Raw genomic sequence first — 500,649 nt, 5'->3', positions numbered from 1 at the left:
AGGAGGTGAGGGAGAAAAGAAAAGCAAAGGTCAAACCCCTTGTTTAATTGATCAATAAGGCAACCGATCATATTCAGTAACACATTTTGGGTGCTAGGGCAAACATGTCTGTCAAGTGAGCGGAGGGGGATTTTCAGAAGACGCTGTTGAATTTCAAGAAGGTGCAATAAGTATCCTCACAACTATTTGGGGTCTCATAATGTTTATACCCTTGCAGATCTGATTCTACGCTCTCAAAACAGATTCACTGCATGCTCAGCTAGACTTCCGGCAGTCTTGACTTCAGTTTCTGCTCTCTTGGCTTTTTGGTTTTTGAGAGAACAACTATTGTTTCTTCTTGAAGTGGCAACAGGGTGGGTGCAGATTTTGAAACTGACTTCACTCCATATTGCTTACATTATATCAAAGTATAATGCACATAACTAGTTACTCATGATATGCGTAGCCTACTTTGATGCAATCGTGCTACCAGTCTTGTTAAAAATATTTAATGCAGTGCAAAATTGGTATTAGGCATGTACTTACACATTTTATGCAAAACTAAGTTGAAAAACATGACTAGCTAGTCTAAGTAACAAGATGAGGACTACCCGCTAGCTTTTGAGAGTGTATCTAGCAGTTAGCAGGACAAGGGTCTAGGAATGCCAATGGCAGGTAATTGGTCATGAGTGCATTTCTTAGTAAATACAAATCTCAATAGAAGTGTGATCTTTAACTAGTCATCTTGCTAGCATCTTGCTAGCAATTGTCTGATTGCTAGGTGGTGAAATCTGTGTTTAGGCAAATTGTTAGCTGAAGTTAGAATTATGATGCAACATTTGCCTAAACCATTAAATCCTTACTTTTTGTGTAACAAGAAATATTACTGTTGTCGTATATAATGACAACTATCCAATCTACCAAATTTTTACCTGTTCTAAATATATTGCTCAAGAGAGTCGAAGTATGTTTTTTTTCAGTCTTGGACGCAGTTAGCTACTGTAGTTACAGTTTTGTCAATTTAGAGCAGATGGAAAAAAGTCAGACAACTGCACCAGCTGAAAGCCCCTATTCCTTTCTGTCCCATTGTATGTTTAAAATGTTAAATATTTTACATTATTGATGTTGCTTTGTGTACTGGCCTTAATTGCAATTTAAATGCCTTTGGCAAGGTTTTCTTCAAAAAAAACAACTGGTTCTCAAGAGACATACCTGGTGAAATGTGTGCTTAAGCAATAAAGCACAAAGAGGTGTAGTAAATGGCCAATATACCATGGCTAAGAGCTGTTCTTGGGCATGACGCATTGTGGAATGCCTGGATACCAAGCATAGCCATGGTATATTGGTAATATACCACAAACCCGAGAAATGACATATTGCTTTCATAAACTGGCTACCAATGCAATTAGAGGAGTAAAAAGTGATGATGTCTTTACCCGTGGTATACGGTGTCATATACCATGGCCGTCAGCCAATCAGCATTCAAAGTTTTAACCAGGATTACTAATGTGGATTTGTCAACAGTACTGTCACACCAATACTGTAGTTATGCAACTAAACGCTAACTATGACTAAGCCTAATAACACCATCACTACTATTACTACTATTATATTGTCAATTGACAACTACCTACAGCGCATCACCAGAGAATTATGAGTTCATTACAGACCTACCATTACAGCATGTTATTATACCAGTGTTCCAATACTACCTCCACAACCTGTCTCATTTGTTATGCTCTTGAAAGTAGTGATACTGTGAGGAAATACAAGGAAAAGTTAATGTGAATACAGACGGCTTAACAACAGAAAATAGGAAATATTCCCAAAAAACAAATTTTTGGTTTGTTGTTTTTCTGATGTAATACATAATACAGAATCACTGACTCCAAGAAGAAAGAGCTACTAAAACTCATCTCCAACTCTTGTTACATTATAAATATCCTAATACATTTGTATGCTGATAACAACAGAAATGAATAGGTCCTTAAACCCTTCATCCTTAAACCCTCCCCTGCGTTCACTTTTACTGGGGAATAATGGGACTGGTTGTCTTTGGGGAAATTGGAAGTGGATGGTTATTAAGATCACTAGGGCTGATATGGACAAAGAGATCCTTTAAAGGGAGATCTAGTTTACCAAAATTACAATTTTTTTTTTTTTTACCTTGTAAGCAGTAGTGTATGGCAGCTATCCATTTTTCCCAGGCATTGGCTGGAACTGTTTTCCAAATCAGCAATTGTGGTTAGAATCCCATTGAAGTCACTAGACTTATATTATCAATGTTTGCACATCATGTAATCTATTAAATGTTGCTAAAACTCTGTAGTATACAGTGTTGCTAATTGAACTGATTGTAACCTTCTATGGAAGTGTAAAGTATTTTTAATCCTTTGATTTTAGCTAATGAAAATATAGTGAGGTTTGGCATCATGGAGTGGCATTTCTGACATTTTATTATGTAAACAAACACCTTTGGATTAGCCTGATCCAGCCACCCTACAACACTTTTTTTTAATAATAGTTTTAATGAAACAAGGACTGCCTTGTCATGCCCCGAGTCATTATTTATATAAAGCTCAGCTGTGCTATATGCTCACACTGCAGTCCCACAGCAATGATACATTAGAAATTGGTGTTTGGAGGCGCAAAACATGCAATGTAACATGTTGTTGGAGATGACTGCTCAGAGAATAAGCTCATTAAACCGAAGTCTATTGCGCCTGGATTTATACACAGCTTTGTTATTGATTAAAGAAGGCCACATTAGTAGGTATTAGTCAGTATTCCACCAGACCTTCCGCGAATTTGGGCAGAAGACTATGGGAATGAGATTACATTAAGTGCATTATGCTTCCTTCATAGAACCAGAGTTACACAAGCATTGTCCACTATTTTCATCAGTAATGTCCTCTAAAGAGTGCTTCCTATTTCACTCTTATGAATTTGACTATAAGTTTGAATAGTTACTAGCTACTTTGGCCTCTTCAATTAAAATCATGACTCTCAGGAATATGTACAGCATGTGTCCTCTGTTTCCTTCTGTGCTGCTCAAAATCTGTGTAAAACACATTAGAAGGCACTGCGGAGAAATTGCAATAGAAACCAATGCATGTCTTTTCTGTATATAATTATTATTCAATAATCTTCTCTGTATTTGTACGTGTTCAATGACAATAAAGTTGAATCTAATCTAATACAGTACAAACTATAGACCTCTATCTCTAAGCATTACATTTGGTTAAACTGCTTTTAATGTCTTATTAAGGTGTATTTAGATGAGGTATAGGTAATTTATCACTTCTCATTAAGACTGAGGTTGGATCAGTACTTGCATGTGATATTGAACCAGGGTCAGCTACAAAGTTGATTTGAGAGACAGTACGAACTGCATCAGCTGTTTTTCCTGACAATATCCTGGTGAAATGCATTGCCATATGGTTTGAAGAATGTATGTATTGATTAATTGCATGTGCACCACAACAGTTTTGTCAGGACAGTGACAGCAAATATATTAATAATGAATAATTCTATTGATTTGCTAATTGCTAAATAAACAGAGGCTGTGGGAATTTATGTACTGTGGCTTTTGGGTAGGTTTAGAAGCTACAGTAACTATTGTCACACGCATATCACTATATATTTATGAAACCAAAGTATGACCATCACTGATAAGTGTTCATTACTGTGAATGATGCCTTGTGTCAGTGATCAATCATTGAAACCATTATAACAAAAAATGAATGCCCCATGAGCCAGAGGCAACACTTGACTTAACAACGTAAATGGAGAGGTCAAGTTTGCCTCATCCTTTTTGCCTAAAACGCAGAAAACAGGAGCGACAAAGGTCACTGATGTTCATTCGTCACTCTCACACATCCTTAGTGCAGAACCTACGATCTTTATCGATTTCAGTCAGACCTTCACTGGTGTGTAACTATTTTTACTGTGAATGAATGACATGTTCTATATTTGTTGTTATTACCCTTTAAACTATACCACACACAAATACTCACACTTATGGATAGAAAATATTTCTTTTACTTTTTCAACGACTTGGTCAAGAATTTCTTGCGGGAGAGAATGTCAGTCTTCCTGTTGGAAATGCTTTTTGTAGGGTGGTAGTGACAGCAGTTGCTTCTAACACCTTACCAGACAAACAGAATTTATAGGTTATAAGAGACAAAGCCTTTGATGGGATTTGCACTTTTTGATGTTATCACGTCGACACTCCATGTTGTGGATTGATTGAACCAATAATAAGACTGTGTTATGGGAAATGCTAGTTTAAGATGTTTATTAGAATGTACATTTGTTTAATTTCTACATGTAAATGTTTTCATTAAGTGTATGTGAGATTTTTCTTTGCCTGTAATGTGTTTGTTATTTAGTTTCAGACCACAATTGTTGTTATGGTGTTAGCTAATGGGGATCCAAATAAAATTATAAACTGTCCAACAATGTAATTCACTCTGCCACAACCCCAAAAACCAATTTGGGCTGCAAAGGCTGAACTCTATCTATCCTGACCGAGATGGCTTCCTCACACTGTACACACAATCAATATTTGTAATTATTTCTTTGTGACCACGTCTAATCTTGGGTGATGGAGGAGGTTCCATTTCACCAAGCCACAGAACCAATGCAATCACATCCCAGCATATCAAAGCAAAACAATAGAGGAGGCTGGTGTGTAAAAATCCACAAAATGGTCCTCTTCTCATCATTGCTAAACAAAAACATTTTCAACTCACCAGGGAGGGAAGATTGTCCTTTTAATCGAAGTCAGAGGTAGACTACGCGCAGTGTTGTGAGGAGACAGAGAGCTCAAAGGCCTAAAACATATGATTTAGATGAACAAAATGCAATTGTTATTTCTAAAAATCACAATTAGAATTCCAGATCTGCCTTTAAAATCCACTAAGTTGACATATTGTTCTTATCTTGAATTTTTTTTTTTAACTTGAATAAATACATCTGCCTGTCTAATGGTGGCACTGTTGGTACATTTTGGACAGCCGAGTGTTTTGTGTTTCCATTACTTCTGTGAACTGACAGTATGTGATACAGACCCAGTGAACAGAAACTGAAGGACAACCGCTAATGGGTTCATCAGACCAAGGAGAAAACAATGGAGAGAGAATGGACGCTGATTGTTTATAGTAAGAGATCCATGATTGCAGGATGTGGTTCATGTAGCTCAGTTTATTAAGTTTATTGTTTTTCATTGTTTATGCTATCATTATCGTCATTTTCTATTAGATATGAATTGAGAAAGTTTAAGCTCTATAAGAAGTCCATGTGTTATTCTGTTTGTGAGCATGTGCGCATCTATTTGTGTGTGGTGCGCGCATGTGACTATGGATACTCACATCTGCTTGTGTTTGTTTGTATCTGTGTGTGTGGGTATGCATTATTTGTATATGTAACTTGGGTTAAGGTTATTTCCGGCTTAGTGGTTAGGTTCAGGGTAAAACATGGGGTGACTGTTAGAATTGGTTACTTTTAGGAGTTTGCTAGATTACAATCATTCCAAAGATAAAGTAAAGTCAAACGCATATCCTTCTGGAAGTGCATGGCTGAACAACGTTTAAAATAAAAGGAAAACTATGCTCCACCAAAGGATCTTTATTAAAAGTAAATGGAAGTTTTAAACGTCTGGGATCTTTGTCAGGCATTTAGGCCTAAATGTTCTGCAATTGAGGTTAGCGTGAGGGTTAGGTTTGGGATTAGGGTTAGGTCTAAAGCAGTATTTTTTTCTGGTTTTCTGGGCACCACAGGGATAGAAAGACAAGCATCAATTGGGTAAGCCAAAGTATGGCAGTTGCTATACCCTACAAGACTATGTAAAACAGGCTACTAAGACAATTCAGTTCCCAATGAACAAGGCAAAGCAGTTTAGCAAAATTAAAGAGCTGGTTAAGGGCCATGCAGATGTCTCTGAGGAGACAGGCAGGCTTTTAACTGGAAGTAGGAAACATGTGGCAGTACCTTTGGTGCATGGGGTGACTAACATAACTTTCCTCCCAAAATAGTGTTTACATATAAAACGGTTGAAGATTAGGTTAAGACGCTAGGTAACTACAGTTTGATTTGACATGAAATTAGAGTTTTTCATCCTGGTGCTGAGCTAGAATGTAGCAGCTAATTGCTTTATGACATGTATTTGAATTAAGCTGCTGCGGTAGCTAAATGGATAATGGCTCATTTGGCTTGTTTTTGCTGTACTAATTATATCCTTTTCTAATTTTTAAAATAATGTAGAAGTGCAGTAAATGAGCTGCAACTTGGAAATCCTATAAGTGTTCTATACCCTGGGTTTAGTGCAACCAAACCACAACAAACCCGACCCATGCGTTGTTCGGTCCCTCTATCTTTGGGCCTGACCCTAACTTGCTTACTTTCAGGAGGAGCTCGGAACATTTTATAATAAACACACTTCATCCCCAGAAATCCGGTACATCCCTTTTGTCTCCCATTTCCTCCATTCCCCCTTAAACATCAAATACTCTGTCATGCACCAACTGCTGGAGAGAGGAATGTCATCATATCCTGAGTACTTTGATAGCCTCCTTTGCCTTATTCAGAGGTGTCTTAGTGTATTTCCTGCAGTTCAAGTTACGAAAGGGTTGTCTTGGGTATTCTAGTGTATTTATTACCAGATTTTTTCTTTGTCAAGACAACCTTGCGCTGGCCTCGTTGGTCTTTCTTTAAACAGAGTTCTCACTGGCTCTAGCTGTCCACTGTTCCGTATCACTAATGTTTGTACGTTCAGAGTGAAGCTTCTCTTGTCACAGGGCCATGCTCGCTACCTCATTATTTAATGTTGCCTCATTCTTACACTGTTATAATGGTCCTCTACCTTCTTCCATATAACCTATAACCCATCTCTCTTTCTCTCTCTCTCTCTCTCTCCCCTCTCTCACATATACAATTATACCTATAGTGGAATTTCTCCATCTTTTCTATATTTTGTTAGGTTACAGCCTTATTCTAAATTGGCTTGAATTTATTTAATGACCAAACCAAAACAGGTTTGCAAATGTATTAAAATAAATTATTCAGACACTTCACTATGAAATTAAGCAAAAGAAAATGAGCAAAGAAAATAGAAAAGTGCATTCTGTTTATTGATTATTCTTGAGATGTTTATACAACTTGATTGGAGTCCACCGACAGCAATTTCCATTGATTGTACATGATTTAGAAAGGTACAGTATCAGGTAAAAATATCTGACACACCTACTCATTCAAGGAAATGTCTTTATTTTTACTATTTTCCACAATTTAGAATAACAGTGAAGACATATGGAATCATTTGGTAACCAAAAGAGTGTTAAATAGATCAAGATGGCTTTGCACACTCTTTGCATGCATTCTCTCACCCAGATTAAAATGGAATAGCACTAGATACAATGTTACTGAAGAAACATATGGTTTTCCAGTTAATGTCACACTGACATCGGACACGTACGCACACACATTTTGGAGGCAACATGGAAAGCAATACAACCAACCTGAAACAACAATATTTTCAGTTTTTGTGTTAATGATCTAGTAATCACTGTAACTAGTAGGCACTTGTTGCTCTACTGAAATGAGATGACATGACACCTTTCTAGTTATCTAACTGCAACCTATTATTTTGTTTAGATATTATTGGGGAAAACATTCTCTGCATCCATCAGCTATTTTTTTTTTTCTGACCAGCTGTCCCTGAAAGTTATTGTCTGCTTGCATAGCATATGGTAAATCCCAGTTACTGTGAATGTAAGTGAACTTAATTAAGTGACATGAAGTCATATTCAAGCACTGAGGTCAATAAGATTATCATTACTAACACACAAAGACCCAAACCTCTTTCCATAAATTTGTTATGGGTCGTCCATCCATTAACAGGGCACCAGTGCCTGTGGGTCTGTCAAATATACATTTATTGGAGTTGCAGTGCCAATCTTTGCGATGATAATGAATGGTAATATTCCAAACCATTTAAAAAAAAAAAAATTCTCTCACTATCGTGGAGTTCCTAAGCAGCACTTACCTGTGGTGTGCTAGCAATATACATCAAAATCCTGAGATGCCTTATTCCTTCTATAAACAGGTTACCGACATAATCTGAACAGGGGGCCTAGGATGGTCCATGTTATAGGTCTAAGACGCTGCCTATAGTGTACATGTACTAGTTTAGCATGAGTCTGAAATACATCCCACTGCTCTTTAACCAAAAAGTCTTTCAAGACATTCCAGTCCTATAAAGGATAATATGCCCAAAAAATATGTATCTTTAGAACAGAAAAAGGTTATTTACAGTCTCATTTTGCATTTTTTTCAACCAATAAGCACTCAGGATTTGAAAACCTTGTGTATAACTTTCTATAACACCCAGAGTTATGTTTAGTAAGAGTCATGTACTGTAGTCTTGGCATAATTTTATATCTTGCCTGACTTGTTCCCTTATAAATTGACCAGTTCTAGCATCTCAGAAACAGATGACCTCCTGGGATTTTCACGCACTACATTCTCTTAAGTTTACAGAGATAACCAAACATCCAGTGAGTCAGTTCTGTGGGTGAAAAACATATTGTTAATGAGAGAGTTCAGAGGAGAAATGCCAGGAATACTCATAACCACTCTTTACAACAGTGGGATGCAGAAGGGCATCTCTGAACACACAACTCATCAAATATTAGCGTAGCCAGTTCAGCCAGCAAACCTGAGTGGTAATTGTCAGTGACGCATCAGCCCGACGTCAGATCGCTCTTATCCCCAATATCAGATCATCCAAGGCTCTTATCCCAGGGGGATCAGTCCAAGGTACCTGGCTCATTGCCTATGGGGATTGCTTTTAATAATATTACGGTGATATTACTGTTAGTATTATTGTATACACAATGATGGCGGGGAGTTACCCCAGAGGAGCAGAACTTAATGCCAAGACATTGCATGTACATTGCTGTGAAAAAGTTCCCTAATAAATGGTTAAACTAAAACGTTGTGTTTTCTGTGTGGATGGTGGTGGAACTGGATTTGGACCCGTTTTAGATTAATTCCATATAGTCAATTAATTAATGTAACAAATTAATGAAATACATATATTGAGAGTATTACAATTACAGTACAAGTATCAAAGATTAAAGATGTGAGGTGTTTGCAAGAGTAGAGAAGCAGAGTTTAGGTAGAAGCAGAGTTTAGGGAAATGCAAGAGGGGAGCTTCCCCAAACTCTGCCTCTGGTTTATATCCCCTAACTAAAGGTGTGGGGGTTGGTTTATTGACCTAAGGATGACAAAACTAGTCCTGAAGAATAGACCCCTTATCAATTAGGGACACATTCCAGTCTGTTCTGGGGCCATCTCATATGACAGAGTGGTGTTATCTCAAGAAGCAAGAAGGCTAGGCAATAACAAGCAACCCTTTTGTCCCTGCATTTACACCTTACAGAAACAAATGTTAACCATTAACATCCCAATTATTGCTTGCTATGATATAGATTAAATACATAGGTATTGTAACGAATAACGCTTCAGGCTCCGGATGCAAGTGCGCAAAGAAAAGGTTTTAATAAACAAACACTGCAGCGAAACACAAAACACTCCTTGGAATTATATAACGTAACGGGTAGAAACAATTATGACAGAGAGTGACCAGGGTTCTGACCGAAACAATACTCAACAATGAATCTGTGACAGAGGTGTACCTAAAATAGTGTAGGAAATCAAACATAACAGGTGCACTCAATAAACAGGAGACGACGATCATGGCAACTGGGAAACTGCGGTAAGGGGCATGGTGCGCTGGGAACCGGAGGACTGTGGTCATTGTGATACTGCCGTGACAGACGTGACAGATATACATGTCTATAAAAAAAATTATGAAGAATAATTGAATATGTAAATAGAACTGAAATTTTTCGGTTCCTTTATTGGATGCAAAAAACATTTAGAATTGTTGGAGGCAAAAACACTTCATGACATATAACGAATTATTATTACCATAAGGCCCACAGAGAATTAGACAATATCAGTTACCCTCTGCCAATTATTTTTCAAGTCTCTCTCAAAATACACTGCATCTTTTAGTTCATGAATAGGCTTTTTACCTTCAAAGCTTGAAATGTAGGCTACATGCTTTGTGCTCTTGTAGAAAGCAGTAACTTGCCTATCGTTGAAAAAATACAGAAGCTATATATTTGCTAATAACTTGAACTTCAATAACTATATAAACAATATATGAAATTGTCATTCTGAATAGAGCTGAATAGAGCTCTGGTCTGAACCTTGCCCTCACTCGGTAGTGTGCTTGTACAATACTGTCAATAGAGTTCAGTTCCGAGGGGCACTGGCTCTGTCTACAACAAAATCACAGAAGCAGTCTGGTATAGTTAGATTTGTTTTGGTTTGTACATTTTTTTAATTACATTGAAAAAATTTACTATTCTAAAACTACTAGGGTAACAGCCCTACAGGGGATGCAAGCAGCAAACAAATGGGCATCATTGCACACTTCCTTAACTATAGGGACTAAAATAATGTCTTTAAACCATCCAAGCCTGAACTCCGATATATGTGAACGATTAGATCTACATCAACAGCAACATGAGAAACAAACAACATTTTTATGACACATGAAGAGATCATATTCAGCCTCAATCTAGCTTCATAATCAGTTCAGATTATGCCAATGGACCCAATCTCAAAGGCCCAAGTAATTAACACAGCAATGTTATCACGTCTCCAGACTTGGATTGACTTTGTGTCTAGTGTTAATGCGAATGAAAAGATGTCTGAAGAAAGTCCAAGCACCAAAATCAACTACATTCATTTTCCAACATACATTGCTTGTTCTGATTTATGAGAATTGATGGCTGATTACAAAAAACAGTAATGTTGCCAATCACCTTTATCAAAGTGAAATGAACAATTTAAGCAGGAAGACTGGACTCTAGGTCGTTGCCTTTGATCGCTACTTTTACACATTTATTTAAAATTTCACAAATAACAAGTGTATGTATTTTGTTTGGCTTGTTGTTAAGCATGATAATGCAAGGACCATTTCACAAGGATCTCTGCACATTTCCCGGCACAGTGTAAAAAAGTATGTTTCACAGTGAAGCCCTGACTTTTACGACTCACATAGATTTTGGTCAGTATATGGTCAGTCCATGGTGTATAGACCTTTTTTAATGAACATTATAGAATTTTGGTTTGTTGAATTTTGGCCCTTGACAGCTTCCGGTTTCAGCTGCACGCAATATTGTTGTGATTGAGGGCAGCAAGCCTAGAAGCGTCCGGACTTAAGTGAGCAAATTCCTGTGGTAAATGTTAGTTTTTATTCTATATTTTATTTTACAAATGTCGTCTTATGGATTGTGTTGCTATGTTTTCAGCAGTTTTTTAAGACGGGGGATGAACAAGTTGTCAACAATAAAAAAAAATCTATTTCCTAAAGAATCGGGACAACGGGATGCCTGGATTGCTGCGTTGAAGAGAAACTGCTAGCTACCAACAGCAAATTTTAAGATCTGCAGTACTCACTTCATAAGGTACATGATCTGCAGTACTCACTTCATAAGGTACATGATCTGCAGTACTCACTTCATAAGGTACATGCGTCGGATTAGCTAACATAGATTGTAATATATAGATACAAATAATATTTTTTTTCATGCTTGGTTTAGTACTTAATATTAGTTTACCAGATAGTTACAATGTTCTGCTTGCAGCTGTTACTGTAGCAGATTGTGTCCGGTTTTAAACATTTAATGCAACTGTCTTACCTACATTTAACAATGTAACAACAGCAGTACAACTGAGTCTTAAATGTGAACTAGCAAAGTAGTGAGTTTTTACCAAATGCTTTCTTATTTACCATCTTCTTCCCTTTGTGTCTGTAACTAAGACAACCCTACTATTATTTAAATTCTAGTGAATTCCTTATCCTACTGAATACTTACTGCATCCCTGTCTATTTGGGGAGATATTAACCATTACTGCATTCCTGTCAATTTAACATATTTCAACTGCTATTTTGTTTTCAGGTAAACCATCGTCCCCCTGCACCCCGATTTAATTGCTTCTAAATTCCTTCCTAATGCCAGTACGATGGAAAGAATGGAGAGGCACCAAAGATCGTTGAATAGAGTGGTAGTAGAAGAACAGTTGCTGCATATGGAGGTAGAGAAAGAGTCTACCAATAACGACACGCCCTGTACAACCACCACAACCTCTGAGCTGTCAATGCAGGAGATCAATGCTCTCATTATGGAGAATGCATCACTGACAGAGTAAGTTGCATTGTTACAGAGAGAGAATCAAGAAACACCAAGACCTGAACTGAATGACAAAAACATAACATTCTGTACTGGCCTTCCATCTGCCCAAGTGTTCCTCACTCTGCTGGCTTACTTGACATCTGCATGGACCGCCCACTGCCTCAACGCCACTCTCTGCATCTGACCAGTTTCTGATTGCCCTGAAGGCTAGCCTTACTCATCAAGACTTTGCTATCAGGTTTGGGTTAAGTTGTGGGACAGTTGCTTCCATTTTACCAGCTGGTTGGGATGTCACGGCATGGGAAAGGCAGTGTCTAATCCACTGGCCCTAATGGAGAGCTATACGCAAACACCTTCCATTTGTGTTTAAGACCTCCACTTTCCACCGCGTGAGGTGCATCATCGACTGCAGTGAGGTGTTTATAGAAGACCAACTAGTCTCAGTGCCAGAGTTCTGACATACTCAAAATACAGGTCACACAACACAGTCATGTTTTTAGTGAGTGTATGTCCAACAGTTGCAATTACTTTATTGTCCAAAGTGTGGGGCGGACGTGCTACTGACAAAGGAATATCACAAAATTCTGGGCTCATAGATCTGCTTGAAGAGGGAGAGATTGTGCTGGCTGAAAAGGGATTCAACTTTCCTGAGTACTTTGTAGCTAAAGATGTCCGCTTTGTGGTTCCAGCTTTTACCAGAGGGAAAATCAACTGACTGGATCAGAGGTGGCAAAACCCAGGAGGATGTCCAGAGCATGTATGCAGGTGGAAAGAGCAATTGATGGGCTGAAAACATTCAAAATCCTGCACAGCACATTTCCAGTTACCATGATCAAACGCAGAGGTGATGCCAACATTTCTACTGTTTGTTTGCTCTCCTCTGACCAACCTAAGAATACCTGTTTTGCAGAAGTGAGATGTGATCGAGTGACATCCAACTGCATGTCCACATCACATTCACACACTCATCACACATCATTTATATACTTTGTAAATTAAAAATAAGTTATTTGAGTAATTGTGTTGAGGAAGATATCAGAATACATTTTTTATTAAACCAAGTAATTAGTTAATTATCTTATTTCAATGCTATTACTTTCCCTTGTTTTTACAATGTACAACACACACTGACACCTTGCTTTTACATAGCACAATAAATAAACGTCCACTTGTGACTAGGATGCCTCTCCAAGCCAATGCACAGCAGGTGGGATACACCCAGGCATGCACAACATTGCACTACATTAGTGGTGCACCACTTTTTGCAAACACATGTTTTAATGGCTGTTTGAAGTTTCTCAGTGAGTTGATGTGGGCATATCTCAGGTAGAATGTGTTTTAGGTAGAATCTGTCAAGAGTTTTCTTTGCCTTTTCCCTAAACTCATTACAAAAGTGTTCTCTCTGAATGTGGCAATTTGTAGTTGTCCACACAATAAAGAAGGTACTCTTCAGACCACACAAAGCCATTTGTCCCTGCACCTGTGCATAATATGAGTGGCTAGGCATTAGCTTCAGTTGCTCGTCTAGACAGGAATCTTTGTTTTTTGCTGCTTCAGTTACAGATTCATCTGCATATTTTGAAGGACATTTGATTTCTAATACAGAGGGTGAACATACCATTTATCATCGGCACTCTGATGTATAGTACAATTCTGGAGATTAGCACAGTTCCTTTTTTTAAAGCAGTCAGGCAAGGACACCATCAAAACCTCAACCTTTAACTGCTCATGAGTAAGAGTGCTATACTTGAGGTTGTATAGAGTAGTGAGTGGTGGAGGTGTATTGGCGTATCCCTCGCCTATCTTAAATGCCAATGCAACAGGGAACAGGGGCCTCATGTATCAATCGTGGGTATGCATAAATATGTGCGTTGACACAAAACTGAAACACATGGGAAAAATCTTATCAATAGAATACAAAATGCCGATTTATTTAAAGATGCTGACTTTGACGACCTAGAGGTTCTTTGTGTTTTTGAATGAGCTACAGCGTTATCACACATGATGGCTTACAATTTGTAATTTGACAAAATAGACAATACATTTCAGAAATTACTTTTATTTAAAATTCATGCTGAATGAAATTGAACAGAACATAAAATAGGTACGCTTCTTCACCACAAATCGAATAAAACAGCCAATGGGCCTACTCAAAATAAAAGTTATAGGCTATGGCTTTGCAGCACTAAACGAAAAATGCATTCCTCTAAAATGGAACAACCATTTTAACATGGTCTTTCCAAGACTCATTGATCTCTATAAAACTTCTGAAATGTTATATACTTTCTTGGCCACATTCTCTAGACTACTATTTCTTTTAACAGATCTTGTGTTTGCAAGACAGACTTGGCTGTACGGCCACAACCCGGTACAGTCCTCACTTGAAACCATACGGAACGCTGCCAAACTGCAGAGGCCCGCAACCCCACTCTGATATGCTACTGCAGATACTTGTTCTGTAGCGAAACTAACAGCAACATGTCAGTGTCCCCATATAGGACTTTTTCACTCAGATCTCCCCAATGATGCCAGCGATTTGCTAGTCAATATATATATCTGTCAAAAATATCTGTCAAACTTTGCCCACCTCCTGAAGTTGGGACATTGGTAAGGCGTGCAGCAAATCGCTTTCTCGCATCCACTTGACTGGTTTCTGACCACTTTATTTTATAACAACAGCCACGTCTTGCAATGTGGAATATTCATGACTTCTTGTCGGGCTACTTCACACGTTTATATACGTCTATATCAGATAATATTATTTGAAGTTCACATTATGGGGGAAAAAAAATATTGTAAGTTTTTTTCTGACCAGTCTCCACCTTGCTTGGTGTTTTGACAGAAATGACAAAGTCAATAGGGCTAATTTGGATACCTTGTATAATTGTAGGCGTTCTTTGGGCGGAGTCAGTAAGCTCGCTCAAGTACACAGAAGCATAGTATGGGTCTGATTTATCAACGGAAGCATGCGTACGTGTTGCGTATGCCAGTTTGATGAATCCCAATAATTTTGTGCCGCATGCAAATCTTAGGATTTCCACATACACCAGGATTGAGTTAGAAACGTACGCAAGATTGATACATGAGGACCCTGAAGTATCTCTGACCCTGCAGTGCCTTCTCTCATCTCACTGTCCTGCCCCATCTCCCTGTCCTCCCGCCCCATCTCATGGTCCTCTTGCCCCATCTCCCTGTCCTCAGTGCATGGTCCCTGTTCCTGACTTCCTGCCTGGTTTGAGGGCTCATCAGGGACAACAGTGAAGAGTGCACAGTCTGTGTTTGTTTCCTGAGGACATCCAAATGCACACTGTTTGATTAGGGGAATTAATACATTGCAAAAACACCTAATTTGTGGTTAATTATAAAAATGTATTGAAAAAAGTATTTTTCTCACTATCAACTAGATTTAAAAAAAATCTAAGTTGGTAAAAATGGGATAGTTAGGTAGTATTTTACAGGCTGTCATAGTTAGAATAAAAACATTTAGAATTACATTTCCTTGTAATTATAAATGCAAATGACAAAATGTGCACTCCACACTCAGTATTATATGGTCTACACAGCAACCAAGCAAAAAGGGGAAACACTACAAACTATCAAATAAGAAACCACAAAATCAATGATTTTATACGTAGTATGGGGTCCAACCCTTGCTTTACTCTATCCTGCCAACCCTTCGAAAGGGTCACTATTTAGTTTTTGGGATAATGCAGGATGTAAACAAACAGACATGGACTGTGAATGGAAAAGGCCATCTGCTTCTAACAATGTGCTGTCTGTGGAGATACATGTACATGGTTGATGACTATAACCCTCTGTTCAGAGAACACACAGAGGATATTCAGTGGTTGATGAACTGTCTATATGGCAGGTTTACAGGCATGGAAGGATACCTTGAACCTGAGCCAGAACAACTGGTAGACCTACACAAGGCTGGGATGGGCTACAGGACAATAGGCAAGCAGCTTGGTGAGAAGGCAACAACTGTTGGCGCAATTATTCGAAAGTGGAAGAAGTTCAAGATGACGCTCAATCTCCCTCGGCCTGGGGCTCCATGCAAGATCTCACCTCGTGGGGCATCAATGATCATGAGGTAGGTGAGGGATCAGCCCAGAACTACACGGGAGGAACAGGTCAATGACCTGAAGAGAGCTGGGACCACAGTCTCAAAGAAAATCATTAGTAACACACTACGCCGTTATGGATTAAAATCTTGCAGCGCACGTAAGGTCCCCCTGCTCAAGCCAGCGCATGTCCAGGCCCGTCTGAAGTTTGCCAATGACCATCTGGATGATCCAGAGGAGGAATGGGAGAAGGTCATGTGGTCTGATAAGTCAAATTGTTCTATTCTTAATAACAACATTATGGCAACATGTAAATCAGCATTAAGTTTAAAGTTTTTAGAAGATAAACATGCTTACTTTTAGTCAGCATTTCAGTATTCTAATGTGTTCCAGGAATATGCATTTCTTATGTGTTTCTATTTAGGTCAGGGTCACTTGATGATCGCGCGGTTCTAAATTTCCTATGGCGTGATCCGTAGTTGGGAAGCGAACACTCACGCTCTTTGTGCGCATTTTCAGCAGTTTGCTCGAGTGTGTTAATTTCACGACGCTTCTGTCCCATCTATCTACTTCTCATGTCTGACGTAGCATCGTCGGTATGTATACTTTGTTTTGGGAAATTATCATGGAAGTATTATTAGCTATTTTTGACAATAATTTTAAGTTTGTAAAGTGTAATCTGAGGATGGTTTGAATGCACGTCGGCTATGTATATGCTAGCTCTCACGTGTTTGTTTGTTAACGAGCTGCACGGTAAAGGTGCTATGATGTCCTGAATGTAGTTCACATATTTCTTATTAGTTTTAAAATGAGTAAGAACGAAATAGAACAGTAGTAGTGTAAATTTGCCTTTATTCATGTGTAATTTGTCATTGCTCTTTTGTGTGTTGCAGTTTCACTATTTTCCTTGTAACTCCATTAAACCTGTGGAATTAAGAATCAATCTTCAGAGTCTTGGTGTTGGGAAGAAGTTTAGCTGGCTGTCAGGATATTAAGCAGACATATCGAGGACGGCACACAAATATAGAGCTTTTTGGTCTAAACTCCACTTGCCGTGTTTAGAGGAAGAAGAAGGATGAGTACAACCCCAAGAACACCATCACAAGCGTGAAGCATGGAGGTGGAAACATCATTAATTGGGGATGCTTTTCTGCAAAGGGGACAGGACGACTGCACCGCATTGAGGGGAGGATGGATGGGGCCATGTATTGCGAGATCTCGGCCAACAACCTCCATCCCTCAGTAAGAGCATTGAGGATGGGTCGTGGCTGGGTCTTCCAGCTTGACAACGACCCGAAACACACAGCTGTGAACATTGCTGTGAACAAACAACTATGTTCGCAATCCCAGTACTCTTGGGATATTTTAGAGTCTCAAGTTAATTTACTTTTCACAAATGTTTTTAGAGATCATTTTAATTCCTCTTACTCTCCCTCAACCAACTCCCCTCATTCTAACTCTTTTTCTTCCTCTGTCGTTGTTAGGTAATTGTTGCAAAAACACAGGTGATTTTACCTGTGGTGCTTTGTATTAATGCCAACCAGCTGATTGTTTGTTTACTAAGTATGCTTGTTAATGTTAACACCTAAAATATTTGAATTTGGTTATTGAATGGCAGTGTTTTTCTCAGAGGTGTGGGACTCCAGTCACATTTTCAGGACTTGTGACTTGCTTGATTAAAGTATGAAAATGACTTGACTTTGACTTGAGAACAAGTTACTTGAGACTTGGCTTGACTTGAAGTGGAAGACTCGACAATGACTTGAACTTAATAAACAAACAGCAATACAATTATTTTATATGTTGTGACATCAGCACCACTAATTAGCGTATGTGCCTTTAACGCTGCACAATTCAAACCGCGCCAAACATGGCAGACAGTAACGTTAATCGAGCTCCACAAATAGTATCGTTTGGATACAAGGACTTTGAACTGGACCGTGTGAATAAAAAAAGATTTGCCAGATGCAAAATATGCAACAAAGTCAAATCAGGTAAAGGTAAGAAAGTAATCTCTTTATATTCAGTTTCACTAAGATCTATAATTAATCTTTTTTTTTGTCATAATTTGGCCTTGGTTGCATATTATATATATTTTTTTTTCTTGTTAGAAATGTGACCATTATCATTACTGAATACGTCTGGTAAATAGATGTAAGAATTTTATTGTTGATGGGCATCTTAAAATGAGCGGGCATGTATATTATTACACGTAGGCTATAATGTCTGTATTAAATGTGGGCATTTTCAAGTGTTTGTGGTAGGGATGCACCGATGCATCGGTTGGACATCGGTATCGGCCAATATTTGCCTTGTTAACTGCCATCGGCCATCGGGAAATAAATATGACATTCGCCGATGTGGAGAATTTTTTTATTTTTATTTTTTTGGCGGGAGGGGTGGGGGGAGATACCGAGGCGGAAGAGGGCACCCGTGAACTCTCTTCAGTAACTTAGATTAAACAAAGAAGATGGCGGTCGTGTGGCAATATTTTAAAGTTTCAGAGAAAGATCAGCGTTTTGCAGTTTGCAATACGTGTTCCGTTGAAATCTCAAGAGGGGGGTCTGTTAGAAAGTCATTTAACACAACAAATCTCATTGGACATTTGAGAAGCAGGCACGAGGCGGTGTATGGGGATTACCTGCAAGCTGACCAAAAACGGAAAAATGAAGCCGCTAAGGAAGCGCAAACCCCGTTAAGGCTCAGACTTCAATTGACACAGCGTTTGAGAAAGCCAAATAGCTGCCTCCAGACAGCACCAAAGCGAAACAGATAACAAACAAGGTGATGGAGTTCATAGCTTTAGATGACCAGCCTTTCTCTGTAGTGGAGGACGTGGGTTTTCGGAATCTGATGAAGTTTATGGAGCCACGCTACACGCTGCCGAGCCGACGTCACTTTGCCGAGGTCTGTCTCCCCGAAATAAACAACATTGTGGCCACGCACATTCATGAGCTACTGGCTTGCGACATCGCTGCAATCAGTTTCACCACTGATATATGGAGTTCAGATGTAAGCCCTGTGAGCATGCTTAGCCTCACGGCACAGTGGATTAATAAGGACTTCAACCTGGTAAAGGCAGTGTTGCACTCCCAGGAGTTTGCAGGTACCCACTCAGCATCTGCTATCTCGGAGGCTTTTGAGAAAATGTTCCAGACGTGGAAAATCGACAAAACCAGAGTGCATGCTGTCGTGAGAGATAATGCTAAGAATATGAAAAAAGCTATGATGGACAGTGGTCTGGCTAGTTTTGGCTGTATGGCGCACACACTGCAACTGGCAATTCATGACGGTGTTTTTAGCCAGCGCAGCCTCACTGATATTGTGTCTATGCCGAAAAATCGTCGGCCACTTTAAACACTCACCCCTTGCCTATTCACGTCTCCAGGCTGTGCAGATCCAATTGGGAATGAAACCAAAAAGGCTGCAGCAAGATGTTTCCACACGCTGGAATAGTACATTTTATATGATGGAGAGCTTGCTGGAACAAAAGCGCGCACTTGCTACATATGCCGCAGACTACGACCTCCCGGCCACTCTAACTGCGCACCAGTGGCAATTAATTGAAAACTTTATAACACTCCTCTACCCATTTGAACAATTGACGAGAGAAGTTAGCTCATCAGAAGCATCAGCTGCAGATGTCCTCCCCTCTGTGACAGCCCTGAGACGTCTTCTGAGTAAGCAGGCTGACACCGATCACGGCGTTAAAACAACAAAGACCTCATTATTAGAGGCTATAAATAGACGCTTCGATCAAATCCAGTACGATCCCATGTTCTGCATTGCCACCTATTTGGATCCCAGATACAAGGATCGTTACTTTGATGAGGATGTTAAACAACGAGCTCGAGAAATACTTGAGGCACACCTGTTGGCTGATGCCGGTGCAGAGAATGTGACGCGCGATGGAGAGCGCGCACATCACACAGAGCGCAAAAGGCAACGATCCGACAGAACAGGGCCCTCCCTGCATGATGTGTTTGAGGAGATTCTGGAAGAAAATGGATCAGAGAGGACAAGTACCTCGTCTGTATCCCAACAACTGGGTATTTTCCTGTCAGAGATCACTATTCCGAGAGGTGAGAGCGCACTTTGCTATTGGAGAAATAACCATCTGCGTTTTCCAGAACTCGCACAAATAGCACGCAAATACCTTAGTGCGCCATGCACCAGCGTAGAGAGTGAGCGGTTATTCAGCTCTGTGTCTCATGTCTTAGATGAAAAGAGAAATAGGCTTTGCTGTGACAAGGCAGAGATGCTTATCTTTGTAAAGAAAAACATGCATCTTATTAAGAAGTAGGCCAGAGATACAGCAGGTGACTTATGTGTCATTAATGATCAGAAGTGGAGGTACTGTTTTGTTTTATAAAATGCCCCGTGTTCGAGCCTGTGAGTTCTGAAAAAGTAATGTTTTATTCTGCATGAGAAATACACAAGGTGAAAGATAGCCCTATTTATTTTTGCATTTATGAATAACATAATTTATTTATTTTAATAACATATTATTTAGCCTATTTCACTTGTTTTTACATTAACACTTGATGTTGTTGTTTTTTTTTGTTTTTTTTTTTATCAGAAAAAATATTTTTTATTGGGCCATGAAAATAATCTCATTGTTTAAGTTTTTGTTTATCAGGCTAAAAGCACTCAAATAATTTTGTTGGGCAATGTACTGCTGAAACAATCTTTTCATTGATTACTATTAGTTAGCAGTCAAAGGTTTTTGAATGTTATATTTTTCAGAAAATAACTTGTTATAAATAAGATTATAACTGTCAACCAGAAAGTGACAATAAAGGTGTTTTTTGTTTCATAAATTGGTCTGATTGAATTTGTGCTCATTCTAGGATAGTGTGATCAAGAGCCAAAATACTTTTGTAGCACAAAAGAAGGAATAAATAACAAAAAAAAAAAAGCATTGGCCATCGGCCAAATTGTTATGTTAAACATCGGTATCAGTATCGGCCCAGAATTTCCCAATCGGTGCATCCCTAGTTTGTGGACTGCGTGTGGAAACTAAAAAGCATTGTGCTTACTCCATAACAGTTAACTTTACTGCATGAAAGGCTAACATGGAGGCGCCGATGTTATTACTAGCACCTAAACATTTCGAAGATTTTTTTTTTTAAAGAATAATTACAGCGTAATTACATATTAGGCAGTTTTTCAGTCACAATAATTAGTTTATAAGGTTGTTATTATTAGCCCTTATTACATGGATTGGCTGAATTCCAGTGCAGAATGCGTGTTATTTCTTGATAACAGACCGTTGCCATGAAAAACAGCGCGTTGCTATGGACGCAGCAGGATTCTAACCAGAGACGGAACAGACTATTTTCTTTAGAGGAAGCAATACAGTCGTTTTTAAATCAATAAATTCCTTTTGAAATCAATATTTTGTGTCAAATTATAGATTTATTTGGTAGGTAGCCATGTAATAAGCGGGATAAGGTATAGCGAGGCGGTTGTTATAGCGAATACAACCCCTTCAGGCTGATTCAAGATCCCTCCGCTTCGTCCCCCCAAAAAATTGTACCGCGGAGCAGAAAAATATTTGATTTTGAAATCGAGCTTCGCACCGAGCGCACATCAGAAACAGAGGACAGTGTGTGTGTGTGTGTGTGTGTGTTCATCTCTTTAGTACTGTGACTTGACTTGAAACTTATAAGGACTCGACTTGACTTGCTTAGGGTGAACCCTTGACTTGACTTGACTTGCTTGATTTATCTGAACTGTGACTTGAGACTTGACTCGAGACTTGATGGTTAAGACTTGAGACTTGCTTGGACTTGACCATGTGTGCCTTGTCCCCATCTCTGGTTTTTCTACATGACAGTAGGATGACAATTGTGCTTTACAAAGAGAGTTGTGGGTAAAATTTGGCAAAAAACTGAATGGAACATGGATTTGTGTGAAAATGTGTAGAGCACTGGGGTTGGGATAAATGGTCTTCTGGAATTTAACTAAATGGATTTGTGTATATTATTCATAGAACCAGTTTTGTGTTTGGGATTGTGGAAAACTGTTATACCTTAACTGTTGTAATTCCATCTAAAATCCTCTCAGCAGTGTGAAGTAGGTATTACATAGTCATTGTATTTATTGCTTGTGCGTGTCATCTGAAGGAAACGTTTTATTTATAAGATAGATAATATGGTATTGTGTAAAATTTAAGGAGGTTAGAGAAGTCTGTGTTTTAATGTGGCTTGTGTTTTCACAAGTGTGTACTGTATATAGTTGCTGATGATGTTTCAGGAATTTAAATAAAGGAATTTCTTTTTGGAAAATTTTTGACCACAAGGATGCATAGTAATTTTTGTGCACGCTCATCTGGACCACTCGTCCACGTGGCTTGCAGGGCTTAATTATATAGAAAACTTTGATCAACATAGATTTAATTATGCTAAAAATATGCTTATCTTAATCAATATTACATTATAAGAGCTGGGGAAAATTACAACCTTTGAAACAAAGAAACCATAATGCGTGTACTGATGGGTTAAAGGCTGGATGCTCTTTTCATTGACTCCAGCTCTCTCCAACCAAAATGCCACATTATTGACCCTGGATGCCCACATTGGGATCTGATGGGCTGTAATGGTTTGGGGGGAAAAAAGGTTTTGCTCATTCTGTCTGTCAAAGTAGTTCAAGAGAGCATTACATTTGAACCGCATTTCAATTCAGTAACCTTTTGTCCAAGTGGCCATAGATTGGCTCTGTTCCTTGAAGAGATTGTTTCCCGAATCTGAAATGTTCTCTTGTCAAGGGCACATAGCTGCTTTCAGTGAAGCTTCAAGGTCAACAACATTGACACATGACTCTCTATTCTGGCCCCCAGCACAACAGTAACTCGTTACCATAAGTCCCTCTAAATCTTAAGTATCTCAAGGGTATGGTGAAACGCAAGTGGCAGAAAGACGTTTTTTTTTGGGTGTAATTATTGAGTGACGAAAGCATAATAGCTTGGATGACATTTAATGTTTGTTTTTTTACAACACTGAAATAACCAGTTTCATGAGAACACTTACAACCTTATAAAGAGCACTGGTTAAAGAGTATTTTTTTATACGGTAACTGTTTCCTTTAGTTGTCACTTTCCCAAGTACTGTATGCTGCAATAGGACCTGTCATAACATTTTGGTGTGGCACCACATGGTCTTGTACAATGTCACAAATATCATTGTAGGTTTCCTCTCCCTTGTAAACGTCCTACTAGCTCTGGTATTTTCATTGATAATTCCTAAACATAAATGTTTTATCTTGTGTGGCCATTTTAGCTTGCTTACATCCGTGTGAGAATTGCGAATACATGAGTTTGTTATTAAAGTGATAAAATGAAACAGACGGGTGTGGGGAAACAGGTGAACAGTGCTTATGGGTTTGGATAAATGGTCTTCCTTCTGGAACATTGGTGTATATTGTTCATAGAGATTGTGAAAAACTGTAATAGAGCTAATAACAGTGTATGCCATACTGAGAGCAGCACAGTAGGGAGACATTTAAAACCCAAAGGCAGGTTTATGTGAAAGATGGGGAGCATAAAGGGGCCATAGAAAAGGTTTAGCTTTAGGATTTTACACTTTTTATCTAGCCTGTAGCTTAGTTTTAAATCAAACTGCAGAAATTTGAATCAACAATGGGAGAGCTTCTTAGTGCTGAAACTACATATGGCATTTCAACAGACTGTTGGTAAAGTTTTCTCAGCAGAACTTTATGATCCTCTTATTGTAATTGCAGACAAACTTACACTAATTAGAAGAGTGTACTTTATTCCAATTAAGAGCTGAAATGCTGCATTGACTATCCAGTGTTTCTCTGAAGTTCATCAGGGTCTTGTGGTGCAGTGCACAAGTAGCAGGGCTTTCGGCTGTGCTCAAAACACTGTGTTGTCCTGCAGCTTCAAATTATATTATTCACAGTTGAGTTGTCCGTGCTCACAGTGAAATCCTTATTCAATGATGCCAAGGATCTCTCTCTCCCTCTATCATTCTCTAACTCCATCATTATTTGAAAGCCATTTGAAAATGCAAAAGTTGCCCTTTAAAGTAAAGCGGTTGGGCACCCATGGTTTTAAGCCAATCTAATCCTTATAATCATGGATTGTACTCAAGCTCACGTTTCCCAGTGGCTTGAGGGAGAGAGGTGGAAAGAACAGAAACCTTGCTGGTGCTACACATTGACCCGATCTCCATGCACTGTAGTGCTTTATTTTCAACACTTTGAGAGATATGTGTTCAGAGAGCAAAAGTGACAGATAATGTTTTGTGGCCTTCTCTGAGATATGCATGCAACCTATAAGGAATGACAGGTGCATTTCCTGAAGAGAAAGACCATAATGTTTTTCTATTTAGGGGTTGGCAGTTTGGCTTCATCATAACATGAGCTTAAGGGGTTCCGAAATACCATGATTATTGCCGCCCACCGGCATCTCTTTTCCCAAGGATTGAATTATTTTATGGGAAGGCAAAAAGGCTGGAAGAATGGTGGTGAAGGCTCGGATAAATCAGCATTTTAATAGAATTCTTTGTGCCATCTCTCTGACCTCCATCTTTCTATCTGTTGAGAAAAAAATCTGTATCTTTCAGCGACATGGTAATCAGACTTATTTCTCCTGAATAGGCCAAGTTTATGAATTTGTAAAAGCTGCCTTGCATAATGTTGACTAAAAGTCATTGGTTCATTCCCTAAAGGATCAAACATTGAAGTGACCCTTAAGATGTCATTATCCCCTATAGTGTCTGGTGTAACCTCTTTGTAACCCCATTACATGGTAGTAACCTCACTTGGTCCTGCTGAGAAATGGAGTGTGTTCATATACCATTCTGTCCCACTACAGATGTAGGATCTTAATATGATCACCCTATTGAAGGAAATAACATTTTAAACCTGTAATGTATTGGAATTTTCTAAAGTATTCTAAAGTGTGCACTTTCCACACGAAAAATGTACCATCCCCTACAAAAATGTTGAGTCATTTTAATCCACATACAACTAATTATTAACTTTTTCCTGTTCCTGCTTTAACAGCTAGCCCAAATAAGGATCCTGTATCTGTACATTAATGCATAAGATCAACAGTATGCCTGACTTGAAATGTAATTTTAACATGCATTCAAAGCGTATTCGTTCCCACAATTTCCCCTTCTGATTCATTTGTGTCACCTGCAGTTGCGTAAGTACCTACTTTTATTCTGTTTATCCTTTAAGCAGTTCATGACCTGAAGAAATTCTGCAAGCTGTTTTGTGCATTACTATCGGAAATCCAATTATACTGTACTATTTACATTCAAGCTGTAATATGAATTTGAATGATAAACATGTGATTTAATGCATGGATGTGGGTTCAAAACAAATTCATAACAAAAAGCCTTTTTCCATCAACAGCCTTTGAGAGCCTCTTATTTAGCAGAAGCTTTTATCTAAAGCAATTTACATGAGCAATTGGGGTTAACTGTCTTCCATAAGAAGTTGGTTGACCATTCCCAAATATACATCCATCTGGCTGCCTTTGCACAACAGGACACATCTAATCTCACAGCTAGCCCCACCATGCCTGGAATTAAAAATCAACCCTATTAGTCTCCTTCACATTTCAAAGGACCTCCCCGAGACCGGATGCTGCCATGTCAACAGGGGGTGAATTGGCCCAAATGGGTCCAGCCCTGAACCAAGCAGTATGAAAAGGAGGGTTTTAGGTAACGATAACATTCCCCTTCTCAAGAAAACCATGACATGATGATCTAACCCTATTTTGTGTTAGATTCTGCCCCTGTTCTTTGTTTAAAAATTATTGCACATTACACAAAAGGCAATGAGACATACAGTGGATATAAAAAGTCTACACACCCCAGTTAAAATGCTAGGTTCTTGTGATGTAAAAGAATGAGACAAAGATAAATCATGTCAGACCTATAACGTGGACAATTCAATCGAGGGGGAAAAATAAAATATAAAAAAACTCAAAATAACCTGGTGGCATAAGTGTGCACACCCTTAAACTAATACTTTGTTGAAGCAACTTTTGATTTTATTACAGCACTCAGTCTTTTTGGGAAGGAGTCTATTAGCATGGTACATCTTGATGTGGCAATATTTTCCCACTCTTCATTGCAAAAGCGCTCCAAATCTGTCATATTGCGAGGACGTCTCCTGTGCACAGTCCTCTTCAAGATCACCCCACAGATGTTCAAATTGGATTCCGGTCTGGGCTCTTTCTGGGCCATTCCAAAACGTTAATCTTCTTCTGGTGAAGCCATGTTTTTGTGGATTAGGATGTGTGCTTTGGGTCGTTGTCGTGCTGAAAGGTGAATTTTCTCTTCATCTTCAGCTTTCTAACGGACGCCTGAAGGTTCTGTGCCAAAATCGCCTGGTATTTGGAACTGTTCATAATTCCCTCCACCCTGACTAAAGCCACTGCCCAACCCTTCCCGTTGAAGAAAAATAACCCCAAAGCATGATGCTGCCACCACCATGCTTCACTGTGGGTATGGTGTTCTTTGGGTGATGTGCAATGTTGTTTTTGCGCCAAACATACCTTTTGGAATTATGGCCAAAAAGTTCAACCTTGGTTTCATCAGACCATAGCACATTTTCCCACATGCTTTTGGTGTTTGTTTTTGCAAACTTCAGCCGGGCTTGGATGTTTTTCTTTGTAAGAAAAGGCTTCCATCTTGCCACCCTACCCCATAGCCCATTCATATGAAGAATACGGGAGATTGTTGTCACATGTAGCACACAGCCAGTACTTGCCAGAAATTCCTGCAGTTGCTTTAATGTTGCTGTAGACCTCTTGGAAGCCTCCGTGACCAGTTTTCTTCTCGTCTTTTCACCAATTTTGGAGGGACATCCAGTTCTTGGTAATGTCTCTGTTGTGCCATATTTTCTCCACTTGTCCATGATGACTGTCTTCACTGTGTTCCATGGTATATCTTATGCTTTGGAAATTATTTTGTACCCTTCTGCTGACTGATATCTTTCAACAATGAGATCCCTCTGATGCTTTGGAAGCTTTCTGCGGATCATGGCTTTTGCTCTGAACTTTATTTGTGATAAATCAGAGCCACTTTAAATGACGGCAGGTGTGTAATGACTTCTATTTAACATGAGTTTGAATGTGATTGGTTAATTTTGAACACAGCCACATCCCCAGTTATAAGAGGGTGTGCACACCTATGCAACCAGGTTATTGTAAGGTTTTATTAAAACATTTTCCCCCTCCAAGATTTCTGTTTGTTTTTCAATTGTTTATAGGTCACATTAAAAGTGGAAGAAGTTCTGACATGATTTATCTTTGTATCATTGTTTTACATCAAAAAAACCTTTTTATATCCACTGTACATTATATGGACAAAAGTATGTGGACACCTATATGAGGTGCCCCCCCCCCCCCCCCTTTGCAGATCCAACAGCTGCCACTCTTCTGGGAAAGCATTCCACAAGATTTTGGAGTGTGTAAGTGGGAATTTGTGCCCATTCAGCAAAAACTGCATTTGTGAGGTCAGGTACTGATGTCAGGTGAGGCTTGGCTCACAATCACAGTTCCAATTCATCCCAAAAGTGTTCTATGGGGTTAAGGTCAGGGCTCCCCATCGAACCATGTCTTTATGGACCCTTTGTCTTTATGAACCCATGTCTTTATGGACCCTTCCAGAATGAATGTGCCACACTTTTTGCACAGGGGCACAGTCATGCTAGAACAGAAAACGTCCTTCCCTAAAATTTTGCCACAAAGTTGGAAGCAACTAATTGTCTAAAATGTATTTGTTTCCTGTAGCATTGAGATGACCCTTCACTGGAACTAAGGGGTCTATCCCAAACCCTGAAAAACAGCCTCAGACCATTATCCCTCCTCCACAGGCACTATGCATTTGGGTAGGTTGCGTTCTCCTGGCATCCATCACACCCAGATTTGTCCATCAGTCTCCCAGATAGTGAAGCGTGATTGATCACTCCATAGACACATTTCCACTGCTCCAGAGTCCACTCTAGCCTACACACTGCGCATGTTGATGTGAAACTAAGAGGTATTTTTGGAAGAATAGATTGATGCAGTTCAAGAAATTATGAAAATAGTTTGCTTGGTAGTCAAATAAATATCTATTTGTGAATGAAAGACATAATTTGCTGTCTTCAGCTATTAGGAATTATGTACTATTTCTGTTTAAATGGGTCAGGTCTTAATGTTTGAAACTCACTGTCTCACAATTTTTTTTTACTGCCCTTCCTTCCAAAAGTTGTTGTAAGCTCCGTGTCTCCCACGAGTGCCATACTGTGACAGCATTGACCTTTTGATAATCCATACATTACCTGGATGTGCCATCAGGTTTGGGAACCAGAATGCACAGAAAACTCCATGGACTTGAACTTCACATAGCCAGGTCATTCTCCAGCAAGTCATTTACTTCGTCCTTCATTATCTTCCGTCTGGAAGCGTTGACCCGATACGCATCGTTACCTGATAGGGAAATAAATCCCTCAAATATGAATGGTTCATAACTGCGATGTGGACTGGGACTTTTACCATGAGGCACCTGACGTTTCTCTGACCTAACAACAGTACGAAAACACTGTTGGCGGCTTGGCGTGCAGAGGTGTCCCTTGTTTGCTTTTCACCAGGAAGCACTCATTAACTGTATGTCCTGGCTGATAACAATAAAAGCATTTACGTAAATTTTTCGGCCGAGTTTGATGTACTGTTGGTCAACTAGGCAGAGGTGGAGGACTCGAGTCACATGACTTGACTCGAGTCTGACTCGAGTCACAATGTTCAGGACTTGTGACTTGCTTGATTAACCTTTTCACGCGTGAGTTTCAAATATTCCTTACCGACCCCCCAGCGTGAGTTTTTTTGCACGTGACTTCGGTACTCTGCAGCATTTGAACTCACGCCAGCCTTTGAACAGTCACCTTGCTAGGTAAGGAACACTACATGCATTGCATTGCAAGCTTCTCTCGTTGACTCGAATTCTAAGAGCTGCAAAAGTTGGTTGATTTATTACTGTAGCTAGCTAGAAAACGTCAGCTAACCGCTAGCAAACGTCAGCTGCCCGCTAGCTAACAAATCGTGACCAGTTATTCAGTGCAGTGAAAATGAATAAACTATATAAAATGCATACAACGGGGAACGTAACTTCTAGAAAGTTTTTGCAATGGTTTTGATCGGTAGTAGTCGCTAATATAATTCGTTTTTGTGCATTAGTGTTGGCTGTCTGTTGGTACGTAACTAACACTTCTTGTCCCGATTTGAATGCTTTCTACCTGGTTAATATCATAGTATGGTCTTGAAACAATTACAATCAGGAAATAAAGTTTGTTTGTCATAATTTGGCCTTGGTTGCATATCATGTTTTTTTTTTTTTTCTTGTTAGAAGTGTGACCATTATTATTACTGAATACGTCTGGTAAATCGATGTAAGGGAATTTGACTATAACAGTGGCATAGCCTGAATTTTAATGTTGATGGGCATCTTAAAATGAGCGGGCATGTATATTATTACACGTAGGCTATAATGTCTGTATTAAATGTGGGCATTTACAAGTGTTTGTGGACTGCGTGTGGAAACTAAAAAGCATTGTGCTTACACCATAACAGTTAACTTTACTGCATGACAGACTAACATGGAGGCGCCAATGTGATTACTAGCACCTAAACATTTCGTAGAGTTTTTTTTTTTTACTTATACAGACAAGAATAATTACAGCATAATTACATATTAGGCAGTTTTTCAGTCACAATAATTAGTTTATAAGGTTGTTATTATTAGCCCTTATTACATGGATTGGCTGAATTCCAGTGCAGAATGCGTGTTATTTCATGATAACAGACCGTTGCCATGAAAAACAGCGCGTTGCTATGGACGCAGCAGGATTCTAACCAGAGACGGAACGGACTATTTTCTTTAGAAGAAGCAATGCAATCGTTTTTAAATCAATAAATTCCTTTTGAAATCAATATTTTGTGTCAAATTATAGATTTATTTGGTAGGTAGCCATGTAATAAGCGGGATAAGGTATAGCGAGGCGGTTGTTATAGCGAATACAACCCCTTCAGGCTGATTCAAGATCCCTCCGCTTCGTCCCCCCAAAAAATTGTACAGCGGAGGAGAAAAATATTTGATTTTGAAATCTAACTTCGCATCCGAGCGCACATCAGAAACAGAGGACAGTGTGTGTGTGTGTTCATCTCTTTAGTACTGTGACTTGACTTGAAACTTATAAGGACTCGACTTGACTTGCTTAGGGTGAACCCTTGACTTGACTTGACTTGCTTGATTTATCTGAACTGTGACTTGAGACTTGACTCGAGACTTGATGGTTAAGACTTGAGACTTGCTTGGACTTGACCATGTGTGCCTTGTCCCCATCTCTGGTTTTTCTACATGACAGTAGGATGACAATTGTGCTTTACAAAGAGAGTTGTGGGTAAAATTTGGCAAAAAACTGAATGGAACATGGATTTGTGTGAAAATACTCTCCGTACGAGCCGAGAAATACACTCTTGTGCGTCAACACGAATTTGTCTGCCAATACAGAACCTTCTGTCACGGTGTGGGTGTAGTGGAGTGTGTCGAAAAAAGGCAAGCCAAATGCAGGGAGGCGATGAACGTTTCTTGTATTGAACACAGTGAAATGACACGCAAAACATATACTCCAGTACAGTCAAAGGACATAGAACAATACCACACAAAGACACCCAGAAACACAGGAACTTATATATGCGATCTAATGAAGGAATGGACACCAGGTGCGTGCAATAACAAAATATGACAGTGCCGTGGGAGGAGGAGCGGCGTGGCTAGAAGGCCGGCGATGACGTGCGCCGAACACCACGTCGGGAGGGGTGGCGCGCATCCTCCACGCGCGTCCTCGTTACACCTTCCGACAATGAGTGCACTTTCTGTTCGTTTAGGTAAACAACAATTTTTAAACTCCTCCAACAAGAGTAACCCCCGAAGAGAATTAAAATCAGTCACCTTACTAGCAGTGAGCCATTTGTCAAACAGATTTCCCTTGTCTCTAGCAAACTCCAGGTTAGTCTGGGTAGAATACTTTTTATGAGACCTAAATCTGTCGATATGCCTCAGGAACAAGTTGGTAGGCACGAAGAACAGTTGCTTTGACTACGTCATAATTCAAACTGTCTTGAAGAGGTAGCGCTGACAAAACCTCTTGGGCTTTGCCTGTCAATTAACACTGGAGCAATAAGCACCATACCTCTTCAGGCCATTTCAATGATACCGCTATATGCTCAAACACACTAAAATAAGAGTCAACCTCTGACTCTCTGAACACTGGTACCAAGGCGATCTGTCTGCTAATATCAAAAGTAGTTGAAGACCCCGCTGGTGAGGATGGCTCACTAGCAGGCACAGCATGAGCAGAGGCTAACCTCACTGTCTTTGCCTCCAGTTCCATCTTACGCAACTCTTGGTCAAGTTCCAGCTTACGCATCTCCAGTTCTTGATCAAGTCTATGTCTCCTGTTCTGCCTCAAGTTTACAAATCTCTGTGTCAACAGAAGGACATCCCTTCTGGCATCACTGTCTGACAATGGGGAAAGTGGGTCAAAACAGGGCAGTGTGGCTGGAGCCTTGGCCTTACCCTCGTCCTCATACATGGATGGGCTTACAGGAGCAGCAGCCACTTCCTGAACAGGAGCAGCAGGCTCAGGCAGCGGCAACACAAGCACCTGCTCCTTCAACAAAACATCTAACAAGTTCTGACCTCCGCTTTAAATAAACTCTTCGGTATGGTTAAAGAAAAATGGTCAGCCAAAGCCAGTAAATCCACTTTAAGGCATCTATCAAAATCCTCCCACGTAGGGTTATTCAAAAAGGCATCCAAATCAAACACAGCCTTCGTAAGCCAGCAACACAAGCCAACAAATACCGAACACTACACCAGCCGAGCACAAAATCACAGCTGCACAGTTCAACACTGAACTAGACACTTAAACCAAGGTGCATGAGTGGCATGGGTATCAATGAGATCCAGGACGAACCCTCACGTTATGTTACGAACCCTGTGGCTCTAGCAATCTAGGGTGGATGGTACAGAGACCCGTAACATAAAACTCATGCAGATTAGTGTAGTGTAAAGGCACAGTGAGAACAAACGACACAGACAACCAAAGCTACCATCAAACATAAAACGTTTATTATAAACACACGGTAAAGGGGTTTAGGGAAACCAAAAGAGTCTCTTTGGGAGAACCAACTGACTGGGTTTTTAAACCAGGGGATGTGCCATGTGATTGGGTACAGGAAAAAAGGAACAGGTGGTTCAGTTAGGAGGAGTGTCCATTGAGTGGTCCACCTCAGCAGTCAGGCGATACACTCATGACTGCCAGGTGGGAAACACCAACGAGCAGAATCAGGAACATAAAGGACACCTGGGGAAACGGCAGGAGGAGAAAAACACAAACGCACATACAGGGTACCAACTACGTCTTTTTGCCTTCGCCGCTCTGGTACCGTTGCCTGGTTCTGCTGCCCTCGCCCATATTTGACCCTTGCCTGCCCATTACTTCGGTACTGCCTCGCCCAACCTGTACTTCTGCCTACTGTGCTCAACCCTGCCTGAAGACCACGGTTCTTGCAATCCCCCTTGTGTCTCCGAAATAAACACTGTGCTCTGCACTTGGATCCTCCTCCGTGCCCTTAGTTGTAATAAATCAGCGTGACAACATATAACCAAATGCTTTTTTAACTTAGCATGATTATTCCTTTGCATTCGGAAATGCCTTCGGGATATATAAAACAGAAAAAATATATATATATTTCTTTCATCACATTTCTAATTATAAAAATGTATAAAAAGATAACAGTGAACAAAAAAACTGCCTTTTAAACAAAACACGACTCATTCATCCCTAGGGGAACAAGGCGAACGGCTGGTCTGTCTTAGTTACTGGGTATGCAGTTGTTATACACTGCATGCACAATTATTAGGCAAGTGAGTATTCTGATTGTATTATAATTTCTATGCACATTTTCCAACTCCAAACCATATAAACGTAAATGCTCAATGGAGTGAATCATTTTCAGGTGATATGTATTTGTGTAATGAGGGAGGGCATGGCAACAGTGAATAACACCTTATATTAAGGTGTGCATAATTATAAGGCAGCTTCATGACCTCAGGTAAAATGGGCCAAAAAAGAGATTTAACTGACACTGAAAAGTCATACATTGTAAAATGCCTTTCAGACGAATACAACACTCTTCAAATAGTTAAACTATTGAGGCCTGAACACTGGACACTCAAGCATTTTGTTGCGAATAGTCAACTGGGGTGCAAAAAATGCATGGAGAAGAAAATATGCAAATTAACTGCAAAGGGCATAAGAATTAAACGTGAAGCTACCAGGAACCCATTATCCTCCAGTGCCACAATATTCCAGAACTGCAACCTACCTGGAGTGTCCAGATTTACAAGGTGTCAGGTATAGATTGGGCAAAGAAATACCCGAAGACAGATTTTTTAAAGGTTTTATGGACAGATGAAATGAGAGTGACTCTTGATGGACGAGCCTGTGGCCATCACTAATGGACACAGGGCACCACTTCAAGTCAGGCGCCAGCAAGGTGGAGGAGGGGTACTGGTATGGGCTACTATCATTAAGGATGAGGTAGTTGGACCTTTTTGGGTTGAAGATGTACTGACACTCAACTCCCATACCTACTGCCAGTTTATGGAAGAAACTTTCTTCAAGCCGTGGTACAGGAAGAAGTCCTCGGCATTCAAGAAGGCTGTGTTCTTTATGCAGGACAATGGTCCATCACATGCATCCAAGTACTCCACTGCTTGGCTTGCAAGCAAGGGCCTCAAAGATACCCGAATAATGACCTGGCCCCCTTCCTCACCTGACTTAAATCCTATTGAGAACTTGTTGACCTTTCTCAAATGTGAGATCTACAGTCAGAGAAGACCTCTTTGAACAGCATTTGGGCTGTTGTTGCTGCTTCAGCGAAAGTTCATTGTGAACAGATCAAGAAACTGACAGGCTGCATGGATGGATGGCGCATGGCAGTTATTGAAAAGAAGGGTGGCTATATTGGGCACTGAATATTTTTGAAAGGCCAGACATTTTATTTTAATTTTGTGTTACATATTTGTTGCACTTAAATTTAGAATAAAAAAGCAAGTTGGAGAAGGTATTTGTGTAATTCTGCACACTAATTGTTGCCTAATCATTGTTCACACTTATGTATTCCCCTGAAAAAGGTTTGTTAAACATTCAGGTTTGAAGTTCAGTGATATTTTGGATTGATTGAGAGCATTGTCTATGTTCAACAATAAAATCAATCTTGAGGAAGACAATTTGCCTAGTAATTGTGCATGCAGTGTAAGCCGTGCAATCACTCAATGGGCATCTGCCCAATTTAAATTCCTGGCCAGTACGGTCAAGGGCCCTCAAGACGGATTGTCAGCCATCTACTTGACTGTCATGCAGACCAGGCAGACCTGTTTGCTATTGGCATGGCTAGCCAGGGACTGTTTGCAAAAGTTGTCAGTGCCCACATTTGTCCATTTATTCTTCGCTGCCTTCTTCACTTGAGTGACTTGGGCAAGTTTTAAAATGATTTGCTGAAAAACAATATCAGACAGCCACACACCACATCACTGCTCTTGACTGGCCAACAGCATGCGTAAAGATCTGCAAGGTAGTTATTTGTGTGTGTGCCAGATTACAAAACAACTGGAGAATGTCAAGTTTATAATACAGTTATAATTTTTTTTAAACTCTAATTATTTTGCAATGGCCCGATCTGGACAGTGACTTGCTAGTTTTATTAGTCCTGACTTGACTTTTTACTGGCCATCATTATTGTCGAGCCCTACTGGTTAACTATCTATCTAGAAGGTTGAATCATTTCATTGTCTTGCTTCATACTGGACTTATTTAGTGTCATACACAGGTAGCTTATCTCTCATGTCAATTAAATAAATTGGTATCGATGATATTAGAGCATTTTTCAGAAAGACAAGTTTCCATGTTGTATGTGCATTGTGACCAGCTTCATTGCCAGTGAAATATGGCGGGCAAATGACAACATTTTATTTAAAAAATGATCTAACTTGTAACTAATCGCTCTGCCTAGTTCATGTTGTTGTTACTGTAGGTTTATGAGCGCTATTGAGGGATAGAGCCCAATTGAATAGTTGTTTGATCAGGATTGGTATATTCCCAAATGTAAGAGTACTTTCACAGTATTTACATATTGCATATATGCAGATAAACATTCAGGGCAATTTTGTAGCTTTAACAGGCTTATTAGCTAATAATATTTTTTTTGCTTTTGCCATTATCTGTAAACACTTCAGTGATGGCCCATGTGGCAAATGGAAATATAATGCAAATATTTGCATATTGCCCTAGCGTAGCTCTGATTGGCTATGGTACACAGGTCTGTGTAGGATTCAAGCCAATAACTGTGTCTGGTACGCCTATAATTATGCGATTGATCAATGTTTCCTGTGTGTACAGTACATTTGAATGTGTACATTCCAATACCTGTCATTCCTTGATTCAGCAAGCAATTAATCACATAGTTAACTTATCCGCTAAACAAGACAATTAGTTGTTACAGTGTCTTTGGTTGAAAATGTGATTAACAGGTTATTTAAATTACATTTGGTTCAGATAATCACCTAATCAGTACCTCATTAATTAAAATGAGGTGTGCCTGTGTTGGAATTTAAAATACACTGGAATGGAATGGCTGCCATACATGTATATATGCTGATTTTAAAAAAATTTGGAGTGGTCTCTTAATTTTTTCCAGAGCTGTATATGTGCACAGTTAGAATTTTTATTAGTAAATTTAAAATAGATGCACTGATTTACAATTTTCTACATGCTAGAAACATTTGATCTCCAGGGGGTGTGACATCAATGGTTCAGTCTGCGTAAATGTCTAATTAAAAAAGAAAGAAGGAAAATAAATGGAGGAACTTTAAGTGTGTGTCTGTGATATAAATTAGCTTCTATGACCTCATTACACATGCAAAAAATAAATGATGTTAATTAAAAATAAAACAATTTATTTGAAGGTCTTACAGATAATTTTTGTTGATTGGAAATCAACATTTAAGTAAGGGCTCCAGATATGCAAGATCTCTAAAGACATGTCTTTCTTATCTTGATTGCAACTTTTAGGCATTATGTTTAACCCTTCTGATGGTTACAGTTCATATGCTAAAAAAACAAGTTAGGCCAGTAACATCACGTAAGACCATCAGATCAACCAATCAGGGAACAATAAAAATCACAGGCTGTTCCAACATGTATGAATTTCATCACGGCAACTCATAATGTGAGTCAGAAGTATATGGGCCCCACATGCCTGTATGCACTTCCGACAACGTCTGGCCATGCTCCGGATGTGATGTCAGATGATGTCCTGGGGGATCTCCCCCAGACCTGGATCAGGGCATCAGTGAGCTCCTGGACAGTCTGTGGGGCTACCTGTTGGCATCAGATGCACAAATACAACGTCCCAGAGGTTCTTGAATGCATTCAGGTCTAGGGAATGTGAGGGCATTGATTCACAATTGCTTATGATTTTTAACTGATTCCTAACAGATTGATATCTCTGAAGTTTAACTGATTTGTTATTATACTGTGATGATTACGTGTTCGTTACATTTTTCTGGTCAGTGTATATCATGTACATTAGTAATCAGAACTTTTTTCATCAAGCATATATCTGGATGTTTCCTTGTAGGGTTGGTATTGGCCAGATGATGAGCGGTGCCTGGTTTCCTCCACATGTTACACATGGACTTCAGGCCAAAGAGTTAAATCTTGGTTTATCAGACTGGATATTTTGTTTCTCATGGTGTGACAGACCTTTAGGTGCCTTTTGGAAAACTCCAAACTGGCTGTCTTGCCTTTTAAAATGGTTGTCCTTAAGGAAGGTTTACCCCTCTCAGATTAGCCATTGGGTTTTGGTCACCTACTTTACCTGACCAAGGCCTTTCTCCCAAGATTGTTCAGTGGGGCCAAACAGCCAGCTTTAGGAAGAGGGTTGGTGGTTCTAACATCTTCCAATTTAGAATGATTGAGGCCACTGTGTTCTTAAGGACACTCAATGCTGCAGAATCTTTTTGCTACCCTACCCCCCGATATGTGCCTCCACCAAATCCTGTCTTGGTGCTCTATGGACAATTCCTTCAACTTCATGTCTTGATTGTTGCTCTGACATGCACTGTTAACTGTGGGACCTTATATAGACAGGTGTATGCCTTTCCAAATCATGTCCAATCAATTGAATTTAGCACAGATGGACTCCAATCAAGTTGTAGAAAAAGAGGATCAATGGAAACAATGCTTTAACAAAAGTATTCAAATCACTAACCAACTCTTTCACTTTACTGAATTACAAAAAACATTGACACTCAATCACATCAAATCAATTACTATACCATGACATTGGTTCTATTTTAGGAAATATTTGTAAGGAAAATATTTTGCTTAATACCATTATTATAAATTTTTTCTTCAGATTTTCAATAGATACCATGATAATATTGTTATTGTGAATTATTTTGGCCACAATAATCGTGTAGTAGAAATTGGATATTGTGACACCCCTAACCTACAAAGTTTTTTTTTTTTTTACTCAAAGTGGTACATGTGGTGCAAACACTGCCCATGCATCTGTAAAACACAATTCCTTCAGTGATGTATGGAGGTGGCAGTATCATGCTGTGGGGATTCTTCTAAAACACCTTCCATGGCTCTGTGGTCCAGTTCTGATGCTCACATGCTCATTTGTAGGCGCTTTCAGCAGTGGACATGGCTCAGCATGGGCACCCTGACCGGTCTGTGTCTATTCAGCCCCATACACAACAAACTGTGATGCACTGTGTGTTCTGACACCTTTCTATCAGTACCAGCATTAACCTTTTCAACAATTTGAGCTACAGTAGCTCATCTGTTGGATCGGACCACATGGCCCAGCCTTCGCTCCACACATGCACCCATGACCCTGTCGCTGGTTCACCACTTTCTTTTTCCTTGGACCACTTTTGATAGGTACTGACCACTGCAGACTGGGAACACTCCACAAGGGCTGCAGTTTTGGAGATATTCTGACCCAGTCTTCTAGCCATCACAATTTGTCCCTTGTCAAAGTCGCTCAGATCCTTACATTTGCCCCTTTTTCCTTCTTCTAACACATCAACGTTGAGGACAGAATGTTCACTTGCTGCCTAATATATCCCACCCATTGACAGGTGCCATGATAACGAGATTATCAGTGTTATTCACTTCACCTGTCAGTGGTCATAATGTTATGGCTGATTGGTGTAATTTTAATATAACTTAGTTACTTGAATAGCCACTTCGTTCTGTAACTTAACTCTCATTAGGCAGGCTCACTCAAGCTGACTCAAAAGTAATATCTCTATTTTTCTCGAGAACATGTGTTAGCCAAGTAGCCTCTCTGTAAAGGTTTTTGAATAGTCTACTTCAAGTGCCTTTACATTTGATGTGTAATTAATTACAATACGACTGAGAAAGGGTTTCTTCAAAATATTTAGAATTAGGTAGGCTATGTAAAAACACAGCTGTGATCTGTATTGGTGAGTCTTCCTGTTTTCTATTTTTGGGTTTCCTAAATCCACTTTTTCCAAACTGAAAGACCATAGCCACAGTTTACCCATGATGTTATACAACAACTAATTTGCCAGTTGAACATCTAGCCCTTTTATTGTTTGCCAGCATAATGCCAATACATTTTGGCCTACATACTGAATTACTAAGGCGGATGTAAAATAACACAATTTGGTTAAAGAAGAATTTAAGAGAAAAAATTGAAGAGTAAAACAGAGAGAGTGTGTGAGAAAAACAGGGAGAAAAAGATCATTTCAGTTCCTGTTGGCTGAGCATTCAGTTTCATGGTACATTTCTCCCTGTCAGGTTTGTCTTTTACAGATGAAGATGTTATTAAATCCAACTCTGTGACCTGATTGATCTGATCAACAAATAAGACATTATTCAGACACCATCCATCTTCTCCCAGGGGCTGCCCAGAAACATGAAGAACATCTCAATTTACAACACGTACACAGACATGCCCATGGTTTAGGTTGGAAATTAACAAGAAGCACTTTACTTTGGGATCAGAAACAGACCGTTCACAACAGGGACATATATTGTTGGGACGTGTGCAACGGAGAGGAACAGCCCTGTGAGTAGGCTTCAACAAGAAAATAATTTTGACTGATTGTGAATTCTCTGACAGAGGATTTATGAATCTGTAATGCCAACATGTCAAAACTGCACTGTAAAATCATTTCTGTTGTTTTACATTAACTTATAAAGTATGTTAACATACCATATTTCATGGTACCAAACAGCATATGCATTTGTGGAAAAAAAACTATACTGTGCATTTCTATAATCCTATGATGACAATTGTTACCAATTTGGGAATAAAATATTAAATTATTTTACAACCCCATTTCTAATAAAGTTGCGTAAAATGCTAATAAAAACAGAATGCAGTGATGTGAAATTAATTTAAACCCTATATTTCATTGAAAATCGTACAAATACAACATATAAAATGTTGTTTTTGGAAAATATATGCTCATTTTCAATTTGATGCCAGCAACATGTTTCAAAAAAGTTGTGACAGAGGCATGTTTACCACTGTGTTGCATCACCTCTTCTTTTAACAATGTCCTTCTCTGTAAGTGTTTGGGAACTGAGGAGACCAATTATTCTAGTTTTGAAAGTGAGATGTTTCCCATTCCTGCTTGATATAGGATTTCAGCTGCTCAACAGCTCAGGGTCTGTTGTCTTGTTTGCAATGGGTTACAGGTCTGGACTGAAGGCAGGCATGTTTATCACCTGAATTCCTTTACTACGGAGCCATGCTATTGTGATACTTTACGTGCAGAATGTGGTTTGGCATTGTCTTGCAGAAATAAGCAAGGCCTTACCTAAAACAAAATCTGTTTCTAATGCAGTGCCACTGAAGGCCCGAAGAGCATAACAATTGTCCATTGTGTACAAAGATTTCTCCAGATTCTCTGAATCTTTTAATGATATTATGTTCCATAGATGATGAGATCCCCAAACTATTTGCAATTTGATGTTGAGAAACTTTATTCATTAAATTGTTGCACTATTTTCCCACACAGTGGTGAACCACTCCCCAGCTTTTCTTCTGAAAGACTCACATTTTATACCCAATCTCTTATTGACTTGTTGCCATTTAACCTAATTAGTTGTGGCATGTTCCACCAGGTTGTTCTTTTTAGCATTACACAACTTTTCCAGTCTTTTGTTGCCCCTGTCCCAGCTTTTCTGAAACATGATGCTGGCATCAAAATCAAAGTGGGCATATATATTTGTCACGAAACAATACATTTTCTCAGTTCAAACTTTTAATATGTTTCCTTTGGATGGTTTTCTATTGAATATATGGTTTAAATGATTTGCACATCATCGCATTCTAACCCTAAACTTTTGGGAACAGGGTTGTAGTTGATTGTATTTTACAGTATTTAATCACAATTGCATGTGATTTGTGCCAGCATATCAATTAATTTTTACATTTGAGACCTTAAAGCTGGAATGCTTTACCGTAAAACCGCATGTATCTTTGTCTATCAAGAATGCTTATTCACTCTAAGCTACACTTTGATCCATATCTAATTTATTGGATTATTATCTGGGCCAACACATACTGTCTACCAACACAAAATGCACATAATCCTCTGTTGGTGAGACTATGAAACAGTAGCGGTTATTTTTGCCTGGCAGTATCATGCTAATTACTACCAGTCTGGCGATAATTTGCAGTTTAATAACAAACACATTTAGCATGTCCATGATTCTACAAATACAAACCCTTAATAAGCATATCTGGAACCTATATAATTGAAAAAGGTATAACACATATATCATAACAAACTAATTATTCAATCTAAAAATGTGATAAGAATAGAAACAATTCCAATTGCATGCACATGGTGTTGTTAATACTTTTTGAGCAGTTATAAAAAGTTAATATTTGGAAAAGAACTTATTTGCATAATTTTTAGATGTATTTAAAATATTTTGTTGTCATAGAAACATACTATAATGTTTTCAAAATACAAAAATGCGCTCCTTTTCAAAGATGTAACTTACTAGTTTGGCTGCTCAAAAAGAATGTGTAGTACAGTCATTTTGTGATTTTGTCTTTTCCATAAACTTTTACTTCAAAATCAGCATTTCAATCCCTATGCAATGCAATATAGGAATTTTAGATAACGGTGGATTTGGAAAAACTGGTCTCTAACACACCAAGCTATTTATAAAAGAACACAATGATATGACACTGTCACGTGGGTGAGACAATCTGATTTGAAGAAAGAAAAGATTAAAAAGGCTCTGTTCTTTGCCACAGACTGCTTGCTGTTCTACTATCCAGTGATTACACTATTCTCAATTTAATCTTGGTGATCTAGACACAAATATGGTGCCCTTTCTCGCAGTTCCTTTTCCAGTCATGTCAGTTAGTCTCCTCTGGTTGTACAGAATAAGTCCACATTTGTTAACCATGGAAATTCAAAGGGACTTTTGTCTCTAGATGTTCTGTTAAAAAGAGTCTATACCATCTTTATAGTGATGATTATATACAATGCCCTTAACACTACTGTTGGTGTAATAATTCTTTACCAATCTTAGTGTGACATTTTCTTTATAGAAAGTCTGCCTAGAGAAATTCTACCTTTTGATAGAATTTAGAACATGCTAACATCAAAGTTTTGTTCACTTTGACTGCAACCAAAAAAATCTAAACATTCTGTTTTTGCAGATGACTTCTGTTGAAACACCCTTGCCATAGCTAGCTCAAAATGTTGTGGTGTCATACACCCCAAAACTTTAAAACTCAAAAGGCTTGCCTATGCTATAGATCAGGAAAGCATCTTTGGTTACGTGGTTGTCTGTTGGTGTAGATAGGTCAAAGGAGAGGAAGTATAAAAGCAATGAAACATATCTATCTCCACAGTGGAAAAGGTACAGTATGTGAGTGGTTATTTTCTTGAGAAAGTAAATCTGGTGTTTCTCCAAACAAGTAGTTATGTCTCACATGCTCTGTACACTATGGCCCTGGAAGACAAAATCTTTCCCATACAGCTCCGGAATATATTAAGAGACCACTGCACCTTTTTCTTAACTTTCCGAAAAAGTTGAAAAGGAAAGTTTTGAGTGAGGAACGGAAGCGTTCAATTTGCAGTGGTCTCTTAATTTTAACACTTCTGTTCCTCACTCAAAACCTTCCCTTTGGACTTTTTTGGAAAGGAAAGAAAAAGGTGCAGGTCTCTTCAATTTTTTCCAGAGCTGTATGTATTTCTCCTATATTTCCTGGTTAACATTCTTTCAAACTTAGTATAGGTACAAAAATGTCTGCAGTGAAACATTTAAAACGAGTTACTGTCTCTGTACCACTTCTCTAGCTGCTCCAAACAGCTGGGAGTCCATTGGATACCAAAGAGCATATCACAAAACCCAATCCTTGATACAAATGACTTTCCCCTTTATTTCTTTACATTCAGTTTTGATACATCACAGACTGTTGGACTCACTTGGTTAATTATAAACCTTTACCATTACGTATCATATGTTAAATGGTTAACCGCTTACACAGGTAGCAGTGGGGCAATGGTAAGATCTTGTGGGGGTGTTTTTTCCAGGGGACTGCGGATTTGCCTGATACAATTACAGTACAATTTTCAATAGGCCATAGCTATTCAGAAAATATCTCTTCATCTGTACAATGTTTAAGAAGTGGACTAGTAATGGCTTCATTGACTACACTTCTCCCAAAACAGAATTACACTCCAACTTTTTTATATGTTTTCTCCCACTTTCTTCAGTGTTGCAAACTAGAATATGGAACATACAGCATTATGGAACATACAGTATTATACAGTATTATAAAATACATAGAGTATGAAACAGTGTTGAACCACATTAACCATACCATAAACAAGTGTGTGGAGCAAGGTTTCTTGAAATGTAACATGCAATTCATATCTTAGCACTAGGAATCTGTGCTAGTCAATTTAATTTTTTGAAATTCTATAGTTTGCAGCTCTTTAAAGAGGCATGACAAAATCTAGAGGTATATCCTTGTGAGTTAACACTATAAACAATAGCCTAAAAGGGGAGGTGGTAATTTTGGATGGTATGGGCAATTTGCTTCTTTAAACTTTTCACACTTCATCATCCACAATCTTTGTGGTGATAGAATGTTTGTCCTAATAGAAAAACAGGGGGAATTAGAATGTATTCCAATTAAAATAGATTCTCTCCTTGAAACACACTAGCTGAACAGAATGGGTGTGGGAATAAGTTTATAAATAGTAATGTTTCTTATTTCTTACTTACTTGGTAAATGGTGATCCTCACTTGCTGCTTGGGCTGTCAGTGGCAACTCAAGGATTGGAACTGCATTAGGCTTTAGCACAAGAAACTGCACATCCCATTTGTTATTGCAGCACGTTCTGAAAGCACTCGTCTGTAAAATGCGCTCTACAAATGGTAGACTTAGTGGTCATGGTGGCAAACATGAGTGGACCCTTTGCTTGGGAAACAAATGCAAGATACTTCTCTACATTTTATATTTGGGAAAGTTAAAGAGGAAAAGTATAAAAACCACTGCTGTGGTCATCACTATCATAATGAGCCATCACTGGATGGCAAAAACAGTCCAAGTAGTACCTCAAAGGTAATCTGAATAAAAAATAACCATTCAGAATGACAAAAAGAGTTGAAAAGAAAAGCTTTGAGTGAGGAAAAGAAAGGTTCAATTCTGGCTTTACTGGCAGAGGGATACAGTGAGCGTCAGATTGCTTCCATCCTGAAAGTTTCAAAGACGGCAGTTCATAAGAACAAGGTCAAGCAACAGACAATGGGGACAACAAAGCTACAGACAGACAGAGGGGGAAAACAACTGTCCACTGACCGTCAACTCATTCGAATGTAACTCAACAACCATAGAATGACATCAAGTGACCTACAAAAAGAATGGCAAACAGCAGCTGGGGGTGCACGGCGAGGACAGTTCAAAACAGGCTTGTAATGGCAGGGCTGAAGTCTTGCAAAGTTAGAAAAAGTTCCTTCATCAATGAGAAGCAAAGAAGAGCCTGGCTGAAGTTTGCAAAAGACCATAAGGATAGGACAGTAGCGGAATGGAGTAAGGTCATCTCTGACGAGTCAAATTTTCACCTGGTTATCTAATGGTTAGACGGAGACCTGGAGAGGCCTACAAGCCACAATGTCTCGCACCCACTGTGAAATTTGGAGGAGGACCGGTGATGATCTGGGGATGCTTCAGCAATGCTGGAATCTTTGTGAAGGACACATGAATCAAGCCAAGTACAAGGTTATCCTGGAAGAACACCTGCTTCCAATGTTCCCCTACTCTGACAATTGGTTTTTCCAGCAGGACAATGCTCCATGCCACACCGACAGGTCAATCAAGGTGTGGTTGGAGGACCACCAGATCAAGACCCTGTCATGGCCAGCCCAATCTCCAGACCTGAACCCCATTGAAAACCTCTGGAATTTGATCAAGAGGAAGATAGATGGTCACAAGCCATCAGGCAAAGCCGAGCTACTTAAAGTTTTGTGCCAGGAGTGGCATAAAGTCACCCAACAGCAATGTGACAAACTGGCTGGAGAGCTTGCCTTTTCTTTGCATTATTTGAGGTCTGAAAACAATGCATATTTTTTTGTTGTTTTCTACAAATAAATCCTCTAAATGACAATATTTTTATTTGAAATTTGGGTGTAATGTTGTCAGTAGTTTATAGAATAAAACAAACATTTTCATTTTACTCAAACACATACCTATGAATAGTAAAAGCAGAGAAACTGATAATTCTGCAGTGGTCTCTTTTTCCAGGGCTGTATATCACTGATATATTTATATATATATCACTGATACACAGTACATACAGCTCTGGAAAAAATGAAGAGACCACTGGACCTTTTTTTTTCCTTTCCAAAAAAGTTGAAAAGGAAGGTTTTGAGTGAGGAAAAGAAAGGTAAAAATTAAGAGACCACTGCAAATTGAACGCTTCTGTTCCTCACTCAAAACATTCCTTTTCAACTTTTTTGGAAAGGAAAGAAAAAATTGCAGTGGTCTCTTAATTTTTTACGCAGCTGTATATCACATGGTAAATGTCTTTGTGAATACTTGGAGGCAGAGCAGTTCTTCTTTAGGCAGTTCCAAACAATTCTGTAAATCCTAGGTGCCAGTAAAGACTCCTCAGAACTAGCCAAACATTTTAAAGACACAGTTTCAAAACCATTGAACATGAAGCATATATTCCCAAGACCCCACATACCTTCTTGATTAGTCAAATTACATTACATTAAATACCAACATAGCCTGGGATTTAAAACCTATTTAACCTAATCCATATTAAAATGTTGGCAGTTGTGTAACTTTTGTTAAACATAAAAAGATAAAATACATTGAGTGAAAATTATTATTTAATTGTGTTTTTTACAGGTAATGCCGCAGGATATTTTCTCAATAGCTGTGTTGATATGCAGCTATTCAGCTCCTTAAGGTGAGAGTGAGTGATCAATCGCTAGCTCAATAGCAGTAATTTGGAAAACAAGTGAGTTTCTGTGACAGGGCCAAGCTTGGAACAGCAACAGGAATACTAATGTGACACATCATTTATTCACATTAGTAAAAGCAATAATTTTAACTTACATCCAGAATAGTGGAATGTAACCAATGTTGAGGAGAGTCCTGGAGTTCCAATGGCTTGGTGTGCATGGAGGGAAAACACAATTAGAGCACATTTCAGCAAAAGGTGTAAATGATCATATTTCTCTATTACTATATGCCTCGAAGCAGTCAAATAAAAGATTAATGATGTACCTACAATGTCAGCATATGAACTTGCTCTGAGGACTGCAGTGATTTGTCAATTAGTTAGAGAGATTCAAACTGCAGAGACACTCCATAAAGATTAGAATTAAAAAGCCATTCTATTTTTTTTCAGCATAAATGGCTGTTTTGAATACATCTTTGTTCCAAGCACGTCCTTCACGATAGTTACAATACTCGTTCAGGCCTAACAAATGGACTGAAGAGAGATAAGCAGAATTCTGTCATTTTAGGTTTCTATACCTGTAACATTGGACATACAACCCCATTTTTTTAAAAGTTGTGACGCTGCGTAAAATGCAAGTTAAAACAGAATGCAATGATTAGCAAATCATGTATACCTGTATTTAACTGAAAATAGTACAAAGGCAACAAAACAAATGTTAAAACTGAGAAATTGTATTATTTTTGGAAAAATACATGCCCATTTTGAATTTGATACCAGCAACATGTTTAAAACAATTTGGGACAGGGGTAAGTTTACCACTGTGTTGCATCACCTCTTCTTATAACAATATTTTGTGTTTGGGAACTGAGGAAATTGCTGTAGTTTTGAAGGTGAAATGTTTTCCCATTCTTGCTTGATATAGGATTGCAGCTGCTGAAATGTTCAAGGTCTCTTTTGTCGTGTTTTTTATTTCATAGTGCGCCCAATGGGTGACAGGTCTGAACTGCAGGCAGGCCAGTTTAGCAGACTCTTTTACTACAGGTCCATGCTGTTGTAATTCATGCAGAATATGGGGTGGCATTGTCTTGCTGAAATAATCAAGGCCTTCCCTGAAAAAGACACCATCTGGATGGCAGCATATGTTGCTCCAAAATCTGTATATAGTGGAAAGAACAAGTATTTGATACACTGCAGTTGAAGTGTACCTATGATAAAAATTACAGACCTCTACATGCTTTGTAAGTAGGAAAACCTGCAAAATCAGCATTGTATCAAATACTTGTTCTCCCCACTTCAGATGCAAGCTCAAGTTATTTCTGTTACATCAGATGAAGACATGAAATCTGTCAACATGAACTACCTGATGAAGCTAAAATAATGAGGGATGTTATGGATTAAAATCCTGCAGCGCACGCAAGGTCCTCCAGCTCAAGCCAGCGCATGTCCAGGCCCATCTGAAGTTTGCCAATGACCATCTGGATGATCCAGAGAAGGAATGGGAGAAGGTCATGTGGTCTGATGAGACAAAAATAGAGCTTTTTGGTCTAAACTCCACTTGCTGTATTTGGAGGAAGAAGAATCATTCTTTGGGGATGCTTTTCTGCAAAGGGGACAGGACGACTGCACTGTATTGAGGGGAGGATGGATGGGGCCATGTATCGCGAGATCTTGGCCAACAACCTACCCTCAGTAAGAGCATTGAAAATGGGTCATGCCTGGGTCTTCCAGCATGACAACGACCTGAAACACACAGCCAGGGCATCTAAGGAGTGGCTCCGTAAGAAGCATCTCAAGGTCCTGGAGTGGCCTAGCCAGTCTCCAGACCTGAACCCAATAGAAAATCTTTGGAGGGAGCTGAAAGTCTGTATTGCCCAGCGACAGCCCCAAGACCTGATGGATCTGGAGAAGGTCTGTATGGAGGAGTGGGCCAAAATCCCTGCTGCAGTGTGTGCCAACCTGGTCAAGAACTACAGGAAATGTATGATCTCTGTAATTGCAAACAAAGATTTCTGAAACGCATATTAAGTTCTGCTTTTCCGATGTCCATCCATCCATCATCTTCCGCTTATCCGGGGCCGGGTCGCGGGGGCAGCAGTCTAAGCAGGAATGCCCAGACTTCCCTCTCCCCAGACACTTCCTCTAGCTCTTCCGGGGAGACACTGAGGCGTTCCCAGGCCAGCCAGGAGACATAGTCCCTCCAGCGTGTCCTAGGTCTTCCCCGGGGTCTCCTCCCGGTGGGACGGGACCGGAACACCTTCCCGGGAAGGCGTTCCGGAGGCATCCGAAACAGATGCCCAAGCCACCTCAGCTGACCCCTCTCGATGTGGAGGAGCAGCGGCTCTACTCTGAGCTCCTCCCGGGTGACCGAGCTTCTCACCCTAAGGAATCGCCCAGCCACCCTTTTCGGATGTATCAAATGAATTACTTAAAAATTAGATTCCGTCACTAACAGTTGAGGAGTACCTATGATAGAAATTACAGACTTCTACATGATTTGTGTAGGGAAAACCTGCAAAATCGGCAGTGTATCAAATACATGTTCTCCCCACTGTATATGGTTCAGCATTAATGGTCCCTTCACAGATGTGCAAGTCACCCATGCCATGTGCACAAGTTTACTTTCAGACCATCACGAATGCTGGCTTTTGAACTGTGCACTGATAACAAGCTGGATGGTCCCTCTCCTCTTTAGTCTGGAGGATTCCCCAAAATAATTTAAAATTTTGATTTTTTCAAACTACAGGACAGTTTTCTACTTCGCCTCAGTCCATCTTAAATGAGCTCGGGCCCAGAGAAGGTGGCAGCCGTTCTGGATCTTGTTTATATATGTTTTCTTCTTTTGCATGGTAGAGTTTAACTTGCATTTGTGGACACAGTGACATACTGTGTTCACAGAAAATGGTTTTCGGAAGTTTTGCTGAGCACATGCAGTGATGTCCACTACAGAATCGTGTCTGTTTTGGCAGTGTCGCCTGTGGGACCGAAGATCACGGCATCCAATATTGGTTTTCGGCCTTGTCCCTTGCATTCAAAGATTCTCTGAATCTTTTAATGATATTATTAACCATAGATAATGAGATCCCCTAACTCTTATTCTTAAATTCTTACACTATTTGCATGTGCAGTCTTTCACAGACTGGTGAATCCCTCCCCATCTTTACTTCTGAAAGACTCATCCACCCTGGGACGATCTTTTTATACCCAATCATGTTACTGACCTTTTTCCAATTAACTTAATTATTTGTGAGATGTTCCACCAGGACAGCATGTGAGTGAAGAGAGAGATAGAGACAGCGAAACGAGTCAGAGGAGCATAAGAAAAGAAAGGACAGTGGAGAGAGGACAGAAAAATAAGATGAGTGTGGCTCAGGGAGACAACAAAACAACCGAGATCAAAGAGGAAACCTAAGGCACATGCAAAGCCTAAGGCACACCTGTGCAATAATCATGCTGTCTAATCAGCATCTTGATATGCCACACCTGTGAGGTGGATGGATTATCTAGGCAAAGGAGAAGTGCTCACTAACACAGATTTAGACAGATTTGTGAGCAACATTTGAGAGAAATAGGCCTTTTGTGTACATAGAGAAAGTCTTAGATCTTTGAGTTCAGCTCATGATAAATGGGGGCAAAAACTAAAGTGTTGCGTTTATAATTTTGTTCAGTGTACATAGGCTGACTCTTCTAGTGAACAGCGTTTAGATTCTATGTGTAGCTAGTTTACATTCTGTGTCCATGCGATCATTTGTTTGTATGTTTTCAAAATAATTTAGCTTTTAGTGTTGATTATGTACCTTGTCTAAAATGCCAATGCCTGTCTTGGCCCTTTTTGAGAGTTGACAGGCGTTCCTCTACTGTTGAGACTAAACAATGCGGCATATCCTAAGAAAAGCTTTAGATTAGATTCAACTCTATTATCATTGAACAGGACAACGAAATGCAGTCAGCATCAAACCAGAAGTGCAAATATAAGAGGGCTGAAAATGTACAAGTGTTAAGTATATGTACAAGTGGGATGTATAGATGTGTAATGAAGGCAAATATAATTGCAAATGGTAGTTTTTACATATGTTTAAGAATATTGAAATGAATATCGATATTGCAATATTCATGATCAATATTGATATATCACATTTTGGCATTATCGTGCAACCCCAGTTTGAAGGGACAAGCAGGGAGCCCTATCAAAAGTGATTTGCAGTAGTCCAAACATGCATTAGTACCGGAGTTGCCTCCAAGGTCGTACATCTTGACGGTTTCATAGAGAATGACAGGGTGTTTTCCAGGGTCACACCAAAGTTCACTTATGTTAGAAACTAAAACATTACAATTTTTGTCAGAATGTGCAAGTTTCACTGGCAGAGCATTTGTTATGAATGGATTTTCTCCAAGGCAATGATTAGGAATGGATGTGGTCAGTGTCTCTGTGATGTAAGTGTGTAACCTAATGGTATTCTTTCACAGTACTTTGTTCTCCTCAGGTCTCCTGTTGAGTGCATCCCACCTGCCTAGCTGCTTCTCTGGTCACTCCTGAGATGCTGCTGTTCATCTTATTCCTCTGTTCTGCTACATATTTGTACTTACTCTCAATGACAAAAAGACATTCAGTTAGCATTGCATACTCAATGGCACAGTTAAAGATTTAATTTGTTATTGATCATTTGTCTAGTCTGATTTCAAGAAACATATTAAATAAGTTGGCATTCACTTTTACTGTACTTTATAGTGTCATAACTGTTTGATAAAAAAAAAAATCACTACATACATAATAATAGTAATAATGACACAGGGCATTAGGTAGACTCTTTATGTTTTCCTATTTGTTTCATTTTTCACTGTGAAGGGTCTGCCAGAACAGTAACTGTGTTAGAGATATAAATTACCCCTACAACCCCAGGACCTAAGCATAATGCATTTATTTACGCAAATGAAACTAAGGAAACAGCCCACACTCATCATGCCGGAAAGAGAGAGAAGGAAAAACACTGTGAAAATTGATGCTTCACGGATGCTAATTTTTAGCTTCAAGGTAAACATACGCCCTAACTTGTTTTCATTCCAACCTGGCACAAAAACAAAACAATAATAATTACTTTTCTGGAAAATAAACGAATCGACTTGTTTGTCAAGTGTACTGAATTCTTCTTCCTGGATTCACTTCTTACTCTAAGACACTGAGACGGATTCAAGTAGAACACATTGGTGTTATTGCAGGATCTGTTATCTGTAATATACTATAAGTAACAGATGTCCATCCAGATTTTTTTTTTTTACCTTATCTCACCTTCTTTGTAAAGCCCCCCACACACAAACACCCTTATATGCACTCTATCAACCACATAGACACACACAATGTTGTTCGTTCTCTTTCTCAGAGTAATCTATTTTTGTCATGGCTGGCCGGTCCGGCCAAACTTTCTCATTAACTTTTACATGCAGCTTGCCTCCCAGACGGACAGCCTGGCAAAGCTGGAGCAAGAGTTGTGCAATTTTACGGAGAGGAATGCTGGGAGAGCGGCACTGGGTCGTGCTTTGTAGGCCAAATTCTAAACTGAGATACTTGTGTGTGTAGCTCTTACCAAAGGGCCTTACACCTGATCGTCATTACCAACATATTTTCACCTCCTTGTGAGACTGACTAATCTCTTTCGGGGACTGATTCAACTCAATACAAGAAGGACTCAATGCTTGCTGAATCAACTGAGACAGCCCCTCCTGAGCCCCTCATACACTCAATCATGATCAGCCCTAAATTGCTGTTGCTAATTTTCATATACATGTGGAAATAGAGATTGTTCACTGTTTATAGGGTTCAGCTATGTTTTTAAAAGCGTTTGGGAAAATGCTGAGTCTGTATGTTCTATTGCTAATTTCCAAATATAACTATTAATTTTAACTGTATAATTGAAGGATAGGACATGACATTTTATCGCATTCCCAATGCCTGCTTGTAGCCACACATCAGCTAACTCTGCTTTTGCTGCCACTTGTAATCTGCGATCACCTGTACTCAGGAATCATTAATGAGTAACATAGTATTACTTGCTATATATTTTTTAATCAGATGCTGGAGTACAATCCTCAATCATATTATTTTGTTTGCAAGTCAAGTCAAAGAAATCTGGAGAAGTCTGAAAAGTATTAACTGAATCCTGCCTTGAGCAGAGTGAGAATGTGCAGAATCTGTTAAAAATAGTGGGAGAAATCTATACAGTGTAGTATCGCAATATTATTTTTGAAGCTCTTTCTCTGTCTCCAAGAATGTACTTTTGTTCGGATTTTCAAGCAATTAAAAGCTGTTATATTATTTTTATTCGGGTAACATAACAATGCTGTTTTTATTCCAGTCCTATAAATGGTGCAATGGCCTATTTGGGCGGAATGAATGAGGCATTCTAGAATGCTTTATTAGTTTTAGAAACTGATTTCCTTTACAAGAGACTGTCAAAACCAACACCATTCGAGCTGCGCCTACGACTTTGAAAGCAAAGGTATGGGATCACTTTGGAATCAACGATGTTGCAGGGAAGAAAGAGAGACATGTCTCAAGCTGTGTTTAAATCGTGTCACACCAAAATCAAGTACTCGGGTAATACCACCAACTTCAGGGCTCATCTCACCCGACATCATTCAGAGTTGAACGTTGCAATAGCAGAAAAACCACAACAAAGAACCCTGGATTGGATAGTCTTCCTACCAGACTACTCCACAATTCAAAACTGGCAAAGCAAATCACACAATCTGTGACATAGTTAAAATGTAAAGACATGGTAAAATATATTCATTGTTTCAGAACAGCCAAAGGTAGCAACTTTGTTTTTACATTTTCATATAATATATATGTATTTTTCAAATGGCTGAATACAGTACTGTATGCATTGATTCATTGCTACACTAACAATACCAAGAGGCATACTCTTGGCTAGTTTACATTCAGTCCATCTGGCAAGTGTATTACTGGGCATCATCAACCTCTCCCTGAATCAGTCATCATCAACCTCTCTGAATAATACCAACTAGCTTCATGCAGACCAGAAACACATTTGGCATCCTGACACTCAACATGGGGTGCATAGTTAGTGGCAACGCACAACTCCAATACCATTATCATGTTTGCTAATATGACTTTGGGGACATTACATTTTGAGGTTCAAGAGGTGCTCTATCCTAAACAAATGTTGTTAAGCAAAATGATGACAACAATTCAAGGCACACACCCAAATAAAGAATGGTTTGCAAAAAGATCAATTTCCTTGAATGGCCTAGTCCCTCAACCTGTTTTCTAAAATAACTTTAGACTCACCTAAAGGTGGCCATGTACAGGAGATCCTCTTGCAATTTGACAGAACTATTCTTGAAGAAGTAGTGGGATAAAATAATCTAGTTTTGCTCAGTGGGAGTTAAAATACTTGATTTTCTATCTCCAGCATGCAAAAACAAAAAATAAGCACCACAACACGAAATGTCATGTATCCAGTACTTCCAATTGCAATGTCATTACCTGTGTTTTTAACACATAACCAGTGATATAAAGTTGAAATAATATTTTACACATTGAATTCAAAATTACATGAACGATATGGCAACAAAATGCAAGCTGTAGATGGAAACAAGAACTCCACTCACCTTTACAATTTTCATTAAAAACAAAGTCCACTGTCCTGTCCTTTATGAAATTGTCAGTGGCAGGTTAATAGCTTCTCTCTTTGATCCAAAATAAATAAAAAATCGATTGAGATCAAAGTCAGGGCCAACAGACCAGCCATTTCCATTGTTACACTCACTGCAAAAAGCTAGCCAGCTAGCTAGGCTCAAGTGTGCGAAAACAAGATAAGGCTCACTATTGGCTCTGAATTAGTGACGTTTACTTTTTTTTACTCTAGAGGGCCTTGAGGCATCATACAATTTTCCAAACTATTACAAGAAAATGTGTGATTGGTTGATTCTACTGTCATTCCAAAATGCTGCTCTAACTGAAGTCAATGTCAATGATGTTGGCTGGTGCCTTCTATTCATATATCGCCATTTTGTTTGGCAGGCAGTATTTACGTTTGAATTCTGGAACTTTTCATTTCATGAACAGACTAGAGACTAGAAAGTAGATTTTTCTGCTAAATACAAATTCTAAATTGTCATTGTTAACAGTTACTACATTAAGTAGTTGAAATGCTGCATTAAGTTTGCCAAAACTCAGGAAGCATTTGCCAGGACTAGACTCCAGGAAGAATGTTCTACAGACAGATTATTTCAAAAGGACCTCGGTGTAGGCCTGTTATTTCTGGCAAAAATCCAACATGCATTCCAGAGTTGTAATCTTATATCATAGGTTAAATAACAATTAAAAAAAATTCTGACTTCATCACCCAGCAAATGGGTGAAGTAAGGGGAACATTTTTTTTTTTTTACGAAAGTGTAGTTGTAATATTTCTTCCTGTTCCCAGACATGTCTGTGTGTGTCTATCAGGGATGCGCTCACCTGAACAATGGTAACACCACTATAGTTGTTTTCCTGATTGCAGTGGGCTGAGAATCAGGAGTAGGTCACAGAGGACTGAGATCTGACAATGCTATCGACAGGCTCTGCCAGAGGAGCTGTCAGAGCAGTCAGCCACTCAAGAACAAACATGTCTACATTTATCTTTCAAAGACAACCTGCATCTTTACCTTGTGGTTTGATAATGTTTGTCTTCCCAATATCTGAATGCTCCAGCATTTGCCCTGCTTGAAACAATACCAAAGCAGTTGGTCTTAACAAGGAATGTGTCATGTGGTTCATGAGTAACTGTGATGCACTGAAGTACTGTTACTACTAAGAAATTGTTGGAAATGACTCAGGTAAACCCCAATTTTTTTTTTTAATATATATATTTGTTTCTTGACAAAAAATGTGTTATTTCTTTGAACAAATTTACTTTAACTAAATGTTAATTTTCTCTCATATTTAGAGTGTAAGGTCAAGCTATTATTGTGAATGTTTCTCTAGGTTCAACATCACTGTGTAACTGAAAAAGTAACATTCTCAGTCTTGTTTTCTCCCTCCCTTTCTTTTTCCGTCTCTGTTTCTGAAACACCTAGAGACTGAGGTGCAGCTTGGCATTCATCTTAATAATGGCTGTGTCATTTCCTGTGCATGCTGGTTGAGATTCTCTTTATATCATCAGCAAACCTCCTACCTAGTTTTGCCAAAACACTGCTCAGCTTCCCTTCCACCCACTCACTCATCAATAACTCCACTCCCACTACCTTTGCCTACACTTCCACTAGCCAAACCATCTAATCCCGTCAACCTAATCAGCTTTAGGCACAGGACTGTTTAGGCTGACGTCATCTAGGTTGGACAAAACAACCTCCTCCACCCCCTCCACTGACTCATAAAACATCAAAAACAGAACCAAACCCTTAACATTTCTTTTAGTTTTCTTTGTGGCGTCATAGCCCTCAAGACCTCCCTCCTAAGCACTACTGAAATAATACAGGCTGATATAAGCTTTGTATCAACCGCCCTGTTGCTACTGCTCCCATAGCTGTGTCGGATCACTCACAGGCTATATGTCTTTATTAGGTGCTAATTAACTTTATCCTGCTCAGTGAGCTGTGGAGAGCCATCTACACATGTCTGTTTGGGTCAGTGCTTTAAAAATCACATAATGTGCAAGTGTTAACATTTTTGAGGCCATACCAGTGAACATGAAATAAAAAGTTAATGTATAAGTTGAAGTATCACTAAATTAACATTGTCAGTGCTGTTGTCAGCAGCGTACCACATTGCTACCCATTGCTTTCTTTCTAGCCTCTATGCAGGCATCTTAGATCTCACAAACTTAAATCTTAAATCTCCAGGTAACTTCTATCTTTGATGCTAATGTAATCGTATACTCTCTTTAACTATTGAATTCACCTGTCAACGGGTCAAAATCCATTTGCATCAACATGCATTGTGAAGTGTGGGACCTTATATAAACCAACGTGTCTTTTTAAATCTTTTCCAATCAATTGAATTTCCAACAGGTAGACTCCAATCAATTTCTAGAGACATCTGAAGGATGATCAAATTACATAATACATTTGAACTCAGTCTGGTTTGTCATTGAAAAGGGACTGAACAGTAATTCAGAAATTATATATATATTTTTTTTTTGCCAGGGTATGCATTCCTGTCCTGTCACTGAAGCATTTGGTGTGGTTTAATTAATTTGCAGAATAGGCTATTAAAAAACAAGTGCAGCACCTGTCAAACTCAGATTTTCACTCCAACCCAGGAGGCTAATTTAACCTAGTATCGTCACAGTATCATAGTGCTTTAAGTGTCTTGAACAAATGTGTAAATGGTTTATGCTAGTTTTTTTATGCAAAAAAATCTAGCAACTCAAGTCTTCACAATACATTGTAAAAAGACCAACATTCAAACTCCCCCAACACTTGGACAGTTGACAGTGGACAACAAGAGGTTGAGGTGATAAATAATTACTCACTGATGGTAAGTGATATTTAATGTGTGCTGCCATGTAGAACAACTTCTAATTAACCTCAATAGAGAAACAAGAAGTGTCAATTTCAACATCAGTTAAAAAAGCAGTCCCCACACAATTAGCTGTACTAGACAGACAACAACCCTTCCTTTTCTGGAAGGAGACCGTACAGAGTATTCCATACAGCAATGCATGTGATATGTTAAGATGTTACTACAGTGTTCTACCATATCCATACCTTTTTGAAACCATGTACATTTAAAATTCCCTAAACTAGAATCTGAATGTTACAATATGACAAAGATAAAATTATATGTGAAAATATACAGAGATTACTCTTATATTGAAAGTTCCTAAATATTTTGTATGGAATGTTCTAAGGTGGAAATTATATTGGAACTGCATGACTGATGCAGGCCATCTTACTTCACAACATTATATGGCGAGGTCTTACAGTGGCAATAGATGTACTCATGTAACTGAACAACTTTCCTTTGGGCTTTAATTATGCATTGTTGTCTCTGTGGACGTATTCATATTCCACAATTTATACCTCTGTTCCAAGGCTGATAGGATTTATTTAAAGCATTAGGCTTTAATTAGATAATTCGATAGCTCCTTCATTAACAAAACAACCAGATTTCTCCACCTTAGAACAGTGTTTATTGGAATCTCAATGAACTAGAATTGATGCATAGACAATCAATTGACTAGCCTTAGGAAAATGTATTCTGTAACGAACCTACAGTGGAGAGAACAAGTATTTCATACACTGCCGATTTTGCAGGTTTTCCCACTTACAAAACATGTAGAAGTCTGTAATTTATATCATAGGTACTCTTCAAACAAAAATCCAGAAAATCACATTGTATGATTTTTAAGTAATTAATTTGCATTTTATTGCATGACATAAGTATTTGATACATCAGAAAAGCAGAACTTAATATTTGGTACAGAAACTGTAGTTCTTGACCAGGTTTGCACACACTGCAGCAGGGATTTTGGCCCACTCCTCCATACAGACCTTCTCCAGATCCTTCAGGTTTCGGGGCAATACGGACTTTCAGCTACCTTCAAAGATATTCTATTGTGTTCAGGTCTGGAGACTGGCTAGGCCACTCCAGGACCTTGAGATGCTTCTTACGGAGCCACTCCTTAGTTGCCCTGGCTGTGTGTTTCTGGTCGTTGTCATGCTGGAAGACCCAGCCACGACCCATCCTCAATGCTCTTACTGAGGTTGTTGGCCAAGATCTTGTGATACATCCATCCATCCTCCCCTCAATACGGTGCAGTCGTCCTGTCCCTTTGCAGAAAAGCATCCCCAAAGAATGATGTTTCCACCTCCATTCTTCACGCTTGGGATGGTGTTCTTGGGGTTGTACTCATCCTTCTTCTTCCTCCAAACACGGCGAGTAGAGTTTAGACCAAAAAGCTCTATTTTTGTCTCATTAGACCACATTACCTTCTCCCATTCCTCCTCTGGATCATCCAGATGGTCATTGGCAAACTTCAGACAGGCCTGGACATGCGCTGGCTTGAGCAGGGGGACCTTGCGTACACTGCAGGATTTTAATCCATGACGGCGTAATGTGTTACTAATGGTTTTCTTTGAGACTGTGGTCCCAGCTCTCTTCAAGGCGTTGACCAGGTCCTGCTGTGTAGTTCTGGGCTGATCCCTCACCTTCCTCATGATCATTGATGCCCCATGAGGTGAGATCTTGCATGGAGCCTCAGACCAAGGGAGATTGACCGTCATCTTGAACTACTTCCATTTTCTAATAATTGCGCCAACAGTTGTTGCCTTCTCACCAAGCTGCTTGCCTATTGTCCTGTAGCCCATCCCAGCCTTGTGCAGGTCTACAATTTTATCCCTGATGTCCTTACACAGCTCTCTGGTCTTGGCCATTGTGGAGAGGTTGGATTCTGTTTGATTGTGTGGACAGGTGTCTTTTATACAGGTAACAAGTTCAAACAGGTGCAGTTAATGCAGGTAATGAGTGGAGAACAGGAGGGCTTCTTAAAGAAAAACTAACAAGTCTGTGAGAGCCGGAATTCTTACTGGTTGGTAGGTGATCAAATACTTATGTCATGCAATAATGTCTTTTAGTCTTTACATGTTGTCTATACTTCCAAGGCTGTGATCATCATCATCAAGTAAACATGCAGGCAGAATGTACAGTTGATAACACAAGTCTACACACCCTTATTGAAAATGCAGCTTTTGTTAACAAAAAGGCTGAAAGTAAAGACAAATCATATATGAAATGTCTTCATCTTTATTTGATCTTGTAACCAACCATATTTAAACAAAAAACAAATGTATAATTTCTCCCAATTTAAAAATAAAACAAACCATCAAACAAATAAAAGTTGATACAGACAGGTCTGCCTCATCTCATCATGCTCTTTTAATTTATTTTACCTTCATGTATGCAGAGAAATCAAACTGAAACCTAGGCCTCTTTTACAGTTCAGCCCTGTATTTCAGCAAATGATAAAGCATAAAAAAGTAATGAATTATACATTTGAATATCCTTATAGGCACCAGAACCTTTATCTTAAAGTTAATCTGCCAGACATTCCATTATAAGGGGGTGTAGTAGTCGAGAGCATTTGTCCCTAACTCTGACTAAGCACCCCATATCTATATAAGTTGCCGGTCTTGAGATGGGGTTTGATTACTGCTGGTTTTTAAATAAAAAAAATTGAGGTAAGATAGTACACATGTTTCTGCAGTACAGCGTCATATAAAACACTATTCTGGGTGTGCATCATCCACTTCCTGCCTAGAGAGCTGTACTCAGTAAACTGAGATATAATAGAATATTTTAGAACAGTGGTTCCCAACCAGGGGACCTAGGACCCCTGAGGATACTTGGCCTCTCTACATGGTGTATTCAAAACCACTCATAGTCTTACTAGTGAAACTATCATGAGGGGGTACATCAGGGGTACACCATGCGAAGCAAAATTCTGGTGGTGGTACAGTAACTGAAAAAAGTTGGGAAACACTGCTTTAGAACATCAGAGGTGATAATCCTGGAAGATTCAAATTTTGGATCGGGGTTCATGAGACTTGGACTATGGCTAATTTATGTTTTGATCTACAGGGCATTCTAAAAGTATTCAGACCCCTTCACTTATTTTTTTTATTTTTTTGCAACATTAAATCCTTATTCAAATTTTTTCTTTCCCATCAATCTTCACACAATACAACTTCCATAATAGTTATTAGAAATGGTTTGTTCATCATTATGTTGTACCTGTCCATATTTGGCATTCCTCACTCTGTGCTTACTCCATTGGCTGGGGTGTTTTTCTTCCTATGTTGGCGTCTTTGACTTGAAGCGGTTGTTCTCTTTTGTTACCCCTGTTGGCTTCAGGATTACCAGGAGCACTCTGGCCGCCAGAAACATGGAATCAGGATACCCTTGTGGCTTTGGGACCTTTCTTGTCGGAGGCATGGAGCTAGGTTCTTATTCCATCACACCTTGCATCAGTCTGGGTTGTCCGTAGGATTTAGTACAGTCCCCTCCACCTGGGATCCAATGCTCCGCCTCTTATGTGTTTCTATTAAAACCAAGCGTGCCGCACAAGCCCTGAAAAGTGAAGCCAAAACGTCTCGATCGCCCCCTGGTGAGTGGTCCCAGTATAGGTCATAAACCCCGCCCTCCCCATGTTATTCAATGGGACGCGAGACCAACTAAACAATTAAATTACCCTTCAAATATATTTTTTCCTAAGCTGGTTTCTGTCATTTACTGTAGTTTGTATCACGCTAATGTAAATTCAAGAGTTTGTTTTTAAAATAAGTTTGTTTTTAGTTAGTTATTTAATGCTCTAAAAACGGTGGTGTGACGTCGTGATTCACAGCTGTGATTGACAGCTATCTGAGCCGAGGCGCCACTGAATCTTCGGAGGACTGAGGAGATTGGAACTTTACATTTAATCTCTAAAGTTCTATAATTGATATAATTTCACACGGACATAATGGGTTGTTCTGCAGTACATTGTGCTAACCGATCTGGCATTTCCAATTGATCTTAGAATTTTTTTCGGTAAGTTAAATTTATAAGCTATTTAATTAGTAAATAAATGTAATGGGCTAGCTAACGTTAGCTAAAAGACAACAAGCCTCGTTAATAGCCATGTTAATAGCTAGCAGGTGATCGTTAGCTAGAAGTTACCAATTATTTTTGTATTAGGCCTATTCTAAATTAAGGTTAAACATGATGTAAGTTAGGCTATAACATATCGTCTAGGTTTAACAAGCAAAGGTTGTACTGTACTTGGACGTGCGATTGATTACGGTATGCGCATTCTGCGAGGGAGAGTGAGGGCGGGGCACAGGGGTGGGGCCGTTGATTTCGCGGCTTTACGGCTTTACTTCCTTCTCGCTACTGCGCATAACTACTGCGCAGAACTGGTCCCAAGATCGCTATCTGCGCAGACGCAAGTCCAAGATGTCAACGCCGTATCAGGACACTGGTGGCTTCATTTTTCACCAATGGAAAAGAGCGAAAGGGCGTCGTCCATTATTTATACAGTCTATGATTAAAACACATTGTCCGTGCTTGAACTGTGGCAATCATTGTCACTGGCCTCTTAGAGCTAGGAACTCCAGATTTTTGGTCAAATCCTCTCTGAGGAGGCCTTTTTCTATAGTTTTTTCATCAGCTTTCCATGTTGGGAAAAGCTTTTAACACAATTTAGACCACATTTCTACCAAAACACTGTTATTGATATCCTTTATCTTGGCATATTTGCGAAAGGAATCTCAATATCACATTATACTGCTGACCAATAAAACATCTCTTCTGTTGTAATTTTATAAATTCCTAAATTTGTGTTACCATTGACTCTTACTGGCATTCATAAACCTTCTTGTATTCCATGTGTGCCACTCAGTGAAAAAATCAGATGGGGTCACTCTACATCATAACATCATACAATCAGATTCTCCTTAGAATGGTTGGTTATGTGAATCAAAGTTAATTTATTAAGGGCTGGTTTCACAGACACAGATTGAGCCTAGTTTAGGATTAGATAATCAAATTAAATGGAAAATCTGACCTGGATTTTTTAGTCCTATAATAGGCTTTATCTATGTCTGCGAAATTGTCCCTAAAATCATATGTACATGAACACATTTTCCCATTAACATTCCAATCAATCAAGTATTTAATAGAAAATGTTCAGTTCATGAACTAAATATCTTCTTAATTCACATGTACATCTGGTGCTTTTATTTCACTAACCTCCAACTAAACTCATGCCCGTTTCATCCAAATAATTAAATCAGACATTGTACAACTTGATTCCCCACTATACCCTAGTGTTTCTCTGTCTCAAAAAAAGTAGTTTCAAATCAGGTATATGAATAAACTTTTATCTTTTCATTACTTTTCCATTCATAATGGCGCTTATCTAACATAACTTTTTAATTACCATATTTCATTTGCATTTTGTTGTCCAAGTATCTTCTCCAAAAACAACCTTTAAACCAGACTAACTTAAATTTCAATTATTTTCCTTTAATTTGAAACCCTTTCCACATTATTTATTATTATTATTTCACTCAAAACTAGTCTTTATATTCTGCTAATTGAGGGTCCTGACTTGTCAATAGTTTCCAGGTAATTGATTAAGCATAGTCCTGGATAAAAAATCAAACTCATTGGAAAATCTCAATGGGAATTTATTATTAGTCCTGGACAAGGCTTAATCTAAATATTATTAGTCCTGGACAAGGCTATAAACAATAATCTTTATCTGACATCTCATTACACAATGTGTGATCATTTTCCTCTGTTTCTTCTCCCCATCAGCACTGATCTCATATTATCCCTGCACTTTCCTAACAGTGCATAGTGACTGTTAAACTTCTGAGGGAGTCCTAGCCTGAGTATTATGCCCTCAGGATGAATCACGAACACAATGCATTCTTTTGTTTACTGGCATTTATTTACACATCCATGCTTTCAAAATGCCGTCAGAACTAGACGAAAACAAAATCATAAAATTAGAGCAGTGCCATAGAGCATATTCACAGAGAATAATCATAAAAAATGAATGCAAACACGCTGCCTTCCCCAGGTTGCTGCTTATAGACAGCTCAAATGGCCGCGCTGTCTTCCCGAGATGCTTTGCGCAATCGTTAACAACGCAGTTCATAGAAAATGAATTGTATCCGTCTGAGGCAGCGGGCGCGCCGGACCAGTGGACATCCACCGTAAAAATGGAAACTTCCATCTTTGCACCTTCACTAATTTCCTCTCTTCACATTACTATACAGCAATGCAACTTGTGACATCATTCCCTATAGAAACTTGCAGCAGTGATGGGACGCTTGAAGCGAGGCTTCGGTACGCGCCTCCAGATTTTCTAGCAGGACAGGTCGTAACGAAGCTTCGGTACCCGTTTCAGATAAAAGAAAACGCCCCTTAGATGACGTATAAAGCTTTGATTTTGCACTGTACAACCTGATGTGCTTGCTTTTGGTTTCGAGTCCAGTTTGAGTATATAAGAAAGTGAAACGTTGTTAATTTCAGAGAGTTGGCTAAAGTTGTTTGATAACTGAATAGAAATATTGTTACTGGTTAGATTTTTGGAATGGGCCCATCTAGGAAAAAAATTATGTTCCTCAGTAAATATTTAGAAGATATTTCCCTGTTACAAAAGCATTGTTCTTTCCTCACTGTCCAGTTACAAAAGCTCAGTTTCCAGTTCAAAACACATGCAAAAGCACACAAATGTCGTCTCTCTTTATTTCTTTACTCACTGATTAAACATGCACTTTTACATTCAGTATTTACCTATTACTTATCGAAAAAATAAGAATACACAAATTAAGTGTGAAAAGGCTTTTGAAAAAAATTATACATTTTAGGCTATAGTTACATTAACTATATTGACTTCGCATTGCAAGTGATGTGACTGATGTGAGTCCTTATTGAAGTGGATGACTGAAGCTTCCGTTGATCCAATGCAACATCATTGTAGTAATCATTATTTGACCTGCTATTAATTATATCAACCAGCAGGTGCCCTCAGTGAGCAATGTCTGGACGAGGCATCGAGAAATGAGCCTTTTAGCAAAGCAATGTGCTGGAAAGCTCTCGTTTGGCCACCACTACCTTACAGGTGCCCTGCCTCCCGTGTAGTGATGCAACGGAAGAGACCAAAGCTTGCAAGCCTGTATCGAGTACCTTGGGCAATTTCCGGTGAAACCTCGTGCCGAGTAGTGATGTGCAGTTCGCAAACGATTATAGTTTTGAAAAAATCTTTTTAGTGACTCGGGACTCACAAGTGCTTTTTTCTAGTGAATCGTTTAATTTTATCGTTCATTCAAACATTTGACAGCGGATTTCTACATGATCACATGCTTCATATCGGGTCCTCCAGCTCAGTTCTCCGTTCAACGTCTATGTACATTCGTAAAAAAGACATGTGCGACTGACTCGTTCAGTTTTATCGTTCGATTAAACGGTTGTTTTGTTCATTTGAACTACTGGCAGCTGAGTTCTGCCCAACCACGGAATACTCAGTTGGTTTTACATTCGCAAAGCAAAATAAATCAAGACAGTAGCATTATAAAGATATGTTTGTAACAGATTATTGGACCCATTGTGGTTCTAAAATAATTAGACTAATGTAGTAGTTGATTTTTGATTGTAATGATAAACACGTGAAATCATACACCGAGCCTTTGCCTAAGTAAAAAAGACGTGTAAACAACTGACTCGTTCCATTTAATCATTCAATTGAACAATTATTTTGTTCATTTGAACAGCTGCCAGCGGAGTTCTACCCTAACCATTGGTTTCCAGCTCAGTCTACTCTCCATCCAAGAGGTGTTTGACATTCTCAAAGAAAAGTTGATCAAGATAATAGCATTGTGAATACATGACAGATAATTGGACACATGGCTTTTGTCATTTGTTTTGTTATTCTAATGATTGGCATAGTTGTAATCATAGAGTAAAACAACTTTTTACTGTAAGACACGACAAGATCCAAGTCAGTAGAAAGATTTGAACTTCCCATCACTAGTGCCCGAGGCTTGTGTTGTTTTCAGAGATTTACATCATCTATGACAAACGAGGCCTGGGTTTCTGTATGACCACATGATTAGCACGTTGCACTTTTTGGTTGTAGTAGTATGTTGTCAATTCACGCTGTTAAGACTTTGATGCACTTTGCAACAACACACTAATGCGAGACTGGGTTCTCCCTAGCTTGAAAAATATAGCTTACCCACACAGACTGTGCATAGAAAATTATTTCAGACTGAAAGACTACTGAACACTGCAGACATGTGTCACACCAAGCGCATCTTGCTAATTCATGTGACGGAGTCAAAGCAATGTGTATTGGACTGACAGGTTAATAAACTATATGAGAAATATGTTGTCGGGCGGAGGTGGAGGCTACTAGTGCACGCATTTTGAATAGTTCATTACTTTAATAACAGGTGTGCAGACAGCGAAATCTAACAAATTCAAAAGTGCTTGGTACAAAATGGGTTACACAGTTGGTGACAGCATTTCAGTATGAACTTTTCACATTTCAGTATGAAACATAGTGTTAGCTAATACATTAATGTTTCTGCAACAAAGGGCACATGATCTATAACGATTTGGATGCTCTGAATTATTTATACCAGCAGGTGTCCTAGTGTACAGTGTTAAATGAGGCCACGAGTAAAGAATCTTTTTTCGAAGCAATTGGCTGGAAAGCCTCAACGTTTCAACGAGGCCTCATTTTAACATCACTAAATCCCATGGTAATGCATAGGAACTAATTAGACTAATAACCTGACCAACATATCTTTAATTATCTCTGTTGATGATCAAAATATAATCTTATTTTAAAAACACAAAATATTATTTTATTTAAAGGAACCGTATGTAGGACTGTGGCCAAAACTGGTACTGCAATCACTTAAAAAATACTGTAGAGCGGTGTATCCCCTCCCCCCTGACTCCAGGTTGCCAGACAAGCTGCAGGATTGGGCAGAAACGTAGGCTGCTTCTACGAGCTTCCAATGGCAAGTGACGACGAGTCGTACACAGTAAGTTTTTTTTCTGTTAATTATGTTCATGCTTAATTAACAGAAAGAGATATTTTGCGAGGTAATTATGTATTGCAAAAATGTACTAATTGTCATTAGTCAAATATAATCGTAAAGATGTATGCTCGTATGTGACAGTACATTGTTAGAACAGTAGCTGTTAGTCTAACTTGTAACGTTAGGTATCTGTCATTTACGTAAGTACAAGCACAAGCCTATGTCACTATATGTAACCGATATCAAAGATACAGCTATTCATTTAGCTGACGCTATAAGTGAAAGTGGCCAGCTGTATTTTTTTACTTACACTGCAGCACACGTCCATAACGCTAAAATATGTGATGTGAAAGATTACATGACATTCTACTATTTTTGGCTGTAGAATTGCATGAAAAACAAATAGGCTACAAAACGTTCCAAGTGGGCCAACTTTTTTTAACGTCATAGGCTACACTGTGCTTTTCATTAGTGTTATGGACATTAGAAAAAGTTATTTTACCTTGGAATTGCGCCTTGTGCTTCCAAACCAACACTAACATAATGCATAGCCCAAAAGGTAGAGAATGTTTATTTTGAGTTAGGCTTCTGACTCATTTACGTTTCAAATTGCCATAATGGGCATGCTAATGTAGTTTTCCTCAGCGTCTCAGCATAAGGACAGAGGGCTCTGATAATGCATTGCTAATGTTAGCATATGTCCATATGAGCTAACGTAACATTATTTTGCATGAACATGCATAACTTTGTTCGACTGTCATGAATATATGAAATGTCCATTGACATCAAGTACAAGTTAATCAAACATAGATGAATCTTACCTGTCCAAGAGAAAATTAGCAACGTTGGCGTCTGTCTTCAAATTCTTCTCAGTTTTCAGCCGTCTCCATCTTTCAAAGGCATCTCCTATACAAATTCTTGTTTTATTACAGACTTTGTCACGACGTATTTCGGGATTATAACAAGGTCTTTTAGATTTCATAACGTTAGACATTATTTATCCGACTAGAGTTAGGGTAGGTTAGAGCAGAGCTGGCAACCCGGATCCTGAAACACTACTGACTTTGTGATAGGTAGATAGGTGGAGGGTGGCGCATCAGGCCAAAACACAACATGACAACATCAACATCAGTTGAGGGCTGCAACTCTCACTTTTAAATGACAATATCCTGGCCAGACTACTGTTGTCAGTGATATAAGTATTTGAAATGAACATGATTTCTTAATGGCCATTTTCATTCAGGGCCATTTTATGATTAATTGAAATAGATTTCTTACATACGGTTCCTTTAACTAAAAACTATTACATTAACTTAAACTACAGTGTATCTGACCCTGATGGCAGCTACACTGAGGTTACAGTAATCTGATTACTTCCATTCACAGATTAAAACAGAGATTAAACAATGTGTTGTTTTATCTCAGAATGTTTTTCAAATAACTCACTGTAGCAGCAAATTCTTCTACTGGTTCATCAAACTTTTTTTTTTACATTTTCTCCCCAACAAATAATTGTATCCTTCCCAAATGATCCCATTCACCTTTTACTTCTCTTCATGCGTTATACCAGTTACTTAAATCTATATTAATCTCCAGAGTCTGTAATTTGACCAGCATATTCCTTTTACAGGCTCAAACAGTCACTATACTTTACAAGAATACAACTAAAGATTTTAAGATACACAGCCTACCCAGCCTCATTGTATAATTCTATACCAACCAATATACAGTATGTCTTCATAGAAAACTGCAGGAAATAAAATGTTCCATTTTGTGACAGATTTATTCATATACATACATAATTACAAAACAGGCTTACCAGTTCTAAGACTCTGGTTGCCAAAATTCTAGATCATTTTCCCAACAGCTGAGGCCTCTGAGCTGAAAAATCATTCTCAAATATTTTTTGGTCCATTTGAGTTGTCTGGTTTTCAGCAGAGGTTTCCATTCAAAGGCAAATGATTTGAGTCACAGCAACATGGATTGTTGTGGGGAAAAAAAGTTGGATTTCTACCTTGATTGAGTTCAAAGGTGCATAAGCCCCCACAGTCACTAGACAGCAATGAGGCTAGGCAATTTCTGTAAAACAAAATGTGATCAGTTTATATTTTGTAGTGATTCCAGATTTGAATAGCTGATAGCGGATGATGGGCAGGATTGGGCACTTAAACTCATTTTAAAACACTGGTTAATATTGGAACATATTACATAACCCACCCCTGAAATAAATTCAAAATATAGAAACCCTCATAGTGACTTAAATTAAATAAGCATGACCCCCTGTGATCTAACAAAACATTTGAATCCTCTGTTATTAGACAATTAGCACGCACTCTTTGTCCAAGCAAGCTATATAACAAAATACATGTGTCTGTTGTTTCCTTAGTAGCCAATCCCTTTTTGTGGCTGTACACTGAACTATAGGCTATGAAAGCCTACAGGAAATGATTCTATTATATGCTACTTTCCTGGCATTGCTTCATTGATTATGTGGGTTCAAACTCCCAACCTGCAGGTGTTCACTGTAGACACTGTAGATCATAGAACACTTATAGATAGGTTGGAAAATTGGGTAGGACTCCCTGGGACAGTCCTTGATTGGTTCAGATCTTATCTAGATGGCCGGAGTTACTTTGTCACCATTGGTAATCATGAATCTGATAGGGTGGCTATGACATGGGGAGTTCTACAGGGATCAGTTCTCTGACCGTTTCTGTTCAATCTCTATGCTACCTCTGAGCCAAATTCTACAAAACAACAACATTAACTACCACAGCAATGCCGATGATACTCAAATATATATGGCTCTCGAACCGTATGACAACAGCTCAATAGACTCTCTTGTGTCACTGTATAGAGCACATAAATACCTGGATGAACCAACATTTTCTACAATTAAACCAAGATAAAACTGAGATTATTGTGTATTGAGATTACTTTTTAAGTATTAGTAAAGATCTGGATTCTCGGGCCCTTAAAACTAGGGATCAAGTGCGTAATATTGGTGTTCTGATAGACTCAGACCTCACATTTAACAGTCATAACATCTAAACAGCATTCTATCATCTAAAAAATATAGCTAGAATCAAAGGCTTGGTGTTCCAAAAAGACCAAGAAGAGCTCATCTATGCTTTTATCTCTAGTAGTGTTGACCACTGTAATGGCCTCTTAATTGGACTCCTGACTGTTAAAAGACTGTTAAACAACTGCAGCTCATTCAGAATGGTGCTGCTAGAATTTTAACAAGGACCAAGAGAACAGAGCACATAATAAGAATATAATTAGATTATATTATAGATTCATATAGATTCCTGAACACAGGTCAACTAGTAGAGCAGAGTCCAAACTAAACATGGAGAAGCTGCGTTTAGCACTTATGCTGTACACAACTGGAATAAACTAAGATTTTAGACGTGCCCCATTTATCTTTATGTCTTCTTACTGTATTCTCTATTATTATGATGTATTCATTTGTTTTGATGTTTTCATTTGAGCATTTGTTTTTACGTTATTGTACTTTTATATATTTTTCTTTGTAAAGCACATTGAATTGCTTCGATGTATGAATGGTGCTATATAAATAAACTTGCTTGCTTGCTTCCAGAGAAATTCTGCTAAACCAGTAAATACAGACTGTGGCATGTATAAAGGGATTAGGATTAGAAAGATGATGGGGCATATATTTACAGCGCTGAGAAGGGTTGGCCATCCTCAGATTCCATTCTAAACCATCTGGGTGAGACAGGGACGTCATCAAGACAATGACAGCACACATGTTCAGGGTCTGGTCTGGGCTTACAGAGGTGGCTTTTACCTATCCTGTGTGTTCAAGGACTTCAGGTTAATGGGACGATAATTTAGTCCAGTCTCTTATAAAGGTGTTTGGCATAAATATTGGGATATTCTTGAAAATGTAAAAGCAATTGTAGAAATAATTCCATTTTAATTGCATGAACTCTTCCTACCCGGGATATCCTGAGATGTCTATTTAATGTCAATCTATCAGCTGTGGGACGTTAATTCTGACAAGTTCTGATAAAGTGGGTTCATTACATTCATATTGGCATTAGTTTTCTCTTCTTCCAATTGATTCTACACTGCCCTCTCTAAATGAGCAAAGCCAGTTCAGACAGGAATCCCGAGTGGTCACTGATCTGCGATGTATCAGCTGACACCGGGGATCGCTCCTACCACAATATCAGATTTCATACTGGTTATTTAATTATCAGGTTGCTCACTCAGACTGATGTGTGCTGTTCACATTTGTATTAGGGTTATCATTCTCTCTGCTTGCTTCTTCTGTTGCTTCAGATCGGCCTTTGCCTCAAGACTGAGCGGCAAAGTATTATGAGAACTTGGTAATCAATTTTGGGCACACTGAAGTCAAAATCTATTTACATTTGTTTATTCTTCATAATTCTAGCTGGCAAATTCAGATAGATACTTTTTAAATGTGTAACTGCATATTCCGACAACTAAGTTAACCACCTGACTGACATGACCATACCTATCTTTCTAAGATTTCCTTCAAAACTTGCTACTCAAACCTCTGTCCATGGTTCAGAGAGAGAGAAAGAGAAAGACATCTGTGCAGCACTAACACAGTGTTGAAGAATATATGTAACTGCCAGTAGAGCATGTGGACCCTTTGAAACGAAACGGCTGATGTGGATAAGGAATATAAATGTGAATAACAGTGCCCAAAAATGTACGGCTGTAAATAATATGATGTATTCTTCACATATGATTTACTGTGTAAACCTAGCAGTACTACATACTGTAGTGAAGCAAATATATGGAATTTTGCAATAAAACCTTATTTATTTATTGTAATGTGTCTGTGATAGATTTCAAACAAATGCATGTCAAATGAAATCGGATTTGGCAGGTGTAGACATTGCCAGTAAAATGTTTATTTACAAGGCCATACCCAACAATCCAATTATGCTAATATTACACCAGGCAGAGGGTATTTTCACTCCAGCATCAATTAGGTGAGTTCCTCTTCTTCTCTGCAATTATGTAAAAACACCGGACAGGTGAAAGCAACATGATTGAGAACTACCGTGGGTTTACTTTCACCTTTTCAGTTTTCACACATCGATGGAGTAAAGGAGATGTAGCGGAAGCCATTTTTGTTTATTTAGATGCACATGCTGGGAGCTGTGCCTCCTCTCATTCATTCATCCATCTATCCATTAGCCACCCACACAGGCTAGTGCTCGCTCGCTAATGACATCTGTGATTCACTCAAAACACCGCCACACTGTTAACGTGCATGCTTTCTCAGCCCCACGACTCCTTCAATATCACCTCCAGCAGCAGACAGCCAAACCACCACAGCGATGACTTATTACAGCCCAAAAGAAGACATTAAAACTGAATATTATCGTTAGTGTTTTATGAGTTTCTTTTTAATGGAATGAATATGGAAAGGGTTGCCAGAACTTGAATCTGAATGTGAAATGCATTGTGGGAGATGACGGGCACAGTTCCACACTATTTGAATGTTAACAGAATAATCCACACCCATCAACATAAATTAAGAAACTCCTATTAATTTGATTAATTCACATGCTATAATAGTGGGTTACATACATTTTGTCACCATGACAACTTCTAAGTGGTGTAGTAACACGTCATACCTACCATATACACTCTGGAAACTGGAGATGTACTGGCATACCTGTCTTGAAAACATCAGTCTGTCCATTTATATAGCTATGAAATGTTTGAAAAACTAGATATTTTGTTCATGTTACATCAACGTACACATTGCAGGGATATTTTACTCTGGGGAATTCTTAAATGGTTTGCAATATGTTTGATATAATTCCAGGTCAGTGAGATTTCTGTTCACAAGAAACAAGAATAGGATTTGCCCACTATACATTTTTATTTGCAATGAGATGCACATTTATTAATGTACATATTTATTTCATAATATGGCATATTTAGTTCTCCAAATTATCAACATCTGTTTGTGTCTGCTAATTGTATTACTATTGTATTATCTTATTGTCATTTTGTTAGGGAGTCTGTATTTTTGTCCATTTTGAATACTGAAATCTGTGGATTTTATGAATTGAAGAATACAGAGGAAGTTCATTTTATTGGAAATTCAATTTGGTCATTGTAGACTGTGTTGAGGAGATGTTGTATTTTAATCACACAAATGTATCATTGCTAACATTAATAGTTCATATATTAAATAATGGAGTGTTTCTCAGTCCTGGTCCTGGGGATCCCACAGGATGTTAGTTTTTTTGATTGGGCCCTAGCACTCACACACCTGATTCAAATGTTGCCTTACCACTAAAATTGTTAAATTGTGCCTCTTTTTCAGGGTTTTGGGTGTGTTTTGAGAGGTCAAAATCGCTCAAAATATTGACTGCTCCTTGCAACCCTGCCATGATTTCAGATTTTGATGTGGTTGCCACAACAATCTGATTCAAACATTTGAAACACAATCTTTATCAAATTGAACATGGTATTAACTGTAATGTCTGCTCCGCATGGCACGGCAGCTCTCCCTCCTCTCCAACACTCTACCTTGCCAGTGTTCTAACTACCGGCTGGCAACAGTACTCCCAAAGGACACACATGTTCTAAATTACCATTTAGTTGTGTATAAAGTTGTGCTCAAAAGTTTGCATACCCTTGGAGATTTGGTAACATGTACCATTTGTGAAGAAAACATGAGTGAGCAGGCAAAACACATTTATTTCTTATGGGATTCATATTCAACTGTAGCTTAAAACGGAATGGCACAATCATAAAACAAAACATGGCAACAAAGAATAAAAATGAACTGACCCCTGTTCAAAAGTCTGCATACCCTTTGTTAATACTGTGTATTGCCCCCTTTAGCGTCAATGACAGTGTGCAGTCTTGTAATAGTTGTGTATGAGGCAAATGCCTGAGGATAGTTGTGTATGAGGAATAGCTGCACATTCGTTTCGGCAAAATCCCGCCAGGTCATGCAAAGTCTTCGGTTGTCTTGCATGAAAAGCACATTTGAGATCTCCTCAGAGTGGTTCAATAATTTTAAGGTCGGGAGACTGTGATGTCCACTCCAGAACCTTCACCTTTTTCTGCTGTAACCAATGGAGGGTCAACTTGGCCTTGTGCTTAGGGTCATTGTCGTGCTGGAAAGTCCAAGAGCGTCCCATGCGCAGCATTCGTGCAGAACAATGCAAATTGTCTGCCAGTATTTTCTGATAACATGCTGCATTCATCTTGCCATCAATTTCCACAAGATTCCCCGTGCATTTAGAGCTCACACACCCCCAAAACATCAGTGAGCCGCAACCATGGTTCATACTGGGGATGGTATTCACTATAGTCCTTGTTGACAACTCTCCAAACATAGCACTTATGTGTGCCAGAAGGTGTGAGGCGTGTCAAGGTGTTGTCAGACATATCGTAACCGGGCTGTTTTGTGGCATTGGCCCAGTAAAGGCTTCTTTCTGGCAACTCGACCACGCAGCTCATTTTTGTTCAAGTATCATCATATTGTGCTCCTTGTAACAACCACACCGTCTTTTTCCAGAGCAGAGGTTACCTGTGGGTTTTTCTTTGTATCCTGATCAATTTGTCTGGCAGTTTTGGCTTAAATCTTTCTTGGTCTACCTTAGCTTAGTAGCAAGAGATCCCTGAATTTTCCACTTCTTAATAAGTGATTGAACAGTACTGACTGGCATTTGCAAGGCTTTGGATATCTTTTTATATCCTTTTCCGTCTTTATAAAGTTCCATTACCTTGTCACACAGGTCTTTTGACAGTTATTTTCTCCACATGGTATTATCTAGCCTGCTCAATGCATCCACGTGTGAGATAACAAACCCATTGACTATTTATACATAGACACTAATTGCACTTTAAAAAGCCACAGGTGTGGGAAATTAAGCTTTATTTGCCATTTTAACCTCTGTGTGTCACCTTGTGTGATTTTCACTGTATTCCCCAAAACCTTAACTCCAATAAACACCATAAATTGTCCCACCCTTAAATCAGAGAGTTTTTGAAAAATACCATGTTACTTAAAGAAATTGAATAAAACCTTTTCATGACATTATTTCAATTTTCCTGCACAAATCACTTAATTTTAATACTGTAAGGGCAAAACAGGGCAACTCACCACCTGTTGAGAAATATCTACATGTTCAGTTTCTATTTTTGCTTCATATAGACAGTAAAAGGTTATGATAGCCCCAGAAATCAGTTAAAATGACTGTAGATACACTATCACAAGGACCTAGCATATTCAATGAATTAGGTTAACATGGTTTCAACCATGTATTACCTGTGTAGTTGATGGTACTGACCCCATTTAGTTACTCTCAACACAAAACATTATGCACTACGCACTGAAACCCCCCAAATAGTTTTCACTCTTCACTGAATACTGGTTTTGGTAATGTCACAGGAGGCGTGGAAGGAGGAATACATCCAGGAGAAGGGGGGAGAGGCCATTGACCACCCATTCCTCAAAAACCACCACCACGAGGTGACTCGAGGCGACACAGCCACCACTGGAGAGCAGCTGGTCCTTTGATGTTCCCCTCAGACCTCCTACCACTTCTGTTTTCTTTAAGAAAACACCCTCCTGTTGGCCCTGAACACTTCTGTGTCCATTACCTGTCACTCCCCGTTACACTTGACTACAATCAAACATGATAATATCAGGTTTCTAGCAGCACTTTTCAAATGTGCAATGAAAGGAAGACATTTTGTATTGTAAATTATGAATTGCAAGGTGGCAGAGCATGGGATGGAAGTCAGAACAGGGGAGGATCAAAGTTTATGCAAAAACTCTCCAACATTGTGTTGCTATTTACCAAACAATGCTCTCTACAGCTTCCAGCCCCTACTTTATTGGCAGTTATCCAGCACTATGTAACATGCATGGTAGCTTGTGGGATGAATATATATTTACAATAAATCTTTATACATTCATTATTAAATCATAAACACAATATTATGTCATGTGATGTAATTAATCCAATATTGTACACACCAGTAATTATCAATTTAGAAAAAAATATTGAATAGACCTCTGGGGAATCTGTTTACAGTCTCCTTGTCTAATAATTACATTTCTAATGACCAAACCAGACAAGCATTCCCACTAAATCACCCATAGTGTAGCATGAAATTAGCATGTTTTTATCTTGGCCAAAACAATTATACAAAAGACAGAACCACTCACACATTTATGTATGCATTAACACAATATCAAGAGTGAACATTTTTCAACATCCCAAAACATAACAGCTTATCAGACTTTGCACCTACTCTGGTACCCACTAACATAGAGAAATTTGTGAGTTTCTTGTTAGATTGTACCCATAAGGTTTGACACGCTGTCATGCAAATGTTCTGATAAAATCCCTGAACAGGCACCTGGGTTTTTCTATCTTTGTCTTCAATATTAACACCTTTTTATACACTACATTAGCACCCAGGTTGATCCCTTGTAAAAAAGTTCTGGTGATAGTAGAATTTTTAAGCTGCCACTGTGAGATTTTTTTTGTTGATTCCCAACAACTAACTTTTTTTACATTTTGTATCTACATGGAGCTAGAACCAGACTTCGTACATCACCACTCATTCCACTCCAATACACGTTAAGCACAGTACTGCAGTCAACTGTAATATTTTGGATGCAATTTTGTAACAAATTGCAATTTAACTAAATATGTTTATAGCTGAATTGTAGGTGATTCGACCACCTTTAAAAAATAAAAATAATGTAAGAACCACAATTAACAAACTTGACAAAAAAGTTGGAGATTTATGAATCAGCAATATCTATATCTGAAATTTAAAGTCAATAAGTTAAATGGCAGTTTTTCCAAAACAATATTCTGTAGATATCACCATATCCTTATGTACAGTCTCACCCAGCAATTAAGCAGAACAGTGAGAGGCCTACTTCAATACCTGAAATGATTGTTCAAGATGTGTCTTCTAAATGCCTGAGCAACAGCCCCTCCCATTACATAAAAACACAACAACACAGACACATTCCTCCACCCTCCCAAATCCTTGATGTTCACCTATGTGTTTACTGAAGAAACATGAGAATGGGCATGCAAGTGTGTAGATTCATGTGTGTGTGTATAAGGGGATCATTGGGCAAACGTAGCTCACCAGAGAGGCCGCTCAGTGACAGTGATTTATGGAACCTTGCCACCTCCCTTCCCGCTCACTTGCTGACTGGGCCCTATGCCTTATTCATGAGATTTGGGGACAGAAAGGGATGCCAAAAGGTTTAAGAATATATTAAAGAACTGTTTGAGATGTCAACCAAGTTGTCAGGTAGTGTTAAGCAAAGCGTCTGTGTTAAGCAAAGCGTGTGTGTGTATATATATATATATATATATATATATATATATGTACACACACACACAGACTTACATGCATGCAGTATATATGTATATAAATATATATATATATATATATACATACAGTGGATATAAAAGTCTACACACCCCAGTTAAAATGCTAGGTTCTTGTGATGTAAAAGAATGAGACAAAGATAAATCATGTCAGAACTTTTTCCACCTTTAATGTGACCTATAACATGAACAATTCAATTGAAAAACAAACTGAAATCTTAGAGGGGGAAAAATAAAAACTCACAATAACCTGGTTGCATAAGTGTGCACACCCTTAAACTAATACTTTGTTGAAGCACCTTTTGATTTTCTTACAGCACACTTTTGGGTAGGAGTCTATTAGCTTGGCACATCTTGACATGGCAAATTTTACCCATTCTTCTTTGCAAAAGCGCTCCAAATCTGTCAGATTGCGAAGACATCTCCTGTGCACAGCCCACTTCAGATCACACCACAGATGTTTGATTGGATTCAGGTCATTCCAAAGCGTTAATCTTCTTCTGGTGAAGTCATGCTTTTGTGGATTTGGATGTGTGTTGTGCTGAAAAGTGAATTCCTCTTCATCTTCAGCTTTCTAACGGATGCCTGAAAGCTTTGTGCCAAAATTACCTGGTATTTGGAACTGTTCATAATTCCCTCCACCCTGACTAAAGCCACTGCCCATCCCTTCCAGCTGAAGAAAAACATCCCCAAAGCATGATGCTGCCACCACCATGCTTTACTGTGGGTATGGTGTTCTTTGGGTGATGTGCAGTGTTGTTTTTGCGCCAAACATACCTTTTGGAATTATGGCCAAAAAGTTCAACCTTGGTTTCATCAGACCATAACACATTTTCCCACATGCATTTGGGAGACTTGATGTTTGTTTTTGCCAACTTCAGCCTGGCTTGGATGTTTTTCTTTGTAAGAAAAGGCTTCAGTCTTGCCACCCTACCCACCCATAGCCCATGCATATGAAGAATACAGGAGATTGTTGTCACATGTAGCCAAGGGCGTAGATTTGGTTTGAACATTGGGGGGGTTTAAAGTTGTGTGCTGCCTGTTTTTTTTTCATGTGTATTGTTATTGGATCATCTTTCTTTCTTTTTTTCTATATGCTTTAACTGATTACAAAATCAACATATACAAATATGAAAGAGACAAAATTTAGACATTTATTTTAAGATTTTTACATTCCATTTTAATGCATTTAATTTTTTTAAAGGGAAACACATGGGCTCTTGAACAACTGTAAACATTAAATTTAGATACACCACTTGCTCAAAGGCACAGAACAGTGATTATGATTACACAGTTTAAATGAAAGCTCCAAATATCTGCTTGCGTCTCTCACAACCAACAACAAATTCTTGGCACACCAACTTGTTGTCTAAGAGGTCCAACTTGTCTTGACAAACTGCCACATGATTCTGTCTCTTTTGTGACATACTTGAGCGTAGCCAAGTTTTTAACCTTCTTAGGGCGCTAAAGCTCCTTTCTGCTTCAGAAGATGACACTGGTACAACCAAAAGCAACCTGACCAGAGTTTCCACTTCACTGAATAGGCCACGGACTTCCACTGACAAACCTTTAAGAATGTTTGCTGCCTCCATACTGGATCCAAATTGGTAGTTATGCCTAAACATTGGTAACTGAACTGCAAGCAACTGGCTGTTGATCTCTGGATACTCACAACACACTGAATCAATTTGTCCAGTGAGCAGAATGTCCTCTAGTTTCTGCAAGGTCAGGAGATCTTCCTGATGAAAACGTTCATTGAGCTCTGACTCAACAACATCAAGCACCTGATAAAACTCAACTCTGTAATACTCTGTTGGAGTTTTTGGCATGTATGTGCTTGTGCTCGCATCTGTACTAAAACGCTTAGGAAGTCGCCTTGGTTCTGGAACTTTGATAGGCTCTAGATTTAGAGAATCCACAATCACATTTGCTTGCTCAAAAAGACTTTGAAAGGCATCTTCATTTCTTTTGTCTTTCAAGACAGACTGAACACAAGAAATGGCAGCTTTCATGCCAGAGATAGTCTGTGTCTTTCTTTGGAGAGAAGCATTCAAACACTCCATTTCTCCAATCACAGCTCCTGCCAACACAAGACCCAGTAAGGTCTGGCTTTTGAGAAATTGTTGGTGCAAGCCATTGGCGGTGGCTGCACTAGGAGAATTACTGTTTGACATTTCCTCTAAGGAAGTGAGCACAGAATCATACTGCTTGAGAAAATGCATACTTTTTTGTGGAAAAAACTATTTACAAACATAATATCTTATAAAATCATTAGCAATCAACAATACAAACCATCTAAAAAAACTTCAACACTTATAACACAGCATTTATAGCCTTTAACTGAACAGAATAGCGAAAAGAAAAGGCAAAAACACACTCCGAGCATGTCACGTGATGCGTCTGAACGAATCACGTTGTCAGAAATTGACATCAGCCAATGAGATCCGCTTTTAGAGTAAAATGCCCAATTTTAATTTGACGATTGCTTGCTGATAAAAAGGAAATTAGCATATTTAGACCCGACAGCACTCACCATGAGAGAGAGACCTTTCCAGTGATATATGATATGACAGGGTACAAACAGCGATCGCGCGGAGCAGCAAGTTGATTTAGAACGACAACTTTTGATGAATTTAGGCGAAATCAAGAGACTCAAATAGACTAGAAATTTAGTAAAATAAAGACCTAATGTGTATTTTTGTCTGAAAGAAGTCATGTTATTGAAGACAAATAGCCCCCATAGAGCCCCAAATCTCAACATTGACCAGTGAAAAAAACGATGTTTTTGCCTGCCGTGTCTCGCCTTAAGTACAGAAACCGCCAGTAAATCGTTCATTCATCCAATTCGTTAAAAAGTCAGATTAATTTAGGAAGAAAACAAACACCGATGTGAATACTTTTGTCATTGATAATTACAGACACTATTGAAAAATGAACTAGCAAAACAGACGGCTGATTTGGTAACTTGTTATACTGATAAGTGAGCTATAAGTTAAATACATTGAAATGGAGATTAGCTAGCTAAAATATATCTGGTTTCACTGGTGTGTACTTAGCTATTACACAATATTCTCATACCTCATTCTCAGTACATGGTTGTTGTTTTTTTACATCCCTCTCTGACCAGCAGTTAAATAAAGTCCGCTGTGCAGCGCTTCTCTTCATTTTTGAACGTTTCCCGTCGTCGTGACTCGTGTGCTCTCCACTCGCGTTGTTTTGGAAAAAGTGCGCCTTGGGCGTTACCAATCGGTTCAATGGAGGGGAGTATTATTATTTATTTTTTTCCTATTTGATTATGACAAACTCATATTTGAGTAGGAACAATTATTGTTACAAAATATATGAATTCTTCATACTTTTCATTTGATCTACTGTAATTCTCATGTCGAAATATTGGGGGGGTTGTAACTGATGGATTTGAATATTGAGGGGGTTATCTCCCCCCCATCCCCCCCATAAACTACGCCCCTGCATGTAGCACATAGCCAGTACTCACCAGAAATTCCTGCAGTTCCTTTAATGTTGCTGTAAGCCTCTTGGAAGCGTCCCTGACCAGTTTTCGCCTTTTCTTCAATTTTGGAGGGACGTCCAGTTCTTGGTAATGTCTCTGTTGTGCCATATTTTCTCCACTTGATGATGACTGTCTTCACTGTGTTCCATGGTATATCTAATGCTTTGGAAATTATTTTGTACCCTTCTCCTGACTGATATCTTTCAACAATGTGATCCCAATGAGTCACTTTAAATGATGGCAGGTGTGTAATGATTTCTATTTAACATGAGTTTGAATGTGATTGGTTAATTCTGAACACAGCCACATCCCCAGTTATAAGAGGGTGTGCACACTTATGCAACCAGGTTATTGTAAGGTTTTTATTTTTCATTTTTCCCCCTCAAAGATTTCAGTTTGTTTTTCAATTGAATTGTTCTCATTATAGGTGTTCATTAAAAGTGGAAAAAGTTCTGACATGATTTATCTTTGTCTCGTTCTTTTACATCACAAAAACCTTGCATTTTAACAGGGTTGTGTAGACTTTTTATTTCCACTGTATATATATATATATATAAATAATAAAGAACACAGCTCCGGAAGTGTTAAAATTAAGAGACTCCTGCAAATTGAAAGCTTCTGTTCCTCTCTCAAAACTTTCCTTTTCAACTTTTTTGGAAAGGAAAGAAAAGGTGCAGTGTTCTCTTAATTTTTAGATAGATAGATAGATAGATATGTATTTATTATCTAACTGGCAAATTAACTATTAACTAGTGCTGTATTATTCTCTTATGAATTCAGTATCTCTGATGTCTGATGATGGTGAGATAAGCAATCTCAAAAATGTGTGGGCATCAGCTGTTAGTCTTACATTAGCATGAACAACATTCCAATTAATGAAACTTCATTTTCAATCCACTCAGCTGTTTATAATTAAATGTGAGAGGTTTTCCTTTAGAAAACGACAAAGTCAAAATATGTAATTGCGGGAGATGACGGATCCCTTTTGTTGCTATTTGTATATATTAATTAAGCATAGCTTACATAACCACAGTGACAGTTGGACATCACGCCAAATACATTATTGAGGCAAAGCGTAGCTATCTCACATTTTTTTGGGTCCATCAATGCGTTTTAATGTGTTTGTTCTCTGTCAATACATTATATTTTGTAATAACACTCTTACAAAATTTTGTACATTTTTCATCTGCTGGCTTACCTCTGAACCTAATCAGGATGGGTCCTGTTAGGACCTTGAACGGGGGAATAGATGTTGCCAGAAGTGGTTTTAGAGGGCCAGTAAGTTCACTCTTCCCTCTGGTTTAAAGATCAAATCCCAATGGCCCAGGGCAAGGAAGAGAATATTGATCTTGCACAGAGTGCTTTCATTGCAACGGAACGTTAAACAAGCGTACACTCCCTTTGTAATCATTAAAGATGTCGTGGCATATTTTAAAAGTAGAAGCTTTGCCCCCAGTGTCATGGCTAGATGTCCAATCTGGCCCATATATCGCCGTGGCACTGTATCATTATCATCCCTGGGCAATATATTGGAAATTTCAGAAAAGTGTTTTTGATGACATTTTTACAGTCTTGTATATTCTTCATTAAAAAAGGAAAGAAAGCTAAACAATTATAATGAGGTAATGTGGGACACTATCCCACCAGATACTTCCTGTGGTTACTGAAGTCTAAGGATGAAGTCTGGCATATTGGGTATTGGGGTGGAATGAGGGATGACATATGAAGGCTGGATCTAAACCCTTTCTAGCTCCATGTGTAAACACAGTCTGAAAAACAATAATATCGTTTTTCAGAAGTAACAAAAAACATCTCTCAATACCTACCTAAAAGATTATACTATCACCAGCAACAGCACTTGTTTGATGGAGAGTACCGTGTGAGTTACCAGGTAAACAACATTTATTCAAATTATACCCCTCCCGGTAAAGTGACTGGCCAAAGCATTTTGCGCGCCTTACAGCATACCTTGGCTGCAACAAGAGATTCTCATTGCTTATGTAATTAGAAAGGTATTTAGATATTATATACATTTTGTTCAAATTAATTTGTTTTCATTACAATTGTTGTAGTATAAGGTCTTTAGTGTTTAGAAAGACTTTAAATGTTTTAATACACAATCATAGTTTTAAAAAGCCATTATTGCAAAATGATGTTTTGCTTAAATCTAGACCTGGGGCCTCATAATCAATATTGCAAAGATACAATCTTACATTTGTACTCATTCACTCATAGGGAAAAGCGGGATTTATCAAAACCTCCTACAGCCGTTTACACACTCGTCATAGTTCAACCATTGCTATTTGCATGTCGAAACACCCCGAATTACCCATAATGGCCAAAATCATCCCTTTAAGCTAGTGAGAAACTTACAGTGCCGAAAGCTTGAAATACCACAAGGCAACCAAGAAATTGTTTTAGCTGAGACTGACGTATAGGTCTATATATGTCAATCATATATTGTATATATTGTATATTGATATATATTGTATATACTATAATGTATAATACAAAATAGTTCATTTCAATACATTTTCAATTCACTGCATATAAAAAAAACTGCAAAATATAATGATTTAAAATATATTTAACTTGATAATTTCTTGCTCTGAAATGAGCCAAACTAGGATCAGGAGTTCATGGTCTTGGATAAAATAATAAACAACTTTAATGAATACCAGCTCTCACAACTAAATGCAGATCCCCACTTACTCTTGGGGATGTTATGTTTTCAAACATCCCTCCATACACTGACCAGATTTCCAGATGCCAGTAGCAGTCTTCACACTGAGTGAGCAGGTTTTGCAATTACACTCTGAAACCCTGTATACATATCTTTAAATTAATTATATAAAAAATATACACTCACCTAAAGGATTATTAGGAACACCATACTAATACTGTGTTTGACCCCCTTTCGCCTTCAGAACTGCCTTAATTCTACTAGGCATTGATTCAACAAGGTGCTGAAAGCATTCTTTAGAAATATTGGCCCATATTGATAGGATAGCATCTTGCAGTTGAGATTTGTGGGATGCACATCCAGGGCACGAAGCTCCCGTTCCACCACATCCCAAAGATTCTCTATTGGGTTGAGATCTGGTGACTGTGGGGGCCATTTCAGTACAGTGAACTCATTGTCATGTTCAAGAAACCAATTTCAAATGATTCAAGCTTTGTGACATGGTGCATTATCCTGCTGGAAGTAGCCATCAGAGGATGGGTACATGGTGGTCATAAAGGGATGGACATGGTCAGAAACAATGCTCAGGTAGGCTGTGGCATTTAAACGACCTATTGGCACTAAGGGGCCTAAAGAATGCCAAGAAAACATCCCCCACACCATTACACCACCACCAGCAGCCTGCACAGTGGTAACAAGGCATGATGGATCCATGTTCTCAAATAACAAGTGGTTATTTCAGTCAAAGTTGCTCTTCTATCAGCGTGAATCAGTCGGCCCATTCTCCTCTGACCTCTAGCATCAACAAGGCATTTTCGCCCACAGGACTGCCGCATACTGGATTTTTTTCCCTTTTCACACCATTCTTTGTAAACCCTAGAAATGGTTGTGCGTGAAAATCCCAGTAACTGAGCAGATTGTGAAATACTGAGACCGGCCCGTCTGGCACCAACAACCATGCCACGCTCAAAATTGCTTAAATCACCTTTCTTTCCCATTCTGACATTCAGTTTGGAGTTCAGGAGATTGTCTTGACCAGGACCACACCCCTAAATGCATTGAAGCAACTGCCATGTGATTGGTTGATTAGATAAATTGCATTCATGAGAAATTGAACAGGTGTTCCTAATAATCCTTTAGTGAGTGTATATTCAACCTGTGTAGGCTGATGGTACAGGCAATGACAATATTTAGTTTAATTAAACACAGTAAAAAAAGTTTCATCTTCCAGGTTAGAGGGTTACAATTCAGGTTAAAGGTTGGACCCAGGGGGGCAAATAGGTTGAGAGTCATATGTTGCTACAATAAACAATGGAGTAATTGAAAGTTATTCAAGAGTAAATCAGCTACACTAACTTTAAGACATTCACAACTTCTATTTATTTAAAGGATCAGTTCGCAATAGCTATGTACAGTTTTTTAACTTAATGAATAACTTACAGATACACACACCCTTGAATTTTTGCAGAATATTTAGCTTTTATAACAAATTACTCTTGAGCTAAGTCCAATTGTCATATCCAATCAGAATCTAAAATGTATCCAATCTAAAATGCAACTCTTTAACTGAGTTGCATTTCTCCATCCAAAGTTCCACTGCTTTCTACAGAACTGTGCCAGGGTAAAGGCTTTGAAGTTGTGGAAACTGGATAGCGTTAATACCTGTAAATAACCAACATTTATCACCATTAGAACCATTAAACATTTGCACATTTGTCTTGGATAAAAAAAAAATACAGTATATATATCAATGTTTGCATTGAACATTGAAGAGGTGTTCGGCATTGGTGACATATTTCTGTAATGGATCAATGTGTCTGTTTGAGTGAGCTTATTGGCCTGTGAATGATGGCTGCAGTTTCCCACGATTTTGTGCTTTTACACTGATCACTGCCAAGCCTTTTAGGAGTCTGCCTTGTTTTGAGGAAGTCTACAACAAGCTTAAAGTGGTGAATTGCAAAGACAGGAGTAAGATTATGCCTTTAGGCAAAAAACTCAGTGCAGAGCTGACAATCTAGCAAGCAGCTTCCGTATGGCAAAGCTAGGCTTTGATAATGCTTTTCTCTTCTGCATGTTTGTCTGTCTGTATAGCTGTTTTCCCCATCTCTTACAGCTTAGCAAATAACCATTCAAACAACAAAAGGAGCCGCAGAGGAGGAAAAAGGCTCCTCAGTGTGTAATAGGATAAACCACATGTCAAGAAATTGTTGACAAAAATAATCTTTTATATGTTGCCAGAAGCGATTAAAAGAGTATTGGGTTGTTGACATCCCCCATTCTTGAGATTTTGCAGATAGACAACAGGAAGATGAGCCGGTGCACAGAAACAGGAATAAACATGTCAGTGGTGTCCAGACAACCAAGAGTGGATCAGTGCTGCTTCAGTCTCTTCCTTTTTTTAACTCGGAAGAATTGTTTGTCCCAGTCCAGTCAGAAGACCTACTGTCTTTTATCTCAGCAATCTAAAGCTGGTTTATTTTTCATTGGTTCTCCCAATATTTTACCTCAATCTTCTCCCCTCAAAATTCAGGGATGCCCAATTTGCCTTTATAGCCTTTCCACAACAGCAGGTGTGGGATGTTTTCTCCAAGCACGTCCAGCCAAGCTGTTCTGATTCCTATCACACTGCTCACTCAACAACAACGCACAACCATGATTGAGTTCGCCGGCACCTGACCTCTCAGAGGAGTCATTAGAGTACGTCTTGACAAGGCAGCTCGGTCTGACATACACCCGTACACCGCGGGCAGCTCTGAGCAAACTGATGCCGTCCCATGCTGGTACCCCTAGCATTGTCAGTGTGCCTCGACCACGTTTGTCTAACAACTTGTTTTGTCAACACCACTCAAAGGAGTGTAACAATCTTGTCTCCCAACACGTCCAGCCTGGGAGCTTACCCTCACTTTTAGATATGCTTTGGCACTTCCTCAAACCAATTGTCTTGATGCCGATTGATAACGCGATGTCATCCCATTCTGTCCTCAATTGCTCAATGTATGTTGGAGGAAAGAAATGCTGTCACTGTGCCTGGCTGCCTCTGCTGAATCCACATATAGAAGGTATTCATGTACTGCAATGCATTGAATGCACATTTTGCATTATTTTGTCTAAATTATTTCTGAAAAAGTAAGAAAAACATTAGCAATTCCCCATGTAGAATACATGATCTGAAATAAAAAAGCATGGGGAACCAACCACAGCACTCAGGAATTACTTTTATATGGAACTATTTTGTAAACCGCGACTACGTTCAGTATGAACATATTCAATTCCCCAACAAAGAAATTCTTCCCTTTCCATGTAACCGAGCTAGGACTGAAAGTCAGCTGAAAGATGTTTGCAGAAAAACCCTCCTCCAACACTGAGCCCAACACCCTAGCAAACAGTCTCTCTATTTAACTATTAATATGTTCATAACTGCCCCTAGCAGCTGGTTTCCAATGGTAGGTAAACAGCACTTCTCATATGTTGACACTGAACATTATCGCAGGTCAAAAAGGACCAATAGCACTGGGATATGTTGAAATTGAACATAATAGCAATGCTGATAAGTTCATACTGAACGTAATCGCGTTTTCCAAAATAGTTACATATGTACGTAATACCTGTGATGCAGTGTTGTGGGGAACATGCTGGTCTTTACAGATTTTGGCAGTGACCTTCACTGCCAGAGCAACATACACATTATGTCAAAGTTGTTGGCAGTTGTTTTCTGAAGGAGGCACAAAAATGATTAAAAATAATATGAAACAGATAGTAGAGACTCTGACATACAACGATTTTCATGATTTTGCTCTGCGACACCAACCAGATTCTCTATTAATCTAAAGGTAAGTATCGTTGCTGTAAAGACTGGCAGAAATTGATCTGGAAGGCCATTTTTAGAGTCTTCTTATTTGTTATACAACCCCATTTCCATAAAAGTTGCTGTTCAAAATGCAAATAAAAACAGAATGCAAAGATGTGCAAATCATTTATCCCTGTATTTGATTGAAAATAGTAGAAAGACAACATAACTGTCATGGTACGGTGAGGATCAGCGCCACCGTGCCGTGCACCCCCAGTTCCCGTCACTCTACAAACACATCCCGGACTTGTTTTGTGTCACATGTTTTCAATCACTCACACCAGGTCCCAATCATTATGTATGTGTTTTAATGTTTCTCCTCTGCTCCTTTCACTTGTCGCTCACTGTTGTTGTATGTCCACATGTAACTGGTGAGTGCTTCCGTTTTGCTGTTTAAAATTCAGCCCCTTTACTTTCATTATGTTTGTTTTGTCCTCGGTTTTTGTTTCGATTAAAAGTCAACATTGACTCCATCTGCCTGTGCCTGGTTCCTCTCCACCACTACAATCGTTACAGAATGATCGACCAGCAAAGAACCAGCAGGTTGTTCTTCTGTGGGAGAAGCCGGAGGATTAATATCATCGTTTCCGCGCTTATTCTGTCTACTCCCCGAGGGAGGCCTCGTGGGAGCCCCTGCCTTCTGGTCTTTGCCCAAGCCCTTCCGTGCCGCCTTCCCGACGCCGTGTGGACTGGACGGGTAGTCGCCTGGCCATTCGGCGCACCCCACTCCCTGCTCCGTGGCCTGCTGCCACCCCAATCCCTGCACTGTGGCCTGCTTTACGTCCGGTGCCAGCCCCAAGGGGGCGGGTGTTCCCTGCTGCCCAGGAGCCACAGCCTGCTGCCCAGTAGCTGCTGTTTTGATTAAAAGTCAATATCGACTGTATTCTGCCTGCGCCTGGATCCTCTCCACCACCACCACCACAATCGTTACAATAACAAATGTTGAAACTGAGAAAATGCGTTGTTTTTGAAAAAAAAACATGCCCATTTTGAATTTGATGCTAGTAACATTTCCAAAAAAAATTGGGACAGGCGCATGTCTTCAGAAAAAACAAGTCTTCAGCAATCCAATAAATAATAATGATACCACCTCTTCGGTGATGCATGGGGTCAGAATTAATATGGACATCAGTGAACAGCATATCTATCACCACTCAAAAGACTGGCCGGACCACAGTGCCCCAGAGGGAGAATTAGTTCCTGGCTGCCCTCTTCTCTCCCTAGGTTTGTGTGGGTGGGGACCTAGCTGTGGGCCCTTTTCAACTAAAGCCACATTAGTCTGCTTTCCCTCATTAATTGGGTGACTAATTATAAGATTAAAGAGACTCCATTAGGAAATATGGTGCACATGTTGTTTCTAATTATCATGTTGAGGCGATGGTGAGTTGCTTGGGTATCTCTCTCCCTCCAAATGAGAACTGTGAATTCTTAATGAATTACCTTACAGTTCTTGTTATTGTGGTCACACGTCAGATGCTATGATTCCAACAGATCAATGTCATATATCACAATTAGCCAGAATGTTTTTAGACATGCTGTCATAACATAAACAGATATTTCTTGGGAGAAATTATCTGCAAAGCCCTCAAAATATCTGCCTCAAAATAGTGTGAATTATTCAAAGCTGAAAACAAACATGTCAATGTAAATTTTTTTGTAGTGAGGAAAACTTTTCACTTTAAGTTTTGAACTTCAACAAGCTGCCCAAGTCACAGGGACGAAGACAGGCAACAAAGTCATCTCTTTCCCATGTTATGGCCACCATTTTGGACAATTTCAATTGTCACCTCCATCTGCACTTGTAATCAACATTACTGTCTTTGTATGCTTATGGTAACTTCTGTATCAGCTTGTAGTGGCAGGAACACGAGGCTGTGTCTGTGGCATAGCCAGGGATTAACTTTTTGCATCATGAGTGGAGACTGCTGTGTAAGTTGCCTAGGCTGGTGAAGGGTGCTTATGGTTCATTATACACACATCCCTTAGTCTCACGTAAATGGTACACACTGGACAGTGTACACAATAGGGACATATCACACAAAACGTGCTTGAGACAAGATATTTGAAATCTGCTTCAGTCAACATACCAACACATAGACAGACATGCTGCCTGTATTTTGCCTGGTTGCGCACTCATCCCAGCAATTTCTTCTGCAGAGCCTCCAGTAGACACAGTCATATCAACAAAGGGACTGACATAGACTGAAATAGTCATTATCCCCATTAAATATAGTGGCAAAGTGTGAAACTGGTTCAATTAACATTTCACCATAGATATATTCCATAAGTAAGATATGTGTTTAATTTAAAGCTAACCTTGTTTGGCGTTTTGAGAACCGCGTCCATCTCGTCAGGATAAGGTGACGTTTGTCAACATAGTATTTTAACAAAAAAACATATTTCCTTATATTTAGCGAATATTGATAAAAGTCAACTTGTCCTATTGAGATTTACATGATTATTAAAATGGCTAGGTATATTAAGCTTATGCTAAACAACTTATTTGAAGTGGATATAAAAAATCCCTATGGGAGAAATTAATGATTAATCAAAAAAAGACACTTTTCCAGTTGAACCACAAGGTTTTATGGGGATTATGACTCATACTCTTTCAGTCAATAGTCACATCCCTTGGTGATAGTTTTGGGTGTATGTTGCCCGGTCAGGGGATGGTGATTGGTGTTGATTACAGAACATTCTATGTTCCTGTGGGCTCCAAGTGCTGTAGCTAGGACTTTTTCAGTTCATATTCCATCAGCAAGGAGGCCCATTGTTGCCACCACTGTGTCGGAGTTGCTAACAGAGCTACGTCATCCCCTAAGCATTTTCACTCCATGAAGGATATAATAAAAGCTTCCCTTTATTTCAGGGTTAGATGTGGCGAACTTGGTCTGGGGCGAGCTGGCAAACCTCGTATGAACTTTGGGTTATGATCATAACCATGTTTCCCTGACTGAGGGAACGCGGTACTACACCTATCTTAGACACAGTGAAAGCAGGCCTGAATCACTGGTCAAGTGGTGAGCTGGGTCCTATAACCTGAGAGGTGGGGTGCCCAGCTGGCTCAACACGTTTGGCCTTGGAACCCATGATGGAATTCTGTTCAGATGGTGTGCATGCTCACATAGTGTGTAACTCGTTCCCTCCCTCCGGAACAAAGCTTGTAATCGCAGTCCAAAATTGTGGCTGAGGTGTGACATCGTTTGACGTGAGACAATGATTTTTGTGTATATTGTTGCCATATCGGAAATGGCACGAATGTAACCAATGGCACATTAACAATTCCAAGTGACTGCAACCAGTTTCCTCAGGAAGTAAGGGTTGGCAATGTAGTGATGTCTGATTAGGCTTGGCAGTTGCTCTAAGATTTCCAACGTACAGTGGGGAGAACAAGTATTTAATACACTGCAGATTTTTCAGGTTTTCCTACTTACAAAGCATGTAGAGGTCTGTAATTTTTATCATAGGTATACTTCAACTGTGAGAGACGGAATCTTAAACAAAAATCCAGAAAATCACATTGTATGATTTTTAAAGAATGAATTTGCATTTTATTGCATGACATAAGTATTCAGAAATACAGAACTTAATATCGTACAATGTGATTTTCTGGATTTTTGTTTTAGATTTTGTCACTCACAGTTGAAGAGTACCTATGATAAAATTACAGACTTCCACATGCTTTGTAAGTGGGAAAACCTGCAAAATTGGCAGTGTATCAAATACTTGTTCTCCCCACTGTATACATAGATCTGTTCCCTCACAGTTTGTTAGAGATGTGATGCAGTAAGTCAGACAGAACACAGCACATGGCTCTGATGGTGATCAATGTGCCTCACTCAGGCAGAAAAGTGAGACATACTGGGAACATGCTTTTGCCTAACTTGAAGCAGTGGACAAAAAGAAGACATGTACAAAAAGACAAACACATGGTATCCGTAAACGTGCGCACACATAACACAAAAGATTCTGAAGTTAGTGTTATGTTCATACAATTCATCTGGGGAGTAGTGGCGCTTTAGTGCGCTTGAGAGTGTTTGTGGGCTTCAGACCGCTCCATCCTGTTTATGTTCTCACAAGCATGTAACTCATTACACATCCCTTTACTCACTGTGATCCACAACACTCTCTTTACTCTCACAGATCCCATAAAGGAAAACAGGATGCACTGACACAAACCCACATTTACCACACTGCTGCTTAGTACGAACTGAAAGAAGATTTACCAAGCTGTTGACTCCGGTTGAGTTTGCCATCAAGATGGTTTTATCATTTTGAGGCAAAATGAGTTGAATAAGGAGAGATGAATAAATCTGCAGCGTGTAATTTAGAGAGTCGTAACTGGCAGTCACTGCTCACCCTGAGAGGAGCTGTTAGGGTGACAGTCATTCTACCAAGATATCAAACTATACTTTTAGGACTTTATTCTAATTACCAAGTATCTTGCAGTCAGTTTTTGTGGAGCTATACATGGGGTACAACCATGTGTCACCACAACTACACCATCTCAAATAAATTATTTCTTGCTTGCTTGCTTTCAATAGCACAAAATAAAGCATGTGAATACATACACCTCAAATTCTGTGACTTTGTTTAAACAAACCTTGACATGTACAATTTGCAGAAGTGTAGGTGTATGGAATAAAAAAATATATGTTTCTTGTCATCTTCAAAAAACTTCCACATAATAGAGCTTTTTTGTAGAAGAAAAAACCCTGTTAACTTCAACAATGGGCCTTACAAACTGTTTAGACAATCCCAGTAGCATCATATTTTTTACTGTTAAATGTTTAACTTTATTGTGGGAAATGTATGTACAGGAATTCAAAAAACATTCCATAAGTTTTTTGGTAGGTCACATTGTTGTCAAGCCATCGGTTGACACAAAGGTTGCAATAGGATGTGCATTCCTATACAGAATACTCTTTATACAGCTCCGGAAAAAAAAAAGACACCACTGAACCTTTTTCTTTCCTTTCTAAAATATTTGAAAAAGGTTTTGAGTGTGGAACAGAAGGGTTAAAATTAAGAGACCACAACAAATTGAATGCTTTTGTTCCTCACTCAAAACTTTCCTTTTCAACTTTTTTGGAAAGGAAAGCGAAAGGTGCAGTGGTCTCTTAATTCTTTCCAGAGCTCTATGGTTATTGTGCTACTATTGACTATGTTGCTCTAACATAGCCTAACATAGCCTATTGATTTTGTATCACGTCTCAATTGCTTGTATATTTTTCTAAACCCACACATTTCTTTCGATTACAGACTAAATGCCTCAGCTAAATTAAATCAATTTTTAAAGTACTGCTCTCTGGATGTTTGTCATAACAACTATACAAACAATAAAACACATGCATTGAGCAACTATTTTCTGTTTAAGGTATATACCATGTCTTAGTAATTCAATGTTATGTTTTATTTAATTTCTGCCAAAAGCCTCACTATACATTGTTTAGTTATGTATATAATTCCTTATTCAACTGGGGTTTTAGTTTTGGAAGGAGATAGATTGCCGGTTTGTGACATATCAACTGTCCACCAGTAGATGGAGCAAACAAGTTGTGCAGAGAGTAATTAATATATCCAGCATAATGCAAGCAGGCATTCAAAGTTGGTCTCTTGGCAGGGGGGTAGAGGATGTGAGGGCTAAGGAGAAAGAGAGCGAGAAGACATTGTTGCCCAGAAACCTTTGTCATTTTGTCCACGCTGCATTGTTCTGGTGGCTGGCTGAATCCCCATGCACAGACTGTGGTCCTGCCCCTCACTGTGTGGCCTGTAAATATAGATGCACTGCATCCTGCCATAACACCCATTTAACTGTATAAACCACCCCTGTCTTCAAATCTAATGCTCTACTTTGAATGTAACTGACATTTCCTCTTAAATACTATAATAGATAGATGAACTATGGTCGTAGGCTACAGATACAGCAAGGTGGTGCAAGGAATAAGATGAAATTATTATTATTATGATCGGGTATGACGCTCATCATTGCAGTTAATCTATTGTGTGTGGCCTAAAGTAGAAAGTGGAGGGGCACACTAAAATCAGTGCAGCACTGGTGTGCTTTCATTAGCTGACTCCTCACTGTGACACTGTGAGTCTTCTAATCATCTTGGTCTGTGATCCAGGTGAGAATATTTAATTCAGGCAGACACATTATGGGCCAATCCCGGAGAGGCTCAATGAGAGATGCTGTTATGGCCCCACACAATTACAAAAGCCACAGAAAAAGGAGGTTATTAAAACGAACAGCATAAACCCTTAAGCAGACTCGTCCAGTGTCAAATTTTGATTGGTTCTCAAAAGTATTCAGGCTCCTTGGAATTTTAGACATTTTATTGTGTTATAACATGAAATCTAAACTGATTTAAATATGAGGTTTTGCTACAGATCACCACAAAAAAGTCCATAAAATCAAAGATAAATAAATAAAATATACTAATTGTTGCAAATTTATTACAAATATCAAACAGAAAATAATTGTTTGCATAAGTATTCACACCCTTTGATATAACACACTGTTGTGGAAATTCTTGAACTGATGTATTCTTGGTCGTCCTATACATGTATGAATGAGTTACTAGTTAAAGATGCAGAGAGGGATCTGGTGTTTGAATAGGAGACATCCTTGACCGACACCAGTGGATTAGAGGGGTACTCGTAAATCTGTATAACCCTTTAGTGTCTCTGTTGATTATCCAGACATTGTGTCTCCTCAGGAGTTGAGAAGGATAAGGTGGGGGGACAGCCCGCCCTTTGGGTAAATGTTACACAAGACAGATGGGCAACAACTTACCACACCCCTTCTAACATTTGAAATAAATACGGATTGTTCATGTCTTACAGCAGAGACTCCTCGGACGATAATGTTTGTAAGCATTTGACGCGTCTCTCTTATTTGCAAATAATAATAAAATGATTGTGCCAAGAGAATTTTGTCTCTGTTTCTTACTCCTTTAAGAGTGTCGATCAATGGAATTACCATCACAACACCTGAATAAAATGTGGTCTTTAGAAGTAACATAATTACTTGAGAGGAGTCCACTACTGTGCAATCAAAGTGTTTCACATGATTTCAGGTTAAATACACCTGTATCAGGGAGATTCCACAGTTTGTTAGTACAAAAAATGACATCATGAAGAAGGAACAAAGCAAATCCGGAATGAGGTTATTCAAAAGCACCAATCACGGGTAGGATATAACATTTCCAAGGCACTGAATATCACTTGGGACACTGTAAATTCCATTAAAAAGAAATGAAGAGAATATGGAACAACAGTGAATCTGTCAACAATAGGCCACCCTCAAAAACAAGTATTTGTTGAGAAGGTCACCTGGGAGGCCACCAAGAGGCCTAAAGGAGTTACAGTCTTCCACGACTGAGCTGCCAGACACGGTGCATACTGCAGCATACTACCCCCAAGTCTGGGGATTTCACAAAAGTGGCCTTTATGGGAGAGTGGCAAAAACAAAGCATTTCACATCAAATCTAAGATGGAGTTTGTCTGAAGAAAGAATGTGCGAGACTGAGACCACCAAGTGGAAAATGATTTTTTGCGTTTGTTTTGTATACGTTTTTAGTTTAATTTTAAAACACTAAAATGTGGAGAAGGGAGTGAATTATTTTGAGAGCCTTTGTACAGTACAACCCTCAGTAAATACAGTGCTTATGTATTTTACATTGCACTGTTGGTGTGGCTTTCTAATCATTTTTAAATAACAGGACTAAGAATAGGTGCTCTCTTTTGAAGTCTTCCACTGAAGCTTGCTAATAATATTCTTCCCTGAACATGATTGGTGGTAAACATATTCCTACATGCATACTTGCCATAGATTAGGTTATGAACAGAGAAACAGATGTCAACCATGTGGGCAGAACAAAATGTATGTACAGGAATTCAAAATGTAATATTTTACGTGAAACATTCTAAGCTGTAGGACTCTCATAGTTATTTCATTTTAGGTTCGAAACATGGGTATCATCATCTCACTTGGTATTATTTACATGACATTCTGCTGTGATTTGTAATATAGACTATTTTCAAAGTTTGGTTTTTAGAGTTGCATAGTTAAAATGGCATCATCCACACCAATACTAAGCTACAATGAATATCAGTAAAGAAATTAATTTTCAAAATTCAAAAACAAATTTCTGCATCAGCATCAAATTAGTTTATTCTTATGTTACATTTGTTTCAAAAGCACAATCTGACATTGCAAATGCTTGCATTACTTGACTGCTCATGACAATCGCGTTTACTCTTTGTACAGGGTAAGAAGCAGCTAAAATAAATAAATAATAAATAAATATATAACAGTAATGACAAATCCTTCAAGAAGCTTAAGATACAGTAATACAGGACTATTTAAAAAATTAAGAGTCTGTCAAAGCAAATTTATTCAGTTTTTCATTCTGAGCCGACATACTTAAATATTTTTATTTTACTTTTCATTGTGTTCCTTTTTCTGTTTCATAATTTTTTTTAAATAATAACAAACAATTTCTCAGATAAACTAAGACACTTGCACAGTACTGTAAATGAGGAAGGAAATAGTATTATCTTCAGTTTTCAAGCTTCAGTGACTCACCCAATGTTGCGCTGCATAGCTTAGTCATCTGAAACTTAAAGAGTCTGTCTCTCCTGGTTTTATTTTTGTACCTCGATCAAAGGTTGCTAAAATGTATTGGTAGCCCACTGACAAATGAGGGTTTTGTCTTTTTGAAGGAGACATTTGTTTTCCAACCAGTGTTTTCTGAAGATTGTATTTGAAACATTGCAAAGACTGGATTTTGCTGCATGCTGTTCACTGATAGATTTGCTGCACATCTATATGACTTTATTGTATTTCGTACTGATGAGACAGTTTTTTGCTTATTCTATAACATTGGCAAATGCACTTTAATTGATCAGCAGCATCTCAGCATCCTTCCTAAATTCCTGACTATACAAGAAAATACATTAAATGCAACATAGAAAAATATCAGGAGTTGCAGGTTCATGTCTAAGAAAAAGGGGAAAGGGTGGGAGAGACATCATGTGAACCTCATTCTAGTTCTGAACGATAAAAGGCCTGAGGTTCTCACTCATTGCAGCGACCACATTTTGGTCTCCTTTCTGCACAAAGGTGCAAAACATTGCACTAATCATAATTTGCTCAGGTGACTGCTTGTTATTGTTGAATATTCCAGAAACTCTAAAATGATCGACTTTACCCTCAAAATGCCCCACAAAAACATAAAATACAATGATACAAATAAATACCTATTGCACACTAATGAGGAATTTAAAACACTATTATCAGAAGGTATTGATTAATAAATAATCATAATTTTTACTTTGAATTATCAAATAAACTGTAAATTATGTGAAAGAGTATTCTGAACTGTATATAAAGGTTTTGCACTTTCTTCATTAAAAACACAACATATATATGGAAGCAAAAATAACTAAAGAACACAAGAGGGTTTAAGTAACAAAGGTATAGGCTTACTATACACCTATAAAAAAGTTTATTTTTCTTTACAGGTAATACTGTTCACTTCATGATTTCCCTGCTCAGTATTACCATGTCCGTTATATTCCAGGGGAAAAAATTATTTAGCCAACAAATGCCTGTCTAGGGAGACCGTTGCAGTGTGGGTTTTTATGGTCTCCATAGATTTAAAAAAATTAAACAATATTGGGTAAGCAAACTCCCTCTATAATTCATTAGTTGCAAACATTTCTTCAACAAATTTCCTATTGATTGCTAACAGAGGAATTTCAAGACATGAAAGCTATTTGGACAGGGACTGTAAGCCAAGTTCGAATGCAAGTAAGCAGGCTATAATGAAAAGGATAAAGAACTCAGGCATTAACCACATTGTGTTGCAAGTGTTTTTTTCCACTTGCAATGCACCTTTTGCGGTTCGGGACACAGTTTCAATTAATGAACATGGACAAACCAATTAATGCTAATTCCAGGCTGAGACAGAAGGGAAAAATGTCTTGTTGTGAAAAATGACTCCAAGTGGAACTCAAGGTAAGCGTATTTTCAGCCAAATATGAACGATCACTTTAAGCCTGAGTTCCTCCCTTTAACTTAGGCAACGGGGGTGCATCCGCATAGACTAGCATCATCATCATTTTCACTGTTTAGCAATATACTAACAACAACGGGATGAAACAAATGAGCACTCCAAAACCAGATCCTCACAACAGCGCCAAATGTGAGGTGGTCAAGTGTAAATAAAATGTGTTACTGTACAATGCCAGCCCAGGTTGTTAGAAGAGCATGGGGACCTCTTCCCAATATACAGGTGCTGGTCATAAAATTAGAATATCATCAAAAAGTTGATTTATTTCAGTAATTCCATTCAAAAAGTGAAACTTGTATATTATATTCATTCATTACACACAGACTGATATATTTCAAATGTTTATTTCTTTTAAGTGGGATGATTATAACTGACAACTAATGAAAATCCCAAATTCAGAATCTCAGAAAATTTGAATATTACTTAAGACTAATACAAAAAAAAGATTTTTAGAAATGTTGGCCAACTGAAAAGTATGAACATGAAATGTATGAGCATGTACATCACTCAATACTTAGTTGGGGCTCCTTTTGCCTGAATTACTGCAGCAATGCGATGTGGCATGGAGTCGATCAGTCTGTGGCACTGCTCAGGTGTTATGAGAGCCCAGGTTGCTCTGATAGTGGCCTTCAGCTCTTCTGCATTGTTGGGTCTGGCATATCGTATCTTCCTCTTCACAATACCCCATTGATTTTCTATAGGGTTAAGGTCAGGCGGGTTTGCTGGCCAATTAAGAACAGGGATACCATGGTCCTTAAAGCAGGTACTGGTAGCTTTGGCACTGTGTGCAGGTGCCAAGTCCTGTTGGAAAATGAAATCTGCATCTCCATAAAGTTGGTCAGCAGCAGAAAGCATGAAGTGCTCAAAACTTCCTGGTAGACGGCTGCGTTGACCTTGGACCTCAGAAAACACAGTGGACCACCACCAGCAGATGACATGGCATCCCAAACCATCACTGACTGTGGAAACTTTACACTGGACTTCAAGCAACGTGGATTCTGTGCCCCTCCTCTCTTCCTCCAGACTCTGAGACCTTGATTTCCAGAGGAAATGCAAAATGTACTTTCATCAGAGAACATAACTCAGCAGAAGTCCAGTCCTTTTTGTTTTTAGCCCAGGCAAGACGCTTCTGACGCTGTGTCTTGTTCAAGAGTGGCTTGACACAAGGAATGGGACAGCTGAAACCCATGTCTTGCATACTTCTGTGAGTAGTGGTTCTTGAAGCACTGACTCCAGCTGCAGTCCACTCTTTGTGAATCTTCCCCACATTTTTGAATGGGTTTTGTTTCACAATCCTCTCCAGGGTGCGGTTATCCCTATTGCTTGTACACTTTTTTCTATCACATCTTTTCCTTCCCTTCGCATCTCTATTAATGTGCTTGGACACAGAGATCTGTGAACAGCCAGCCTCTTTAGCTATGACCTTTTGTGTCTTGCCCTCCTTGTGCAAGGTGTCAATGGTCGTCTTTTGGACAGCTGTCAAGTTAGCAGTCTTTCCCATGATGTGTTGCCTACAGAACTAGACTGAGAGACCATTTAAAGGCCTTTGCAGGTGTTTTGGGTTAATTAGCTGAATAGACTGTGGCACCAGGTGTCTTCAATATTGGACCTTTTCACAATATTAACATTTTCTGAGATACAGAATTTTGGTTTTTCATTAGTTGTCAGTTATAATCATCAAAATTAAAATAAATAAACACTTGAAATATATCATTCTGTGTGGAATTAATGTATACATTATACAAGTTTCACTTTTTGAATGGAATTACTGAAATAAATCAACTTTTTGATGATATTCTAATTTTATGACCAGCACCTGTATATTCCAGTTTCTAAAATCTGATAGGATAACCCAAGGTTTCACCCATGGAAGAGACTGACATTGGAATACATTTGATGTTTTTATTGTAAGCAGCTGTATCTTCTTAAATACTCTTTTTGATTCAAAGGAATAACAAAATAAGCCCCACACAATACAACATTCATTGATACACATTGGCACGTCCCATTGACCAACTGACATGAACTGAAGGAATGGCCAAACCGATATTTCAGAATTCAAGGAGCACCACCTTCAAGCCCATCACAATATCCATCTTTGTACTGGAAGACAGAGGAAAACTGACAACAGTAGGATGACCACACCACTGGACATGTCGTATCAAAGTCTACCTACCCATACCATCAACGAAACAACCACCCAAGCAAAAAACAAATACAAAAGTGCCAAAAGTAACAAAACAAATAAATCCCCATAAAAACTCACACTCACTCCATCAATATCCCAATGCATACACCTGCACCATCACATGCTACTAGTATAAATTGTGAGCAGCAGCATTACAGGGTCGTAGAGAATCAGCGCGTGAAGCTAGGAAAACTCCCTTTAGTCTGGAAGCAAGTGTCTTGAAAGATGCAGCTGTCCCTCAATGTAACAAAGTGATGGAAAGAGGAATGTGGTGGAGAAAAAAACTAACTGATATACCTATTCACCTGGGGGAAAAGGTGGAGGGAATGTTATGTTTTGAACATTTACGGCTGCCACTGGAACTGGCACAGTTGTCTTTATTGATTACATAACTGCTGACGAGGATGTAACAGCAGGATGAATTGTGAACAGAAACATCTTGTCTGTAAAGTGGCATACATGCCCGTAGGCTGTCAGAATATTGCTTAAATTATATATGAATATTCATCCATAAAAAAAGATTACAATATCGATGTTAGAATAAACAGTAACTCAAGAAAACAGTGGCGGCTCTAGCTTCTATGGCTCCCTGGGCAAACCCCGCATTCAGAGCCCCCCACTCAATATTAATATAAATATATATACAAAAATAAGACTCATAAAGGTAAAAAGTAACAAACAGAAACAAATTGTACTATATAAATACAAATAAAAAAGAGAATCTAATTTTTACACTATTACCATACTGCTAACGAAAAATACACAATTAACACTAAATAGCACAAAGCCTAGATGGTTCCTCATCCTGGCCAGTGCCAGAGGGTGCTCCGAAATCATTAAAATACAGTACCCTAAATACATTTGTTGGTAAATTAAATATACATGTCATTTTGCACAATTTATCAAACTTTCAGAATAGGAACCAAATGAACCATACAACCTCCTTGGCTAATTCTAGGCACAAGACACCCCGAAAGAGGCAATATATTATAAAAGATACAAAATTCCTTTTCTTATCCATTTGTGTTGATTTGGCCCACGAGCATCAGCATATTACCCATCCCATCGCACTGTCAACCAAGAGTCAAGACTAAACTAACTCACCTTCGTGGTGTGCAGTCTGGTTTTATATTATTCTTAACGATTTCACACAAACCAGAAAAAAATGCAGTATATCAGTGAAACTATATATTCACAGGATTATGAATGAATTGTGGTTTATTTGGTAGCACTTCGTAGTATGACTGATTTTACTAACTGCATTAGTCCTACTGTACGAAGTTAGAGGTGCACTTTGTGATTGATTCCCTCGCTACCCCTACCTCAGGCTTCCACTGGGGAGACCTTTCCATCTTGTACTTCACCATTCTGTGTCACCATTCTGAACTTTTGGTGCGACCACCTCGTGCTGCCCTCATCAAGATGCCGCCCTGGGCTGCTGCCCATGTCGACCATACCTAAATCTGCCACTGCTGGAAAAAATACAGAAATATTTGAACACTGACACAACCTTCATAATTTTGGCTCTGTACGCCACCACAATGGATTTGAAGTGAAACAACCGAGATTCAATGGGAGTGCAGACTTTCTGCTTTAATTCAAGGGGTTGAACAAAAATATTGTATGAAACGTTTAGGAATTTTCATACACAGTACTTATGTCAGGGGCTCAAATGTAATTGGACAAATGAACACAATCATAAATCAAGTGTTACATTTTTAATACTTTGTCAAGAATCCTTTGCAAGCAATGACTGCTTGAAGTCTGGAACGCATGGACATCACCAAACGCTGGGTTTCTCCTTTGTGATGCTTTGCCAGGCCTTTACTGCAGCTGTCTTGGGTTGTTGTTTGTTTGTGGGTCTTTCTGCCTTAAGTTTTGTCTTCAGCAAGTAAAATGCATGCTCGATTGGGTTGGGATCAGGTGTTTGACTCGACCACTGCAGACAATTCCACTTCTTTGCCTTAAAAAACTCCTGGGTTGCGTTAGTTTTAGGTCATTGTCCATCAGTGAAGTGAAGCGTCGTCCAATCAACTTTGTTGAATTTCGCTGAACCTGAGCAGACAATATATCCCTACACTTCAGAATTAATCCGACTGCTTCCGTCTTCTGACACATCATCAACAAACACTAGAGACCCAGTGGCTTCGGAAGCCATACATGGCCATGCCATCACACAGACTCTACCTTCAGCCTCCACCTTCACCTTCAAGCCTTCATATTTTTTTCTTCCCATCATTCTGGTACAAGTTGATCTTAGTTTCATCTCTCCAAAGAATGCAGTTCCAGAATGGGCTGGCATTTTTAGATGTTGTGGTGAACCTTCTGTATTTGCTTTTGTGAAGTCTTCTCTTTATGGTAGAATTGGATAATGATATGCCTACCTCCTGGAGAGTGTTCTTCTCTTGGCTGGATGTTGTGAAGGGGTTTTTCTTTACCATGGAAAGGATCCTACAATTATCCACCACTGTTGTCTTCCATGATGGATTATTTTTGGGATGACCTATTTCACAAGCATTGAGAGCAGCTTTGACCGCATGTTGTGGATTCACAGCAACAGCTACCAAATGCAAATGACACACCTGGAATCAACTCCAGACCTTTCATCTGCTTAATTGATGAAGAAATAATGAATGAATAGCCCACACCTATCCATGAAACAGCTTTTGAGTCAACTGTCCAAATACCTTTGATCCCATGAAAAAGAGGGGGCTACATAGAGTTTTAATTCCTAAACCCTTCCTCCAAATTGGAATCGAATACCTTCAAATTAAAGCTGAGAGACTGCACTTTAAGCCCGTTCATTATTTAACTGTAATCTGAATATATTGTGGTAAACATACAAAATAACAAAACTTGTGTCAGTGTCCAATTATTTCTGGACCAGACGGTGTTCCATGTGGTGCCTATTGTGCCCATTAGAGGGCAACGTTGGAACAGAATGGTAAGTCCGGTAAACATGCCACATTAGTTTTAACATGCACCTTTTTGACAATGATATCTAAGCCTAAGTGCTTAAAATACAGCATACATTGTGTCCTATTATTGTTCTATGGGGCTATGGGCTGTAAAAAAATTATCATTTCAATTCACTTTCAAGGCAATTTTTTGTTTGACAAAAATACTAACATATTAACTTGTTCAGTGCCAGGTGAATCTTGTTTCCTATTTACAATGTGTGTGTAAAGCAGTGCTTTGCTGCTTTTTCTACCCTACATAACTTAAACAAGCATATTCTGTTAAAACAAAGCACCTGTTGGTTTTCGTTGCTAATTTTTCATTGACACTCTCCTTGCTGTGTTAATCGCAGTTCACTTAACACTAGGGCTGACCAAAAAACTGACTGAACTCGAAATGAGTTGATGCAGACAGCTGTAGACTAAACATTGTTAGCCCAACCTGGTTGGCTACTGAACTTGTAAAGACTTGCAGCCTTTGTTCATACCTGATGCAATAATTCAGTCAAGATTTTAGATAATAACTGATTTGGAGACTAGCCAGGAGGGTTTTTGACAGCTACAACAGTCACATTCATCTATGATTGAAACTTTTCCCCAAGTTCACAAAGTGTTTTTTTTAATGATTGGACATGTGGCATCAGAAAATGAAAGCTTTACCAGTTAACTTGGATTCCCCACTTCCTTTCCACTTCTGCAATGCCAGCGAGCCATTTGTCCATCTTGGTCACTTGTCGCATGTAGATTTGCTAGGGTATTGGGAGGGTTCAGGCACTATATATAATAATGCAGATTTTGTAGGCGATATAAGTGTGAGGGCTGAAACCACTACTTCAGCATACAGCACTACATCACTGACAAGTGGAAACCTTGGGATATGAATATAACCTGTTTCCTGAGGGAGGGAATGAGGTGCTAAGCATATCCATGAATACAAATACAATCACCCCACCTCCTGTGCTATAAATTCCCAGCTACACCTGTATTCTCTCATTTCAGAATCACTCTTCACTGCGACAGACCAAAAGATGTGGCACCTCGTTCCCTCCCGCAGGGAACAAAGGTTATATACATTATCCAAGATTCCTTTTCAGTTGATCACTTCAATGCCGCAATGGGAACCATACAAGCCGTTGACCTGCCCGGAAAAGAGGGGCCATAGGAAAACAGGACCCGCCAGGTAAGGTTGGCTGACCATTCATCCACAATCTGGAAGTATCAAGGTGCCAGGACAGGCACAGCCACATCAAGGTAGCAGAACCATACAAAGGCATGTGGAAATCTAAAAAGCCACATACAAATCTAAAAAGAATCCCCAATGGTGCCGCCAATACCTTGGCGGAGGGCACTCTCATCTTAGGAGGCAGCACCTGACCCTTGCTGCCATAGAAAACGATAGAGGGACAGACATAATTCAAAAATGTTGTGGCACTGCGAGCCACCAAAGTGTCACAGGACCGGAACCCCCTTTAATTGATAAAACCAACAGGCATTGCCACACACAGAGGAAGGCCCCCCAACAAGAAGTGAGTGCAAAGTTTCAAGGTGAAATTCCACTCAAGGATGCCCACTATAAGAACTTCTAGGGGCCATTCCAAAGAAACGGTACCCTGAGTCACACCTCTATTCGACCAATGAAAGTGGCGTTCAGTCAGCAGCAGTGTTGAACCAGCCACATCTGTGACAGCCTGAAAGGGATTAACTATCAAGCCATTCACAATCAGGCTGTATTCAGGTGCTACCAACACACCAGTGCCATTCCTGTACATTGGGGAAAATAGGAGATTACTGTACATGTGACACAATAGGGTGGCGTGGAGATCCATATGACGAGGCACTATGCTTCAAATCTTCTGCCAAATGTATCTCTCCATGTGCAACCCCATTTCCAAAATAGTTGGGGCGCTGTGTAAAATGCAATTAAAAACAGAATGCAATACTGTGCAAATCATTTATCCCTGTATTTATTTGAAAATTGTACAAAGATAACATATCAAATGTTGAAACTTAGAAATGTAGTTGTATATGGAAAAACACATGACCATTTTACATTTGATGTGAGCAATATGTTTAAAAAAAGTTGGGACGGGCACGTTTACTGTACACCTATGTTGTGTCACCTCTTCTTTTTACAATACTCTGTAAGCGTCTGGGAACTGAAGAGACCAATTACTGTAGTTTTGAAAGTGAAAAGTATTCCCATTATTGCATGATATAGGATTTCAGCTGCTCAACAGTTCAGGGTCTCCTTTGTCATATTTTTCCTTTCATAAAGCACCAAAGGTTTCAATGGGTGACATGTCTGGACTGCAGGCAGGCCAGTTTAGAACCTGGATTATTTTACAACAGAGCCATGCTGTTGTAATATGTGCAGAATGTGGCTTGGCATTGTCTGGCTGAAATAAGCAAGGCCTTCACTGAAAAAGATGTAATCTGAATGGCAGCACATGTTGCTCCAAAACCTCTATGTATTGTTCAGCATTAATGGTGCCTTCACAGATGTGCAAGTAACCCATGCCATGTGCACTAATGCGCCACCATACCATCACGAATGCTGGCTTTGAACTGTACACTGATAACAAGCCAGATGGTCCCTGTCCTCTTTTCCCCAGAGGAGGCGACGTTTATGATTCCCAAAAATAATTTCACCTTTTGATTCGTCAGACCACAGGACAGTTTTTCACTTCACCTCAGTCGATCGTAAATGAGCTTGGGCCCAGAGAAGGCGGCAGCAGTTCTGGATCTGGTTTAAATATGGTTTCTTTGCATGGTAGAGTTTTAACTAGCACTTGAGGATGCAGCGACATACTGTGTTCACAGACAATTGTTTTCGGGTATGTTTCTGAGCCCATGCAGTGATGTCCACTACAGAAACGTGTCTGTTTTTGCAGTGCTGCCTGCAACACATCCAACAATGGTTTTTGGCATTGACCCTTGTGTACAGAGATTTCTCCAGATTCTCTGAATATTTTTATGATATTTAGCGGACCAAGTACCTATCCGGGAGCCATCACCTTATCGTGGTGGAGAGGTTTGTGTGTTCCTATGAACCTGAGGGCTGTGTTGTCTGGGCCTTAGTGCTCCTGGTAGGGTTTCCCATGGCAAAGTGGTCTCAAGGGAGGAGCCAGACTTAGAATGGTTAAAAAAAAAACTATGCACAAACGAGGAAGAGGAGGAGTTACCCTGCCCAGAGGAAGCCCGGGGCCCCCGTCTGGAGCCAGGCCCAGAGGGAGGGCTCGCCGGCGAGCGCCTGGTGGCCGGGTTTGCCACGGGGCCCGGTCGGGCATAGCCCGAAAAAACAACGTGGCACCCCCCTCTCCATCCTATGGGCCGACCACTCATGGTAGGAACCGCTGGGGTCAGGTGCGCTGCCATATGGGTGGCAGTGAAGGCCAGGGGCTTCGACGGACCAGACCCGGGCGGCACGGGCTGGCTCTGGGGACGTTGGAACGTCACCTCTCTTTGGGGGAAGGAGTGGGAATTTGTGAGGGAGGTGGAGCGCTATCAGTTAGATCTGGTGGGGCTTACATCCACACACAGTCTCGGTTCTGGAACCGTACCCCTGGATAGGGGATGGACTTTATTCTTCTCTGGAGTTGCCCAGGGTGTGAGGCGCCGGGCGGGGGTTGGGATACTCACAAGCCCCCGGCTGAGTACCGCTATGTTGGAGTTTACCCCAGTGGATGAGAGGGTCGCCTCCCTACACCTACGGGTTGGGGGGGGGGGGGGGGGGGGGGTCTCTGACTGTTGTTTGTGCATATGCCCCGAACAGCAGTTTGGAGCACTTGGCCTTCTTGGAATGGAGTCCTGTATGGGGCTCCAGTAGGGGACTCCATAATTCTGTTGGGGGACTTCAATGCACACATGTGCAATGATGGAGACACCTGGAGAGGCGTGATAGGGAGGAACGGCCTCCCTGATCTGAACTCGAGTGGTCGTTTGTTGTTAGAGTTCTGTGCTAGTCATGGATTATCTATAACGAACACCATGTTCGAACATAAGGATGCTCATAAATATACGTAGTACCACGCCGAAGGTCGATGATTGATTTTGTGATCGTGTCATGAGACCTGAGACCGCATGTTTTGGACACTCGGGTAAAGAGAGGGGCGGAGCTGTCAACCGAGCACCATCTGGTGGTGAGTTGGGTCAGGGGGTGGGGGAAGACTTTGGACAGACCGGGAAAACCCAAACGGGTAGTGCGTGTGAACTGGGAACGTCTGGAGGAGGCCCCCGTCCGAAAGATCTTCAACTCACACCTCCGGCTGTGCTTTTCTGGCATCCCTGTGGAGGTTGGAGGCATTGAACCTGAGTGGTCGATGTTCAAAGCCTCCATTGCCGAAGCTGTGGCGGGGAGCTGTGGTCTAAAGGTCTTAGGTACATCAAGGGGCGGTAACCATTGAACACCCTGGTGGACACCGGTGGTCAGGGAAGCCGTCCGACTGAAGAAGGAGGCCTTCCGGGATATGTTATCCCGGAGGACTCCAGAGACGGTTGCAGTGTACCAACAGACCCGAAGGGCTGCGACCTCTGCTGTGAAAGAGGCAAAACAGCAGGTGTGGGAGGAGTTTGGGGAAGCCATGGAGAAGGACTTTGGGTCGGCACCAAGGTGTTTCTGGAAAACCATCCGCCACATCAGGAGGGGAAAACAGGGAACTATCCAAGCTGTGTACTGTAAGGATGCAACACTGTTGACCTCAACTGAGGAGGTAATTGGGCAATGGAAGGAACACTTTGAGGAACTCCTAAATCCCTCTATAGTGTGTGGAGGGGTGTGGAGGGGATGTCTTGGATGACACGCCTCTTCAACATTGGGTGGGAGTCGGGGAAAGTGCCTAAGGAGTGGCGGACCGGGGTGGTGGTTCCCCTGTTCAAAAAGGGGGACCAGAGGGTGTTTGCCAATTACAGGGGTATCACACTTCTCAGCCTCCCTGGGAAAGTCTACTCAAAGCTACTGGAAAGGAGGGTTTGGCAGATAGTGGAACCTCAGATTGAAGAGGAACAATGCGGATTCCGTCCTGGTCATGGAACAACCGACCAGCTCTTTACTCTTGCAAGGATCCTGGAGGGGGCCTGGGAATATGCCCATCCAGTCTACATGTGTTTTGTGGATTTGGAGAAGGCGTATGTCCGGGTCCCCCGGGAGATACTGTGGGAGGTGCTGCAGGAGTATGGGGTGAGGAGGTCCCTTCTGAGGGCTATCCAATCCCTGTACGTCCAAAGTGAGAGCTGTGTTTGGGTTCTCGGTAGTAAGTCGGACTCATTCCAGGTGGGGGATGGCCTCTGCCAGGGCTGCGCTTTGTCACGAATCCTGTTTGTAACGTTTATGGACAGGATATCGAGGCATAGTTGGGGTGGGGAGGGGTTGCAGTTCGGTGGGCTGGGGATATCGTCGCTGCTTTTTGCGGATGATGTGGTCCTGACGGTCTGTGACCTTCAGCACTCACTGGACCGGTTCCCCACCGAGTGCGAAGCGGTTGGGATGAGGATTAGCACCTCTAAATCTGAGGCCATGGTTCTCAGCAGGAAACCGATGGAGTGCCTCCTCTGGGTAGGGAATGAAGCGTTACCCCAAGTAAAGGAGTTCAAGTATCTCGGGGTCTTGTTCGCGAGTGAGGGGACAATGGAGCGGGAGATTGGCCTGAGAATCGGAGCAGCGGGGATGGTATTGCATTCGTTTACCGCACCGTTGTGCCGAAAAGAGAGCTGAGCTGGAAGGCAAAGCTCTCGATATACCGGTCAATTTTCGTTCCTACCCTCACCTATGGTCATGAAGGCTGGGTCATGACCGAAAGAACAAGATCGCGAGTACAAGCGGCAGAAATGGGTTTTCTCAGAAGGTTGGCTGGCTTCGCCCTTAGGGGTACTCTACCATCCGTGAGGTACTCGGAGTAGAGCTGCTGCTCCTTTGCATGGAAAGGAGCCAGTTGAGGTGGTTCGGGCATCTGGAAAGGATGCCCCCAGGACGTCTCCCTAGGGAGGTGTTCCAGGCACGTCCAGCTGGGAGGAGACCTTCGGGGTAGGCCCAGGACTAGGTGGAGAGATTATATTTCGACACTGGCCTGGGAACCTCTCAGGATCCCCCAGTCAGAGCTGGCAAATGTGGCTCGGGAAAGGGAAGTTTGGGGTCCCCTTCTGGAGCTGCTGCCCCCGCGACCCAATACCAGATAAGCAGATGAAGATGAGATGGAGATGAAGTACCGTAGGTACAGGTACCCTATTGTTTTTGTTGGTTTTATTATTAGGGTTTCAACAGTTCACTGGTGAAATTGCCACCACAGCAGCCCATAAACACCATGTTGCTTATTATATATGGAGCAGTATTCTGATTTCAACTGGTTAAAATTATATTTTGAAACTATTTAGGGCAGTAGTACTGTTAAAAAGAATACTGAATATTTATTGAGCAACCTTCTAAGAAGTGTTATTTTCCTGAGGGTCACTCCACTCAGGAGTAAAACATGCTAACCAGCAGACAACGTTTTTTTTCTTAATAATCCCTTTATTTAAGTGATTATTCACTATTTCACTAAAGATGTTGGAAAATAATGAATTCTGATTCTTGCATATTTAGGAATGGACAAATACGATCAGTCAAAAACACCTTTATGAAGGTTATGTAGAGTTTTATTTTGCTAATTACTGTTTACGCGCGCAGCCATTTTAGTTTTCATTCCACTGAATTCTGGGACCAAATGTCTGTGATCAAAGATGGTTGAACAAAGTTCAACTGGAAGTTCAAATCTTGATTACCTTCCTGTCTGTGAGACACTCATCTTGTCACCTGTATCACCTGTGTTTGATAAACAATCTTTAGCAGACAAGTTGCAAATCATGAAATACCACATGTGCGGCAGACCAGACATCATGTAATTTTACGTTGATCAGTCTTTTTTCTTTACCAGACGGCAAGTAAGATAGGTAAAATGCTCTAGTCTGTCATTTGCAACATCAATAAAAGAAAAATATATAATGCAATTGAACAAAATAGCAAGGTAGATGATAATTGGGAATGGGTTTATATTTTTAACTATATCGGAAATTTCAGAAATGGTTAATAACACGCTAGTTAACATTTAATGTCGCTAATAATTATAAAACATTGACGACTTGATAAAGTTATTTGGTATTCAATAAGATGTCCTAGTGATATGAGAATTAGAACATTTTATTTTTTATAATTTAATATATATTTTCATTAACGCTAGATGTATTTTACAAAGTTTGCTCTCATCAGTCTAACTGACATAGTTTCATTGCTTTTCTCTCCCTCGGTTGTGCTGGTTTTCCACATGTGCTGTCTATGGGTGAAAATCTATCCTGAGACCTATAGAATTTCGAATTAATCCCATCTTCTGTGCAAGCAAATGGGGAGGAGGTTATTGATTGTCATATTCTTCAACCAATCAGATTTCGAGTTCGCCATAATGAGCCTGGCCTTCAGCAAAAAGCAGTTATCTAGCTTGCCTGCATGTTTATTTTTCAGGGGGTGTGGTAGGAGAGCCAGCTATAACTGAGATAGAACTAGTTAGGACTTAATGTAGGAACATCTAAGATTTATTTCAACTCTCTTTAGTGAGGTTTAGATTGTTAGATGTAGTGCTTTGCATTAGATATTTTGTTTAGATTCGTACTGAGCTCTGTTGTCTTTGTAGAACACAATGGAGGAGGAGAAATGCATTTGTTGGCGGATTTAGTGGCAAAGCCTTTTTCGGGAAAACATGGAAATTATGAGGAAGGGTCGACCAAACCCCCAACTAGCTACCGTTCAGGGTAAGGATGTAGTAGATGCATTGGTTTCTGTTTGATTTTTTGTTTAGAGTTGTACTGCTCCCAGTTGTTTCGTAATGTACAATGGAGAAGAAATGGCGGATTTACTGGCAAATACTTTTTTGAGAAAATCTGGAAATTGCGAGGAACCAACCCCCAACCTAGCAGCAGGATTTGTGTGGCACTTTCAATCAACGAAAAGTACACCTGGCTTACAGCGTCCAAGGAACGTATGAGTATGTTCTTGTTTCTTTGGTACCTGTTAATGTCATTGATTTGGGCTTTGCAATGTATGTTTGTGTTGCTGTGTCCATTCATGCATAATGGTACACATTGATGGTTTCATTCGCCACGGATTCATGTTTCTGTAATTACTAGTGTTGTAAGTTTCTTGTAAAATCACTTTATTCCACTGTCACTGTGAATATGGGATGGTTACGTCGAATGACAATAAAAGCCCATAGGATTATAGGCAGCCATAAATGCTAGAATTATTAGCTTTGTGTCCATCCTGCTGAAGTTACTAATCGTTGGTAAGTAGGTAGGAGTGTCCCAATTTGGATATCAAATGCCGGTCCAACACGTTTGTTTTGGTTAGAAAATACACTGACATGTGGATATGGGTGTACCGATTTCGCCGATGAACTGCGAAATTGAAGAGAATTAAGTAAAACGTAATCGATTGTGGCCAGGATTTACCACCTCCACGATATCCATGCAACTGATCATGTACAGTTCATGTAAAGGAGTTGGCATTAAACGAGTTGTACTCACAAAACCGTTAAAAACAACTATACCACTCTGTACTTTTAGGCCAATTATTTATTTAACTTCGGTAGCAATAGTAAGACTCCACATTAGAGATTAATCACCAACAATAACACTTCTGATTTTCACATGTTGCCATCAAAATAAAGGGCTTTGGTGTGTCTATAATTTGTGTTGTAGGCTACCTTTTCAAATGGGAAAACTATGTGGGGGAAATGATAAATGAAACAAAATTAAAATGTCTATAGTAATTTACATAGGTTAAAGAATATTATAAGGTGGAGCACACTGAGAAATGGTTAGAGCTTATGTAAGCTAATGTAGAAAACATGATCTAATATAAAATGTTTGATGTTACTGTTTTTAATTTGCTTGTGCTCATTTGCTTTAGAGATTAATTGTGTAATACATCCAAACACACTAGATGTGTTCACACTGCACCTTAGCTTAGGGCTAAGAGCATCCTAAACCCTGGGCTAAGTGCCTCCTAATCCCAGGGCTAAGCAAGTGTACACACTTGCATATTTTGAAGTGGGAAAGCACCACCCTTAGCCTAGGGATAGGTGGCCATGCTCTGGAGCAGGGTTAGCACCGACTTTTCAGGGATACCCCCAGAAAAATTATGACAAAATAACCAGGGTGAAACGGGGTCAAGGACAAAACCATAGAATGTTCATTGTCCAACCACAAAACCTGCCCTTTCACTTAATTTACATACGCTTGTGACGTGCACCGTTACCAACAGCTACGTCTGTTTTGGTCCTTTCACTCTGCAAAGTATTGTCTTTTCGTTACGCTTGCTAAATCTTAGCAATGTAATTATTGCAGCTTGCTTTGGATGTAAATCCAGTATCGAAAGAATGAAGATTGACTAACCTTTTTCTCTTTCTTTGCGTAGTTTTAACTAAGTTGTTCAGGCAAATAACGATAGGGTGGCCATCTTGATCAGTCGATATCAGGAAGTCGTTAATTGAATCGTGGTAGCGTAACATTGATCATGTGTCAGTGATGTAGGCTACTATAACATTATTCGCATGCCAGAGAGAACATAACATTTGCATCTTATCATAGAATGTAAAATGGTATTGTGTCAAATTTGTCCATTAGCCCAGGGCTTAGGAACAGAAGTGAATCCTTAGCCCAGGTTTAAGCCTTAGCCCAGGGTTAACAAACTCGTGTGAACGCAGGTTAAGCTAAGCCGTGGCCAGTCTTAGCCTGGGACAATGCAGTGTGCAAATATATATTTTCCATCCCCCCACTGTAATGTACAAGGGATACTTTTTGCGGAAAATCTCTTCAGTACCGCAGTGAATGTATTGAACGAAATACTCAGGAACATTTGTAAATTACAAATATAATGTGAAATCATGGGGCATTGTGCTACATCCAGCAAAGCTATATATTGTTGTCCCTGTTTATTCCTGAATGCAAAACACTGTCACACTACCGTACGTGGAATTCATATTGTCAGGCTAGTTACTGCATCTAAAATTATTCTGTTGACATGAACATTATAACAGACAGTTAAGGTAATAATTTGCCTTTTAGATATGGTGTTATGAATTCCAGCCTCAGTAGCTCATTTATCCACTGTTTTCATTTTTACAATGACTTTTAATATTTAGTGGAATGCACTGTTGCCATGATATTTCATAAAAAAAAACACCTAGAAGAGTAAAAAGAATGGCTAATGTTAGCGATAAATGCTATCGATGTTAGCTTGCTAGTAATGTTAGGTGAACTATTGCTAGTTTAGCTTGCTAGTAGCTAGTAATGTTAGCTAATTGAAATATATTTAACCTCAGTTTAATATAACATTTATCCTTAAAAAATCATTTTTGTGCAATGAACATTATAACATACGGTTTTGCTAATAATAATCTGACCATTTAGAGATGGTGTCATGCTGTCAAGGTTTAGTAGCTAATCTATGCTCATGTAGCTAAGCTCATTCTGTTTTCATTTGTACAATGACTTGCTAATATAAGCAAATGTTAAGTGAAATGCAATGTTGCCATGATTATTTCTTTAAAAATAATTGCTAGAAGTGCCTCTAGTCTATGCTAGCGTTAGTTCGCCTTAAATCATTCTGGTGACATGAAAATTTTAACAAATGCTTTAGCTATTAAAAATGTGACTTTGATAGAGAGGGTGTTTTGTGTTCAAGCCTCAGTAGATAATCCATTCTCATTAGTTAAGTCATTTCTCTGTTTTCATTTGTTTCTACAGTTCCACTTCTAACAGAGTGCTAAACGTATCAATTGTACCTTTAAATTGTAGACATGGCAGTTTATTTAATATGAAATCTGAATTGTAATTAAACAATAACACATGGGTACGTAGGCTATATGCCCATGCCCATTTGAAGTTAATGTTATATTGCAATAGTTCACAGGACATGTAAATTCAGTTTGGCCAAACAGTGGGGGCAAAATAGGGATAACACAATATCTGTTGTTCTTTGTCACTCAGTGAGATTACTTTTGGTACACATGATCAGGGTTGTGATTTTACTTTGTGTGAATGATTTTTCAAGTTGGCAATATGGGGGCACTATAGGAAAGGAAAAAACACAAATGTCATATTGTTTGCAACCATGGATAGAAGTTGATTATAATTTTTTATGTCTAGTAGTAGTTTCAATGCTGAAATCTGCTAAATGCTGCTTGAAGCTAATTATTATTATTATTTTTCTCCAGGCCCATTATTAGAGGCCTGTAACTCGGCCATATGTGGCTCAATTTGCATGAAACTTTGCATATTTGTTGCCATGAGAGGCCTGAAGTGCCTCGGCCATTACTATAACTATACACCCCATTTTGGAGCTGTAGTACTTAGTCAAATGTTAAAGGTTTGAGCATGCATTTCTCATGAACAGAATGTTGTAGAGTCATGCAGCCAAGTTCCATACATGCCCCTTCTCATGCTGACCAATCTTGGGGTCTTTCAAATTCCCCCTTGGATTTTTCTCCATTTTGAATTTGGTGAAAAACCTGTTAACGACATCTCCTCCGAGACCGCTGAACGGATTTGCATGCCGTTTGGTCTGAAGGACCTTTGAACCATTATCTTGAAATGTTATATAAGAAAAGTTGATATCTCAAATAGTATGGCCGAAATCAGTGAATTCAATTGAGCTGGGCAGGTCTATGACTTTAGAAGTCCATTAATCCCAAATGGAACATGAAACAGCTATGAAACGAAACATACTCGTAGATGTGTCTGTCAGGAATGGACAGAAAAACTCCCATACACAAACAACTCTTGGGGGAGCTATAAACATGACTGATGTTTCTCAGGATTTTGTTAAACGGGTTTGCACACCGTTTGATGAGAATATCCGACACGCCCTTTAACATAGCATTAAACATCAGGTCCATGGTGCAGTATCAACCAAATAAACCTTAAGGGGGTGCTACAACGACACTGACAACTTTGAGCATTTATGAATTGTAAAATACACACTCTAAGGACATCTCTTCGGAGACCGCTGAACGGATTTGCACACCGTTTGCTGAGAAAGACCCTGGCACCAGTATCTTCAATTCAATTATTTGGACGATTTGACCGCAATAATTGAATTAAGTAAAATCACCTAAATGCCATCTACTCTGATATAATTGAATGGATTGGCATACTGATTGCTTGTGAAGGTTCTTTGGACCATGGTATTTAAATATTCTATATGAAAAATGGATATCTCAAACAATATGGCAGCATTCAGTCCCCAAAGGTTTGTGTTATTCTCTTTCTCTATTCTGGACTATTATTTTGAAGGAACTCTTATTTTAGAGCAAATGTTAAGTGTTTGTAAATCTCATTGAGCAGTAAGTTGGTCTTGGCATGTGAAATTTCTGCTGCCATAAGCTACATTCCAGTGCAAACCATCTTAAGGCTTAGGTTATGGATGGTAAATGCCTGTGTAAATTCTAACCCTATTGAAATTATTATTCAAAATACGTAAATTTTATCATTTTATTTTCCCCTTGTAAAGAAGACCTTTATTTTAATATTCGTCACATTTCTTGTAAAAAAAACACTAATATTTGAGGGTATTCCTGGTAATATGTTTGTCTAAAGCATTTGTTTCTGTGTTTTCAAAAAATAAATAGTCTAGAGTGTGTTTGTCCAGTGAGGTTAGTTTCTTTGTTAAATGTTACACAAATCATATATTATATTATCCCTTGGTAAGACTTTTGCAAACTCTGACATCTCGCCTATTTGTTCCATAATTGTTTCTGGTACTGGTATGTGCAGCTAGACTTCTTCACAAAAGAAGCTGCTTGCGTGTCAGTTTTCCTGAAGCGAAGCATTATATTGCATAGTAAGGTGTGTTTGAGCACCCAGTTCGAATGTTATCATTGGATTGAATGGGCGTTATCAGTGGTTATCAGCCTCATAGATATGGGTCAGAAGGGGCCTGCTACGCCTACTGGTAGGCTCAGAAGGCTGTTATCATCCATTCGCATGGTAAATCACGGATAAATACACGAGAAGACTCCAAATCCAATCCCAGACTAATTCAGGTCGCTGCTACAGGTAAGACCATTTAAATGGGTTAAGGTTAGGGTTAGGGTAAGTCTACAGGTAAGACCATTAAATTGAGAGCCTTTAAACTGTGATGATTTCGTCAATACTAAATTATCTAAATACTAAATTAACCATGTGAATGGATGATAACAGCCTTCTGAGCCTACCAGTAGGCTAGCAGGCCCCTTCTGATCCATATCTATGAGGCTGATAACCACTGATAAAGCCCATTCAATCAAATGATAACATTCGAACCGACTGGTTTGAGCTAGTTAGCAACCAAATTTCTCACAACGTTGTGCACAAGCAGGTAAAGCATACATTGCCCGCTCTCTCATTGATATTGTGAGCTAGTTCCTGTTTCAAACAAGGTTGATGGCAGATAACGACCAAACATCTTACAGCTGTTTTGTTTGCAGTATTGTTGCTAGCTTATTTACTAATTGAGCTACATGAAGTCCGCTAGCTAGCTAGCGCTGTGCTGGAGAGCTACTCTATAGACAGCTAACAAAGCTATTTTAAGACAGGCTATAGATCACTCTTCTAGCATCAGTCAAGATGAAATAATCTAAGAGATTGACGACCGATATTAGGACGTTTAAGCACGATTATCAGAGAGTCTATCAGTTATATACCAAATTCTTTAATATAATTTTTTTTTGTCACGCTGTAATGACGTTCTACATGTTTCATTGTCATGGTAATTCAGCCTACATGACTTGGTGCACCACGTCTCAGCAGGATGTTCAATTGTGTACAATTTACAAAAACAATTCACCCTCACTTAAAAAAACAAAAGTTCCAACCCTGTATTTTACTAACTTAAATGTTGTTAAATGAGTTGCTTGGCTAGTTTTAAAATCCATTTGAACTATCTTTGCAATAGTGTTTTCCATTTTCAGTCTGTATATTTGCTAGGTGAATTCTGAAAGACACTAAGGGAAGTTTTTACAACACCTCATCCTAAAAAAAAATCTGAAATGCTTGTTTGGTACTAGAAAACTGTTTTCCATTATATTAAACCCAGCTGAAACATATTTGGTTTATTTAAATTAAACTTAACATTTTCTGTGTTATTGAGTTGTCACAGTATGTAATGCACTGGCTTTTTGGTATTGGGTTACAAATGGCAGAAAGGAATTAAATGAAGCTGAGGATGTGAGGCATCCATTTCTGAAATTTGACACAAAGACCATATAAAGCTTAATTTATCAAACCAAATAGCTTTTAGCTGTTTTTGAGTACCACATTAGCAATTTGGCATGATCACTCAAGGATCAGGTTTTGGAGTAATGGTTGTTGAAAATGAGACCTGTGTAGATTACTATTTAAGTATTTTTGATTTAATGTTTTTTACATCATTGATGTCCCTACTATACTTTGATCAGTTGAATACCACGTTGGTGAATAAAAGTAAAATGTCCTTTCAAAACAGCAACATTTGTAAATTATTCCAAACTTTTGGCCCCCAGTATATAACTTTCATTGTCCTGTTAGATTTCAGATCAGTTCCATGGCTAAAATAAAGGTTTCAATAAAATGTATTTCAAATTGACTATATTATTTGTTTTATAGATGCCACGCAAACCTGGATTTACGCTGAGTGTTTTGTGCATGTCTTTGGGTGTGCACAGTGTGTGTGTGTGTGTGTGTATGTGTTCAAGTGGCTCTATAGTTAGAGTGAAATTTGTAATTGTAAAGTTCTGTTTGATTCCCAATTGAGCCAAATGTTGTTATATCCTACCCTAATCTACTCCAGGAAAATGTATCTGTACTTATTGTAAGTTGCTCTAGATAACAGCATCTGCTAAATGACTAAAATCTATACTGTACATATTTTTTATATTAATGCGTTTGATTTGTCTGTAAACACATTATTTTTATTTACAATCTTCAAAGTGGAGTGAAACAAAAATGGAAATTGATTCCTTTATTAGAAATATGCTATATTAGCAATAAAATGAATTGACATAACTACTCAATTCTGGTAATTGTGTGATTATTAATGTACAGAAGTAACTTCTCTAATTTATTATTTACATTATCCAGCTTAACCTAACCTTTCAAATAGTAATTTCCATTTTCAATGTGTAGCTTAGAAAAATTAAGCTTTTCACTATACAAGCTGTTCTGTGAGTGTGACATTCATCTACTATCTACATTTATTACACTGATGCTGAGAATGTTTTATTGTAATAATCTAAGCTATTGCACAATCAAAGTCAATTGACAATGTGTGTCATTAGGGTTTCAACAGTATGCCAAAATCCTGTTTGTTTCAGTTCACTAATATTATTCTTCTGGCAAACAACTGTCATTTTTGCACACTTAAAACACTATTCATATGGCAGCATTTGGCATCTATGCTAGGGGTGGTGACGAGCTCTACAGCAGACTTGCGCAACTCAATCGCTGGAGTTCTGCCTGTCGCAGGAGGTAGAGTTTGTAGATAACTGGCTTTTTTTTGGGACTCTCCCAGAAATAGGGCCAGGCCTGATCTGCTGAGGAGCGACAGACTTCATCCTAGCTGGAGTGGTGCTCTTCTTTTATCTAGGAACATTGACAGGAGTCTCACTCCTATAGCCTTAACATGAGATAGGGTGCAGGTCAGGCTGCAGGCTGTTAGCCAACCTGCTAGCATAGTGGAGTCTGTCGATAGCATAGCCAGAGTAGTTAGTACAGCTTTACCTATTGCCACTGTGACTCGTTCCAGGCTGAGAAAAGTTAAACAAGGTAGTGCTAAAAAAACAACCATATTAAGATAAAGCCTTCTCCACCTCGGTCAAAAATAAAAATGACTTTATCACCTCGCATCTCAAAACGGGACTCCTAAATGTTAGATCCCTTGCTCCAAAGGCAGTTGCAGTAAATGAATTAATCTCTGATCATAAACTAGATCTTATTGGTTTATGTGAAACGTGGCTAAAGCCTAGTGAATTAATTGCCTTAAATGAGGCCTCTCCTCCTGGTTATACTAGTGATCATATCCCTTGTGCATCCTGAAAAGGAGGGGGTGTTGCTAATATTTATGACAGTAAATATAAATTTACTCTCAAACATATCACTGAGTTTCATTCTTTTGAATTTTTGCTCATGAAAGTTAACCAGGCCGATAAATCGTTTTACATAGCTACTATTTATAGGCCCCCCGGGCCATACACAATGTTCCTCAATGAGTTTCCAGAATTCTTGTCTAACTTTGTAGTCATGGCTGATAGTATTCAAATTTTTGGCGATTTCAATATTCATATGGAAAAGTCCAATGATCCTCTTCAAAAAGCCTTTGAAGCCATAATTGACTCAATGGGTTTTATCCAACATGTCTCAGGTCCAACACATTGCCACAATCACACCTTAGATTTAGTCCTGTCATGAGAAATAGATATTGTAGATCTAATTTCCCCCTAAAATCCTGGATTATCGGATCACTGTCTTATTACATTTACCTTTAAAACAAGAAATCCACTTGCTCCGCAAACAATGAGTTTCAAAAGCCATACTATCAATTCTGGGACTACAAATACATTTCTTGATATTCTTACAAGTTCGCTCATTAACACCAGTGTAAATAAATCTGTAAACAATCAAATCGAGGATCTAAACTCTGCGAAATACATTAGACACAGTTGCACCACTAAAAACTAAAGAAATACGCAACCAGAAACTTGCTCCCTGGTACACAGACAATACTAGAGTACTTTAGCAAGCCTCCAGAAAATTGGAGCGAAAGTGGCGTATTCAGACTAGCCTGGATAGACAGTACACTACAATACCGAAAATCACTCACGTCTGCTCGATCAGCCTATTTCTCCAACCTGAGTGAACAAAAACAATCCAAAATTTCTCTTTGATACAGTTGCAAAGTTAACAAAAAAAGCAAAGCTTAGCAAATGAAGTGGGTCTTCACTTTAGTTGTAATGAATACATGAACTACTTTGATGAAAAGATCATCACCATTAGAAAACAAATAACTGACTCCTCCTTAAATAGTTATGGTCTTCAAAATCTCAGTTGTTCTAAAAATGTCCTGAACCTCCCTGACCAGGTGTCAATGGGGACACTTGAATTTTTTGATACCGTATCGCTCGACACATTTACTAAATTTGTAATGAGTTCTAAACCCACAAACTCTCAGCTAGACCCGTTTCCAACAAAATTACTTAAGGAGCTATTTCCTGTGCTAGGTCAGCCAATGCTGAACATAATAAATGTCTCCCTTTCCTCCGGATGTGTACCAAACTCACTAAAAATAGCGGAAATTAAGCCTCTTCGAAAAAAATCTAATCTGGATCCCAATATATTAAACAATTATAGGCCAACATCGACCTCCCGTTCCTCTCAAAAATCTTAGAAAAATGTGTTTCCCAACAACTGAATGCCTTCCTAAAGACAAATAACATTTATTAAATACTCCAGTCCGGTTTCAGATCCCATCATAGTACTGAGACTGCACTTGTGAAGGTAACAAATGACCTCGGACAAAGGTTCCGCATCCGTCCTGTTGCTTCTTGATCTTAGTGCTGCTTTTGACACTATTGATCACTCCCTTCTCTTAGAGAGACTGGAAACCCATATTGGGTTGTTCTAGCCTGGTTTAAATCTTATTTATCTGAAAGATATCAGTTTGTTAGTGTGGATGGCATATCCTTTGACAAGTCAAAGGTATGCTTTGGTGTTCCTCAAGGCTCGGTTCTGGGCCCATTATTGTTCTCACTATATACGCTCCCTCTGGGCGATGTAATCCGAAATCACAATGTTAATTACGCTGATGAGACAGTTATATATTTAAATGAAGCATGGAGAAGCCCCAAAATTAGCTACTTTGGAAGCATGCGTTTCAGATATTAGGAAATGGATGACAGAGAATTTCTTGCTCTTAAACTCAAGGAAAACAGAAATGCTCATTTTAGGACCCAAGTAACAAAGAACGTTGTTAGCAGATCTCACTGAACCTCGACGGCTGCATGGTCGTATCCCAAAAAAACGTAAGAAACCTTGGCGTTACCCTTGACCCTGACCTCTCCTTTGAAGAACATATAAAATGTCTCAAGAGTTGCTGATTTTCATCTTCGAAACATTGCAAAAATTAGAAACTTTGAAAAACCGATGCAGAAAAATGTATGCATGCTTTCGTTACTTCTAGACTAGATTACTGCAATGCTCTTCTCTCTGGTTATCCAGACAAATTAATAAATAAACTTCAATTAGTGCTGCACACGGCTGCTAGAATCCTAACTAGAACAAAATTTTTTTAACACATTACTCCTGTCCTAGTGTCCTTACACTGGCTGCCTGTTAGTGTTAGGGCTGATTTCAAGGTTTTTGCGCTTAACCTATAAATCAATACATGGACTTGCTCCTACTTACCTTGCTGAAATGATACAGCCATTCATTCCTACATGTAACCTACGATCGCAAGATGCAGGCCTTTTAATTGTACCTAGAATTTCTAAACAAATAGCTGGCGGCAGGGCCTTTTCTCATAGAGCTCCACTACTGTGGAATGATCTGCCAATTAAGGTTAGAAATGCAAACTCAGTGCAAACTTTCAAGTGTCTCTACAGCACGGTTTATAATTAGGTGTAGCCTGGCCCGGGGCGTGAAGGTGACCAGTAGGCTTGATACTGTCCACCCTTGCTGTCTTGCCAGGTGGGCTCTCGTCGCCACTGGGATGCCCTCCCTCCAATGCCTTTCAGGGGAAGAGTCACTGACTTGTTGTCTCTCGGTTGCGCACTTGTGCAATTGGGCTGTACACTGCTGGCAATACTCGGCCCTCATTCAGGGGGGTTGAGGTTGGTGGGTGTCCCTTCGGTTGATGCCTGGCAACGTGGGTGGATTGATTTCCTGCCTGTCCGGGGCCTCCCCCGGGTAAGGCCACAGTGTCGCCGGACCCCCCCGTCTCAGTTCCAAGGTGTTACGCTGCTATACTATTGTGCTGGGGGATATGAGGAATGCCCTTTCTAACTTTTCTCAGTCTCCTGCAGTTTTACATGAGGTCCTGGTCCACACCTGCGGAGTACCTGGTTTGGGGGACCCGTTGCTGTCCCTGTCCTTGTCCACCTGGTCATACTTTTGACCTATTCTAAAATCAAATAAACTCTGGATTTAGCCCAGAGAAATGTATTAATTATTCCAATTGGACTCTTAATATCTCACCCGGCACAGCCAGAAGAGGACTGGTCACCCCTCTGAGCCTGGGTCCTCTCTAGGTGTCTTCCTAAATTTCGGCCTTCTTAGGCAGTTTTTCCTAGCCACTGAAATTCAACACTACTGTTGTTTGCTCCTTGGTGTCTCTGTAAAGCACTTTGTGACAACTGCTGTTGTAAAAAGGGCTTTATAAATAAATGTGGTTGATTTATTGATGAAGATCTTCAAGTGTTGTATAAACCAGACCAGTATGTAAAAAACTTAATGGGGTCACCATAGGACAGGAAGAAACACCCTTCCAACATTGGGTTAATGTTTTTACACGTGTACAGTTTGTATTTTACCCTACATACCATATTGCATAATTTTCATGCTAACTAAATGTTGAAGCCCTAATTGAAGTTGGAAATGGAAAGACAATTGCTTTATATACATATACTGTAACTAAGCAATTCCAAGGGGCTTCAAAGTTTCCTATTGTCATTACTTGGTCCCCTTAATCGCTGCTTGCAGCTATATTATGTACTGTATTTGATGAGATCCCGAAATGTTGTTATGTTGAGAAACATTCTTAAATTGTTGTACTATTTGCCTGCACAGTCTTTCAGAGTGGTGAACGCCTCTACATCTTTACTTCTAAAAGACTTACCCTCTCTGGAGTGCTCTGTTTATACCCAATCATGTTACTGACCTTACAACTAATTTACTGAATTAGTTGTGAGGGGTTCCACTAGGTTTTCCTTTACTATTACACATCTTTTCCAGTCTTTGCCCCTGTCCCAGCTTTTTTCTAAAACGTGTTGCTGGCTTCAAATTCAAAGTTTTTTTAAAGAAACAATATTTCTCAGTTTCCAGATGTGATATGTTGTCTCTGTAATTTTTTTTTACTGAATATAGGGTTTAAATTATTTGCACCAGTGATTCATTTTACAGTATTGTCGTGCCGTAGCAAAATATTTCCCGACCAGGCCATAAATCAATAATCAAAACGTTTTGTTCGACAAATGACAAATAATTTGGCAGGTACAGCATCTCTTTTAAGTGTAATTAGTTCGTTGTGCCATTTTCTGCAGGCGATTTGTGAAACACAGATTGCAATTTCAGTAATCGGAGCCACCAATACGCTCTATATGCAGACGAGCCGAAGATGCATAGACTTGTTACTGCGTTCGACAAATCAAGGTTTGCTAGCTAACAGTACTTTTTTGCCATGCTAGTTGTTCATCCAAAGTTAAGTGTGACGTAAATTGATCCGTTGTCGATGTGATTTTAATTTCTTAAGTTGTGTTTGCAGAAATATTTTAATCAGATGCAGCAAAAGACCAGGAGGAACAGGGTCTATAGTGTCAGGTGAGTCTGACGAAAATCTGAATTTAATGTATTTACTTTAACCTTATTAAGTAGGAGAAAATTAATAAGACCATCTTTAAAAGATTATGCTCTGTGTTGTTTTGTAAGAAGTGTGTGCATTACTTTTATTAGGCAGCAAGGAGAGCGAATGGTACAGAGAAGAAAGCCAGCAAGAGACATTGAAGAGGAGAGAGTATACCAGAGTGTAACAGGAGAGAGAGCAGAGGGCAAACCTATGGAGAAAAAGGAAGAGGAATAGAGGGGAGGGAAATAAAGAATATATGGCGAGTAGGCAATAGGTAGAGAAGAGATTAGTTGGAGAGGAGGAAATAAGAAGGTGAGAGGAAGAAAGGAAATAAGAGATGGAGTGAAAGGAGGAGGACATATCTGCATGTGTGTCTCTGTCAACTGCCAACATGAATTAGCTGAACTACAGGCAAAAGCCTAGAAGAATTAAGTGCTCCACTCAACAACATTCACAGCAAGAAGGTTTTCCAGAGAAAACACTGATTTGCACATCATTGCATTCTGTTTTTCTGAGGTCACCTCAGACAACTCAGCTAGCTTAAAGGTATTGGCTAGATGAGAGGAATAACCCTACTCCTGACCTGCTTATTTAATTATGTCACGCCATGCATACTGTAAAAGTTCAAGTTGCAGGACACAGGAGACGGTACAGGTAACATTCAGGAACTTAAACGTCACACAAACCAATGACTGACGGATGTTACACATACTGTACATAGGAATTGTAATTAGAATTGTTATACCATGTACTAAGGAAGCCAACAAGAACATGTATACTTTATTATCCCTATTCTGGTAAATATGATAAATGTTGCAGTATTAACAGAACAGAAGGAATGATTTCAATACATATTTTCTCCAAGTGATAATTGACCTGAATTGCAATGTGAAGGTCAAAGAGAATCAATGTGTATATGAAATATTAAACAGAATTCTCCATTTGTTTATTTAAAAATGATCAAATGACTATTGTGCGAACATTTATTATTGGGGAGTGTTGACCAAAACTAAATGAAATCCCTTTAAACAGAGAAGGTAATATTCCCACACTGTGGTGGGTTTATGTGCTGAACAATAATGGTAAAAAGATCAACAGCACAAACACATCTTACAATTTGAACTGTACCAAATTTGTTTATTTTCAGAAATAAACACTTGTTTAGATCATATTTTTGTTGATAATTACAAATAAATAGATTTTTATTTGTATACTATTATTTTTTGCTGCAATATTTTTTTTTATTGCTGCAGTTGTGACATAGGACATAATCTTCTCTGTGCAGAAACAACAGATTGTGGATGCCAGTCGGCTATTAAAAAATGATGGATGTGAAAGAAGTCACGAATAACCTTTGACCAGCGCATATTTTCCTTATGTTGTGGGGTGCATTTTTGGGTCCACTTGTCCTCATAGAGAGAAGGGTCACTGCAAATCATCTTTAGTGATCACTTATATCCTATGTCGAAACATTTCATTCCCGATGGGAGTGGTCTCTTCCAGGATGCTAAAGCCCCCATCCACAGGGAACGAGGGGTCACTGAATGGTTTGATGAGTATGAAAATGATTTGAATTCTATGATATGGCCTTCAGTCACAGGATCTCAAACCAATGGAACACCTTTGGGAGACTTTGGACCGACATATTAAGACAACTATCTCCACTTCCATCATCAATAGACCAAATGAGGGAATATCTGTTGGAGGAATGGTGTTCCATCCCTCCAGTCAAATTCCAGAGACCAGCAGGATCTTTGAAATTGTTCTTGCAGCTCTTGGTGGCCCAACACCTTATTAAGACTATTATGTTGGTTTTTCCTTTAATTTGTGACCCATCTGTATTTACTGCTAATTGGCAAATCAACCTGCAGCTTTGTTTGTAATTGTGATTTATCAACTTCAAAGTAAGTCCTTTTCCATGTGGTGTTTCTGTTATTTTGTCCACCCCCTGAAACTACCATTAACACAATGACTATAAGTCTACATGAACTGTCCCTGTAGACTAGTCATAGGACTAATGCCAGGTATCAATAATCTATTTTAGCATAGTGAAATAATTGAAACAAAGTGCTTTGAAACACCAAAACTATTGACAATGAAGCAGGTCACCAACTCAAAGGATACAAAATGTCAACTTTGCTGATGTATGAAAATGTTGAATGACATTCGGAGATCCAAAAGATCCAGGCATCATCGTTTATTTCGTTCTTCGTTCCTTTTGGTGAACGAGATTCGAAAATCCGTGGATCATCGTTCCTTCCGGTGAACTAGGTTCGGAGGTCCGAGAGAGCCATGGGTCATGGTTCATTTCGTTCATTGTTCCTTTCCGGTGAATGATATTCGAAGATCCTACGGAGATTAATCATGAATCACGATTCACCAAATGATTTGTTTAAAAAGAACGAATCATTCGTGAACGACCCATTACCTGATTCAGCGAGCAACTGGTCAGTTTGAGTAAGAGTGCTTTAGGAATATGACGCAAGAACAAACAGGGCATGCAAAGTTTATTGTGCAGATGCCCGATGCGGTCACAACATTTGTTGCCACAGACAGTCGCAGCAGCAACAGAGGATCACCATTTACAGGTAAATAGCTAGCTAGCTAGTAATATTAGAGATTGTCTAGCTACTATAGCTAGCTAGCTAAATGATGGTCAAAATTTGGTGTTTGTTCAATTTTGAACGGAAATTATTTGTAAACGTTAGTCTAGCTAGCTATATGTACGATGGATCTGAATCAAAACTAAGAAACATGAATTAATGAATATTTATTATCCACACCGTACTGTACATTCCATCCGGATAGTGTTTTTCAAGGAGAGATTCTGGCTTCAGTAAAAGCGGTCTTTAACATACATACTGATGAGTATGATTTGAAAAAAACAACATATACTTAAATGATAACTAAAATGGCTGTGCATATGCTTTAACAACAGGTAACCAGCTCTGCTATTACCTCTTTTTCGATCAGGGCTTCTGGAAATGATTGTGTTGACTGGTAGGATATCCGCAGGTCTGCATAATTTATGTTATGAAGCCACACAAATCCAACACATTCGCTAAAAACATTTCCTGTATAACGTTGTTGATTTAAAAAAAAAAATTCAGGCTGAGGTAGTACAATACGTACAGTACAACATTCTTATAACATCAGTATAGCTGGCTGTGTTCGAATTCAGGCTCATGTAAACACAAACACCATCCCTAATGAGTTATTCAGAACTTGGAAATATTGGACTGCTGCAGTGAGTCAAAGACTCTTCAGGCAGTGTTTTTTAAACTAGCTATTTTCTGTTTGAAGAAGCACCGGTTAGGTTATAAGAATATACTGTGAATAGCCCACTGTAGCTTGCTAATGGAGACTCAGACACAATCCATAGTCATTGAAATGTTTATACATTTTCTAGTGCTTTATAGAGTTAATCAACCTACATTTGTAATTATGAAGACGTGTAAATGTCCAACCTGCTGGACAACCAAACTATCCCTGGATAACGTTTTTTGTGAGGTACACATAGCCAATCCTTGTTTTAGCTCACTGGAATGGATCCAACAAATAATATAAAGGTTAGACCATGTTTTCCCATATAACTGAGGTCCAGCAGAAACAATGCCACGTCTGCGATCAGGACTTGCAATCTCTCAAATGTGTCATCAATATTTCTTCTTCTAGTTTTGTCTTTTAGGGCCTGCCATTCAAGGTTTTGGTTGGGTTTAATGTTTCCGGGGCTGGACATCAGTAACTGGTAGGACCAGGCAGTTTAAATAAACATGCAATAATCCTCTAGAAAGACCATGTTGAGGGATCATCCCACCCAGAATGCACACATTCACTTGAAACAATTTATTTTACTCAGAAAAAAGGTAGCTGGCTTAGGCCTGCACATTGACATCCCGTGGGATTGCAAGGTAGGCCCAGTGGCTTACAGGGAAACCGTGTGCAATAAGTAGACACAGCAGAGAGAGATATCCAACAGGGGCAGATGCATTACATGGTGCATAATTTTTGGGGACCTGTTTTGGCTCGACCGTGCCACTTTCTTTTACAACTAAAGGCCAAAAATTGCAGCATGCATGTTTAACTTTCTTCATATCAAATGGTGATACAGTACATGCAAATGTTATTCACAAGTTCATGTAAATGCGCCACAGTGTGGTTTGGTAGTTGCTCCATAGCTGACCGGAAGGCCCTGCAACGGGTGGTTAAAATCGCCCAGCATATCACAGGTACCCAACTCCCAGCCAGTGTAGACCTCCAGCACAGCCAGTGTCTGCATAGGGCATGCACTATCACTAGGTAACCTTCACATCCATGCCACAAACTGTTTGCCCTCCTCCCATCAGGCAGGTGGTACAGGTCCTTCCGTTCTCGCACCAGCAGGCTAAGGAACAGTTTCTTTCCATCTGCTGTAACCCAGCTGAACTCTAGACTCCCCATCACTAACTATACACTACTGGTGCAGAGGGGGGTCTGATAAGATTTTTCATTTTACTTGTCATTGCTGCTATTCCTGTATTTCATTTGCACATGCCGACTTGCACCTTAAACTTGTACCGTAACCTTGTCCTCATTGCACATTTAGAACTGCCATTGTACTTGCATTTTTCAATTATTGCATGCACGTCTACCTCGGAAACCTCATTGCCACTATCCCTGCATTTCATTTGCACATGCTAACCTACTCCTTCAATTTTGCTTGATTGCAAATTCAGAGAATCGCCACAACATTTTATCCCACTTGTACTTGTACATATATTATACTTAATACCTGTACATTTTAGAATTGCCATATGTGATGCATTTGCATTAAATGCGCATCTATACATTTCACTTGTATATTATGCATATACTTAAACTTGTAAATGTTTCTGCACTCCTCTGTTTGCACTTCTCATTAGGTATAAACTGCATTTCGTTGTGCTGTACTTGTACTGTTCAATGACAAAGTTGAATCTAATCTAAGAAAATTGTTGCAAAATTCTGATATACCCATTTAGAAATTGAATTTTCATATCTCTAAATGTATAACAATGTATATTTTAGTAATTTAGAAGACACTCTTATCTAAAATACTTACAGTTAAAATCATCATGACCAATCTATGCTTAGATTCAGCATTCTGGAGTACAAAAAAAGAGATGTCATATATATTATAATTTTTTGTACTGCATGGGGGGGTGGCGGATATCTGAAAATCCCATTCCATCCTTTCATTTCTAAGCAAATCACCCGTAGAGGCACAAACCGGGAAATGACTGAGATAATGTGATGCATGGTGTTGTTTCTCACTTGCTTAGGAAATGGCTGTGAATCCCTGAAACTGTCTCCCGATCAGCTTAGGTCCCCTGCCATTGGAGGAGAGTAAGAAGGAACAATGAAGCTCTGATACTGTTTGCATCTTATCTGAATGAAAATCAAAACTCTCTTTATTGCAGAAAATCCTTCTGGGAAATGTCAATGTTAGCATTTTCATTTCAGTGTTTTTCCTCTGTAGCTTACCCTCTTGTTTTCTCTTTCACTGGCAGCCGTCTCTCCCAGGCAATCAGCTTCAGCATCACTGATGAATCAGTGTTGGCAAAATGCATCCAGAACTTGTTCCCAGTTTGTGCATCTGCTAATCAGAAGCTGTTACACATAATGCACTGTTAGCATTACTTGTCATCAATCCTCTGTTTTTCTTTTAAGGGTCAACATTCTGTGATGCAATACCGATGGCAGGGATAGAGAGCCATGCATCTGTCCAGACTACAGTTGAAAAGCATCTGAAGACCCAAGCGAATGTTCCAGGAGACACATATTCTTGTTTGTCACGACAGGGACCAAACAATCCGTTTAGGGAGTTAACCCTTTATTTAATAACCTCAAGTCAACCATTACTAGCATGACCACAAGTAATCCCCCATCTTAGCTCATATACCCTGTGTATCTATCACTCCACTTTAGGGTAGGTTAGTGCCATGTATGACTAACTAATCAAAGATTGTTTAAAAACAAACAATATTGAACACAAACTGCCAATACAGAATCTTTCTTACCAACAATACTTTTTTATTAACCAAGTTACACAAGATATTTCAAACAAAAATAGTGCCGTTCCTCCCTCCCTCTTTTTCTTTCCCAAATACCCCCACCTACCAAAACCCAGAAGAAAGCATCTCTATCCTATTCCTAACATATGTTTGGTTTGTGAAGGTGACTATTAAGCAAATATAAGTACAACCTTAAATTTAGAACTGTTATATTAAAATAATGAGTTCATTTGAAATGTTAGTTTGATAGATTTTGTACATACTATTTTATCCTTCCACAAACAAATAGTTCAGACACAAATCTTGCATTGCTACCCAAGCCAGCTGGTTGTCTGTTCAATTAGCATTATTTTATTTTTTTTTACACCAAACTGACTGATCATTCTTTAGATTTATTGGAGTTGCTATGGGCTTAGGTTGTCAGCCAGGCAGTATTTCAGTAAGTTCAGATACAAACCCTGTGTTGCTACCCAAGCCACGTATAAATAGATGACGCTTTGCAAGCTCTTCCTTGCCTTTCTAACATTACCCAAATGCACAGCTCAACATAATCACATTCAAGTTCATACAGAAACAGGAGCAGCAATCTGCTGCATTTAGTTTAGCTCTACCAGTTATATGTAGTGTTTGTGTCTACACTGATGCATGACTTACACAGATGCATATCAAAAAGGTATGTTTTGTCTTGACATGATCATATGCCATAAATTGGCATACAATTCAAAAATGTGTTTTTGCTTTATGGTTATGTGGAATTGTGTGTGGATGCAAGTAAAACAAATGTATATAACCCAAGGTCCTCAACTGGCTTAGGTGGTACTCCGAAAAGACCAGTCTCAACACCAACAGTGAAGAGGCAACTCCGGCATGGATTAAATAATCACTGCCAGAACAAATTATACTATGCAATAATATATTTAACTGCATTTCAATAGGTGCCAAATAATTTTACTTCATAGCAATCATCAGCGGTAAACAACAACAACGACCTATAGGCTTACAATGTACCCATTACTCTTTATCCTGACAATGAGCTGTGCTAGAAGGCATTTGAACAGTTGTCCTCGGAGGCATCTGTTGCCTGTAGGCATCTGCTTAATGGCACTACCTTCTGCATAGGTGAGGATGAAATCATTCAACCACTTTTCTGGTGCCCCCCAACTTCAAGGTATTTGAAGGAAGCATCCTCTTTAATTTGTGGACTTTGGCCTCCAACCCAGTGACTTTATAGTGCTTGACTAAGGCATTAACGTCTACCAGGCACACCTACACACACACACCCAGTTGAATATCACATCATGGGCAAGCTAGCATATAGCCAGCTAGTCTGTCTTAAAACTGAAAACCAAATTCTCTCCTAAAACACAATTATAGCCTATAATGTTAATTTTAACTTAGACCTAACCGGTTAGCTAATTTACTAGTGTTCTCTCTAACCTGGCTTCTCATAATCGTCAGTGGCAATGCTCTCCAAGTGCCCATCTGATGTAGATGAGTCAGCAAAGTCTGAGGGAAGGTTTTTGAGGAGCCTATTCATCATTATCACTCACTGTCACTCAATTACTTATTATAAATGAACTGATGGAGTTACTGCAAATAATGGTTTCACTTATATTTAGCCAGCTGGAACCACTGATAAATATCAGGCAACATTGGCAGAAATAACCTTTTTTATAAATGGGACTATGAAATTGTTTTCTTCAGCATACAGTATGTGTAAATCCGACTCACTTGTGTTCATAACTTCTTGTACATTATTAACTAGGTTGAAATGTATTTAAAATAGCCAGATTTCATTCATATGTACACTATTGTTCAATCAGTCAATCAATCAAATTTATTTATAAAGCCCTTATTACAACAGCAGTTGTCACAAAGTGCTTTTACAGAGACATCCGGCCTTAAACCCCAAGGAGCAAACAACAGTAGTTTTGAATTTCAGTGGCTAGGAAAAACTCCCTAAGAAGTCTGAATTTTAGGAAGAAACCTAGAGAGGACCCAGGCTGAGAGGGGTGACCAGTCCTCTTCGGGCTGTGCCAGGTGAGAGATTAAGAATCCAATTGGAATAATTAATAAATGTATCTGGGCTAAATCCAGAGTCTATTTAAATTTAGACTAGGTCAGAAGTATGACCAGATGGACAGGGACAGCAACAGGCCCTATAAACCAGGTACTCCGCAGGTGTGGACCAGGACCTCATGTCCTCCTAAAGTTTAAAACGAGAGAAGACTGGGAAAATTCAGAAAATGCATTCCTCATATCAACAACGATTTATAGTGGAGAAGGAGAACTTAGTAGGGAAGGAGAACTGACCCTACTCCCCCAGCACAATAATATAGCAGCATCAGACCTTGGAACTGAGATGGGGGGTCTGGCGACACTGTGGCCCTACCCGGGGGAGGCCCCGGACAGGGCCCAACAGGCAGGAAATCAATCCACCCACATTGCCAGGCATCAACCTGGCAAAAGTTTGAGGTCACCTAGAAATGTCCTTGTTTTTTTTTTATAGAATACCACATTCATTGTCCATGTTTCAAATGACTTGTAGCTGAAAACAGCAGATTTTCAATGGAAAATCTACATAGGCGTACAGAGGCGCGTTATCAGCAACCATCAGTCCTGTGTTCCAGTGGCACGTTGTGTATGCTTATCCAATTTCATAATTTTAAAAGGCAAATTGATCATTAAAAAATATTTTTGCAATCATGTTAGCACTGCAGAATACTGTTGTGCTGATTACAGAAGCAATAAATCTGGCCTTAAGATTAGTTCAGTAACTTCAGCATGGGTTCCAGTATTGGCTCAAAATGGCTAGAAACAAAGAAGTTTCTTTTGAAATTCATCAGTCTATTCTTGTTCTGAGAAATTAAGGCTATTCCATGCGAGAAATCACCAACAAACTGAAGATCTTGTACAATGATGTGTACTACTCCCTTCATAGAACAGCACAAACTGCCTCCACTAACTGAGCAAGAATACAAATACTTTACTGTCTAGTTTGTGAAACAGATGCATCACAGGACCTCAACCGGCAGCTTTATTGAATAGTACCCACACAACACCAGTCAACAGTGTCAACAGTGAAGAGGGGACAGCATCAAGATAATGGGTTCAGTCTGAGATCAGGGGGATGGTATGCTCTCTGCTGTGATGAAGAGTTTTTAAGTTTGTTCTACTGTGTCCCTCTGTGACAAAGAGGATTTAAGAGACAGAGGTCTTTCAGAAAGTGTTTAGGGGCACCCGGTAGGATTTTATAAATTTACATTTCATCCATGAGCATTATTCCATTTAGTTCTCATAATTAGAAGCTAACACAGGTTTTAAGCATCATAAACTAAGCTGTTCTTGAGACTGGTTTAGAAACCCTTATATTTCTCCCTTGAGTGCACAGGGACATAGCATCAGAAGCAGAGTAATGAAAAACGTGCATGTGGATCTGTGTGAAAAGAGTTCAGTGGACCAGATGTTGGCAATGGCGGGGTTCGGCCTGTTCGCCATGCATGTACGCCCTCCATTTATGTAGAATGAATGTGCTCACAGCCCCTAGTCCCATCCTACAAGTCAAATCGCAATTCCTTTCAGCAGACCTCTTCTGGGGACACATGTAATGACAGGAGCAAGTGGAACAACCTAGAAATATGCAGCCATCTGCACTGAACCCTGCCACAGAAGCACTGGAGTGATAAATGATCCAGTGATATCACCCAGGTTCAAATCACAATCCTCTTTTTCCATGCCTTAACCACAAAGGGTACGCTAACATTAGATCTCCAAAAGTACATACAGTGGGGAAAACAAGTATTTGATACACTGCCGATTTTGCAGGTTTTCCTACTTATAAAGCATGTAGAGGTCTGTAATTTTTATCATAGGTACACTTCAACTGTGAGAAAATCACACTGTATGATTTTTAAATAATTAATTTGCATTTTATTGCATGACATAAGTATTTGTTCACCTACCAACCAGTACTAATTCCAGCTCTCATAGACCTGTTAGTTTTTCTATAAGAAGCCCTCCTTTTCTCCACTCATTACCTGTATTAACTGCAGCTGTTTGAACTCGTTACCTGTATAAAAGACACCTGTCCACACACTCAATCAAACAGACTACAACCTCTCCACAATGGCCAAGACCAGAGAGCTGTGTAAAGTAATCAGGGATAAAATTGTAGACCTGCACAAGACTGGGATGGGCTACAGGGCAATAGGCAAGCAGCTTGGTGAGATGGCAAAAACTGTTGGCGCAATTATTAGAAAATGGTAGAAGTTCAAGATTATGGTCAATCTCCCTCGGTCTGGGGCTATATGCAAGATCTTACCTTGTGGGGCATTAATGATCATGAGGAAGGTGAGGGATCAGCCCAGAACTACATGGCAGGACCTGCTCAATGACCTGAAGAGAGCTGGGACCACAGTCTCAAAGAAAACCATTAGGAACACACTATGCCGTCATGGATTAAAATCCTGCAGCGCACGCAAGGTCCCCCTGCTCAAGCCAGTGCATATCCAGGCCCGTCTGAAGTTTGCCAGTGACCATCTGGATGATCCAGAGGAGGAATGGGAGAAGGTCATGTGGTCTGATGAGACAAAAATAGAGCTTTTTGGTCTAAACTCCACTCGCTGTGTTTGGAGAAAGAAGAAGGATAAGTACAACCCCAAGAACACCATCCCAACCGTGAAGCATGGAGGTGGAAACATCATTCTTTGGGGAGGCTTTTCAGACTTCTACATGCTTTGTACGTGGGAAAACCTGCTAAATCGGCAGTGTATCAAATACTTGTTCTACCCACTGTACATGCAGAACAACGTTGGTCCTTAGATAAATCACTAATAATTATATTTCTCTGTTAACATACAGTACCAGTCAAAAGTTTGGACACCTACACATACAATGGTTTTTCAAGTTTTGTAAAATAATAGTGAAGACATCAAAACTATGAAATTACACATTTGGGCTAGTAATCAAAAGAGTTGTTAAACCAATCAAAATATTCTATTACTTTAGAATATTCTAAGCAGTGACCCTTAACCCTGAAAGCTTTGCATATTTTTGGCATTCTCTTAACCAGCTTCATGAGGAAGTCACCTGAATGCTTTTCCAACAGTCTGGCTACCTTAGCACCATGGTGGGACTTATCATAGGTCCATTTGGGGTGAACCATGGAGTGGAGCTCCACACCGATGTGGTTGAGTATGCCAAGGAGAAACTGGATGACTTCATCAAGAACAGTGACAGCTTTGATAAGTTTGAGGAGTTCCCACATATATTTTACACTTAAATATACATTGGCGCCTGTTCTTTTCATAGATCAGAGCAGGTTCACATTGGGCACATGTGACAGACGTGAAAGAGTCTGGAGACACCATGGAAAACGTTATCCAAACAATATCCTTGGAGGGTCGCACAGACCTCCACATGCTAGCCAATGGTACCCTGATGGCTGTTAGGTAGCAGGATGAAATCCTCAGACTCGTTGTCAGACCTTACGCTGGTGCAATGAGCCCTGGGTTCCTCCTGGTGCAGGACAATGCCTGGCCTCATTAAGCATGTGTAGGCAGTTCCTGGATAACGAAGGCATTGGTGCTATTGACTGGCCCTCACATTCCCCAGACCTGAATCCAACTGAGGACCTCTGGGACTATATGTATCGGTGCATCCGACGCCACCAAGTAGCACCACTACTTGGTGGCGTCGGAGCTCATGGTCCAAGAGCTCACTGGTGCCTTGATTCAGATCTGGGAGGAGATCCCCAGGACACCATCCGCCATCTCATCAGGAGCATGCCCAGATGTTATCGGGAGTGCATACAGGCATGTGGGAGCCATATACACGACTGAGTCACATTATGAGTTGCTGTGATATCAATTGTTTATTTAGATTTTCGGTGTGAGTTTGAATCCAGCCCACAATCGGTTGGTGATTTTGGTTTCCATTGACCATTATTGCGTAATTTCAATCTGGTTTATGACCTGGGCACAGTACAGCAAATACTTTGGTTGTAATTTTTTTTGTCAAAGCCTTAGATGACAAATCAAGCTGTATTGCTCTGTTGGTTTACCTGTCATAGGCATTCGATGCAGTAGATCACTCAATCTTATTGAAAAAGCTGTCTTGAGGGCCTGACCAAGGACACTTGTCCTTAGTTTCAGAACACAGGCTATAGCAACTGATAGAATTAAATCTACATTTCTTATAGTCCACAAATGAGTTCCACAGCGTTCAGACATACTGCTTTCACATACACAATAAATCAAAGGAGTTATGATGGAGAATCCTGCTTCCCTGCTTCATAACACTCACCTAGAACCACATTAACTCGTTCTCAGCTCCAGTAATACTAGAAGTTTCACATTCTCCATAAATGTCTGGTCAAACCTGAGTCACATCACACCAAGGATAAGTAATCCTCTTCTATCTTTCAGACCAGCCATTCACTCATGGAACTACACACCCCATTTCATAACCTCTTGCTCATTTCTAAATTACTGCACAAGCCACATATCCTAAATCCCTGTGATAAGGATTCACTGCACCCCCTCTGAGCAATTTGAGTGTTTCAACACTTTATTTCAGATAAAAGGATTTAATATGCCACATATGGATTGAAGTTCACAGAGTTTAAATGAGGTCATTTTTTTCCCACTCTTTTTCTGCTTGTAGTTGACCCCCGATCCCTCACCTCACTTCTTTCCTTTTTAGTAATTTTGGAAGCTTACTGACTACTCTATAACATAAAATACTTGTGTAAACGCAACCATCAATATGATGTTAACTCAGTTTTCAGAGATTAAAAAATAAACACTAAATAATCCGGAGTAACAAAACTTTGTTAATATGTTTTTTTCTACACTCAATCCTAATCTAGTTTACTGGCATCGCTTATCAACTTAATTGGGTGATTAATTATGCAATCAATTATTTTCTTTTTTTTTCTTTTTCAAATTCATTTGCAACAAAACCCCCACATTAATCCATTGGGATGGCCAGGTGTATGTCACAGTAAATCATTAGGACATACAGTTAGGTCAGGAAATAATTGGACACTGACACAAGCTGTGTTAGTTTACCAAAATATGTTAAAGTTAGAGTTAAATAATGAATTTGGACCTCATTGCAGTCTCTCTTTATTTTGAGCATATTCACATACAAGTTGGAGGAAGCATTTAGGAATTTCAGCTCTTTAATATGTAGCCCTCTTATTTTCAAGTGACCAAAAGTACTGTTCGGTCCGGATCCGGAAATATTTGGACACTAACACAATTTTCTCTGTACGCTTGGTTGTTTAACAACCAAGATGCCATTGAGGTGCATACTTTCAGATTTAATTAAAGGGTTTGAACAAAAATATTGTATAAAACATTTAGGAATTGCAACCACTTTCATACAGAGTACCCTTATTTCACAGGCTCAAATGTAATTGGGCAAATGAATACAATCATAAACAAAAATCTATTTTAACACTCTGTTGAGAATCCTTTGCCGGCAATGACTGCTTGAAGTCTGGAATGCATGGACTTCACCAATAAGGCTGCCTTGAATTTCTGCACATTAACGGAACCAGAGAAAATCTTTTGCTTGAAGTCTGGAACACATGGACTTCACCAAATGCTGGGTTTCCTCCTTTGTGATGCTTTGCCAGGCCTTTACTGGTGCTGTCCTCAGTTGTTTTTTGTTCATGGGTCTTTCTGAAATGAAATGCATGCTCAGTCGGGTTTAGATCAGGTGATTGACTTGGCCATTCCCCTTCAAAGATTTCAGCCAAAACTGTCAAAAAAAAAAAACATAGGTAACCACAGGAGAAATACAGGCTGCTCTGGAAAAAGACGGTGTGGTTTTTTCAAGGAGCACAATACGACGATCCTTAAACAAAATGAGCTGCGTTGTCGATTTGCCAGAAAGTTGCCTTTACTGTGCCAATACCACAAAAAAGCCTGGTTATAATATGCAACTTGACACGCTTCACAGTTTCTGGCACAATGTAATTTGGAGTGACGAGACCAAAATAGAGGTTTATGGTCACAACCTTAAGCGCTATGTTTGGAGAGGGGTCAACAAGGCCCCTCTCCAAACAGAATACCATCCCAATTGTGAAGCATGGTGGTGGCTCACTGATGTTTTGTGGGTGTGTGAGCTCTAAAGGCACAGGGAATCTTGTGAAAATGTATGGCAAGATGAATGCAGCGTGTTATCAGAAAATACTGGCAGACAATTTGCATTCTTCTGCAGGAAAGCTGCCCATGGGATGCTCTTGGACTTTCCAGCACGACAATGACCCTCGAGTGGTTATAGCACAAGGCCAAGTTGACCCTCCAGTGGTTACAGCAGAAAAAGGTGAAGGTTCTGCAGTGGCCATCACAGTCTCCTGACCTTAATATCATCAAGCCACTCTGGAGAGATCTCAAACATGCGGTTCATGCATGATGACTTGGAGGCATTTTGCCAAGTCGAATGGGCAGCTATTCCCCCTGGAAGAATTTGTGGAATCATAGACAATGGTGTACTATGTCATTTACATGCCAATTTGTGTCCCATCAAAACCACTTACTTTCAAAGTTGGAATATATTTTCTAATTGAGTTATTATAGTGTTTCTAATCACAGAATATTCAAATATACCCAACATATCAAACATCAAGCTCAAAATTGGAGTTAAATTTTTTTATTGTTAATATCAAAAGTCTAAAACAAGTTAACATCTAATCTGTGTTAGATTTTCTAGTTTTTTTTGTAACATCCTGGGGGATTTTACACCTTGTGAATATTCACTACTGTCCCAAACTTTCTCAATTTGGACAGTGTGGCTCTGACTGTAGTTTGGCATAGGGGACTTCCAATGTCTCTGGTGGGTCCTTTACCTCCAACCTGGCTAAGCCTAAGAACATGCGTGCAAGATTTTCTTCTGATGTATTGGCTTTTGGTGTGTTGAATTAACTAGAGCAATAACTGTTTCACATCTGAAGATTGCATCTTTGATTACCTAGCACAGCAAACAAACGAAAAAAGCACATATGGCTTATGTATGCAAGTATACAGCCAGATACAGTACATTTCATGCATTGAACTTTGACCAAAACAACTGTGGAGAATCAGGTATGACCTGCTTAAAACCTACAATTGCCAACATTGTAGTTATGGCATATTGGTTAAATAATTAAATAAAATATGTTGATGTTATTAGCCTATTTATTGTGATAGTATGTAAGATCAACAAGCCATTAGATCACTAGGCCACCAATAAGGCTGCCTTGAATTTCTGCACATTAACGGAACCAGAGAAAATCATAACCACATTCTTAAAAAAGTATCAAATGAGAACCGTTTGTTCTATTTCAGAAAATCATTGCCTGTCATCCTGTTGCAACTTGAGATGTATGAAGGGCATCCATGGCTACATTGACACCCAGCGTTATCTATTTCGTTCCACCCATATACCAGCTGACAATAGCTGTTGTGCAGGCTAGGACAATCAAGGGCAGCGCTGAGGCATGTCACAGGCCAAGACACACCAGGCAGAACTTGTGGATTTGTTTGGAACAATGTAGAAATCATATGAATGAGGACCAAGAATCCTTATGGATGAGGACAAGGCCTGGATAACTTTGTTGGTGAGTTCTATGACAAACTGTTCGGTTTGCTTGGAAAGACGGAAAACGTCAAATTTGCAGTGACAACTAACACACGCAACTCACAGAGTGGCGGTAAGCCAAGTTGACAGTTAAATTGCTGCATTAGCAAGTTTCAGATTAGTGTTGAAAAAGCTTTAAAAAAATGTCATTTATTTTTTAGAAAAGAATAAAGCATGAGAACATTGTTCAGACTGACTGCTCAATGCCAATGAAGAACTGGTAATCACTGTGTTCAGGTGTGAGCTAAGTTGTTATTTCCTGGAGTGTAGGGCACACAGCCCTGTTTGGCTTTAAAATGCTTGATTTAATGTGTGTTCAGGTTCTTTGTACATGTACCCCTAGTGTTGCACCTTGTTTCCTCCTTCAGGGAAAGATGGTTGTATTCATATCCTAAAGATGCATTCTTTGTGAATTATTGTAGATTGTTAAAAGATTAAGACCCACAAAACTTTCGTTTATAGTGCATTTAATATTTAAAAATTATTATTATTATTAATTACAATTATTATTCAAAATATACAATTATTAAAACATTATAATAATCCAAAACCGAACTAACCTTATAAGCAAATATAAGGATGTTGTACAAAGGCCTTGGATATGTTAAAAGAATAATTTTGATTATAGAAATGAAGAAAGTTGCTCCCATTAATTCTAAAACAAAGTTAAGAGCTAATTATGTGATTCTGGTGCCTTACTGTGTGTTTGGGGAGTAGAATATTGCTGTACTTTTTCTCTTGCTTTCACTCTGGGGAGAACTGTTTGAGAGTCATCTTAGCGGAGCGTTCCATTAATTTGTCGTTAATGACGCAGCATGTAACCCAGAGGGCAGGGGGCTGACATGTTATTGGCACCATGTCCCATGGGTAGCACAGTCAGGGGAAACTTCTGCCCTGAGCTGTGGTGGCAAAGGCCAGCTCAGTAGCAGCTTACATAATCACTTAATTTTCTTAGCCACAGGCAAACAGCATGCTAGGGCCCCCTTGGACCTTCCCCAATCTCCTGTAACATAATGTCTTTTTAATTAATTTAAGCAGCTTTGAAGATGAATTTGGTAATTCACTTTCTTTTTCTCTCTCCCAACTATGATTCAAAAACTGCAACCAGAGGGAAGCAGTTTTTAGTAAAATTCCTTATTGTTTTTTGTTTTGTTTTGCACTAACATTGTAGAGGAGGGGATTTAAAAATGATTACCAATTATTTGTATTTTTACCAAGTGGTCCATAAGCACTTGGAAAGTGACACTTTTTGTTGTGGTCTTTACTTCAGCATATTGGGGATTTTAAATGGAAATAATTAACTAAGTGGTTAAGAGTTTAAGCTTTAATGTGAAGGTATTTACATCCATAAACTATGAACAAAAAAATATTATTAAATTAATGTTCTTAACTATATTTGTCATTTTTAGTAGTACATTCAATGACTGTCTGAAATCTATGACCCATAGACATCACCAGACACTGGGTATATTTCCATGTAATGCTCTGCCATGACTGTTCTGCAGCCATTTTCAGGTTCTGTAAGTTTTGCCACATTTTTACCTTGTCTTGTCTTGAAATGTATGCTCAGTTGGATTCTGGTCAGGTGATTGACTTGGCTAGTCAAGAACATTCCACTTTTTGGCCTTCAAAAACAACTGGGTAGCTTTAGCAGAATGTTTCCTGCTGCAAGATGAAGAGCCGCCCTGAGACATTTGACATTTTTGGGATCTGAACAAAATGTTTTTGTATACTTCCGAATTCATTCTACTCATGCCATCCTACTCCAACAGTTACATCATCAATGAAGACGTGTGCCAGTTTCAGTAGACGACATACACTCACCTAAAGGATTATTAGTAACACCATACTAATACTGTGTTTGACCCCCTTTCGCTTTCAGAACTGCCTTAATTCTACGTGGCATTGATTCAACAAGGTGCTGAAAGCATTCTTTAGAAATGTTGGCCCATATTGATAGGATAGCATCTTGCAGTTGATGGAGATTTGTGGGATGCACATCCAGGGCACGAAGCTCCCGTTCCACCACATCCCAAAGAAGCTCTATTGGGTTGAGATCTGGTGACTGTGGGGGCCATTTTAGTACAGTGAACTCATTATCATGTTCAAGAAACCAATTTGAAATGATTCAAGCTTTGTGACATGGTGCATTATCCTGCTGGAAGTAGCCATCAGAGGATGGGTACATGGTGGTCATAAAGGGATGGACATGGTCAGAAACAATGCTCAGGTAGGCCGTTGCATTTACACCATGCCCAATTGGCACTAAGGGGCCTAAAGTGTGCCAAGAAAACATCCCCCACACCATTACACCACCACCACCAGCCTGCACAGTGGTAACAAGGCATGATGGATCCATGTTCTCATTCTGTTTACGCCAAATTCTACCATCTGAATGTCTCATCAGAAATCGAGACTCGTCAGACCAGGCAACATTCTTCCAGTCTTCAACTGTCCAATTTTGGTGAGCTTGTGCAAATTGTAGCCTCTTTTCCTATTTGTAGTGGAAATGAGTGGTACATGGTGGGGTCTTCTGCTGTTGTAGCCCATCCGCCTCAAGGTTGTGCGTGTTGTGGCTTCACAAATGCTTTGGTGCATACCTCGGTTTTAACAAGTGATTATTTCAGTCAAAGTTGCTCTTCTATAAGCTTGAATCAGTCGGCCCATTCTCCTCTGACCTCTAGCATCAACAAGGCATTTTCGCCCACAGGACTGCCGCATACTGGATGTTTTTCCATTTTCACACCATTCTTTGTAAACCCTAGAAATGGTTGTGCGTGAAAATCCCAGTAACTGAGCAGATTGTGAAATACTCAGACCGGCCTGTCTGGCACCAACAACCATGACATACTCAAAATTGCTTAAATCACCTTTCTTTCCCATTCTGACATTCAGTTTGGAGTTTAGGAGATTGTCTTGACCAGGACCACACCCCTAAATGCATTGAAGCAACTGCCATGTGATTGGTTGATTAGATAATTGCATTCATGAGAAATTGAACAGGTGTTCCTAATAATCCTTTAGGTGAGTGTATATGCCCAATACATCAAGGACAAAACATAATTATTCTTTCTTACACTTTCCACTTGACATCACTTTGACACATTATTTGTACTAAATTAGATATTTGTTATTTGTCTCATCTGTCCACTCTTTGGGTATTTTTTCTCTCTTTTTGAAGATAACTGATGTTTTTCACCTTGCAATCCAACCTCTATTTGGCTGGTGAAGTCTTCTGCAAATTGTAGTAGCTGACATCTGCAAATTGTAGGAGCTGACATCTATTCCTACCTCCTGGAGAGTGTTTCTGATCTGTTGGACAGTTCTTTGTTTTTTTCCCCCTACTTTATAGTGAGCATTCTTTGGTCATCTACAGTACAGGTTTTCCTTGATCTAGCAGCTAATTTGCAATTGCTGAGCTAACCAGTTCTTTCTTTCTTCTTTGTAAAAAGGCATTTCACCCTGACAGACCCCTAGTTGGTTTCTATCATGTTTCAGAGTTTTCTAGGTCAGTGAGATTTTTTCCACACATTATTCACCACAAGGAGCGCAGGAATGGGCTTTGCGTGCTGAACCATACACTCTTATGTCAAAACCTGTATTGAAGGAATAGTATGTTGTCACGCTTGTGCTTGATTTATATCTGATGTCTTTCAGCATTTGTACCATCAGCAGTAAAGTTTTCAGACTAGGGTTGCTTTATATTGACAAAATGTGATATTGGAATACCGATATTCATTAAAACTTTCTTAAACATATGTAAAAATTGCCATTTGCAATTGTTTTTGCTTTCATTGCACATCTATACATCCCACTTGAATATATACTTAACACTTTTTTCATACCTCTAAACATAATTTTCATTTGTCTTCTATTTGCACTTCTGGTTAGACGCTAACTGAATTTCGTTGTCCTGTATTTGTAATGTTCAATGACAATAAAGTTGAATCTAATCTAAAGCTTTTCTTAGGATATGCCCCCATTTTTAGTCTCAATGGTAGAGGAACACTTGTCAACTGTCAAACAGGGTCAAGACAGGAATTGGCTTTTTAGACATGGTACCTAATCAACACTAAAAGCAAAATTATTTTGAAAACATAACAAGAAATGATCGCATGGACTGTAAACTAGCCACACAAAGAATCTGAACGCTGTTCGCTAGAAGAGTCCGATGCTTCAGCCTATGTAAAAGTGCCTATTGAATTTTTTGGCAGCACAGGCCTACATCATGACATTTCCCTATTTAGTCATTAATTTCTGTATTTATACATTTTTATATTCATTTACATAATCTTTTATTTCTGTATTCTTTTTTTTCTGTATTTATTTATTTTCACATTTATTTCTGTATCTATTTATTTCCATATTCTTATTATTTCTGTATTTATTTATTTCTGTATTTCCTTGTCCTTAATCTAATGAGGGGGCGGGACTAACAGTCAGTTATAGCTATCAAGCCCAGAGCAGCATATAGAATCAGACTGTGAAGATGGTGAGTGCTGTTTTAGATCCTTGGAAAGTCCCTATGTTGCCAATCACTATTCCTAGTTTAAGCACATGCATCGTTTGTGCATAGGTGACATGAATAAAGTATCAAAAAAGTTTTCTGAAAAACACAACATAATTTTTCGCCAAGTGAATAGGCTATGAGAATGGCACGTCATTGCGGGTCTGTCCCAAAAGTTATTGGATGGAAATGGGTTAATTTCAGTGCCAGTGCATAGGAACAGACTCGTAATTTAAGCCATTGTATTTTCCAAAAACTCCTTTCTGTTTGGACCTATGCACTGGCATTGAAATCAGCTTGTTATACCCATCAGAACCCCTGTGACAGACCCGTAAAGACAATGTTTTTGTAGCGTTTTCACTTTCCAAAAACCCCTTTTCTATAGGCTAACTGGCATACATTTGCACTGGTTAAAGTAGTATCCACTCTCAAATATCAACCATCCATCACACAACCTTTGGGATGGTCTTGTTTAGGGAAGACCTAATATATACAGTAATATGAGATTATGGAAATTAATATAAAAATAAATAAAAACAAATGAAAGATCAAGGAATTAAATAAATAGGGAAATAATATTGATTAATATATTTTTATGTATAAATATGTTTATTAATTTATTTTTTAATTCATTTAATTCAAATTTTGGCAAGTTTGGTCCTCCATAGTATTGGCCCACTTTATGATATTGAGAAAAATGCATGGTACGATGGCATCTAACTTGTTGATTTAACTATGTAAGGATGTGTTTTTGGCTAGTCGGTATTGAACACAGTTACATATACGGAAAAGGAGAAATAAATGAAATAGAGAATCATTTGTATCCCAGGATTAGAGAATTACCTATTAAGTACAACAGTCTTACCTACACTGGACCAAATCATTTCAGTTTGCAGTACAGTATACATTATAGGACACAATTCCGGAAGTACAAAATAAATGCTATTAAAAATGATAAATTAACATTTGTTTGTCTTTTACCATAAATATTATTCAAATAGCGTTGCATTAATGATTCCCTTTTTATACAGCAATTGATATTTAATCTGGTAAACTTGGCAGTGCCCGACCCCCTCTAAATAGGAGCATGCAGAAGAGTGTACTGTTTGCAAAATAAGGTAGTAAGTATGCTTTGTGTATTTTATTCTGAATACAAATCTTAGTTGTACTTCGGTGTTCACACACACAAAAAAATATTCCTGTTTCATCCCGTTTCATCAAAATATACTACAAAATGTATAACATTTTAGGGTGATTTCCATACATCAGTGCTGACATGTTCCAAACTAGAGAATTAACATTAAACTTAAGTTCATTATTATAACGTAATAATAGATGGCATGAACAACCTTATTTGCACATAATTTGACAAAGGAAACTGCAGTTAAACATGTCTTGTAACCATCAGTAACTGGCAATTTGATTCTACAATGTTTGAGGAGTGCCTTTGCCCAACTGCAGGATTCAGCTCTCGCCATAGATTTAAATACACAGCATAGGTTTGCATTGTATTTTGGGGGTTCAGGGTCAATGGATCCCAGGATTTTCACTATTTTCCAGGGGGTCACATTGAACTGTTTGTAATATTTGGAAGGTCATGACTTTCCGTCCCCCCCCTAATTCTACACCCGTTTAAATATCTGGACTTATCATTGAACTTTCTTTTTTAGTCATTCCTTTTTCAGTGTTTTTTTATGTTTCGGGTGGTTGGCTGGAAGACCCACAACCTTAGATGGCTACCCAATGTATGGACATTATGTTGAACTAGTGTAATTGTTTTTTATTTTAGTCTAGTTTTAGACATTTTAGTCAAATTGAGCAGGCTCAATTTGCATGTGAAAGATTTGATCGAAGAGAGACGCTTGCTGAGAGAAAGTAGCATATTATGCCAAAAGCCAATCTCACATTGTTATGTATAACCAGTTTTGGTAAAGATATAAAGTGATTAATAGTACCATTGCATCAGTGGCCTACTTATAGAGTGAAAGATGCTGGGAGTCATTAGGCCTTATAACCATGTTAGAGAGATAATTAAACCATACCTCAGTAAATAAGAACTCTCCAAGTAATCCATTTTATATAATCTGGACATGCATTCTAATTTGAATTTTATTCTATAGCATGTGAACTGTACAGTATTTAAACATTATTCTCTGATAGCTAATTATAGGCAATATCTTTTAATGATGTCCTATTATAATACCTGCTAATATTTTCACATTACAATCAACCACAAAGCTTTGAAAATAGATTTTGTAATAAAGGGTGTGAGAGCCATTTTGATAGGGTTTACTAAGTTGTCTAGTTATCTATTTGGGCTGTCACTTCTCACCACTAGAGAGCAGTCTCACTTAGGTTATGGGTCAAGTGTATAAGGTCACAGGTAAACAGGTGGTAGACATGCGTTCACAGGGTTTTTACCTCTGCTCACAGAAGAAATCATCATCATGGTAATTTAACAAACTTAAAGATGAATAATGTTAGAATAGAATTCAGAGACCTTTTAGAATTCAGGGACCTTTTACAGTTGGATTACTACTAGGAAGCCATGGACACTCACATTACTTTTCAAGGATATACATTTAGTTCTGCATCTAGTAGAGTGGCAAGACTAACATTTATTCCAACATCGAAACAACAATGAAAATGATTGTATCCTAATTTTGTGTAATTCATCAGGAATTACAGTGGACATTATTTTATTATTTCAATTGCAATGACACATTATTGAATGTTTACAAATTTTTGAATTACAATCCCACCATTTCCTTTTGTAAATCTTTTGTACCAAACATTGTATCAAACCTCAGTCGCATAAGAAATGGTATCATGCATTTAATAGTTGACGTGGAAAGGATGTGTAAACATTTCTGATGAAAAGACCATGTTAGGCTAATTAATGCTTTTCATGATATGGTACATCCTAATGTTATTCCACAGATTATTATGAGGAGCAAACGTTTTTTTCTAAATCAGATACTTAACAAATATGAAGCAAAACTAGCAATATCAATCGATGTGCTCATCACCACAATATCATGACCTCCAACATGAAAACCGATCTATTGCCTATAGATGACTCTTTATCAGGCTTGTCGTTTCCTGTGGCATGCTAAATCAGATTCAACAATTTAACAGATCGCAGAGCAGCTGCTCCTCTTTATTAACCACATGTTCCCTTCATCATCCCTTTATTTTTTTGTTCTCCTTCATAGCTGTGATTGACTGTGGGGTTAAGTTGAACTGTTGTTATGAGCACTGATGTGGGGGGAGGGGGGATTAACAGCTGATGCAAGGTGAATGAACAAACTAAATTGTTCAACATTTAACTCAATATCATAGAGCATACTGTAATATTATGACACTCATGAAATATAAAAACACTTGTAAGTCTTACAAACATGTTTAATAAGTGAAATAACAACAAAACAGTTACTTCAATATCACTTGGAACCTTTTGGGATGTTATAATTGAGATTCTGACAAAATAAATTATAACAATCAACAAAATCACTAATTAGCAACACATTTAACATTATGGCAAAACATTGTAAATGTAGCCTACTTCAGTGGTTCCCAAATACTGGGGAGGGTTTGGTTGTGAAACCATATTGTGAAAGGGGATCCAAGAGAAAATGTATGGGAACCGCCGGCCTACTTGATCAGAGAATTTACTGGAGAATTTAGCTGAACAGTTTTCTTAGATGTAAAGCCTCAGCTGCCATCTCCTCCTCTGTTCTCCACATCGAGGTGATGTCCTCATTATCACGGTCATGCTTCTGGAGCTGCACATAGAAAACATCATATTGTTTACTTTCCTGTCAGTCTACTAATCAGATGCTACTAGTTCTTAAAAAACATTTGTATACCTGCTCGCACTCACACAGTCTGTGTAAGGCAACTGTTTACCTTACTAACGGGAGAGAAGCTGACCAAATTTGCTTTTGATAATGAGTATGCACCAGTGTTAAAAAATATAGCAGAATAAACAAAGCTGTTGACCTGGGGATAGCAGAAACATTAGTGTTTCTGTACCACCTGACATTTCCACCAGATTATAGATTATAAAACATATGCTCAGAGGAATTGGGGAACTCGTGAATTTCTATGGAAAACACAAAACGAAAACAATGACAACCTCATCCGCCATTTAGTGTTTGTCAGTCACAAGGAGAGTTGATGTTTGAAATAGAAAAGGCTCATCCTTTCAACAACACAAACAACAGGGAGCCATTATGGTTCATTATGGAGTGTAGAAATAGAGGGGAAAAGTGTGACTGTGACACATTTTGACAACTGTGCATTGTTCTTTTTGTACCATTCATAGATGTATATACTGTAGAACAGGCTGTCTGACAGGCTGCTTACGCACTCCAAACTATAGCTTCTCCAAACCATAAAAATCCCAACAGCAAGGAGACAGGAAAAGGTCTCCATGTAAACCATAACACATCGTAATAATGTGTATTTGGGTTTATTTTAATGAATTGTAGCAGCATTTGTATTTCTATGTACATTTTAGTGAAGATTGCTTGGTCAGAATGCAAGGACGACATCATTTCAGCTCAAAAGGAAAGTAACAATGGCCTAGTACAAGCAACACAAGATAAAGACATGGAATTTGTGAGTCATTTTCTGGATTAAAAACAAATACTAACATGACATAAGAAATGCTGGTTACATAGATAGCCAGTCAGTGAATTTGTAATCAGTGCTATGAGAATGCAATTGAATAAAATTATAAGATCTGCTTTTAGCTATTAACGCACATTAGCATTGCTACTAATTTATGTTCAACATACTCTGCCAGTTATCCATAGGGTAGGATTAAACGAACCTTTCAAATGTAGGTCTGGTGAAGACCCGTGCAGTTCTTCAGCGAGATCAGTTCCTTTCTGCTAACTGTGAGTCAAAAGTTATTATATATTTTTTTTAAGTGTGATGCACTTGCTGAACTGTGATTATGGTAAGCAAGTTTACAATATTTTTAGTCGGATTAATTCAATACATTCAATTTAATGTATTTTTAACTAATTCCCTCTACAGGCCGTTGGCAGAATACATTGAAATATAATGTCATAGTTTTGGCAAGCTAAATACTAATCAGCCTACAGGAATCTGAAGCATTAGGTCACAATTTCCCATTCTTATACTGTAGGGAGAAGAAGCCCAAAATGTAGTTATTCCACACGCGCATACCACAATGTAGGATTTTCTAACAGAAACATGATAGAAGGTGTAAATATTGCCAATTCAACTCATGATGTTTGTTGTTGGGCTAGTTTGTTGTTGGTCACTGTCCATCTACTTTTCTAGGTTCTGCCCACATGGCTTTACTAACCTCCTATTGGAGATTACTTTATTTAATTATTCAAATCTTTTTGACGCTGTGTAAAAAGTGTTGGAAAAAGCAGCAAAGTCAACCAAACTTTGGTTAACTTGCTGACATAAAAGCCTGTGTCTTAGACCATTTTAATATAAATAAAATGTTGCTTATTGACAACATTTGGCATCAGTGATCAGTTTCAATGCAATTCATCTGTGTAAATGCTAGGTATGAACACAGCCCGGAAGTGACACTGCTGGACCACCCTAGGCCACCTAATACACACAGATATATGCACAAAATATTTGCATGGCACCTTTTACTGCTAAGGATGCACATAGGGATCTGTCAAATGTGGTTATTGTTTCAGATGATGTTCAATTAAAAAAAGCCCTCATGGCTAGTCAAGAGTGTTCAGAATGAGATTTTTCAAACCCCACTAAATTCATAAACTAAGTGCAGCAATGTTTCACTGATTGGTGATATTGCTTTGTATGTGCTTAATAGATTTCAATTTTCCTCTCTCCATCAGGAACCTAAAACATCAGGGGGTCATTACAATAATACATCCTCCGCTTCCAACATTGACAAGTGCTATTCTGTTTTGTTGCATATTACTTTAGATGCAAAACAGAATATAACCAGGACTTGAAAGCTTGTCAGATTTGGTCTTGTATGATACAGGAGATGGCCAGTTGTAGCACTCTCTAGGATCCTTGGGAGCAATTGTAGGCCCTAGTCCACTGCTCAAACCCAAGCAAAGCTTTATCTCAGAACATCACAGTGTATTAGGGTCTAGTCAATTTAACCCACAGGAAATGTTTACAGCAAATAGAGGATGACATAATTAAGAATGAGTTGGAGGAAGGGGTTGGTAGTGGGGGGTTGGATGTACTTTCAAGCTTTAAACTGTAATGGCTTTGTATGCTAACATGATCTCAAGATATTACAATGGATTTCAAGAGTAAAAATCTAAGCAGTTTCTAAGCAGTTTCACTTATTTGAAGCTTTTCATTTTCTAGTAAAAAAGTCATCCACAATAAGATAAATCCTATTAAGTTTCATAAAGGAATATTCAACTCAAGATTTAAGTAACATAATACCCCACCAATGGATTGAACGAAAATGTATATTGGGTCTTTGGTAACACAAAATACCAACTTACTGAGTGTATCTGTTGACCTGAAAGAGCTGGCTTATTTGACTCCCAAAAAGCATGTTGTTTTAAATGTCCCTCAAAAATAACGGCAGAACAATGAAGAAAGTGCAAATCTCCAATGTAAAGTGCAGATAAGCAAAGTTCATAGGCATCCAAATTATAATATTGTATGGCCTTTTCATAGTTCTGTGGCAAAATCTGTATGAGTAATTAGTGGGCTTTGCCCGTAGATATACGCATAGGTGCTTGCCAACATACTTGCACGTAACAGGAACGAATGCAGTAGAGGGCCTCATAGGCAGAAGAAACGCAAACCATTTTGAACATACATAAAGGCTTGACCAATCAGAGTTTGTTTAACACCCAGCATGTTAGAATACGCATAATGTGTTGTTAAGAATTTGGAGGTGTGCTATGGTTACCCAGAAGCTCCATCTCTGATCTGAGAAAGATTTTTAGGCAAAACATAATGCACAATGTGTGTCGCAAACCAAACAATGCCCATTACACAAGACACCATCCCTAAAGAAAATATGATGGTGGCGCTATTTAAATGTGGTGATGCTTCTTATCAGCAGGGACTGGGCATTTTGTATAAATTAAAGCAAGAATAGATAGAGAAAGAAATATAGAAAGATATCCTGCTTTAGTCCCCTAAAAACTGGTAGGAATTTCAACTTTCAGCATGATAATGATCCCAAGCACAATGCCAAAGCAACAAAGTTGCATAACCTAGAGTGGCTCAGTCTTGACCTAAATCCAAATGAGAATCTGAGGAGCTATTTGAAAAGGAAAATAATTACAATTTGAAGAAGAAAGGATATTTTGGGAATGATATTTTTTAAATTTTTTCCATGGATTGAGAAATAATGTGGACTGCAAATAGGTTTGACATATTTATGATCTGGAATAGGCCTCAACATAATAGCAGACTCACATGGGAAGTGGAGCAGAATTCAAGGAAATAACTTGAAGCAACCACTTATTTAGTCATGGAGCATGTTCTGATTGTTCAGTGAGGGGTCAAGTCAGGATAACTACAACTACAAAACCTAGTCTTTTTGTGCCAGCTACTGCTTCTGTTATTCGGGTAGTGAAACTAGCAAAAATATTGTTCTGACACACTCATACCTATTGCCGCTAGCCCTAAGATCCACCACTGCTTTAGGGTTATTAAAATAGACAGAGTGTGTGTGTTTGTGTCTCTCGCTGAGGGCATGTTAATACAGCCCCACTTCTCAGTAGTGAGCCTTACAATTTTGAAACAGAACCATGCTAAAACAGTTTTTTCAAACAAGCCCATGAGTACTAATGCAGAAAAAGTGACTTGCAACACTCACCACCACACTCATACGTGAGACAATGTACAGTAGCTGGCTAGCTGTCTCATGTTGTATCAAAGACCTAACACAGCATTTGACTGTTCACTTTGGCAAGAGCAGCTGATTGTACATCCATGACACCTTTTAACATATCAATGTATGCCCTTATTAAAGATATAATAAGGGGCCAAGAATCACTGGGTTTTGTTGGAGCTTCTTGACATTTAACACCACACTCTACTGAAAGGAGACACACTTCCTCTATCTGCATGCATGGCTCTTCACTATGGGACCCTGACATACAATACATGAAATGGAACAATGTCACAGTAGAGGTCATCTAATAATTAGACGTGAAAAATAGGATTTCAAAGGTCCAGCCGTTGTTCTTGGCAATACAGCATTCTAATTATTTACAAAAAATCAACGTTTATGGAATTCAGATCTCTCTGGGTGCATGAAGGCTTCTGAATAAATAAAGATGCATACAGATGCAGCAAATATAGACAACCTTGCACTTTTGTAGTGCAGGGGTGCAGTTCATCCATTTTAACGTTTGGCCTTATTTTTACTCTTTATGTACACAGAGTTGATCCCTGAATAATTTAAATTTTTAGGGGTCCTTGCCCCAAAGGGGCTCAGGAGCCCTATTATTTTTGTAAGGATTATTATTATTCTATCCTTTTTTGGACGTACACTCACCTAAAGGATTATTGGTAACACCATACTAATACTGTGTTTGACCCCCTTTCACCTTCAGAACTGCCTTAATTCTACGTGGTATTGATTCAACAAGGTGCTGAAAGCATTCTTTAGAAATGTTGGCCCATATTGATAGGATAGCATCTTGCAGTTGATGGAGATTTGTGGGATGCACATCCAGGGCACGAAGCTCCCGTTCCACCACATCCCAAAGATGCTCTATTGGGTTGAGATCTGGTGACTGTGGGGGCCATTTCAGTACAGTGAACTCATTGTCATGTTCAAGAAACCAATTTGAAATTATTCGAGATTTGTGACATGGTGCATTATCCTGCTGGAAGTAGCCATCAGAGGATGGGTACATGGTGGTCATAAAGGGATGGACATGGTCAGAAACAATGCTCAGGTAGGCCATGGCATTTAAATGATGCCCAATTGGCACTAAGGGGCCTAAAGTGTGCCAAGAAAACATCCCCCACACCATTACACCACCACCACCAGCCTGCACAGTGGTAACAAGGCATGATGGATCCATGTTCTCATTCTGTTTACGCCAAATTCTGACTCTACCATCTGAATGTCTCAACAGAAATCGAGACTCATCAGACCAGGCAACATTCTTCCAGTCTTCAACTGTCCAATTTTGGTGAGCAAATTGTAGCCTCTTTTTCCTATTTGTAGTGGAGATGAGTGGTACCCGGTGGAGTCTTCTGCTGTTGTAGCCCATCCGCCTCAAGGTTGTGCGTGTTGTGGCTTCACAAATGCTTTGCAGCATACCTCGGTTGTAACGAGTGGTTATTTCAGTCAAAGTTGCTCTTCTATCAGCTTGAATAGGTCGGCCCATTCTCCTCTGACCTCTAGCATCAACAAGGCATTTTCGCCCACAGGATTGCCGCATACTGGATGTTTTTCCCTTTTCACACCATTCTTTGTAAACCCTAGAAATGGTTGTGCGTGAAAATCCCAGTAACTGAGCAGATTGTGAAATACTGAGACCGGCCTGTCTGGCACCAACAACCATGCCACGCTCAAAATTGCTTAAATCACCTTTCTTTCCCCATTCTGACATTCAGTTTGGAGTTCAGGAGATTGTCTTGACCAGGACCACACCCCTAAATGTATTGAAGCAACTGCCATGTGATTGGTTGATTAGATAATTGCATTAATGAAAAATTGAACAGGTGTTCCTAATAATCCTTTAGGTGAGTGTATATTCCTGTGAGATGGCATGCACTATAGACATGCCACTTTGCCGATCTTCCCACCGCTCTGTATAAATCATCTTGGAACAAGTATCTAAAAATTCGGTATAAGGATTGTTGATATCTTTAATAGAAGGGCTGATATGAGCCAGTGACTATTCCTGTGGGCGTGGTCTGAATTCAAGTGCTCATTAATGGTATATGGGTTCCGGCCCATGGCAGGAAGGTCTGCACAAAGTTTCAACATTATAGGCCTGATGTTGTTGCTAAAATCAACAAATGCATGAAATTAGCATAAATGAGCATAAATGACATATTTAAAGTTCCAGTGTTACCGATGACAGGTCTTGTGTCATTAGCTCGAACGGTTCAAAATATACAGCCTAATAGTTAATTAATGCTAATTACACTAACTCGCATATGTGAAATCAATAAACGTTTAATCATATGAACTGGGGAAAGCCTAAATGTGTGAACAAAAGTTGTTTTCGTGTCTGTACCTTGAATTTTTCAAAAGATATAGCCTAATAGTTAATGCTAATTACGCTAATTACCATATGTAAACTTGATAAACGTTTCATAATCTGAAGTGAGGATAGCTAAACTGGTGAAACAAAGTTGGTTTCCTGTCTATAGCTTGAATGGTTCAAAAGAGACAGTCTAATAGTTCATTTACACTAATTACGCTAATTAGTACATGTAAAATCAATAACCATTTCATAAGTTTCAGTGGGGATAGCCTAAACATATGAAAAAAAGTTTATTTTGTGTCTGTAGCATGAACGGTTTAAAACATACAGCCTAATAGTTAATTTACGCAAAATACGATAATCAGCACACGTAAAGATACAGCCTAGCAGTTCATTTAGGCTAATTAGCATCTGTAAAGCCTTGTACTCCGGAGGTGTGGGCCAAGACCTCACATCCTCCTAAATTTAAGAGCAGAAGACAAAAAAATATTTGAGAGGAGAACCAACCCTACTCCCCCAGCACAATAATATAGCAGCTCAAAATGTTTTGGTTGAACGCAAAATGTCATCCTTTCTCCCTCCACAAATTCCTGTTTTATTGTGGTTACCCTTTTCAAATGTCTTCATTATTCATTCATCCTTACCATTACTTTGAATACACCACTCCGAGCTAATTACAATAAATCTAAATCAAACGTGATATTACATTTAGTCCAGCAGATGTCCCTGCTGTGCACTGTGTTGGAAAGCAATTAATAGTTTTTTCGAAACAAGCCTCAATGGTTCAGAAAGCCTCCGTTTCTCATTCCTACCTGAGAGTGAGCAGGTAGGTAGGCGGTCGCGGTCCTGATCAGGGAAAGCCAGAAATAAATGCTCAAAACATACACGGAAAAACGTATACAAAACCACAAGGACACAAAGAAAATGCTGAGAGTAACTACGTCACAGTAGCTGATGGAACAATCGGATGATGAGTGGCTGAAGAACCGGGGAAGAAATACTGCAAGGCTGATGAGCTGATGAGAGGCAGGTGTGGATAGTTGCAGGCAACCAAAAGCTCGGAGTAGATTAATAAAATGCCTACTTTCACAGCAGGCTTGCTATTCTGCCTCTACAGTCCAAACACTCACTAAACGATGGCAACAACAATTTTATAATCCATACGTTGATGACTGAATTTGGGCAACAATAATAGGGCCATAACAAGACTCTTGGTGAGAAGTTTAACTATCATAACATTACAGTCATAACACTACACCAGAGTTAGAGAAAATGTAGTCCACCATTAACGGTTTTGTCAAATATAATCCTCTCATGCACAGGTCTCCTAGATATTGTCCTTGATAATCGTCCATTACACGGTGCCATACGTTTCTATGAATCATAAATCATTTCAAACTTGTTCCCTAGCAGAGATTAACCAAATCAAGAACATCTCAAGAAGGGATAAATTAGCTGTGCTATGCCCCCCTGCCCAAGTCTAACACACATGACTATCTCATGGGTTTCTAATGAGCCCTTTCCCCCCTTTAACATGTAACTACAGTGGGTATGAAAATCTACACACCCCTGTAAAAATTCCAGGTTCTTATGATGTAAAAGAATGAGACAAAGATAAATCATGTCAGAACTTTTTCCATCTTTAATGTGACCTATAATGTGAACAATTCATTTGACAAACAAACTGAAATCTTTGAGGGGGAAATTAAAAACTCACAATAACCTGGTTGCAGAAGTGTGCACACACTTAAAGTAATACTTTGTTGAAGCACCCTTTGATTTTATTACAGCACTCTGTCTTTTTGGGAAGGAGTCTATTAGCATGGCACTATTAGCATTATTTGCCCACTGTTCTTTGCAAAAGCGCTCCAAATTTGTCAGATTGCCAGGACATGTCCTGTGTACAGCCCTCTTCAGATCACCCCACAGATGTTCAATTGGATTCAGGTCTGAGCTCTGGCTGGACCACTCCAAAACATGACATTTCTTCTGGTGAAGCCATGCTTTTGTGGATTTGGATGTGTGCTTTGGGTCGTTGTTGTGCTGAAAGGTGAACTTCATCTTCAGCTTTCTAAGGTTTTGTGCCAAAATTGCCTGCTATTTGGAACTGTTCAAAATTCCCTCCTCCCTGACTAAGGCCCCAGTTCCAGCTGAAGAAAAACATCCCCAAAGCATGATACTGCCACCACCAGGCTTCACTGTGGGTATGGTGTTCTTTGGGTGATGTGCAGTGTTGTTTTTGCAGCAAACATACCTTTTGGAATTATGGCCAAAAAGTTCAACATTGGTTTCATCAGACCATAACACATTTTCCCACATGCTTTTGGGGGGGCTTCATGTTTATTTTTGCAAACTTCTGCCGGGCTTGGATGTTTTTCTTTGTAAGAAAAGGATTCTGTCTTGCCACCCTACCCCATAGCCCATTCATATGAAGAATATGAGAGATTGTTGTCACATGTAGCACACAGCCAGTACTTGCCAGAAATTCCTGCAGTTCCTTTAATGTTGTAGGACTCCTGAAAGCCTCCCTGACCAGTTGTCTTTTCATCAATTTTGGAGGTACGTCCAGTTCTTGGTAATGTCTCTGTTGTGCCATATTTTCTCCGCTTGATGATGACTGTCTTCACTGTGTTCCATGGTATATCTAATGCTTTGGAAATGAATTTGTACCCGTCTCCTGACTGATATCTTTCAACAATGAGATCCCTCTGATGCTTTGGAAACTCTCTGTGGACCATGGCTTTTGCTCTGAGATGCAACTTATTTGTAATTAATCAGAGTCACTTTAAATGATGGCAGGTGTGTAATGACTTCTATTTAACATGAGTTTGAATGTGATTGGTTAATTCTGAACACAGCCACATCCCCAGTTATAAGAGGGTGTGCACACTTATGCAACCAGGTTATTGTAAGGTTTTTATTTTTCATTTTTCAATTGAATTGTTCACATTATAGGTCATTATAGGAAGTTCTGATATCTTTGTCTCATTCTTTTACATCTCAAAAACCTAGCATTTTAACAGGGGTGTGTAGACTTTTCATACCCACTGTATAAACGTACTGTATATTGAGTATATTCTTCACCCTGGACCTGAGACGGCAACTGAAATCTGGCATCTCCAAACAATAGGCCTTGTTTTAGCAGATGAGCACAAGCATGCAATCAAGTGTGTGTTCTCTCAAACGTATGACAGGTCTGATTCACAAAACCTCTCGAGCTTAATCAGTGCGAGAATAGAGCCGCGTCTGACAGAAAAAGGGTATTTAAAAAAAATCTGGGGGATATTATTTTTGTTAGGTAATTACCGCACCAGATGCTAAAATGTGTTTACATGCCATCAAGATGACTCAAGTCACAAAGGAAAGACAGGAGGAGAAAAGGTAGGGAAATCTGTTGTGGGTGTGTGACATTTTTCTTTCTGTATTTGGAGTTTCTACTGTTGGCCAGAATATCTAACTGTCAAACAGAAGGCAGAATCAGTCAAGCTTGAAAGAATATATCCTGATCTTTGAAAATAAGTTGTATGTAGTTGATGTAAACAGCTTGTATAAACCAGCAACTTTTCAGCTTTCATCATATTAATTTCCATATAGCATAATAATAAAAATATGTTGGGTAGTTTGCAAGTAGCACGCACACAACAGATTTATTTTTGTGGAATTCACATATGTACCTGATATACTGTAAGAACAGTGGGATTACTATGATCAAACACTGTTGTCCAGATGCTGCCACAATGACTCATACCAGTAGCCTCAAACTTGGAATCAAAATTGTAAGGTTTCTATAGTCTTTATACCTTTATGACATTCCCTGAGACTGGGTACAACATAAGGGTATCATGCATGTACAAGCACATCAGCTAATGACAGATACAATCCCGTCTGTTCACACCCATGAAGGTACAAAACTATCCAGGCGCCCCACCTGCCAGGCTACTTGCAGACTTTGTGCCCCTGGCCACTGTTGTCTCATCTGTACAGTAGTGAGGCAGATTTTTTAATTGTATCAAAATAGATAAATCCAAATACATTAGGTTTCAGAAACTACATTACAGTCAATAGTCTAACTTGTCCCTGATACCACAGATGAATGGTTGGCTCTTCATGTTGGCTCTTACCTTGAAAGTATCCACAATTGCATCCACAATATAGTCAGCTAGCTAACTAGCCATGTTCCTATTGAATTAAATAGCAAGATTATGTGCTTCTAACATAAACCAGTAATCCAGGGTACACTAGCTGCTAAAAGTGACTTTACAGCAATTACTAGATATGACTAATGTTAGCAAGCTAGAAATTGTTGTCACCAACATTATTTCTTTAAATCATTGAGGTAGTAATATAGTCTAACTATTACTTGTAACTTCTACAAACAACTACATGTCAATAATTAGAAGTCACCTCACTAGTTTTTGCTTTTCATTGGCACCACAATCGGACATTTAGATTTTTGAACTACGCACACTTCTGGCCTTCTACAACACCACTAGAAAGAGTGTGCATAAGTAACTACACACACCACAGCAGTGGGCCACATTTGAGGTCAAGCATTTTGATGTGTCTGTGTGTGGGAGTAAGTGTTGTTATGAACACGGAAAAAACATTTTGTTGTTGTTTTTTCAAGTAAAAAAATTAAATAGGGGAAAATAAGCATTGAAAAATGTAAACAGATTTTAAAAGGCCATGCCATTGGCCCTTAATGCTATGCATCAATGCACTAGAGGTTGTTGTCATCCTGCAGCCTAGCAATGTGTGGAAATCTCAGGTTAAGTCGAGTGTTGGCTGTGTACCCTAGAGGGATAGAGGTTAGGTCATCGTAGAAATGCTTTAGCTTAATCTAATGTATTATTACCAATATACTGGATAGTTTTATACTTGAATGCTGTAGTAAATGAGACCTTATACTAAAAGAAAGTCCAAAAAAGATTTTCTTAAATTTCTATTGGAAGATCAAGGAACAATTTGCCTTTTTTGCTCACCAAGGACAATAATTCTGGAGAGCACTGTAGCTCCTGCATGCTAGTTGTGTGATATAATATGAAAATTAAATCAGAATATATTCAAGTAACATTGAATTGCAGCAGAAAGCACCCAGAACAATACAAATGATAGGCATATGTAAAAGGATGGCGATAGTATTCAAAGTGGGAGGGGAGTATGCCACTGAATTTCACTCAGGGGGTAGAATAGGGAAGCAACTGAGAGATATTGTCGGCAAAAAACAATCAATCTCTTTACAGCAGAGGGGCAAAGCACAGGATATGAACAGTACAGCCTGTGTTGTATGCTAGAGAGAGTTTACCATAATATACATTAATGTGGCATAAAGTAATACTTGATGTACCTTAGTTGTGAACGCAGGATAGAGAACTTTTGAAAATAACAGACTTGTATTGGGCTAGGTGGGTAATATTTCGTGATTATGTGCATAACCTATAAGTATAATTACTGTCATAGCAGTTAGCCATGACATTTTGAGTTTGAAAGTGAATGGTGGCACATACAGTTGTGATCATAAGTTTGCATACCCTGGCAGTAATTGTGACTGATGATGCAAAAATAAAAGTATTTTATTTAAGGATAGTGATCATATGAAGCCATTTATTATCACATAGTTGTTTGGCTCCTTTTTAAATCATAATGATAAGAGAAATGGCCCAGATCAAAAGTTTACATACCCTTGAATGTTTGGCCTTATTACAGATACACAAGGTGACACACACAGGTGAAAATGGCAATTAAAGGTGAATTTCCCACACTTTTTAGGCTTTTAAAATTGTAATTAGTGTATAAATAGTCAATGAGTTTGTTAGCTCTCACGTGAATGCACTGAGCAGGTTAGGATACTGAGCCATGGGGAGCAGAAAATAACTGTCAAAAGACCTGCTTAACAAGGTAATGGAACTTTATAAAGATGGAAAAGGATATAAAATGATATCCAATGCCTTGCAAAGTCAGTATTGTTCAATCACTTATTAAGAAGTGGAAAATTCAAGGATCTCGTGATACCAAGCCAAGGTCAGGTAGACCTAGAAAGATTTCAGCCAAAACTGCCAGAAGAATTGTTCAGGAAACAAAGAAAACCCACAGGTAACCTCAGGAGAAATACAGGCTGTTCTGGAAATTGACTGTGTGGTTGTTTCAAGGAGCACAATATGATAATACTTTTTTTTACTGCATGGTCGAGTTGCCAGAAAGAAGCCTTTAATGTGTCAATGCCACAAAAAAGCCCTATTATAACACCTTGACACACTGTAATTTGGAGTGACAAGACCAAAATAGAGCTTTATGGTTAAAACCATAAGCACTATGTTTGGAGAGGGGTCAACAAGGCCTATAGTGAAAAGAATACCATCCCCACTGTGAAGCATGGTGGTGACTCACTGATATTTTTGGGGTGTGTGAGCTATAAAGGCACAGGGAATCTTGTGAAAATTGATGGCAAGATGAAGGCAGCATGTTATTAGAAAATACTGGCAGACAATTGGCATTATTCTGCAAGAAAGCTGCGCGTTATACGGTCTTGGACTTTCCAGCAGGACAATGACCCTAAGCACAAGGCCAAATTGACCCTCCAGTGGTTACAGCAGAAAAAGGTGAAGGTTCTAGTGCTATTCCAATTCATCCCAAAAGTTTCCATGGGGTCAGGGCTCTGTGCAGACCACTCAAGTTCCTCCACACCAAACTCGTCAAACCATGTCTTTATGGATCCTGCTTTGTGCACAGGGGCACAGTCATGCTGGAACAGGAAACAGCCTTCCCCAAACTGATGCCACAAAGTTGGACGCTGCCAATTGTCTAAAATGTTTTTATATCCTGTAGCATTAAGATGACCCTTCACTGGAACTAATGGCCCTAGCCCAAACCCTGAAACACAGCCCCCGGCCATATCACTTTCCCACCAAACTTTAGAGTAGGCACTATGCATTCTGGGAGGTAGCATTTTCCTGTTGTCTGCCACACCCAGTTTGGTCTATCAGACTGCCAGATAGTGAAGCATGACTTATCATAGCAGAAAACACGTTTCTACTGCTTCAGAGTCCAGTGGCGGCGTGCTTTACACTGCTTCAGCTGACACATAACATTGCGCATGTTGATGTGTGAGGCTTGCCTACAGCTGCTCAGCCATGGAAACCCAATTTGTGAAGCTCCCAATGCAGAGACACTGTGCTGATGTTGGTTCCACAGGCAGTTCGGAACCCTGTGGTAAGTGACGCAAAAGATAGGCGATTTGTACGCATAACAAGCTTCAGTATTCGGTGGAGTTTACACGGTCTACCACTTTGTGGCTGGGCTGTTTTTGCTCCTAGACGCTTCCACTTCACAATTTTAGCACTTACAGTTCACGGGTGCAGATCTAGTAAAATAGAAATTTCGCAAATTGACTTGATCAAGATGGCATCCTATGACAGTTTAAAGTCACCAAGCTCTTCATTACGACCCATTGCACTGATTGTCTAAGGAGATTTCATGGCAACGTGATGGAGTTTAACTGAGCAATGGGTTTGGCTGAAACACCTGAACTCAATAATTAGTAGGGGTGTCCACATACTTTTGGCCATATATTGCATGTGGTTATCATGATAATAAATAATGAACTACTTTCATAATTGTACCCTGCATTCAATTATATATATTTTTGATTTGATTGTTAATGCTGCCTGCAGCTTGCATAATGTATTTTCCTCAGCAAAGAGAGTTCTTTAAAATATAGTATCGTTCACACCTGCACAATTTTAATGTATTAACTATTATTTTAATTATTTTAACCACTTGTAACATACAGTGAGGGAAAAAATATTTGATCCCATGCTGGTTTTGTATGTTTGTCCACTGACAAAGAAATGATTAGTCCATCATTTTAATGGTAGGTTTATTTGAACAGTGAGAGACAGAATAACAACAAAAAGATCCAGAAAAATGCATGTCAAAAATATTATAAAATGATTTGCATTTTTACGAGTTAAATAAGTATTCAACCCCTCTACAAAACATGACTTAGTACTTGGTGGCAAAACCCTTGTTGGCAATCACAGAGGTCAGACGTTTCTTCTCTGGCTGAGGGAAGGAGGTTCTCACCCAAGATTTGACGGTACATTGCCCCGTCCATCGTCGTTTTGATGCAGTGAAGTTGTCCTGTCCCCTTAGCAGAAAAACACCCGAAAGCATAATGTTTCCACCTCCATGTTTGACAGTGGGGATGGTGTTCTTGGGGTCATAGGCAGCATTCCTCGTCCTCCAAACACAGTGAGTTGAGTTGATGCCAAAGAGCTCGATTTTGGTCTCATCTGACCACATCACTTTCACTCAGTTCTCCTATGATGTTCATTGGCAAACTTCAGACGGGCCTGTACATGTGTTTTCTTGAGCAGGGGGACTTTGCGGGCGCTACAGGATTTCACTCCTTCACGGCGTAGTGTGTTTTCTTGGTGACTATGGTCCCAGCTGCCTTGAGATCATTGACAAGATCCTCCCGTGTAGTTTTGGGCTGATTCCTCACCGTTCTCATGATCATTGCAAATCCACGAGGTGAGATCTTGCATGGAGCCCCAGACCGAGGGAGATTGACTGTTCTTTTGTGTTTCTTCCATTTACAAATAATCACACCAACTGTTGTCACCTTCTCACCAAGCTGCTTGGCAATGGTTTTGTATCCCATTCCAGCCTTGTGTAGGTCTACAATCCTGACATCCTTGGACAGCTCTTTGGTCTTGGCCATGGTGGAGAGTTTGGAATATGATTGATTGATTGTTTCGGTGGACAGGTGTCTTTTATACAGGTAACAAACTGAGATTAGGAGCACTCCCTTTAAGAGTGTGCGCCTAATCTCAGCTTGTTACCTGTATTAAAGACACTGGGGAGCCAAAAATCTTTCTGATTGAAAGGGGATCAAATACTTATTTCACTCATTAAAATGCAAATCAATTTATAACATTTTTGACATGAGTTTTTCTTAAAATAATTCTTAAAATTAAAATGACTGATAATTTCTTTGCCAGTGGGCAAACGTACAAAATCAGCAGGGGATCAAATAATTGTATCCCTCACCTACACTATACTTATTACCTCCATATGCCTTCATTGCACATCTATACATTCCACTTGTAATATACATATACTTAATACTTGTAAATACTTGTACATTTTCTGCCCTCTTCTATTTGCACTTCTGGTTAGATGCTAACTGCATTTCGTTGCACTGTACTTGTATTTGTTCAATGAAAATAAAGTTGAATCTAACATTTCCCAGAGAAAAGCTTACACGCACGTAACGGCCTCTACAATCGGTTAATTAGAATAATTTGATTGCCAGTCATTAAGATGGTTATGATTACCAATATGCTATTTATAGTGGGTGTTCAGCATTTGTTGCCTTACAGCCTAAAATGAAAACACATGAAATGTATTTAAATACAGTAACCCAAGTGAAACATTGAACATTTATTAAAATTAAAACAGTTGAATACCCTCAAAATGTTCTTAGATGAAAATCCCACAAGAAAGTAAATTACATTTACTAATTAGTTAATAAATAAATGTTTACATTCATTACTAAATGAATTAACTGCAAAGAAAGGACATGCATAGGAACCAGCCTATAAGGTACCAAAACCCTTTAACATGATTTCAGAATCTTATTCTGGATAATATCTTGACGAAATGCTTGGAAAATGTTTCTACTGTCCTGTGAATCCATGTCTGAAAGAGAATACTTACACCATCAAAAATGTGCAAATATGGATTAATGTGAATTTAATCAGTACAGAGACATTATCCAGAATTAGATTCAGATGTCATTTGAGTTGGTTTGGAGTGTTTTGAGGGCTTCATAACATACTTTAATACTGCATTGCAGTGCATCAAAAGTGAAAACCCAGTTAAATGTGAAAAGTACATTTCTCTGAAACGAAACAAAATATAAAATATATCCGCAAGTGTAAATTGCAGGGTCCTTTCCTTCCAGGATCACCATGGCACCCATTTATTCTTAATTTTTTGTGATTTATTAACTCCCATGGTTTCCCCACTGACTCCCATTCATTCTCCATAAACTCCAATTGAATAACCATTGACCTCCATTAATTCCCCATTGACTTCCATGCATTCCCCATAGACCCCAATTAATTCCCCAATTCCCCCCATTCATTCCCCATTGACTTCTATGCGTTCCCCATAGACTCCCAATGAATCACCCCTGACTTCCATTCATTTTCCATTGACCTCCATTCATTCCCTATTGACCTCCATTTATTCCCCATTGACTTCTGTGTTTCGCATAGACTCTAATTGAATCACCACTGACTCACATTCATTCCCCACTGAGCTCAATTCATTCCCAATTGACCTCCATTCATTCCCCATTGACTTCCATGAGTTCCCCATTGACCCCAATTACTTCCCCTTTGACCCCCATTCATTCACCATTTATTTCTGTGTTCCCTATAGTCTCCCATGGAATCACCATTGACTCCCATTCATTCTCCACTAACATCTACAAGTTCCCCATAGTCTCCCATTGAATCACCATTGACTCCCATTCATTCTCCACTAACATCTACAAGTTCCCCATAGACTCCCATTAATTCCCCATTGACTTCCATTCATTTCCTATGGAGCCAAATGCATTTGTTGATCAATCAATCAATCAAATTTAGTTATAAAGCCCTTTTTACATCAGCAGTTGTCACTAAGTGCTTTTACAAAACACCCAGCCTGAAACCCGAAGGAGCAAGCAACAACAGTGGCTCAGAAAAACTCCCTAAAAGGGGCCAACATTTAGGTGGAAACCTAGAGAGGAACCAGGCTCGGAGGGGTGACCAGTCCTCTTCTGGCTGTGCCACGTGATCATTTTAAGAGTACAAGTAATAATTAAAAGAATGGCTGATATGAGCCAATTTAAATTGTGGCCGATTCAAATGGTCATTTATGCAAGATGGTGAGGCCTACTGCAACCAAACTTAGTATATGGGTTCAGACCTACGGCAGGAAGGCCTCCACAATGTTTCAAGCAGATCGGCCTGATGGTGGCACTACAATCAAGCCAGGGGCTTAGACACTGGATGGTTGTTGTCTCCCCGTTGTGTCCATCGTGCAATTGGAGTGATCTCTGCTGGCAATACTCGGCCCTCATTCAGGGTGGTTGCGGTTGGTTGGTGTCCCTTTGGTTGATGCTTGGTAATGTGGGTGGGTTGACTTCCTGCCTGTTGGGCCCTGTCCGGGGCCTCCCCAAGATAGGGCCACAGTGTCACTGGACCCTCCGTCTCAGCCTCAAGGTTTAACTGCAACAAATTACCTACTCTTTTGTAGGACTCTCAAATAATATCTAACCATCACTAAATTATTCTCTTGAATGACTCTCAAATTAATGTTCTACAACTACTATCAAATAACTAGCTCTATGACTCTCTCGACTAACTTGCTCTTTCAAATCCTTCTCTCTAATTTCCATTTGCATGCATGTCTCAAACTCCTACTGCCAACCCTCGAAGTGACCGGATTTCATTAACCTTTTATGCAAGCAGTTTCAAAACAGCCATTCCAAAAACGACACCTGTTGGGCCCGGTTGGAACTCGAAGGTGATGTTGTGACGTCCAAAGCTTCGAACTTCATTGGTCACGTGTTGTTGTACTTTGAAATGAGCTTCTGGTAAACTGCATCGAAACAGTAGAGCTCAGAAAACTGAACGGCGCTTCAGAGCTTCGTGTTCATTCGTCCCATCCCTACAACCAGCCAGCCAGCATACTCCCCCCGTCATCTGGCCTGCCCCATTGTCTCTCTCCTTCATCGCCCACATCATTGTTGCTTACTCCTTCTCCAGTCCCCACTCCTCTTTACAATAAATACCTCTGTTGCGCCTCCTACCACTATGTCTGAGTCTGCTTCTTGGTCCAAAATCTGCAACTCATAACAAATTTTATGCATTATTGCAAAAAACTAAATGTATTCGGATGTCTCAGAGCTCACAAATTTTTCTAATTTGTATCGCCATCTCACAATTTACAGTTTATGTAATTAATAGTTTAGGTATAGGTGGTCACTTGTTTTTTCATGGGTCACGTGAAAATGTATTTAGCTGAAGGTAGGTCCATCCAAAATAATTTCACTACTTCCTTGCATCCCTAATTACAAATAACATACACTCCCCCTTAGCATTTTTCTTGGGATATTTAAAAAGCATCTTTCTCAGTTCTCAAGGTTTGTGGCACATTTTTCAGCAGATTAATGATACTGGTTTTACTATTTCTTCAAACAGAATAGAACACATTTCCTAAAAGTTTTAGTTTCTACCTAGTTTAGAACATATTAGAAAAGAAACAAAGAAGTAAAAATGTAATTCTGTTTTGGAAGAAATGTGCTCTATTTATAACATTGAGTCAATGCCATTACAATTTCTCTGCTTAAATGCTGTTCTGGAAAATGTTTTGGCTTGCCTTTTAGTTTAATTTAGACAGTCCGCAATCTATTGAAATTGAAAATGAACAAGTCATTGATAGTAGTAGTTTCTTTTATATCCCCCTGCAAAAAACGCTACTTTTTTCAACTTCATCCACACTTCTCTTATACACTCACCTAAAGGATTATTAGGAACACCTGTTAAATTTCTCATTAATGCAATTATCTAATCAACCAATCACATGGCAGTTGCTTCAATGCATTTATGGGTGTGGTCCTGGTCAAGACAATCTCCTGAACTCCAAACTGAATGTCAGAATGGGAAAGAAAGGTGATTTAAGCAATTTTGAGCGTGGCATGGTTGTTGGTGCCAGACGGGCCAGTCTGAGTATTTCACAATCTGCTCAGTTACTGGGATTTTCAGGCACAACCATTTCTAGGGTTTACAAAGAACGGTGTGAAAAGGGAAAAACATCCAGTATGCGGCAGTCCTGTGGGCGAAAATGCCTTGTTGATGCTAGAGGTCAGAGGAGAATGGGCTGACTGATTCAATCAATCAATCAAATTTATTTATAAAGCCCTTTTTACAACAGCAGTTGTCACAAAGTGCTTTACAGAGACACCCGGCCTTAAACCCCAAGGAGCAAACAACAGTAGTGTTGGATTTCAGTGGCTAGGAAAAACTCTCTAAGACGGCCGAATTTTAGGAAGAAACCTAGAGAGGACACAGGCTCAGAGGGGTGACCAGTCCTCTTCTGGCTGTGCCGGGTGAGATATTAAGAGTCCAATTGGAATAATAAATATATTTCTCTGGGCTAAATCCAGAGTCTATTTGATTCTAGACTAGGTCAAAAGTATGACCAGATGGACAAGGACAGGGACAGCAACGGGCCACCCAAACCAGGTACTCCGCAGGTGTGGACCAGGACCTCATCTCCTCCTAAAATGTAAAACTGGAGGAGACTGAGAAAAGTTAGAAGTGCATTCCTCATATCCCCCAGCACAATAATATAGCAGCGTAACACCTTGGAACTGAGAGGGGGGATCCGGCGACACTGTGGCCCTACCCGGGGGAGGCCCCTGACAGGGACCAACAGGCAGGAAATCAATCACATTGCCAGGCATCAACCAAAGGGACACCCACCAACCGCAACCACCCTGAATGAGGGCCAAGTATTGCCAGCAGCGTACAGCCCAATTGCACAAGTACGCAACAGAGAGTCAACAACCAGTGACTCTTCCCCCGAAAGGCATTGGAGGGAGTGCATCCCAGTGGCGACGAGAGCCCACCTGGGAAGACAGCAAGGGTGGACAGTATCAAGCCTACTGGTCACCTTCACGCCCCGGGCCAGGCTACACCTAATTATAAACCGTGCTGTAGAGACACTTGAAAGTTTGCACTGAGTTTGCATTTCTAACCTTAATTGGCAGATCATTCCACAGTAGTGGAGCTCTATGAGAAAAGGCCCTTCCGCCAGCTGTTTGTTTAGAAATTCTAGGTACAATTAAAAGGCCTCCATCTTGCTATCGTAGGTTACGTGTAGGTATGTATGGCTGGATCATTTCAGCAAGGTAAGTAGGAGCAAGTCCATGTATTGATTAATAGGTTAAGAGTAAAACCTTAAAATCAGCCCTAACCCAAACAGGCCGCCAGTGTAAGGACGCTAGGACAGGAGTAATGTGTTCAATTTTTTTTGTTCTAGTTAGGATTCTAGCAGTCGTGTGCAGCACTAATTGAAGTTTATTTATTAGTTTGTCTGGATAACCAGAGAGAAGAGCATTGCAGTAATCTAAACTAGAAGTAACGAAAGCATGGATACATTTTTCTGCATCAGTTTTTGATAGAAAGTTTCAAATTTTTGAAATTCTTCGAAGATGAAAATAAGCAACTCTTGAGACATATTTTATATGTTCTTCAAAGGAGAGGTCAGGGTCAAGGGTAACGCCAAGGTTTTTTACAGTTTTTTGGGATACGACCATGCAGCCGTCGAGGTTCACAGTGAGATCTGCTAACAGCACTATTTGTTTCTTGGGTCCTAAAACGAGCATTTCTGTTTTCCTTGAGTTTAAGAGCAAGAATTTCTCTGTCATCCACTTCCTAATATCTGAAATGCATGCTTCCAAAGTAGCTAATTTAGGGGCTTCTCCATGCTTCATTGAAATATGTAACTGTGTGTCATCAGTGTAACAGTGAAAGTTTACATTGTGATTTCGGATTACATCGCCCAGAGGGAGCATATATAGTGAGAACAATAATGGGCCCAGAACCGAGCCGTAAGGAACACCAAAGCATACCTTGACTTGTCAGAGGATATGCCATCCACACTAACAAACTGATATCTTTCAGATAAATAAGATTTAAACCAGGCTAGAATATGTCCACGTAGCCCAATATGGGTTTCCAGTCTCTCTAAGAGAAGGGAGTGATCAATAGTGTCAAAAGCAGCACTAAGATCAAGAAGCAACAGGACGGATGCGGAACCTTTGTCTGAGGCCATTAGAAGGTCATTTGTTACCTTCACGAGTGCAGTCTCAGTACTATGATGGGATCTGAAACCGGACTGGAGTATTTCATAAATGTTATTTGTCTTTAGGAAAGTATTCAGTTGTTGGGAAACAAATTTTTCTAAGATCTTTGAGAGGAACAGGAGGTTCGATATTGGCCTATTATTGTTTAATATGTCGGGATCCAGATTAGATTTTTTTTAGAAGAGGCTTAATTTCCGCTATTTTTGTGTACGCATCCGGAGGAAAGGGAGCAATTTATTATGTTCAGCATTAGCTGACCTAGCACAGGAAATAGCTCCTTAAGTAATTTTGTTGGAATCGGGTCAAGCTAAGAGTTTGTGGGTTTAGAAAATGTGTCGAGCGATACGGTATCAAAAAATTCAAGTGTCCCCATTGACACCTGGTCAGGGAGGTTCAGGACATTTTTAGGACAACTGAGATTTTGAGGACCATTACTATTTAAGGAGTCAGTTATTTGTTTTCTAATGGTGATGATCTTTTCATCAAAGTAGATCATGTATTCATTACAACTAAAGTGAAGACCCACTTCACTTGCTAAGCTTTGCTTTTTTGTTAACTTTGCAACTGTATCAAAGAGACATTTTTGATTGTCTTTGTTCACCTCAATCAGGTTGGAGAAATAAGCTGATTGAGCAGACGTGAGTGATTTTCGGTATTGTAGTGTACTGTCTAATCAGTCTAGTCTAAATATTTCCAACTTGGTGGAGCGCCACTTTCGCTCCAATTTTCAAATTTCTTGTTGCGTATTTCTTTAGTTTTTAGTGGTGCAACTGTGTCTAATGTATTTCGCAGTGTTGAGTTTAGATCCTCGATTTGATCGTTTACAGATTTATTTACTCTGTCGTTAATGAGTGAACTTGTAAGAATATCAAGGAATTTATTTGTAGTCCGAGAATTTATAGTACGGCTTTTGACGGTAGATGTAATAAGACAGTGATCCGATAATCCAGGATTTTGGGGGGAAATTATTAGATCTACAATAACTATTTCTCGTGACAGGACTAAATCTAAGGTGTGATTGGGGCAATGTGTTGGACCTGAGACATGTTGGATAAAACCCATTGAGTCAAGTATGGCTTCAAAGGCTTTTTGAAGTGGATCATTGGACTTTTCCATATGAATATTGAAATCGCCAAAAGTTAGAATACTATCTGCCATGACTACAAGGTTAGACAAGAATTCTGGAAACTCAGTGAGGAACATTGTGTATGGCCCGGGGGGCCTATAAATAGTAGCTATGTAAAATGATTTATCTGCCTTGTTACCACTGTGCAGGCTGGTGGTGGTGGTGTAATGGTGTGGGGGATGTTTTCTTGGCACACTTTAGGCCCCTTAGTGCCAATTGGGCATCATTTAAATGCCATGGCCTACCTGAGCATTGTTTCTGACCATGTCCATCCCTTTATGACCACCATGTACCCATCCTCTGATGGCTACTTCCAGCAGGATAATGCACCATGTCACAAAGCTCGAATCATTTCAAATTGGTTTCTTGAACATGACAATGAGTTCACTGTACAGAAATGGCCCCCACAGTCACCAGATCTCAACCCAATAGAGCATCTTTGGGATGTGGTGGAACGGGAGCTTCGTGCCCTGGATGTGCATCCCACAAATCTCCATCAACTGCAAGATGCTATCCTATCAATATGGGCCAACATTTCTAAAGAATGCTTTCAGCACCTTGTTGAATCAATGCCACATAGAATTAAGGCAATTCTGAAGGCGAAAGGGGGCCAAACACAGTATTAGTATGGTGTTCCTAATAATCCTTTAGGTGAGTGTATTTTAGCAGAAGATTGTGACAGGAGCCACATATTGCTTTAAAAAACCCATCATGGCAGGTTCTTCAGCATATAAGATTAAGATTGTTTTCAAAACCGGCTGTAAATGTTTGTGAATTTCTGAAAGCTATGTATATTCAGAAATAAAATTGAAAACTAGATTTTTTACAGGATGAAAACTCCAGATACAATGTTTGATTGAGATTCATCTTAATGTTAATATTTATTGGTTGTTAAATTGAGTTAAATAGTTTACCTATTTTGCTGAAAAAAAAACATTTAATATTAATAATCAGGAGGCTGTGGGAATATATAACTATATGATTAAATTAAAAACAGACTTTCACAGACGATCTCATCTTCATCTGCTTATCCGGTATCGGGTCGCGGGGGCAGCAGCTCCAGCAGGGGACCCCAAACTTCCCTTTCCCGAGCCACATTTGCCAGCTCTGACTGGGGGATCCTGAGGCGTTCCCAGGCCAGTGTCGAAATATAATCTCTCTACCTAGTCCTGGGCCTACCCCGAGGTCTCCTCCCAGCTGGACGTGCCTGGAACACCTCCCTAGGGATATGTCCTGGGGGCATCCTTACCAGATGCCCGAACCACCTCACATGGCTCCTTTCGACGCAAAGGAGCAGCGGCTCTACTCCAAGTTCCTCACGGATGGCTGAGCTTCTCACCCTATCCCTAAGGGAGAAGCCAGCCACCCTTCTGAGAAAACCCATTTCAGCCGCTTGTTCTCGCGATCTTGTTCTTTCGGTCATGACCCAGCCTTCATGACCATAGGTGAGGGTAGGAACGAAAATTGACCGGTATATCGAGAGCTTTGCCTTCCGGCTCAACTCTCTTTTCGTCACAACGGTGCGGTAAAGTGAATGCAATACCCCCGCTGCTCCGATTCTCCGGCCAATCTCCCGCTCCATTGTCCCTCACTCGCAAACAAGACCCCGAGATACTTGAACTCCTTTACTTGGGGTAATGCCTCATTCCCTACCCGGAGGAGGCACTCCATTTTCACAGACCACTCAATGCAAATTCATAAATGACTGATATTGGCAGGTTAAGAAGCGACTGTCACTCTGAAATAAAAAGCTGTCTTTATTATCAACAGAGAATAATAATGATCAAATAACTATTGATGTTTACTCTGAAAGAGTGTTGATTGACCTCAGTGGGTAACTTTTCAGGAGTTAGCATGCATAATCAAATGGTATTTTAAAGTACAACATTCATTCTAAAAATAGTTGTCAGAATATAGCCTAATTGATTCTTCCTGTTTGACTTATATGCAGAGAACACAATGGTCTAATGGGAAAATGCTGAGCCATTACTGGATGATATCCTTAACTGGCTGACAGGATAAGATTTCTGACCTTTTTCAAAGTGCTGACCTTATCTCTTTCAATCTTGTCATCTGACTGGTTTCTCTTCTGACCTCTCTCTATCTGCTCACTCCCTGCATTGTCTGTTTCCCTGTCTCACAGAGATCCTCCATGTGCTATAATAACTCTGTAATATTATGTATGTTAATAATGTGTTCCCTGAAAGCTGCCTGTCACCATAACTGTTATTTACGTTAAGTTTCTGCTCAGATGGACTGGATTACCTACATACAGTCAAGCTGCCCCCACACTGAACTCTCTCAAGATGCCAGGTGGAGAAAATATATATTCTGTCACATTTTGGCCTGTCATCCTTTATTCATGGTTTGCTGGTATTTTTAGCAAATATGAAATGCTACATAATGTAGTTACACAATTACTATTAGTTACACAACAATTAATTTTATTTATATGTAAATGTTAATGAATTATTCTATGCTAAAAAACTTTTGTATGCATTGTTTAAAGTACTTAAGGGCATCAAATTTGTAGTAGTGGTGTGTATATAGTAAACTCCAAAAGCATTATGACAGTGCTTAATTTTTTGTTCTGTATTACAGGAATTTGATGGAATTTGCATTGATATTGAACGAACCATTAAGAAATGATAGAACTTTTCAGAAAGAGTCAACCAGAGTACTGAAAGTATTTTAAGAATTTGTTTGCAACTTTTTCTTATTAAGCAAGTGTGCTTGGTTGCATTATTAGTGCATGCACAAGCAAGCTTCAATATTCTAGGCTTTTGATTTGCATTGGAAATTTGTTTCTGGTGTCTGACAACATGAAGACCAAGGAAGTGTCAAGGCAGGTCAAGCTGGCCATCGTAAGGCAGAGATTACATTTAGTTGATCAGAGAGACAGACAAAAGATTTGTTGTGCAAAAACCAACTGACTGTTTGGTACATTAAGAAAAAATAAATACTAGTGAGCTCAGCAGAGCAGAGCATAAAAATCACAAATGTAGATAATTTAAGTTCACTGTATGTTAAGGGTTTAGAGATATATTATTTTAAAGCTAAAAGATAAAAACAAATATTACTTCATACAAATCATTTAAAAGAAAGAAGGCTATTGAAATACACATCAACTAGTAGACACAGCGTGGAGTACCAGGTCATTAGCTGTGACATACCATCCAGTCACCACAAACCACTGAGATGCTTAATTGCTATTATAAATGCTAGGCAAAGTATGTTGAAATATTGTTTTAAAAGGGATATAAAGCAAGTTTAAATCAGTAAAGCTGTCCTAACTGATTTTAACAATGTCTCAGTCTTAATTCTAAAATAACACTATTTGACTCATTAAATACAAACATCAATTATGGAAACAGCCTGAAAACAATGACTTGAAACTGCAATTCTGAGCGATGTCATTATAGCAGCTAAGTATCCTCATCTACTCTTGCAATCCTTGAACAGCAATGCTTATGGCGAACCATACAATTCTGTCTAGAACAAACAACCTTTGAATGTTAAATTGTCATTAGCGTAAGCAGACGTCAGCCTAGCAATATAACAGCACCTTTAAAGCTGAGTGATCGGTTTGTATGTAAATCTGTAGGTCTTCTACTTATATATAAAGGTTATCTAAAGACATACAAACAATTAGTTAACACAATTGATGTGATTGGGGATCTAATCAAAATTTTACAAATTATTCTAGAATTGGAGGCATGCCCTTGTAAAACTAATAAACTGGTAACCAACACAGAGCAGAAAAAAGTGATATTTTTGTCACTTGTGATATGTCGTCTCATAACATATCTTTTAGCCAGCCAGAATTCAGTGTTTGAACCACCTGGTTTATAATGGTCTATAACACGGTATATTTTAGCAATATGGCACAAAAGCTGTTCTTAGGCATCGTGGAGTGCCTGGACACAGCACTTACCCATGCTATATATACAGGATAAATCTTTTGACTTTATGTGTGGAGTTTTATCATTAATGGATACTGCTGGCACACATTAAATATTTCTGGTATGTGACCATGTGATGAAATGTGACATTATTGCTTGATTGGAATAAATGGTGTAACTTTGAAATATAGATTACTACAACATTCCTCGTTCATCTTGATTAGTCCAGTGTCGTAATTTAGAACATGTAAATCCTCTTGTTCTTAGACCTATGGAAATTTACAAAACCTTATACGTTGAAGTGACTTGAAATCCTTGAGTCCGGACTGCTAATCAAGAATTTGTAGAATCTGAGCATTAACACTTACAATATGAATGTACATTTAATTGGAAGTGAATGTGCCTAGATAATGAGAACAACAGAAACCTTTCTGTTTAGATTATCACTCTGTAGGTTGTGCTCTAATGACAGGAATGTTTACGATGGCCATATGGCATGGGGGTTGACTTCTAAAAACATGGTTTTAGTTAGAAATGCCCTTAATGTATAGGCAAGCTGGTAACCAACATTACAGTGAGAAGATAATGAAACGTTCACCGTATGACAACTGTGCTGCAATTTTCCAATAAACGTGAGCAAACTTCTCCCTCGATTTGATACGGGTTCTACATTATTTGACCACTATACGAAACCGCCGATTTCTAACACATTGAAGGGTCTACGAAATGCAGAATATTAAATTAAATTATACCAGGTTTAGTTTTCATAATTGCTTGTAGGCTATTGTCATTATATTGTGCGGACCATGAATTCAAGAGTCACAGTCTTTGGCTAGATCATATCAGGCACTTTAAGGTTTCTGTATATTTACAAACAAAAGTTACTCAGATGACCAGATATTACATTATTACAAAAGTTATTCCCCTGCACTAATTCCTCCTGTCTCCTCAGCAAAGTTCTAAATGAGATACTTTTCTAAGTGAGATACCAAACATCAAGTTTGCATTGTTATATTTTGGTAATTTAGCAGTTACAGTTAGCGCTGGGTGAGACATCCACACAACTCAGTAGTAGTAAGTACGCCTTCCTCAACAGAGTTATGGGTGTTAGCCTACTCAATAGAGTGGAGTTATTTCACATGGTAAGCTTTCAGAAATTTTCTGAAAATGACCATGGACTTTGCTGTCCTAGATTCAAGGGGAAGCAGCGGTCGAGGCATCAGAAGACAAATGCCTGGATAAGTACCTATGCTGCTTTGTGTTAAATAAGGTTGTACTACTAATGTGGCAAAAATGAATCAGCAGGAATGGGTCAAAGCATTGATATTTGCATTGAAAAATACTGTCCTTAGTTATTTCTTCATTGACTTTCAGTTCCAATTGCTGCTCTGTCAATAGGCAAACATGGAAATACATCACAATGTGTGAAAAATGTATTAATCAAATAATTTAACTAGAATATATGTTTTTAAATAATATCTTATTATAATATATTATTGGTGTTAGCATCCTTGGTGTAACCAATCCTACTGGTGTTCCAATGTTATCACAATTTTTTTATGTACAATAGGAATGTACAGTATACTCAAATATATTAATAAAAAAATTGCCAAATCCAAGTGCCATCATCACTGGTGTTGTAAAGCCTGATTTTATAATTTGGACCAAAACAAAGAAAGAAAAAAAAAAAGCCCCTGACCTATTCATCTGTAATTCAGAATGCACATTATGACATTGTAGACGTTTAGGCCGCTAGCGTGTACATCGAAATGTTTCTTGTGTACATTCAAAACCCTGTACTTTCTGTCCCGGGCAGGGGAGCTAAGCCCCAAATGTATTGTGATCCTAGCGACGCCTCTGGCCACCATCATGTAACAACAACTGTCTCTTTTTAAAAAAGTTTCTAAATCTGTGATAGGCAAATACATTACAGTAATTTCCCTTACAAAACGCAGTAAACAGAATTTTGGGAAAATACACTGCTCAAAGTCACGATGAACAAAATAAAAATAAAAATCTTTGTGTAATTCATTGAGAACAAAATGACGTAACAACGGTCAATGGAAACCAAAATCACCAACCGATTAAGGGCTGGATTCAAACTCACATTGTTAATCAAAGTAACCAATTGAAATCACAGGCTGTTCCAACTTGAATTTCTTCATGGCAACTCATAATGTGACTCGGTAGTGTGTATGGCCCCAACTTGCCTGTATGCACTGACGACAACGTCTGGGCATGATCCTGATGAGACGGCTGATGGGTGTCCCTGGGGATCTCCTGCCACACCTGGATCAGTGCATCAGTGAGCTCCTGGACAATCTGTGGTGTTTCTTGGCGGCATCAGATGCACCAATACATAAGGTCACAGAGGTTCTCAATTGGTTCCCTTCTATGGCTCTTGTGACTACTGAGAGACACAGCAAACCTTGCGGTCGGCAAATATGGATGTGCAATCCTGGAGGAGCTGGACTACCTGTGCAACCTGAATGTGCTGCAGGTACTGCCTCACGCTACCAGTAGTGACAAGGACACTAGCAAAATGCAAAACTACAGAATCAGTCAGGAAGGATAACGAGAGAGTAATTGTCTGTGGCTACCACCGGTAAGACAATCCCCTTTTAGGGGTTATCTTGCTGTTGCCTCTCCATTGCCCCTGTTCTCACTTTCATTTGCACCAAAACAGACATTGATTCACAATGGCTTATGCTTCCTAAATGGACAGATTGATATTCTTAAAGTTTAATTGACTTGGTGTTATACTGTAATGATTACATGTTCCCTTAATTTTTTTGAGCAGTGTATGATGATACACAGTGACTTGAAAATATACAAGCAGTAAGCAAATGCAGGGTATCATTGCACTCTTTTCCTTGTCTTCATAGAACATTTGGTTAATTTAATAGTGTGTTGGCTGGAGGCCAGCTCCTATGAGGAAGGATCGGGTGTGGGAGGCCCACTGCATATTGAGAGGGATTCTAAGTGGACTGCTGAAAAATCTGGCGTGTCACAGCACCTGACAACCTTTTTGGTCTATGAAAAGTAATCATTCAGTATGACAACTTGTCTTATCCTCTCCCCCTCTGAGAAAGCACCAGACAACCTGTCTGGTATTATGATTAAGGAATGCACAGATGCTAACCGCCAGTGCCCGTTCTTGGTGCCCACTTCCCTTTCCACCTTTCCACAAGAGTCCAGTACTAACTCAGAAGTTATGCCTAGGGATGCACCGAAAACATTTTCAATACCAATGCCAAGTACTGATCTTCGAGTATCTGCCGATATCAAGTACTGATCCAATACTGCTATTTTTATTTTGTAAGGCTGTGTAAGCAGAGCCGGCCAAGAAGAGAGAATGTCACTTGCTCACTCATTCACTCAATGACTGACGGTAATTGTGGCCCGGCAGAACTAGGCTTGCAAGGTTCCTGTTCTTGTTTTATTCAATATTTATTTTTAAAGAGACTAAGGTCTATGTTAGAGCTGAGCCATGTGTTATAAAAACACATGTATCCACACCACATTATTACACTTGTAAGCCTTTAAAATATGCAATGTAATGTGTTTGTTAACAGATTTGTTAAAAGGGCTTTTACTGGGAAGCTTAGGTGCTTTTTATCATGTTTGAAAGTCTTTTAGATCAATTAAACTTGTTTCACACATATCTGACCAGAGGGAGCAAAATATTTCCAGCTTTGACATAATGCACAGATTTTGAAACCATTTTCAACCACAGCAGTCAATACATGGGTGTGGCTAATAAAGTTTATTTCCACTGGCAAACTTTTTCATAGATGATTGCATCATGATGTAGAGGTCTCAGAAACACGTTTCAGGGCTTTCAACAAATTAATTTGGGTAGCACCCTATGACAGATGTTTAATATTAATATACAATGTATGTTCTCTGGTCAAATGCGATTTATAAATGGGTGTGGTTAATACTTGAGGTAACAAACACACAAAGCTATAAAATTCACGATGTGGATTATACACGATGCGGGTTATAAGCGGAGAATTACGGTGCTCAATTAATCTCTGCGATTTCTAGTAGCCTAGCATAACAGATTCATTCAAAGAGAGACAATGAAGATGACAGGTGAAAAGACCATCAAATAAGGGTATGTACTGTCACCAAAAACATTAGGCAATATATGGTGTACAAATTTTACATATTTAAGTAACTAATTATTTTAAATATATGAACATGAAGATACTCCTGGGAGGAGTTCGGTGAGGCCATGGAGAAGGACTATCGGCTGGCCTCGAAGAGATTCTGTCAAACCGCCCGGCGCCTCAGGAAGAGGGAAACAGTGCCCTACCAACGCTGTTTACAGTGGAGGTGGGCAGCTGTTGACCTCAACTGGGGATGTCGTCGGGCGGTGGCCGTCACGTCTTCCATTGAGGAAGCAGAGGCTGAGGGCTCAGAGGTGGACTCGTCCATCACCCGGGCTGAAGTCACTGAGGTAGTCAAGAAACTCCTCGGTGGCAAGGCACCGGGTGTGGATGAGATACGCCCTGAGTACTTCACGTCTCTGGATGTTTTGGGGCTGTCTTGGTTGACACGCCTCTGCAGCATCGCGTGGCGGTCGGAGACAGTGCCTCTGGGATGGCAGACCGGGGTGGTGGTCCCTCTTTTTAAGAAGGGGGACCGGAGGGTGTGTTCCAACTACAGGGGGATCACACTTCTTAGCCTCCCCGGGAAAGTCTATGCCAGGAGAAGACGGTCGATAGTAGAACCTCCGATTCAGGAGGAACAGTGTGTTTTTCGTCCGGGCCGTGGATCACTGGACCAGCTCTATACCCTCTACAGGGTGATGGGGGGTCCATGGGAGTTTACCCAACCAATCCACATGTGTTTTGTGGATTTGGAGAAGGCATTCGACTGTGTCCCTCGCGGCATCCTGTGGAGGGTGCTTCGGGAGTATGGGGTCCTGGGTCCTTTGCTAAGGGCTGTCAGGTCCCTGTACGACCGAAGCAGGAGCTTGGTTCGCATTGCCGGCAGTAAGTCAGACATGTTCCCAGTGCATGTTGGACTCCGGCAAAGCTGCCCTTTGTCGCCAGTTCTGTTCGTAATTTTTATGGACAGAATTTCTAGGCGCAGCCAGGGGCCGGAGGGTGTCAGGTTTGGGGACCACACGATTTCGTCTCTAACCAGGACCTTCAGCATGCACTGGGACGGTTTGCAGCTGAGTGTGAAGCGGTTGGGATGAAAATCAGTACCTCCAAATCCGAGGCCTTGGTCCTCAGTCGGAAAAGGGTGGCTTGCGACTTCAGGTTGGTGGAGAGTTCTTGCCTCAAGTGGAGGAGTTTAAGTATCTAGGGGTCTTGTTCATGATTGAGGGAAGGATGGAACGGGAGATTGACAGACGGATCGGTGCAGCTTCTGCAGTAATGCGGTCGATGTATCGGTCTGTCGTGGTGAAGAAAGAGCTGAGCCGCAAGGCGAAGCTCTCGATTTACCGGTCAATCCACGTTCCTACTCTCACCTATGGTCATGAGCTTTAGGTCATGACCCAAAGGACAAGATCCCGGATACAGAGCTTTCTCCGCAGGGTGGCTGGGTGATCCCTTAGAGATAGGGTGAGAAGCTCTGTCACCCGGGAGGAGCTCAGAGTAGAGCCGCTGTTCCTCCACATCGAGAGGGGTCAGCTGAGGTGGCTTGGGCATCTGTTCCGGATGCCTCCTGGACGCTTTCCCGGGCCTGGGAACGCCTCCTGTGTCCCCCCGGAAGAGCTAGAGGTAGTGTCTAGGGAGAGGGAAGTCTGGGCATCTCTGCTTAGACTGCTGCCCCCGTGACCCGGCCCCGGATAAGCGGAAGAAAATGAATGAATGAACTTGAAGATGCTGGATCAGCGACTGAAGCAGAGCCAAGTACAACTGAAGAAAGTCAAAAGGGAGATTAACGATGTGGCGTCAAGGCAAGGATGGGGGAAAAAAATTACGTGACAAGGCTGTAATATACAGTGGGGAAAACAAGTATTTGATACACTGCCGATTCTGCAGGTTTTCCTCCTTACAAAGCATGTACCGGTCTGTAATTTTTATCATAGGTACACTTCACATTGTATGATTTTTAAGCAATTAATTTGCATTTTATTGCATGACATAAGTAAGAATTCCGGCTCTCACAGACCTGTTCGTTTTTCTTTAAGAAGCCATCCTGTTCTCCACTCATTACCTGTATTAACTGCACCTGTTTGAACTCGTTACCTGTATTAAAGACACCGGTCCACACACTCAATCAAACAAACTCCAACCTCTCCAAAATGGCCAAGACCAGAGAGCTGTGTAAGGACATCAGGGATAAATTTGTAGACCTGCACAAGGCTGGCATGGGCTATAGGACAATAGGCAAGCAGCTTGGTGAGAAGGTAACACACTACGCCGTCATGGATTAAAATCCTGCAGCGCACACAAGGTCCCCCTGCTCAAGCCAGTGCATGTCCAGGCCCGTCTGAAGTTTGCCAATGACCATCTGGATGATCCAGAGGAGGATTGGGAGAAGGTCATGTAGTCTGATGAGACAGAAATTTAGCTTTTTGGTCTAAACTCCACTCGCCGTGTTTGGAGGAAGAAGAAGGATGAGTACAACCCCAAGAACACCATCCCAAGCGTGAAGCATGGAGGTGGAAACATCATTCTTTGGGGATGCTTTTCTGCAAAGGGGACAGGACGACTGCACCGTATTGTGGGGAGGATGGATGGGGCCATGTATCGCGAGATCTTGGCCAACAACCTCATTCCCTAAGTAAGAGCATTGAAGATGGGTCATGGCTGGGTCTTCCAGCATGACAACGACCCGAAACACACAGCCAGGACAATTAAGGAGTGGCTCCATAAGAAGCATCTCAAGGTCCTGGAGTGGCCTAGCCAGTCTCCAGACCTGAACCCAGTAGCAAATCTTTGGAGGGAGCTGAAAGTTTGTATTGCCCAGCAACAGCCCCGAAACCTGAAGGATCTGGAGAAGGTCTGTATGGAGGAGTGGGCCAAAATCCCTGCTGCAGTGTGTGCAAACATGGTCAAGAACTACAGGAAACGTATAATCTCTATAATTGCAAAAAAAGGTTTCTGTGCCATATATTAAGTTCTGCTTTTCTGATCTATTAAATACTTATGTCATGCAATAAAATGCAAATTAATTACTTAAAAATCATACAATGTGATTTTCAGGGGAAAAAATTGGGTTCTGTCACTTGAAGAGTACCTATGTTAAAAATTACGGACTTCTACATGCTTTGTAAGTGGGAAAACCTGCAAAATCGACAGTATATCAAATACTTGTTCTCCCCACTGTATACAGATCTGTTTAGTTTTTTATGCAAGTCTATATTAACAAGAACATAGCATAACAATGAAAACAGACAACAATAATATTGACTGTGATTAATTGCAAAGCTGATGCGTGATTTCATATTTCTTTTTAAATAACATTTTAATAGGTCTATGTTAAGAATAAATATATTGTATGTATATTTTGGTTGATATTAGGGAGGACACTGTAGCATGGATTCGCTGCTCAAGTGGCCATAGACAACAAGGCAGATTTACCACTTTAATAGTTGTCTTTTTCAAGTATGTAGCCACATATTATATAAGTATTTCATAGAAGGGGTCCGGTAGTGTGCGGGGGTTGGGGTACCATCTTTGTCTAATTTTGAGTCAAGAAAACCCCCTGTATAAATAAATAATTAATTAATTATATACAGCTCTGGAAAAAGTTAAGAGACCACTGCACCTTTTTCTTTCCTTTCCAAAAAAGTTGAACAGTTCTGAGTGAGGAACAGAAGCATTCAATCTGCAGTGGTCTCTAAATTTTCCTCACTCAAAATCATCCTTTCCAACTTTTTGGAAAGTAAAGAAAAAGGTGCACTGGTCTCTTAATTTTTGCCAGACTGCGTAAGCATGATGTTCAGGACAGACAAAAACTTCACTGGCTATAACCTTATGTAGCTAAGTAATAGGAAGCCTAAAATAAAACATTTCTGGTGGATAATAAGATTTGTTCAGGATGGACGAAAATTTCGCTGCCTACACGATTCTCTCGTCTTTTCACTTGACAAAAGTCAGTTATCGTCACCAATATTGATAGATACTCAATGTCATTCAAGCATGGTTAATTAGCTGTTAAAATGGCCAGTGGTAAAATAATAGACAGTGTATATCACATTATGTAGTTCAATTATGGCTTTTATTTTGAAAAAGAAAATCTGAATTAGCGCTGCTAGCATAATATCCTGCTGCTAGAAGAACGGACATCACTAGTATACTGTTACTAGTAACTTGACAATATTATATAATGTCAACATGCTATACTGACACCTGGCAAATGGTCAGCACTGTGGCGTAGTGGTTAAAGATATGTGGGCAACCTGGGTTCGAATCTCGAGGGGGGCAGCCACAATCATATCTTTGTATTGCGGGCCGGCTGAACTAGGTTTGCCTGGTTTCTTGTTTCCAGAGCTGTATGTATGTATCTATATATATATATATATATAGTATATATATATTTGAACATTATATATAGTATGTATGTATATAGTATGTATATATGTGTATATATATATATATATATATATATACACACACACACTTTGTTGTATTGTAGTCTCATTGCATCTCTACAACTACCATGAATACTACCTGCATAATGTGTTTGATTCTGGTACATTTGTGTTAGGCCTATTGCCTTGTGCACCAGTGACCAACAGCATGAACAAGACAAGCAACAATGTAGCACACCATAGTCAACTTTTATCAAATAAACATAATTTCCCGGCAACAAAATGGTGGCTAGTGACTTTGGAAAACCACTAGCCACAGTGGCTGGTGAGCAAAAAAGTTAATGTCATGCACTGATTAATATGTCTATGATATGTGTTCTACTAACCTTTGTAGATGTTTGATTAGTCACAATTCAGTAGACTACAGTAGAGTCGTTTGAGATTTTATTAGAAACTTCAAAGTATGACAAGTAAAACATGAATCTTGACTAGTATATATTGTTTAAAAGACTAGTAACAGCTTCTTACCATTATTTTACCTGGTAGGTATGCTAACAACACATTGTTTTTTGACGCAAATATGGTTAACTGTCCTCAGTAACCGAACAACAGAAATGTTCACCTTTTTAGCTTTGGGATTAGAACCAGCAACCTTTTGTTTGCTGACCAGATTATCTTGACCACTGGGGCTACCCTTCTATCACAAAGGATATCTTGTCTATATTCAAATGAACCTAATGCATAAACATTAGCCGCTCCCCCTGCAACTTCCTGATGTACTGTATGCAGGTAGAGCAGACACACTCGTTTCAGGCATGAGTGGTCTTCCATTTGCAGGTTAGACATTTCTACAGCAGCAAAACTTAACTTTAGATGGATTCCAAAAATACTGTGTCGTACAGCAATATCACATTGTTGTGTTTCAGAGACTCCACTAAGTCTAAATGCATTTTGTGGTTTGTAGCTCCAACCGTTAGCTCCCGGTATTCTTTACATGATAATGCGACCTCAGAAATAACATGGGCGACCCTCAAGAAATTCCTTTGTATCATCGGCTGTGAAAGTCGCAACACAAAACTCAAACGAGACAAAATTTTTCTACAGTGACATTTCATACTTTTTTCCCTGACTTCATTTACTCTGAGCAATACAGAGTAAACACTGCATTGCAATTCAATATATAAATGGCTACTACTGGTGGATTTGGAAGAGGCTGCCAAACCCCACTATGAGCAAACTATATTGAAAATACGTCTTGATTATTCTTGCTTGATAGAACATTTTAAAAGCAAACAAACAATAAATCCCTACTACAAACACAGGAATATGTATTTGTAACAGAATGTGATGACTTCACAATGTCTTGTGGACCAACAACTCGCTGAAGCAGTCTAGGAATAAGAATTTCAAAGAATTATGTATTTAACTGCAAGGATGAGCTGAACAGATTTTCCTGTCCCAATCCACAATGATCTTAAATTGACCACTAATTGAATACAAAAATAAGTTTGCAGGATATTTAGGCGATGATAAAGAAACCTGAAGAGCTGCTATTAAGATTGACATAAATGTTTTGCAATGACATGCTCGAATAGCTATGGTGATAGAAAAGCAAGATAAACACCAGATGTCCAGACAGATTACACTCTTCCAGAAAGGGAGCTCAGTGCATTTGTGGGTATATTAGAGGGAAATCAGCACTGCCTGCTTGTGTACCTACTCTATCTTTAATGATCTCCACAAGGAGAAAGTGGCTGCCTCCTAAATGACAAACAGAAGGGATTTGATCAGTACACAACAATAGTGACTTGAAGTGCCACAAAGCTGCTGTCAGTGGACAAATACAAATCCTTAACTCTGCCTTCCCAGAGGAATCATATCTCATGCTAATCTCTTGACAGGTACAATGTTCAAATAATATGCAACAATGCTAGCTTTGTTTACCCTTATGGTATTTACTGGACTAGAATGTGAATTGATGTGATATGTATCTACTTTTAATGTGATCTACCCATACCTGTGTTCTAATTCACTCCTGTATCAAAGCAAGGGCTTCTGGGTATTACATCAATAAAAGCTACCATAGTATAAATTGTGGTGTCGCCATTTTCTCTCTCATTATTTATTTGATATCACTGTTATGAATTATGCCGAGTTTGGTCATTAAAGTTTGCTGCCTAATGCATCAATTGCCTAGTTGTCAAACATATCAAACTAAAAGACCTTCAATCTTACAGTATCATGACCTTCGTGTCGGACATCAGATTTAGCTATGGTAAACTAGCAAGAGCTGCTGTTGTCAAATAAAATCACAGCGTGAAGAAATGTTTACTCAAGATGTTCCCTAAGCCAGATATTATACACAGCGTGCACAATTATTAGGCACATCGTATTCCTCAAGATTTATCTTAAAGCATTGTGATAACAATCACAATGCTTTATGTCAATTCAAAATATAACTGAACCTCAAACCTGAATGTTTAACAAAGGAAAAGTGAGATTTGATCTTTCTCAGGGGATTATATGTGTGCTCAATTATTAGGCAACAATTGGTGTGCAGAATAATTAGGCAACTAAATTACAAAAAAAAATTCTCCCAACTTGTTTATTCTAAATTGTTTAAGTGTAACAAATAAGGAACACAAAATGACAATTAATTAAAATGTGTGTATTTTCAAAAATATTGTGTGACTAATATAGCCACCCTTATTTGCAATACCTGCCATGAGCCTTCCATCCATGGAATCTGTCAGTTTCTTGATCTGTTCACAATCAACTTTCGCTGAAGCAGCAACCACAGCCTCCCTAATGCTGTTCAAAGAGGTGCATTGTCCTCCCTGACTGTAAATCTCACATTTGAGAAGGGCCCACAAATTCTCAATAGGATTTAAGTCAGGTGAGGAAGGGGGCCAAGTTCCCAAATGTGCATAGAAATAATGATACGATCAGAATACTCACTTGCCTTATGTGCACGAAGTGTAGAACGAAGTTCATATTGCAACCTAATGTTATCAAATATGTCTTTTAAGCAAACACTTAACTTGTCAAATATAAAAGTCTGGACCAAATCATGTCATTTGAGAAAATCATGAATGTACAGCACTTTTGGTAATTGATTCCTGGAAAATAAGGATTAGATTATTGTGAGGTTCTGTTCCGTTTGGTATTCAGTTTTCTTTGGTTTTGTCTTTTGTTTCTGAATGTGCCCTGTCCCTTTGGTCCTGATTGATTTCACCTGTTTGTTATTTAGTTCTTGTTCGCTCCCAAAATAGATTGCCCTCATCTGTTAGCCCTTTGTCATTCTTTGTGTTTAATGCTTGCTTTATGTCCGTCCCCCCCACCAGTCTGTGTTTTGCCTGCCTGCCGGTTTCTTGTAGTTTTCTTGTTTTTTCCTAGCCTGTGTTCTGTTATTAAAAGCCTTTTCTTTACTCTTCATGTCCATGCTTGGGTCCTGCAAAACTCCAATCCTGTCAATTGTTTGGGTGAATGATGCTCACAAGCCTAATTACCCATCTACTATTTGTCCCATTGGAAAAGATAAGCAAAATAGGCTTTACATTTTTTGCTTTTACTGAAAGTAAGCGTGATGTCCAATCTTTATACAATTGTAATCAAATTAAACAAAAGGTTGACCTTGAACGATCAGGCGATAAATATTTCACATGAAAAGAAACATCTTCAATTAAGTAGTTTAATTCAACTTAAGCTCTAAATATCTCCCTGGATCACATTTTGTTTCTTTAAATCTTTAACAATCTATAACATAAGCACTGCAAAACAATTATTTTTGGGGACTAGATATTTAGCAGAATTTGTATTTTTCATAAATGTTTATGCACAATAACATTAAAGGCCCATTTAACTTTAATTGCCTTCACTTGATTCGAACCCGGGTCTCCCACATGAGTGGCTGTGTCTTTAATCACTACCCCACAATTCAAACACACCACATACTGCTTCCAGGTCAACGTCTCTAACCACTATGCTATTTAACAAGGGGTCACTGACTCACCAAGAGACATTTGCTCTTCTTGGCCAGCTCTGCTAAAGTAGTTATACATTATATACCGTGCCTTTGAAAAGTATTTAGACCCATTCCTTTTCTCCACATTGTTGTGGGGTCATAAATCATAATAGATTTTATTGTTTTGCCATCTACACTACTGTTCAAAAGGTCAGGGTCAAGTTAGAAATGTCTTTGTTTCTTTATGTCTTTGAATGAAAAGCTTTTTTTCCCATTAAAATAGCATCAAATTGATCAGAAATACAGTGTAGACATTGTTAAGGTCATAAATGTCTATTGTAGCTGAAAAGCTGATTTTTAATGGAATATCTATTTAGGTGTACAGAGATACATTAACAGCAACAATCACTCCTGTGTTCCAGTGGCATGTTGTGTATGCTTATCCAAATGTATCTTTTTAAAAGTCTAATATTGATAATTAGAAAACCCTTTTGCGACTATGTTAGCATTGCTGAAAACTGCTGTCCTGATTAAAGAAGCAATAAACTGCCTTTCTTTAGACTAATTCAGTATCTTCAGCATGTTTGTGGGTTAGATTTCAGGCTCAAAAAGGCAGAAGAACATTCTTCTAAAACTCATCAGTATATTTTGGTTCTGAGAAATGAAGTCTATTCCATGTGAGAAATTGCCAAGAAACTGAAGATCTTGTACAACAATGTGTAGTACCCCCTTCACAGAACAGCACAAACTGGTTTAACCAGAATATAAAGAGGAGTGGGAGGCCCCGGTGCACAACTGAGCAAGAGGATAAATACATTAGAGTGTCTAGTTTGAGAAACAGATGCCTCACAGGTCGCCAACTGGCAGCTTCATATGGTCCCACACTTCACAGTGCGTGGCAGCACTAAAAAACAAGCCAAGATGTCGAAGGAAATCTCTGTAGACCTCCAAAATATAATTTTGTTAAGGCATACATCGGAAGAAAAGTCCAATAACTTTCAAAGTCCACAGGAGCACAGTGGGCTCCATCATTCTGAAATGGAAGATGTTTGGAATGACCAAGACTTGTACCTAGGTAAGTAAGGCCATGGTCAGGGGGCAAACCTAGAAATTAAGGGCCACTATAAGCTTCAGAGATTCTCGGCAGAGATGGGACAACCTGCCAGAAGCAATATCTGCAGCATTCCATCAATTAGGCCATTCTGGTAGAGTGGCTAGATGGAAGCCTCTCCTGAGTAAAAGGCAATTGACAAACTGCCTGAAATTAAAAGCACACAAAAAAAGGTTTCTCTGGTCTGATTAAACCAAAACCAAACTATTAAACCTGAATGCCAAGCATGTACTGCACATTACCTGGCTAATACCATCCCTGTGGTGAAACATGATGATGAGAGCATCATGCTATGGGGATGCTTCTCAGAGACAGGGATTGAGAGATTGGTCAGATTGATAAACGGATGAATGGAGCAAAATACTGAAGTCCATGAAGAAAAATCGTATCCAGAGAGCACAGGACCTCAGACCGGGGGGTGAAAACAAATTTTTCAGCACAACACATTTCTGATGCACACAACCAAGACAATAAAGGCAGCACTGGAGTAGCATCAGGGAAAGTATGTGAATGAGCTTGAGTGGGCCAGCCAAATCCACTGTCCATTGGTGACAATGACCAGGGAAAGTATGTGAATGAGCTTGAGTGGGCCAGCCAAATCTACTGTCCATTGGTGACAATGACCAGGGAAAGTATGTGAATGAGCTTGAGTGGGCCAGCCAAATCTACTGTCCATTGGTGACAATAATCAGGGAAAGTATGTGAATGTGCTTGAGTGGGCCAGCCAAATCTACTGTCCATTGGTGACAATGATCAGGGATAGTATGTGAACGAGCTTGAGTGGGCCAGCCAAATCTACTGTCCATTGGTAACAATGATCAGTTCAATGGTAACCTTCCCAGACCCACTACGGGACAGCAAATGATTTGTACCTGGATTAATAATTATATACCATTGAACTAATCATTGTCACCAATGGACAGTAGATTGCGTAAGCATTCATTCTTGTCATGTTTTCAATGCAAAGTATACTATCAACTGACACTCATGAAAACAAACTAGAAATATCTGATACATTGTTTCTTTTTACAGAGAATGTAGATGTTTTAATTACCATATAATTAATTGCCATATTAAAACTATTTTTATTATTGCCTTATTCTTATTGACAGACTCTGACTCCTTCATGCAAGATCAGGATATTGTCAGTAATAATAAAAGTGGTGTTACCATTCACAGTATGTGTAAGTACAGTGTGTTTATGCAAGCACCGTGTGGACTTGTCTTCCAAAGACAAAACAGCTGTCAGATTAATGTGAAATCACTAACAACAACCCTCAGTAAACACACACTACCAGCTGGGTTAATGTTTGCCCTCTAAAAGAAACTATGATTTGCATATATAGTTTGATATATTTTCCATAATGTATACCTTATGTAGCCAATTTATTAGGTACATCCATTTAGGATCCACCTTACTGATTGGCCAACCATAACTTACCAATAAAGTCATAAAAAATCCTACAATGTGATTTTCTGGAATTTTTGTCTCTCATAGTTGAAGTGTACCTATGTTGAAAATTACAGGCCTCTCTCATCTTTTTAAATGGGAAAACTTGCACAACTGGTGTCTGACTAAATACTTTTTTCCCCCACTGTATATACATGTGTGTGTATATATATATATATATATATATATATATATATATATATATATATATATATATATATATATACACAGCTCTGGAAAGGAATTAAGAGACCACTGCAGCTTCTTTTTTACTTTCCAAAAATAATTATCGAAAAAGGAAGGTTTTGAGTGAGGAACAGAAGGGTTAAAATTAGGAGATCACTGCAAATTGAACGCTTCTGTTCCTCACTCAAAACTTTCCTTTTCAACTTTTTTGGAAAGGAAAAAAAAAGGTGCAGTGGTCTCTTAATATTTTCCGGAGCTGTATATATATATGTAACAATTTAGATACATTTCAACCCCACAGCATATCTGAACCAAAATACCAGCAACAGTGTGTGAAAACCTTGTGAAGACTTACAGAAAATGTTTGACCTCTGTCATTGCCAACAAAGGGTATATAACAAAGTATTGAGATTAACTTTTGTTATTGACCAAATACTTATTTTCCACCATAATTTACCAATAAATTAATGAAAAATCCTACAATGTGATTTTCTGGATTTTTTTAAATGATTTTTTTTCTCTCCCATCTTTTTAAGAGGGAGAACTTGCACAATTGGTGGCTGACTAAATACTTTTTTGCCCCACTGTGTGTGTATATATATATCTCACCTAAAGGATTATTAGGAACACCATACTAATACTGTGTTTGACACCCTTTCGCCTTCAGAACTGCCTTAATTCTACGTGGCATTGATTCAACAAGGTGCTGAAAGCATTCTTTAGAAATGTTGGCCCATATTGATAGGATAGCATCTTGCAGTTGATGGAGATCTGTGGGATGCACATCCAGGGCACGAAGCTCCATTGGGTTGAGATCTGGTGACTGTGAGGGCCATTTCAGTACAGTGAACTCATTGTCATGTTCAAGAAACCAATTTGAAATGATTCGAGCTTTGTGACATGGTGCACTATCCTGCTGGAAGTAGCCATCAGAGGATGGGTACATGGTGGTCATAAAGGGATGGACATGGTCAGAAACAATGCTCAGGTAGGCCGTGGCATTCGAATGATGCCCAATTGACACTAAGGGGCCTAAAGTGTGCCAAGAAAACATCCCCCACACCATTACACCATCACCACCAGCCTGCACAGTGATAACAAGGCATGATGGATCCATGTTCTCATTCTGTTTACGCCAAATTCTGACTCTACCATCTGAATGTCTCAACAGAAATCGAGACTCATCAGACCAGGCAACATTCTTCCAGTCTTCAACTGTCCAATTTTGGTGAGATTGTGCAAATTGTAGCCTCTTTTTCCTATTTGTAGTGGAGATGAGTGGTACCCGGTGGGGTCTTCTGCTGTTGTAGCCCATCTGCCTCAAGGTTGTGCGTGTGGTGGCTTCACAAATGCTTTGCTGCATACCTCGGTTGTAACAAGTGGATATTTCAGTCAAAGTTGCTCTTCTATCAGCTTGAATCAGTCGGCCCATTCTCCTCTGACCTCTAGCATCAACAAGGCATTTTCGCCCACAGGACTGCCCCATACTGGATGTTTTTCCCTTTTCACACCATTCTTTGTAAACCCTAGAAATGGTTGTGCGTGAAAATCCTAGTAACTGAGCAGATTGTGAAATACTCAGACCAGCCCGCCTGGCACCAACAACCATGCCACGCTCAAAATTGCTTAAATCACCTTTCTTTCCCATTCTGACATTCAGTTTGGCATTCAGGAGATTGTCTTGACCAGGAGCTCAACCCTAAATGCATTGAAGCAACTGCCATCCTAGCCCATCCTAGCCTTGTACAGGTCTACAATTGTATCCCTGATGTCCTTACACAGCTCTCTGGTCTTGGCCATTGTGGAGAGGTTGGAGTCTGTTTGATTGAGTGTGTGGACAGGTGTCTTTTATACAGGTAACAAGTTCAAACGGGTGCAGTTAATACAGATAATGAGTGGAGAACAGGAGGGCTTCTTAAAGCCTTTAATTGCCATATTCACCTGTGTGTGTCACCTTGTGTGTCTGTAACACGGCCAAACATTCAATGGTATATACACTTTTGATCAGGGCGATTTGGGTGATTTCTGTTGTCATTATGATTTAAAAAGGAGCCAAACAACTGTGATAATAAATGACAGTTTTTTGCATGATTAGTCACATTTTCAAAATCAATGCCAAAATATCACAATATCTGCCAAGTTATGCAAACTTATGAGCACAACTGTATATACATACATACACCGATCAGCCATAACATTATGGCCACCTGTCTAATATTGTGTAGTTCACCCTTTTGCTTTCAATTTAACTCCTACAAATTTGACTCTAGCTTTTGAACGGTTTGAGCAAATAGCTATTATGATCCCTAAACATATGACTCACAAGTGTCTTCTGTTCCCCTCTATGACACTCAAAATCAGTGTTAAAAGGGACTTAAAAAATGCTTTTCAAACCAATGCATGTCTTCTTTTATACAGTCAATTATTACTTGATGATCTTCCCTGATGTTTTCATGAACTTCCCAATACAACTCAGAAGTACGGCAGTTACAAATAAACCATAGAACTAAATTCCTCACTTCGGTTTGCCTACTTATACATATTTAGGTGAGTTAATTCAGATCTTTTTGTTTTATTAATCACATGATTGTTTCCAAAAGCCTCAATGTGCCCTAAAATACAGAAGAAAATTACTATTGCTATAAAACCTTTCATTGTGTTATTAGGACACAGAGAAGAACATAATAATAATAATAAAAATGTAGTTACATAACAATACATTGTAGATGTAACATCTCGTTTTTGTCAAGCTGGCTAATGCAAGGCAGCTCACAGCGAATACAGCATTAGTTCCATGTTTAGTTGTTGCTACAATTGCAGTAGTGACCATTTGTTCGACAAGAATTGCCTCTTTTTGTTGAACATTGAGAAATCAATTGCATCCATGTCAAGAATTGTTAATGAGCTCCATGATATGGCTTCTTAAAAAAATCGAAGTTAGGATTAGCGATAGTTAAGGTTAAGGTTGCAAGTTAAAGTTAAGTACGAATAGTGAAGAAAGCACACCATTCAAGTTAATAACTATGTTTTCAATAGGGTTACATGTAGTGACGGATCAGTGATTGGCAAACAAATGCCATTACTAACAATAGGTTAAACAAATGTAGCAATACTTCTAATATTTCCCTTGGACAATGGGCACACAGTACTGTGTTGTGTATTCTGGACTACGATGGACTGGAAGTTTCTTTGAGATCGAGTTTGTTACACCGAATATTGAGTCTGTAACATCATGAACAATAGACTATCAAATGCTGCAGTAAATTATTGAATTACTCTCTCCCTTGACAACTGGGTACGCGATCATTATTTCACCACTATACGAACAGCTGGTATCTAACAAATGAATTAAGAGACAGTCCAACGATTACTAAAAGCGATTTATGAACTTAGACAATTTAATTTAATATTCATAGATTTCCCCTATAACATGGCCTTATACTCAGCCTTTAAAGGTCGTAACTTAATTTAATTAATGGGATGGTTGATCAAAATAATGGGTTCATACAGTCTACCCTTGTAATCAGTCTGTTACTTCTCTTATTCTCTCATTGACAGATTCTGACTGAAAACCATGTTTTGATGGACCCCAGGAACAGCTCCTGTATTTGGTAGTAGCAAGAAGCAGCAGTAGTTTGGATGTTGGTGTTTAAAATATGACAGCAGAAAGGGAGAAGGGGAGTAAATCAGTGATTGTATGGTCACATTGGATGATGTTGGGAAATATTTATAGGCAAAAAAATCTGATTACTTGGTTAAATATTAATATTTAGTATTATACATAATACAACACATTCATATTTGGTAGAGCCACCTTTTGCATCGGTAACATTTCCATGAACTTTGCTTCATTCATGAATTCAGGGACAAATAGGTTGCTTTTAATTGCTTAGCTTGCTTGATGCTTGAGATAACAACCCAGTGTCAGAGGAAGAGCCCCAGGAAACAGAGTGGAAGGGGTCTATTCTACAGGACTGGTATTCGTTAGGTCAGCTAACCAACCCCCACTATTGAGTTTAGGATATAACCAGAGTGAGGGTGGAAGAGGCTCTCTTGCATTTTCCTCCTGAACTCTGCATGCTTCTCTGCTTTTGCAATCACCTCAAATCTCCGGAGGACTTTAAGCTTTGATATTTGTACTGTAATTGTAATCCTCTCTTTCTACATAAAAATAATTTGTTACATTAATTCATTGACTATTTGGAATTAATCAAAAACGGGTCAAAATCCAGTTCCACCACCCAGCCCCTGCTGATGAGAAGCATCCCCAAAAAGTTCTACCATGGTCTCAGCAGACCGCAAAGCCTTTTCCCACAGCACAGCTGTGTCAGTCACATGCTTTTAGGTGGTATTTTGTGAGTAATGGCTTTTACTTGCCACCATCCAATACATGCCAATTTTATGCACAGCTCTTGATATGATTGATCGGTGCAGCATTACTCCACTGAACCGCATAGCTCCTTCAAAGCAATTGTTGGCCTCTCTGTAGCTTCCCTCACTTGTGTTTGAGTGCTGACTTTTGAGAGACAGACTTTTTTTTTTGACTGTCTAGGTGGTGTCATGCAGCTTCCAGTTCATGATTATTGATCTGTACTAAGAGGGTTAGCGAAACACTTGGACACTATTTTTCACCTGTTTCCTTAAAATGTATTTGTATTACTTTATCTTTAGCTGTAGAATGCCCTTTATACCCTATAGAATGGATTTACTTTCCTTCATATTTGCAGCCTGACCAATAACACAGTCATATCAACTTATGGGGTTTTCATCCAGAAAATTTGAAATGTAATTGTTCACAGGTGGAGGCCAATGGTAAGAAATGGGGTCCTCGTTAGTGCAATTTTATTTGTGTTAATTGGGAGCTTCTAAAGTCCAGGGGTTCAATACTTAAGGAACATATTTTTCAGTTTTTTTATATAAATTATATTTTTCTTAAATTACGAACATAAAACCAATGTCACTGTAGACAACTAGATTTTCAGTTTGTGTTTTTGAATAAAATATTAAATATAACTTATATGAAGACCGGGGAAAGAGGAAGATGCCCAGGAGGAAGTGGTGCCGGAGCAGCCGCCGAAGGCTGTCCAAGAGTTGACTCCGCTGGCCAAAGGGGCTTGACTGTTGCTTTTGATTTCTCCCTCCCTTCCCTACTTCTCTTTTTGTTAATACAATGCCCAACTGGGACCTGACACCCTCTGTGTCGGCTCCTTGTGCATCTCCCCATTACAGTATCATTTGTAATTCAGTAATGACAAAATTAGTCAGGGGTTTGAAAATGTCTATGGCACTGTGGGAAACTGACTTTGTATTTAGTAATTTCTTTTGTATCTAGTACTTTTCCATCTTATTTACTGTGTCTCCTCCATTCCTGTTGTCTTAATAGAGGTACACTTGTTACAGACAAGTGGTTATCTAACTCTTGTTGGTGAGGCCAAAACTGGCATTGAAGTCAGGAAACAGGTTGGTGGGGGTGACAAGTGAATATAAATGCAACGCAGGGAACTGTAAGATAATAGCAGACCTATGAAGCAGCCATCTTTATTTCATTGTCAGCTTTATTCACATATTCTTTGGATGATAGTGGCTGTCATTATCCTGATCCTAATGCTGACTATTTCTTGATTTTGTTGTTGTCATTTTTGTTTTGGCATATCTAGTATTTTGATTGTTTTGATCGCTTCATTTATCAATTTATGCAAATTAATCAAGCAACATATGAATGCAAATGAAAAGCCTGAAATAAAGACCAGACAGGCAGCTCTCCTGCCGCAGGTAGGCGTGGTGGGGGTGTAGCAGCTCCCTGTTTTAGCCACAGCCCCCTGGTGAGATGATAAAACCAAAGTTTTATCTGCATTATCCCTGACTTGTTCTACCGATGTGCTGCCTCCACGAGTCATGGTGCCAAAACAGGTGCGCTGCGCTACTGAAACAGGTGCGTTGCGCCACAGAGACAGCTGTGCAGCCCCCCATTCAGCCATCAGCACCCGCTACTCAATATAGCTTCCAGCGGCTGTGCGTGCACTAACGATACAAACAAACACACTTGGCTAATGAGAAACTTTTGGCGCCCTTAAACGGGGGTCTGTATACAAAACGTGTTGACATTTCTGAATTGTTCACCTGATATGGATGAAAATACACTCAAATTAAAACTGACAGTCTACCTTTTCACCCCATTGTCAATGAATAACTTTAAATTCAAACCACTGGGGAAAAGAGCCAAAAGAAAATAAATGTCACTGTCCAAATTGGAGTTCACTGTATATCATTTCAGGCCAGGCTCATAAATTCGTCCTTGTTCCCATGTTATATTTGTATATAGAAAGTGTGCCGTATATTTCAGTAAAAGTGTATTACTTTAAATTACTGGCACCAAGCAAAGGAAACACAAAATAACACTTTTATGTTTTGCGTGCAATTACAAAAGCTAGGCACAGAATACCACATCGACATCAGTGTTTCAAATATTTAAATTTTTTTAAGAATACTATTTGTCTTCTAAAACTGTATATTATATTCTCTGATCACTATTTCGTTAGGGAGACGTTATCTTCATTAGCTGAGTTCTAGAACGTGGTCTTTTAAGGAGAATCTACTGTTTCTACTGCAAAATTAAAACTTTAAATTGTGTTGAGGAGTTACTGTATTTTTATTATGCAGATGTATCAAGGCTAAGGTTAGTAATTACACCGCTCAAAAAAACCTAAGTACAAGTAGTTGCGCTATGGTGAAATGTCACTTTAATAAATGTGACAGCATCCATGTGCATTATTTCAAAGTGCTAACTGAAGATGTGGTAGCAGTTAACCTCAGCTGAGTAAAACCAAAAAACACATCTAATGGTATGTTCTTAAGCTCTGTATCTTCCACATTTTCTTTTGTGTTGTACCAAACGCATGTAAATGTTCTAATATTATAGCAAAGAGGCCTGGAGGTACAGTACACTCCTGAATGATTTTAGACCAGTGGTACTCTCATCCATCCAGAGCAAATGTACAGTGTCCAAACCAATCACCTTTGAATAACCCAGGAGGACCAAACTCCAACATTATGTAACACTCATACATCTCCAACATCCAAAGGCTTATGCCAGTGTTCTATTCAAATATTTTAGCTCTGCTTTAAACACCATGCAAAGACATTCTCCTACAAGGGCTTATTGACAGACAGTGACAAAGATTCTCCACAATTGAGTGTGCTCAAGGATTTGTTTCATCACCTTTATTGTTCTCTATCTATACTAATGAAAGACAAAGACAAAGTTTTCTGCTTATCCAGATTTGCAGATGATACAGCTCAACATGGCCTTTTGCTTAATGGGGACATTATGAATGAGAGCGTATCTAAATCATGTTGTGCCTCCGTGCTCTGGACGTATGTATATCTTAGTTACACAAAGGTAATATGCAATTAAAGGGACACTTTCTGACTCCAACCTGTTATAGTCAGTGATTAGCCTGTAATAAGTTGAATGTTTTAAAAACATGGGGCACATTTCTTGTCAACTCCTTTAACTTCGATGCAAACACTTAAATCAATGCAATGTTTTCATTTGCATATAAAGTTAAACAGCTTTGGTGTGAGGGTGCTTGCACTAACGATGCTAAATAATAAACCTGCCTAACAAGAAAGCGCAGTGAGGCCCAATTGTCCAAAGGCATATATATGGAATGTTGGGATTGCTATAACATAGCCCTTACAAAATAAGGGCCACTTCCCGATGGACATACAGTACAAAAAGGTGTTTCATATAAGAAATGTCAGAACATCGATGAGTACATTAAGAGGGGAATGTGTAGTTAATAAGCACCATTGATTTTGTACTATAAATCACACACCAGCATAGACTAAAATTACTCTCTCCTTCCGTGAGTATTTACAACGCTTTCCCTTTCCTCTCAACTCCACTTAATGCTCTGTATTGCTATTGATCTGGTGTGTACTTTAAGTGACCGAGCAGACTTAGCAAAACTAGAATTCTAAGAAAAGTCACATGGGGAACATGCATTAAGGCCATTGATCTGATCAGAGTCGTATTCGTTCTGAGAAAAAGGTTTTTGTGAACAAAGACATATTAAGATAATAATAAAAACAACAACTGTGTTATTAAAACAAGTCAGTATTTGTGTGGTTTCTCTTAGAATGTGAAAGCAAATCATTTTGTGAGACTGTTGGGAACTAGCACTGCAAATTCCAAGACAGGTGACAAGGAAAACCCTGAATAAATGAGTGGAGGAACATAACCAATGCAGAGGCTTTCATACAGTTGTACTGCATGATACAATTAACAGTTAACTTCCAAACATGCTCTGTGGCATGTACAAAATTGCTGAGCAGGTCCAGGTCATGATTTTGGATCAAGATGGCAAGAGGAAAGGATATAAGTGACTTTGAAACACCCATTATTGGGTCTTTCCACGATGACAATGCCCCCTTTCACAGGGCACAAGCGGTCACTGAATGGTTTGATGAGTATGTAAATGTGGTGAAACATACAGTGGGGAGAACAAGTATTTGATACACTGATGATTTTGCAGGTTTTCCCAATTACAAAGCATGTAGAGGTCTGTCATTTTTATCATGGGTACTCTTCAACTGTGAGTGACGGAACCTAAAATACAAACCCAGAAAAAGTAATTAATTAGAATTTTATTGCAAGTATTTGATACATCAGAAAAGCAGAACTTAATATTTGGTACAGAAGCCTTTGTTTGCAATTACAGATATCATATGTTTCCTGTAGTTCTTGACCAGATTTGCACACTGCAGCAGGGATTTTGCCCACTCCACTCCATACAGACCTTCTCCAGATCCTTCAGGTTTCAGGGCTGTCGCTGGGCAAAACGGACTTGTAGCTCCCTCCAAAGATTTTCTATTGGGTTCAGGTCTGGAGACTGGCTAGGCCACTCCAGGACCTTGAGATGCTTCTTAAGGAGCCACTCCTTAGTTTCCCTGGCTGTGTGTTTCGGGTCGTTGCTGGAAGACCCAGCCACGACCCATCTTTAATATGCTCTTACTGAGGGAAGGTTCTCGCGATACATGGCCCCATCCATCCTCCCCTCAATACGGTGCATTCGTCCTGTCCCCTTTGCAGAAAAGCATCCCCAAAGAATGATGTTTCCACCTCCATGCTTCACGGTTGGGATGGTGTTCTTGGGGTTGTACTCATCCTTCTTCTTCCTCCAAACACAGCAAGTATTTCTGTCTCATCAGACCACATGACCTTCTCCCATTCCTCCTCTGGATCATCCAGATGGTCATTGGCAAACTTCAGACGAGCCTGGACATGCGCTGGCTTGAGCAGGGGGACCTTGCGTGCGCTGCAGGATTTTAATCCATGACGGCGTAGTGTGTTACTAATGGTTTTCTTTGAGACTGTGGTCCCAGCTCTCTTCATGGCATTGAACAGGTCCTGCCATGTAGTTCTGGGCTGATCCCTCACCTTCCTCATGATCATTAATGCCCCACAAGGGGCATTCTTCCATTTTCTAATAATGGCGCCAACGGTTGTTGCCTTCTCACCAAGCTGCTTGCCTACTGTCCTGTAGCCCATCCCAGCCTTGTGCAGATCTACAATTCTACCCCAGACAGCTCTCTGGTCTTGGCCATTGTGGAGAGGTTGGAGTCTGTTTGATTGTGTGGACAGGTGTCTTTTATACAGGTAGCGAGTTCAAACAGGTGCAGTTAATACAGGTAATGAGTGGAGAAAAGGAGGGCTTCTTATAGAAAAACTAACAGGTCTGTGAGAGCCGGAATTATTACTGGTTGGTAGGTGAACAAATACTTATGTCATGCAATAAAATGCAAATTAAATTAATTAAACAGTTGTTTTTATACTACGACACAACTGATTCTCCCTTCCTCTCGACTGATCCTCTGCGCGGTTTGAGTTTCTCCTCTCTCTTCTTGGTTTTCTGTTAGTGTGGCTACATTTTTTCTTTTAAAAAGTATGTTTGCGCTTGTTTAGAAACTGATTTGACACCAAACCTCAAGCATGAGGGAATCCTTTTATGCACCTTGTTCATTTTGAGAATGCGTATTGACACACAAAACACTGGAGAGGCAAGCCTAACTGTACAATATGATACACTCATTTGTTTGTCTTATTTCAAGACATGACATATACAAAAAAAAATAATACATCCTACTACACAAAAGTTAATGTCAAGCCAATTAATTATGAAACCACTTCTTTGGATTCTGGAAGCTGAGGAGCATTTCAAGTTGCGTTTTATTGGTGAACAGAGTCACACCTTATCATGGCACCTCAACAAGAATTAAATCACTTTCATGTTGTGACAACTTTTTATATGTAATCTCACATGGCTTTAGTAGGCATCCACAAAGGCACACACTTTGCAGATAAGACAAAATGTAGATTCATTATCATCATGAATACATCCAAATGCCAAAAGAAACGATAAAACAAACAGAAAATGCACCAGTCATTGTCATTTCAGTTCCTTTTCTTGGGTGTGACTGAGTTAGCACAAATACCCTAAAATAAAAGATGACAATTCATAATATAATCTCTTTGTAATTGTTTGATATGAAATCCAAACCTTTGAGGACCATGACATAACATCCTAACAAATTATGGAAGCATTTTGTGACATTTTTGTTCTGTTTTGCTGGTTTACTTCCGCATTAAAAACAAAGGAAGTGTTTGAATATTATTAGTATACTATTGGAAAGAAAATCGATGCACATGAAGGCTTATAATACTTTGGGATTTTCATTTTTTTCAGAGAGAAAGGGAATATTGGTCAGATTGACTTGCATCCACATGTAGGACTAAATCAAGCATCTGATTAAATTACTATAGTTTTGTTTTCTACAATTATTCTTAATGTAATAACAGACAACAGGACGTATCAAAAACACTTCTCTATTGAATCATCTACTGTACTTGATTGCTGTGGTGTAGCTCAAAACACCTTGTATGAGAAATAAATGCTATCCTAGAGCACATTTCATCAACACATGATAATCACAGTTCACTCCTCCCCTACTTTGCTCAATGTCATGGCCTTGAGTGTCCCTCAAAAACACAGATAGAAAACTCTGAAGGTGTATTGAAGTAATTCCTAACAGAAAACACATCCTGTTAAAACAGTCTTTCAATTATATTTTCTTAGGGGCTTAATTTTTCATTTTGTGATAACCACACAGAGATCTGATATAAACTAATTAACACAAGGACATAATTGGTAGTGGGATTTCGTGTCACCTATAGAGCTGTCACCTTTTAGATACCTGAGAGACAGGGATAGGAAAAGCAGGATCCACAAAAACCCTGTGTGATTTACCTTCCCTGTCCATCCATCACACTGTCTGTCTGGGGTCAATCTAACCTGTCAGTCACACAGGGCCAGGAAACCCAGGCTGTGCCTCGTTTCCTACAGTCTGATAGCATTAAGATCATTGATCAGTCAAAGAACCCTTTTACAAGAGAATCTGTTAATAATGTGAATATTGAAAACCATTGCACATCTACAGTACGAGGGATTCAAATCAATCTTTGATGCATTGGCAGATACCTTTTTTGCCCATTTTCATTAATTAAATGAATCTGTAAAACAATGATCTCTGTTTAATATACAAACTCCCCCCACCACAATCTCAAAGCAAAAATATCATTTTGGAGAACTCCTAAAATCTCTTCTGGTAAGAATTAATTCTATGAATTGCTTTAGTAACTGAATTGAATTATTTACCCATTCATTTGGGATTATAAAACACAAAAACACAAATCAGTAGGTCATTGTGCAGGGTGTACTGCCTCTCCTATCATGTTATATCATACTTTTTTACTGCAGCATTGGCATTGGCAAGTTTTTGCTTGATGACGGTGCTGCTCCGGTGCCATCTGGCAGAGAATAGGGTAGGAGAATTGCATCCAGTGTGATGATAATTTCCTCTGTTAGCCAGGATAAGTCACTGTATGATCCATACCACCGGGCATGTACATGTGTACATAAAATTTACCAATTTGCTGAGAAAAACCCAGAAATGACTATTTCAGATACCAACCAACTCTGCATTTAAAATTCCAGACCAGGGGTATTCAACTCAACTGTCAAGGTGATCTGATTAGAGGGTTGAATTGGAAAACATCTATTAGAACTGGCTTTGAGGTCCAGAGTTGAGGTTGAGGGTACTAGACTTTCTTTGTTTTATGGGTGCTTTGCAATGTAACCCCAAGCAAATGTATATCTAATTTCATTTGCATCTTTTGGGTGTCAACCAATCTATGCATTTACCTTTTCCTATCCACACCCTTGACCCCATACCGATCTCTGGAGACCTTCCCCATTCCTCAGTTCTGTCATTTGCTCATCCCTGATCACTGGAGACCTTCCCCATTCTTCAGTTCTGTAATTTGCTCATCCCTGTTCTCTGGAGACTTTCCCCATTCTTCAGTTCTGTCATTTGCTCATCCCCGATCTCTGGAGACCTTCCCCATTCCTCAGTTCTGTCATTTGCTCATCCCTGATCACTGGAGACCTTCCCCATTCCTCAGTTCTGTCATTTGCTCATCCCCGTTCTCTGGAGACCTTCCCCATTCCTCAGTTCTGTCATTTGCTCATCCCCGATCTCTGGAGACTTTCCCCATTCCTCAGTTCTGTCATTTGCTCATCCCTGACCACTGGCTGCGTCACCTTGAACTTCCGCTCCCTAAGAAACCAACACTTGGGCCCTCTGAATGCATGTCAGGTGGAAGAGTAAACGGGATATTCCTTGTGAATATCTGTTCCTCCTTGGTTTATATTTTTCTTTTAAAAACCTGACCTACTGTTATTTTCTGCTGTCTCTATAATAAAAACAAAATCTAATCAACTGGTACAATACTTTTAATGGTTAAGTAACATAAAACACATTTGCTCATTTGCATGTGTTTGTGCCAAGATTATAAAAGCAGTTTAGCTAATGTTATGGCATCTATAACTAACGTAAGAGAGGTAGCATCTCCATAATAAATGTTGGACACAACCAAAAACTACAGTTGTGTTGTGTGAAAACAACAATTATCTTTTTGTTCTCAAGAAAGAAATATGCCAGGATAAAGTCTGCATAAACAATTCTTGGTCTCCCTTTCATGCCCTCTGTTCACTGAGCCACGGCAGATTAAACAGGTGTTGAGGATTAATCATAACAGATTTATGGGAAAACAATGAACAGGAGGAGTGATGCTTTGTACAATAAGGACTATAAAGCTCTGGGAGCGAATAGACACAAAAAGGCACCACGGCATGTGGCCTTGATTTTAAAACCAGAACCCCAGGTACAGAGGCCGGCCTTGGACTTGATGTGGCACGGCACCAGTTCCAGGGAATGGTCCAAGCTAATTGGCTCTGTCCGATGCCCAAAATAACATCACCAACACAAGGACTGGGATGTGGGCCAGGATTGGCAGGCAGATGCTGAATAGCACCATGCTGGCATGGAAGCCATTTCAATGCAGGTGTTGGACTCGGATTGGAGCTGGGCTCCAAAAAAGCTCAGTGGGAATGTCACTATAACCGATTTCTATCTTTTTCTCTCTGGAGTTGAAACTGGATCCAAAACAACTTGCTTACCTTTCCAACAAATTTGTGAAATGGAACGTAATCAAAACCTGCAGACAGGAGAAAAGGTTCAGCAAGTTCATATAGTGAATATCAAAAGTCTACACACCCTTATTGAAATTCACTTTTTGTAGACAAAACTATAAAGTCTCAAATCAAGACAAATCATGTCTGATCTTCTATACCTTAGATTTTTAATAATGATAATACTAATTATAATAATGAATTAATGTCAATACCTTGGTTGCATTAGTTTGCACACCCAACAGAAAGTTTGTGGAAGCACCTTTTGCTTTGGATTACAGCATTAAGTCCCTTTGATCTCTATAAACCTAGACCATCTGGAATGTTATCCCACTTCTCTGCAATGGTGTTCAAGCTCAGTGAAATGACAAGGGGATCTAACCAGATATTGTAGGAGTTACGCTCATACATCTAATCATATAATCTACATATACGCTCATATAATCTAATCTGTGAGGTGCGATTACATTCAGTATCAACATGTGACTGTTACCATTGCAACCCAAACATGAAGGGCAGAGTATTCACAGTTATAGTGGATGTTTGCTAAGACAGTGGGGTCAGGCATGTGGGTGGATGGAAAGACAACCCATATTCACTGATGCTTGCATGTTCATATCAATTGATGAGAGATGCTTTATCTTTGTAACCCTAGTTTTACAGGTGAATTATTTTGAAACCTGAACCTTAATCCTAACCTCTACTGTTAAACCGAACTTTAACCCTAACCTTAAATATAATTCGTAATGAGATGTTTTCAGGTGTCCCCTAATGTAACTAGAATGAATGACACCTTAAGGGTAGATGACAGCAGGGTTGGTGCCAAAATATCTAGCTATTCATTTTGGAGCTATTCACCTCCATCCTGACCAAAGCACCTGTCCCTGTTGAAGAGAAGCAGCCACGTAGCATGATGCTGTTGCCTTGAGAATAGATACTGTATACTCTGTGTGATGTGCAGTGCTGGCTTTGAGCCAGACATATTTTGGGATTAAGGCCAAAAAAATTCTACTAACGTCCAGGTTTTGGGAAATTTACCAATAATACTTTTATATTTCCCTCCTAATATGGACCTTTCAATAATAAGATCAAAAATATTTTGTTAGCTCCTTGAACACCACAGCCATCTTTGTTCTTCTATGCAAGCAAGAAAACTAGCATGTGTGCTGAGGTTTCTTCTAGTGGAACATTCAATTTAATCTTAGCACTATGAGCTCGGCCAATTCAAACCATTTTGGAAATACAAGGTTTCAGAAGTGGTCCAACACTGTTTTCCCTTTGATATAAAATATATTCGAGAGCAGAGGTTGCATTAACTTAGCAGAAACTCTAAACAAAATCTGTGTTTTAAATTTGGTGCCAAATTTGGTATCCAATGGAAGGCAACAACATTTTTGCAACAAGTTCAATAAAACATTGGTGCTCTGGTCATTCACACCAGCATGTCATCAATGGGCATCTATACTACGATTCGGCAGAGTCTTTGGATAAAACGTATCTTTGCGCATATGTGAATATTGTGTTAGGATAAATAAATTATAATTCAATGTCATTATTTGTGATCTGATAATTCTGCACTCATATTTTGCAGAATGCTCAGCACTGAATTGGCTTATTTGGCTGTTAGTAGCCAACTGAGACATTGAACCTGCTGTTCAAATTTGGATTTTAAGAGGTCCACAGTTCTTCTCACTCGAAACTATAATGCTATGATGGAGAAGGGCATATGTTCTTTAAATGGTTACTTCTATAAATAGTTACATCAAACTCAAACTGTTTACGCTACAATGGAGTGAGTCCTAAGCCATCAGTAAAAAAGGCACATAAATGACACAAATGTAATAATCTACATCAATTAAATACTGTTGTATACAAAGTATGTGAATGGAGTTTCACTCATTCCACTCATCACTCAGCCCCAGGCATCCGACATTAATTTCCCACTCCCCTAAAAATCTATGTATTTATTTTTCAATAGAGGAATAAACAGAGTAAAACATCCTGTAGTAATCTGTATATGGTTTGTTTGTAATGATATAATGATAATATTAGTTTGTTTATAACAAATATTTGACTGGCCTAGTCGAAAGTATACATTATTCTCAGTTTGTGAGTGGAGCTGTGGAGTGATATTTGAGCAGTCAAGAAAGGTGTCAATCAATATCACTCTAGTATCACTTACTTCAAGGTCAGCATTCTGCAGTGATACAGCATCCCATTTCATTTGGCTGAGTGGGACTATCATTTGCTTTTCAACAGGACAATGATCCAAAAGACACCTGCAGGCAGTGTAAGGGCTATTTCAACACAGAATGACATTGCTGCATCAAATGACTAGATGGTAAGTAAACAATCAATGGTAAGCATTCACCTGTGAGTGGTCATAACTTTTTGGGAAACAAGGTTGAATATATATGTATATATATCACAAAGAGTGTTAATTTAGTCAGCATTTCCTGATTTAGTCTAGTCTTAGTAATTTTGACTAAATTATCTAAAAAATGTTGTCACATTGGAATGAGGATTAAGTTGAGTTATTGTCAAAATGACAAAAAACAGTGAGCCATTGTAGTTAACCAATTGCCCTTATGTTTTAGTCACATTTTAGTTCAATCAAAATAATTGCCGCATTAACTAGTTAATTTGTTTATTAGTAAACATTTCAATGACACCCACAAACATAAAGAGCTAACACATTTTTCTGCATAAACATTATTGGGCACATTATTGGAGTTTTCGACTGAGCATTGCCCAGAGCATAACACTTCCTCCACCAGCTTGTCGTCTTCCCACAGTGCATCCTGGTGTCACTTCCCCAGGTAAATGGCGCACACATACAGGGCCATGTGATGTGATGCAGAAGAAAATGGAAGTCATTGGACCAGGCAAACTTGTTCCACTGCTCCAAGGTCCAGTTCTGACGCTGGTGTGCCCATTGAAGGCACTTTCGACAGTGGTCACACGGGCACTCTGAATGGTCTGCGGCCACGCCAACCCATACGTAGCAGGGTGCGATGCACACTTCTTTTTCCTCCTGTAACCATATTTACAATGATGACTTGTGCCACAGGAGACCTTCTGTCGGTTCGGACCAGGCAGGACAGCCTTTGTTGCCCTCACGCATCAATGAGCCTTGGGCGCTTTGTGGTTTGTCCCTCCTTGGATCACTGTCGATAGGTACTGCTGACCGGGAGCACCCCGCAAGACTTGCCATTTCACTGGTCTGGCTGTAACAATTTGGCCCTTGTCAACAGTTTACTCCAGCCCATTTCTCCTGCATCCAACACGTTGACTACGAAAACTGATTGTTTACTTACCATCTAATCTACTTAGACCTTTACATGTGCAGTTGTTAGGAGATGATCAATGTTATTCACTTCACCTGTGAGTGGTCATAATGTTTCAGCTCAACAGCAAGAGAGAGACAGAGGGAGAGAGATCCAGCAAGAGCAGGGAGAGGGGGAAAGATTGATAGAGGGAGAGAGAGATTTAAAAAGCAGAACCAGTTCTTTGTGTCTTGCCCATGCTACTACACTACTGTTGACAGCCCCCACCGGACACAACATGATCTTGTGCTCTTTTCAAGTTCACATTTTTTCCATTGTGAAAATGCAAGAACCAACCAACTAAGTGAAGATGATAAAATGTACAATCAAATCACAAGGGAGGGCTGAAAATGACTTTGTTGTTTGGGGAAAAAAAATATTTTTTTCTTCAGAATCAAATTACACTTCCCCAGCAGGTTATTTCCCAGAGTGTCTTCTATTCTGTGGAAACGTCATTTAGCTCTCCTTGGGCTGCTCGACACTCGGAAGACAGAGATAGACAACAGAGCTGAAGTAAATGATTAATTATTTCTGCTAAAGGTTAGCTGGCATCATCCACTCGCCTCATTCTTTGTTGTTGCCTGCCAGTTTCGATAAGCTAGCTCTCCTAATCCAACCACAATATAGACTTTCCTCCCTATTTTCTTTGGCAAGATTGACTAATGTCCATCTCAGTGACATGATGCTTAGCCTTGGGTAGGACTGAGTGTGTGTGAGTTTGTATATACTGAATTAGTGATTGTGTTTGAGTGTGCAAGAGTGTGCATGTGTAAGTGACAGACAGGGAAATAAATGAGAAAAATACCAGGTTCTGTGACCACATGAAACAGTACAGCCACAAACACTAGAAGTGGTTTTTGGCAGAAAAAGTGGTATTGGCTTGTGATGCAGAAGTATCCCCACTGTAAAGTACGATGGTGGATATGTAATGTTGTCGAGCAGCTTTGCTATCAAATTCCCTGAGAAGTTTGTGTCTCCTATCAAACATTTTAAGAGAAGACTCAATTCTGCTATCTAAGCAATGTGAAGATGCACAAAGCACTAAATGCAGGGGTGCCAGTAATCCTAAAAGACAATTATTTAGAGATTTCCTGAATAGCATTTTTTTATTTAATGAATGTTCCCTACTGTAAACATTCATGCCAATGAAAAGCAATGACTATTTTACAAAGCCTTTAATTCTCATTTTCACCAACAGTGGCAATAATTCTGGATGGCAATATACGTCCCATTATAGGCAGTGCGGTTGAGGGCATCATTATAGTAGTCCATTTTGGTATAATATATTGCCATATCCCTTTAGACGACCTGGGTGTAGTTGTGATTAGAGGTTAATTGAAAGTTTACCACTTAGTCCTCTCAGGTTACTGAGAGGACAGCTAGGAAAATTAGTGCAAGGGAATATAAACTTTGTGATGGGACATATACACACTCACCTAAAGGATTATTAGGAACACCTGTTCAATTTCTCATGAATGCAATTATCTAATCAACCAATCACATGGCAGTTGCTTCAATGCATTTAGGGGTGTGGTCCTGGTCAAGACAATCTCCTGAAGTCCAAACTGAATGTCAGAATGGGAAAGAAAGGTGATTTAAGCAATTTTGAGCGTGGCATGGTTGTTGGTGCCAGACGGGCTGGTCTCAGTATTTCACAATCTGCTCAGTTACTGGGATTTTCACGCACAACCATTTCTAGGGTTTACAAAGAATGGTGTGAAAAGGGAAAAACATCCAGTATGCGGCATGTTGATGCTAGAGGTCAGAGGAGAATGGGCCGACCTATTCAAGCTGATAGAAGAGCAACTTTGACTGAAATAACCACTCGTTACAACGAGGTATGCAGCAAAGCATTTGTGAAGCCACAACATGCACAACCTTGAGGCGGATGGGCTACAACAGCAGAAGACCCCACCAGGTAACACTCATCTCCACAAATAGGAAAAAGAGGCTACAATTTGCACAAGCTTGGATTTGGATGAGTCTCGATTTCTGTTGAGACATTCAGATGGTAGAGTCAGAATTTGGCATAAACAGAATGAGAACATGGATCCATCATGCCTTGTTACCACTGTGCAGGCTGGTGGTGTAATGGTGTGGGGGATGTTTTCTTGGCACACTTTAGGCCCCTTAGTGCCAATTGGGCATCGGTTAAATGCCACAGCCTACCTGAGCATTGTTTCTGACCATGTCCATCCCTTTATGACCACCATGTACCCATCCTCTGATGGCTACTTCCAGCAGGATAATGCACCATGTCACAAAGCTCGAATCATTTCAAATTGGTTTCTTGAACATGGCAATGAGTTCACTGTACTGAAATGGCCCCCACAGTCACCAGATCTCAACCCAATAGAGCACCCAATAGGTGAGTGTATATCACATATAAATATTAAAAATATATATATATATATAAATAACCTGAATCCATATTCTTTGTAAATGTACGTTATCGTAATATGCCGGTAGTTCTTAGTAAAGGTAGCTACTCTGTCGCCACGAGCCAAACATTCAAAGGTCATGTGTTTCACTGCCTATGCAAATCCCCAATGCTTCTCTTCAATCAAGTACAGAAGTCAATTGATCATGAAGCAATCTGGAACTCAGGGATGAACTCAGTCTGGTCACTTGAATTTATGTATGTGTGTGTGTACTTACATAGTCATCATAAGCGCCCATAACGTGTAGGTCGTTTACTACGAACCGTATATTAAAATGGAATGTGTTCCTGGGGCTACACAAATGTTTCAAAACCCAGGACTCAGGGATAACAAGTCAATGGCATGTGTCCCTGGGCCTAAACAGACTGTTTCGAAATCGAGGATTCAGGGATGCCAAGTCTGGTCGCTTAGACTTACCTATTTAAATTTAATTATCTGCAGCCCTACCAACTCGAGTATGAAGATGAACAACGAATGCCGTCGTAATCTATATTTCACATTAAAACAAACTATCCCTTTCAAGTAATAAAGATACATTACCAAAAATAGTTACATACCACCAATATTCAACGTCCTCACAAATCATATCCAAATCTACTAATTATACCGTAAGTGACTAAAACACCCCATAGCACTAGTGTTAACTATAGACTCCTAACTCGTTTAACGACACAACATGTTGGGATGTCTCTTTAATGAGAACAAACACAAATTCAAACTGAACACTGTGAGATATGGCTATTTATCATAACTGCAGACATCTAGAACATAATCATTAGCATTACTTTACGTCCCTTCATAATCATTAGCATTACTTTGCGTCCCTTCATAATCATTAGAATTACATTACGTCCCTTCATAATCATTAGCATTACTTTACCTTGGCAAACACAATGAACACAAAGGACAGGAACTGTCCCATTTAACCAATGCAAAATAACTGAATGGATGGAGCTTCGCTGCCGGTTGTTGCCAGTCATGCAACAACGGACAAACATTCTACACTGTTCTTGTAAAGTGCCTGTACAGTAAAATAAAACACATTGACTGTTAATCCCTTTATGGGGAACAAGGGAAATCCAAACACTGCAGATAAATGTCCACAATATCATACATTTAGTAACATTCCCGTTTACTCAGTTTCACACCTCCCTAGGTGAGCTCAGGAGAGTGGGGGCTGATGGCCCACACCTGGTGTTACAGATCTTTAGAGAAGCAAATATAATGCAGGACACTTGATTAACATGACTAGGTTGGTGTGGCCAGACGCGTCTCTTCATTGAATACACTTCCACTCTTCTTCAACAGACATTTCTCATATACACTACATGATCACATAATCAACAAGGCCATTAGGAAGAATCAGCAAATGAACAACCAGGTCATCGGTTGGGATACAAAGTTTCTCCCATGTAGCTCACTACATTCTCTCAGTTTCTCAAAATGTGTGAATGTACCAAAATACACAGCTGGACTGATTGGCAGGAGGCAGGTCATTCTGGTTAATTATGTAATTTGTTTCACTTCAGTTACATTTCAAGGCACCTAAAAATTGGAGATTGGCACGGATAGTCAAATATTCGAATAACCAATATTAAGTCTGTATTCTGTTGGGAGATCAGAAAACGGTGCATTATGCAAATAGCTGTCTAGCTTAGCTAACCAGCTTCTCTAGACTCCTCCATCCAATAAACTCAGTGTCATGCGTGTTGATACATTTTGGCTTCTACTCTAGTTCTTTAGCCAAGTTTTGTGACTGTACAAAACTGCTTCCTCCATACGTGTGCTTGGACTCACACACACAGCCATTCTGCTGGAGTTAGATTAGAAGGATAACCACTCCTCCACACGTTATGTAATAGTGCCCATGTTCTTTCGGTAGTAAAATAACACACACAAAAAACATGTATTTCTGGTAACCGAATACTTTTTGGTAATAATAAATACTATTTGGATATTGATGGAATGTACATTTCTACTGACAATGTTATAGCATCATATATAATATGACAAAAATGGGTATATTTCTCTTCCCAGTTGAGTTGCTGACACCCGATAGCTTGTACAAGTGCTGGATAGATATTATAGCTATTCATGTCATAGTATGTTACTACAACCTGTCAGTTAATATAGCATAATTCTAATTAAATCCATTAAATCTATTCTATGAAAGGACATTACCCATGTTTGACAGGGCTATAATAAAACCAGGAATTAAATTGTTTGCTCAACTTATATTGACTAATTGATAAGAAAAAGTGTAATCTAAAATGTATTAGAATTTTACTTGTCACCTGAAACAGGTAAAATAAAGGCAATTTTCAGTGACATCCTTTCATTTAAAAGAAGAAACCAGGCAAGCCTAGTTCAGCCAGCCCACTATAGAAAATGTTGTCACCTTGAGATTCAAACCCAGGTCGCCTGTGTGAACAGCTGTGTCATTAACCACTGCACCACAGAGCTGTACATTTGCTGGGTGTCAGTATAGCTCTTGTCTCTCTTCTAAACAAATCCTCTTTTGCCACTGGCAGTTTTAATAGTTAATTGGCCATTCGTGAATGACATTGATACAGTTAAACTGACTAATGTACTGTGTTTGCCACAGGCCGTTTGAACAGCGTATTAGCCAGTAACAAGGTTTACCTGTATCTACTAACTTACTGGAATAGTCATTTAAATTAATAAATTGAGCAAATGCTAGCGAGTCTGCCAAAGCTATTTTATTTCATGGCATAAGAACATATTTTTTTGTTTCATGGCAAAAATAAAAATTAATTTGTGAATTACATTAATACAACTATCAATAAAGGCGACGATAACTAACTTTGTCATCAAGTGAAAAAGACGAGAGAAGCATGAAATAATTAATAAATGTCGCTGCTTTCAATAGATTTGAACGTAGGTCTTCCACATGAGAGGCACTGTCTTTAACCACTATGCCACAGCATTACATGTTTCAGCGGTCGCTAGACTCCATTGAGGATTGTGTAAAACTGACTAACGTTTCTTAAGTTTACCTACACTACAAATAGCATCTATGAACTGTATTGCTTTTCCCACTGGCCGTTTTAACAGCTTATTAGCCAGTAATAGGCTTACTAGTATCTACTAACTTCCTAGGAATAATTATAAGAATTTTGCAATTTTTAGCGAGACCGAACATTAACTAATCCATGCCAGAAACAATCCCAATATAACCGTATAGAGTTTCAGGTTTCGGTTTTAGCCAGCAAAGTTTTCGCCAATACGGAATAAATCATACGAACTTGGGACCTATAGTTTACAAGTCCACTTCTCTAACCACTACGCTATTTAACAAGCGTTAGTCAGTCAGGCACTCAGTCAGTAAGAGACATTCGCTCTTCTTAGGAAAGAAAAAGGTGCAGTGGTCTCTTAATATTTTCCGGAGGTGTGTACTTCTGGGGGCCGCTCCATCGCCACTACCATGTCCCTTTCCTCATGTTGACTTTGACAACACTATTGAAAACATTCCCAGGGGAAACACTAGTGTGGTTTACTTTACCCTATCTGTGTAAGTGATGGATCTGTCACGCCCTGATGTGTTTCACCTGTTGTCATGTCTCCACCCCTCACCAGATGTTCCCGGTTCCCCATTAGCCCTCTGTGTATTTAACCCCTGTTCTCTGTTCTGGCAGTTGCCAGATCATCTTGTCCAGTACAGTTTCCAGCGGTCCTTATTTCCAGTGTTCTCCCTGTTGCCCTCTTTGTCTATCTGTCTTCCCATTTTTTTTTTATCTCTGCCCTGTTTGTTTCCCCGACCAACGCTCCTGTCTGCCCCAGTGTACCTCTGCCAGTCTGCTCTAGTCACTGACCTTTACCTGACCACCGACCAACGAGCCTGTCTACCCCAGTGTACTTCTGCCATTCTGCTCTGTTGCAGACCGTTGCACACTCACCGATTACGAGACTGCTTTTCCCTGAACCTGTTATTAAACATATTACATTGAATCTATCCTGCATTCGTGTCCACATTTGGGTCCACTGTTCTATCTTGTGTCAGTATCAATCATGTTGGAATTTTTAAGAGGAAATTAGGCCTCAAGAACTGTGCTTTGTTTGGTACATTTTTTTATTTTTCACTCATAAAGCTAATCATATTAGTTAATAGTCATATCTATTTGTCGGTGTATCCTCTTTTTGAATTAGCTTATGCAAATAAATACTTGAGAACTATAAAATAATGCATATGGTAATGAATTGAATGTGTTTGGAAAGTGAAGCTGATCACAACTCTGTAAACCATACTTCATACATATATTTGCATTCCAAATGAGATACAAATCAACACTTCATGACATCTCATGAACCTTGTTCACACTTAGCTAACAACAAAAACTGTGTTCAAGCTGTAAGCATTTGGGTGTGTACACCACAGAGAGAGATAGATTGGGAGTGAAAGAGAGATATACCAATAAAGTTCAGCAAGTTCATAGTCTTTCCATATGCTCAGCTAAATAAGCTCAATGAATCCCACAATCAGTAGTATAATTAGCAATTTTATCATTGGTGAGTGTTGTCAAGTGGATTATGGCAAACACATTTAAAAACTTAACAAAACCAAGTACACCATGGCAGGCTAGCTGTAGTGCTTAATTGCTTGCCTTGTCTTAAAAGCTGCAGAGAAGAATACATACTTAAGATTTGTTTAAATGTATAGTTTCCTCTTACAGAAGAATACATGTAAAACTCATGCTGTGATGCTGCCTTAAATAGTTACATGTCTGACCAAAAAGGGCTTCATTAAAAACTAGATAAAGGAACAATAGTTTTTTAGAATGAGGAAACAAATTATTATATATTAAAAGCCAAGCAGGAGCTGCCTCCAAACAGGAAAGTATTGATTGTTTGTGAGATTATTAATTTATCAAGGACAGAGATTGCACAGACGTTTTAATACATATATTTTATTCTTCTTGAGAGAAGCTCCACAGGACTGAGGAATAATCTGGAAAATTTTGTTAATCCAGTACACAGGCCTACATCTCACATGCTATTAAACAAACAAGAATTTCTATAGTCTACTACAGCACTCTGCACATTGGGCTGTAAAAACGTTTCTGTAATAACTGTAATTCTCTGCTTTATTGTGTTCGCATGGGACTAACCTAACATATCAAATGTTCAAAGAAATGTCTGCAAGGTCCCCCACATAATCATCACAAGAAATCGCCTCTAACCAAGAAGATTCCCTTGTGGACCTTGCTTCCCAATGTAGCTAAGATAGTAAAGTCCTTGCCCATTTGTAGAAAACGACTGAAACCCTACCTTCTTAAAGAGTATTTAAAATCACTTAATCCGCCCACCACCAACAAAATACTAGTCTTGAGAAGATGGCTGGCCCTAGGCATAAGCAACATTAGTGGTCGCTTAGGGCCCCTGACTGCCAGGGGACTGACCTGTTGCCAATTGACCTAATTAATTGTGTGTTTTTCCACCAAGTTTAGATTTTTTAGGATTACACAACTTGTCCTAACTTTTTTGAAATGTGTTGCTGGCATCAAATTCAAAGTGGGCATATATTTTTCAGGAAACAATAACAGTTTCAACATTTGATATGTTGTCTGTGTACTATTCTCTATTCAATATAGGATTTAAATGATTTGCTTATCATCACATCCTGTTATTATTTTACACAGCGTCCCAACTTTTTTGTAAACAGAGTTGTATTTCCAATGGGTGAAGTCACCATTCCAGAGGGGAATCATAATGTGTTGAGACATCACGTTATGGAATTCCATGTAGGGACTAGATGCACATTGGAAGCTTTGAAAGGTAGGCTTCCCAATTCCCCGACCAGAGGTTGAAAGAGCTGGAAAGGTTTCTAAAGATGGGCAGGGACAGTCATATCCTAGCTGCAAGAGGAAGCAATTTCCACAATAGCGCTGCACGGGCAATAAAAATTGGGCTGAGCCTTTATGTAAGGTTGGGGTGGCCAAGAGACAAGAGGTGCCAGAACCAAGGTCATAATGTAGGGATTGATCATTGCCTGAAGGTAGGGAAATTCCCTTTACAGATCAGTAGGCAAGCACCATGGTTTTGTAGTGGACGCAAGCCTCAACTGGAAGCCAGTGGAGTGAGCAGAACTTTTGTTACCTTCCCTCTATCTGCTAAAGCACTGCCAAATCACTTGAAATCACAATCTTCTTCATCTAACCCCATGAAACCATTTAACAAAACACAAAAAATAGAAAGGACAAAGGTACAAGAGAGGCTAAGATAGGTGGTAAATAAAGAACAAGCTAAAGGTCTGGTAAATGTGAAAACAATGAACTTGGAATATCAAAACAGGCTTTGTATGTTGCACGAAACAAACAATAGCACACAACTGAAAGGTGGAAACAAAACAGAACATAGAGGGTGACTGAGTGAATACAAGGGACTAGAAACACAAGTGACTAGAACAAAGGTGATGAGAGACAAGGTCGTACAGGTTGGTGTGGCGGTGAGCTGAATGAGGTTAGTGACCTGGTAGAGGGCGTGACACCTTTCCCTTCCCCTAGAAAGATTAGAAACAAAACAGTGATCAGAGTGACCGAAGGCAGGCGATGGGAGGTTGAAGTCACCCATTAGGGTGATGGGTATGCCGATGGGAGGTTGAAGTCACCCATTAGGGTGATGGGTATGCCTGTTCAGCTTGTCAAGCAACTTGAAGAATTATCCAAGGGAAGATGGTGGACAATAAATGACAACAATGTTCAGCTTATTACAGTGACAGCATGGAATTCAAAACAGGGCAAAGATGGGTGAGCAAGGGGGAAAACAGAAAGTCTTCCCAGCAGACACAGACTTTGAGGAAAAGGGAGTCAGGTGAAGAGAGAGCAACTGTAAGTAACAGTGTTATAAAGTAGTCAATAAAGTAGCTATCAGCATCAACAAAGTAAATGCTAGACCCGTCCTCCTACATTGTCTTCGTTGAAGATGAGGTTGACAACATAACATGACCCCAAGCTAATCAGAACCCATGCAAAACATTATGTACTAATAATAATAGTACATACACACACAGACACACTGCCTCCTCTCCATCCAACACTGTAGGCTTCAGTTATGTACTGTATTTCCAGAGGTGCCAGAAAGTAGAGGGCTGCACTTCACAACAATTGCTCATCATTTGCACCGGGAAGTGTGGGCTATGTTCTGGATCTTTCCCCTTTATCTAAACTATCAGCAAAAATTCTGACACCCTCCTGAGAGAAAATGACAAATCTTGGTCCTTTGATAAAATTGTTAACTAGGTGAGTGCCAGAGAGATGGATAGTGGTCTGTCACAGCAGGCACGAACATGAGGATCCATTGATATTTCTCATTACATAGCACTATCCCCCTCCTCATGTTCCCTAATAACACTGCCACAAATGATGATAAATCACAGCCAAATAACGCAGCACCTCTCCTGAATATGATTGTTCTGTCTGGGTATCTTAACAAGCAGCGGAAGGGGGAGGCATCAATAAAAGTATAATGATCAATGCTATCCAACGAGCTGAGAGGGACCCACTCAATTTTATAGCCAGGGTACATCAGCATGGAGAAAAAGAGATGGCAGGTTTGTAGAAATAGAATAAAGTGTGGATCTGAATTTATTGATCGAGTGGGTAAATACTGGAATGAAAGAAAATAATCTAGAAGCTAAATAGGTGAAATTTATTCTCCAGGGCCATTAAGAGATTTGTTGTCTGTGGAGTTACTAGACACAGGCAGAGAAGACACCAGGTGGGGGAATTTAAGAGCTGCATTTTCTAACAGCATGCGGCAGTGAAGTGACTTCACACAGCTTTTCCTTGCAATGATCACCACTGCTGATCTGTACAGTTTAAATTAACATAGAATGACTAAACCAAATTCTAAGCTATGTTATAAAACTGCGCAAATTATTTTGAAACGTACTGTAGATCTAGATGAAATGCATTAGAATAATGTTAATCTGATGTCAGCCTCATTAGTTATCTTCTTAACCACTACATTCTCAGACAAAGCGCCTATAACCCCATCTCGTGCTTTCTGAAGGGTTTATAAAAGTGACCCAGTGTGAAATACATAAACCTCTGTTTATGATGTAAACCTGAGTCTGACATGATGTGCTTCAGGATGGCACCGGCTCTAAACTGATGCCATGGGGTACAAGGAACTGTCTGGTCTTTGAAACATTCACCCACTATCCACTGGAAGATCAGTCAGAAAATGTGGGCACCAATGTAACTTTTTGTAAGTCCTGGTCTTAAGCATAAAAACAGGGGAGGTATACCCAGCAAGTGGCTAGGTAGTCTCAGGTACAGGACAATTGTGTTGTCTCGAACACAAATATACACACAGATACAAGCTTTTCCAGCATTTCTATCAACCCATCTAAATACCGTTAACACTCTACTGTACAGTGGAGTAAGAACAGAAATCAGCAATATTTAATAAAAAAATTATTGACACAAAAATTATTGACACGTTCTGTAGTGTCCTGTAATATTTTAAAGTCAGACAAATATGGTCTGACACATATCAATGCAGGATGATGTTATACTGATATCATAGTTAATAAAATTCTGTCATTTCTAACGTATACATATTGTAAATACTATTTATGACATGATTCTGTACTTTTTCAACATCAGAAATGTCATTGCAGATACATAAATTCTGTACATTAAAGCTGCACAGTGTAGACTTTTGAAAATAATTCAAATATGAGAAACAGCGCCTCCAAATCTTCCCTCTAATCACACCCCAGCTGAGAAGTCCTTGACTGCAGTGTGCAGTTCAGGGCTGGTTTCAATGTGGGCAGAGTAATACACTTTAACCCAAACCCTTCCCGTCTCCTTCAAAGTCACCCAAGTTGATGTTCATGTCAAAGGCATCAATGTCAACGTGAATCTAAGTGAATCTTAATTGAACCTAACCAACTTAGATAAAAATATAAACCTTGTTGCTTAAGCTTTCATAAAGATGACTAATTACTTTAATAAAGAAACGGATAAAACCCACTGGTGCAAAATAAAGATAACTTACAGAAATGAGGAGAACAAAGAACATGCAGGAGAGAGAGTGCAGTGATGTAGTAACCACAACTAAAATAAACATTATGAAATATGTGCACATGTATGCTATCAGAAAGGAATATAGTGGGTAGCTACATTGTAGCTAACAATTAAAAATGTAGTTAATTTTAGTTTTATTTGGCTAGCCAACTTTTATTTTAGTAGGGTATTTTTGTTTGCATTTTGATATGATAATTTATCTTAAATAATTGTGCTAGTGGTTGTATTATCTGTTAAAGTCATACTCCTTTGGTCATTCATAACCCATACAAAAGTTGGCTAGTTTTTTTCTTTGAAAAACACTTGGGACACATTCCCAGCTTTTTCTTTCACTTGACTCTGCCTTCAAAAAGATTATCAGTAAACTGTATCACCATCATTGGGCCACCTCTGTTCTCAATACATGACCTAACCAATGTCTTCAGAGCATTCAGTATTTAAAGACTTGCCTTCAGTTGACTGACCTGTCATGATACAGCATCTTTTCTTGAACAATTTCAATAGTCCATAAAAAATGCTATGAAAGTTTAATAAATTCTTATTATTACATTAATTAAAAGTATTATTTATTATTATAAACGTAATATCAAATGACATGGTCCTTTTTTAGTCAGACCAGTAACATATAAATAAACACAAAAAACATTAATACCATTAACAAATTAACAAGAACACTTACTGACTAGATAAACAGTTTTACACATTTTCTCAGAAGACTTTTGTCACTAAAGGCAATGTGAAACTGTACCTTAACTTTAACTGTTTTAAACAAAACAAATACACAGAGTTTCAAAAGGTGATGATAAACAGCAATATGATACCACTGAGCATTTCACATGGCTGTAAATTGTGTTTCATGTCCCTAAGATTGCAGAGATTTTATTTTCTTGCTGTCTGCTTGTTTGATGTCCTGCATGTTGGTTGGAATCTTAAAGGTAACATCATAAATATAGCAGCTTTCGTTCATAGCACAATACTTTAAAAAGAGATATAGGAAAGTCCTTTTGATTCGAACTATAGGCATATTGCTCAAGTGTTGTTTGCTCAATATATTCAATATACATGGATTTTGTTAGCTGTACTGGACATACAGTATACTGGACATAATTAGTTATGTAGTTGCAACATTCTTTATTCGTACACGTAATACCTACATTTCTTGTACATTCTTGGCATACAACTATTACATTCTACAACTATTACAACTATACATTCTTGAAATCCAACACTACTGTTGTTTGCTCCTTGGGGTGTCTCTGTAAAGCTGTTGTAAAAAGGCCTTTATAAATAAATGTGATTGATTGGCACACATTTACATTTTTGTTAGTTCATAGTAACATGTGTACTGCTGTGTATATAACGGTCTGTAATTTGAATTGTTACCCAGGTGTTTACTGTATACTTTACGCTAGTTTATACGGAACATTACAGATTTTGGACCTTTACAGAAATTGTTTCCTCGTAGATAATTACAGAACTGAATTGGCTACACTTGGCAAGCAACTGTCATCTTTGCATCGCTACTTGGGAAGCTTCCAATGGCAATGTTTTGATTTTCAACACCTGTGGCTGCAGCTGTAAACACCAGCCATCTGTCCCTGCAATTCAAGATACCTGGGATTTACGACAGCTAGGGAAAATACAGATATGCAACAGTTTCTCACACAATGCAACATCTCGCAGGTCCTGGATGGGGCTTCCAAAATACCAAAGATGTGGAAAAGGGAGATTTTCCTCTCCAAGTACTAAACACATCAGACTAGGATTCCATGGCAAGAAAAATAATGGCTCCTGGGGGAAAATAAAACGTTGTGTTACCCTAGGTTTGCATGAAGGGCGTTTCTCCCAAACACTCAAGGAAATCCACTGAATTCAGTCGTTTTACACACACTAGTAGGAATTCACCCTTGTTCTCAGACAGTGCTCTGGCACCAACATCGCCCGTAAGTTACCATGTATGGCCAAAAGCTTTCCTTTAAGTCTGCGCGAATCATACGATGCCAAACAGTGTAACCCAAAAATCTTGAATAGCAATAAAAATATAGAGGAAAATTTGGACAGTTATTTAATATGTGTTTTTCGCATGGGAAATATACTCTTCATTAAATGAAAATTCAACACTCAGCATTATGTCACCCAACTTTAATATCACCTTCATGTAGCCTATAGAAATCCCATCTTTGTGGTTCTTCAGAATGAACAATTCATGTCTTCCACCAGCTGCCTTCACATTCAGAAGGATGTTTTGCTTACATACAATTCTTGGGATGGTGCTTTTATGTCAATCTATGTGTCTACTCCTCTGAAACCCATAAATGGCAAATAAACAAATAAATTACTCTTGACTCAAATCTGTTGAGTAACAGTGCATGGAAAGTGAATGAATCTGTTCTGCATTTATTGGCGGGTAAGGTCCTATTCAAAAGGGAACGTTGTACTAAACCCAGGGGGATGACAGTTGGATGTGCATTGAAATGGCACGTATTTTCTTTTTTTGCTTCTCTTAAATATGTTTAAAAGAAAGAAAATGGCAAACACAATTTTCTGCAAACACTTCCCATCTGTCTCAAAAAATGCACTCACTGAAATGCAGTGTATGGTAAATCTTACATCTTTGATTAATATCTCTTAGTCTCTCTGTTAAAGGAGCTCTTCAATCTGGAGGGACTTTAGGTAGTGTGTATCATGTCTGAGAGATGTGTAGGGGGAGAGATTTGTTTTCCACATAATTGGCCAGAAGGCCAACTGTGTGGATTGAAGGGCAAGCGAAATATGAAAAATTCATGTATTCATGTTTCGCTAAGGCTACATATTGCAATGATTGTGATATAAGAAGTGGCAAAACTCTGATGAAATCCAATTGAATTTGATGTTGTAACACAATGAAATGTGGAGGGGGGTGAGACCAAGGGGGTGAATACTTTCGAGAAGCACTGTAAATATGTGGCAAGCTGTGTATCAGAGATGTATGACTTCAGAGGTCCAAACCTTGCATATCCTTTCATATCCCCAAAAGCACTGTTTGATTTCAGTGAACCATCTTACAGGAACTGTAGTGACTTTGATACCATTTATGGTATTCCGGAAGTCAATCTAGCACTACAGTATTTCACTGGCGTTTTCTTGTCCATTACTGATTTCTGGCATGCTCCATTTAAAAAAATAGTTGTCAAGAAACTATCAAACCACTTCCAGCAAATGTGATGCTATTTGTCTTTGTATTCTTTTTTTAACCTTATTTTACCAATTACAACAACAATGTGGGAACAAATTAGGATTAACTGCCTTACACAGGGGAAGAGAAATATTTCCCAGACCCTAGCGAAAACATCCCAGCTTCGTCTATGTCGCTGGTCTTCTAGCTGCCATCATACCGTTTCTCATCTGCCCATCAACACATCCCTGGGCTGTCGTAAACACTTGTTATTTGACTTAGTGCCTGGTCAGCCAGCATTGTTAATTGCATTCCGTGTGCTTTTATGAACAGTGTTTGAAGGACTCTTTTGTGTAAAATAAAACAGTGGTTTTCAGCACCACCTCCGCATCTGCCTACCCACACCATGACACCTCTGCAGGTTTAGGGATTGAATCTACCAAGCTTTTGGTCACCGGTATGATGCTCTAACCCTAAAACTTTAAAAAATTCCAGCCAACTTTTAAAGGGGTTGCTAATCCATGGATACGTCCAAATACAGAAATAAAGATGGGAGGAGCACAAATCTTAATTACTTCATAAATACACAGAACTATACTACCAGTTATACTACCAAACTTAAGCAAGCAATAAATCCATAAAAATAATAATAAAAGAACACACCGCGGCACACAGACTGTGAAGATAAACTCAAACAGTGAAGGGTTCTAAAATACAGTGTTACAACATGAAATGATATACAGCTGGGAGAACAAGTATTTGATACACTACTAATTTTGCAGGTTTTCCCACTTACAAAGCATGTAGAAGTCTGTTATTTTTATAACTTCAACTGTGAGTGACGGACTTTCAGCTCCCTCCACAGATTTTCTATTGGGTTCAGGTCTGGAGACTGGCTAGGCCACTCCAGGACCTTGAGATGCTTCTTACGGAGCCACCCCTTAGTTGCCCCAGACCGAGGGAGATTGACCGTCATCTTGAACTTCTTCCATTTTCTAATAATTGCGCCAACAGTTATTGCCTTCTCACCAAGCTGCTTGCCTATTGTCCTGTAGCACATACCAGCCTTGTGCAGGTTTACAATTTCATCCCTGATGTCCTTACACAGCTCTCTGGTCTTGGCCACTGTGGAGAGGTTTGAGTATGTTTGAGTGTGTGGACAGGTGTCTTTTATACAGTTAATGAGTTCAATCAGGTGCAGTTAATACAGGTAATGAGTAGAGAACAGGAGGGCTTCTTAAAGAAAAACTAACAGGTCTGTGAGAGCCGGAATTCTTACTGGTTTGTACGTGATCGAATACTTATTTCATGCAATAAAATGCAAATTAATTATTTAAAAATCATACAACGTGATTTTCTGGATTTTGTTTTAGATTCCGTCTCTCACAGGTGAAGTGTACCTATAAAAAATATTACAGACCTCTACATGCTTTGTAAGTAGGAAAACCTGCAAAATTGGCAGTGTATCAAATACTTGTTCTCCCCACTGTAATTGGTCTGTAGATATACAATAGTATGCAGAGAATGTCAGTTTAATGCTCCGTGTTTTTTATGTTTCTTTTTTTACCTTGTGTCTGAACCCTAGAAAGTGTGGCTGCTATGTATATAATATAATTTGTAAAACAAAATTAAAATCTGAAACAGTAACCACTTATAAAACTGCATCCATTCAGAGCTGTTGAAAACCTGTTCATGCCAATGTTTCACAACATATCCTTCATCTGTTTTCCATTTCTCTTCTAACTAGGGGGACTTGGAGAGCCATGTGAAAAAACACACAAGGGCTAATTGGAGAAAATAACATCATTACAACTTATAATCACTAGCTGACATTGTTCCCAGCTAAAAACCATGGCAGCTGTGTAATTGAATTCCCACTAATGTCTGAGGTGGCTCAGAGCGACAGTAGAGGGAAGAGGAGAGGGAAGATGCAGAGCCTGGTGGTGCCTTAAGTCTTTACCCTGTAAATAAAAAGTCACAAAAAAGTGCTCACTCCAGATAAGAGTGACGCATGTCCCCAGTGTTTGTATTCTTAACAGGACAGAAAAGGTGTACTGGGATTTTTATGACAAAACACTATTACAGCCCTGAAGCTCCTGTGTTGAGATGGTGTTTGGGAGTAAGCCAGTGTCTACCTTATTACAGAAATAGCATGTTATTTGCTTACAATTTCCGTTAGCATTTTCTAAGCAAAATCACACACAGAAACCGCAATAAATCAATTGGACAAAATAATATATTGACTCAAGTCTTCTTCGATACATCTCGGAAAATGAATGTAAACAAGCTCGACCTCAGGAGACTTTTCAATATAATATACTCTATGAGGTTACCTGTGCACCAAAATAGTTATTCAATGAAGTGGCCACCACAGTCACTGGATCTCAACCCTACTAAGTTGTGGTAGGAGCAACTTGACCGTATTGTATGTAAGAAGTGCCCATCAAGCCAATCCAACTTGTGGGAGGTGCTTCAGGAAGCTTGGGGTGTTTCTTCAGATGACCTCAACAAACTGACAACTAGAATGCCAAAGGTCTGCAATTGCGGCAAATGTAGGATTTTTTGACGAATGCAACATTTGAAGGATACGATTATTATTTGAATTGAAAATCATTTAGGTTAGAAAATTATTTCTAACCTTGTCAATGATTATATATCGTATTCATTTTGCAATTTTGCAATATTTCCTATTAAAAAAAAATCAAAGTGACCCTGAACTTTTGAACAGGTGTATGTAATTATGTATTGCTTGCTATGTTTATTATTTGTATTGCCTTCTTTCCAGCAGTGATTTATGCCTAATTAATTAGTTTGAGTGTACTTAATGCAAGTGAATGTTTTTTATGATGATTATTTTCTAATGACAAAGCTAGGTATAAATATTGTAGAGAGAGAAGAGGGCCTGTCTCCAAGCCCATGGAGGAGACACAAATCCTTTCACCAGGTAGGAGCAGCCTGCCAGGTAGAAAACAGCTAAGCCACTTAAAGAAATGGCAAATGCGTAAGATAGGGATGGTGGCTAGAAACGTTTCTCCACAAACAAGTCAGGAGAGATGGATGTGTACTAATATAGTGTTAAGGAGAAGTCACAAACAGATGGCAGGTAAAGCACAATAAAAGCACTCTCCATTGCTACACAGAAAAAAAAGTTAAAATTTTTGGTGCTTGACAATACAAGTCAAGCACCAAAATATAATTGGTATGCTGTTGCAAAATAAAAACATTCCGGACAGCTCGGAGTCAGGTCAAGCTGTGTCTATGTATGGGTCTGAAGCTCAAAAGATAATGTTAACGCCAACAAAAACATTTATGTTAAGTAGATACATGAACTTAAAGACAGCCGCAAAGACAGCCAAAATGTTACTGCATTTGTTACAAATGTTATTCTTTTTCCATATTATCGAGTCAGTGTACCATGTTGTGGGAAAATGAAAACATTAGCATGAAAAAACACAAAGTGTAAACTTTACCTCATCGTAGACATTGTCATTTTTCTCAAAGTCACCTGCCTTTCTGGGAAGCACGTGCACGTGAACATGCTGAAAATACACAGACAAAACAAAAGAATGTTTTATTTTAAGGTGTTGTTATTCCCTGATCCAGAGAAATGCAAACTACCTTGTGCCAGGTACTCTTGTAGCAGACTGAACTGACAACAGCCCTATCCAGAGACATCTTTCATTAATTCACAATCTGTTTATCACAATGCTGAAAATCACAGGAGAGTTACAGTAGATTCCGCCATGCGTACCACCTGTATACCACAGAGACCCCTTAATTCTATGGTTTTAAAACGGAAATTGACTTTGTCAGATGTCCTTTCCTGTTCCCCTTGACTCGTGCTGTCACAAACTTGGCCATCTGCAGTTTATAACTTGCAGCTTTCCTTGGGTGCTTATTAGTGTCGTAATGTCCCAGAACAACTGCTATGTATTTAGGCAGAAATATATATATATTTTTTTTTTATTAGAAGATGCAAACATTCATCTTACACTATGCAACAATGTTTTACAGATAGGGTCCATTAGATAGTTTCAACATGAGTAAGGAGAAGTAAAGGATGAGAGACTCATCTGAAAAGACAACATGATAAAGTGTTAGTTTTAGTCTTAGTTTTATCGTATTTGAGTATAGTTGTTACGCAAACCACTGAAGTATACAGTTCAGTCAAAAGGTATTTGGACAGAGTGGCGAAATGGGAAAGTTCTTTATGAGTGTTTGTGTTGTCAAAAATGTTCAAGCATTGGTACCTATGACATACTCATTAAATGTGATGTATGACTATGTACATACTTTCAAATTAAAGCTGACAGTCTGCAAATTAACTTCTTAGTCTTTGTTTCCTTTATCATCCAATACAAACTTGTGTCACTGTCCAAATACTTATGGAATGCACTGTCTAATTTATCATTTGTAAAACATAACAGTTACAAATACAGTGAGCCACATTCACAGGGCTCCCACGTTATTTTAGATACGGTATAAACAAATACTGCTTTCTGAAAAATAGTAGTTATTGGTTTTCTGCCACTGGCACAGAAGGCTTGTCCATTGTATTTGTATATTCATCAATGCGAATAGAGCAAGTGAACTGTCAAGACTAGACAGTTTTCAAAAAACCCTAACCACATGACCATGGGAAGTAGGGGTGCTATCCCCTATTGTAATGTCAGAACCCCCGACGAGATTATGAAAGCAACATTTAGTAGCCTCAGCCCACCCGAAACGGATGAATATAACATACGTCATACAGCTGATGGACGTGTGTTGTTCGTTCATCCATCCTCCAGCAAGACACGTGTTAATGCGGCCTATGAGCATGCGTTGACTGCCTCCCGGTGCTTGTTAATGCAGGCAAAATATTAAGGAACTATTACAATTTTACGTACAAACAATACTGACTTTGCAGTTCTATGTCAAGAACTTTGCCTACTCAATAAAGCCTGTGTATAAAAAAGATGTCCCTTTGAACTTTTATTTACAATGACTACAACCTCAAACATTATCTTGCTGTGCCAGAAATACATTTGTGTAGTGAACCTACAAAATGGGGTGAGACAGACAGTTTGACTGCTTTCAAACTTTCTTGGTGCTAAAACCTACTCAGTATCATAAATCACAACAAGAGACAGCAAGTTTAAAAAGTGGGTCTATGCAATATAAGACCCATCTAAGAGTGATAAGACATTCATCTAACTTAATTGCCTGCTTTCATTATACAACAAAGGATGTATGAATATGTGTTTCTAAATGCTACAAATAAGATAACGTGTTTGTTTGGAGGCATCTGCTTTGTTGCCACACGTTTTCTATTTAATGAGTCAATTTGCATAATGTCTGCATTTATTAATCTATTTACCTTGAGGAAAACTTTGAAGGGAACTCTGTGTTAGCAGAGATCATCAAAAATATATATTTAAGTGGTGCTGAGCAATGGAGGTAGAGGCCAGCAGAGTGTCTCAACGGCAGCATGCCAGAAATGTGAAGATCAGAGGTCCTGACTGGCATTGCAATGTGTAGGGTGAGTTTCAGACAGTTTGATTTCCACACACACATAAAGGTTTCAGGCAGTTTGATGTCCAAAACACACAGAAAGGTTTCAGACAGTTTGATGTCCAAATGCACAGCAAGGGGCCACTCTGCATGGGCTCATGTCTCCCATCATAAGACACAAGAGCAGTCATGCCTGGCCTTGGCTGGCATTCAGACTTCTAAAGGAATTACAGCCTGCAAATTGGTAGTCGTCAGACTTTCTGGATTACAGCCTTAATATCATCACTGGAATATGATCGCTGTGGCATGGGAAAGTTGTGGTATCTACAGTATCTGAAAGTGTACCTTGTGGAAACAATCCCAGCACACACTAAGTGATTCCAAAATGTATTTATATCACAGTTTATATGGGGGTTTATGTAGTACTGTGCAAAAGACTTAGACTTAATAATGGAAAACATTTTAGTTGATTTCCATCAATACTGCTGCCTTGGATTCAGCAACAGTCTACCATATATGTTTTCATTCATTGGATTTCTGATTAGAGAAATATACTATTGCTGGGGTCGGTTCCATGCCATCCTCTCCAATGTCCCTTCATCAATCTCTGGTTGGCTATGTACCTCCTCACGCTCACGTTTCCATTCATAATTGATCATCATACTCTGTTCAAAGAATTCCCACACAGCATAGGCCTACTAATTTTAAACATCTTTCACACAGAGCAGTGTGTTATTCAGCTTTGCTATGTTCAAACCTGTATTTACACATCTGTTAATAAATAAGAGGTTTGTAAAGTTTCCCTAAACATAATTTAAACAGGTGTCCATTAATTTATTTCTGACTACAGAAACAAATGGGTAAAATGGCTACAGAGCGTTTATATTGTTTAGGTGAAGTCTAGTCAGACAGGTAGACAAATGTATTTTGTCAGCAACAGCTGTGTACCCATTAAGACAGGGGGTGTGAGAGCCACTGTTGCTCAGAGTTAGAACAACTAATTTGAGAAATAGAGGAATATATGTCGCATCATCCTTTACTTCCATCGCCAAACCACCTCTCCAAAAATTACTATAGCCAGTAATTTATAGAAAGATTCATCTTGCTTTAGGTTTAATGGGTCCACTTTTCTTTGTGTTTCAACACTGCTTTGATGCATATGATCTCATTTATCTCCATTTACAGGCCTCATGCACACTAAAACAAGACACTATAAATAATGTGTAATGAATATCCCATTATGTTTTAAAATATTTCATAAAATACATAACCTATACATTTTATATGATTATATGGAACCTACATTTAATAGAAAATCTCAAGAACCTTTGATAGCCATTACAACAGCAAATATTTTTGAATGAGATTCAGATCAATCTCTCCATTTGGAAAACGTACACCTGTTAGTTATTATTACCCCTACCTATGTTCCTTGACATTGTTCCTGACGAATACAAACATACCCACAATACAACAATAAAAAGTTTGTTTTGTGCCTCTCCTACAGTAATTTGAAGTGAATGCAATGCATTTTCTTTCTATGCGATCCGTAAAACCACTTACATACACATTATTTTTACTGAGTCCATGTAAAGCACTATATTCTACTCTAATTAGTTATAGCCATTACCTAAAGCCTAAAATAGTATCCATCAATATCCACCAACTTTTCAGGAGCAATACATTGATTGTAGGTGTTGAAACTGTTTAACAGTTGTAATCTGCCATCAGTGGCATTAATACATGGCCTAATCTGACATTATTGGATCCCCTGAAGCCCTAACCCAGAAGCATATGGCAGAGATCTGTCTCGAAGTGGTTTGGGTTATTGATCAAGTCCCCAGTTCCTCATGAACATATCCCCTCAAACACATCACAATCAATGACAGTGTGGCTAGTACAGAACTCAAATGACTAAAAGGTATTTAGCCTGCAAACTGGCAAGTTGCCAGATATTCTGGATTACAATTAGGCATATGCAACTGTCAATCAAATAATAAAAATCAAACTCACCCAGGTCATCCAGCTTTTAATAAACTAATTTTGTGCCATCAAATCATCAAAGAATACCTTTATAACACTTACAACAACAGATCTACAGTATCAGCTCCATCTATATATCACGTCTTCAGCGGTCGCTTAATAAGACACTTGGCTAACTGTCTTAAGCGCATTCTCCGTTTCAGAAATCATGTCCATTTTCAGTTCACACAGAGCCATCTACATGAAAATGTATTATAATCATAGCTACATTTTCCATGAGGTAAAAATAATGCAATTCCATCCTTCTAATACAGGAAACTGCTTATATCTTAGTGAGACTCCAGGCACAGTTTATAGAAGTATATTTGCCTACATAGACTGCCTCTCTCTTACTCAATCAAAGAGTATTTCTTTATTGCCAGCGCGAGAGCACCTGATTTCAATAATCCAGTTTATAGATAGAGGTGGCGCAGTGCTGTAGCAGGTGTGCTGTATGTGCAAGATAATATTCTCATAAAGGGACCAGAAAGGCCTCTAACTCAGAGTTACTGCATGTTAGAAATTACTGGATAAAATATGGAGATTATTCAACAGTGTTAAGGAAAAGCAAGAGAACAACTTCTCTTTATTACTGCCTTTTGGTTAAAGCTTCCATGTTGTGTTTTCAGGTGATGGCACTCACTGACAGTAGGTCAGAGAAAATATTTGATGCAGACGATAATCCTAAAGCCAACCTTCCCTTCGGTTTCAATCTAATTGAACATAGCAAAAATACATTGCTATTTGACCTTGTTTGTATTGACAGACAAAAACAATTTCATCTAAAACAATCACAGGATGAAAAATAGGTTTTGTGGAAAACAGATGGCAAAGCTTTTTTCTCTGGGGGTAGTATTACCAACATCTTCTCTCCACATACAATAGTCTGGTTTAGGGGGCATTCTCTGAAGCAGATCAAATCTGCCTGCAAAATTGCCTGACTGCAGGACTTTGCATTCATTTATTATTCATGCAGAGTATTTTAAAGTTGATTTAGAAACTGGTCAGGCTAAAAGGCAGCTGGCCTAAAGGCACATTTTAAACCTTGACATGCCGTTAGAAAAAAAGGGTGGGAAATGTAGGCCCCTGAGCCCAAAAAAAGACAAAGGGCAGAGGGTAAAGTAAGTATGTAATGTTTAGGATGATTTGATGTTGTGTTGTTCAGCTGTCCCAATAATGTTAGAACCACGACAGGCCAACACCGACAGCAATTAGATTCCTTTTATTTAAACAAATCTGTCATATTCAAAGCAAATCCCCCTCCTACCTTGACCTATTTTAAATAAGTGCATTTTATATTATAATCTATTTTATTGGGTTGTTTTTGCTCGCTGGCTAACTTTTATTTTCTCCATATGCTTTCGCAGTTCAAGGGAAGAGGGATCCTATCCCAGTCCAACTTGATTCATGTACAATTCTTTAAACAAAGAACTTGATAGCCATGTTATGAGGCTGTAGAAAACGTTGGAGGAAAACTGTCTGAGTCACACATGTAGATTACAAGACAACACAAACATTTTACGGTCAGAATTATGGCAGGCGCACAGGCTTCCAAAGATTGTGGACCCCCCACATTGTATGGGCTGATTACTCTTCCCATAGCATATATCCAATGTATTTATTAGACTGTTGGAATGTTGATGCATCTTTGGCTCAGAAGGGGGGCCATTGAGCTACATATGCTAATGATGATGCCTGAAAATGTTCTCTAGAGGATACTTATGTGCTGAAAGCCCCAGTAGTTCTAATGTTAGCAGATAGACTGTGAAACTGCTGGAGTGTTGGGCTGGGGAGAATGGATGTTCCTAGCGTACAGGGTGAGGCTAATGAGCATGAAGAACACAAGGCAGGGTAAAAAAAAAAACATTAGCAACATCGACAACAAGCAACCGAAAACAACGGCCTCCAGAACCATCTATCATGCGATGGCAAATTATTATTATTTCTTTTGCTTTTTGATGCAGATTCATTGAAAATAAACTGTTGATTATGATCAGAAATTTGAAGAGAAAACATTGCACAATGCAGACTTTTAAAAGTAATAATAAAGAAGCTAGGATACCTTTAATTGACCGAAGGCCTTCTGAGTCACAGAGCAGATACAATATATTTTTGAGGTGGACCACAACAAAACAGAGTGTTTTAAGGTTAATAGGTATTTCAAGGCAATAACATGGAATATGGGCAAAGCAAATACCTAAAAAATACAGGGCTCTCTCAATATGAGTACCTACATTAAATCAGACGGCATGAAGCTTCTGTGGCGTGGGCTTAGCAAATGTATGATTTTTCAGAGTGGTTCTGAAAGCTAACCTTTAATTTTAATAGAAACACCAAATGCGCTATGACAGGGGGACCGGGGCAACTACCCTCCCAAAGGCATGGCACCTGGGCGGGCCCACCAACCGTGCCTTTGTGCCTGTGTAACATTTAACAGGTTCACATGAAATTAACATTATACTTCATTTAGATAAGAAATCCAAAGAGACATCTCATTGCAACTTTTCTATATATTATTTGATGTGACGAGAAGAAAAAGGATAGATCAGAGATAACAAATCTCATGGGCCTGTGTACTCTACACATGCCTAGACAGCCCACTGAGCAGACTAAGAAGAAAGAGTAAAACCATACTGGGCTGTTACAGTAAATAACAGCATACACTTCAGTGTTTTGAGTCTGTCTTTTGACTGTTAAAGTGCTTCTTGGGTGATTAAACATTTCAGTGGTGTAGACATTATCTGGGGTAATGGGTGCCATTTAAAGAGGATGTAGCACTTATTCAAAAACCTCTTGAAATAAATACCTTTGTTCTCAGGAAAATACCTCGGATGACCATTCAAAAATCTGGGTAGGTTGGGAATATGATGATGGCTTTGAGTATTCTGTGACTTTTTAACATTTCAGTGGCACTTAACTTCATGGAAAGAAATGATCATGAAATTAAGTGCACATTTCATCTCACGTTGTATTACGCCACTAAACATCCTCTGCAATGTACAGTCAATGAAGCCAAATGGCTCTGCTAGTGTAAATAGAAGAATATTGTCGTTATGAGTTGGGAATTAAATGTCGTTAAGAGTTGGGATTGTATAGTAATGATATAAAGAATAAACTAGTTTTCCAATTTCTTTACAACAGTACTAGTCTAACCACAACACAACGGGGAGCTATTATAAAGAATTACAAAGTTATAAAAAAAGAATGAACAAATCAAATAGGCCTATCCTTAGCTAATAAGGCTCATGGAAATGGTCATGGAAATGCATGCACCCACAGGTCAGTACCGGTAAGAAATTACATCTATTTTCACCCCTGATCCTCAGATAAGAGACTTGAAAAATCTCTTGCCAGTCACCAAAGTGTTCCTGACTACTAGTTTTATTCAACTGGTGGAGCGCATATCTCAATATATTTATTTTAGATTTGATTAATCTTTATTGTCATTGAACAAGTACAAGTAAAGTACAACAAAATGCAGTTAGCATCTAACAAGAAGTGCGAATAGAACAGGGCAGAAAATGTACCTGTATTAAGTATAATGTATGTTACAGATGCGACGGACTCCATCCTAGCTGGAGTGGTGCTCTTCTTTTATCTAGGAACATTGACAGGAGTCTCACTCCTATAGCCTTAACTTGAAATAGGGTGCAGGTCAGGCCGCAGGCTGTTAGCCAGCCTGCTAGCATAGTGGAGTCTGTCGATAGCATAGCCAGAGTAGTTAGTACAGCTTTACCTATTGCCACTGTGACTTGTTCCAGGCTGAGAAAAGTTAAACAAGGTAGTGCTAAAAAAACAACCGTATTAAGATAAAGCCTTCTCCACCTCGGTCAAAAATAAAAATGACTTTATCACCTCGCATCTCAAAACGGGACTCCTAAATGTTAGATCCCTTGCTCCAAAGCCAGTTGCCGTAAATGAATTAAACCAATAACATCTAGTTTATGGTGAAAGATTATGTGAAACGTGGCTAAAGCCTAATGAATTCACTGCCTTAAATGAGGCCTCTCCTCCTGGTTGTACTAGTGATCATATCCCTCGTGCATCCCGAAAAGGAGGGGGTGTCGCTAATATTTATGACCGTAAATATAAATTTACTCTCAAACATATCACTGAGTTTTCAGTTAACCAGGCCGATAAATCGTTTTACATAGCTACTATTTATAGGCCCTCCGGGCCGTACACAATGTTCCTCACTGAGTTTCCAGAATTATTGTCTAACCTTGGCATGGCAGATAGTATTCTAATTTTTGGGGATTTCAATATTCATATGGAAAAGTCCAATGATCCTCTTCAAAAAGCCTTCGAAGCCATAATTGACTCAATGGGTTTTATCCAACATTTCTCAGGTCCAACACATTGCCACAATCACACCTTAGATTTAGTCCTGTCAAGAGAAATAGATATTGTAGATCTAATAATTTACCCCCAAAATCCTGGATTATCGGATCACTGTCTTATTACATTCACTGTTAAAACAAGAAATCCACTTGCTCCGCAAACAATGAGTTTCAAAAGCTGTTCTATAAATTCTCAAACTACAAATAAATGCCTTGATATTCTTACAAGTTCGCTCATTAAGGACAGAGTAAATAAATCTGTAAATGATCAAATCGAGGATCTAAACTCAACACTGCGAAATACATTAGACACAGTTGCACCACTAAAAACTAAAGAAATGCGCATAAGACAATACTAGAGCACTTAAGCAAGCTTCCAGGAAATTGGAGCAAAAGTGGCGCTCCACCAAGTTGGAAGTATTTAGACTAGCCTGGATAGACAGTACACTACAATACACTACAACAATCCCTCATGTCTGCTCGATCAGCTTATTTCTCCAACCTGATTGAGGTGAACAAAAACAATCCAACATTTCTTGCAAAGTTAACAAAAAAGCAAAGCTTAGCAAGTGAAGTGGGTCTTCACTTTAGTTGTAATGAATACATTAACTACTTTGATGAAAAGATCATCACCATTAGAAAACAAATAACTGACTCCTTAAATAGTTATAGTCCCCAAAATCTCAGTTGTCCTGAGAAGGTCCTGAACCTCCCTGACCAGGTGTCAATGGGGACACTTGAATTTTTTGATACCGTATCGCTCGACACATTTACTAAATTTGTAATGAGTTCTAAACCCACAAACTCTCAGCTAGACCCAATTCCAACAAAATTCCTTAAGGAGCTATTTCCTGTGCTAGGTCAGCCAATGCTGAACATAATAAATGGCTCCCTTTCCTCCGGATGTGTACCAAACTCACAAAAAATAGCTGAAATTAAGCCGCTTCGAAAAAAATCTAATCTGGATCCCAATATATTAAACAATTATAGGCCAACATCGACCTCCCGTTCCTCTCAAAAATCTTAGAAAAATGTGTTTCCCAATAACTGAATGCCTTCCTAAAGACAAATAACATTTATTAAATACTCCAGTCCGGTTTCAGATCCCATCATAGTACTGAGACTGCACTTGTGAAGGTAACAAATGACCTCGGACAAAGGTTCCGCATCCGTCCTGTTGCTTCTTGATCTTAGTGCTGCTTCTGACACTATTGATTACTCCCTTCTCTTAGAGAGACTGGAAACCCATATTGGGCTACGTGGACATGTTCTAGCCTGGTTTAAATCTTATTTATCTGAAAGATATCAGTTTGTTAGTGTGGATGGCATATCCTCTGACAAGTCAAAAGTATGCTTTGGTGTTCCTCAAGGCTCGGTTCTGGGCCCATTATTGTTCTCACTATATATGCTCCCTCTGGGCGATGTAATCCGAAATCACAATGTAAACTTTCAATGTTACGCTGATGACACACAGTTATGTATTTCAATGAAGCATGGAGAAGCCCCTAAATTAGCTACTTTGGAAGCATGCGTTTCAGATATTAGGAAGTGGATGACAGAGAAGTTCTTGCTCTTAAACTCAAGGAAAACAGAAATGCTCGTTTTAGGACCCAAGAAACAAATAGCGCTGTTAGCAGATCTCACTGTGAACCTCGACGGCTGCATGGTCGTATCCCAAAAAACTGTAAAAAACCTAGGCGTTACCCTTGACCTTGACTTCTCCTTTGAAGAACATATAAAATGTCTCAAGAGAAACATTGCACAAATTAGAAACTTTGAAAAACTGATGCAGAAAAATGTATCCATGCTTTCGTTACTTCTAGACTAGATTACTGCAATGCTCTTCTCTCTGGTTATCCAGACAAACTAATAAATAAACTTCAATTAGTGCTGCACATGGCTGCTAGAATCCTAACTCGAACAAAAAAAATTTGAACACATTACTCCTGTCCTAGGGTCCTTACACTGGCTGCCTGTTAGGGTTAGGGCTGATTTTAAGGATTTACTCTTAACCTATAAATCAATACATGGACTTGCTCCTACTTACCTTGCTGAAATGATCCAGCCATACATACCTACACGTAACCTACGATCGCAAGATGCAGGCCTTTTAATTGTACCTAGAATTTCTAAACAAACAGCTGGCGGCAGGGCTTTTTCTCATAGAACTCCACTACTGTGAAATTATCTGCCAATTAAGGTTAGAAATGCAAACTCAGTGCAAACTTTCAAGTGTCTACGAAAAACTCATCTCTACAGCACGGTTTATAATTAGGTGTAGCCTGGCCCGGGGGCGTGAAGGTGACCAGTAGGCTTGATACTGTCCACCCTTGCTGTCTTGCCAGGTGGGCTCTCGTCGCCACTGGGATGCCCTCCCTACAATGCCTTTCGGGGGAAGAGTCACTGGCTTGTTGTTGTCTCTCTGTTGAATACTTGTGCAATTGGGCTGTACACTGCTGGCAATACTCTTTCAGGGGGGTTGCGGTTGGTGGGTGACCCTTTGGTTGATGCCTGGCAATGTGGGTGGATTGATTTCCTGCCTGTTGGGCCCTGTCCGGGGCCTCCCCCGGGTAGGGCCACAGTGTCGCCGGACCCCCCCATCTCAGTCCCATGGTGTTACGCTGCTATATTATTGTGCTGGGGGATATGAGGAATGCACTTTTCTAACTTTTCTCTGTCTCCTCCAGTTTTACATTTTAGATGAGGTCCTGGTCCACACCTGTGGAGTACCTGGTTTGGGGGGCCCATTGCTGTCCCTGTCCTTGTCCACCTGGTCATACTTTTGACCTAGTCTAGAATCAAATAGACTCTGGATTTAGCCCAGAGAAATGTATTTATTATTCTAATTGGACTCTTAATATCTCACCCAGCACAGCCAGAAGAGGACTGGTCACCCCTCTGAGCCTGGGTCCTCTCTAGGTTTCTTCCTAAAATCCGGCCTTCTTAGGGAGTTTTTCCTAGCCACTGAAATCCAACACTACTGTTGTTTGCTCCTTGGGGTTTGAGGCCAGATGTCTCTGTAAAGCACTTTGTGACAACTGCTGTTGTAAAAAGGGCTTTATAAATACATTTCATTGATTGATTGATTGACATATAGATGTGCAATGAAGGCAAATGCAGTACAAATGGCAATTCTAAATGGCACATAACATCCTCTGCAATATATTATCAATGAAGCTGGCAACCATACACATTTACATGTTATTATAGTATTAGTTAATTATTAAAAACCTTCTTTGATATAATTTTACTATAATGGCTTTTTAAATGCACAAGAACAGTATTTATGTAATGGAAGAATATCGATCAGCTGTTTTGAGCTAGAAACCACAGGTGTTAATGGGATTGTTATTAATCAGGCTAAAATCGTTAATCGGGATATTTTTGGCCAGGATAATCGTGGCATGAAATTCTCATATCGTCCCACCCCTAGTTGGGACATTGGTTCCTTTGTCATCTGAGGGTCCCAGGTGTCCCAGTAAATTATACGTAATCTACTAATGAGTTGGAATGCAGGGGCATCTCACCCTTTATGGTTGATCATTTGTTTTCTAGCTGTAATTGAGACACGTTCTAGCTCTGACTCCAAAGCCAAAAAAGCACAGTGGCTGTCAAAAGTATTCACCATGTTTTATTGTGTAACTAATAAAGATGCTTATGTATGTTGTTCATTTTATACAGCATCTTTAGCTCACATGAAGCAAGGTTGATTATTTTTTTGTGGTGACTGGGGTCTAGAGGGAATTTGACAATGTAAGCTATCTGCAGCCTATTACAATTTGCATGTCACAAAACACAGCACTGCCTCTTTAATCATAAAGAAGTGAAACAGGTACTCCTTTTGGAGAAAATTCAACATTTGAAAAGTCTCTATTCCCTGTTGCTCAGACAAATATTTAAAGCAGTTATGAGGAAGAGACAGAAATAAACATAAACATTGATATCTGGTGACTAAGACCTCAGTTGCCTGAAGAAAGTCCAAGAGTAAATGCAGAATGATATGCAAGAGATAGAAAGCAAAAAGTCTAGAAAGCCTGAACAAAGAAGTTAAAAAGACTACATTCTGACGAAAGAACATTTTGAAGAAATAAAAAGAATGCAGTCATCATCTCCTATCTGTTAATGATGTCTGTCAAGGAGCAAGCCAGGTGCTAAACAATGCCAGCATCTTGTAAATGTCCTACAAATGTCCTCTAGGACAATCCCAAGACTAACCAGAAACTAGACAAAACCTCCAGGCGATTGCAGCACAACATCTCGGAAAACGTATTTTTGCAATGTGTTTGTGATAAAGCAAAAGGTGTAGAATATATAACTATCGAATGTAAAGCATTTTTTCACAACTTATGAATACATTTTGCAAAACATCAGTAAAATTTGAGCACATCTTTGTATTATTTAGTTTTCTTTCAATATGCTTTGCAAATGAATGTGACTTTGATCTATATTGGATGGCATGCAGTTATGCAGATGCCCATTGTCTCAATGTCTGCCGCTGTAATTATGCCATTAACATTTCACAATTTAGGCCACAGTTCTCATAGCAACTGCAATATATGTATAATTAAGTATATATAAAAATAGTGTGTGGATATAATATGAAATGAGTGTGTGGGGATTTGAGGATAACACAGAAAATGTATGCTAAGGTGATTAGCATAAGAAAAGTTTTTTTTTTTTTTATGTCAGATAGATTGTGAACTAATGAAGACTGCAGTATAACATTTTTGGAGTATGCATATATACAATCCCATTTCCAAAAAAGTTGGGATGCTGCATAAAATGCAAATGAAAACAGAATCCAATCATGTGCAAATAATTTAACCCCTAGATTTAATTGAAAATAGTACAAAGACAACATATCAAATGTTAAACTAGAGAAATGATATTGTTTTTGGAAGAATATATGCCCAATTTGAATACTATCCGCAATATGTTTCCAAAAAAATTGGTACAGGCGAATGTTTATTGCTGTGCTGCAGCTCCGTTTTTTTTAACAACACTCTATTAGGGTTTGGGAACTGAGGAGACCAACTGTCGTAGTTTTCAAAGTGTAATGTTTTCCCAATCCTGCTTGTCGTATTTTTCATAATATCTTCAATGGGTGACTGCAGGCAGGCCAGTTTAGCAACCAGACTCTTTTCAACGGAGCCCTGCTGCTGTAATACGTGCAGAATGTTCTGTAGCTTTGTCTTCCTGAAATAAACAAGGCCATCCCTGAAAAAAATCACCCATGCCATGTGCACTAATGTACCCCCATACCATTCCTGATGTTGGCTTTTGAACTGTGCACTGATAACAAACTGGATTGTCCCTTTCCTTTTTAGCCCGGAGGACATGGCATCCTTGATTCCCCCCTCAAATTTTGATTCGTCAGACAACAGGACAGTTTTCAGCTTTGCCGTAGGCCATCTTATATGACCTCGGGCCCAGAGAACACGGCTGCGTTTCTGGATCTGGTTAATATCTTTTTTCTTCTTTGCATGGAGTTTTAACTTGCATTTGTGGATGCAACAACGAAGTGTGTTCACAGACAATAATTTTTGGAAGTGTTCCTGAGCCATGCAGTGATTTCCACTACAGAATCATGTCTGTTTTTAATGCAGTACTGTCTGATCCAATATTGGTTTCCGGGCTTGTCCCTTACATACATAGATGTCTCTGGATTCACTGAATCTTTTAATGATATTATGTACCGTAGACTATGAGATCTCCAAATACTTTTGGAGTTTTACATGGAGAAGCGTTATTCTTAAATATTTTCATTATTTGGCAGTGCCATCTTTCACAGAGTGGTAAACCCCCCTTCATCTTTACTTCAGAAAGATTCATCCTCTCTGGGATGCACTTTTTATACCCAATCATGTTATTGACCAGTTGCCCATTAACCTAATTAGTTAAGATTGTCCACCAGGTTCTTTTTTTGTATTACACAACTTTTCCAGTCTTTTCTTTGAAACATGTTACAAAACGTGTTTTTTGTTAAACATGTTGCAGGCATCAGATTCCAAGTGGGCATACATTTTTCAGTTTCAATTTGATATGTTTTCTTGAAATATTTTCTATTGAATATAGGATTAAAATCTTTCATTCGGTTTTTTCCATTCTACACAGCGTCCCAACTGTTTTGGAAACAGGGTTGTAATACATACAATTAAAATGTTTAGATACAGTTAATAACAGATTAACCTCAGAAATATGATTATGAACAAGAAATTCACTTTCTCTCCCATAAAAAATGTGGCTAAACTATAAATATAAATATATATTAATCTAAAAAGCGACTAATGTCAAACTACCGACTTGAAGAATAGAAATAGCAGGAGAAGAATGAAATTGTCAAGCTGTGCCCAATATAAGCTACTGTTAGCGCTGAATTTAGGGAGTGATCCAGAAACAACCTTCCCCCCTCTATAGAGGCAGCCCACCAGCCCCTAAGTCTCAGCATGTGTCACTCCTTCTCCCCCCCAAAAGATATAGACAAAACATTTTAAAATAGATCTCTGAATAATTTACATGTGTCATGAGTTTGGGACCTGCAAATGAAATACAATGATTATTTAATAGCTTATAACGGTTGCTAAGGCCTCATAATAAATTTAAAGGGAGTGCATTATTAAGTTCTCACCTTCACAGTTTGTCCGGCTTCAGGGCCATCCTGGTGGGAACAGAATGAGATAATTAGGATCGTTTGGGAATTCAGGAATACCTGCATGAATAATTCAACAGGATTTTAATTTCAGATTAATCTCGGCAGCACCTCACCATTTCCATGTAAATCTCAAAAGTTTCACATTTGTTTCTTTTGTCTAGCATTAAGCTCTATCTGTTAGTATTCTCTATCACAAAATGTTTCTTGTTGTCAAACTGACAGATGCAATAAACAATATTATTGTACATCTATTTACAATTGAGTTATTTTTAAACACATTACATACCGCATAGCTCTAACGCTTGTTACACAACAGAGATCCGGAATTGACAACACAAATGATAAATAAAAACAATGAAAGACATCAAAGAAACGTCTGTACAGTAAAATGCATTTTGGGAAAATGCATTTGGTGACAATAGAATCCCAAATTAAACTCATTAGGTTTCTGGATCACATATCAAACTAATAAGGTTTCTGGAAATTTAAGTTATTAATTTTGACATTTCAAAGGGTTGGTGTTATGTGCATGTACGTAACGTTTTTGTATGATGCACAACATGGTAAACAGTAGCCCTCCTGTGGAATGTGGACTTTGATAATGTCTCAGTTTATTCAGAACGACAGAGCATGTGAAGTGATAGGCTGGCTGTCTGTCAGACCTTGTCAGGAAATCCAAGGAGCACCTGTTCTTGCATTGTTCCAGCAGGTGGGGATCTTCTGTTGGCTCTCGATACGACTAATTTTTTTTTCCAATGCAAAACTTCAGACTGGATACATGTTTTAGTAGTCCTTCAATATCCAATACTCTGTTGTTGTGTTATTTTACCATCACTTACAAATTTACTTCAGTTCACATGGTTTTTAACATACCCACTCTGTCATAATATATTTTGTCTTTTCTCTCTCACACACACACACACACACACAAATATATGGTGCACATTATTCATAAAAACTTTGGACTTCAATAGTAATGAACAGTGTCTTCTGTCTGATATAGACAAGAAAATTAGCAATGACAAATTTTTAAAACCGAAATTAGGATTCAGACCCTATGCAGAAAACGTTGGCTACTGACGAAACTGTGAATGTACCTGTATGGCGATGGTGAGGGATGAGGCCTGGAAGTGTTTCTCCACTAGATCAGCCACTCTCTGTGTTGTGATGAAAAGGTCTGCCACCTCATCCGGACGCAGATCACGGAAACGCTCAACGGTCCGCAGTGGACACACCAACACATCTGAGGGACAGGCTGGTTAAGAAAATTGCAGACTGCAAGGAAGGTAAGGGAATAAAGAGAAATATTAACTGCACATTGCATAAATAACAGAAAGATAAATGAAAGGAAATCACAAACAAAAATTTGTCAAATTAGCTAAATAGTAGGACAGTTAAACATTTTATTGGGAAGGAGGACTTTTGGAAAATGTGGAATGAGTGTCAAACATTTCTTTTCACTTTTGGGAGGGGGTGTTTGTTTTACTGGGCACAGTGGAGGGTAGTCCAGGTTCTAATTCATTCTACCCAAATTTCCTCATCTGCTTGCATGCCACTGAAATTTGTTTTAGTAATTTCCAACACATGTAAAGTTAATATTTAACACATGAAATATATTTAGTACCAACTTTATTAGTATACATTTAAGCAGTACACTAAAATGTGTTTAAAACAACCTAAACTGGGACCAATAAATAAAAAAGTAAGATTTGTGATTAAATCTAATATAAAAAACAATAATATTTAAATGAACCAATATGAATGTATACAAATGTTTTCCAATTTAGATCATTTTAAGTCTATTTAAATAAAAGCTTCGCTTTTTTTGCTTGCTCATTACACCACAGGTCAATCCAGATAATTACAGTTTATTCTGCTTTCAATCCACTGTAGGATGTGGATCGTTTTCTAAATCTGAAAGAGGTTAACTAGGATGAAAGTGAAGTATACCTACTAATCTTGTTTAGGAACAATAAAAGTATCCTACCTAGACTAATCTACAAAACCACAGTTAAATTAATAACTTTGTATGAATAAGCCCTTTATTTGAAAATGTTATTAAATTCTGTCCTTTTGGATCAGTCTGGGTTGACTTTCATGCTGTATTTTTCATTACATCTGATATGGATATGCTGTCTATTACGTTTCCAACAAACCGCAAACAGTCTTCATCAAACACAAAGGCAACTAACAAAGGATTGGATGGAGAGGAGGTGGTGTTCATGAACACTTCAAAGTACATCAAGAAGCATGCAATTCTGCTAATGTCTGTGAAATAGTTAGTTTGCCTGTTATATTATGATGAAGTATGTGCTAAATGACTTGTTTACGCTAACATTCAGTGGTGATTTTTTGGTCGAGATAACATTCACTTCCATTCCTCTCCATTTTGATTGGGTGTTTGTCTTAACCAATTCATTTCTTTCTGCCCTCAGAACATGTTTGAGTAAGTAAAACTGCTATGTGCAAACAAATTTCGATTTAATCAACCTAAAAGACCCGGTGGGTCAATCAGTGAACCGATCAATTAGCTCAATTAGATCAAAAGGAGCATGATTTGAAAAATAAATAGTCATGTTTTGTTTCACTACAAATTGTCTTATACAGTTTTCCTTGTTTGATAGAACCGTCTTATATCCTTCAGCAATGTTCCTATCTGCACATACACTCACCTAAAGGATTATTAGGAACACCTGTTCAATTTCTCATTAATGCAATTATCTAATCAACCAATCACATGGCAGTTGCTTCAATGCATTTAGGGGTGTGGTCCTGGTCAAGACAATCTCCTGAAGTCCAAACTGAATGTCAGAATGGGAAAGAAAGGTGATTTAAGCAATTTTGAGCGTGGCATGGTTGTTGGTGCCAGACGTGCCGGTCTCAGTATTTCACAATCTGCTAAGTTACTGGAATTTTCACGCACAACCATTTCTAGGGTTTACAAAGAATGGTGTGAAAAGGGGAGAACATCCAGTATGCGGCAGTCCTGTGGGGGAAATGCCTTGTTGATGCTAGAGGTCAGAGGAGAATGGGCCGACTGATTCAAGCTGATAGAAGAGCAACTTTGACTGAAATAACCACTCGTTACAACCGAGGTATGCAGCAAAGCATTTGTGAAGCCACAACACGCACAACCTTGAGGCGGATGGGCTACAACAGCAGAAGACCCCACCATGTACCACTCATCTCCACTACAAATAGGAAAACGAGGCTACAATTTGCACGAGCTCACCAAAATTTGACAGTTGAAGACTGGAAGAATGTTGCCTGGTCTGATGAGTCTCGATTTCTGTTGAGACATTCAGATGGTAGAGTCAGAATTTGGCATAAACAGAATGAGAACATGGATCCATCATGCCTTGTTAGCACTGTCCAGGCTGGTGGTGTAATGGTGTGGGGGATGTTTTCTTGGCACACTTTAGGCCCCTTAGTGCCAATTGGGCATCGTCTAAATGCCACGGCCTACCTGAGCATTGTTTCTGACCATGTCCATCCCTTTATGACCACCATGTACCCATCCTCTGATGGCTACTTCCAGCAGGATAATGCACCATGTCACAAAGCTCGAATCATTTCAAATTGGTTTTATTGAACATGACAATGAGTTCACTGTACTGAAATGGCCCCCACAGTCACCAGATCTCAACCCAATAGAGCATCTTTGGGATGTGGTGGAACGGGAGCTTTGTGCCCTGGATGTGCATCCCACAAATCTCCATCAACTGCAAGATGCTATCCTATCAATATGGGCCAACATTTCTAAAGAATGCTTTCAGCACCTTGTTGAATCAATGCCACGTAGAATTAAGGCAGTTCTGAAGGCGAAAGGGGGTCAAACACAGTATTAGTATGGTGTTCCTAATAATCCTTTAGGTGAGTGTATATATTGATAAATGTACAATGTGTCAAACATTTTCTATTATCTTAAAGACTAGAACTCAGGATGGGCTGTGCTTCCTGATTTGGAAGACTCCCACCACTACCAATAACAATTTTCTAATGTCTTTGTTTTTACCCTTTTTAGATAACTAGCTAGCGAACTGGCTTTATGCGACACAATGGCATGTTCTCATTAAGATTGAGGTCAGACTACTTATGTTTCGGTAGTGATCTTACATGTTGATACTGCTATACAGTAGCAAAGTAGCCTAACATAGATGACACAGTGTGTTTTTCCTGCCAATAACCATGTGAAATATGCATTTAATAATTGCATTTGGATAACAACAGCTTTATCAGGACCAAGACAGCAAATTTGATTTGACTTGTACCATACTTATAATAAACAAACACTGTCACAGGGAATTGACATACTGCTTCTTTTGGGTACTATATATAGGCTTCAAAGCTATTGAGATTTCTGGCTAGCAATCATCACATAAAACATCTACTCTTTATAGATATGGCTGTTGTTAAAACTACAAATTTACTACAACATTGGTGCCTAACCCTGCTTGACAGGGATCTGTCTGCTGGGATTCAATTATTCTGTAGTAATTCTGTTCAGAACAAATGGTGGCAGCATAAAATGAACCAATAACAATACTTGCTGCCAGCAAGGTCCTTCAACAAAGTACTGAGTAAAGTGGTCTGAATACTAATGTGATGTTTCTTTAAAAAAAAAAAAAGTATTTGATACACTGCCGATTTTGCAGGTTTTCCAACATAGAAAGCATGTAGAGGTCTGTAATCTTTATCATAGGTACACTTCAACTGTCAGAGACGAAATCAAAAAAAAAAAATCCAGAAAATCACATTGTATGATTTTTAAGTAATTAATTTGCATTTTATTGCATGACATAAGTATTTGATACATCAGAAAAGCAGAACATAATATTTGGTACAGAAAACTTTTGCAATTACAGAGATCATACGTTTCCTGTAGTTCTTGACCAGGTTTGTACACATTGCAGCAGGGACAATAGTCGTTGTGTTTTGAAAATACGGATGTTGGACACCAAAATGTACATGTCAAGTCATCGACCTGCTTCCAGTACAGCAGGTTATATGTAATCTGTTAGGCAAAAGCTGAAAGAGCAAGAATTTCTTCTTTAAAGGAAATTATCATTGGAAAAAAACATTTCTATTGGATAACAGTTGTGACCAACTGTCTTTTTGACAACTGTAGCAGAATAACCAGAAAGATATAGCCTACTCGACAATGCTTTGCAGCAACAGTTGCTTTTATCTGTTATTTTTACTGTACTGATAAATATGTTTGTTTCTTGTGATCAATTGTTTTTATTGTATACTCAATCACTCTACAAATCATAATTGCACTTTTAGAGCATGATTAAAACATTAAATAAACATTAGTTAAACCAGCTAGCCACACATTTATGACTCTATTGATAATGATGTGTTATCATTCAACAGTAAAACAGCTGGAGAGCAATGTATACCAAATCCTAATGTTTGCAACAGAGGACATACTGTCATTATTTCCCAGAAACAATAACTTGGAGCCACTATTTGGGGGGGATTTTTGCCCACTCCTCCTTACAGAAATCAGCCAACTGAGTGATGTATATAGTGTTTATAAAAATAATCATGCTTTATTTTAAATGTTCTATAATTCAGACAAAGATATTTTAATTGTATGAATACTACAATGAAATAACACGAGGACCACATATTACAAAAATGTATTTCTAATCTGTAATGGAATGTATTCCCTGTATTCATATTGTGTTCATCAGCAAGCGGACAGTGACATGCTTCGGATGAAAATTTTTGCAGGTTGATCTTTGCAGGGTGACAGAGCAAGTAACAAAAAAAAACTTGCCAAGCCTCAAGCAGAGAAACATCTGGAATGCCTCGTCAAGCTAGCCATATGTTAGCAAAGCTAACAAAGGCTGCCAAATGGTATTCATAAACAGTCTGCTGAATTTTTTTATTTTTTATTCTACAACACCCCTACTAGCCACACAAGCCTAGCTTGAAAAAAATTACTGAAGCAGTACAATACTTCCTAGTTTTTTTTATGTATGATTTGTGACAGAACAATGGGGGTTTCCAGAAGGAAAGTCTAAAAAAGCTAATTGTCCTCATATATCTTACTTTGATCTGAAAGGTTAACTTGAGTCTTTTTCATTAACTGTGGTGAACACAATATTTGGTCTATACTTGTATAGATGTTTGCACCTTGCAATAAAGAGGAGGAAATGGGTGGGGCAAATGCAATAGTCTATAGTAACACTACAAGATGGAGGGATACAACTATGTGTAGTAGAGATTTTTTTATTATACTACACAGTTCCAGAATAAGCCATACACAATTGAGCAATACTGTTAAGGAACAACAAGCATTAATTTCAGCTGAGTTATAGCAATCACAAAGCATATCTTATACCTCAGTGCGAATTCACACGGAAAAGTAATCAAGTATTGTTACTAAAGCAAAACATGTGTTGATGACAAGTGTAATGACAGAGAGTAAATGACCAAAGGCATTTGTTTCCTTCAGACTCAGGTGATTGGAGCTATAACAGTGAACTGACTGAACTGCCCAGGAAACAATTCTCTAAGAATCAAGAGCCAACATTTATAAATAAATCAAGGGAAATTAAGAAACAAGAGGATATAAGCTAAATCCTCTGAAATGCAGGTAATATAGGTAAAAAAATTCAGAAGACAAAGACCAAACCAGGATTCTTGATGTATATTATAGTAAGTACTTGCTTAAAAATGATTTTCTAATAAGCAATCACAAGATAACTTTATGAAATAAATGTTTTGATGCCTCCTTCTATCACGCCTTTGATTCCAATAATAAAGCAGACAGACATGTCTTGATGTCTGAGGTAATCAAAAACAATCTACATGTTATATTACACCATGGAACATTTCATTTTTAAAAACGAGTGTTGACTCAAAATGAAAGTCAAGCATTGTGATCTTACCAAAGGTATCACCATATAGAACCATGCCATTACAAAGCATCAAGAGTTGTCACATATTGGTTTAATGAGCAGGCTGAATTCATTCAAAAATCATCTAAGTATTAAATCTCTCTTGTGAAAAAAAATCTAAAATCTCTGGCAGAGGCAATAAAAGGGAAAGAGACATCTGAGTCAAATTCACAACATAAAACCATACCCTACAGTGCTTGGTGAGGATTATATCAATGCGTTTCACAGCACAATGGCTGTATCTGAGGGCCATTTATCTCACAAGTCAGAAACAGAGGCACAATGATCAGTTTGCTTCCTTTTTCATGTGCAACACACTGTAATGAAATCAGATATCGTAATAACTGACATGTTTTTTCTTGATGCGTCTGTGGCAGAGAAGACTGAGACGATAAAAGATTTGGGCTGGGGGAAGAAAAAAGAATGGGCAAATCAATTGTTTGTTTATGATGGCAAACATTATGTAGATTTTAACTGAAGTTATATATGCATGTATATATTTCTCTTATATTACATTAATTAAATATATTAAAGATAAAAATCTTTATTGTACATTGTGTAATTTGTTGAGAACAAAATGCATTAATGGTCAATGGAAACCAAAAACACTAACCGATTGAGGGCTGGATTGAAACTTACACCAAAAATCTAAGTAAACTATTGAAATCACAGGCTGTTCCAACTGTGAATTTCATCACTGCAACTCATAATGTGACTCAGTAGTGTGTATGGGCCCTACATGTCTGTATGCACTCCAGACAACGTCTGAGCAGGCTCCTGATGAGATGGCGTATGGTGTCCTGGGGGATCTCCTCCCAGACCTGGATCAGGGTATTACTGAGCTCCTGGACAGTATGTGGTGCTACTTGGCGCCATCGGATGCATTGGTACATAACGTCCCAGAGGTTTTAAATTGGATTCAGGTCTGGGGAACGTGAGGGCCAGTCAATGCCTTTGTCCAGGAACTGCCTGCACACTCTGACTCATCTCGGTACTCAAAGCAGGCAGGTTACCGTTGGCTAGCACGTGGAGGTCTGTGCGACCCTCCAAGGATATGCCTCCCTAGACTATCACTGACCCACTGCCAAACCGGTCATGCTGGATGATGTTGCAAGCAGCATAATGTTCACCACAGTGTGTCCAGACTCTTTCATGTCTGTCACATGTGTTCAGTGTGAACCTGCTCTCATCTGTAAAGAGAACGTGGTGCAAATGGCAGACCTGCTAATTCTGGTGTTCTCTGGCAAATGCCAATTGTGCTGCACGGTGCTGGGCTGTGAGCACTGGTCCTACTAGAGGACATTGGGCCCTCATGCCACCCTCAAGGAGTCTGTTTCTGACAGTTTGATAAAAAAAAAACATGCACACAAGTAGCCCGCTGGAGGTCATTTTGTAGGGCTCCGGCAGTCCTCCTCCATGCACATAATAGTAGATACCGGTCCTGCTGCTGGGTTGACACCCTTCTAAGGCTCTGTCCAACTCTCCTCATGTAATGGCCCATCTTCTGGTATCTCCTTCATACTCTTGAGACTGTACTGGGAGACACAGCAAACCTTCTTGCGACGCCACAAATGCATGTGCCATCCTGGTGGAGCTGGACTACCTTTGCAACCTGAATAGACTGCTGGTACCGCCTCATGCTACCAGTAGTGACAGGGACACTAGCAAAATTCAAAACTTGAGTCGAATCAGTCAGAAAGGATAACAAGAGAGCAATCATCTGCGGCCAACACCTGCAAAACCATTCCCTTTTGGGAGTTGTCTTGCTGTTGCATCTCCAGTGCACTTGTTTTCGCTTTAATTTGCACCAAAACAGCTGACATTGAGTCACAATCGCTTATGCTTGCTAACTGGACAGATTGATATCTGCACAGTTTAATTCACTGTGTTATACTGGAATAATTACGTGTTCTCTTGACCACTATAACAACAATTGTCAACAAAACAAACGTGCCCAATGTTGACTGTTTACAATATGTTTTTAATATTTTGACTGTCCATTGCAATTTCTCACAACATGCCAATTGCAAACAGTCACTTCTACCAAATCTAGTTTGAACTGCAATCACACTAAAGAGCAGTCTAATCCTGGCGAACCCTAAACCAAAATCTTGCAGAGTTGGATTAAACTGATGATTAAATTCTAGGTGCTAGAAATTGGGAATTCCGTGGCCTAAGGTGGTTGAGAGGTCCTACCTCTCTCAATTCAATATAGCATAAAGACCCAGGAAAAGGTTCTGGTTATTGAAGCATCCACAATATTAGCAAAATTCCTCCCATTCTTCTAATTCTCTCACACAAACAGTTTGACTCAATGAATTTGTAATTTGTTCAATGGCCATTTAGTAAAATTACTTAGCGTAGCTAATGGTAAGCACTAAGCTAACAGTCCACCACAGTAGAAAGTAAATACTCAAATCACCAGAAATAACTAAGTATTCCCATAAATACAGCCAAAAACGTTCACAACCTTGCCCTATTTAAAAATGGTTTCCCATTTCATCATAAATAAAAAATGAAGAACATGTCCATTCATTATTGACTCACAGCGGAATTAACAAATCTTATGGAAACCTTAAGTTCATTAGTTTGCATATTATTTGCCAAAAATAACTGCAGTTAAATGTTTCTTGTATCCATCAGTAAGCTTCCTAGACTTCCTTAATGGCAGCTCCTGTTCGAGGGGTGCCTTTGCTGCTGAACTGCTGATTTAAGCTCTGGTTTTTCTACAGAATTAAGATTTAGACTCATTGCTCGCTACTTCAGAAGAGCCCAGCAATTCTTCTTTATTCATTCCTGGGTGCTTTTTTATTTTCGTGGAGTTGCTGACCTGTTGGCAGATGCAAAATCTTTGACAAAGGACCAGTTCCTGCACACTAGGTTGAACATCCTGCTTTAAAACACCATCTTAATCAACAAATGTCATGATGCCTTTCACAAGTAAAAGTGCCCAATTGCCTGAGGAATCAAAGCAACCCCACAGCAGTGGAAATTTTGCTGGCAATTAAACATACCAAGATTACTTTAAAAATACCATAATTGTAATGCTACAGCATGCTTGATATTAACACCAAGAAAATGTGCTGGCCAGTAGCAGCCCAGATGTTGGACATGTGGATCCTTTAATTAGATTTCAGTAAAATAATCAATCACAGTCATTCCCGGTCTTTTAAATCACTGTCCTGACAGGAATCACACACACTGCATGCTAGCAATGTATTTTAATGTTAACCAACAATACATTTTTACTATGTGCTAACTACAGACTCTTCACACTGTGCTAGCCCTACAAAAGGGTGCAAGTGAGAAACCCCTCTCTGATCCCATTATTTTCTGCCATAACAGTTATTTGATTGCTTTCATCTGATTCACTCTTGAGGTTGCAGTGCATGTAATAAGAACAAGGCATGTAGATTGGTTTTACATTGCAAATGCAATCATTTCTTTGAGGGAAAATATCTGCCCCTGAACGGTATCATTTTCTACTGTGACATTGACTTTGTCTGGGTCTATGAAAATCTCCTCTTTTGACATTAGACCCCCGCCCTCTCAATATGCAACACGATTTAGTAGCAGGATTAGGCAGACGTAAATAAACAAATAATAGCACAACACAATTGTTCAACAAATCCCATGATTACGCCAAGAAAGATGATCCACTTTTTTTTTTTTTACAAGCAGAAAATATTTGTATTGCTCTGTGACCCTACAAATAGTATTGGTTTGAAAGGTTTCAGGGAGGTATAAGGGGCAGGTCTTTATAGAAGTCCTGATATTACATAAAGTGTGTTTAGCAAATACACTATCCTCACACATGCAACAAGGGCTTCTGTTAGCTGGTTAAAGCAGGCTTTTGACACAAAATATATTTTTAAAAAAACTGTAAAAATGATTGACTGCAGGCCAAATTGTTCAAAAAAGTTATATAACGTATGTATGACAATACAGTAACAATGATGACAGTGCTTCATGCCTGCCCAGTTAAAATCTGTGTACTTTATCAATACATTTACTTCATTGCGTTGTGTAGTAATGCACACAGCCAGACTTTGTATGTGTCATACCCGAGGTAGACGTGCATGTAACATCTGAAAAAAAGAAAAGCAAGTACAATAGTGATAGATATTGAGCATGAAAGTAATTGAATTAAGCTTGACGCTTCTCTTCTTGCAAGAAATAAACTGCTAATTGTACCAAGAGAATATTGTCTCTGTACTTACTTCCATTAAGAGTTCTAATCAATAGATTGATCTGAGTTGATGCCAGACACTTACTATTTGCACAGTGAAGCTTAGATTCTAAAAATACTCTACAGCATTCATGCATTGCATTAAAATACATTTGCAGTTTACTTTGTTTTATTGCAATTGTTTTTCAGTACAAAAAGGTCTGCTAAGTAACTATATATGGGCTACAGACAAGTGCGATACAGTAAATTAAAGTTACTAATCTAGGCTACAAGATTAATTTTCTATGGGAAGTTAAGCACTGAAATTCTGGGAATTTCGCCTAAATTCCTCAAAACAGTGAACCTATTTTTGTGGGATACACATAATTCTAGGTCTAGTGGCATATTTTGGTTAAACTTTCCCCAATTCAATGGAATTGCAACCATATGCATGCACAGTGCATATGTGCAGTGCATTCTTCCGTCACAGCTGATTCTCAATGTCTTGCACACTAATGAGATGCTATTGAGCCCACACTAATACACTGTCTGAGCCAAGGACTTCTCAGAAAAGGACTCCATGCTTTCTGGTAAGTTTTACAATACTGGTTAGTGTGAATATATTCTATATGATATATATGATGATTTATTTGTTAACTAGTAAATAGTAGCCTACAGCAAAGATGAAATAAATTCTAACTTGCTAAACATGTTTGCTAATAAATGTTTGCTACCATGTGGGGTTGAGCTTGCTTGAGTCTGCCAACTGAGGAGTGTTAATTCACCTGTTTCCATACAAGTTTAATTTGAAAACATTCATCTTACAAAGGAGTTGTTTAATCCAACTTTTATTACTAATTTATTTCTAATCTTGACAGGAAAATGCCACACGCTTCACTGCAGCTAATGTCTGTTTAAAGTGTGCGTACCGCGTTTGTTCCATCGACTCCTGCCTCCCTGGCGTATTCATTACAATGTCAAAGCAAAAGCTATGTACATGTGCCTATACTGTGCCACATCATATGTGAAGAATGCAACAAAGATGCAGAATCATCTGGCCAAGTGCATAAAGTTCCTTCATAGTTCACAACAAGCAATCTCTGACAAAAGTACCTCTACTTCTATTTGATGTGAAAATAATGATCAATAGCTCATGGAATGAGAAGATGTTTTCACACAATGGAGGAACGTAGCCAGAGAAATGCTGATGAATGTCTTGCTCGAGCTGTGTAAGCAAATGCTTCACCTTTTATGCTCACAGGCATTTATCTACTAATTTGCTGGATGCAGAGTTCAAGTGAAGGTCAAGCAACTAACAGAGAAAGCAGACTGTATTACAATCATCTCCGATGGGTGGTCTAATGTTTGTGGGCAGGCAAAAATTAACTACATCATCTCTACCCCTCAACCAGTATTCTACAAGAGCATAGGCACAAGGGACAACGGTCTCTACATTGCAAATGAGCTGAAGGCAGTCATCAGTGACCTTGGACCACAGAAGGTACTTGCACTGGTGACAGACAAAGCTGCAAACATGAAGGCTGCTTAGTTGAAAGTGGAGGATTTAGGTATGTGAAGGGTCAACAAGTTATAGCAGCAATCTATGTCACCAAGCAAAGGGAGAAGAATAAGGGCACCACATTGAAGCTGCCCAGCATAACTCGTTGGGGGGTCATCTTGACAGTCTCCTGGAGGGGAAGGAGTTTATCCAAGAAATGGCCATACAACTGTCTGCCGATACAGACAGCCCCATCAAGAGGATCCTCCTGGATTTTGGGAAAGAGTGGTAAGCAGCCTGAAACTCCTAAAACCTGCACGGATTAAGGGAGACAATGCCATTATGCCTGATGTTCTGACTCTGCTTGCATATGTAAGAGAAGAAATCCGTACTTCCCTGCCCACATCCCTGTTGCTCCAAGCAGAGGAAACTGCAGTTCTGAAATGCATCAAAAAGCATGAAGACTTCTGACTGAAGCCCAAACAAGCCACAGTGTACATGATGGACCCAAACTATGTTGGGAAGTGCATCCTGTCTGGTGCAGGGATCAACAAGGCGTATGGTTTCATCATTACCGTGTTTTGCCACCTTCTTGGCAGTCTGGCAAATACACTTCCAAGGGTTTTGGAATGGAGATGCAATATGGCCATCAGCCACCTGGTGGAAGGGACATTGTGGATCTGAGGCTCTTTCCCCTGTTGCCTCCATCATCCTCCAAATCCCACCAATATCCGCCGCCTCAGAGCACAACTGGTCCTTGTTTGGGAACACAAACAACAAAGCATGCAACAGACTGACCAATACAAGGTATGAAAAATGTGTGGCCTTCCGGGCAAATTTGAGGCTTTTTTAGCCTGAAAACAAGTCATCCTCAAGGTTGGGAAGTGACAGTGACGATGAGGCCTCAGGTGTTCAAGAATGTGGACATTGAGGAGGTCCAGGGAGAAGATATGCAAGCCTAAGAGGAAGACAACAAAAGCTATAGTTTCTAGACTATTCTTTTATAAATGTATGTTAAAAACATTTTTGGGAGATGCAATGGATCATTGGGAACACGCCATTCAATATTCACTTTCTATTGTTGTTTAGTTAAATCATCCCATGTGAAGAGTTGAAGTTAAGTTAAATTCGTAAATAAATCGTTTTTATTTTGAATTTCTACTGGATATATTTAATCATTTGCAATTATGTCTACTTATGATTTGGTAAAATGTTTTTTTGTCTTCATATTATATGGTCAATATATCCAATATAGAAAACATCTACATTTTAACAGAATTAATATTAATTTGCATATATTTCTGTTAATTCCCATGTATTCATGTTAATTCCCATATATTCCTGTTTATTCCCACGGAACATTTCCACCTCTGAATTTTCTCCTAAATGTACAACCTTACTTATGACATTCCCTTGTTTTGTTAGATTAGATATCAGTACAGGTACGTCTGCCCATATTCTTCTTTGAGCACCTCTTAGATACTGGAAAGCCCATTTATTACTGTATATTAATCATATGACCGATTTCTTATTTTTGCAAGTGTTTTCTCACATACCGCGTGTTTATTCCGAGGTAGGTAAAACTTTTGACTATGCCCCTTTTTATTGTTCAATTTGATTGCTTTTCTTAACTGTATGAGTACTGTATATTCATATCCACACTTTTAAGATATAGCATTAAAGCTAATATAAATATATTGCTGATTATTGTACGTATAGGGGTTTTTAAAAATCAACTTCAAATTGCATGTTTTTAACAATGTAAAACCGTTGTATGCTTCATCTTGGTGCAAATAACAAAAGTAGAGGGTAAGTAGAGGGTAAACCACAATAACTGTGGTAAAAACATACATTTTACAACTACTAACTGCTAACTACATGGTTGTACTGGAATCAGTTGTTACATAATTAAAACAAGTAATGCGTTACACAATTACTTGCTGAATGTAATTTCACATGAGTAACCACTGATGTTATTGCACATTCTTTTGTACCACAATGTAAATATTTTTTGTAGTTACAGATTGTTAAAGTCACCTGTTAATAATTCATACTACAATGTGACATTTTTATATGTAACTACATGGGGCCGCTACCATCGACCACAGAAGCTATGAATGAATCACAGCGGTCGCGCAGCTCAAAATTGTCCTATAAAACAAGAGGATCCATCAACTCAGCAACAACTTGATGTGTCTTCAAGATTATAGCTGTTGCAAAATTCCCCACATCACCCTTCACCCCTCCAAAGTGGCAAAGATCTCCTGACAAAGGGATTCATTTTTGAAGAGGGCTCCTTTTTGACAATAACAACCTTCCCAAAAACTAGACTCTGTTCAGCAAAACAGGACTGAATGAGAAATAAAACAATAGAAGTCATTCTCTGAGCAACAGAGCTGCTTTCAGTTTATTTTCTGCAGTGTCTGTAGACAGGAGGACACGAAGTGCAGTCATTTGGTTTAATTACTATGTGCAGTCATGATTGAAAACATTGCCATTCGCTGGAATTGGGTTTTATTAAAGTCCAAATTCCTCTAATCAAAGTTTATGAGTTACTTTTCATTAAATATTTAGGCTTTTAATATGAGCCTTTCAGCTGAGGTACGGCTGGGGTACTGAAAAGAAATCCTGATTATTTCACCACTTAATAAAATAAACTTGAAACTCAATCTCATTGCTGCAATATTTCCCTGACAGTTACAATGCTGTTGTCAAAGAGAATATGACAAGGCTCAATTTCTCAACATGCAACCCTAACCTCTCCCTAAAGTGTCTTTTACCCCTTTAAGCACATAAGCCTCAACAAATAGTAATAAAAAAAAAAACAGCTAATTAAAAGCGGAATCCTTTAAAATGATTTACAGAGGAGGAGCTGGTGGTGGCTGTTGTGATAAAGAGTGGGAGTAGAGGTGGACGGTAGTGGGAATTACAAGTTGCCAAGCAAGAACTGACAGATGAGTTACTGAGCAGTGGCTGGAATACTATACACATCACAGAGCTTTGGAAACTCTCCATCTGATGGACGATGGCAAGTGACATAGGTCATAAAGTTCTCTAGAAAAATGCCCTCAATGTCTTCCCCACAGAGATGGGATTCCTGTCAAGCTCTTCAAGAGAGATCAGGAAGTATTGGACAGTCAGACCACCCTCGGACATTTTACCCAAAAGGTCCCCCCCTTCTGAAAAGCTGTTATTTGATTTAATCAGATTGGTCAGATACTGTCATGAGAATCCAAAAGCACACATAGAGCCCCACCAGTGCACTATGGAAACTAACTCTGGTGGAAACTAAAGAGGACAGCGTCTGGGTTGTTGTTGTAGCTATATCTGTGTCCATGAGATGATACAAACATACACAAACTGGATATCGTTCCCAAACAGAAACCATATTTCCCAAGTTTGAAAGTTCAGAAAAACCTTTTGAGGAACCTCAAGTGATCTTGCATTTAATAATATGTTCTGGCTTAAACCAATTTAATGGAAAGCAGAACCCACTCCATTTATTATAATGGCAACATTTAAATAAAAATATTTTAAAAAGAACAGCGCTCACAAATAATAAAAATGCCAACATTACAAAGGCAATAGCTCCTACCTGCACATTAATGGCAACCAGAACCGGTCACCACAAAACAAGGCAACCAACTTTAGCATCTTGCATGAAAACGTCAACCTCATTCAAATTAGTTCACAAACGATAATAAGCACAAGTCAACCTACAATGTACATTGAGTCCGGCAAGAGACTCTTAATAGTGAGTTTTCATAAAATACAACATAACACCTGATCCCAAGTTGAAAACACATGGCGCTGCATGATTAAATGGGTTAGGTTGACTTTGGATACGGCAACCAGGAAAGTAGATTCTGAAAGATGCATGAAAAATAACCCTGTGTTTTGATGGATGAAGACAGGATGGACTGACTTCCATAACCCTTCCCTCAAGACAAGGCAAGCATGTACATTGTGCAGGATGACGCTGTGTTGTTCGGTGCATTTGACAAATAAACCTTGAAACTTGCATGTGTTGTCCAATCTCATCAGAATTTGCATCCACAGATTGTGGAGGTAACAGTACAGTGTATTGACTGCTCGCTGGACAGACAGAAAAAACTACTGCAAAAAGTTACTGCAAAACAAGTTAGTGACACTGCCATTTGAAGCTTCCAGCTTCAAATGAAAAATAAAAATAATCTGTGTGTGGACAACTGTTACTGGCTTCAGGAAGTGAAAGACAACCTCTCGGGAACACAAACCTTCTTGAAGATAAAGCGGAAAACCAGTTATTGGTTAACAGAATCTTTATGGGAACATCTGGTCCTTAGTAACCACTGTAGGGTCCCAGCCATTTTACATAGTGGGCCCACATGCGTAAAGGGATGTTGCTTTATTTTGGTGAGCATACATTTATTACATACATTTTTAGCTTTCAATGTTCTTTTACCCTGCTATTGCAGTTTGAAATAAATTAAGTAATTTTTAACACTTTTATACTTTGGTCCTTATGGTAAGACTAGCACTTTCAACTAGCACTTTCAAACTCACACAAATATACCTGCAAATACAAAAACAGGCTATGAACTGATTGCTAGTTTTCTACTTGTTCCCCTAGTTACCCTATTTTACGAGGTTGGCAGGTTATGTTCAACTTAAAATGGTATTACAGTAAATGCATGTATTCACCATGGCTTTCCAATTTTTATTGTGTTACAAAATGTGCTTCATAAAGATTTACTTGTTAAAATAGTCAATAGATTATTCCAAACTAATAAACAGGTAGTTTATTATTTAACAGTTGGATATTCATCCCCCCACAGGTATGCAACCGTAGAGTTTTTATGTTTCTTATACCCTGCCAGTTGGACCCATCCGGGGCTACCTTTGGCTGGGGCCACAGTGTCACTGTACCCGCCTGTCTCAGCTCCAAGGTTTAGTTATATTATTGGGCTGCGAGAGAAGGGGAGTAGGTTGTCCATCTTTCCGTATGTCCAGTTCAGTTCAAACTTAGGAGGACATGAGCCCTTGGACCTCACCTCAGGACTACCAGGCCCGGAGGACTCGTAGCTGTCCCTGTCTGAATTCTTCCTGGTTGTGTTGCAGATCAAGTAGCTGCCTGACGATTCCGACTGCCAGTGCCCACACCCTGCACCTACCTGTCCCTGTCCTTGTCCGCCTGGTCATGCAGCTGACTTTGATTATGTTTATATTCTGAACAAAGCCCACTTTGCATTAATTAATTATTACTATTTGTACTCTTAAAATCTTCACCCGGCACAGCCAGAAGAGGACTGGCCACCCCTCAGAGTCTGGTTATTCTCTAGGTTTCTTCCAAAATTCTGACCTATTAAGGTGTTTTTCCTAGCCGCTGTGCATCAACCCCATTGTTGCTTGCTCTGGGCGGTTTCAGGCTGGGTGTCAGTAACAGCACTTTGTGACTGCTGATGTAAAAAGGGCTTTATAAAATAAATCTGACAACAAGATGTTGTTAAAGGTAAAAAAAGGGTCTGACTTGATTTTTGTGTGGATTTCAGACTTGACAAACAAAAACCGCAATAAGCATGTATAGGCACTTCATATCCATTGTATGGTCCCAATCTGGACATATTGAATTTCAAGTATAGATTCAACTATGAAGGAGTTACCTGAGAGCCTTCTTTAAGACTTATAATTATAAAGACTTAAGTGATTGGTAGAGGGTTAAGAATGTCAAAAAATTAATTTGCAGCTCTTTAAGCATAGAGAAAACAATATGCTGTGGATGATGTATTCAACCACTCAGAGGCATCAAATATAAAGTCTATCTTCGGAACCGAGCTGTAGGAAAGGAAGTTAAATGCTCTGTGGTTGATGAGACCAGTGGTGACTTTGAAACAGCAACAAAGTTAAATTATTCTGACAGGAGAATACTGATGATGGATCAAATAAACCAATCAACTTCTCTAATCAAAACATTTTACTGTACAGCGTTTTCAATGACATTCCAAAAGTGGATATTGTGGATATTGTTAACAAAAAAATCTGAATCAAATCAAATTCATTCACCCTTTGTCATGCAACAAAACTTGAAGAATTCCAAAAATGGTGAATTAGTTATGCAGTCCACAATACCCTTACTTATATGACAGACATTTTATGAAATGCATTTATAAAACGCACATGCATAATTTTTGCATAATCTAAATGTTTATCTTATTTAAAAATCCTAGAAGAAACACTTGCAAAAATCAAATATTGTCGTGGATGCATGCAATGCATGTCATGAATGTAAGTAAGAAGGAGCTAGTTTCAAGGAGATTCAAAGAACCCTGAGCTAATGAGACTCAGTTAACAGCGCACACTGCACATAAAGTAACTGCATACCGCACAGTATATAAAATACAATTAGAAGTTACTGTGCCCAATGCAGCCCATAGTGATCAACACACATAGCATAAATGAACTAAGCACGAGGACCAGGGGAGCAGAGGGAACAGATACACACAATGATTATGGAATAGGGAACAGGTGTCTGTGGATTGACGAGACATCAACAGTCCAGGGTTGAGTTATGGAAAGGGGGCGTGGCAGTTGGTAGATGGGCCACATACTTAGTGTTTTGCTGGCCCATTATCTTGGTAACGTTTGCACAACTCAGATATTATTTAATCATACTTTTTTTTTTTTACATATACCCTTTACAAGATTAATTATATTTCAACACACTTCTCTACAATAGTCAATGTTTAGTTAACACTTTAATGGTATTCTATTATCAAGGCAAAATTCTCTGCCATTGTTTCCTGGGTTATTGCTGTTCTTTTTTAGACACTGCAGCCATTGCTCTGCTCTACAAATGTGAGTTGATGATGCCGCCACATGGAACAGCCAGCAGCAATTTCTTTGTAAACAAAAGACTTGTCTATATCATTACAACCTTTTACTTTTTTTCCAATCTGTTCCTTTGTAAAATTGCATATTGGCTGTGAGACAGCAGTTTATAAACAGCACCCGACGATCAGAGAGGGTGTGCCTACACTGCCAATGAGTAGGTATAGGCATGGTAGACTCACATGGCACCCGCAAGTCAATGCTGACAGGCAGCGTAGCGAGAATGTCAGAATGGTAGAGGAATAAGTGCTACCCATCATGTTCCTTTCAGAAGAACAAAGCCTTGTTGTGCGAGGCTGATGCTGCCTCTGGCAGAAAATGTCTGCTCATTTTAACATCCAGTCTAAAACATACATCATTTCAGACAACACAAAAACAACAGGACCTTAAAAAAAAGAAAAAACATCCAAATTTAATTTCAATAGCCTCTGTTGGGCTACTTGACAGGTATTGTTGTACTGTGTGTGCATGAGTCTATTCTCCAAATGATCAATCCATTCAAGAAACAAAAAAATAACACCATTGGCAGGAAACAAGCTATACAGATCTTCCTACAGGAAAAAAAAATGCATGGTTCTAGCTAATTAACTCTTTGTTTGCCTTCAGACTGGAGAAACCATGCTTCAAGAAACATGGTTACCTCCAAAATTATTAAAGATAAGCAAAAATGACTGTATAAAATAAACAACACAGGAAATGTATTTAGTGATTTTCCAACATGTGGAGTATATTTTGTACTTCATGAATGGAGTACAATATTTTGCAAGTGTTGGAAAATAATATCATAGCTCATTACTTGTGTTGTATAGAGTACACTAAATGTATTGCTCATCTTCATCAAGGTATCAAGAGTACCGTCAGTTTGTATGGCTGCATTTTATTTCAGAGAACCACACAAGTGTTATTGAGAACTAGAGCAAACAAACGTAGAACTCCTTCACAAATGCCAACATTGTATTTTTTCCCTTATAGTCTGATTGATTGCCTAAATACATATTCCATCACCTAATAATATAGTTTAACCAATCAAGAATAGTCAGGCTCTATTTTCCACTATATAATTGTGCTATCAATCACACAACCACCTTACAATGTTGTGGAATCTGTAGCTCAAAGTGCAAAGACTAGTGAAAAATCAAATCAGTTTCAACCCACAGTATGTATCAATCAAACGTAAATGACACAACTCAACTCACAATATGGCATATGGGTATGTGAAAGCTGTTTAGCTCCTCTGTGCCGTTGGCTGTATACATGATATATGGTATAGATAGAACCTCTACCTAGACACAAGGGCAGGCAAGTGTGCCATTACACACCTTTGCAAATACACAGCCATCTTGGGTGACTGAATTATTCAACTGCTACTTCTCCTTGGTGATTTATGACAAGAAAATCCCCCTGGCCTGAAACATACTAGAACTGAAGGATAAATAATCATATTAGAAGAGATGCAGGGTTTGAAATTTAGTCTGTTTAGTCCATAAAACTGACATGAGCACCTTTAATTCATGACAAATTGACTGCAGGTGTTCAATGAGAGTATCCATACAGTGTGTAATAAGAAGTCTGAAGAGCAATTTACAGGATATGGCCATAATTTGAATGGGTTGGTGTTCAAAAGATGAGCCATCATTCTGAAAGATTCTATAAACAAATCCCAATTCAACAACACAATGGCTGCAATGTCAACGGTGACCAGAAATTATTGGCTCCATTGTGGTTTATTTTTCTGCAATAGGCTCTTCTCCTGGAACACAAGGCAGCACAACTAACCTATCCCAACATGTGGCCGGGTATCTAGGAATATGCTTCCTCTCACCAAATCACTAGACTTTCATCATTAAATAGACTTTCCCCTCTCGCTTGTCAATAGCTAGCGAGTTCCCATTCAATACCAAGTTTATTGGGCAAAGCTTGCCTTTACAATTATCAGTTAGGCCTAACTGTCAGCCAGGATTAGATTGTTGTAAGCTGCACTGAGCAATCCGCACTAAAACGTCAAGATAATATCCCATGACAACTGCACTTTTGGACTACAATGCTGGATAGAGAGACTGAAAAAAAAATATATATAGATAGTTAAAGCCTAGACATTTCCGGATAACAAATACAACTTCATTCTTTTTAACTCCTTATCTCTGCTTGATACTGGTACGGCTTTATAGAGCCAGAGTACTAGTTGAAAACTTTAATGACACTTTCAGATAAAATCACTATTTTGAAGACTGAAGGAAATTTCACCCCATGGAATGTCCTCCATAGAAGCATAGAACAAAAATAATAGGCCACTTTATTTTTAATGTATAGATACTGTATGAATTTGAATTCAATATTACAGTAATATGCAGACAGAAATACCATTATGTTTGTTAATTTCTCTAGACAAACAGTTTATATTGTCTGCCAGGGATAATAGCTTAGCTAATTATGTATAGTGGACATATAAGAGTAGTTTACAAAGTGGATTTCCAAAGGAAGAAGCCACCTGTAATTGAATAATGGAATTTCTTTGATTAATCACAGCAAACAAAATTGGGAAAGATAAAAAAAATTCTTGTTCCCCCTTGATGTGTTCTGAAAACACATTGTCAGGCAATTGTCAGCCTAGATACATTGTCAGGCAATTGTCACATTGTCAGGCTAGATACAAACATTCAGCCTCAGAAATTCTCCAGGAGAACATATCAATGCTGAACCAACCTCGCATTCTTGAACCAACCTCGCAAATTTGTAAATACAGGTGGGGGTTGAAGAATAAAGATTGAACCTTGGGATGGATTCCCAATCTCTCCAATTTCCTGCGAGATGTAACTGTCAGCCTGTAAAGCTCCTTATCCAATGAGGTTAAAGCATTCATAGAGCCCAAGACCTTGGAAATAGAGTTGTGACCGTATTGGGTTTTCTCTGTTGGAACTCAATGAAACTCACTTGTCTTGGTTTGCTATATAAGCCAATATGTCCTTCATCAGACCCAAAACATCATCAAAATGAGGGCAGCAACAGACTTAGAGCTCGGAAAGAGATGACATGGCGCTCAAAAAGAGATGACATGGCGCTCAAAAAGAGATGACATGGCGCTCACAAAGAGATGACATGGTGCTCACAGAGATTAAATGGTACAGAAAAATAGATGACATGGCACTCAAAAAGAGATGACATGGTGCTCACGAAGAGATGTCATGGCGCTCAAAAAGCTGATCCGGCTGTATTCTGCAATAACCAAATAAAGCTGAATATGATCCAGTATAGCTGCATGACAAGTGCAGGCAGAGTAGTTTGTGAAGATCTTAACATGTCTTTGAAGTCTGATCCAGAAACCATGTTTGGTCGTGTCCCCTAACAGCAAGCCTGAGGGGCATGCTTGACTCTGTCACATACTGGTTGTTCTAGGGAAATGCTATCAACAAAGCAGCATCACTCATCTAAGGCATTATTGTTCCCACCCAAACATTTAGCTGGGATGAAGGCTGTTTTCCCAATGTTTCCTAACTGATAATAACAGATAACTGGTGCATGTCTGCCTGGCTGCAGTTTGTTCTGGGGAGGCACTTGTGAGGAATGACAAAATGGCTCCCTGCGTAAAATTCTTGCCCATCTGGATCTATGTGAAGACACAGGATTTCCAAAAGCAGGAACAGAGTGAAAAAACTTCAGTATAAAAGCTGGGTCTTTCTGGACAGATTTTATAAACTGTGGATGATATAAATTCGTATTATATTTTTTTGCATTGAGAGGTGATTCTTTTAATAAGGAGCACTATTACGTTTGTACAGTGAACAAGCTGGTCAAGCTCAAGGGCAGTGGTATAAAAGATACAATGTCAATTTCCAATCACACTACATTGCATTAACCTATGTAGTCATTTAGTATACAGTCTTATCAAGTTTGAATTACAGTAAATTAACTAATCTTAAAGCCATAAGATTTAAGATTACCCACTCAGAAAACATAAAAAGGCTAATTATATTTCAAAAGGTATTGGGGAAAGGCGTTATTTAAAATTGAGTACTTCACAAATGGTATTATCAACACACTCACTCTCAGATTGTGTCAACCCAATAATTTTCTATTGTATATTTTGGTCCAGATATTCTGTAGTGGCCCTCATCCCGGGCACCACATTGTTTGACAGTGGCCACCTCTTTCTCTATTATAGTTCTCCGTAGTTCCTGCTCCAGCCCAAACAAAAAACATATAGTTAAAATAGAAGGGACACAACCAACTCCCCCAGGTTTTAAGAATATACATAAGTAAAACAAGCATAACCAGCCCCAAAGACATTAAAATCAAATTTTGGAGAAAACTATAATAAATATAAGCTTTACCTTAGAACAAGGAGGAAAACACAGGAAAAGCAACACTGAGTTGGCCAAATTTCTCTTTGATTGGTAAACTACACATTGAGTTGAATATTGTAATCAGATTACAGATACTTTAGAAAAAAATGTAGGATTACTTTTTGATGACTTCAATAGAAAAATAAGAAATTATTATGACATGTTGTATGTTTGAGTTTATTATTTAATGTTATAAAAACATAGCTATTTGAACCAAATAATTAACTGCACACCTCAGTTGTGTGTGATCATCATGCGTGCCTTCAAGATAAAACATTATAGGGAATTTACCATGACATTTGAGGAGAATAGGTGTGTTGGGAAGCACTCTGCCAAAGGATGATTTTTTGCATTTGACGCTGCCACATCAACTCCGTCCATACAGGTAGGCCATGTGATTCTGCTTGCTTTGCATCTCTGAAAATTGTGTTCATTGGTTATCATTGGCTGCTGATGTCCTTTACTTTAAGCTAAGAATGCAGGTTTATAATCACAGTTTGTTTGTTTCATTTGCATTTTGAAAATCCATCACTGGTGGCCATAACAACGGCAGGTTACGTTCGCACGGGTAAATCTTGTTTCAATGCCGGTGTTCACGATGGAATGAGCGGGCCGGGGGTTACTGCAACATTTTGACAATGTTGTTTGTGGAGCAAATGATCAGACTACTGCAGATTTTGTTTATGCACGAAATCCTACGGATATCTTAATTTGTATATACAACAATGTCAATACTCTTTGAGTAATTGCCATTTATTTTTTGAAGCACTTAAAAAACATCAATAAAACACAGCTATGTAAACTCTAACATTGACTGATCCTGCAAAAGCTGTTCAGTTGGTTATAGGCTATTCCTATTTGTTTTCCAATGCCTCTTAATATGAAAGTAATGTAAAAGTTATTCCAAGTAATCAGATTACATTACTGAGTTTGAGTAATCAAAAAGTTACGTAACTGATTACAAATATGGACAGGTAACTGTAACAGATTAAATTTATAAATGTAACCTACCCAACCCTGGCTACACATTAATTTAAGAAGTAGAAAGCTAGTCACTAAGTAAGCTGGCTATAATTTTGTCCAGTGCCACAAGACTAAGACACTTTAACAGCGTTAAACGTTCACTAGTCTTCACTGTGGAAAATGAAGAAATTCATAATATTTAGCCTAAGTCAGCTTTCCCCGACACATTTCCCTAAAATTGCAATTGCGTGTGAGATTCCTTGTTTGTTCTTGTATTATAAAGTCATGGTAATTACTCAAAACATGTCTACTGGCTACAAGGTATCTAGACTTGGCCCATAAATAGCTGCTCTTCAGGCCCCCTCCCTGGCTCACCACAGTCACTGAATTAGGCATGTCTAGGTTTGCTTTTTTTTTTACCATTATAGCATATTCTCTTTTCTTTAGTGACTAACAATTAGTGCATTCATCTCAAGATAGCTTGGTTAGAGGACAACGTATCAATCATCGCAAGTACATTTTAATCTCAGTAAAGCAGTTATCAGCATAGTCAAGGGATAGACAAGTGTATTGTGAGAAGTATTTAAGACACTCACTTGAAACACCAAGTAATGGGCATTACTGTAAACAATCTATTCCCATTAGAGGATGACTTTCTACTTGAGAAAAGAAGATTGCTCACCGTGTTCAGCAAATTAGCAGGGCTAATGTCATCAGAGGCTTTTTCTTTTCTGAGCAGGGATACAGATTAGATTTTTGCTCATAGGCAAAGGGAAAATCTACAAAGGAATGCAACACTGATATAAGCCAGCTATCAAGAAAAAGAGAAGTCCCTGGTGTTCCTCAAATGTTCTGGAGCATGCAGTATTAATAAATAAATAATAATTAATAAATTGTCACCTTGGCCAGGTGGTGCTCAACCACTGCTTTGTGTTTACAGAAAGTAATTGTTTAATCCCTTTTTTGTTTTAATATTTTTGTTCATGAATGTTCCTAATAAATATACCACCGGATTGGCTGTGTCTGATGTGGTGAAGAAATAAAGACAGGTTTAGCTCCGGTTTATAATACACCCCATTTCACCCAAAATCGTATTGTTGCCTAAATATTTTTCGATTTCATCACAGCCTTGAGAGATACATGCTTTTCTCTAATAAATGAAAAGATGGATAAGAAATGTGAGATGTACCTGAAAGCTGTCATTGCAATATAATAATAATGATCAATAAGACATAGCTGCTAGCTCATTATTTGATTTAAGCCTTCAGATCTCGGATGGACTATAGGCCATTGTTATAAACACATTATTAACTGAAAAGTGATTATTTTCATATGGTCTTCAAACATAATTCAACAAGTCACTTAATGCTGACATAGCCCTTTGAACCAGCACCAATAACACCTGGATAGACAGGTTTTGATACAGAAGCACACAAGCGTCAAAACAGATGGATGTCCGCTATATTGCCCCAGGGCTATGTGCCTGTGTTGCTGTCATAAGTGCTTTACATCTCTCCAAAGCCAGGGATTCGGTTTGGTCCTGCTATCGCCCAGGGCACCATGAGAAGCCCAGGCTCAGCTGGTCAGAGCCAACATGCCTGCATTCACTGGGCACTCTCCGGCCCCAGCATGGGTAACTAGGCCTAGCCATTATCCCTCTGGATCATGCCTGAGAGAGCCCATATGTCAGTGGGCACAGACCCTCAGGCCGCAGCCAGCAGCTCCACCCTGGGGCCCCTGCTGTTAACTAACACTCTGACACCCTTCATCTCGTGCCTAAGAACTAGAAGCTAGAGAAAGGGGTAGGATGTAACCGCCAGAGAGCTGGGCTGAGTTTTGTAAGGACCCAAGACAGAGTAACCAAGACGAGGCCCACTTTGCTCCATCCTGTGATGCTCCAATGACTTTTAGTGAAGACTTCTGCCGTCTGCCCAAGGCATAGTGCTCTTCATGCTTAATTAGCAGACATGTCACGCTGTAAGTTTTCAAAACTTGAGGTGTCAATATAGTAATAAATATACATTTCCTGGTTTGGTACGCATGGAGGTACACAGAGAGCGTTTGAGTGGATACATACAGCTTGGATGCGTCATGTATTAAAATATCCTCCACATTCCTTATCAGAAGTAGACAGAAGAACTTATTTCTCTTAGGGAAACTGGTGGCAATTGAATTGACTAGCCTCTAAGCTAAACAAGCTTTAATTCATGTCTCCTTACGAACTCCGTAATTAAATCAAATTAAGACCCAATTACTCCATACGGTAATGTGCATTCTTTCACAGAACCTTGTCTCTTGCGAGCCCTGTAATAGGCTTTGGCTGGGACAGAATTAGAGCATGTATTTGTCTACTATATTCCCAGTCCTAACAATTAAACACGGTTGACAGCCATAGCAGTAACAATAAGGCCATGAAGGTCCCTTGAGCAGGAATCCCTTTAAGACAGTCTTAAATATGAGGTCCTTCATGCCTTTATGAATAAAACAAGACTCTCAAACAGCCTCCAAGGGAAACACAGCACTGTACCTAACCTCCACCATAGCCTTGCTCCCGCATTGATAAACAGTGTATAGTAAAATACTGAACAGGAAGTGTCATTTATATGACTGCTGAAACTGCAAGCATGAAAAAAAAGCTAAACCTGATAAAACCATTGTCTACTGCAACTTCTATCAATTTCCAAACATAGCGGATACTGTCACACACAGAACCATATAAGAAAAGGAAAAGCTTGTGTTTTTTATCACTTTAAATGGCTGGCATCTTTGAACAAGAAACCAGACAAGCCTAGTTCAGCCGGCCCGCAATAAAAATGTTGCTACCCCAAGATTCAAACCTGGGTCACTCACATGAAAGGTGGCTGTGTCGTTAACCACCACAGAGCTGAACATTTGCCGGCTGTCAGTATAGCCTCGTCTCTATCCTGAACAAATCCTCTTTTGCCACTGGCCGTTTTAATAGTTAATTGACCATTCGAGAATTACATTGAAACAGTTAAACTGACTAACATTTCTTACTACGTACTGCGTTTGCCACTGGCTGTTTGAACAGCGTATTAGCCAGTAATAAGCTTTACTGGTATCTACTAACTTACTGGAATAGTCATAAGAATTGAGCAATTGCTAGCAAGTCTGCCAAAGCTATTTTATTTCATGGCATAAGAACATATTTTCTTATGTCAGTGACATTTGCTCCGCTTACGCGGTCCGCCAAAAACCTTTTCTTCACAGGCCAGAACCTCCAGAAGATGTCTAGTGTACGAGTCACACAGACGTGGCATGGCAGCCTGGGCTGCATCCTGTCTCTAGCATGGCAAGCCAAGCCAAGGCAAAGGAAGTCACAGCATCCTTCAGAGTGAGTCACAAGAGACAATGAGTTTGTCTTCCAAACCATTAACCACATTGCAGACCTGGCATTCTAGATACAGACGTTTCCCTTATAGCAGCCTGCTTCAGGAATGTAGACCCGACAAAATGAGCTAAAACCACACAGGCCTTTAGAGACTGTTTGTGGACGAGGGAAGATACAATTTGTGAAGACAAGATGTATATTGGAGAGTTAATCAAGCTGACTAAATAACCATGCCCCATTACTCACAGTGGCTTATTGTGTGGTCAACATGACAAACAGGCCCTGCGTTGTGCTAAACACACAAATAACATCCTCAATCCTTTTTAGGGAACGCACTACCAACCCCAAACACGTGTCAATCAACCAAATCGCAATACGCTTTTCATTAAAAGTTCAAGGAGGTATCAGCATTGACAAACAACCTCAGAGGCGCTGCCCTGCAAACTGTAAAACACACGGTTTTCCCTGCAAAAAAACATTTGACTTTTAAATTTAATCTAGCCCATGCCCCATTTAACTGTGAACGCAATTATACAGCAAATAAAAAAACAAGTATCCACATGTGGGTTGTCACTCATAAATAAACACGTCCAGGAAAAGTGATAGCCGGGTTATCAGCGCCCATCCCACACTGGCACCACCATCCCGCACTGGCACCACCATCCCGCACTGGCACCACCATCCCACACTGGCACCACCATCCCACACTGGCACCACCATCCCACACTGGCACCACCATCCCAGGTGATGGAGGGATAGCTGTCAGCAACTCATTTTCCTCACATCACCGTGCCCCAAAAGGGGTCTGTGAACAGACACAGCGTGGGAACCTGAGGGCCCTACCAACCCCGTTCTCTCCCATCCTCCCCTTCTGTCGGTCCCCCACACAGCTGCTGAAACTCGGCTGTTGTCAGGAGCTGCTAGTTGCGGGCTCATGGGACCTTCACCAACGGCTCTCGTTAATCCCACTCCCATTCCCCTTTCCTGAAGCTGCAAACTGAAACAACAACCATGCAGAGTAAGCAGCCCATGAAGAAGGAAGAGGCAGTTTTTAAAAATTACTTGTTCACTAATGTTGTACTTTTACGAGTGAGACATACCGCTCTGTGAGGTATTCAGTTTAAAGCAGAGAATCAACCAATAAACCTGCAATAATCCTTAAAATGTTCCTCCTTTCAAAAGTTTTCTTTCAATAAATAACACATTCCAGGGTTCTTGTTTACTCTCATATAATGCAGTGGGACATTGACGGTGCAAAGACAATAATGGGCTAGAAGTGTATAGTAGTAACAGAGTTAATCAATGCTTGAATTCAGACTGAAAAGATGCCAGATGTATTTATGGATCATTAGATTTCTTATCATAATCGCTCATAGCTCCCCTCTGGAGGTCATTGATTGAACCCCTCTATACAACACTGACAGTCTCGTTTTTGACAAAATAAACAACAATTGCTATTCATACTCAGTTCCTGCAAGAGAAAAGTTGAGTTCATTACAGAAGTCCTCGAAACTATCAAGAAAAGTCTCACTATTTCTCCCACCCAGGTCCTTTGAGCTTAGCAAAGAAAGCTTGCCCTTAATATCTCGGGGCAGACAGATAACATGCAGAGACCACACATCAGTCCTCCCCAGACAGGAAATTGAACCCTGGCCACCACAGCCGCTCACTGAGCTTGACTAGCACCTCTGAGTTGACCAATGGGGGGGTTAATTTGATACTTTTAATATTTCCTCTCCTCGTGTAAAATCCGTTGAAAAGAAGAAACAATCAAAGAAAAAAGTATTTACAATACTACATCACTGCTCACATGCACTTCATTATTTGTTATGCATACCATTGATAACGCAACATGAGTGCAAAGGTTAAAATCAGTGAGTGTACTTTAGACTGATTGCCTCTCTCTGTGATTCAAGCATATACATTCACACATATCAGATAGATTTATGTACAAGCAGTGTGTTAATTAAAGGAGAACCAGATCAGGTTTAAAATGTATCTGATGGAGCATACAAATATGCAATATAAGTGTCATAGCAGCTTCCTATTTTATACTCAAACAATCATTAACACATGACTTCAAAAGAACCTTCAGAATTAAAGGCTTCATTCAGTGCCTGCCTATTTTAAATAAGAATGATTAATGGAATCTAAACCATCTAAAGACAAGCTGTTATACCCTGCCTTGCTGGCTGCAGCCAGAAGAACAAAGAATAAAGAAATTACATTAGCTTTATAATTTTAAGAACCAATATGAAACTGGCTATGTAGATTGTGATCAGCATCCAAAGGCATGTTGTATTGGCTGCACAGTCACATCTGCCTGCTAACAGTTCCATCTGATACGTTCATAATGGGACTGGCGCTATTTCTGGGGTTAATTAAGCATAGTTGTTAGACTGTCTGATTTTGGAAGATTAGTTTCACTTTTGATATGTGATCTACACTGGCTAATGTAGACACAATCATTAGCCAACTTGTGACACTTGAAGAAAAGTTTTTTTTTCAGACATCAACATTGTTATTATCATGTACAGTACATATCCAGTTAATGCCAATAGAAAATACTAAACTAATTAATACACATGTAGTTATCATTTCAGTTCCTTTTTTGACATGACTGAGTTAGCGAGCTAATAAGTGACACCAACTCCAGCCTGCGGATGATCAGTCATTTTACATAGCATCTATGCAAAAATAACTATGGCAAAATGACAAAAATAAGTAAAGTCCATATTATCTCCAGTGGAATAAAGGAATGGTTTGCATTTACTCCTGGTCAAAATAATGTTTTATTTAGATAATTTTTAATGTTGGTAACATTGTATAAGAAAAATAAGGCAGTGCTATATCATGAATATAGTAACGCCATTAACTATACAGAATACTTTGAGGGCTGGGTTTGTTTGTGTGTTTTGTTTTTTCAGTATTGTTTTTGAAAGTAGCCTTCTTCCCTGTGTTATTCTTAATGAGCCTCACCAGTGTTCTGTAGTGTCCTTTGTGAGGTATTATGTTTTCCCACTCTACTGAGCCATTTCTCGTCTAGACTATTCAAGTGATATCCCATGTACCAGACCACTGCCTGTCCGTTTGTATTTTCAACATCCATTCTGCTCTAGTCCTTCTGTACCTCTGCCTGATGTGACCTGCCTGTGTACCGACCCATTACCTGCCCTATTTGTCTAAGTTTTTGGATTCTGGATTTGGATTGTTATTAAACATGTGCTTGGAACCTCTCCCCTGTCCGTGTGTTCCTGACAAATACATTGACTTAGAAAGTCAGTAAAGCATTCTATGTGCTAAAAAACAGTTTAAACCGTGTGATTAAATATAAGTCTACACAATAACTGAAAAAAATACCTCTGCCTCTTCTTTTGACAGGAAAATCTGAATTGTATATCATCTGAAAGAATCATGCTGAAAAAAAGACAACCTTTGTAGCACATGTCTAATGAAAGTAGAAGTCAAACAAAAAGTTTCTGTCTGCAGGTGTTTAACTGAGAATCTCCTATCAGTGAACAGCACAATACAGAACATCTTATGAATACGATGTAATCACTCTGATTTGGCTCCCAGGCAGCACTGCTCATCTCAATACATTTAAATTAATTTAAATACATTTAAATACTTCAACGTGTCCTCCCGGTGATTTGCATGGCAGGGACAGAGGAGGCATATCTTTGGAGGACTTTAGGGAAAAATGTTTCCAGTTCCAGGTGACTCTACCTTTGATGGACAGGTGAGTTTTATTTAATAATGCCTATCATCCATAATCTACATATAGATTTATACAATCTATAATTAACACCAGAGGGTATGAGGTAGAAGGTCTAAGGACACACCTATTCTGCAGCTTAGACCATCATTACAGTTATTTTTTATGGTACTGTAGGGTGTTATACAAAACCAGTCCCCAAATACCCCTGACACACACACATAAATACATATATATATACACATGATCAATTGAGGCATGGACTCCAGTAGACCTCTGCAGGTGTGCTGTGGTATCTGACACCAAGAAATTGGCAGCAGATCCTGAAAGTCCTGTAAGCTGCAAGGTGAGGCTTCCATGAATCGGACTTGTTTGTCCAGCACATCCCACAAATGCTCGATTGGATTGAGATCTGGGGAATTTGGAGGCCAAGTCAACACCTTGAACTTGTTGCTCAAAACATTACTGAACCATTTTTGCTTTGTAGCTGGGCAAATTATCTGGCTTAAAAAGACCAATGCCATCAGGGAATAACATTGCCATGAAAGGGTGCACATGGCAACAATGCTCAGGTAGGTGGTACGTGTCAAAGTAACATCCACATGAATGGCAAGGTTTCCCAGAAGAACATTGCCCAAAGCATCACACTGCCTCCGCTGGCTTGCCTTCTTCCCATAGTGCATCCTGGTGCCATGTGTTCTCCAGGTAAGCAACGCACACGCACCCGTCCATCCACGTGATGTAATAGGAAATGTGATTCAGCAAACCAGTCCACCTTCTTCCATTGCTCCGTAGTCCAGTTCTGATGCTCATGTGCCCATTGTAGGTTCTTTCGGCAGTGGACAGGGGTCAGCATGGGCACCCTGACTGGTCTGTGGCTACACAGCCCCATACGCAAAACAAACTGTGATGCACTGTGTGTTCTGACATCTTTCAGTACCAGCATTAATCTTTTCAGAAATATGAGCAACAGTACCTCGTCTGTTGGATCGAGCCAGCATTCGCTTCCCACATGCATCAATGAGCCTTGGCTGCCCATGAACCTGTCACCGGTTCACCGCTTTTCCTTCCTTGGACCACTTCTGATAGGTACTGACTACTGCAGACAGGGAACACCCCATAATGACTGCAGTTTTGGAGATGCTCTGACCCAGTCGTCTAGCCATCACAGATTGGCTCTTGTCAAAGTTGCTCAGATCATTACCCTTGCCCATTTATCCTGCTTCAAAAACATCTACTTTGAGGACAGAATGTTCACTCGCTGCTTAATATATCCCCCCACTGACAGGTGCCATGATAAAGTGATTATCAGTGTTATTCACTTCACCTGTCAGTGGTCATAATGTTATGGTTGATCGGTGTGTGTATATACACAGTGGGGAGAACAAGTATTTGATACAAAGCATGTAGAGGTCTGTTCTTTTTATCATAGGTACACTTCAACTGTGAGAGACGGAATCCAGAAAATCACATTGTATGATTTTTAAATAATTAATTAGCATTTTATTGCATGACATAAGTATTTGATCACCTACCAACCAGTAAGAATTCCATCTCTCACAGACATGTTTTTCTTTAAGAAGCCCTCCTGTTCTCCACTCATTACCTGTATTAACTGCACCTGTTTGAACTCGTTACCTGTATAAAATACACCTGTCCACACACTCAGTCAAATAGACTCCAACCTCTCCACAATGGCCAAGACCAGAGAGCTGTGTAAGGATATCAGGGATAAAATTGTAGACCTGCACAAGGCTGGGATGGGCTACAGGACAATAGGCAAGCAGCTTGATGAGAAGGCAACAACTATTAGCGCAATTATAAAAAATGGAAGAAGTTCAAGATGACGGTCAATCTCCCTCGGTCTGGGGCTCCACGCAATATCTCACCTCGTGGGGCATCAATGATCATGAGGAAGGTGAGGGATCAGCCCAGAACTACACGGCAGGACCTGGTCAATGACCTGAAGAGAACTGGGACCACAGTCTCAAAGAAAACCATTAGTAACACACTACGCCATCATGGATTAAAATCCTGCAGTGGACGCAATGTCCCCGCAATGTCAATACATGGGGCCATGTATTGCGAGATCTTGGCCAACAACCTCCTTCCCTCAGTAAGAGCATTGAAGATGGGTCGTGGCTGGGTCTTCCAGCATGACAACGACCCGAAACACACAGCCAGGGCAACTAAGGAGTGGCTCCGTAAGAAGCATCTCAAGGTCCTGGAGTGGCCTAGCCAGTCTCCAGACCTGAACCCAATAGAAAATCTTTGGAGGGAGCTGAAAGTCCATATTGGCCAGCGACAGCCCCGAAACCTGAAGGATCTGGGGAAGGTCTGTATGGAGGAGTGGGCCAAAATCCCTGCTTCAGTGTGTGCAAACCTGGTCAAGAACTACAGGAAATGTATGATCTCGGTAATTGCAGACAAAGGTTTCTGTACCAAATATTATGTTCAGACCACTTTACTCAGCTTTTCTGATGTATCAAATACTTATGTCATGCAATAAAATGCTAATTAATTACTTAAAAATCATACAATGTGATTTTCTGGATTTATGTTTTAGATTCCGTCACAGTTGAAGAGTACCTATGATAGAAATTACAGACTTCTACATGCTTTGTAAGAGCCCATTTGACAGGTCCCATTACAGGCCATTTCCGGAACTCCATGAGCACAGATTAAAATCATTATGTGTCACTATAGAGTCTGCATCCATTTCCTTTCTCCTTCAGGGAGGTGTAGGAATGATGAGTGATATTTGGACTTCATTAAATTAATTAAGTAGCTCATTAGTGTGCAGAATGATTAGGGATAGAGAAGAGGCTGAATAACACATGCAATAGGGAGTGTTATTGACTTTAACAGTCTCAAAGACAGTGGGACACCGTCAATATTCTGTGTGACCCTTTATAATCAACATGAGACGTCAAGGGAACACGCGTGTACGTGCGGATGGACATAAAATCCTCGGGTAAGTTGAAGGATGTAACCAAAGCAATGTGACGTTCTCAAGAGGTATGGCTACACGTTGACAGGACCGAGTGAAGCTGGAATGATGCACCACAGGACACACTGAGTATGAATGAGAACAAGAGATTTGTATACCATCAGAGAGAGAGAGACAGGGAGTGAGAAAGGGAGATCCACACATAATCAGTCTTATCCAGGAGTCCCCCACACCTCTGACCCTGGTTGCTTCTTATTCTGCCACATTAGCATGCACCAAATTAGCCTCTCTGCTCATTGTGTTTCAAGTCTACGCCACTCTTTGCTCACCTGAGTGACCCCAACCACCACAACCCCGAGGCCTTTAAATTGCGCTTGGCCCTTCGTGATACCAGTAGGACGGAACAGTTATGAAACCGTAACTGTTCTTCATTTCTCGCTCCCCTCCTCCCTCACACCTCATGCCACATTAGCAAGCACCAAATTAGCCTCTCAGCTCATTGTGTTTCAAGTCAGCGGCTCTCTTTGCTCATCAAAGCGACCCCAACCACCACAACCCTGAGGCCTTTAAATTGCGCTTGGCCCTTTCTCATAGGATGGAACAGTTTCATACGGAACTGTATGAAAAGCCACATCAAAGGCAAATAACTTCCTTAACTTGCTCTTAATGATGTTGTGTAGTCTGCTGATAACTGCAAGATGGGGCTTTAGAACATTTGACAATGGTTACTTTTATTTTATGGGTGAATCCATTTTAAGGGGGTCGGCTTCAGTAAATGGATGAGTAAAATATATCACTGGCTAATTGTATTTTTCATTTTATTCACACCAGGAGATATCACTCGGAGCCTGCATGTTGGAGCAAATTAAATGTAATATAATAGCCTCTGTGCTTCATATCCAGATGGGCCTAGATGGTCGTGCCAAACGGCGAGCAACATTACACATCTGGTGTGTCAACAAGGCAGTGTCGCCAACCCTTCATTTATCAGACGGAGCCTTTGCAGCCACTCAATCTCTGCCTGTAGCCTACCACATACGTGCATACTAACAAAGAAACCTCACTGAGCTACGTCAGGGAAACCCAGCCTCTAACTGCATTGAAAAGGTGCAGCATCTGCAAAAATATAGCAAGGCAGAATAAAACCGTATGGCAAATGCTATGCTAAATAAATGTCCTATCGATAATAATTGAAAAGGAAAGGCTATAGGTGATACAGCAGGCTAGCTGATATCCCTATGACACTTCAAAAGGCTTTTACTTCATTTCAGATTATTTCAATGTTACAGTTCACAATGTTGTACCAATAGCACCAGAATAGATATAACTACAATCTGTCAAGTTGTTAAACTAAACTAAACTCCTGATTTGTTAATAGACAGGCGTCTGACAAAGGCTCCTGAAAAACCAAGTTGTTTTACGAATACATGGGATTTTGTGATTGTTTTTCTGGAGGCAGGTCTCTCCCCAAGGAGAAAATTGTTATTGGGTGCCTCAATGTTGACGGAGGAGCTTGCATACCAAGGTTCAAACCATCATGTATAATGCACAGAAATAGGCCCTGGATGAGGATGAAGACAGATAGGACCACATGAGACGCTGCCCCTAGATCTCCTATTATCAATATCCCTGTGTTGCTGTTTTTCTTTAGTGGCACATCCAAAGCCATCAATGAATCCCTCCATCACAATTACTTTATTAGCAAGTCCCACCATCTCCATCATTTACATGGTACAGAACGACATTCAGAATCATTTAGAAAAATAAAATGCCCGGCTTGCCTGTTTAATGTCATTCAGTATAATGCATTGTGACATCTGAATCAAACATTCCTGTTCAAGGCCTGCATGCTGTGGTTACTAATTATCCACCATTGTGTCTGAAAGGGAACAAAGGCATAGTGACAGATAGAGACGCCACTGCAACACCCATGATGCTGTCTTTTCTGAATGCCTGATCATATCTCTCCACCTGCTCTTGGCAGGGATTTAGTATCCATTTGGAAACAAACATTCAAATTTACAAACATCCCAACGTTTCCCGGTAATGATGTCCTTCAGGTCCATTCGGTTATTTTCTACAGCAGGCTTCATGTTTATTATTGATTCCTCTGCTGTATGGTTTGTTGGGAGCCACCACCACACACTGACCTTTACCTGCCACACAGTGAACCTCAAATAACAGCCTGTTCCTCGCACCAAAAATAAACCCTGACCTGCTCCTGCCTCCTGATGTACAGTATGGGTGGTTAAGCTTGTGCATTCCTAAGGGTGACTGGTATCATTCTCATTATTGTTCATAACGAGAGAACTAGATGGAGGGACCTTTCTGAAGGGAGGCATTTGGTGGTCTATCTGTTAAGCCTCCTCTTTTTTCCTGGAATGTGTTTGGGGAAAAGCCATTCCCAAAGTCTCTTCTAAACACAATGAGCAATCTTACAGATAACTCTAAATATCAAGGTCCTCAACACTTCTGTCATTTAAGGATATGAGTTCAGGGATCTACATTTGCTTCATGAGAAGAAATCAAGCATCTGCTCTCCTATCTATCCCCCCTGGCTTTTACAAGCAACTACAGGCTAGCACTTTGATAGATCAAATGCAACAAGGCCTTGATCAATGGATAACCAATCATTAGCAGCTCCCTTCAAAGCCGGTCTGCTGCGACAGATGTTAGCAATGTAAATGCTCATAATCATTCTGCCCAATGATTTGTGGCGAGGCCTGCTCAAATGATTATTCAAATATGAAACCCACCATTAAATATTACAGCAACTTCTCAATCAAGGCACAGTGTGTAAAAAGGGTCGACTAGCGACTAGCAGATTTCTATGAGTGCTACAGTTGTTGGGAGCTTGAAAATAAAGAGGTCAAAATAGATTGACATTTTGTCTTTAATTCTCTATTGGGAGCTTTTGCAATGGAACAGGGCCAAAAAATGCCACCAAAAGCTCTGGAAACCCTAGGGTGGCAGCAAATACCTACTAAGTGACTTTAATGGGGCATTATATGACTGAGCCAACCATATTACAAAAACAGGTAACCAGCTAGTAGCCTACGACACAAAAATGCGATGTTCCTTCAATAAGCTACCTAGCTGCTATAGTATCATTATTTTCTAAGAATTAAAACATTTGAAAGAAACATTAGCTACCTTACTGAGTGCATAATGGAGACAGTTCAGTTGCATTGGTTACTTTTTATGAAAATATCTGACTGTGAAAGAGAAAACAGAGTGAAGAGTCACTTGGCATTTCTTTATATATTCAAAGTATTTGAACTTCCTCAGATGGCCTTGTTTGTGTCATTAACTTTGAGAATCAAGTATGTATCTGGCACTCAAATCTGAAAAAAGTTAAAGGGTGGGGTGGTGGAAGCAAAAGATATTCAATGTCAGGCAATAACATTTCACAGAGGTACTGTTATATACTAAGTTAAACAACCAATGTTACAGTTACAATTCTGTTGTTTTGGAAGTAGAGAATACATTGTCAGTGACAATCTTACACTTTCATGCATTTCATATTCTTAATGACCTTGAAAGTATATAATGTAAACAATGTGGTTTAAAAAACATATATTAAACAAATTATTAAACAAATATGTGATCAACAATGACAATATTCCAAACTCTTCCAAATCTTGACTTTCACAGCTTCCAGAAAAAGAACCAGGCAAGCCTAGCATGCCGCCTTCTCTGGGCCAGAGCTATTTAAAGATGGATTGAGGCGAAGTGGAAAACTGTCATGTGGTTTGACAAATAAAAATATGAAATTATTTTTGGGGCTAAAGAGGAGAGGGACCATCTGACTTGTTATCAGCCCACAGTTCAAAAGCCAGCATCCAGGATGGCATTGCGTTAGTGCACATGGCATGGGTTACTAGCACATCTGAGAAGGAACCATTAATGCTAAACAATATATACAAGGTTTGATATATGATGCCATCTAGACAGTGTCTTTTTCATGGACGTCCTTGGTTATTTCAGCAAGACAATGTAAAACCACATTCTGCACCTATTACAACAGCATGGCTCGATAGTAAAAGAGTCCAGGTGCTAAACTGGCCTGCCTGCAGTTCAGACCTTTCATCCATTGAAAACATTTGCCGCATTATGAACTGAAAATTAGGCCAGAAGAAACCCCGTACTGTTGAGAAGCGGAAATCCTATATAAAGCAATAATGGGAAAATATTTCACTTTCAAAACTACAACAATTGGTCTACTCAGTTACCAAATGCTTACAGAGTATTGTTAAAATAAGAGGTGATGCAACACAGTGGTAAATACGCCCGTCATACATTTTTTAAAAGGTGTTGCTGGCACCAAATTCAAAATGGGCATATTTTTTCCAAAAACAATGACATTTCTCAGTTTCAACATTTGATATGCCTGTACTATTTTTAATTATATACAGGAATAAATGATTTGCACATCACTGCATTCTGTTTTTATTTGCATTTTACACAGCGTCCCAACTATTTTGATCCACCAACATTATGACCACCTGCCCAATATTGTGTAGGTCCCCATATTGGGCATGAGAAACACAATGCATAAGTGCTGACTAGCGCTGAACAAGGGACAATAGATACTATGTGGTGGCCATTACTAATAGGCCCCACACACCCTGTCCACACCTCCTGCTAGGAACTGTCCATATGACTGTCCCATGGACCATAGGGATGAGGTAGGAACATACCATATACACGTACCATGTAGGATAAAAATTTCTTATTGGAGGATAATAAACTGTGTAATGGTTGGCTACAATCATTGACCGCCTCCTATGTGTATTGGCATAGAAGACAGTGTTAACATGGAAGAACTATGGAAGATGAACATTTTGGACTCATGCCAAATAAAGATTCTAGACTACTGGTTGCATTAATTTTCCTCATGGATCAAAAACGGACAGAATCTAACAGCCGTTAAAATAGCCCTGACCCATCGAGGCATCTCATCAACTGGATTGAGACGTCTTGAAATTGTTGTTGTGTTCCTCAAACCATTCCTGAACCATTTTTTCTTTGATGCAGGGCGCATTATCCTGGTGAAAGAGCCCAATACCATCAAGGAACACCATTGCAATGAAAGGGGGCACATGGCCTGCAACAATACTTAGGTAGGTGGTATGTGTCAAAATAACATACACATGAATGGCAGGACCCAAGTTTTCCCAGAAGAACATTGCCCAAAGCATCACACTGCCTCCGCTGGCTTGCCTCCTTCCCATAGTGCATCCGGGTGTCGTGTTCTCCAGGTAAGCAAACGCATATGCACTCGGCCATTGACCTGATGTAAAAGAAAATGTGATTCATCAGATCAGGCCACCTTCTTCCATTGCTCCGTGGTCCAATTCCGATGCTCATGTGCCCATTGTAGGCACTTTCAGTAGTGGACAGGGGTCAGCACGGGCACCCTGACTGGTCTGAGGCTACGCAAACTGTGATAGACTGTGTGTTTTGACACCTTTTTTTCAGCATTAACTTTTTCAGCAATTTGAGCTACAGTAGCTCGTCTGTTGGATAGGAACCCAGGGGCCATCCTTCACTCTCCACGTGTTTCAGTGAGTCTTGGTTGCTCATGACCCTGTCGCCGGTTCAACGCTTTTCCTTCCTTGGACCACTTTTGATAGGACCACTGTAGACCAGGAACCGCCCCCATACAAGGACTGCAGTTTTGGAGATGCTTTGACCCAGTGGTCATCACAATTTGGCTTTTGTCAAAGTTGCTCAGATCCTTATGCTTGTCCATTTTTCCTGTTTCTAAGACATCAACTTTGAGGACAGGTGCCATGATGACGAGATTCACTTCACCTGTCATTGGTCATAATGTTATGGCTGATCAGTGTATTTTATACATTTATTTAAAATTACCTTATTTCAGGATTTCAAAGCCCAGACCAAAGGACAAGGACAGAGACATATACCACTAAATGAAAAACTCCAAAATGCCTCTAAATGTAATCATATTACATTCTAATTATACCAAGTCAGTTGCCAAAAGCTTGTTTGTTTTCTGTTAAACCTTAACATGTGTTATTGATATACAGTACCACCCATTTACACCCACAGCTGTGTGTGTGGAAAGGAAAGTCAAAATGCAAACATATTTATTTTTTATGTGCTTCATGAAAACTCTCCCCATGAATGAGAAAAGAGTTGGCAGGGCAACTGTGCATTTCTTTACAATTCTGTATCTCAAGAACATCCTCAAATGTATGTCTTAAAGAAACACAAAATAGGATTTCAGTCTTTTTCCCACCTTGCTTGTGCTATTTTGAGTATAGAGGGCAAAGCTGTCATTCAGAAAGTCATTGATATCTGAAATAAATTAAAAAGGAGAAGAAAAAGGACAAGAGAGATATGCAACCAACACACTCAAAGTTAAGGCTGACTGCTAACTGAGTTACACTAAAAGAGGGTGATTGCTGCATTTTGAGATGATTGCTGATGCTCTTGTGGGAATCGGACAGGATGAAACAAACAACTTTAATGGAGATGGGAAAATAATCTTTAACATTGCCTCGACTTTCATACTTTGAGTTTGATGGATGTCTAATGTAAAAGGATGTACTGTTGATTTCATTATAGTACCGTATTCCGTAACATCTCAGAATTTGTGAAAATAATTTAAAGAGAAATTAAACAGAAATTCATCCAGTAGTAGATTTGGTTCCAAACGTTGATAATTATCTGTTATCCACTGTCTGAAATTGCATAATCACTCTCTGAATTGTGACATCCAAGTATGTACATGCCAACACCGAGCCCCTGACCAAAACAAAGACAAATTCTCAGTTCTCAAATCCATAACTTGAAGTAACCACAAACAAACAACAATATATAAAAAATAAAAGACCACATTAACCATTGGCAACTTCAGCTTATGATAGTACATTTTCAGACAAATCTTCATGTCAACAGACTAGTAACAATGTCCACTGATCACCAAATTCAGTTGCATCTGACAGAAATATTGCTGAAAACAGGTGGTCAAATGAAAAACATGGTAGTAGTCATGAGTGCAGAAAAACACAGACAGGATAAATATCTTTAAGCAAAAGGTGCTGCTACAAAGATTTTTCAAAGCTCTGAATATACAAAAATGAAATAAGTTCAGATGTGGCAGTCCTGGGGTGCTTATTAATCAAGCATGCGTACCAACAAATCGGTGTGTAATTCATCTGCGCAATCATTTCTATGCAAAATGTGGGATTTATAAATATGAATGGTTGCTTGAGAACTTTTGTAAATACACGCAGAGAATTGCGTATGCACAGAGCCAGGTAGTTGAAGAATGTAACTGCTTCTGAAATTTAATAATGTGAAAAATATATTTTCAAAATGTGTAAATGAAATGTTTTGAAATATAATTGATGTCGTGGTTTTTTCATTCAACCTTTCATGCAATGTTTCTTAACAATATTTCATATAATTTGACCACTTTAGTGAATTTGTAATGAAATTAATTCAAATAAAGTAGTAATTTGTAAAATGATACTAGCATCATGAAAATCCTTTGGTAAATTATTATAACAGACTGAGGGAGCACTTTTTTTAATAAAACCAAGTCAGGCTGGTACTTCACCCAGGATGAGACTGATGATAAATTCCTGCAAAACTGTTTCATCTATAGTCCTTAAATTGTCGCTCAATAGGTTGGACTAAAGAGGAGTTTATTTGCCATTTACTGGTTTCTCAAACTATCGTGGGTGTATAGATGGTCCCCATATCGGCATAAAAGCACCATCCCAAGAATAGCATTTGAAAAGAAACATTTTCCACTGAACTTGTAGGTGATATACGTATTATTATGGATGGGAGAGCTATAGGCGATTGTTGAAAGTGAATTGAAGAACAACACACAGACAGGAGAAACATTTAAGGAAAAATCAACAAAGTCTCTCAGTAAGGTATTAGACCACTACAAGCCACTTTCACGCTTTGGCATAGATTCTCAGAGTCTCTGGAACTATACTGGAGGGATGGAACACCATTCTTCCAAAAGATATTTGATGTTTTGATGATTGTGTAAGAGAGTCTAACACGTAGGTAGATCTCCCATAGGTGAGATCTGGTGACTGTGAAGGGTTGATTTTGACGTTGATTTCCTTAAATATTGATAGTTGTTTCTTAGATTAAAATAAATCTCTGAAGGTAAGGCCCTCAGAGATTTCCCAAAATCCTGGCCTTAGGATTGGGAGAAATGTGAGCAATATGATTCCAATAGCAGCACCATCTATATTTACACCAAGTAGTTCAGAGACAGCAGTGAGTCTACATGACAACAGTAATAGTCAATAGTAGGCTGCAGCTCACAGCAGCACAAAAACACTGTACCACCTAAATGTTTCTGTCTTTTGTATACACTTCAAAAACAGATGCTTTCTCACTCTAATAAACTAAATTCCTTGATAAAGGAGTGAAAGGAGAAAGAGAAGACAATTGAAGAGAGACCATTTGATTTACAAAAATATATAGTATATGTATATTTACAAATAGAAAATAAGCATGCTTCTATTTTCCCAGTCTCTGTGTTTGTCCTCTTGCAGTCATGTTCTGCATTCAGTTGTAGCCTATGTCAACACTTTGATATTCCAAAATGCGACAAATTAGTGATGTAATCAATGGCCAATGCTTACAATTTTATTGGGGGATAATAAATACTGTCAAAAGTAGTCTTAATAAGTCAGAAGAAAATATGGTTTGAAATGTATCAGAAAGGTATCAGGTATGCAACAACTATGTATGCTATTCTTTGTTCAAAAGAACATAATTTCCTTTCAGTCTGATTTAGTGCTTGGTATTGTCTGCTATATTTAATCGTGAGGGAAGACATGTTTTCTTGAGAGTGATATCTTTCAGGAAAAGATAATATTTTGTAGTTTCAGTTGCTGAGATTGTTAAGAGGCATATTTGTTGGATGACAACCAAAACTGTTCTATATACTGTATTACCAACACATGTATGGTTCTGTGAACCAAGCACAATCATTTCCCCTAGACTTTCATTCCTTACACATTTTTCAAATCAAGCAAACCCACAAAGAGCCACAACCCTTAGTTTGGTAAATGCTGGGACACATATTTACCCTTTGCTACCTGAACACTGAATCAAGTGTAGACATAAGACTGATTTATTGCGCCAAACACAAATAAAACAATATGTTTTCCCATAGGCTGAAATTATTGATACGTCATAACCCCATAAAACCAAGCGGCAAAACGTGATACTGGTTCTTTTCGCATTTCACCACTCATCATTCCCATGGGGAATATAAGAATCACTTAAAAAAAGGACTGTGTAAATCTCAGCAGGACAAATTGACGTTTGTCAACATATCTGCTTCAATTAGCCCCCCCCCCAACAATGTGCCTATTTATCTAATACTGATAGAAGTCCACTTGGCCTAGAGATATGTACAAGGTTATCAAAATGTCAATGTGCTGTAAGCTTAGATGAAACACAGACCTAATATGAAGCTATTCAAAAAATCTCTCGAGGAAAGAATCAATGGAGTAAGAACCGAAAGACCCGCTTTTCCGCAAGGTTTTATGGGTATTACGACTCTTACTATTTCAGTCTATATCTGTGTTCTTCTTGTCTTTTTCTCAATGAAGACAATTAATCATGCCTTTAGCATTAAAGCAGAATTATTCATGTCTTATTGAAATGACTACTTGCCACCATTAATCAGACAGTGGTAACTGCCAGTGATGCAGCCACCATCTATTAAAATGTTCTTTTAATTTGGCTGCACAGAGCCAGCAAAGCGCAGCACATACCTCCTTTTTAACTAACAGCCCAGTGTTGCTATAGTTATAAAAAACATGACCCATAATTACTTACAATAACAGTGAAACAATTTTCCTCCCAAAATAAGATAATTAAGTAAGTTGAAAAACAGCTTTTCAGTTTTGGAATGGTGTGGGCGTACACCAACTACAGAATCATGTGGGGTATACTGGTCATTAAAAATATTAATGCAAGCAGACCACTGATTGAACAGTTTATCCTCCTCTAGAGTGCTGATTGGCCTTCTCTGCCTCCTCAGGACTATCATACTCTATTATGAAATATTAAGCATTTTTTAAACAATCTCTTGCAGTGCTCAAACCCAAGGTCAGTATAAGTAGGTATTTCATCTGGTTGGTTCCATTACACAGAACTAAATCAGAGCAAAGGCCATACTGCCCTCAAAAGCATTTGAAAGCAGTCATAGTAAATGAAAATGGCATATATTGCTGCTTAGCCCATAGAACACAAATGTGAACACATCGGAGGACACATCAGAGAAGAGCTCTGTTTTTGCAGAGACGCTGTGATTTGATGACCAACTGAGCAGAGAAGACTTCAATCATAATAATAACTTACTAATGACACATCACTCACAGAACAGTAATGGCACGTTAGTAGATGACAGGGTGAATGGAAATGTTCTGAAATATGTCTTAAAGTCGAGATTGGGTTACCAATTAGAATTTTGTATAAAGTAATCAAGATACTGCCTAAAATACATACGGTCAACAGAGGCATTTAAGACATTTGTTTGCAAACGCATATAGTTTCAAGAAAGCAACATCATCTGGATTTGTACTTTTTGACAGCTGTTATGAGCTACTTCAGAAAACAGATGTTGAGATGTCAACAACCAGAGAGCAGACTCCACTTGGCTCCAGGAGAGTAGCATTAAAACAAATGGTGTTCTGGCCAAGTGGTGATAGTGCAGAAGACGGGTATAAAACGCAGACTCAAACTGAAAGCAGTTCTCTTGCCTGTTCCCTTGTGAAGAATGCTTTGATTGTATTTATGTTTTAAATCCACCCAATAATTATCTGCAATTCCACGATATCCAACAACATGTGAATACTCACTCACCTGAATTGAGCTTTTCAGGCACCCTGGCTACCTGAGGGTGTTGCTAGACCATGCTGAGAGCAGGACATTTGCATTGCGTGAGCTATTCGTCTGCTAGCAAAATATGAAAATGCATTTTCTACTACAATCCCCACATCAGAAGAAATTGCTTGACCTGAAAGATGATGACCAGATCTTCCCCATGTTGTTGTACAATGATTTACGTCAATAGATGATAATTTGAATCAACTTGATGTGGAAAATGTGATCCAAGGAACCCATGTCACCAAGGATTTAACTGAAAAAGTTGGCACTGACAAGTTGTGAAATTTTTAGATGGCCAATTCGTAACTATGGCTTTACATTATTGTAACACCTCCATTGCAAGTTTGTGAGAGTGTCCTCCAATACATATCTCGAAAAGCTAGTCCGCCTCATATCACACTGCTTTCTCAAACAGGAAGTATTTTCTCACATTATAAACCAGACATGCAGTCCTTTCTTGAGTGGCTTGATAGAGACTTGACTTGGCAGGTAGAAAAACTTGATAAACATACGTGGACAATAGTAAATCTGCTTTCCCACATGTCATCCAGTATGCCAAAGCAGAAGTTCTGTTGTACAGTAAATTTTAATGAAATGTATATGGGTATACTGTATAACACAATCAGTGTGACGAAGGGGGGCTGAAAATTCATGAATACCTACCACCAGCTGTGCCAGGACCAGGCCAAGGCACATTTGTATTTGTGTGGCTGATTCCTCCCCGACTACACAAAGAACCTCCTGCTGCATCCCACAATTTAAGGTCATTTCAAAATCCATATAACAATAAATGAATAGCCACAATAGCATTAAATATAACTTTAATGTTTAAAACAATATTGTGCACCACAGTTTCTTTTCACTAATATTACTCATTAAAGTACTAGATATAGTTTGATTGCTGTAGCCATCAATTTTCTTTTTAACAATCACCCAAAATAGGTATAGCCTTTACATTTCAAAATTATTCTCTAGCAGTATCTACTTAATGCTCAGGAGAAATGGTTGGTTGAGTAATTCTTTTCTTCACTTTTATCATGCTAGCACTCTAAACAAAACAAAATGGTGCATCTCAGCTCTTGACTCAAGCCCACACGCCTTATAACACAATGCCTCAGATATAAACATGTTTATTTCTATGCATTTGGGTGAGTACATCACAAAGGTATTCATTAAAAATATAGATTAATCTAGTGTTGGAATTTCTTCCTCTCTATCAGTAGGAAGAAGTATGGCTATATTCAAAGGCATATCTTATTTATACAAGGCTTTAAAATATATATATATGCCAGGAAATAATGCAAAAACAGGAACAGCTACGTATTTTGTTTTTGTCCCAGAATAGGCAAAAGCATCAAGGTTTCACCATGATTATGACCTGCAAAGGGATACACTGATATATATATATATATATATATATATATATATATATATATTTTTTTTTTTTTTTAAAACATGTATAATTGATATGGTTGATATCCTGTCATGTTTGCAAATACTGTGCACTTACGCAATAATACATTTTTAGGCCAGTTCTATATTTGCATAAACTGATGTATAAATTGAACCTTTTTCTTGGTCTCCTCTCAAGTGTGAAATAGATTTCTTTAAAATGAATTGCAAATAATGAATAATAATGTATCCTTTGGGTGTCATGTGAAATTCAAAATCTTGTCCTTTAATTCATAGGAGGAATCGAAAAAAGAATGAAATATCCAGTGGACACCACCTGCAAAACAACCCCAGAAACCAACTTTTTTCTATGTACAGTGGATTAAAAAAAAGTCTACACACCCCTGTTAAAATGCCAGGTTCTTGTGATGTAAAAGTGAAAAATGATACAAAAATAATAATAATGTGACCCATAACGTGAACAATTCAATTGAAAACAAACTCAAAACTTAGAGAAAAAAAAACCTAATACTGTGTTGAAGCACCATTTGATTTTATTACAGCACTCAGTCTTTTTGGGTAGGAGTCTATTAGCATTGGCACATCTTGACGTAGCAATATTTGCCCACTCTTCTTTGCAAAAGCGCTCCAAATATGTCAGATTGTGAGGACATCTCCTGTGCACAGCCCTCTTGAGATCACCCCACAGATGTTCAATTGGATTCAGCTCTGGGCTCTGGCTGGGCCATTCCAAAACGTTAATCTTCTTCTGTTGAAGCCATGCTTTTGTGGATTTGGATGTGTGTTTTGGGTCGTCGTCACGCTGAAAGGTGAACTTCCTCTTTATCTTCAGCTTTCTAATGGACGCCTAAGGTTTTGTGCCAAAATTGCCTGGTATTTGGAAATGTTTATAATTCCCTCCACCCTTACTAAGGCCCCGGTTCCAGCTGGAGAAAAACAGCCCCAAAACATGATGCTGCCACCACCATGCTTCACTATGGTGTTCTTTGGGTGATGTACAGTGTTGTTCTAGCGCCAAAAATACCTTTTGGAATTACGGCCAAAAAGTTCAACCTTGGTTTCATCATACCGTAACACATTTTCCAACATGCTTTTGGGAGACTTGATGTTTATTTTTGCAAACTTCAGCCGGGCTTGGATGTTTTTCTTTGTAAGAAAGGGCTTCCGTATTGCCACCCTACCCCATAGCCCATAGTCTTTTCATCAATTTTGGAGGGATGTCCAGTTCTTGGTAATGTCTCTTTTGTGACATATTTTCTCCACTTGATGATGACTGTGTTCACTGTGTTCCATGATATATCTAATGAGATCCCTCAGATACTTTGGAAGCTCTCTGCGGACCATGGCTTTTGCTCTGTGATGCAACTAAAAAAATCCTTCTAGAACAGCTGAACTTTGTGATTAATCAGGGTCACTTTAAATGATGGCAGGTGTTCTATTTAACATGAGTTTGAATATGATTGGTTAATTCTGAACACAGCCACATGTCTGGTTATAAGAAAGAGTGCACACTTATGCAACCAGGTTATTGTAAGGTTTTTTATTTACATTTTTCCCCCTTGAAGATTTCAGTTTGTTTTTCAGTTGAATTGTTCATATTATAGGTCACATTAAGAGTGGAAAAGGTTCAGACATGATTTATCTTTGTCTCATTCTTTTACATCACAAAAACCCGGCATTTTAACAGGTGTGTGTATACTTTTTATATCCACAGTATATAGGGAGAATTAAAATTGTATTGCATTCTACTAAATCAGCATGTCATTAAAAAAAAAAGGTAGCGTTAGCTGATTCACCTGCACGCCCTGTCTAATACAACATTGTGGCATTAAATCAATTAATTTTAAGGCAAAACAATACATTTCTTTGTTCTTAATATTTCAATTTGTACATCATTCTGATAATATTTATTTATTTTTAAGTAAAGGTACAACATGAGAACTATTACCTTACTCAAAAATACCACATACCATTCTTAGAGTTGGACACTAATGCTTGTACAGTAATTAGAGTCCACTAATGTACAGTTATACTAAGTAAAAGACACTACATAACATCTCACTTATTGATCCCTTTTACCCAGGTACTGAGAGAATAACAGTATTTTTCTTAGGAAACTTGTATGGCAAAAATACACTACCGTTCAAAGGTTTGGGGTACTTACAAATGTCATTGTTTTTAAAGAAGCAGAATTTTTGTCCATTGACATTGTTAAAATTGTAAATGATAATTGTAGCTGAAATCGGCAGATTTTCAATGGAATATCTACATACGCGTACAGGCTCATTATCAGCAACAATCAGCCCTGTTTCAATGGTACGTTGTGTTTGCTAATCCAAGTTTATTGATCATTAGTTTATCATTAGAAAACCCTTTTGCGATTATGTTAGCACAGCTGAAAACTGTTGTGCTTGTTTAAGAAGCAATAAAACTGGCCTACTTAAGACTAGTTCAGCATCTTCAGCATCAGCATTTGAGGGTTCGATAACAGGCTCAAAATCGCCAGAAACAAATAGCTTTCCTCAGCAACCCATCAGTATTTTTTGATCTGAGAAATTAAGGCTATGCCATGCAAGAGAGTGCCAAGAAACTGAAGATCTCGCATAACGTTGTGTACTACTCCCTTTACATAACTGTTCAAAGGAGCTCTAACCAGAATATACAGGACAAATATAGGACAAATACACAATCAGCCAGAACATTATGACCACTTGCCTAATATTGTGTAGGTCCCCCTTTTGCTTCCAAAACAGACCTGACCCATGCGCTGTGGTATCTGGTACCAAGACGTTAGCAGCAGATCCTTCAAGTCCTGTAAGTTGCGAGATGGGGCCTCTATGGATCGGACTTGTTTGTCCACCATATCCTACAGATGCTCAATTGGATTGAGATCTGGGGGATTTGGAGGCCAGGTCAACACCTTGAACTCGTTGTTGTGTTCCTCAAACTATTCCTGAACCATTTTTGCTTTGTGGCAGGGCGCATTATCCTTCTGAAAGAGGCCAATGCCATCAGGGAATACCGTTGCTATGAAAGTGTGTACACAGTCTGCAACAATCTTCAAGTAGGTGGAACGTGTCAAAGTAACATCCACATGAATGGCAGGACCAAGGGTTCCACAGCAGAACATTGCCCAAAGCACCCACACTGCCCCTGCTGGCTTTCCTCGTTCCCATAGTGCATCCTGGTGCCATGTGTTCTCCAGGTAAGCGACACACACGTACCCCGCCATTCACGTGATGTAAAAGCAAAACTTGATTCATCAGACCAGTCCACCTTCTTCCATTGCTCTGTGGTCCAGTTCTGATGCTCACGTGCACATTGTAGGTGCTTTCGCTGTGGACAGGGGTCAGCATGGGCACCTGAACTGGTCTGTGACTATGTAGCCCCCAAAGTTAATTGTCTCTAGCCATTTTGAGCCCGCAATCGAACCCACAAACAATGATGGTGAAGATCCTGAACTAGTCCAAAGGACAATTTTATTGCTTCTGCAATCAGCAGAACAGTTGTCAGCGGTGCCAACATAATCACAAAAGGGTTTTCTAATGTTCAATTAGCCTTTTAAAACTTGGATCAAACACAACATGCCATTGGAACACAGGACTGATGGTTGCTGATAATGGGCCTCTGTACGCCTATGTAGATATTCCATTGAAAATCTGCCGTTTCCATCTACAACAGTCATTTACAACATTGACAAAAATGTTGAAAACAAGGACATCTCAAAGTGACCCCAAACTTTTGAATGGTAGTGTACATTCCAAACGAAATAAACAAATATATAAACCGCTGAAACAAACATTGGTTGCATATCGCTGCCTTTGACTCCTACTTCACGAAGCCAACTCATTATGATGTTTATTGTTATTTAAGTGCTATACAACAGTGACACATTGGCTCCTCACGGTGTGGCCTATTCCCTTCAAAGTGAGTCTCATTACACTACATGCTGCAGCATTCACCCTCTCCCATTCTTCTGTTCACATAGAAACTCATTTATGTAATGGATGACTGCCATTACTTACAACAACCACAATATGATGATCATAACAAAGTGGGATGGGGGTTCATTAAACTGATATTTTAAGCTTGAAATAACAAGTCAGGGAGACTGGTTTACTGAGAGAATGGTATTTCACCATGACACTTTCTATAAAATAGATCAAGATTAAAAATTAGCAAAAAATAAGACCCTATCATGCCTTTATTGCTTTAAAACTTTAAGCTTGTTTTTATTTTATACAAAAAGGCAAAAGGTTAATTAAGAACAAAGTGTTATTTAAAGGCCTGGAAAGAGGCCTCCTGTGAAAACGTGGGAGTGGGTGGGGGTTGGCTGTGATTTAGAAAAGTTTGACAAGAGAAACTTGGTTATAAAATCACAATAATATGAAGAGGTTCATATGAAGAGTTACACTTTTCTAAAGCAGCTCTTAGATCATGTCTTGATCATTTCCTTGGGGAGCAAATGACCCTCTCCCCCAGGAAACATTTGGAACGGGAATTGGAGTTCTAGGAGAAATTTAGTGATTCCAGCAGTGAGAAAGTGGGGCCCAAGGGACTACTGTGTTCTAGTGTTCTGTACCTTTTCTACCCTTCAGCCATTGCCTCCACACTGACTAGCTTAACTCTAAGTGAACTGTGACACATCAGAGAGAAGTCTGAAAGGCTTCAAGTTTAAGTATGACAATCACAGTAAGAGAGAACACAGTGCATAGTTTGTCCTTGGCTTCCACTTTGTTTCAGTAAAATCCAAAATACATCTATAAGGGAAAACCCCTTTTCCCCAGTGTAATCAATTAATTGTGAGAGAGTTGTTGGCAATTACTGATCAAAGCAGACGCTGAATTGCAATCCTTATGCTTTGAAGAAGTATAGGAGCATCACAAGCCTAGGAGCGTCGCCTGCTTATCAATTAATTTGGGCTTTAATGAGACACTAAGATTATCACCTCCCCTCTTCGCTCCTGGAAGAGAGACAGAGTTTCTATGCTCGGCTCACAAAGGACAGACAGATGGATCAGGTAAAAAAAAAAAAAAACACCTATTTAAAGTGGGCATCAACGGCTGCATAGCGACTCATTTAGTCTAATACATTACAGTGTATTCATCACAATCATTACCTCCACAGCACACACCTTTCAAACACCCTGACATGAGAACGGTGACACCATTCATAGAATAGGATAGGCTGTATAATTGTAGGACAAAGCCGGGGAGGTCAAGTCAGAGGAGAGAAAGATGTAGAGAAACTAAGAAACACATTATCAATATAACAAACAGAAGCTTAGATGGTTGAAGGCCATTCATTTGCAACCTAGAGAAAACTGTGAATGCTGCAGAAATATTAGTTGGAAAAAAAAGCTAGTGTAGGACAGCGGTTGATGCGAGAAGGGGGAAAGACAGCTTGCTCCTTACCATAACTAAGAATGGCAACCTGAACCAGCAGATACACACCTGCAGTGGTTGTCAAACCTCTTTTTGGGGACTGCCAGTTATTCACAATCCCTGAACTAATATACCTGGCTCAACAAATCAAGGACTGACAACCCTGGCAACACTGGACATGTATTAGGATTAATTAGCAGTTAAATAGAATGCTAATACTATTTCATCTGTAGGGTGCTTTTCAAATGCTCAGTGAGCATAAGTTAGAAACAAGAAACCAGGCAAGCTTAGCTCAGCTGGCTCGCAATAGAAAATTTCGCCACCTCAAGATACGAACCCAGGTCGCCGGCTTGAAAGGCTGTGTCATTAACCACTAGAACACACAGCTGTACAGTTGCTGAGAATCAGTATAGCCTCTTGTCTCTATCCTGAAAATATCCTCTTTTGCCACTGGCCATTTTAATAGTTAATTGGCCATTCGTGAATGACACTGATACATTTAAACTGATTAATGTTTCTTACTATGCATTGCATTTGCCACTGGCCATTTTAACAGGGTATTATCCAGTAATAAGCTTTACCAGTATCTATTAACTTACTGGAATAGTCATAAGAATTGAGCAATTGCTAGCGAGTCTGCCAAAGCTATGCCATTTCATGGCATGAGAACATATTTTTTTATTTCATGGCATAACAACATACTTTTCATTCGTGAATGACATTTTATACAATAACTATCAATAAAGGTGACGATAACTAACTTTTTCATCAAGTGAAAAGACAGGAGAATCGTGGAATCGACCAGAAATAATAAATGTTGTTACTCTCAATAGACTTGAACTTAGGTCTTTAACCACTACGCCACCTAATCAAAAGTTTCAGCAGTCGCCAGACTCCATTGAGGATTGTGTTAAATAGGCTTAGTAGTATCTACTAACTTCCTAGGAATAATCATAAGAACTGAGCAATTTCTAGCGAGACTGAAGATGACCTATTCCATGCCAGAAAGAGTCGCAATATAACCATATACAGTTTCAGGTTTTAGCCAGCGAAGTTTTCGCCAAAATGGAATAATTCACAATGCGTACTTCGCTTTGCCTGCAAGGAGGTACGAACTCAGGACCTAAAGTTCACAAGTCCGCTTCTCTAACCACTACGCTATTTAACAAGGGGTAGCCAGGCAGTCAGTCAGTCAGTAAGAGACATTGGCTCTTCTTAGCCGGCTCCGCTTACCCTCAGATGACGTTTTAGACTGTGTGCAGACTTATCATTTGTCTCCTCAGAACATATTCCTCCTTCCAAGGTCCTCTGTGTTTCAGTTCTTCTTTTCAGTGTTTTGGCTATTACCCTGTTGTTATCTGTCAAATGTCAGCTGTGTCCTGATATTCCTTTTTGAGAGCAGAGGTTTCTTCCTTCCTGACCTCCCATGTAGGCTAAGTTGGTGCAGTCTCTGATTCATACACTTCAACAATGATTGTGTGCTGATTTTAGTGAAATGAAATGTTCTATGTAGACTGCAATTGGTATGGAATTGTATACATTTGTAGATGTTCGTGTTTGTAGATCTTTTAGACAGGAAATATCTTTGTAAGCCCTCCCAGACTCATTGGCATAAATATTCTTTCTTCTGAGGGCCTCTGATAGGTCTTTTAGGTCATATGGTTATGACCCACCAAGACCACATTTTAAATCTTTATGGACGGCTGCACCCTGTCAAAATACTCTCTAATGACTTTACAAGTTTTGGAGCAAGAAAAGTACTAAGTAAATTGCATTTATGTTTATTTTAAATTACATAACAGTTTTCGTGTGAAATGTTACATTTGGTTACCTTTATCAATATATATGGCTGGAATTTAACATCCAGGTTTCAAAATATTTAAAGAAAAATACACATTTTCCTGGGGTTTACATTTTCACTGCATTTACAATAGCTGCATTCTGCCGTGAAGCCTTTTTGATTGCTTTAATTGATAAATGTAGGTATCTCTGCAGGGTTCTTTGGGAATTGAGGAAAAGTTACCCATGTGTTCCCTGGTGATGCAGGTTAACATCCGCACCACTGAAACCTCATTAAATTTCTCCTGTCATCGCCCATCTGCTGAACATTCAACCAACGCATCAGAGGAGAGAAGAGAACAAGCTGTCCACTAACTCATTTGGGATTTCCCTAAATCCCCCTTCCCTTTCTCTCTACTCTTCTAGCATTGTTTCAGCCTTTGGGCAGCTGATTCTGGGAGAAGGAGTAGGCACCGTTTGCCATTTCCCAGCTATAAAGACCGCAATAATGCACAGTGAGATCTGCATTATGATTGTGGCTTGTTTATGGTTGTGCTCAGAGCAATCCCAATGACAGCCCTCCAGGAACACAATTCAGAGCAGGCTTTTTCCCAATAGATGCTTTAAAATTCAATTTTCTTTATCGGGTATGCCTTTGCATTATTGTTTTGCATTACGCCCACTCACTTTCTCTCCCTCCCCTTCCTCAACTGATCCCCCCATCCCCCTCCACACACTCCTACTCCCCCTTTCCCACCCCCACATCTCTCCACGAGCAACATCGTTACCTGGGCACCATGAGAAGAAAAAAAATAAAATACCTCAGCCATGTCGCCATTACTGAATGCTAACGGTGTTTTGTCGTCCTCCCTCTACTCCGTTTTCTTGCAATATAATTTTTGTCTACATTCATTTTTTCTCTCTCAAATGCCGTACTTTGCAATATTTTTTTAACTCTCGAAAGATAGATAGAAGAGATAGATAGAGGAGATAAACTGCAGCCTTGCTTCTCTCAGCAGCCTTGACAGGGTGTAAATAGACAAGGTCAGTAAAGGGGTCAAGGTGCAGGGTAAGAAGTGATCTCTGATCTGCCCACGAGGCCAACACATTGGGGACCTGAGCGGTGTCAATCTAGGCCCCTGGGAGCCCAAAGGCTCCTCCAAACTTTTTAATGAGACAGTTAGGCGCGTGGCGGTGGCCTTTTGGGGGCGTAGGCTGGCTGAGCACACTGATGAGAGGGAATATTGATAAAGCTGTCAGTGTCAGCCGTGTGCTTAACAATCCCTGCCCTGAGAGAGAGTAGCGGAGCAGAGATGTGACTAATGCACGTTATTCTTTCTGTTGGTTTCCTCAGTCCCACAAACAACTCATACTGCTAATGAAGCTTTCTGTCAGCTTGCTTCTCCTGTGTGTGTGTGTTGCTTTGCGTGTGCTCACACGCATATGTATGCACTTTCTGTTGACTGATAATGTTATTTCCAAAAGGAACCAAAAAACACAGGAGCAATAGACTGAGACCACCAGTATCCTAATACTGATGATGCATAATGATGACTCCATTGCATAGAACCAGCATACCACATAATATGTAATGTATTTCTTATAATACAACTAAAATTGACAATTTTTGTTGTTATAATCCAGTGGGCACCAAACTTGTTCCTGGAGAGCTATTGTCCTATATGCTTTCAGTCCAACTCTAACCTAGTACACCTGATTGAAATGATCAGCTGGTTGATGAGCTGAATCAGTATTGGCTACAACTGGGGTTGGTGCGAATACCGAAAAAGAGGCTAGCTCACCAGGAACAGGGAGGGACATCACTGTTGTAAATGATAAAATGCCATCATGTTCTAAGTATTGCCAATGGGTCTGTGGAGGAAACGATCGCACAGTGACTTTCACCATTTCAGTATTAGGCACATCTACGTATATCACATCTCCTTTGAAATCACAACGCCGCTAAAACCTCATGAGAAATAACTGGAATATTACTGATCCAGGCTCTTCTCTCCTACCCATCTTATGTGTAATTCTAATACATTTGCAGGAAGCCCTTAACCACCTGGCCCTTACACAGAGTATTACTAAAAATGTAGAGTTGATTCTGGGCTGGATCCCCTGCCTCCCTTATGTACAAAGCAACATTCACGTTAGTTCAACCCCTCGCACAGTCTAGCTGGAAAACACAGAGAATACAATTTAGTGTTTCTACCACAAGAGTGTTTCACGTGCCCATGTGTCTTATCCCAATAAGAACCTATGTAATTGGCTTTTAAGATAAAACCCTGTGTACACAATAATGACACTTGAGGAAATCCTGATCCAGCGAGAAACATAACTACTGAGCGTTACTCAACACTGGCTTACCGTACGCCTGAAACTAAAATGACATCTAACCAGGAAGTTGACACACTTATCATTTTAATAATCATGTTGAAGATAAGACTTTTTAGAATTCACATTTGTGATGTGATGATCAAGGCCCTGCGTGAGAGTTATTAATAATGTAAGCACACACTACTCTCTATCACTTGTTAGCCCATGGGACTTGTCAGTTGACACACACTCCATGTATTAAAAATGCTAACACACATACAGGCTTTGAGATGAGCTGAACAGGATTACAAATTAAGTAGGAGGCAACACATGCGCAGGTGGAAACAAGCAGATTTTATCCCTGCTACTGCTGATGAGAAGTTGGATGGGCTTGTGGATACAGATGCAGAGGTGTAGCGGGTGCTATACACTGATACAAGCCCTCCTTCCAATTTTCAGTCTGAATTGCGTAGACTCACTTTGTAATCCCACTGTTTGTTCAATCGATTAAATAGCTAATGTTAAAAAAATGCCTAATGTCAGCTGAATTGCCATGCTAGTTTGCTGTTGTCTAGTTTGCTGTTGTCTAGTTTGCTGCTTAGGCTATCTATATTGTGAAGAAATTGTTTCTGCTAGTCTTCTCTGACATACACAAATCTGATAATCCAAGATCCAATCTGGTATCTGACAGGGGTAAAATTTGCATTACGCACTACTCTGGATCCAAAATTGGATCATCCACTGTGACTATGGATCTCAGATCTCTGAAAATAGGGCAAATACTGACCTCATTAAAAATATCCTTTTGTGGTGAAATCCAGTCTTTTTAACAAAGTTGTGTGTAGTCAAAAAAATACAAATTAAAATGTTCCATTAGAAGCCATGACATTTGCATTGTTTGCCAGGCAATGTTAGCTAACTATTTGATCTCTGGGGCAAATGTCAGCATTTGCGATGTTCACTTCTGGCTAGTAACCTTTTTCACAGAATATTGTGCACAGCACATAGCGAGCCTGAAATCCTTCAATTCAAAGTTGGCCTTATAGGAGGTACTTTATTAAGGGCTTGTTTACCTTACAAAAGAGAGAATAAAATGCTAGCTAGATTTATCTTTGTTGTTAAATTATTTACATAGTGTTTGAATTAACACCGGCATGTTTGAGTATGTACTGTGTCAACAGTGGAACAATCATGTGATATGCATGCACACTGCACAGAAACTTGATATCATTTTTACTCAATTGTTCTCACACTTGCAAACATAACTAACTGATTTTTGGTTATATACTTTTTAGCATAATCCGGTGACAAGCAAGGAAACATCTTTTCATTGGTTGAATATTGCACTGTTTGATGTCTGACGAACTCAGCCTTCTACTTAGTGCTGATGATTTAATTACAAAGGTTTGAAAACACGATGCTATCTCTAAACAGGGAAACTAATTGGTAACTAAACCCTGTGTCATTGTCTTCATTTGAGCAGACTGAATTTAGATGCATTATATATCGTATGCTAGTTATCTAAAGCGAAACTGCTGGAGTGTCCAATGAATTTGAAGTAGCTAACGTTAGCTTTGCTAAATAAGTACAACACTGCCATCTGTGTCTATGTAATTGTATCCACTTTAAAAATGTCAGCGTATTTCCAAGCCCTTGTGTAATTTAGCCAAAAACATAATTAGCCCTGCTTAAAGTTATTAGCCCCCGCACATGCAAACAAGTTACAGACATGCAATCCATGAATTAGGAGACAAGCCAATGGCTTTTGAGATGCCAATTTCTGTCGCTTAGTTATAGGCAAGAAATACCATGTACAAAGCAAGGGTCCACCAGACCTTGCACAAATTTGGGAAGACATTTCTGGGAATTGTCTGGGATTACCTGGATAGCTAACTATATGATCTGTGTGTCCCATCATAGCAAATTCTGGTAAGGTTTATATAATACAGTGGGGCAAAAAAGTATTTAGTCAGCCACCAATTGTGCAAGTTCCCCTACTTAAAAAGATGAAAGAGGCCTGTCATTTTCATCATAGGTACACTTCAACTATGAGAGACAAAATGAGAAAAGAAAATCCAGAAAATCCCATCGTAGGATTTATTATGAACTAATTGGTAAATTCCTCGGTAAAATCTGGCTCTCACAGACCTGTAACAACTTCTTTAAGAGGCTCCTCTATCCTCCACTCGTTACCTGTATTAATGGCACCTGTTTGAACTTATCAGTATAAAAGACATCTGTCCACAACCTCAAACAGTCACACTCCAAACTCCACTATGGCCAAGACCAAAGAGCTGTCAAAGGACACCAGAAACAAAATTGGAGACCTGCACCAGGCTGGGAAGACTGAATCTGCAATAGGTAAGCAGCTTGTTGTGAAGAAATCAACTGTGGGAGCAATTATAAGAAAATGGAAGACATACAAGACAACTGATAATCTCCCTCGATCCGGGGCTCCATGCAAGATCTCACCCCGTGGGGTCAAAATGATCACAAGATCGCAAAAATCCCAGAACCACAAGGGGGTACCTAGTGAATTATCTGCAGAGAGCTGGGACCAAAGTAACAAAGGCAACTACCAGTAACACACTACGCTGCCAGGGACTCAAATCCTGCAGTGCCAGACGTGTCCCCCTGCTTAAGCCAGTACATGTCCAGGCCCATCTGAGGTTTGCTAGAGAGCATTTGGATGGTCCAGAAGAGGATTGGGAGAATGTCATATGGTCAGATGAAACCAAAACAGAACTTTTTGGTAAAAACTCAACTCGTCGTGTTTGGAGGAGAAAGAATGCTGAGTTGCATCCATAGAACACCATAGCTACTGTGAAGCATGGGGGTGGAAACATCATGCTTTGGGGCTGTTTTTCAGCAAAGGGACCATAATGACTGATTCGTGTAAAGGAAAGAATGAATGGGGCCATGAATCGTGAGATTTTGAGTGAAAACCTCCTTCCATCAGCAAGGGCATTGAAGATGAAACGTGGCTGGGTCTTTCAGCATGACAATGATCCCAAACACACCGCCCGAGCAACGAATGAGTGGCTTCGTAAGAAGAATTTCAAGCTCCTGGAGTGGCCTAGCCAGTCACCAGATCTCAACCCCATAGAAAATCTTTGGAGGGAGTTGCAAGTCCATGTTGCCCAGCGACAGCCCCAAAACATCACTGCTCTAGAGGAGATCTGCATGGAGGAATGAGCCAAAATACCAGCAACAGTGTGTGAAAACCTTGTGAAGACTTACAGAAAACGTTTGACATCTGTCATTGCCAACAAAGGGTATATGACAAAGTATTGAGATGAACTTTTGTTATTGACCAAATACTTATTTTCCACCATTATCTACCAATAAAATCCTACAATGTGATATTCTGGATTTCCCCCCCCCTCATTTTGTCTCTCATAGTTGAAGTATACCTATGATGAAAATTACAGGCCTCTCTCATCTTTTGAAGTGGGAGAACTTGCACAATTGATGGCTGACTAAATACTTTTTTGCCCAACTGTACACAAATGTTGTCTGGAATTCAGGACTTTTGGGATCTTTGTACATTTCTGGTTTGTTATTAGACTGCCATACTCTGTTAAGCACATGGCCTCATGAGAGATGAGTGGGAAGAAGGCTTAAGAGTGTATGAATAGGCGTAAATAAATACCTTTTTGAAGTTAAAAAATGTAACAAAATCTTTGAACATTTCTCATGAAATGGCTTACATTTAGAAACGTTCAAAGCATGCTTACTTTTCCATTGTTCTGCCTACTGTGGCATATAATATAAAAATGTTATGTAATGTACAAATTGGATATTCATTACATTTTCACGTTAAGCCTGGTTGAAGGTTGTGCGTCACAAATACAACTCCACATTCTCATGCCCCTTATTCACCCAAAGCGGATGCAGGCCACAGTAAGAGGGCAAGTAGTAATCTACTCTTCAGCAGCATACTCATTTAAAGTTTGGATACTGGAAGTGAATAGACAAGTCAATGAGCAGCAAGCCATCAAAAGATGTAGGAACATTACAAACTGTATTCACAGGCTCTGACCATCATGAAACAGAAGACTCTGCTGAAACATGGATGTAGCAAAGCAGTGGAACATTGAACACGAATTGCTTTGTGTGAGTGTGTGTGTAAGCGTGTGTGCGTGAGAAAGATACAGTGAAAACAAGTGTGTTCGAACTTTGCTCAAAACATTGCTCAGAGGAAGTAGGCCTTAACATTGAAAAAGCTTTATAGTGAACTATTGTTCTAAAGAAATGCATTCAAAAAATGCAGAGGAAAAATATTTCAACTACCTGTTTTCCTGTTAGTGAGCATGGGAAAGATAGAGTATTCAGGAACCCCATTTCATAAAATGTTCACAGAAGATATGTAATATTCATCTTTCTCATTATGAGGCATGGTAGGAAGGCTTATCCAGCAAGTAAAGGAACTGGAAAGATTAGAAATGTAGACTTACATTTCTTTACAGGCCAGGATCTACATGCACAGACAATGCCTATTTATCAAATCAATTAAAGCTCACAAATTAGCAGAGTACAGCGAGTGCATTTGGGAGAGAAAGTTATATTGCATTTTTACCACACAAAGACACCCCCTCCCTTCTTGACACTACATTTTAAATACAGGAAGCCATTGTGAAAATACCAAGCTGAACTCATTAAACAATAAATAAGTACCGCCAAGCTACAAGTACATGCATGTGAAATTATTTTTGTTTAATGCCAGAATAAAAACAATCTAACTGGCTTATGAGGCAATAGTGCAAGCATTTCGTTTTTTTTTGGATACATTTGGTTTTCAGTGTGGTTGACCTCAGATCCCATGTTGGACTCAGTATTGACTTGTGGGTGTTGGAAAGGAACTTTGTGGATACAATTCAGCTAGGAAATACATTTTGGGAACCAAAGAAGGCTTCTATGCTACAGGGTTGAAATGACAAACATCTTGTTTCAACATTACTGGGAATAAACTTTGGATTTTGTTTCTTTTATAAACACAGTAATAAAAATAAATATAGTTTACAGTAAAGCTTAGGTCGGCCTTACTGAAAGAGTTACAAGGTTTATGCTTCTAGATAATTCATCATGTCAATGTTTCTAGACAAAGTACCAAATGGGCTGGTTTTTGTTTGATATTTGGTGAAATCTGAGTATATCCACTTCTCTAGGCACCAAGCATTGGAGGCAGGTATCAATTTCAACATTCCAAAAAATGCAGTTTGAATGACAGCTTGTTGAGCACAGTTAAAAACAACGTGATCCCAAAACGTTGATAACATAACATGTATTTAAGCATAAAAACATAATATACCCTGTGACGTTCCCTCAATAGCAAATACATTTAATCCAATATTATTATTTTTTTGTAAAAAGACAGAAACTGCAAATGATAAGTAGCTGACAATGTTGAATTACATGTGTCATTAATGACAATATGTGTCGCCATTTACAGAGTTCACAAATTCTGGGGTAAAATGATTACTGTTTAAACGGATGTTCCTGTAAGAATTTCAATCTAAGATCCGAGGTTGATGTCAGAGTTCACACATTTCTGTATTCCAAAACTAATTTACAGTTCCTGTGTATAATGCATAATTTATGACCAACGTAATGAATTTTAAGAGGAAATGCATTAGAGCAGGAGCAGTGTGCCCTCTGTAGGTGAATCAGCCTTCCTTTTCTCCTTTTCTTGGTGCAAGCAGTACCTAACCTCTCTGTCTCCTATATCCTCCTCACTGTTTCCTGCCCTTCTCTTTACCCACACTCTTTCTCACTCCTTCCTGCAACTCAGTGCTATGCATGAGGGTAATACTTTCCCTCCAACCAAACACATTCTTAGATGCAGTCAAACTTGCACTACTAAAACTAGGGTCTCTTTCATCACGCAAGCAAAGCAGCTATCAATCTTGATGTTCTCCTATAGCCAGAAATGGTTTGTATTGTCCCAGTCTATTACCCTCCCATTCATCTCCCTTGGCCACCATGTGATGACCAATACCGGGGGTACAGCTCAGCAAAGGCCATACCACACACATAACGTTTCGTGCCACTGAGGAAAGACAGTTTGGATCTCTAACACTAGTTAGTTAGGCAATGGTAAACTCATTCTACTACATACTATACTATATGTTACTATATAGTCATCAAAACGCATTACTGTTTTGTGACTCCGTAAGAGCGTTTGATAAATAATTCTCACACATTGTTGTACGACCGCATTGTTGTGCTTTTGTGATATCAACATTTGTGTGGGATAAGTAGACATACATAGTCAAGGACAAAGGGGGGCATGACTTCCTCAAATGGTGCAGTGGTCTAAGTCACGTCCACACAATGACAGTGCCCACGGGTTCCGGAGAGAGTGGCTCAGATTGGCTCAACACCATCCGGGGTAGATTGGTGGGATAATGAAAAAGACTGCCTCCACATGCTCTAGCGACTCGTTGTGGTAGGTCCAGCACCTGCGCTCTCCTCTCAACTCTTATGTGCCAACGCATAGTGAGCAAGCTGCATGACAAGAAGCATAAGGCTTGGCAATGAAACATACAGTGTCATCACCAAAGTCGATGCTCAACTCTTCTGTAGCTGCTAGGAAGCTGTTGCGATGAGGCAAAGCCATGATTGTGAATTGTAAAATAACATACTTTTTGGTGTTAAATAAATAAGGCTAACATACAGTATATACTTGGTTACCAAGTTGGGGCTAAGTTTTTTCATCCCCAGGCTAGCGCAGCTGAAGCCGCAGGAACACTGTGTTTCATGTGAATGAATACAGAATAAAACCAGGGGAGGATTATTTCCTCTGCTTACGAAAATAGTATGAAATGGTCAGCCTGGGTGAGGCAATATGATTCTTTTGGATTTGGTGCGAGTGAGAGGGTGTGGTTGTTCCGCATCACTGAAGTAAAACAAGGCCATCATCTCACATCAGAATATGATTATTATGGATTTGGTGTGAGTGAGAGGGTGTGGTTGTTCAGCATCACTGAAGTAAAACAAGGCCATCATCTCACATCAGAATATGATTATTTTGGATTTGGTGCGAGTGAAAGGGTGTGGTTGTTCAGCATCACTGAAGTAAAACAAGGCCATCATCTCACATCAGAATATGATTATTTTGGATTTGGTGCGAGTGAGAGGGTGTGGTTGTTCAGCATCACTGAAGTAAAACAAGGCCATCATCTCACATCAGAATATGATTATTTTGGATTTGGTGCGAGTGAGAGGGCATGGTTGTTCAGCATCACTGAATTACAACAAGGGCCATCATCTCACATCAGAAGCAATCTATCTCACTGTAATATACTGTAAATAATGAGTCCTACTGTTAATGAACTGTGGTACATGATGCTTTATCACCAATAATATTCTCTCAGCCTATCTCTCCCCTTCTTTCTTTCTCTCTCTCACATTCTTACACACACACACACACAAAGAGGCACATATTGTATTTTTTTCTCACACCAAATTCCAGAGGGTATAATAATCAGGATTTTTTTTGCAGTCACAATCTTCCAGAAATATCTGCAAGCAGTGCAAGAAATTTGCATCAATGGGTTTGTCTGTGTTTTTCAAAGACAAAAGGAGAAATCAGTCATACAGCAGCCCTGAGAACTCCCTTGTCAAACAGAAACATTTGTGGTAGTTTGCAGCTATTTATTTATGGTGGTGCTTTGTAGTGGGTTAGTATACCATGCTAGAATGAATACTATACAGTGCTGTGATTTTCTCATTTGTGTAAAAAAAAAAAGCTGAAAGTCATGAAGCACATTTGTATGCTTCTCTCTGAAAAAAAGTATTCAACATATTAATATTTGGTAGAACCACCCTTTGCTGCAATAAAAGCTTCAAATAAGTTGGGCCATTCTTCTTTGGAGATGTGCTCCAGGTTATTCAGGTGGGTAGAACAACGTTTGTGGACTGCAATTTTCAAATAGTGCAACATATTCAAATTCAGTTCTGACTTTGGCACTTGAGTATATTCACCTTTCAGGAATTGCGCCACTGCAGTGTTGCTGTGAACATTATGCTTGGACACACAGTCCTACCAAAAGGTGAATTTCCTATCTAGGCATTGGCCAAAGCCACACAGACAGGAACACCTTGTGGCTTAACGATAGTGTGTCTGACTCCAGATTAAAAGGTTGCATGTTCAAATCAGATCGGGGTCAATAATTGTATTCATACGAAGTTGGACCGTTATATACGTAATAAATACAAACCAATGTGGCTATTGAAGACATTTAATTATCAGGTGAAGAAGGGCACAATGTATGCAGCTACATGTGTCCCGAGTTACTAATCTTAAGCTAGTTCGACTATTAAAATTTTTCTCATTCTTCATCCATACAACAGCCATGGATATTTTTTGTCTGCCTGCCGCTGACTCGAGCGGACTTTTAACAGCTAATGTGAATAGGCAAACATCAATCTCTTCAACAAGACAATGCTGAAAGATCAATCCAGTGGTGAGTCAGGTCCACAGTGTTCTGTTCAACTATGGTCAGGGTCAAGGTTTTAAGAGAAGATAGCGAAAAGTCTTGCAGGTGGCAAAGCACATAGAGAGGATGCTAACTGCCAAGCTTCATTTTTTAAGAGCATGGAAGCAGGTTCTCTTGCACTATTTCCATCTATTCTTCCTTTCTTTTATACAATATGGTCAGTCGTTGCAGATGAGAAGCGGTGGTTGCAGACGATCATTGCGTGCATATTTATAATGTATTTTCTGAAATTCTAGCTTTTTGGGTCTTTAACTTGCAAAGTTTCTTAAAATTTCTTGAACACCACAATAGCAATTTCATTTTGGAAAACACAAACTCTTGTTTTTTTTTTTTTATTGTATTCATGCGTGTTTGTATTTACTATAAATATATACAGTGATTTTACAAGCAACCAAACACTTGCTGCCAAGTTAAATAGCTTTAAAAAGGTAATTGGGTGGCTTTTGCTCACTATTGTAGCTAGTGACTGCAGTATAGCTACCTCAGTACTGCTAGATGTTATAAACCACACCCCTGATGATGTGAGAAGCAGATGTGGTTTATTGTGGCTAACAGATTCCAAGAAAAACTACTCTTTAAACAGTTGTAGGCATGGTATAACAACACTGGAAACTTTTCAAGAAAAGTTCAAAACAATGTATCATAAAAAGAAAGCAATGCATAAAAAGGAAAGCACTCAATGAAAACAAAAAACAATAGCTATGTCTTCCATGTTCAATCTCCATTCCTTCACTCAATCCAGGCTTATTGTAATGAATGGAATAATTCATCTCCATCTACATGTGGAAGGCTAGGCCTTTGGCCCTGCAGAAACCACAAGAAGAACACTCATTTTCAGGGGAAATGTCTTAATAGCAGCAGGGGGCTCCTTGTCCATGTATTGTAAAGATGAACAGGACTCCATTTCTAACTGAGAGAACTGAGTTACCAAAACCACATGTAGTAAAATGCCCCAGTTGTCGTGTGTGAGTTTAGATCGGGTTGTCTAGGAAACCGACATTCTATGATTACCTATGTCTCCTGGAGTCAATGTGCAACCTCTCGTTCCCTAGGCTACATCATGGTGGCTATATCATTCCTTGCACTTGCAATCAGCAAGGACTAATGGTGTCATCTGTACTGTTGGTGAGATCGAAACATGGCAATGTAAAGGCAGAACTCTCATGATATTATTCTGTACTAGTCTCCATACCTCTACTCTGTACCTGTTGTGACACTTTTCCTATATATACACTGCTGAAAATAATGAACAGAACACTAAATCATCACAGTATAACAGCAAGTAAATTAAACTTCAGAGATATCAAGCAGTCCAGTTAGGAAGAATAAGCGATTGTGAATCAATGTCACTTGTTTTGGTGCAAATAAAAATGACAACAGGTGCACTGGAGAGGCAACAGCAAGACAAATAGAATTGGCAGGTCCACCATTAGTGCCCCGTTCACACAAACCACATGTGGGTTAGTGCAGGTTCACACTAAAACTAACCACACGTGACAGACGTGAAAGAGTCAGGAGATGCCGTGGTGAACGTTATGCTGCCTGCAACATCATCCAGCATGACCGGTTTGGTGGTGGGTCAGTGATGGTCTGGAGAGGCATATCTTTGGAGGGTCACACAGATCTTCATGTGCAATCCAACAGTAACCTGACTGATGTTAGGTACTGGGATGAAATCCTCAGACCTTGCAGTGGGCCTTGGGTTCCTCCAGGTGCAGGACAATGCCTGGCCTCATGTGGCCAGAGAGTGTAAGCATTTGCTGGATGATGAAGGCATTGATGCCATTGACTGTCCCTCACGTTCCCCAGACCTGAAACCAATTGAGAACATCTGGGACGTTATGTATCGGTGCATCTGACGCCACCATGTAGTGCCACAGACTGTCCAGGAGCTCCCTCCACCCGCCTTCTCATCAGGATCATGCCCAGACATACTCCAGAGTGCATACAGGCACATGGGGGCCATACACACTACTGAGTTGCCGGTGTTAGAAATCAGCCGTTTCGTATAGTGGTTGTAATAATTATCACATACCCGTTTGTCAAGGGAGAGAGAAATTATATTATTTATTGCAGCATTAGAGTCTCAATCTCATCTCAGTCAATCTCTTCTCACTGTAATGTTGGTTCCAAGCTGATATATACATTGAAGGGTTTGTCTATCTAGCAAAGATCAGGTTTCCAAGACAGTAACCCCCATGCCAAATGGTCAATGTAAAACATTCCTGGGTTTAGTAGAGCGCAACCTACAGAGAGATAATCTGTTGTTCTCATTATCTAGGCACATTCACCTACAATGAAACGTACATTCACATTGTAATTGGTAATGCTCAGATTCCACACCGTGATGAAATTCACGCAAGTTGGAACAGCCTGTGATTTCAATTGTTTACTTTTATTTTTGGTGAATGTGTGAATCTAGCCCTCAATCAGTTGGAGATTTTGGTTTCTGCTGACCATAGTTATGTCATTTTGTTCTCAATGAATTACACAATGAACAAGTAAAGATTTAGATCTTTAATATATTTAGTGTTCCCTTTATTTTATTGAGGAGTGTATATACGATTAAAACTGACATAATCAACTGTAATATAAACGACTGAAGAGTTTTTACTTGTTCAACTGCAATAATTTTTTCCATGCATCCACTCCTAGGACATACATGAAACCACTTCTTTTAGCCAAAACAAATTTCTGTTCACTTTTTCCAAATAAGAAGAGTTCTAAGTTTTGCCTGTATTTTGTCACGTCTATACATTTTGCTTCTTTCTATGAAGGCAATGGTAATAAGAATAAATACCTAGAACAAAAAGCTTTAGATGAACAGACAGTACTACATTCAATATTTGCTTCATCATGTGATTCACTTCAATCAAGAAATATTTTACTTTCCCACACTCTCAAATGCAAGGATGGTAAAGCATCCCCCTTGAATCAATACACTTAATGCAAGTAGAAGAGATATTATATATGTATGCAATTTAGCAGGGTTACACACAAACACACACAGACAGTGAGGGGATCAAATACTTATTTCACTCATTAAAATGCAAATCAATTTATACATTTTTTAGATTTTTTGACTGTTCAAATAAACCTACCATTAAAATTATAGACTGATCCTTTCTTTGTCAGTGGGCAAACGTACAAAATCAGCAGGGGATCTTTTTTCCCTCACTGTATATCCAGTCATATGAGAATAGCTTCAATAATGTCAGAGTCGCAGAGCAAGCCTCATTCCAGTCATTGACTGATTTATCCTCATGTTGTCAATCTTGTCTTCAAGCATTAAGCTTTTTTAGTGAGGACTTGTGAGTCAGAAACAAACAGGTAACACACAAATTGAGATCATTGCAGGACCTAGTTACAATATTTTCTCTGGGATAAAACAAGTAGCAAGACTAAGGAAAGTTCTAAGCTGCATAAATAAACCTCATGAGCTGCATGTATTTAAAGTAAGGTTTTCTTGGAATATTATGAAATCTAGTCGAACAACAAATGGGCCCTGTCCTGAAAATATCTTGTATTTTCACCAGTTCCTTATCAAGAATGGAAGCCTACATCAACTATTCTAGGTGTAAAATTGGAATTGTCCCAGAGAGGACAAAAACCGGACAGGGAGACAATTTCAGCTAGATATTTACATACAGTACTCTATGCTAGACATTGATGTTAGACATTGGGCACTCTATGCTAGACATTGGGCACTTTAGCTCTGTTCTATCATAAGATAGACAGAATAATGAGAGTCGAATACTGGGATGCTTCTTATTCCAGCTGAAGTTATTTATGTCCCAGAAACAGATAGGATGTATTGGAATATTTTGGAAAACAAACTTTGGTAAAAAAAAAATGCTCAACCTTCCAATTGGTTAAGTACACCAACATCTACTGAATGAGAAACAGCATCCAAGACATATGAGACATTATGTTTGAGAAATTATTGTGTTGAAAGGAAATTGTATGTTTATGTTTCAGCCCAAATTATGACTCATCATTTGTATTGTTTACTTTTTGCATTGACATGGGCTCAGTTTCATCATGGGTGCAAAATAGATCTCCAATCCATTGACCACACCAGACGCTGGGTTCTCCATGAGGCTTATGTTGCAGATGTCTTTGATTTTGATTGTTTTTATATAATTTTTCATTTAACTGGCAAGACTGAAGGAAAAAATGCCATATAACAAACAGGAACTGATTGCTGCCGTACAGACTTACCAAAAAATTACCATGGAATATACTCAGTTTCTAGTGAAGCTATATCGTGAAATTCCTACAATGTTTAAAGTTTATGGATCTAAATACCTTCAAATAATAACTGACAATCTTTATTTTAAGCTATTAAAGGAATTCTGAATTGCAAAGCCAAAACCACATAATTTGATACCAAAAACATATAGTTTTATTGCATGCAAAGTATGTGTCCAAATACTTAAACATTAATGCTTAATTTCTTTTTGTGGAACCAAGTACACAGAAACACCTCAATCAAGACCTGAGCATCTATGCAGGCAGTCCATCATCTCTACATCGGGCTCTCCTGCCACACGCTAGGACTCAGGCTGAGGTTTCCAGCTGTGTTTCTGGAGGTGGCAGTGGCTAGATAAGAGCTGGGACTGGTGGGCAAGCACCGTCAGCCCACGTTTATCAATCACTAGCGCGTCTCTTCAGATAATGAGAGATCAATAGTACAGCCACTGTGCCTGCAGTGGCAACCCCAATCGGCTGCCTAGTAGGTGAGGCCCATTTGGGGAGGGTAGAAAGGCAGAAGAGCTTGGCCTGTCAACAGCAGCAGACTCCCCAGCAGAGGCAACCACACCAGACAACACCACAGCACACTCACGCGCTACACTACCAGACAGTTTGGCTGATATCAGAAACTACTGGCGAAGTAAGGCCCCTGAGGCACTGAGAGTGTGGGTGTGTGTATGTGTGTGTATATATACATGGGTGTGTGTGAGAAATTCAATTTCTTCCTGACAAGCTGTTTCTGTAGATTTACTGTTTGGTGTTTGTAGCCTGGAGCGATGTCCACCACATAGATAAAGAAGGAAGAAAAAGTAGCCTTCCTCACCCAGCAGCCACTGTGGACCATTGAGGAAATACCAAGAGAGTTTATGTTTCTACCTAGATTATCAACCAAATAAAAGCCTCAACACATCAATCAGTCTATAAAAAGCTAAATACCACAACACTTTTGAAATAGTTACTTGTCTTTTTTAATAGCAAGACATCTTCTCACATTTTAGGAAATAAACTCCAGGTGCAAAAAACTGTGTTTCATTGAAGTGTTTATGTTTGAAGTTCATGAGAAATCCTTTACCAAGATTATGCAAAAAAAAGATGAAGGACAGCATTCAGTGGATGTGACATTATTTTTGACGTGGTCAGCTGAACTAATGAGGATGCAAGGTACAAGAAGGTGAAACAAGTGACAGAGCTGAAGCCAACATCTATTTTGGATCAGTTATTACAATATTTATAGCCTATATTTATAGCCTATATTTATAGCCTAGACTGAACATTCCACAATACCATTTTACTGAGCAAAGGCTTGCGTGAGGGACACTGATACATTTCAAGACTACCACTGATATATTTCAAGTCAGATAAGGATACCATGTTTTGGCATGCAGTTGTTGCATGTAAAGTAGAGGAATAAATAACAAAGAAGACTCATCAGTCACAAAACGTTCACAATAATCGCTCTCGTTCAATTGCACTGTTTTCCTCTATCGAGAATTTAACATACATTTGTTAATTCTATTATGATTATCAACAAGTAGGTGCTTTTTTGGTGGAAACCATTTCCACATTGTATTTCATATTTTAGATTACAAAAATCATGAATAATAGGGTTGTCTAATGAATACGTCTTTGGGAATAAACCATGGTAAAATTTCAAGGGAGAATTCTTTGAGTTGGTACATAAGAGCGGGTTAGACAGAGTAAGTTCATGCCAATCTATGTAATGATGCCCATATGTACATGCACACAACTTTGAATAGAATTGCTTATTAAAACAATATTATTCAATAACATAATAACATAAATATATAGAGTAAAAGGGTTTTAAAATTTAGGCATGGTAATGTCAAATAAAACAAAATTTTACATTAAACTGAATAAATAAAGTCCTTCCAAAATGTCAGGAATCCACTGACTTTCTATTTATCATTATGAAATGGCAGTCAACATTTAATGGATTCCTGTTAGGGCTGCACGATACATCGTTTCAGCATCGACATTGCAATGTAAGCATCCGCAATAGCCACATCGCAGAACGTGCTATTTAGTTGCTGCACGTGGTTGATATGCAGGCTCTGCTTGCACGTGATGATATGATGAGCGAGGAACAGGCAAAAAAGACCGAAATTGAGAATTTGGTTGCAAAAAGAAATGCATCGTCAATAATATGGAAATATTTCGGCTACAGACAGGATGATGTTGACCTAAAACAGGTACTTTGTCAAGAGTGCCTTGCAGTTGTTGCACACACGGTTACCAAAGAGGGTTTTAAAAACATGATCTGGTCGCTTAACAAGCGGTATGTAATGCCATCACACAAATATTTTTCTCAAGTTGCCATCCCAGAGCTGTACGAGAAATGCAAGGCACAAGTTCATATAGAGCTGTTACAAGTAAAATATTGTAACACCCCTGGCCGGGATGCTAAATCAGGAGTCAGAGGTAAAGAACACAGGGAAGAATGTATTAACCCTAACAAGACAGCTGTGTGGCCACTGTCTACGCCCAACAATATCTGTTAAAACACAGACTCTTGACAAACTCTCTCCTAGATCTGTAGCTAGCTCAGACAAGTATCACACATTACGGTTCTCTAGCACACACAGGAGAGGAGCCACAAGAGAGAGAGATGCCTGCCAAAACCCCACCTTATATAAGCTATGGCCGGAGACCCCTGGACATGCCCCTGCTGTCCCCGAGCCCCGAGAGATGCCCTCCTCACTGCAGGACGTCCCATGCGGTAAAACAGCCCCACCTAACTGTCAGGCCCCGCCCCCTAATGAAACATAACTGAGCAACTTAGAACAGCACTTTAAATGAACACAGGGTCGCCACAATATTATACAGCAACAACAGACTTGTGGTTCAGCCGGACAACGGAGCCCTACATAAGTCTGACATTTTATTAATGAGGACTTCCACCTGAAAAGTCCCTGTTTGCAAACTGCATTTTCCCCAGATGATCATACAAGTGAGAACATCGTAACAGGGATGAGAGAAGCTTTAGCAGATTGGGGCCTAGACGAGAGTCGTCTAGTCTGTATTACAACACACAATGCGAACATGGTGAAGGCTGCACCTGAACAAGTGGACCAGATTGCAGTGCTTTGGCCACAGACTGTAATGCCCAATTGCGCATTCTATTTTACTACTGATGCTATTGCTATACTATTACTGCAACATATTATTACCTAGTAACCTGTTCTGAACTATAAAAATTGTCATAAGTTTCATATATTTGTATTGCAGAGGATGGGGCTGGGAAACTCTAAATTTTATCTGTAAATAACTAATTGTGTAATCATTTGCAAAATGGTTTTATGAGCATTTATTTTGATAAATCATTTATTAAACTGAATGTATTAAATATGTATAATGATAAATAAATAAAAAATCTTTGTTTTTTCCCTTAGAAAATGTAGTGAAAAAGGATGTACGCATTGACCGTGCTGCAGGTGTCTGCAAGAAGCTTGCGGGTCACTTCTCTCACAGCTGGAAGGCCAGAAGTGCTCTTGAAAGAGCCCAGAAGGAACTAAATCTACCTTCACATTCCCTCATATCAGAATGCCAAACAAGATGGGGTTCCAGACAGAAGATGATCAGCAGGATACTAGAGCAGCAGAAGACTATAACTCAGGTCCTGTCTGAAGACAAAAAGACACGGCATCTAATTCTAACCTGGCTAGATATGGATGACCTGGAATCTGTCAGTAAGTCATCGGGCCCACTGTTGGACTTCACAGATGCACTCTCAGGAGAAGATTATGTTAAGACTATGCTGCTAATACAAGAGGGAGACACAGACTTGACCAAGACCTTGAAAACTTAGATGTAGCACTACATCAACGAGAAATATAGAGATGAAGCTACTCAGGAGCTGCTAGATGCGGCTTCTTGTTTGGATCCCCGGTTCAAGATGGACTTCATTAGTTAAGACAACAAGCCCCAAGTCAAGGCCAGAGTGGCATCAGAAATGATGGAATGCCAGGAGGAGATGTCAAGCAACAGCACTGAAGGGGAGCCTGAAGTTGCTGATACGTCCCAGGAAAAGAAAGCCAAGAAGTCCTTGGGAAATGTATTTAAACAGAGTGGAGCTACAGCAAAGAGTGATTCCTATCTGACCCACAAGGATGCTGTGGAAGCAGAATTAAACAACTACCTGCTAACACCTTTCAGAGACAAAGAGGAAGATCCACTTGCATGGTGGAAAACATGTAGAGTAAGCATTCCGCATCTCGCCAAGCTTGCTTTCTATCCATTCCCGCTTTAAGTTCCCACTCAGAGAGGCTTTTCAGTACAAAATTGTCACTTTCCAATGGTCATGTATCAAGCCTGTAATGGTGAGTAGACTGGTATTCATGGCCAAAAACCTTCAAGTTTGAGTGAGCAATTTAAAGTCAAGTTATTATATTTGAATAGAATTTAGATTTATTATATTATTCAACAGTTGTGAGAAATTTATTTATTTCACTAGGTACTCTTTTTCGAAAGAAACCAGATTGTATACAGTTGAAAAGTAAAATTTTATCAGCATTTGTCTAGCCATGATGATCAACGCTGTTTTCCTTTGGCACTGTTGCTGAGAAAAGTTTATTTTAAAAACAAAAGTTTGTGAAATACAATGTTTCTGTATGGATATTTGTTATTCATGTTAAGTTCATTGGTATTTATTAGTTAGTTTTATTTTATTATTACAAGTTATTTGTTTTATAAACACTGTATTTTGTTTTTGTAAACCACTCAGGATTGGTGTATACCATTTTTCAAATGGTTTAAATTAAAATATATATGTTTCTATTTTCAAAAAGGAGGTTTGTAATTTAATTTGTAATGTAAAAATATGTTAAAATGACTTTTGATTTGATTTTGTCATTCACATTAATTCCCTATTGTGATAATGAAACTTCCTCTGTAGAGAATGCTCTGTTTTAACCTGGTTGGAGTACCAAGATAAAGCCTACTGTAATCTCCTGGATCCCTTATAGACACCACTTCCTCTTCATTCACAAATGAGCCCCTTTATTTTAGGGTAAGCAACATGCATTTGTAATATCATAACATGTTAGATCATTGACTTTGGCCTGAATTGATAGAAGAGTATTACATGAATACAATAGAAACACAGTGAATTAAACAGTGTATAAATTTTTATTTTCCATGAATATGCAGTTCCCTACAAAATCACCCCAATCATTCTAGAATAATTAATTATTCTCAAATAGAGCTTTTCAAGTAATCTGGTGAAGACATCCAGTTTTTTTCATATCGCAATATATATTGCAGAAAAACAAAATATTGCAATGTCAGTTATTTCCAATATCGTGCAACAATAAATTCATTTTTTTTTTTTAAGTATCTTTCCCCATTTGCAGTTGTTACATCAGAAGTGTAATCTTCAGCTTTCATAAATGCTGATGACCACTGCCAGTCCCAATATACCACCTGTGACTACACGGCAGGGCAACTAGGTCTGCCAAGCAACGGTTGTGATCTTTAAACATCTCTATGCGAGTGGATACAATCTTGTTTCTGGTGCTTATAATTAAGCCAGTTCAAAAACATATAGTACTTACAGAAGTGTTACGGTACTGTATGTACAGCACCATATTGTTGCTACCACTCGCCAAGATGGACTGCAATTGGCTTTCTGTTTTTTTGGACTAGATTTCTTCCAATGTTTTTTTTGTGATTTTTTTGTCAAAGTGAAATGCCAGGAGACATACTGTATAACAATGACTTAAGGGCCATTTACAACAAAGCCTAATGTCAGCAAGAAACAATCTATAATAGGTCAATTAATCGCTGTTTGTGAAGAATTGATTAAATGAGCAGCTTTCTTAACGCTTCCCAGTGGGTATAAATGACAGAATTACTTCCCTGTCCTCCAGTTAGACAGACAGCACTGTTTTTCATCAACCACACTGCCCCTGTCTAAAAGATCTATTCTCATGGAGGAACAGCCCTGCAGGGGAATTGAGGGGACACAAGGGAACAAACAATGTTGTTCCTCCCGTTAATGATAACACAATGAAAGACTATTGATGAGAGAAAGGAGTCTCGTTTTAAATCCCTTTGTCAAAGAGGTGGCCAGTGTGACATTAACCCATTTACAGAGAGGCCTTTTTCTGTCTGTCCGTGACAAACCTAGATGTGCTCTGAAAATAGAAAGGAAGGCATTGCCACAAGCAGGCTGGCCAGTAGATGCCACACCATGTTTCTTCCTTGTTGCATTCTATCTTGTTCTGTTATATAAATGAGTCCGCTGTCTTTCCAATATTATACACAACAAACACCCGACTCCACACAAACATCCAGGGGGTGGGATGGTCTGAAATGGGTCCATCTTCTATAATGCATGTCATACATTATCAGGCAAGAACCCCTGGACGTGAGAGGTCACAATTAATAAACAGTGGCTCCTCAGCCCACCAACCCATTAACCTCTAAAGGCTGAGACAGAGCAGTGTTCACATGCAGCTCCATTTAGGTAGAAGTTATTGTGGATTGCACATTGTATTCACTATGTTAGTGTAAAGCAAAACTGTTTCTCAGATACCAATTATCCCATGCCAGCCAGTCAGCTGAGACACAAAGGTATAAGAAAACCAAAGTTATTTTGAATGAACACTTTTGAATGATGACACAAAGGAGGAATACATAGACAAGTGCACACAATGACTCATGACCACGAACACAACTACTCAACATTTCACCCATGCTGCATGCTAGAGAGAAGACCCATCAGTAGTGAAACTGCAAGTAGAGCTCTGTGTATGATATATTTAAATGGGGTTAGTCTGTGTAGGTTTCTTCATGTACATGATTAGTAAGAATCCCTCTTCAAACATTCTGTTTAACATTCAGCTAAATAATTAATAGCCATCCATAATAGAAGATCTAACATTAATCATGTAAAGAAAAATCTCCACCATTACAAGCAGATGATTGCAACAATGGCCAGAGACAGCTTGGTATGTAGGGGGAACAGGCCTCAGAAGCCAGCCAGTCCCGTATAATGTATGGCTACATGTGGTGGTGCTGTCAAGAAGCAGCTTTTTTAAGATGTAAGCAATTATAACGCTTTGACCTGGCTTCTAATGACAGTGCCACTGTGACCTCACTGCTGGGCTACTTACCTCATCTACATGCACCGGGCAGCGGCAGGGTCAGGGATACACAAGGACCTGACAGTATGCCAACATCCCAACAGCTGCTGACCATTCTAATGGCTATTGCCAAGCCCCATCCTACTCCACCCGGCGGGCGGCTTGACATGGAGTCACGTGGGCCTTACTCCGGGCTCCTCCACTGCACACCAATAAAACATGTCTGACGAGAGATGTCAGTGCGATTAGACTGTATGCATTAGAAATCTGAAGCTTTGCATAATGTCAGTGTTAGCAGTATGAGAGGGCAATGTAGCGCTCATTGTCAGCTGTAATGTGGCCTGGTTTTGCATGTTAGGTGGGTGACTAGATGGTCTGTTTGTACTGATAAATAATGCAATCTCAATCTTATTGATTAGCATTCCTGATTTGTGATCTTTGATGATATATCCACAGCTATACTCACTCAAATCTCACTAAATCAAATAAAGAACTCATCAATACATTAAGTCTAGTCATCTGTTAGCGTTGTGCAAATTTCACTGAGAGGGCATGAACGAGGATAGAATCTCTGCAATGACAGCAGACCACTGACGTGTTGCCTATTCTCCAGAGACTCTTGTTGTGGTTACATAAGCTATCGTCTTTCTAGAATTAACGAGTCTGAAAAATATTGTTTGAGGTTTGTTTGCTTTTACAATCAACAGGGCTTACCAAAGACCCTTATACTGCACCTGAATACAAACCAAAGTGCGTACAAACCAACTGAGATAAAACTGCTTTGTTGTTACTGGGTTAAATGATTGGCTCAGAGGAAGCAATGGCTAGAAACCCGCAAGCATGTAGTCGGTAGCTCTGTTTGTGAAACACATTCACACAGCCTCAGGGAGAGAGAGTAAGACGTAAACGTACAATTACATTACACTGCTTGACTCTGTGGGAACAAAAAAAATTGATTCTGGATCATTTGAGGTCTCTCTTCCTCGCGTATCTCTGCTCAGTTCAGTAAATAAAATTGCTGCAAGTTCCAAATAAAACCAAGTCATCTTATTGCGTCTTGTCAAATGCTACCTACTGCTACTATACGTTTGAACATTATTTTATTTATTTTTTATCTTCCCCTCCCTATTATATCCTAAATAATAGTTGAATGAATAAATGCAGCTCCTTAATGTCATATCATAAATCCCTCTGTTTATGATCAGCTTATCACAGGGAAACATGCAGCAGCGGCTTAACACTCTGAAAATGTATTTTACCCAATAGAGGCATAACGCCTCACCATGCCAAAGCAATCTATCCTGGCGCCTTGCGATGAGCTGGTGGCTGAATTCTTTATGTTTGCCATCCAAACAAACCAGATAACCCACATGCGCGCACACACACACACACACACAGATATAGCCGAAACAAGGATGCATGCACTCACATAAGCTCACAGACAGGCATGCACACAGACAGACAGGAACACACAAAGAGGCCCTGAGCGCACACACACACCCGGGTGTCTGGTCAGTTCAGTATGAAGAGTCCCCTCACAACAAAGTCTCCAGACACATCTTCGGTTGTACTTTGTTGACTTTCACAGAAAGTGCTTATGAGTGCAGTTTCAAAGGCAAATAATTCAAATGGAGTTTTGTTTCTCCACATCTCCCAGATGCTCATGTTTTTCTGCATGATATCAAAGAAGCCTCTTTTCTCTGCAGCTTGAAAGTGAAAGAGAAAAGCAAGAAGAAAGAAATTAAAAAATCAATATTAAAGTACTTCATTATGGACTTCCAGCCTGTTAACTTGCACTGTAGAGCACTTTGAAAAGATAACTGATTAATTGGAGAGTGCTTGTTGCTGCACATTAAAATGAATTATCCCAACATTAGAACAAAAATAAACATTCATTAATGAGAACGCCAGACAGATAGAAATCCATACATGCGTTTTTCAAACCAGTGAAGAGTGAACTACCAAAACTGCAATTCCTCCACACTTACAATGAAATTAAATGACCCTGCATTACATAACATATTCACAAGTATTTCGAACCTAGATCAACAGCTCTATGATATTCCATTCCATCTGTTAGTCTTTGCGGCTCTAACATAAAATCAAAAAAATTACTGAAGTAGAATCAGAGAATGGCCGAAATTGCTGCAGAGAGATTACCGAAATAAGAAATATCATGAATTCAATATTATTTACAAAGTTGAAATGCTGCTGTACAGAAACTCTGAGGAGGATAAACTGGACTGATTTAATATCCCTGGCATAAAGTGTAGACAGCATGTTGCTCAAGTGGTTCTGTTCCATGTGCCAGTTTCATTAATACGCAGCCTAAAATACCATTAATGCTTCTGCTCCAATCTGCTCCTATGAACTGCATAACTGCTAAGAGCCAAAGCCCATTTCTGGTCCAACACCTGTATATGACAGGTAGCTATGGGGATATAGATGTATTTGTCCATGTGTTCCACTCTTTGGATGAGGCTAGGTCAGGGAGGAGGAGAGCAATTTTATGACAACTGAAAGCATACCAGATTAGCCCAGTTGGAATACAGGTGGGAGGTTGTTAAACTTCAGGGAAGGTAGTAAAAACTTTTTAGCCCTCTGGTGTTTTAAGTTATGACCCAGAACGCTGTCCATAAAAACCTAATTACATGCTGTGGCAGGCATATTCATAAGTACTGTATAGAGTTTCTTTCAATGGGTAGGGGTGCTTTCACCACTGATCTTCCTTTTAAAGCTAACCTGGAAATAAACCTAAAGGGCATATTTGTGTAAAAGCTTTTTGTTGAACACCATGACAAAATACAAACACAGGAGCAATTTAGTCTTAAAGAAATAATGGATTCATTAAATAAGTTCCTGAATTCTGTAAGACACTTTCTGAAATTGTCTTAAAGGATTGTACTCCCAGCCAAAATACAAAGGCAAAATACAAATGTTTTGAAGCATAATTGCTTCAAAACATGACCAGTCATTTATCGATCAGACAGCAGGTTCAATCAACTCATGTCATTGGTTGAACTTTCCCTGCACAATTTCAAAAATATTCCTTGTGGTGCATAATTATGTCTGAAACCACCAATCACTCATAATTATCTTGGATGAAAAAACAAAGTATGGTACATTTTGATGGATATATTTCATACATAGATCCTTCACGTGTGTTTTCTAGACCAGTATGACCAACTTTCTTGCGATGTGAATACGACTGTATGGAGATAAAGCCATTTCAATGATCCAACTGTGCTTAAACAAGACACTTCTCTGCCAAGTGACTGCAGCAGCCAGTAACAGAGGGGCAAGCTAGCATGACTAACTGGCCCAGCAGGCCTGAGGCTGGGGGATTCTCATCTCAGAGTAAAGCTGAAGAGATAGATTACAGGCCCTCCATGCTCCGACACTATCAAAATGACTCAATAACCTCAGGACCCTCTGCTTAGTGAATCTCCCTGCTGTTGACAGTTGACAAAGCAGACCGTTGGACAATGCACCCACTGTCCTGTTGACGCTAGCACGGTCAAATAGGTGTCCGTCTTCACTGCACTGGAAAATATTTGCAAGGAGAAAATGATCTGTGATATATTTATTATATTATTACATAAATATATCACAGATTATTACTATTTGAGTTATTTTACCAGTAATCAAGTTTAAATGTCAAAATTGCATAACACGAATGGACGACTGATTCACACTATTTTTGCTGTTCGTAGGTATCAGCTCTGGTAAGAGAGACACATTTTACATTCAATGCACTACCCAAGCATAGAGGACTGATTGCAGGAGTGAAAAGTAGACCTAGAAGTAGAGGTCAGTGGACCAGCATCAAGTCCACGTTGTTAAAAGACGAGAAATAAACCGCCTCCCACAGATCTCAGTACAGGAAGGGCTTTATGTTCAATTTAGACTTAAATTTAAAGGCCTAAATGTAGTTTTTTTTGTGTGTTTCTACAAGGGAGATTAATTTCATTTTGTATTCTAGCTTGATATCATTTCACTTAGAAGTCTACATACCTCCCATAATCTTAAATTGATCTAATGATTACAAGACAGAAATGTAACAAATTGACACAACTTGTCTCTTCCATCTCTTCCCTTAACAAACTAAATCAAACCAGTATATAGTCCAGGGTGGTTTAGGGTGGGGGGCAATATGGCAAGTTTGTAAAGCAAATATGAGGAGACTATAAGTCAATACAAACTCACAAGCCGGCAATTTTAATGGGAAACATCTTAGGCACTCTGTACATATATATATATATATATATATATATATATATATTATTATTTTTTATATATGTATGTATATATATGTATATATTGTATGTATGCTAGCAATACAGGAAACATTTTACAGATGGTCCCTTTTGAGTATGAGGTTTCTGGGATGTCTTCATCCCATTATCAGCAATCCATTGTTACATTACAGTGAGAAACAACTACTACCAGAGACTTAGGTGTACCTATGAAGCCAGCTAATTAATGGGTTTTGGCATTTAGAAGTCACTTCTAAGCCATGAAGTAACACATTTCTGAATACAAAGACAGACAAATATCATATCAGACTGGAGGAAGGACATGGTGGGCTTGTTACTTTTCCAAAGTCAATATGGATTTGCTAAATATAAACCTTGATACCAGTGTTTAGCCCGTGCTAATAACAGTGTCTTGTTCCCAACAACTGATCTTCCAACAACCCAACTATTATCACCATACTGTTATTATCTGCTTTGAGAACTTGGCAGTGTGCTTCCAAACAAGAGTTGATTGAAAATATTTTAGAGTTTATTTTTCATCATTGACTTGGATGTTTTTCTTCTTTTGATTTGGCCAGAGATGTTGGTAGATTGTTATCGCCCTCTCGTGTTCTGGGCAATCTTTCCTCTCACCCCATGTTTTTTCCAAGGTAAAAAATTAGGAATTTGCAAGCCCAGCCCATTGAAATCGGCGAGACAAATGCTTGCATGAAACATACGAATGAAGATCGCCAGAAACGCACACACACATACACACACAATCCTTGTAGACACACAACTCTTTTCTGCAGTTTTCCAATAACACACATTGTCAATGCCTCATTGAAAGGCATGCAACAAATTAAAAAACTTTCTTTATTTCCTCTGGATTCTTTTGCCATCCTAATTACTATTCAGAAGTAAAATTTAGATTGCTGAGAGAAAATCTCTGTTCGCCAGCAAAATATTCGTCAGCAAAATATTTTCATACAGTGAATGAGATTGTTTAAGCCATTTAATAGTCAGAGTAACTCTTCAAAAATTGCTCCATTTGACCTGTTTATAGTTTGGCCCTGCTCATTAAAAAGCCTAATTACCAGCAGTATTGTATTTCAGACTTGCATTCACTAGTGAGATGTGTGTGTGTGAGCCAGGCCAAATCAATGAGTGAATAGCGCCTAGTAAGTCAGTTCATTTGGATTAGTAGAATAAAACATTTAATTTCAAACTCCATTATCTCTGGTGGCAATGTAGGGAGCCATAAGAAAATGTATTTATTTAAGGTGCCAACTTTATGGAAGTCATAAATAATTTTCTCTTCTTTTTATCACATCTTTATAATTGTCTGTTTAATGAATATCGACATCCATGGGGGCTTTTTTGGTTCTATCCAATATTTGTAGTCATTTATTTTGGAATGATTAGTTTAAAATAAATAGTTGTATGAGTCTCTGTCTCTCTTGAATTTAGAAATAAAACATGGGATGCCATGTTGCATGGCAATATTCTACACTATCGTGAATGTCAATTTGTGAAATTATGGTACAGTAATCTATACTGTGGATATCAAAAGTATACACACCCCTACTGAAAATGTAGCTTATGTTGATGTAAAGGCTGAAATCAAGACAAATTAGGTCTGACCTTTTTTCACCTTTAATCTCCTCATCTCCTTAATGCTGACACCAACCATAAGGTGTCCAACTGGAATGTCTTCCATTTTGCTGAATCAATAAACATTGGTTCCATCAAATCAAATGTAAAGCATTTTGGCTACACAGTGTTTTCACCCACAAAATGGACCATGGGTTTCCTAAACAATAGAACATGACCCAATGACCACAATAGCCAGTTATTTCAAAACACATTGGTGATGAGATAATGAATATAACAATACATTCCCTGACAATAATCGTACCCTATTTTCCAATAAACATATGAAGAAAAACAGTCACCTTGCTGATAATAACTTTTATTTACAGAAGAAAGAAAAAAAACATAATTATTTACGTGTGGACCCCAGTCTGGCAGGTGACTTTAGAACCCAGACGGTAACCCCAGCCTGGCTGGGGACTTTAGAAACCTGCAGGTAACCAAAGCCTGACTGGTGACTTTAGAACCCAGACGGTAACCCCAGCCTGGCTGGGGACTTTAGAAACCTGTGGGTAACCCCAGTCTGACTGGTGACTTTAGAACCCTGCGGGTAACCAAAGCCTGACTGGTGACTTTAGAACCCTGTTGGTAAACCCAGCCTGGCTGGTGATTTTAGAAACCTGCGGGTAACCCCAGTCTGACTGGTGACTTTAGAACCCTGTGTGTAAACACATCCTGGCTGGTGACTTTAGAACCCTGCGGGTAACCCAAGATTGCCTGGTGAATACAGACAGAGAAAAAGTGAGTACACCTGTTTCACTAATTGCAGTTGATTCTTTGCCCATAAATCCAGTCCCAGCTGGGGTGTCCGGGAGGTTAATTAAAAAGCTCAGTAAGAGGAAAGTCTTTGTAGAGAGAATACACCATCCCTGTTATGGAGGGTAAATGTAACGGTCTAAGAGAACCGAAACAGTGACACACCAGTGGGAGTCAACATGTGGGTTATGAAAACATTGATAACATGCATCAAGAATCATCAATCCCAGTTGAAATATTAGGTTCCTTAATTTTACAGTTTCCTGCTATGAGTGCTACAACTCTGCTGAGGACTCAGATTTGCTGTTTGTGAAGACATATTTGCACTGTGAAGAATGAGATATTGATAAATTGTTCTTGTCATTCTTTGGTCATAAAGACCCCAGTTACATGTTGTCCAAAATAATGATTGCTGCTGTTGACAAAGACCATTTTTTTTGTCTGTCCTACTGCTTATTATTATGCAGTATCGTTGTTACAGCTGACCTGTGCCATGCCGGCTGTTACATTTCTATGTTCAATATATTTTGGTTCTGTTTGTCCTGTTTCTATGTTCTTTGATTGAGTTCACCTGTTTCTCGTTTATCCCTCATTATCTCTCTTTTTAGTTTCCCCAGTTCCCCCTGTTTGGTGATGATCATTGTTTTATTGTGACATCGCCGTTCAAGTCTTGTTTGGAGCCTGTGATAATTGAACCTGGTAATTAAGCGTCCTTGTTCACCATCTCTGCGCCTCGGTTTGAGCCCAAAATATGACTTATTGTTCAAGTATTATATATATATATACACAGTATCACAGAAGTGAGTACACCGGTCACATTTTTGTAAATATTTGTTTATATGTTTTCATGTGAGAACACTGAAGAAATGACTCTTTGCTACAATGTAAAGTAGTGAGTGTACAGCTTGTATAACAGTGTAAATTTGCTGTCCCCTCAAAATAAAACAACACAAGTTAGGCCCAAAGTGTCAATATTTTGTGTGGCCACCATTGTTCTCCAGTACTGCCTTAACCCTCTTGGGCATGGAGTTCACCAGAGCTTCACAGGTTGCCACTGGAGTCCTCTTCCACTCCTCCATGACGACATCACAGAGTTGGTGGATGTTAGAGACCTTGCGCTCCACCACCTTCTGTTTGAGGATGCTCCACAGATGCTCAATAGGGTTTAGGTCTGGAGACATGCTTGGCCAGTCCATCACCTTTACCCTCAGCTTCATTAGCAAGGTAGTGGTCGTCTTGGAGGTGTGTTTTGGGGTCATTATCATGTTGGAATACTGCCCATGCCTCCAATGCGGCCCAGTCTCCGAAGGGAGGGGTTCATGGTCTGCTTCAGTATGTCACAGTACATGTTGGCATTCATGGTTCCCTCAGTGAACTGTAGCTCCCCAGTCCCGGGAGCACTCATGCAGCCCCAGACCATGACACTCCCACCACCATGCTTGAATGTAGGCAAGACACACTTGTCTTTGTACTCCTCACCTGGTTGCTTCCACACACGCTTGACGCCATCTGAACCAAATATATCTTGGTCTCATCAGACCACAGGACATGGTTCCAGTAATCCATGTCCTTAGTCTGCTTGTCTTCAGCAAACTGTTTGCATGCTTTCTTATGCATCATCTCTAGAAGAGGCTTCCGTCTGGGATGACAGCCACGAAGATGCAGTGTGCGGCGTATGGTCTGAGCACTGACAGGCTGACCCCCAACCCTTCAACCTCTGCAGCAATGCTGGCAGCACTCATATGTCTATTACCCAAAAACAACCTCTGGATATGACGCTGAGCATGTGCACACAACTTCTTTGGTCGACCATGTTGAGGCCTGTTCTGAGTGGAACCTGTCCTGTTAAACCGCTGTATGGTCTTGGCCACCGAAACGCAGCTCAGTTTCAGGGTCTTGGCAATCTACTTATATTCTAGGCCATCTTAATGTGGAGAAATCTCCCCCCACCGGGGAGGGAAAATACATACATATATATATATATATATATATATATATATATGTACACACATACACTCACCTAAAGGATTATTAGGAACACCTGTTCAATTTCTCATTAATGCAATTATCTAATCAACCAATCACATGGCAGTTGCTTCAATGCATTTAGGGGTGTGGTCCTGGTCAAGACAATCTCCTGAACTCCAAACTTAATGTCAGAATGGGAAAGAAAGGTGATTTAAGCAATTTTGAGCATGGCATGGTTGTTGGTGCCAGAGGGGCCGGTCTGAGTATTTCACAATCTGCTCAGTTACTGGGATTTTCACACACAACCATTTCTAGGGTTTACAAAGAATGGTGTGAAAAGGGAAAAACATCCAGTATGCGGCAGTCCTGTGGGCGAAAATGCCTTGTTGATGCTAGAGGTCAAAGGAGAATGGGCCGACTGATTCAAGCTGATAGAAGAGCAACTTTGACTGAAATAACCACTTGTTACAACCGAGGTATGCAGCAAAGCATTTGTGAAGCCACAACACACACAACCTAGAGGCGGATGGGCTACAACAGCAGAAGACCCCACCGGGTACCACTCATCTCCACTGCAAATAGGAAAAAGAGGCTATCCTATCAATATGGGCCAACATTTCTAAAGAATGCTTTCAGCACCTTGGTGAATCAATGCCACGTAGAATTAAGGCAGTTCTGAAGGCGAAAGGGGGTCAAACACAATGTTAGTATGGTGTTCCTAATAATCCTTTAGGTGAGTGTATATATATATATATATATATATATATACAGTCTAATCAAATCAGATACTGTCTCATCAGACCACATGACCTTCTCACATTCCTCCTCTGGATCATCCAGATGGTCATTGGTTCAAACAGGTGCAGTTAATACAGATAATGAGTAGAGAACAGGAGGGCTTCTTAAAAAAAAACTAACAGGTCTGTGAGAGACGAAATTCTTACTGGTTGGTAGGTGATCCAATACTTTTGTCATGCAATAAAATGCAAATTAATTATAAAAAAATCCTACAATGTGATTTTCTGGATTTTTGTTTTAGATTCCGTCTCTCACAGTTGAAGAGTACCTGTGATAAAAATTACAGACTTCTACATGCTTTGTAAGTAGGAAAACCTGCAAAATCGGCAGTGTATCAAATACTTGTTCTCCCCACTGTATATATATATATATATACACACACACACAGTATCTGATTTGATTTTATATATATATATATATATATATATATATATATATATATATATATATATATATATATATATATATATATATATACACTCACCTAAAGGATTATTAGGAACACCATACTAACACTGTGTTTGACCCCCTTTCGCCTTCGGAACTGCCTTAATTCTACGTGGCATTGATTCAACAAGGTGCTGAAAGCATTCTTTAGAAATGTTGGCCCATATTGATAGGATGGCCTCTTTTTCCTATTTGTAGTGGAGATGAGTGGTACATGGTGGGGTCTTCTGCTGTTGTAGCCCGTCCGCCTCTAGGTTGTGTGTGTTGTGGCTTCACAAATGCTTTGCTGCATACCTCGGTTGTAATGAGTGGTTATTTCAGTCAAAGTTGCTCTTCTATCAGCTTGAATCAGTCGGCCCATTCTCCTTTGACCTCTAGCATCAACAAGGCATTTTCGCCCACAGGACTGCCGCATACTGGATGTTTTTCCCTTTTCACAACATTCTTTGTATACCCCTAGAAATGGTTGTGTGTGAAAATCCCAGTAACTGAGCAGATTGTGAAATACTCAGACCGGCCCGTCTGGCACCAACAACAATGCCACGCTCAAAATTGCTTAAATCACCTTTCTTTCCCATTCTGACATTCAGTTTGGAGTTCAGGAGATTGTCTTGACCAGGACCACACCCCTAAATGCATTGAAGCAACTGCCATGTGATTGGTTGATTAGATAATTGCATTAATGAGAAATTGAACAGGTGTTCCTAATAATCCTTTAGGTGAGTGTATATTGAGATGACAGAGAGCCCCCACCTGCTGCAACAGTGTCACACCATTGCCCACATAAAAAGCTGGCAAGTCACAGTTGCCTCCCAACAGGACATCATTGGGGGGTATATAGAGGCCCCGCAGAGCAGGCTAGGGGAGAAGCTGGAAGACAAGTGAAAGAAGATACTGTGGGAGAAGCTTGATGACAATGGAAATGAGGAAGCAGCAGCTACAGAGGGCAAAAAGACTATGACCCCAAGCCATGCTTAGGGTTAGGAGCCGAAGGAAAAAGACATCAAGAAGAATAAGGAAGGAGAGGCCGCCAAAGTTACGACCACCAACACCATTCCACCCAAACTGCCACCTGGGGGTCCCCCCAGAGATGATGGCGCCTACACAGAAAAGTAGTTTGTTTAAAATTTTTGATTACCCCCTCAAGTCCTCCCCTACCACTTCTATTTCTGTTAATAAAACACCCTCCAGGGCCCTGAACAACTACAATGTGTCAATTCCCTGTCTCTGCTCATTAAAATGTACTCTTTCTGTGCAGTATAAAAACTACTGGATGCCGTCTACCATGGAGCGTTGTGTTTTATGACTGGTGTAAACATTCATACACGTCATTGTCTTTTATACAATTCAGTTGGCTGGGACTCCCTGACTACCAGAAGAGCCAGACATTGGTTTATAAATACGGCTGTAATGCAGAAACATCTATCTATCTAACCTTTAAGACAATGCAGAAACATTTATCTATCTAACCTTTAAAACAAACTGGAAAACCTGTAGTTAACAAACAAGCTATCAAGACTCAACTTGAGTTCTCTGTATAAATAAAGGTAAATAACTAGAGTTTCCAACATAGAAACATACTATGTTCAAGACATCAAGAAATGCTTTAAAATCCTACTGGCACACTCACATGGCTATATAGACGGCTATCTATTTTTTGCATGTATTGTAAACATAAAATGTTTTGGGAATCACTGCAAGTTTTATAGAAACTTCACAAGCTGAAGCTGCAACCCTTTTAATCTTCGGTCCCATGCCCACACAACCCCAGTGTATTCCTCATTTCTAGCAGTGGTAGGAACTATTAATTGGCTGTCAAGTCAAAGTTCATCTCAGCCTATGCTGCCATTCAGGCCCTTAACCATTTGAGTCTAATGGAGACATGAAATTCCCCAGAAAACATTTCTATTACAGCAACTTTGTCTTCATCTGACGGTTTTCCATAGTCCAAGAGTGCCAGATTTCTGTGGTGGTTCCTCACGGCTAGTCATTTTTCCATAGTGGAGTTTGCTCTTCCCTCTCGCTCACCTGTCTATGTCCTCTTTTGAATTCCATGCTGACAAGCTCATTTGTCTATAGGAGATTAACACGACTGTGATATATCTTCCCTCTGGTCCCTTTGAGACCACCAAAGTTAAGCCAATATCATTAACGAATCTGTAAACATAGGTTTATATCCAAAACAACGCCTAGGAGTTCACTAAAGGGCTAATGTAGAGGTGTTGATGTACCGGGGAGAGGAAAGACTGATATACACTCACCTAAACGATTATTAGGAACACCATACTAATACTGTGTTTGACCCCCTTTCGCCTTCAGAACTGCCTTAATTCTACGTGGCATTGATTCAATAAGGTGCTGAAAGCATTCTTTAGAAATGTTGGCCCATATTGATAGGATAGCATCTTGCAGTTGATGGAGATTTGTGGGATGCACATCCAGGGCACGAAGCTCCCGTTCCACCACATCCCAAAGATGCTCTATTGGGTTGAGATCTGGTGACTGTGGGGGCCATTTCAGTACAGTGAACTCATTGTCATGTTCAAGAAACCAATTTGAAAATATTCGAGCTTTGTGACATGGTGCATTATCCTGCTGGAAGTAGCCATCAGAGGATGGTTACATGGTGGTCATAAAGGGATGGACATGGTCAGAAACAATGCTCAGGTAGGCCGTGGCATTTAAACAATGCCCAATTGGAACTAAGGGGCCTAAAGTGTGCCAAGAAAACATCCCCCACACCATTACACCACCACCACCAGCCTGGACAGTGGTAACAAGGCATGGTGGATCCATGTTCTCATTCTGTTTACGCCAAATTCTGACTCTACCATCTGAATGTCTCAACAGAAGTCGAGACTCATCAGACCAGGCAACATTCTTCCAGTCTTCAACTGTCCAATTTTGGTGAGCTCGTGCAAATTGTAGCCTCTTTTTCCTATTTGTAGTGGAGATGAGTGGTACCTGGTGGGGTCTTCTGCTGTTGTAGCCCATCCGCCTCAAGGTTGTGCATGTTGTGGCTTCACAAATGCTTTGCTGCATACCTCGGTTGTAACAAGTGGTTATTTCAGTCAAAGTTGCTCTTCTATCAGCTTGAATCAGTCAGCCTATTCTCCTCTGACCTCGAGCATCAACAAGGCATTTTCGCCCACAGGACTGCCGCATACTGGATGTTTTTCCCTTTTCACAACATTCTTTGTATACCCCTAGAAATGGTTGTGCGTGAAAATCCCAGTAACTGAGCAGATTGTGAAATACTCAGACCGGCCCAACAACAATGCCACGCTCAAAATTGCTTAAATCACCTTTCTTTCCCATTCTGACATTCAGTTTGGAGTTCAGGAGATTGTCTTGACCAGGACCACACCCCTAAATGCATTGAAGCAACTGCCATGTGATTGGTTGATTAGATAATTGCATTAATGAGAAATTGAACAGGTGTTCCTAATAATCCTTTAGGTGAGTGTAGATCTCAATTGGTGATTTGCTTGGCTGATGGCTCAGGGTACAGTCTAAAATAGAAAGAGGTGTTTCATTACATTCAATCACTTTGCTGTGATTTATATTAAAGTGCAACATTGTGATTGAATTATTATTCATTACGTTGTTGATTTTCACATAGCCTCCATGATATATTGTGTTATATTCAAGTCTTTTTGTGTGTATTGTTTGATTAGCATTGGGAAAGATATTTTGACAGTCAAACCTGTAAGTTATTTCATGTTGGCAACTGCGGTATGAGCAGGAAAAATATGTCTGTCCACACTGTGGTGTCTATGAGCTCTTTTGGACTAGCTAGCTACATTTAATCAATGCATTAGGTTACTGCACATCTTTACAAGGCAAACAAAATTGTGAGAGCACAAATGTTTCTTCTACTTCTGTAAATAGTACAGCCAGACACAAAACACCACACGGGCATGATCAACATTGATTATTAAAAAAAGTATTATTTTAAAACATTTTGGTCTTCTATTTCTCTGTATTTTCACACAGACATTTCGTTGGAGGCAGTGGGGGACAGTATCTACTTTCATTGCGAATGCTGGACCTTTTAATTTTCACTTTACGAACAGACTTTACTAACACACTAATATTCTAAACTTCAACCACAAAAATTCGAAGTTCCTTGTTGTAGATGGTGTTGGGATGATGGACCTTTCTGGCACAAATGCATTTCTAACATACAGTGGATATAAGAAGTCTACACACCCCTATTAAAATGCCAGGTTCTTCTGATAAAAATAATAACTCTTTCCACCTATAATGTGACCCATAACGTGAACAATTCAATTGAGAAATAAACGGAAACCATTTCGCCATTGAACCTTTCGCCAAACATACCTTTTGGAATTATGGCCAAAATGTTCAACCTTGGTTTCGTCAGACCATAACACATTTTCCCACGTGTTTTTGGGAGACTTGATGTTTATTTTTGCAAACTTCAGCCAGGGATGTTTTTCTTCGCAAGAAAAGGCTTCCGTCTTGCCACCCTACCCCATAGCCCATTCATATGAAGAATATGGAAGAATGTTGTCACATGTAGCACACAGCCAGTAGTTGCCAGAAATTTCTGCAGTTCCTTTAATGTTGCTGTAGGTCTCTTGGAAGCCTCCCTGACCCGTTTTCTCGTCTTTTCATACATTTTGGATGGACGTCTAGTTCTTGGAAATGTCTCTGTTGTGCCATATTCTCTCCACTTGATGATGACTGTCTTCACTGTGTTCCATGGTATATCAAATGCTTTGGAAATTATTTTGTACCCTTCTCCTGACTGATATCTTTCAACAATGAGATCCCTCTGATGCTTTGGAAGCTCTCTGCGGACCATGGCTTTTGCTCTGAGATGCAACTAAGAAAATCAAAACAGCTGAACTTTATTTGTGATTAATCAGAGTCACTTTAAATGATGGCAGGTGTGTAATGACTAATGAGTTTGAATGTGATAGGTTAATTCTGAACACAGCCACATCCCCAGTTATAAGGGGGTGTGCACACTTATGCAACCAGGTTATTGTAAGGTTTTTATTTTTCATTTTCCCCCCTCGAAGATTTCAGTTTGTTTTTCAATAATTTTTCTTTGTCTCATTCTTTTACATCACAAGAACCTGGCATTTTAACAGGGGTGTGTAGACTTTTTATATCCACTGTAACTAGTATAGTACATTGAGTAGCTGAGCTATGGTGAAATTCTCCATTAAGATGACAAGACTCACTCCCCTCCACAAGAAAACAACCCTTGACCACTCTGATGTCTAAAATGACATACTGACCATATTCCTAAATGTCCTTCTTTTAAATGCATGACTCACAAGACATAACTATTAAGTAACTACTAACTACTAAGTAATAACTACCTCAGACTTGTGTCATTGTGAGAACATGGTTCCCACAAAGGTTGGTGCAATTCACCAGGACTGTACATGTTTAAGCAGTTAGTAATCAAAAAAAAATATCAAAAATTGGAAACAACCCTCTAAATTATTTGTCATAAACGTTTGCGACTACTTAGTAGTCGCACCATTATCAGTATTTAGGAAGTTTAACAAAAACTAGCATGATTTGCTGACTTAGGCTAAGTCAAAGCTCAAGCTATATAAAGCAATAGGGATGGTGCTAACTACTACATATAAAGTTAAATATATTTTACCAAATATACCAAATTTTACCAAAAAAAAAACCCTTAATGAAGAAGAAAATTGTGTGTCCTGTGACGTCGCCCGGCATGGCGCAGCCGGGGCCCCACCCTGGAGCCAGGCCCGGGGTTGGGGCTCGTTCGCGAGCGCCTGGTGGCCGGGCCTTTCCCCATGGGGCCCGGCCGGGCCAAGCCCGAACGAGCGACATGGGGCCGCCCTCCCGTGGGCTCACCACCCACAGGAGGGACCATAAGGGGCCGGTGCAGAGAGGATCGGGCGGCAGTCGAAGGCAGGGGCCTAGACAACCCGATCCCCGGACACGGAAACTAGCTCTAGGGACGTGGAATGTCACCTCGCTGGCGGGGAAGGAGCCTGAGATGGTGCGTGAGGTTGAGAGGTTCCGACTAGAGGTAGTCGGGATCACCTCTACGCACGGCTTGGGCTCTGGAACCACACTCCTTGAGAGAGGATGGACTCTTCACCACTCTGGAGTTGCCCATGGTGAGAGGCGGCGGGCTGGTGTGGGTTTGCTTATAGCTCCCCAGCTCTGCCGCCATGTGTTGGAGTTTACCCCGGTGAACGAGAGGGTCGTTTCCCTGCGCCTACGGGTCGGGGATAGGTCTCTCACTGTTGTTTGTGCCTACGGGCCGAACGGCAGTGCAGAGTACCCGACCTTCTTGGAGTCTCTGGGAGGGGTGCTGGAAAGTGCTCCGACTGGGGACTCTATCGTTCTACTGGGGGACTTCAACGCCCACGTGGGCAACGACAGTGATACCTGGAGGGGCGTGATTGGGAGGAACGGCCCCCCTGATCTGAACCCGAGCGGTGTTCAGTTATTGGACTTCTGTGCTAGTCACAGTTTGTCCATAACGAACACCATGTTCAAGCATAAGGGTGTCCATCAGTGCACGTGGCACCAGGACACCCTAGGCCGCAGGTCGATGATCGACTTTGTTGTCGTTTCATCTGACCTGCGGCCATATGTCTTGGACACTCGGGTGAAGAGAGGGGCGGAGCTGTCAACTGATCACCACCTGGTTGTGAGTTGGATCCGATGGCGGGGGAGGAAGCTGGACAGACTCGGCAGGCCCAAGCGTACTGTAAGGGTCTGCTGGGAACGTCTGGCCGAGTCTCCTGTCAGAGAGATCTTTAACTCCCACCTCCGGCAGAGCTTTGACTGGATCCCGAGGGAGGTTGGAGATATTGAGTCCGAGTGGACCATGTTCTCCACCGCCATTGTTGAAGCGGCCGCTCGGAGCTGTGGCCGTAAGGTCTCCGGTGCCTGTCGAGGCGGCAATCCCCGAACCCGGTGGTGGACACCGGAAGTAAGGGATGCTGTCAAGCTGAAGAAGGAGTCCTATCAGGCCTGGTTGGCTTGTGGGACTCCAGAGGCAGCTGACGGGTACCGACAGGCCAAGCGGACTGCAGCCCGGGTGGTTGTGGAGGCAAAAACTCGGGCCTGGGAGGAGTTCGGTGAGGCCATGGAGAAGGACTATCGGCTGGCCTCGAAGAGATTCTGGCAAACCATCCGGCGCCTCAGGAGAGGGAAACAGTGCCCTACCAACGCTGTTTACAGTAGAGGTGGGCAGCTGTTGACCTCAACTGGGGATGTCGTCGGGCGGTGGAAGGAGTACTTTGAGGATCTCCTCAATCCCGCCGTCACGTCTTCCATTGAGGAAGCAGAGGATGAAGGCTCAGAGGTGGACTCGTCCATCACCCGGGCTGAAGTCACCGAGGTGGTTAAGAAACTCCTCTGTGGCAAGGCACCGGGGGTGGATGAGATCCGCCCTGAGTACCTCAAGTCTCTGGATGTTGTGGGGCTGTCTTGGCTGACACGCCTGTGCAACATCGCGTGGCAGTCGGGGACAGTGCCTCTGGGATGGCAGACCGGGGTGGTGGTCCCTCTTTATAAGAAGGGGGACCGGAGGGTGTGTTCCAACTATAGGGGGATCACACTTCTCAGCCTCCCCGGGAAAGTCTATGCCAGGGTTCTGGAGAGGAGAATACGGCCGATAGTAGAACCTCGGATTCAGGAGGAACAGTGTGGTTTTCGTCCAGGCCGTGGAACACTGGACCAGCTCTATACCCTCTACAGGGTGATGGAGGGTTCATGGGAGTTTGCCCAACCAGTCCACATGTGTTTTGTGGATTTGGAGAAGGCATTCGACTGTGTCCCTCGCGGCATCCTGTGGAGAGTGCTTCGGGAATATGGGGTCCTGGGTCCTTTGCTAAGGGCTGTCAGGTCCCTGTACGACCGAAGCAGGAGCTTGGTCCGCATTGCCGGCAGTAAGTCAGACTTGTTCCCTGTGCATGTTGGACTCCGGCAGGGCTGCCCTTTGTCACCGGTTCTGTTCGTAATTTTTATGGACAGAATTTCTAGGCGCAGCCAGGGGCCGGAGGGTGTCAGGTTTGGGGACCACACGATTTCGTCTCTGCTCTTTGCGGATGATGTTGTCGTGTTGGCCCCTTCAAGCCAGGACCTTCAGCATGCACTTGGACGGTTTGCAGCCGAGTGTGAAGCGGTGGGGATGAAAATCAGTACCTCCAAATCCGAGGCCATGGTCCTCAGTCGGAAAAGGGTGGCTTGCCCACTTCAGGTTGGTGGAGAGTGCCTGCCTCAAGTGGAGGAGTTTAAGTATCTAGAGGTCCTGTTCACGAGTGAGGGAAGGATGGAACGGGAGATTGACAGACGGATCAGTGCAGCTTCTGCAGTAATGCGGTCGATGTATCGGTCTGTCGTGGTGAAGAAAGAGCTGAGCCGCAAGGCGAAGCTCTCGATTTACCGGTCAATCTACGTTCCTACTCTCACCTATGGTCATGAGCTTTGGGTCATGACCGAAAGGACAAGATCCCGGATACAGGCAGCCGAAATGAGCTTTCTCCGCAGGGTGGCTGGGCGATCCCTTAGAGATAGGGTGAGATGCTCGGTCACCCGGGAGGAGCTCAGAGTAGAGCCGCTGCTCCTCCACATCGAGAGGGGTCAGCTGAGGTGGCTTGGGCATCTGTTTCGGATGCCTCCGGAACGCCTTCCTGGGAAGGTGTTCCGGTCCCGTCCCACCGGGAAGAGACCCCGGGGAAGACCTAGGACACGCTGGGGGGACTATGTCTCCCGGCTGGCCTGGGAACGCCTCGGTGTCCCCCCGGAAGAGCTGGAGGAAGTGTCTGGGGAGAGGGAAGTCTGGGCATCCCTGCTTAGACTGCTGCCCCCGCGACCCGGCCCCGGATAAGCGGAAGATGATGCAATGCAATGCAATATTTTACCAAAGCAAGCTAGCTACCATTGAAATTATTATAACATACATTTTCAGTTGCTGATACAACACCTGCAGTGCAATAGAGTAGACTTCTGTCAGTAGCAGAAAAATATTTCCATTGCCTATTAGGACCATGGATATCAAATCAACTAATAGGGTTTCTATGGCCTCTACAATTCTAGGATTAGATATATAAATATATGTAAATATTTATATAGAATAAATGTGGGACACATACATTCTGTACCAGTAGGAAAATAATTATATTTTCACTCCTGGGTAATTAGTAATGCTAAAGAAATAGACATGTGCAAAGGCTACAAACTGATAAGGAGAGTAATTTGTGAAACATAAGCCTTACAGTGTGGCTCTGTCACAGAGGAGCTCTGACTCTTTAAACAACCTGCTTTATAGTCTCCATATTTCCCTCAAGCACATCAATTGACACTGTACCAGTCATGCAAAAGCAAATGCTCACTTTGGAAAATGTCATATTTTCCAATAGTTAAAAAGGAGATTCCTTGTCAGTCAAAACCAAAACATCATGCCATGGAGTGAGGGTGGGACAGGAAACATTTTGATTTGTCATCACAGTAAAGTAAACTTTAATCATGGCCTCTTTCCATGATAAGATTGCTTTATTTGCTTTCTGTCCAGGTATCTTCCACCCATATATTATTTCTCAAAAACTCATATGTCAAATTAAAGAATGAATAATGCAGCTACAAAGGGTCTGTTTTCCTTTGTGTGAAACAAGCACATAATGGTACATCCACAGAGAGGCAGGGGGCTTTAGAAGAGAACCCCATCTACAAGAACAGGAGGAAGCACGATACAGCATGAGGAGAGAGCAGACAGTATTTAAAAAAAAAAATAAGATGACTGGGCCCCTGGGTGGCACAGCGAGCTAAAACACTGACTCACAGCATAACTGCATTTTTGAGAACAAGTGTTAAAATCCTGGTCTGGACATAGACAGTGCCCAGAGGCCCAGCTGTGCAAGATTTTCTCAGAGGTGGAAGATGGATGTTGCACAGGGCTAGTGTGTGATGTTCCACTCAAGCAATTCCTTCTGGTAGTTCAGGCACCTGCAAGCTAAATTGTGGTTGTTGGCCAAGGAATGCATTCACCTCCAGCTCCTTTGTGCAGCCAAAATTGTCCTGGTTGAATGGTTGAGTAAGTTGCATCAGTCTTCAGAGGTAGAACCTAAACAAGAATTCTGTCTTGGCTTTATACATCTAAAGACATCCTCTTATACAGAACATTTAAAACATATTGCTAAAGTCCAATTTCATTTTCTGCTCCAACATTGTACAGTAATTCAACCATGACTGTCTAATGGCTCCACCCTTAAGTAGAATAATAAAATAATCAGTGGTTTCTAGATATGTATTCAGACCCTGTCATGAATCAAAATGAATGAGGATGAGACTGCATGCCAATGCAGTATATCTTTACGAAATTAGAATTTACAAGTAGCAGAGACATACATTGTTAGTGCTCATAAATTCATTATAGCTATTTTCACAGATAATTCCCTAGCGAGGCTCTGTGAATCATCCGCTAGGAATGCAATTCATTTACTAAATGCAGGAGAATAATATAAAACACATATCACTTTAACACACACAAGCCATTCCATATGGATTCATTACTTTCTGACTGCACTCATTTCGATTACAACAAAACCTTCCAAACATGTTTGACCTTGACCATGAAGTAATCAGAAAGAATATAGGTGCTTAAAGCGTGATGGAAATTTGGAAGTGAAGACCAGAATATTGTTTTAATATTAATACTACTTTCTTAAGTTGGCAGTTTTGAGTTTTAGTATTTTATTATCTTTTATACTCATTAGTATACAGGTATTTTTAATATGGAGTGAAATGCTTACAAGTAACAATAAAGGAATAAGGGGTGGATCTTAAGTTGCAGAGGAATGTATGTTTTGTTATTGTAAGGTAATGAGTAGGGGGTTGCTAAGGACAGGGGACTATAATACTTGGTAATAGGACTGAGGTACTGAGATTTTTGCTCAATTTACAACCACGTGTATGTGGTTGTATTTTGTTGATAATCCCATGCATGTCAAAAAAAAAAAGTGGTTAAAGTATTTTCATGTCACTCACAGTGTCTGAGCCCAAGCCAATATGCGGTGGAGTGCCACAAGGGAGTGTTTTAAGGCCCCTCCTGAAATCTGACTGAACCTGTCAGCTTTGTTTGTATGTAGACAAATCAGCATGTTAAGTCTCATGTAAATATAATATGACTGTGGAGAGACGGCTCAGTCCAGCCAAACTATGTAGGGACAAAAAGGAAAGCCTAAGGCAGAGATGGGAGAACCTGTCAGAAGGAAAACCATCTCTGCATTACTTCATCAATCATTCTTTCATGATAGAGAGTCTAGGTGAAGCCTGCAACATAAAAGGCATACGACATGCCACCCGGAGTTTGCTAAATGGCATTTAAAGGATTGAGAGAATGTAGGACGAGACCAAAATCTAATTATTAGGCCTGAATGTTGTGTCAAACAAGGTAAACAAAGTAGAGCTCATCAAATGGTTAATAATGTGCTAACAGTGAAGCATGGCGGTAGGAGCATCATGATATGGGGATGCTACTGGGAGACTGGTGATGATTGAGGCAAGGATGAACTGAACGAATACAGAGAGGTCCTTGAAGAAAACCTGATACAGAGAGCAGAGGACCTCAGAACAGGGTGAAGATTAATATTTCAGCACAACAACAAACCGAAACAAACAACCAATACAACGATGTTGTGGACATGAGAGCCCTTCAGTAGTGAAGCCAAAGCACAGATTTGAACATCTGTAAGGAGAACAGAAAATTGCAATTCACCAACACTCCCCATCCAATCTGTAAACGCTTGAGAGGATCTGCAAAGAACATTTGGGAAAAACTGTCCAAAATCTACATCTCCTTAAAAAATTCCTGCACCTTTTTCTTTCCTTTTCAAAAAAGTTGAAAAAGAAAGTTTTGAGTGAGGAACAGAAGTGTTCAATTTGAGGCATTCTCTTAATTTTAACCCTTCTGTTACTCACTCAAAACCTTCCTTTTCAAATTTTTGGGAACGGAAAGAAAAAGGCGCAGTGGTCTCTTACTTTTTTCCGGAGCTGTATGTGCTGAAGATGTGACCACTGCTAAAGTACTGCATATAGGGTCTGAATACTTAGTTGTGCTCATAGGTTTGCATACCCTGGCAAAAAATATGACATTTTGTCATTGATTTTGAAAATATGACTAATTGCAAAAAACATTTATTTTATTTAAGGATAGTGATCATATGAAGCCATTTATTACCATAGTTGTTTGCCTCCTTTTTAAATCATAATGATAACAGAAATCACCCAAATGGCCTTGATCAAAATGGCAATTAAAGGATCATTTCCCATACATGTGACATTTTAAATTGCAATTAGTGTCTGTGTAAGAATAGTCAATGAATTTGTTACTGTAGCTCTCACGTGTATGCACTGAGCAGCCTAGATACTGAGCCATGGGGACCAAAAAAAACACTGTCAAAAGACCTGCCTAACAAGGTTATGGAACTTCATAAAGATGGAAAAGGATATTAAAAGATATCAAAAGCCTTGCAAATGCCAGTCAGTACTTTTCAATCACTTATTTAGAAGTGTAAAATTCAGGCATATCTTGATACCAAGAAAGATTTCAGCCAAAACTGGCTGGGTTACAAAGAAAAATCCACAGGTAACCACAGGAGAAATACAGGCTGCTCTGAAAAAAGACGGGTTGGTTGTTTCAAGGAGCACAATACCAACACTTGAGTTGCCAGAAAGAAGCCTTTACTGCGCCAATGCCACAAAAAAGCCTGGTTACAATATGCCCAACAACACCTTGACACTTCTCACAGCTTCTGGCACACTGTAATTTGGAGTGACGAGACCAAAATAGAGCTTTATGGTCATAACCATAAGTGCTATGTCTGGAGAGGGGTCAACAAGGCCCATAGTGAACAGAATACCATCCCCACTGTGAAGCATGGTGGTGGCTCACTGATGTTTTGGGAGTGTGTGAGCTCTGAAGGCACGGGGAATCTTGTGAAAATTGATGGCAAGAATGCAGCATGTTATCAGAAAATACTGGCAGACAATTTGCATTCTTCTGGATGAAAGTTGCACATGGGACACTCTTGGACTTTCTAGCATGACAACGACCTTAAGCACAAGGCTAAGTTGACAGCAGAAAAACCATCAGGTGAAGGCCATCACAGTCTTCTGACCTTAATATCATCGATATATACTCTGGGGAGATCTCAAACATGCGTGTCATGCAAGACAACCAAAGACCTTGCATGAACTGGAGGCATTTTGCCAAGATGAATGGGCAGCTATACCACCTGCAAGAATTTGGGGCCTCATAGACAACTATTACAAAAGACTGCACACTGTCATTGACGCTAAAGGGGCCAATACACAGTATTAAGAACTAAGGGTATGCAGACTTTGTGTCTGTAAATGTTTTGGTTTGTTGCCATGTTCTGTTTTAAGATTGTGCCATTCTGTTATGACTTACAGTTGAATGAGAATCCCATAAGAAATAAAAGACAGGTGTTTTGCCTGCTCACTCACTCACATGTTTTCTTTACAAATAGTACATATATTACCAATTCTCCAAGGGTATGCAAAAATTTTTAGCACAACTGTATGTACATGGGATATTTCAGTTTTTTACTTTCAATAAAAAAATGTATGTCATTCCTCTAAAGGTATTTTCACTTTGAAATTATTAGGTGTCTATAGATTGAAGAAAAAAACATAGTAAGCCTTTAAGACAAGAAAATGTGAAGAAAGTAAATGGGTTTGACTACTTTCCACTCTGAGCATGGTATGATTGTACCAATTCTAATATTCTAAATAAACCCAGCCATTCTATGCTTGTCACACATGACAATGTCGAGGGTTTACTGAGGATGATCCAAAAAACATCCCATCAGAAGCAACTCATTGGTGAGAGAAGCCAAAAGAAAATAGCAATAATTGTACAAGTTAACAGGCGGGCCACAAACAGGCAAATAACAACACTGTATGTGGAGAATGGCATTTCTTTGTTCTACTCCTATCAGCTAAAAACAAGAAGAAGCGGCTCCAGTAGGCAAGCAGCACTGGACAATTGAGAAGTGGACAAACAGTGCTTGCTTCGCCAATACCCATTTCAGTTTACTTGAGAGGCCTGCACTGTCAAGACAATAAAGCATCTTTGGGATGTGATGGAAAGGGCTGTTCGCAGCATGAATTTACATCTGGTCAATTCTGCAGAAACTGCATGTTGCCATTGCATCAGCATGGACCAACATCCATTTGGAATACATCCAAAACTGTAGAATCCATGCCCTGAAGAATATGAACTATTCTGGAGGAAAATAGGTCCACCCTAGTACTGGATGGGTGTACCTAATACATTAGTCGGTGAGTAAATTTTTTTATAGAAAAAAAATATTGTGCCAGCTGTTTAAAACTGTTGGAAAATCAGCCAAAAATCCCAAGTCTCAAGGTAGCAGGGAGGGGAATGTGTTTTGAACATGCACATCAAATTTAATTATAATAAATGGCTAGACACACATTGTGTCCATGTAAAATGAGTACTACAGTTTTTAGCTCAGATGCCACTTTATCTTTTGTCCACAGAAACATTCAGAGGGTTCAAACTAATAGAAATATGACTTGGTCATTTAGAGATGGCTAGCTGTCTACAGCATCTCTCAGTGGCAAATAAAATGCTAACAGGTTCACAAGCACATCTGGAGTTTACTTAAGGGACAACATTTTTAATTATAAAACAGAATCTCAAATCAAGAAAGTAAGCCGTATCTCAAGCCGTCTGGGACAACAAAGTCTGTGGGCTCCCCATTGTTCTGGATGACAACACAAAGACAGACAGACCCAGTGGTCGGTAACTGGCAGTTGATCAGTTGGCCATTATGTCTTGCCCCTGATTAACTTGGGATTTTTCACTTATCTGTCAACCCAGTTAAGAAAACAAAAGATTTGTAAATGTTGAAACATTTAGAAATAGATAAATTAAGTTTCATTCACTGTTGCATAAGAGACACACATAGAATGATGAGAAACAAACACCACTGGAACAGTCCATGCCATTGCTGTAAGGCAGGAAGAAATTCAGGGTAAACCAAAACAGATCTGCTGAAAAAGGGCTACAAAAGTGTTTGATTATAGGCCTACAACAGACTGACAGGAAAAGTAGCCCACATTCTCCTCAGCTGCTTTCATCATCCCAACAAGTATAATGTCAAAAAAAGACTGTTGTCAAATGTTTTTGAAAGACAAAATATAGTTCTGAGAATATTTGTTGAACAATAAATGTTTCCTGCATCGCTAAAGATATAAAGCCATACATTTTGGGTGTGTACTAAAAACAGTAAAATTCCTTTTTAAGCAGAAATAACTCTAATAACACAAGTAAGAGTAGAGGTCCGGCAGAAGCACCTGTGAAAGAAATGTCTCACCCAGGATACTGGGGTCTTAAGCCGATTAATTCAATTGCTGTGTCCCTCCGTATATAGCAATCTATCCACATATACTAACCTGACTACACTCATCTCATCCATCAAGCCACCTACACATTGTCATTGGTTACTGATTTTGCTGCACTACACTGCACTCAAATTGCATCTTCATATTGTAGCTCTGCAATATATTCGTATTGTAGCTCTGCTCTGCACAACTCTCAAAGAAAAATAGGATTTGTAAATGTGAAAAAAATAATTTTGAAAATAAAAACCATTATCTGTAAATATTTAATCATATAATCATAAATATAAATAACATTTGTGAATAGGTAAAAACATATTTCACAAATAAAACACAAATCTGTAAAACATTTACAACTGTTGCTTAACATTTACAAGTGTTGACTTACATTTACAAATCATTATTTACGGATCTGAATTTAATATTCACATTTTTGTTTAATATTTCACATTTTCCTTCGGTCGACAAAATCTCGTGTGCGTGGTGCGTGGGCTCGCTTGGTGGGATTTATCGAATATCCGGACTGGACCCAGGTATAGGTAGCTAGGACATGTTTTTCCTGAAATGTATGTATAATGTTTATTTGTATAACAATATTTGAGTTCATCACCAATGGCTAATACAACGCTAAGCGTGTTTTCGACTTCAAGCAACTAACTTAAGCACAGTTAGTTATGTCAGCCTATATCTGCCAGTAGCCAGCTAGCAGGCTACTGTAGCTACTGTAACTCAAGTAATGAAGGTAACTAACCCGACGACGCAACTGACTAGATAACGGTATGTTGTTGACTTGCACAGCAGCATTCGGTTCATTTGATAAGTCTTGCACATCGTGCTAACGTTACTGTTTGTAAAAGGAAAACTGTATGCATGTGTTAGTCCTTAGAATGTGTGTAAGTACAGAGTGATAGTACACCAACATCACGGTCCATCTACATCTTTAGTTTGTTAGAAGTGAATGTGCTCTTTATTTGGCAAGTATTGGTGGCCACTTGTCAACCTTTCATCACACATCCAATCAGAGATAGAATTATATCTACTGCAGAACACTCAGTGCACTTCTGGCTCTCACATGTTATTTGAGAAGGGTTTCCAAGATGATTTAAGTTTAAAACAAACTGGAATATTGGATCTTTTTATCAAGAGTAACCATTAATATAATGTGTTTGTATTTCTCTTTGTTTCCCTTCTACTGTAGCTTGTGTCAATGTCTCCTCACAATGTCCCTCACACCAAACCTCAAGGAAATAGGTGAACACTCTTCAGTTCCTTTGAAGTATTTTTAGAATGACATTCCCTAATATTCAGAGTGTTAAAGTTACTAAATGCATGAACTATAATGTAGTAATCTCTGCTGACTTCTACAGTACCTGAAATATCAGTGTTCTTACCATTGATTTGATACTGTTACTTAATTGCACAAAGAAGATCTATCAATCATGTGACATTACCCTGCTTCTACGTCCCGCTTTTTTCAACAACGTGTTTTAACGACCATCCTCTTTGCCACCACTACCAAATGATGGCCCGTCATTGAACTTCTAAGTCACCAAGTCATCCGAAACGAAGGATTATTTCTCAGAGAGGAGACTATAAAAAATATACTGTATAGTTATTAATATTGCTTTTATTATTACATTTTTATAATGTTTTGTTATGAACCTTTGTTTGACATCATGTTGTCAGTATGATTGTACAAAATACTCTGTATTTAATAAATTCCCATGAATGCAAATTAGTAAGTACATACTGGAGTATCCTTGTTACAATAAATATAATGGTATACATTTTACTGTCATAAGATTCACTGTTATATTAAGAAATAATGTTTCCTAAAGAAATGTATCCAAAAATATAAACGTTGCTTTGAGAATGTCCGATGTCATCCTCCATTCACTACTGTCAATGAGTAATTACAGTTGTGCTCAAAAGTTTGCATACCCTTGAAGAATTGGTAATATATGTACCATTTTTAAAGAAATCATGAGTGAGTAGGCAAAACACATTTATTTTATTTCTTATGGGATTCATATTCAACTGTAGGTCATAACAGAATGGCACAATCATAAAACAAAACATAGCAATAAAGACCAAAATGGAATGACCCCTGTTCAAAAGTCTGCATACATTTAATTCTTAATAATGTGTATTGCCCCCTTTAGCATCAATGATAGCGTGCAGTCTTTTGTAATAGTTGTCTATGAGGCCCCGAATTCTTGCAGGTGGTATAGCTGCCCATTCATCTTGGCAAAAGGCCTCCAGGTCATGCAAAGTCTTTGGTCATCTTGCATGAACCGCACGTTTGAGATCTCCCCGGAGTGGCTCGATGATATTAAGGTCAGGAGACTGTGATGGCCACTCCAGGATCTTCACCTTTTTTGACACTAATTGCAATTTAAAAAGCCACAGGTGTGGGAAATGAACCTTTAATTGCCATTTTAACCTGTGTGTGTCACCTTTTGTGTCTGTAACAAGGCCAAACATTCAAGGTTATGTCAACTTTTAATCAGGTCCATTTGGGTGATTTCTGTTATCATTATGATTTAAAAAGGAGACAAACAACTATGTGATAATAAATGGCTTTATATGATCACTATCCTTAAATAAAAAAATATTTTTTTGTATGATCAGTCATATTTTCATAATCAATGCCAAAATTGCATAATTTCTGCCAGGTTATGCAAACCACTGAGCACAATTGTATAACCACTAACACTAGCTAGATGTGCAAGACTCACACTGAATGAACCAAATGCAGCTGTGCAAGTCAACAACATATTGTTATCTAGTCAGTCACGCCATGGGGTTTGATTAGGGTTGCCACCTTCAATGTGGACAAATAAGGGACACCTTGCCAGCGGCCCCAAACCCGGGAGACACAAATGAAGCGAAGTCTGGGGGTTCTCCCCAATGAGAGTGTCAGATGCCTCATTCCCTGCATTTGGGTGAATTTCTATGCACCAATTTGTTCTTTTATGCATCATTATCAAAAATAGAGTAGATAAGAGTAAAGAACAGTTGCATCAATTATATTAAGCATTAAAACATCAGATCATAGACATGGGCAAGATGTTTGGTCTTTCAAAATAAACGATTTGGTATATATGGAAGAAGCAAGAACCCACGCTACAGGAAGGATGGGGTAGCCTAGTTTTGTCTGTTGCTGCTCCCATGTTCTGGAATAGTCTCCCATCCCACATTAAGTCCCATTCCACCATTGCAATTTTAAATCAAATTTAAAGACCCAGCTTTTTCTGTTGCTTTTATTTCAGTCTGAGGTTATCCCTCGGTTTTCGTCAAGTCCACTCATTACTTATATTTAATGTCCTCTTACTGTTTTAATCTGTTGTTGGTTTTATAAAATTCCTCTTAACTTCTTATTATATTACTTTAATTATACATAATTTTAGTTGTCTTAAGTGTTCTCCATTTTAGTCTTGCCCTCTGTGTATTATATGAACTATTGTATTATATTATGTATTGTTGCCTTTTATGTATTATTCCTTTAATCATAAATACAGACCCGGTGACACAGGGGCATTAATTGTGCCCTGCAAGAGTTCTTTGCCCCCCAAAAATAGTTTGGGTAAGATGATTCCCAATAATATAATTCACCAATTAATGTTGGGAATGTAGGCTGGCTCTCTTGCCTTAATCTGCTTTTGGTAATGTAGACTAGCTTTCTTGCCTTCATCTGCAAATGCCATCGAAGATGGGCTTTAAGTGATGTGATCACTAAGCAACAAGAAATGTGTAACTATGGCAGTTACTAAAGCTTTCAAATTTGATGGACAGCTGTGTATATTGCTAGTATATAGCCTCAGCAAGCCATGCATGCAAAGATTATTTGCATTCCGTCCGTTGTGCTTTACTTACTATTCTATGTTGATAAGTAGGACAAATGTGCCCTTCCATGGCAACAAAAGCCTGTCCAAAACATTTATTCTAGCGCCTGCACATATACATGTTTTGGTGCAGTTGTTAATCCATCTGCCTCGACTGTAAAGTACTTTGGGTCAACTCCTGTTTTTTTTAAATGTGCTAAATAAATAAAAGTGTCTTGACTTTCCACCATGTGGGATATGGGTTACATTTCTCTCACACGAACACACAGCTTGTGCATGCGGAAGGTCGTATCTTCTGCTTACAGAACTGTCAACTTGTGTATCTAGAAGAACCGCACTGCTGATGTTACCGTGCGTCTGAGTCTCCATAACCAGGGCAACGATGACGTTCAGTGACAGGCAACTTGCCTGTCATTCTGATTAAATATTTAATGAAACATAGCGGAGAAGGATACTTCTCCGCTATGTTTCATGAAACTTGGTTTTATTATTTTTCGTAACAATCCGAGCTTAAAGTAGGGTGTGCACGAAACAAATTGCATCCCGTTTTGATTCTGTAAGGGACAATGCATTTTATTTTTCAATACGGGACGATACCGTATTATACAGGACAGGTGGCAACCCTAGGTTATAGATACCTTCATTACTTGAGTTAAGCTACATTAGCCAACTAGCTGGCTAGCTAGCCAACCAGATGTAAGCTGACATAACTAACTGTGCTTAAGTTATTTGCCTGAAGTCGAAAACACGCTCGGCGTTGTATTACCCATTGGTGAAATTCAGATCCATAAATAAACTTACGATTTTTAAATGTAAGTCAACACATGTAAATGTTAAACAACAGTTGAAAAGGTTTAACAGATTTGTGTTTTATTTGTGAAATGTTTTTACATAATCACAAATGTTATTTATATTTGTGAAACATGTTTACATATTTACATAATGTTTTTATTTACAAAGTAGTTTTTTCACATTTCCAATTAAATTTTTTTTTTGGTGAGTTGTGATGAATATACGCACGGGTATATATTTACGAATACTGAGACACATCTAACTCCATAAACTGAGGCTCAGGTCAAAGGTAGGGCTAGACCAACCGATCAGCCAATCAGGTCAGTGCAAAAGGAGGCTTAGTGATTTAAAAAGTTATGTGACCAATTCTTGAAGATGGTGTATGCCAGAACTTGCCAGTGTTGAGGCGTTGCAATATAATGTGAGAATAAATAATTGGATCAAAAAGATAAGACTACTTAAACATATAAGCCTTTATGTGTGCTAATAACAAACTGGTGCGTGTAAATCTGTATATAAAGAGAAAATCAGTAAATGTATTTTACCCATATTATTGGCCATAGCTTTCAACTCTATCACTTTCACGGAATTTGTTTTTAGATCTTCCTCAGTTACACAGAGCTGCGCTGACTACGCAGCTTGACATGCTTTTTTTCAAACAATGGCTTTCAGTTTGCAAAACTCCCATGAAGGGAACTTGTGTGAAGCACCTGGGCTATTGTTGTAGTACACACAGTGTCTCCCAGATCAGCTGTGAAAGACTAACTCCTTAAGATTTGCCATAGGCCTATTCTAATTACATGACTTAAAAAGATAACTCGCTTCACCACAGCTCATTTAGGTGTGTCATAGCTAAAAGGGTGAAAAATTATGCAATCAGTTATTTTCTGTTTCATATTTCTAAATGATTTAGAACACTTTCACAGATTTAGTTTTTTCCACTTTGACATTATGGATGTTTTGTGTAGATCAGTGGCAAAACCTCTTCAATGGGGGTGAATATATTTGAGAGCCACTGTTTCATTTCAAAGCGTTTCTGTAATGTAAAAAGGACAACTAACTTTTAAATACCTAAAAGAATCTGTAACAAATAAATACACCATAATATATTAGATATTATATCAGCCAAGTGACGATTTAAAATCCAATAAAAAATAATGTATAGGGACATTAAAATCCAGTGAATAACATACTGCATCTTAGATTAGCCAAAAGGGGTTGAGAAGCATATAGCTATATTGTATATTGATTGCTGGTCAATTACATAAAATGTTTTAGTAATTTACATTTTGGTAAGATAGCAGACAGTCTTATTAGTAACAGTGACTTACAAATTGGTCTGTGTCAGTGTAAAATAAAAAATGAAAAGAGGAATGCCTTGCTGAAGGGCACAACTATTTATGTCTGTACATTGAAAACACTAAGATTTGAGGCAGCAACCACTCTAATTTGCCCAGTGCCGTACACAGTAATCTGCCAGAGGGAAAGAGCAAACCAGTATATATACTGTATCACGCTTAACAAGATTTTCTAAAACGCTAAGCTTTTGATTTATTTGTCCCTTGCAGAATATTAATTTGTGCAGTGGGTCCCTTTGAAACAAAATGTGCAACCTTAATTGGATATAAATGGGCAAACATGCCTGATAGGATAAGTGTTTCATGACCTAGAGTATAGTATGTGTGTGCGCATCGGATGAAAAGTATACTAGGAAGAAGTATAAAATCTTGGTATTATTCAAACCCTTCGTCTCCTGTCACGTCTACCCAAATCCTGGCCATGGCACTGCCCGCCACTGGGGCCCTCTAAACGGGTCCTGTTGGAAGCATGATTCCCAGCAGGCTGTGGAGCCATGAACAGACAGAGACGTAAACACAAGACAGATAAAAAAGGTTGATGCTCTGGGCCTCCTGCAGCTCAGAATACTCAATGACCTGATTTATCTCATATGGTTGCCGGCATGGAAGCACAGTGATCCATGCAGCCAGCCGACTGGACATGAGGGGCTACAAATTGCCAAGAGCTAAGCATTTCTTTGCACTATCAGCATGGGGGAGGGAAAGCGAGAGACGGATCATAGAGCAGTGTAATCACAGATTGGTTTTATTTTTTCCCTTAATTTGTGATTTGTACTAAGTTACTATACATTTTAAGACAGAGATACAATAGATAAATTGGCTATCTGATAAAGGAGTTTTAGTGAAAAAGATTAAATGGGATTTTTGCAGTGCTTATAACAATAAGACTTCTTTATTTTTGTATTCCAATAAAGGGCTCAAAATGTTTTAATATGTTTTACTACAAACCTGCTAAACCTCCCTTTATATCATGTGATATGCTTTTGGGCATCTTCCAGCAAAACCATGAGTTCATAGCTTCAACTGTTTTTGGCATTTGTTCTGTGATAATACAGTACATTTGCAGATAAAAGACCAAGATGAATATGAACAAATCTGAACATAATTCTAAGTGTTTTTAAAGACCCTGCCCTCCCTCAGTTAAAGCCAACGGAAATATTCACTGATCAGTTAAAGAAGAGAGGAAAATGTAACAATCAATGGAAAAGTTGCTTCAACACTTGATCTTCGGTTGAATACAGTATACAGTAGTTATGTGTGGGTTGACTAATATCCTGCAGTTGCTGGAAGAGGATTTATAGCCATTAAATAACACTGCAGGTTGAAAGTCATGAGAAGCTTATTTATTATTAGTATTATTCTTATCCCTGAAAAAGTCAACAAACAGTGTGAAGACTGTTTGCTCTAAATGACACTATTAGCAAAATGTTGCTGTCTGTAACAGTTAGTGGGGTTTCAGTTGAGCTTGATATGACGACTGGATTAGAGTTACTCTGGCTCCTCCCCCCAGAGAGACATACAGTGGGGAGAACAAGTATTTGATACACTGCCAATTTTGAAGGTGTTCCTACTTACAAAGCATGTAGAGGTTTGTCATTGTTATCATAGGTACACAAAAAAAATCCAGAAAATAACATTGTATGATTTTTAAATAATTAATTGGTATTTTATTGCATGACATAAGTATTTGATCACCAACCAGTAAGAATTCCGGCTCTCACATACCTATTAGTTTTTCTTAAAGAAACCCTGTTCTCCACTCATTACCTGTATTAACTGCACCTGTTTGAACTCGTTACCTGTATAAAAGACACCTGTCCACACACTCAATCAAACAAACAGACTCCAACTTCTCCACAATGGCCAAGACCAGAGAGCAGTTTAAGGACATCATGGATAAAATTGTAGACCTGCACAAGGCTGGGATGGGCTATAGGACAATAGGCAAGCAGCTTGGTGAGAAGGCTACAACTGTTGGCGCAATTATTAGAAAATGGAAGAAGTTCAAGATGACGGTCAAGCTCCCTCGGTCTGGGGCTCCATGCAAGATCTCACCTTGTGGGGCATCAATGATCATGAGGAAGGTGAGGGATCAGCCCAGAACTACACAGCAGGACCTGGTAAATGACCTGAAGAGAGCTGGGACCACAGTCTTAAACAAAACCATTAGTAACACACTACGCCATCATGGATTAAAATCCTGCAGCGCACATAAGGTCCCCCATAAGGTCCAGGCCAGTCTGAAGTTTGCCAATGACCATCTGGATGATCCAGAGGAGGAATGGGAGAAGGTCATGTGGTCTGATGAGACAAAAATAGAGCTTTTTGGTCTAAACTCCACTCGCTGTGTTTAGAGGAAGAAGAAGGATGAGTACAACCCCAAGAACACCATCCCAACCGTGAAGCATGGAGGTGGAAACATAATTCTTTGGGGATGCTTTTCTGCAAAAGGGACAGGAAGACTGCACCGTATTGAGGGGAGGACGGATGGGCCCATGTATCGCGAGATCTTGGCCAACAACCTCCTTCCCTCAGTAAAAGCATTAAAGATGGGTCGTGGCTGGGTCTTCCAGCATGACAACGACCCGAAACACACAGCCAGGGCAACTAAGGAGTGGCTCCGTAAGAAGCATCTCAAGGTCCTGGAGTAGCCTAGATAGTCTCCAGACCTGAACCCAATAGAAAATCTTTGGAGGGAGCTGAAAGTCCCGAAACCTGAAGGATCTGGAGAAGGTCAGTATGGAGGAGTGGGCTAAAATCCCTGCTGCACTGTGTGCAAACCTGGTCAAGAACTACAGGAAACATATGATCTCTGTAATTGCAAACAAAGGTTTCTGTACCAAATATTAAGTTCTGCTTTTCTGATCTATCAAATAATTATCCTCATCCTCATCTTCTTCCGCTTATCCGGGGCCGGATAATTATGTCATAGATAATTTGCAATAAAATGCAAATGAATAATTTGCAATAAAATGCAAATGAATTACTTAAAAATCATACAATGTAATTTTCTGGATTTTTGTTTTAGATTCCATCACTCACAGTTGAAGAGTACCTATGACAACAATTACAGACTTCTACATGCTTTGTAAGTGGGAAAACCTGCAAAATCGTCAGTGTATCAAATACTTGTTCTCCCCACTCTATATGGTTTTATGTTCTTTGAGATATTTTACTCAAAACTGTTTTTGTGTTATCTATATTTGTATTTGTAATATGATATAGTGGTTAAGTGCCCACAAAAAGCATGTCGTTTTCATTAGCACATTATACCCCCCCAGCCCCTTATTTAAATGTATATACGTACATACATACACGTGTATATACAGTATCTCACAGAAGTGAGTACACCCCTCACATTTTTGTAAATATTTGATTAGATCTAGTAATCTGATATCTATTCAAATGTTGTGTCTATATAAACATGGTGTCTAAGTAAAATGAGGCCCTGCTAGAAAAGTTTAGCAAACAAACAGCTCCACGCCCCTGGAATCCCACACTGCATAATGTTTCTCGGGTAGTTACAATACAGCCAATCTTTAGCCAATCGCCTTTGGGGAGGCATTATTGAACGTGCATACCACCTGGAGGTAGCAAAAAGGAGCAAAGAAAAAAAAGTTCAACTCTGATTCAGCACCTTTTCTTTTAGACAGGTAAACTGATTTATTCACATTATTATACGAATTGTTTAGCTTTGTATGTGGATAGCTAACTATAAGTAGCTCCCAGTGCTGCTACGCTAATGCTAGCCTGGCAATTTACCTGATGAAAAACGTTAAGTTCAACAATGCTGTTGTCAATATAGTGTCATAGGCCAAATCAACTCACAGCATTTCTTCCATCAATATAATACAATTTGATGACATAAAAAAAAACCTGTGTAGGTAATCAGTTGGAGATTGGAAGAGATCATTATATGGGCTGATGGGGCAAATAATGTTGTAAAATAAACCGATTTTAATAAAACCAACATGTTTTAAAATCTACATTTTCATGTAACAAAATTTTAACCAAGGGATGCTATTTTTAGAAAGGCATACATTCCATAACAGAAACATTTAGGGTAGTAATTTTGGGGTCATCCAAAAGTGACAAAGAAAATAGCATATACAATAGATACTTTTATTTGCAATTAGTACCAGCCTATGACCCTAGTGAATTGTCGTTGCTGGAAATTAGACAGTTGGTATGCATCAGCTTGTACAAGAGCATGAGCATACAGTGCAACCACAATTTCTCACAGGGTTACAGACATCATTAATGTACCAAGTGAACAACAAACAACCTAAAATTAAACCCTGCGGCTTTCCTTTGTGAACGAATAAATTTGTTCACAATAGCCTATATCATTGACGTAATTCAGAAAATAGTGTCTTTGGCCAGGCGCAATTAAGACAACTTTTTCAATAAGATTGAATGATCAACTGTATCAAACCCATTGGATCAACAAGTCAACATAAAAAGCAACACAGCCAAATTTCTCGGGTAGAGATTTCACAATACCATTTAAAACCAGTGTAATTGCAGAAATAGTACTGTTCCCAGGCCTAAAACCAGATTGAAATCAATACGAAATAAAAGTCTCATAAGGAGCTCGCAGGTTGAGAAGGAGCTAATTAAATACACGTTACACACTGAATAGATGGTATTAACCGTTATTTATTTTTTTGGGCAGTTAGCCTATTACAAATATGCATCAAGAAATCTCTAAGAAGAAATGCAAGACATGCAATGTTTTCCAATCCAACCCCCCCCCCCAACTCAAAGATAACAGAGGGTGTTATATAGTTGTGTTGTCTTCAGATGAGACTAGTGTATTCATCCTACCGCAGTGGTCTGGGACTGTTAAAGCAGGAACTCTGACCTGAGTGATTCTGGAGAAGCTGGCAGTAGAAACAAAGCAAGATTAATTTAAAAGAAACCATTGACCTTCTTGGTGCAACCTCTGATGTCTGTCACATTTGTTTGATCATTGAATACAATGTGAACAACATATATGTCATCCACTGACATTTAAAACAATGACAACATTGCTCCCAAGCAGTTACCTAGAGGCTATTTCCAGAACAATACCAAAATGCAGTGGTAATCCCAGTCTGTGTTTCTAGTAATGTGTGTTGCTTGATTGTACGATAATGAGAGATCATTGTGCAGCGCTAATCGCAGCTCTTTCTCCCTTTCCATTTGCTACATCAGAAAGTAGACAAAATGGCTAATTATGAATTTTAATAGGATTACAAGATCTATGTAATCAACTATTCTGAGTATCTCACTAATGAATTCATCCAGAAAGGAGATGTTTAATCAAAGGGCGTGATTTGGGTTGTCAGAGAGATTTGCATTCCAGTGACATGGGCATTTGAGCTGTACCAGGGGCCCTAAAGGGCTATGCAGTGGGCATGTTTTACGCTGCTGTAAGCTATAATCCATCTTTCTTAGCTTGACCTTCAGCCATGTTCCGCCTGGAGGAAAACTACATGACAACAACGCACAACATGATTACCCATTCATATCTGTGAAGTACAGTAGGAGAGCGACCGAGATATTATATTTATCAATTTGTCTATAATTTTCATACTTGCTGAGACTTAGTCTTGAGACGTTAACTGGATCAAAAGAGGTAGGTAGATCACTGACACTGATTAAAAGGGTAATGATGGTGCCTTAGAGTTAATTGCACTTCATAAGGATCCCCTCAAATGTACTGTAAATATAGAATCAATATATTAAGTTCTTTAATCAGAACCCTATTGATTTTTTTTCATTCAACAAAATAAATAAAGATGGTTTTCAGAAAGAGCAGTAACAGGTGGGATTCTAATCCTTAAATATCAGCAGTCTTTAGATTTCATTGTAATGAAACAACAAAGTAATATTTATTCCCTGAATGTTGCCTGAGAAGAAAAAAAGGGAGAAAGAAATGAGTTAATCTTAAGAAATAAGCATGAGTAAATCTGCCAAAATGATGGGAAAATGCTATACATACAATTCATTTTTATGAACAGCCTACACATGGTTGTTGTCAGCCACAGCCACAAGACTGATGGTTAAAGTGATAGATACGTTACTTCCAGACTGAGTGAAAAGTAGATAGTTTATCATTGTTTACGTTTTAACACTATTATTGAGACTTATTGCACTGTACTTATTATAAATAATTTAGCCGTGTGCATTCATAGAGGTCAGGAACAGCAACCTGAAATTAGTAATTTGGCTAGCTTCTGTACCTATTTTTTAATTTAGCTATTTAAACCATTATGTTAAGCTGCAACATCTAGCTTTGTAAAACAAGCTAACTATGTATTTTCAACCTGATAGCAACCTACCCATTCTGGTAACAGATGGCACTTTTAATATATAGCTCCAGACAAAATTAAGAGGCCACTGCACCTTTTTCTTTCCAAAAAGGTCAAAAGGAATGTTTTGAGTGAGCAACAGAAGGGTTAAAATTAAGAGACCACTCAAAACATTCCTTTTCAGCTTTTTTGAACTCAGTCTCAGCATCATATTGTAGGCAGCCTCTTGCAGTGTTTTTTTTCTGGATCAAAAGGTGGCTTAGGTTGTGGGCGTGGTTAGGGGGCATGGCTAGGTGACGTTGACCCCATCATTTAATACAATTGGCCCCTCCCTATCTCATTAATATTTTTAAAAGTTTGTTGAAATTTTACAAATTCTCCAAGGTTATGTTTGTTATTTTAAAGCCAATTTCTTGAAATTAAAAAAGAATTCCCATGAAGATGGCCCTGCAAACATTGCATACACACTCAGCATTTTAGATGTAGCTTTAATCCTATATAATTATTGTGGCAACAAAATGTTATGAGAATAGCCCATCAACAAAATTACATGTCATACGGTTTTGGATGTTTTACAGATATCCATTTCCTATGAAATCATTTACATTTAAGTTATTCATAATAAAATCCACTTGGCCTATGTTTTCCAACCAGTTGGCTAAAAGAAGGGGGTAAAGAGGTTACTAATAGGAAAACTAGTAATACCTGACTTGTATTTTAATGTGAAATTATTGAATAAATACATTATAAAGCCCCTATAATTTAAAGGCTTTAAAACTACCTACACTCATATTAAGAATGTATACTGTAGATGCTCATGGGTCAGAATATTAGTCCTGTAATCCCTAAATCAAATCCATGCTCACAGCTGTCTCTATTGGTTCAGTCAGTCGCACTACTCTCAGGGCCACTCTGTCTTCCAACCCCTGTCGGCTGTCCCTCAGCCTGCTCAACCTCCAGCATCTCTACCCCAGCTTCAGTCACTGGCTCACTAGTTTACAATCCATTTTCCAAAACTAAAAACTTACTTGAATAGTATAAAGCAGTTACAGGGGGTTACTGAAATATCTCTTTACATTTTATAAAAAAGTTTTGTCAGTGAAATGTTTTTTTCTTTGTGTTCATCTAGGTAACGTGGTTTCCATTTGTGGTCTCTTACTCTGAGAGGTTAAGTAACTTGATTATGCCATATTTAGTGCAAATGTAGAAAAATGAAAAAGACTTATCTAAAAGACAATATAAACAGATGCCTTTAACAATTGCATATCATTTTGTTTTCATTGTCATTGCCCTTTTCTATGTTTTCACAGGCAAAATATGAACCCATTATCTAGCTACCTGTCTAATTATTCACAGTCTCCTAGGAGATCTCTCTCGCTTCAAATATCTTTACCATTTCACTGTCAGTACAGAAACGATTATCTTACTACGGCGCTAGATAGTAGCTCCCAGATAATTTTGTCAAAGATCCGAAGAACAAGTTTGTTAAGACCAGATTGACTATCGGCCAGCCAACTTCGCTCCTTAGCACCGCATTCTTTCAAAAATGTCAATGTATTTTCGTCATTTTCTTCTTGGGCGGGCTGAGAAATTGTTTAGGCGGCCCGCCCAAGAGTTTCTATAGCCAAAAAAATCCCTGCTTTGAAGCTCCATTATCTCCAAACCTCTATTTCTCAAAAAACTAAATTTTTTCATGTGATTCACCCTCCTTTTCGTCGATGGGTTTACGTTTGAAAGGTTGGCTTACCCCAGGTAAATGTCACCACATAACAGCTATTTAATGAACAGTAGATAGCAGCAGACCGGTGGCAAGTGAGTGATGTCAAGTAGCTGATGTCCTGAACCGTAAACAATGCTGCGAAACTAGGAGCACTTGAGACAGTATGTGGCTGGCAAACATGAGTAATTTCCTTTGAGCCATCATGCCGGATATTTAATTAAAATTTTGGTACAAACATTTACCCGGTGTGATGGATAGCCTTCTGAGATTTACTTGCCAAACGAAAAATTTACCCACATTAGGTACTTGGCAGGTATTAATTTCGGACCCTGTTTATATAGCTAAATATTCAAAGATATTCCTCATTTCAGCAGTGGATATTCATTGTGCTATAGCAAATAAGCCATTAAAAATGGCTTTTGTACAATATGGTTGACTACATGATTGGAAGTTGGACAGGCCCCAAGACAGCAAAGCAGCCCCAAACCATAATGTCACTGCCTACATGTTGTACAGGTATGATGGTATGAAGTTCTTCTGCTCAAAGGAGGAAGTATGGAATTGCGAGCAAACAACTCCACTTCTGATTCATCTGTCAAGAGCATATTGTTATACAATAGATTTGGCATTTACCCAGGTATGGTCTGACAGATGCCAATTGTGTCTGGAAATTATTTTGTGAGAGCAGAGGCTTCTTCCTTCCTGACCTCCCATGTAGGACAGTTTTGTGAAGTCTCTTCACATTCTGGATTGTGGCAATAGTGGCCTGTATATCGCTCAATGTTATCCTGGGATTCATAGAGAGATTTATGAGCATCTTTTAGTCATCACTTGAGCTAAACTTGGTGGGATGACCGGTCCTATGTAGATTACCAGTGGTCTGTAGATGGTCCTTCAAGACAGCTGAATGACGTACTTTGAATTGCTTGGAAAGAGTACACTGTAACCCCTCCTAGACACATCGGCATCAATAATCTTTTCGGGGCCACTGTGCCAACAACCTTGAATCCTTACATTCATCATAAGTTTCCTTATCTATCGCCTCTCTTCTAAATCTTTGTGACAAATTAGGTACTATTTAACATTATAACTAATTCCCCACTAGTTCTATTCACACAATATATCCCTGATTACAGCCCCCTACAACTATTGATTATCCTCATCACAATAAGTCCATAGAGCCTGGTGTGCTCCTTACCTCATATGCAGGATCAACATTGTTACATGAACATATCTTGCTGACCTTTAGATGGATTCAGAAACTTGTGTAAACAGCCTTCCCAGAGGGTCATTGATATTTCATTGCTTTGGATAGCCATTCAAACATAGCTTAAATATATTTAACCAGATTATAACAAAAGGCTTATAAAAGGCTTATGGCTTACATAATGTATACTGCTATTTTGAAAGGGGATGTCTGCTAACTGTTTGCTGCTTTCTCTTAATTTTTTATTTAATCAAAATTGTGATTAAAGTTTACAAGAACATGATTATTTCTACGCCTAAATATACAAAACTAAACCCTTCATTGATAAATTTGACTAATTGGCAATAGCACTGTGTAGGACCAAATGGCTTGGGGTGTCGACTGGTATAGGTATAGGCCTAGCTCAACACCGGCATATAATAACAGGCTACTAAAATCTTTTCAATACTGATTAAAAGGCTGAAGCAATTTAGCGATATCAGTAGGCTGAGAATGCAGACTCGCTTAGTGTGTAAAGGTAGTTTTTAGTTCCAGCAGGGACCATGGAGCATGTGAACTGTGGAACCTCTCTCTCAAAACAGGGCAGACTGCAGATATGACTTGGAAGCTAGGTAGATAAATGCGGTTTAACATTACATGATTTTTTACAGTTGTTTTTTTAATCCTTGCGCTGAGCTAGAGCATTGCTGCTAAATTCCAGCACGTGTTAAAAAAAATCCACACTGGCTAATGAAATGGTTACCAAGCTGTTTCCATTTTCTTCATGATTTCTTGTCTAATCACTGTTAAGAAAATCTTGTCATGTAATCTTATGAATTGGCATTTGGATGTAATCAATAAGCTTCATATCTCAGAGTAAAAATGTCATTCAACAAAATAATGTCGTAGGAATGCTGGTCAAATCTGTTCCTACAAAGCAATTTCAGTACAATTTCCTTGCTTTCTCGACCTGGGTGTAATTGAAATTTGTACATAGCTTTGCTTTATTGAATAATGGTCATTATAAGTACCCATTACACAGAAACATGTTCAATTTAACTTACCACTCATTAAACAAGCATGGATGGCACATGTCTTTGGTCTAGGAGCTGTGCTTGACTTCAGTTTTAGCTATGTTCAGTTGTGTGCAAACAAAATAATTAAAATCTTTGGCCACAGGTTGTATAAGTGGAGCTATGGAGCATAAAAGGGTAATTGAACCTGTACTGGAAACTGTACATTCATGTGTGCTAATTTGTGTCCCATGTCATTAAAGCACTCACTTTCAAAATTGAAAATTCATAGAAAAAGTATCTATATCGTAGATTGTAAATCTACTTATAGATTATACACATAATAATCAGGAGGTCTTAATATTTTTTTCATTTGCAAAAGCCCCAGACTGCATCTAGAAGCAAAATAAAGTACTTTTAACTGAATTACAGGACAATGTTTGGTAAAAGGTAGGGCCATACAAAATATCTCTCTCTCTGACAGCTAATGTCTATTTGTCTTGATAATTTACCCTGAAAACCCATTACTTTGGTGCTCAATCAATACAATGACAGGTAAGGAAACACCGTAGATATGACAGCATCATAAAAGACATTTTCTCCCTGAAATATTTCATCAAAATGTCCATCTCGTCAACTGGAAGCGATACCCGTTTTCTCATTACCCAACATCATTGAAAAAGCCAATATGTTCTTTCCAAGTGAAGTCATGGTCTTACCTGCATGTCAAGTCACATATGCTATGCAGCATGTCAGCTACCAACTTCTGTGTGTGTGGTGTGTGTGTGTGTCTGTGTACGAAAAATATTGAGAAGGAAGGGAAAGCAAGGGAGAAAGTGAGCAGAGAGGTAGCAAAAGGAATGCTTACAGACAGCAAGAGAGAGAAAGAGATAGTGGGAGTTCATGGATGTCTGTTGGGATTCCCACAGATTAATTCATACTGTGTAAAGGCACAGGAATTCTCATATTACACAAAGGAGCCTCCATTTTAGCATTTCTGGAAAACTATCCAACTATATCCCTGGGAGGTCCAAGTGCAGGCAGACAGAGCACTGTAATGTGTTAAATATCAGATCTCACCCATGTACCCCAAGCACTGCCTATCTCATCCTGTCTACCTCAAATATCAGAGGCAATAATGTAACCATCCATATTCAACAAAACTAGTTGTGGATTCACCAACAGACACACAGAAAGTGATTGTAAACACAGACAGTGACTGTACTCACATAGTAGTATGGAAACAAACAGATCAAGCACTAAACACAAACATACACACGCACAAGCTTCAAGAATCAGTACATTTCCATCCAAGGCATTATTCCAAATGTTCCATGCAAGATGGAAAAGTGTGTGATTAAATAATGGTAACATATTACACATGACCCAAGACCCTGAGAATATAGTTCTCAGTGACTTAAGGATTATTCAGCAATACCCAATAATGCAGTAACATTTCTAAACACAGAAGTTATGCAAGGCAGAACAGCACTTTAGGAACTCAAGCACAAAACCAAGGACTAATTATTATTCCAAAAACAGAATAACCACACCATTCAAGCAAATAAGTGATGGAAATGCTAATTAATGCAACGTTTGCATGGTTGAAAATGATGATTAATAGCTAAAAGTATTGCTTTGCACCCAAAGAGATGGCATTTCAGGCCAGAGTTGACTACAAATTGTGACCCCACTTCCACTCTGCCTATACATATCCATTATAAGGCAATCATCAGACTTAAGGTTCTGTTGTGACACAAACTAAACTTTCTACCAGCCATTATCCAGATTCTGTGTTTTTGTGGTAAATAGCTGTTTACTTGGCCGGGTGTTAAGGTCACATCCACCTTACTAAAGAGACAAACTGTTGCCCAGCAACCAGGGGTGGTAACTGAACTGCTCTATCAGGAACATTATGTTTGTTTGGTAAGGGTGACGAGAAGAGAAAAAGAGTGATGGAAAGAGAGAAAAAGAGTGAGAGTGCTGTAATTTACCTGTTTTTAGGCTGAGGTTCAGGATGGTTCAGTCATTTCCTCTTTTTTATCCCCAGTTAGAGCTTGTTAAAGTATTAATGGAAGGATACGTCCAGGGACCACAGGCTTCCTGTTGACCAGGGCGAAGGACAACTCTGTCTGCAGAAACACTGCTGAGGCCTTGATGATATGCTGTCCAAAACGGAATGTGGACATGGTAACGGACATGACTGGAGGCCTGAAAGAGAGGGAAAACCTTTTTAAAAAGTTGAAATGAGGCCAGACCGCTGCAGCATATAATGTTTGCTTGGTATTCAGCAAATGACAGTGCTGCTTTCTAAAGTATCAATCGTTCACAAAAAGTTTTGAAGGTATGGAAGTCTGAAAACAAGAAATAAATTCACGCTCTCAGTTGGGCTCTTCACATCAAAATGTTTCAATCATTACAGAAATGAAAGAATACCCTATTTTAGAGATATAAAGTAAAATACTGAGATATTAAACTGTGTGCTACGGAAAATACTGAGATATTAAACTGTGTGCTTCACTGGAGCCAAATGCTAATGTAGAAACTGGTAAAAAAAAAAAAATGTCACTATCTGCAGTGTGTCAACAATAATGGCTATAGCATACATGATGTCACATCTGACTATGCCCTGTGTAGCAGCTGTCTGAGAAATCACTTCTGGGAAAATCTATTATTGCAATCATAAAATATTACAAAGTTCTTGGGTAACTCTCGTCTCCTACTTATTTTCTCCCACACTTGAATCATCTTCTTGTGCATATCCATGCATCCAGTTTAACACACAAACAAACACATAACGTATACTGGCCAAAATTTTATTTGAGATTGGGGAAAAACAAACATTCTCTAAATATAAAAAAGTCCCAGAGGTTATCCAGGACAACTGAAAAAAAAGGTGATACAGCACACATTACCAGTGAAGAGACAAGCAAAATCCTCTCGCGTTCCTCTCTAAAAAGCAGTACATTTCTGTTTTACTGTGACCGCACCCCCTCAATTTAATTATACCTAATGAATGTAAGATCCCCTTCTGAAAAGTGTGCATGACATATGGTAATGGGGTTAAATGAGGCCTAGGCGATTACACGGGCTACTTTTTGAGTGCTCTGAAGCCCAGCTGAGGCTACATGGGAGAGGAGACTAAGTAGACGTGCAGAGGCCTGGAGATAATCACACTGAGTTTCTCTCCCTCAGTGTTTCAGTCACACTCAGTGTTTCTGCCCTCGCTGCTCTACAACACGGTTCCTTTGGTTCAGGGAGCACACACTGAGAGGAGGGAAGGTAGAGACATTGAGGGAGAATGAGAAAGAAGACAATGAGAGACAGGAGAGGGAAGAGGGAAAGTGAGAGGCAAGAGAAAATAAAGGAAATCAATTATGTAGGAAGGATAGAATGGAAAGCGAGGGAAAGAGAGAAGGGGGATAGGAGAGAGCAAAAAAAAAGAAAAAAGAAAAAGAGAAACTGAGCTCTGGGCCGATTTGGACTTGGTCCCAGAAGACACATTCACACACACGCTTACCAGCTGTCTCTTGCATTAACATTCCAAATGGACTCCAACAATTCCACAATTAAGAATTAGAATGCTGCAATTAGTTTATTGCAAACAATGATGACCCAATTAAAGTTCACTTTGGACCATTTTCATCAGAATTAATTTAAAATACTATAGCCCTTCAAGTTTGAATATTGACAATAATTGTGTGTGCGTGTGTGTGCGTGTGTGTGCTTGTGTGTGAGTGAGTGAGTGAGAGAGAGAGAGGGAGAGGGGGGGGGGTTGTGTGAATGTGGGGAGAGGCAGTGACTTAGAACAGGAAGCGGGAAACTGATACCTTTGGGAGGGATGTCATTTTGTTTCTCTGGTGTTTTTATAGTGTAGGTATTTGTATCCAGGTAAGTATGCTAAGAACATAGGTATTATTGGGGATATATAAAAAAATGTAAAATAGATAAGATCTTAAAACTGCGAAGAGAGAAACATCTATCCAATTATCGGGAAACAACTCAGATTAATTATTCAGTAATATCTCCGTTTACATATCTATTTATGGCTTTACCGACTCCAGGGGAACTTTTGTGAACAGAAATATTTTCAGTTCATTTGGAATGGTAAGCTAGATAACATTAAAAGGTGTATATTTGTATATTGACTAATTAAAATTGGTCATTACGAAAGCATTAAACCTCTCTTTTCTAAGCTTCTATTATACCCAAATTATATTTAAATCCAAACTGGTTTTCCAGTAGGCAATTTGAGCGTCTGAGCCTTCGGGCAGCCCTTGGACCGTTAAGACAACCCCAACCTACCCAGTTTTCCAGTAAGCAATGTCAGTGTTTGAGCCATCAGACAGCTCTTGGACCATGCAGACAACAAGAGGCCTGGTTGGTGAATACGAAATCATTACACCTGTTGTCATCAGAAGCTCTTGTGTCTACTCTTAATGCCAGGCCAAGCTAAGCTTGCATGAAAGGATAAAGGAGGCCTTGGATTCCCCATTAGCTTCAGCAAGCCCCACGCTATATTCCAGCGATTAGGCTGTCGTGCATCTATTAACTCTTTGCTTTGTGCAGAGAATTACGTACCATATAGTTTCATATTTACATCCTGCTTCAGAGCATTTAACTCTCCTTTTTAGTAACTAAATAAAAGGATCTGACAAGGCCATGGTAGTCTATAGTACTGGACGATATGCCCTATAATCAAAATCACGATTAATTGAACATTTTACCTCAATTACCATTAATGAATGATTATTTAGATGTGTTTCTTTTGTTTTGTTTTGTTTTGTTATGTGAAGTTCACATTGTAACATCAAGCACATTGAATCATTAAGGTGCTATATGAACAGTATTCTTTATTGTTGTCACAGTATTTATTTAGTGTGCTGAAGCAAAATATTATTTATAGCACCTTTTTAAACACATGTAACACAGTGCTTAATAAGAACATCAGCACAAATATTTAAAAAAAAGGTAATATAAAAACATATAGACATTATCGTTTAGGACACATAGCCTACAAACAAACACAGAAAGAATATCAGCCACTCATCACCTAGATATCCCTAATGAGACTATTGAATGTTTTATTGCATTGTGTCTGTTAAGTTGATGTGCCCTTCCCGATTGCAAGGCGCAGTACTTGTCCAAAACACAGCTGCTGTGTCCATCCATTGAGCTGTGCAGCTTTGACAACATTATCGCTGTTGTGCGAGTTCCCACGCAGATTTTCCAGTTGAGCACACATTTCTGATGTGTGATCAACTGGAAAATATGCCGTCTCAAGGCATCTGTTGCGCAGCTTCCATTCATCGTCAATGTAGTGCAAAGTAAGCCTCAAGTATGGGTCAATGTAGTGCAAAGTAAGCCTCAATGTAGTGCAAAGTAAGTATGGGTCAATCGTCCTACTTAACCAGAGACCAGATGTGGCTGCAAAGTGCTGAAGAGATTTCAGTTCAGCAGCTACCTTTTTCCGACATGTTTTGTGCGAATTTTAGGAAAAATATGGTCGTGATGGCACAGTATATTTTGTCAAGAGTTTTAACGAGGTGTTTAAACCCACTGTACCTATGGGAGCCATATCCTTCGCGATGCATTGCATTGCATCATCTTCCGCTTATCCGGGGCCGGGTCGCGGGGGCAGCAGTCTAAGCAGGGATGCCCAGACTTCCTTCTCCCCAGACACTTCCTCCAGCTCTTCCGGGGGGACACCGAGGCGTTCCCAGGCCAGCCGGGAGACATAGTCCCTCCAGCGTGTCCTAGGTCTTCCCAGGGGTCTCTTCCCGGTGGGACGGGACCTGAACACCTTCCCAGGAAGGCGTTCCGGAGGCATCCGAAACAGATGCCCAAGCCACCTCAGCTGACCCCTCTCGATGTGGAGGAGCAGCGGCTCTACTCTGAGCTCCTCCCGGGTGACCGAGCTTCTCACCCTATCTCTAAGGGATCGCCCAGCCACCCTGCGGAGAAAGCTCATTTCGGCCGCCTGTATCCGGGATCTTGTCCTTTCGGTCATGACCCAAAGCTCATGACCATAGGTGAGAGTAGGAACGTAGATTGACCGGTAAATCGAGAGCTTGCGGCTCAGCTCTTTCTTCACCACGACAGACCGATACATCGACCGCATTACTGCAGAAGCTGCACCGATCCGTCTGTCAATCTCCCGTTCCATCCTTCCCTCACTCGTGAACAGGACCCCTAGATACTTAAACTCCTCCACTTGAGGCAGGCACTCTCCACCAACCTGAAGTGGGCAAGCCACCCTTTTCCGACTGAGGACCATGGCCTCGGATTTGGAGGTACTGATTTTCATCCCCACCGCTTCACACTCGGCTGCAAACCGTCCAAGTGCATGCTGAAGGTCCTGGCTTGAAGGGGCCAACACGACAACATCATCCGCAAAGAGCAGAGACGAAATCGTGTGGTCCCCAAACCTGACACCCTCCGGCCCCTGGCTGCGCCTAGAAATTCTGTCCATAAAAATTACGAACAGAACCGGTGACAAAGTGCAGCCCTGCCGGAGTCCAACATGCACAGGGAACAAGTCTGACTTACTGCCGGCAATGCGGACCAAGCTCCTGCTTCGGTCGTACAGGGACCTGACAGCCCTTAGCAAAGGACCCAGGACCCCATATTCCCGAAGCACTCTCCACAGGATGCCGCGAGGGACACAGTCGAATGCCTTCTCCAAATCCACAAAACACATGTGGACTGGTTGGGCAAACTCCCATGAACCCTCCATCACCCTGTAGAGGGTATAGAGCTGGTCCAGTGTTCCACGGCCTGGACGAAAACCACACTGTTCCTCCTGAATCCGAGGTTCTACTATCGGCCGTATTCTCCTCTCCAGAACCCTGGCATAGACTTTCCCGGGGAGGCTGAGAAGTGTGATCCCCCTATAGTGGAACACACCCTCCGGTCCCCCTTCTTATAAAGAGGGACCACCACCCCGGTCTGCCATCCCAGAGGCACTGTCCCCGACTGCCACGCGATGTTGCACAGGCGTGTCAGCCAAGACAGCCCCACAACATCCAGAGACTTGAGGTACTCAGGGCGGATCTCATCCACCCCCGGTGCCTTGCCACAGAGGAGTTTCTTAACCACCTCGGTGACTTCAGCCCGGGTGATGGACGAGTCCACCTCTGAGCCTTCATCCTCTGCTTCCTCAATGGAAGACGTGACGGCGGGATTGAGGAGATCCTCAAAGTACTCCTTCCACCGCCCGACGACATCCCCAGTTGAGGTCAACAGCTGCCCACCTCTACTGTAAACAGCGTTGGTAGGGCACTGTTTCCCTCTCCTGAGGCGCCGGATGGTTTGCCAGAATCTCTTCGAGGCCAGCCGATAGTCCTTCTCCATGGCCTCACTGAACTCCTCCCAGGCCCGAGTTTTTGCCTCCACAACCACCCGGGCTGCAGTCCGCTTGGCCTGTCGGTACCCGTCAGCTGCCTCTGGAGTCCCACAAGCCAACCAGGCCTGATAGGACTCCTTCTTCAGCTTGACAGCATCCCTTACTTCCGGTGTCCACCACCGGGTTCGGGGATTGCCGCCTCGACAGGCACCGGAGACCTTACGGCCACAGCTCCGAGCGGCCGCTTCAACAATGGCGGTGGAGAACATGGTCCACTCGGACTCAATATCTCCAACCTCCCTCGGGATCCAGTCAAAGCTCTGCCGGAGGTGGGAGTTAAAGATCTCTCTGACAGGAGACTCGGCCAGACGTTCCCAGCAGACCCTTACAGTACGCTTGGGCCTGCCGAGTCTGTCCAGCTTCCTCCCCCGCCATCGGATCCAACTCACAACCAGGTGGTGATCAGTTGACAGCTCCGCCCCTCTCTTCACCCGAGTGTCCAAGACATATGGCCGCAGGTCAGATGAAACGACAACAAAGTCGATCATCGACCTGCGGCCTAGGGTGTCCTGGTGCCACGTGCACTGATGGACACCCTTATGCTTGAACATGGTGTTCGTTATGGACAAACTGTGACTAGCACAGAAGTCCAATAACTGAACACCGCTCGGGTTCAGATCAGGGGGGCCGTTCCTCCCAATCACGCCCCTCCAGGTATCACTGTCGTTGCCCACGTGGGCGTTGAAGTCCCCCAGTAGAACGATAGAGTCCCCAGTCGGAGCACTTTCCAGCACCCCTCCCAGAGACTCCAAGAAGGTCGGGTACTCTGCACTGCCGTTCGGCCCGTAGGCACAAACAACAGTGAGAGACCTATCCCCGACCCGTAGGCGCAGGGAAACGACCCTCTCGTTCACCGGGGTAAACTCCAACACATGGCGGCAGAGCTGGGGAGCTATAAGCAAACCCACACCAGCCCGCCGCCTCTCACCATGGGCAACTCCAGAGTGGTGAAGAGTCCATCCTCTCTCAAGGAGTGTGGTTCCAGAGCCCAAGCCGTGCGTAGAGGTGATCCCGACTACCTCTAGTCGGAACCTCTCAACCTCACGCACCATCTCAGGCTCCTTCCCCGCCAGCGAGGTGACATTCCACGTCCCTAGAGCTAGTTTCCGTGTCCGGGGATCGGGTTGTCTAGGCCCCTGCCTTCGACTGCCGCCCGATCCTCTCTGCACCGGCCCCTTATGGTCCCTCCTGTGGGTGGTGAGCCCACGGGAGGGCGGCCCCATGTCGCTCGTTCGGGCTTGGCCCGGCCGGGCCCCATGGGGAAAGGCCCGGCCACCAGGCGCTCGCGAACGAGCCCCAACCCCGGGCCTGGCTCCAGGGTGGGGCCCCGGCTGCGCCATGCCGGGCGACGTCACAGGACACACAATTTTCTTCTTCATTAAGGGGTTTTTGAACCGCTCTTAGTCTGACCCATCGCCTAGGACCTGTTTGCCTTGGGAGACCCTACCAGGGGCATATAGCCCCAGACAACATAGCTCCTAGGGTCACTCGGGTACTCAAACCCCTCCACCACGTTAAGGTGGCAGTTCCTTCGCGATGTAGTAACGAATAGCGGCAGTTATTTCTCCCATCTTCTTGAATCCTTTTCATAATGTGTAGCATTTGGAAATGCTTGTGTTATCGACACCTGCTTTGTGGAGGCACTTGCTGGGCGCTTGTCAGTCTCTTCTTTTTTTTAGCCATGCACTGTACATATTCGGTAACGTGATGTGCTTAATTTTGTTAGGTGTCGTCTTTAGTGAAGTCAAACGACAGACAACACGTTTTCATTTGGGATGTTGATCACTCCACTCGGCGTTTGAGTTCTCCATGTTGCTTCATGCTGCTGAATGGACAGCGCGGAGTCACGTGACTACACACGCGGTAGTATGTTCTGCTTGTTCAACTGTTGTTTGATAAATTGCTATTAAAAAACATTCAGAATGGATTTGAAATGCATTTTCCACCCCCCAATTCTTATCATTTTGGTGCTAGTGATTTCCAATTGGCGCTCGCTAAAACCTCTTACCAAAAGTGTATCAAAGTCACTAAAGGTGGCAGAAAAAATATATAATTCCGGTCCAGAAGAATACAATAATGATCAGCCAATATCGAACTTCCTGTTCCTCTCAAACATTTTTGAAAAAGCTGAAGACAAACAATATTTCTGAAATACTTCAGTCTGGTTTTAAACCTGTCATAGCACTAAGACTGCACTCGTAATGATCTTTTATTGGCATCAGATAAAGTTTCTTAGCCCTTCTTAATCTTATTGCTTGGCCTTTGTGCTGCCTTCAAGACCACTGATCACGCCCTTCTTTTGGAGAGACTGGAAACCCATGTTGGACTTTGAAGTGCTGGCAAAACAGGTATCCAAACACTCCGAAAACTTTATGACACTGCGGTGCCGCAACATAGTGTCAAAGCTTGTTTCAAAGTGGCCAAGTCACGTGATCTAAGCATACGAAGTGTCAGTTACATCATACTGTTTAGATGAGGTTTTGATCACCTGATGAATCTCCTTCGCCAGTCCCTGAAATAAAAGCCAATGAAATGGCCAGATTTCGAGAGTTGTTTGATGTAGGAGTAAGAGACAGAGATTATCAGAGCGATTCAGTTGATTTGGAGAAATGGAGGGAGCACAAAAATATCAACATCCACTGTGTTCTCAAGTTGTTGAACATAACTTTGTGAAATGCACCATTTGTGAGCAACAGCTGGGCTACTACAACTTGCATACACAACTTTCATACAAAAAATTAACTTAAGCATATAAAAGGCCCCTTATATATGGACGTCCACAAATACAACATTAGTATTTTATACGGTCTATACTATTACACATATAGGCCTACTTAATACTCAAATGACAATTATTAAAATATAACAATATAAATATGTAGTTATGTACTTAAATACTCAAGCATCTAAGGACACTATCCATAACATTGTTCACATTGTCATATTGTTGCCTCATCGGTTTCGTTAACGGATATTTCCACCGCTTGCATGAAAACGCTCCAATGCGGTGCGCATTGCCAGATGTTGGAACCTTCGCGCCTATCTTCCACTGTGAACACGGCTGCACTTAAGATGTAACCTTTATTAACATTGTAAGCATAACACTTGTGATATGTTCCATGAGTAGATACCGCATCTAGCTACACTTAACTGATGACTTATCAATGTCCTATTCAGTGTTTAGGAATACACGCAATGCTAGCATATTTTTTGAGTGTTTCGAAAACAGTGAATAATTTTTCAACGCAATTGTTTCAGTTGGCACAAAGTTTTAATTGTCAGTGCGATAACAAATCAAGTTTTGGTGTTCCTCAAGGATCGGTTTTGGGACCACTATTGTTTCTGCTCCATATGCTGCCTCCTGGTGGTCTGTCATGGCTGGAAGACAGGACCTGAGGCGCAGAGCAATAATGCATAAACTTTATTCATCCATTCCTTTATTTGTAGGCTTCAAAAACAATAGAGAAGTCGCAACCATGAACTGAAAAGCACCAGGCACAAACAATGATCCAGAACAGAGGGGTGAAAACGACAATTTAAAAACAATCTCCAACTAAACACAGAGATGCCTAGAGGGCATTCCTGCAGTCCGGCCCTGACAATGACATCTGGAAGCACAATGCCACTTTTCACTGCTCTGCAGATGACACATAGTTGTATATTTCAATGAAACATGGAGAAGCCCAAAAATGACATACCTTGGAAGATAGTGTTTCAGACATAAAAAAGTGGCTTCCAATATACTATATACAGAGAATATACAGAGCGATTTTTAGCGATAATAATTATTTACATGTGAACTATGTGGGTGAACTCGTCTTCCATCAGCTTGTGTTTGTGGGGCTTGGCTCCTCCCATCCCTGTTAAATCCCTTTGGTCCGCTGAAAGGATCACTGCCCGACCAGGTGGAGTTTGGTTGCTCCCATAGAAAGGAGCAGTTAGTTATAGAAAGTGGCCAACTGTGTTGCCTTTGTGTTATCCTCTTATTGAACATGTTTTGTTACGTTGTCAAATAAAAATAAAATAAGATGCTACACTAAAAAGTATGCTAAGAACAAATTCTAAATTTACAGCATAATAAACATAAACCAACACTCAACACTCCAAAAATGATTGACAAGCCTCTAAGATGCCTACAATGCATTCATGTAAACAGTTCCATCGACATGTCATACTGTGGACTGTGAGAAAAATGTCTGCTCTTTTAAGTCAAAAATACATGATCTCCCTTACTGAATGCAGCACACGTTAAATCTATAGCAGCATGAGTGACTGTATATGCACAAAAACACACGTCAAATATACAAAAACTCTTATCCGTTAACTTTAATCCACAATGTAAGCCCACTCTAATCTCTGCTGGAGCACATAGCCCATCCCTCATACCCCATTCCCAGTTAGCATAATCTGCACACTGTCCTAACAAGGACTGCTGCCTTTAACAGGATTCCTACCAGGACAAATCAGAAGTGACATCAACCTCTGTTTGCACTTGACATTTCATTGGCATCAAACACTTCTCCTGAGCTACTTCTTATGCTGTGTGACATTTACTACACACTGGTTCTAAAACCATTATTCTGATGTGGGGTGAATTTACTCATTACAAATAGAATATTTAATAAAAAGATAAATTGTTGGCATTAAAGTGGACATGTTCACGCTTACGTGTGCTGATCATCATTTTCATCTTGCGATTGTGCTTTTTTTTAATGATTTTCTGTATTATACTGTTACTTACTAGACAAGTTGATTAACAATCAGACCAGGGGGGAACGTTACGAGGGAGGCGGAGCAATAAGAGTTTTGCTCAGTGACTGAAAAACATAGCTTTTACTTTGGCGGTAGAGGTATTAAAAGCCAAGGACCTTTCGGACTCTAGTAAGAGGCCCTAACCACTAGGCCTCCTTGCTTTAACATTTGCCAATCAACAACAAATGTCATTATTGAGGCTATGATAAAATGTCTTTTAAGGATAAGCACAGGAAAACTAATACACACATCCTATCAACAATACTGTGTATTTGTTACAAAAGCAAATCTTTAAATCCCATTGAAATGATCAGACATACAGGAGGTCAACTCAATTACAAACACACAGCATTTTACACACTAGCGGGTATATGGCTATTGATTATTATACGGGGCTGGCCGGATTAGATTTGTGTTCATAACAGCAATGCCAAATAATGCAAATCCCTGTGGGGCAATGAAACTAATGAAATAAAGTATTACTACCACTTCTTCCTAAGATTCACTAGCAACTGAAGCTATCCAAGAATAAGGCTGTATTTAGTAAAGCTTTTGACAGTAATTTTAAAGTCAGATAGCAAATTTAACAACATAAATATGAACTGTAGGCCAACCAACTGGATGGAATGTCTTAAGCAGGGAAATCCAACCACATGACCAATTCTTTATTGATATTTGCTCTGGAAGTCTTTCATCAACAAAAAAACTGATGCATCTCTACACAATTCATTCAAAACTGCTCTCTTTTTTGTAAGAGGTGGGAAGTCCAACATGAAGTGCTTTCGAAGCGTTTGAAGAATAAAAAAAAATCTTGGTAAAGAATATCGTTGGCATTTCTTTTCGTGAACAATTATTTAGATTTACATTTGATGAATTGGCCTACACAAGAAGCTGAATTTCCTATTGAAAAACAGTAAAGTGTGATATATATGTTGAATTGTCAAGTAGCCTATGTCGTTTGTAATATAATCAATAATAGCCTAATTAAATTGTTGAATGGTCATGGAAATTTCATTTGTAAGTTCATTCAAACTCAAACAAGGCTCTATAATTCATCTGGGAGTATCGTGCATTCATCCACTGACGTTCTGCATTCAGTGAGGGGTGATTGCCTGGGTACCAACGCGTGGCGTGGGCTTTTGGAGTAATAAGTAAGAAAACAGGGTAAAAAAAAAAAAATTATAAATAGTCACTAAATAGTTTCTGTTTGTGAGTTTAGAATTCTGACAGAACAATGTAATATACGCCAGTCATGGAAGAAGGGAAGTGTTATTTTAATTACAAACTCAAAGTTCAGTTATCGTAGGCATTTGGTGTTTCTAGTGTTAACCAATTAGATTTTAGCAAGCTTGATATATTTACTAAAAATTACAAAAATAACAATATTTTTCTTTTAAATAGACTTATAAGTACAACCTGACAAATTATCCAATGAATTATGATGATTTAATGCGAATGTAAGGTACAAACACATAAGTTGGCACACCTTTTTCAAGTTGCTCCATGGCAATACTTCCAAGGATAGCCAATGGTGAAAGGAGATAAAAAATGCATTCATCGGATTATGAAAATCAATGCTTATATTGCTTGGATTCAGGAGGAACAGTGTGGTTTTCGTCCGGGCCGTGGAACACTGGACCAGCTCTATACCCTCTACGGGGTGTTGGAGGGTTCATGGGAGTTTGCCCAACCAATCCACATGTGTTTTGTGGATTTGGAGAAGGCATTCGACTGTGTCCCTCGCGGCATCCTGTGGAGAGTGCTTCGGGAATATGGGGTCCTGGGTCCTTTGCTAAGGGCTGTCAGGTCCCTGTACGACCGAAGCAGGAGCTTGGTCCGCATTGCCGGCAGTAAGTCAGACTTGTTCCCAGTGCATGTTGGACTCCGGCAGGGCTGCCCTTTGTCGCCGGTTTGGGGACCACACAATTTCGTCTCTGCTCTTTGCGGATGATGTTGTCGTGTTGGCCTCTTCAAACCAGGACCTTCAACATGCACTGGGACGGTTTGCAGCCGAGTGTGAAGCGGTGGGGATGAAAAACAGTACCTCCAAATCCGAGGCCATGGTCCTCAGTCGGAAAAGGGTGGCTTGCCCACTTCAGGTTGGTGGAGAGTGCCTGCCTCAAGTGGAGGAGTTTAAGTATCTAGGGGTCTTGTTCACGAGTGAGGGAAGGATGGAACGGGAGATTGACAGACGGATCGGTGCAGCTTCTGCAGTAATGCGGTCGATGTATCGGTCTGTCGTGGTGAAGAAAGAGCTGAGCCGCAAGGCGAAGCTCTCGATTTACCGGTCAATCTACGTTCCTACTCTCACCTATGGTCATGAGCTTTGGGTCATGACCGAAAGGACAAGATCCCGGATACAGGCGGCCGAAATGAGCTTTCTCCACAGGGTGGCTGGGCGATCCCTTAGAGATAGGGTGAGAAGCTCGGTCACCCGGGAGGAGCTCAGAGTAGAGCCGCTGCCCCTCCACATCGAGAGGGGTCAGCTGAGGTGGCTTGGGCATCTGTTTCGGATGCCTCCGGAACGCCTTCCTGGGAAGGTGTTCCGGTCCCGTCCCACCGGGAGGAGACCCCGGGGAAGACCAAGGACACGCTGGAGGGACTATGTCTCCCGGCTGGCCTGGGAACGCCTCGGTGTCCCCCCGGAAGAGCTGGAGGAAGTGTCTGGGGAGAGGGAAGTCTGGGCATCCCTGCTTAGACTGCTGCCCCCGCGACCCGGCCCCAGATAAGCGGAAGATGATGGATGGATGGAATACTTATATTCAAAATAAAACCCAACCTTTAAATGTAACCCTTAACCTTTGGATTCAGAGTGTACCATTTTCTTTAGTAAATGCTCAGTGATTTCAATATAGCAACCCTTTGGTTACTAGTTAGCTGCTCTAACCACTATGAATATACAATGCTATGTCAAGTCTACAAGACCAGGTTACCAGGTCGAACTGTTTTTTTTAACAGAGGAAAGAGAATAGATATTAATTGTAAATCTCAGTAATGGTGCTTTGTGATTCAGCAGCTTTAGAAAATAATTCATTTGAGAAACAGGTGCTTTGACATCTTACCCTACAGTAAGCCTCAGGCCAGCCTCAATTACAACCCTGCCTAGTTTAAATGGTAACCACAGCACTCTAATCTGAAATTGCTTTTCACAACATATATGCCTCAGCATGAATTTAACACAAACACTCACAGACATCGACATACACACTCACGCCGGGACTTGGAGTAAGAATGAGACTTCAGTCCTGTATCTTGGCTCTGCAGTGCTGCATGTTCCTCTGTGATTCCGGGCAACTGATAGGCTCTGCTTGTTTAAGCACAGGATCCCCACACTGAAACCGGGGATGTGGCTGAATCCATTCCGATGCTCAGCTGGTGATACTCAGCTCAGCGCTGCTACAAAGCCCTGTTCCATTACAACAAAGATGATTATGTCCAGATATGTTATGGATTGCTGTGAGCTTTGTGGCTGAGGTTATAAGCTGAGCCCTGATACCAGTCTTGATTTATTCTCCTCTCATAGTTTCTTACACTGTCTTTAAATTCACACAGGATACATATGTAGGAATACCAACCAACAATACTGACTCCTAATACTCCACTGTTTTTACTAATAAAGCAAGTGTATTCACATGCAGCATGTATCAACATTGATGAATGCAGTGCCCTCCAAAATATATCAACCTTGTTAAAAATTTGTGAAAAAAGCTAGGAATAGAAAATGTCAGTGTGATCATAAAGTCCAAATATAATGATATATATACACTGGGGTTGCTTATCAGGTATAAAGTGATTACCATTTTGCCTATAACTAGAGTGGCCAGGTTACAGTTTGACTTTAATCTAATTTAAATCATATTTAAATTAAAATTGCTGTCTAACCATGGTCCACAACACCATGACAGAGCCTGAAGAAATTTGAAAAGAATTAAGAAAAATAATAATATTGCACAATCCAAGTGTGCAAAGCTTTTAGAGACTCACAGATATAATAACTGTCAGTGCTGTTTCTCATACATATTAACTGAGTGGCCTTTATACTTACTCATACCTATCTACTCACTTCAAAAAGGATATTCACTTCAAATTAATTTTATATTTCTATTGAAAACAAATTGGAAATGTTCTTCCACTTAAATAAAATATTTTCTTGACCCCCCAAAAAAAAATCTAATATTGATGATGCCCCAAAACATATTTTAATAACGTGGTAAAATTGAGTAAATAGTGTGCCCTAATTACATACACCACCACACAAAAGTTTGGGGTCACATAGAAATGTGTGTTTTCAAAAGATTTTTTTCTTTTCTTTATCCAATAAAATAACATCAAAATACAGTGTAGACATTGTTACTGTTATAAATGTCTATTGTAGGTGGAAATGGCTGACTTTTAATGGAATGTCTACATCTAGAAAACCCTTTGGAATTATGTTAGCACAGCTGATAACATTTGTGCTGATTAAAGAAGAAATAAAACTGGCATTCTTTAGACTAATTGAGTATATTGGAGCATCAGCAATTGTGTTGCTCCAGATAATGTTTGATTACAGGTTCTGAAAAATTAAGGCTATTCCATGTGAGAAATTGCCAAGAAACTGAGGATCTCGTACAACGTTGTGTACTACTACCTTCACAGAACAGCGCAAACTGGCTCTAACCACTCAGAATAGAAACAGGAGTGGGAGACCCCAGTGCACAACTGACCAAAATGACAAATACATTAGTGTCTAGTTTGAGAAACGGACACCTCTCAGGTCGAATTAAAAGATGCTAGAGCAGTGCTTGAGCATGGTGGAGGTAATGTGACTTTTGGCTGTACTTTGGAAGTGGTAAAGTGAGAAATGCATACAGGGTTAAAGGGATCTTCAAAAACGAAGACAATTACTCAATTTTGCAACGGCATTCCATACCCTGTGAACAGCTCTTGAAGACAAGTTCCTCCTACAACAGGACATTGACCCAAAGCACAGCTCTAAACTATGCATGACCTATTTAGGGAAGAAGCAGTCAGCTGGTATTCTGTCTATAATGGAGTGGCCAGCACAGTCACCAGATCTCAACCCTATTAAGCAGTTGAGGGAGCAGCTTGATCATGTGGTATGTAAGAAGTGCCCATCAAGTCAATCCAAGTTGTGAGAGGTGCTTCAGGAAGCATGGGATGAAATCTCTTCAGATTATCTCAACAAATTGACAACTCGAATGCCAAAAGTCTTCAAAGCTGTAATTGCTGAAAATTGAGAATTACTGAGAAATGCAAAGTTTGAAAGACACAATTATTATTTCAATTAAAAATAATTACCTCAAGCCATGTCATTGACTGTATTTCCTATTCAAACACATTTCATGTATGTTGTAATGGAAAACAAGGACTGTTCTAAGTTTAGTGTAGGCTATATAGTGGATATATAGAGAACTCTCAAACTTTGTTTCGTTTTTGTGGCTCTGATTTCTTCTACTTTAGATTTGAAAATATACAATTTATAAGGGGTTAAAGTACAGATTGTCAGCTTTATTTTAAGGGGATCTGATTAAATTTCAGTTTTATCTTAAAATCTAAATGTCTGGCCCTTCTGAATGTCAGGGACTCCCAGTCAAACCAAGTGTATAAAAGATAATAAAATATGCAAAAATTACCATTACCAAAGTTGCATGATAAAACTGAATCCAGAAGACACTGAATGTAACCATGCGTCATTAAGGACCAATTGCACTGGGATGTTTTTAGGCTGATATTGAAGGTAATGACACTGCTGATATGTTCATACTGAACGTAATCGCGACATCCAAAATAGTTACGTACATAATTCTTGTGATGCTGAATTGCTTGCCATTTATTTATCTGGGATACCAGTCAATATATAATTAATCTGTGCAGACTTTGTAGGCTCCTTTTAAATTAGGCCATGTTGGCTTATTGATCAGCTGAGTCAGTTTTAACTCAACACAAAACTGTTTTTATACTGTAAATCATGTTTTGCCAAATCCAAGTATAATTACTTCAGACTACATGAATCAGGCCAACTGGACGGTTAGCTGCTCAAGCACCAGTAACATAGCCAGAAAAAAGACTGTGGGTGTGCAACTGACATTTTTTCTCTACAACACAGGAGTCCATTCTTTGATTGCTGTTATTTTAAACGTCACAGTGCAATAATTCTTTACATAGACTAATCAAATTTAAAAAAAAATAGGCCAACAAAAGATTAGAATAGATAAAAACTAGCCAAGAATCTACATAGCGTACCCCAAATTACATTTACATTAAATGTTATTGGGACTGCCTGTGCAAGTTTGACATCTTAAAGGGCAAGACGGTGTGGCTTATTCTTAAATAATTCAATTATTTCATTTGACTCCAAAGTCTATGTACGTTCCCTTCCAAACGCTAGCATTTTTGCTCTGCTGTTTGATTTTATCCTGTTGACTGTGGAGAACAGGCGCTCCATGGACCAGCTTGTAACAGGCAATGTGATCAAAACATGAAGTAGCCTAAACTGTTCATGTTGCGGAATATGTCTTTCTCACATGAGTCTAAGACTTCCATTAGGGACGGTTACAAGTGACCCCCACTCACCTTTCGTTTGATCAGCCCAAATACTTTGTTAGTTCAGGCCCTTTCACGTTCCACCTCCGCTGATATAGGCCTTGTGTCCAGTTGGTAATCATCAATGCAAAGAAAAAATTAAACAAGAAGCTCTGTTTAATTTTGTTAAACTAGTGTGGCGTTACAGGCATATAGCATTAGCTACGCCACTGTAAAGCACATCTTTTTTTAACAGTGAATTACAGCTTTGTGCTAATTTCAGGCTTATGGCTAGCCATTCAAATTGCTTAGGAATACAGAAAAACTTTAACACAGAGAAGTGTTTGATTAGAACTTACAATAATCATGTACTGATGTATCATGTCAACTATTCTGTTATAGATTTCATATTACTGATTGCCTAATGTGTTGCAGGTTGTATGTCATTGTATTCCTCCTCATCATTGTATGATCTAACACGGACAGTTATTTTCCTAAGCATTTCTTTTCATGGTTGCTATCATCCAAAGTATATCAATTACTGCAAAAGACAAGGGGCAGGGCCAGCTCAATTTGTGAAGATATCATTTATAAGGATTTGTAGATTCATACAGATATAATGCTCAAATGAAACTACAATATTACATGATTACATTTGAATGGGGTATTAAACAAATCAAATTAATCAAATAAAAGCTTGTTTAACTGTGGCCTGACTCATTTAATAAGTATAATCTACTTGTAACCCAAGGTCAATAAATAAAATCTATGGGTGAACACCAGCAAATAAACCTAGATGGGTTTTACCTGTCAGGCCATGTGTGGTGGGCGTTGGGGCAGGCAGGCACTAATGAGAGGCAGACCATTAAATCTAGATTAAATTCCTTCTGCAATCAATCAGGAGGAATTTGATTTAGCATGGCCTATGCATGTCCCATCAGCATTTTGTGTTGCCTGAATGACAGAGACATTGATAGACCAGATAACGTACCCTGTTCACATTGGAAAAACAGGTGACACTAAAAGAAAATGTACAGTGTTTCTCTCTCTCGATAGAGGTCATCTAAAGAGACTGCACCCCACGCTTCCTGAAGCACCTTGCAAGAGTTGGATTGGCTTGAAGGACACTTCTTACGCACCATACAGTCAAGCTGCTCCCAATACAACTCAACAGGGTTGAGATCCGGTGACTGCACTCCATAATAGACAGAATACCAGCTGACCGCTTCTTCCCTTAATAGTTCTTGAATAATTTGGGTCATTATCCTGGTGTAAGATGAAACTGGCTCCAATCAAGCACCGTCCACAGGGTATGGCAATGGCTTTGCAAAATGGAGTGATAACATTCCTTCTTCAAGATACAAATCTCCCACTTTACCAACACCAAAGCACACAGAGACCATCTCATTGCCTTCACCGTGCTTGACAGATGGCATCAAGCACTGCTCCAGCATCTTTTAACTAGTTTTAACTAGTTCTTTGTGATCTGAACACCTCAAACTTAGATCTGTCTGTCCATAACACTTTTTTCCAAACTTCCTCTGTCCAGTGTCTTGTGTTATTCTGCCCATAATAATCTTTTTCTTTCTATTGGCCAGTGTGAGAGACGGCTTTTTCTTTGCAACACTGCCCAGAAGGCCAGCACCCCAAAGTCGCCTCTTCATTGTTGATGTTGAAACTTGTTTTTTGTTGGTTCTATGAAGCGGTTAAACAACTGTGAGGTGTCTGTTTCTCAAACTAGACACTCTAATGTATTTGTCCTCTTGCTCAGTTGTGCACCAGGGCCTCCCACTCCTCTTTCTTTTCTGGATACAGTGCTCAGTGTTTCCCTTACTTTCTTTCCAATTGTGTGGGGGGTTGCAGGCCGACATCAACAACACAAAAGTCTTGATGCGTGAAATGTTAAAACATCCTTTCTATGCACCAGTTTCTCTTGCAGGTCAACTTTACTTTCTTAACATTATTTGACAATACTGTCTTAACATCATTCCATAATTATAACGTAAGTATTCGCTCTCAATTAACAATTCTCTAAAACTATTCATGACTCCAAATCAAAGCCACCAACTTACTAATGAGGCAATATGAATTCCATGTACAGTACAGTGTGTTGCATTGAGGGTTAAAAAGGGAGTAGAACATATTTTTGCTGGATGTAGCACACATTGCCCCAATAATTCACATTATATTTTTTACTTTAAAACTCATCTGAGTACTGAATAGTTTTTCCACAAAAAGTATCCCTTGTACATTACCGTGGGCAGATGGAAGATTTGGTGTGGATGGGTTTATAACACAATCCCTCTCCAAAACTAATGAGCCCAAGCAAATGTGTAAATGTAACATGGCTGCCAAATGTATAACGTTTCACGCAGACTTTTATTTTGAAGGGAAAAATACCTAAACAGGAGGTCGTATTGTTTCTGCTGAATCTCTAAAGTTTCCAGCATGAAGATAATCTATTGTAGCTTATTGTAGTTATCGATATGTGACAGTTAGTTAGCTAGCTTGCTTCGTACCCTTGGTTGTCGCTCAGACGATGGCTAACATCTTTATATCAATGTCACAGCCACTTACTGGCAGTTCAACACAAACATGCGCCTGCACAGACATAGGCAGGTGATATGAAGGCTGGTCATTTACTTTATGTATGATATTGTACGTTTGCATTGGGAGGCCTGTCTGTGTAAAAGCATTTAGACCAATGACCTAGTCTGTCATATTACAAAAAGTACTTTTAAATGTTGTTGTATTTTATATTTATTTTAAAATACTTGAACTCAAAATCAATTATGCCATTGTATCATGTAAAATTCAGGAATATGAAAGATTGTTCTGAATACTTTTGCAAGGGAGTGTATTTACATTACTCTTACATCTAAAGTTACTACACATTTAGAAGACAGTTAGCTAATGTTAGCTGTTGACTAGGGAATATCTGGCATTTGTAAATGATTTTAGTAAATAATTCAGTAAACAATTTTTAATCTCTAAAATGATTTTAGTAAATACTTTTAGAAACAGACATAACTTCAAAATACCGACTAATTGAATTCTGACCTTATCATCCTGTAGTTCATTCACTCAGCTTGTGGTAAAATGCTAAAAGCATCCAAAATGTTTCCTTAGGTGGAGTGTCTCACTAATGATGAGTGACAAGCAATGTAATAAGTTAGGTAGGTATATGTATAGCTCCTTAACACAGACTGTGATAATATGGGAGACAATGGGAGGTTCCAGGAACACAGCTGCAACTAGCTCAGCAGGCAATTAAAAAAGGAGGCAATTTAACGACCACATAATCTCAGCGGTTATCTTTCCTGGCAAGGGAGAGGGTACCCTGTGAACTCAAGGTGAAATTGACTAAGCAATTATGATGGAAACAAGTATCAGGCATGAACTTGGGAGACACCCTCAGGCGCCTGGGTCACTAACTGCTCCACTAATGAGAGGAGCAGCCCAGCTCCCATGGTGGAGGCTATTGAACAAGGAGAAAGTGAGACAAGTGAAAAATGGCTCCCCCACTGTACCCTACCACAATACTCTTAAACTGCTGTTGAATTTATTGTCATGTGAAAGGGGCCAAAACTGCCATTAGGTCAGAAGACACACTTAGTATCTCAAAATAATACTGAACCACTACTCAAAACATGAGGTATGTGAAGTAGCTAAAACAAGAGAGGGAAGCAGGTAATAAAAACACTGGTGAATCACACATGTTAGCAGAATGTAGCCAGTACTTTGTTTAGATTTGTTTATATTGTTTTGATAATTGCTTATTATTATTAAATCACTGTCACAATTTGGATAATAATTTTGCTAGCTATTACGTCTATTATTAATTAATGATTGCGTGATATAATCACATAGGACATTTTTATTCATGCAATGCAGTACAGCAGCAATAGCATCCAACTGCTGAATAGATCAAGTTAGCCAAACAAATCAGGCTAGCCAAGTGGCCCTATTGCTCCCTACAGTAGTTACCCCATGCAATAGCTAACAATGTAATAGAAACTCAAAATAGCAGCCTCACTGCTTGTTTGTTGCTTGAACAGATCAGGTCCAACGACCAACAAAAACTGAAACAGATTTTTTTAATGTTTTCTGGGGAATAACATTGTTTGCATCCATCAGCTTATTCGCAGGCAGCAGTCAAGGTTAGCTTGAAAGTAAGGAAGCTGTAAATATCTGATCAGTGTGAATATTCAAATATGTCTGTGGATAATAACAATTACAGAAATTCACCAGGAAAAATGATCTTAATGCTAAGTAAAACTGAAATGTATAGGCAATTGTTTTAGGATGATGCACATGGAATTTAAATTTAATGAAAATACATCAAATGGCACATTGTTGCATCTGTATGAGTCATACCTCAAGAAACATTGTTGTCAGATCTACACTCCCTATTTCAGTGATGCCTGGACCTCCACAAGGCTACACCCATATTGTTGTTCAAGGTATGGCATGCTCAGGAACATTTGAGGCATTCATCACTATCCAAGTGATTACCAAAGGCAAGTGATTAGGCATAGAAAAACCACAGCCTCTGTCATAGAAATAAGCGAGATTGCTTAATGTTTTGTTGGAGCAAATACAAGAGTGAAAACGGTAAAACAGATCGTTATATAAAATTGTTCATGGAAAATAAGTAAAAGTGAGACATTTGATGAAAATTGTAGCCAATCGGACGTTTGTATACTAAGGTAGGTCATATGCAGTATAAATCAGATAGTGGTCACTGACACAAAATAAACCAATAGGCAACTAATAGCTGTGCCTCAGAGGTTTATATCCCATGAACGTCTGCTGCTGTTTAAACCCACTGGACATGAGTATTGTTTCTGGAATACAATCCATTCTAGTGTACTCTACTGTATAAATCTAGATTATTTATCCTTTAATCTCATTTGTAAATGTAGATTAAGTATTAGTATGATATGTGTACACTTCTGTTTAAAAGTGTGGGGTCACATAGTAATTTCTTTGTTTTCCATGAAAACATGCATGAAATGAGTATGAATAGAAAATACAGAAAAATGTAAAGGAAAAGCAGTCACTGACAAGGTTAGAAATAATTACTTTTAATTGAAGTCCTTCAAACTTTTCTTTCATCAAAGAATTCTTAATTTGCAGCAATTACAGCCTTGCAGACCTTTGGCATGCTAGATATAATTTTTTTGAAGTAATCTGAAGACATTTCAACCCATACTTCCTGAAGCACCTCTCACAAGTTGGATTGGCTTGATGGGCACTTCGTACGTACCACACGGTCAAGCTGCTCCCAGAACTGCTCAATAGGGTTGAGATCCGGTGAGTGAGCTGGCCAGTACACTATAGACAGAATACCAGCTAACCGCTTCATCCCTAAATAGATCATGCATAGTTTGAAGCTGTGCTATGGGTCATTGTCCTGTTGTAGGAGGAAATTGACTCCAATCAAGTGCCGTCAACAGGGTATGGCATGGCGTTGCAAAATGGAGTCATGCTCCTTCTTCAAGACCTCTATTAATCTGTCAACCTACCCACCACAGAGAATTTGAAGTTAAAATGGAAGGAAGAACTGGGGTCTATAAAACTAGGCATCAGAGGTGGGACCAAGTCATTGTTTTACAAGTCACAAGTCTTGCCATTCAAGTCCCAAGTAAAGACAGGCAAGTCTGAGTCAAGTCTCAAGTCCTAAACTTTGAGTTTTGTGCTCTTCACTAAATTTGATATTCATTTCATATTTTTACATTTACGCAAATCATGAATGTGCAGCCAGATATACTCTAGACATTTAGAATTATCCTGCCGTTTTTTGTTGACTAATGCATCTTTCTATCAAAACAATACATTTTGGGTATCATCTTTCCAAGGGATCTGTCTTGAATTCACTTGCCGATGTTCTTCTGCACTACCACGCGCTACTTTTTCTCCGCCGGCACACTTTCATTGGCTGCTGTTGGATTCAAACTGTAATCCGTTAAATGAAGAGTTTATGCACACTTTTTTGTTAGCATAATTTTTTATATTTGTGCTTGTGGAGGGTATCAAGTCAGTTCAAGTCAAAAGGCTCAAATCCAAGTAAAGTCACAAATCATTGGTGTTAAAGTCGAGTTGCAAGTCTTTTTGATTTTGTCAAGTCTAAAGTCATCATATTTCTGATTGGAGTCTGACTCGAGTCCAAGTCATGTGACTCGAGTCCACACCTCTGCTAGGCACATTAGGAGGATGGCTTGGAATACATTCATGGCTGCTCAATCAACTGTTGACAGTCTCATACATTTTAATGTCTCATATGCTTCCACTACCCTATAGCTTTTAGTTATATGCAGTTAGTAAACAATTTGTTCTTTGTAACTATTTTAATGATTAGAGTAACAACAATTTTTTGTTAGAGTCACAAGTTTTTGTTTTGTGACTAAAATTGTATCATTCAACATTAATGCTCTGCTTCTTGCAGAGAAAAACAGACCAAACAGGAGACAACATAATAAAGACATGTTTAGAACTGATAATTGGATGCAGGGTGCAATAATGAATACATTTAGTTGAAAATAGATTTTCAAGATAGACACAGATTTATAGAATGAAAATGCACAGCGATTTTGCATAAGTAAAAAAAAGAGAATGATTGAGTGATTCATTTTACAAAAGTGGGATGTATGAGGCTTCTATTGAACAATGTTTTTGAGTTTTTAGGGTTTCAGTTTTTTAAGGAATTTTATCAATGTTGTATTTGCATTGTATAGTGGTATGAAAAAGTTTAGGCACCCCTCTGAGGCTGCATAATAATTTACTCTGTCGTTACAGAAAATGATCACAATGGCATGCCATTTATTTTCTAATAAAAGCAGAGTACTGGGGTATTTTCCAGACAAATATTTTTAGTGTAGCAATATTAAGTTGTATGAAATTAAATCAGATGTGAAAAATAGGCTATGCAAAAATGTGGGCACCCTTGTCATTTTGTTGATTTGAATACCTGTAACTACTTAGCACTGATTAATTGGAACACACAATTGGTTTGGTGAGCTCATTAAGCCTTGAACTTGATAGACAAGTGCATCTAATCATGAGAAAAGGTATTTAAGGTGGCCAATTGCAAGTTGTTGTTCTCTTTGACTCTCCTCTGAAGAGTGGCAACATGGGGGCACAGTTCTTGTTAAGGCCAGAAGTGGCAGGCCATGTAAAATAGGGAAGGATGGTGAGAACGGTCAAAAACAGACCAACTCCAAAGAACTACTACATCATCTTGCTGCAGATGTTGTCACTGTGCATCGTTCAACAATTCAGCATACTTTGCACAAGGAGAAGCTGTACAGAAGAGTGATGCGGAAGAAGCCTTTTCTGCACCCCCGCCACAGAGTCACTTGAGGTATGCAAACGCACATTTGGACAAGCCAACTTCATTTTGGAATAAGGTGCTGTGGACTGATGAAACAAAGATTGAGTTATTTGGTCATAACAAGGGGTGTTATGCATGGCGGCAAAAGAACAAAGCCTTCCAAGAAAAACACTTGCTACCAACAGAAACATTTGATGGAGGTTCCATCATGTTGTGGGGCTGTGTGGCCAGTGCCAGTACTGGGAATCTTGTTAAAGTTGAGGGTCGCATGGATTCCACTCAATATCAGACAATTCTTGAGAATAATGTTGAGGAATCAGTCACAAAGTTGAAGTCACGCCGGGGCTGGATATTTCAACAAGACAACGAACCAAAACACTGCTCAAAATCTCCCCCAGCATTTATGCAGAGGAACAAATACAATGTTCTGGAATGGCCATCCCAGTCCCCAGACCTGAATATCATTGAGAATCTGTGGGATGATTTGAAGCGGGCTGTCCATGCTCGGCAACCATCAAACCTAACTTTTAAGGAGGAATGGTTCAGAATACCTTCATCCAGAATCCAGACACTCATTAGAGACTATAGGAAGCGTTTAGAGGCTGTTATTTTTGCAAAAGGACGCTCTACTAAATATTAATGTTAATCCAATAAACCTAAAAATGTTCTGTTAATCCAATAAACCTAATTTCACTACTGAAATATTACTGTGTCCATCAGTTATTTGATAGATCAAAATGAAATTGCTGATCCAAACACCCAATTATTTATAAATGAAAATCATGGAAATTGTCAGGGTTGCCCAAACTTTTTCATACGACTGTATGTCACACATACGGTATAATTCAGGCGACAACTCAAAAACCTTAATAATTTGCACTTGGATAGCTCACTTTTGATAGATACCTGAACACTTTAGTTTGTAATGTGAAGAAATACGAGCCTTTCTGTGAATATTGTTTCCCTAAAACATCGGTTTAATTTTGGCCACTTTTACAAGTTGTTGTCTGATACCACTTAAAAAAAGTGGTGTAGTTGTTAAGTTTGTTCTTTTTGTGACAGGGGAATATATAGTGCTTTCTGAAAGTATTTGACCCATTCATTTGCTCAAAATCTATTGTGTTATAGAACTAATATATAATTATTTTTATTGCCATCAGTCTACACAAAATACCCCATAAAGACAAAGCAAAAACAACATGAAAAACTGATTACTTCCTGTTTTGACAAAAAGCTGTTTTCTCACTGAGTTTGTCACTGATTTAAAAATAATTCCCGAAGATTTGGATTACTTGGATGACTACAACACTATTGCAGGGAGTAGTGCAGAAATTCCTTAGACATTTTCTTAAAGATGTTACACTGCAGTAGAAGATCATCCATTGTAATTGAGGAAGTTGTCGCTTAACCTGTTGAATATTGATATACAGAACGCTCCAGATCGAAGGTGATGTAACTCGAGCAGTTTGCACAGATGAAGAGTGAAAATAAAGTGTAGGGAGAGAAAAGAAAAAGTGAAATGTGCATGGCCAACAGTTTCCCATAGCTCAGCCCTCTGTGGCCTCCCTGATGTAGAGGGTGTGTATGAGCTCTGGGATGAGGGGTTAGTGATGGACATGTGGGAAAAGTATGGATCTAGCTGCACTCACTGTCAGCTAAAGCCTCACTTCAAAGTCAATCCCCCAATCTACAGGCCTTGGACAAGCCCCTATGGGATCCTCATCTCTACCAAAAACCAGTAGAATCTGACTAGAAATCAATCCAGCTAACCAATGCTATGGACGAATACTGAAAATTAACATTAAGGAAGCCAATGGTTTGCCATGTTTAATAGGATATTATTATACTGACAACTCAGTGTTTGATTTATGTTGCTTTTTATGTTGTGAGGGCCCAATTTGGACATTTTCACTAGCGGTTTATACATTAATGGCTGTGTTTTGTGTTATTCTGAGGGGACAGCAAATGTACAGTGTTATACAAGCTGTACACTCACTACTTTACATTGTAGGAAAGTGTCATTTCTTCAGTGTTGTCACATGAAAAGATATAATCAAATATTTACAAAAATGTGAGGGGTGTACTTACTTTTGTGAGATACTGTATATTCTGAGTGACCAGACTTGGTATCCCTGAGTCCTGGATTTTGAACGTTTCTGTGTAGCCCCAGGAACACATGCCATTTTACCTACACCTTACTGGCGCTTATGATAACTGATACAAGCACACACACATACGTAAGTCGAAGTGACCAGACTGAATTCATCCCCGAGTTCTGGGTCTTTTTAGGGACACATGCCATTGTGGGTTTCCCTGAGTTCTGGGTCTAGGTGGTACCAGGAACACATGCCATTGTGGGCATCCCTGAGTTCTGGGTTTCTGACCAGACTGGGTGGACCCAGAAACACATGTACATTTTATGTTCGTGACGAAAGGGGTAGCTAACCTTTACTAAGGATTTCCAACATATGGTGATTTACAGTACTAACAATATGGAGTGAGATTATACATTTATATTTATTTATCACTAAGGTTATGTTCTCTTGCATTAATTCCCTAGCTGTCCCCCGATATCCTTCTAAGTGGTAAACCTTTTGAACCACTTTCTCTCACCCTTCACTAAAACACTGAACAGTTTTTGATTGCTGCAGTATGCATAATAGCCAATGGAATGGACCAGGTTTACAGATATAAAAAAAATCTTTGTTCTTGGAATGGAAGTTGAATCAACAGTTCTTCTGGGAATATTCAAACAACTGCCCATCTGTACTTCAAGGTCTCATCATGATGTGAGATTACAAGTAGGTGATGGGCAGAAAAGGGAAGCATGATAAACAAGCTCCATAACCTTGGGCAGCTTGTTACATCTGCCTGTTTGTTTTTTACGTTCACCTTAAATGTTTTTTAGATTGTTTATGGCTCCCAGGACATCAATATAAACCTGGCAATTGCTAACAGCCTCTGTAAATAGTTTATAGCACAACATCAGCATAAATTAAGCTTGTTATCACCTCACAAAACACTTTGTTCTCATATTTAGCATCCCTCATCCCTGACATGAAAAATAGGGCCTTTTTAAAACTCAACAAATGTGAGCCTTGGATTTATGGCACAAATAAAAGCAAAATGTATTGTAGACCAGAGGAAAGACCCTTTTTAAAAATGGTATGCTGCCACATGAAATTAAATTCACACCCACTCGTCTCATAAATACCAATATCCATGATGTCAGCTTTCTAGGACATGTATAACCACAAGGGTAACTCTTGATCACTGACAGCAGGGTAAAAGTAAGGCAGGAGGGTAAAATTAAGGCAGGGGGAGTAAAACTAAGACGGGGGGGGCGATGTCAGTGGGGTCAAACTAAGGCGGGGGGGACGATGTCAGTGGGGTCAAACTAAGGGAGAGCCCCTAAAAGGGCTAAGAAAAGGGGTAAATGGCATTTGTATCCACTACAAGGCCGTGGTGTTTACTTTTTTTTAAATCAGGGACATTTTGTGTGACATACAAAAGGACAGAGACAGAGACATAGTCCCACTCCAATACCATTGCGAAGGCAACCGAGAGATTGACTGAAAAGGCCTACACAGCATGACTGAGTCAGGATAAACAACTTCTTTGATGTGACTAAAGGACACCAAACATGCTATATCTGTGCCGTGATCAGGTTGCCCTTGGTCTATAGATGCAATGAGCTATAGCAATGTGTTTCATTCCGATCTAAAATGAATCCATCCTCTCAAACTCCCACGCCAGCAATTAGACTCTACACTGCTCTACATAGAATTAGGCCCGAAATGTGTCCAAAGCAAACAAATGAACACCGTTCTTTTCAGTATAGGGTGTACTGTACAAAGTAATGCGCCATAAAACGATTAAAAACCCTGGGTGCTGGCATTCATCTTGACAAAAACAATTCTGCCTGTCCCTTTCAACAGAGGCCTGCATTTTGGAGCTGTCTCCTCTTCAGGTCCTTAGACAATGGCCCTGTGAGCCTCCCACTGGATAGCTGCCATAGCACATTGAATGTGAGAGAAATAATCCCCTCCCGGTGATAACCAAGCAATCTTGCAGCCCGGGGGAGCCAGAGACGCGCTTTTCAGAATGCCTCAGAACAAAATAGGGCTGGTGTGTAAAGGGCGGCAGCACATGAAGCGAGTGTTATGGAAACACATTCTTACTGAGTGATCTAAATTAACAAATCTAAGGCAATACATCTTAGGGCTGGGGGCACAATAAGTTGTAAAAAAAAAAAATATATATATATATATATATATATATATATATATATTAGGTGGTCTATATAGGTATTAGGTGGTCATTTATTCCATTTACAATTTTAGCCTGTTATCAATGTTTTTCTACCATTATTTTAACAAGTAAGTATGCTAAGAACACCTTGTTACTAACAGCAACAAACTGGGAGCAAGTAGGGTTAACTGTGTTAAGGAAAAAACAACAGGGGTTTGTCATCTTTTTGGATAAGGGATTTTAAACAACAACAGCCTTTTGTTTACTGGCCCTCTTGTTTACTAACTCCAGTAAGGGCTTTTACATACAACAAGAACAGGACACACACCCAAAATAAATGCTGTTATGAATTCATTTCAAAGCCCTAAAAGGGCTATGAAATAAACCTCAAATATGAGAGAAAGCTAAACATTTTCAATTCAGTGGTGTCTGCGATAGCGTATGTACACATGGATAACAAACCACAGGATAGACCATCCTGTCAAAAGGTTTCTAATAACCACAAGGTGTACATTAAGGGTAAGGTAAGGCACATCTTGCCAAAACCTTGTCTACATGGGAGGTCAGGAAGAAAAACGCTTCTGATTTCAAAACAAGAGCATCAATGACTGAATTTTGCATGACCACAGCTGGTTGAAGAACAGTATCACTGGAACAATGTGTTCTGAACAGAGGAGTCAAAGGTGGAGTTCAAAATGCCAAACATCATGTTTGCATCTTGCATGGCACCAATCAAAATGAACTAAACTAATCCATATAATAATGGCTAAAAAATAAGAAATGCGAAATTGCCGGAGTCAATGAGCAAAGAGCAGAAGCCTTATTTTTCTGCATAAAAATGTAAAATGTAAACCATAAAGGCTATGAAATGTTATAGATGTGCGTTAAGAGATCACATACTTTCAAACTGATTATAATACTCAGTTATCACTCTTTTGGAGGTGGGTTGCTGTGACTCATGACCTCAGTATTTCTGGAGTGGTAGATATGGTGTTGGTCATAGAATCTGTATTTCAGCTCTTGTCAATTAACTCACTCCCCATCAGATTTGGAATAATCGCCATTTGTCAAAATAAATATGTAGGTTAAGTAACATTAACCATAATGCTTTTGTGATATATTTCCATTCTTCAGTTGAACTCTTTTAGATATTAAAGATATTTGTATGGTGACTAATCCCACACAGACCGTTTAACTACCAGAAAACATGCAACTACATCAGTGGCTACTGAGATTCAGAGGAGAGTGAGAAATTGACTGACAGGGAGGTCAGTGTGATATCAGGTGCAGAAACTGCAGCTTTATTCATCTTAGATTCCCTTAGGTGCACACACAAGTAAAGATGACTTCATGTTTTTATGATGATCAAATAATAACTGAACAGTGCTAGTCAATCTGTTATACGGCATTGTTGATCACTAGATTAGCCTTGAGAAATCCTAACTCTCCATTGGCACCGGCTTCTTCAATCATATACCTGTGCTGTGTTAGTGTACAAGGGATTAAGAAACAAGATACTGAACAGAGAAAAGCAGGGGGATAGACAGGTCAAATACAAACAGGGAAATGCACAGGTGACTTTGAAACAGGTTACTGCCTCACGACGTAAAGTACAGGTTCATAAAACACAGGCACACCTGATGAACACAACATGGCTCTATTTAATGTTCTATGTTTCATGTGTGATTACAAAATGGACCTCTAGCTGATATTTTAATTGCTATTTATATGCTGACTGAGACCTCAGTAACTAGCGCAAAAGATGACAGTTTTGAAAATACAAGACTTAATCGTCAACTTCTGTGTTTGCGCTGACATGCACTGTGAAATGTGGGGCCTTATATAGAAAGGTTCCTTTTTAAATCATGTCCAATCAGTTGAAGTTGCATCAGGTGGACTCCAATCCAGTTCTATAGACATGTTGAGGATGAACAAAAGACACCATGCATCTGAGCTCAATTTGGAGGTACATGGCAAAGGATCTGAATACTTGTGTGAGATTAACATTTTAAATTTTCAATCAACACATATTTCAAAAAATTAGTTTTTGCTCTGTCATGGGGTATTGTGCGTTGATTGATGGCAAAAAAATATATTGAATACATTTTAATTTAAGTCTATAACTCAACAAAATGTAGAGAAAATTAAGGGGTTGGACTACTTTCTGAAGGCAATGTAACTCCCATTTATTTCCAAATTACATTGGCCACTGGTGGGCAACTTTCAATTCTAAATGCGGTTTTCAGAAAACACAGAGCTGATCTGTATGGCCAAAGTGCTCTAATTTTATTTTCATCCACAGAACATTTTCCCCAGGATATAGACTTGTTTAGGTAGGTTTTGGAAAAATTCAATCAGGCGCTTGCGTCTCCTTCAGCAGGGTCTCTCTCTATGTTCACCAGTGACCAAATTAAACATTCAAAGAACAGAACACCGTCCCTAGAATCAAAGATGGGGGAGCAATCCTTTGGGATTGCTTTGCTGCATCTGGTACCACAGGCCTTGAATATGTGCAATTCCAAACTCAGCATGGTTTAAAATATACAGACAACATTTTCAGGTGAACAGTTTATCTTTTCCATTGAAGTAAGCCAATGTGAAACCCCAACAATTGAATTATATTCAGTAGCCTGTATTGAAAAAATAATACAAACACAACTGAAAGAGTGGATGTTGAGATCAAAACAATTAAGAATAAATAGACAAAAATCATAATATCAAAAGCAAAAGGAAATAAATTGTAGAAACTGCTAGATGTGCTGTTTCTAAATTCCTCAGTGTGTGCCATGGTATTGCTTTTTTAAATGTTCTCTTAATTTCACTGGGACCTGCCTCTGAAGGGATGGCCAGAATAGTGTTAGTGTGTGTTGCTAGCTGCATGCTGAGGCAGAAAAATATGCTCCACAGTCAGCTGAGGAGAACTGTGCTAGCATCATTCTTTAATAGCTCAATGGCCTGCATGCGCTCAAGTGATGTGTCACAGAGTTGCTGGAAAACGTTGGGTGGCAGCATTTGAAACGGCACATTCATTTAGTTTAAAGGGGCCTTTCACCGCCGGGGACCTTTAGATGGTTGTATCAGGTTAATGAGATTTTTAGATAAGGGTACATTATATGCAAGTACATTATATGCATAACCTCGTGTTAATCGCTTTTAGTTTTTATATTTCGGTCTTTAAAATATATTATTAGTAGCTAATCCTCCGATTGTGATAGGGATAAGTCATCTACTGTATGTTTGCAATGAATTCTAGACTTTCTGCTATTTTATGAAAAGATGAATTCAGTAGAAGTCAATATTTTAGGATTGCACCACAACATTTTAATTAGCTCTTTCTCCAAAGAAATGTCAGTATCTGGTGTGAGCACCATCAGCGTTATGCAGCACGACATCACCTTCTCAAATAGTTGAGAAGGCTACTAATTGTTGACTATAGAATTCATCCCAACCCTCTTCAAAAAAAAAGAGGATTGGGCAGAATTGCTGGATATGGGTAGGAATTCACGGTTCTACATATCAATCCAGAGCATCTCAAACATGCTCAATTGATGACATGCCTGTTGAAAATATACAGGTGCATCTCAAAAAGTAGAATATCGTGGAAAAGTTTATTGATTTTCCGTAATTCAAATCAAAAAGTGACACCTTCATATATTCTAGAGTCATTACACATAAAGTGAAAGATTTCAAGCCTTTTTCAGTTCAATGATTATGGCTTACAGCTCATGGAAATCAAAAATCCAGTGTCTCACAATATTGGAATAAAAAATGAATAATACAGAAATGTCAACCAGAGAAGAGCACTAATCAGCTAATAAACTAAATACACCTGCAAAGATTTCCTAAGTATTTTAATTTATGCACTCAATACTTATGCACAAATTACTGCATCAGTGTGGCGTGACATGGAAGCAATCAGCCTATGGCACTGCTGACTTGTCCATGATATTGTAATTTTTTGAGATGCATCAATAAGTAATCAACCCCTGTGCAAAATAATTGCACTTACCAGGAAATAAATACTTATGAAACGTATGAACAAAAAAAGTTACTTTCAAATTTTCTGTATAAAAACCTAGCTGTTACAAGATCATACATCAGGTGGTAAATCTGAAAGAAAAAGACCAAACAGAAAGATATAAAGCATTATGAACGCATCGAGAAAAGAGTATGAATAAATATCAAGTGTTTACACTTTCCAGTAAGCACAGTTGGATCAATAATCAGGGACTGGAAACTGTGTCACACCACCCAAACACTGCAGACAAAAGGACACCCATCAAAACTCAGCATTCAAACAAGAAGGATACCTGTAATGTCAGCCACACAGAGGCCAACAATCACTTTAAACGGAATACATGTTCAATGGCTGTGCATCGATTAATCTTGTATTGGAGGGTGGCAAGGAAGATGTCGTTGGTAACATCTGAAAGCATGAGAGTGACACAGCTGCAGTGTGAGAAAAGTTTTCATGGCCAAAATTCACGGCACTATGTGTGGAGCAAACCCAACTCTTTCCATGCCTCAACAAACACCACTACTACAGCAAAGTATGGAGGTTGTAGCATTATGTTGTGGGGCTGCTTCTCAAAAGCATTTTGTTAAAATTCAAGGAATAATGGATAGCATGAACTACAGGCAAATATTGCAAAAGAACCTGCTTCAGTCTGATAAAAACCTGAAGCATGAGAGGAAATAAATACATGTAAAAGTATAATTGGTAATGTGGTAGTATAAGATAATTGGTTAGGCTTTTGAATACTTTTGAAAGGCACTGTGTATTTTCAACTATGGTCATACAAACCTAGACAAATGTTATGCTAACAGGTGACCCACTTAAAAAAATAAAATTGGTAGATTTCTTTGGTTATTAAATCAATAAAATCCTTTACTTCTACAAAATTAAAGGTTGTATGAGTAGGCCATGCAATTACTAGTATAATTTGAATACACACACACACAAGTAAATTAAAGGACATGAATTAGATAAAAAAATTGTTGTAGAAATAGAGGTAAATGTTATAGATGGAGCTTTGTGAGCACTGAGTGTGTAAATTTGTGAGCACTGAGTGAGATCATGTTTGACTGCTACCAATTTTGAATAAGCATCAACCGACAAATCTATTCACAAAATGCACGGTGTGCACTCTACTGCACACAATCAGGGACAGATCGTTACAGAGAAATTGCTGAGCCTTCCTGTTTCCCAGATCCCCATGTATGATTGCATTCAGTAAAGCCAGTGTGGCCAATGCTAAGAGTCTGTATAATGTCTATTTCGTGTAGCATGATGCCCAGGGATTACGCTAGAGAAATAAAATCGGTGTGTAATGTCTGAATGTAATTTCCTTATTCAATTCTATGTTGTGCATGAAGAGTGAGAGAAATTGAGATTTATAGAGTAGGGCAATTACTCTAAGCCCTACTCTGTACCCCTTATTTGGATGGATGCTAAGCTTGTCTTGCTTGGAGGAGCACTAATTACTGAAGCTTATGTGAGGGCTTTCACTAATCTTGATGGAATAGCTGACTGTGATGTGAGATTGAAGCAGAAAACTTTTTCCAATTTATACAGAGTAACTTTGTAAAAACAGGGATATGATGGTACCTGCACTCTCCAAGACTATTATAATCCACATAACAATATCAATGTTGGGGTAATGCATAATATTGACTCTCTGCAAGTTCCTATTTAACCAAGCATTTATAATCTTGTATCATGTTTATATCATGCTACATCTGCAGTATATCACAATATACACAGCTTCAAAAAATGAAGGGAACACTTAAATGACACATCGGATCCTGATGAACGAAATATATTAAAGATCAAAATCTTTACTGTACATTGTGTAATTCGTTGAAAATAAAATTACGTAACAACGGTCAATGGAAACCATAATCAACAACCGATTGAGGGTTGGATTCAAACTCACGCCGTAAATCAAAGTGAACAATCGAAATCACAGGCTGTTCAAACTTGAGTGAATTTCCTCAAAGCAACTCATAATGTGACTCAGTAGTGTGTATGGCTCACATGTGTCTATATGCACTCAGGACAACATCTGGGCATGCTCCTGATGAGACGATGGATGGTGTCCTGGGTTATCTCCCCCCAGTCTTGGATCAGGGCATCAGTGAGCTCCTGGACAGTCTGTGGCGCTGGGATTTTGTACAACATTATCCAGGGGACCTTTTATGGGAAATCTAAATGTTGTGTCGATTAGATAATAGCTGAGATCTGAAACTTGAGATTTTGTTCATGACAGCTTGCGTTAGAAAAAGGAAACTGTATGTACTTCTAGAATTGTTTCAAAAGCTACTCTGGATGTGAGCTAGCAATAACCTGTGATCAATCTGTTGGAGGCCTCTTTGCCAAAGGCTGTAAGTAGGCTTTGATTCCTTTCACAATATAGAAGAGACAAATCACTCCCACAAGGTCTGTCAAACAATAATATGTGTGCAAACATATTAGCTCAAGAACAGCAGCTCTCTTAGCAACAAACAGAGCATCTCATCCTAGGAAAAACTGCACATTGACAAAGGAAAATTCTTACAAGATAAAAAAATGTTAAGGCAAAAAAACTATAAATTCAATATAGACATGTATGTAGCTTAGAGGTTCTTAGAAATTCTGAGTTCTGACCCGGAGCGGGTCTGGGTCCAACATTTGTACTTTTTTCTCTGATCTGAGGTGGAATTGTGATGGGTCTAGGGTATTTGCAGTAATATTGTATTTACTGACTGGACTAATTGGATCCATCCATTATGCAATAAATATAACACATTTCAGATGTAAAGATAGCTGTTATCTTAAGATCTTAAGATAACAGCAAGTTGATCTTTAATCTTTCAATCAATTGAAACTAAAATCATATGCACGTGATCCTCTGACTGACCACTAATGGAGAGAGTAAAAGAAGGAGAAGTTCGTATTTTAAAACTTATTTAAGTTTCCTTTTATTTTGTAATTATGAATTACAGTAATAGTACATTTCATTTCCCATTATTTATCACTAATAAAGGAAACAAACATCTGAAAAGGTGTGGCTATATTCCTATTCAACAACAGTGGTGATGCACACTGACTCCGCTTGGACTTAGATTAATTAATTTGGGATGAAGAAGTATGTCTTAGAGATAGACCTGTAATCTAAAAATATATTGCTTCAGTGCTCTCCATTGTTTGTTTGCGCAGAGTTTGATCAGTTACGCATAGAAATACAATTGTGATATTTGAGAAATATGTAGGTGTTGATGATTTTATGCTACTCATCATTACCACTGACTAATAAGTAGCTGACACTACAGATTCAACATATCATTGTGAGTCTTCTATTGTTTACATACAATTACAGTTTTTGCTATTCTCCAGAAATTATTTTAGAGATTTGGGTTCACACTGTATAGTAATGTGTCATACAAGCTCTAACATAGAACTTTACAACCAAGGTGATTCCTGAGAAACAATACTCTGTAAGCAATACTCTGTAAGTTCAATTGCCAAAGGTCAGTAGCATGATTGGGTATTTAAAGATTGAGGTTTCAATGTAAAATTGCAGGGTGTTTGGGGATCTCATCATTTAAGGTAAACAATATCATTACAAAATTTCGAACATCTGGAGTAATCTCTGTATGCAAGGAACAAGGGAAAAACCAATGTTGGATAGCTGTGATCTTCATGTCCTCGGGCGGCAATGCAATAAAAACAGTCATGATTCTGTAGTGGAGATCAATGAATGGGCTCAGAAACACTTCCAAAGACCATTTTCTGTGAACACAATATATTGCAGTATCTAGAAAAGCATGTTAAAAAGTTATGTTTAACAACACCTACATACAGTGGATATAAAAATCTACACACCCCTGTTAAAATGCAAGGTTTTTGTGATGTAAAAGAATAAGACAAAGATAAATCATGTCAGATATTTTTCCACTTTTAATGTGACCTAAAATGTGAACAATTCAATTGAAAAACAAACTGAAATCTTCGAGGGGGAAAAATGAAAAGTAAAAACCTTACAATAACCTGGTTGCATAAGTATGCACACCCTCTTATAACTGGGGGTGTGGCTGTGTTCAGAATTAACCAATCACATTCAAACTCATGTTAAATAGAAGTCATTACACAGCTGCTATCATTTAAAGTGACTCTGTTTAATCACAAAAAAGTTCAGCTGTTCTTGTAGGATTTTCATGACATTTTCTTAGTTGCATCTCAGAGCAAAAGCCATGGTCCGCAGAGAGCTTCCAAAGCATCAGAGGGATCTCATTGTTGAAAGATATCAGTCAGGAGAAGGGTACACATGAATTTCCAAAGCATTAGATATACCATAGAACACAGTGAAGACAATCATCAAGTGGACAAAATATGGTACAACGGAGACATAACCAAGAACTGGACGTCCCTCTAAGATTTATGAAAAGACAAGAAGAAAACTGGTCAGGGAGGCTTCCAGGAGGAACATTAAAGGAACGGCAGGAATTTCTGGCAAGTACTGGCTGTGTGCTACATGTGACAACAATCTCCCGTATTCTTCATGTGAATGGGCTAAGTTTTTCCTAACAAAGAAAAACATCCAAGCCCGGCTGAAGTTTGCAAAAACAAACATCAAGTCTCCCAATGTAATGAATGGGTGCGGGAAACCAGAGGGGATCCATACGCAGAGAGTAAACTTTCATGTTAGAGCTTTCAAGCAAAACAAGGGCCGCAGGACGGTTGGGTTCACAAAGAGCATAGCACAGAAAACAGGGCAAAAGACCTGAGGGCAGTCCCAAAATCCAGGAGAACACAAGAATACCAAAATGCCAGGAGGCCCACGAGCAGCATGGGTCCTCACACCCAAAAGCATGTGGGAAAATGTGTTATGGTCTGATGAAACCAAGGTTGAACTTTTTGGCTATAATTCCAAAAGGTATGTTTGGTGCAAAAACAACACTGCACATCACCCAAAGAACACCATACCCTCAGTGAAGCATGGTGGTGGCAGCATCATGCTTTGGAGCTCTCTTTCTTCAGCTGGAACCGGGGCCTTAGTCAGGGTGGAGGGAATTATGAACAGTTCCAAATACCAGGCAATTTTGGCATAAAACCTTAGGAGTCCGTTAGAAAGCTGAAGATGAAGAGGAAGTTCACCTTTCAGCATGAAAATGACCCAAAGCACACATCCAAATCCACAAAAGCATGGCTTCACCAGAAGATGATTAATGTTTTGGAATGGCCCAGCCAGAGCCCAGACCTGAATCCAATTGAACATTTGTGGGGTGATCTGAAGAGGGCTGTGCACAGGATATGTCCTCGCAATCTGACAGATTTGAAGAGCTTTTGCAAAGAAGAGTGGGCAAATATTGCCACGTCAAGATGAGCCATGCTAATAGACTCCTACCAAAAAGACTAAGTGCTGTAATAAAATCAAAATGTGCTTCAACAAATTATTAGTTTAAGGGTGTGCACACTTATGCAACAAGGTTATTGTGAGTTTTTTATTTAACATTTTTCCCCCTCAAAGATTTCAGTTTGTTTTTCAATTTAATTGTTCATGTTATAGGTTACATTAAAGGAGGAAAAAGTTCTGACATTCATCTTTGTCTCATTCTTTTACATCACATGAACCTGGCATTTTAACAGGGGTGTGTAGACTTTTTATAACCACTGTATTTCTCAAACATTGCAATTGTTTTTCTATGCATAACTGATCAAACTCTGCACGAACAAACAATGGAGAGCGCAGATGATCTTATATAACATTTACATGAATTATAAAACACATTTCTGTAATAATATCAGTGATGTTGTGATTAAAAGATGGGTAGTTGGTAAATATTTCAGTGGGTCACTGAGGCAAGTCGAACAACCACAGACAGAAACAAAACAACACATTTTTAACACAGTTTTTTGTGTGCCCTTAGCCTATTCTTAGCTTATAACTTTTTTTTTTATGTGGCCTATAGGCCGTATGGAGATGTTCATATTGAAAATGAACAGTTTTATGTATGTAATGATAAGATTACTTGAAGTTTTTACAAGGGCACTCACGTCGGCCCAACCCCCAAGTTTGGGGAAAAAGAACATTCTCTCTGCTTGCTCCTTTTTTTGCTTCAGATCTGCCTCAGCCTCACAACAGAGCACCACACCACTTTCTCACTAATAGCGCATTCTAAAGCAAAGATGTTATGACAACTTGGTAGCAAGCTGAAGTCAGGCTCTAATTACGTTAGCATCTTCCTGATAAGTCATGCAATGCGAGTGATTATGCAAACTCAAAATAAATAAGTGAAATTGTAATATTATTGGACGATCAAAACATCCAGGAATGGACCAACTAGAATATGAACAACTCCAGTTCATCCAATCAGAAAATTGGGCTGGCCTATCTTGGTTGGAGGGCCAGGTGTTGCCCGTTGGTTGGTCAAATGTTTCATATAGAGTATTATAACACAGAAAATTATAAAGTAATTAAAAAACACAATTTAAATAAGGGCTGTCGGTCAAAACAATAAAATTAAATAAACATTTTATATACTTTCACTATCGTTCAAAAGTTTGGGGTCAAATAGAAATGTAAATTTTTTGTCCATTAAAATAAAATAAAATTGATAAGAAACACGGTGCAGACACTGTTAATATTATGTTTAGTTTGAGAAATAGACGCCTCACAGGTCCTCTTTGTGCACTGGGGCCTCCCACTCTTCTTTCTATTCTGGTTAAAGGCAGTTTACACTATTCTGTGAAGGGAGTAGTACACAAATTGTACACATTGTACAGGATCTTCAGTTTTTTGACAGTGTCTCGCATGGAATAGCCTTCATTTCTCAGAACAAGAATAGACTGATGACTTTCAAAATAAAGTTATTTGTTTCTGGCCATTTTGAGCTTGTAATTGAACCCACAACTGATGATGCTTCAGACACTCAACTAGTCTAAAGAAGGCCAACAGTTTTCAGCTGTGCTAACAAAGTTAGAAAAGGGTTTTTAATTATCACATAGCCTTTTAAAATGATATACTTGGATTAGCAAACACAACGTGCTATTGGAACACAAGACTGAAAGGTTTTCAGATAATAAGCCTCCATACGCCTATGTAGATATTCCAGCTACAACAGTCATTTACAACATTAAAAATGTCTTCACTGTATTTCTGATCAATTTTATGTTATTTGAATGAACAAAAAAATTTGTGTATATATTGTTACCAGCCTAATATATATATTTTGTTACAAGCCTACCCAGATAAAAGAGGGTACAGCCCTTCTGGCATTTGCCAGAATTGCCAGATGGCCAAGTCATCCATGGCCCTACATGTGAACCCCTGTACATCCGCATCTCTCCACATCTGCATATAAAATTGCCAATTAATTTGGGTTTCTAATATTTTTTCTAATGTTTTCTTTGGTGGTGCAGTTGGTAAAGTAAACTTATTAAACTGCAGTGTATCAAATGAATAATTGAAAGGCTTTAATTTTATATGCCTAGGGGGCTTCATAAAAGCATGTCACTGATGCAATGAAATTAATATTGTGTGTGTGTGTGTGTGTATGCCTGCATGTAAATGGAATGCTGTCATCTCTGAAAGCTGTTCTCTCAGGAGTTTTACTGTGTAAAATGAAATCCAGAGTACACCCACAAGGCAACATGACTGAGCAAATACAATAATTCAATTTACTCTTCAATTACATTCGCATTCAGACTCTTCACAATCTTTAATTAAACTGTTGTTCATGTTGGTGCAGAGCAACTGCAAATATAATCAAATAAAAACCATCAAGAGGGCCAATATGCTGTCTGAATGAAGATTGTAATATTGAATGCTGTGCTTTTTAAGTAAAGCAAATCACAAATTGTTAGTGTGAAATGATGTTCAGCGCAACAGGCGGCTAACAAACTGAAACTAATTAACACATTTCAAAGAGTTGTTGATGATAAGAAAGAACATGACACAGATACAAAGCTTTGAAATGTATCATTCATGGGTTTCAACTGCATGAACAATTAGTCGGTAACTGACAGTCTTAACACAAACTTCTAAATTAATGTTTTATTTTCAATTCATGTTTTAAAGTTTCTCAATGAAACCTACTGCCTATACACATGCAGCCAACATTACCATAAAAATAAACTGGCTCATTAAAGTAGTGAGGGGTAAAGTTCCCAAAACAACACTCACACAACTTGCACAAATCTGTTCAGACTATAGTTGACTACAGTACATAACCTCCAATGAAATGCTATTTCTAGAATGGCTGATTGTTTATGTTTATTTATACCTCAGTGGCCAGATAGCTAGAAAATGTATCCACACAATAATACAATATTAAGTCACTATCATCATGTGAATTAGAAATGCATTCACAGGGCAGAAAAATATGTGCAACCCCGTTTCCAAAGAAGTTGGGAAGCTGCATAAAATGCTAATAAAAACAAAATAATTTCTCTCTAGATTTCATTGAAAATAGTACAAAGACAACATATCAAATTTTGGAACTGAGAACTATTGTCCCATTCTTGCTTTATATAGGATTTCAGCTGCTCAGCAGTTTGAGGTTAAATTTGCTGTATGTCATTTCATAATGCGCCAAATATTTTCAGTAGGTGACAGGTCTGGACTGCAGGCAGACCAATTTAGCACTCGGACTCGTTGACTACAGAGCCATGCTGTTGTGATATGTACAGAATGTGGTTTGGCATTGTCCTGCTGAAATAAGCAAGGACCTTCATGAAAAAGAGGTTGTCTGGATGGCTGCATATATTCCTCCAAAACTTGTATATATTGTTCAGCATTAAAGGTGCCCTATTCAGCATTATCCATTTAAAATATCCTATAATAACCCTTACATACCATCAGTTAACGTAAAAAAAATATCTGGCAGTGACACCTGGGAGCCAGAAATCTTTTTGATTGAGAAGGGATCAAATACTTATTTCACTCATTAAATGGCAAATCAATTTATAACATTTTTGACATGCATTTTCTGGATTTCTTTGCATACTGCAACGTACTGTGTTCACAGACAATGTTTTTTATGATTGTGCCATACTGTTATTACCTACAGTTGATTGTGTTCTTATGCAAACTTTTGAGCACAAATGTATAATATAAGTGTAATACGCCTACAAACGGTACAAAATATTCTAATGCACATTGAATGTACATAAAAAGGCATCAGAGCATTTGGAATGTTCATGTGATCAATATGATCATAGATCAGTTGCCTAGGTTTATTCCACCAGGTTTAGTTTTTTAGCATTAAACAAGGTATCCAGTCTTTTGGCGCCTGTGTCCCAGCTTTTATTTTAATATGTTGCTGGCATCAAATTCAAAATGGGCATGTATATTTCAAGAAACAATAAAATTTCTCAGGTTGAACATTTGATATGTTTTCTTGGTACTGTTTCCAATTGAATATAGGGTTTAAATGATTTGCACATCATTGCATTCCGTTTTGCTTCACATTTTATACAGCGTCCCAACTTTTTTGTATATCCATTGTTAATAGCTGGTGTTGCCAACTTAATGTAGCGTTTTTTTGTCTATCAGTCTCTTCCATCGCCTGGGCCAAATTTTTGCCCACCCTTCTTTACAGTACTGCTTTATCTGTGTCATGTTCGAAGGCTATCTTTATCGGCCTATAAAATTGTTTATTTTCTTGTCCAATTCCGTTAAATGTTTTTCAAAATTCCCATTTTTTTCACTTTTTTGTGTGATTCTGTTTCATACACAAACAATTATGTATTTATTTTTAAAGACATTGCAACGTTTTTTAAGTAAGTACAATACAGTTCAACTAGTAACCTTTCTTAAATTACATTTCACTGGCAGAGTGAGCTCTTATTTTCAAACTCTCCTGAGTATTGAAATGTTTGAAAATAATATTTATGTTATTCTATTGTCCTAATATTTATTCTAGCTAATGTTACTTACTTTGGAACATTAAGATGATAATAAATGAGAGACTCTGAGATCAGAAAGATTGAAAGACGTATTTCCTAATTCGTTCGCCTTTTATCATTCTCAGGTGATCCAAAGTGCCTAAAGATCAATGGATTATCGTTCATTTCGTTCGTTGTTCCTTCCTGTGAATGAGATTCTGAGATCCGAAAGATCCGTGGATTCATAGATAATAGTAGAAGGGCTGATGTCATAGAGCCCCTATATATCAGAATGGAGCAATTTGACGGACATCTTACCTGGGACCTGTTCAAAACAATCTACAATACAAACACATGGTAGAAGTGGCATTTAGTTCTTATAACAGTTACATTTCCTTGATAATATATAAATAGCCACATGCATAGCATAATCCTGTAACACCCATGGCCGGGATGCTAAATCAGGAGTTAGAGTCAGAGGTAAAGAACACCAGGTGGAATTTATTAACCTTAACAAGACAGCTGTGTGTCTACTGTCTACGCCAACAATACCTGTTAACACACAGGCTCTTGACAAACTCTCCTAAATCTGTAGCTAGCTAAGACAAGTATCACACATCACAGTTCTTTATCACACACAGGAGTGGAGCCACAAGAGAGATAGATGCATGCCAAAACCCCACCTTATATAAGCTATGGCCTGGGACCCCTGGACCCGCCTCTGCTGTCCCTGAGCCCCCGGAGATGCCCCCCTCACTGCAGGACGTCCCACCAGGTAAAACAGCCCCACCTAACTGTCAGGCCCCGCCCCCTAATGAAACATAACTGAGCAACTTAGAACACCACTTTAATGTATTGTATATACATAAAAATTATAATTTCATTTCATTGTAGAAATCACTTTCAGTAACAGTACGCTAAACGGAGCAAGCTAGCTCACTGAATCTGGTATGCAAACAGCAGCATTGTAATCAGAGGACAGAAGGAGTAACAAGGCTACTTTTTGTGGACAAAGGCTACCCAACATCGCCATCTGCTGATAATATACAGTAATAAAAATGTATCTACGAAAATGCATTATTTCACATATGTTGTGTGCAACATTAATTGATACTTTACTGTAGCAAGCTAGCTGAGAACGTTAACAGAATTAACAGAAAACTAACAATTATTATACTGTAAAGTTACGTTGCTCAACAGCTACGGTTAAGCTGGATTAGCTTTCTTGTTCATTGATTGAAAAGATGTTATATACAGTTAAGTGTTACGCATGCAGTATTTGTGTTTGTGTTTTTCTCCTCCTGCCGTTTCCCCAGGTGTCCCTTATGTTCCTGATTGTGCTCGTTGGTGTTTCCCACCTGGCAATCATGAGTGCATCGCCTGACTGCTGAGTTGGACCAATCAGTGGACACTACCTAATGGCACCAACTGTTCAATTTTTCCATTACCCAATCACATCACACATCCCTGGTTTAAAAACCCAGTCAGTTGCTTCTCCCAGAGATACTCTTTTGCTTTCCCCCACATGGACATAGACACTCTTGAGCTACATACCCTTCTTGATAGACAAGACACTTAGTTTGATAGATAAGACACTGTTCATTCATAGATCACTTAGTTTAGTACAGACATCTCACTTTGTCTTGTTTCATGTGAGTATGTATTGCCGTGGTGTTTAGTTTGGTGTTGTCTATTCAATTGTATGCTGTTGCTGTTTAGTCCTTGTTCAACCTGTGTGTTTTTGTTTGTCCCTGTGTCCCTGGGAAAAGTTTATTTTTAGCAAGTCGCCCTTGGGCATACACAACCCATAGGAAAACTTTGTCTAAAAACACAAGTTAGAACTGAGCGGACCACCCACTGTATTTTTGTATTGGTTTGTAGTCAGCTAAGCGGTTCTTGAGGCAGGCAAGGTCAGTTTAGGAGTGTTTGGACTATATTATTTCATTTCTTGGGTCCAGATCAGCCCCTTTTCACTAACCCCTTTACTGTGTGTTTATAATAAATGTTTTATGTTTGACGGTAGCTTTGGTTGTCTGTGTCGTTTGTTCTCACTTTTCACTACACCACTTTGCATGATTTTTATGTTACGGGTCACTGTACCATCCACCCTAGACTGCTAGAGCCACAGGGTTTGTAACATTAAGTATGCTATCATACATTTCTACAATATTGCTGATGTGTGAACAATGTTTCCCACCTCCTTTGTATCGTTCATCCTTTTTCTGGACCAAAGTACTGCTACACAAAATACAACCATGACTGGTGTTAAGTAGCTTGACTTTTCCACATTGGTCCCAGGTAAGATGGCGGAGTTATTGAGACATCAGATAGAACTGTGTCCCATCTATGCTTTATATCTATGCATAGATCATCGTTCCTTCCGGAGAACAAGATTTGAAGATCCGAAAGAGCGATGGATCACCGTTCATTGTTCCTTCTAGTGAACGAGATTCAAAGATCTGAAGATCCTACTGAGATCAATCACGATTCACCGAAAAGATTCATTCAAAAAGCATGAATTGTTTGCAAAAGATCAATCACAATTGCCTGCACTACTCTAATCAATTGTAGCTGTCTAGTTGTGACAGTTAGCATGCTAGCTACGTTTGGTTGTGGGTCACGATGGTTACCTTCTTTATATCAGAGTGAGTGCCACTTAAATTCCATAAGGGCCCATTCTTTATGTCCTCATTACTTCTACTGCAATACGACCACTCATGGTCTGTTTAACTCTCTAAATGCCACTGACCGTTAAACACAACTATGTGCAGGCACAGTCAAAGTCAGTTACATTTCTGTAGCCCCACTTGCTTTTGATACCCTGAATGTCGAGTCATTGCTCTGCGTGAATGTTAACTGCGCTCAGCTTGGTAGAAAAAAAATCATATTTCATAAAAATATTAAGTTTTTCTGTGGTGGCGTATCACAATTTTGCCTCACAAATTAAAACAAATATCACAAAACTTAAAACAATGTATCATTATTTCAATTCTGTGTTTATATCTGAATTCTGTATTTATTCTCCGCAATGTGGTAACTATACGGCTCTATATTTTATGCATGGCCCACTTTAAGACCCTCTAGCATTTTGATAGGATTGAGATCTGGGCTCAATCTGGCTAATTTCTTCCATGTTTGGTTCAGCTTCAGCATTTTGACAAATGGCCAGAAATTACTCTCTATTAATATGAACTTCATGGTTGATGCAATGATAAAGCAGCCCCAAACCATAATACCACCGCTTCAGTGCTTTATGGTTGGCTTCACTGGTTCGTTCTTTCAAAGACAGTGTTTTCTTTTCTCCAAACATGGTGTCTGGAATTTCAGCCAAACTACTCCACCTTTGACTCATCTGTCTAGTGTACATTGTTCCAGTAGTATTGATGTACTTGTACTATGTACCTTTTCACATGACTGTCTGTACAAAGCCACCCCCAAATAAATCTTTTAAAGAAATTTTTCAAGAAATGTTATGCTTCATTGGACAGGAAAGTGGTGAAAGATAGACATTCTTCACCAAAAGAGCAGTAGGCTGGACACAAACCCATGCCACAACAGTACATGTGCAATGGAAGGACATTTTTGATTAGTTTATTAGCAAATGCTGTATTAAGTAATACTTTGGAAAATACCTTCTTGAGACCTTTGTCCTGTATTGCCACATATGAATTTTTTTGCAGATCGGTGATGTGGTGCCATAGATTTTTTTTTACAAAAAATATTCATGGCAACCCCTATGGGTTCCTGAGGGAAATGTGTTCCTTGTAAGAAGAATGCCTAAATTAAAATGTTAATTGGCCAAGTGAGTCACACGTACATACAGACAGAGAAAGATCTTCAGTCCTGTCCTCAGTAATGTCATCGTGACAGACAATAATTTGAGCTAGGTTGTGAAGTTCAGCAGCACAGGCTCACATTGAAAACATTAAAAGCTAAATTATGTTTGTTTGTATTCAGGTGAATAAGCACCTATATTTTGACACTTCATAAAATAGTCAATATTCCCAGTCAAAGCAACGTGCTATGGCAAACTGATCTGGGGTATATTTACTGCCTATGAATATGAAAATATCAGATATTTAGTAATACAGTAGGCAACAAACAGTGTAACTAACTGCTTGAGCAGTTCAGTGCGCATGTGTGGTCCAATAAATCAAATAAACTACAAGCTCTCTGAAAAAAAAGGTAAACAGGGCAACTTCACACTGGAGGGTGTAAAGGGGGTTGACAAATGGATGCAGGCCTGGGTATAGCCTACTTGTTAAAAATATGTTTTCTTCACAGGAAGTAATTATTTTCCTAAATATATATGCAGCACTGAGCCCATTTTATTGGAACCTATCATTTGGGTATGACTACCTGGGTAAAACATATTCAAACCCCTAAATGGTAAAGAGAGTCCACAGAGATTGTACAGAGATTATGCCCATACTGAAGAGTAACATGTTTTTGCGGATCTGGATAATTTTCAGCACGTTCATGTTTTAAGGCTGTCGACAAGTGAATATTTTATAACTAATCAGTAGAGGTTATTGCATTATTTCAAAGAACAAATGTAATTATTCATACAACATGTTTTTCATGCAGTTTGCTGACTTGAAGCGAACGTACATGGTAAATAATCATGAACTTTTAATGTTATTTGAATTACTACGGATGAGAGTTTAACCTTGGTGAAATGTCATTATTTGACAGTGATACAAAAGAAATGCAGCATATGCAAAAGCAACCTGAAATACACATAATAGTGCTGCTCAGTAGATAGATGGGTTTGAAGTTCAACAACAGCATTTTGACAGGTTGGATAAAGAGACTAGGTAAAACCAAACAAATACACTTTACCATTGCTATGCAAAACAGTTTTTTACCACAATCTATCAACAACAGTGGGGTGACACCTGTCATGAATATGCATGAGTTGATGGCAATTAAAAACTTGTCTGCGGAGAGGAGGAGGAGGAGACAATGATAGTGGAGGCAGGAGAGCTGCAGGCCATTCATTGGGATGGAGATGTAATTCCACTCCTCCAGAGTACTTCACAAGGCTACTTTATTGGTTTTGTAATTGAGCCCCACCAACACACACACACACACACACGCATGCAAGCACACTACTCTATTCTGAGCCGTGCACCTCAAACAGCTTGGAAGATAATATAGGGCTGCTTTAACATAGTGCAGAGCGGGTTATGGACAGCCACACATCTCAGTTAACTTAGGCTCATCTAATGTTATTCATTGATACAGTGGAGTGTGACACAGCTTGTGGAGCAGAACATAATTAGTTACACTTTGGCAGAGGTAATCTCCTAGCTGTACACTTATTGTTTCCTTCAAATATATGAGCAGCTTAGAAACCAAAAAATATGCTTTAAATTGCCAAACCACCACAGAAATTATGTATTCTACTTGTATTCTTTCCCTATCCTCTGCTCCAACCCTTAAATGTTTTTTTTCTTTCAAGCATTATGTCAAATGAGTAGCATGTAAAATGGCTCATCAAGGGCTGCTGATGTCACGGCAGTATCTGCATCGTAAAGTGATGTAAAACAAAAGCCAGAATGTTCCAGCAAAGGCACAGATGCCCACAACAAAGGCTGCACACTAGTCACTCATCCACACAGACAACTACCAGCAGGACCAACAGCCTTCTTTGGCAAAGACTCAATAAAACTGAATAAAACAACTGAATGAAATGAAATATCCAAGAGATTCTTGAAAATTTGAAAAATCCTTGACCGCAGGGATACTTTATTTTTACAGTTTGAATTTTTATCACTATATGACATTAGAAAACATTTAGGGCGGGATTTCATGAGGGAAATATTTTCATAATACTTCAACTAAAAGTTTTTCCATGTTGGCTTTTCCACAGAAATACACTTTTCCTTAGCAGAGTATATTATTTAGAAACGCTCTAGAAAATAATTTACATTAAATTCCATAAGGGCCCATTCTTCATGTCCTCATTACTTCTACTGCAATACGACCACTCATGGTCTGTTTAGCTCTCTAAATGTAGATAGATTTAAACAAACAATATTGAAATCCCATTGGAAATACCACTGGCAAGTCCGATCCCAGTGTTCATTTTACCAGTCTTGTTGATTTTGTATAGTAATTTCGACTAAAATATCTTGAAGTTGTAGTCACATTTGTGTCACCTGAATAAAAAAAACAGTGAGTCATTTAGTCAACAAGATAAACAAATTTTTGTCACATTTTGAGATAAATCAAATGCATTACCTCAGTATCCTTCAGAAAAATGTACAGTATCACAGACTACAGGTAACACAATTAACACCCACTTCATGCCAAAATGGGTCAAGTTAGCTAAAAGGGGATAAAGCTGTCCATCTTACCAGCCTCTTCTGCGGGTAGCCAACAAGGGTTTAGGGAACACTTAAATATTGTAAAAATCACATGCCTGTCTAATCTACTAAGATACACTGATCAGCCATAACATTATGATCACCTGCCTAATATTGTGTGGGTCCCCCTTTTGCTGCCAAAACAGCCCAGACCCATTGAGGCATGGACTCCACCAGGACTCTGAAGGTGTGCTGTGGTAACTGGCACCAAGACGTTAACAGCAGATCCTTTAAGTCCTGTAAATTGCGAGGTGGGGCCTCCATGGATCGGACTTGTTTGTCCAGCACATTCCACAGATGCTCGTTTGGATTGAGTTCTGGGGAAGTTGGAGGCCAAATAACTCCTTGAACTCGTTGCTGTGTTCCTCAAACCATTCCTGAACCAAGGGCGTATTATTCTGCTGAAAGAGGCCAATTCCATCAGGGAATACTGTTGCCATGAAAGAGTGCACATGGTCTGCAACAATGCCCAGGTACAGTGGGGGGAACAAGTATTTGATACACTGCCGAATTTGCAAGTTTTCCTACATACAAAGCATGTAGAGGTCTGTAATTTTTATCATCGGTACACTTCAACTGTGAGAGACAGAAAATCACATTGTATGATTTTTAAATAATTAAATAGTATTTTATTACATGACATAAGTATATGATCACCTACCAACCAGTTAGAATTCCGGCTCTCACAGACCTGTTAGTTTTTCTTTAAGAAGCCCTCCTGTTCTCCACTCATTACCTGTATTAACTGCACCTGTTTGAACTTGTTACCTGTATAAAAGACACCTGTCCACACACTCAATCAAACAGACTCCAACCTCTCCATGAGGCCAATGGCCAACACCAGAGAGCTGTGTAAGGACATCAGGGATAAAACTGTAGACCTGCACAAGGCTGGGATGGGCTACAGGACAATAGGCAAGCAGCTTGGTGAGAAGGCAACAACTGCTGGCGCAATTATTAGAAAATGGAAGAAGTTCAAGATGATGGTCAATCCCCCTCAGTCTTGGGCTCCATTCAAGATGTCACCTCATTGGGCATCAATGATCATGAGGAAGGTGAGGGATCAGCCCAGAACTACACGGCAGGACCTGGTCAATGAGCTGAAGAGAGCTGAGACCACAGACCAAAACCATTAGTAACACACTACGCCGTCATGGATTAAAATCCTGCAGCACACGCAAGGTCCCCTTGCTCAAGGCAGCACATGTCCAGGCTCGTCTGAAGTTTGCCAATGACCATCTGGATGATACAGAGGGGGAATGGGAGAAGGTCATGTGGTCTGATGAGAGAAAAATAGAGCTTTTTGGTCAAAACTCCACTCAACCGTGTTTGGAGGAAGCAGAATCGTATCGCTCGACACATTTACCAAATTTGTAATGAGTTCTAAACCCACAAACTCTCAGCTAGACCCGATTCCAACAAAATTACTTAAGGAGCTATTTCCTGTGCTAGGTCAGCCAATGCTGAACATAATAAATTGCTCCCTTTCCTCCGGATGTGTACCAAACTCACTAAAAATAGCTGACAAGTCAAAGGTATGCTTTGGTGTTCCTCAAGGCTCGGTTCTGGGCCCATTATTGTTCTCACTATATATGCTCCCTCTGGGCGATGTAATCTGAAATCACAATGTAAACTTTCACTGTTACGCTGATGACACAGTTATATATTTCAATGAAGCATGGAGAAGCCCCTAAACTAGCTACTTTGGAAGCATGCGTTTCAGATATTAGGAAGTGGATGACAGAGAATTTCTTGCTCTTAAACTCAAGGAAAACAGAAATGCTCGTTTTAGGACCCAAGAAACAAATAGCGTTGTTAGCAGATCTCACTGTGAACCTCGACGGCTGCATGGTCGTATCCCAAAAAACCTTGGCGTTACCCTTGACCCTAAACTCTCCTTTGAAGAACATATAAAATATGTCTCAAGAGTTGCTTATTTTCATCTTCGAAACATTGCAAAAATTAGAAACTTTCTATCAAAATCTGATGCAGAAAAATTTATCCATGCTTTCATTACTTCTAGACTAGATTACTGCAATGCTCTTCTCTCTGGTTATCCAGAACAACTAATAAATAAATGTACATTTGAGCTGCACACAGCTGCTAGAATCGTAACTAGAACAAAAAAATTTGAACACATTACTCCTGTCCTAGCGTCCTTACACTGGCTGCCTGTTAGGGTTAGGGCTGATTTTAAGGTTTTAACCTATAAATCAATACATGGACTTGCTCCTACTTACCTTGCTGAAATGATCCAGCCATACATACCTACACGTAACCTACAATCGCAAGATGCAGGCCTTTTAATTGTACCTAGAATTTCTAAACAAACAGCTGGCGGGAGGGCCTTTTCTCATAGAGCTCCACTACTGTGGAATGATCTGCCAAATAAGGTTAGAAATGCAAACTCAGTGCAAACTTTCAAGTGTCTACTAAAAACTAATCTCTACAGCACGGTTTATAATTAGGTGTAGCCTGGCCCGGGGGCGTGAAGTTGACCAGTAGGCTTGATACTGTCCACCTTTGCTGTCTTGCCAGGTGGGCTCTCGTCGCCACCGGGATGCCCTCCCTCCAATGCCTTTCGGGGGAAAAGTCACTGGCTTGTTGTTGTCTCTCGGTTGCACACTTGTGCAATTGGGCTGCACGCTGCTGGCAATACTCGGCCCTCTTTCAGGGGGGTTGCGGTTGGTGGGTGTCCCTTTGGTTGATGCCTGGCAATGTGGGTGGATTGATTTCCTACCTGTTGGGCCCTGTCCGGGGCCTCCCCCGGGTAGGGCCACAGTGTTGCCGGACCCCCCCATCTCAGTTCCAAAGTGTGGTGCTGGTGGATATGAGGAATGCCCTTTCTAACTTTTCTCAGTCTCCTCCAGTTTAAAATTTTCGGAAGAGATGAGGTCCTGGTCCACACCTGCGGAGTACCTGGTTTGGGGTGCCCGTTGCTGTCCCTGTCCTTGTCCACCTGGTCATACTTTTGACCTAGTCTAGAATCAAATACATTTCTCTGGGCTAAATCCAGAGTCTATTTATTATTCTATTGGACTCTTAATATCTCACCAGGCACAGCCAGAAGAGGACTGGTCACCCCTCTGAGCCTGGGTCATCTCTAGGTTTCTTCCTAAAATTCGGCCTTCTTAGGGAGTTTTTCCTAGACACTGAAATCCAACACTACTGTTGTTTGCTCCTTGGGGTTTAAGGCCGGGTGTCTCTGTAAAGCACTTTGTGACAACTGCTTTTGTAAAAAGGGCTTTATAAATAATTGAATTTGATAGAAGAAGGATGAGTACAACCCCAAGAACACCATCCCAACCGTGAAGCATGGAGGTGGAAACATCATTCTTTGGGGATGCTTTTCTGCACCATATTGAGGGGAGGATGAATGGGGCCATGTATCGTGAGATCTTGGCCAAAAACCTCCTTCCCTCAGTAAGAGCATTGAAGATGGGTCGTGGCTGGGTCTTCCAGCATGACAACGACCCGAAACACACAGCCAGGGCAACTAAGGAGTGGCTCCATAAGAAGCATCTCAAGGTCCTGGAGTGGCCTAGCCAATCTCCAGACCTGAACCCAATAGAAAATCTTTGGAGGGAGATGAAAGTCCGTATTAATTATTTAAAAATCATACAATGTGGTTTTCTGGATTTTTGTTTTAGATTCTGTCACTCACAGTTGAAGAGCACCTATGATAAAATTATCATGGGAAAACCTGCAAAATTGTCAGTGTATCAAATACTTGTTCTCCCCACTGTAGGTGGTACTTGTCAAAGTAACATGAATGACAGGACCCAAGGTTTCCCTGCAGAACATTGCCCAAAGCATCGCACTGCCTCCGACAGCTTGCCTCCTTCCCATAATGCATTCTGGTGCCATGTTTTCTCCAGGTAAGCGACACACACACACCCGGCCATCCACGTGATGTAAAAGGAAACGTGATTCATCAGACCAGGCCAACTTGTTCCATTGCTCCTTGGTCCAGTTTTGTTGCTCATGTGCCCATGGATTTTCGGCAGTGGACAGGCGTCAGCATTGGCACCCAGCCTGGTCTGCAGCTACACAGCCCCATAACACAACAAACTGCGGTGTGTTCTTACACCTTTCCATCAGTACCAGCATTACCTTTTTCAGCAATTTGAGCTACAGTAGCTCATCTGTTGGATCAGACCACACGGGCCAGCTGTTGCACGAGCATCAGTGAGTCTTGGCCGCCCATTGGTTCACCGCTTTTCCTTCCTTGGAGATGCTCTGACCCAGTCGTCTAGTCATCACAATTTGGCCCTTGTCAAAGTCACTCAGATCCTTACGCTTGCCCATTTTTCCTGCTTCTAACACATCAACTTTGAGGACAGACTGTTCACTTGCTGACAAATATATCTCACCCACTAACAGGTCCCATGATAACGAGATTATCCATGAGCATGGCTTTGTCAGGTAACATGGTTTCGTCAGGTAACTGCAAAGCAAAAGCCCCAGTTCCAATCTTAATTTTTTTTTATTGTATCTATTTTGATTACAAGTTGTAAAACCAAGTGAGGAAAAGTCCAATGAGGATGAATACTTCTCAGATTTACTGTAATATGAGACTCTGCAAATTAACACCCATAAGACATAAAGGCTGTAAAGCCCTAAACCCCATAGTGTTGTGAGATATGCTTAATGATCAAAAATATTATTCTTAAAATATTTATATTGATTTTGTTAAAGAGCAGGTTATCAGTGTCTCCATATCCTAATTATTTGTGTTGATCAGGAGCATGATAAAGACAAATTAAATAAATTTTTATTTCCAGTTGTAACACCAAAAGAATCTAAGAAGTCTAAGGGATATGAATACTTTCGAGAGCCACTGTAGAAGTGTTTCTTCCTTGCAATCTCTTCATCTCTTTGCCATTCCACAAAACGTTTTCCTAGCAGCAACACATCCGACATAGCCAACTCTTGTAAGACTGAATTGAAGCGAGTACTTTGGTGCCAGATAACTTTGTCAGATGCTGTGCAAGCCACCAGATTTCCTTCTGGTCCACTAGGATGAAACCCTTAAGCACTGTGCATCAGATACTTAAAACTTTTTGGGTCTTCCACCGTATTTTCCATTGCAGTTTTTTCAAATAACTAAAGTCTCATTTATTTTTGTCTTATCAACTATGTTTTGTACAAACACAAAAATCGTGTTATTTTTTCCTCAATTATTGTTTAAAAGTATTTGTATTTAACTGTATTTGTACATAACTGTATTTAATTGTATCTCATGTTATTGTGGTAGGTGATCAAATACGTATGTCACGCAATAAAATGCAAATTAATTACTTAAAAATCATACAATGTGATTTTCTGGATATTTGTTTTGGATTCCGTCACTCACAGTTGAAGAGTACCTATGATAAAAAATACAGACTTCTACATGCTTTGTAAGTGGGAAAACCTGCAAAATCGTCAGTGTATCAAATACTTGTTCTCACCACTATATATGGTTTTATTTTCTTTGAGATTTGTTATTAAAAATTGTTTCTGTGTTATCTATATTTGTATTTGTAATATAATATAGTGGTTAAGTGCCCAAAAAAAGCATGTCATTTTCATTAGCACATTATACACCCCCAGTCCCTTATTTAAATGTATATACATACATACATACATACATACATACATACATACATACATACACGTGTGTATATACAGTATCTCACAGAAGTGAGTACACCCCTAACATTTTTGTAAATATTTAATTATATCTATTCATCTGACAACACTGAAGACATGACACTTTGCTACAATGTAAAGTAGTGAGTGTACAGCTTGTATAACAGTGTCAATTTGCTGTCCCCTCAAAATAACACAACACACAGCCATTAATTAATGTATAAACTGCTGGCAACAAAAGTGATTACACCCCTAAGTGAAAATGTCCAAATTGGGCCCAATTAGCCATTTTCCCTCCCTGGTGTCATGTGACTCGTTTGTGTTACAAGGTCTCAGGTGTGAATGGGGAGCAGGTGTGTTAAATTTGATGTTATCGCTCTCACACTCCCTCATACTTGTCACTGGAAGTTCAACATGGCACCTCATGGCAAAGAACTCTCTGAGGATCTGAAAAAAAGAATTGTTGTTCTACATAAAGATGGCCTAGGCTATAAGAAGGTGGCCAAGACCCAGAAACTGAGCTGCAGCACGGCCAAGACCATACAGCGGTTTAACAGGACAGGTTCCACTCAGAACAGGCCTCAACATGGTCGACCAAAGACGTTGAGTGCACATGCTCAGCGTCATATCCAGAGGTTGTCTTTGGGAAATATACATATGAGTGCTGCCAGCATTGCTGCAGAGGTTGAAGGTGTGGGGTGTCAGCCTGTTAGTGCTCAGACCATACGCCGCACACTGAATCAAATTGGTCTGTATGGCTGTCATCCCAGACAGAAGCCTCTTCTAGAGATGATGCACAAGAAAGCATGCAAACAGTTTGCTGAAGACAAGCAGACTAAGAACATGGATTACTGGAACCATGTCCTGTGTTCTGATGAGACCAAGATAAACTTATTTGGTTCAGATGGTGTCAAGCGTGTGTGGCAGCAACCAGGTGAGAAGTACCAAAACAAGTGTGTCTTGCCTACATTCAAGCATGGTGGTGGGAGTGTCATGGTTTGGGGCTGCATGAGTGCTGCCCGCAATGGGGAGCTACAGTTCATTGAGGGAACCATGAATGCCAACATGTACTGTGACATACTGAAGTAGGGCATGATCCCCTCCCTTCAGTGACGCAGGGCAGTATTCCAACATGATAACGACCCCAAACACACCTCCAAGACAACCACTGCCTTGCTAAATCCTCAAACGGAAGGTGGAGGAAATACTGCAAGGTCACTAACATCCACCAGCTCCATGATGTCGTCATGGAGGAGTGGAAGAGGACTCCAGTGACAACCTGTGAAGATCTGATGAACTCCATACCCAAGAGGGTTAAGGCAGTGCTGGAACATAATGGTGGCCACTCAAAATATTGACACTTTGGGCCCAAATTAGACATTTTTACCTAGGGGTGTACTCACTTAATTTGCTAGCGGTTTAGACATTAATGGCTGTGTGTTGTGTTATTTTGAGGGGACAGCAAATTTACACTGTTATACAAGCTGTACACTCACTACTTTACATTGTAGCAAAGTGTCATTTCTTCAGTGTTGTCACATGAAAAGTAAAATAAAATATTTACAAAAATGTGAGGGTTGTACTCACATTTGTGAGATACTATATATAAATATATATGAGAACATCTTCTGTTTTTCTTACATTACATAAGGGATAATCCTTCCAGACAATGCAGGAAGCCTATTATACCATGACTCTAATTTAACATATTTGCTGCTAGAAATGTATTAAATTGCCAATAGAAATTTGGCAGTATCAACTAAAGTAGCAATGGCATTTAATTGCATTAGTTTCCTTGGGTAACCAAACAGACTTGTTAGCTTTCCTAACCAAACCAGCTTGACAGCGACATTAGCTTGCAACATTACTTACATTGTGTTACTGGACTTTTGCTTTAATAGCAGCTCCAAGAAAGAATTCTACCATGCGGATAAGAAGTTTATTATAGGGAAATAACTAACGCTGTAGAAATTGCAGATAAGAAGCACATTTAACAATGTCATGCTATAAATTGAAAGATACTGATCTATAATTAGATGGTTTGATTATCTTCAAATATATATTTTAAAACGTTGTTGCCCCACTGTTTGTTAATACTAAATAAGGGCATAGGTTTGTATTGCATATTGGCGAAGGGGGGAGGGGGGGTCATGTTCAATGGATCCTGGGATTTGTACACTTTTCTAGGGGGGTGGACCTATATGTATTGTCTGTAATATTAGGGGGGATGAAGGAACAGCCTTAAGCCAGAACTGTGCAAATATCACCAGGTGATGGGATTGCTGACCCCTCTCGATGTAGAGGAGCAGCGGCTCTACTCTGAGCTCCTCCCGGGTGACCAAGCTTTTCACCCTAAGGGATCGCCCAGCCACCCTGCGGAGAAAGCTCATTTCGGCTGCCTGTATCCGGGATCTTGTCCTTTCGGTCATGACTCAAAGCTCATGACCATAGGTGAGAGTAGGAACGTAGATTGACCGGTGAATCAAGAGCTTCGCCTTGCAGCTCAGCTCTTTCTTCACCACGACAGATCGATACATCGGCCGCATTACTGCAGAAGCTGCACCGATCCGTCTGTCAATCTCCCGTTCCATCCTTCCCTCACTCGAGAACAAGACCCCTAGATACTTAAACTCCTCCACTTGAGGCAGGCACTCTCCACCAACCTGAAGTGGGCAAGCCACCCTTTTCCGACTGAGGACCATGGCCTCGGATTTGGAGGTACTGTTTTTCATCCCCACCGCTTCACACTCGGCTGCAAACCGTCCCAGTGCATGTTGAAGGTCCTGGTTTGAAGAGGCCAACACGACAACATCATCCGCAAAGAGCAGAGACGAAATCATGTGGTCCCCAAACCTGACACCCTCCAGCCCCTGGCTGCACCTAGAAATTCTGTCCATAAAAATTACAAACAGATCCGGCGACAAAGGGCATCCCTGCCGGAGTCCAACATGCACTCAGTACCAGTCAAGTTAAATCTTAAATCTTGGAAAAACACTATAACATGAGATACAATTAAATACAGTTATATACAAATACAGTTAAATACAAATACTTTTAAACAATAATAAACACGATTTTTGTGTTTGTACAAAACATAGTTGATAAGACAAAAATAAATGAGATTTTAGTTATTTGAGAAAACTGCAATGGAAAATATGGTGGAAGACCCAAAAAGTTTTAAGTATCTGATGCACAGTGCTTAAGGGTTACATCCTAGTGGACCAGAAGGAAATCTGGTGGCTTGCACAGCATCTGACAAAGTTATCTGGCACCAAAGTACTCGCTTCAATTCAGTCTTACAAGAGTTGGCTATGTCGGATGTGTTGCAGCTAGAAAAATGTTTTGTGGAATGGCAAAGAGATGAAGAGATTGCAAGGAAGAAAAACTTCTACAGTGGCTCTCGAAAGTATTCAGATCCCTTAGACTTCTTAGATTCTTTTGGTGTTACAACTGGAAATAAAAATGTATTTAATTTGTCTTTATCATGCTCCTGATCAACACAAAGAATTAGGATATGGAGACACCGATAACCTGCCCTTTAACAAAATCAATATAAATATTTTAAGAATAATATTTTTGATCATTAAGCATATCTCACAACACTATGAGGTTTAGGGCTTTACAGCCTTATGGGTGTTAATTTGAAGTATTCATCCTCATTGGACTTCTCCTCACTTTGTGTTACAACTTGGGTGGCCAAGAATCACTGATGCTCGTGGGGTGCAATGGCTGGCCCGTGTGGTCTGATCCAACAGACGAGCTACTGTAGCTCAAATTGCTGAAAAAGTTAATGCTGGAAATGATGGAAAGGTGTAAGAACACACAGTGCATCACAGTTTGTTGCATTATGGGGCTGTGTAGCTGCAGACCAGGCTGGTGCCAATGCTGACGCCTGTCCACTGCCGAAAATCCATGGACACATGAGCAACAAAACTGGACCAAGGAGCAATGGGACAAGTTGGCCTGGTCTGATGAATCACGTTTCCTTTTACATCACGTGGATTGCCGGGTGTGTGTGTGTCGCTTACCTGGAGAATACATGGCACCAGAATGCACTATGGGAAGGAGGCAAGCTGTCGGAGGCAGTGTGATGCTTTGGGCAATGTTCTGCAGGGAAACCTTGGGTCCTGTCATTCATGTTACTTTGACAAATACCACCTACAGTGGGGAGAACAAGTATTTGATACACTGCTGATTTTTCAGGTTTTCCCACTCAGAAAGCACGTAGAAGTCTGTAATTTTTATCATAGGTACTCTTCAACTGTGAGTGACAGAATCTAAAACAAAAATCCAGAAATTCACATTGTATGATTTTTAAGTAATTCATTAACATTTTATTGCATGACATAAGTATCAGGGCTGTCGCTGGGCAATACGGACTTTCAGCTCCCTCCAAAGACTTCCTATTGGGTTCAGGTCTGGAGACTGGCTGGGCCACTCCAGGACCTTGAGATGCTTCTTACTCCTTAGTTGTCCTGGCTGTGTGTTGCGGGTTGTTGTCATGCTGGAAGACCCGGCTACGACCAATCTTCAATGCTCTTACTGAGGGAAGGAGGTTGTTGGGCAAGATCTCACGATACATGGCCCCATCTGTCCTCCCCTCAATATGGTGCAGTCGTCCTGTCCCCTTTGCAGAAAAGCATCCCCAAAAAATAATGTTTCCACCTCCATGCTTCACGGTTGGGATGGTGTTCTTGGGGTTGTACTCATCCTTCTTCTTCCTCCAAACACGACGAGTGGAGTTTAGAACAAAAAGCTCTATTTTTCTCTCATCAGACCACATGACCTTCTCCCATTCCTCCTCTGGATCATCCAGATGGTCATTGGCAAACTTCAGACGGGCCTGGACATGCGCTGGCTTGAGCAGGGGGACCTTGTGTGCAGGATTTTAATCCATGACGGCATAGTGTGTTACTAATGGTTTTCTTTGAGACTGTGGTCCCAGCTCTCTTCAAATCATTGACCAGGTCCTGGTTTCAGGTTTTTTTGGGGTAGTTCTGGGCTGATCCCTCACCTTCCTCATGATCACTGATGCCCCATGAGGTGAGATCTGGCATGGAGCCCCAGACTGAGGGAGATTGACCGTCATCTTGAACTTCTTCCATTTTCTAATAATTGCGCCAGCAGTTGTTGCCTTCTCACCAAGCTGCTTGCCTATTGTCCTATAGCCCATCCCAGCCTTGTGCAGGTCTACAATTTTCTCCCTTACACAGCTCTCTGGTCTTGGCAATGTGATTTTCTGAATTTTTGTTTTAGATTTCGTCTCTCACAGTGGACCTGTACCTATGATAAAAATTACAGACCTCTACATGCTTTGTACGTAGGAAAACCTGCAAAATCGGCAGTGTATCAAATACTTGTTCTCCCCACTGCAAAAAGCAGTGCTGTCAGACGATTAAAATAATCAATCCTGATTAATCTCACAATCTTCTGTAGTTAATCACTGTTCATTTAAATTCCAGAACGTATTCAAGGTTTGCCCATAATACACACTTTACTGTTTTAAAATACTGTGTTTTAATGCAAACTACAGACAATGCTTGACTTGGATTTAAATGAATGCAAGTTGTCAAAGACCTCAAATGTCAGTCCATAATTTACCACAATAACTGTCTGCATTTATAGGTAGCCCATGTTAATCTATATAAAAGGTTGCTGGTTCTACTACCTTATATTGTTCTCTTGATTAAGGTACCAAGTACAACAACTGCTACATTAGACTACTGTACAAAACACATATTAGCCCTTCTTATCAGGAGAACTGCAGGGTATACAGGCATTTGATTTGATACCTAAGCATTTCAAGGTATTGTACTTTGATGTTCAGGCTGAAATTTGGGTAGAATGAGTTGAGGTGGGGGCCTGTAAACATCAGCTTTCCTGATGGATGGTTAGCCACAACCAAATAATTTTGTCTCTATTATGATTCCCAATAAAAAGAGCTATTTGAATAGGCAATGGTATAAAGTATTCAAGTTCTTGAGAGACATTTATCTACAAACAATCAGGGGTGCATGCAAATTGTTCGTTATTTCAAATAATAGAATATACTTCAGTGAAAACGCGACTGGCGACGACGTTAAGCAAATGCTTACCTTTGATTAGCAAAATCAATAAATATTGGGAGGCACGGCTGGCCATTAAGTTCGATATGTTTTTATAGGTAGATTGTGTTGCGGGACGCAAGGAGATTCCAATTTCGACGCATCCACTTAACTAACGGATGCATAGCTCACTAATGTTGTTAGGCAGGCTTTATAAACTAGAGCCGGGTAAACAATGTAGCCAAACATTCAAGACATGAATGCCTACTCTTCAATGGTATATTGACTTGTTCTGAAGCTCAGAACAAGTCAACCGCCAATAAAGTTAACGGTAAACAATAGCTATAAGTGCTGGCGAGTACTGCAAACCTGACAGCTTCAGCTAAAGTCAAGCACTAACTATGTAAAACACGTTAACGGCGACAAAAAAATACCGGCACTAGGCAAAGTATTGTCATTTAATCGCACGCGTTTATGCGTAGACTTTGTGTCTTTCTTTTTTTTATCTTGTCTTTTCCACTTGTCTTTTTATTCTATTCACTTGTTGCTCAGTCTCTCCGATGTAAACTTGTAAGTAGGTCAGAAAAACACAAACGAAATGTTTTTCAGGGCCACATTTCTGATTGGTAAGAATCTCTATATTTTAAAATCCAATTGTAAATTAATTTCATTTGCTGAATGCTAGACTCAAAAAGACAAATAACAACTGTAGATGGTTGCAATATAGGCCTGGCAAAGCATTACCAGACAAGATACTCAGTGTCTGATAGAGTAAATGGGTTGCAGACTTCAGACAATTATAGCATGTAAAGGATTTGTGATCAAATAACTAAATATAAGTGCTTAATTTGGACATGTCTTACAACATTTAGTACAATGAAACAGGGGGTCTGTTTAAAAAGTATTGTCATTTGTAATTACTGACATGAACACAACTTCAAAATAAAAGCTGATAATATTTACTTTAATCTTATAGTAATTGTTTGATTTAAAATCCAGATAAAATTGCAAATAGTCTAAAGATGAAAAAATTGTTCACCGTACCAATAATGAATGCAAAGAAAGGAGTTGCAAGCTATATTTTTATAGAGTCTCAGAAAGTACTATACAAAAGTATCAAAATAATGAGGAAACATAGAGACAGTTTCTCTGAAAAATGTCCAAGCGAAGTAAAGTACATGTGACCCCAATACTATACAGCATACTGTACGTACAGTAAATAATCTATAAGACCATTCGGACACAGAATGTGGTGACTCTAAAGCAATGACTGTACATGATCTGAAGTATCTTTAAGTATCATTCACACATGAGCTATGGCTGAGAATGATAGTGTGGAATGACTATGACTGAAAGAGCAGTGACTGGGAACTGAGAGACACATCAGTCCTGAGCTGAGCTCTTCCCTCTGCTGGCCCTGTATGGTATGGATCCACTATTTTGTCATGTATATTTCTTTCCATCCCTCCTTTCCAGAAGGAATCTCAGGTCCATTGATGGTGTTAAAATAAATCAATGTCTTTCTTTTAAAAACACAATCAATTTACTTAACTGGTTCAGGCCTTTACATTCATATTATCTGTATTAATTTTCCTACAAACCTTATCAATGCCTGAAAACAAGGAATGCTGATAAGGCATGCATTTCTCTATTTGAAGTTAGTGACATTGCGCTGCTGCCCATAACATATACTTTTATTTAGTACTAAAATTATAAAAACAACCTGGTTAAAATGAGTGCTAAATGGCATTTCAAGCTAGGCAGAAAACCGGAGTTTCAACAGATTGGGTTTATGAAGCCTAGTTTTAAGACAAAAAAGTTGTTTACTAACCATGTATGTTGTGTGTTACAGATTGTTAAACTGGCACAACTTTAAAAAAAACTAATCATGTTGGCACATTCTGCAGCCAAATGGGTTTTATAAAATCCATTATGAAAGTACATTGAAGACCCATACAAGACTTTTGATCAGACGTGTATAGGATATAATATTGACACAATAAAGGGAACAAACATATGTACACACATCTCTGTATTATTATTTTTTGACCGTCAGTGTAGAACAATGGACTTGTCCCTTAGAGAGAATAAACACCCAGGAGCCAGCCTTAAGCCTACTGACTCTGTGTTTCATAGCGTATAACAAACCAGGCTATTTGCATTTAATACATATATGTTTTTATTTGACCGCTTTAATAATTTAGCTGATATGCAGAGACATACAATATAATATAGTGTTAGGTGCTGAGGGGTAACTATAGATTTTTCACATAGATGGTTTGGGGATTCAAACCAGTAACCTTTTGGTAACAGGACCCATGTTTTAACCATGTTGTTAATGTTATGTTTCCAGAATACTTGGTAGTAGGTTGATTTACAGAATAGTTTGTTGTGATATTTTTTGATTCTCCGTGCACATTGATAACTCTGTTATCTTATAAAAAGTATTTATTAATCTATATTATTACTGATTATAACAAACATGTCTCTGTCACTGAAACATCATTATGGGTGGGTATCACTCATATTTACTTAAAAAGGCATGCTGGGACTCTGAGGTGTCGCTAGGATCACAATAAAGTTTTGATGTACATGCTAGCGGCCTACACGTCTACAATGCCATAATGCGCGATCAGAATTATAGATGAATAGATAAGGGGCTATTTGTGATCCGGGGCTATTCATAAAAGATCCCAGGCCTAACGAGGCTACTGCTGGGACTTATGCAAATTGGTAAATGGTCATGGAAACATGAGAAATACAGTTTAAACCAAATGGACTGTTTTACATTGATCCAACCAAAAACTCTTAAAAAAAGTTTTGTAACAATTACACATTTCACTAATTTTAGATTTTAGAACTTAATTCATTAACGTCCACCAGTTAAGAATTTTTTTCAGTTTAAATCAGGTGGTCCACAGGCACGTAATTTCACATTCACCTGCTGTTTCCACTGTCACCTTCTACACAAAGGTTGACTGTCATAAAAGGCTGACTAAACCTTGAAGTGTCAGAACAAAACTGCAACAGACAGCCTTGGACAACACAAAATATTTTAATGTTAAACACCCTTGTGTGAACAACATACCTCTGATTCCATTAAATAACTTCTATCCCATTTGGACGATACTGTAGAAAACATTCATCTAAAACTAAAAGCTTGATCATTTGAATAAATTATTCACACTTGGAAAATCAGCAGGATCACAGTTCAGTGTTGTTTATAAATGAGGGACAACTAAGACAAAGAACAGCAGTGAAACAAGACCTGTTTATACGCTTCTAAATGCCTGAGGGTATTTGATAGCCGGTATGGAAACCTTCACCCTCTGCCATAACATGAGGTTACTTTGTACAAAATGGTAATTTATCACATTTTTATTTTCTATGAAGAATGAAACCATTTGGAGAACCAAACATAACCATAAAGTTGCTATATTTGGAGTTCCATTTTCTTTGTCTATGAAGAGAGTATAAAATACTATAAAATGTGTGTTTTTGAGCAGCCTGGCCTGTAAAGACCATAATAAACAGTGTAATGTGGTGATAAAGTGATGCCTTAGTGGGCCTCATTGGAGCCACAACTATACCTTAATGGCCACCTGTCTGCAACAAATGTTCAGCTAAATCTCTATGGGTCTTTTTGGTGGCAGCATTGGTGAAGCTGGTGAATCACACCATTCCCCTTTTAGGACCAGACGAATAATTAAACCAGTTCAGTCAAAAAAAAGAAAATTCTGTTTGCTAAGAAGCATGGTCTGATTTTTCTTTTCTTTCAATATTTAGATAAATAGCTGCAATGGAAAAGAAGTGCTTTAAAATCATATTTAAAATGTTTAATCTAATGTAAACAGTGGACTGAAATATTTCCAAGGCAAAAGCTCAGCTATATGTTTGAATGTTCTTGTCTTTGATTATCTCATCCCCTTGGAGTTGAGCATTCTCAGAATTCTTTCAGAGAATCATTTTGCAGTATGATAAAAGAGCAAGATGACACTGTGGTTCTAAGGGCTGTTCCCACACAGTGGTTGTTTTGGCTGTGACAGAGGTGGTAAAAAAAACAAAAACTGATATTATAAATCAAAATAATCCCATGCAGCCACGTTAAAGTTCAAGTTACCCATTTCACTGTTAACACCTCCAATACTGCTAAAACAAACTGCAGGTTAACGTGCAATCTGATTGAATCAGGGTCTAATAGTAGCTGTTACACGTTGATGGTGAGGCAATTTTTCCTTTACAATTTACTACAAAGCACTTCGAGACCTTGTGAAAAGCGCTGTAAAAATGCAATCCAATATATAGATGCAATCAATTACAAGGGCATTGACTGCTTGTCTACAATAGCACCTGCTCTTTGGGAGGAGACCCTTGGGTACATTCCTGTTTGCCCTCTGTGTCCTTTCCTTTTGAGAAGGAACCTAAGTGTGGAAAGTTATTACTCATGTCCTTTTTGTGTTTTGTGTATAAATAACATTCCTAACGTTGTTCTCTAGAGAGTGTACATTTCAGGAAACAGCTTCAGAACATCTAAAAGTCCATTATACTGACTGCAGCAGATACACAGTGAGGGGTAATCTGTTGTCTGTGTCATGTTATTAAAGGCATACATTCAAATTTGACAAGGCTAACTGATCTGACCTGAGCTGCCATTATTCACCTGTGGAGCATTCTCTTTAAATCTATGTAAATACCCATTTACTCTAATTGCAACAGCAGTTTAAATATTAGACTGAAAGAATCAATATTTGACCATTAATGCAGAGATCTAGAGCAAATTGTTTTCACAAAGAATATATGATGTCCTGGATATTTTTGATGGGAGTCTTACACTCCCAGACACTGTCTCAAGTGAGATGAATACTACATTATTTCATATTGGGAAAACAAAACTGTTTAATTAACACATTTAATATAGCAATTATAAATAACAGCTTTTGAGAAGAGATTGTAAAAACATACCAGCTCATAACAATGGTAAAAAGGGTTTGCTTAAAAAACATTCTTTGTCTGTTCTGTAATAGGAACCTCCAGTGCTGAGGTAGGAACCTGTTGGCTGGTTATTTGCTGAAAGGTATTAATAAAGCCAGTCCTATTTGAAAGGCATCCAGTCTGACAGCTACAACTGTGCTCCTCTGCCAAACGTGCTTCTCATCTTCATACCTCAAGGCCTTGACTAGCAATAGAGTTGGGACAGCACTGACAGCCTTGACATTTGATGCCAGCACTCAATGGAGAAATAGTCCTCTACCACAAATAACAATGGAACAGTGAGAAAATAAGACACACGTGTATTCATTTAGATGCAGAACCCCACCATTGCTAAAATTATTGACACCAATCCATAAACTATTACAAGAAAAATGGACAGGGCACTTGGAGATAGTGTTACGACTTGGGCAAATAGTCCACTGGATAGATCTTTGAATTTAATGATACCATTATAGAATTTAGTACACTATTACTAGATACCTACATCAAATTTGGGAGGTTGTTTTGGAAGTTTTCTTAGAAGCCTGATTTGAATAGAATGCCTGTCATAAAGTTATTGTAGAAGAACAAATTAGTAAGCAACAAGCAATTAATGCTTCTTGTTTCATCTACCATAAATAAATCCAAAAGATAATCTAGACAATCATATGGCCATAAAGTATTAAGATCTTAATGAGGGTCATAATGAGGTCATTTTGAAATATGAAAATGATTTGACATGGCACTTTATTTGCCAGACCAGCTCTTTGGAAAATGTTTATGCATAAAATGAAGTCCATGTCTCCAGGCATAATTACACCACTGCCTACTAGTTTGCACTATAAACAACTAGATCATTGGTTTCAATGTGATCACATCAAGATAATATGAGCCCCTTTTCAGTGCAACAAACCAAAATAATTTTCAAGCTGTCTTTGAAATGCCAGAAAGTCCTAAAGGAAGGAAGGCTTAAATATGGAAATAATAATTGGCAGAGGGTAGGCTAAGCAGATTGCCTAATTCTCTGTTGGCCCTATGGTACAAATTATGTAAAGTGGTTTCTTGCATCATACTACCCAATACAATGACATTTACAATTACCTTATTTAGCATGTGGAGTTTCAGAACAATAATTAAAAAAAAAGTTTTCAATAACCTACAGTCTAAAACAATAACTTATTGTTGGTAAAGCCTCAGTGTTCCTTGTGTACACGTGCTGATTTGCTCTGTGGCCAAACATTGCTACTGTCTGATTTCCAAAACGTAATTTAAAGGCAGCAAGTCTACAATGTTATGCTAAAGATGTTTATGTCAGCAGATGTAGAGTTAGTCTAACTAGCCTAAATTGGACACAGGTTTTGTCAGTGACTTTAATAACTACATTTAACATGCGTGGACAATCAGCAAATAGTGACAGCAATGTTATTTTGGCTTTGCTGTACTAGCTAGCTAATCACTAGAATTAGGGTGGAATTTGGAGACACATTTTGGTTTAAAACTTTACATAATTAGCTAGCTATGCAAGCATGGGCAGAAGTAAACAATGGCTTACTGTGACATTGCCTACAAGCCTTAACCCTTTCTCTAACAGCAGTGTGCTATAGTAGGTTGAATAGCACCTAAGGCTCAATGGAGTCCGGCATCACTGGCTCAGCACCCTGAGGACTGCTGGTGATGTGCAGCAGAGGGGTGTCTGCACTGATAAAAGGCAGATGGCGAGAGGACGCACGCCTGCTCCTCGATCCTGCCATCCATCTGGACAGCTCCGCAGGTGGGGCTGCTCTTGCATCCTCCACAAATAGCACCCACATCAAAGCAGGGAACAATATGGCCGCACATGAAAGGGAAAGCAACGATTTCACTTAAGCCGTGGTCAAGAGGGGATACTTCCCTCTGTTTATGAGCCAAAGTGCCTGAGTGTCAGAGAGTCCAGCAAGAGAAGGAGAGAGACAGATTGAAAGAGACAGCGAGGGACAGGGTGATAGAGGGAGAGACAGAGAAAGAGGGAGAGGGTAAAAAGAACACAAGGTATACAGTAGATACAGGAAAAGAGCAACAAAGTTGCATAACCCACCCTTAGGAGAGTTGGCAAGAAAATATATATCCAGTTTTCAGTATCTTTAATGTAGCTTTCTTATCCCCAGATGTGGAAACTTCGCTTAGGTGTTTCTTTTATGCTTGCTACATTAGGTCATGTATAACCTGACTTGAGCAACTCCCTTCATTCTCTGAGGCATAGCCTTATAAAAAATGAACCATGCAAACCATGTAGGAAGGATGTAAGGCACTTAGCATGCTTTATGAAAAGAACATAATGTATTTCATGAACACAAAAGTAAATCCTCTGGTGTCTTGTGTATTTCAGTTAGACAGAACTGAAGACCTCTGCTCTATTCCACGGTAATACAGGAATGTTGAGAAAACAAAAATTGCTAAGATAAACAAATCATTCACTTAATGCGCAATTACCACTTTTAATTCGTCATTTTAGTATGACTAATACCATATTCTGGTTTTCAGCAATGATCAGGTGGCAATTTGGTTTAGACGTCTTGCTCAGGGAACAACAGTGTACCAGGGACGGACACAGGAAACTTACACAAAGGATGTGTTCAGGGCCCTGGATGGCATTTTATTAACAAACAGAAAGGTGTGAGGGGAGGTGAGGAAGAAATCAATTTAATTATCCTTGTGCATAAACTTAAATGATTTGATTTGAACTTTGTAGTCCTTATTTTTTGCTTGACATGATAAAAAAAAGTCTGGACCAACTGACACTGGCTTAAGTTAGGTAATGCAAACTGGGTTCATTTCTTGGTCATAGCAAACCAACTGTAGCTTGGAGGCCAACAAAGGGTGGTTTAAATTGGCTCAACAGTGTATTGCTTGGGGTGAGGGATTATCAACTCGGGCCGCCTTGCCACATTACGCACTAGCAGCTCATTGTGACGCATCTGACGCCTACAAGTTAATTGTGGTTGTTAGCCAGAGGAACCCTCTTTCCAAGCTTGTTTGTTCTGAGTTCCTGGTTGAGAGAGCAGTGTGATAAGAGGCAGAATGGCTTGGTGGCATGTGCTTCGGGGGATAAATGTCCCAATCTTGGTCTCTCCCAAGCCCAATGGGAGGTGCTACGCATTATTATGTTACCATGGAAATGCCCAAGGCAGTTGTGCATTAATACACTTTAATCCTCCTCAATTCTTAGCACACTCCTTTAAATATTACATATGAACTTTGAGGTTAATAGCACATTATTAAGTTGTAAATCATTAGGGGTTTCACATGTCATCATGACTCGCAGTGACTTCAAACTGGAAGATGCATAAAGAATTTGGCATCATTTGAGGTTTACTTTGTCTTTGAGTTCTGCAGGAGTTCTATGTACTACATCCTGACGCCAACCTGGGCAACACAGTGGAGCTCTTCAAAGAGTGGATCACCAGCAGAGTGTCACGTCAACAGTGCTTTTCACTCTACACCTCACCATCTCACAGTTTTGTAATTATAAACAACAAGTTATTAGTAAAATACTAAGGTAAGCAATAAGTAAATTGGCTAAGAATGATACAACAAAGATGAAGGAAGATTGAGAAAGCATGACACAATGTAATTTTGTGATTATCAGTAACATTGTCGAATATATTAGCTTAGTAGGACAAAATGACTCAGCTTATGAGTGATTAGAATACATACTTGCCTGATTTAAGGGTCTAAAAGAAGATAAGAGGAATACAAGGTGGGAAATATAAAAGGAATATAGAAATAAAGGTTCTAATGGATGAGAAACAAGCGAAGCACCAACTGATGCACCTAAAGATGGGGGCAAAGCAGAGAATGTAGGCCTTGAGATCACTTGGCCTTCGTCTTGCTTCCTATCCCTAACTCACCTGAGGCTGTGTTTTGTTGACCACCCGTGGCTAGTGCCTAGTCTTTATGGATTGACCTTCCTCAATCACTAGACGCTAATTGCAATCTCGGAGACAATCAGAGAATAGCAGAAGAAGCTGCTAGTAAAATTCAGCAAGAAAGTTGTGATCAACAGACAATCTTTTGCATAGCATATGACTAAACCTTTTTCATGTCTGTTTTAATGCTCAATCAAAACATCAGGCCAGTAACTAATCACTGCGATAGCATGTTCTTTTGTTTCCACATTTGTAACCACAAGTATCCTAAGTTTGAATCTATTATATATTAGTTTGAACTTTACATAGTGGAAAAACATTTGTGCACAACATTTGTTTTACTTTCCAGTAAATTATCAAGGGTCTTATATGATGATCACAGGTGTGACAAGTACCTTAGTGGATATACATGTAGCCTCCAACCAGTAACCAAAAGGTTTGCTAGATCAAATCCCAAGCGAACAAGGCAGATTTATTTTTGTTGTTCTATCCCTGATCAAGAAAGTGAACCTATACTTGCTCCCAGATCATTGCTGTAAATGAGAATGTGTTCTCATTCACCTGGTAAAAAGGACCAAAAAATTAACTTGATTGATTATCTGAAATGGGTTCTTGGTAGCTTGCTGGGGACTAAGATAAATAGGCCATTTCTTAGAAGCTGACTGGCAAAAACCAGGTCCAAAATGTATATCATTTGGTTGGCTAGTTGCATGCAAAGCGTTTATGGACAGTAAGAATCAGAGGTGAATTGGAGACACAGAGGTGAAGGGACAGGTATTGAACACTGGTCCCCTGTAGGGAGCCAGAGGTGTTGGGACCACGGCTCCTGGTGGAACTGGATTTTGACCCGTTTTAGATTAATTCCAAATAGTCAATGAATCAATGTATCAAATTAATTTAATATATAAGGAGAGTAATTCAATTACCTGACAAGTATAAAAGTTCTCCGGAGATTGAAGATGCAGGCAGCAGGAAAGGTAAATGCAAGAAAGCTTCCTCAAACCCTCGTTCTGGTTATATTCTAAAACTCAAGTTGTGGGGGTTGGTTAACTGACCAAAGGAAAACAAAAGCAGTCCTGTAGAATAGACCCCTTATCCATCCCTGGGGCTCTTCCTATGACACAGGGGTGTTCCATCTCAAGGATCATGCAAGTTAGGCAATTAAAAGCAACACTTTTGTCTCTGCATTTGCTCGTTACAAAAACAACTGTTAACCATGAACATTCAAATGACAGCCTACTAGAATAGAAATTAAGTACATAGGTATACATGCCTATAATAATGAAGAATCACTGAATGTGTAAATAGAAATATAATTGTCATTTTTTGGTTCCTTGACTCCGTACATTTTGGTTTCATATACTGTATGCCTTAAGGAGGGTTCAATAGGTTAAATGGCTTAATAACATTTTTTTACAACCATGGCTCCTTCGAATCCACTCTTACCATCATTCAAATATACTGGGACAATATAGCGATGGCCATGATCAATACCGCAGCAGTTTGGCAAAAAGATTACCTGAGAGACCTCTGTAGTATCAAGTGCCTGTGGGAATTAGATTAATTTTTTCTGTAGATGCTAACCTTTCCATGAATTTTCCTTGATGTAGAAACCACCAAGGAAGCTAATGGCAGACATCTAATGTCCCTGATCAGGGACATGAAGAGCCATCCATTCTAAGATTATCACAATCTGAAAACTAAAGACTGGCAATACACTTCAGTGTTTTTCAAAGGTGAGGTACTTTTGAACCCAGCAGCAATCCTTTCTTCTCAGACACAATTTCCAAAACCAATCAGGCTGTGGAGTGCTTTTACAGAACAATACTACTCACAGGAATAGTGCTTATGGAAGACACCAGGGAACTGATTGAAAATAACTGATACTTCCTAGATTTAGCCCACAAATAAAGTTGGTCATTTTTTTTGTGGGGCTTTCTATACACCAGAATACCAGTGATCCATTAATAATTGTTTTTCTTTTCTTACAATAAAACAGTAATTGAGCATCCTTCAAATTAAAACAAACAACCAACAGATTAATTTTTTTAGATTGTTTTTGGGGATGTCCATCGATATTATATATATATATATATATATATATATATATACATATATATATACACATATACACACACACACACAGAGAGACAGTGTATTAGTTACTATTAAAGTAATATGTAGAAACTATAATTCACTAGTCAAAGTTAGACACTACATCTTGTGGTGTCGCCTGCACTATCAGTGTCTAGCCCCTACAGAGAGAGGGTGCACAGACCAGGAAGGTCCAGGACCATGGAGAGAGCACACCGGGAGAGACCAGGAAGGTCCAGAACCATGGAGAGTGCACACCGCGAGAAACCAGGAAGGTCCAGGACCATGGAGAGTGCACACCGCGAGAGACCAGGAAAGGCCAGGACCATGGAGAGAGCACACCGGGAGAGAGCAGGAAGGTCCAGGACCATGGAGAGAGCACACCGGGAGAGAGCAGGAAGGTCCAGGACCATGGAGAGAGCACAACGGGAGAGAGTAGGAAGGTCCAGGACCATGGAGAGAGCACACCGGGAGAGAGCAGGAAGGTCCAGGACCATGGAGAGAGCACACCGGGAGAGAGTAGGAAGGTCAGGGACCATGGAGAGAGCACACCGGGAGAGAGTAGGAAGGTCCAGGACCATGGAGAGAGCACACCGGGAGAGAGTAGGAAGGTCAGGGACCATGGAGAGAGCACACCGGGAGAGAGTAGGAAGGTCCAGGACCATGGAGAGAGCACACCGGGAGAGAGCATGAAGGTCCAGGACCATGGAGATAGCACTCCGGGAGAGAGCAGGAAGGTTACAGAGCAGACAGAAAGCATGTGCCAGGGGAATGCAGAGAGGTTTGGAACAGGGAAAAAAAGTCACTAAAGTTCTGTTTTTGTAATTACAGACTCCAAACACAACAGACAGATCTGCTCCACCTACTGAAACAAGTACTGCAAGCTAGAAAAGCTGCAGAAGCTACAGGGGAGTACAGGCAGACTGACAGGCTCCAGTCTGGCTCAGTCTTCAATTATATATATAGTTGCACAGGTGATTCTCTTGAAAAAAAGAGAATCACTCAGAGTGTGTCTCAGAGTGTGTTGATACAAGTATAAGATTAGTATTCAGATTTTGTCATGAAAACAAGGTTATGCCAGTTTAGTTTAGAAGTCAGATCTGGGGGCCCTGGAGGCCACAGCTGTAAAATCACTGGCTCACAACAGCGTAATTGTAAGACCAAGATTCAAATACTGCTTGCAGATTAGCCCATTGTCCTGGGGAAGGATATGCAATTGTCCAGCACAGTCCGGGTTTTCAGCAAAGATTGTTGTCTTGCCTGTAGTAAGAACTTGAGCTCAACTGAGGATTGCATCTACCGGTAAGGATTGCATCCACTGTAAATCCTTGTAAGCCTAAGGAATGCGCACTCTAAATGTTGCTTGTCTCCTGCTCCGTTTAAACTTAGGAGGACATGAAGTCTTGGCCCAAAGACTCATTGCTGCCCCTGTCCAAGGTCCTCCTGGCTGTGTTGCAGATCAAGATGATTCCCTGAGAATTCCAGCTGCCAGTCTGCTGACCACCCCACCCCAATAGGTTTTATAGACTCTGGACACAGCCCAGATGCCTTTATTATTACAACTTGTACTCTTAAAATGTTCACCCGGCACAGCCAGAAGAGGACTGGTCACCCCTCCGAGCCTGGTTCTTCTCTAGGTAATTTCAGCCCCTCTTAGGTAGTTTTTCCTAGCCACTGTGCTTCAACACTGTTGTTGCCTACTCCTTGGGGTTTCAGGCTGGGTGTTTTGGAAAACAGCTAAAAAGTGCTTTATAAATACATTTGATTGATTTGATTGATTGCAGTCAATACATTCTGGTTGAGTGAGCTGCCAGATAAAAGCTAGAATGGCACCGGATGTGCTTTGCAGGAAACATATTTCTACATTTATTGCCTCAATTCAGCTGGGAGTTACAGCATTGATACAGGGCCTTGATCAGACATTGAATATTACGAAGTTGGGGAGTAAAAGAACAACAATTGCTTGTGTTATCCAAAAGGTAATTAATATATTGTGAGATGTTTAGAATAAATAATTAGAAGTAATTCTGAAATTTGAAAAAAAATGACAATTTGAAGACAGAAAACATAGTGGTACACCAAAAATCCTGTCTACATTTGATAAAGAGCACATAAAAGTAATTGCTTTAATGCTTTTTCTCTACATGCTTTGACTACAAGGGGTCTTACAAGATATTGTGATATTTGATTATCTTTTAACACAATAACACCCTGAACCATTCCGCAAAGATGATTAAATTCTATTTGGAATGGAGGTCTGTGGAGGGAATACTCACAGTATTACACTGTCCACCTAAGAGTCCCAGCATCAATGTAACTGAAGCTTTGTAGGAACACTTGGGCACGGAAAAGAACAAAAGTCAAAAAAAGAGTTATGGCAAATGCTGCAAGAAGCTTGGAAGAATTTACCACAGGACCCACTCGAAAATAATAACAACAGTCTACCAAAGCGAATTGTTTAGATTCTGCATTCTAAGGGAGGCCATACAAAATACTGATTTGTTTAAAAAAAAAAAAAACATGTTTTGTGACTTTTTATCGTATTGCATTGTAAAATGTTTATTTGAACTACAATGCTACAATATTTTTTTATATATTAATATAAATAAAAACACTAAATGTTCTAAGAAATGTCGTTAAACCATTCTCTCCAGGAGGGGAATCGAATTTGTACCATTTGCAAGCAATTTTATTAAAATGGAACTGAAAGCATTTTAACATCAAATCTCATTCAAATACTGTACACGATCAGCCATAACATTATGACCACCTGCCTAATATTGTGTAGGTCCCCCTTTAGCCGCCAAAACAGTCCTGACCCATCAATAAATGGCCTCCACTAGACCTCTGAAGGTGTGCTATGGTATCTGGCACCAAGACATTAGCAGCAGATCCTTTAAGTAATTTAAGTTGCGAGGTGGGGCCTCCATGGATCGGACTTGTTTGTCTAGCACATCCCACAGATGCTCGATTGGATTGAGATCTGGGGAATTTGGAGACCAAGTCAACACCTTGAACTCGATGTGTTCCTCAAACCATTCCTGAACCATTTTTGCTTCGTGGCAGGACTCATTATCCTGCAGAAAGAGGACAATGCCATCAGGGAATACCGTTGCCATGAAAGGGTGCACATGGTCTGCAACAATACTTAGGTAGGTGGTACATGTCAAAGTAACATCCACATGAATGGCAGGACCTAAGGTTTCCCTGCAGAACATTGCCCAAAGCATCCCACTGCCTCTGTCAGCTCGCCCTGTTCCCATAGTGCATCCTGGTGCCATGTGTTCTCCAGTTAAGCGATGCACACAGTCATCAGACCAGGACACCTTCTCCCAATGCTCTGTGGCCCAGTTCTGATGCTCATGGGCCCATGGATTTTTGGAAGTGGACAGGGTCAGCATCGGCACCCTGACTGGTTGTGCTCCTAACCTCAGCTTGTTACCTGTATAAAAGACACCTGGGAGACAGAAATCTTTCTGATTGAGAGGGGATCAAATACTTATTTAACTCATTAAAATGCAAATCAATTTATAACATTTTTGACGTGTTTTTCTGGATTTATGTTGTTGTTATTCTGTCTCTCATTGTTCAAATAAACCTACCATTAAAATGATAGACTGATTATTTCTTTGTCAGTGGGCAAACGTACAAAATCAGCAGGAGATAAAAAAAATAATTTTCTTCCTCACTGTATTAGTCTACAAAAAAAGCTTCTGATCACATCTCCACTTTCGGCTACATGCAAATACCATTACCACGGAAAATAGCAGTTGAAACAGTGTTGAGCTCAAACAAACCAATGATATCTTAGGAGACATGCAGCTATGATGCACGCAGAAAAAACATGTTAACAAACTGCAAATTGTAGAAAATATGAATAGGATATACATTATACAAATCTCTTTCAATTTTCTAATTATAATTTTGTATCTATTGTAGTCTAATTGTTAACGCTTTCCTACTGAAAATGACAAGAGAAGACAAAGAGAATATCATTTTCACAGTCCAAAATAACGTTGTCGATCTGCATGATCTGCACAATACATGATGCTCACAACATAACAGGGACACGTTATAATGAATTATAAAGTAATTATAAAGAATCGACACATCAAATAGGCCTATCCTTAGCTAATAAGGCACATAATATGTGTACAGAAGTACAAGCAAGCAAGCAAGCAAGTTTATTTATATAGCACAATTCATACATCAAAGTAATTCAATGTGCTTTACAAAGAAAAAGATATGAAAGGACAATAACAAAAACAAATACTCAAATTAAAACATCAAAACAAATTAAAACATCATAAAAATAAAAAAAAATACAATAAGAAAACATATAAAGATAAAAAATTGGATAAAAACATAGGAAGTATAAGGCTCAACAGTGTGGTTAAGTTTAAGTGCTCAGTCATAGGCACGTGAAAAGAGAAGTGTTTTTAACCTGTGCATGCACCCACAGGTCAGTACCAGTAAGAAATTAAATCTATTTTCACCCCTGATCCTCAGATAAGTGACTTGAAAAATCTCTTGCCAGTCACCGAAGTGTTCCTGACAACTTGTTTTATTTAACTGGCGACGCGCAGATCCCAATATATATATATTTTTATTCGATTCAACTTTATTGTCACTGAACAAGTACAAGTACAGTACAATGAAATGCAGTTAGCATCTAAAAAGAAGTGTGAATAGAAGAGGGCAGAAAATGTGCTTTTATTAAGTATAATGTATGTTACAGATGTGACATACAGATGTGCAATGAAGGAAAAGACAGTACAAATGGCAATTCAAAATGCCACTAAACATCCTCTGCAATGTATTGTCAATAAAGTTGCCAACCATATACATTTAGAGATTTAAATGTTTTATAGTATTAGTTAATTATTAAAAACCTTTTGATATTATTTTACTGTAATGGCTTTTTAAATGCACAAGAACAATATTTATGTAATGGAAGAATATCCGATGAGCCGTTTTGAGAGAGAAACCACAGGTGTTAAATGGGAATGTTATTAATCGGGCTAAAATCATAAATCGGGATATTTTTGGCCAGGATAATCGTGGCATGAAATTCTCATATCGCCCCACCCCTAGCAGCTACGCAGCCCCATACGCAACAAACTGTGATGCACTTTGTGTTCTGACACCTTTCTATCAGAACCAGCATTTACTTTTTCAGCCATGTTTGTTACAGCAGCTCGTCTGCTGGACCGGACCAGACCGGCCAGCCTTCGCTCCCCACGTGAATCAATGAGTCTTGGCCACCCATGACCTTGTTGCCGGTTCACCGCTTTTCCTTCCTTGGACCACTTCTGATAGGTACTGACCACTGCAGACCGGGAACACCCCATAGGGGATGTAGTTTTGGAGATGCTCTGACTCAGTCGTCGAGCCATCACAATTTGGCTGTTGTTAAAGTCATTTTTCCTGCATCGAACACATCAACTTTGAGAACAGAATATGCACTTGCTGCCTAATATATCCCACCCACTGACAGGTGGCATGATAACGAGATAAGTGTTATTCACTTCACCTTTCAGTGGTCATAATGTTATGGTTGATCGGTATGTACAAATAAACCACAAACAAAATCTATTTTTTAAATCTGTTTATTAAGCAATCATATAATATTTCATAGAGTTGGTCATTTTCATGGTTAAACACTTTCATAAAAGGTTTTGGAGGATGCAGAATTAAGGCATACTTTAGACAGCTAGTTGATTCATATGATGTACTTGTCTGCATCCTGTCTCCAGCTGTCTGAGGATGTTTGTGCTATCTTTGGTACCATGTTGTGTTATTGTCATGCTGCGTGGCTGCCATATCGTCTTGGTTCCATGTTGTGTTACTATGATGTTATGTTGTGGCGAAGTTGTCATCAATTTGCTGCCATGTTGTGAGGTCTCTTCATGTAGTATTGTGTTGTGCTCGCTCTCCTTCAGTGACTCCACCTGAATGTCTCTCTGCTGGATTACTGACAGAGAGATAATAGGATAATGGCCACAGACTCTCAGTTCAATTATTTCCAATATGAATAATGTTCTTTTGGGCAGAGAACAGGGTCATTACTGTAACTGCACTCACAGTGGGAAAGCAAAGAAATCTGATACGTTCCTCAGTTTCCCAACAAAAGGAGACCAGCTACAGGCTTGTTTTGGAAATTATGCAAGGTAAAGGCTCCCTACCTAAAATAAAAAATAAGATATCTACACCTAAAAGCCAGCTATTTAGTTAACTTCATATGCCGAGTCCTGTTAACTCATAAATACTGAAATGTCTGATGAAATCCTCAACAAAATCCCCATGGTCTAATTGCATGTGGTGGGAGAGGTCATTTTAACTATGGTTTTCTACCAAAAAAGGGAAGAAAAATCCATAGAAAATCTGAATATCAGCTGGAGTTGGAAAAAGCTTTAAGTCATGATTTAAGTGCTTTAGCCATTAATGCATAAACCACATATTTGACAGTGGAGCCAAGTTTAATCCCCTTTCACTTAAAGGTGGAGATTTTAATAACTGCACTTTAAGACAGATTCCTGTTTTACATAATTACTTTGAGTGCTTAAATTTTGTATAAGGGAGGTTTAAACGAAAAATTTGGATTCAATAATGGGAATCAATAGATAAAGGGGAAGCCTTCAGAGATCCATTTTAAATAATGGCACAATACCTGTTAAAATGAACTGCCATAAAGCTGTCAAGCATTCTAATCATATAGTGTAAAGGACGAACTTCCCTCAGACAGAAGAGTTTAAACTTTTCTTTTAGATAAGAACTAGAAGTGACATTATGATTATAACAACTGACTGAAGTAAAAAAAAAAAAAGCCCTTGAAAGTACCCAAATGGGCAGTGTACTGTAGCACATCTAAAACACGTTCACCCACATTGAAGACATGCATCCTTGCTAGTATTTCTCAATAGTTTTAAATGATCGCAGATAAACTGGCTTGATTAAGGATGTGTCTTGTAATAATTTTTTTATGACTTTGGAGAGTAAAACAGTACTATAACTACGTCAACCATTATCATATTACAAGTACAGTTTATTTTAGGATTGCTTTTAATTGTTTACACAACTGAAGTCGGAAGTTTACAAACGCTTAGGATGAAGTCATTGAAACTCATATTTCAACTACTCCACAGACATCATGTTAAAAAACTAGAGTTTTAGCAAGGTGGTTACGACATTTATTTTGTGCATGAAACAAGTAATTTTTCCAAAAACTGCTAACAGACAGATTATTTCACTTATAATTCACTGTATCACAATTCCAGTAGGACAGTGTGACAACTGCGCCCTCTGCTGCTTCACCTCCCCCTGCAGCAGACGGGCTCCAGCGTTCGACGTCACCGGCCTTCTGACACCACCGTCCATCTCATTATGCATTTCACCTGTGTCCTGTTTAGCGCACCTGTTCCTCATCCTCATCCTCCTCATCCCCCCCAGTATATATGTTCCCTCTGCTCCCCCTGTCTTTGTGTGTAATTGTCTCTGTATACCCAAAGAGCTGGGTCACGCTTCGCTCACTTATATTCATTTATCAAACATATTAAAAGACTGTGACCATTACGCTGTTCTCCTGCTCCTCCTTGTTCCGCCTGCGAAGACGTGACAGAATTACACACCTCAATAAAGACGACAAAGGAAATGGAGCCACAAGGAGCCACAGGCGAGGCCGGTGTTGCGGAGGCGGTAAAAGTACATTCAACATTGCTGGCCAGCCTAGGCGCCGCGATGGACACTGTGTTGAAAGCGGTGCAGCGCCTAGAGCTGAGCCAGCGGAACCGGCCGTCTCTCCGCCTCCCCAAGCCACGCCGCCCAGCATGGGAGCGATACACATTCCGCTACCCAGGGACTACGACGGGGCGGCGGACCGCTGCCAGGGTTTCCTGCTGCAACTGGACATCGCGCTCCAGGCGATGCATCCTGCGCCGACCGAAGCCCAGAAGATCTCTTCACTCGTCTCCTGCCTGTCCGGGAAAGCCCTGGAGTGGGCCACCGCCATTTGGAACATCGAGCAGCCCACCCAGGGCAGCTATGCTGAGTTCACCCGCCACTTCCGAGCTGTGTTTGACCATCCGCACGAAGTGAGAGAGGCGGGTGAACGGCTGTTCCACCTACGGCAGGGGACGAGATCGGCGCAGGAGTTCGCTCTGGAGTTCCAGACCCTGGCAGCGGGATCGGGGTGGAACGAGCGGGCTCTGATCGACCACTACCGGTGTAGCCTTCGCGAGGACGTCCGGAGGGAGCTGGCTTGTCGAGACGTGTCCCTCTCCTTCGACCAACTGGTAGACATGTCCATCCGTCTCGACAACCTGCTAGCTGCCCGAAGACGTCCCGGAAGAGGCCCGCCCGTTCCACCCTGCCAACCAGACGCCGCCGTCCCCATGGACCTGGGGGCGGCTGCGCTGTCGGGCAGGGGTCGGGGAGGACAGGTGCGGAGTGCCTCCAAGAGGAGACAAGGCCGTACAACCGCACCGCATCGCACCTCCCTCCCCGAGTCGAGAGGCGACAGGCAGGGCACTTCCGCGTCACCCCAGGTAGCACATGCCCATTCACCACTTACCTCTTCCCTCTCTATGTGCACTGTCCCAGTTACATTCCCCGGCTTTCCGTTGCTTTCCCAGTGTAAGGCGCTGGTAGATTCAGGCGCAGCTGGGAATTTCATGGATATGTCCTTTGCTCTGTGTTCACGCATACCCCTTCAGGTCCTCACTACCCCCCTACCCGTGAGAGCTTTGGACAGCCGGTCACTAGGGTCGGGTTTGGTCACACGATGCACTGCCCCCCTCCTTATGGTTACCGGCGACCGACACAGCGAAACCCTTTCATTCCATGTTATCGACTCACCCACGTTCCCAGTCGTTTTGGGTTTCCCCTGGTTGTCCCTACATGACCCCGTCATCTCCTGGTCCAGTCAGAGTCTTGCGGGGTGGTCGCGGAAGTGCCAAGGTAGGTGTTTGGGTGTTTCCGTTGGCTCAACCTCAGTGGAAAGTCCAGACAGTGCTCCCGTCGGGCCAATTCCCCCCGAATACAGGGACTTGGCTGCGTTTTTTTCCAAGGCTAAGGCCACTGTGTTGCCACCACACCGGCCGGGGGATTGTGCGATAGACCTCGTTGACGGAGCCGCACTCCCAAAGGGTCACGTGTATCCACTGTCCCGCACCGAAACGGAGGCTATGGCCGCGTACGTTAAGGAAGCGCTGGAACAGGGTTACATTAGGCCCTCCAAGTCACAGGTCTCCTCAAGTTTATTATTTGTGAAAAAGAAGGACGGTGGTTTGCGCCCGTGCATCGATTACCGAGCGCTGAACAAGATCACCATTCCGTTCCACTACCCTCTCCCTTTGATCTCTGCGGAGGTGGAGAGGATGCACGGGGCCCGCTTTTTCACTAAATTAGACCTCAGGAGCGCCTATAACCTGGTGCGTATCCGGGAAGGGGACGAGTGGAAAACAGCCTTTAGTACCATGTCCGGCCACTATGAGTATTTAGTGATGCCGTACAGGTTGATGAATGCTCCTTCAGTCTTTCAGTCCTTCATCAACAATGTATTCCGGGACATGTTGTGCGAGGGCGTGGTGGCGTATATCGATGACATCTTGATTTACACTGCCACCCGCGCCGAACATGTCTCATTAGTGCGCAGGGTGCTTGTTAGACTACTGGAGCATGTACTTTCACCTGTACGTGAAAGACGAGAAGTGTCTGTTTTTCCAGTCGTCTGTGTCCTTCCTGGGATATCGCTTTTCCAGCACAGGGGTGGCTATGGAGGAGCCTCACATTGACGCTGTGCGTAATTGGCCGACCCCAACCACGGTAAGGGACGTGCAACGATTCTTAGGCTTCGCAAATTATTACAGGAGGTTTATCCGGGGCTTTAGCCAGGTCGCGGGTCCGATCACCTCCCTTCTGAAGGGGGGAGCGACCCGGTTGCGGTGGGCCGTGGAGGCGGAGCGGGCGTTTGTGGAACTGAAACACCGTTTCACCACCGCTCCGGTCCTGGCCCATCCCGACAGTTCATCGTGGAGGTGGACGCGTCTGACTGTGGGCTCGGTGCCATCCTCTCCCAACGGACGGGGAGTCGTAACACGCTCCGTCCCTGTGCCTTCTTCTCCCAGAAGCTCAGTGCGGCGGAGCGGAACTATGACATAGGTGATCGTGAGCTGCTGGCCGTGGTTCGAGCCTTGTCGGCGTGGCGGCACTGGTTAGAGGGGGCTAAACACCCTTTCCTCGTCTGGACGGACCACCGGAACCTGGAGTACATGCGGGCGGCGAGGAGGCTCGCCAGGCAAGGTGGGCTATGTTCTTCACCCGGTTTGTTTTTACTCTTACTTAGAGGCCGGGGAGTAAGAACGTCGGGGCCGACGCACGGTCCCGCCAGCATGACACGGAGGAGAGGCCAGTGGATGACGCTCCCGTGCTCCCGGAGTCGTGCATCGTGGCACAGGTGGTATGGGAACTGGACGCGGACATCGCTAGAGCGCAGCGTGACGAGCCCTCTCCGCCCACATGCCCTGAGGGCCGTACGTATGTGCCTGGCGTCTGTCTGCGACCGCCTCATCTACTGGGCGCATACATCTCCCTCCTCCGGTCATCCTGGCATCGGGCCAACGGTGCGCGCCCTGGCCGGTAAGTACTGGTGGTCCACTTTAGCCAAGGACGTGAGGGTGTACGTCTCTTCCTGCTCGGTGTGCGCCCAGAGTAAGGCACCCCGGCACCTACCTGTGGGCAAGTTGCACCCCTTGCCCATTCCACAACGACCATGGTCCCATCTGTCGGTTGATTTCTTAACTGATCTTCCCCCTTCCCAGGGCCATACCACCATCCTGGTCGTTGTGGATCGGGTTCTCCAAGTCCTTCCGCCTCTTGCCTCTGCCCGGCCTTCCTACTGCCCTACAGACCGCGGAGGCCCTATTTACACACGTCTTCTGGCACTATGGGGTGCCCGAGGACATTGTGTCTGACCGAGGTCCCCAGTTCACGTCCAGGGTATGGAAAGCTTTCATGCAGCACCTGGGGATCTCGGTCAGCCTGACCTCGGGCTACCATCCCCAGTCCAACGGGCAGGTGGAGCAGGTAAACCAGGAAGTGGGTAGGTTCCTCCGGTCCTACTGCCAGGACCGGCCGGGGGAGTGGGCAGAGTTTCTGCGGCTCGCTGTCCGCCGCCAAAGGGTCTCTGCGGATCGCCACCGCAGGGAGGCCCCGGTGTATCGTCCGGGCGACCGAGTCTGGCTCTCGTCCAGGGACCTGCCCCTCCGCCTGCCCTGCCGGAAGCTGGCCCCGCGGTTTGTGGGGCCCTTTAAAGTCCTGAGGAGAGTCAACGAGGTAACATATCGGTTACGCCTTCCCCCCGACTACCGTATTAACCCCTCGTTCCATGTGTCTCTCCTCAGGCCGGTGGTGGCTGGTCCCCTTCAGGGGTGTGAGGTGCGGGAGGTTCCCCCTCCCCCTCTGGACATCGAGGGGGCCCCGGCCTCCAGTACCTCGTGGAGTGGGAGGGGTACGGCCCGGAGGAGCGGTACCGGTGAAGGACGTCCTGACTCCCGTCCTCGTCCGCAAGTTCCATCAGCGTCGTCCGGATCGCCCTGCTCCGCGTCCCCCGGGTCGGTACTGTGACAACTGCGCCCTCTGCTGCTTCACCTCCCCCTGCAGCAGACGGGCTCCAGCGTTCGACGTCACCGGCCTTCTGACACCACCGTCCATCTCATTATGCATTTCACCTGTGTCCTGTTTAGCGCACCTGTTCCTCATCCTCCCCCCCCCAGTATATACGTTCCCTCTGCTCCCCCTGTCTTTGTGTATAATTGTCTCTGTATACCCAAAGAGCTGGGTCACGCTTCGCTCACTTATATTCATTTATCAAACATATTAAAAGACTGTGACCATTACGCTGTTCTCCTGCTCCTCCTTGTTCTGCCTGCGAAGACGTGACAGACAGAAGTTTATATACACTAACTTCACTGTGCCGTTGAAGAGCTTGGTAAATTCCAGAAAATGATATCGTGGCTTAAGAAGAATCTGATAGGCTAATTGACATAATTTGAGTCAAAAGGAGGTGTACCTTTTGATGTATTTCAAGGCATACCTTCAAACTCAGTGCCTCTTTGCTTGACATCATGGGAAAATCAAAAGAAATAGGTCATGATCTCATAAGAATTGTGGACCTCCACAAGTCTGGTTCTGGTTATAGGAAGCTTAACCGAAATAGTTTGACCCAAGTTTAAAGGCAATGCTATTAAATACTAATTGAGAGTATGTAAACTTCTGACCTACTGAGAATATGACAAAGAAATACAAGTGGAAATCAATAATTCGCTCTACTATTATTCTGACATTTCACATTCTTTAAATAAAAGGTGCTCTAACTGACCTAAGGCAGAAAATTTCTACAAAGATTAAATGTCAGGAATTGTGAACAACAGAGTTTAAATGTTTTTGGGTAAGGTCTACGTAAACGTCCAACTTCAGCTATACGTGCATAGTACTGTGCAAATGTCTTAAGAGAGAAAATATTTTAAGCCATTCTTCTGAGCAGTTTATTCGTTCAAAAATAACACTATATAGAATTGAAGTAAACACAAAGAAACAATAAAATATAAAACTTTGTGTTTATAAAACAAATCAGTAATTTTGTGCGGCCTTTTTTTAAATGTATGACTAAAGCAATTTGCTTTCATAGACTGTTGCGTTGAAAGGAAGTACATTCTTCAAAGCTTCTGGCAGGACTTCCCAACTCTTCTTTTTTTTGTTCTTATCCCTGTCCAAGTGATCCCACACAGGTTCAGTTATGTTGAGGTTAGGGCTGTGAGATATCCACTGCAAGCTACTGTGTGTGTTTCATCTGCAGACTCAATCATCTTTGCAGAGAAATTGGGGTCATTATTCTGATGAAAAAACTTTGTGCAATTCAGTCAAAGATAGTAATTTATTGTAAGACATACTAACAATCAAGGGCGTAGGAGCCCCCAATATTAGAAACGGCTTAAAGTCGTCGTCCCCCCCCCCCCAATAATATTGTTTTGAGTAATACTTTGTAACTTGTCACGTCTCCGTCGCAGCCAATTCCAAGATTCTCATTCATTGTTTCATGACGAGCAGTGTGTGTAGGCTAGCTAAGTGGATTACTGTAGCTATAAGTTTTGTTTTCACAGTATGTACAACGTGTATAAACGTCAGTATATTTTCATAGCTATAGAACGAACAAACGGGATAAAATATAAGCTTTCATCTGGCTAAAAACATAGTTAAGGCATAGTTATCTAGCGGTCTTTATTTTCAAGTTTAATCCAACAAATGTTACAGTAGTTACTAGTAGCTTGCTTGCTAGATAACAGAGTTGTTCCTATGGATGTGCGAAAAAGCAATTTAAAAGGAAGAACTCCTGCTAAAATGATTTGCATAATCTCATTCACCATAGGGTCTACAAGTAACTAGCTAAGTAATGGACGTGTCACTACCAGTCAAGAATGGAGTGTAAGTAGGTTCTTGGTAACAATCTCCACACTACAGCTGGCAATTCTTTTTTCTTCAGTTTAGATGTTTAGAATAATCTAGATACAGCTAAAGTGTGTTCAATATTTTAAGAAGTTGGTTTATGCTATGTATGATCATGGTAGGGAAGTGATAGAAAATGAACAAACAGGCACAAACCAGCAGGTAAATCATTGATAAGTGCCACGCCAAGACAGACTGTTAATCAGTAATCATGTAAATTAATCAGTAATTGAATAGGATCTCTGATAAAAGGACAGCAGCTGAATTTAGGATTGTACTGTATGTGTTTGCTTTTTGCAGAAGAGAGGCTGTGATACCAATAACACTGGTCAAAAAGGTAGCCAGAGCATGGGGGAGAGAGAGAGGCCACAAACCAACAGGTAAGATAGTGAGAAGTATTAATTCAAGGCGATCTTTAAGAGAAGATTGGAATACTTAAAGCTGGACTAACATGCCTGACTGAGATGTTCCCAACATCATTGTAGTATTAGTCATTTTAAAAGATGCACTGTGGTTACATTATCATCTAGCTGAAAAGTCCCACCATGCAAAAATGAACACACAGTATAATTTACCAGTGCTAGTTAGGACAATGGCATGTCCATAAATTGCTTCTTTCTTAAAGTCAAAATGGAATTTTCACACTGAACGCTTGAGTCCTATCAACACCCGCAAGGCCTCGGTACAGGAAGACAACATTATTTGGGATAACTATCTACTTGCTACACACTTTCCAGACATAATGAGTATGCAAACCAGTGTTGTTGCAACAATTATCGCCCCCAGTATTTTCAACCAGACTACCTCCGAGCGAAACTGTCGGTCGCACTGGTCCTATTCACACTTTATTGGTAAGTAATAACAATGCCTTTCTTTAACCAGAGCATGTTTATATCTAACGTAGTCATGGACGAAGAGAATCGAACTAGAAGTGGATTCTAGAAGTGGAAAAACACAGAAATACATATGAAATAGTAGTTTTTGTGAATACATTAACATTCACACTGTAGTCAAATGTGTGTGTCCCAATATCAGAGTCACTCCTATGCCCTTGCTCACAATTGAAATGTGTACTTTGGTGCAAGATGACTGCCAAATACAAACCCTTGATTTCCTTTTGTCCCTCAAGTTTTGAGTGACATATAAATATAAGTTTTGGATAACACAAGAACTCTTCTTACTTTTATTGTAATGTTTATATGTGTTCACTCAATGTTACCGTATTCTATGTAGTGCTTTTACTAATCCAGGCTCTGCTTTTTGCCTTGTTCCTCTCTAGGTTTATTCCTTGTTCCTATGCTTCCTATGAGTTTTTCGTAGCCACTGTGCATCAACCCAGTTGTTGCTTGCTTTTTGTGGATTCAGGGTGATTTTTTGGGGGGGGGGGGGGGTATACAAATGATTTCTCAGGTGTATACACAAATATATTTTATATAATATTTTTCTAAACTAATGAAATTAGATTTTTTGATTTATAATACTCATTACAGTAATGGTTGTTCCAGTTTAATGTCTTGGTACCAGATACCATAGGACACCTGCAAGGGTTTTGTAGAGTCCATGCTTTGGTGGGTCAGCACTGTTTTGGCGGCACATGGAGGACTAACAGCATATTAGGTAGGTGGTCATAATGTTTTGGCTTATCAGTTTATATATCATATGTCAATCAATCAATCAAATGTATTTATTTATAAAGCCCTTTTTACAACAGCAATTGTCACAAAGTGCTTTTACAAAACACCCGGCCTTAAACCCCAAGGAGCAAACAACAGTAGCATAGCATTTCAGTGGCTAGGAAAAACTCCCTAAGAAGGTCAAAATTTAGAAACAAACCTAGAGAGGACCCAGGCTCAGAGGGGTGACCAGTCCTCTTCTGGCTGTGCCGGGTGAACTTATTAAGATTACATATTGTAATAATTAATAAATGCATGTGGGCTGAGTCCAGAGTCAATTTAAATTTAGTCCAGGTCGGAAGCATGACCAGATGGACAAGGACAGGGACAAAACGGGGGAGGGGGGAGGTGTCATAACGGTGGCACCTGTAATCGTCAGGTATCGTCTTGATCTGCAACACAACCAGGAGTACTTTGGACAGGGACAGCAACGGGTCTTTCAAACCTGGTACTCCTCAGGTGTGGGCCAAGACCTTATGTCCTCCTAAGTTAAAACATTTGGAAAATGCATTCCTTAAATCTACAGGGATTTATAGTGGAGAAGGAGAACCGACCCTACTTCGCAGCATAAAAACATAGCAGCGTAAGACCTTGGAGCTGAGACAGGGGGCTCCAGTGACACTGTGGCCCTATCCAAGGGAGGCCCCAGACAGGGCCCAACAGGCAGGAAATCAATCCACCTACATTGCCAAGTGTTAGGCATTCAGGTACCCTATATGTGCATTTGTGTTTTTCCCCTCATGTCGTTTCCCCAGGTGTCCTTTATGGACCCCCACCAACTGCAACCACCCTGAATGAGGGCCGAGTACTGCCAAATTGCACAAGTGCGCAACAGAGAGACAACAACAAGCCAGTGACTCTTCCCCCGAATGGCACTGGAGGGAGGGCGATGAGAGACCACTTGGCAAGACAGCAAGGGTGGACAGTATCAAGCCTTTCTGGTCACCTTCAAGCCCCTGGGCCAGACTACACTTAATCATAGACCATGCTGAATAGATTAGTCTTTAGTAAACACTTGAAAGTTTGCACTGAGTTTACATTTCTAACCTTAGTTGACAAATCATTCCACTGTAGTGGAGCTCTATGAGAGAAAGCCCTGTCTCTGGCTATTTGTTTAGAAATTCTAGGAACAATGAAAAGGCCTCCATCTTGCGATCTAAGGTTTCGTGTAGGTATGTATGGCTATATCATTTCAGCAAGGTAAGTAGGAGCAAGTCCATGTATTGATTTATAGGTTAACAATAAAACCTTAAAATCGGCCCTAACCCTAACAGGCAACCAGTGTAAAGAGGGTAGTACAGGAGTAATGTGTTCCCATTTATTTGTTCTAGTTAGGATTCTAGCAGCCGTGTGCATCACTAATTGAAGTTTATTTATTGATTTATCAGGGTAACCGGAAGGAAGAGCATTGCAGTATTCTAATCTAGTAGTAACAAAAGCATTGATTCGTTTTTCTGCATTCAGTTTTTGATAGAAAGTTTCAGATTTTTGCAATATTTCAAAGATGAAAATAAACATCTCCTGAGATATATTTTATATGTCCAACAAAGGAGAGATCATGGTCACGGGTACTGCCAAAGTTTCTTAAAGTTTTTTGGGATACGACCATGCAGCCGTCGAGGTTCAAAGTGAGATCTGCCAACAATGCTCTTTGTTTATTGGGTCCCAAAACTATCATTTCTGTTTTTCTTGAGTTTAAAAGCAAGAAGTTCTCTGTCATCCACTTCCTAATATCTGAAACGCATGCTTCCAAAGTAACAAATTTTGGGGTTTCCCCATGTTTCGTTGAAATATATAACAGTGTGTCATCAGCATAACAGTGAAAATTGACATTGTGATTCCGGATTACATCACCCAGAGGCAGCATATATAGTGAGAACAATAATGGGCCCAGAACCGAGCCTTCAGGAACACCAAAACATACCTTTGATTTGTCAGAGGATTTGCCATCCACACATACAAACTGATATATTTCAGATAAATAATATTTAAACCAGGCTAGAACATGTCCACGTAGCCCAATATGGGTTTCCAGTCTCTCTAAGAGAAGGGAGTGATCAAAAGTGTCAAAAGCAGCACTATGATCAAGAAGCAACAGGACAGATGCGGAACCTTTGTCTGAGGCCATTAGTTACCTTCATGAATGCAGTCTCAGTACTATGAGGGGGTCTGAAACCGGACTGGAGCATTTCATAAATGTTTTTTGTCTTCAGGAAGGCATTCAGTTTTTGGGAAAGATTTTTGTGAGGAACGAGAGGTTAGATATTGGCCTATAATTGTTTAATGTCTGTATCCAGATAAATTTTTTTTAGAAGAGGCTTCATTTCTGCTATTTTTAGTGAGTTTGGCACACATCCGGAGGAAAGGGAGCAATTTATTATGTTCAACATTGGCTGACCTAGCACAGGAAATAGCTCCTTAAGTAATTTTGTTGGAATCGGGTCTAGTTAATTTGTGGGTTTAGAACTCGTTACAAATTTAGTGAATGTGTCGAGTGATAGGGGATCAAAAAATTCAAGTGTCCCCACTGACACCTGGTCAGGGAGGTTCAGGACATTCTCAGGACAACTGAGATTTTGGGGACTAAAACTACTTAAGGAGTCAGCTATTTGTTTTCTAATGGTGATGATTTTTTCATCAAAGTAGTTCATGTATTCATTACAGCTAATTCATTACCCACTTCACTTTTTTGTTAACTTTGTAACTGTATCGAAGATGAAGTTTTGATAGTTTTTGTTCACCTCAATAAGCTGATCGAGCAGGTGTGAGTGCTTTTCGGTATTGTAGTGTACTGTCTATCCAGACTAGTCTGAATACTTCCAACTTTGTGGAGCGCCAGTTTCGCTCCAATTTTCTGGAGGATGCTTGAGTGCTCTGGTATTGTCTGTCTACCAGGGAGCAAGTTTCTTGTTGCATATTTCTTTTGTCTTTAGTGGTGCAGCCGTATCTAAAGTATTTTGCAGATTTTAGTTTAGATCCTCGATTAGATCGTTTTCGGATTTATTTACTCTGTCGTTGATGAGCGAACTTATCAAGAAATCTATTTGTAGTCCGGGAATTTGTTTTAACGGTAAATGTAATAAGACCGTGATCCGATATTCCAGGATTTTGGGGGTAAATTATTAGATCTACAATATCTATTTCTCGTGACATGACTAAATCTAAGGTATGATTGTGGCAGTGCTTTGGACCTGAGACATGTTGGATAAAACCCATTGAGTCAATTATGGCTTCAAAGGCTTTTTGAAGAGGGTCATTGGACTTTTCCATATGAATATTGAAATCCCCAAAAATGTAATACTATCTGCCATGACTACAAGGTTAGACAAGATGAGAGGCCTCATTTAGGGCAGTTAATTAATCAGGCTTTAGCCATGTTTCACACAAGCCAATAACATGTAGTTTATTATCAGAGATTAATTAATTTACTGCATCTGCCTTTGGAGCAAGGTATCTAACATTTAGGAGTCCCATTTAGAGATGCGAGGTGATACAGTCATTTTTATTTGTGACCGAGGTGAAGGAAGGCTTTATCTTGATAAGGTACTATTAGCACTACCTTGTTTAATTTTTCTCAAACTCCTGTCAATGTTCCTAGATAGAAGAAGAGCACCACTCCAGCAAGGATGGAGTCCGTCGCTCTTCAGTAGATCAGGCCTGGCCCTATTTCTGGGAGAGTTCCAAAAAGAAAGCAAGTTATCTACAAACTCTACCTCCTGCGACGGGCAGAACTCTGTTTTCAGCCAGCAATTGAGTTGCGCAAGTCTGCTGTAGAGCTCGTCACCACCCCTAGCTGGGAGGGGGCCAGAGACAATTACTCGAGGCCGACACATCTTTCTAGCTAGTTTACACGCTGATGCTATGTTCTGCTTCGTAACATCTGACTGTTTCATCCTAACGTCATTGGTGCCAAAGTGAATAACAATATCTCTGTACTCTCTATACTTGCCAGTTCTAGACTTCGCTAGCACCAACCCCAGATTTGCGGCTAAGTCGATGGCTCTGCCCCCCGGTAAACAGTGTATGATCGCCGGCTGATTCTTTAGTCTAATACTGCGGGTAATGCAATCACTGATGACTCAAGTTTTCAGTTTTTCCGGGCCACCGGTAGAAAATGCCTGGGCTTCAGATGCCTTGATTCCGACTCCAGTGGGGAAAACCTCAGTTGGCTCTAGCAGCGAGACAGGTTTAACTGGTCAACGGCATTTCTTCCCAGTGACCAAGAGAAAGTTCTTGCCTAGCGAGATGTGCCAGGGGGCTAACAAAACTGTTGTTGCCTTCTGGTGGTACAGGCACAGTTTTTTCCATTTCTAAACTAACATAATCCTTGCCTGACATCTTTACCTGAAGATGATAGTTCTCCTCCGTGTTGTAGCTACAACAATAACAGTGATAAGGCATGATAATGGTACTTAGCTTCAGGTGTTCAGGGAGGGGTGAGTAGTTCCGTTAATTATGTCCAAATAGAGTCCCGTTGTAGAAAAGTTGGGTAAAAAGTCAACAAATATTAAACTCTGTGAATGCCAACTACCATTTAAACATTTAAAAAACAGAATAGAAAGTTAAAATATTTGATCATTCATCAATATATCTTGTGTCATTCATTGTTCTGAGACATTGATTATGTAAAACAAATAGATTTGACAAATTATATTACTTTGATGGAACCTACTTTAGGGCAAAAGGAAACATCTTATGGCCAAACATTGCCAGCGGGCTGACTTTGGGCAACTCTGGTTTAGCCAGTATTTCCATCAACATTTACCCAGACTGTCATTAAGGTCATTAAGGTTATGAGTGAAACTTAAGAAACTTAAAGCTGAAGAAAATGTGTCTAATTGGACATACACATCAATTACATTGCAAGGCAGCAAAATTGCAGCGCAGACCTACTGTAATAAGCCCCGCCAAACGAGTATCCAAACACAACTGTATTAGGTTAAAACTCTGACATTGAAAGTAAGTCAATTATATTTCACATATTGACACTGTTTAATGTTTTAATGGGTTAAGCTAATAAAGGAGATTGATTATTTTCTGGTTATAGGCAACAATAGTCCAATCACCTCCATCACCATCTGGTTTAGGTTTTGGCCTAACGAATAGCATGGTCTGCAAGAAGGGCCTTTAGCTTGCATCTGCCCTTCATCGAAGTCCTGCATGACTCCAGGGCTAGGAAGCGTGTGGGAAAGATCAGCGCTGACCCCTCCCACCCCAGATCCAAAAATTATCCTCAGGCAGGCTTGAGGCAGACAAGCAGTACAGATGAATCATGATTTAAAAAAATATTATGCCACCTGAACATTTTCTTTCAGTGCTTAGGCCCTCAGCAACTGGCCATCTGTCCCATGGAGACTAATGATAGGATTATGATCACAGCATCAAACCACCTCCAAACTGCAAACTAAGGTGCACTATACTGTGATCAAGTTGTCACTCTCAGCATTAAAATATGCTATGCTGATACTGTATATGTATGTTACATACATCCACCGCATATATCCTTGCTTACCAGTGCAGTCAAGATAACATTGAATATGTTCCACTACAATCTAGATAGCTAGGTACTTTTACTAAGTTAGTAACAATCTAGCTAACATGGGTTTTTGCAAAGCAGCTCTCTCAGGGTGCGTTTCTCCTCAGCTATAGCCAACTGTCAAAAAGAGCTGTTTCTGAGAAAAAATGCTAACAGACTAATATTGAATTACAGTTAGTCTTACTTTTGGGCATTATGTTTGCAACTTCATGAAAAAGTCAGTAACATGTACAGGGAGCATCATTTGACTTCTGAACCTAGACCTCTTATGCAACTGCTCATGAAAAAATGTATTGCAGATGTATTGCAGATGAAAATCGCACAAACATTTTGTCAATCAAATCTATCATAATGTGAATAGGCCTTAAAGGATCTTATGAAATGTAATTTGTCATTGATTAAAAAAAACTACACTATTTTGTTTAAAAGTTCTGTAATGCTTACCAAACCCCTACAATTTTATGAACACAAAGTTCTGAGACATTTGGGACCATATGTTGCAAATGTCCCAAGAACATCCAAAATGTCCTCTGGGACATGACAAATTTAAAGATAACTACATACATCTCCTCTAGAGAACATTCCATTGGAACCATGATTCAGTTCAGTAAAAAATCTCACCTTAACCTTTAAAGGGACCTAATGCGAACGTCCCTGAATATTTTTTGGATGTCACCTGTTTGCTGAATAACGCCTAACTTCTGTCAAAAATGCATTGGTGTTTGGGGTTTCATTTAATCTATCGATCTATCTATACATCTATGTCAACATTTATAATTGGCTAAAGCAAAAGAAAAAAAACATTCCCATAAGGTATTTCTACACAATGGGAACACAATGTTGTTCAGACATTCTCATTAGATTTTAGTCTCCAAAAAGATGCCATATTAACATCTAAAAAAAAAAAGTCTAAAAAGCTTTCAAAATCTATGGAATATGACCAAAAAACTACATTGGGAAAATTAATTATGACAACTGACTGGTGCCCGCTGGGTAACAGCTGGGAAGGTCAGCGTTGTGTCTCCATTCTTGATGGGAACTACCAGACTGTAGCAGTCTTTCACATGCAGCAAATTGGCACATATGTGTCTAACTAAATGAAAGTACATTTGGTTTGAACGTTTTTAGGGTATATCAATTACTATTATAGATTGAACCTAATCCTTTTCATACAATCTAGGAATTAACAAATGGCAAGTTGTGTCAACATAACCTGTTGGAGCAATCAAACAGAACAGTAGTGAATTGAGGCTACTGTCTACAAGGCTATTCCAGAGGGTAAAAAGCCCCCCTAGATTTACAGACATGTGAGTTGCATTAGTCCAGCATATCCGCCAGGGATGAGTAATTACCCAGACATAGCGGAAGGGAAGATGATTAATATTCCCACAGGAGACCAGACCAGAACCACACAGCATCCCCATCATCTCAGAAATAAACATGGGAGACACCCATTCCACAAAGGAAAAAGAAATCTGAAAGATTTAAGCTCCCAACTAGCAGTAGCAGTAGGAGCAGTAATAATAATAATAATAATAATAACAGGAGCAGTATGAAAAACACAAGCAAAACACACAGACAGTATTAACAGCAATGTACTGTACATTTGTGCACTCACTACTGTAAGTGTCTCTGGAAAAACGTGTCCGCTTCATCACTTAAATGCAAATGTAATTAGGTAGCATTGGTAGACACAGAGTTAAATTGATGTTAATTTATAGTATTAGATATCATAAATGCTTTATGAATATTCCAGCTTCTGAAATGGAAAGAGCTTCCCTATCTACTAATTTCCAACACATATAGCAAACAGAGTTTCTTCATACACACATAGGTTAACCAAGGCTGCACATTATTTACAATAAAATGTATAATAATAAACTGCAGCCTGTATGAATCACGCAGTGATGGTGTTCACTCTATCAAGTTTAATTAATGTGTCCAAACCCTAACATACTCCAGTGATGATTTCAGAATAAGGCACTGCCGCATGACAACATGATGCCAGTATGATTAGCAAATGGAATAAATGGGTGACAATTACCCCTGTTACAGTCCGTGCAGTCAACATTACAAGAGCCACAGTAATCAGTGCTATTAAAACAGGTAAATATGTTTCCTATTTTCAAAACCTGTTCTAATGTGCAAACGTGTACGTAAATGACAATGGTCCGTTTGCATCACATTTCTCATGGACTAAAAAGTAAATTGTAATCAGTAGTTTAGTCCTAAGAGTAACAGTCTTGATTTGCCTCATAACTAGCTGCCAGATGTGTTAATTTGCAGGCCAAGAAAAATAAAAGTTTGAGGAAAGTTAAGATCCACTGTTGTAAGGGGCTGAAGTCCAAATCAAACATCTGTTAACTGGGTCTACCACAGTGCAGTAGCTACGCCTGGATCCACCAGAGCTAGTTTAAGAAAAAGCTCCCTCTGGACAGGCAGAAGATTCAACACCAGCTGTGCAGTAGTTAGTACAGACTATAGAGAGTGGTGTGCAGCATTACCAACACACACCATTCAAATGGAGATTTAACTTAATATAGCGGCCACACTATAATACCATTCAATAATACTTTCTAATTTCCGTTATCACCAGCGTCAGATATTCATGGACATTGCTCTCCTTTTTTGCTATGCGATGGAAAAGAGAGCATGTTCTAGTAGAGCCTGTTACTAAGATACAGGGCATTTCTTAGCAGCACTGTCACCAGCACACGCAGCAGCAAATTAAAGTAATTCATAAAAACTGTTAAGTGTTAACTGTTAAGGGGCAGCGCTATAGCATATTATGGTTAACTGGGATACCTTTCCCTGACAGAGGGTTATTACTATGCCATTTGTGGGGAGGAATAACCCCTAAAAATCATTTATTACAACCAGGGTGGAGTAAAGAGATATGTCAGAAGAGCTGTTTAGCTCTTCTATAAAGCTTTTTATGCATGTCTATCAGTTTTAATACTAAATACGTTAGGGATCAATAGTAGTGAAGGGAGTTAAAGACAAAAAATCAGTTCAACACATTAGAAGTAGTTGAAGACATACTTTAGAATCACAGTTAATTTACAATGTGATGCAATATAAAAAAGTATCATGTTATACTGCATCTACTGTGTTAAGTAAAGCGTTACTCTAGGAACAACTGACTGACTGAACATTTCTAAATAAAGTCAGCAACAAGAGAACCAAAAAACAGTAGCAACACAAATGTTGCCGTTGGTACAATTTGGTCTCAAATTATATTAGCTGAACAAAAGAGGGGACGGAAAACAGTGCTCCATGTCCATTTTATTGTTAAATGTATTAAATACACTTACCTTCTCACGGTCCCAGGGTCTGGTAATTAGAGATGGGAGGCTTGAAAGCAGGGCTGAAAGCTGGAACAGAAGAAGGTAACAAACAGATGAGATTTATTAAGGTAGGAAATGACAGCCAAGGTTGAATTATTGGAGTTGCTGTCACCACACTAACTCAAAAAATACCTGAAATCAAACACATTGGCCTGGGTTGAGATACAACAGACCTAAATATACAGTGTACTAAAAGTAAGGAGAAACAATTGTCGGCTAGTTCATAGATTGTTCTAGAGCACATTTCCTACACTCACTGGTTTAAAAAAACATGAGTGGAAAGATATTATCACAATACATCAAAACAGTACTGACTAATGCAAAATACAGACCTTCAGTAAATTAAGCAACCAAATATTAAAAACTAGCCTGAATAAGCTTTAATATGAAAATTGAAGTTCCCTCCTTGACATGTATAGGTTGAGTGTTCCAAATCTGAAGGGCTAAATATAATAAAGCCCTGTGACTTATACTACAAAGGGTTGTGACTGGTATTTCCAGGCTGTTTGAGCCTGGTGATCATGATGGGGAAAAGTAGTGAAAATAGCATATGCACATACACTAAGTGTATCACTTGAATAAAAAAATGGGGATATGGTGTTTGCGAGCTTATCCTGGGATAATTTCTAGTGATGTTTGTGAGATTATCCTGGGATAATTTCTATCAATAAAAGCTGTTTTCAAAAAGAATACATTTACTTAAATCAAGACTGGATGTTTCTAATTTTTTCAGTGTGACATTAAGCTGATTCAGCAAAAGTTTTTACCAGGGGTGCCAATAATTGTGGAGGGCACTGTATTTCCCAGAAGATGACATGCTGATTGACTCCCCTGAATCAGTAATTAATTACAGTATTTTCCACATGTGGGTAAAAATACAGTATAGTTCATTACCTGTGTTGTGTATTTTATACTGCCTTTTAGCATGTCTAAGTCAAGGGTGCCAATACTTTTTGAGGTAACTGTAGACCTTTCTGCAGGTCCTGCATGTGCCTGATGTTATAATAGATATCTAAGTCTCCACTCCTTCATCCTAAGGCTATGGTGGTCCCTCCTGAACATTTTTCATTGCACACTGCTGCTCCCAGACCTCATCCATATGCTGATGCACCAGGCTGATTTCTTCTATAAGACGCTATGATACTGCAAGTGTCACATGATGTAGGCATGCTCAGGGCTGTGTTTGCTGCAGGCAAGGGAGGCAGATGGACACAGGACTACATCCTGGGGAACAGTGGAATATGAGGCTATTGTAGATTGTGATGGTGAAGGGGTTAGCTTTAAAGGCAACAAAAGGTTTGATTTGGACAGTACTATAAAACATATGTAGACCTGCATTTGAATCATGAACCAGCACTGTGACAAGTTACAGTTTGGGGGTGAAATCAATTTACTATTGCCTTCACAGTTTTATATTCCAAACATTTTTTTGGCATTGTGGGTAACTGTATTGCAAGAATTAGGGTTATCTGATTATGCTAAATAAAACAACTTAAAGCAGCCTATTTATATTAGAGGATTTCAAGTTAACCAAGTCATATTGCCAGTAATGTGATTAACTAAAGATAGCTAGCTAAGGAGCTAGCTGAAGAATTGTTTGCTGATTTAAGTGTCATGAAAATGTTGATAAGAACGTTTTACAATCAAGTCATCAATCTTGTAAACATCAGGAGTAGTTAAGTGGGCGATTATGGCATGGCTTTCCATCTTTGCTTGATTACATTTCAGCCCTATAGCGATTGCACTGCACATCCTACAGATGGTGGACACAACAAAATCTGAACAAACAGAATTTGTGACATAAGTGGTCCCCATGAATAAATTACATTTTTGAAAACAATCAATACGTTATAATCAGTACTTGGAATTTAAAAAGTGCTGCAGCTTCTTTTTTTAATGTTGGTCCATCTGGCATAGACAAAATACCACATGTATTTGCAGTGTCTTTTTGTATCCCAGTAGCTTTCTGGTTTCTAAACTTATTAATGTATCATCTTTTGACATTGTTGCACCAAGTAGAATATCTGCTATGTTAGGCTAGTGTATAAAACAAACAAGCCTCTATCTGGAGTACCGGCTGTACAGGCATTTGATCCAACCCTAAACCACAGTGACACTTTTCAAGGTCTTGTCCTGTAGCTGATGTTTAGGCTACAGTCTGGTAAGAGTTTAAGCAATGTGGCTAGATTTGTTTAACTACAGCCATTAATCTGGGCAAATCTGCAGAATATGCATAGCACTGAAGATATTAGTGTTTTTGGCTAAACGTTTTGGTGGAAACAGAGACTGGCCATGAGAAATATGCTACTTTCCTCAAAAGGAAAAAAGGTACCGCTCTGGACAACGATGGTCTTTACTAAAAAACCAAAAGCTTGGCATTACTGCTGTGATTTTAAAGCATGGAACAATGAATCCTGCACAATCCATATTATTCTTAACTGGGCTGATGGGATACACAGCATAATAACTTTATAAGAATGTCTGCTGTCCATAGATTTTTTTAATCACAGCTCCGGCACAAGTCAAGCACAACCCATAATAAAAAAACAATCCGATATTTATGGCAATTTATTAACCTGTCACTGGCCCAGGCGGTTGTCCCAACGCACTTCAAGACCGCAACTATTGTGCCAGTGCCCAAGCAGTCGACTGCGTCTAGCCTGAATGACTTCAGACCTGTCACACTCACCCCCACGATCATGAAGTGCTTTGAAAGACTAGTCGTGGCCCACCTTAAGTGGATCCCTACCAGTTTGCCTAACAGATCCCTACCAGTTTGCTATTTAACAATGGGTAGTCAGTCAGTCAGTCACTCACTCAGTAAGAGACACTCGGCTCCGCTTACACAGTCCGCGAAATATATAAAAAAATGAAATCTCATGTACAGATGTACATCAGAAAAGCAGAACTTAATATTTGGTATAGAAACCTTTGTTTGCAATTGCAGAGATCATACGTTTCCTGTAGTTCTAGACCAGGTTTGCACACACTGCAGCAGGGATTTTGGCCCACTTCTTCATACATACCTTCTCCAGATCCTTCAGGTTTCAGGGCTGTCGCTGGGCAATACGGACTTTCAGCTCCCTACAAAGATTTTCTATTGGGTTCAGGTCTGGAAACTGGCTAGGCCACTCCAGGACCTTGAGATGCTTCTTACAGAGCCACTCCTTAGTTGCCCTGGCTGTGTGTTTCGGGTCGTTGTCATGCTTGAAGACCCAGCCACGACCCATCTTCAATGCTCTTACTGAGGGAAGGAGGTTGTTGGCCAAGATCTCGCGATACATGGCCCCATCCATCCTCCCCTCAATACGGTGCAGTCTTTCTGTCCCCTTTGCAGAAAAGCATCCCCAAGGAATGATGTTTCCACCCCCATGCTTCACGGTTGGGATGGTGTTCTTGGGGTTGTACTCATCCTTCTTCTTCCTCCAAACACGGCGAGGGGAGTTTAGACCAAAAAGCCAAATTTTTGTCTCATCAGACCACATGATCTTCTCCCATTCCTCCTCGGGATCATCCAGATGGTCATTGGCAAACTTTAGACAGGCCTGGACATGCGCTGGCTTGAGCAGGGGGACCTTACGTGCGCTGCAGGATTTTAATCCATGACGGTGCAGTGTGTTACTAATGGTTTTCTTTGAGACTGTGGTCCCAGATCCTTTCAGGTCATTGACCAGGTCCTGCTGTGTAGTTGTGGGCTGATCCCTCACCTTCCTCATGATCATTGATGGCCAACGAGGTGAGATCTTGCATGGAGCCCCAGACCAAGGGAGATAGACTGTAATCTTGAACTTCTTCCATTTTCTAATAATTGCGCCAACTGTTGTAGCCTTCTCACCAAACTGCTTGCCTATTGTCCTATAGCCCATCCCAGCCTTGTGCAGGTCTACAATTTTCTCCCTGATGTCCTTACACAGAAGTGGGAGTCTGTTTGATTGAATGTGTGGACAGGTGTCTTTTATACAGGTAACAACTTCAAACAGGTGCAGTTAATACAGGTAATGAGTGGAGAACAGGAGGGCTTCTTAAAAAAAAACTAACAGGTCTGTGAGAGCCGGAATTGTAACTGGTTGGTAGGTGATCAAATACTTATGTCATGCAATGAAATGCAAATTAATTACTTAAAAATCATACAATGTGATTTTCTGGTATTTTGGATTCTGTCATTCACAGTTGAAGAGTATCTATAATAAAAATTACAGACTTCTACATGCTTTGTAAGTGGGAAAACCTGCAAAGTCAGCAGTGTATCAAATACTTGTTCTCCCCACTGTACATTCAGGCAAACACAATTGACCTGAGGTGTATCCTGTATCCTTTGATCATTCTTGAAATGTCTTTAGAACTTGGAGTCCACCTGAAAGAAATCAGTAGATTTGACATGATTTAGAATGGCACACACGTCTATAGAGGGTCCCACACTACAACTGCATGTCAGAGCAGCATTCTCAGGTGACAGTGGGCTCCATCATTGTGATAGACATTACAAAGAGATTTGGAACCACCATGACTTTCCCTAAACATAGAACCCAATGGCTACTCCTAACAAAGCTTCAGAGATTCCCTTCAGCACTGCATGATGACCTGATCGTAAGCAGAGCCGGCCAAGAAGAGTGAATGTCTCTTCCTGAGTGAGTGAGTGAGTGACTGCCCATTGTTAAACAGCGTAGTGGTTAGAGATGCGGACTGCCAGAAGGACAACCATGTCTGCAGCACTCCAACAATCAGGTCTTTATGGTGGCTAGAAGCATGTATATGATATGTCGTCTGAAGGACTTTTTAGTGTGTGGAAAAATATTATCTTGTCTGAAATAATTAGGTCTGAATGCCAAAAACGGTCTAATACCATTCCTACAGTGATGCAATTAGGAGGGAGCGTCATGCTGTGGGGCGGCAATTAATCTTCCATCACATAAATGACCCCAAGAACATAGCCAAGACAGTGTATCTCTGGGGACACCTGAAGATCACAGTTCACCATGCTCCCCATGCAATCTGACAGAGCTTGAGAGGATCTACAGAGAAGAATGCACCTAATATTCGACTCTTCTGTTGTCTTGTAAACCTTTGCCCCAGTCTGAGGGCTGTGGAGCAGGTTTGTAATCAAAGCTCTGTAATTTGTCCTGATTATCTTTCCCTTGATCCTGACTAGTCTCCCAGTTTACCACCGTGCTTCAACGTAGAGATGTTGGCCAGGAGATTAGCAGTGCCTGGTTTCCTCCAGAAACATCATGGATGATCAGTGGAATCAGGATGCACCAGAGCAGTGGGCAGATTGATGAGAAACAAAATCAATTTGATCCATTTTAGAATAAGGCTGTAATGCAACCAAATGAGGAAAAAGTGAAGAGGTCTGAATACTTTCCAAATGCATTGTACTTGCTTTCAGTGTTATAAACACTTCACACAGATGGTTTCAATGTCCAGAATGTTTTCTACCTCACTTAACTCTCGATCCTCTAGAACTCTGCACTTTCTTAGTTTGTCCTTATTCCTCTTGTAGTCCCTTAGTTCAACATTTTTTGCTTTTTACAAATGATCCACATAAAAAGCTTTTGCCACAACCATGTTTCTCAATCCCACATAATCTTACTCAAACTATTATTACAAAATAAATGTACACTCACCTAAAGGATTATTAGGAACACCTGTTAAATTTCTTATTAATGCAATTATCTAATCAACCAATCACATGGCAGTTACTTCAATGCATTTAGGGGTGTGGTCCTGGTCAAGACAATCTCCTGAACTCCAAACTGAATGTCAGAATGGGAAAGAAAGGTGATTTAAGCAATTTTGAGCGTGGCATGGTTGTTGGTGCCAGACGGGCCGGTCTGAGTATTTCACAATCTGCTCACTTACTGAGATTTTCACGCACAACCATTTCTAGGGTTTACAAAGAATGGTGTGAAAAGGGAAAAACATTCAGTATGCGGCAGTCCTGTGGGCGAAAATGCCTTGTTGATGCTAGAGGTCACAGGAGAATGGGCCGACTGATTCAAGCTGATAGAAGAGCAACTTTACTAAATAACCACTCGTTACAACTGAGGTATGCAGCAAAGCATTTGTGAAGCCACAACACGCAATATGGTGTAAACAGAATGAGAACATGGATCCATCATGCCTTGTTACCACTGTGCAGGCTAGTGGTGGTGGTGTAATGGTGTGGGGGATGTTTTCTTGGCACACTTTAGGCCCCTTAGTGCCAATTGGGCATCGTTTAAATGCCACGGCCTACCTGAGCATTGTTTCTGACCATGTCCATCCCTTTATGACCACCATGTACCCATCCTCTGATGGCTACTTCCAGCAGGATAATGCACCATGTCACAAAGCTCAAATCATTTCAAATTGGTTTCTTGAACATGATAATGAGTTCACTGTACTGAAATGGCTCCCACAGTCACCAGATTTCAACCCAATAGAGCATCTTTGGGATGTGGTGGAATGGGAGCTACGTGCCCTGGATGTGCATCCCACAAATCTCCATCAACTGCAAGATGCTATCCTATCAATATGGGCCAACATTTCTAAAGAATGCTTTCAGCACCTTGTTGAATCAATGCCACGTAGAATTAAGGCAGTTCTGAAGGCGAACGGGGGTCAAACACAGTATTAGTATGGTGTTCCTAATAATCCTTTAGGTGAGTGTATATTCTCATTGTTATATGTGCAAAACACAAAGTATAAAGATAATGAACAATTCAAGTGTGATGAAATAATTTAACTAAAACAGTTAAATGAACGAGGAGCTCTTCTTAAGGACTGAAGCTCATTAAACTATTTAATCTGCTAATCAATGGGTAGGGCACAATAACCCATTGTCTGCCTGTAATAATAATAAGAGATGGTGGATAAATGATGATAGAAAGTTAATAAAAAAGAGAACTCAATAAGTCTAGGACAAAAAAATGCTATCTTGAGTTTTCCTTTGAGTTGGATTTTTTTGTCCTAGACAAGATTTTATCTTTGTCTGCGAACCCAGTCCATAAATTCATTCATCTGCAACCAAAATTGTAAACAAGTTAGGTGAAGTGACCTTTTCCTGGATGCTTGGATTTCTATGCTGGTCTCTCAATTTAACTCATTTTATATGATAGAGACGATGCGTGCTTGACTCAATTCTTCACTGTTAAATAAATCCTGTTGGGGTATCTATGATTAAACTCTGGCCCAAATAGCCTCTGTCTCTCTTCAATTTAAGAAGACACAGTCCAGCTGAAGAGAATACCCATTTATCACAACATCTCTGGAGCCACCCGGCGGTCAGAGAGAGGCGGGAACCTGCAATACAGCTGACGGACTGGCAAAGGCCTACTATTACCAAAGCACAAGTCCATCCCTCCCAACTAAGCTTCCCCCCTGTGCTGTCCTTCCTTGCCTTGTCAAGCAGAATGTCCCAGAGGTGACAACGAGGCGGAGGGCGACTGATAGTGACAGTAATTAAAAGGGCTGATTAAAGTGACGGAAGGAGGACACCCAGGGAGAACACAAGGTTCAGGAGAGGGACAGATATATCTACACTTCAATTGGCGCAACATCTCTAGAGGGCTGCCATCACAGAAGACCTGGAAAGATGTAATTCTGTGCGAATCAAGGCTGCCCTTTCGATTCAGTGCCCACAAGGTAAAGCTGGAATTATATATTAAATGTTTAATAATTGAGGGTGAAGCTTTTTTAGTTTGCCTCACAGTTGACTTTGACAAAGTGTCATTACCAACAGAAAACCAACTCATTTTCATGTTAAAATGTTTAGAACAAAATGTTTGAAAACATATTTGTGTTTTGCGATTTACCTAAGGCGAAAGATAATTGATTCTCATCCAGCTTTATAGCCACACAGTGGAAACTGCAGTAGAAACCAAATTAACGCCTGGGGGACTTTCAAGTTAAAACCCTGGCCAGTGTTTTCCTGCTTCACACATACATAACCTGCCACTAACCTGAGGAAGCCTCAATCTAGCACTTTTATACATTAGTCAGGCCTCTAGTACCACTCGTCTAATGTTGGCTTGCCCAGAGGGTATAACAACTCAACAACTTGAATTTAAATCGATTGCAAAGCCAATAGCCCCAGAAAATTGAAGCCAAAAACAAACACATAACTTTTAATTAGGAAGGTACTTTCGGACAGATCTTAATTTAACATTGTTTCTTTTATGTTCAAGTGACAATACTGTTGCATTTTTTTTAAATAACTTTTTATTCTTTATTCAATAAATGAAGATAGTTGACTCTTCTGCTTCTGCAAATAAATTAGAATTAGGGAACTGCCATTTGTTGTACCATTGTATTACTATGTCACTTAGTGTTTTGTGAGAATCATGTTGGTACACAAAGCATTATGATGCATTTCCATATTTCCATTTGTACATGGGAAGGTTGTGACAGATTGATGGAGAAGACACAGTGGGATCATTTTTGGATAATAACCAACAGAACTCAACCCAATACAGCATGAATCACGTTGGACAGTAGGTCACCTTGATCTAACGTCTAGTCATATTAATGATTTTAAACTCAAGAACATCTATGAATAAAGGTTGTTTGGTTAACATCTCAGGTGTTGGAAACCTTGTTCCTCTACCAGCTGTGAAAAAAAAGCCACTCATGGTCACGATTAAACAAAGCACAAGAAAAAACAGAGTTCAATCTGTGGACATTCCCCACTAGAGAGAAAATGTGTCAATTTAGCACAAAATCAGATTCCACATGATCTACTTGCATTATAATCCATTAAATCTAACAACTGTGTTCTCACTCTTCACCTTGTGAGCAAATATAAATAATGAGTACATGTTAAGAAATTATATTAGATACGGAGCATTGCATTTATAGCCTGCAGAAACACATTACTGACATGATATAAAGAAATGTGGCATTTACTGGGGACAATATTTCCTATCATTGCTCACCATAGCATACATACCCCACCAGCTGCTAAAGATAATGCACAAATAAGATAATAGATCAACTCTGTCAAAAATTCAAATATAAAATGGATAGGCTGGGCTTGGAAATTGCATTGGAATGGGACACATTAAGTAATCAACATAGGACAGGGAGAGTGAGATCCATGCCAGAAAGGAACAAGAAACAATTTTTGTGATAATAGGTACACTCTGTTATACACATGGTAAATTACTGTTTAATAGAAAATATCATACTTTACAAAATACAGTATACCACTGAATGTTGTGTTTAACCACAGTTTGTTATTAGATTCATTTTGGACATTGGACATATTCTGTTCAATAGCCCTGGACTTCTAGTGACATGACGTGCTAGATGGTTGAACAGTGGCTCTCAAATGTATTCACCCACCATGGACTTTTCCACATTTGATTGTTTTAGAACATGAAATTAAAATAGATTTAATTAAGAGTTTTTGCTAGTGATCAACACAAACATAGTCCAAGTCAAAGTGAAATACAAAATATATGATTGGATACGTTTTCACCCCCTTTGCTATTTTTCACTGAAATTGTGGACTTGTGGGAAATAAATCATAATTAACTGCAACCCACGCTGCGTAAAATGCAAATAAAAACACAATGAAATTATGTGCTAATCATTTATCCCTGTATTTAATTGAAAAAAGTACAGAGACAAATCAAATGTTGAAACTTTGATGCCAGTGACACGTTTCATAAATGTTTACCACTGTGTCGCATCACATGTTTTAATAATACTGTGTAAGCATTTCAGAATCAGAAAAGGTTTTATTGCCACGTAGGTTTCACAACAAACAAGGAATTTGTTCTGGCCGTTGGTGCAACAATTTATACAAAAGGGAATAGGTGAAGTAAAAACAAATATGAACAGTGGACTGAACATAAAAATAGTACACTGTGCATTAACAAATTACAAAAAAATTACAAAAAATACATGTAAGGGGCAAGATTTTGTCCAGCTGAGAGTTGTGTATGTAAGAGGGGAGGAGTAATATATTTATCTAGTTGAGGGTTGTGTGTGTACATGGGAAAGGGTTATAGATTTTTCCAGCTGAGGGTTGTATGTGGTGAGCGGGCCATAGTCAATTTGGTTCCAGGGGCATGTTCATGAGGCCTACTGCTGTAGGAAAGAAACTGTTCTTGTGGCGAGAGGTTTTGGTCCTGATAGACCTCAGCCTTCTGCCAGAGGGGAGAGCTCTGAATAGGGTGAGAGGGATCAGCCCCAATCATTGCCGCTCACCTCCATGTCCCGTAGGTGTGTAGGTCATTTAGAAACGGCAGATAGCAGCCAATCACCCTCTCTGCACAGTGGATGATGCACTGTAGCTTGCCCTTGACATTGGCAGTAGCTGCAGCATACCAGACAGTGATGGAGGTGGTCAGGATGGACTCTATGATGGCAGTGTAGAAATGCACCATCATAGTCGTTGGCAGGTATAACGATTTTAGCTGCCGCAGGAAGTATATCCTCTGCTGTTCTTTCTTTGTAAGAGAGGTGATGTTGAGCTCCCACTTGAAGTCCTGGGCGATGGTGGTGCCCAGAAAGCGAAAGGACTCCACAGAGTTGACTGGGGAGCAAACCAGGGCAATGGGGGGGGGGGGGGCAGCTGGGATTCTCCTGAAGTCCAGTATCATCTCCACTGTCTTTAGGGCATTAAGCTCCAAGTTGTTGGAGCTGTGTCCTGGTGCTGTCACGGTGGTGACGGCACCAGGACACCAGTTGGTAAATTTCCCACCAGTAGGCAGATTCGTCTCCATCAGAATGTTTTGGTACGGAAATACAGTATTTGGACACTGAAAATATTTTCATAATTTTGGCTCTGTACACCACCAGAGTGGATTTTAAATGAAACAACCGAGATGCAATACAAGTACAGACTTTCAGCTTTAATTCACGCGGTTGAACTAAAATATTGTATGAAACGTTTAGGAATTGCAAACATTTTCATACACAGGGGCACAAATGTTATTGGACAAATGCAATCATGTTAATTTTCAATACTTTGTCCAGAATCCTTCACAGGCAATGACTGCTTTAAGTCTGGAATGCATGGACATAACCAAACGCTGGGTTTCCTCCTTTGTGATGCTTTGCCAGGCCTTTACTGCAGCTGTTGTTTGTTCATGGGCCTTTCTGCCTTAAGTTTTATCTTCAGCAAGTGAAATGCATGCTCGATCGGTGTTGAGATCATGTGATTGACTCGGCCATTGCAGAATATTCCAATCTTTACAGGACCATCTGAAGTTTGCCAATGACCATCTGGATGATCCTCCAGCTCTGCCTCCACTATAGAGGGCGTGTTAGTGGGATTTAGGAGTTCCTCAAAGTGTTCCTTCCATCGACCAATTACCTCCTCAGTTGAGGTCAACAGTGTTCCATCCTTACTGTACACAGCTTGGATAGTTCCCTGTTTTCCCCTCCTGAGGTGGCGGATGGTTTTCAAGAAACACCTTGGTGCCGACTGAAAGTCCTTCTCCATGGCTTCCCTAAACTCCTCCCACACCCCGTACTTATTGTAATAATTAATAAATGCATGTGGGCTCCAGAGTCTATTTAAACCTAGTCCAGGTTGGAAGCATGACCAGATGGACATCACACTGCTTCCATGGTGTTTTACAGATGATGAGGTATGCTTCAGATCATGAGCCATGCTTTTCTCTTCCCATCATTCTGGTACAGGTTGATCTTAGTTTCAACTGTCCAAAGAAAACTGTTCCAGAACTGGGCTGGCTTTTTTAGATGCTTTTTGGCAAAGTCTTATCTGTCCTTTCTATTCTTGAGACTTATGAATGGTTTGCACCTTGTGATGTACCCTCTGCATTTGTTCTTGTGAAGTCTTCTCTATATGGTAGACTTGGATAATGATATGTCAACCACCTGGAGAATTTTCTTCACTTGGCTGGATGTTGTGAAGGCGTTTTTCTTTACCATGAAAAGGATCCTACGATCATCCACCACTGCTGTCTTCCATGGACGTCCAGGCCTTTTTTTTTTGTTCCAGAGCTACCCAGTGTGTTATTCTTTTCTCTGAGTTTACCAAACTGTTGATATGGCCACTCCTAATGTTCCTGCTTTCTCACTGATGGAATCTTTTTTTTGCAGCCTAAAGATGGCTCGTTTCACTTGCTATGAGCGCTCCTTTGAATGCATGTTGTGGGTTCACAGCAACAGCTTCCAAACACGAATGCCACACCTGGAATCAATTCCAGAACTTTTACTTGCCTAATTGGCAAAGAAATAAAAGTAATAGCCTACACCTTTCCATGAAACAGCTTTTGAGTCAATTGTCCAATTACTTTTGGTCCCTTGAAAAGGAGGCGCGTACATATTAAAGAGCTGTAATTCCTAAACACTTCCTCCAATTTGGATGTGAATACCTTCAAATGAATGTTGAGTGTCTGCACCTTAAGTCTGCACCATAATCATTATTTAACTGTAACTTGAATACTAAACAGCCCAAATATCAAAACTTGTGTCAATTATTTGCAGACCTAACTGTAAGTCTGTTGAGTGTGGTGTCATCAACAAACTTCAGGAGCTTGACAGAGTGGTGACTAGAGGTGCAGCTGTTGGTGCACATGGAGAAGAGAGGGGGGACAGGACGCAGCCTTGAGGGGAGCCGGTGCTGAAGGTCAGGGGGTGGGACAGGTGCTTCCCAAGCCTCACATGCTATCTCCTGTTGGACAGGAAGGCTGTGATCCACCGGCATATGGATTTGGGCACTCCCAGTTGGGATAGCTTGTCTTGGAGCAAAGTGGGAATTATGGTGTTGAATGCAGAACTGAAGTCCACAAACAGCATTCTGGCATATGTTCCAAGAGAGTCCAGGTGCTGGAAGATGAAGAGAAGAGCCATGTCGACCGCATCGTCCACAGACCTGTTGGCCTAGTAGAGGGTCAGTGATGGTCTTGAGGTGGAACAGCACAAGGTGCTCAAATGACTTCATAACCACAGAGGTCAGGGCAATGGGTGTGTGGTCATTAGTCCTGTGATCCTTGGCTTCTTGGGAACTGGGATGATGATGGAGGACTTGAAACAGGCCAGGACGCAGCATGTCTCCAGTAAGGTGTCAGTAAACTGATCTGCACAGTGCTTTAGGCTGACTGGGGAGACACTTTTCATGGGTTCTGTCTCTTGAATAGTCTGTTAACGTCCCCTCCAGGATTGTAGGTTCCATTGTAGTAGCAGAGGTGGGGATGATTGGGACGGGCGATTGTGAATGGGCCCCAAAGGTGGGGATGATTGGGATGGGTGATTGTGAATGGGCCCCGGCGGTGGGTGGTTAAGTGTTGACGGCTACACACTCAGGAAGAAGGTATGTTGTCAAGACTGCCCTTTTCTATTTCAAATCTGCAGTAGAACTCATTCAGGTTGTTGGCAAGTTGCAGGTTATTAATGGAGTGGGGGAGTTTAGGCTTGTAGTTAGTAATCTGTTGGAGGCCTCTCCAGATAGAAGCAGAGTCATTGGTTGAGAAATTGTTTAATTTCTCTCCACACAGGCACATCATTCGCTGCCTTACCAAAGTTGTATTTAGCCTCTCTCTATCGGTCTCTGTCCCTGCTTCTGAACGCCTCCTCTTCCAAACACAGCCTTCTGTGTTTGGCTGTGAACCAGCGTTTGTCATTGTACCTCACCCTGGTCCATGTAGGGAACTGAGGAGACCAATTACTGTAGTTCAGAAAATTAAATGCATTTAGTTTTTTTAATGCCCCAAATGTTTCCATTGGTGACAGGGTCTGGACTGCAGGAAAGCCAGTTTAGCACCCAGACTCTCAGACTTTTACTATGGAGTCATGCTGTTATAATGTGCAGAATGTGGTTTGGCATTGTCCTGCCAAATTAAGAAAGGCCTTCCATGAAAAAGATGTAATCTGGATGGCAGCATATATTGTTCGAAAACCTGTATATATTGTTCGGCATTCATGGTACCTTCACAGGTGTGCAAGTCACCCATGCCATGTGAACTAATGCACCCCATACAATCACAGATGCTGTCTTTTGAACTGTGCGCTGATAACAAGCTGGATGGTCCCTCTCCCCTTTAGTCTGGAAGACACTGCGCCCATGATTCCCAAAAAGAAAGTACAACTTTGATAAGTCCGAACACAGGACAGTTTTCCACTTTGCCTCAGTCTATCGTAAATGAGCTTAGGCCCATAGAAGGCGACAGTGATTCTAGATCCTCTAGCCCATATAGTGATGTCCAATAAAGAATCATGTCTGATTTTAATGCAGGGCTGCCCGAGGGCCCGAAGATCCCAGCCATCCAACACAAAACAAACTTCTTCATTCCTGGGGGAAAAAGGCGAATGGCTGGTCCATCTTAGTTACACGGTATGCAGTTGTTATATGTCGTGCAATCACCCAATGAGCATCTGCATTTAAATTCTTGACCAGCACAGTTAAGGGCACTGAAGACGGTCAGCCACTTGGCTGTCATGCAGACCAGGTACTGTTTGCTATTGGCATGGCTGGTCAGAGACAGCGAAAATTGTCAGTGTCTTCCCTTTTGGGACAGCGACTTGGTCGTTTTATTAGTCCCGAGTTGACTTTTTACGGGCCATCATTTTGGTCGAGCCCTGAAATGTGTTGCTGGCATCAAAATCAGTGGGCATATAATTTTCTCATTTTAATAATTTGATATATTGTCTTTGTGCTATTATCTATTGAATATAGGGTTTAAACGATTTGCTCATCATGTTTTTCTGTAAATTTTACACAGCGTCCCAACTTTTTTGTTGTACAGTGTTGTACATTGGTATTTTATGTTGTAACACAATAGGATGAGGAAAAGTTAAAGGAGTGTAAATACTTTTAAGAGACACAATACAGTTGTACTCAAAGGTTTGCATACCTTTGAAGAATTGGTAATATACTGCTCTGGAAATAATTAAGAGACAACTGCCAAATTATTTGTTTCTCTGGTTTTACTTTTACTATGCATATTACCAATTTGTTTGAGTAAATGAACAGATTTGTTTTATTCTATTATATACAGACAACATTACTCCCAAATTATGTCATTTAGAGCATTTATTTGCAGAAAATAACTGATCAAAATAACAAAAAGAGATGCATTGATTTCAGACCTCAAATAATGCAAAGAAAACAAATACATATTCAGTTTTTAACAACAAAATACTAATGTTTTAACATAGGAAGAGTTCAGAAATCAATATTTGGTGGAATAACCCTGATTTTTAATCACATCTTTCATGCGTCTTGGCATGCTCTCCACCAGTCTGTCACATTGCTGTTGGGTGACTTTATGCCACTCCTGGTACACAAATTCAAGTAGCTCGCCTTTGTTTGATGGCGAGCTACTTCCAGAGGTTTTCAATGGGGTTCAGGTCTGGAAATTGGGCTGGCCATGACAGGGTCTTGATCTGGTGGTCCTCCATCCACACCTTGATTGACTTGGCTGTGTGGCATGGAGCATTGTCCTGCTGGAAAAAACAATTCTCAGAGTTGGGGAAAATTGTCAGAGCAGAAGGAAGCAGGTGTTCTTCCAGGAAAACCTTGTACTTGATTCATGCGTCCTTCACAAAGACAAATCTGCCCAATTCCAGCCTTGATGAAGCATCCCCAGATGATCACCGATCCTGCACCAAATTACACAGTGGGTGTGAGACACTGTGGTTTGTAGGCCTCACCAGGTCTCTGTCAAACCATTAGACGACGAGGTGTTAGGCAAAGCTGAAAATCTGAGATGACCTTACTCCATTCCTCTACGGTCCAATCTTTATGGTCTTTTGAAAACTTTTGCAAAAATGCCACGATATCTGCCACGGTGTGCAAACTTATGAGCACAACTGTATATGGGTATGGCTCAAGAAAAAACAAAAAAAAAATCAGTTCTTTTAACCTCATAGTGTAACCTTTGGGAGGAAATGCAAAACAATAATCCTAATGTTATAGAGAGAAGACCTTGACAAAGACGTCTACCCCATCATGGCACTGCTGCATGTTGGACCTATATTATGGCATGCCAGAAGTAATGGAGAAGGACTGTTATCACTCAACCTTCCAGTCAAATCGTTTCATTGAGGTTCTATGGCAGGATCCCTTGCTTCACTGTTAGGTTTGCATGATGTCCAACAGTGAATGTATTCGTCCCTTCTCTATCAGACCGAGGGCTCTCTAGGCGGTTTTGTCTGGGATCCTTCTGCTCGAACCCTAATGTGGACCCTTTTATTCCTGCATTCAGAACTTAGTTACATTGACTGCAGTGCTCATTAACTGCTAGGCTGCTAACTGTAGTAACAACATCCTACTTTTCTTTCTTTGCTGAGTGATACATCATCCTCTGTTATACCCATCTACAAACTAATGTTACACCCTTCTGACTTAACTCCTTTTTATTTACAGGCTTCAATACAACTGGGTATAGTGTCCCCTACACTACTCAGACTGTTCATGAAGCTATTATGCTAGGCACAACCACACATTTCTATTGGAACAGGCAATGCAAGATTCTTTAGCAGCCACAAACAACAGGATTGTGTTTGGTCTGACATTTCTATTTATTTATATTGTTATTTACCCAGGTAAATTAATTTTGAACAAATTCTTGATTGCAGCAATGACCTGGGGGGAATGCTATTTTGACTGAAATTATAGCCTACCGACATAAATCGTTGTGAAGCATTATGGACAGCTCTTTCAAGTGGTTTAAGAGAATTTATACTTTGGGCAGTCTTTAGTAAGACTTGCTGCCAATTCAACAACGGCATAGGTTTGTATTGCATACTGGGGGGTCAGGGTCATTGGATCCCGAGATTTTCACTCTTTCCCAGAGGAATCTAATTGACATGTCTGCAATTTTGGGGGGTGGGGTCATGACCACCTGTGCCCCCAAATCTAGGCCCCTGCAGTTCAATATATTTATTTACCACACATATATGTATTGGGCACCATGATTTTAATTTAATTGGCGCAACATTACTCACTGGGTAGCAAAATATAGACCCTTAAAATAAAAAAATATATGAACAAGTGGGAATCAACAATAACACGCGTTGACATTTTACATAACAGCTGTTGTTTCTCTCTGCACTGCAGATTGTTCACTGGACTTTTTACTTGACATGGTTACTAATCGTACCTGTTTTTAAGTGGATCCGGACTCCAGAGCAGACCGTATGATATTTCACCAGATGCAGTATGTACTTTGCTCTGATCTTCTTGGTTGCTTTCCTTTACCTGCAGGGGCAGAGATGGGCATGAGGCTCCATGTAAATGGAAGATAAATGCAAGGAGAGGTGGAGAGTTAATATTCTTCTGAGGATCTGGGCAACTTCTACTGCATCGCTGTAGTGACCTTTCAACCTCACTTTAAAAATTATTCTGCAGGTCCTTGCTTTGCAGCCCCTCACACAGAGCCAGAGCCCAGATAGCATGCACCGAGCATAGTATATACACTGAGCATAGTAAGCCACCACCCAGAGATTCAATTTCAAAATGTTCACCTTTTGTTGCTTTACAGTCAGAAATGAAAACACATAAAAAATGTCTGCCTTTTTTAAACAGTAACCACACTATCCAATTGAAAAAAAATCTAAAAATATATTAAAATGAAAACAGTAAAATACACTATTTGGATAAGTGCACACCCCTGTGTTAATAGTCGGTGGAACCACCTTTTGCTTAAATTACAGTCATCAGTGTCCATTCTTCCTTGCAGAAGTATTCAAGCTCAGTCAAAAGACATGGTGACCGCTTAAGGACTGCATTCTTCAAGTTATTCCACAGATTCATTGGGATTTAAATCAGGGTTGAATAGGCCACGCAAGGACACCGTCATGTCTTTCAGTCACTGTATGGTTGCTTTGGTGGTGTGCTTTGGGTCATTGTCACATTTTCAATATCCTGGAAAGTTGCATTGTCTATCTTCCCTTCTATCCTGACTACTGCTCCAGTCCCTGCTGAGGAAAAACACCCCGACAACAGGATGCTGCCACCAATGTGCTTTACTGTAGACATGGTGTTCTTTGAGTATAAAGATGTATTGGGTTTCCGCTAGGCATATCATTTTGCATTCGGGCTAAGAAGTTCAATTTTGGTCTCATCTGACCACAGCACCTACTGCAGGATCTACAATGTGCTTTTTGGCAAAGTGCAAACAAGATTTGATGTTTAGTTACAGAATTGCAACTGTAACCAAACATCAAAGAACTGCAACTGTGTGAAATGTGTTCCAACTTAATTGTGCAAGCTTAATTGTATAGCTTGCAAGCATTAACTATATGTACAAACCTGTAAACATAAGACTGCAAGCACATACCTAAATGTACAAGCTTGCGAAACTTAATTACAGATATGAATATCACCCTAGAACATGGCCCTAGATATTCAACCACAAAATTTAAGACAAGTGCACAGAAATGTGTTATGTTAAATATTCCATATTTGTTGTATTTGTTGATCCTAATATATTAGGCGAACCAGAAAAACACACACACACACACAAACTATTCAAATAAATGACCTTAGTTCAACATTCTAGTGCATAAGACTTTTGCACAGGACTGCATGTGATATATTAATCTCTCTCTACCTGTTTTCAATTTAGAAATCTGTGACTATGAAACATTTCCCAACAGCAAGGGTTCTGTTTATTGAAGCATTTGGCAATAATTAATAGGCAGAACTGCTTTTATTTATGAATTACAAGTTCACCTTTAGAATATTTAATAGTTTTCTTGCTTGTATGTGTGCAGCAACTGTCAAATTCTGAGTTTCTCTCTATAGTGGAAGATTCGGAGTGTGATGCTACTTGTTGAAAACAAAGCTATCTCGGAAGGTGGTGCTTCAAAAGCAGTTTTAGACCCAGACTTACTCAAGCTTAAACAACAAAAGAATATAGTGCCTGAGTCGTCTACAATATCTTTGACAACATAGTAATGTGAAAAAGCCCTTACACCACTGCGCAAGTTGGAGCCTCTAACTTTATATCAACTAGGAACACTTAGAAGCATGGCCTCTTAAAGAGGACTAAATCCTTTTTTCTAATCCAAAGTAATGTCATTTTCAAAATCTATAAACTGGGGATAGATACATTGAAAATATAACAATTATATTAATTGAAATAAATACAATTATTCGTATGCATTTTTAAAAGTATTTTAGTGTGTGAGAGTTTTCATTTTGAAATCTTTAGCTTTTATATTGCGTAGGTATTTTATATTTTTTATCAGAATTTGTGTGTTGGATGGGAATAAGTAATGACACACAGCACACAGAACAACATAGTAAATGGCAGACAGGCTAGGGAAATACAGTGTTAAAGAAACAAACACTGGTCCATGGCTGTTAAATTATACATTAAGCAAAGAGAATCAAATCAATTAGGAATTTCTGTAGCATGGATAAATTGTTCATAATTGATGCCAGTCCTCTTGCATTATGCATCCATGTCTACAAATCTCCACATGAAACCAGGGAAAGCTGAGAACAGGTATTACAGATAGGCTATTCATCTCCTTCACTACATATGTGTGACTGTGTACATAGAGGGATGTATGAAAGGGCATGAAAAGGAAGCAACAGAAAGGATTGACGATACAGAAAACTGCATCAAACATAGCATCTGCCCTATAAAAAGAAAAAAGAAGAGTTAAAGTACAACTGTAAGGCAACCGTACACAATGATATTTTTCTAAGACAAATCTTAGAATTATAGTCACAAATTGACTTAAATACTTTTGATGAAATCATAAATGAGCCTGAACCATGGTATTCCAGCCCAGTGCAGCTGGAGCGGAGCGTCTAGAGGAGCTTTATTTGGTTAGAGCCCAGAGCTATTAAAAAAAATGCTTGAGTGCTGTTCAACACAGGCACCACTCAACCATGAGCTCTGATCATGCTTTGCCCAGCATCTATTGTTTCCTTCATTACTCCTTTAAACACAGAGCATAGCCTACGACATGCTGTTAAAATGTTGACATTAAAAGCCAGTTGTGGCCCACATAATGACATGGATGGGGATGTTTAATTCAATTATGTTGAAAAAATATCCATACAGAGGATTCTTTTATAGGGAGTAGGAAAATGGTGTGCTGCCTGAAGAGGTTTGCAGGGAACAATGACAGGGAGTTCTGATGTCACATACTGAGCTTTATGTGGCCACATGCACAGAGACAACAACAGGCACAGAACAATACGACCAGCAGCAACACCCACACCGTGCAACTACCAACCTATGGTACACCACTGCTAACATCAGTAGCCACAGCAGTCATCTGTACATAAAAGGTTGTGACAGTGGGCCGGAGAAGCAGTGACCCTATGCACTCCTTGTTGGATAGGGACATTTTATGAAACAGATCTACCAAGCCAAATAAAAAGCAAAATACAAAAGCATTCTAAGACTGGTGGCCCCAATCAAGACAATACATAACACTGACAAATCCAAATGCAGTATTACTTCCCCGTGCAAACATTTTATCAAGATCAAGCAACCACGGTCACATGCTATTTTAAAAGTGAGGCAACAACAAGCGAGCAGCAAATAAAAACAGTGGCACTTACCAGATAATGATCATTTGAAAGGTAACTTGTAATGTGTTAATGTTTACAAAACACCAATATATTCTCCTTAATAACACCTGCTACAGCTGTTGCCGCTTTCAAAGTGAGCTCAAAAAGCATGGGCAAACTAGACAGCTGCTAGCTATTCGATCTCAGTGCCTTCTAGAATACATGTCACTTCCCCCAAAACTGTCCAATGAATTGCAAGTAAAATTGAGATTGGTTGACTCAATGGCTGTTATAAAACTCTCTAACACAGTTCAAAGCCAAATGCCTTCTGTTCATATTCTACCTAGGCCTCGCTAATAACAAGTTACGGTGTTTTTTTCTTCCCAGAGAACACCAAAGAACAATCTTGATCGGAAATAATTTTTCTTTTTGGTAGTAACCCTACTCTAAAAATAGCTAGTTATTCATCTCTATATGGAGTGTTTTTTTTCTGTCCCTGGACCAATTCTCAATCTGTTCGACATTATAAAACTCGAAAACTAAAAATCTATTATTGCAAGTGGTTTGTTGAGTTCACTAAGGCCTGCTTCAGGAAACAAAGGAGGGCAGCTCAACTACCATTTTTGACAACTGCCCTAACACTTTCTTTGAGGCTTTGAATTAGTCCGTTTGGCCATTTGTCTTGGTAAGTCTTTCTAATGACATTGGTTTAATGTTCTGAAATATTGTTTGTGTAAGAGAAATGCATAAATTATTAATTGCCCTAACGAGAACACAATTACCTTACCACAAGCCACTACCTGTAAAGCTGTCCCTCAAAACTCAGCAATCAAAAAGGAGACTTTTGAGAGAAGCAATATTGCACCAGTCACCCATATCAATAGTCTGCTAAAAACTGAAGCTTGGTAGGAAATGAACCTTTTAGCAGGATAATCATCCCACGCACAAAGCAACTTTGAAGTGACTCAAGAACAAAAAGGTGAATGTCCTACAGTGGCCCAGACAAAGTCCTGATGTCAATCCCATTGAAAATCTTTAACTATATTGTGGTTTAGGATTTTCAGGGAAACTGACAAGAAATAAGGAATAAAAAAACAAAACAAAAAAAATCTTATTTCCATTAAAATAAAATATATTACAGAACAATCAGAATTATTGAAAAAAAATGCTGTGCGAATTGTAATTCCCACACACATGCACTTGTTTCTTCTTACAAGTTTCTTGCTAACAAAACTAGCTTGTTCAAAACATCAGGCCTCAAAGCTGCCTAGTGTCAAGTGACAATGTCACCTGTGCTACTCTGAGGATTACATTGTACTGAATGCATGTCTTTCACGAAATCAAGAAATACCACATTAGTTATTAATAACCTATTAAGCCTTGAAATTGATCAATCAAATGAATTGTTATACATACTTTTTACATCAACAGTTGTCACAGTGCTTTAACAGATACAGAACCCAACCTGAAAACCATGTTTTTTCTCAAAACGTGTACTTGTGTCCTGCGTTCTCTTGAACTCACAAAAGAGAATATTCTGTAGTAGCCAATACAAGAATACAGAGTGTGAAAAACGGCTACATTTGAAGCACACTTATTGACACAACTGCCTCATGACTAGACAGACTAGGCAGCATTTCGCATCCCTGTGAAGAGCTTTCAGAAAAACAAGAAACCAGGCAAGCCTATTTCAGCCAGCCCGCAAAAAAAGTGACAATCGTTGTTGCCCTCCTAGGCTTCGAACCCGGGTCGGCCAGGTGAGAGACTGTGTCTTTAAACACTACGACAAAGAGCTATACATTTGCTGGTTGTCGGTATAGCCTCTTAACATTATATAATTTTGACACACATTGACATCATGCCAACTTTGAATATTTCATTAGACACCATCAAGCATTGTGTTAAATATTTCTTATTAAGTTTACCACCACCAAAAACAGCATCCAGGGCTCCAAACAAAAAAATCGATTAAGGAGCCATTGGCTCCTATACGGGGAAAAAACAGGCACCAAATTCTTTTTTTTAAGAGCCACATAACAATGCACTAACTTTTATTCACCTTGTTGTGTGCATCTATCTCCTCTTCCGACTTATGAACTATATAGTCAAATTTTAAAAAACTATGCAGAATCTGAGCCAGTGTCACTGCCACTGACCATGATTATGTCAATATCACTTGGCCACTGAGTGTAGTTTGGCCGTCTCCTCTTCTTTTTTGCAGAAAGCCAGCGTTTGACACATGATTCAGGATCAAACTGTTCAAGGGATGGGCCTTCAGTGCTGATCCTGATCAAATCTTCCAAGGTTGACACATGGAGTGAATTGCGTACTTTAGATTTGATCCTGTTTTGAGCTGAAAAACCACATTCACACTGAGCAGCCGAAATTGGTAGGACAAGCATTATCTCAACTAGATGCAAAACATTCTGGAAATCTGTGCAGTAGGGCTCTTTTGTTAGTAGGACTTCCCACAAGCTGCAATAGGATTTATGTTGTGTATTAATTGTATCTTCATTCATTTTTCATTTATTTATCTTTTATTGGAAAAGCATATTGAAATTTACAGTTGTTTGACATCTTGCATACATTATGTTGCTTTACCGTTTTAAACTTTTTAATACAAGAACAACAGAACTCAAGTAAGTGCGGCGGGGGAGCCAAATTACTTCCATATTATTTAAATTATTCCATTAAACTTGAAAATCTGTGCACAGTTGGTAAGAGGCAGCAGTGCCTACCCAAAATCTGATCTAATCGGCTTAACATATTCTGTCCAGTTGGACCATATCGTATAGAAAGTGTCCCTCTGCAATTTGAGTGAAAACGACAGTTTTTCCATTGTGTAGATCTCGTGCACAATGTTTATCCAGTCCCCAATTGTTGGTGGTAATTGTATCTTCATTTTAATACATTTTTCATTAACCACTATCCTGGATTTAATACATAAAAAATGTATATAGCAGACGAATAAATAATCACAACATAAGGCTACGGCGCATGAACTGGAGATTATATCATCATGAACCGAACCATAGCCTACTCGCCTCACAGGCCTGAAAAATTTGAAAAATATCTATTATCTACAGAAAGCTGTTTCTAAACAGAACTATCCAAAAAACTATATATATATATATAGCCTAATCCGTAGGAAATGTGCATTTCTCCCTTGCGCGTTCACTTGCCTACTGCAAAGACAGCAAGTCATTTGGCTATCGTCAACCTAATCTTTGCAGCCGACAGAAAACACTTGTTTATTAATAAACAATTAAAATGTCTCATTGCAAACCATAAACAATAGCATATAAGAGGCGCAAACAGAGCGGAAATTGCAGGCGCGGCTCGAAATGGCTGTTATTTCAAATAGAGCATATTTTAAACTAATCGGTTAACCGGTTTCAACCGGCCAATGAGGTTTGGCGGTCAGTCAAGAACATTTTTAGTTTTCACCATAGTGGAAGGGGGCCAGACTATGTACAAATGAATGACGTTAACAAAACAAATGAAGCGATAGGCTACTGGTTATAAAACATGCACGTATGATGCAAATTTTACAATCAAAGGGAGTAAATTTGTATTGTCGCCAATGGCGACCTTGGCAAAAATTTCACTCACAAATAAATATATTTGGTCGCAAATGCGACCATTTTAGTCGCAGTTTGGAGCCCTGGCATCTATGACCTGCATGGCTTTTGCCACTGGCCATTTTAACAGCTTATTAGCCATTCGTGAATGACATTGACACAGTAAGTATCAATATAGGTGACAATAGCTGACTTCTTCATCAAGAGAAAAGACGAGAGTATTGTGTAGCCAGTGAAGTTTTGTCTATCCTGAACAAATCCTAATGCATAATTCAAAAATCCACCATAAATAGTCACATGATAACGGTAAACTGTTTTATTTTAGGCTTCCTATAACGTAGATACTGAAAGTTGTAGCCAGCGAAGTTTTTGTCTGTCCTGAACAAATCCTCTTTTACCACTGGCCGTTTTAACAGCTTATAAGCCATTTGTGAATGACACTGATAAAGTAAATATCAATATAGGTGACAATAGCTGACTTTTTCATCAAGAAAAAAGATGAGAGTATTGTGTAGCCAGTGAAGTTTTTGTCTATCCTGAACAAATCCTAATGCATAATTTGTTTTGACTGGGATGGGAGTCAAACACGAGACCTGTTGTTCTGTAGTCCATCTCTAACCACTACACTATTTAACAAGGGGTAGTCAGTCAGTCAGTCAGACACTCACCCACTCAGACACTGAGTGCTTGGCCAAAAACAAAAACGTGCACACCTTTTGGGTCCCGAGGACCAGGATTAAGAAACACTGGACTAAACAAATCTGGCTAATGACTAAATACAGGAAATTATCACAGCTGGCGAAAGCATACCTGTGCATCCCGGTAAAATCAGTAGGCTCCCGGCTAAAAGGCTTTTCTCAGCTGCGGGCCTGATAGTCAACAGACTACATAAGCCTACTCGTCTGTTCTCGGAGCACGTGGACATGCACATTTTTCTTAATAACATAGACATTGCCTAATGATTCTTTACATTTTTGTTATGCTACATTATTTTGTTTGGTTTTTGTTCATTCATTTTATATAATTCATTCCTATTAAGCTTCCTTCCTAGGATATTTTATTATTCACTGGAAATTGAATGCATCTGTAGGTTTCTTTAATGCAGACTGTAATATAACTAAAGACTGTTAGTCTATATATTAAGTGTAGTTTCATTTGGAAAGTATAGTTTGAAGGGACTGAATATAAAAAATAGCTAGCTAGATGGTCTAATACATTTAGTATTTTGTTGTTATGGCCCTAAAAAATTTACACAATTGGTCTAATTTCTACGCTAATTCAACGTTTTTAGTTCATTTGTAATTGTAATTAATGGAAAGCAATAATCTTAAATCCCTTGTTATAAAATACTAATGATTTGACAGTATATCTAGCTTTATTGTTTATACTGAAATGATATTGAGGTTGTTAAGTACATTTTTAAATAAGACATTGAATTTATTGCATAACATTAACATTTATAATCAAATATTTTTTGGCACGAATAGGTGGGGTCAACTTTGACTATTCAACAACAAAAGTTGAGGAACCATAAATACTATCGAAAATATTTGTCATGCACATCCCAATAGAGTGGCCATCTCAAGCAAAGCGGCACGTTTGCAGGCGAATTCGCACGGGAAATGTGGACGTGCGGCCTTATGTGTGCATGAGGGGTAGTCTGGTGACGTCGCCAAACAGGGCGGCCATGTTTGCCGTCCATACACCCACAGACCCCACAAAAGCCAGCACATCGTCATTAAAAATAGCACAATTGGTAGGGAAACCACCCCATCTGGCAATGCTGTCCCTGGAACAGAAAATATTGGGTTTAGTAGGGGATGGATTCATAAAAAATAAAGCCACATCGGTCTGGAAACCATGTGATGTGGAACTTAGCAATACACTTTTATTCAATCTATAGCCTATTCTTTTTTTCAAACCCATAGCACAGCAGAGTGCCACCATAGACACTGAGTTATATTTAACAATTTGTCTAAGGTGCCACGTTGTTGTTTATCGTGTTTATCGGTGTTTACCAGTCTTTCAATTATGTTGCGTAATGTTGCCCTCTACTGGACACAATAGGCACAACCTCAATGCGTTGTGAATTAGATTTTTTTTGCACATTTTAATGTGGATTTTTGAAGATTATTCTGAATATTTTGCACATTTTAATGTGAATTTTTGAATATTATTCTGAATATTTTGTATGGACGAATATTCTTATATGGTTTTAAGAACATTCTGACAGCCCTAACAGCATGTCATCTACTTGTGCATTGCTTGAACGGACTGGTTCTACAAACGACCACGAAACAAATAAATCTTATACATTAGGGTATTAAGTAGTGTTTTTTGGCAAGAACATTTTTTATTCAGTAGCCACTGTCTTTCGGACAGGCATGTCCCAGAGCTTGAGGAAAGAATGTCGCTTCTACCACAGAGGCAGGTAAACGAAACTGAAATGTACCCGCATCATACGTCCCATTGAATCCCTTTGACATTAATAACATGTGATAGTGTATGTGTTTCCTAACTTTTCTGAAATACTTATTTCTAACGTCATTTTGCTTACTGGGTAACCGGACGACTAGCGTGAACAAGGTAAGGCTTATAACACATACAAACACAAGTTAAATATAGAACGTCCAGAAGTAAACCTTCTTGTTAATTATAACAATAATGCTAGTGATTTTCAAATCAGTACATTTAGAAAAACACAATACAAGTATAAAAACGTAGCAGTTTAATTTCGTCCTCGCTGTATAAAATAGGAGCACTCACCTTCCGTGTGTGCAATAGTCCAGATCATGAATGGGAAATGTAGTTCTTTTCGATCAAAATGCTTCTGGAAGTGGCTCTCGAGCATATATTTGTGACTTCAAGTTCCACAACGAGTTTTGTTGTAGATACGTTGGGCGCGTTCGTGTGGTTGGTTCATTAAACTGTGTGATGTATGTGCCGATGTACAATTTGATTCAGCAGACTTCCTGTTCAGTCGAGAGGCATGCCGTGTATCTCAAACGATCTCAAACCAGCCCTATCTGCTACGCACTTGCTCGGAGCGACTCGGATGTTGCTGATGGAACTTGGGTGTCTAGGGATTTAATAAACCCATATAAACTTTTAGTCACTGTTGTGACTTGAATAATGCAATCCATGGCCCACGCTTAATTGCTAAAACATGATATTCAAATGTACAAATCCCTCCTATTGTTTAAGAAGAAATAAACCACATTCACACTTGACCATTTAATTTAGGAGTGTTTTGTGTATGTGTCAAGCCTCGACACCAGATATGAATAAATGCACGTGTCATGTAATTAGTTTAGCCTATCCATTATAATGTGTGAAATGGCAAGCTCAACAATAATATGGTGACATATACAGCTCTGGAAAAAATATAGAGAACCCTCTTAATGTTTCTTAAATCAGCATCTCTACATGTATGGCAGTCATTCCATTCCAGTGTCTATTAAATTCCAACACAGGCACACCTCATTTTACTTAATGAGGTACTGATTAGGTGATTACCTGAACCAAATCTAATTTAATAAGGAAAAGTATAAAACCACTGCTATGGTCATCACTATCATCTTGCAATATTGCCAGCTGGATTTCAAAAACAGTGCAATTAGTACCTCAAAGGTAATTTAAATTAAAAATAAATAAATAATAATCAGCATGACAGCAAGAGTTGAAAAGAAAAGCTTTGAGTGAGAAAAAGAAGGATTAAATTCTGGCCTTACTGGCAGAGGGATACAGTGTGCGTCAGCTTGCGTCAACAAAGCTACAGACCAGCTGAGGGCAAAAACGACTGTCCACTGACCGAGATGACGTCAAATCATTCGAATGTCACTCAACAACCGTAGGACGACATCAAGTGACCTACAAAAAGAATGACAAACAGCAGCTGGGGTGAAGTGCACGGCGAGGACGGTTCGAAACAGGCTGTTAGGTGCAGGGCTGTAATTGTGCAAATCTAGAAAAAAGCCCTTCATCAATGGGAAGCAAAGAAGAGCCAGGCTGAAGTTTGCCAAAGACCATAAGGATCTGACCGTAGAGGAATTGAGTGAGGTCATCTTCTCTGACTAGTCAAATTTTCAGCTTTGCCTAACACCTGGTCGTCTAATGGTTAGACAGAGACCTGGAGAGGCCTACAAGCCACAGTGTCTCGCACCCACTGTGAAATTTGGTTGAGGATCAGTGATCATCTGGGGCTGCTTCAGCAAGGCTGGAATAAGACAGATTTCTTTGTGAAGGACACATTAATCAAGCCAAGTACAAGGTTATCCTGGAAGAACACCTGCTTCCTTCTGCTCTGACAATGTTCCCCAACTCTGAGAATTGGTTTTTCCAGCAGGACAATGCTCCATGCCACACAGCCAGGTCAATCAAGGTGTGGATGGAGGACCACCAGATCAAGACCCTGTCATGGCAGCTAAATCTCCAGACCTGAACCCCATTGACAACCTCTGGAATTTGATCAAGAGGAAGATGGATGGTCGCAAGCCATCAAACAAAGCCAAGCAACTTGAATTTTTGTGCCAAGCATGACATAGTCACCCAACTGCAATATGACAGACAGGTGGAGAGCTGTGATTAAAAATCAGGGTTATTCCACCAAATATTGATTTCTGAACTCTTCCTATGTTAAAACATTAGTATTTTGTTGTTAAAAACTGAATATGAATTTGTTTTCTTTGCATTATTTGAGGTCTGAAAACAATGCATATTTTTGTTATTTTGACAAGCTGTTATTTCCTACAAATAAATACGCTAAATGACAATCTTTTTATTTGGAACTTTGGAATAATGGTGTCAGTAGTTTATAAAATAAAACAAAACTGTTCATTGTACTCAAACACATAACTATAAATAGTAAAACCAGAGAAACTGATAATTTTCCAGTGGTCTCTTAATTTAGCCAGATCTATCTAATATATTATGTACACTGATCAGCCATAACATTATGACCATTGACAGGTGAAGTGAATAACACTGATACACCGATCAGCCATAACATTATGACCACTGACAGGTGAAGTAAATAACACGGATAATCTCGTTATCATGGCACCTGTCAATGGGTGGGATATATTAGGCAGCAAGTGAACATTCTGTCCTCAAAGATGATGTGTTAGAAGAAGGAAAAATGGGCAAATGTAAGGATCTGATCGACATTGACAAGGGACAAATTGTGATGGCTAGACGGCTGGGTCAGAGCATCACCAAAACTGCAGCCCTTGTGGGATCTTCCAGGGCTGCAGTGGTCAGTACCTATCAAAAGTGGTCCAATGAAGGAAAAGCAGTGAACAGGCGACAGGATCATGGGTGGCCAAGGCTCATTGATGCACATTGGGAGAGAAGCAGATCCATGGAGGCCCCATCTCGCAACTTACAGGAATTAAAGGATCTGCTACTAACGTCTTGGGGCCAGATAGCACAGCACACCTTCAGAGATCTAGTGGAGTCCATGCCTTGATGGGTCAGGGATGTTTTGGCGGCAAAAATGGGGCCAACACAATATTAGGCAGGTGGTCATAAAGTTATGGCTGTTCGGCATACACTCACCTAAAGGATTATTAGGAACACCATACTAATACTGTGTTTGACCCCCTTTCGCCTTCAGAACTGCCTTAATTCTACATGGCATTGATTCAACATGGTGCTGAAAGCATTCTTTAGAAATGTTGGCCCATATTTATAGGATAGCATCTTGCAGCTCAGGTAGGCCGTGGCATTTAAACGATGCCCAATTGGCACTAAGGGGCCTAAAGTGTGCCAAGAAAACATCCCCCACACCATTACACCACCATCACCAGCCTGCACAGTGGTAACAAGGCATGATGGATCCATGTTCTCATTCTGTTTACGCCAAATTCTGACTCTACCATCTGAATGTCTCAACAGAAATCGAGACTCATCAGACCAGGCAACATTCTTCCAGTCTTCAACTGCCCAATTTTGGTGAGCTTGTGCAAATTGTGGAGTGGAGATGAGTGGTACATGGTGGGGTCTTCTGCTGTTGTAGCCCATCCGCCTCAAGGTTGTGCGTGTTGTGGCTTCACAAATGCTTTGCTGCATACCTTGGTTGTAACGAGTGGTTATTTCAGTCAAAGTTGCTCTTCTATCAGCTTGAATCAGTCGGCCCATTCTCCTCTGACCTCTAGCATCAACAAGGCATTTTCGCCCACAGGACTGCCGCATACTGGATGTTTTTCCCTTTTCACACCATTCTTTGTAAACCCTAGAAATGGTTGTGTGTGAAAATCCCAGTAACTGAGCAGATTGTGAAATACTCAGACCGGCCCGTCTGGCACCAACAACCATGCAACACCCCTAAATGCATTGAAGCAACTGCCATGTGATTGGTCGATTAGATAATTGCATTAATGAGAAATTGAACAGGTGTTCCTAATAATCCTTTAGGTGAGTGTATATATACACACATACACTCTCTTTTATTTGCACTTACACAAGTTTTGTTATTTTGGCTGTTCATCAAAATATATATTCAAGTTACAGTTAAATAATAAATATGCGCTTACAGTTGCAGTCTCAGCTTTAATCTGAGGGTATTCACATCCAAATTGGAGGAAGGGTTTAGGAATTACAGTTATTTAATATAAAACTCCCTCCTCTTCAAGGGACCAAACGGAATTGGACAATTGACTCAAAAGGTGTTTTATGGACAGATGTGGTCTTTTGCTTTTGCTGAGAACCCACAACATGCGGTCAAAGGAGCTCTCAATACAAGTGAAACAGGCCATCCTTAGGCTACAAAAAAATACATCCAGGCAGAGAGAAAACAGGAACATTAGGAGCAGCCAAATCAACAGATTAGTACATTCTGCAAATACAGGGTTCATCACAAGGTGCAAACCATTCATACGTCTCAAGAATAGAAAGGCCACATTAGACTTTGCCAAAACACATCTAAAAATGCCGGCCCAGTTCTGGAACTGCATTTTTGGACAGATGAAACAAAGATTCAAATGGCACTGGGTCACTAGTGTTTATTGATGATGTGACAAAAGACAGAAGCAGCAGGATGAATTCTGACGTGTATAGGGATATATTGTCTGATCAGATTCAGCCAAATTCAGCAAAGTTGATAGGATGGCTCTTCACTTTACAGATTGACAATGACCCAAATCATACTGCGAAATCAATCCAGGAGTTTTTAAAGGCAAAGAAGTGAATATTCTGCAATGGCTGAGTCAATCACCTGATCTCAGCCCGATCAAGCATGCATTTCACTTGCTAAAGACAAAACTTAAGGCAGAGAGACCCACAAACAAATAACTGAAGACAGCTGCAGTAAAGACCTGGAAAAGCATCACAAAGGAGGAAACTAGGGATGCACCGATACCAGTATCGGGCCTGGGCTAATGTACTTGTACTCGTACTCATATAGAAATATGCCAATATCAATCGCCAATACCACGTCATGGAAACAAAGTGAAACTCGATGGTTGTGTGGCCTCTTGACTGATAAGTATATAATATAGAATTCAGATTGGTAGAGCGGGAAGACGTTGAGCAATGACAAAAGTAGAGTGCAAGATCTGCTCTGCTAAAGTGTCAAGAGTACAGGCCCAGCTCCACGAGGGGGCAAGCCACCTCAGTTGTATTTTCTTGACATGAACAGTCACCTTGCCAGGTAAAGAACACTACATAAATTGCATTTATACAAATTCAAACAGCTGCAAACACTGGTGTTAGCTAACAGTGTGACCTGTAATTTAATGCAGCAAAAATTAAGTTGATGGTTATGAATGTGTCCTATTGGTATTGAGTGGTAGAAGTAAAGAAATGTCTAACATATATCTGTTTGATGTAGTTACTGATAGTCAGCCACCAACAACACAGTCCCTCAGATTCCCACACACCCACTGTAGTTATATTACCTGTATGATGTGCTACTGCTGAGGACTGGACCGAAACATTGTGAGCCAATGTGCGGCGGTCGCAATCTTTTGAAACTTAAAAACACGCTATAAGGATCTATAATCAGCATGCTATAATCAAGTGCTTTCTTTGCGTGTTATAAATATTATTGAAATGACATATGTTTAAAGTGATATATTGGGGAGGGCCAAATTATAGTTTTCTCAGTATGGAAAATCTGTCCAAGGAGCAAATGTAAATAATCATCCGGAGTTATACTCATCTAATCACCTTTCTTTCTTTTTGCTTTATAAACATAGCAGCACCCAAAAACTGGTAAAGTAACTTCTATGAAGTTTTTACAAAATGCTTTTGACTGGTTGTCAGCTCTCCCGGGATATGGTAAGATGTTCTAGTCACTAATGGCCTTTCTTTTTGTGTCAGACATATTATATTTATTTTAGAAATATATGACCGCTTGTGTTGGCTGCCTGTTGGTACATTAGTAAACCTTCTTGTCCCGATTAGAACGCTTGTTACCTCGTTAATATCATAGTGTAGATCTTCAGACAATTACAATGGGGAAATAAAGTTATAAACACTGTTTGAGCTAAATGTGAGTAAATAAAAGCGCGGTCTAAGGGACCGCTCTAGCCTGATCACACTGGTGTAATTGCGTCAAAGGGATAAATACCCTACAATAAAGTAGCAAAAAAATACCCCCTCTCTATTTTTTACTGCCCTCTCAATCACTTCTACTAGCGACGGGCCTACAAGAGGAAAGGAAATACAAAATACAAATTTAACATAAGCAATTTGATCAAACATTACACACAACACAGCGCAGAGTTCAATGAATATACTAATGCTAGCAGCGCAGAACCACAAAAACAGCTAACTTTGCAGAACCACAACAGCTGACTTCAACAATGGAGAAGCGAAATAAAATGTCCCGAGACAGCCCGCTGGCAGAAATAAAATGACGAGCAGAGCTCCGTATACTATCGCATGAGCATCAGAGCAGAGAAGCTACGTCCTGCACGTTCATAGGCAAACTAGCTAGTGAGGTCAGGGGAATAGTAACTGGCTGTGTCTTTGTATGCGCCCGTTTTTGTTGAACTGTCAATGTCTGTCACATTCATAAATGTATAGCCATGTCCTCTCATGGCTACCTTACCCATCCTCTTTCAGCACCTTGTTGAATCAATGCCACGTAGAATTAAGGCAGTTCTTAGAAATACCTCGGTTGTAACAAGTGGTTATTTCAGTCAAAGTTGCTAAATGCATTGAAGCAACTGCCATGTGATTGGCATTCATGAGAAATTGAACAGGTGTTCCTAATAATCCTTTAGGTGAGTGTATATGATATAGTTATTTTGTTAAAGTTTTAACAAACATTGTAGAATGTTCCTGAAAGCTAATGCTATCAAACTGCTGATGCTTAATTTTTGCTCAATCTATTTGTGGTATTGCAGTGATGTTTGTTCATGCAAGGTAGCAATCAAACTCTGCAACGCTACAATATAGTGAACTGCAAGTATTTTGACATTGACACATTGTTTCATCATTCTGACGTCTGCAATATGAGATCAATTCAGGGTAGATTTGTTAGTGTGAATTATTACAAAGTAGATCTTCATTGATCTTAAAGCTAGTTTATTTGCTCATTCTTTGATTTCTCAGTGTGAAGACTGTTATCCCTAATATGAGCTGTCTATCTGAGTTAAATAAACTGTGGTAGCAAAGAAATCATCACTTGGTCCTGCATACAATTTTGGTTCTCAGGAATGGAAATACTTCATTTAAGCAGGTATGATAACACACGTTGTAAACCTCTCAATCCTAAACCCAGTTTCCCCCACTACCTCTCCTCTCATAAATGAATGCATAATATCCCAGAAAAACATCTGCTATCAAGTTGAATACATATTTGTTTTCCGGACAGCTACTGTCGGACAGATAGGGGTAACCACAGCATTGGGGACTTCCAAACACATTGTTTTATCCATACATAACCAATATAAACCCATGTTTCTTAATCTTTTTCCTGTCTTAACCACCGCTACTCTCATTCAAGTGATATATTTATGGCTTTGATTAACCTGCTTTGAAATGAAGTGGTGCCCAAAATATGTGGCATGAGGTTGCCTGTTCAAGAATAATGTTTTACTGACCCATGTCAAGTTCTATAAAATGAAAGAACACTCATTGGGTTTGTTGAGAATGCAGTCCAATCATAAAGGAAGATACTAGGCTCCTGCCTTAATTGGTTCTTGTGGGTTATGAACCGTATAGTTTAAATCCTGACTGGCTGATCTATGGTATTTATGGTATTTGACACCGTATTCCATGGATATGACATCATATCATCTTATCCCATTGGTAACTGATTTATAAGAACATTAAGGCATCTCAGGGTTTTGTGATAAATTACCAATATACCACGGCTAGGTGCTGAGTCCGGTCACTCAGTGATGTGTTGCACTAAGTACAGATCTTAGCCGTGGTATATTGGCCTTTATCGTGCCTTACTCACTGTTCCCTTCAGTCCTTAACCTAAAACATAACAAAGGCCCAGGACTTTGTTGAGCTTAAGTTTGTGCCTAACCCTTTTTTTATGTAAAAAGTAATATCTGAATATTTTATTAGCTCTTACTTGTTTTTTGTTTATCCCCCTGACACAACACGCCAGCTGGTTGTCTGAAAAACAGAGGACGTCTGGCAGAAGTGGCTTAAACTCGACACTCTACCAGGCACATACAGGTAACCAAAACCATATCTGGGATTACATGGATTTCATAGTTTTCAACCACATCTTAAAATGTTTGCAATATTATGCAAAATGAGAATTATAAGTAAAACCCAAAAGTCACAACAATTAGTTATCACTTTCACAAATACATATTTTTTTTTGTTTCAGGACCATTCCAGAACAATAGGGCCTATTGGCCTGAGGTTTTTAGGAAGACAAAACACTGATTACTGTACCTCTCTCCTGCTCTCCAGCTTACCTGAGCTGTCTCTGAATTACATTAGCATGGGATCTGCGCCCTGTGGTTCTGTGCTATCCTTCCAGTTTCTCCATGTTTGGACAGGAAAGATGCTCATCCATATGCTTGTCTTTCCCAAATTCCTCATAGATTGGGTCAAGTTAGAGTCCAGTTTAGATGTAGTTTTCATTTCTGTTAGAGGAAAAGTACAATAGAGCTGTCAGTGTCCCAACCATGGAACGAAATGTGTTGGCTGACAGTACAGCCAGCTGAGTTTGTGATGTCACAATGGAGGAGAGTCCTCTGGCCAGCTACTGGTTGGCTGTGGAATTGGACAGAGCTGATATGACATCACAGAAACTAAACTGGCCATTTGTTACACCATTATTGCAATCTTGTGGTAGGGAAACTTAGATTATGCAAATGTCTGCATAATCTTATAATCTTAAAGTTTGTGACCTGTGTGTTCACATTATGTGATTGCTAACATTGTGAGCTGTCTAGATCCCTCCCTGTCTTACAATCTCCAGATGTCATGGACCGCCTCCTACTGGGGCTGCAGAAGAGCAACAGAGAACAAGTTGCTAGTTGCACTGTTGGCACTCCACCAGGGTGAAAATGTAACGTTCACATGCTCACTACATGTGACCTTATGTCTTGGTCAAAGCCTACAGTGTTTTGTGAATTAGCTGCAATCACAGAAATGTGTCGTGACTCACAGCATTTTGAATAGCATTTGTTTAGGAAGAGTAAACGCTGTTAATAATGCTCCTGTTGTCTTTTTCCAGGCCAGATGGTGTGAAAATATTTTAAATAAACCTTGTTACGTGAAAAAAAATCACAAAGGTTTTGCTAGTACATTTCATGTTCTTAACCTTTCTGTGATATATCTGTATGCCTAGTAGAACACGATTCACAGAATATACTTGAATTTTGATTTGTTTGACATTTTATTGGTTTCAACATGATTCCATATGTGTTATTTTATAGTTTTGCTGTTTCCACTATTATTCTACAATGTGTAAAATAATAAAACTAAATAAATACCTTTATGTATATGTGTATTCTACAGATATTGGATGCTTATGACAAATGTTTGAATTGTGTGTGGTGTCAACATAATTTCTTCAGCAACTGACATGTCTCTGAAAAGAGAAATTGTGGAAAGCTTAAGTCATACTGTGCTACGTAATTAAAAATGTTTTTGCCAGTGCTCAATACAAATTACACTATTACAATGTCAAAGTGAAATATAAATTCTGCAAAATGAATTACACATCCTAAACAGAAAATAATTGATTGCGTATGTATTTACCCCCTTAAGACAATTTCTGGGCATCAGGAGGTTATAGAAATTGTAGAGCTCTGTGACAGAATTGTGTCACAAATATGGGGAAGGTTACCTTAACATTTCTGGGCCCCATATCTAGTCCCTGATAAGTTGGAACTGACTTCAAGGTCCAGAGTTAAATACTGCTGTAAAGTAAAATGATCAAGAAAAGGCAAATGGATCTGAATACTTTCCAAATGTACTGTTTTTGAAACAAAAACTTTTTTTAAACTAACTATGTTTTAATTCGCTCTTAATAAACAGTTGCTGTTTTCATATATTATATATTTGGTTGTCATTTTCAGAAACACTTATTTTGGATGAAGCAAATGTTAGGTAGGATATTAATATGCCTTTCATACCTAGTGTCTCTTTCAGATAGCGGTGAAGTGTGGCAATTTTACAAAGACTCAGTGGTGTAACTATCGGGTTGCAGGGGTTGCGGTTGCACCCGGGACCCGCAGTGGGTGGGGAGGCCCGTGCTTGCCCCATCATAAAATTATTTTGTATTTATATTTTATATTGTGTGTTTCTATGCTGTTATCACATTCAGGCGATAGCTGGTAGGTTAATCGGCTTTACATGTGTAGATATCGCTCCTTAAGTTTTGTCCCAGGAGGGGGTGAGGGCTATAAGGACATCTTGCACACGGGCCCGGTGTCACTACACCACGCCAGTGCAAAGACATACACACGAACATGCCTATAGAGAATTGGGATTTGTTTGTTTCTACCGCAGTCTCTACATAAAATGCACATGCCACAAACATTGGGGTGAACATTTATGTATATAAAAGGTGACCATAAAATACATTGCTAAATTATTTTAGGAAAAAAACATCTTGTCATTCTAATGTGAAAGGGATATAAGAGTTATTGACTGTAGTAAAAGTTAGCATCAGAGACATTTTATTGGTTGAAGACGATTATGCATTTAATTTGAGACAGTGACACAAACATAAAGGTAACCATTGCGTTCATACAAGCCAATTTTTTTTATTGTTATCCAAAACAGTAAGCACCAGCTTTTTTGGCTGGTGCTTACTGAACTCCTTGTTATCTGACATTAACATGGAGTGCATCGCCTCTGTGCAGCAATGTTTGCAAATACAGAATGGGGTTTATCATGTGTGTGTATTGGATTTAAGATTGTACAATGGAGTGTATGATTCCAACTATTACACTCATCCATCAATGATGAAAGCCTAGAGTTTAATGGCAGGAACTGGGATGCCCTGATTTATTGGGATTTACCCCTAAACTCAGAACATTTTGAGAAACTGGTCAATAATAATAAATGATTCATATGAACAGCGTGAGGTAAAATGTTCAAGTGTGTCTTCCCTATTGCCTTCCCTGCTCCTCTAATTACATGAATCAACACTATGTATGCTGGGTCGAGGACTGTATTTAATTACATTTACTTACAAGTCGCCATACATTCAAAGCACAGACATTGTTTATTAAGGATTAAGGCCTGAGGGGTGTGGTATATGGCCAATGTACCAAGGCTAACAGCTGTTCTTAAGCCAGATGCATCTCGGAGTGCCAGGACATAGCACTTAGCCGTGGTATATTGGCATTATCGGACAAGAGATGCCTTATTGCTCTTACGGTATTAATCGTATAATACCACTGATAGCCGTGGTCTCATAAATTACAGTCTCGTAGATAATGGCGGTCTCATATACCATGGCTTTCAACATTTATGATTCAAACCACCCAGTTTATTAACTTAAACTATAAAAATGTGCTAATATAGTAAGGAAATTGGATCCAACTTATGAGCTACTGGTAGACCTAGTGGAGTTTATGAATTCCAAAATGTATTTGGTGTGGCAAAGCTTTTCAAAATTGAATGCCACTGAATCATAATGCAAAACATCCAAGCTTTTGTGGGTGCTTTAAGTATATCTTGACCTTTTCTCACCTGACGCTGCTATCCTGCTGCTGCTGTCATTGTAATGTTAGGTCTGTCAATCCTCTCATCCTGCTTCTGCTGCTCAGCAACTTCACTGAATAATTTTTTTTATGGGCACATATATTTCCATTTATAATTTTAAATATATTTTTATTCTGGTTGCAATAATTATTTTCAATTATAACACAAACTATATTTTGGGTATTTTTTAATTGGCTGCCACCGTCACACCCATTAAAACTGTGCCACTGCTCTTTATGGTTCTGAATCTCCACTATATCAGTTTAATTAGTGAGAATGCAAATAATGCAAGAGAAAAATATAATGTGCAGACTGTTCAACAGGTGGATTGAGCTGGCCTACTACAACCCCAACAATGCAAGGCTAATACAGAAGGGTGGTATATTGGCATTTGTGGAAAATCACCATCATAAACTACGGACAGTTCAACAAAAACATCTCAATCGTGGCATCATTGGAACTTTGAAAAAAAAAATATTATTTTGGTATAAATTTTTTTGTAAGATTAATGGAGATTCTCTGTTATTACTTATGCTTATTTGTGTATCAATGGCTTTACCATTTTGCATTACAACACGTTATACATAGCCATAGTCAGTAGACATGAAATGTAGAATGTGACCCATCCCTGAAGGACTATGTTTCAACATCAGAAGTATTATTAATTAAAACACTCAGTTAAACAGGCAGACCAAGGTGATTTTGATGAATTCACAAGGGTGTGAGAGTATAGAGTATACCAGCAGCTGCTAAGTTTATGAAGCTTTTTATACAGGTTATAAATAAATGAACAGAGATATTGTCATTATCCATCCACTGCTCCACTCAGATACATTGTTTTATCGTAGAAGTGACTTCACTATGTGCAATTGATTGAAGAGAAATATATTGATTTACTGTAATACATATGTCAGTAGAAAGATGTCCTGCAGGAATGATTTAACATCTAGGCATAACAGATACAGTACACTTTGGCTCTAGTCAATCAGATTTTATAACCCACTGGTAAGTGTCATATTTTGTTACAGTATTACAGTTGGTAGTTGATAACCTAAAGTCATCTACAGTGATTTAGTTCAACAAATGGATTAGAATGGACTAATATTGTGTCTAATGATGCTCTCATGTTTAGTAGGCCTAATTCATCCTATGTGCTTTGCATGCAATGACTACATCAGGTGTGTTACTGAATGTTTTTATTGTATCGTTTTGGGGCCATGGCATTTTTTATTACATTTTGGTTTCAAATTTAAGAAGATCCACTTGTATTGATGACCTTGTCTCATGCAGCAATTGCCAACAAGATTAGTAGAGTTGAAAACAAGAAATACTTCAGAGATTCAGCTTTTTTTCGCAATGATCACACTAAAGAAAAAATAAAAGGAAACAAGAGGAATTAGTACGTGAAGCACAGTGCCTTTCACTAACTGTGTTAGTTTAGTTTGCAGGCAACTGACTTGCCAGTCGGAGTCGGGGTGTGCAATGACTCAAGGAAATTCCTGCTGATGGTCAGGGAGGCACGTCTGTTGGAACTCCAAATGCCCTTTATTTGACACAACCAAATCTTGAACACTGGAGTTTTGGTTCTTACTGGTCAACCAGGAAATCTAGACCATAATCCTTGTGCATTCTCTATTCTTCTACCTTGACTGAGCTTACAGGTGTGCAAGCTTGGGATGGTGTTTTGTAGGAGGGATATACACCAGAGGTTTGGATTTGAGTCATATGACTTGGACTCCAGTCAAACTCCAGTCACAAATATGAGGGAGGGGGGGGCACTGCAAAAAAAAAAAGTGTCTGCCAATGGAAAATGACAAATTATATTGATACTCAAGGGATATTTTCTAATACCAAGCGAAATTATCTAACTTCAGCTTGTTAAGAAAAATTTACCTTATTGCTAGATTTTAAACCTGAAAACAAGACAAATATGATTGATGAGACATATTTTTTGCAGTGTAGTAACCCAGAAATAAGAAATAAAAGCTGTTTATGCATTACACACACACACAAAAAATACATTTTGGCCAGTGTTCAAATTGTAGGCCTACTTCAATTTCAGTAGCAGTTGTTTTGATGTACCTGGAGAGAGAGCACTACAATATTCTATTTCTGTTGTCACATTGAAATGGTATTAACATTGGAGAAGAGCACATTATTTATGATTCAAAAATTACTTAAACTTGCCTTGGGACTTGTCTGTCTTGACTTGGGGCTTCACTTGGGACTTGAGTGCTAAGACTTGACAGCGGGGTATGGCACAGGGTATGGCATGGCGCTGCAAAATGCCTGCCTTCTTCAAGATCCCTTTTACCCTGTAAAAATCTCCCACTTTACCACAACCAAAGCACCCCCAGACCATCACATTGCCTCCATCATGCTTGACAGATGCCGTCAAGTACTCCTCCAGAATCTTTTCATTTGGCCTGCATCTCACAAATATTCTTCTTTATGATCCAAACACCTCAAACTTAGATTTGTCTGTCCGTAACACTTTTAAATCTTCCTCTGTCCAGTGTCGTTGTTCTTTTGCCCATCTTAATCCCTTCTTTTTATTGGCCAGTCTGAGATATGGCTTTTTCTTTTAAATCTGCCTAGAAAACTGCCTCTTCACTTTTGATGTTGAGACTGCTGTTTTGCAGGTATTATTTAATGAAGCTGCCAGTTGAGGACCTGTTTCTCAAACTAGACACTCTAATGTATTTGTCCTCTTGCTCAGTTGTGCACCAGGGCCTCTCACTCCTCTTTCTATTCTGGTTTGAAACAGTTTGCGCTCTTCTGTGAAGGGAGTAGTCCGAGCGTTGTACGGGATCTTCAGTTTCTTGGCAATTTCTCACATGGATTAGCCTTCATTTCTTAGAGCAAGAAAAGATCTAAGAGTTTCAGAAGAAAAGTCTTTGTTTCTGTCAAAATATAGCCAATAATTTAACCCTCAATTGCTGATGCTCCAACTGCCAATACTCAACAGTTTATGTCAATATATGTAAGTTGTAGTGAAGTAGTACAGAAGCAATAGATCTACAGATAATTGTATACACAGTTGTGCTCATAAGTTTGCATACCCAGGCAGAAATTGTGGTATTTTGGCATTGAATTTGAAAATATGACTGATCATGCAAAAGAACTGTATTTTATTTAAAGATAGTGATCACATGAAGCCATTTATTATCACAGTTGTTTGGCTCCTTTTTAAATCATAATTCCAACAGAAATCACCAAAATGGCCCTGATCAAAAGTTTACATACCCTTGAACGTTTGGCCTTGTTACAGACACACAAGGTGACACAAACAGGTGAAAATGGCAATTAAATGTGAAATTTGGCGCCTCATTAAAACTATTACAAAAAACTGCACGCTGTCATTGATGCTAATGGGGGCAATACACAGTATTAAGAACTAAGGGTATGCAGACTTTTGAACAGGGGTCAGTTCATTTTTTTTCTTTGTTGCCATGTTTTGTTTTTGATTGTGCCATTCTGTTATGAACTACAGTTGAATGTGAATCCCATAAGAAATAAAAATGTGTTTTGCCTGCTCACTCATGTTTTCTTTTGAGCACAATTATATATATATATATATATATATATATATATATATATATATATATATATATATGAGGTTCAAGGTATATAAGCTTCATGTCTTTGAGACACACATTTTTCAATGGATCAATGGATCTTTATTTTTCATAAGTAAAAGCTGTGTTTACATCTCTTGAAGTTGAGGGTATTGTATGATCATTATTGTTATTGTGCCCAATGTATACACTGGAGTTCTTTCTCAACTGGCATTGACACATTTCCTTCTCTGTTTTTATATTAACACTGTCACGCCCTCCGCATCCACCTCCTCAGAGTCCAGGCAAGGCTTTCTCTCTCTCCTGTCTTTCCGTGTATGTGGGGCTTTCCCCCACTGCCCCTCAAGTCTCCGCACCTGGTATTGATTCCCTCATCAGCCTGCCTATATATACCCTGGTTTCCGTCGGTCCAGTGCTAGATCATTGTTATTCACTACTAGGTAGTAACGTTCATGGCCGCGCCAAACCATAGTTTGAGCACCCAGTTTAGTTGTTCCTTCCTACTAACCCTGTTTGTTCTCCGTTAACAAGACCCACCTTACCCAGCCTCCAAACACCTCCACTTGCCCGCCTGTCAGCCACCTGCTCTGCCTACCCGCTGTCCTGTCTACCTCGCCCTACCCAGCCCAGCCCCAAACCCTCCGGCCTGGCCTCAGTCCTTCCATCCTAGCTATCATTAAAACGACCTTTTTCGTTTCCCTGATTGTGTCTGGTGTCGTTCGCTTGGGCCCACTCGCGGCTCCCCCCGTAACAAACACTTCTACTGACACTTTCTATTTTTGATATTCATACTGCATTGTTTATAAAGAGCTTGCTAGTAAAACAAAAGGTTTTCACAGTACCATTCAGACCTGTATATACACTTTAATTGATTTGATACTGATTCACTAGAGAATTGTGAAGAACAACCTGATCAGTGCCAAAGTATTTGACAAGATAGACTAAACATGTTATGCAATAGACTGTATATTATGAAGTACTGTTAACATAGTCTTAAACCAAATGCATTTTAGTGAATTATTTGAGATAATTACTTTAACCATTTATAGTCTTGAAATCTTTATTTTTTTACTACCTACCGTACACATGGCCTCACATGGGAAATCTTTCAATGCAACATTAATTTCCCATTGCAGAATATGCCAATTAAGGTAACAATGAAGCTCTAATTCTTGCATGTAAGAACATTTTTATTTTATTTAACCTTTATTTACCCACGTAAGCCAATTGAGAACAAATTCTCATTTGCAACGACGACCTGGCCAAGATAAAGCATAAAACCTGCTGGACAATATAGTTATGTTAGATACTTAAAATATAAACATACAAAAAACATATAAAAATAACATGTACATATTTCAAAGTTTAGCCTAAACTTTTACCAAATTCTACAGTACATCATGTTAGGCTTAGGATAAATAGAAGGAAAGAGTAGCCTACTGTGGTCTAGAGAAGGTTTCCAGGGGTACTGACTTGCCAGTTGTTGAAGATATTGAACAGAGGACCGCGTGGCCCAGAATGATAATTGACACAGTGTTGTTTACCCAATATTGTTTAGGTTGTTGTAGTCAGATCCATCTAATATATAAAGTACACTGATCAACCATAACATTATGACCACTGACAGGTGAAGTGAATAACACTGATACACCGATCAGCCATAACAAGGGCCAAATTGTGATAGCTAGAAATTAAACTGCAGACCTTGTGGGGTGTTCCTGGTCTGCAGTGGTCAGTACTTATCAAAAGTGGTCCAAGAAAGGAAAAGCGGTGAACTGGTGACAGGGTCATGGGTGGCCAAGGTTCATTGATGCACGTGGGGAGTGAAGACTGGCCCATGTGTTTCGATCCAACAGAAGAGCTGGAAAAAGTTAATGCTGGTATTGATAGAAAGATGTCAGAACACACAGTGAATCACATTTTGAAGTTCAGGACAGACAAAAACTTCACTGGCTTTAACTTTATGTAGCTACGTAATAAGAAGCCTAAAATAAAACAGTTCTGGTGGATATTAGGATTTATTCAGAATAGACAAACTTCGCGGGCTACAACCTTCTGTAGCTACAGGAAGCCTAAAATGAAACTTTAGTGATGGCCAAACGAGGTATCATTAGCGTTTTTTTAGCAGCAGGATATTATGCTGTCAGCACTCAGATTTCCATTATCACAATAAAAGCCATCATTGACATTTAGAAGGACATATATTTAACAATCTAGCATGTAAAAAAATAAAAGATAACAGATAAGAACAACATTGGAATGGACTTTAAACATAAAATGACAGACTAGATTGACAGACTAGATTGTTAACTATATTGCTTAATATAATTCAATGATGGCTTTTATTTTGAAAAGGAAAATCTGAGTTAGCGCTGCTAACATAATATCCTGCTGTTAGAAGAACGGACATCACTAGTTCACTGTTATATTGCGACTATTTCTGGTGGACTTTTGAATGATGTCTTAGCATTTCTTCAGGATAGTCAAACACTTCGCTGGCTACATGATTTTCTTGTCTTTTCACTTGACATAAAAGTTTGTTATCGTCACCTATATTGACACATTAGTTATTGTATCAATGTCATTCACGAATGGCAAATTAGCAGTTCAAACGGCCAGTGGCAAAAGCCATACAGTTAATAGAAGCTATTTGTGGTGGAGGTAAACTTAATAAGAAACGTTACTAAGTTTAACACAATGCGTAACAGTGTCTAGCGAAATATTACTGGTTAATACGCTTTTAAAACAGCCAGTGGCAAAAGTCATACAGTTCATACTGTGGTGGAGGTAGACTTCATAAGGAACATTACTCAGTTTAACACGATGGTTAATGGTGTCTAACGAAATATTCAAACTTGACGTGATGTTAATGCATCACAACATTATATAATGTCAATATGCTATACTGTCAGCTCTGTGATGTTGTGGTTAAAGACACAGCCTTTCACGTGGGCGACCTAGGTTAGAATCTTGAAAGGGCAGCCATGATCAACATTTTCTATTGTGGGCCGGCTGAACTAGGCTTGCCTGGTTTCTTGTTTTCTCATTACATTACAGGTGTGTCCTCTCAAATGTTATGACCAAACTTTTGGATTCTTATGAACACAGACATTTTGTGGTTTATGGTCTGTGAAGCACTGTTTGAAGGTACAGTAGCCTTATTCATGGGGCTCTCTGATAAGACACATTTCTGTTGAAACACATCCTATGCACAATTCTCAACAAATTAGAGGGAAATTAAATTTACTTTTAGCTCTCGCAAAACAAATGGTCTATATCAGCCAATTCAGATTCAAGATCCTTGCCTACTTTAGGTTTCTGTCTTCTGATGTTATATTTATTATGACAAAGCAGTCCTGATTGACATCCACTTGTCCAACCAGGCAAAATCCACTGTAAAATCTCTTCATTCCATGTTTTCTAACATAAATTGATTGAAATGTGTAGATTTGAAGTAACAACAAAATGACAATTTCTACATTCCCGCTTTCCTCGGCACAAAATCAAAACACTGTTTCCATAGCTACAAAAAATACAAAAAAACTGAGAAAAAATAAATCCCATGTTTAGCATCTTTAAGGGCAACCAACCAAACTGGTATGTTGATTTTTGCATGTATCCATGATTTGTAGTGTACTCACAGTGGAAGTCATAAATGAGCAGAAATGATGCACACCTTTGAGTCAATGGCTGCCTAACTGACTGATTCCCTGTTGACATTGGAGTGAAACAAGGTTGTATTTTATCACCCGTTCTGTCATCAACGAACATTAATGATCTCGCCCTGGCCTTCAAAGCTAGGGGAGGAGGTGTTTGTCTAAACAATGAGCGAGTGTCTGTTCTCTTATACAGTATGCAGATGACATTGCACTGATCTCTGATTTAATGGTTAAAACCATTAAATAATGGTTTTAACTGGTGTGAACAATGGAATTTGATCATTGTTATCAATGTAGACCAAACTAAGACGCAATACAGTGAACAACAGGAACTCAGCTGTGCCTAGAACACATTCTCCTGTGACCCAGCTACACTAGGGGTTTTCAGTAAGTACATGTATCTGGGGTTTATTATTAACACATTTTTTGATTAAATATGTCTGTTAAGCACATAGCTAACCCTGCCCTTGGTGCCATCATTGCTCAGTGTAAAGACTTTGGAGGCTTACCATTTAAATGTTTCACCAAACTGTTTGATACATTGGTGCTACCTATGTTAACTTATGCAGCTGCAGTTTGGGGGTACATAGATTATTAATGCGTTAATGCTGTGTTTAACCGTGCCTGAAGATTTTACTCTGGTGAGGGCAAATACGCACCAAATGCTTCTATTCAAGGGTATATGGGCTAGAAAACCCTTTGACATCACCAGTGGTTATGTTTACCACACACTGGCAGTGACTGTGCAGTATGCCAAATGAACGTCTATGTAAACCTGTATTTCTGTGGGCTTGTGGCATTGCAACCACAAAGAAAAGTGTTATGTATCATATGATAACCTTTTTTAATTCTATCCATATGACTATACTCTCTGTGACTATCCTTATCGTAATGCTTTTGAATTAGCCCTTTTAGAGCGATGTGAAGCAAGGTAGTGCCAACTCATAAAGAAACCAGAAAGTAACATACTGTGTACCTACTGCATTTTTAAATGCATTTTTGGACAGAATTGTACTTGCATACTATATAATCCAAGCAATATCAAAGCACTTTTGCAAAAGGAAGATGTGGAGTGGTGCCTGTCGCTCTTGAGACTGATAGACAAACATTGCTCTAGGTAAACGTACTGCAGTGCTTATGTACTTGTAATGATGGCTACATTGAAACTGAAACTCATGCCTCGCTTTACTCTGAGGTATACAACAATATCAAGAAGGATCTTTTTTGTCAGCTGTCAAGCAAAGAGCCAGTAATATACTAACTCCATCACTGTCATCATGTTGAAACCAAATGGCTAGAAAAAAGAGCCAAAGCTAATATAGGATAAAGCTAGACTGGGCTAAAAGATTGTTGAAACAAATTGACTATCAGTTCTAACTTTTGAGCTTTAGAGATTTAGAGAACCAGTACTGTTTTTAACTTATTTTGGACTTGGGAATTTGGACGGTACTATCAATGAAAGACCACTAACAGTGAAAGCTGGATGGCTGATGGCTGATAGAAGTCCTCGGAGTTGTCACAGCCAGAGAAACAAAAGCAGCCTGCCAATATTGAATAGCTGGCTCACAATAAGTGAAATCTCACATCTCACAAAATGTGATGACTTCTGCAGCAGAAAATGTCAGGCCATCGTTGGTGGTAGGCATCTATAGCCTTGGGCATAGGGAAGGTGATAAATATCATCTGAGTTGTCAAATGTGTAATCATAGTTAACTAAACTAACAATGTAGCTTATGTTAACCAGCTGGCATATGTTTAGCGTGGCCATCCAGCCTGAAATTATTACTAGAAATACGGTATATTTTGTTGTTACTGCTAACCACTGCTAAAATTAAATACTGGCTGTAGCTACCTAGCAAGACAACCTCTGCAACAATGCTGGATGATAGATTGTTGGATTAGACTTTTAAGAACCTTCATGTTTACAGTTATTTCTGGTTAGGCAAGATATTTCTCACTCTGATTTCTCGAAAACAAGTTGTGTGAATCAGAATATCTAGTTGCCTGGTTATTGTTCTAGCTATCCATTTAGTAATATTTTCTGTCAACCTGGAACCTTGTTGTTTTTCTCTGTACTGTACAGATTACTATAGTATAATATGCAGTGTTAATTGTGGTCAATTTTCTATTGTTGACGTCTATGTCATTATTTCATGAGCTAAGCCCATGCTGGTCACTGCCTGCATTATTTATTCTTACCCTGCAAGTTAACAGATTGAAAGATTACTTGCTTTATGTTTTATTAATTGGAGCAATAATTGATTGTCTGTATTGTTGCACAAAAATGTTGAATCTAATCTGATCTAATTGTTTGAAGGAATCAAAACTTGTCTGTTGATATAAAAAATATTTCACCAGTCCGCAACACCCTTACTACACATCAGGTGCCACCAGTAATCCAGATACCATACAATCAACATAATACATACTGTAAAATTATGGACAATGCCTGTTTGCTTCTTAGCCAATGCAAGATGTCAAGTATCATAAATAAGTTATTAGCCCATATTTATATATATTTACCCATCAATATATACATATAAAAATACTGCTTTTATTTTCTAAATATTGTTATTTACATGACAACTTTGACATAATTTTAATTGAATTTCATTCTAATTTATTGCTCTGTATATGTCGATTGTGGGAGCATATTCATTTCAAAGACATTATTAAACACTTGGACAGTTTAATTGTCAATTTTAATATGTCAAAGCAACATTAACTGCATCTGGTATTGATAGTGACCCAGGATGGTAAGGTGTTTTTTGTCTACCAGCACATTCTATTTTACCAAAACTTTAGCTCGAAGCAGAAAGATATATGAAATGTTTGTTCCCTTGTCAGCTGGCCCTCGCTACA

The 500,649-nt window shown here is 39.5% G+C and overlaps 1 protein-coding gene and 1 long non-coding RNA gene across 7 annotated transcripts; one reads left to right on the top strand and one right to left on the bottom strand.

Moving 5' to 3' along the window:
- The first annotated feature begins 121,436 nt into the window (after window positions 1-121,436).
- On the top strand, window positions 121,437-122,797 carry LOC109616784. The gene is made up of 3 exons (XR_002198045.2): window positions 121,437-121,507; window positions 121,620-121,675; window positions 121,808-122,797. It is a non-coding gene; the product is annotated as an uncharacterized LOC109616784 (long non-coding RNA).
- A 21,753-nt stretch (window positions 122,798-144,550) lies between these two features.
- fhit (fragile histidine triad diadenosine triphosphatase) lies at window positions 144,551-488,110 on the bottom strand. Of its 6 annotated transcripts, none has more exons than XM_013138295.4 (8): window positions 487,301-488,110; window positions 469,460-469,557; window positions 452,370-452,429; window positions 357,278-357,405; window positions 238,383-238,528; window positions 237,262-237,291; window positions 222,249-222,317; window positions 144,552-145,651 (listed from the first exon to the last, which is right to left on the bottom strand). In XM_013138295.4, the coding sequence occupies exons 4-8, from the start codon at window positions 357,393-357,395 to the stop codon at window positions 145,550-145,552; spliced, it is 465 nt and encodes a 154-aa protein (XP_012993749.2). In that variant the 5' UTR covers window positions 357,396-357,405; window positions 452,370-452,429; window positions 469,460-469,557; window positions 487,301-488,110; the 3' UTR covers window positions 144,552-145,549. The 6 variants fall into 6 exon arrangements, 5 of the variants coding, with proteins under 5 accessions (XP_019910786.2, XP_012993749.2, XP_012993748.2 ...); XM_013138294.3 differs by lacking the exon at window positions 487,301-488,110 and adding an exon at window positions 479,181-479,275; XM_020055226.2 differs by lacking the exon at window positions 487,301-488,110 and adding an exon at window positions 472,885-472,948.
- Between the last annotated feature and the right edge of the window lie 12,539 nt (window positions 488,111-500,649).

Source organism: Esox lucius, chromosome 17 (assembly GCF_011004845.1).
Source record: "Esox lucius isolate fEsoLuc1 chromosome 17, fEsoLuc1.pri, whole genome shotgun sequence".
Classification (NCBI taxonomy): domain Eukaryota; kingdom Metazoa; phylum Chordata; class Actinopteri; order Esociformes; family Esocidae; genus Esox; species Esox lucius.
Note: the sequence above shows the minus strand (reverse complement) of the source record. Positions and strands in the feature narration are given on the sequence as shown.

What these genes read in the sequence shown, in the direction of transcription:
- fhit (XM_013138295.4), bottom strand. Translation starts at nt 357,395, where the DNA reads ATGTCCGTTACCATGTCCACATTCCGTTTTGGACAGCATATCATCAAG. An exon ending in CCCTCACCATCGCCATACAG is followed by an intron (nt 237,292 to 238,382) that starts GTACATTCACAG and finishes TGTTCCCACCAG; the next exon opens with GATGGCCCTGAAGCCGGACA. An exon ending in AAGCCGGACAAACTGTGAAG is followed by an intron (nt 222,318 to 237,261) that starts GTGAGAACTTAA and finishes GTGTATTTTCAG; the next exon opens with CATGTTCACGTGCACGTGCT.